Here is a 576,716-nt window from a genome sequence, read left to right on the forward strand (position 1 = left end):
AGACAGCAGGGCTGAGAAGGAGCTGTCTTAAAGATAAACATTCAGAACTAGGAATTTGTTTTCTTCAGATAAGAAGCCTGGATAATTGAGCATGCGTGAAAGCGGATACTTTGACCCTTACCACACCGAAAGTAGGCAGAAGGGATTTGACCACCTATTCTAAGACTCATTATCATATGCCTGCCTTCTATTTAGCATAAGTTTGCTTATGTAGATGATGTAACTATATAAGATGAAAAAGCTATTGTAAGGTTGTCCTGTGGAGGTGGAGTGCTGTCCCCTCTCAGGCCCAGCGCGCTGCTTTGCTTGCTTTTATTGCTTTTATTGCCTTTTATTACCTTTTAGTGCCAATAAAACTGTTACCAAAAACTTTTACCAGGAGTCATCTATAACAATTAGCCTGGAGAAGAGGAGGCTCTGGGGAGACCTTATTGCTCTCTGCAACTACCTGAAGGGGGTTGTAGACAGGCAGAGGTTGGTCTCTTCTCCCAGGCAACCAGTACTAGAACAAGAGGATACAGCCTCAGGCTGCACCCGGGGAGGTTTAGGCTGGAGGTTAGGAGGAAGTTTTACACAGAGAGAGTGATTGTCCGTTGGAATGGGCTGCCCGAGGAGGTGGTGGAGTCACCATCACTGGAGGTGTTCAGGAGGAGACTTGATGGGGTGCTTGGTTGCATGGTTTAGTTGGTTGGGTGGTGTTGGATGATAGGTTGGACGCGATGATCTTGAAGGTGTCTTCCAACCTGGTCTATTCTATTCTATTCTATTCTATTCTATTCTATTCTATTCTATTCTATTCTATTCTATTCTAATATTTGGCATTTGCTAATTCTGAGCTAAGCCAAAAGAAAACCACTTTGTGCCAACCCCCCACTCTCTCCGCCTGCTTCAGGAGAGGAACTGCTCCCCCACAGCATCCTGCAAACTCCTCAGCACCTCCAGCACCAGGGAATCAACCAAGAGCCTGTTCCAGATGAATGAGCTTCCAGCACAATGCTGCAGAGCCCATGACACAACCCCACGGCAGCAGGAGAAAGCTGGCTCCCCCACATCTGGAAGGGATTACCCCCAAAGCCAGCCACAGCAGCGACCAGCATAGTGACCAGCTTAGCAAGTGAAACTGCATCTTTTTCAGTGTTCACATGTTTAAGGCCAGTTTTACTTCTGTTTAAAATCCCCACTATTTAGCCCGCACGGTAGTGTAAGCCTGGTAATTCCCAGAGTCATAATTCGTGAGTAAAAATTTGTTTAAGTCTCTTTGAAAGGTTCCTGTATTTGTATGTGCCCTGACACCTAGCTTCACTGGTGTATTCAGACACCAGGAGTCTTGTCAATTCATTCCTTAGTGGACAAACAGTAGTTCTCTTGATGAATACCTGTTTTGTATTTTTTTAATTTTGTTCAAAATTGTTAAACTGTACCAGTTTATAGAGTTATACTTACAACCATACACTAGAATCTGTCTACATACTGTTAAAAAGTTATTAACATTTTAATATTAATAAATAATAATTAATATTATTATTACTATATCAGAATTTATTGTTAATAACTGACAACAACAAAAACAGTTCTATAATTCTATGATTCTATGATTCTATGTTCATGTACAAATAAATTAGCATTTTTATGGTAAAAAAAATGTCAGTGAATACATATGTCTGAGTATTTAGGATGCCTTTATCAGTTGGAAGTTATTAAACATTTAGAAACCTACATACAATGTTCTGGAAGTGTCATGTCTGCATGTTTCTTCAACATCTTCAGGAACGGTGACTCTACTATCTCCCTGGGAAACCTATTCCAATAACTGATGAATCTTTCCATAAAGGTTTTTTTCTTATTATCTCCTCTTCTGCATACTAAACAATACAAGTTCTCTCAGCTGTTACTCATAAGACTTGTTGTCTAGACAACCAGCTTTGATGCCCTTCTGTGGACATGCTCTAGCAACATTCTTGTAGTGAGGGGCACAAAACCAAACACAGTATTCAAAGTGAGACACCACGAGTGATGAGTACAGGGACATGATCATTTCCCTATTCCTGCTGGTCACACTGTTACTTGTACAGGCCAGGATGCTGCTGGCCATCTTGCCCACCTGAGCACACTGCTGGCTCATGTGCAGATGGTTGTCATCTAGCAGGCCCAGGGCCTTTTCTGCCAGCCACTCTTCCCCAATCCTGTAGTGTTGCGTGTGGTTGGTGTGAACCAGCACTTGGCTTATTACATAAGACTGACTGTAGACCATCAATCCAGACTGTCTGAATCTCATTCAATCCCCTCATACAGATCTTTGCTAAATGTATTAGAAAGAACTGGCCCAAATACCTCAATATCCCCATGTGGTAGTGAGAGAAAGTTCAGTTCTCCCCCCCACAAAGAAACCACGGCTTACTCAGTCGGAGGAGCAAAATGGATATATTTACAAGCAGGATGAGATGCAGTGAATATATACACAATATAAAGTATTCTGGCCAATTCACTGATCAACTAAGACAATTGGATGATAGCATGACACGTGTTTCTTTGGTTTCAGCCATTGAAACTCTGTCTGGAAAAATTGAGAATTGCATGAAAGAGCTGAAAGATTCCATATACCAATTGGCACAAAGAGATAATTCCAATTCTTCCTCCAGGTGGGTGCAGGTTTCAGCTGTGAGGAATAGACGTCCTCCAAGGAGGACATTCCAAAACAGGCCAAACCAAAACAGACCACCAAGGCAATCATGTAGGACCATTTGGATAACTCTACGTGATCAGTTTGGTGAGAATATGAACAGGTGGGATGGTCAACCAACTTCTAATCTTTTCAGGAGACTGAGGGAACTGCAAAGTGGCAGAACTCAGGGTAGCAATACCAGAAGGGTAGCTATTACTTCCACAGTTCCCCAGGACAACTATGACAGCTCCAAGAGTGGCTCCAGTTCTAACACTGCACATTGTGCTCGTTGCTCCTGTGGAAATGTTCCCCATAATTAGGGGTGCCCTAACTCCCGCCAGGGGGAGAGGGATAATGGAGATAACAGAATCTATTGGGATGTGTACATCCAGTGGCCTGGCACTTCACACTTTCAGAAGTACAGGGCCTTGGTTGACACAGGAGCTCAGTGCACCATAATGCCATCAAATTATCAGGGATCAGAGTCTATAACTATTCTGGGAGTCACTGGTGGATCTCAAGAGTTGAGTAAAGTGGAGGTTAATATAAGACTAACTGGTAAGCAGTGGAAGAAGCATACAGTTGTGATCGGACCTGATACACCTTGTATTTTGGGAATTGATTTTCTGAGAGAAGGGCGTTTCAAGGACCCTAAAGGTTACAAATGGGCTTTTGGAGTAGCTTCTGTAGAAGCTGATGGGCAAAATTTGAAGCTGTCTGCTAGACCTGAGAATTCTGATGAATCTGCAGTTGTGGGACAGCACAAGATTCAGGACATTAAATTGCTGGTTGCTTCTCAGACTGTGCATCACAGACAATACAGAACCAACCGTGACTCTTTGTTGCCCATTCAGAATCTGATTCGCCAGTTGGAGAGTCAGAAAGTCATCAGCAAAACTCATTCACCTTTCAACAGTCCAGTGTGGCCTGTGCGAAAGCCGAATGGAGACAGGCGTCTGACAGTGGACTACCGAGCCCTGAATGAAGTAACTCCACCTATGAGTGCAGCAGTACCAGACATGATGGAACTCCAGTATGAGCTGGAATCCAAAGAGGCCAAGTGGTATGCTACCATAGACATTGCTAATGCATTTTTCTCTATTCCCATAGCAGAGGAGTGCAGGCCTCAGTTTGCTTTCACCTGGAGAGGAATCCAGTACACTTTCAACAGACTGCCAATGGGCTGGATCCACAGCTCCAGCATCTGTCATGCAGTAATCCACGATGCTCTGGAGGAAGGTGGTGCTCCAGAACACATCCAGTTCATCAATGATATCATCGTCTGGGGTAAAACTGCTGAGGAACTCTTCGAGAGAGGTAACAAAATCATGGACATTCTTCTGAATGCAGGTTTTGCCATCAAGAGAGACAAGGTGAAAGGTCCTACCACAGAAATCCAGTTTCTGGGAGTGCAGTGGCAGGATGGACGCTGACACATTCCAGTGGATGTGGTAAACAGAGTCTCTACCATGGCAAATCCCACAAACAAGCAAGAAACTCTACATTTCTTGGGAATAGTGGGATTCTGGAGACTACACATTCCTGGATACAGCCAGATTGTGAAACCTCTGTGTGATGTGACTCGAAAGAGGAACAGTTTCCACTGGGGACCTAAACACCAAGCAGCCTTTGACCAGATAAAGCAAGAAGTAGTTCAAGCAGTGGGTCTGGGACCTGTCTGAGATGGTCCAGACATTAAGAACGTTTTGTACACGGCTGCAGGTGACAATGGTCCAACCTGGTGCTTATGGCAAAAAGCTCCAGGTGAGACACATGGACGACCTCTTGGTTTCTGGAGTTGAGGTTACAGAGGTTCAGAGGCTAATTACACTCCAACAGAGAAGGAGATTCTAGCTGCCTATGAAGGAGTAAAAGCAGCTTCTGAAGTGACTGGAACTGAATCACAGCTTCTCTTAGCTCCCAGATTACCAGTTTTGAATTGGATGTTCAAAGGCAAAGGTTCCACACCACATCATACCACAGACTCCACCTGGTCCAAGTGGATGGCTCTGATAACACAGAGAGCTTGAATGGAAAATCTTGAAAGACCTGGCCTGGTGGAGGTGATCTCAAGTAGGCCTGAAGATACCAACTGTACTAAACCGCCAGAGGAGAGAGTAACTCGTGCTGAGGAAGCTCCTCCTTATAATGACCTTTCAGATGATGAGAGGAAGTATGCTTTGTTCACAGACGGTTCCTGTCGTCTCATCGGGAACAAGCGAAGGTGGAAGTCTGCTGTGTGGAGTCCGACATGCCGAGTTGCAGAGGCGAAGGATGGAGGAGGAGAGCCCAGTCAGTTTGCAGAGGTAAAAGCTGTCCAGCTAGCTCTCAATGTAGCTGAACATGAGAGGTGGCCAAAGCTTTATCTCTACACCGACTCACAGATGGTAGCCAATGCTCTGTGGGGTTGGCTAAAGAACTGGAAAAAGAATGGTTGGCAGAGGAAAGGAAAACCTATATGGGCAGCCGACCTGTGGCAAGACATTGCTGATCGAGTTGAGAGAATTCCAGTGAAAGTGAGACACATTGATGCTCACATTCCTAAGAGCAAAGCTACTGAGGAGCAGCAGCACAACCTTCAGGCAGATTTAGCTGCAAGAGTTTCTCAAGTAGACAAGGACTCTGATCTTGATCTCGACTGGAAACACCGAGGCGAAATATTCTTAGCTCGGTGGGCTCACGATTCATCAGGACATCAAGGCAGAGATGCAACATACCAGTGGGCTCATGAGAGATCCATAGACATTTCCATGGATGCTATCACACAAGTCATCCATGACAGTGACATTTGTGCTACTATTAAGCAGGCAAAGCGAATTAAGCCCTTGTGGTATGGTGACAGATGGTCCAAGCACAGATATGGTGAAGCTTGGCAGATTGGCTACATCACTCTACCACGTTCTCATTCTGGTAAGCAATATGTGCTTACTATGGTGGAGGCAAACACTGGATGGCTGGAAACTTATCCAGTTCCACGTGCAACTGCACGCAACACCATTCTCGGTCTGGAGAGACAGATCCTGTGGAGACACGGAACTCCAGAGAGGATTGAGTCAGACAACGGAACTCATTTCAAGAACAACCTTGTAAAGAGCTGGGCAAAAGAGGACGGCATTGAGTGGATTTTCCATATTCCTTACTATGCACCAGCTGCAGGGAAGATTGAACGCTACAACGGTTTGTTGAAGACCACTCTCAAAGCCATGGGAGGTGGATCTTTGAAAAACTGGGAGAAACATTTAGCACAAGCAACCTGGCTGGTGAATAGTAGAGGTTCAGTGAACCGAGCTGGACCAGCACATTCAGATATGCTACGGAGGGTAGAAGGTGATAGAGTTTCTGATGTTAGAGAAAAGAATCTGTTGGGTAAAACTGTTTGGGTATTTTCGCCCTCAGGAGAGGCTAGACCTGTCTGAGGGGTGGTTTCAGCAGAAGGTCCGGGTCACACTTACTGGGTAATGCAGGAGAATGGTGAAATTCAGTGTATTCCACAAAGAAATTTAACTTTAGCTGAAAGAGTTTAATTTCAGACTGTTGTACAGCTACAACGCGCCCAAAGGAAGAATCTCTGAGGAATCTACTGTGCACGAATCCTGAGAACCCTGAGAGCCCTGAGTCAACTGAGAGTCCCTGTGTTCCTGTTTCCGTTTTCTTCACTTTGTCTGCAGAGAGACAAGCTGTTTTCCGTTTTCTTATTTCCTGACTTTTTTGGACTTCTGAATCATCTGCATCTGAGTATAGCCAGAACGGACTATGATCTTTACTCACGAACTGTAAATATTGTTTCCGATTGAATGGACAGTACAAACGACCAATGAAATTGTTTAGAAGGGGTGGACTGTGACCGTTTGACGCTGTGCCTTTAAGAAAGGGGCACACTGGCTAAATGTTTGTAAAATATTTTGGTATTCTAAACGAATTTCATTGGTAGAATTGTGGGAGGTGAGATTGTTAGACCCAGGGGAGCTGGGACTTTCTCTCAGTCTTCCTTTCTTCGCTGTCCCTTCCACACTGGACTGCTTCTGGGCTTCTTGCCAAGAGATAAGAACTAACTAACTCTCTGTGCATAGGCCTCTGTCTGCTGTGCTAACCCCTCTTTTTTTCTCTTCTTCTACCTCTTTTGGGGGAGAAGGGAGGTAGGGGGGTGAAGGGGGCACAGGGGGAAGCCCCCTCTGTGGGGGGTCTGGTTTCTGGTTGAGTTTATTTGCTGTATATTTCTGTATATATTGTAAAATACCTGTATTTGTTGTGTTACATATAATCTGTTTCCTTGTAAAATATACTCTCATTTCTCCAACTGAGTTTTAGCCGCAGTTTCTTTCTCAGAGGGGAAGGGAAAGCAGAGCCTTTCCTCTCAACCCACCACAAGTATGTACAGAAATATATAGCAAAGAACGTAACACAGAAAACCTTTCCCTCCTCTAGTGAGGAGGGTCCCCCGAAACTACCCCCTTCTCTCCCTTCCTCCCTTTTTTCCCAAAAAGGGTTAGAGAGAGAAAAGGTAATTATTAAGGAGGAAATTCTGTTAGCACAAATTGCATGCAAGAATTAGTTTCTTACCTGGTTAGTTGAAAGGTCAGCACCTGCCAGCACAGACAGAAGACAGCTTGTGAGAGACTAAACTCCTTGTGTGACTCAACAAATATAAAACCACTTGCTGCTTGCCCAGACAATAGCTAATATGTGTTGGGCAGAGCCACTGGAAGGAAGGTGCAAAGATCATGTAGGAATCCTGTCTACCAATCCTGAATGCAAATCTCTTTGTGATTGCATCATGATAACACTGGACTGCAGCTGGCCTACAGCAATGGCCCAAGGACCCAGTCACCACGCCTTCAGGCCACCCATCAAGTAAAGGGTGAGACCTAAGGATGATTTCCTGGCCCCTGAATTCCTGAGGGACAATGCTTGTACACATACCTAAGGACTAAAAACTGCATAAAAAAAGACTTGAGCCACTACTGGCTTAGAAGAAGAAAAATGCAAGAGAAAAACGGATAAGAAGAAAAACGCAGAAGGACCATGCTGCTGAGAAGGAAGGAAAAGCCCAGGACAATGCTGCTCTGGAGAAAAGAGGCCGTGGAGCCTGGAAGAAGCAGAGTGAACCCTCTCTCCGTGTCCAAAGTCCCGCCTGCTGCAACTCATGGAGCTGAAGAGGCTGCCCAGAGGACCACATCTCTTCTCCAGCCAAAGCCTCAGCACCATTTCTCTACAAACCCAACATCTCCTGGAGCACCTTTCCTCCACAGACTCAAACTGTCTGGTGGGGGGTGGGGGGAGGGGGGAGGGGTGTGGTAATATAATTCCTTTCCTCTTCTCTCTCTCCCTCTCTATTTTCTCCCACTCCCCTTCTTATTTCCACTTTATTTATGTAATAAATAGTCTAACTGTTGATATTTGGGCCTCATTTGTGCCTCTCATTTCACAACACGGAATATTCAAAAGAACTTGAGTCTCTTTCCCTCTCCAGAGCAAGACACAGCTGTTCAGAGACACTGAAACAGACAGACTGAACTGACTGAAATTCAAACTGAACTAAAGCTAAAAATTTAAAGTTGCATTCTAGCAATCTACCAATGAAATTCATTTAGAATATCTTTGTTTTCATTATTACACTAAAACATTCAGCCAGAGTGTTCCAGTAACGGTCCCTTTCTTAAAGGCACAGCCTAAAACAGTCACACCCCAATACCTTGGAAACACTACTTGTCACTGGCTACCAATTGGATTTAACTCCATTCACAACCACTTCAGGTCTGACCACCCAGACAGCTTTTTACCCAGTGAAACATTCAGTCCTTCAAGCCATAAAGCAGACAGTTTCTCCAGGAGTATGCCGTTGGTTACACAATCAAAAGCTTTACCAATATAAAGCCTTTACCTCTACCAAGCAGGTCAACTTGTCATAAAAGAATTTCAGATTTGTCAAGCAGGAACATACACATTGCTGAGTAATTGTGATGAGTTTGTTTGGTTTGGTTTGGTTTTGGTGGTGTTTTCTGGTGGTTCGGGGGTTTGTTTGTTTGTTTTGTTGTTGGTAGTGGGTTTTTTTTATTACAGGAAAAACTTTAGTGGGATTTTTGGTTTGTCTTTGGGGTTTTTTATTCTGCATCCAGGATGACTAGATGGGTAGCCAGCAATAATAACCAACTTTTCACACCTTTAAAATACTAAATATGATGCTGTTTAGATAGGAGAAAGACCATTTATATAAATTGCATTAAAATGCTGCTGTCTGTCCCTTTGCTCAAGTTCTAGCTCCCCTTGTTTTCAGACAGTGAGCTCCAATCTGATATACGTAAAACTGCATTTACCTTTTGACCTTAAAGCATGTCTTGATCCTTGACTGCCCCTTATTGTACACACAACTTTCATGTTCCCTTCACCCCTGAACATTATCATTGTTGTGTTAGTGCTCTTTATCATTTTCATGCATGAGACTTCTCCATCCTCAAAAATTTTCTGACTTTCTTCTGTTACTTATTTGCCTTTGAGTCACTTCTTGATTCACAGCTTTGTGAAGCTTTGATTTGTTTTGTTTTATGCATGTCAGTAGTTTGGTTGCATGATGAAGTTAGCCCTTAATGTTTGATGTCTTAACTCCTTCTGTAAGAAATTATCATTTGAAGCAGCAGAGTGATAAAGAGTTTGACACTTTGCATAAGGTAGAGAGTCACTATGATTGCTTTCCCAAACTACCACTCAAAAACCTTTGATGTAATTGAATGCATATGGAGATAGAAAATTTGTCGTATTTCTTTCTGGATCTTCATAAACTGCCAATAGATTCACAAAGCATATTATTGAGCTTGGGGAAAACAGTATGAAGTTCAATGCTAAAGATGATTTGATCAGACTAATTAGTTTATACTTGTTTAAGTGAAAACTAGATAGGACACATTTCTTGGCTGACATAAGCATGATGCTTTCGTTAGTGGCACACAACATCACAACTTTTAATAAAAATAATACCTTCCTCCAGCAATAAAGGGATCTTCAGACATTGAAGTGATAAATTAGGTCACCAGGGATGACTGTAATTACCTTCTATTTTTGAAGTCTGTTTTTGCACATAATCATTCAAAACCCATTTTTTTTCCTCTCCTGATTCTTTATAATACTGTTCAGCATTTAATCATTTCATAAACAACACAAGAACTTTACTTCAATGTCTAGATTTAAGATGAAAGAGAAAATAAAATATTTGTAGTTGCAGAACCTTACTGTGACCATTTTAGGCTGTGTCTTTAAGAAAGGGACAGTTGCTGGAACACTCCAGCTGAATGTTTTGGTGAAGACAATGAAAACATGATACTCTAAACAAATTTCATTGGTAGATTGGTAGAATGCAACTTTAAGTTTTGGTTCTGTTTGAGTCTCAGTCAGTTCAGTTCTCTCTCTTTTTCTGTCTGTTTCTCTGTCTCTCTCTGAGCAACAGCTGCGGGACAGAGCTGACCTTGAATAACAGCGTGTGCTTTGAGCTAACAGAATTTTCCTCCTTAATAATTACCTTTTCTCTCTCTCTAACCCTTTTTGGGAAAAAAAGGGAGGTAGGGGGAGAGAGAGGGTACGGGGTGGAGGAACCCTCCTCTGGCAGGAGCAGGGAGTTTTGTTCTGTATTACTTTCTTTGTTTTATATTTCTGTATATATTATAAATACTGTATATTGTGTATATATTCACTGATCCTCATCCTGCTTGTAAATTTAGCTTATTTAATCTCTGCTTCTCTGACTGAGTTAGCCGCAGTTTCTTTGTTTGTGTGGGGGGAAGAACTGAACTTTCTCTCACCACCACATAATTTATTTGGTGCCCAATGTGGTATGTGACCATAGAACAAATTATGTGGTGGTGAGAGAAAATTCAGTTCTCCTCCCCCCTCCCCCAACTTCCTTTTGTGTGATGTGTATAAAACTGTATCTATTTGCAGCTGAAAACACTGAAATATTGACACAGTTCATGAAATAGCAATATGGAAAAAAGAAGAGGCGTTGCAGTTGAGTAATTCAGTGGTATAGAAAGTCTCCAGAAAGAATAATGGTCTTCTTGGTCTTAATAAGAAGGGGGAAAAAAGAGTGAGGTTCAAATAAACTGCAGAGCAATGATGTTAGGAGGGAAGGATAAGACTTGGAAAGAAACATTTAAAAATTGCTGAAAAATCTAAGGTAAAAGTCAGACTAAAGACAAAAGTCAGTGCTAGATGGTGGTTTGAACAGAAGATAAAAGTCTTTTCTCTCTTTTGAGTATCCTGTAAAGTCTGGACAGTTAATACTCCTAAACTGAGAGATGAAAGAAAACAAAAAGATGGACTGAGATGAATAAACTGAAGTCTGAAGCAAGGCAACTGCAAGGCCACAAATTTTAGGATGTTAAAACATGCTTTCAGTAGGATTTTGGACATCACTGCTCTTGTATTCTGTGCTCAACAGAGTATATAAGTCCAGGAGAGGATTTGTTGTCATGGTAAGTCAAAATATGGTAGAGCAGAAAATGCAGAGGTGGATGAGGAGCATGGCATTGTCCTCTCTTCTGTGTCTCTCTAATGAAATATTTAGATGACAAGAGGTATAAAACCAGCCTTCAGTGCCACATTGGGAAAACTATGGGTCTTTCTGTCTTCTGTCTTGTGTTATATTCTTCTCTTCAGACCCTTTCACATTCCAATTATGTCTCTAACAGCAAAGTTTGAAATGTCAAAGAACTTTCACATACACACAAAAAAATCCTAGATTTTCAACACATGAAAAATAGAATATTTCCATACCTTAGCCATCTTAAAAAATTTAAATATGTTTATATCTAACTATTTGTGGTGGTTCAGGCTGGGTGCCCCCCTGATGCTGCCACATAAGCCACACCTGCAATGTCCTGAGAGTCCAGCCCAGTGGTTGGACGTTGGAAGCTACATATTTCATCCCATAATGTCCTGCTCCCTTATAAAATCATCAGCGGGGTCCTGCACTTCCTCTTTCTTCCCTCACCACCCCTATGGAGATTGGTTCCTACCTGATAATGGAGAGGGACTCATCTCACGGCCTCCTGGGCCTGGCTAGGCCCAAGGCCAGGGGGAAGGGCAATCTCAGATCTGGCCAGCTGAGATTAGCCTAGCAGTGGAAGAGGAGGGGGAAGAAAGAGCCCTGGGGGGGTTGGGTGTACCTTCAGGTGGGGAGAGGGAAGTGTTGGGATATTTTTTAGGTATGCTTTGGGATCTCTTTTGTCACTGTGCTTGTGGTTCTCTGTAAAACATTCACTGCTTTTCCATTTAAACTTTCCACCACTTTTGCAATCCATTTGTCTGAGTTTTTTTCCTGCCCGTGGTGGGAGGGAATGAAGGATCAGCACTTCAACCCATCACACCATATATTAAATAATTAATAATCATATGTAAGTTTCACTGGCCATATATTTAGACACAAATCAAAAAATTCTTTCTGTAAATTCAATTTACAGATATTTAAATCTTAACTTCAAACTATTTCAGTAAACACATTTCCTTAAATGATTCTAAGATTTAGATCACAGAATCATAGAATCTATAAGGTTGGAAAACACCTCAAGGTCAAGTCCAACCTGTCACCCAAGACCTCATGACCACTAAACCATGGCACCAAGTGCCATGTCCAATCCCCTGTCGAACACCTCTAGGGATGGTGACTTCACCACCTTCCTGGGCAGCACATTCCAACGGCTAACAGTTCTCTCTTTGAAGAACTTTCTCCTCACCTCAAGCCTAAACTTCCCCTGGTGCACATTTGGTATAAAACTGTGGGATCACAGGGGTCAGGCTTTTGTTACTCTCTTCCTCTTCTCCAATAGCTGGCAGCCAAAAAGGACTCTGTTCTGCCTTCAATCTTAATCCATGAGTTCCTGAATCCACTTCCAGAATCCAGCTCTTGAATCCATTCTAGCCTGGGGAAGAGGAGTTGTTTAGTTCTTAATCAATAAAAGATGTAGTTTCAACAAGAAAACAAAAAGCAAACATCCCGCCCCAACCCCCGAACCCCCCTCCCAACAACAACAACAAAAAAAACCCAACAAAAACCCAAACAACAACACAAAAAAATAGAAATGTACATAGTCTCTGACAAAATATCATGTATGAAAAAGTTTATGTGTCATTTAAATTTTCAGTGAACAGAGAAAAGAGTTTGAGTTATCAAAAGCCTTGATTAGGAAATGGTTTAGTAATCTGTATTAAACAGAATTAAAATATTGTGCCCACTTTGAAATTTGATATGTTTTGGTAAGTAGAGGAAGGTGTGAATGAGTGTCAGAATTCAACATCCATTTTCAGAAATGGGAACTTTGGTTTTTAAATTGTGTGTATAACTTGCATTATATGTTTGAAGATATCACACTGGATAAAGGCATGATTGTGCATATTCCTGACAAGACAGGTAGTTTTGCCAAAATAGTATCATAGTATCATAGTATGATAATATACTCAATGGTCAATATACTCAATGATAAAATACTCAAGAATTTTAAAAAAAAGTTGAAAAAATCCTTAATTAAAGAAAACATATTCAGTGCAAAAATAAAGTGACCTTTTCTAAAAGTCAGTGTTACTGTTACTATTGTTCAAATATAGCTACTTTGTTTGGCATATTACTGGAAAAAGTGCTCCTTCAGATCTCAGGTCAATTACTAGAAGAATAGAGGAACTTTCAGATAAAATTAATTGGCAGAATGGGGCTACAGAACATAAAAAATGTAATTGCTTAAAATTCTGCTATTATTCTCAAACTAATATGGTGTGAAGTTAAAATAAATTCTATACTGGCATAAATTAACTTAAATTGACAACAGTTAAAGTAAAACTAGGTGATTAAATGATACACTAGATTGACACTAGATGAAGAAAGCTGGCCTGGCATGAGATTTAACACTTCTAAGTGCTGTATTCTACACACTGGCTGCAACTACCCCATGCAACAATACAGGCAGGGGAGAGAGTGGCTGGAGAGCAGCCAGGCAGAAAGGGACCTCAGGGTAGTGCTTGACAGTAGGCTGAACATGAGCTAGCAGTGTGCCCAGGTGGCCAAGAAGGCCAATGCAATCCTGACCTGTATCAGGAACAGTGTGGCCAGCAGGAGCAGAGAAGTCATTCTGCCCCTCTACTCAGCACTGGTTAGGCCATACCTTGAGTACTGTGTCCAGCTCTGGGCCCCACAATTCAAGATAGATGTTGATTTGCTTGAATGTGTCCAGCGAATGGCAGCAAACCTGGTGAGGGGTCCCAAGCATAAGCCCTTGAGGAGAGCCTGAGGAAGCTGGGTTTGTTTAGCCGGGAAAACAGGCTCAGAGGAGACCTTCTTGCTGTTGACAATTACCTGAAGGGAGGTTATAGCCAGATGGGGGCTGGTCTCTTCTCCCAGGCAATCACTGACAGAATGACAGGACACAGTCTCAAGCTGCACCAGGGGAGGTTTAGTCTGGATATTAGGAAGAAGTTCTTCATAAAAAGAGTGATTGGCCATTGGAATGGTCTGCCCAGGGAGGTGGTAGAGTCACTCTCCCTGGAAGTGTTTAAAATAAGACTGGATGAGGCACTTAGTGTTGTGGTTTAGTTGATTAGATGGTGTTGGGCGGTAGGCTGGACTAGATGATCTCAAAGTTCTTTTCCAACCTGGTTAATCCTGTGATTCCATGATTGCAATAGTGACAAGAGGAGAGTCTGTAGTCATTGTGTGAAGGGGCAGGCTATCACAGCTGCCTTAATTGTCTGAGGTGTTCTAAAAAATAAGGAAAAGAGAAAGGTAGCAAATGCTGTTTCTGCAAACATTAAACTTAGGTTCCCTAACTGAAGAACTACATGCTGTAGAGAATAAAACAAAAACATTACATGTGTACCAAAAGAAAATATTCTGCAGAAGCTGGACCTTTGGAGACACTGGACTTATCTTTTATATTTTTAGTGTTTTATATAGGGAATATTTTTAGCTTGCATACGTGGCTGAATTCTATTGCTTAAGTGTGTTAATGTGCAAGATATAGTGTATATATATAAAATCAGCTACTTTGGCCAGTAGGGTGCTTCTGAAATTCTGGGGATTCTGGCAATGCTGCAATAAAGAACTTCTGAGAGGATGTCTGAGATCCTCTACTCTCTATGCTGCAACTCTATTCTGCTGCAACTCTATTCTGTTATTCTATCTATTCTGTTATTCTGTTCTGCATTTCTGAAATTCTGTTGTGCAGCAGCAACAGGGTTTGTGCCTCCATTCACCACAAATGGCCTCTGAATCAGGGACTGAACAGTAGGCCACTTAGGACTGCAACTTCATCATGAGGCTATGTAGGGAGAAAGTATGAAAGGCCAAACTTCAACCAGAAATCAGATCTCCAGCTTCAGCTCTTAAAGAGAACCGGAAACGTTTCTAGAAATATATTGGCAACACAAGAATGACTAAAGAGATACTTTGTCCTTTATTGTTCTCAGGGAGAACACAGTGGTCAAGGAAGAAAGGACAGCTAGGATGACAGGCATATAAGGAAGCTGTCCAAGCAGAAAGAGATCTGGTTAGAAAAGATAAAACTCAGAATCAAATCTACCCAGGGAGACCAAGGAGTACAGCAAAAATTTCTGCAGGTATATTAATGGTAAAAAGAAGATTAGGGAAGGTGTGGGCCCCCTCAGAAAGGAAATGGGTGAAGTGGTGACAAGTGACATAGAGAAAGCTGAGGTTCTCAATGCCTTCTTTACCTCACTCTTCACTGGCAAGGGCACCAAGCCACACTCTTGGAGTCACAGAAGGTAATGACAGGGGCTAGAAGAAAGAACTGCCCATTGTGAATGAAGATCAGGTTCGTGACCAGCTAATGAACCTGAAATTGTTGAAGTCCATGGGACCCAACAGGATAAATCCATGAGTACTGAGTTAAATGGCAGATGAAGCTGCTAAATGGCTCTCTATTACATTCCAAAAGTCATGGCACTCCAGTGAAGTCCCCACCAACTTGAAAAGGGGAAACATAGGCCCCATTTTCAAAAAGGGAAAGAAGGATGACCCAGGGAACTATAGGCCTGTCAGTCTCACCTCTGTACTCAGTAAGATCTTGGGGCAGATCCTTCTGGAGGCACTGATGAGACAGATGAGTAACAAAGAGGTGATTTGATATAATCAACAAAGCTTCACCAAGGGCAAATACCAACTGATGAAACTAGTGGCCTTCTATGAAAAGGTTGCAATATCATTTACCTGGACCTGAACAAAGCCTTCAACACTGTCCTGCATGACATCCTGATCTCCAAGCTGATGCAGTATGGGTTTGATGGACAGACCATTCAGTGGATAAAGAACCAGCTTGACAACCACACCAAAAGAGTGGCTGTCCATGGGTTCATGTCCAAGTGGAGGCCAGTGACAAGTGGGGTCGCTCAGGGAGCACTACTGGGACCTGTCTTGTTGGTGGGCATCTTTGTTGGTGACATGGACAGTGGCATTGAGTGAGCCCTCAGCAAGTTTGCTGATGACAACAAGCTGTGTAGTGCAGCAGACAGGCTGGAAGGAAGGGATGCCATCCAGAGGGACCTTGACAGGCTGGAGAGGTGGGCCCATGACAGCCTGAAAGATCAACAAGAGCAAGTGCAAGGTACTGCATCTGGGTCAGGGCAATCCCAAGCACTGATACAGGTTGGGCAGCAACTGACTTGAGAGCAGTCCTGAAGAAAAGGACCCAGGTATGCTGGTGGATGAGAAGCTCGACATGAGCCACCAGTGTGCACTTGCAGCGCAGAAAGCCCATCTCATCCTAGCCTGCATCAAGAGAAGTGTAGCCAGCAGGTCGAGAGAAGGGATTCTTCCCCTGTACTCTGTTCTTGTGAGACTCCACCTGGAGTGCTGTGTTCAGTTCTGGAGCCCCTATTACAGGAAAGATATGGACATGCTGGAATGTGTCCAGAGAAGGACCATGAGGATGATTAGAGGGCTGGAACACCTCTCCTATGGAGACAGACTGAGAGAGTTGGAGTTCTTCAGTCTGGAGAAGAGATGGCTCTGAGGAGACCTGATTGGGTCCTTCCTGTATCTTAAGGGACCCTACATGAAAGACAGTGAGGGACTTTATAGGATGTTGGGTAGTGATAGGGCTAGGTGGAATGGAACAAAACTAGAAGTGGGTAGATTCAGATTGGATGTCAGGAAGTTTTTCACCATGAGGGTGGTGGAATGCTGGAACAGGTTGGCCAGGGAGCAGGTGGAATCCCCATCTTGGGAAGTTTTCAAGGCCAGGCTGGATGGGGTCTGAGAAACCCAATATGGTGTGAGGTATCCCTGTCTGTGGCAGGTGAGGTTTGAACTATGTGATCTTTAAGGTCCATTCCACTCCTGACAATTCTGTAATTCTGTGAATATGAAAAGGCTGAAGTACTCATTACCTTCTTTGCCTCAGTCTTTAGTAGAAAGGCCAGTTTCTCACTAGATGCTGTGGTGGGTTAAAGTTTCCCATTCACATTAACTAAGCACGACCAGCTCAGCTGGAAGCAAATGGAAGCTGTATTTACAAAACAAAAACTACACTCTACAATGAAATGCAGCGAATATGTACAAAATATACAGTATTGGCAATATTATACATAGAATACATAGAATGCATAGAATAAACCAGGTAGGAAGAGACCTTCAAGATCATCGCGTCCAACCCATCAACCAATCCAACCTACCTAATCAACTAAACCATGGCACTCAGAAAAAATAACCAATTAAGACAGTGATGGAAAAAGACAAAAACAAATAGAAAACTAATAATATGTAAAGTGGATTTGTTTTTCAGGCTTATGCTGATACATGCTGGATAAAAAAGCATGCTTTATCACATGGAAACCTCTCTTGTGACACATTGAATGAATAAAGAAGTCTGTGATTAGGGTTTTCTTGTTTGGTGTTTGCTTTGTTTTGTTTGTTTTGTTTTGTTTTGTTTTGTTTTGTTTTGTTTTGTTTTGTTTTGTTTTGCTTATCAGAGCTGAGTTATTTCTCTGTCTGGAAAAGCTGGGGTTAGAAATACTTTGATGAACTGTGTCTATGCAGACAGCTCCATCCTGAACTAAAATTGTACCATGAGGTTGCTGTGGTAGTGAGAGAGATGTGACCATAGAAAGCATAGAATCATAGAAACAATAAGGTTGGAAGAGACCTCAAAGATTATCAAGTCCAACCTGTCACCACAAACCTCATGACTACTAAGCCATGGTACCAAGTGCCACATCCAATCCCTTTTTGAACACCTCCAGGGATGGTGACTTCACCACCTCCCTGGGCAACCCATTCCAATGGCTAACAACTCTCTCTGTGAAGAACTTCCTCCTCACCTGAAGCCTAAACTTCTCCTGGTGCAGCTTGAGACTGTGTCCTCTTGTTCTGGTGCTGGTAACCTGGGAGAAGAGACCAACCCCCTCCTGACTACAACCTCCTTTCAGGTACTTGTAGACAGCAATAAGGTCTCCCCTGAGCCTCCTCTCCTCCAGGCTAAATAATCCCAGCTACTCAGCTTCTCCTCATAGGGCTTGTGCTTGAGGCTTCTCCCCTGCCTTGCTGCCTTTCTCTGGACAAATTCAAGAGTCTCAATGTCCTTCTTAAATTGAGAAGCCCGTGGCAAGGATATTCCATACTTGGAGCATTTCTTAATCACTTACTCACCCATCTCTCTTAAGACCTGCATTGTCATTGTAGGGTAGGGGGATAGGGTGGGGGAGAAATAGACAACTTCTTTTTCTGTATGCCCACTGTCATGCTTTATTATGAGAACGTTTTTGGTTTTGTGTTTTTTCAAGGATGACCCAGGCAAAGGCAGAAACACAATGCAGTTTGTTTCTAAGCAAATGCTAATACTGGAGTACTGCATCCAGTTCTGGAGCCCCTATTAAAAGAGGGATATGGACATGCTGGAACATGTCCACAGAAGGGCCATGAGGATGATCAGAGGGCTGTAGCACCTCTCCTAGGAGGACAGACTGAGAGAGTTGGGGCTGTTCAGTCTGGAGAGGAGAAGGGTCCAAGGTTTTCCCTTATCAGATTTGAAGGCCTTTTCTGTTAAAAAGAAACTTGTGTGAGAAAATGTTTTGTGAGAAAATCAATGGCATTCCCTAATGCTTTGACCTAAGTTCTGCATAAAGCGGGACTGTTCTGCATTTCAGTGGGAAGCTCTCTTGGGAACTGCACCAAGACCAGCAGCCTCAGAGGGCACCTCACTACTTTCCTTTTCAGGCTATGGGAGTGGCAGGACCCTGGCAATCCACGGGCACACAGCGAGGATCAGCATAGCCGTCCTCTCATGTGCCTGATGCTTGTGATCGTTACATCACCAGCAGCAAATTTAAAAACCCAGCAGGGGCTTGCAGGGGCTTGCATTTCAGCAGGCAGCTGCTATGCCCTCACTCGTCTGCAGCCAGCCGCACGTGCCGCCGCACTTTTTCTAATTTTTTGTCCAGGAGGTCACGTGGCCAGGCATAGGGATGGCTGCAACTCGCAGCAAAAATTCCTTCAAAAAATCAGTGTCAGACTGGGGTGGAACATAAGCAGGTAGGTGTCCAGGTATCTGGCTGCAGAGAGTGTTGGAGCCTGGCACTTCAGATGCAGGGTAGTGGGGACAACTGAATTAAGGGTGAGCAGATCAACTATCTGCCTAACCTGGTAGCTGAACTGAAGGATGAGGTTGCTAGACTTAGAGCTATAAGGGAATGTAGAAGGGAGATGAACTTGAGTAGCCAGGCTCCCCCAGCAGAGGCTGGTTATACAAAAAGCAGTGGGGAATGGACACAGGTTGCTCTCAAAAGACACGAAGTAAAAACTCCTTGCCTCCTGTGAGAGACTAAAAGCTTGTCTCTCCTGGTGTGACTCAACAAAGATAAAATCACTTGCTGCTTGCCCAGACAATAGCTGATATGTGTTGGGCAGAGCCACTGCAGCGACTCTTGGAAGGTGCAAAGATAACATCACTCACTGGACCACAGCTGGCCTCACAACAATGGACCAAGGCACAAGACACGATAATCTCCACCCATCAAGTACCCTGGAAAGGGAGGATGGTGAAACAATGGATTCACCACCTGTTCCTGATGTGTAATGAATGTGTGGGCAAGTAGATGGAGAAGGAGGAGGTGGAGGCACCCCCCCCCTCCATCCAGACCCCTGCCAAAACACACAGGAATGCACAGAAAGTTTTCCTAAGGGACAGTACTTGGACACATACCTAAGGACTAAAAAACTGTATAAAAGACTTGAGCAACTACTGGCTCAGAAGAAGAAAAATGGAGAACCGAAAACACAGATGAAGGAAAATACAGGACAATGCCACTGAGAACAAAAGCACGAGCATGGAAAAACCTGGGACAATGCTGCTCTGAAGAAAAGAGGCCATGGAGCCTGGAAGAAGCAGATTGAACCTTCTCTCCGTGTCCTAAGATCCGCCTGCTACAACTCATGGAGATGAAGAGGCTGCCCAGAGGACCACATCTCTTCTCCAGCCAAAGCCTCAGCACCCTTTCTCTACAGACCCAACATCTCCTGCAGCACCTTTCCTCCACAGACTCGAACTGTCTTGGGAGGCTGAGGGGTGTGGTAATATAATTCCTCTTCTCTCTCTCTCTCTTCTCTCTCTCTCTCTTCTCTCTCTCTATTCTCCCTCTCTCCCCTTCTGATCCATCCACTTTATTTATGTAATAAATAATCTGGCTGTTGATATTTTGGCCTCATTTGTGCGTCTAATTTCACAACACGGGAACATTCAAAAGAACTTGAGTCTCTTTACCTCTCTGGACCGAGACACCTCCCCCCACCTTCCCCACTGCCCTTGGAAAATAAGTCTGGGGTACTGGAGGTCGAGGGTGAGATAATTCTGATGCCGGAGGACTCACCATCCGGGGTTTTCCCTGAGGATAAACAGCCTAACGCAAAACAGCCTTCTCCTGGCATCAGGACTTGCTCCCTCAAAAAAAGGAGGAGGGTAATTGTTATTGTCGGCCAGACACTACTCACAGAGAAGTCTTTTGCCTCACTAGAGCCCAGATTAGGGATGTTACCAGAAGGCTGCCTAGTCTGGTGCAGCCCTCTGATTACTATCCCTTAATAGTTATGCAGTTAAGGAATGATGATGTTGCAACCAGAACTCCCAGGGCTAACAAAAATGACTTCAGGGCCCTGGGAGATCTGGTTGAGGGGTCAGGTGCGCAAATAATTTTCTCCTCAATACACTTAGTTGCAGGAGGAAATATCAGAAGGAACAAGTTGGCAGCTATAATCAACAAGTGGCTTAAAGGCTGGTGCAATCAAAAGAATTCTGGGGTTTTTGATCTTGGAGAACTTTCTACTGCACCAGGTCAGCTAGGAGTAGATGGAGTGCATCTGTCCCAGAGGAGGGAAAAGATCGTAGTACACAAGAATGGCCTAGCCCTCAAAGGGAAAAAGATTCTAAATTAGAATAGAATAGAATAGAATAGGATAGTATAAACCAGGTTGGAAGAGACCTTCGAGATCATCGTGTCCAATCCATCGCCCAACACCACCTAATCAACTAAACCATACAACCAAGCATCCCGTCAAGCCTCACCCTGAACACCCCCAGTGACGGCGACCCCACCACCTTCTCAGGCAGCCCATTCCAATGGACAATCACTCTCTCTGTGTAAAACTTCCTCCTAACCTCCAGCCTAAACCTCTCCTGGCACAGCCTGAGACTGTGTCCTCTTGTTCTGGTACTGGTTGCCTGGGAGAAGAGACCAACCTCTGCCTGTCTACAACCCCTATTCATGTAGTTATAGACAGCAATAAGGTCACCCCTGAGTCTCCTCTTCTCCAGGCTAAGCAACCCAACTCCCTCAGTCTCTCCTCACAGGGCTTGTGTTCCAAGACTTGACGGGGTACTTGGTGCTGTGGGTTAGTTGCTTGGGCGGAGTTGGATTGGTTGATGGGTTGGACGCGATGATCTTGAAGGTCTCTTCCAACCTGGTTTATTCTATTCTATTCTATTCTATTCTATTCTATTCTATTCTATTCTATTCTATTCTATTCTATTCTATTCTATTCTATTCTATTCTATTCTCATCAACTTTGCTGCCCTTCTCTGGACATGCTCCAGCAAGTCAACATCCTTCCTAAACTGAGGAGCCCAGAACTGGATACAGTACTCGAAGTGTGGCCTAACCAGTGCAGCGTACAGGGTGAGAATGACCTCCTTGCTCCTGCTGGCCACACTGTTCCTGATGCAGGCCAGGATGCCATTGGCCCTGTTGGCTGCCCGGGCACACTGCAGGCTCATGTTCAGCCTACCATTGACCAGCACCCCCAGGTCCCTCTCCACCTGTCTGCTCTCCAGCCACTCTGACCCCAGCCTGTAGCACTGCATGGGGTTGCCGTGGCCAATGTGCAGAACCCGGCACTTGGATGTGTTAAATCTCATGCTGTTGGACTCTGCCCATCTGTCCAGCCTGTTGAGATCCCTCTGCAGAGCCTCTCTACCCTCCAGCAGATCAACTCCTGCCCCCAGCTTGGTGTCGTCAGCAAATTTACTGATGATGGACTCAATCCCCTCATCCAGATCATCAATGAAGATGTTAAAGAGCATGGGGCCCAGCACTGATCCCTGGGGCACACCACTATGGGGGACGGTGTCAATGGCCTGGGAATTGCTCTAACCTGTACCAGCTGACTGTGATTCCTAAGCAGCTACCTGTCATCTGTAAACAGGTGGATCAAAATACATGTTTGTCTTTCCTTTTGATAAACAGGGAATTGCAAGTTGCTGTGAAATATTGTCCAGCTACTTCTGTTTTCTGATGTTTTGGCAGTACAAGTGATGCAAGACTTTTTTCTCTGATTTTTTAAAACATACATGCACATACACACACACACACATACATACATATATTCCATAATTTCACAAAAGAAATGGAACAGTTTAGTAGATTGATGGCACGTATTATTCGTACACTTAATAACACTACCCAATACGAAAACCTGAATCAAATTACAATTTCAAATAGAAGCATATTCCTTTCAGGCATCTGACAGGCTACTCAAGAAAGGTGAACTATGATTGCATGAAGCATTATGTGCAGAACAGCAATTATTAAAATCCCCAGTATTTATACAGTACAACCAGTCAAATAATCTGACACTGAAAAACTTCTGTCATATTCCTTTATGTAAGATCTTCCAGAGCACTGAAATTTATTTCAGAATAACTTGGCAAGTATGAATAATGGATTACAGTGGGCAAAATCTGATTTCCCAAAGCACTATGATAAAGTCAGGCCTTCAGTCACCAGTTATAATAGGGAGATTTCTGTTTCAAAAATTGTTTTCAAAGTAGTAAAGGTTAATGAACTAATAATGAAAATATGTTTTATTTGAAAGCTAGAGCACTCATTTACATATATATTCTATTATAGTTTCAGCACTGTAATTTGTTATAAAAGCATAAAAAATACCAACAGATTGGTCCTCCAAACTCATTACAATAAATGAAAAAGCAGCTAATTTGCCCCAAAATGATGGCTCACAATGATGAGTAATCTCAGCTAAAAGCCCAAATCAGCTACAGCTATTTACAGCTTTTCACATATTTATATCATTTATCTTTTCTAGTGCATTCATTATTTTGGAAATACAAAGCTCTACATAAAAGTAATTTCATACGAAAGCAACAACTCAGAGATTTAGGGGGTGATTAATAATCAGTCAAGTCAACTACTCTCTATCTAATAAGTATTTACATAAATAAGAAAAGGAAGGAATCCTTATTTAAAAAAAAAAATAAATAAAAATTGAACCATGACATTCTTGGAAAGAGGAAGACTAGAACTGCAGCAAAAAAAAGGGGAAGAGTAAGCTGGTCTGGACTCATATGAAGACACATAAGGTCAAATGAGCTCTAGGAAGAAAGTTTCTGCCAGGACAGAGACTGACAGGGTCTTTCACCAGGTGACCAAAGTTGTAACAGAAAATTACCTCATTATCAGGGAAAAAACAGAAACCTCATCAGGAAATTTCTAAATGCAGAGTCTTCAGTAAATGTAACCTTCATTGGTAACCTGACTTTAATATTAAAGTATTATTTTATGCCTATGAAAATATTAGTAAAAACAATAAATTTTAAAAAAATTGGTTTTCATCTAAATTAATTTTAAAATACCTACTCTGGATAACTGCTGCTAATAAGATGATTCTTCTTCTGCTAGCCACAAATTGAGATTTTCAGCCTTTCAATTCATTTATAAGGTCAGGGCTAACGTAAGCTTTCACGTGGATTCTTGGAGTTACAATGAGAACCACTAAATATTGCAACACAAGCAAGCTGTACCTGCTTGAGGATTTGAAAAGCTCCTTCCTGGAAAGAGGGAAAAAAAATATCTAGATGAAACAAATAGTGGCTTGGTTTGTTTAAAGAAAAGAGATTTCTCCTAGGTAGATGGAGATTGTATGGCAACCTTCACACATGAAAATAATTTATATTCTACTTTCTCTAGTAGAAAGTGTATCTTCATTTGTATATCTTAAATCTATAGGGGTCATGAGACCATTCCTTACTTTTTTTGTGACAGGCATTCTGACTCATGCTTTGTGAAAAAAACAAGGGACACCTGGGCAGATGATTGTCACTGATGACAGGGCTATACTGTCTCTGAGAAACTGTATTTATGCATATGATAGAGATGACTGTTTGAAGATGACTAGTACTTTCAAACCTGCCTCTCAAGTGACTCTAACAGCAAACGCAACTCTCACAGATTTTCTAAGTCATTCACTGATGAAGCACTTATATTTCAAACTTGATTTCTAAATCATGGATTACAATGCCCAGTTGCTATTCCAGGACATGATGATTTTATTCATGTGTGTGATGGTTTAACCCATCGGAGGCTGACGGAGCTGGGGTTGATTAGCCTGGAGAAGAGGAGACTCAGGGATGACCTTAGTGCTCTCTACAGCTACCTGAAGGGAGGTTGTAGACAAGCGGAGCCTGGTCTCTTCTCCCAGGCAGCCAGCACCAGAACAAGAGGACACAGTCTCAGGCTGCACCAGGGGAGGTTTAGGTTGGATGTTAGGAAGAAGTTCTATACAGAGAGTGATTGCCCATTGGAATGGGCTGTCTGGGGAGGTGGTGGAGTCACCATCATTGGAGGTGTTCAGCAGGAGACTTGATGGGGTGCTTGGTGCCATGTTTTAGTTGATTAAGTGGGTTAGATTGGTTGATAAGTTGGATGCGATGACCTTGAAGGTCTCTTCCAACCTGGTTTATTCTATTCTATTCTATTCCATCATAAAAATATATGTACATATTTACTACAAATGTTTACTAGGAGCTGGATTTTCTTTCTTTTTTTTTTTTTTTTTAAGTGTGGTTTAAATTATTTTTTCTTCTACAATTGAAGAAGCTCAGTGAGTTGAGATGCAAATATATTCCATCATAGAAAGAAGGTATGATGAAATAATTCAGTAATGAAATAGCACCTGTTAAACTTTATGATAACTTTCTTTCGTAGGACTGAAATAGAAAATGATATGTTAATTTTCTTTCATTATGATCTGTGCAGAAAAGAAAATTTCTTTTTTCAAACCTATAGCGGATCTTGATTTCTGCATTATATTCATTTTCCTTCAGTGGTACAGAATATCTTGATTCCTATATTATAGTCATTTTGCTTCAATGCTGATCTTGATGAAACTTTACAAGAAAATTGAAATTCCAAACATATTCCCTTCCAATCATGCCCACCCATTTGACAGAAATTCTATTTAAAAGTTAAAAGGTTCAGTACCTGACCCAAAGCTTTTTCCTCTGTAAGAAAGACATCCTATTGGAAAACACAGTTATCCTGACTAATTTTCTATGACCTCTTGTGGCAGTTTCAGGCTATGCCTTTAAAAATTAGCTGCATATTTTGGGCAGAGAAAATGGGGAAACGTAAACAATTCACAGTTGGGTGCAAAAAGGAAAACAAAAGATTATTCTAAACGAATTTCACTGGGCAGATGTGTGAGATGTACCACAAGCATCACACATCCCACTTCATTCCTCTCTTTTTTCTCTGGCTGCTGCTTCTGCTGTGCTCGGCTGGGAGAATTTTATCACTACTGACCTTAGATAAGAACACTAATGACTAATGACGCTTTGAGCTAAGCACTCCTAACTTCTTTTCTCTTTTCCTTCTAATTAAACATAGAAAGAGGTAGTGGGGTGGGGGGGAGAAGGTTGGGGAAGAGCAGAGAAGTTCCCCTGCTCCTTTTTGGGGTCCCAGAAAGGGGCTCAGAGGGGTTTCCATGCTGTTTTCTGATTGTAAATATCTGTATAATATTGTAAATACTTTATATTTTTACATATTCATTGCATTCCATTGAAGAGTGTAGTTTTGCTTTGTAAATATAGCTTCCATTTGCTTCCTACTGAGTGAGCCATGCTTCTTGTTAACATAGTGGGAAATTTCTGAACCACTACACTTGTTCCCATATTAACAGCAGAGTATTTCTTATACATAGAATACATAGAATAGAATACATAGAATACATAGAATACATAGAATAAACCAGGTTGGAAGAGACCTTCAAGATCATCGCGTCCAACCCATCAACCAATCCAACTCCGCCCAAGCAACTAACCCACAGCACCAAGTACCCCGTCAAGTCTTCTCCTAAAAACCTCCAGTGATGGTGACTCCACCACCTCCCCAGGCAGCCCATTCCAATGTGCAATCACTCTTTCTGTATAGAACTTTTTTCTAACATCCAGCCTGTATCTCCCCTGGCGCAGCCTGAGACTGTGTCCTCTTGTTCTGGTACTGCTTGCCTGGGAGAAGAGACCAACATCCGTCTGTCTACAACCTCCCTTCAGGTAGTTGTAGAGAGTAATAAGGTCACCCCTCAGTCTCCTCTTCTCCAGGCTAAGCAACCCCAGCTCCCTCAGCCTCTCCTCATAGGGCTTATGTTCCAAACCCCTCACCAACTTTGTTGCTCTTCTCTGGACTCGTTCCAGCAAGTCAACATCCTTCCTAAACTGAGGGGCCCAGAACTGGACACAGTACTCGAGGTGCGGCCTAACCAGTGCAGTGGACAGGGGCAGAATGACCTCCCTGCTCCTGCTGGCCACACTGTTCCTGATGCAGGCCAGGATGCCATTGGCCCTCTTAGCTGCCTGGGCACACTGCAGGCTCATGTTCAGTCTACCGTCGACCAGCACCCCCAGGTCCCTCTCAGCCTGACTGCTCTCCAGCCACACTGACCCCAGCCTGTAGCTCTGCATGGGGTTGCTGTGGCCAATGTGCAGAACCCGGCACTTGGATGTGTTAAATCTCATGCCGTTGGACTCTGCCCATCTGCCCAGCCTGTCGAGGTCCCTCTGCAGAGCCTCTCTACCCTCCAGCAGATCAACTCCTGCGCCCAGCTTGGTGTCGTCAGCAAATTTACTGATGATGGACTCGATGCCCTCGTCCAGATCATCAATAAAGATGTTAAAGAGCAAGGGGCCCAGTACTGATCCCTGGGGCACACCACTGGTGACTGGCTGCCAGCTGGATGTGGCACCATTCACTACCACTCTCTGGGCTCGGCCCTCCAGCCAGTTCCTAACCCATCGCAGTGTGCTCCCATCCAAGCCATGGGCTGACAGCTTGGCCAGGAGTTTGCTATGGGGAACGGTGTCAAAGGCCTTGCTGAGGTCCAGGTAGACTACATCCACAGGCCTCCCCACATCCACCAGGCGGGTCACCTGATCATAGAAGGAGATCAGGTTGGTCAGGCAGGACCTGCCCTTCCTAAACCCATGCTGGCTGGGCCTGATCCCTTGGCCATCCTCTAAGTGTTGCGTGATTGCACTCAGGATGACCTGCTCCATAATCTTTCCTGGCACTGAGGTCAGGCTGACAGGCCTGTAATTCCCTGGCTCATCCAACCGGCCCTTCTTGTGGATGGGTACCACGTTGGCCAGCTTCCAGTCAGCTGGGATCTCTCCAGTGAGCCAGGACTGATGAAAAATAATGGAGAGTGGCTTGGCCAGCTCATCTGCCAGCTCTCTCAGCACCTTAGGATGGATCCCATCTGGTCCCATGGACTTGTGGGGGTCCAAGCTGCTGAGGAGAGCTCCTATCACTTGCTCATGGAACACAGGGAAACCATGCAGCTCCCTGGCTCCCTCTGCCAGTTCTGCAGGCCAGCTGTCTGGTAGACGTTCTTTCCAGCTAGTAAAAACTGAGGTAAAGAAGGTGTTAAGTACCTCTGCCTTTTCCTCATCCTGTGTTACAACATTTCCTTCCATGTCAACCAAGGAGTGGAGGTTGTCCCTGCCCTTCCTCTTGCCATTAATATATTTATAGAAGGACTTTTTGTTGTCCTTCACATCAGAGGCCAGTTTAAGTTCCAAATATGCTTTTGCCTCCCTAATTTTCCTCCTACATGCCCTAGCAACCTCTTTAAACATTCCATGGGTTGCCTCACCTTTCTTCCAAAGATTATACACCCTCTTTTTTTCCCTTAGTTCAATTAAAAGTTCATTACACAGCCAGGCTGGCCGTCTGCCCCGGCGGCTCCTCTTCCGGCACATAGGCACAGCCTGCTCCTGAGCCTTCATCAGCTCTTTCTTGAAGCAGGTCCAGCCCTCCTGGACCCCTTTATTTTTAAGGGCTTTCTCCCAAGGAACCCTCTGAATTATTTCCTTGAGCAACCTGAAGTCCGCCCTCCAGAAGTCCAGAGTGGAGGTCTTCTTGCTGGCCCTTTTAGCTTGACTGAATACTGAAAATTCTATTATTTCATGGTCACTGGCCCCTAAACAGCCTCCGACCACCACATCACCCACCAGCCCTTCCCTGTTGGTGAAGAGGAGGTCAAGCATAGCCTTGCCCCTGGTAGGCTCACGCAGCACCTGGGATAAGAAGCTGTCCTCTATGCAGTCTAAGAACCTCCTAGACTGCCTCCTCTCTGCTGTGTTGAGATCCCAGCAGATGTCAGGCAGGTTGAAGTCGCCCATAAGGACAAGGTCAAGAGATCTTGAGACAGCCTTAAGCTGTCTATAGAATGCTTCGTCGACATCATCCTCCTGGTTGGGTGGTCTATAACAGACTCCAACCAGGATGTCTGCCCTACCGGTCTTCCCTCTAATTCTTGCCCACAAGCATTCAACCTGATTGTCCCTAATCTCTAGCTCAATGGCATCTAGTGCCTCCCTGATGTACATGGCCACCCCTCCACCCCTTCTTCCTTGTCTATCTCTCCTGAAAAGCCTGTAGCCATCAATTGCAGCACTCCAGTCATGTGAGCTATCCCACCACGTCTCCGTGATGGCAACTACGTCATAACTTTCCTGCTGCAACAAGGCTTCCAGCTCCTCTTGTTTGTTTCCCATGCTTCGTGCATTAGTGTACATGCACCTCAGCTGGGCTGCTGGTTTGGCCTCTGACCCTAGCTTACTGCCCCCAGACTCTTGCCTGAGGGGACTAGTTTCAGCCCCTCCCCCCTTCGAAACTAGTTTAAAGCCCTGTCGATGAGAGCTGCCAGTTCCCTCCCCAGAATCTTTGTACCTTTGGTGTAGTGACAACTCAGTACACCAGACAAGCCATTACAGTCCTGAGGACATTTTTTTTTTTTTTGGGCAAGTAAATCTGTGGGCCAGTTGTGTAAAACATGCCAAGTACCTTAAATCTCAAAACTTGCTTAACCCTCTGAAAGAGATTAAATCTTGTGTCTCTTGATGTGAATCCACAAAGATAAAATCACCTTTGCAGCTGCCCAGGGAGGGGATGGTGAAAAGACCCTCTGGCAACAGAAATGTGTGATGGGCAGATGCCACTGGATAACACCTCTCTGGAATGTGCATAGACAAGATCATCTCTACCCATCAGCTACCCTAGAAATGGAGGATGGTGAAAAGGACAATGAGTTCACCATCTGGACACATATCTAAAAAAACCTGTGATTGAAAAACTGTATAAAAGACCTGAGCTATGCCTGTTCAGGAGAAGAAAAACAGAGAAGAATATATTATTGTGGTGGGTTGAAAGGAAAGGCCCAGCTTCCCCTCCCCCACTAAGAAGAAACAGCCACAGCCAAACTCAACCGGTAGAGTGAAAGGGAATCTGCTGTATTTACAAAGCAATGATTACAGGGAATTTATGTACACAAATACCCAGAATTTACAATATATACAGAAATATACAGCAAAGAAACAAAATCAGAAAACAGACCCCCAACAGAGGGGGCTCCCCCTGTCCCCCCCTTCACACCCCTACCTCCCTTCTTCCCCAAAGAGGAGTAGAAAGAGCAAAGGGGTGTTAACAAGAGAGAAGAGGCCTAAGTACAGGAGGGTTAGGCTTATTAATGTTTATCTGTTATTTGGCCAGAAGCCCAGAAGCGGTCAGCTAGAAGTGTGAGCAAAGGAAACGAAACTGAACTAAAGTTCCAGCTGCTCCGGGTCTTAAGATCTTACTCCCACATATTAACCAATGAAATTCGTTTAAAATGCCTATATTTACAAAACTATTCAGCCAGAATGTCCCTTCCTTAAAGGCACAGCCTCAACCGGTCACAACTATGCAGCCTAGAAGCAGCCCAGGAACCCTCTCTTCACCACCACCTGCAAAGCTGTGTCCTAAGTTCTGTCTGCTGTAACTCATGGAGAAGGGAAAAGACAGCTTTACTGAAGAGACCAGACATTGAAAGCTTCTTAGAGAAGGACTTGGACTTAGGGATCTCACCCTCCACTCCTCCAGGGTGGACAGTACAAGTCAACAAGGATGACATCTCCTCCAAGCCAAAACAGCAGCACCCTTCCTCCACAGACTCAAATGATTTTGGGGCTGTGGGGGAGGGTGGTAATATAATTCCTTTCCCTCTCTCTCTCTCTTTTTCCCCCCTCTCTCTCTTCTTCTGTTCCATCCACTTTATTCTGTTAATAAATAGCCTTATTGCTAATATTTTGGCCTCATTTGTGCCTCTAATTTCATAGTATAGGAACGTTCAAAAAGAACTGAGTCTCTTTCCCTCGGTCTTTAACAGGGACTGAGACACCCTGTAAGATCTTCGTGATCCTAAGTTTTAGGTAACAAAATCCTCTAAGTGTTTGAGTACCATCATGCTAATGGGCATGACGAGTAGCTCTCCTGCACTAAGAACACAAACATCTGTACCTTTCTGAGGTGAACAGGCCAGTGGAATTCACTGCCTGCCTTCACATGGGCCTTGAAACCTACCTATTCCCATGTCCAATGAAACAGTAGTCTCAGATGAAATCAAGTTTATGACATGACTGTCAAACAAATATTTAATTACACACTTTTACTCAGCATTATTTTTTTGGCCAGCCCAAAAAATTGTGCAGTGAGCTAGAAGAGGTCCTTCTGGCATGTAAAAGTCCTTCCCAGCTCTGTCAGCCCCTCCAGCAATCCCCTCTCTGTTCACCAGTCACATCAGCTGTGTGACAGGGTTGTCAAAGCACTTACATCACTTTGAACTTAACTTCTTGATAACCTTGGACTTTGTCTTTTTATTGTAGTAAATAAACTCACCTTTGCTTGCCTTGTGTGAAACTGAAAATATGTTTGATGTAAAACAGAAAAGCCCAGGGGGGAGTAGGGACGGCTTCTGGGATATGTACCACCAGCACATGGGACTTACTGCTGTAAGTGCTCACAGGGGTTGTGACTAAAGGCATTGAAAAAAGGGATTTGGCATTCACATAAATCAAGAGAATAAATAAATGCTCTACATACTATAAAAATGTAAATCCTCATACCTCAGAGCATAAGCCAGTCATTACCACTTCTGTCAGAGGAAACTGCCTATGCAGGAAAATCTGCCAATAGCTAGGTCAGCTTCACATTCCTCTGGAGGATCTGTCACTGTTAAGCTCATGCCACTGCGCCAGATGTGGCACTAACCTGATCAATTTCTTCATTTTCATGTTTCTTCTGCTTATACATGATAAGGTCTCTGATCCTGTTTACTTTACCCTCCCTGCAGGGTATTTTCCCCTAGGAAGCTGAGTCTGTTCCACTCCCCTCTCCCTGCCCAGCTAGGGTATAAAAAAAGCAGGACATCATAGCTGTTGGGTATCCTTTTGGCTCCTGCCTCTGCTGGATGAGAGCTGCTGCATCTGCCCTCCTGCTCCTCAGCCACGTGGCCAGACCTGATCCTTCTCCCTGCTGCCTCCACACCTCCTCAGAGAAAAGACTGGTTTTGTATTATTTTTTCTTGTCCCCCTCCCATCCATCCTTGTTCCTTGCCCCTTGTGAACTTTTCCTGTTATTGTTATTTTTATTTATATATATATATATATATATAAAATATATATATATATATATTGTTTAAAGAAAATTCTTCACCTCTCTACTTCCAAGCCGACTGCAGATTATTGTTTAGTGGATTTGCTCCTTACCCTTTTTTTCCCCCCATCTCTGTTTGGGGGGAGGAGGGGAAGTGGGGGACAGATTCTCAACCTTTCCCCTATCTGGGCTGTTAACTCCCAGCTAAGACTCAAACCACTACAACACACATGAACACACACATGCACACATGCACAAAACATGTGAGTACAACTACAGCAAAAATTCTCAGATAATTTACTTCCAAATTGGTACCAAAAGAGACATCTGATAAACTGAATACTCTTTGTGCTATATTTACGAAGAAATTCCTTCAGCCATTTATGGTAAAGGACATCTAAACAACTAGATATACACAACTATGTAATTTCCAAATCTTACACCTCGATGTCTATTATAGAGACCTATTTTCTATTTAGCAAGCAAACACAGACTTTGAAAACTGCTTTATGCAGAATGCCATTGTCAGGACACTATCATAAAAATTTCATTTATTCCTATATTCATTTCTATTTTATGTATCTGTTAATAGACTTAAAGTTTGGTTGTGGTTTTTTGTTTTGGTTTGGTTTTTTGTTTTTTGCTTTTTTTAGTAATAGGTAAAGGTAAAAGTACTCTGCTTTATGACCACATAGGTAAATATTCAAATGTTTACACCCCCAAAAGAGCAACTGAAGAGCATGCTTTTTCAATCAGCTATTTCAATCAACTAGAGAATATGACTAATTTACAAATATCCTTATAAGAGATGACACTGACATTCTCATGTTAGACATTTAGACTAACAAACTGCAAATGAAACTTTTAACAAAGCAGCTTTATTTACCTTAATCAGCAAAGAGTGAAATGGCAATATGAACCTAATTTTATAATAGTGTTAAATAGAAATGGATGAAAGCAAACCTCAAAAGTGTTAAACAGTAGAAATTATCTGAGGAAATAATAAAGTGTTTGTCCCAAATATAATATTGAATAAACTCAGTAAACAACATTAACATTCCATACAACAACGGTGTTCAGGTACTTACAAAGTCAAAATTTTTTTCATGTGAATTGAAAGATGTTGTCTTTAATATTTGACAGACATGTCAGTATGCAAAATAGAGGTGGCATTTAGTTACCTAAATGCTAATGTGTTAAAGTTATCGAGATGCTCATGCGATCGACTTATTCTTTGCATGTGTGACAGTTTTAGGCTGTGCCTTTAAGGAAAAGACAGCTACTGAATTCTCTAGCTGAGTTTTTTCTTGTAAAAAGGAAAACAAAGATAATTCTAAATGAATTTCATTGGTAGATCAGTAGGAATGTAACTTTAAGGATTTTAGTCTGAGTTCAGTCTGTGCAGCTGCCTTCTTTCTGTTCTGTTCTTGGCGGTGCTGACCTTGGACTTCTGAGATACGAAATTAATTTTTTTTCCCTTGAACTAACAAAATTTCCCTTAGTAACCATTTAACCATTTTCTCTCTTTAAGGAAGAGGAAGGGGGAAAAGGGGTTTTGGGGGGAACCCTCCTCTGGAGGGAGTTTCTGTGTTATGTTCTTTCCTGTGTATTTTTTGTATATACTGTAAATACTGTATATTTTGTATTTATTCATTGTGTTTCATTCTGCTTGTGAAATACAGCCTTTTCTATTTGCTTCTCTGACTGAGTTAGCTGTGGTTTGTGTGGTGGAGGATTACTCTTTCTCACTGCCACAACAGGATATTCCAGAAGGGTGAGGGTCTCTTTTAGACTGTCTTTTATTGTACAGCCTCACATGTCGCAGACCTTGCTATGCTGGTACCTGAATTCCACCCACATGTAGGTGTGCATGACAGTTTAGGCTGTGCCTTTAAGCTAGGAGTTACAGTTGGTGTAAAAAGGAAAACAAAAGATTGTTCTAAACAAATTTAATTGGTCAGATGTGAGATGTACTCTAGCAATATCCCACATTCTTGTCTCACTCTATCTCTTTCTCCTGGCAGGCATGCTGCTCCTGGACAGACACTGCTTATCATCTGACAACCTTGAGATAAAAATTACTTGCTTTCTAACGATGCTTTGGAACTGACTCAATTTTTCCCTAACATCTCTTCTTTTCTCATTTCTTCTAATTAACCAGAGGGAAAAGGGCAGGAGAGGGTGCAGGGAGCAGTGGGACAGTGTCCTCATGCCCAAGGAGGATTTCTATGCTGTTTCCTCTTTGTAAATACCTGCATAATATTAAATACTGGACATTTTGGTACATATTCATTGCATTCCAGTATTGCTTGTAAAATACATCTTACCATTTTGCTTCTGAGACTGAGTACAGCTGAGCTTTTGTTTGATGTGGGTAGGTTAAAGCATCACAGTGTGGTATTAACCATTTTAATATATGGGACTTCTTTGTATTTTTTTCACTACTATTTTAATACTATTGAGTATTTCTGTAGTTCCCATGTCATTTAACAATGACTAGTAAATAAATAGAAAGAGTTCACAGTTATACAAATAAATCATGACCATTGTGAGCAATCAAGCTGAACAGGGATGACGTAGCTTCTCTGTATTTTACATCATGGCCAGAGATTCCATATACAAAATGATGTTACATGGTATGAACTACTTTAACATCTCAGGGATTAAGCCCCTTCAGCTGCTCTACCACTGGGCCTCTTCTTTCTTTGAGAATTTCAAAGAAAAGCCTATCATACTTTTAAATCAAAAGCTGCTGAATCTGTTGTTTAGATATATCCAGGGAAGATTTGTGGAGGTAATAAAAATGAAAGAAACTACAATATATGGAAGTTGCTAACAGAATTAACTGTCCAGAGGCCAAAGGAACACATCAACATTGGATATTTAACTACAAGAAAGTTTTTGTAGTTATTAGAATGCTGAGAAATCACCTCCTGAAGCACTGTAAGTTCTCTTTAATCGTCAGAATTTTCTTTGACAATTCTATGAACTGTGAATTAAACACATGCCAGCACTTTTGTTGAGGACACTTTAGTCAATTGCACAACAGTGCTAAATTCTGGTACAGATGCTTTCTAGAACCTAAAAAAATATAAAATTACATTAATCTGTGGAATAAGTTTTCAAATGGCCAAGAAGGGATGCAGGTGTTCCCAGGCCAGCCATTTCTGCTAAGGAACACTATGGTAATTTTAGAGATCTGATGATGTGTATTAACTTCCTATTTATTTCCTATTCTTGTAAAAATGACTACAAAGTACGCTATCTGATTAGTCCCAGGTAATCTGGGTAAGTGGTAGAGAAAGTAAACTTGTCTCCTTAATTTCCACTGCTATGGTCTCAGTTGAATATACTCAAATGTGTAAGGGAATAAATAAATAAATAAATAAATAGTTCAAAATTTCCAAGCCTTTGCTTTTGATAACACTGAAAATAAAGCTGTCAAAAAGATTTGGGTGATTTACGAGAGAAGCAAAATTCTGGGATCAATGTTGGGCTCAATTCTATTCAATGTTTTTATTTATGATCTGGACAAGAGGATTGAGTCCATCATTAGTAAGTTTGCATATGACACCAAGTTGTGAGCAAGTGTTGATCTGTTATCACAGTATCACAGTATCACCAAGGTTGTAATAGACCAACCTGTTAGAGGGTAGGAGGGCTCTTCAGAAGAACCTTGACAAGCTGGACAGATGGGTGGAGTCCACCAGGATGGCATTTAACAAGTCCAAGTGCCAGGTGCTGCACTTTGGCCATAACAACCCCATGCAACAGCACAGGCTGGGGTCGGAGTGGCTGGAGAGCAGCCAGGCACAAAGGGACCTGGGAGTAATGGTTGACAGCTGGCTGAACATGAGCCAGCAGTGCACCCATGTGGCCAAGAAGGCCAATGACATCCTGGCCTGCATCAGGAATAATGTGGCCAGCAGGAGCAGGGAAGTCATTGTGCCCCTGTACTCAGCACTGGTTAGGCCACACCTTGAGTACTGTGTCCAGTTGTGGGCTCCTCAATTTAAGACACTTGAACTTGTCCAGAGAAGGGTAGTAAGATGTCTCGAGCACAAGCCCTATGAGGCTGAGGGAACTGGGGTTGTTTCGACTGCAGAAGAGGAGGTTCAGGGGTGAAGTTACTGCTCTCTACAGCTTCCTGAAGGGAGGTTGTAGCCAGGTGGGGGGGTTGGTCTCTTCCCAGGCAACCAGCAACAGAGTAAAAGGACACAGTCCCAAGCTGCACCGGGGAAGTTTGGGCTTGAGGTGAGGAGGAATGCCATTAGAATTTGATGCCCCTGGAGGTGGTGAAGTTGCTATCCCTGGAGGAGTTCAAAAAAGGATTGGACATGGCACTAGAAGCCATGTTTTAGTTAAGTCATGAGGTGTTAGGTAGAAGGCTGGACTTGATGATCTCTGAGGTCTTTCCCAACCTTATTGATTCTGTGATTCTATAAATGCAATGAATATGTACAAAATATACAGTATTTACAATATTATACAGATATTTGTGATCAGCAAACAACACAAAAATCCACCTGGTCAAAAAGACCAGGGAAGCTGTTTCTATGTCCTCCCCTCCTCCCATACTCCCTGTCCAAAAGGAAGAAAGGATCAGAGTGAAAGCAGTGGTTAGACTTCACCAAAATAATGCCACCAAGGTCAGCCAGAAGCAGGTTAATCTCTCCCAAGTGAAGTAAGCAGAGAAGAGATTAGAAAAGAGAAAGAATTGTTTTGGTACAACAAGTCTTATGTTAGACATTTTCTCCAGTGACATTGTTTAGAATTATCTTTAGTTTTCCTTTTTATGCCCAATAGTGATTTATTTATATTTTTCTACTTTTCTGCTCAAAATCTGTACCAAATGTTAAAGGCATAGCCTAAAACCACCACACAAGTAAATCACAGGATATTTTTTTTTAAGATTGTCATGGATTGAATTGAACTTGCTGCTGTTATTCATAGCATGCTGTTATTCATACTATGACAACTTCAAAAATGAAAGCGCTAACTGTGGCAAAGTATTACAGGTGTTTGTTTTGGTCCAGAGAGGGAAAGAGACTTAGTTCTTTTGAATATTCCTGTGTTATGGAATTAGAGGCACAAACGAGGCCAAAATATCAGCAGCAAGGCTATTTATTAACAGAATAAAGTGGATGGATCAGAAGGAGAGAGAGAGAAAATAGAGAGTGAGAGAGAGCAGGGAGAGATAATAGGAAAGGAATTATATTACCACACACCCCCCAAGACAGTTTGGGTCTGTGGAGGAAGGCTGCTGCATCTTTGTTGTGGAGGAGAGGTCATCCTTGTTGGCTGAGCTGTCCTCCAGCAGAGGAGGGAAGGGAGAGATTCCAAAGTCCAAGTCCAAGCCCTTCTCTAAGCAGTCTCTTCAGCTCCACAAGTTGCAGCAGGCAGAACTTAGGACACAGAGAAAGGGTTCTTCCTGGTCTGTTTCTTTCAGGCTACATGGTGATCTCTGTCATTTTTCTCTCCTGGTATTCTCTCCATTTTTCTTCAGAGCAGCATTGCCCCAGTATTTTCCCTCTCTTGTGTTTTCTTTCTCTCAGGCCAGTAGTTGCTCAGATGTTTTATACAGTTTGTTAGGTATGTATATTCCAAAGAGTATCCACAGCAGTGGCCTCTGCCCATTATTTCCAGGGCATCTGCAGTCTGGTGAGCAGTCTTCATCCTTGCACATTCCAGAGAGTCATTATCCAGTGGCAACTGTCCAGTACACATCAGCTATTGTCTGGACCAGCAGGAAAGGTGACTTTTATCTTTGTTGAGTCACATCACAAGGGACAAGATTTAGTCTCTCATAGGGCTGAAGTTCAGATTGTAGCATGGGGAGGCTTCCTGTTCCGATTGCTGCTTCTGGGTTCTGGCTGCTTGGATCTGGTGGGGTTGGTGGTTTGTTGTTGGTTTTTTTTGTGTGTGTGGGTTTTGTTTTTTTGTTTTTGTTTTTTTTTTCAGGGATGGCGACAAGGCATGTGGAGGTCAGGTAGCTGCTGGCTTTGGTTTTTCACTCTGCTTCTGCAAATAGGCTAAGTTAAGGTAATTGGGTATTGTAGTAGCATATTATTAGTCATGCATTGTGTTATAGATTATTAGATTAACCATGTTATTGGCTAAGGTAATTAGGCATTGTGCTCATGACACCTCATGTTGTATTAAATTCTTATCTCTTCATCTCAACCCTGAGTTTTGTGTGTTACTCTTCCCTTTCATTTTTGTGTTGGGGGAGCAGGCAGGTTAGCTCTTGCACTAAACCACTACAAAGATTCAAGTACAGATGTGATATTTTAGTCAGTGAAATACTTTTGTATTGTTGAATTTGAAGCTCCTAGCAAGAAACAGCTCAGAATTTGAATATTCTGTACTGTACTAGGTTACTCAAAATACTTGTTTAAGGAGCTGACAGTGTTATGTATATGGGTGTGGATTGCTAGAACTATATGTTACAGGTTAAAAGCAGGAGAAAACTGATAATCAGTCAGTCTGTAGGAATGATGAAATATGGAATTAACCTAGCAGAAAAATGGATTAGAAGAAACTGTATAACCTTGTCAAGTGTTCTGTTTTTTACTTTGTTTTATTGCTGTTGGGGTTTTTTATATATATGTTTATAGGGACAAAGTATTGCATTATAAATTCAAAGCACCTTTATACTTCGCATTTAATTTTCAACTTATTGAGAAATTTGAATCTAGACAGAAATGAACAGTGAATTTTTTTCAAAATTGATTAAATTAACTTGAAACATAACCTCTTTTTTAGTAAGATCTCTTATTTGAGTGTAGTAATTTTTCATCTATTATGAAGGTGATGAAAGGTTTATCAATTATTTGACTAATATGTTGTTTTAAACAACTTTAGTATTTTTTAAAACATGCAAGAACTGTCTATATTTTTCAAGACAAATAATACTTCAGCTTTTTTCACAAAGGATATTAAAAGGATTTAAATACAGTTGCCTTTTTTTTTCCCAACATTTTTGTACCAGATACTGTATAGTATGTCTACAGTTTAAGTAAATTGTCTAGTCAATCTCAGGAGACAGGGATTATTTGAAGTTGACAATAGAAATAATTTTCGATGCTTTAACTGAAATTAACTAGCTACTTCAATACCATAATATATTACTGTTACAGTTTGGGCTGGGTGCCCTCTGCTACGTGAGGTGCTTCCTGTGTCCAGAGGTCCAGACCAGTGGGCGGACACAGGAAACTAGGTATTTCCTACCATAATTCTTTGCACCACTATAAAATCCAGTGTGGGGTCTAGCACTTCCACTTTCTTCCTCCTCTGTCACCCAGTAACTGGGGAAGATATCTCCCAGCCTTGGGCCTGGCTAGGCCCAAGGCCAAGCGGGGGATAGGCAGTTTCAGATCTGGCCAGCTGTGACTAGCCTAGCAGTGGGGTGGGGGGGAAGAAGGAGCCCTGGGGGTCTTGTGTGTACCCTCAGGTGGGGATGGGATGTTTCTGGGTCTACTTTGGGATTTCTTTTGTCACTGTGCTTCTGGCTTTTCTGGCTCTCTGTAAACATTCACTGCTTTCCATTTAAACTTTCCATCACTTTTGCAATCCGTTTGTCTGAGTTGTTATTTTTGGCCCGTGGTGGGGAGGGGGTCTGCCTCCAACCCATTGCATTCTTGGTGAAGCCAGCCAGGAGTAGGGGTTAGTTATTGTGGTCACACTGCAGATCAGATTGCAAAAGATAAGAGAGTTTGAATTTAGTTCTGGGCGCTGTTTTTGGTTTTGGCAGTTGGGGTTCAAGTTTTGTTGTTGGGGTGATTATGGGAGTTCTTGTGGATTGCAGAGGGACACCTGGTGCATGGGTGGTGGCACGGAGCCCCTCCTGCTGTTTCAAACAGGGGTGGTTCTTAACCATCGGAATTGGGGCACCGTTTGAGAATGCAGAACCTGCCTTTCCTCCACCTTTATTCTCTGCAGAGTGGCAGGAGCGGTGGGGGGTGAAGTGGGGGAAGGGCAGTGGCGAGCATATCAGAGTCAGGTCCATTCTCACTGCAGGGATAGGGCCAGCCACGGCAAGCAGGCGAGCCTGACTCCTGACACCCAAGAAGGGGGAATGGGGACTCCAGCTGGAAAGCTGTTCTCAAGGGCCCTGAGGACATGTTTATGGCTTTCGCTGGTGGAGCCGTTTGAATGCTCAAGGGGTGGAGGCAATTTTGATTCTGTACCACAGCAGTAGAGGTGGCCGGAGCCCTGCAGTATACTGAGGCGGCAGCAGCAGGCCCAGCCATGTGCTCGGAGCAGCGATGGCAGCCCCCGGCCGTCCACGCGGGCTGCAGTGGCAGAGGCCCTGGATGTGTGCTCAGAGCAGCAACTGCGGCCCCTGGCTGTGCACTTGGGCTGCAGTGGCGGTGGGCCCGGCTGTGCGCTTGGAGTGGCGACAGGGGCTCCCGGCCGTCCACTTGGCCTGCGGCAGCAGTGGGCCTGGCTGTACACTCGGAGTGGCAACGGTGGCCCCCGACCACCCACTCAGGCTGTGGTGGGGCTGGCCCTAGTCTCTTCCCTGATTTTTTCAGATGAGTTCTGAAAATGGCGCCCAGCACCTGGGACCCCATCCTTCTTTTCAGTAGGTTAACATTCACTGCTTTCCATTTAAACTTTCCATCACTTTTGCAATCCGCTTGTCTGAGTTGTTAGTTTTGCCCGTGGTGGGGAGGGGGTCTGCCACAACCCATCACATTCTTGATAGCAGAGGATGGTTTTGGTGGGGAGGGGGTCTGCCTCCAACACACTACAATTACACTGTAATATATTTACAATATACTGTATAGAATTGAAACATCATACTATCTACTGTATTATTGTCAGGGGTTCAGCCTGTTGAACCAGCTAATGAGTATTCAAAGCCATGCTGACATAATAGCAGCTTTATAACAAAACTACCAGCTGGAGGAAGGGACAATGGGTGGGGCTTAGATTTCAGGCTATAACTTGTGAGGCTTCCTGTTCCAGGTTTTTGCCAGCATTTCCTCCACTTCCAGGCTTAGAGTGTGGTCTCTTACACTTTGCTGGCTGCAGGTTTCAGGGTTGTGAGGGGATCATTCTATGGCTGGCTTGTTACATAAGGTAATTGTACATTGTATTATCCCATTAAGTTCTCATTGTCTTAACCCACCAGGGCTTTGTGTGCTACTTTCACACCCAGTCTGTGGGGGTGTGGGGATTTCTTGCTAGACCAGGCTGTCTTAAACCAGAAAAATTATGTATAGTAATACAATATTTTATTATAAATATATAATATTTTGTTTCCTACTGAAAATCACGATCAAGTATCTGAGGAAGATTGGGGAACTTATAATGACAAGCTCCAGTTATGCTGATTCTTACTTGTATTAAGTTTTATTCATCCCCTTAGACTCATGTTTTCTTCTTTCTATCTCTTTCCTTCCTGGATGTACCTAGAGATGGTTTTGTAATAGGGCAGAAAATAAGAAATCATAATATACCTTTTACAGTTCATATATAAGTCACTAAATCATCACTGACAAAAAGAAATATTGATTAACCTTTGGCTACTAGTTCTCAGTATTTCCCAGCATCTCCTCTTCCATGTTAGGACAAAGTAACAAAATGTGGTTTGTGTATTTTGACTCTGGACAAATGGAATGTGTGTATTTTCAAAATCTTAGCTGCAAAATAAATAGAAGTACTTTTAAGTGCATTTGCTAGAGTGAGTCTGAGTCCTTGTTTAAAATGAATTTTGGATTTCTTTCTTTTCCCCCCTTTTTTTTTTTTCCACCAAAGATTGACATAAACCTGGTAATATTTCTGAAGTATAGAGCCAAGGGATAGGGATATTGCTGCTGGCATATGCCATTTTTTTACTCTTAAGGTTAGGTGAAAAAGAGATTTTCAGTATCTGTATCTTTCCTTAAAGTACAAAGTATCATAATACAGTTTTTCTTCTGACCCATGACAGCACAACAGATATTCTTAATTTGTCCAAACACATCTTCTCAGGTGCTTGCAATCTCTACCTGTACTGTGTCACAGATTTTATTCTGAAGCCCAGTAACATTATACTGCTTGTAGAATTGTTTGTTTGTAGCATCACATGACAAATCCATTCTCACCTGTCTAGACTAAAATCTCAACTGTGAAGTTTGCAAGTCCTGCTTTGTTTTATAAACATTCTCTTTAAACATAATGAAGGATCTGTTTTAAAATTCTTACAGTTTTTGCAAGAAGAACAAGAGAGAATTAGCAGAAGACAAAATTTTTAAAGATAGCTATGCTTGTGTAAGATTAAAGGACAAACCCCTGGCAGGAAGCAGCTATGTTCCAAGGGTTACTTTTATTTTCAGATTATTTTTTTCCTCCCTGCAGGCAGCCCTGTGACCTCTGTTCTTACTTCCAAGGTCTGCTCTGGGGTAGTGAACAACATTTCTGATAACAGCAAAAAGATCCTGACTGCTGGCAAGTGAAGCAAGCAGCTGAACTACTACCTTGATCATCTCCCTCTTGCCTTGTACCATGACATGCTACTTTGGCTTTTCCTCTTGTAGATTTGAAAACTGGGAAATGGAACTAAGAAAAACACAGTTTTGGCTTGAGAATACTAGCAGCACACACTGCTTTTGCTAACAACATAATTTCTATGAGCTATGCCGCCATAGTTTTTACCATCTGTGTTTTCTAGCTCGGACTACAATATGACAACATTGAATAAAAATACTAATATTGTAATCATGTCACAAGAATGTTCCTGTTGATATGATTCTATGTTTATGCTCTGCAATACACTTGTTGGTACTACTTAATGAAACGACCACATTGTGCTTTACATATGGGCTTTTTCTAACCTAACCTCACAAGATGTTTTTCAGATTTTCATTCTGCTTAAAAAATAATTAATCCTAATAGTATTAAGAAATTTAAAATGTCATTTAAAATTCCACACACTAAGCACTGCAGGAATATAATGCATTTTTCAAAATGAAGCTCCTTTTTTTTGGGGGGGGAGGCGGGGATGGGAGTGAGGCAAAGATGGATGGACGGATTTATTAGTTTATTTAGTGATTAAAAAAAGGTTACAAAATCATAATTACTGCTCTATCCACTAAATATTTTTAGTAGGGAAACCAAAATACTTTGCCTTTGATGTAATCAATAAGACACAGAAGAAAAGCACAGCAGGAGCAAAAAAGTTAAGACACAACAGGACTTTGTTTTGCATAATATATATTTATACTATGTGTAAAATTTATGTGACTGCGTATTACTGAGATCTTGAATAAACTTTGAGAACCAAATCCTAAAGAGAGACAGTTTTGTGGTTTATGTCATTTGCAAGTTCTTCTTAAAGTTATGAACTTGTAACCTTCTTTAGACCTAGGAGGCTGTTAATTTTTTTTCCACTGTCTCTGATAATGCTTCTGGGCTTGGTGAAGAATGGAAGCAGTCACCTGATCATGTCTTTCTCTTTCCTACCCATCACAACAGGACTCCATTTTCTTCAGCTGAGTGTAGGCAATGAGTAAGGCCTCTGACCCTGGAAAAGAGGTTCTTACAGACCTCAAGCTCCTATTCACTTCTATAGTTGTGGTGTCATAAAAACTGATTAAGTAATTTGATTCCAATAATTCTTTCTAGTTGGTGTATACATAAACTCTTGACAACATTATTTTAATGGATTAAGAAAATTCTCATGTTACAAAAATCACTGTGTAAAACCCTTTTTATATGTCCTTCTTCAAGCTTGATAGATCATCTCTAATTTTTAATCAAACCAATAGTGTGACTTTTCTGTAAAATAAAAAAATATAGAAATTTTTTGTGCTCATATGCTGAAGACTTCTTTACGACTGCGGTTTCGTCTCCATTTATATACACATGCACAAAACTGAACCGAAAGAAATTCTGTCTCAGTCCAGAGAGGAAAAGAGATTTCTTTTGAATATTTCTGTGTCATGAAATTAGAGGCACAAACAAGGCCAAAATATTGACGAGGTCATAAAGTGGATGGATCAGAAGGAGAGAGAGAGAAAATAGAGAGAGAGAGAACAGGGAGAGAGAAGAGGAAAGGAATTATAGTACCACACTCCTCACCCCCCAAGACAGTTTGGGTCTGTGGAGGAAGTCTGCTGCAGCTTTGGAGTGGAGGAGATGTTGTCCTTGTTGGCTCTGTTGTCCTCTGAGCAGCCTCTTCAGCTCCATGAGTTGCAGCAGGCAGAACTTAGGACATGGAGAGAGGGTTCCTCTTGGTCTGCTTCTTCCAGGCTACATAGTGATGTCTCTGTCATTTTTCTCTCCTGCTATTATCTCTGTTTTTCTTCAGAGCAGCATTGTCCCGGTCTTTTCCTTCTCTCATGTTTTCCTTCCCAGTGGCATTGTCCTGGTCTTTTCCTTCTCCCAAGCCAGTAGTTGCTAAGATATTTTGTACAGTTTTTAGGTATGAGTCCAGGTGGTGAATATGCATATTCCAGAGAGTATCGATAGCAGTGGCCTCTGATTACTATTTCCAAGGCAGCTGCAATCTGGTGAGCAATCTTTATCTAGGCACATTCCAGAGAGTTGCTATCCAGTGGCATCTGCCCAATACCCATCAGCTATTGTCTGATGTCATGGTTTAGGCTGGCTGCTGGCCCGGATGCCACTGCACAGACCACATCTGGGAGGTCCCAAAGGGGTCCATCCCACTGGGTGGTCACAGCAAACCAGGTATTTCACCCCTAATTCTCTGCTGCTCTATAAAAAATCCATGTGGGGTCCTTACTTCCTCTTTTGTCCCCCCACCGCTGCCTAGGTAAAATGGCATGAGTTGCCTCCCTTGGGCCTGCCCAGGCCCAAGGCTGGGTTGGGTGGGGGGAGAAAGAGCCCGGGGGGGGGTGGGGGGGGGGCGGTTGGGTGTACCCCCAGGTGGGGATTGGACATTCTTGGGTATGTTCTGGGATCGCTCTCTTTTGTCAGGGTGCTTGTGGTTCTCTGTAAAACTTTCATTGTTTTTTTTTTGTTTTTCCATTTAAACTTTCCACCAGTTTTTCAATCCATTTGTCTCAGTCGTTATTTTTGCGCATGGTGGGAGAATTGGTCTTCCAAACCACGACATCAGCAAAGGTGATTTTATATTTGTTGAGTCACATCAAGAGAGACAAGATTTAGTCTCTCACAAATGCTTAACCTTAACACAAGCAGGAAGGAATCTTCTTGCTAATTGGCCAGACCATAACAAACATTTTATTCTTTTGATGCATTTCCTTTTCTGTGTGTCATAGTTTCTTAAGTGGTTTATACAGTAAAGAACACCGCTTTTAAAACTATTGGTATCTCTTTTATGGCTTTATGGTAGTTTTAGGCTATGCCTTTAAAATTTTGCCACAGATTTTGAGCAGTAAAGTAGAAAAAATGTAAATAAAGCACTATTGGGTGTGAGAAGGAAAATAGAGATAATTCTAAACAATATCATTAGAGAGATATCTACCATAAGACTGGTTGTACCAAAACAATTTGGGGGCTTCTCATAACTTCTCTCTTCATTGCTCTGGAGAGAATACTAACCTGCTTCTGCTTGACCTTGGGTGCATTGTTTTGGTTAATTCTACAGTAACTTTTCTCTTCTCCTTTCTCCCTTTTGGACAGGGCAGGGCAGAGACTAGGGAGTTCTTGAATAACGTGTTGATTGTAAATATCTGTAAAATACTGTAAATACTGTATATTTTGTACATATTCATCACATGCCATTGTAGATTGTAGTTTTGCCTGTAAATAGAGTTTTCATTTGCTTCCAACTGAGCTGGTCTGGCAAAGTTAATGGGGGGGAGGGGGAGCGGAATCTCAATCCACTGCAGGGATTTACTAGTTTAATGAAGAAGTGATTGGTGGCAACCAAAATGGATTCACCAAGGACAAATCTTGACTGATGAACTTGGTGGCTTTCTATGACAGAGATACAGCATCAGTGGACAAGGGGAAAACAACTCATGTCATCTACCTGGACTTGTGTAAAGCGTTTGACACTGTTCCACACGACATCCTGGTCACCAAAGTGGAAGAATCTGGATTTGAGGGGTGGGCCACCTTATGGGTAAGGAATTGGCTGCTTGATTACTCAGAGTGTTGTGGTCAGTGGCTCAGTGTCCAAATGGAGACCAGTGACAAGGGTTCAGTACTGGGACCAGTGCTGCTTAACATCTTTGCAAGTGATATGGACAGTGAAATTAAGTGCATCCTCAGGAAGTCTGTGGATGATACCAAGCTGTATGGTCTGGTTCACACAATGGAGGGAAGGGATGCCATCCAGAAGGATTTGGACAGGTTTGAGAGGTGGGCCCAAGCCAAATTCATGAGTTCAACAAGGCTAAATACAAGGTCCTATGCCTGGCTTGGGGCAATCCCAAGCACAAATATAGGCTGAGTAAGGACTGGATCAAGAGCAGTCTCAAGGAGAAGGACTTGGGGGTGTTAGTTTATGAAGAACTTAACATAAGTCAATGTGCACTTGTAGCTGTGGTGAGTTGGAAGGCAGATCCTCCCTTGCCTCCCACCAGGGCAAAAAAAATGAGACTCATACAAACGGATTGCAGAAGTGATGGTAAGTTTAAATGGAAAAGCAATGAATGCTTTACAGAAAACCACAAGCGCAGTGACAAAAGAAGATCCCAAAGCATACCCAGAAGCATCCCCGCACCCCCCTCTCCCCACCTGAGGGTACAACCTAACCCCCCAGGGCTCTTTCTTCCCCTCCTCCACTGTTAGGCTAATCTCAGCTGGCCAGATCTGAGATTAGCTCTTCTCCCTTCTGCTCCCAGCATTAGGCCTCGCCAGACCCAAGAGGCCATGAGATAACTCCCCCTCCACTACCACATGGGGAGCATCTCCCACGGGGCAGCGAGGGAAGAGGAAGTGTGAGACCTTGCTGGTGGTTTTTATAGGGAGCAGGACATTATGGGAATGAAATATGTATCTTCCTGTGTCCATCCACTGGGCTGGGCCCTCGGGACACCAGAGGTGTATCTTATGTGGCCGCAGTAGGGGGCACCCAGCCCAAACTGCCACAGTAGCCCAGAGGGCCAAACGTATCCTAGCATGCATCACTAGAAGTGTGACCAACAATACAAAAGAGGTGACTTTCTCCCCTTACTCTGCTCTCATGAGATCCAAACTGAAACAATGACATATTAAAACAATACCATAAAATATCATACATGCAATACATTCACAAAGTCAATCAAGAGTTTACAGCAAGTTGACCATTTTTACAAATTATACTGCAAAAAGCAACACTATTTAATAACTACTGGTGAGGAAGAACATGACATCTAGAAAATATGCAAAGAGAAAAACGTAGCAGCCATTTGACCAACATTGTTTTTTACACGTTTCACATTTGATCAGAGTCAAAATAAAAAAGGGAATATTACTCTTCACTCTACTATTTAGTCTTGCACAGACATATGGCAAAACTAGTAAGAAAATGGTGGCAAAAATACCTCTGAAAGCTGATTGTTATTGACATTCTTTTGATTGCTTTTGATTAAATATTACCTAAGTAGCCTAGTTATATATTAATACAGACCCTGATTACTCTGCAATAAATAAATATTTTTCATTTTTTTGAGTAGTAATAGATAAATCAGTACTAGATATTTCTCTGATCCGACTAAGAACTACCAGCAGGTATATATTGAGCCTTCACAGAATCACTGACAGGTTTGCATAGAAATGGTACCTTAAAGATTATCTAGTTTCAACCTCACTGCCATGGGCAGGGGCATCTCCTATTAAAATACATTGCTAAAGGCCCCACACAACATGACTTTGACCCCCTCCAGGACTGGAGCCTCCACAACTTCTCTGGGTAACTTGTTCTAGTGCCATTCCACCCTCACAGGAAAAGAATGCTTCCTAATGTCTAATTTAAATAAAACTGATTCCAGTTTGAAGACACTACTCCTCCTCCTATCACTATATGCCTTTGTAAAAAGTCCCTCTCCAGTTATTGTGCAGACCTCCTTCAAATACAAAGGATTCAATAAGATCTCACAGGATCGTAGTCTTCCCTGGGTTGAAGAACCCCAACTCTCTTAGCCTGAGGAGAGCATTCTGAAGATGTTTTGATGATTAATTATGTTTATAATGTTAATGGTGTGATTTTCAAAATATCTAATTAATTTACATGATCATTTTATGGATTCAAACTCTGTTCATGGGGAGGAGTAATACCTTGCATCCAAATTGCTGAGGCTTGTTTATCTGGAATTTAGTTTTGCAGAAAACTACCTGGATGTCTTTGTAGACAAGTTGAACATGAGCCAACAAGTGCTTCAGGAAAGGTCAGCAGTATCCTGGTTGCATTAAGTAAAGCAATGTCAGTAGGTTGAGGGAGGTGATGCTTACTCTCTCCTCAGCATGAAAGTGTCTGTGAGAGGACTAAAGAGATTATTATAGGATGGAATATTTTTCCCATGAGGAAAGACTGAAAGAGCTGGGACTGTTACAGGCAGTGGGCACAAAATGATACATGAGGTGTTCTTCCTGATCATCAGGAAACATGTTTTTACTGTGCGCATGCCTGAGCACTGACAGGTTAACCAGAGAGGTTGTGGATTCTCCAGCCTTGGAAACATTCAAAAGCCATCTGGACACAGTCCTAGGCAACCAGCTTTAGAGGGTCCTGCTTGAACAGTAATTTTGGACCAGATGACCTCTAGAGGTCTATTCCAATTTCAGCAATTCTATGATTCTGTGAACTGAATATTTACAATTTTTTTTTTCAGAAAGCCAAACAGGTACCTGCTTCCTGAATCAACTAAGTGAGGAAAGCCTTGTTTGTTCTGTGTAAAAAGAATGACTCTGGGAGCACGTTTTTAAGATATTATGAGGTATTATTTTCTTGTGTCATATTGCTGTCTCTAGAGACACAGCAGAGTAGAGCCAGGTATTTTCTGACATTTGTCTCCTGGAGCAAGAGCAAACAGTTTTTAGGGTGATGTCTCAGTTTTGTCAAGAAGTAAGTATCCACCATGCTGTAAGGCTGTTGGCCTAACCCAATTTCTTAACACTATCTGTGGTGGGCTATGCCCGTCCTGAAAACAGGGAAGGAGGGCTTGTGAGAGTTTTTGCCCTGGAGGGTGTTTTCCCCCCTGGGAAACTGACTTGGTCTGTTCCACTCCCCGCCAGTTTGTCCAGCAGGGGTATAAAAGGAAGGACATTGCAGCCATTGCTCTCTCTCTTCCTTCTGCTTCATGGGGATGAAAGAGAATTGCTGCTGGCTTGCTGCTCCCCTGCCATGTGGTCCTCCCTGCTGCTTCCACACTTTGCAAAGGACTGGTTCTATATCTCACATTTTTATTTTCCTTTCCCCATCCATCCTTGTTCCTTACCCTTGTGAACCCTACCTGTCATTGTTATATAAATAAATTAATTAATTTTTAAAAAATAGATATATATATACTGTTTAAAGAAAAATTCTTTGGCTCTCTACTTCCAAGCCAAACCCAAATTATTTCTTGGTGGATTTGCTCCCCTCCCTTTTTTTTTTTTTTCTCTCTCTATTGGGGAAGAGGAGGGGGGAGGAAACAGGGGAGGGATTCTCAGCCTTGCCACCATCTGAACTTTTATGGCCCAGTTAAGGCTCAAACCACCACACTACCCTAGGTTTGAAATTTAAAGATGACAAGGCAACTGTAATTACCCACTAATTGTACTGTACTTACTGTGTCACACAAGCAGAAGCTGTATCATTACCCTGCCTCTGCTGGTAATCAACTACAATGACAGAACTGTGCCCAACTGAGGTATTTAGTTCCTCCTTTATTTTGGTTTTTGTTTTCTCTAGAAAGGGCTTCATACAGAACAACAAAGGTCACAAAGGGTTTTCTTCAACTAACAGGAGAAGAAACCATCAGCTCCTGCACCTCCTCTTCACATTTCTCTTTGTGCACCCATGGGCATACCAGGGCAATGTCAACCACAGCCTCCACTGCATCCTCCCTGCTAATGGTGGGTCAGGTCTTGTGCTACGTTTCTGGGATCTGAGCAGAAGTTATTAGCCTTGACTCTCTTATTCTTTTCACTGAGCATAAAATAGCAAAAAGTCTCAAGGTTAGCTGTATACATATGCAACTTCTGTAGGTGGCCCTGCAGCATTAAGTTCTGTAGGAATAGCAATATTGATGAATCCTCCCAGCTTCCCACTAGGTTTAGAACTGGAGAGAAAAAGCTCTACATGACCAGTGATACTTGATCAGCTAGAATGGATCATTCTGGGCTTGGGAGACTTGTGTACCAAAGATACATGATAGGATTTTTTTCCCCAGAAATTCTTCCCAGAGGCACTGAAAAGCACACTATTTGGAGGGGGACAGTTCAGCAAGATGAAAATATGACAGCCATTCTAGATGACAGTAAAGGATAATACTCACAGACCTTGACAATTGTGAGCTGATGGTCGATCAGACATATAATGAAAAAAAACAATCTCTATCTCAGCAATCTTATATGTAATTACAGTTATAATTCTCCTCTAGTTACATGGCTATGAGTATAACACTAGTGTGAAAATAAGCAGATTCTGAGATCATATTAAAAAGTGTGTGAAGAAATAAGGCATATTTACTGCAAACATACTTATTTTTAAGGATATTGCAGTATACTACAGGTGAATACGGTAATGGAGAAATTACTATTAATCACCAGTATGTGCCACAGTGGTCAAGCGAGTACTGCACAACAGCAGTATCACTAATGCAGTATTCATTATTTGAATCATTTAAAACATATTTCAGTTATCAAATGCAGTATACTTAACCATTTTAGAGTATTGAGTAGCAAACATTTACTGAAACTTTCCCTATTGGATTCCAACAAAATATGCTTACTTATAATCATAAAATAAGACTGTCAAGGCAATTGCGACACTCAAACATCTTAATCCTGCAGGGGACTGTTAACCACTGATACTATTTTGCAGAGAAAAAGTACATATTAAGTATTTCATGCTATGCTTAAATTACATTTAAATACTTAATTGAGGCAAACAGACAGCTAGTTATCAGCTTGAATCTAAAATTGCTGTTAGTTGTTTGTGTTTTTTTAAAAAAGATTTGTGATAACATGATCTCAAGCACTTAATATGAATTGAAAATAGCTGTACATGAGCATTATAAAGCAAATTTTCAGGATTTTTATACAAAGATTTATCAAGAATGAAAATTCCTATTTTTATCTTCTTCTTTTCTGTGAATTTTATCCTTTTATTCTCATTATGTTTTCAGGGAATGAATCACAAACCTGTACATTCTATAAAAATAATTTTATCAGTGTACAATGCAAAGGAATATATGACACATTTAAAACATCCTATTATATACTTAACTGTTAGCTTCTAGTAGGATTTATCTGTAAGGGAACTGAAATATATCAATTTTATGCTTATGACATGAATTAAGAAAGAATTACTTTGAATCAGACATTCACATAATATGAACATGAACATCAAAGGGATAAAATTAGAATAACACAACATCAGTAATTCATATATGACACTAAACAATCAAATATTAATTTAATAGGGAAAATTAGCAGTATATGAATAAAACTTTGTGCATTTTTCAGTAAAAACACAGGGTTACTTTTCAGAATTTAGGAGAAACCACAGACAGAATAGCTAAACCATAGCCAAATCATGATCGGTGTGTAAGGGAGGAGCTGGCTAGGCAAGGCACACACAATTTAGCCAGAAGTCATATTGGATGGTGGAAATTTCTGGGTGGTAAGCAGCTGTGTTGTATACGACTTGTTTCATGTATAAAAATGTATATGTGTATGTTATGTCTATGTATAATAATAGTCTTATTGCTACTATTATTTTCTTCTCTCCTTTTGGTGTTGTGTTGAACTGTCCTTACTTCATCCAACAACATTTTACTTTTTCTCCCCATGCCACTGAGAGGGCATGAGTTAGTGGTCATGTGTTTAGTTCCTAGATGTGCCCAAACCAGAAAACAAAGTAACTGCTAACAGATGTGTTCATCCTATATCTTAATATTAAATTATTTTGTAGGTAAAAGTTTTGAATTTCCAGTGTCAGGGGACCATGACTGAGTGGTAAAATGCTGTTTCTACTTTCACTAAATATAGTGGGAATTAACAGTAACACCATATAAGAATTGTTTACAAATATTTTGACATATTTTCTTGCTAAAAGGGTCTATAGGTTTATAAATGAAAAAGAAACAATTTGTTTACAAATAACTTTTTACAATTTATTTTTCTGTGCATACATATATAGAATACATAGATAAACCAGGTTGGAAGAGACCTTCAAGATCATCGCGTCCAACCCATCAACCAATCCAACACTGCCCAAGCAACTAACCCACGGCACCAAGCACCCCGTCAAGTCTTCTCCTAAAAACCTCCAGTGATGGCGACTCCACCACCTCCCCAGGCAGCACATTCCAATGGGCAATCACTCTTTCTGTATAGAACTTTTTTCTAACATCCAGCCTGAACCTCCCCTGGCGCAGCCTGAGACTGTGTCCTCTTGTTCTGGTACTGCTTGCCTGGGAGAAGAGACCAACATCCGTCTGTCTACAAACTCCCTTCAGGTAGTTGTAGAGAGTAATAAGGTCACCCCTGAGTCCCCTCTTCTCCAGGCTAAGCAACCCCAGCTCCCTCAGCCTCTCCTCGTAGGGCTTATGTTCCAAAGCCCTCACCAACTTTGTTGCTCTTCTCTGGACTCGTTCCAGCAAGTCAACATCCTTCCTAAACTGAGGGGCCCAGAACTGGACACAGTACTCGAGGTGCGGCCTAACCAGTGCAGTGGACAGGGGCAGAATGACCTCCCTGCTCCTGCTGGCCACACTGTTCCTGATGCAGGCCAGGATGCCATTGGCCCTCTTAGCTGCCTGGGCACACTGCAGGCTCATGTTCAGTCTACCGTCGACTAGCACCCCCAGGTCCCTCTCAGCCTGTCTGCTCTCCAGCCACTCTGACCCCAGCCTGTAGCTCTGCATGGGGTTGCTGTGGCCATTGTGCAGAACCCGGCACTTGGATGTGTTAAATCTCATGCCGTTGGACTCTGCCCATCTGCCCAGCCTGTCGAGGTCCCTCTGCAGAGCCTCTCTACCCTCCAGCAGATCAACTCCTGCCCCCAGCTTGGTGTCGTCAGCAAATTTACTGATGATGGACTCGATGCCCTCGTCCAGATCATCAATAAAGATGTTGAAGAGCATGGGGCCCAGTACTGATCCCTGGGGCACACCACTAGTGACTGGCTGCCAGCTGGATGTGGCACCATTCACCACCACTCTCTGGGCTCGGCCCTCCAGCCAGTTCCTAACCCATCGCAGTGTGCTCCCATCCAAGCCATGGGCTGACAGCTTGGCCAGGAGTTTGCTATGGGGAACGGTGTCAAAGGCCTTGCTGAGGTCCAGGTAGACTACATCCACAGGCCTCCCCACATCCACCAGGCGGGTCACCTGATCATATAAGCAGATCTGATTGGTCAGGCAGGACCTGCCCTTCCTAAACCCATGCTGGCTGGGCCTGATCCCTTGGCCATCCTCTAAGTGTTGTGTGATTGCACTCAGGATGACCTGCTCCATAATCTTTCCTGGCACTGAGGTCAGGCTGACAGGCCTGTAATTCCCTGGCTCATCCAACCGGCCCTTCTTGTGGATGGGTACCACGTTGGCCAGCTTCCAGTCATCTGGGATCTCTCCAGTGAGCCAGGACTGATGAAAAATGAAGGAGAGTGGCTTGGCCAGCTCATCTGCCAGCTCTCTCAGCACCCTAGGATGGATCCCATCTGGTCCCATGGACTTGTGGGGGTCTAAGCTGCTGAGGAGAGCTCCTATCACTTGCTCATGGAACACAGGGAAACCATGCAGCTCCCTGGCTCCCTCTGCCAGCTCTGCAGGCCAGCTGTCTGGTAGACGTTCTTTCCAGCTAGTAAAAACTGAGGTAAAGAAGGTGTTAAGTACCTCTGCCTTTTCCTCATCCTGTGTTACAACATTTCCTTCCATGTCAACCAAGGAGTGGAAGTTGTCCCTGCCCTTCCTCTTGCTATTAATATATTTATAGAAGGACTTTTTGTTGTCCTTCACATCAGAGGCCAGTTTAAGTTGCAAATGTGCTTTTGCCTCCCTAATTTTCCTCCTACATGCCCTAGCAACCTCTTTAAACATTCCATGGGTTGCCTCACCTTTCTTCCAAGGATTATACACCCTCTTTTTTTCCCTTAGTTCTATTAAAAGTTCATTACACAGCCAGGCTGGCCTTCTGCCCCGGCGGCTCCTCTTCCGGCACAGTGGCACGTCCTGCTCCTGAGCCTTCATCAGCTCTTTCTTGAAGCAGGTCCAGCCCTCCTGGACCCCTTTATTTTTAAGGGCTTTATCCCAAGGAACCCTCTGAATTAGTTCCTTGAGCAACCTGAAGTCCGCCCTCCGGAAGTCCAGAGTGGAGGTCTTCTTGCTGCCCCTCTTAGTTTGACCAAATACTGAAAATTCAATTATCTCATGGTCACTGGCCCCTAAACAGCCTCTGACCACCACATCACCCACCAGCCCTTCCCTGTTGGTGAAGAGGAGGTCAAGCAAAGCCTTGCCCCTGGTAGGCTCACGCAGCACCTGGGATAAGAAGCTGTCCTCCATGCAGTCTAAGAACCTCCTAGACTGCCTCCTCTCTGCTGTGTTGAGATCCCAGCAGATGTCAGGCAGGTTGAAATCGCCCATAAGGACAAGGTCAGGAGATCTTGAGACAGCCTTAAGCTGTCTATAGAATGCTTCGTCGACATCATCCCCCTGGTTGGGTGGTCTATAACAGACTCCAACCAGGATGTCTGCCCTACCGGTCTTCCCTCTAATTCTTGCCCACAAGCATTCAACCTGATTGTCCCTAATTTCTAGCTCAATGGCATCTAGTGCCTCCCTGATGTACATGGCCACCCCTCCACCCCTTCTTCCTTGTCTATCTCTCCTGAAAAGCCTGTAGCCATCAATTGCAGCACTCCAGTCATGTGAGCTATCCCACCATGTCTCTGTGATGGCAACTACGTCATAACTTTCCTGCTGCAACAAGGCTTCCAGCTCCTCTTGTTTGTTTCCCATGCTTCGTGCATTAGTGTACATGCACCTCAGCTGGGCTGCTGGTTTGGCCTCTGACCCTAGCTTACTGCCCCCAGACTCTTGCCTGAGGGGACTAGTTTCAGCCCCTCCCCCTTTCGAAACTAGTTTAAAGCCCTGTCGATGAGAGCTGCCAGTTCCCTCCCCAGAATCTTTTTACCTTTGGGGGACAGGCCATTCTCATATACTGTGACCTTTCCCCTTCTTTGGGACAGATGTCCTCCATCTGTTGCCAGGTGGCCTGGTGCAGTAGAAATTTTACCAAGATCAAAAAACCCAAAATTCTTTTGTCTGCACCAGCCTCTAAGCCACTTGTTGATTATGGCTGCTGTCCTGTTCCTTGTGGTATTCCCTCCTGCAACTAAGGGTATTGAGGACATACAGAACATGCATGTAAACATGAAGGAAAAGTTTTTCACTGTGAGAGTGACAGAACACTGGAACAGGCTGCCTGGACGTTGTAGAGTATCCGTCTCTGGACCTGCCTGGATACGCTCCTGTATGCTCAGGCAGGAGGGCTGGACTAGATCTTTCAAGAGCTTAAGGTTAAACAGCCTAAGGTTAAACAGCCTAAGGCAAAGCAGCCTAAGGTTAAACAGCCTTTCCCTGGCATCAGGACCTGCTCCCTCAAAAAAAAGAGGAGGGTAATTGCTATTGGTGATTCCCTTCTGAGGGGAACGGAGGGCCCCATATGTCGGCCAGACCCATCTCATAGGGAACTCTGTTGTCTCCCAGGAGCACAAGTTAATGATGTTACCAGAAGGCTACCTAGACTGGTGCAGCCCTCTGACTACTATCCCTTACTAGTTATGCAGTTAGGGAATGATGATGTTGCAACCAGAACTCCCAGGGCTATCAAAAATGACTTCAGGGCCCTGGGAGATCTGGTTGAGGGGTCAGGTGCTCAAATAATTTTTTCATCAATACCCTTAGTTGCAGGAGGCAATACCATAAGGAACAGGTCAGCAGCTATAGTCAACAAGTGGCTTAGAGGCTGGTGCAGTCAAAAGAAATTTGTTTTTTTTTTATCTTGGAGAACTTTCTACTGCAGCAGGCCACCTGGCAACAGATGGAGTACATCTGTCGCAGAGGAGGGGAAAGGTCACAGTATATGAGAATGTCCTGTCCCCCAGAGGTAAAAAGATTCTGGGAAGGGAAATGGCAGGTCTCATTGACAGGGCTTTAAACTAGTTTTGAAGGGGGAAGGGGCTGAAACTAGTCCCCTCAGGCAAGAGTCTGGGGGCGATAAGTTAGAGTCAGAGGTGAAACCAGCAGCCCAGCTGAGGTGCATGTACACTAATGCACGAAGCATGGGTAACAAACAAGAGGAGCTGGAAGCCTTGTTGCAGCAGGAAAGTTATGATGTAGTTGCCATCACAGAGACATGGTGGGACGACTCACATGACTGGAGCGCTGCAACTGATGGCTACAGGCTTTTCAGGAGAGACAGGCAAGGAAGAAGGGGTGGAGGGGTGGCCCTGTACATCAGGGAGACACTAGATGCCATTGAGATGGAGATTAGGGGCGATCAGGTTGAGTGCTTGTAGGTAAGAATTAGAGGGATGACCAGCAGGACACACATCCTGGTTGGAGTCCTTTATAGACCACCCAAACAGGAAGAAGAAGTTGATGAAGCATTCTATAGGCAGCTTAAGGCTGTCTCAAGATCTCCGGACCTTGTTCTCATGGGTGACTTCAACCTGCCTGATATCTGCTGGGATCTCAACACAGCAGAGAGGAGACAGTCTAGGAGGTTCTTAGAGTGCATGGAGGACAGCTTCTTATCCCAGCTACTCCGAGAGCCTACCAGGGTTAAGGCTATGCGTGACCTCCTCTTCACCAATAGGGAAGGGCTGGTGGGTGATGTGGTGGTCGGAGGATGTTTAGGGGCCAACGACCATGAGATAATTGAATTTTCAGTATTTGGTCAAACTAAGAGGGGCAGCAAGAAGACCTCCACTCTGAACATCCAGAGGGCAGACTTCAGGTTTCTCAAGGAACTAATTCAGAAGGTTCCTTGGGATAAAGCCCTTAAAAATAAAGGGGTCCAGGAGTGCTGGACCTGCTTCAAGGAAGAACTGGTGAAGGTGCAGGAACAGGCTGTGCCAATGTGCTGGAAGATGAGCTGCTGAGGCAGATGGCCAGCCTGGATGGGCAATGAACTTCTAAAAGAACTAAGGGAAAAAAAGACGGTGTATCATCTTTAGAAGAAAGGTGAGGCAACCCACAGTATGTTTAAGGATGTTGCCAAATCATGCAGGGAGAAAATTAGGGAGGCAAAAGCATATTTGGAGCTTAGACTGCCCTCTGCTGTGAAGGACAACAAAAAGTCCTTCTAAAAATATATTAATAGCAAGAGAAAGGGCAAGAACAACACCCACTCCTTGGTTGATATGGAGGCAAATGTTGTATCAAAGGATGAGGAAAAGGCAGAGGAACTTAACACCTTCTTTGCCTCAATTTTCACTAGCAGGACAGAATGTCTTCCAGATGGCTGGCCTGAAGAGCTGGCAGAAGGAGCCAGGGAGCTGCACAGTTTCCCTGTGTTCCTGGAGCAGGAGACTGGAGCTCTCCTCAGACACTTGGATCCCCACAAGTCCATGGGACCAGATGGGATCCATCCTAGGGTGCTGAGGGAGCTGGCAGATGAGCTGGCCAAGCCACTCTCCATTATTTTTCATCAGTCCTGGCTCACTGGAGAGATCCCAGATGACTGGAAACTGGCCAACGTGGTGCCCATCCACAAGAAGGGCCGGTTGGATGAGCCAGGGAATTACAGGCCTGTCAGCCTGACCTCAGTGCCAGGCAAGATTATGGAGCAGGTCATCTTGAGGGCAGTCACACAGCACTTACAGGATGGCCAAGGGATTAGGCCCAGCCAGTATGGATTTAGGAAGGGCAGGTCCTGCCTGACCAACCTGATCTCCCTCTATGATCTGGTGACCCGCCTGGTGGACGTGGGGAGGCCTGTGGATGTAGTCTACCTGGACCTCAGCAAGGCCTTTGACACCATCCCCCATAGCAAACTCCTGGCCAAGCTGTCAGCCCATGGCTTGGATGGGAGCACACTGCATTGGGTTAGGAACTGGCTGGAGGGCCGAGGCCAGAGAGTGGTGGTGAATGGTGCCACATCCAGCTGGCAGCCAGTCACTAGTGGCATGCCCCAGGGATCAGTACTGGGCCCCATGCTCTTTAACATCTTTATTGATGATCTGGACGAGGACATTGAGTCTACCATCAGTAAATTTGCTGACGACACCAAGCTGGGAGCCGGACTTGATATGTTAGAGGGTAGAGAGGCTCTGCAGAGGGACCTCGACAGGCTGGACAGATGGGCAGAGTCCAATGGCATGAGATTTAACACATCCAAGTGCAGGGTTCTGCATATTGGCCACAGCAAGTCCATGCAGTGCTACAGGCTGGGGTCAGAGTGGCTGGAGAGCAGACAGGTGGAGAGGGACATGGGGGTGCTGGTCAATGGTAGGCTGAACATGAGCCTGCAGTGTGCCCAGGCAGCCAAGAGGGCCAATGGCATCCTGGCCTGCATCAGGAACAGTGTGGCCAGCAGGAGCAGGGAGGTCATTCTGCCCCTGTACACTGCACTGGTTAGGCCACACTTCGAGTACTGTGTCCAGTTCTGGGCTCCTCAGTTTAGGAAAGATGTTGACTTGCTGTAACGAGTCCAGAGAAGGGCAATGAAGTTGGTGAGGAGTTTGGAACACAAACCCTCTGAGGAGAGACTGAGGGAGCTGGGGTTGCTTAGCCTGGAGAAGAGGAGACTCAGGGGTGACCTTATTACTCTTTACAACTACCTGAAGGCAGGTTGTAGACAGGCAGCCAGTACAATTGCAAGAGGACACAGTCTCAGGCTGCACCAGGGGAGGTTTAGGTTGGATGTTAGGAAGAAGTTCTAAAAAGTGAGTGATTGCCCATTGGAATGGGCTGCCTGGGGAGGTGGTGGAGTCGCCATCACTGGAGGTTTTTAGGAGAAGACTTGACGGGGTGCTTGGTGCCGTGGGTTAGTTGCTTGGGCGGTGTTGGATTGGTTGATGGGTTGGACGCGATTATCTTGAAGGTCTCTTCCAACCTGGTTTATTCTATGTATGTATTCTATGTATTCTAAGGTCCCCTGTGACGTCTGGCGTTCTGTGATTCTGTAATTTAATAAATACACAATATTTCATTTAAATTAGGAATGTTTTTTAAGTGTAATAGATTTAAAGATATTAGAACAGAACTCCTGCCTGACAAACCTGGTGGCCTTCTATGACCAGTTGGCAACATTTATAGATGAGGGCAAGCAACTGATGTCATTTACCTGGACCTGAGCAAAGCCTTCGACACTGTCCCACACCAATTCCTGGTCTCCAAACTGGTGAAACATGGGTTTGATGGGTTGAACACTGGATGGATAAAGAACTGGCTTGATGGCCACACTCAAAGAGTGGCTGTCAATGGGTTCATGTCCCAGTGGAGGCCAGTGACAAGCAGAGTCCCTCAGGGATCAGTCCTGGGACCAGTCTTGTTCAACCTCTTTGTGGGTGACATGGACAGTGGCATTGAGTGCACCCTCAGCAAGCTTGCTGATGACACCAAGCTGTGTGGTGCAGCAGACACGCTGGAGGGAAGGGATGCCATCCAGAGGGACCTTGACAGGCTGGAGAGGTGGGCACAAACCAACCTCAGGAGGTTCAACAAGGCCAAGTGCAGGGTCCTGCATCTGGGTCAAGGCAATCCCAGGCACAAATCCAGGCTGGGTAGTGACTGGCTGGAAAGCAGCCCTGAGGAGAGAGACTTGGGGGTGCTGGTGGACAAGAAGCTCAACATGAGCTCTCAATGTGCACTTGCAGCCCGGAAAGCCAATCAGATCTTGGGCTGCATCAAGAGAAGTGTGGCCAGCAGGTCAAGGGAGGTGATTCTCCCCCTCTACTCAGCTCTGGTGAGACCCCACCTGGAGTACTGTGTCCAGTTCTGGAGTCCCTATTACAAGAGGGATAAGGAGGTGCTGGAACATGTCCAGAGAAGGGCCACCAGGATGATCAGGGGGCTGGAGCACCTCTCCTATGAGGACAAACTGAAAGAGTTGGGGCTGTTCAGTCTGGAGAAGAGAAGGCTCTGAGGTGACCTAATTGTGGCCTTCCAGTATCTGAAGGGGGCCTCCAAGAAGGCTGGGGAGGGACTTCTCAGGATACCAGGTAGTGATAGGACTGGGGGGAATGGAATGAAGCTGGAGGTGGGGAGATTCAGGCTGGACGTGAGGAGGCAATTCTTTACCATGAGAGTGGTGAAGCCCTGGAATGGGTTGTCCAGGGAGGTGGTTGAGGCCCCATCCTTGGAGGTGTTTAAGACCAGGCTGGATGAGGCTCTGGCCAGCCTGATCTAGTGTGGGGTGTCTCTGCCCGTGGCAGGGGGGTTGGAACTAGATGATCCTTGTGGTCCCTTCCAACCCTGACTGATACTATGATACTACTATGATACTATGAAAATACATTTTTTATCTTGTCATCTAAGAAACAAAATATGGTCATCCTAGCAGTTGCTGCTGATCAGAAGAGTAACTGGTAACTAAAACTAGCAGAAAGTCAGTGTAATGAAGCAACTGAGGCTTCTGAGAAAGAATAAATAATTACACTTAAAATGTGGAATTATAAACCATAAAGCTTGGAAAAGTCCTCTAAGATCATCAAGACCTAATACTACTAAGTGTGGGAACCCAAGGGAGTAGCTAACGGGATGTTTAGTTGGCCTTCACATCTATGTAGGAGCGCCAGAGGTTGATAAGTGCTGAGACGTTTTGTTGTACCTTAAGTTGTGTGAGAAAGGACAGGAGTAAAGCTAATGAAATACTGTATCTTTGAAGTGAATGGGAAAGACAATCAAGGGAAAAGACACCTGCTAAAATAAGATAAAACGGTGGGCTTAACCATGGCTGGCTGTGGGAAAGTGAATTGTATCATGCATGAACTCCTCAATAAATAGGCACTGGCTCAGCAGATCGGGGTGGCCATGGTCACCTCCTCTCAGACTGGTCTATCAGTTTGCTCACAGTGGTGGGATGAGCTGGATCGGACCTACTATGTTTTTCTCAATTCTCATGAACAACTCCACAGCCAAGTGCACTAATAAACCATATACCATTGCAACACCTCTCTCTCCTACCATACTGTTCAAATGCTTAATCACTCTTACCGTGAAGCTTTTCCTAACATCCAAATTAAATCTCCCCTGGAGAAACTGTTTTGATTGTGATTAAATTAATAAGATATAAATTATAAAAATATAGTTATCTCTATTTTTCCCCAAAATCCCACCCCAAAATTATGTACAAAACTTACTAGATTATTTATAGGTTCTATTAGGTTGTGAATTCTACCAGGATGCATATGGGCAACTTTAGGACAATTCAGAGAATTCAGAAAATGGAAAAGGCTAAGCCACAAAATAACTTCACCCCACTGACAAAATCAGAGGCAAGCCAGAGGAGACCTTATTGCCATCTACAGCTACCTGAAGGGATTTTGCAGCCAGGTGGGGGATGGTCTCTTGTCCCAGGCAACCAGCACCAGAACAAGAGGACAAAGTCTCAAGCTGTGCCCGGGGAGGTTTAGACTGGATGGTAGGAAGAAGTTCTTCACAGAAAGAGTGATTGGCCATTGGAATGTGCTGCCCTTGGAAGTGGTGGAGTCACCATCATTGGATGTGTTTAGGAAGAGACTGAATGGGGTGCTTGGTGCCATGGTTTAGTTGATTAGATAGTGTTGGATGATGGGTTGGACTCAATGATCTCAAAGGTCTCTTTCAACATGGTTAATTCTCCTCTCCTCTCCCCTCCTCTCCCCTCCCCTCCCCTCCTCTCCCCTCCCCTCCCCTCCCCTCCCCTCCTCTCCCCTCCCCTCCCCTCCTCTCCTCTCCTCTCCTCTCCTCTCCTCTCCTCTCCTCTCCTCTCCTCTCCTCTCCTCTCCTCTCCTCTCCTCTCCTCTCCTCTCCTCTCCTCTCCTCTCCTCTCCTCTCCTCTCCTCTCCTCTCCTCTCCTCTCCTCTCCTCTCCTCTCCTCTCCTCTCCTCTCCTCTCCTCTCCTCTCCTCTCCTCTCCTCTCCTCTCCTCTCCTCTCCTCTCCTCCCCTCCCCTCCCCTCCCCTCCCCTCCCCTCCCCTCCCCTCCCCTCCCCTCCCCTCCCCTCTCCTCTCCTCTCCTCTCCTCTCCTCTCCTCTCCTCTCCTCTCCTCTCCTCTCCTCTCCTCTCCTCTCCTCTCCTCTCCTCTCCTCTCCTCTCCTCTCCTCTCCTCTCCTCTCCTCTCCTCTCCTCTCCTCTCCTCTCCTCTCCTCTCCTCTCCTCTCCTCTCCTCTCCTCTCCTCTCCTCTCCTCCTGAGGGATCTCTGCCTCAGCAGGAAGAATGGATGCCTTTTACCTGTCCCCAGGGGAAGGGGAAGGCAATTTCATACCTTTGTCTTTCCCCATTCAAACCTGTGCTGATGGATGTGGGGGAAAGGGGGTTTGGGAGCACCCTGTAACAGCAATTCAGACCATTTCCTTTCATCCTATCGCTTGGGGAAACAGAGCAATACACACCTCAATACAACATTATTTCAAGTAATTGTAGAGAGCAAGGTGTCCCCTTAGCCTCTGTTTCTCCAGAATGAACAGCTCCAGTTCCTTTAGGCACCTCTCATAAGACTTGTCCTCCAGATCTTTCTCCAGCCTTACCACCCTTCTCTGGACAAGTTACAGCAGCTCAGTGACCTTGCAGTGAGGGCCAAAACTGAGCACGGTGTTCAAGGTGCAGCTTCACAAGTGTGGGGTACCCAATGACTTCCCTAGTCATGCTGGCCACGCTGTTTCACATATAGGCCAAGATGATGTTGTCCTTCTTGGCCACCTGAACACATTGTTGCTTCATGTTCAATCAGCTGTCAATCAACACCACCAGGTCCTTTTCTGACAGGCACTTTTCCAGCTTTTTCTCCTGAAGCCTGTAGTGTTGTATGAGCATGTTGTGACCAAAGTGCAGGACACAACACTTGGCTTTGTTGAACCTCATACAATTGTCCTATGTCTGTCAAACTGGCCTGTCCAGATCCCTCTCCTTATGTAGATCAACACTCCAACTCAACTTGGTGTTGACTATAAATTTACAGACGGTGCACTCATTTTTTCCATCCAGATTATCACTAAAGATATTAAAGAGAACTGGCCCCAATACTGGGCCTTGAAGAAAGCCACTCATGAACAGTTGCCAGTTTGATTTAACCACCACTCTTTGGGCCTGGTCACCCAGTCATTTTTTTACCCAGTAAAGAGTATGCATGTCCACAACTTAAGGAGCCAGTTTCTCCATGAGAATGCTGTTATAAACAGTGTTGAATGTTTACCAAAGCACAGAGAAACATAAACCACAGCCTGTTACTCATCCACTAAGTGGGTCAACTTGTCATAGAAAGAGATGAGGTTCATCAAGTAGAACCTGCCTTTCATGAATCCCTGCTGTCCGGGCCTGATCCCATGGATGCCCTGCACATTCTGTGTGACTTAGCTCAATGTAATCTACCCAATAACCTTCTCTGAACCAAGGATAAGGCTGACAGGCCTGTAGTTTCTTGAATCTCCTTTTTTTTTTTTATGGCTGGATGTCACATTTACTAACTTCTGTTCAACTGGAGTCTCCTTGATTACCCAGGGCTGCTGATAAATGAGAGTGTGTGTCTTGGAAAGCCTTTTTGACAGTTCACTCAGTAACCTTGGGTTGCACATGTGACAGCCTTCTCCTGTACCTTTAAGAGTTCCCTCTTGAATAATATCCAGCCCTCTTGGAGTCCTTTCTCCTTTATAACTGCCTCCCAAGAAAATCTCTCAACCAGCCTCTGACCCAAGCTAAAGTCTGCCCTCTGGGAGTCCAAGGTAAGGGCTATGCTGACTCCCCTCTTTTCTTCTCCAAGAATAAAAAATTCTGTCATTTCATGGTTATTGTTCCCAAAACAACCTCCCAGTACTGCATCACTCATCAGTTCTTCTGTGTTTGTAAAGAGCAGGTCCAGCAGGACATATTTCCTGGTAGGCTCACTTACCAACTGTGTTAGGAATTTATTTTCCACACACTCCAGCTACTTTCTAGACTGTTTCCTCTATTATGTGTCATATTTCCAGCAGATATCTGATGAGTTGAGGACCCCAGAAGAAAAAAGACTAGCCATCACGAGACTTTCACCAACTGGTGCCTCTTTATTCTGGTTAGGTAGTCTATAACAGACTCCCACTAGGATATCTGCCTTTTTGAGCCTTTCGCTTGATCTTTACTCATCTTCATCATTACCAATATTGGAAAAATATTTTAACTTATATATGTGGTGGCATTTTACTGGTTAAGTGATTGACAAAAAAGAGTATATAAACAGCCAGTCTGGGCTGCTAGGGACTTCTGCTTCTGTTTGTTTGCTACTTCTTCTGGCAAGGGCTTTCATGTAGGGATGCATTGAGAGATGAGGTCTGTGGTGACAGGTTGGACTCGATGATCTTTGAGCTCTCTTCCAACCTTAGTGATACCGTGATACTGTGATATGCTTGGGACTTCTGCTAGCTGTTTCATCTGTTAAGGGCTTCCAGGATTTCTGCTGTTAAGGACACTCTGAGACTCTGTAATGCTGGGGAATCTACAACATGGCAATCAAGGACTTCTGGGAGGACTTCTGACGTCCTCTGCTCTCTGCATTTCTGGAATCTCATTGCTATACAGCAATGGGGTTTGTACCTTCATTTTTCACCCAATGGCCCCTAAATTGGGGAGACAACAACAAGGTGTGTCTTCCTGTTCCTTTCCATGTCCTTATTACTGAAGGGATTGAGGAAAACACTACCTGTGCTCCTGATCCTTCAATCAATAATCCCAGTGCTCTAAAATCCTTTTTGATCACCTTTGGACTTCTTTTAGCTACCTCATTGCTGCTATCCTGAGCAACCAATAGTGAATATATAATCAGAGGGTTGTAGTAGCCCAGAGAGCTTTCTAGTAATCACTTTGCCCTGGTCCTCTGGGGGGAAGCAGTCTTCCCTATGGGATGGGTCATGTTGGTATATCAGGCCCTCTGTTCTGCTCAGAAGGGAGTAGCCTATGATAATTATCTTACTTTGTTTCTTAGCAGAGGCAGTCGTAATGAATTGGTTTGACTGATTCCTTTCAGGCAGTCCTCTGGATGGACCTTCAGACTCATGCCTGTTGTGTTGGACTTGGTGATGCTGAGGGTCTTTTTCAACCTGAAAATTTCTGTGATACTGTGTAAAGGAACCTAAATAGACAAGGTAGGCTGTGAAAGGATTTGTCTGTTACCTTAAGCAGGGACCTCTTTCCATCTCCTCTCTTCCTTCAGCCTGGTGGTGAGAGAATCACAGGAACATGGAATCATTAGATCACAGAATCATAGAACAATCTTGTCTGGCAAATACCTTTAAGATTATTGAATACAATCCTTAACTAACCAAGTCCTGTGCTAAATCATGCTCCTCAGGACCACATCTATTCATCTTTTAAACACCTCTGGAGATAGTGATTCAAGCACCTCCCTTTGGAACCTGTTCTTGTGTTTAATAACCCTTTCATTGAAGAAGTTCCTCTCAGCCATTTCCTCTCATCCTCTCATGTTTGTTGTATTTGTCTCAGGGATAGTGGAGAGTGGTTCCACCTGTCTATCTCCCTCTCACAGTCTCTGATAATCCTCAGCATACTTATTCCTTCAGCTCTGCCACCAGGCCGAGCAGATCCTGTACCTGGTCATAACTCACATGTGTTATTTCTGCTGCCCAGTGACAGGCTCTGGTACTTTCTGTAGGTGGAGATCTGGATGCCTGTGTGTTTATGAGATTTCAGCCTGGGTTACCACATCTCATTTGGATACCATTCAGCCAAGAGGAACCCAGAGTTAGATCACTTCTTGGAGAGTGATATCTGCTAAGCTGAACGTTACCCTTAAATTTGCCAGGAGACTAAGCCTTTCCTACATGCTCTGATGTGCCACACCTTGTTTGCCCCCTCTGTTCATGAACTCCTTGTGTGGTTCCCTTCTCTCGCAGCCCTCCTCTCTGAGTCAGAGGTTCTTCTCATGAAGGGATCAACAAATCCTGCTCTAGAAGAGGTCTGGGACACCTTATTTTGCCTGCTCTTTTGCCTTTGATTTTGCTACTTTCAGAAAGACCCCCACATAATCTTCTGATCCAGAACATGCCTGGCAGAGCCATTTGCCTTGTGAACTTTCACTTAAAATTACATTTAAAATATACAAATGTGATGTTCCCATTGAGGTAATCAAATAGTAGGAGGCATTTTGTAAGACTACAGATTTGTTCATAGAATCAGTGTTTTGTATTGAAATTCCTTTTATTTACGACTGAAAGAAAGACCATCTCCAGAAACAAGTGTATTAAACAATTTGTTCCTAAATAAAAGATAAATCTAATTTCTGTGATGATGCTGTCCACTTACATAATGGCTTCCACCTCCAAAGCAAGTTATCAAAATGTCAATATTTTATTCCTGTTGTACAAATAGGGTATAAAGGTTAATGGCTTTTTTTTTAAGGCCATATATTTAGGGATGAGATAGATATTCTTCAGCTCTTCAAAACTTAATCCACATACTTCAATTAGTGGAAAGTGTGCTGAAACTCTGTTAATTACTGAAATAATTTCTACACAGATATCTATCAGTCAGTTTATATCATGAAATCACAGATGTTTTTACAAACTTTACTTTTTTAATTCAGGAGATTTTATGATGGCTGCTTTCAGTTATGATAACTTTGGCCTTATAAATTGTTTGCAATGCACTTCAGCTTTTCAAAACAACAAAGAAAGATCATCAGTTCATAGACCACAGAAAAATTGCGCTGGATTTGACTATATTGTTTTTTAAAAGCTATAATATACAAAGGTAACCAAGTCCTTTTTGGTATCTGTTTCCTAAATATTATATGAATTATTTTATTTATTCTTTATATGCTGTTACCACTAGAATCTTGATTCAAATTCATACTTGTGAAATATGATGTAACCTGTTGAAAATTCCTTTTCCATGTTACTGGATTTCAGAAGGATTTTGAGTAGCTTTTCCTTTTCTGCAGATTTATGAGTATTTCGCTGTTGGCCACTGCTTCATGTAATCTCAAGGAATAACCCCTGATTCTTCCTAAAAGATAATTAAATGTCTGGGAAAAGTACACCTCAGGTGAATCAACAAAAGATATTAGCTCATTAAAATATTATTAATTGATCAGTATTTTTCCAAGACAGACAATAGCTGACATATGCTGTTCATTGCAATAATTTTGTGTGTGTGTGAGAAATAGCACCTTATTTTCACAGAATCACAAAATGTTTAGATTTTAAAGGGACCTCTGGGGATTATGTAGTCCAATCTTCCAATTAAAGAAGGCGTTCCTAGGTCAGACTGCAAAGGCATGCACCTAGGAAAGTCTTCAGAGAAGGAGACTTCACAACTTCTCTCAGAAGTCCGGCTTCCATCACTATCAAAATAAAGAAGTCGTTCCTTATGTTTTGGTGGAGCTTTCTGTGTTCTAGTTTGTCCCCATTGTCCTTTGTCTTACCACTGGACAGTACTAAAAAACATCTGGCCATATCTTCTTTACCCCTGTCCTTTACATATTTATAATCATTGAGAGGATCCCCTCTCAATCTTCTCTTCTGCAGGCTAAACAGCCCTACTTCTCTACCTTTCCTCATGAAAAAGATGCTCCAGTCCAGGACAGGACACAATACTCTCTAGGGCAGAGTAGAGGCACAGGAGAACCCCTCTTGAACCCCTCTGCTGCTCACACTTTCAATACATTCTGGGATACAACTGACCTTGGACATAAGAGCATACTTCTCTTTCATGGTTAACTTACTGTCAGCTGGGACTTCCAGGTCCTTCTCCATGGAGCTGGTCAATGCCTAACCTTTACTGGCACAATTACGCTGTACTGTGAAGTCAGTCAAATGACTTCTCAAGCCCTGGATTTAACCACAGGGGAAGAAAAAAAAAAATAAAGGAACATACTACAGTGCTGCCTGTATTAGAGATGTTTAAATCTTTTCTCTTACCACCAGCAATCTGATTGTGTAAGTCTTACTGTTCTGCAACATACTGCAAGTTCTAATCCTTTTATTTCCTTGGAAACACCCTGTGAAATATTAACTATTTTGTGACATGGGCTAGATATTTTCCCAGCATTAGGGAGGATGATATTTCTGAATCCCAGATTGTTTTTCTGTGTTTGGCATAGTTCAAAGAAAATGGTAAAATCTAAAGAATCTAAAGAATCTTAGCTCTGATTACGAAGCTCATTTATGTATACCTCTGTTTATATGTCTCTGAGTGTGTGTATGAGCACATTTGCACACACGCTTGTGGACATTTTTACTGTGGATTGACCATGCTCTTTAACAAGGAATTTAGGTACTATTTATTCAGTGTTATTTGTATAAAATGTTAGCAACATCAGAATTGCATCACAGATGAAAGTTAGAAACTCACATTAAACAATATTTTACATCAGTGTTTGAAGAAAAAAAACACCTCTGTCCCTTCAACCTAGTTGTGGTATTTGATTCCTTTCTGAAAAGGTTTGGAAAACTCACAAAGGACAGTGCCAGTTTTTTTCAAAATTTTCATGAATGAGGATGAACCTGACTTCTTAGCAATGCATAGTCTATAAGCACCTGTGTTTTTTTGTTTCTCTCATATTAACAGCTTTAGCACTTTGCATACACAAACTCATTAAACTGTTCTTTCCCATACCCACCAAAAATACCCAAGTGAAGCTTCTGAAACGAATAAATTTAAAGGGAATTTCATGATTTTTCCTTACACTTCTAAGCATGATCTCATGTGTACTTAAGGAAACAAACAAAACAAAACCAAAATTAAACAATCAAAAAATCCACTAAAGTTACTTCAGTATCTTCATACCTGTAATTTTTATTCAGTTCAGTAGGGTTTTTAATTTGTATTCCTTCTTGCTAATGCACAATCTCATTAAATGATCAGAAATTCTATATATTCTTTATACTTTTGTCTGCATAATTAGGAGCTCACTTAATCAAATTATGAAGCACTTCTGCATGCACTCACTCTAGAGAACATGCATTGTACCCCAGAGAACAAGGCAAGTGTTTTTCAGCATTATCAGACTAGCTACTATTTTTCTGTTACAGAGAACAATTTTTTGCCCTGTGACATCAACAGGTATAACTCTACCTTGAATGTGAATTGTTACTGTTCTCAAGGTAATTAATTTTATTTCAAAATAATATTTTTTATCAGTCCTCTACTGGATGGTAACAGTTGCATCTTCTGATTTTAACTCATACTAGTGTTGCAGGCTTCCTGGCATCTAAATCTAAATCTGCGGGTGCTAATCTATGCAGCTGATTCTTCCTGTGAATCCCATCACTTACATCTCTGATTTTTGTATGTCAATCCCAAGAGTAATGGTGCTGTAAATTCATTTTGACTGTTAGTATGTTTCATGTTATGGCTCACACACAGCTTCTTAAATATTCATCACCTATGCAACTGTGGATGTACTGGAAAATGTTTTCCCAAAACCTAAATAAATCATATTTATGTTCTAAATGTTGAGTACATAAATAATTCTTTTGTAGCTAGTGGCCACTAAGACTTTTAAAAAATGTTCCAGTGGACATGGTACTATTTATATCTAATGTACTTAAAAGTACATATTTGATATGCAAAATGGTCAGTAGGTAGTTGTTGTTTCTGTTTCTGAGTGTTGATAAATACATTAGCCTCCATCCTGTCTGTCCTAGCATGACAAGCTGATAGACCAGTTTGTGTAGAGGTAACCTCTGCCACAGGTGGGCAAATGGCCCTGAGCTGTGGAACAGGCATGTATTTATTGAGAGATTCATACATGCTTTATTTCCCTTTGCTACAGCCTACCAATCCTCATATCCACAGTTTACACACTCATTCTAACAAGTAGGTTTCACTACATGCTTTCCCGTCCACTCCAGTGATACAGCATGGCTTTTCTAGGGGCAAATCCTACCTGACTAACCTAGTGGCTTTCTGCTAGGTCAGTGGATAATTGACAGCCTATAGACATGATCTATCTGGACTCCTGCAAGGTCTTTGACATGGTCATAACTCATCAACATCCTACTTGCCAAATTGGAGAGATACGGACTTGCTGAGTGGACTGTTCAGTGGATAAGGAACTGGCGAGATAGTTGCATCCAAAGGGTGCTGCTCAATGTCCTCAAGTCCAGATAGAGAGTGGTGTCCCTCGGTGGTCTGTACTGGAACCTCTGTTGTTTAATATTTTTATCACTGATATAGACAGTGGGATTGAGGGCACCGTCAGCAAGTTTGCAGATGTGTCGTAGTTTGGGCTGGGTGCCCTCTGCTACAGGGGTGTTTCCTGTGTCCAGAAGTCCAGCCCAGTGGGTGGACACAGGAAATTATGTATTTCTACCATAATCCCTTGCACCATTATAAATTTTGTGGCGGGGTCTGGCACTTCCTCTTTCCTTCCCTCTCTGAGACTTGGTAACTGGGGGAGAGATCTCCCGGCCATGGACCTGATTTTGGCCCAAGGCCATGGGGGGATGGGCAGTCTCAGATCTGGCCAGCTGAGACCAGCCTAGCAGTAGTGGGGGGAAGGAGGAGCCCTGGGGGTTTTGGGTGCACCCTCAGGTGGGGTTGGGGTCTTTCTGGGTTTATTTTGGTTTGTTTCTTGTCACTATGTTTTCTTTTTTTTTTTGTACACACTCACTGCTCTCTATTTAAACTCTCCATTACTTTTGCAATCTGTTTGTCTGAGTCGTTATTTCTGCACGTGGTGAGGAGGGGGTCTGCCCCAACCCGTTACAAGATGACACCAAGCTGTGTGGTGTTGTCAATACATCAGAGGGACAGGATGTAATTTGCAGGGACCTGGACAAGCTGGAGAGATGGGCCCAGGTGAACTTCATGAGGTTCAACAAGAACAAGTGGAGGACTCTGCACCTGGGCTGAAACAATCCTCACTATCAATACAGACTCAGGGATGAGGTGATAGAAAGCAGCCCTGAAGAAAAGGACTTGGGGGTGCTAATGGATGAGAAGCTGGACATGAGCAGGCAGTGTGTGCTTCCAGCTCAGAAGGCCAAACACATCCTGGGCTGCATCAACACACACATTGCCAGCAGATCCAGAGAGGTGATTCTATCACTTTACTCTTTTCTGGTGAGTCTTCACCTGGAGTACTGCATCCAGATCTGGAGCCCTCAATATAGGAAGGATATGGACCTCATGGAGCCCTCCAGAGGAGGGTCATAGAAATGATCAGGGTATTGGAGCACCTCTGTTATGAGGACAGGGTGAGGAAGCTGGGGTTGCTCAGCCTGGAGAAGAGGAAGTTCCTGGGAGACCTCATAGCAGCCTTCCATGACCTGAAGTGGGCCTACAAGAAGGATGGAGAGAGATTGTTTACAAATGTCTGTAGTGAAAGGATGTGGGGCAATGGCTTCAAACTAGAAAAGAGCAGATTTAGATTGGATGTTAGGAACTGATTCTTTATTATGAGGGTGGTGGAACACTGAAACCAGCTGCTCCGGGAGGTGGTTTGGGCCCTGTGCCTGGAGATATTCAAAGTAAGGCTCAACAGGGCTCTGGGCACCCTGGCCTAGTTGAGGATGCCCCTGTTTACTGAAGGGAGGTTGCACTAGATGACCTTTGGAGGTGCCTTCCAGCCCAGAACAGTCTATGATTCTATGATTCTATGAAAACATCTTGTTATTTACCACCCCTGGGTTCCCACAGGTAGTAAATTAGTTACGTCAGCACTCAATATAGCCATAAAAAAACACACTTACCAATAGGTCATGTGGACTTCTACATATTTTTACTGTTATGAAAAAAAATAAATCAGTATATTGTTGTAAGTTTTAGCATTTTTAAGTACCTTTTTTTTTAAAAAAAATCCTCACTTCATTTTAAAAAGTGTTTATTAACAGATAGGTGAAATAGAAAATAAAACAGATAGGTGGAATAGAAAATAAAAAAATGGATTGCACAATGTTGTATGATGTCTCAGCACACTTTGGTGCTAACATAGATATGCAGTAAGTAATGGAAAATGCTGCTTCATTGACTATAAACTCATATATTTTTGATTCAGGTGATATCATTACTTTTCCTATGGATGAAAATGAACATTTGCTTTGGAAGGGTGGATCGTTGGATGCTACAAATCTGCAGATAGGTATGCCTTCAACAAACCCAATTTCTGTTTTTCCCCTTAGAATCCTTAACATAATAAATAGCCTTTAAAAGGTCTTGAATATAATAATGTGTTATTCACTCAGGCATTTATGCTCTCCCCACCCCCCAGTCACTTTTAAATTAATCTATGAAATTGGATGTTTGCTCAGCTTTCCGCTTTCTGATGCTTTAAAGGTTTGAAGGAACAAGGAAATAAAATAATTATTTGTTTGGAAGAAAACAAAGTAAGGGAAGAGACTTTTATCTCCATCAAGACACAATAAAAATTAGCAAGGAAAGAGAACAAAAAGCAAGTGATTGCAAAGCTAGGTTTACATGCTTCTAATTTTCCCTGGTGTGGGTACCCTTTCAGACACTATATGGGTAACTCTCATATGAAATAGTCTGTCCTTTATCTTTCAAAGTGTCCATTTTGGTAATCTAATGTATTATAATCATCATACATGTTCTGTCCCATGTGGTTAGTAAATCTCATATTGTTAAAAATTATCTTGGATTGGGACTTGTCAGTGATAACAGATTTGTAACTATATGTGATACAAAAAGGTGAATGTAGACATTTCTGTCATGGGAAGGGAAAGCTTCTTGAGACACATAAGTAAGTTACAGGAAGTTTGTAGAAGGAGTCCTGTTCAATTCATTGTAATTTAGGTGAGATTCTTGAAAAGAAGGAGCTATAATTCTCACCCCAATGTAACTATCTATACTGAGAGGATACAAGGTAGCAAATATAATAATTCAAGGTCTTCTCATGACCCATGTGAGGTCTTCATCTCCTGCACTCTCCATCCACAAAGCAGGACATTCTTATCCCTACCACTTATCAGCAACATTCCAGTATTATTCCTTGACCATGTTCTGTCATTTTTAAAGGTGACTTATTGTCATGGACCAAAATATATTATCAAATACACCTACATATACACAACATGGATACTCAATTCTTGGTTCTGGGTCCTCAGCCTGATTAATCTACCATAGATGCAAGCAGAATTGGAAAAATGAGTGGAACAAGGATGAACTGTATCTTAATCTAACCAATTTCTGATTGAAGAGCCTCAAGGTAGCACTAAAGGAAATAGATTTTTCTTAAAAAAAATAGAAAATAGTTTTTTCCTCCTACAAGAGGAAGCAGAAAAGAAACGATAGAATGCTGAAAATAGAAAGTGAAGATTGGTGGAAAAAAATAGCTGTTATAAAAAAAAAAAAAAAAAAGGCAGTTTCTGCTGGACATTCATATTTACAACTACCACTAATGTAAATAACTCTACCTATTAGAAATTCTGGCACATCATGTCAGGTTTCTGTGGCTTTATGATGTTCTTGGGTGTCTATGATAAACATTTCCTAAACTTCATAGTCTAGAGTCTAGCTTTGATTCTTTTCACTGAAAGAGGAGAAGAGCAATGACTGTTATCAGTGATTTCAATGGGAGCAGATATAAATAAATTCCAAAAGCTGTTTAAACTTCAAACTCAAACTTACAATGGCACAGAATGCTTAATTATTTTCTCAGATCCACGCTCTGGGCACATAGTCTCCCATATAGGAAAAAACCCACACAAAACAAACAAACAAGCAAATCTCTTGCATGGGGCTTAGTTACCTAAATATTTGTATCCGGTGCTGTTTTGAAATCCCAGGGTATTCTAACTGATTCCCAGATGTCTCTTTCAAAAGACATATACATTCGACAAAAGTTGTGACATTAATGCCAAGCCATGTGGATATTTCAGATACTCTATGGTGTCTAAAACAACCTTACAATCTCTTTAGACAACTTGAACCTACCTTTCATACATCATAATTTGTTTATACTAAACATCATAGACAGCTCTCATTTAATGTGTCAGGTTATTAAGGACTTGTTTAATTTTATACAATCAGACCTTAACTTGCAGAGATAAAATAGATACTACTAAGGGTGAAGAACACAAGTGTAGCAGCCATTGCACTAGACTCAATGCCCTACTTCTATTGTCGTAATAATCATAACTAATTTCTGTGATTTAGAGTAACTTAATCTTGAGGTCTGGAGCAGATCATAGATACAATGTTTTCAGAGAATATTTCCCAAGTAGCTTACAGAACATTACTTCTAGACAGAAGAAGTATTACTATTTTCCAGGCACAATAAAATTGATCATCTTTTGGTGGTTTTAATCGCAATAATTTAACTATTGTAGATATATTATTTGACCTGTCCAAGCAAATACCTTGTGATCCTAATTTTATTTAACATACCCAAAATATGCATGAGTTTTTTGGTGCCATCACTTGATCATAAGCAAAAACTTATTGCAAAAGAGATTTTACAGAGTTTCAATACACACTTGAGTTTTGTGCCCTGCTAGGCTTCCCCAAAAAGAAGGGCTAGCAATGACGTTCACTGAATCCTACAGGCAAGATCTAAGCTTATTTTGGACAGCAATCTCCATGGTTCAAACCCAGATGCTGACACCAGCCAATGGTATTTTAAAAGGCATTTTCGGTTTGAGGAAGTAAAAGGGATCACTACAACATAACACAGCAGAATTCTTTTAGTAATAAACTATTATAATTCACCTTTCACCTTGAACAAAATTTTAAGGAAAAGGATAGGAGCGATAACAGTTTCCCCATTCAAAAATCATATTCAATATGTATGTTAAGCTTCAGTTGTAGAAGATCACATCAGAACAGTTGGAAACTACTAACAATGAAATTGGTTGCAATATCTAGTTCACTGTTACATAAAATGTATTTACGATATAGCTAAGGAATGCATGTAATTTAAAGAGGCCCCCTGTAGCAATAACTGAGACTGAACATATGCAACATAATAAGTCTCAAATCCACTGCATTTTCTATAGAGTGCAAGAGCTTTTTTAAGTCCACTGAGAGCCCCTGGCTTAGCAAGTAATCCAGACTGCCACATTAATATATTAAATTAAATTGTGGTTGCTGGTCAGAAGAAGTATTCTTTTTGATTTTCATTGGCTGTGTTTTGCATGCTGAGCTCACTTTTCAGTGCAGATTCACCACTGTCTTCATTTTCAGGTCCTTTTGCCTCATTTTTTGAGTATGTGACTCTTTTTATATAAATCCGTATGGCTATGGCAGTGATGCAAAGTATGATGAATATCACGACTGCTATCATGCCTAGAGTAAAAGAGAAAAAAAGTTAAGAGAAAGAATGGACAAATAATAATTTTGGGCCATAGAACAGAACAAAGAAGGAATTACTCCATCATGTAATGGGGGAGATTGGTAACTGCTTTCAAACCAGGATCAGCACTGTAGTATAAGCTAGTACCAAAACAAACCCGCAAAACAAACGAACAAAACCCAAACAACAAAACAAACAAATTAAAAAAAAAAAAACACAAAAAAACACCCAAACCAAAACTCTACAGAATATTTAAAATTTTTGAATGGAAACCCAGTAGAGGCATTTAGGGTATTTTAGATTAGAGGGTGGTTTTTCCTACTTCACCACTAGCCCCTAGCTCTCTCTCAGGCTCAGAACTGAAGCCACAGCAGATTTGTGTAGCTATTCTTCAGAAACTTTCCTGCCAGATAATGGGATGACACAAAGGGCACTACTATGACCTTTGCCTTTTCCTCAACTCTCCTTTTGTTCAGTCATTCTTGTCACTCAGGACTGTTTCTCATGCCATATGTCATCAGGAAGGAAGGGGACACCTGTCCCATCATCAGCTTTCATCTGCCAATCAGCTCTCCTATCATTGTTCCAGTTGTGGGGAAGGAATCTGGATAGCAGAGACAGAGCAAAATAGGGTGAGAACAAAGCTACCAGTCTGGAATTCTGAGCCAGGTCCTTTGTTAAGTCTGCCTGCATAAACCTCAAAGTTCAAGCTTCAGACTCTTTGCAGTTAAAATGGCTTTACAGAATTAGTCCCATTCATACTCAGTAACACATGCAAATTAGCTCAGACCATAGATACATGGTTCTGACAAAAGAATGCAGTTAATGAGGAGCATTTATAAAATAAATTGGCCAGTGTTTATAGCCATTTATCGTCAGGTCAAATGGACAGAAATTCTGGTGTTTATTTTGCCTCATGCAAGAAAATCCTAACTCTATTGACTGATAATGAGATAAAGAGGTTTTCATGATCTGCATTAGCCAGGGATCACATTTCTGTAGCTGCATCACTGTAATGAATAGACACTGGTTATAACAATATAATACTAAAATCCAAGGTTCCCTGTCTTACATGTGAAATAACACAGATTTTACTTCTTCCTTTCAGGTTTGTGGCACTTGTTTTAACATTCTATGCATATTTTTGCTTGTCATGGCTACATGACCTTGGGTCCATGAATAAACAAGGTCTTTGCTTATATAGATGGTAATGAGCAAAATTCCTTTCTCACAGCTTCAGCAGCCCCATCTGATAGGGTAAAATTTTCATCAGCACATCCACCTGCATTAGGGTGCTCTAGCTGGTCAGTTAGAAAGCAAAGGGGCAGGACAATAACCTTAATGTAGTGGACTTGCAAGATCCTGTATGTGTTACTAGACTAAATAGAGTGGATACTTAGTTCTAGAGATGATTACTCAAGATTATTGAAACCAGGGCATGCTGCTTCTAGCACAGCAGATTATGAATAGCAAAGAAAGAGACTGTTCCCACATAAGTAATTACAACCTTACAGATTTTCAGCAAATCTCCTCTCTTCCTCATTCATCCTGTCATGATGATCTCAAACCCTTAAGTTCATGAAACACAGGTTGGACAGGAGAGGAATTGAGGAGAAATGAAACAGAAGGGAAGCAGAAAGTGCTCGTCAAAGGAGCAGAACATGACTAGGCTGCAGGAAGAAGAAAAGCACTATAGACAGCCTGGGAAATGTTTGCAATGTAGTGGCAGCTGCACTAGATGGAGGAACTATCTGATGGATGGCTTGGCCACAATAGCAAGAAAAATAAAGATACACACTCCTTTAAATATGTAAATAAAGGCAGATGATCCATAATCCAGCACTTGTCATCCTTTTTCTTTCTCTAATATGAGCAGCCCTGCTTAATGGTAGAAATACAATCTTTTTTTCTGATGTATCTTGTTTGTTTGCTTGTTTCTGTTTGGTTTGATATATATATATATATATACACACACACACACATATATATATATGGACTATACCCTATAATCCAAGTAAATCTTATTCTTACTTATTCCTCTTTTTCACAGTCACAGTACACGATCTCTGTAAGGGATTGTCTATAGTCTTGCTTTGTCTGAGGTAGCTGAATTGGTGCAATTCTCAGTAATACTCACTGAAGGGTACTTTAATTTTTTACTGAGTGCCTGTTTTCTGTTGATCTTTCAAACAATCATAGTTAAGACAGAAAAAAAATATGAGTGTATATTCCCAAATGTGTTCAATAAAATAGTGAGCCTATTTTCTTAAAAGACTGAAAATACTTTAGCTTAAATGTCAAAAATTATTTTGTTGAAAGTGCACTTGAAAACCCCTATTGACACTAAATTACCTAGTACATAAAGTGATCTTTATGTACAGATACTTATGTAAGATAATACTAATCTTTTCAAACAGTAATTTTTTACTAAGTTAGAAATGTCGAACTCAGAAAACATTTTAAAATTCTGAGTTCACTGAATTCAATTATACAATTTTCAAAGTTTGTGCATATAAAACTATACAAACAAAAGTAGACTTTACAAGCAAAGGAGCTTCGATGTTTAGTTACCCCTTATTTCAGTACCTTTAGCACTATTGTGTTACATGTCACTATGTAGTGTGCTGTTGGAAGGCACTGACTGTAGCAGCACCATTATTTAAATGGCAGACACACAGATGACTGTAGGTTCTTAATTCAACTTTCCATAGACCTAAATGGTTTGAAAATTGGTGAGGAACCACAGCAGGTTTATTCTCCCAATTCCCACAATGCAAACTATCTGCTGAGACTTTGAAAACCCTTATAAAGGAAAATAACTTGTAATTTCAACGATGGAGGGGGTGACCTTTCCTTCCCTCTGCCTTCTTTCTCTTGAAGTAACAAATGGTAATTAAGACAGTGAATTATACCGCAAAAATATAATCTTCATAAACGAAAAGAAGTTTCTTTTTCTCACCTTATCCTAAGAGTAAATACCAGAAGAAAGTCTCACAGAAAATATTTTCATAAGACAATTTATTATTCTTTAAAGAGAAGGAAAAAAAAAGAAAGAAAAAAATTTAAAAAGCTGAACTAAAATAACCATTGACTTGCTCCGATATTGGTGACAGGAACTGAAATTCTCCTGAGGCTCTCTCAGCCCCATGCTCTTCCTGTTAAATCCCCGATAGTGGCTTCCCCACAAGAACAGATATGGTTCTTGGCTTAAGGAGAGTCAGACATAGAGACATAGGAATGAAATCTCCATATCCTGATTATCAGCCCTGTATTGTAAGCAGAAAACATCTATCCTTAGCTTTATACCATATTTGTTGTGATAAAAATATAAAGATGAATATGTCAACATGTTCACTTTAGGAACAATTTAATTGTACATGCTTTTTAATATATCCCTTTGTTAAAAATAAGTGTTCTGAAAAATGTTCATAATGATAATTTGTAGTTGTATTTGAGCCTACAAATATGGCCAAAAGAAATAATAAGAAAATGGAGAAGTGGCATTTCAAACCAACACTAATTATATGTTAATTATTTTTATTTTAACATGCATTTTATTTTTAAGCTGTTATTCAACTCAAGTGATAGTTCATTCAAGAGTATATTGCTTTCCATTGCAGAATAAAATTAAAACTTGTCTCAGTCTGTCAAAGGACTGATTCAAGATGCCATTTTCTCAAGAAAAATCTCTGTTATTCAGATCTATTAAAGAAGATTTTGAACCTGATTGTGTAACAAATTGCATTTTTTAGTGTAGTTGAGAAGTAAATATTATTTTTTCTTAAACATTAAACACTCACTAACATTAGGCAGGTTTACAAAATTGGCTTTAGCATCTTGTGTTTTCGCAGAATGTTCCAATGAATAGAAACACTGATGGCATAAATTTATGTAATAAGAAATTATAAGAGCTATTGATTGCATTTTAAAACAGTGCTTGATTTTTGGCTACCATTTGTAATAAATATAATCATTTTGCTAGTTTCATTATGCACATGAAACTAAACTGACTTCACCTCAGCATAGAAAAATTCAGTTATTAGAAAAAAGATTCCTGTGAAGTTGTTATAGTCCCTATTACCTCCAATAACTGCGGAGTCACTTCTGATTGTATTAGCTAATGGCTCTCCTTCATCTATTGGTCCAGAATGATCTGCAGCAGAAAAAAATGGAGAATGACAGACAAATAGAAGAAGGATTTTCAAGAAATTCTCACATATTTACAGATCATGTGCAGTCTGGAACAGTGGCAGTAGTGTGGGTCCATAAGCATGTCAAGAAGAAGACTGATGTAGAAGACTTTGCAGAGATAAAGAAAACAACATTCAGAGAAAAAGAGAGGCTAGATGAAAGAACGTAAGTATATATGAAAGAGAGTTATATTTCTAACTATTCCTGAGATGTTAACCTATATGAAAGGGGGAAAAAAATTAAAAAAAAAAAAAAAAAAGAAAAAAAAAAGAGAAGGAGTTGTGATACAGGTTGAGTACTCTATTTAGATTTTGGTTCAGGAATCAGAACAATGATAGCCATATGCTACCTGCAAATGAATGGGTTGTTTCGCTTGATGTTGAGTCATCTCCGCTTAAACTACCACAGTTGGATTCAGTGAAGCGTCCCTTTACAATAACAGGGGATGAGCTTCTGTGATGCAGTGCGGCCTTCAACGGAGCAATGTGGTTGAACTGCACTGAAGAGAGGCATCCAATAAACCCCTGAGAGTTTGCCTTCACAGTCTCCTCATCTACATCACTGTTTTCTGTTAATAAAAAGAAACAGAGAACAATTAGTCATAGCGCCAATGTACAAAATAAAATGACACAAGAAGAAATTAATCATTAACCTGTGCTCCTCTGTGAATATCTGAATTACAGAAACATATGTAGATTTGTACAATCTCTTTCCTTTCTATCTTAATGAAAAGACAGACAGATACTTTTTTTTTAATAACAGATGAGAGTTGTTAGTCTGCAGAGGCAATAGCTTTTAACTTATTATAGCAAGTTCCAAAGCTAAAAAAGTCAAAAGTAATTGAAGCATTTAAATTAGGATGCAACAATTTTTTCATCCTGCAAAAAGATATGGATGATGCACACTTCATGGGGCTGAAGTACCTCCCCTACAGTGACAGGCTGAGAGAGCTGCGGTTGTTCAGCCTGAAAAAGAGAAGGCTCTTGGGAGAATCTGTAGTGGCCTTCCAGTACCTGAAGGGGGCCTACAGAAATCTGGGGAGGGACTGTTTACAAGGACAGTGAGAGAAGGGTAGACTTAGACTGGACTTTCGGAAGAAGTTCTTTACTCTGAGGGTTTTGAAACACTGGAACTGGTCAGAATTGATGGGGCTCTGAGCAACCTGATCAAGTTGGGGGTATCCCTGCTTACTGCAGAACAGTTTGACTAGATGACTTTTAAAGGTCCTTTCCAACACAATGCACTCTATGTTTCATGAAAAATACATATTTATTAGAGTTCTTCTCACAAATATGTACGTTATTGGATTAAATTATTTTCACAGATATATATGTCTGCTTCATCTCATCACTATCATGTCTGTCAATACAAAACCTCTCTGAAGAACTCAGATTCTGGAAATCTATCAAGGTATTTTATGTGAAGTTTTAGATAATGAATATTGCTCCAATTTACTACATATTTTAAACATGATTTTTTTTTTCACTAAGTGGAAAAAAAAGAAAAAGGGAAAAAACCCACCACCAGCAGCAAAAAAACCCTCCCAAATGAAAACTCCCACAACCCCAATACAAAAGCTAAATAAAAAACAACCAAAACCAAAACCAGCAACACCAAAAACCCAACAAACTAAAAACAGTGAAAAACGAACAAACAAAAAACCACCAAAACCCTCCACCCTAAAAAAACCCATACTGAACCCCCAAAAATCATCAGACCAAACCAAATCCCACCTTTTATTCTCTTGATCTGCCTCTCTGAATATGTACATCCCATCAGAGCTCTTTAATCACTAGCTAATGCCTACTAATGCACTAATTTGGAAATGGAAAACATTTTATTTACTCTAACAGTTCAACTTAAGCAAAATCTCTGAAAGTACTAATTTTTTCGAAGAGGCTTCTTCAGGGAAATAATTTTTTCAAGTTTTTACAGACAAAATGGGATTTTCTTCTTATTCATTTCCACCTTCAGCTTACCCCAGAACCCAGGAATGAACTTGTGATCCTTACATTGTCTACCATAATAATTTTAAATACCAATGTACAATCCATTCCTCAGTACAATTAGGTGAAAATTAGGTTAACAGTGAAAAAAGTATTTTGGCAGAATGTTGCAAAACACAATAGCAGCATTATCCCCTCATTGCTTATTCATGAAGGGCCAGTTGGAAGAGACAGGGAATTCTAGACCTGTCAGCCTGACCTCAGTGCCGGGCAAGATTATGGAACAGGTCATCTTGAGTGCAGTCACACAGCACTTACAGGATGGCCAAGGGATCACGCCCAGCCAGTATGGATTTAGGAAGGGCAGGTTGTGCCTGACCAATGTGGTATCTTTCTATGATCAGGTGACCCTGCCTGGTGGATGTGGGGAAGTAGTGTGGATGTAGTCTGTCTGGACTTCCGCAAGGCCTTTGATACTGTCCCCCACAGCAAACTCCTGGCCAAGCTGTCAGCCTGTGGCTTCAACAGCAGCACTCTGTGCTGGGTTAGGAACTGGCTGGAGGGCCAATCCCAGAGAGTGGTGGTGAATGGTGCCACACCCAGCTGGCAGCCAGTCACTAGTGGTGTGCCCCAGGGATCAGTGCTGGGCCCCATCCTGTTCAATATCTTTATTGATGATCCAGACAAGGGGATTGAGTCCATCATCAGTAAGTTTGCAGATGACACCAAGCTGGGGGCCGGTGTTATCTGTTAGAGGGTAGGAGAGCTCTGCAGAGTGACCTTGACAGGCTGGACAGATGGGCAGAGGCAACAGCATGAGATTTAATACATCTAAGTGCTGGGTCCTACATGTTGGTCACACCAACCCCATGCCATTCTACAGGCTGGGGTCAGAGTGGCTGGAGAGCAGCCAGGCAGAGAGGGACCTGGGGGTACTGGTTGATAGTAGGCTGAACATGAGCCAGCAGTGTGCCCAGGTGGCCAAGAGGGCCAATGGCATCCTGGCCCGTATCAGGAACAGTGTGGCCAGCAAGAGCAGGGAGGTCATTCTGCCCCTGTACTCACCACTGGTTAGGCCACACGAGTACTGTGTCCCGTTCTGGACCCCTCAGTTTAAGAAAGATGTTGACTTGCTGGAACGTGTCCAGAGAAGGGCAACAAAGCTGGTGAGAGTTTTGGAGCACAAACCCTATGAGGAGAAGCTGAGGGAGCTGGGGTTGCTTAGCCTGGAGAAGAGGATGCTCAGACCGTATTGCCATCTACAATTACCTGAAGGGAGGTTGTAACCAGGTGGGGGTTGGTCTCTTTTCCTAGGCGACCAGCACCAGAATGAGAGGACACAGTCTCAAGCTGCACCAGGGGACATTTAGGTTGAATATTAGGAAGTTCTTCACAGAGAGAGTGATTAGCCATTAGAATGGGCTTCCCATGGAGGTTGTGGAGTCACCATCACTGGAGGTGTTTAAGCGGAGACTGGATGGGGGGCTTGGTGCCATTGTTTAGTGTTGTATGAGGGATATAATAGTGATTTGTGTTAAAAGCATAAACTCAGGGTGCACCAAGATTAAGTTTCAAGAGAGCTTGTTTTGAGGATAAGTGGAAAACTGCATATTTGATAAATTCTAACAAAGGGCACTCTCTGGCTGTCTGGTAGTTAACTAGACACATCACGACTAAGAAGGAGCTGTACTAAGATAAGGTCCAGAAATGTGGAATGTGTTTTCTTCAGATAAGAAACCTGAACGACAACGCATGCATAAGAGTGGGGTTAATCAGCGGACACTTTGAGGAAGAATACTTACTTCATCTGTCAACCCCCAGGGGAAGACCCCCACCATGCAGAGTGCACATAAGCAAGGAAGTCCCACCCATTCCAACAATTCGACCACCTATTCTGAGAACTCATTGTCATATTCCTGCCTTCTATCTAGCATAAGCCTGTCTATGTAAATGATGGAGCTATATAAGGCAAATGAAGTAATTGTAATGCTGCTGTAAGGTGAAGAGTTTGTTCCCTCACACGCCCAGCACACTGTTTGCTTGCTTTTGTTGCTAATAAAACTGCTAAAAGAAACTGTCCTGGGGAGCCATGTATAACATGTTGGCTGATAGGTTGGACTGATGATCTCAAAGGTCGTTTCCAACCTGGTTAATTCTATTCCATTCCATTCCATTCCATTCCATTCCATTCCATTCCATTCCATTCCATTCTATTCTATTGTATTGTATTCTATTCTATTCTATTCCATTCCATTCCATTCCATTCCATTCCATTCCATTCCATTCCATTCCATTCTATTCTATGCCATTCTATGCCATTCTATTCTATTCTATTCTATTCTATTCTATTCTATTCTATTCTATTCTATTCTATTCTATTCTATTCTATTCTATTCTATTCTCAAAATGCAAATTTGTGTCTGCAGGAATTCCCCATGCAGTACAGGAATAGAATAGAATAGAATAGAATAGAATAGAATAGAATAGAATAGAATAGAATAGAATAGAATAGACCAGGTTGGAAGAGACCTTCAAGACCATCACGTCCAACCCATCAACCAATCCAACCCACCTAAACAACTAACCCATGGCACCAAGCACCCTATCAAGTCTCCTCCTGAAAACCACCAATGACAGCTACTCCAACACCTCCACAGGCAGCCCATTCCAATGGGCAATCACTCTCTGTATAGAACTTCTTCCTAACATCCAACCTAAACCTCCTCTGGTGCAGCCTGAGACTGTGTCCTCTTGTTCTAGTACTGGCTGCCTGGGAGAAGAGACCATCATCCGTCTGTCTACAACCTCCCTTCAGGTAGTTGTAGAGAGTGATAAGGTCACCCCTGAGTCTCCTCTCCAGGCTAAGCAACCACAGCTTTCTTAGTCTTTCCTCATAGGGAATGTGTTCCAAACCCCTCACCAACTTCGTTGCCCTTCTCTGGACTTGTTCCAGCAAGTCAACATCCTTCCTAAACTGAGGGGCCCAGAACTCAACACAGTACTCAATGTGTGGCCTAACCAGTGCAGTGCACAGGGACAGAATGGCCTCCCTGCTCCTGCTGGCCACACTGTTCTTGATGCAGGCCAGGATGCCATTGGCCCTGTTGGCTGCCTGGGCACACTGCTAGCTCATGTTCAGCCTACCATTGACCAGTACCCCCATGTCCCTCTCCACCTGGCTGCTCTCCAGCCACTCTGACCCCAGCCTGTAGCACTGCATGGGGCTGCTGTGGCCAATGTGCAGAACCTGGCATTTGGATGTGTTAAATCTCATGCCGTTGGATTCTGCCCATCTGTCCAGCCTGTCGAGGTCCCTCTGCAGAGCCTCTCTACCCTCCAGCAGATCAACTCCTGCCCCCAGCTTGGTGTCATCAGCAAATTTACTGATGATGAACACAATGCCCTCATCCAGATCATCAATAAAGATGTTAAAGAGCATGGGGCCCAGCACTGATCCTTGGGGCACACCACTAGTGACTGGCCGTCAGCTGGATGTGGCACCATTCACCACCACTCTCTGGGCTTGGCTCTCCAGCCAGTTCCTAACCCAGTGCAGTGTGCTCCCATCCAAGCCATGGGCTGACAGCTTGGCCAGGAATTTACTGTGGGGGACGGTGTCAAAGGCCTTGCTGAGGTCCAGGTAGACCACATCCACAGGCCTCCCCACATCCACCAGGCGGATCACCTGATCATTGAAGGAAATCAGGTTGGTCAGGCAGGACCTGCCCTTCCTAAACCCATGCTGGCTGGGCCTGATCCCTTGGCCATCCTGTAAGTGCTATGTGATTGCACTCAAGATGACCTGTTCCATAATCTTGCCTGGCACTGAGGTTAGGCTGACAGGCCTGTAATTCCCTGGCTCATCCAACTGACCCTTCTTGTGGATGGGCACAACGTTGGCCAGCTTCCAGTCCTCTGGGATCTCTCCAGTGAGCCAGGACTGCTGGAAAATGATGGAGAGTGGCTTGGCCAGCTCATCTGCCAGCTCTCTCAGCACCCTAGGATGGATCCCATCTGGTCCCATGGACTTGTGGGGATCCAAGCTGCTGAGGAGAGGTCCAATCACTTGCTCATGGAACACAGGAAAACTGTGCAGCTCCCTGGCTCCTTCTGCCAGCTCTGCAGGCCAGCCATCTGGAAGACGTTCTGTCCTTCTAGTAAAAATTGAGGCAAAGAAGGTGTTAAGTACCTCTGCCTTTTCCTCATCCCTTGATACAACACTTCCCTCCATGTCAACCAAGGAGTGGAGGTTGTCCCTACCCTTCCTCTTGCTATTAATATATTTATAGAAGGACTTTGTGTTGTCCTTCACAGCAGAGGCCAGTTTAAGCTCCAATTGTGCTTTTGCCTCCCTAATTTTCTCCCTGCATGATTTGGCAACATCCTTAAACATTCTGTGGATTGCCTCACCTTTCTTCCAAAGGTGATACACCCTCTTTTTTTCCCTTAGTTCTATTAGAATTTCATTACCCATTCAGGCTAGCCATCTGCCCCGGCAGCTCATCTTCCAGCACATTGGCACAGCCTGTTCCTGCGCCTTCAAGAGTTTTTCCTTGATGCAAGTCCAGCCCTGCTGGACCCCTTTATTTTTAAGTGCTTTATCCCAAGGAACCCTCTGAATTAGTTCCTTGAGTAACCTGAAGTCCGCTCTCCTGAAGTCCGGATTCTATTCTATTCTATTCTATTCTATTCTATTCTATTCTATTCTATTCTATTCTATTCTATTCTAATTGCAATAATGATATATTATTGATAGTTGGATATTAGCCAAACTCTGTTCACCTACACTTTTAGATTACATAAAAAGTTGAATGTTCAATTGCCTCTGTTCTTTCTGTAACATACTTTGATTCTGATGATACAAATAAATTCTTTACCATCAGTGTGGTGGAATGCTGGAATAGGTTGCCCAGGGAGGTAATTGAGGCTCCATCCCTGAGGATATTCAAGGTCAGGCTCAACAAGGCACTGACACCTGATCTAGTGGAGGAAGATGCTGTCAGCTGCAGGGGCTTGGACTAGATTGCCTCTGGAGGTCCCTTCCAATTCAAACCATTTCATGATTCAATGAATTCTTAACCCCACTGAAGTATCTAATAGACTTAGATATCTTAGGAAAAAAAAGCCTAACACAAGAAGGTAATAAAAAATATTCTAAACCCCTTGTGGTAAAAATACATCACTGTAACTGTAACTATGATTCAAAACAAGAAAAGTGGACCATTTACCATTATTTTCTAATTTCTTAAACAAACCACTTTGTAAATAATGTATGTGTGTATATATGTGTGTGTGTATATGTTGTTAGGAAAGCAAAAGTGTAGATACAATTAAACTTGGCTGGGGACATAAGGGTGAACAAGAAGAAATTCTTCAGGCACATCAGTGACAAAAATGAATCTAGGGAAGATTTGGGGCCTCTCCAAAAGGACAACGGGGACCTGGGCATGATGGGCATGGAGAAGTCTGAAATGGTCAATGACTACCTGGCTTCAGTGTTCAGTGGCAAAAGCTCTAGCTCAAGCTCCAGAAAACAAAGCTGGTAAGTGGGAAAAGGAAAATGAATGGGAAAAGCTTTGAGACCATTTAAAGAACCTGAAGGTGCAGAAGCCATGGGGCCCAATAAGATCCACCCACAGGTCCTGAGGGAACTGGCAGATGACATTGCCAAATGACTGTCCATCACATTTGAAAATTCATGGCATTCTGGTGAAGTGTCTGATGACTGGAAGAGGGGAAGTATAACCCCCATCTTCAAAAAGGAAAAAATAAAAGAACACAGGAGCAATAGACCAGTGAGGCTCCCTTCTGTGCCTGTCAAGATAATGGAGCAGGTTCTCTTGAAGTCTTTATTGAGGCAAATGGAAAATGAAGAAGTGATTGACGGTAATCAAAATGGATTCACCAAGGGAAAATCATGCCTGATGAACTTGGTGGCTTTCTGTGATGGAATTACAACATCAGTGGACAAGGGAAGAGCAACTCATCTCATCTACCTGGACTTGTGTAAAGCATTTGATACTGTCCTGCATGGCATCCTGGTCACTGAAGTGAAACAGTATGAACATGAGGGCTGGACCACTCATTGAATAAGGAATTGGCTGGATGGTCACACTCAGAGAGTTGCAATCGATGTCTTAATATCCAAATGGAGACCAGTGTCAAGTAGCACACCATCAAGTGTCTGTACTGGGACCAGAGCTGCTCAAAATCTTTGTCAGCAATATGGACAGTGAAACTGAGTGCATCCTGTGGTGGTTTTAGGCTACTTTTGAGCAGAAAAGTAGAAAAATGTAAATAAACCACTATTGGGTGTAAAAAGGAAAACAAAAGATTATTCTAAACAAATTCATTGGACAAATATCTAGAATAAGCTGGGCTGTACCATAACAATTCTCTCACTTCTGATCTCTGGCTATTTTGCTTCACGCAGGAGGGATAACATGCTTGTTAGCCATCTTTGGCTAAGTCAAACCCACTGCTTTTCTCTTTCCTATTTTGGGACAGGAAGGTGGGGGCAGGGGGTTGTGCAGTGGAACGACCTCCCTGGTCTCTGACCAGGGGGGTTTTCATGTTGTTTGCTAATTGTAAATATCTGTATAATATTGTAAATACTGTATAATTTGTATATATTCATTGCATTACATTGTAGCGTGTAGACTTTTCTTGTAAACACAACTTCATTTGCTTCTAACTGAGTTGGTCTGGCAAAGTTAATGCAGTGGGGAGTCTTCAACCCACCACACGTCCTGGGCAAGACTGTAAATGACACCAAGCTGTATGGCCCAGTTGACAAGCTGGAGGTAAGGGATGCCATCCAGAGGGAACTGGACAGGCTTGAGAGGTGGGTCCATGCCAATGTTATGAAATTCACTAAGGCTAATTTCAAAGTCCTTATTTAGGTCAGGGCAATCCCAAGCACAAATATAGGCTCGATAGCAAGTGGCTCAAGAACAGTTTTGAGGAAGACTTGGGATTATCACCTGATGAAAAATTCAGCATGAGCTGACAATAGATTCTTGTAGCCCAGAAGGCCAACTGTGTCTTGGGCTGCATCAAAAGAAGTATGACTAACAGGAAAGGAGATTCTCCCCCTCTACTCTGCACTCATGAGACATCACCTGGAGTACTACATCCTTTTTTGCTGCTCCCAGCATAAGTGGGATATCAACCTGCTGGAGTGGGTCTGGAGGAGGGCCATGTAGCTCCCCTGCGAGGACAGGCTGCAAGAGTTAGGGCTGTGCAGCCTGAAGAAAAGAAAGCTCTGGAAAGACCTTGTAACAGAATTCCAGTACCTGAAAGGGGCCGACAAGGAAGCCAGGAAGGGATTTCTTACAAGGGCTTGTAGTGATAGGACAAGAAGGGATGGATTGAAGATTAAGGAGGGTAGATTTAGACTAGGTATTAGGAATAAATTCTTCAATAGTAAGGGGAGTGAGACATTGGACCAGATTGCCCATGGGGGTTGTGGATGTTCCCTCCTTGGAGGTGTTCAGGGCTAGGTTAGATGAGGCCTTGAGCAACCTGGTCTATTGAAAGGTGTTCATGCCTTCCAATCCAAACCATTCACATGAATGTACTGGAGATAAAGTAGATATTTAAAGTCCTCTGATTTTACTTGCCTTGTTAATAAGAAAATACTGCTGTGATAATTATTTTTTATTTGATCAAACAATCTTGCTGTCACAAAATATAAGATTTAGGGAAGAAAAACTTTTCTCCACTTTAGATAAGTTAAATCTAACTGTCTGAAATGACAAAACCTCAAGTTGTCTATCAGAGACTGTATTTTATAGTAAATGACAGGTCAGTCTGAAAGAATAATAGGAAATGAGTTTACATATGATGCTTACTTGTCTCCAGAAGGGTTCCCTGGGGCTTAATTTTAGGGCTAGTGCTATTAATTTTAGGGCTAGTGCTGTTTAATGTTTTTATAAATTATATCAAATGAGGATGTAAAAAATACATGATGTACTTTTGCTGATGAAACTAAATTAGAAGGATCCACGACTCCCTCGTGGATAGTGAGACAATACAGAGAGATCTGGGTAGAGAAGAGAGCCATGCAATCACCAACAGTATGATATTTAACAAGAGCAAATGTCTGATTCCCCACCTGGGATGAAGTAATCCTGCTTATGCATAAAAATTGGCAGAGGCTAGAGTGCAGCCCCATGGAAAGAGATCTGGGAGTCTGTTGATGGCAAGTTGGATATAACTGTGTCTTAACAGTCAAAAAGGCCACTGTTTCCTGGGATGCATCATAGCATATCATCAAGCACAGCATATGTTGTCAGCTGAGGAAAGTGACAGTCCCAGTCTACACCATGGTGGGGCAGCTCTGCTTTAAGTACTGTGTGCAGTTTTGGACAACGCAATATGAGAAGGACATCAAAATATTAGAGTGTGTCCAGAGCAAAGCAATCAAGATAGTGAAAGGTCTCAAGTGCATGACTTATGATGAGAGGCTGAGGTTATTTGCTTTGTTCAGCATGGAGACGAAAAAGCTACAAGGTGACCTCATTGTGGTCTACCTCTGATGAGTAGGAACAGGACCTAAGAAAATGGAATAATTGCATCAGAGGAAGCTCGTTCACCTTAGGAAAAGATTCTCTGCTGATAGGGTAGTTGGTCACTCAAACATGCTCCCCAATAAAGTAGTCACAGCACCATGCCTGTGAGAGCCAGAAGTATCTGGAAAATGCTCTTACTCATATGATTTAGTGTTGGGTAGTCCTATGAAGAGCAGAGAGTTGGGCTCAATAATCCAAATCAGTTCCTTCCAACTCAAGATACTACATGACTATGATTCTATGAATCTGCTTAGAAAAAAATAATGTACATTTGACTTTAACAGGTAAAGAATCATCTGGAGGTACTAATGAGGTACTGTGAATGGATGACTACAAAATCTCTCATTGGAATCATGGACTTAAATAATATCTTTGATTGAGAAGATATCTTTAATATTACCAATCATGACCTAATTCTACCACATCTAGTGCTAAACCATGTCCCTTAGAAACAAATCTGTGCCAACCACCTCCCTGGAGAGTCTATTCCAGTGCTTAATAACCCTTTCAGTAAAGAAGGTTCTTCCAATGTCTAATCTAAACTTCCCTTGGTACAATTTGAGGTCATTTCCTCTGATTCTATCACCTAACAGTAGAAAGAAGAGACTGATCCCTAGCCACAACTTCCTTTCAGGTAGCTGTAGAGAGCAGTGAAGTCTCACCTCAGCCTCCTCTTCTCCAGACTAAACAACCCTAGTTCCTTAAGCTGTTCCACTCCAGACACTACAGCAGCTTTGTTGTCCTTCTCTAGACACGCTCTAGCAACTCTAAGTCTTTGTTCTAATTAAAGCCCTAAAACCGAACACAGTATTCAAGGTGTGGCATCATCAGTGCTGAGTACAGGGGAAAAATCACTTCCTTAATCCTGCTTGTCACACTATTCCTGATAAAGGCCAGGAAGCTGTTGGCCTTCTTGGCCAGCTGAGCCCACTATTGGTTCATGTTCAGCCTGCTGCCAGTCAACAGCCCCAGGTCCTTCTCCACTGGGCGGCTTTCCAGCCACTCTCTCCCAAGCCTGTAGTGGTGTATGGAGATGCTGTGACTAGAGTGCAGAACTTGGCACTTGGCCTTGTTGAATCCTACACAATTGCCCTTGGCTCACCAATCCAACCCATCCAGGTCCCTATATAGACCCTTTCTATGTTCAAGCAGATCAATACTCCCTTTCAACTTAGACTGTGTTCACATGAAAATTTAATTATGCTCAGGCATTTTACACTAAAAGTGCTTATTATATTTAAAACTAAATTCATGCATATACCCATTGATTTCATTCAAATCATATGTGATTGATTGGGTTTTTTTCCTTGTCATTAATATGTGACCCCATAAATGCCACTATGCTGATATACTTTTAATAGCTTTAAACGAGAGTCGGAGCAGGAAAGGCACAAAACTAAGCTCACTAGAAATAAGCCCAAAGACATCACAGGAGCACCTGAGAACAGCCAGACAGGACTTGGGACTTCTCACTACAAAAACGTGGCAAGACCTTTAGACCAACTGAAGTACATCTACACTAATGAATGCATTATGGGAAACAAACATGAGGATCTGGGACTTGTTGTTTATCACAAAAATTCTGATATATTAGCCATCACAGAAATGTGGTGAGATGCTTCACAACACTGGAGTAACATGGTTGATGGCTATAAACTCTTCAGAAGGGAAAGGCAAGTGCGGGGATTGAAGAAAAAGTGTTATCAGTTTTAAGCCTGAAACACAATGTTCTGATAAAGAAACAGATACCCTCACTAAGACGAGGCTTTGGGAAGTGCTATTATAGAGAGCAGACAGATAATGGACAATTGGTGTTTACTTCAGTGGTGCAAGAAGTTTGGAAATGCTCAGCCAATGACTTTTTACATAAGTTCTGTTTTGCTAGAATGGAAAAGTACTGCTAGAATCATGCTTGCTTTGTGCTGTTGTAGAAAGAGTATATAAGCCTTGTATTCTCACAATAAAGTAGATCCTGCCCTTTTGTCTGAGCTACCTACAGTGTCTAGTCTCTCCTTCATAGGTGCCACAAGGGCCTGTGCCTTAATATGACGCAGGCAAGGAAGAAGAGTTCATGGCATATGCCAGGGAGTCTTTTCCTTATATTGAGATTGATGATCGTGATGACAGAGTTGAGTGTTTATGGGATAGAATAAGGGGGAAGGACAACAAAGCATATAAAGAATCAAAGAATCATAGAATTGTTAGGACTGGGAGGGACCTCAAAGATCATCTAGCTCCAGCCACCCTGACATGGCCAGGGACTCTCCACACTAGATCAGGTTGCCCAGAGCCACATCCAGCCTGGCCTTAAGAACTTCCAGGGATGGGGCTTCCATCACCTCCCTGGGCAACCTGTTCCAGTGTCTCACCACCTCCATGGTGAAGACCTTCTCCCTAATATCCAATCTGAATCTACCCATTTGTTTTTGTTTTTTTTTTTTTTCCATTCCCCCTAGTTCTTTCACTACTTGACACCCTAAAAAGTCCCTCACCAGCTTTCTTGTAGGCCCCCTTTAGATACTGGAAGGCCACAAGAACATCTTTTTGGAGACTTCTCTGTACTGAATTGCCCCAGCTCCCTCAGTCTGTCCTCATAGGAGAGATGCTCCAGCCCTCTAAGCATCTTTGTGGCCCTTCTGTGGACACATTCCAGCACCTCCAGATCCTTCCTGTAATAGGGGCCCCAGAACTGGACACAGTACTCCAGGTGGGGTCTCACCAGAGCAGAGTGAGGGGAAGAATCACCTTCCTCTACCTGCTGGCTATGCTTCTCTTGATGCAGCCCAGGACGTGATTGGCTTTCTGAGCTGCACATGTGCAGTGGTGGCTCATGTTGAGCTTCTCATCCACCAGCACCTCCAGGTCCTTTTCTTCAGGTCTGCTCTCAAGCCAGTTGCTGCCCAGCCTATATCGGTGCTTGGGATTGCCCTGACCTAGATGCAGGACCTTGCACTTGGTCTTGTTGAACCTCATGAGGCTGTCATGGTCCATCTGGATGGCATCCCTTCCCTCCAGCATATCTGCTGCACCACACAGCTTGGTGTCGTCAGCTAAGGGTGCACTCAATGCCATTGTCCATGTCACCAACAAAGATGCTAAATAAGACAGATCCCAGTACTGATTCCTAAGGAACTCCACTTGTCCCTGGCCTCCACTTGGACATGGGCCCATTGACAGTCACGCTTTGGGTGTGGCCATCAAGCCAGTTCTTTTTCCACTGAATAGTCCATGCATCAAACCCATTCTGCACCAGAGTGGAGACCAGGATGTGGTGTGGGACAGTGTTGAAGGCTTTGCTTAGGTCCAGGTAAATGACATCAATTGCTTGGTCTTCATCTAGTAATGTTGTGACCTTTTCATAGAAGGCCACCAGGTTTGTGAGGCAGGATTTGCCCTTAGCGAAGCTGTGCTGATTGTGCCAAATTGCCCCTTCATTATTCTTTTGCCTCAGCAGTGCCTTGCGGAGGATCTGCTCCATGATCTTACCAGGCACAGAGGTAAGGCTGACTGGCCTGTAGTTCCCTAGTTTCTCCTTCTTTCCCTTCTTGAAAATGGGAGTTATGTTTCCCCTTTTCCAGTCAGTGGAGACCTCTCCGGACTGCCATGACTTTTGGAATATGATGGAAAGCGGCCTAGTAACCTCATCTGCCAGTTCCCTCAGCACTTGTGGGTATCTCCCATCGGGTCCTATGGGCTTGAAACCTTCCAGGTTCTTCAGATGGTCATAAACCTGATCTTCACTCACCATGGGCAGCTCCTTTTTCCAGTACCTCCCATTATTTTCCATAATTATGGGAGTGTGGCTGGAGCCCTTGCCAGTGAAGACTGAGGTAAAGAATTCATTGAGAACCTTGGACTTCTGTCATGCAGATTTCAGCCTGTTTCAGAGAGTGGTGGACAGAATCCCTTAGGAAACAGTTCTGAAGTGCCAGGGAGTCCAAAAAGGCTGGGCAAGGACATCTTAAAGACACAGGAAAAGGTTATCCATCTGTGCTGAGGATGAACAGGCAGGGAAGAATGTTGCCCTGTCTGGAGAGTTTTTCTTGCTCCTCAGGACAAAAGAAGGGTCTATAGTCCTTGGAAGAAAGGACAGAAAACCAGGAAGGACTACAAAATTTATGTGAAGCTGTGAAGAAAGAAATTTAAAAGAGGCAAACTCCAACTGGAAATTAATTTAGATTCAGCTGTTAAAGACAAGAGGAGATTCTGATGGAAGTATATTAGCAACAAAAGGAGGGCTAAGGAGAATCTGTCCATTGTTGAATTCAGACATTGTTAGATTCAAGAGGGAGCACAGTGGTCAAGAAAGTGGAAAAGGCTGAAGTACTTTGCATCTTCTATGCCTCAGTCTTTAGTAGTAAGGCCAGTTGTTCACTCGATAGAATAGAATAGAATAGAATAGAATAGAATAGAATAGAATAGAATAGAATAGAATAGACCAGGTTGGAAGAGAACTTCAAGATCATCGTGTCCAACCTATCATCCAACACCACCCAACCAACTAAACCATGCAACCAAGCACCCTATCAAGTCTCCTCCTGAACACCTCCAGTGATGGTGACTCCAACACCTCCTCGGGCAGCCCATTCCAATGGGCAGTCACTCTCTCTGTGTAAAACTTCCTCCTAACCTCCAGCCTAAACCTCCCCGGGTGCAGCCTGAGACTGTGTCCTCTTGCTCTGGTGCTGGTTGCCTGGGAGAAGAGACCAACCTCCGCCTGTCTACAGCCCCCCTTCAGGTAGTTGTAGAGAGCAATAAGGTCACCCCTGAGTCTCCTCTTCTCCAGGCTAAGCAACCCCAGCTCCCTCAGTCTCTCCTCATAGGGAATGTGTTCCAAGCCCCTCACCAACTTTGTTGCCCTTCTCTGGACATGCTCCAGCAAGTCAACATCCTTCCTAAACTGAGGAGCCCAGAACTGGACACAGTACTCAGGGTGTGGTTTAACCAGTACAGTGTACAGAGGCAGAATGACCTCCCTGCTCCTGCTGGCCACACTGTTCTTGATGCAGGCCAGGATGCCACTGGCCCTCTTGGCTGCCTGGGCACACTGCAGGCTCATGTTCAGCCTGCCATCAACCAGCACCCCCAGGTCCCTCTCTACCTGGCCGCTCTCCAGCCACTCTGACCCCAACCTGTAGCACTGCATGGGGTTGTTGTGGCCAATGTGCAGAACCTGGCACTTGGATGTGTACCGTTGGACTCTGCCCATCTGCCCAGCCTGTCGAGGTCCCCAGCCCCGGGGAGCAGAACAAAACACCCATAGTCCAAAAGTGGCCTACTGCACCACTTGTGTATGTGCAAGTCTATGCATTCAAATGGCATACACTCAAGGGTACCAAGATAGCAGTGGAAGTGCATACCAAAACTCTTTCAATCATTTACCAGCAGCCCTGGCTAAACAGGGAGATCCCAACTGACTGGAAATTGGCAGACATGACTCCCATCTGCAGAAAGGGCTCAGTGCTGGTGAAGGTCATGGAGAAGATCACCTTGAGTGCCATGATTCAGTGTGTGCAGGGCAACCAGATAATCAAGCTCAGTCAACATGGGTTCATGAAGGGCAGGTCCTGCTTGATACACATGATCTCATTCAATGATATGGAAGCCCACTTATTAGATGAGGGAAAAACTGTGGAAGTTTGGTACCTGGACCATAGTAAATAATTGAATACTCTCTCCCACAGCATCCTCATGAAGAAATTGTCTGCTTATGGCTTGGATGAGTGGACAATTTGCTCAGTTAAGAACTGACTGAATGGCTGGGTACAAAGCGTGGTGGTGAAAGGATTTAAATCCAGAGGGTGGCTAGTCAATAGCGGTATTCACCAAGGCTCATTATTGGGGCAGGTCTCCTCAGTATCTTTATCAATGATCTGAATGAGGGAATTGAGTACACCCTCAGTAAGTTTGCAGATGACACTAAGTTAGATGGGAGTGTGTAAGAGACTAAATGCTCTCCCACTTCTCCCTCTCCTTCGCTATTTTTTCCCTCTCTCTCTCTCCCTTCTTCTGTTCTGTCCACTTTATTCTGTTAATAAATAGCCTCACTGTTGATATTTTGGCCTAATTTGTGCCTCTAATTTCATAACCCGGGAATACTCAAAAGAACTGTCTCTTTCCCTCTTCAGACTGAGATATTAATATTGGCATAGTTGGCAGGATTTCCATGTAGTGAAAGTATCACGACAAGACTATTGCATTTCTGAGAACTCCAAAATGTGTGTGTCTGAGATGCACTCTAAGTTCAAAGTGAGTGAGGAGTCCAGATTCATGTTTCCACTCTCCCAAGAGGAAAGTCGCCAGAGAAGGACAAAAGCAAAAGTTTGTAGAGAGACTATGTGGAAGTTCTCAAAAGCTTTTAATGTGTGTGCTTTCTCGGGGAAGATTAACTGGGGTACAAATGTTGATTTTATAGTGTGACCTCCCCATGAATTCTCAGTGCCCTGTTTTGAGAAATATTTTGTAAAGTGCGTCCTCGCAGGGAAGTAGTATGGCCTCCTTGAGAAGCCTAGTATTGAAACAAAAGTTGAGAAGCTTTTGTGTGTGTTTTCTCAGGGAAGCAAAATGACTCTCCCCTGAGAAATCAGATGTTTTGGTGAGTATTTTGTAAAGTATGTCTTCCCAGGGAAGTAATATGACCTTCTGTGATGGGTTACTCCTAAAAGGGGAGGGAGTTTAGGGGGAGAGGTTGTGAGAGCCTTGCTCCCCATGGAGGGGGGGTTTCCCCCTGGGAAACTGAGTCAGCCTGTTCCACTCCCCCTCCCTGTCCAGCAAGCCTAGAAAAAGGAAGACACTGCAGCCATTTGCTCTCTTTTGCTTCTGTCTTGCTGGGATGAAAGGCCTAAGAGAGTTGCTGCTGGCTTCCTGGTTCTCTGCCTCATGGTCAGGCCTGCTGTTTCCCCCTGCTGCATCTTCAAAGGACTGTTGGTTTTGTATATTCTCCCTATCCATCCTTGTTCCTTGCCCTTGTGAACTCTTCCTGGTATTGTTTTTTATGCTGTTTAAAGAAAAGTTTACCTCTCTACTTCCAAACCAACTCCAAATTATTTTTCAGTAGATTTACCTCCTCTTTTGTTCCTTATCCCCCTTTCTTTCCTTTTTTCCTTCCCTTATCTCTCCCTGTTCTTTCTCCCTTCCCTTTTTCTCTTGAAAACAGGAGTAGGGGGGAGCAGGGGAGGGATTCTCAGTCTTGCCCTGCCCCTATCTGAGCTCTTAAATCCCAGTTAAGGTTCAAACCATGACAACATCCCGAGAATCCCAGCTTTTACAAGTATGGGTTCTCTCAGGAAAATAGTGTGACTCTCCTTTGAGAAACCCAGGTTGGTGGTTTTTTTGGTGACCTCTTCTGAGAAATCTATTGTGTAGTTTCCTGGAGAAGAGTATTTTGGATTTTTTTCCAGGGAAGATTTTTTGGGTCAAACAGGATTTTTTATTTGAATTCCTAGTGAAAATTAGTGCCCTATTGAAAAATACTTTTTGAAACAAAGGAAATGGCCCCAAATGGAAGGCTTTTTTCCCTTTTAGAAGCTCATGGTGCCCACCTGTCTGTACAGGTACTTGACTGGGCCCATGAAAACTGGAGTAATTTCCAGAGTGTGGCTGATTGAGTTTTAGCCCTACAGAAATCCAGTAAAGGCAAAGGTTTTATCTGTAAGGTTGTAGGTGCCTGTTTGGCAGTTTCAGTGGAATAGAAACAGAAATGGCATGAATGAGAGAATAAAATTTTCTCCTCTTTGCAGAACAATGTGACAACATTAATAGATGAGGGGCAAGCAACTGATGTCATTTACCTGGACCTGAGCAAAGCCTTTGACACTGTCCCGCACCAATTCCTGGTCTCCAAACTGGTGAAATATGGGTTTGATAGGTGGACCACTAGGTGGATAAAGAACTGGCTTGATGGCCACACCCAAAGCTTGACTGTCAATGGGTCCATGTCCCAGTGGAGGCCAGTGACAAGCAGAGTCCCTCAGGGATCAGTCCTGGGACCAGTCTTGTTCAACCTCTTTGTGGGTGACATGGACAGTGGCATTGAGTGCACCCTCAGCAAGCTTGCTGATGACACCAAGCTGTGTGGTGCAGCAGACACGCTGGAGGGAAGGGATGCCATCCAGAGGGACCTTGACAGGCTGGAGAGGTGGGCACAAACCAACCTCAGGAGGTTCAACAAGACCAAGTGCAGGGTCCTGCATCTGGGTCAAGGCAATCCCAAGCACAAATCCAGGCTGGCCACTGACTATCTGGAAAGCAGCCCTGAGGAGAGGGACCTGGGGGTGCTGGTGGACGAGAAGCTCAACATGAGCTCTCAATGTGCACTTGCAGCCCGGAAAGCGAATCAGATCCTGGGCTGCATCAAGAGAAGTGTGGCCAGCAGGTCAAGGGAGGTGATTCTCCCCCTCTACTCAGCTCTGGTGAGACCCCACCTGGAGTACTGTGTCCAGTTCTGGAGCCCCTATCACAAGAGGGATAAGGAGGTGCTGGAACATGTCCAGAGAAGGGCCACCAGGATGATCAGGGGGCTGGAGCACCTCTCCTATGAAGACAAACTGAAAGAGTTGGGGCTGTTCAGTCTGGAGAAGAGAAGGCTCTGAGGTGACCTAATTGTGGCCTTCCAGTATCTGAAAGGGGCCTCCAAGAAGGCTGGGGAGGGACTTCTCAGGATACCAGGTAGTGATAGGACTGGGGGGAATAGAATGAAGCTGGAGGTGGGGAGATTCAGGCTGGACGTGAGGAGGCAATTCTTTACCATGAGAGTGGTGAAGCCCTGGAATGGGTTGTCCAGGGAGGTGGTTGAGGCCCCATCCTTGGAGGTGTTTAAGACCAGGCTGGATGAGGCTCTGGCCAGCCTGATCTAGTGTGGGGTGTCCCTGCCCATGGCGGGGGGGTTGGAACTAGATGATCCTTGTGGTCCCTTCCAACCCTGACTCATACTATGATACTTAGAGGAGTCACTGCAAGGGTATGTTGCCACTTCGAAAGATGTAGTGGCAGATCTTAAAATTCAATTAGAAGAAGAAAGGAGGCAAAAATTATGAGTCAAACCAGAATGTGAATTACCGAGATTCTGCCTCCATATACCCTTGGGCAGAATCAGCAGCAGCTAAGGAAGCTGCCATTCTCATTAATCTGAAATTTTATATGTGGATGGGGAAAATGTCTCCACCTTTATGACTAAAGAGATACCTTTCTCTTCCACTGAGCCAGTCAAAATCTGCAAAGAATTTGCAGGCTCTCCCCAGGAATATGGGGAAACCATGGAAATTCAAAAGCCTGAAACTAGAGACTTGAGGAATGTGAAAATGATTCATTCACCAAGCCCCAAGGGCCAGCTGCCCCTGACTAGGGGCAGGGAACACTTGAATATCTGTCAATATTGGTGGGGAGTGGCTCAAAACAAAGGTATCCCAAAAGAAGTGATAGATGGGGTAGCCATGAGACAAATAGTAATGATTGTGAAATGCTGGTCTGAGCCTTAAGAGACGGCTGAGCCCACTGTTCCCCTCTTAGTGGAACCACTTGCAGAAATGAGAGGTGTGCCTCCCAGGGGAACTAAGGGCATTACTCCTCAGTGTTGAGCCAGGGGTGAAGCATGATCCAGCAGCTCATCAAAAATTTGTAACCCCCAGGTGGAATCATCTGTTACTCTGGGAGACTTAAGAACTCAAAAAAATTGTACATGGTTTGGGAAAAAGGGTTTGTTTGTGTTTAGCTTGGCTTTAAGAGAAGCTGAAACAATCAAGGGTACTTACAGTCCCACTCAAAGTAATTAAGCCAACTCCTTCAGGGACATCACCTGAGAGGGTGGCTCAGAGAACCTCTCTGTGTGTGTGGTAATGTAATTCCTTTCCTCTTCTCTCTCCCTCTTCTCCCACTCTTTCTCTATATTTTTCCCTCTCTCTGTCCTATCTTCTGTTCCATCCACTTTATTCTGTTAATAAATAACCTCACTGTTGATACTTTGGCCTCATTTGTGCCTTTAATTTTGTAACATGGGAATATTCAAAAGAACTGAATCTCTTTCCCTCTATGGACCTAGACAGAGTGTCGATATTCTTGAGGCTAGGAAGGCTCTGCAAAGAGATCTGGAAAGTCTGGATTGATAGTCTGAGGTCAATTCTATGAGGTTTAATAAAGCCAATTGATGGGTACTGCACTTGTCTCATACCAACCCCAAGCAACATTACAGGCTTGGGGAAGAGTGGCTGGAAAGTTGCCTGGTGGAAAAGGACCTGGGGGTTTAGGTTGCCAGCTGACTGAACATGAGCCAATAGTGGGCCCAAGTGGCAAAAAGGTCCACAGCATCCTGTACTGTATCAGGAATATCTTGACCAGCAGGAGTTGAAACTGATCATGCCCTGTATTCATTGCTGGTGAGGTCCCACCTTGAATACGGTGTTCAGTTTCCTGACCCTAACTGAGATTTGAGTTGCTGGAGAATACCCAGAGAAGGGCAACGAAGCTGGTGAAGGGTCTGGAGACAAGGTTTTATGAGGAATGGCTGAGGGAACTGTGATTGTTTAGTCTCGAGTAAAGAGACCCCATTGTTCTATTTGACTACATAATAGGAGGTTGTAGTGAGGTGGGGGTGTCTCAGTCCGGAGAGGGAAAGAGACTTGCTTCTTTTGAATATTCTTGTGTTATGAAATTAGAGGCAAAAATGGGGCCAAAATATGAACATCTAGACTATTTATTACACAAATAAAGTGGATGGATCAGAAGGGGAAAGAGAGAAAATAGAAAGGGAGAGAGAGACGAGGGAGAGAGAAGAGGAAAGGAATTATATTACCACACCCCTCAACCCCCAAGACGCTTTGAGTCTGTGGAGGAAAGGTGCTGCAGCTTTGAATATAGAGGAGATTTGTCCTTGTTGGCTGTGTTGTCCTCTGAGCAGCCTCTTCAGCTCCATGAGTTGCAGCAGGCGGAACTTAGGACATGGAGAGACGGTTCTTCTAGGCTATATGGTGATGTCTCTGTCCTGGTATTCTCTCCATTCTTCTTCAGAGCAGCATTGCCCCAGTCTTTTCCTTCTCTCATTTTCCTTCTCAGTGGCATTGTCCAGGTCTTTCTCTTCCATGTTTTCCTTCTCCTGTGTTTTCCTTCTTCTGAGCCAGTAGTTGCTCAGATCTTTTATGCAGTTTTTAGGTATGTATATTCCAGAGCGTTTTGATAGCAGTGGTCTCTGCCCATTTCCAGGACAGCTGCTGTCTGGTGAGAAATTGTTTTCTATGCACCTTCCTGAGAGTCATTCCAGTGGCAACTGCCCAATGCACATCAGCTATTGTCTGGGCAAGCAACAAAGGTGATTTTATCTTTGTTGAGTCACATCAAGATAGACAGGATTTAGTCTCTCACAGGGGATTAGTCTCTTCTCTCTATTTTCTGTATTATAGGCCAACAGAATGACAAGAGATGGCCTCAAATTGTACCAAGGGAGGTTTAGATTCCATATTAGGAAAAATTTGTTTACAGAAAGAGTGGCCAGGAATTGGAATATACTAACCAAAGAGGTGGTGGAAACGCTGTGCCTCCAGGTGTTCATTAAATGTGTGGGTAATGGCATGCTGTTTAAAAACCATGGAGCTGTTAGGTCAGTGGTTGTACTTGACGATCCTAGAGGCCTTTTCCAAACAAAACAAATCTATGATTCTATGATTCTAAAAATATTATTTTACTGAAATTTACTTATGAGTGAGATTGAAATGTCCAGGAGGAGATAAATAACTAAACGATTATTTTCTTCACTTTTGTTCAGAAAAGAATACACTTTAAAAATACTCCATTTCTCTTGGCTTCTTTTCCTTAGTATTTTTTAACTGTTTCATCAATTTACTTTTGAGAAAATTGCCAATAAGGAAGGAAAATTTGTTAGAAGGAAGCAATAGCTAATTCCATCATTGAGACTTTTTGCTGCTTTTTAGCAATACAAAGACAGCAATCAGGAGTCACAAGTGGGTGTTATTTGTGGAACTGTCATTTGTTATCTTGCTGAGACTGAGTTGAAAGAAACAAAAGTTTATAACAATGTATTAGAAGGCAAAAATTTTGCAAAGATAATTTTATCAAGCTGAGGAATCTCCATTAAATCTCTGAATACTGATTTCTTTTAATACTAAAATTTTGTCCAAGATTTTAACACTGTAGAAGCTTTCCTTTTTGAAAATATTTATCCTGAAAAGCTTTCATACTAGAAGCCCTGACTTAATTAAATTTTCAATTAGAATAATGAATATTTCATATACAATTTTTGCAGTACTATGGTATGTACTTTACATTGTAGGAGCTGCACAAAAATGCATCTTGTACACTAACAGACATATTAAAGGCTTTTCTAAACCAAGTTTAAAATACTGCATTTTACTATTTTATTACAATACAAACTCCTAAATTCTTAACACAGAAAAAGCTGTATAAAGAGAAATGGACATTTTTAAAGTGACTGATATTAAGCATGTAGTTCACTGCAGCATACTTTTTGGATTACCCAGACATTATTGTCTAAAAAGTCTGACTGAAAAATCAAATTATCACTTTATTTTAAGCTATCAGTGGAATATAGTGAAAGTTTTGAAATTATAACATTATTTTATTAATAAAGATACAATAATTGCAGCGGAAGTAATCTGCAAAAGTAATAATAGCCTTCAAATATATTCCCATAAAGATGGACCTAAATCATACAATTATAAATTCAGAGACAAATAAACCAATATAAGAAAGGAAACTTTCTCTACAAAAAGAATGGAAATACTTGAATACACAAAATGCCATTTAAAATGTGGCTTAATTTAGGCCTTCTTATTAAGAATCTAGTGAAAATTTGTTTTGAATTATTACTGAAATGAGACATATTGAAGGTGGTAAAAATTTGAATATAGATCAGACCTGAGCATATCTTGCTGATAGTCTTGTCTTTATCACAGGATACAAAGGTCAGCTACTCTTACCGAAGAAAAAAGTTGCCCACAGCACCCCACCCTCACCCTGGGAAAGGATAGGAGTCTTTGTCCTGGACACATGTAGCTTTACTCAATGGAAGTATATTAATTCCTCAGAGGGCTGCTGCATATGAGAGGTTTCTACAGGTTTCCTACTGTGTCAGATGCTTAGAGAGAAGGTATGTTCTTCAAAGGAAAATAAAAACATAAGGAGTCCATTAGCTTGCATTCTGTGAACTCTGTGGCTGAGTGTGCTGCTGTTTTTTGTTGGTTTCTTTTTCCCCTCACAACTAAACCTTCACATATTTTGCTGAGGCCCCAAGTAACCTAGCTCCCCAGAAATTCCATCACAATGTTGAATAACACAAATTCAGAAGTCTGTGGTTCTCAAAAGTAAGGAGCTAACTCAGATTTGCTTTCAATAAAACCCTTCTCCAGATGAAGTTAATTCTTAGAAAATCTATAGTTTTCTTTAAAGTTGTGGGGTGTTCCCAACATTTCAAAGTATAATACAAAATACGATTTCATATTCTATAACAACTTCTGATTAGATCTCTTTACTGAACGACACATCCATTACTTTTTTCAACTACCTTCATAAAGTCTCTTTGTATCTTTAGACATGCATGACTTCACAGGAATTGCAACCCAAGGCAGATTTTTATTTTTTTTCCAATAATTATTATCTGAGTGTAGCTGATTCTTTGGAAAAGCGTAGCAGTGTTTTCCATTGTCATAGTCAGGACAGTATTTCAGGGTCTGTTACACTGGCAGAAACACTTGCTTACCAAAGCTGTTATACTATTTCCAAAGTTACTATACAAAAAGTCCTAAATATATGAATTCTGGAGGAGCATTTAGAGGTGTAAAATTACAATAAATTCAATCACATATGGCTTTAAATTAGTTTTGAAGGGGGAAGGGGCTGAAACTAGTCCCCTCAGGCAAGAGTCTGGGGGCGATAAGCTAGTGTCAGAGGTGAAACCAGCAGCCCAGCTGAGGTGCATGTACACTAATGCACGAAGCATGGGTAACAAACAAGAGGAGATGGAAGCCTTGCTGCAGCAGGAAAGTTATGATGTAATTGCCATCACAGAGACGTGGTGGGATGACTCACATGACTGGAGCGCTGCAATTGATGGCTACAGGCTTTTCAGGAGAGACAGGCAAGGAAGAAGGGGTGGAGGGGTGGCCCTGTACGTCAGGGAGACACTAGATGCCATTGAGATGGAGATTAAGGACGATCAGGTTGAGTGCTTGTGGGTAAGAATTAGAGGGATGACCAGCAGGACACACATCCTGGTTGGAGTCTGTTATAGACCACCCAACCAGGAGGAAGATGTTGATGAAGCATTCTATAGGCAGCTTAAGGCTGTCTCAAGATCTCCGGACCTTGTTCTCATGGGTGACTTCAACCTGCCTAATATCTGCTGGGATCTCAACACAGCAGAGAGGAGACAGTCTAGGAGGTTCTTAGAGTGCATGGAGGACAGCTTCTTATCCCAGGTGCTGCGAGAGCCTACTAGGGGCAAGGCTATGCTTGACCTCCTCTTCACCAATAGGGAAGGGCTGGTGGGTGATGTGGTGGTTGGAGGATGTTTAGGGGCCAGTGACCACGAGATAATTGAATTTTTGGTATTCGGTCAAACTAAGAGGGGCAGCAAGAAGACCTCCACTCTGGACACCCAGAGGGCAGACTTCAGGTTTCTCAAGAAACTAATTCAGAGGGGTCCTTGGGATAAAGCCCTTAAAAATAAAGGGGTCCAGCAGGGCTGGACCTGCTTCAAGGAAGAACTCTTGAAGGCGCAGGGACAGGCTGTGCCAATGTGCTGGAAGATGAGCCACCGGGGCAGACGGCCAGCCGGGATGGGTAATGAACTTCTAATAGAACTAAGGGAAAAAAAGAGGGTGTATCACCTTTGGAAGAAAGGTGAGGCAATCCACAGAATGTTTAAGGATGTTGCCAAATCATGCAGGGAGAAAATTAGGGAGGCAAAAGCACAATTGGAGCTTAAACTGGCCTCTGCTGTGAAGGACAACACAAAGTCCTTCTATAAATATATTAATAGCAAGAGGAAGGGTAGGGACAACCTCCACTCCTTGGTTGACATGGAGGGAAGTGTTGTATCAAGGGATGAGGAAAAGGCAGAGGAACTTAACACCTTCTTTGCCTCAATTTTCACTAGCAGGACAGAATGTCTTCCAGATGGCTGGCCTGCAGAGCTGGCAGAAGGAGCCAGGGAGCTGCACAGTTTTCCTGTGTTCCATGAGCAAGTGATTGGACCTCTCCTCAGCAGCTTGGATCCCCACAAGTCCATGGGACCAGATGGGATCCATCCTAGGGTGCTGAGGGAGCTGGCAGATGAGCTGGCCAAGCCACTTTCCATCATTTTCCAGCAGTCCTGGCTCACTGGAGAGATCCCAGAGGACTGGAAGCTGGCCAACGTTGTGCCCATCCACAAGAAGGGTCAGTTGGATGAGCCAGGGAATTACAGGCCTGTCAGCCTAACCTCAGTGCCAGGCAAGATTATGGAACAGGTCATCTTGAGTGCAATCACACAGCACTTACAGGATGGCCAAGGGATCAGGCCCAGCCAGCATGGGTTTAGGAAGGGCAGGTCCTGCCTGACCAACCTGATCTCCTTCAATGATCAGGTGATCCGCCTGGTGGATGTGGGGAGGCCTGTGGATGTGGTCTACCTGGACCTCAGCAAGGCCTTTGACACCGTCCCCCACAGTAAATTCCTGGCCAAGCTGTCAGCCCATGGCTTGGATGGGAGCACACTGCACTGGGTTAGGAACTGGCTGGAGAGCCAAGCCCAGAGAGTGGTGGTGAATGGTGCCACATCCAGCTGACGGCCAGTCACTAGTGGTGTGCCCCAAGGATCAGTGCTGGGCCCCATGCTCTTTAATATCTTTATTGATGATCTAGATGAGGGCATTGAGTTCACCATCAGTAAATTTGCTGATGACACCAAGCTGGGGGCAGGAGTTGATCTGCTGGAGGGTAGAGAGGCTCTGCAGAGGGACCTCGACAGGCTGGACAGATGGGTAGAATCCAACGGCATGAGATTTAACACATCCAAGTGCCGGGTTCTGCACATAGGCCACAGCAGCCCCATGCAGTGCTACAGGCTGGGGTCAGAGTGGCTGGAGAGCAGCCAGGTGGAGAGGGACCTGGTGGTACTGGTCAATGATAGGCTGAACATGAGCCTGCAATGTGCCCAGGCAGCCAACAGGGCCAATGGCATCCTGTCCTGCATCAAGAACAGTGTGGCCAGCAGGAGCAGGGCGGTCATTCTGCCTCTGTACACTGCACTGGTGAGGCCAGATGTTGAGTCCTGTGTCCAGTTCTGGGCCCCTTCGTTTAGGAAGGATGTTGACTTGCTGGAACGAGTCCAGAGAAGGGCAACAAAGTTGGTGAGGGGTTTGGAACACATTCCCTATGAGGAGAGACTGAGGGAGCCAGGGTTGCTTAGCCTGGAGAGAAGGAGACTCAGGGGTGACCTTATCACTCTCTACAACTACCTGAAGGGCGGTTGTAGACAGACAGATGATGGTCTCTTCTTCCAAGCAGCCAGTACCAGAACAAGAGGACACAGTCTCAGGCTGCACCAGAGGAGGTTTAGGTTGGATGTGAGGAAGAAGTTCTATGCAGAGACAGTGATTGCCCATTGGAATGGGCTGCCTGTGGAGGTGGTGGAGTCGCCGTCATTGGTGGTTTTCAGCAAGAGACTTGATGGGGTGCTTGGTGCCATGGGTTAGTTGTTTAGGTGGGTTGGATTGGTTGATGGGTTGGACGTGATGATCTTGAAGGTCTCTTCCAACCCGGTTTATTCTATATTCTATATTCTGATGGACACCACCAGAGCTGCCTGACCATGAGAGGAGAATGTGTAGAAAACCCTTCTTTGATAATCTGGTTTAGGATAGAGATTTTATAAAATGTGTAAATATAAGCTTAGGACAGCAAGATAAAGTAATATATTGTCTACACTAAGCTGAGATGAAAATCCAATTTCTTTTATTTCACATATCACAGCTTTCTGAATTTATTTTTACAAAAAGCTTTTGTTAGCATTGTAGATTACTTTCAACAATATTTAAAGACTGGGAAACCTTCACTTTTTTTGTGGATAATTTACTGGGTAAACTTTCAACCACTACAGTTAGAGAAGGAGGTAGTTCATTGCCTGGATCTTCTTTTGGAACATGGTTCATAATTACTCTTAAAATTTGTTTTATTAAATAATGGTTGTAACCTGCATGCCATGACATCATAAACATTTAATATCCATAAAATTTGGCAAAATCTTTTCAATAATCAATATTTTAGTAAACATACTTATTCTACACTTGGCCATAAAACATTTGTAGAACAGTGAAAATAGTAAGCTTAACTACAAGATGCTGAAAAGACTATATCACGAACTATATTATCTCTGTGTTCATACTGTTGTGACAAATAATGCTATTAGAGGAAAAATGCACAAATTTCTTCAAATTACTTCAGAGGAAAGAGAAATGTTCTTTAACTTTCCGCCAGCACTATACCTTCCTCTATCATTAAGTATTTCATAGGTGATGAATATGAAAATAGTAATGATATATTTAGAATTTTAATTCAGGTATTTAAGAAAATCAACAAAAAGATAATTACAGATAAGTAAATTCCATTTTGAGCATTATTACAAAGGGAGAGACAACTTCTGCAAATCAAGTATTTTGTCATAACCTAATTTGTTTTTAAAAAAGTAACTCAAAGGTTTAGCATACATTACCTTATCCCTAACTGTATAAAAATCCAAACACAGAAAGGTTTTTCTAGTTATGGTACACAATTTATAGTATTCCTTGTTTATGATTTCACAGTGATTTCTTTTCTTTGTGACAGTAAAAAAAAATAATGTGGTGTTTCATAATGATCTATTGCAAATTAAGAGAAAAAAGTCTAAAATTGTTTTTTTTTCAAGAATTACTTAAGATTATATTTGTATTTCAACAGGACAGAAGTTTGTACCTTGATTATGACTCAGTGTCTAATTAAAAACAACAAATGTCTTTCAATGAGATTAGGGCTAATTTTTATGTGCTTTATTGACATTTTGATCTAGAAAATTTTAATTTAGAAATTTTTATTTAGAAAACCTATGATATACTTTCACTTACCTAAAATCTTACCAAGTGTGAGAGCCTTGATTGCATTGAATTCTGTACCTGAAGACAGAGTGAACTTCATTTTTTCATTCTGATTAACCTGCAGAATGGTTTGATGAAAACCAGAGTATAATAATAGGTGAAATATTAGTCAAATCTTGCAAAAACACAGATAAAATCAAGGTTAAAAAGAAAAGGAAAAGAGAAGATAATTTGATATTTATTTCATAAAAGCTAATCTGAATTTAGAAAATCAGCCTTCTCAGATCACTGACTATAGCTGTGATACTTCTCAAGTGTACCACATAAGCTTTTATTTATCTAATTGATTTGGCTGATTCCTTCTTTCTCATCTATATGATGAATAGATATGGTAAACATTGAAAAGTCCTTCTTTATTAAAACATTTAGTTCTTTGAGATCAAATATTACACTGCAAGTGCTCTGATACCCAGGATTCCTCTAGAACTACTTGCCTTCAAGCATTCTACCAATAATCAAGCAAATTCTAGTATCAAAATATTAACTTTTAACATCCCTTTAAAAAAAAAATACTATACACTGTTAGGAAATAGAAATTCTTAAATTTCAAATTTCCACAGAAAAGAAATCTCTTTTAAACAGTCACATTCCTTGATGTAGAGGGGACCAATAACAAATTAGAAAATTTTTCTTACATTATCTAGATGGTAATATATTTTTATTGTAGTTCAATAGAGAATTTGAAACAAAACCAATATTTAAAATATGCAAGGCTGAAAAAAACTGGTAGCAATAATAAACATTTCACCAACTGTGAAAATGGAATTATCATAAAATTAATTTTATTTTGACATAAAGTGATGAGGAATTATTGACTTTTTGAAATAAACAAGATAGTCTATTGTAGACTTCTACTGTGCTTCAAGAGTCTGCCTACCTTTCCTTTATTTATTTGAAATATTAAATCATATTTCATTTGGTGGCAATTGTTGTAACTATTTACTTAATTTTATTTTGGATGCATTTTTGCAGGTTTTTTTGCCCAACTAAATTACCTCCACAAAGAGTGTTTCCTCCTCTCTGTTAATCTTCACCTGTTGCAGATGTCCATCAGCCATGCTTTTGATATTGATATTGAAGACATCAGGATCTTGATGGCTATCTAGCTTATATCTGATCTGTAAACTTCCTGCAGAGATAAATAGAGCAAAAGTTCTAGTACCCTATATACACAGCAGGCATTGTAGATCATATACAACACTTCTTGTTTCACAGGAATTTGAAGATCATTATTGAGCTAAACAAATGTTTTATTTATTTAAGGGATTAACTACCAGAAATTGACATAAATGAGAAATGAAAGGAGGAAAAAGGAAAAGTAATATCAATGCCGGATTGATGTCTATGAGGTAGTGGCAAAGATAACCATAAACTGTTAAAAATCTGTATGCTGACTCAAAATTTGTTCAGAAACTGTACTAAGTACTGTTATAATTCGTCTAAGAAAAAATCAGTCTAGTAGCTCATTATCAGTGTGACTTACTATGTAAAAGTCATATGATGGAAAGGGCGGGGGTGCACACTACAGTTATACCACATTCAAATCTGTAGTCAGGCAACCACAGGACCATATTTGAACACAGAATCACTGTATTTGTCTTTGATAAGCCCAAAGATTCAAGTCAGTCTGTGTCATTTTTTTTTTAATTGAAAAAAAAAAATTATCAAGACACTGAAGAAATAATGAAAAATAAAGATGGAAATATCAGTTATGTGTATATTCAAGAGATATACATGTGTATTTGGGTGGATAGATATTTGATTTGTGAAATTAGTTGAATGAAATGACCTGTGACTTATTTGGAAAATGCCAAATGCACTTTCAAAAGGTAGTTTATTTCATAATTTATCATGACAATTAATAAGCTATATGAATAGCAGACAAATCAGATAAATTTTGAGTTTAATTTTAAAACATTAAAAATAAAAAAAAAATTGCATTATTTTACTACATTTCCCAAGGATTTCCAGGAATAAGTATTTTTGCCAATATGACAGGAGAAAAGGAGTAAAAGTTAGAATAACAATAGCAGAAATGTTTTTTGTGTGGAAAACATTGGTTGATGCAGCTGAAATAAATAAATATACCTTTAAAGAAACAACAGTATAATACCCAGTTTGTGATTCATGTCTGGAAATCAGAGTGAAACTGAGATGGCATCTGTGATGGTCATTAGTGTTTCCAGGTGGCCTATCTGAACACTCACCATTTCTAGTGAGAATGACTGACAGGTATTCCTTGTAGAAGGAGCTGATGTAAAGCAGTAAGCTTGGTGTCCGTATTGTTCGGAACCCAAATGTAATTGACTCTCTGTTTAGTGTCATGTCAGCATAGAAAGATGAAGCATGAGAACTAGAATTTTTAGGTAAGGTGTAGTATTCTTGAAAATTGTATGTCACAGAAGTACCAGTCACAAAATAGGCAGAGATCTCTGAAAGACAAAATAATTCAATTTTAAAATATAAAGCAAAAAGACTAAAACCATTTCTTGTTTCTCTTTTTTCTTTTTTTTCTTTATGCCAAAGAAAAACAAAATAAAATGTATTTTTAAGTATTGTGATTAAGTAGAAAAAGAAATGTGAGAGAAAATAAAGGGAAAATTACATAAATCTTTTGCAAGAATTCAAATAGATCTTTAAAGGGCTGTAAAAATTATTTTCTGGACTGTATAGTTCTGTTTTCAATAACTGATAAAGCTGAAAGACATTCTTGCCTTTTTTACAGAATGGCCCAGCATAAGCAGAGGAAGTGCAGTCACAGGAGAACCCACTGTATTTCTCTCTACATTTTCCACCATTGTGACACAAGTTACCATAGCTGCTACAATGTCCAGGACAGCCTGGTCCAACTCCTGGCGTTATCTTTGCTCTCTCTTCTAGATCAAGAGCTATTCCATTCAACTGCAATGAACGAATGCATCCCAAAAATCCTTTTTGTCTGGATGCTGTCCCACCTAAAATAAATTTGTATGAGTTATAAAATTAAAAGAAAGAAAAAAAGTGTAAACATTTATTTATGTTTTATTTCCCCTGAGCCCTCTGTTATGAATTTGAAGCCCCTGCATGTGAAAATTTATATAAATAGCTGCAAAAGCATAATTAATTCCTTTTTTGTCAAGCACTTACAGTAAAGCCTTGAAGATTTTAATGGCAAACAAAAATTTTGCACAGCAAGATACCAAGCAATGATGCGTATTTCCATTATTTCATCAAGGAGCAACAATAGGAAATCGGGTGTTTTTCTTTTACCAGGGAGAGAATAGGAGCTGTCTTTTGTTGCACAGCTTACTCTAGTATTTTCTGTCATTTATTCTTATTTAAAATGTATAAGCATCTATAATTATAATGCATCTCCAATTTACTTTCAGTTAAATGACTTCTTCTGATCATCCATTTTCATTCTTGTCTCTTTCAAAATTTGCAAAATTCTTGGTATTACATTAAAAAACTTTATATAAATGTTAATATTTACAGATTTGATGGCATAAAACCACCTAATAATATGAATGTTTTTTGTTATCTCTGCGAAAATAAACATTTTGAAGGCAGGTTTAATTTTTTCTTGGTTGGGTTTTTTGTTTGGGTTTGGGGTTCTTTTTTTGCCTTTTGCCTCTTGCTTTCATTGGAAAACTCAAATATATGCATCTGGGAAGTAAAGAAAGAGTGTTTTAGCCTGAAGATGTCACAATCCTGATATGTTAGTAACTGACTAATTGGTGACTATGGCAGGTGCTATTTATATGAGATAACACTTAACTAAAAAGTGCCTCTGGTAATATTTTTAGGGCTGTTTATATTTAATTTTTCTCTACATCTTTTCACTGGTTTGAACAGGGAAGATTGACTCTGTGTCAGCAGACTGGCAGCAGAAGTAGTCAAAGAATAAGTCTCATTACTCCTTCCACTAAGAAAAAAATACATTAAATTGAATAGATTAAAACATCTTACAGATAGTTGGGAGTTAGTTGCATTATCCAAAGGAGAGGTTTAACTAAAAAAGGAAATAAACCAGATACAAGGTTTACCCACATGACAATATTGCAGTTGCAGAGACACATTACACAAAATAACCTTGCTGCAGTTGTACCTAACCTTCACAAATTATATTCAGGAAATGCATGAAACAAATTATTCAAAAGAATCACTATAATTTGTCATTTCACACTTCAAAAAACACTGGTTTGTCTAAATAAAATTAAACAAATACTATTTTTATCAATTCTGCTCCCTCTCCATTTATTTTTTTCAATAAGGATTAAGTTTCTATAGCTATAGTATCAAAATACTTTTCTTCTTAACTCCTACTCAACAGAGCAAATCTAACACACATTCATTTTCTACTATGTGACTCCTCTATCATTAGATCAGGTTTCTGAAATTGCCATCCTCACCAATCTGATCTCCTTCTATGATCAGGTGACCCGCCTGGTGGATATGGGGAGGCCTGTGGATGTAGTCTACCTGGACCTCAGCAAGGCCTTTGACACCGTTCCCCATAGCAAACTCCTGGCCAAGATGTCAGCCCATGGCTTGGATGGGAGCACTCCTTGCTGGGTTAGGAAGTGGCTGGAGGGCCAAGCACAGAGAGTGGTGGTGAATGGTGCCACATTGTGACTGTTTGAGGCTGTGCCTTTAAGAAAAGGGACAGTACTGGGACACTGGCTGAATGGTTTTTGTATCAAAATGAAAACATGATATTCTAAACGAATTTCATTGGTGGATGGGCAAAATGCAACTTTAAATTGTAGGGCAATTGGAATTTTTTCTCAGTTTGGGTTTCAGCCTGTCCTCTGTGCCAGCCTGAACGACTTCTCTCCCTGCCTGCTTCTCAGCAAACTAAGCGGAGCTGACCTTGAGATAAGCAAACTAGTTCTGCATGTGCTTTCGAAGCTTAATAACATCTCCTTTCCTTACTAACTGCCTTTCTTTCTCTCTCCAACCCCTTTTTGGGAAAAAAGGGAGGGAGGGGGAGAGAGGGGGGTACAGGGAAGGGGGAACCCTCCTCTCGAGGAGGAGGGATTTTTGTTGTGTTATTTTCCTTTGCTGTATTTCTGTATATATATTGCGTTATATATAGCTTGCTTTCTATATATGCTTGTAAATATAGTCTGCTTCTCTGAGTTTAGCTGTGGTTTCTTACTCTGTGGGGGAGGGAGAGCTAGGCCCTCTCCCATCCTACCACACACATCCAGCTGGAGGCCAGTCACTAGTGGTGTCCCCCAGGGATCAGTACTGGGCCCAATCCTATGCAATAACTTTATTGATGATCTAGATGAGGAGATTGAGTCAACCATTAGCAAGTTTCCAGATGACATTGAGTTGGGAGCAGGTATTGATCTGTTAGAGGGTAGGAGGATTCTGCAGAGGGACCTTGACAGGCTGGACAGATGGGCAGAGTCCAACATGATGCATTTAAAAAGTCTAAGTACCGGGTGCCGCACTTTGGCCACAACAACCCCATGCAGTGCTACAGGCTGGGGTCAGAGTGGCTGGAGAGCGGCCAGGCAGAAAGTGACCTGGGGGTACTGGTTGACAGCTGCCTGAACATGAGCCAACAGTGTGCCCAGGTGGCCAAGAAGGCCAATGGCATCCTGGCCTGAATCAGGAATAGTGTGGCCAGCAGGAGCAGGGAAGTCATTATGCCCCTGTACTCAGCACTGGTTAGGCCACACCTTGAGTACTCTGTCCAGTTTTGGGACCCTCAATTTAAGAAAGATATCAAGACGCTAGAACGTACCCAGATAAGGGCAACAAAGTTGGTGAGGGGTTTGGAGCACAAGCCCTATGAAGCTGAGGGAGATGGAATTGTTTAGCCTGGAGAAGAGGATGCTCACGGGAGACATTGTTCTCTACAGCTACCTGAAAGGAGGTTGTAGTCTCTTCTCCCAGGCACCTAGCACCAGAACAAGAGGATACAGTCTCAAGCTGCACGAGGGGAAGTTTAGGCTCAAGGTGAGGAGAAATTTCTTCACAGAAAGAGTGATTGGCCACTGGAATGGGCTGCCCAGGGAGATGGTAGAGTCACCGTCCCTGGAGGTGTTCAAAAGAAGGATTGGACATGGCACTTGAATGCATAGTGTAGTTAGTCATGAGTTGTTGGGTGATAGGTTGGACCTTTTCCAACCTTGCTGATTCTGTGATTCTGTGATCCAATATGGCCTTAATGGCTTCATGTAATGAGACATTCACAGCTTTTCTGGACAAACTGAGGACCTTTGGATGAAGAAAACCCTCAAAATATCCTTAAATGTACAGATTTAGTAACTTCTCTTCCCGTTAAAAAAAAATGGTGCAAATTGAGATCTTTTAGTTGTTCTTTGAACAAACATCAAAAGAAGAAAACTTTTGTTGAAATCCTGCTCAGCAGTGAGTATAGGCCAAGGCATAAAATCTGTAATCCACTGAGCTACATCTCAGTGGATTTTTCACAAAGGATCACATATCTTCAGACAAACAGTTTTCAGAAGACCCTGTTGCTTTCTTTCACTTCCTTTTATTTTATTCTCCTTTTCATCTTTTCATGAAGATAGCTATGAAAGATTCTATTAAATCAATGCCTACCTACAAAAAGTTGACTATTGAGCTGCAAGCGTGTGTGGCCTTCAAGTGGAGCACCATGAGACCTTTGAGGAAGCTGATCTACTTGCAAGGATGCCGCTTTGATATTTCGTTCAGCCTTCACAAAATGCCACTGGTCATCATTTAAAGAACCGGGTGATTGAACTCTAACTTCACTAGGTCCATTTCCAACATCAAATGAAAAAATCACTTCAGATGGAGCTAGACAGAAGACAGAAATACAGGACACTTAAATTATAGGTCATAAAATCCTTAAGTGGCCAAACAAATTACTTTAAGGTTTAATCTACTATTTCATGGGATAAGACTGATTGTTCTAGGGGAAAAATTTACTTTAGAAGGCCTATCCCCAAAATTTGTTCTTCACAGTGAAAACAATGATTTGTCAACAACATGGAAATCAAACATTTTGTAGACACATAGAAAGTATAGTAATTCCACAGAATTTCTACCAATTTTGATGCAGTTTATAAGACTATGTATACAGTTAATTAAATTGAGACATTTACTAAGCAACTTTATTACATGGGTTTATAGTTCACACCGAAAATCATAACTCAGTCTTTTCAGACCATGAATATGCCAGAAACTGAAGATCTGCACATTACAAATATTCTGTGATTGAAGGACTAGATGTTTGAGAAGATTTCATGAAGCCAAGGAAAACGTTTCCATTTATGTCACTGGACTCTGAAGCAAAAGCACAACAATTAGGCACAGAAAAGGGAAATAAATATGTTTCAAATACATTTTCAAAGATTAATTTACTGAATTCATAAAACCAATTTCAATTTGTTATTTTTATTTTATTTTCAATTTTAAATATATATATATATTAGACATTTAATAACATATAGATTCGCTTTGGCCACCCTTTAGGTTGAGTAATGCCACATGCTTGAAATCATTAAAACCTTGAACCTGATTTTTATAACAAGAACACAAAAAAATATTCTGAACCAGAGAGAGAAAAGTAAAATGACAAATATAAAGATTTAATTTTCCAGATAAAATAAAGGCATAATGTGCAGCCAATTTTTAAAAGGATGGACTTTTGCAATAAATTATCTCTTCTGCTTAAATATCAACAGTGTTTTATACAATAACAAGAAATCACTGATGCCTAAATCCAGTTCCTCAGTAAAATTAATTTTAGAATAAATTTGTTTCACTTGTTAAGACCTCAGCCACACCATAGGAGAACAAATGCAACAGAAACTTCATGTTGTTGGATAAAGAATATGTGCTGATTATCTTCTATAGGGAGACCTTTTAATCCTTCAGATCCTGTCCATGCAGTGGTTGAAAACACAAATTCTGCATTGCCTGCTAGACAGTGTAACACAATCATGCAATCTAAATAATGATCTGAAAATAATGTCATTGTTTAGATCTTAAAGGCAAGAATAAAATAGTAAAGTTTTGGAAACAACCACTGAAATAATGAATTAAAATACCACCCCTAAAAAAGTAATGTTATCTTTAAAAAATTGAAACAGTCCCAGAAGTTCCAAAGATGAAGACCTAGATAGCAAGGGTGATCATACAGAAATTTGTTAAGGTGCCTAACTAAAGTGAAAACTATAGTCAGTTAATATTTTGTAGTATTTTAAATCATTCTCCTAAAACCAACTGCATTGCAAATTTGAAAGGTATTTGGCATTTATAAGCACAGTGGTCAAACAATCTGTGGCAGATATGCCACAGGACATAGAGAGATGCTGACTTAGTTCTAAAATGTTTACCTTTGCTAGAAAAGACTGAAGCAAAAAGCACTTCTGTCATTTTCTGGGAAGCAGAGAAGGGAACATCCAAGAGTTTTCTTGTGGTACAAAAATGTTTTGTAGGCCCTACCTACCTTGGGGTGACTCAAAAATTTTCAAACATTGTGGGGGCTCTTCTGGCCCTAATACATTCAAACATAGACAGTGCACAGCTATAGGCTGACAGAGACGTGCAGTGGCTAACTGTGGCTAACATACAGAAACACAGCACAGAATGCAGGGTCATTGAGGACCATTCAGACTATTGAGATTATCACATGCAGAAGCAGGAAGTGATTATCAGGTATCGCTATACCTGAATGCAATACCTGAGCACATTCCTTGAAGGAAACAACTGAATTCCACCCATCAGGGTCAAGTTACGTATACATTAAGAAGAAAGCCAAAAACAGCTGTGTATCGGGCTCTCAGAGCAATTTCCAAAGCAACTGCATATGACTCTCCAAATTAATACACCACAGTGTTCCAAATCTGCTTTAAATTTCTGATTAACTCATTGCTTTTAAATAGGAAATAATCCTTGAGTGAGATTCAATAAAAAATAGTTGCTAAGACTTTCAGTTAGAAGACAGAACTTGTGGTCATGTAAGTATTTAACAGACTGTGCTATTCAGACCTGTTTCAGCCTTGTTGCTTTTAAGAGTACAGGAACTCAGAAAGAAATGTGAAGACTATGTGTTTGTTTGTTTGCATTTAAATATATATATTTCTGCAAAGAAATCCAGAGAGATCAAGTATCTTTTTTAAAGACAATTCACTTCCTCTGTTTTTTAAAACACAACTAGGATATACGCTTACATTTTTGCAATATCCTTCTAGAACGTTATACACTGGTGTTCCACAGTGTTTATGACTTCATAAAATTAAATAAACTGGACTAAATTTCACATGTCTTATAATGATTCTTGATGTGAAAATTTTGCTTTGTCAGTGCTGAATCTGAAAGTCTAAAGATCATTATGTACTAAATAAAAGAATTAGATATCAATAAAATGTTAAGAAAAATCATTGTGTTTGCAAATATGGAATGGCAAATGTTAATATTGAGTTTTATATCATTTATAACATAGCTTCATCTTAAAAACTTACATCTGGCAATTTGATTATTATTTACTATTACACAGATCGAAGAGTAATATGTGGAAAAATTAATTGAACATCAAATGTGCATTGGTGATTTACATTCACACCTATTATAACAGAGTATATGTTAAGAAAATCTGGATGATCCAAATATACACATTGTACAAGCCTTTCACTTTCTTTCTACTTCAGTTGTCATAAGTCATATAAAAAACCCATAAGTATGCAGTATTTTAGATGTTTATGAATGAATGGGACAAGTGATGTGAGTTTATCTGCATAGTATTATTCCAAAAAAGCAGATAAAGTCTTCTGCCAGCCATCTGAATAAATTTGGTTCTCAGAGGCATTCCTTTAATGTTTTCATTATTTATCTATTTTGAATATAGCAAATCATTTATCACACAATAATATCAGAGATTCTCTACTAAAGTTCTGACAGAATACATTTTCTGAATTGTATGACACTATGACAATGAGGTTATAACAGTATAGTATGTATACTTTAACAGAACTTTAACAGAAGATGGTTCATATTCTTGATAAACATGACAAACACACTGTCACAATAGACTGCACTACATTTTGAGAGAATAAACCAAATTTATTAAACATTACAAAGTATTCTATAATTAAAATGATTAGATAACAACACAGGAAGTAGTTTCCTATTTATCTCAGTAGCCTCAGATAACAATATTGACAAAAAAAAGAAGAAGAATATTTTACTTATTAATAGAAATTCATATACTTTTCAATGGTAATATTTTACATTATGTGAAATATATTTTTGTATGTGCTTTTATTTGTACTCTTCATTGGAAAATATGTGAATGCAATATCACAGTGGTTTTTTGGGAAGGAAAAAAATAAAATGAAACAAAAACCTAATAAGAAAAAACAAACCAAAACAAATAAACAAACACACACAAAAAATAAACCTAAACCAACCAACCAAACCCACAAAGCCAGGGGAAAAAAAATCAACTTCATAATACCAAGGTAAAAATCATAGAATTATAGAATAGTTTGGATTGGAAGGGACTTTAAAAATTATCTAGTTCTAACATTCTCGCCATGGGTAGGGACACCCTCCACTAGACCAGGCTGCTCAAAGCCTCATCCAACCTGGCCTTGAACACCTCCAGGGAGAAGGCACCTATTATCTCCCTGGGTATTCTGTTCCAGTGTCTCACCACTGTTACTGTAGAGAATTTCTTAGTAATATCTACTCTAAATCTATTCTTCTCGCATTTAAATCCATTCCCACATGTAATGCCTTGCCTAAAAATTTGGACAGAGAATTTGATGGCAGGGGTGAAGCAAGCAAGAAAAGGAGAAGCAGTTTGAGCAGACAGGGGCTGAATACTGCACTCGTAGATTAAGAATTCTCTGGAGCAGAAATTAGCTTTTAATGTATATTTTTACAGTCTTAGTGCCGAGATTTAGGTGGGAATAATAAAGGTAACAATAACAACATTAATAATAATAAAGCTAAAGGACATTTCAAAAATATTCTCCTTTAAATTAACTCTCATTTAGTCAATCTGAAAGTTGTAAAAATAAAAACAACAACAACAAAAATAGTTGCAACAACAATTAGTTACTTACAGTATAACTCTATCCTTATAAAGTCTTGAATTCCCAGGTTTTCTAAAAACACTCCTGAAGAAGCAGTAGTTTTAAAGAAAAATGAGATATCAGCACTTAGTTCTCCATGGAAGGTAGGGAAATGAAGGTAGGATGTCTCTGTGTTGAAGGATGCTGAATTCCAAAATGTTCCTGGTCATCAAAATGAAAGATTAAAATATACATAAAGTGTTAACTAGTACTACCAGTATAAGTTTTGCAACCAGTTAAACAAAGGGCCCAGGTCTAGTATAGATTCGGTAAGTTCAGAGTCTTGTGCAAAAACTTGTGCAAACCCTTCCTGTTTAGTCTATAAAATAAAAAGTGGGGGTTCATGGAGAGACAAAACAATGATTCTACAAAAGCAATTAATGTGCTCCATTCAGACAACCAAAAAGCAATTAATAGGAAATAAAATGCCTGGTATCAAAATTAGACAGTCTAATGAAGGCCCGAGGTATCTTTTTATGAAGTTAACAACATATCAGTTTTGTGTAAAGTACTACACCTATATTAGCTAGTATAAACTATGACTCTGACAGTTGTTATGCATGTTTCTCACAAAGCAAAGAAAACAGCCTTGTTTTTTACTGTATTCCACTGAAGTTTTACCAGATATTACAAAAGAGATATGTTCTTAGTAATTACTGTGAAAGAAATTAAAACCTGAAAGTTAAAATAAAAAAGAAGTTATCTCGGTTTAGGAATTCACATACATTCTTAGTTACATGATAAATCCAACATTGATCCAGTTTTAATATAACAATTAAAAAAAAAGTTAAAATATTGAACATGGATAGTTTGTTGATTTAATTTTTCTTTAAGCTGGCATTTAGTCATAATTTCTTAAATTCTGTTCCTGATTATTAAAAAGCTTATGTAAAATCTCTAATAATAACCTCTTCTAATAAGAATATAATCTGCATTTATGGTGTTCTAGTAGAAGTACCTTGTTATTACTGCTGAATTCTTACAGATGTATTTGTTATATGTACATGTTAGATGCATTAAGTTACATTATTTTCCAAATCAAATGAGGCATTCAATACCCTCCTAGCTAACCAAACAAAGACATTTCATGTCTTCTTGATAGTGATGTGATCAGGACCTAAATGCTATACAAAACTATGATTTTTGGTCCAGGCACTCTCTGTTTTGATTTATTGAGTTTTCTGGAGATGAGGGAAGATTTTAAAATTTCTTTTCTGGAAAATCCAACTTGAGGATACAGTGTATACAGAGGCCTTGTTCACAAACCAGTGAAGTAAAATAATTCACCACTCCTTTTGACTGTTTAGCAGGGTTTTAATCAGGATTCAAAACTTGCACCTAGAAAAACAGCATGGAAGAACATTCATATAGATAGAATACATAGAATAAACCAGGTTGGAAGAGACCTTCAAGATCATCGCGTCCAACCCATCAACCAATCCAACACTGCCCAAACAACTAACCCACGGCACCAAGCACCCCATCAAGTCTTCTCCTGAAAACCTCCAGTGATGGTGACTCCACCACCTCCCCAGGCAGCCCGTTTCAATGGGCAATCACTCTTTCTGTATAGAACTTTTTTCTAACATCCAGCCTGAACCTCCCCTGGCGCAGCCTGAGACTGTGTCCTCTTGTTCTGGTACTGGCTGCCTGGGAGAAGAGACCAACATCCATCTGTCCACAACCTCCCTTCAGGTAGTTGTAGAGAGTAATAAGGTCACCCCTGAGTCTCCTCTTCTCCAGGCTAAGCAACCCCAGCTCCCTCAGCCTCTCCTCATAGGGCTTATGTTCCAAACCCCTCACCAACTTTGTTGCTCTTCTCTGGACTCGTTCCAGCAAGTCAACATCCTTCCTAAACTGAGGAGCCCATATATATTCTGGCAATTGCTTTCTGCAACACTCCCCACTTGGGAATACTGTCAACCATCTCAACATTTGAGCAGCCATCAGGATAACATTCACATGGTAGGGCAGAACCGTGAACAGATGGCTGAGGCTGGGAGAAAAAATCTGCCTGACGGACTCCTCAAAGTTACATCATGTGCAAAATGCTATCTGCAGAAGACAGCAGCCTTGTATATTGTGATAATTTTAAGTCTGTATTTCTCAAATGTTTCTGTTCACAGGTCCCACAGAGCAAACTTCACCACAGTTGTAACTCAGGTATACTGCTATTTAAAAAAACAATGGCCTGGCTGTTATAAGTAATTGAAACAAAATAGGAAATTTAATACTAGTTATTTATACAAAACTGGTAAAACATTGCCAGCAACTTGAAGAGTGACAATAATTGCTGTATAGTTCAGTAGCATAATGAAGCATTTTGATGTTATTTGTAAATCAGGATGGAGTCCTAAGGGGAGACCAGGGATAGGATGTTATTCTTCCTCTCTTAATTTCTTGCCCTCTCTTATCTAGTTGTACTTTTTCTTTGCTGTGAAATTGTATGATTTATGAATGTTAAGCTTAAGCTAGTTAAATACAGATAACCAAAAATATATTGCAAAGTGTCTTACGAGGTGGGAAAACAATTTCTTCCTTTACAGTGTCTGGCTCAAGTCTCACATTTACTTTTCTGGAACTGCTAAACACCATGTATTTAGAAAATCAATATTATTTAGCACTTTAGCTGAGTAGTAAAACTGCAGTCCTCTTACGAGTATTAAAAAAAATAAAAGAATCTGTTTTAAATAAAAGAGATGCAGATTCATGTTGCAAAAACTAGTTTAGTGTTTGGCACACATCAACTATTCTTACCAAATTGAAACAGCAAAGTGAAAAAGACAGATAAATAAGCCATTTTTTGATGTTACAAAGACAATAAAAGTGAATATCAAAACGATTGTGTAACTGCAAATTACAGCACTCTTCAAGTTTTTAATCAAAACTGGAACTTGTCTGTTATTCATATGAATTCTGGATATCTCTTAAGTGTTGCATCATTCATTCTTTCAGTGTGAAACTCCAGGAGGCATACTGAGCTGTCAGACAGAGAAAATAAAGATCTTATGAGGCTAAACAGTATTTATGTTGCTAAACATATTTTTTTTATTATCCTTCCCTCTGTAATCTGTAATCAACATGATATGTAAAATGCTACCTGTTACAGATTGACAATGTTAAGACACATTACTGTTATTGTGGAGGTGCTGGATGTGTTCTCAGAGAAACAGTAGTCTTTGTGAAGATAATGTTTAATGTGTCTTGCATCTTTACTATATGTAAGTAAGCAACTAGAATGCATTAAGCTTAATCCAGGGCAAGATGATAAGTGTTGAAAGCTTATGGGTAGGAGTCAAGGGCCATGCAAACACAAATGATATGGTTAATTTATGACTTTTTGTTTATTTGGTTGTATTTTTGGGGGTTTGGTATTTGTTCTGTTTTGTTTTGTTCTGTTCTGTGTGTGTGGAGGGAGTTGTTTCACTTTATTCCTATACAAAACCAAGCAGGCAAATAACCACTACCTATTATATGTTTTACTGCATTTAATTCTTTCCATATTTGCTTGGCATTTCTGTCCATTCTGCTACATGCAAAAATCTCTCTTCATCCAGAACAATGGAGAGGAAACCAAAATGATTGAAAAGTGTGCAAATTGCTTCTTCTGAAGCTGTCCTCCCAATGTTACAAAGTCTAGCCATCTGGCAACTGTTTGCCACTGCAAATTTGCAGGGTTTAACTGCCACATCTGTATCACTACATCAACTTGCACTACATGGCAACTTCTTATATGATTCATAGATTAAAAGACCAGAAGGGGGAAACAATAATTATCTAGTTTGACCTCTGTATGCCAGTGTCGTAGTTTGGGCTGGGTGCCCTCTGCTACAGGGGTGTTTCCTGTGTCCAGAAGTCCATCCCAGTGGGTGGACTCAGGAAATTAGGTATTTCTACCATAATCCCTTGCACCACTATAAATTTTGCAGTGGGGTCTGGCACTTCCTCTTTTCTTCCCTCTCCGAGACTTGGTAACTGGGGGAGAGATCTCCCAGCCATGGGCCTGATTGGGCCCAAGGCCACAGGGGGATGGGCAGTCTCAGGCCTGGCCAGCTGAGACTAGCCCAGCAGAGGGAGGGGGAAGAAGGAGCCCTGGGGGTTTTGGATGCACCCTCAGGTGGGGATGGGATCTCTCTTTGTCACTGCGCTTTGGGTTTTCTGTAACATTCACTGCTTTCTATTTAAACTTTCATCACTTTTGCAATCCGTTTGTCTGAGTCGTTATTTCTGCCTGTGGTGGGGAGGGGATCTGCCCTAACCCATTACAGCCAGGGATTATATAAATTCCCTGAAACAATTCTTGTTTGAAAAAGAGCATTTATTCTAGGAAAAATATTCAAGCAATTAAATTAAAAATTGGCTACTTATAGGAAATTCAAAATTGCTCCTACTACTAACTTATATACAAGTTTATTTATACATAAGCACAAACCTTACTGGCCTAGCTTCAAATCCTGATCACCGGTTCTTTTTTTTTTCTGATTTTCTCTCACTCTTTGAAGAATAAAATTTGAAAGTTCATACTCTATGCAACTCCATTTGGGTGAAATACATAACCTCAAATTTCACCTAAGTTAGGCAAAAAGATTGTGGTTAAGAGTCTTTCACTAAAAAATATATCACTCAACAATTTTGATTAAATCCTTTACTGTTACACCCTTTCCTATAGTGTAACATTTCAGCCACAGACATGTACTGAAATTCTTGATTATGCAGAAAACGTTGTAATGGTTTAAAGCAAACTAAAATGGGTCAGACCAAACCAGTGGCTTAACCTGTCTATTTTCCCAACACAGAAGTGAGAGAAAAGTAACTCACCAAAACTTGGGATTGGGGTGGGGGGAAGTGTGATAAGAACAGAGTTTACTGAGCAAAATCATATAAACATAATACAAAATGCATGATTAACCTTAGCCTATTAGCAGAAAAAGCATGGTGCAAAGTAGAACCAAGCAGAAGAAAGCAAGCTGAAGGACCAAGCCAGAGAACTACTCCCTCTCCTACCTTGTCCCATTGCCATCCCAATGGAAGACAAATACTCAAGGAACCCAGCACCCAGAAACAGCAACCACAACATGAAGCCTCCCATATTGCAATCTGAGCTTCAAGACCCATAATACTTTTCTCTAGACAGTACTTTCATTTTTTGAAGCTGGCGTGACTGCAGCATGTTATGAATATCAGCAACAGGTTCAACTCAAACCATGACATTCTTCATCCCTTATTCTATACCATCTGAATCATGCGTAGCAGCAATCTCCATTAAACAATGTGCATCATACAGCAGTTACTGTCCATTCTTGCTCATCGCTCAAAATGAGATTGCTTTGCAGCACCACAGAGGACTGCTCACTGCAGATGCAAAGGAGCTCCACATTGTTCCAGTACATTCTGCATCAGTCCATGACCAGTCCAAATCATGTGTCTGTATTTCCACCGTTGGGGCAATCATTGAGTCCAGTGATGTATTCCACCTCTCCAAGCGTAAGCAAACTGTGGCTTGCATTCCAGTGCCTAGCCCACCACATGCAGGAGTAGAGATCTCTCTGTCACACCAGAAATACAAATGGGTTCCACCCCTTCAACCTGCCAAACCGTCAGTTCCACATAGTCCAATAAAACCAGCTGTTCCTCTCCTCACTCTGGTTGGAAACAGGATCCCTTTAATTCTGACTAGAATCACGTGCATCTTGTGAAGATGCTTTGGGAGTCATTTCAGAAGAATCAGAAGCAGTATCAGCTTGTCTGCTCTTCTTCAGTGATTTTCCACTGGAAACAAGGGAAGCATTTTTTTGGGGAAGAATTCCCCTGTAATTCATGTGCTCATGCAGCCAGGATGGAAGTAGGTTTTCCATTGCACTTCTTCATGTCCTCCCCATAGTCATGCAAAAAAACGCACAGGTTATGCCATGGTGTGTACCTCCCAGATTTTCTCCTTTGGACAGGGGAACAACTGCTCCTCAAGGCTGAAACACAGGCCCATACAGGTGGGGAGTTGAACATGTTCTTGCATTGACAGACATGCCAGAACAGTTCCTTCACAGCTGAAACACAGTCCTGGAAAAAGGAGGAAAGATTTTTCTCCCTTGCATGGCTGAGGCCTTCTGTTTGCTTTGTTCACTCTTCATCCTTGTCCACCTTCCAAACCCAGATGTAAGAGGTGGGCAACCAGCCCTGGCTCTGTCTCTTTTTGTCTCCCTTTTCATTATCTCAATCCCTTTGTCTCTTGCCAAGAATCTGACAGTCTTAATTAAGACAGCAACCTTTTGTGCCCCACGTTTGGCACCAAAAGAATGTAATGGTTTGAATCAGAACAAAATGGGTCATACCAAATGAGCATGTTAACCTGTCTATTTTCCCAACACAGAAGTGAGGGAAAAGTAACACACAAATCCTTGGGAGTGAGAGCAAAAAAAAAAAAAACACTTAAGAAGTGAATAGAGTTTACTGTGCAAAATCTGATAAACATAATACAAAATAGTATCATAGTATCAGACAGGTTGGAAGGGACCACAAGGATCATTTAGTTCCAACCCCCCTGCCACGGGCAGAGACACCCCACACTAGATCAGGCTGACCAGAGCCTTGACCAGCCTGGTCTTAAACACCTCCAGGGATGGCACCCCAACCACCTCCCTGGACAACCCATTCCAGGGCTTCACCACTCTCATGGTGAAGAGCTTCCTCCTCACGTCCAGCGTGAATCTCCCCACCTCCAGCTTCATTCCATTCCTCCTAGTCCTATCACTACCTGATATCCTGAGAAGTCCCTCCCCAGCCTTCTTGGAGGCCCCCTTCAGATACTGGAAGGCCACCATTAGGTCACCTCAGAGCCTTCTCTTCTCCAGACTGATTGGGTTTCTGGGCTGCAAGTGCACACTGAGGTCTCATGTTGAGTTTCTCATCCACCAGCACCCCCAAGTCCCTCTCCTCAGGGCTGCTTTCCAGACAGTCACTGGCCAGCCTGTTTTTGTGCCTGGGATTGCCTCGACCCAGATGCAGGACCCTGCACTTGGTCTTGTTGAACCTCCTGAGGTTGGCTTGTGCCCACCTCTCCAGCCTGTCAAGGCCCCTCTGGATGGCATCCCTTCCCTCCAGTGTGTCTGCTGCACCACACAGCTTGGTGTCATCAGCAAATTTGCTGAAGTGCACTCAATGCCACTGTCCATGTCACCCACAAAGAGGTTGAACAGGACTGGTCCCAGGACTGATCCCTGAGGAACTCCGCTTGTCCCTGGCCTCCACTGGGACATGGACCCATTGACAGCCACTCTTTGAGTGTGGCCATCAAGCCAGTTCTTTATCCATCTAGTGGTCCACCCATCAAACCCATGTTTCACCAGTTTGGAGACCAGGAATTGGTTCAGGACAGTGTCGAAGGCTTTGCTCAGGTCCAGATAAATGACATCAGTTGCTCGCCCCTCATCTATTAACATTGTCAGCTGTTCATAGAAGGCAACCAGGTTTGTCAAGCAGGATTTGCCCTTGGTGAAGCCATGCTGACTGTTCCAAATCACCTCTTCACTATTCTTCTAAGTCAGTAGTGCCTCCAGGAGGATCTGCTCCATGATCTTTCTGGGCACAGAGTTGAGACTGACTGGCCTGTAGTTCCCTGGTTCCTCCTTCTTACCCTTTCTGAAAATGGGAGTAATGTTTCCCCTTTTCCAGTCTGTGGGGACTTCCCCAGACTGCCATGACTTTTGGAATATAATAGAGAGGGGTTTAGCAACCTCATCTGCCAGTTCTCTCAGTACCCGTGGCTGTATCCCATCGGGTCCCACGGACTTGAACACTTTCAGGTTCTTCAGGTGATCACGAACCTGATCTTCACTTACGATGGGCAGTTCTTCCTCCCTGTTCCTGGAATTATCTTCCATGACATCAGGAGTGTGGCTAGAGGCCCTTGCAGTGAAGACTGAGGTAAAGAAGTTGTTGAGCACCTCACCCTTTTCCTCATCACTTGTGACCATTTCACCAGCTTCCTTTCTGAGGGGGCCCACACCTTCCCTAGTCGTCTTCTTCCCATTAATATACCTGTAGAAGTTCTTAGTGTTCCCTTTAACCTCCCTGGCTAGATTAATTTCAAACTCTGCTTTGGCTTTCCTAACCAGGTATACACCCTGTTCTACCTGTTCTTCCCTCCACTTCCTGTAGAGTTTCTTTTTAAGTAATAGTGTGTCCAGCAGCTCCTTGCTCATCCAGGCAGGCCCCCTAGGATTCTTTCCTGCTTTTCTCTTTGTTGGTATACATAGCTCCTGGACACAGAGGAGGTGGTCCTTGAATACTGACCAGCTGTCCTGGGTCCCTCTTCCCTCCAGGGCTTTGTCCCATGACACTTTGGCTAGCAGATCCTTGAAGCGATCAAAGTCTGCATGCCTAAAGTCTAGGGTCATAAGCTTAGAACACTTCCTCCTGATTGCCCTGAGGAGATTAAATACAACTGCTTCATGGTCAGTGCAGCCAAGGCTGTCTCTGAGGCTCACATTGGTTACCAGCCCTTCCCTGTTGGAGAGAACAAGGTCCAACATAGCATCTTTTCTTGTTGGTTCCTCTACCATTAGGAGGAGGAAGTTGTCTTCTATGCAGCCCAGGAACATCCTGGATTGCTGGTGCCTTGCTGTGTTGTCCCTCCAGCAGATGTCAGGGTGGTTGAAATCACCCATGAGGACCAGGGCTTGGGACATGGAAGCTACTTCTATTTGCCTGTGGCGGGCTTCATCTGCTTGGTTCTTCTGGTCAGGTGGCCTGTCGGAGACCCTCACAGTAATATCTCCTTCCCCTGTCTTGCCTTTAATTTGAACACATACACTCTCAACCAGCTCGTCATCCCTCCCCAGGTGGAGCTGCACTGATTCCAGCTGGTTATTGACACAGAGGGCCACATCACCTCCTCTACTTCCCTGCCTATCCTTCCTAAAGAGCTTATACCCATCTATCCCTACATTCCAGTCATGGGAATCATCCCACCAAGTTTCAGTAATAGCCACTATGTCATGGCATCCCAGCAGCACAGTGGCCCTTAATTCATCCTGTTTCTTGCCCAAGCTGTGCGCATTTGCATAGAAGCACTTCAGCTGGGCTGGCCCTGTCATCCTCTTGTGCCAATTCCCCTTGGTTTCCATAGAATGTCCTGGTACATCATTCTTGGCTTGCCTCAAGGCAGCAAATTGAGGGCCCTTACTAGCTCTCCATCCCTCTGCCTCTGGTGAGCTGCCCCTCTGTTTGTCACAGGCCAGCAGGAGACCATTAACCCCTTCCCCCATCAAATCTAGTTTTAAACTCTGTCAATGAGTCCTGCCAATTCCTGCCCCAGGATCCTTTTCCCCCTCTGGGACAAGTGTGTCCCATAAGTTGTTTTCAGCTCTGATGCCTTGTAAACCAAGCCATGATTGTAGAACCCAAAACCCTGTCGAATAACTCAAAGCCCTGTCGAATGCATAATTAACCTTAGCCAATTTGCGGAAAAAACATGGTGCAAAGCAGTAGCAAGCAGAAGCAATAGAGTCAAAAAAAAAAAAAAAAAAAAAAGCCAGGAAACTACTCCCCTATCCCTCCTTGTCCTGCCTCCATCCCAGCAGAAAGACAACACCCAAAAAACCTAAAACCCAGAAGCAGCAAGTGAAACATGAAGTCTTCAGTATTACAATCTGAACTTCAAGCCCAACAATATCTTGCTGCAGCCAATACTTCATTTTTGAAGCTGGCATGAATGCAGTATGGTATGAATACCAGCAACAGGTTCAACTCAATACATGACATTCTCTACTCCTTATTCTATACTATCTGCACCATGCCTAGCAGCAATCTACATTGAACAATGTGCATCATACAGCAGTTACTGTCCATTCTCACTCAAAGTGAGATCACTTTTCAGTACTCAGAGCAATGTTCACTGCAGATGCAAAGGAGTTCCGCTTTGTTCCAGTACGTTTCGGATCAGTCCATGGCCAGTCCAAACCATGGTTTTGTGTTTCCACCCCTGGGGCAGTTAACTTCAGTGATTCCTTCCATCCTCACCAAGTGAAACCATAATGTGGTGTGAATTCCAATGCGCAGCTTCCAGCATATGCAGGAGTGGAGATCTCTGTCACACCAGAAATACGGATGGGTTCCACCCCTTCAGCTTGCTAAACTATCAAGTCCGTACAGTCCAATAAACCCAGCTGTCCCTCTCCTTTACCTGGTTGGAGTCAAGGCTCCCTCTAATTCTGACTGGAATCACCTTCATCTCGTGAAGATGTCCTAGAAATCCCTTCAGGAGGATTAGAAGCAGTTTCATCTTGTCTGGTTTCTTTGGGTGATTTTCCACTGGAAATTGAGGTATCCTTCTTCAGGGGAAAATTCCCCTGTAATTCATCTGCTCATGCAGCCAGGACTAAAGCAGGTTTTCCATCCCACTCTTCATATGTCATCCCCATGGTCATGCAAGCAAACCCACAGAGTGTGCCAGGGTGTGTACCTTTCAGATTCTCTCCCTTGGACAGGGGAGCATCTGCACCTCATGGTTGATACACAGGACTGTATAAGTAGGGAATAAAATGTATCCTTGCCAAGTTGATGGATGTCCAAGGACAGTTCCTTCACAGTTGGAACACAGGCCTAAACAGAAAAAGGGAGATTTTTTTCATCTTGCTAAGGCCTTCTTTTTGTTTCATGAACTGTTTGTCCTTGACCATCTTCCAAACCCTGAAATAAGAAACGAGCAAGCAGCCCTGACTAATTCTCTTGTTCCTGTAATTGCCCTGTTTCATCCTTATCTTTTGCAGGACAAGCTGCTTTCCCTCTAGGATTCTTTTTTCCATACAGGTGGAGCTGGTACTGGTACAGACTGATTCTCTGCTGCAGCTGTGTCTGCTGGCCCAGAGACTTCCTCTTGCTCCTGATCACTCCGAACATTGATAAGAAGGGTTCCATATGCATGTGCTAGTCCTTGATTAATCTAATAATCCCTAACTAATTAATCTAATTATACAATGATTACCTTATCTTAGCCTGTTTGCAGAAGAAATGCACTGAAATACACAGGAAAGAAGCAAACAGAATAAAACAGAAAACCAAAACAAGAAGCTACCTGACTCCCACTTGTTCTGCCACCATGCCTGCAAAGAAAAGCCAATGCCCAAGAAACCAGAAGAGGAAGCCTCTTATATTGCAATCTGAACATCAAGCTCCACAAAACTTTTCTCCAGTTAGTACTTTTGGTTTTGAAGCTGGAATGACTGGCCCATGGTATGAATAACAGCAGCAAGTTCAACTCAATTCATGACACTACAAAACCCCTTGCCAGCACACTGGAACTAGATGCCAACAGAAAACAAATACCCTAACACAACAAACACAGCACAGAAAAAAGACAACTGAACAACAACAAAAACCAAACAGACAAACCTGTATAAAACTCTCTTAACTGCTTCAAGCCTTAATTAAATCCTCTTGTTATCTCCTTTTTTGGTTATTCCAATCCCTTTGTCTCTTCCCAAAAATATGCTGTCTTAATTAAGACAGCTGCTTTTTTTGCCCCACACTGGGGGCCAAAAACTATGTAATGATTTAAATCAGAACAAAATGGGCCAAACCAATACAGCACGTAAGTGAGGGGGAAACTAGAGCACAAAAACTCAGAACTGAGACAAAGAAAAGTTAAATAGGAATAGAGTTTACTGAGCCAAATCAGATAAACTAAATACAAAATGCATAATTACCTTAGCCTATTTGCAGAAAAAAACACAGTGTAAAGCAGCAGCAAGCAGAAGCAAGGGAGCCAAAAGACCAATGCAAGAAACTACTCCCCCATCCTTCCTTGTCCTGCTGCCATCTGAGTGGAAAGGACAAGAGGGAAAAAAGCTGGAATCCAGAAGCAGAAAGTGGAACATGAAACCACCCATGTTGGAATATGAAATTCAAGCTCCACAATACTTTGCTCCAACCAATACTTCCATTTTTGAAGCTGGCATTACTGCAGCAGGGTATAAATTGCAGTAGCAGATCAACTCAGTCAGTGATAGCAGTGAAAAGGACTAAAATAAAGGTTGTTTACACTGAGATTAGGACAAAAATAAATTAATATGATAAACCTAAATAAGAAAAAGAAGTCAGCACTCAGTATATAGATACTTCTGCTATTAACAGTCAGATACACCCTGCAGAAACAGTTTGGTTTCTTAGAACTTGGAAATGTACTGTGTTACTTTAATGAAGGCATAGCTTATCATCAGTTGCTGCATTTTTTTTCCTCTAAAATTGTTATGTAACAAGCTCACATTACATTTGTGGATTTCCTTATATGTGAAACTGGGAGCTTACATTGAAAAATTATCTGCTCTCATTGCCTGCTTGTGTTGTCATTTTGCAGCTGAATTGGTACATTTCCTTCTACTTTTATTATTCAATCAAGTGTGTGACACCCTGTCAAGTCTCTTTCTAGACTTCAAGTATCTCACCTAATCAGTATGGCTTTTACTAGCGAAGTCCTTCAATAATATAGCCAAATTTATTTAATGCAAACTATCATTAAATGATATATTTACATTGCACTATCCGTACATCACATTTTAGTCAATTAAGATCTATATAATCAACTTTATTTTGGGGCTAAAAATCAGTGTGAATCTGACAGGTTATAATTCCTAATTTATTACACATAATTTTGAGACATTATCTTTTTTTCAGTGCTCTGAATGCATTTACATGTTCAAATAAAGATTGAAAGTTCATAGTAATCAACTGGAGTCAGTTCTTGCAAGGAAAATGAAAAAAAAACTAAAACATCAATGATTTTTTTTTTAAAGGTTTGCTCCTACTAATTGACTCTATTAGGATTTAGTCAACTTTTACTTGACTTTGTATTGAATAATGATAAAATCAGTGGAGAGTCCATTAATCATTTTTCTTTTATAAAAAAGATATTTCTACACATTAACAGATGAAAGGTTTCTTTTGTCCTCATATGCTTCAGAATCCTTCCTGCTACCCTGATCAAATGATATATATTAATTTGAATCTTAACTTTGATTATATTTATATATATTTTTCAATCTAATACCAGCAGTGCTGGCACAAAATTTATTTGACATATTGTAGAATAGGAAGGGTAATATATGTCAAAGGTGACAGAAGTCATAGAATTGTAGAATCATAGAATGATTTAGACTGGAAAGAACCTTAAAGACATCTAGTTCAAATCACCCTGTTATGGGAAGGGACACCTCCTGTTAGACTACATTGCTCAAGGCCCCATTCGATCCTTTTTTCGAACAATTTTAGGGCAACCTGTTCCAGTGCCTCACTATACTTGTGAAAAATATCTTCCTAATGTTTGATGTAAATCTAACTTCAGTCTGGAGTCATTACCTCTTATTCTATCACCACATGCCTTTGTAAAAAGACACTTTCCAGCTATCTCGTACATTGTCTATGAATATTGGAAGACTGCAAGCAAGTCTCTGCAGAGCTTTGCCTTCTCCAGGCTGAACAACACTAAGTCTCAGTCTGTCTTCACAGCAGAGGTGCTCCAGCCCTCTGATCATCTACAACCTTTCTCTGGAACGATTCTACCAGTTCGTTATCCTTCTTGTGTTGGGAACTCCAGAGCTGGACATAGTACTCTAGATGGCATCTCACAAGAGTAGAACAGATGAGGAGGATCACCTTCTTTGACCTCTTGGCTATGCTTCTTTTGATGCAACCCAGAATAGAGCTGACTTTCTGGGCTGCAAGCACACATTGTCAGCTCATGCTGAGCTCCTCATCAACCAGCATTCCCATGTTCTGCTCCTCTGACTACTCTCTATCCATTCTCTGCCCTGACAGTGTTTGTGCTTGTGATCACACCAACCCAGGTGCAACACGTTACACTTCATTTCATTTAACTTCATGTGGTTAGCATTGGTCCATCTCTCAGTCCTTTCAAGATCCCTCCACATGGCATCCCTTACCTCCAGCATGTCAATCACACCACACAGTTTGGTGTCATCAGCAAATTTGCTGAGGGTGTGCTCAATCTCATTGTCTATGCTGCTGACAAAGATGTCATAAAGCACCAGTCCTGTTACTGACCACTGAGGACCACCACTGTCACTAGTGTGTACTTAGATATCAAGCCATTCATCATTAGGCCTTGAGTGGGATCACCAAGCCACTGAATGATCCGCCTATAAAATACACTTCTGTGACCATTTGAGGCTGTGCCTTTAAGAAGGGGACAGTTGCTAGGACACTCTGGCTGAATATTTTTGTAAATATTGATACTCGAAACGAATTTAATTGGTAGATTGGTGGGAGTGCAGTTTTAAGTTTAGTGCAGCTGGAATTTTCCCTCAGTTCCAGTTCCTGTTCGGCTCCTCTTCGCTCTCCCCTTCTAGCCTATTCTGCTTCTGGGCATCTGGCCATAAGTGCCACAGATAACAGATAAGCATTAATCCAGCACTAATATTCCTTGCTACTAAAATTCTTCTTTTCTTATAACTGCCCCTTCTCTCTCTCTAACCCTCTTTGAGAAAAAAGGGAGGTAGGGGTTTTGTTCCTGTATCTCCCTTTGCTGTATTATTTCTGTATATATTGTAAATCTGTATATTTGGGTACATAAATTCGCTGCATCCCACATTGCTTGGTAAATACAGCATTGCCTTTTGCTTCACTGGCTGAGTTAGCTGTGGATTTTCCATTCTTCTTCTTAGTTGCGGGGGGAAAGCAGGGCCTTCTCTCTCAACCCACCACAACTTCTTTCCTATTTAGAGACCAGGGTGTCACAGAGGACAGAGTCAAATGCTTTGCACACATCCAAGTAGACAACACCAATTGCTTTTCCCTTGGCCTTTGATACTGTTACCCCTTCATAAAAAGCTAAAGCTAAATTACCTAGGTACAGTTGGCCCTTGATGAAGCCATGCTCGGTTCCAGCAATCACAGAGGTGACACTGCATGGCCTGAGTCATAAAATGAGTGAATGTTACTCTTTTCAAATCCTATGGACTAATTTCTGTAAGTGGCCATATTACTTTAGAATATTATTACTGCTGTCATTGCACTTCAGTGTATTAGACATATAGATAACTAAATCTATCACGAATGCTGAGAAAAAAGAACACAAACAATAAAACATGAAAGAAGGGGAGAAAGGAAAGCAGGGAGGGGAGAAAGAAAGGGGGGAGGGAAGAAAGGACGCTTAATAAAAATATATTCCCTAAGAAGTAGAATTGTATCATTTAGCTTTAGAGAGTAAAAAAAGCAGAAACAAGCAATACCTTTCTGGAGAGTACTCAAATCACACTTGTGAATGTAAGAATACCTATCTTTTCTTGTTTGACAGCACTCCTCAGAAACAGATATTTGCTACAAGGTTGTTTTTTTTGTTTTTTTTTTTTAAGTTCTCCGCCTCCAAAGGTGCAGAAGAAAAGAAATTTAATTAAAAAATAATTCAATCAAACCCACATGAGTGTCTGCAACATCAGGTTAAAAAACATTTTAATACAAGTCTACTTCTTTCCTGCAGCTTCAAAGTGTTACTACTATGTTACTGCTTATCTTAGAAGAGTACTTAGAATTGCTCCATCAGTTTTGTCTAGGGCAAAATGTATAAAATAATACTGTATTGTAATGGTGTAGATAATATATTATCCTGTTAATTTAGAGGTTTCTTGTCTAGAAGTACTGTGAACCATTAACATCATTGTGAAATTTTGCAGAAATTAAATTGCTTAGATTTTGTAAACATCAAAAAAAGCAGGAAGGTCAATTGGTGTCAGAATTTTCTGTATGTTTTAATGACTCACCCAGGAATGCTATTTGGCTTCCACGTGTTAACAGTTGTGATAATTGAGGTCAGGTTATGTAACAAATAGTAGCTGGGAACTTGGCAAGTAGTGAAACTGAAATTCTCTCTGCTTTTTAATTACTACACAAGTTGTAAATCCTTCTGTTTCATTGTTGTAATTGGCCCTGGTTTCATTGTCCCTGGCCACAAGGGAGGCCTCCTGCATCATAGACTGTATGAGCATGGTCATTCAGCTGAGGAAAGTGGTTACCCCTGGACTCAGCATTTGCATGACAACATGTACACATTACCTCCAGTTTTAGACCCGCCACTACACAGAAAACATTGATAAATGTGAGTACATGGGAGACCACAAGGCTGTTTAGATATGGAGCATGTCTCTTGCCCTTCAGGCTGAGGGATTACAGGTAATTTAGAGTGGGTCATTGTGGCAGCACACCCAAAAACTGCTCATGCACCCTGCAAAGATGGGATGGGGGAAAAGGAGAGGCTAGGATGAAGGGAGCCAGAGGAGACATCTCCCCAACCTGGGCCTGTGGATCAGTGGATTTCACATGGGCCCTTCCCCGAGCCACATGTCCTGCCAGGCACACACCCCATGCAGGGCAAGTCCGGGAATATTTTGGGTATGTTTAAGCAGAGAAATTTGTCTGGTAGTGTGCAATAAAAAATAGCTGTCTGGATTAAAACGCATGAGTGGCAGAGAGCACAATGCTCTTGTCTCTTGGGATTTTGCTCTACACACACATGGATTATAAGCAGCAGGTCAGAAGAATTTTTTGATAAAAAGAGACAAAAAAGAAATTTCCATAATCAACAAACAGCATTGTGAGTAATTGATATATTCCTAAGATCTCTGGGAACTACCTACCTTTTGTTAGTAGGGGTAGCATACTGCTTTTCGATTTATCTTTTTCCAAATACCGTTCTCAAAAAATTTGCAACCATTCATATTGTCAAGATAATCTCTCAACCAAATACTGAACATGTTATAATCCTTATAACTTTCATGAATAATTATGATCTGCTGGAGAGTAGAGAGGCTCTGCAGAGGGACCTCGACAGGCTGGACAGATGGGCAGAGTCCAACGGCATGAGATTTAACACATCCAAGTGCCGGGTTCTGCACATTGGCCACAACAACCCCATGCAGTGCTACAGCCTGGGGTCAGAGTGGCTGGAGAGCAGTCAGGTGGAAAGGGACCTGGGGGTGCTGGTGGATGGTAGGCTGAACATGAGCCTGCAGTGTGCCCAGGCAACCAGGAGGGCCAATGGCATCCTGGCCTGCATCAGGAAGTGTGGCCAGCAGGAGCAGGGAGGTCATTCTGCCCCTGTACACTGCACTGGTTAGGCCGCACCTTGAATACTGTGTCCAGTTCTGGGCCCCTCAGTTTAGGAAGGATGTTGACTTGCTGGAGCATGTCCAGAAAAGGGCAACAAGGTTGGTGAGGGGCTTGGAGCACAAGCCCTGTGAGGAGAGATTGAGGGAGCTGGGGTTGCTTAGTCTGGAGAGGAGGAGACTCAGGGGTGACCTTATTGCTCTCTACAACTACCTGAAGGGGGGTTGTAGTGAGGCAGAGGTTGGTCTCTTCTCCCAGGCAACCAGTACCAGAACAAGAGGGCACAGTCTCAGGCTGCGTCAGGGGAGGTTTAGGCTGGAGGTTAGGAGGAAGTTTTACACAAAGAGAGTGATTGCCCACTGGAATGGGCTACCTGAGGAGGTGGTGGGGTCGCCATCGCTGGGGGTGTTCAGGGCGAGGCTTGACAGGATGCTTGGTTGCATGGTTTAGTTGATTGGGTAGTGTTGGATGATAGGTTGGACACGATAATCTCGAAGGTCTCCTCCAACCTGGTTTATTCTATTCTATTCTATTCTATTCTATTCTATTCTATTCTATTCTATTCTATTCTATTCTATTCTATTCTATTCTATTCTATCCAAATATTCATAACAGGCACCCAATAGCAGCCCCTGATTCCGCTATAAGCAAGAGATCAGACATCTCCCTAGGTCATTTCCACTCTGAATTACACTGTTATCCTATGTCATAACACGATGATTTAAATGTTCTTTAATAGGTAGGAAAAATAATCATCTCACAATCAGATGTCAGACAAATAAAAAGGAAGTACCTAACATATTTTTCCCCATGTCTTATAAATTTTCATAAGAAACTTAGAATGAACTGCTGCAACATGCATTTGTTAACAGGTCTCCCAGGCATATCCTGAAAAGTCACAGGAATGCAATCAGAGATGACAAAAAAATAAATAGATGCTAATTTATATTTATTTTTCTCTGCAGTCTCCTGTGTAAGCCTAGAAGTACAGGCTGATACTTCTTTACTGGTATTTGTCTCCTCTTAGGCTGAAGAAAGTTGAACAAACACATCATATAATGAATGAGAAAAAATACATAACAAATCAAAATATCAATTTGTAATTATTGGAAACAACAGAGAAGTTTATGAAAACTCATATGGTAGCATTTGGTGTAAAGACATTAAACATTAAGTATTTTAACACCTTATTCAACTGTAAACTAACTCCTGCCTATTCAACTCTTCAGTTAAGATATATATGATGATCTCTAAACATTGTTTCTCATGAGTCTTGATTATAAAAAGCATCAGCTACAGAATTTTGTGCATAGTTTGCTACTGAACATAAAGCAAATGTGTTTTCTTTGCCAGTGAAGACAGACATTAAGGAAATAAGAAATGTCATCACAGATCTTCAATTAGATGCCAGTTTTACTCCAACTGTTGCATTCCTTTAAAGGATTTCTCCCCACATTGTCTTTTTCTGGTTACTACTTAAAAATTCAGCATATACAAGCTTTCTATTTCAAATCACTATATAACTTTCTAAATTTTAAAATCTTTTTTTGAATTGAAATTTTACTTAGAGATATTACATATACTGGCTGAATCTCCTGTGGTATGGTTTGACTAGTTACACAGATCCTCAGAGGAATTAATATGCATAAAGTTTGGTGATGTAGGCATGCATATCTAGTGAAGGGTATGTTTCTACTAAGATGTAGTAACAGGTTATGAATTGCACATCAGATAGTGCTTTATTCATAACAATTCAAATTGCATAAACCTACTATATTTTTACTCAAAAGATCTGTTTGAAAACTATACTATTTCTGTCTTCACTGTTGATGTGTGTAATCAAAAGTATATCTTTACAGCTCAATCCTGGTTTTAAACGGCCAATGGTATTTTCTCTTTTTCCTTTCTAATTACTATAAAGTGTATTATTGGCTGCATAGCAAAAAGTATTTTATTCTCTTTTTTTTCAGTCAAAATCACATTTTGATTAACAAAAATCTGCAGTTGTTACTTACTGTCACCACGGCAAAGCAAAGGCCCCAGTTTATAAGCTGCTTCAGAATTTGGTCTGTCAGTATCTGTGATCACAAGTTCAGTCACTGGCAGATGCTCCTTGTAGGAAAGGAAGCCAATATCACTGGTCCTGAAAATAAAAAAATGAAAATCACAGTTCACCTAAATAGTTTTGATAAATATTTCATGATGATTGATACGTTGCTGTGGAAAGGAAATGATTAAATTCTGAAAAAAAAGTTCTGCAGAACTTTATGGGTAATTAAAAGAATAGTAAATACAAACAAATACTTTAGTATTGATACAGTGAATTTTTGACAAAACAAATATTTTCATGGGAAGTGGGCACTTCTATCTGCTTGTCTGCATAAGCATAAGAAAGCACTTTTTCACATAACTGAGTACTGGCTGCCTAAACTAGTGCACTTGCCCACAGAAGTAAACTTACGTTGCTGAGGATATATTGTATCTATAGTGACCTTTCTCATCATTCTGGAATATTAAATGGCTTAGTACAGCTTTCACCTTCAAGAAACTTATAATAAAATAGGAAAGCACCACATCCAGCCGGTGGCCAGTCACCAGTGGCGTCCCCCAGGGATCAGTGCTGGGCCCCATCCTCTTTAATATCTTCATTGATGATATGGATGAGGGGACTGAGACAGTCATCAGCAAATTTGCAGATGACAGCAAGCTGGGAGCAGATGTTGGTCGGTTAGAGGGTCAAAGGGCTCTGCAAAGGGACCTCGGCTGACTGGACAGATGGGCGGAGTCCAATGAGATGACATTTACCAAGTCCAAGTGTTGGGTGCTGCACTTTGGCTACGGCAACCCCATGCAGAGCTACAGGCTGGGGTTGGAGTGGCTGGAGAGCTCCCAAACAAAGAGGGACCTGGGGGTGCTGATTGACAGCCGCCTAAACATGAGCCAGCAGTGTGCCCAGGTGGCCAAGAAGGCCAACAGCCTCCTAGCCTGCATTAGGAATAGTGTGGCCAGCAGGAGCAGGGAGGTCATTGTGCCCCTGTACTTTGCATTGGTTAGGCCGCACCTTGAGTACAGTTCTGGGCCCCTCAGTTTAAGAAGGACATCGAGACACTTGAACATGTCCAGAGAAGGGCAACAAGGCTGGTGAGAGGCCTTGAGCACAAGCCCTATGAGAAGAGGCTGAGGAAGCTGGAATTGGTTAGCCTGGAGAAGAGGAGGCTCAGGGGAGACCTCATTGCTCTGTACAACTACCTGAAAGGTGGTTGTAGCCAGGAAGGGGTTGGTCTTTTCTCCCAGGCAACCAGCTCCAGAACAAGGGGACACAGTCTCAAGCTGTGCCAGGGGAGGTTTAGGCTTGAGGTGAGGAGAAAGTTATTCACTGAGAGAGTAATTTGTCACTGGAATGTGCTGCCCAGGGAGGTGGTGGAGTTGCCATCCCTGGAGGTGTTCAAGAGGGGATTGGACGTGGCACTTAGTGCCATGGTCTAGTCATGAGGTCTGTGGTGACAGGTTGGACTCGATGATCTTTAAGGTCTCTTCCAACCTTAGTGATACTGTGATATAGGAAAAGCGGCACACACTACAAATATGTAACTCATTAAAAGAGAAATATGCAACTTATAGAAAAAGAAATACATAATCTAGAACTCAGAGCAAACCCAGTAGTTGTAATCTTAGATCTAAATCTATACAGAAGCACATTTTTTTCTGCCCTATGGACAGAACTGATTCACCTGACTCAAACAAATTCTTTCCAGGGAATCAAATTTAAGATTGAACACAACTATCAATGTAAGTGCAAACATAGCCTCTATAATAATGGAGTTACTGGGATAAGTTTCCACTTAAAATGTCAAAAGAGGATAAATGCAAAAATATAAACAAGTCATACCTTGATGTAATATACTCATCAATATATGCAATTTACTGAAAGTGAGGATAGTGAAGACATGCATGTGAACCTATGCCTACTTTATTTACATTACCAATTTAAGTTAACTTGTGTGTGTGAGCATACATTGAACAAATGACAAAACTGAGCAAGAATATATTACAGATACCTGAAACTACTCAAAATTCTGTCTTAAATGTGTTCATCTTCTAACACTTACTTTACTGTTGAGACTCAAAAATTCTTTGTATTTTTGCACAGCACAATAATATGGACATTTCTAGTGTTCATGTATTTATTTAATGTCTTTGTTAGAATGAGCACAGAAACTACAACTCTGTGAGGTTTTTGGCAGATGAAAATTATTTCCCAGCAGAAATTTTTGCAGTCTGTGAATTAGTCTTCATCTTTATTTTTTCTTCATTTCTGTATCAGCTGTGTTCCCTGCTCATTATGAGAGAATAAGCATTTTCCAACCAGTAGGAAGGCTGGAGCCTTTGATACAGTACCCTACAACATCTCAGTTGGAGTGATATGGAACTGGATGGATGTTCACATCCAGAGGGTAGTGGACAATGGCTTGATGTCCAGATAGAGATGGGTGACAAGAGATGTCCCTCAGGGGTCTGTAGTGGGAGGCTGACAGAGTACATCTTTCAGAGAAGGGGAAGAACATCTTTGGACTCAAGTTTTCCAATCTAGTGAGGAGGGTATTATGCTAGAGTTGCTGGGAGCAGGGGATGAATGATCCATCTCACATCAAAGCCAACAACACCAATAAGCACCCTGGCCTGAAGCTTGACAGGATGTGAAGAGAGTACCTGAAGAGCAGGTTAAGGGAACCTTGTTCAGTAAATCAGTTTCAATGGAGCTCCAATATAAATGCCTCTACACTAATGCATTGAGCATAGGGAACAAGAAAGAAAAGTTACAGACATGCATGTGCCTGCATGGCTGTGGTGCCATTGGCATTACTGAGACATGGTGGGATAGCTCCCATGACTGGAGTGTGGGACAGAATGGATGAGGTCATCTAAAAGCTGATAAGAACAGCACTGCATTTGCAAACCTTGGTCCTCATGAGAGATTTGAGCCACCCAGATACCCATTGCAGAGACAGCTCAGCAGGGCACCAGAAACCTAAGATGTTCTTGGAATACTCTTATGACAATTTCCTCCTCCAGGCAATAAAAACACCTGCAAGAAAAAGTCTTATGCTGGACCTTGTCCTCACCAGCAAGGAAGGGTTGGTGAGTCATGTGAAACTCAAGAGTTTTAGATTCTCAGTGTGTCAAAGAGGGTGCAAAGCAAGCTCACTACTTGAGAGAGCAGACTTCATCCACTTCAGGGATGTTCCTGGCAGACTGTAATGGCATAAATTCCTGGAGGGAAGAGGGGCCCAAGAAAGATGGTCAGTACATTAAGGACCACCTAGTGCAAGCTCAGGAGTAGTGCAATCCAAGAAGGAAGAATTTAGGTAAGATTGTGAGGAGGCAGGCATGGATGGACAAGGTGCTCCTGGACTTACTTGGGCAAAAAAAAAGAGAAGTCTATAAGCAATAGAATTGAGAACAGGCTACAGAAGGACTACAAAGAAATTATCCAAACAGTCATGAATCAAGTTAGGAAAGCACTTGGCTAGGGAAATAAAGGTGAATTAGAAGAACATCTTCAGGTACAGCAGAGAAAAAAGAAGGCTAGGCAAGATGTGGGGTCTCTCCAAAAAGACAATGGAGACATGGGCATGATGGCCATAGGCTGAGGTGCTCAATGACTACTTTGCCTCAGTGTTCACTGGCAAGGACTCTAGCTGAATTGCCTAGTCCAGAAAGCAAAGGTGAGAACTGGGAAAAAGAAGATCTGCCCACTGTAAACAAAGGTCGGGTTCAAGACAACTGAAGGACCTGAAGGTGCACAAGTCCCTGGGGCCCAAAGAGATCCACCCACAGGTCCTGAGGGAACTAGCAGATAAAGTTGCCAAATCACTCTCCACTACATTTGAAAAGTCACATCATTCTGGAAAAGTCACTGATGACTGGAAAAGGAGAAACATAACCTCTATTTTCAAAAAGGGAAAAAAGGAAGACCTCAAAAACTACAGGCCAGTCAGTCTCACTTCTGTGTCTGGCAAGATAATGCAGCAGATCCTCCTGAAGTTCTTGCTGAGGTATATGGAAATTAAAGAAGAGGTGATTGGTGATAACCAATATGGCTTGACCAAAGGAAAATCAGGCTTGATGAACTTGATGGCTTTTTATGACAGACTTACAACATCAGGGGACAAAGGAGGGGCAACTGATGTCATCTACCTGGACTTCTTTAAAGTGCTTGGCACTGTTCAAACTAATTTTTTTCTGTAGTTCATTTGAATAGAATTGCAAGTAACATCAGACAATTTCAGGTATAAGTAGAATGTCTACATTCTAGAAATCCTTTAATCCCTTTAGAATAGGATTTCATGTGAATGCTTCTCCTTACTTATAGCAAAGTCATTACATTTTAAGATTATAAATTGTAGATGACAAAAAGGGAGGTAGGAATTCTGAAATTCAAAAAGTAGCTTAAAATTATGTTAAAAATCAACTGACCTTTTAGCAGAACCATTTATTCTAGCATTAATTATTTTTAGTATTGTAAAACTAATAACTGAAGTTGTATTAAAGAGCTGATATCTTAATATATAATATGCAATATGCTACAAAAGTAAAAAATACCTGTATAAAATTAAATCCTCCCCAGAATTCACACTGAAAGAATTAGCAATAATATATAATTTATATAGTTGCAATTTGTGAGCAAATGTATTCTACATCAAGGAAGCAGGAGGCATTATGATAATTTAAATTTAGAGCAGCCTTGCTGTTGTAAATGTGCTAAGGCCTGTATATTTTCTTTATTTACTTTCTAGGAAAATGTATTGTGAATAAACAATGGTAAAAAATTCACCATTCATCTCTGTCTGCATCACAGTTGCAGTAATGCTGTGTATCAATGCAGCTTCCCTCTAATCCACAGGCACATTTTTGTATAGCAGGCAAGGAACCTCCCCAGTAAGTCTGTGTTTCATTGGTTCTTCCAATCCACCAGGTCAGTGGCAACCCATCTAAAAGGTAAGTTAGAGAAAAATCAGTGCCCAGTCTTTTCTCCTATTTATCCCAGGTTTTTGTCATCTCAGCAAGTCTCCATAAGTTTAAGCAGAGAATACACTACCCTTCAAATCTAAAACTGTTCAACAACAATTGACAAAAAGAATAATGCTGCTTTACTTGATAAATAGTTATTCATTTAAATACTTCATTATCAGGTATTAAATGATTGTCATAATTTTTTACTTGCATTAGTGGAAAAGGGAACTCAAAGTCCCCAGCTCAACCAGCCATGATACAAATATTTATCTTAAGCATTCTGTTTATACACTTCTTTTTAAAACAGTTCATGAGAAAGGAGATACCATCAACACCAAAATCAGAGTAGTTTATATTCACAAGCAAAAATTAATTTCAGATCATGAAACTACCAGCAACACAATGAGAAAAGTTACAAAAAAAGCTATGCAGAAACAATCTCATCCCCCTAGCAAGAGTACTCCAAGGATGACACAGAAGACTGTTATCCATATCTGTGGTGAACATTAAACAGCTAAATAGTGGCATGATGGCTTCTTAGGTAACAAACAACAGATTCAGTGACAGAAGAAATTGTATTAATGACTCTCCCATAAGCAAGATGATCTATCTGGTGAGTAGAAATGAGGTTTCACAGCACTTCTGCATCTCTGTGCGGTATATCTGGTCAGCATTGTTTGTAGCAAAATGGTAAAACTGGATGTTTCCTTACTGTTACAGTACTGCAGATTAAGTTTAAAGGTGATATCAACCAAGTACAGTGACAGAAAATATATACAGAATAGATAATAGCTAAAAGACACAAAGCATAAAAATATACTATATTAAATGGTGGAGAAAGAAGGGTAACAGATATAATGCATGAAAGTAAAGGCATGAGAAGAAATCAAGTATTGTTAAATCATAATTTCTTAGACATTCATTTTTTCTTGCTGTTGTCAGAGCTCAAAATTTTCAGCTCAGTCCTTCATGAAGAAGTTAGAATTTATTGTAGTCTCAACATCTCGTACAACTGTCGCTGCTTATTAAATCTCACTGTTATATAAGACCTTTGTTATGCTGACAGTCTCTCAGATCATAAACACATTGACTGCATTCATTACCACACAACTGTTGGCCCAGCAGGCCAAAAAACAGTGTGATATGTGATCTGTTTCTGGAAAAGTCAAACTTGCATAATGACATCAATGTCCAAAGTCAGTGTTCGTGTTTGCAAGCCATCACAGGAGGAAGAAAACTGAGAGACTATTTATAAATAATTTATCAGACAATACTGTAAAAAGTGGAACATTCCTACTGTTTCAACAGCATGTCTTAGCTTTGTATTTTCAGACATGAATTAATAGTCTCAGTCTTCCACTCAGGACATTGGAGCATGCTTAAAAGCTGGTTTCAGTTATTTGTTCATGCAGCAGAATCTGGAGAGAATATTATGGACGTGCTTCAAGTTCATACAGATTAGACTAGATCATTATCCCTTTTTTGGTAGAAAATATTGTTTAAGCAAAATAACACTATTAATCAAAATGGCTAGAGGTTTCTTCCTAATGGTCACATAAATGTATTAAAAAGTGACTTCTTTAATGATATCATTGCAAATGCTGTCCCAACTGATTGAACATAATATATTCTTAAAATACAGTCAGTTAAGAATTACTACATGGACTGCATATTACAAAAAATGGTTCATGTGACTGTCATCAAATTTTGTACTTGTCAGACATAACTAGTGAAGGTAATAGCAGAAGTGGTAGGGATTAACTTTCCCATCCAATTTGATAATTGGCATTTCAAATTCACATATTTAATTGTGCTTGTAACAAATTAAACAGAACACATTTATTTGAGTTAAAATTTATTTTATTTTTTTCAGTATTAAGTATGCTTATTATTATTTTTGAAATAGCAATGTTATTATCTATGCATGATTAATTTCTTTCTGTATGTAATGCTGCCTATAAAATAATTCAAAGAAATATGCATAAAAATCAGTAAATATATAAAGCTGAACTTAAACAGGAAAAACTTGCTAAAGGCTAAGTGAAGATGCCGAACAGAATAAATACAAAATTAGCAAATTCAAAATTTCAAATTAGATCACTTTACCTTCTTAAGCATCTGTCAAAATTTCTAAGCATTTGTATCCCAAACAGATTTTTTATTTTATTGTATTTTATCTTTTTAACTTTTCTGAGATCTCTTAATCAGGCTGAACATCCTATAAAATGTAAGTATAATTCACACTTGGATTTGATATGTCCTTACAAAAATTTGTAAAAGAAACTTCTAAGGTTTCTGGTACTATATCACACTGAGACACTAAAAGTTAGACTGCATACATGCTGGAGCAGGCTGGAAATTATACATTTCGCATAAAAATTGGTGATAAATACATTTCCAAATCTCTCAAAAGCATTTAACTAGATTTTTTGGTAACAGGTTTAGATCTTCAGAGAGAATAAATAGTATCTTCCATATTCTCCCTATACTTTTCAAAGAAAATATATATCTTGAAGAAAGACATGAAAACAAGAAAGGATCCCAAGTTCCTGCCCTGCCTTACCCTGACAGCCCCTCCTCACCAACTAGGCCACCAGTGACCCCCCACTCCCCTTTTTTTTTTTTCCCCACAGCCCTCTAATAACCAGGAGATAAAAGAAATAAATATTTCATGGGGTGGCATAATCCTATGGCAGAATTTTTTCAAAAGATACTAGAATTCTCTTTTTCCATGATATCAGCAAGTTATAAATTTTTATCTATAGATTAAAACAAAAACAAAAAAAAAAGGATAAACCAAGGAATATTTGAATAACTGTTCTCATAAGGGTAAAAACAGGGTTCTACCATTTGTTTTACAAGACTAAAAATATTTTAGCTTATGTTTGCTATATACTGACTGAATATATATGCCCATGCTGAAAACAGGGGGTTGAGGGCTTGTGAGTGCTTTGCCTTCTCTGCAGGGCATTTTCCCCCGGGAAACTGAGTCTGTTCCACTCCCCACTCTCTGCCCAGCTCGGGTATAAAAGGGAGGACATTGCAGCCATTAGCTCTCCTTTTTGGCTCTTGCCTCTCCTGGACAAGAGCTACTGCAGCTGCCTTCCTGTTCCTCTGCCATGTGGTCAGGCCTGATCCTTCTCCCTGCTGCCTCCACGCCTCTTCACAGAGAGACTGGTTCTGCATTCGGTTTTTTTTTCCCCTTCCCATCCATCCTGGTTCCTTGCCCTTGTGAACCTTACCTGGTTTATATATATATATATATATATTGTTTAAAGAAAACTCTTTACCTCTCTACTTCCAAGCTGACTCCAAATTATTTTTTGGTGGATTTGCTCCTTCCTTTTTTTTTTCCCTCTCTGTTGGGAGAGAGAAGGGGGAAGCAGGGGAGGGATTCTCAGTTAAGCCTCAAACTACTACACTGACTGTTGCCAGTTTAGATGTATCCCAGGTTTAACTAGGCCTTATCTAGGCACTGGTGGTTTTGCTTGACAGTTGATGGCTTGACTGCTTTGAAGACTGTACAGTTGTCTTTCAGAATGCCATACTGATATGGCTGGCTAATGCTGTAAACAGTTCTGCATTACTTCACTGTGCTGACCTAGACAACTGGTTACCAGAATTTAAGTAACTGTCAGGTCCTCTTTAATTACAGCCACTACAGGGGTCGTTATGTAAATATAAACTTTCATCATTTATCTAATATGTTGGATGTCTATAGGCACCAAGACTTTGGAAAGAGTAGATGATAATCTAGAATGTCATGCTGCCATCCTGAGGGACTTTGACAGGATGAAGATAATGAGCTGACAGGAACCTCATGATATTCATCAAAGGGAATTTCAAAGGCCTGAATCTGGGGAGGAACAGCCACAGGCAGCAATATATCCTGGGCCGTAAGAAGCTGGAAAGAATTTTGTAGAAGTGGTAGAAGGTACCTCCTTTCTGGTAGAAGACAACAGGGGATCCAAGCAGATGAAGGGTTGAACATGAGCCATTAATGTGGTCTTGTTGCAAAGAACACTACTGTTATCTTGAACCGCAGTAGGAGATTGAGATGTTACCAGCAGCTTGAGGGAAGTTGTTTTTTCCCTCTATTCAGCAGAGGTGAGGCCACATCCGGAGAATTTTGTCCAGTTCTGGGTTCCATGTTACAAAGGAAAGGCTGAGAGAAAAGAAAATCTATAGCCTGGTGTAAGGAGTGGTATGAAGAGGACTGTCTCATCCTTGTCATTAGAAACTGGGACTTCCTTACCCAAAGGAGAAGGAGTGAAATTCAGGCCAAAACCTTAGCATGATTTTTTGCAGCTGCCTACTCCATAGTAAGTTACTGATTAAGTGACTGAGCCTGTGCATTAGAATGCAGTCTCCATGGCTTTCCAGGTGCAGGTTCCATGGAAGAGACCTAGATGGTACCAGTGGTCCATACCCGCCAAGTATGATGGACAACCCTGCTGTGTGCAGTTATCAATTTGGAATGAAGAAACAGAACTGAAGTCAAGACTGATGTCCTGGCATTGCCAAGAGAATCATGAACTTTAGTGAACTCTGCTCATTATAATGTCATTATAAGATGAAAACACACCTCCTAGCCTGAGGCTACCTGCTTCCAAGGCACTTGACTCCTTGGGCATGCCTCCTTGGGCCCAGACCACACCTTGGTCACTCCTCTTTGGGCATGCCAGGCAGTCTTACTCGTGGGGAGGCACAAGGGGCAGAGAGAGGCAGAGTTCAGATATCAACAGGTGTGAAGTTAATTATAAAAGATGTCTCCCTAATGACTGGTGTTCTGAAGAGTCCTGAAGACGTTCTGAGGAGTTCTGAAGAAATAACAGGTTTACAACAAGAAGAGGAAGAAGCAATAAGAATAATTCCAAAGAAAGCTTTCCCCACTAAAATCAAGAAGGACTAGCAGGACTGGACCCAGGACCAGATAGACATCTTTGGACCCTTACATTATTGGTAGCTATAGACCTTTTTCCCTTTCCCCTCTTCACTTTACCCTACTTTTCCCCTTTCTTCTCTCACTTTTCTCTACCTGCTATGGGTAAACAATGAAATTTTACTGTTGATTGAAGGGAACCCCTTGGCATGAGTCACCTGAGTTTTTTGCACTTTGAGATCACAGTAATGAACCATCACGAGCCCACTGTTCAGACTGTGATGCCTGGAAAGCAGAAGATTCAAAGGGATTTTATCAATGTATATAAATAATTGACGGCACATAGTAAAGACAACTGAGACAGGCTTTTTCTAGTGGTACTCAATAACAGGACAAGACACAGTCAGCACAAATTAATGTATGTAACGTTCTTCCTGAACTACATGAAACACCTTAATTGTAACCTTCAGTGTGACCAAGCTCTGGAACAGATTGCCCAGAAGTTGTGGAGAGATTCAAAAGCCATCTGGACATGATCCTAGGTAATCAGCTTTAGGTGGCCTTGCTTAGGATGGGACATTGCTTAAGCTGTCCTCTAGGCATCTCTTCAACCTTGGCCACTCAGTGATTTGTGATTCTGTGATTTCTAAGACTGTGCAAACTCATCCCTTCAGCTGCTGATGTGGTTCAGATACTGAAACCAACATCTGTTTCAGTGGTTGCCTAGAAAAAAATACCAGCACAGATATTCTCAAAACAATTTTTTTTTTTTTTTCCTCTCCTTGTAGGTTAGACTTCAAAACAACAGAACAGTCTGCATTTACAAAGCAGCATCTACCTCTTCTCCCAGGAGCTTCATCTGACTGTTAGGGGCAGGAAAGGACCTCGAGCCATCATCTAGTCCAACCCCCCTGCCAAAGCAGGATCACCTATACCAGGCCAAACAGGAACTCATCCAGGTGGGTCTTGAATATCTCCAGAGAGCGAGACTCTGTCCTTATTAAGTCATCTACCATGATCTCTACCCTTAAACTAAAAACCCATGAATGTAAATCCTGCAGTCTGAAAATCTGCATTTTATTTTAAGGAAATTATTTAATGAAGAATGCTACAAAAGGTAAGGCAAAGTTAATACATCCTGTAAATGATTAAAAAGGTATGACTCCATCCTTTCAAATAGAAGGGGAAAAATAAACCCTAGCTCTCTATGTTAAGTTATTTCATCCCTGTATTGCAAAACAATATTTTTAAGTGGTCACACTGCTGAAGCCAAGGCTGACCATAATTAGATCCTAGTGTTCTTTTACCTTGGAGCTCTATATTTCAGAACAGACTAAACTCCACTATTCAGAGGACAAATCAGCTGTGATTGGTACAGTCTGTGGCAGAATTTAACCAAAGAACAATTTAGAAAAATCTGTAGAATTCACAAATAAATTTTTCATGCATCTTAGTAGCTAAAATTTGAAATTATGGAGGTCTTAGTGCAATTGACTGATTGCACTCTTAGCTTTCTAGAAAAACCTGCATTTCTGTGCAATCTCATTTAATGCAAAATATTTTAAAAAGGGAAAAAAAACCCAAACACATAAAACAAAACACAAAACCAAACAAAGAAACAAATGCAGAAGGTCCTTCTTGCCTGTGTCTTTCCCTCTTTTCTTCTGTGACATCATTTTTTTTTTCATTCTCCAGCTTGATCACTGCCGAAACTAGTGAGTTGACAAGGTGGATTTTTTTGGTGTTGTTTTTTTTTTTTTTTTTCACCAAGTCTATGTGACCTTTTATAGCCAAAAGACACAAAAATCCTAGACAGTACAATCTCAAAGCTCTATTCTTGGTGTAAACCAGGGTTTTGAACATCTAATCATAATTTTGAGTAGAAAGGAGAATAGTGGGACTTTTTAAGCAGTAGGTTCTTCTCTTATGCTGTGCAGATGTTTTCAAGCAAATATTATGCCGACTGAATTCTAGTATAAGAATCTGCTGATGTTGATGACATAATTTAGGAAAAAACAAAGAGTATATGAGCAAAGAGCTTAGAAAAAGAACTAGAAACTTGTACTCAGAGGCTTGTTCTCTGATTTGTGGGAAAGAATATTAAGAATTGAGGAGTTTCTGGTGGACAAGTGAAAAAAAAAAGCACTTAGTATTTCAAATGACAGTAAATTATAATTTTTCTTCCACATTATATGGAGCACTTAAAACAGACTTTCACAGTAAAGTTATTAACAGCTCTCTGCCAGTGAGAGTCAAGATTTAAGTAAATTACATAACTCTATTTTTCTTTAATTACAATAGAGGATATCACTTATATTAAAACAGTTCTGCTTCTGTCAGTAATCCTCATTAAATACAGATTTTCTTTTTTAAATGACAGTGGATATCTAATGTTATTGATTTTTTTTTTCAAGCCCTCACAATACATGAATGAAGTACTCAAAAGCATTCAATGATAAACTGCTGGTATCTCTGCACTAATTTGAGTTCTATTAAGGATATATCTCCTCAGCAATGCCTCATTTAAAACTTAAATGCCCCTGGAATACAGACCAACTGAAGCTGTGTTAATAATAATCTTAATTAATTATGAATGCAAACAGCTTTCAGAGCACCTAATTCTAAGAAGAACGATCATTATAAACTGATATTTGTGTTTTACTGATATCTATTCAGATATCTTCTGGACACTTATAAAATCCATGTAATAAATATTTGAAGTAGTTCAAGCTCTGTAGTAGAACAATGCTATTAACTTGATAAATATGTCTAGTAGCCAGTAAGGTCAAATACACTATACAACATAGTGAGATTTTTCTGTTTACTTACCTGGCTTATCTAAAAGCCTTGACTTCTTGCAGTGGTAAGCAAGCTCCTGTTCGCAGTGCTCTGCATGGTTAATTGTAGCCTGAAGCTGGTCTAAGCTGGCAGAATACTTGAAAAACACAGCGTGGGGTTTCTCTCGTTTAGCATTTTTGACTCTGGTTAGGTTGGTGTTGTTATGCTGTATAATAGTCCATGTTGTATCTTTCAAAACACATGTGAAACACAATACAGAATGAGAAGTAGTTGTGTAAATTGTTAATGGAAAAAAAATCATGATGAAACGGACCAAAATTTAAGATTACTTTGATCACAAAAAACAGTTTTAGGCATATGAAACAGAGACATAAATCACTGAGCAAAAATGAAAGCAATTACTCAGTGTTTCTATTTATAAGTATATTATTGTATTGTGACTATAATAAGTATTGAGTTTGTTATGATTATGGAATAAAGAAATGGTAAATGATAACATCCAAATAACTTTCTGCGAAATAAGATACAGTTTACTTGGTACATTGCAATTGAATGATAAAAATAAATAATACTTACTATTATTACTTTTCCAAGGCTTAAATTGTTTATGAAATAGCACTAAATTCTAGCCTTGATTCTAGCTACCTTGCATGTACCACTATAATTTGAATTAATGTATTGTGTGAGAAAATGACCTACAGCCTTTTTCTATTATATAAAGAACCAACAGTAGATTGCAAATACTGCATTTACTATAAACTTCAGCCTATATGAAGGTGAGCTATTCTAGACACTTAAAATCAAATACTAGTCATTACTTGAAGAACTATTCAAAATCTATACTTAATCAACGACTAAGTCAGAGCTTTCAAAGTTCAATAGAAAGTTGCTTCCAGACACCTAACACATTCTGCTCTTAAGCTCACTGGTCAGTAAGACATTTACATACTTCATTTCATTGTGTAGACAGACCATGCAAACTGGGAGCATGTAAAATATTCCTAAAATATTTATTCCACAAGCAGTTCAACCAAATCTACAAGACAATTTTTCCCATGGATTACCAGTAAATATTCAGTACTTCAAATATTATTTCCAGAAAAATAGTTGCAAATAAATATAATTTAAATAGTTGAATAATAAAAAATATATTGAACATTCATAAAAGGTATGTGCTAAAGCATTCAGCCTGCTGTGAAAAGTCTACAACTTGAAGTATGCTGCTTACAATATGTGACAAAGCAGTGCAATAGCTTTTCAGAAATATTCAGCATGGATTTGCCAAAAACTCATGTGTGACTGATCTGATAGCCTTCTGCCAAGGGCATGACTGGATGGATAGATGAGGGCAGGGCAGTGGATGTTGTCTACCTTGACTTCACTGTCTTTTGTGAAATTCAGCAAGAGCATTTGTAAAGTACTGTACCTAGGCAGGGTATGCATCAGTACAGGTTGGGGACTGGCCTGCTGGACAGCAGCTCTGTGGAAAAAGTTCTGGGAGGGATGGCGAACAACAGAATGATCGCAAGCCAGCAATGTGCTCTTGTGGGCAAGAAGGCAAACAGAATCCTAGAAGAAGAAGTTGGTAAGTGGGTCAAGGGAAGTTACCCTCCCCTTCTACTGTGCCCTGACAAGGCCTCATCTGGATTAATGTGTCCAGTTCTTGAACAGGTAATTGCTTGAGATAGTACAGCAAAGGGCTATAAAGATGATTAAGGGACTTTACAGAGAAAGGATGGGGGATTTGGAGATCTTTAGCATAGAGAAGAGATGACTGAGGAGGAATCTTATCAATGCTTATTATAAATACGGAAAAGTGAGTGTCAGGAGGATAGGGCCAGCCTTTTTCTAAATGGTGCCCAATGAGAGGACAAGAGGTAATGGACACAAAGTAGAACATAAGAACTTCCATCTAAACTTGAGGAGGAACTTCATTGTTTTGAGGGTGGTAGAGCACCAGAACAGGATGCCTGGAGAGGTGGTGGAGTCCTCATCTCTGGAGATATTCAAAACCTGCCTGGATACCATCCTGTGAATCCTGCTCTATGTGAACCTGCTCTGGTGGGCAGGTTGGACTAGACAAACTCCAGAGGTGCATTCCAACCCCTGTCGTTCTATAATTCAGTAATATGTTACTTCACTAAGTACTGTGTCTTTACTTTGAGATCAGAAAAGTAATTTGTCTATACACTGAGATACAGGAAAGATGAAACTGGCTAATACCATGACACAGGAATGTATTTCTCATTCTGTCCTATAGTTTGCATTCAAGGAAATGTAACACCAGACACTCTGCTCATATTATTTTGCCTTTTTCTACTTTTGTCAAGCCCCCTCACCTATGAACAGACAAGAAATGGTATTTTTCTGTTTTGTCTTCCACTTGCAAAGCCTATAATTGTCTGAACCCCATGACTAAAATACACTTTAAGGTAGGGGCAGAGCAGGCTTTCTTCCAGTTAAAGCTGGTGTGCATCTGTCAAGGTTAGATTAATTTCCACTACATTCTTGTATCTTAATGACCAAAGTAGTTTGAAGACATACAAGAAACAAGTACTGATGATAATATTTCTATTACTTCAAACTATTTAACAGTTATGTATTTAATTTTGTTATCTTCCTACAGGCCACATGTGGCTGACATTGTACAATCTTTGTCACTTAAAGGACAAATATGCATTAGAAAACCTAATGAAAATATCAAGGTGAGACACCTATTCAAAATGTATTCTATTAAAAGGAATCTATTTATGCAACTTTTTAATCATTGTTTAACAGCCTTTGGTGAAATTATATCATTTTATAAAGATGTGCTCATGGTGCCAAAAAACAGATGGCTGGAAATATAGCAGATAGATTCCTTTTTGTACATGCACATAAACACAGATTCAAATCTACCTAAAGGCTACACTGAACATAAAAATTAAAACAATCAGGTTAACCGTCAGACTTATTATCACATGTCCAAATTTACAAAGAAAATGAAAAGCAGGTCTCTGCATGTTTGTTCATCATAACTGTCAGCGTGGAATATAAGCTTTTCATTTTGAAACTGACCTCCAAGAATATAAATTGTAAAAGGTGCCTCATTCACAGATGCTGAAAATTGAGTCCCATGAATGTGAAAGACAAGGCAGTGCTCTAAGAAATGAAGGCATCTGCCTTCCCTGCCTCCAGTGGGAAAAGGGAATACCAGTCATGAGGAAACTGGGAATAAAACAAAAATATAGAAGACTCATCCTGTCAGGCTGAGTCTCAAGATGAAGAACTGATCAACGAGATTTCATTAATGTGGTGAATAAGGAGTGACTGAAGGAAAACAGTGACAGCTGTTCATGGACACACAAGCATAAATCAGATCCTATACTGTACCTTGGAGGGATATGCCCAATTAAAATACCCACTTAAAAAAATAAAAACATCTGCATTATTCTTTGTCTGGTTTAGTCTCATATGACACTAGTATATTTCTTTTTAATGGCCTGTGCCAATTTGAATTTTGCCCACCATGAGCTAGCACAGTTCATCATTGAAGTCAAAGTCAGAAGCAGATATAATGAAACAAATTGCACAGACTGACTGAAATGGTAAGCATTCCATTAATTCTCATTGATTATTAATATAATCAGTGTTCTTCAAAATTGCTGTGAAAAATCAACAATGCCTGTTACAAGTAGAGTACTATCAGTTTCTCAGTAGAGATATGTCACCACACATTGTTTACAAATCAGTATCAAAAGCTTATGGTAAGGTTTCTAAGTTTTTAACACACTGGACATAATTAAAGTAAACTCAATTCTAGCATATTCATGTAGATTTTTAACATACTTATAACTATGTTAAAAAAAAGAGTTTTCATTGTTTTGGCTGAAAAACAAGTAAATAGAGGTTAAGTAAAATGAAAAGGAAAGAGACACAAATAAAACAAAAAACAAGTAAATAAATATTTACATATAAGATTCATTTAAAGGACGTATACTAATAGGTAAATATAGAAAATATCAACTGATATTTTGGAAATCAGACTGATGACAAACTCTGATATCTAAAATTTCTAGTAATATAGATGGTTGAATTCAAAGAACTAAGTGCAGAATAGTAGACAGGGGGCCTGAAACTGAGTCTGCAAGAGTCCCACTGGGTATATTTGCTTTTTTCAGAAGATCTACTTGCAGTTTGAAAAGTTAAGTACATCTGTATTCCTTATAACAAATGCCAGTTCTGAATTACAATTTTTCAGAAGGGTATCAGGAAAAAAACAGTTATTTATTCACAAAATATAACTTCAATTTCATATGCCCTCAAGAGTCTCTAACTTCAATAAAACAAAGCTGCACCCAAAAATTATTTAATTTATCAGTCTCCATATAGAACATGTCCCATTTTTGCAGCACAACAGAAACTTTGTTTTAGCTTCACATCCTGACTCCCATTACTATTCTAATTTCTCTGCTGAATTCTTTACCCAGTATTATGAGCTAAGGAGTCACCTTCATTTTGCTGTGTGTGTATGCATTAAACTTACAAGCTACAGAGGCTTCTTACTCAGTAACTCATGTTTCAATATAATCAGCAAGCACACAGACCTAGCTGACAGTTAAGGAAGTTTATCATCTCACCTGTCATATTACAGTAAACAAGAAACGGTCCCAAGGGGCCACTTCCATCTGAATCAATATTATAAAAGCCTGAGGTGTTCCCTTTGTGCTTGTAGGCTTCACATGATTGCTCATAGATGGCTGTAAAAGAACACATTCCATCAGAAAAATAATGGTATGATTTTACATTTTATCCAAGGAAGTTCTTAAGAATACCATGGATCCTGTCAGTGTGAAAAAAGTTGTGTGTGTATTTACTGATAAAGAATACAGGAAAAAAAAAATCACATAATTAAAATAATACTTTTATTTGGATTTGTAAAGCGTGTTTGGTTTTATTTATAGGGGAGATCACAAAGGGCATTTTCAAGCATTTCCATATTTCAGACTTGGAACTTCAGGAAGAAAACTGAAATGTGGGTGAGTAAATGGTTATAAAAACCACTAAATAATAGGATGTCAAGGGTAGTACTTAGACAAGTAATCAGATTTTGATACTCCCTACCTCAACCAAACCAAGATTATAGTTGTTAAATAAGAAAAGAAAAAAATTACATCTGTTTGATCCCATGTCATGTACTCTTTAATTCAGTCAAGACCTCAAGAAAAGTCTGTAATGACTTCATTATGATCAAAAATATGAGAAAAAGGATTTTTGAGTATGCCTCTGTAATTAAACAGGAATCACTGAGGATAATGCCATAGCTGGGTCACATTAACCTAATTTGGCAGTTTCTGGCTATGCCTTTAAAAGTTAGCTGCAGATTTTTGAGCAGAAGAGTGAAGAATTATAAACAATTCACAATTGGGTGTAAAAAAGAAAACAAAAGTTTATTGTAAATTAATTTCATTAGCCATATGTGAGATGTACCCCTAGCAATATCTCACATCCCATTTCATTCCTTTCTTCATTTTCTGGCTGTTGCTTTCTGCTCTGCTCGGCTGGGAAGATCTTATTGTTACTAGCTGACCTTGCAGATAAGACTAACAGTACTCTCATAACTTTTCTTTCTCTTTTCTTCTAATTAAACAGCGGAAAGGCAGGGGTGAGTTCATGGGAGAAGCAGAGCAGTTACCCCCACTTCTTTTGGGGTCCCAGAAGTTTCAGGGGGGTTTCTGTGATGTTTTCCACCTGTAAATACCTGTATACTATTGTAAATACTTGTATATTTGTACATATTCATTGCATTCCATTGTAGAGTGTAGTTATTGCTTGTAAATATAGATTTCCTGACTGAGTGAGCCAAGTCTTTTGTTAATGTGGTGGTAAAATTCCAAAGCCATTATGCCTAATGACTCCTTTAACTATTACATTGCTATGGAGTAGTCATACTGCTCTGGCCTTTCTTTTAAAAATTAGGCTATGTGCTCTGTCACTTATTATAAAAAATTGAAAACACTCTGCCAAAAAGAAAGAGCTTTTACATTCAGAAGAAAATAACAATCAAAAAATCCCCAAATGTAACTCCACAATCATTATTAACATTCTACAAGATTTTGATCTGCATCAATTTTATTCAGTTATATTCTACTAAAAAAATCTATAGAGCACTAGCCAAATAATACCAAAAAAAGTACTGTTTTTTAAAAAGAAAGCATTTTTCAGAAGTGTGATCTCTGTATGATTTGCCTGATGTTTACTACCATTATATGGAAACCTATCAAAAAGACAAAATTCATTCAGAGTGCTAACCTGCAAAATAAACAGAAAGCACAATTAATGTAATTTTCTGATTAAATTTTATGTTTATTTACCGTATAAAAGTCTTAGTTAAATTTAAATGTGACAGAAGAGATTCAATTATTCATTAATTGTTTTATGAACATGTTAGGCTGCATACTAATATTTCATGGTCATTAACATTTCCATTCTTTATAACAAAAAGATTGTTTTTCTGAAAATTCAAGGGGCATCTTTTTCTTTAGAAATTACAGAGTAGTGTGATAACGTGGATAAAAATTATCCTAGATCCTTGGAATAGTTATAAAAATAACTAAAATCAACTAATAAAGAAAAACAAGTCTTTCTTTTTTATATCCATAGACACATTTTATTAGTCATAAACAGACATATTCCACCAAAGGCACTTTGGAAAATGAATAGTAGTTCAGTAAGTCTCATCATATTATTGCATTTCTTATGGACTCTTAATCACTAGGAAATTATGGCTTCCACATCTGCCCTCATAAAAATCATCAGTTCATTCACCATTTGGTTTTCCAAGTTATAACAAACCAAATTTCTTTAAACTTCATATTGGATAAATGACAGTTTTATGTCATACACTGTGATATTTAAAATCAACTGTGCTCTTGATATCCTTTCACAGAATCATAGAATCAATAAGATTGGAAAAGACCTCAGAGATCATCAAGTCCAACCTATTACCCATGACTAATTAAACCATGGCTTCAAGTGCCACATCCAATCCTTTTTTAAAAACCTCCAGGTATGGTGACTCCACCACCTCTCTGGGCAGCACATTCCAACAGCAAATCACTCTTCCTCTGAAGAAGTTCCTCCTCACCTCAAGCCTAAACTAACCCTGGCATAGCTTGAGACTATGTCCTCTTATTCTGTTGCTGGTTGCCTGGGAGGAGAGACCAACCCCGTCTTGGCTACAACCTCCTTTCAGGTAATTGTAGAGAGCACTAAGGTCTCCCCTGAGCCTCCTCTTCTCCAGGTGAAACAATACCAGCTCCCTCAGCCTCTCCTCATAGGCCTTGTGCTCAAGGCCTCTCACCAGCCTTGTTGCCCTTCTCTGGAAATGTTCAAGTATCTCAATGTGCTTCTTAAATTGAGGAGCCCAGAACTGGACACAGTACTCAAGGTGTGAACTAATCAGTGCTGAATACAGGGCCAGAAGGACTTCCCTGCTCCTGCTGCCCACATTATTTCTATGCAGGCCAGGATGCCATTTGTCTTCTTGGCTACTTGGGCACACTGCTGGCTCATGTTCAGACAGCTGTCAACCAGTACCCCCAGGTCCCTTTCTGCCTGGTTGTTCTCCAGCTATTCTATTGTTTTTTTGTGGCCAAAGTGCATCACCTAGCACTTGGACTTGTTAAATGCCATCCTGTTGGACTCTGCCCATCTGTCCAGCCTGTCAAGGTCCCTCTGCAGAGCTCTCCTACCCTCTAATAGACCAACACCTGCTCCCAACTTGATGTCATCTGGAAACATACTAATGATGAACTCAATCCCCTCGTTCAGCTCATCAATAAAGATTTTGAATAGAATTGGGGCCCAACACTGATCCCTGGGGGACATCACTAGTGACTGGCCGCCTGCTGGATGTGGCACTATTCACCACCACTCTCTGGGCCTGGCCTTCCAGCCAGTACCTAACCCAGTGCAGAGTGCTGCTGTCCAAGCCATGGGCTGACAGTTTGGCCTGGAATTTGCTGTGGGGGATGGTGTAAAAGGCCTAGGTGAAGTCTAGATAGACTACATCCACAGCCTTCCTCACATGCACCAGGAGGGTCACCTGATCACAGAAGGAGATCAGGTTGGTCAGGCAGGACCTGCCACTCCTAAACCTATGCTGGCTGGGCCTGAACCATTCGTCATCCTATAAGTGCTGTGTGATTGCACTCAAGATGGCCTGTTCCATGATCTTGCCTGGCACTGAGGTCAGGCTGACAGGCCTATAGTTTCCAGGTTCCTTGTTCCAGCCCTTCTTGTGGATGGGCCTCACATTGACCAGTTTCCAGTCATCTGGGACCTCTCTGGTGAGCCAAGACTGGTGTTAAATGATGGAAATCAGCTTGACGAGATCATCTGCCAGCTCTCTCAGTACCCTAGAATGGATCCCATCCAGTCCTATGGACTTGTGAAGATCCAAGTGGCTCAGCAAGTCCCTAGTTAATTCCTCATGGATTTCACGGGGATTATACTACTCCTTCACCCCATCTACTGGTTCAGGAGGCGAGTTATCCTGAGGCTCTCCTGCCTTACTGTTGAAAATGGGGGCAAAGAAGTTATTTAGTACCTCAGCCTTTTCCTCATCTTTAGTTACAATATTCCCCTTCCAGTCCAATGAAGAGTGGAGGTTCTTCTTGCCCACCTTTGTAATATTAATATATTTATAAAAATGCTTTTTATTTTCTTTCACAGAAGTGGCCAGTTTAAGTTCTAACTCCACTTTTGCCTCTAATTTTTCTCCTACATGACTTAGTGACATCCTTAAACGTATCATGAGTTGCCCCCTCCCCCCTTTCCAAAGGTGATACATCCTCTTTTTTTCCCCTTAATTCCTTCAAGAGCTGCTTGCCCATCCACACTGGTCGCCTTCCCTGCCGGCTCATCTTTTGGCACATGGACACAGCCTGTTCCTGTGTCTTCAAGAGCTCCTGTTTGAAGTAGGACCAACCATCCTGGACCCCTTTGTTCTTAAGGGCTGATGCTTAAATAGGCTGAAGTATCACAGTATCACAGTATAACTAAGGTTGGAAGAGACCCCAAGGATCATCGAGTCCAACCTGTCTCTACAGACCTCATGACTAGACCATGGCACCAAGTGCCACGTCCAATCTCCTCTTGAACACCTCCAGGGATGGTGACTGTACCACCTCCCTGGGCAGCCCATTCCAATGACGAACGACTCTCTCAGTGAAGAACTTTCTCCTCACTTCAAGTCTAAACCTCCCCTGGCGCAGCTTGAGATTGTGTCCTCTTGTTCTGGTGCTGGTTGCCTGGGAGAAGAGACCAACCCCTTCCTGGCTGTGGTGGTTTGAAAGGAAAGGCTCTGCTTTCCCTCCCCCACTGAGAAAGAGACCACGGCTAAACTCAGTTGGAGAAATGAGTATATTTTACAAGGGAACAGATTATAGGTAACACAACAAATACGGGTATTTTACAATATATACAGGAATATACAGCAAATGAACTCAACCAGAAACCAGACCCTCACCAGAGGGGGCTTCCCCCTGTGCCCCCTTCACCCCCCTACCTCCCTTCTCCCCCAAAGAGGTAGAAGAAGAGAAACAAGGGGTTAGCACAGCAGACAGAGGCCTATGCACAGGGAGTTAGTATCTTATTTTTGGCAAGAAGCCCAGAAGCAGATCCAGCCGAGAGGAACAGTGAAGAAAGGAAGACTGAGAGAAAGTTCCAGCTGCGCTGGGACTAACCTCAACTCCCACAATTCTACCAATGAAATTCGTTTAGAATACCAAAATATTTTATAAACATTTACCCAGTGTGCCCCTTTCTTAAAGGCACAGCCTCAAACGGTCACACTGGCTACAACCACTTTTCAGGTAGTTGTAGAGAGCAATGAGGTCACCCCTGATCCTTCTCTTCAGGCTAAACAATCCCAGCTCCCTCAGCCTCTCCTCATAGGGCTTGTGCTCAAGGCCTCTCACCAGCCTCGTTGCACTTCTCTGGACTCGTTCAAAGTGTCTCGATGTCCTTCTTAAACTGAGGGGCCCAGAACTGGACACAATACTCAAGGTGCAGCCTAACCAATGCAGAGTACAGGGGCACAATGACCTCCCTGCTCCTACTGGCCACACTATTCCTAATACAGGCCAGGATGCCATTGGCCCTCTTGGCCACCTGGGCACACTGCTGGCTCATGTTTAGGCAGCTGTCAATCAGCACCCCCAGGTCCTTCTCTGTTTGGGAGCTCTCCAGCCACTCTGACCCCAGCCTGTAGCTCTGCATGGGGTTGCCGTAGCCAAAGTGCAGCACCCGGCACTTGGACTTGTTAAATGCCATCCCATTAGACTCTGCCCATCTGTTCAGTCAGTCAAGGTCCCTCTGCAGAGCCTTTCTAACCTTCTAACTGACCAACATCTGTTCCCAACTTGGTGTCATCTGCAAACTTGCTGATGACTGACTCAATCCCCTCATCCAAATCATCAATAAAGATGTTAAAGAGGATGGGTTCCCAGAACTGATCCTTGGGGGGATGCCACTGGTGACTGGCCGCCAGTTGGATGTGGCACCATTCACCACCACTCTCTGAGCTCGGCCCTCCAGCCAGTTCCTAACCCAGCACAGAGTGTTGCGGTCCAAGCCACGAGATGACAGCTTAGACAGCAGTTTACTGTGGGGGACGGTGCCAAAGGCCTTGCTGAAGTCCAGGTAGACCACATCCACAGGCCTCCCAACACCCACCAGACGGGTCACCTGATCATAGAAGGAGATCAGGTTGGAGAGGCAGGACCTGCCCTTCCTAAATCCATGTTGGCTGGACCTGAGCCCTTGGCCATCCTTCAGGTGCGCAGTTATTGCCACCAGGATAATCTGCTCCATCACTTTCCCTGGCACTGAGGTCAGGCTGACTGGCCTGGAGTTTCCAGGTTCCTCCATCCAACCCTTCTGGTGGATGGGGACCACATTAGCGAGTTTCCAGTCATCTGGGACCTCTCCAGTGAGCCAGGACTGGAGGAAAATGATGGAGAGTGGCTTGGCCAGCTCATCTGCCAGCTCTCTCAGCACCCTAGGATGGATCCCATCCGGTCCCATGGACTTGTGAGTGTCCAAGTGGTTCAGCAGGTCCCAAACTAATTCATCATGGATTTCTGGGGCATTACACTGCTCCCCGACCCTGTTGCCCAGCTCAGGAGGCCACTCGTCCTGAACTCCTGCCTTGCTGTTAAACATTGAGGCAAAGAAGGTGTTCAGGACCTCAGCCTTTTCCTCGCCTTCAATCACCATGCTCCCCTCCAGGTCCAGTAAGGAGTGGCGGTTCCTCTTGCCTTTCTTTTTGGTGTTGATATATTTGTAAAAATGCTTTTTATTGTCTTTCACAGAGGTAGCCAGCTTCAGTTCCAACTGGGCCTTTGCCTCTCTAATTCTATTCCTACATAATCTAACCACTTCCTTGAACATACCTTGAGAAGCCTTCCCCTCCTTCCAAAGGTGATACAGCCTCTTTTTTTCTCTTAAATCTTCCAGGAGCTGCTTGCTCCAGAAGTCCAAAGTTAGGGTTCTGTTATTGCTCCTCCTTGTTTCCCTGCATATTGAAACTTCACTATCACATGGTCACTACACCCTAGAAAGCCTCCTACCATCATATCTCCCACCAGCCCTTCTCTATTTGAAAATAGCAGGTCAAGCAGAGCCTGACCCCTGGTAGGCTCACTTAACAGCTGCATCAAGAAGCTGTCCTCCATACACTCTAAGAACCTTCTGGACTGCCTCTTCTCTGCTGAGTTAAGATCCCAGCAGATGTCTGGTAGGTTAAAGTCACCCACAAGGACAAGGTCTGATGATCTTTAGACAGACTTCAGCTGCTCATAGAATAATTCATCAACCTCTTCATCTTGGTTGGGTGGTCTGTAACAGACTCCAACCAGGATGTCCGTTATGTTAGCCCTCCCTCTGATTTTAACCCACAGGCACTCAATCCTTGAATCCTGAACTTCAGGTTCTGTGACATCAAGTGATTCCCTAACATAGAGGGCTATCCCTCCTCCTCTTCTCCTTCACCTGTCTCACCTAAACAACTTTTAACCATCCAGTGCAGTACTCCAATTATGTGAATCGTTCCACCATGTTTCTGTAATGGAAACTACATCAGTTTTCCTGGTGAACCAAGACTTCCAGTTCCTCTTGTTTGTTACCCATACTGTGTACATTGGCGTACATGCACATCAGCTGGGCTACTGATTTCTCCACTAATTCTAGTTTATGTCCCTCTTTCTCCTCTCCAGAGAGACTGGTTTCATCACCCACACTCTTCAAACATAGTTCAAAGCCCTCTCAATGGGCCCTGCCAGCTCTTGTGCTAGAGCCGTCTTGCCCTTTCTAGATAGATTTATCCCATCTAGGTCCATTAGGTCAGGTGCGGTAAAAATTGCCCCTCAAAGAACCCAAAATTCTGCTGCCAGCACCATCCCTTGAGCCAATGGCATCCTGGCCCACATCAAGAACAGTGTGGCCAGCAGGAGCAGGGAGGTCATTGTGCCCCTGTACACTGCACTGGTTAGGCCGCAACTAGAGTACTGTGTCCAGTTCTGGGCCCCTCAGTTTATGAAGGATGTTGACTTGCTGGAATGAGTCCAGAGAAGGGCAACAAAGTTGGTGAGGGGTTTGGAACACAAGCCCTATGAGGAGAGACTGAAGGAGCTGGGGTTGCTTAGCCTGGAGAGGAGGAGACTCAGAGGGGACCTTATTGCTCTCTACAACTACCTGAAGGGAGGTTGTAGACAGGCAGATGCTGGTCTCTTCTCCCAGGCAACCAGCATCAGAACAAGAGGACACAGTCTCAGGCTGTGCTAGGGGAAGTTTAGGTTGGATGTGAGGAAGAACTATACAGAGAGAGTGATTGCCCATTGGAATAGGCTGCCGGGGGAGATAGTGGAGTCACCATCATTGGAGGTGTTCAGGAGGAGACTTGATAGGGTGCTTGGTGCCATTGTTTTGTTGTTTAGGTGGGTTGGATTGGTTGCTGGGTTGGACGCGATGATCTTGAAGGTCTCTTCCAACCTGGTTTAGTAGTAGTAGTAGTAGTAGTAGTAGTAGTAGTAGTAGTAGTGATAGTAGTTGATTACATGGCTTCTCCTGTTCCTTTCAGTATACACCCCTGCCACTGAGGGAACTAAGCAGAACACCACTTGAGCTCCTGCCCCATCAATACATTGTCCGAGGGCCTTGAATTCCTTTTTGGTTGTCCTGTGCCCTTCTTATCAATCTCACTGCTGCCAGCTTGGATTACCAGCAATTGGTAATAGTCAGAGGGCTGGATTAGCTGGTAATGTCCCTTACCTGGGCCCCAGGTAGGCAGCAGATGTCCCTGTGGGATGGGTCGGGATGACATATGGGACCCTCTGTTCTCCTTAGGAGAGAGTCACCAAAAACAGTTACCGTCCTCTTTTTCTATATGGTACTTGTGACCATTTGAGGCTGTGCCTTTAAGAAAAGGGACAGTACTGGGACACTGGCTAAATGTTTTCGGTACTAGAACAAAAACATTCTGATATTCTAAACGAATTTCATTGGTGGATGGACAAAATGCAACTTTAAATTGTAGAGCTGTTGGAATTTTTTCGGAGTTTGGTTTGGGAGTTTGGGTTTCAGCCTGTTCTCCCTGCCTGCTTCTCTGCGAACTAGCTGGAGTTGGCCTTGAGATAAGCAAAAACTAATCCTGCATGGGCTTTTGAAAGCTTTATAATGATTCTTTTCCTTAATAACTTGCCTTTCGTTCTCTCTAACCCCTTTTTGGGGAAAAAGGGAGGTAGGGGGGGAGAGAGGGGGTTAAAGGGAGGGAATCCCTCCTTGAGGAGGGGTTTTTGTTGTGTTATTTCTCTTTGCTGTATATTTCTGTATATATATTGTAAATACCTGTATATATTGTGTTATATATAACCTGCTTTCCATATATGTTTGTAAATAGAGTCTGCTTTTTTCTCTGACTGAGTTTAGCTGTGGTTTCTCACTCTGTGGGGGAGAGAGAGCTAGGCCCTCTCTCAACCTACCACAGGTACTAGTTCTGATGGTTGGTGGGGACTGGTTTGCTTTAGGCATCCCCTCAGATGGTTCCTCTTCTGTCTCCTCATCCACATTGCCTTCAACCTGCAGGGCCTCCTACTTATTGTGCAAGGGCAACAGGGGAGGTGAAGCAGGCCAGGATGGATTTCCCATGCTTCTCCTAAGAGGGATGTGCACCCATCCCCCCCTGTTTCTGGGGTCACCTCCCTCAACTGGGAGTGTGTGCGTATGTGTGCAAAGCCTGATCCTACATATCTAGCTCCCTTTTGCAATCCCTTATAATCCTGAGTCTTAATATTTTCTTTGCTACACAACATTTCTTAAAATCCTTACTACATGTTCTTTGCAACTAAGACACCACTGTTGCTGACTTTGCACAAGTGAGATTTAACAGGCAGTCTTCTAAATTTAGTAATTTCTCAACAAATTTGTGTAGATACATATTATTTTCTCAGGGTCAAAAATTTTATTACTTTCCTAAGGACAATTGATAATGACAAAATTATTTCTCTTATAACTAGGGAAATATTTAGATTTATTTTTTTAAATTTCTATAAAGTTTCATAAAGATTTTTAGCTATTAGGAACATATAATGAAGGCCAGAGCAATGACTTACTCTGCTTCCCAGAACATGTTTAAAGCAGTGTAAATGTAGAGATTCTCCTGTGAAAACTTAGTAACTTTCATCTTTTTTTTTTTTTCCTCTTTCGTTTTTCTTTCTAATTTCTCCTAAGATACTCTTTCATTCAGCAAGCTGCAGAAATGTGTATAGGACTTAGCACGTGATTACCTTTGTACATAAATGTAATCCCAGAAACATGTCTCAGGAAAAAAAAAAAAGTAATATTAGTCATGATGAATAAAGATTAAGAAAACACATTTCTAAATTATTTAATGATTTAGAAAGTGAAGTTACATGGATGGAAGAGGATATTACTGGGCATCGCATGTAAACTTCAAAAAATGCAAAACAGATAAAGTTAGAACTTCCAATGAGTTTTTACCACTAGATGTTTTGAATTCTTTACTTTACTTTAACCAACTTATGAATATTTACTTGGCTAAAAAACATTTGGAATATGAATAACCAATGCAAACGTAATATTTTTGTGATTAAAAAGTTCAACCAGAATGAAATGCACAGTCAGAAGACCTCATGAACTTACGATAGTGGCAAGTGGCTCCCATGTAACCAGTATTGGTACAGTTGCAATAGAAGCTGTTCCAGGACTGTGAGCACTCACCACCATGTTCACAGTAATTAGGCAAGCACCTAAACCAAAAGCAAATAATGTTTTCACTGTATTTTCCATTAATTTCCATGTCACATGTACTTATCAAGCGTTTACAAATAATGAAAAAATAAATATAGTATCATGAAGGAAGTCTTCAAGCTCAATAGGGAAGATGTTAATTACTAGAAAACTAAGAGAATTTTCCTTCATCTTCCCCCTATTCCTATTGCCTATAATATGGACATTAATTATGCAATAAGCCTGTCAGAACAAAACTAAGTGTAAAATGCATAATTGTTATTTATTACCACACAATTATTGCAAATTCAGTATGGACTGATGAAGCAACGGAATAGTTACATGCTAATAATTCACTGAAAGTTTTGCAGCTGAGAGGATTTCTCCAACAAGGTGTATCATAATGAAGCAACATCACAACAAATTTATTTCTATTCCTCAAACAAACACCCAGGGATTTTTTGTTGTTTAAATCACATAACAAACAAACAAAACCCAACCAAACAAAAATCTCTAACCTTGGTATCTAAGAGCTATTTCTTATTCTAAAATAATTTGCTATTCTAGACAGAGTATTCGCCGTATCAGTTCCATTACCAGAGGTCACTACTAGTAAAGCTAGTTTTCATTTTGGTAATATGAGCAGAAACCTAAAGAATTTTGGTGGTTTTCTTCTAGATTTACAATGGCTGACTGTAAAGGACTATTGCCTATAACTGCTTAGTGCTTGAGACTGCATTTTATACCTAAGTATAAAATGTTACATGAGATAAAATAAGAATTTTAAAAAATTATTCTATACATAACTGAAAATATATTCAACTAGACTGCCACACTAGAATTATTTTATATTTTTTCACCTTAGAAATAATTCTAATTGCGCTATGTATACATGTGTGAATGTGATTCAGCTCTAAAAACGTATTAAAATGATCTTAAGAGAGTATTAAATTAGAATTGTAGAAAGTCCATCAGAGAAAAAGAAAGAAAGGATTAACAAGCAAAGTGTAAGCAAAATAAGGAAAGTGATAGCAAAGTGATACCGGTCACCTAAGAAAGAAGTTATATTTTTCCAGTGAAAGTGCTGGTCTTGTATCTATAATTTCCCCCACAGAATGTATTTCTAAGTCTGTAGATGATATATATCTCACTAAGTTCTAGTTTTGAACATAAAAATGAAATTTAGTCCCTGGTCTTAAAGTTATTCCAATACTAAATAATTTGTTTGAAGGAACCGTATAAATGATGATAGCAACAATCCTTAAGATAAATGCTTAATTTTGCTTTTTTTGAGTATAACTAGGCATAAATAATTATATATATATGCAGAGTCTCTAATATAACTGTCATTCAGGACTTCTAATCCATCCTCTAACAGCTGCTCTATTGTATGTGTTTCAATAATATTTTTTCTTCTCTCACTTCTTTTAGTTAAATATCTAAAAATTGTAAGTAATTTACATGGTCTTCACTTGTATTGACTCCATGCCCACATTAATTAATCTTCCAAATAGTGTTCGCAAGACAAAAAGCTTAGATATAATTGATGATGCTTGAACCAACTTCAAAAGAAGTGAAAGCAATTTAGAGGATAATTCAAATCTTTTAATGTTACACTTTCAATTTTCCCTCTCTTTCAGAGTGTGTAATGGAAAGTAACCACTACCAACATCAAAGTGATGCTATAATTACGTTACATGTTCTGACCCTATGCAAAGTAAGGGTTTATTTTTTTCCTAAGGAAGTGAATCTTCTAACAAAATAATTCTAAAATTAGAAAAAGTATTTCTAATATTTCTCCTGTAGAATGCACTTCACAAATGTACCACTATGCTTAAAACAGAAAAAAGCTCTCTGATTAAGCATTAACCAAATATTTTATATTAAGCTGTTAAGTGCATGACATTTGAAAATAATATATGACTTAAAACCTAGGCAGCAGGCTAATAATAATCACAAGCTAATATGTCACTCATCCAGAAAAGGAATGCACTTTTGATAAAGAAGGAAAACATAAGAACTTCCTACACAAGTTATCTGCTTGTGGAAGTTTAGGCTGGGTGCCTCCAAAAAAGAAGCCACACAGTTGAGACCTCCAGTGTCTAGAGTGTCCAGCGCAGTGGGTGAACAGAGGAAATACTGGTTTTCTACTCATAAATCCTGAACCCTTATAAATCTGGCTACAGAGTTATTCTCTCTCTACTCCCACGGGACAAGGACACTCTTATCTGGTAAAAATGTATACTAATATATACATCCTTATATATTTTACTACTTAATATTTTGAGCAGTGGTAACTTCAGACACTGCCGTTAAGTCAATTACAAAGTATATTTACAGGTTCTGCTATTCAGTTGTGAGCAATACATTCCACATGTGAAGACAGGTAAACAATTCAAGCACGAGTCTAGGGATTTCCAATACAGTAATTTAAATTGGAAATAAAGGCGCTGTGATCTGCAGCTTCCCACAAGGGCGATTCTGTAGCGAATTATCTGGGTACTCGGGGCTTGCTTTCTCTGTAGCTTCCCAGACACTGTAATTATAATTCAAGAGGCTTAGAGCTCAGAGAGGGCTAAGGGGCCTCTCTTTTCTCTTGTCTAGTTCACAGTCTGGAACCACCTTGTCTTGGAAGTGGCTAAGGGGTCTTTCTGTTGTGCTCTGTCACTGGGCTGTAGGAGTGTTGGTTGCCTTGGTCCAGATTCAAGGCCCAAGTGTGGTTTGCCAGTTAGGACAAGCTCTTCAGCTGCAACTCTGGCAGTACTTGGCTCTTGTTGCTTTCTGGGTGAGAACAAGGCAAATTGCCTGCCATTTCAGATGGTTTAAATACTATCTGAAGATAATGAATGCCCTTTGGTAACAGAGAAACCTGACAACTGAACCTATAGGATGGGGCATATCCAAACATAGCCAGGGACAGGCACAGTTCACATGTGTGTTACAAGGTTAATTAAACATGATACATGTTTATCTGAACCATTTGGACCCCAAGAAGTGTCCAGGTTTGCAAATTAACAGGTGCTTAAGTCATTGTCTGGGTTAGGCCATGTTTTGGGGTTTGTCCCTTCAGGACAGAATGGGAGAATATCACAGGCCTTTTTGGCCTGAGTAACTTTTTTCACTGCGCAATCTTGGCTTGTTCAGGCCTAATGTCAGGGTAAAAACTGGGGGCAATTCAGGCCTGGCTAGCCTGAAACCAGACTAGTAATGGGGTGGCAAGTGTGTGTGGGGGGATGGACACAAAGAAAGAGCCCTGGGTGTTTTGTCCTTTAGATCATTCACATAAAATTAGTAGAAGTTGTCAAACAGGCTGAATGAAGGCACTTAAGGCAACCAAAAGCAAGCAGAAATCATTGCAGGAAGAAAGTATTCTCTTTCAAACGTTATGCTGCACAAGTTACCTATTAGATATTGTTTAATAAATGTAAGCAGCTTTAATGTTGGTAAAAATGTATCTCACCAAATGGAATTTATGGCAAGATGTAGAATTAATCTGATAAAAAGAAACATGAGGTTTATTCCTTATGATGAGAAATCAGACAAAACTTAGTATCAGTTACATGGCAAGACAGTCTCGTGTTTTTTTTCCATTCATAATCTTACTTAGATCTCTTTTAATGTGTCTGACTAAAAAATACACATATTTTCACATTTTTTTATGTTTATATGATTCTGTTCCTGTTTCTGTTTCTTTTCTACAAGGAAAGAAGTTCAAGTGGTGTAATAGAAATGGAGTAAGTTCAGTTCCAGAGAACTGAAATAAACAGAAGAGATAAGGGTTTTAGTAGCTAGAAGGAAGTGTCATGAGGTCTATCAGGGATGAGAGGAAGGTGATGTTGAAAGAAGCTTGAAAAGTGAGAAAATTAGTCAAAAGAAGTAGGGTTAAAGAAGAGAAAAAGAAATGTAAATGTATACCATATATATATATATATATATATATATATATACACATATATATATACATATATATATATACGTATATATATATATACCTGAAATACAAATCCTTAGCATATTATATAGTCAGCTATTAACTGAGTTAAAAATCTATTCTGTTGTAGGCCTATCACACTTAGTCCAGCTGCAAAGTCAGGACTGACTCAGTAAGGGATAAATAATACTGTATTTATACAACTGTAGATGTTCTTAAACGTGATAGAAAAATAAATGAGAACATACTAACAGAATGGATCACATGTAGGCAAGTTTTCTAGTCTCTTTACAGAGATTCCTCTGTAAATTGTCCTGAAAAATTAGGTGAAGAACTAGAATTGTTTTTATCTTTGATCCACAAGACATTGTTAGTTGCTTAAAATTATAACCCAGAAAGACGTGCACTGCATTATCTTTATGAATGGAAGGCAGCCACAGACACTGTGTGTCTGAACCTGAAATTTTGATATGTATCCTGGAAAGTCTTCCTCTCTACAGAGGGAGCCACATCATTAATCACTGTTCTATAACAGCATGCTAATAATGTTTATGGCAAGATATGAGATTAGTTCTGACCAGAGCTTAAAACGATTCCTCATTCACTGTGAAGAATACTACCTGCTGTGTTTCTGAATGGGTAGTATATAGAGAGGAGCAATAACTTTTAAAGAACATAGTATTTTCAAGTGAAAATAAATGTAACAGGAGGAGGTTTCTTTACTTGAAAAGAAATGTCTCAGAAATGCAAACTAATTTTAGCTCAGTTATTCTAATTTTATTTGAAGTGCATGGATATCAAATTGTTATACTATTCATTCTAGACTTTGAATTCTTACAAAAGAATCAGCATGCCATTTTTTCGTCACTTTGTTTCTTGTTATCAAGTAAATATTGCAAACAAAACATTAAAATAAATAAATTAATTGCTATTTTTTTCCTCACCTGTCTGTAATGCCACATATATCTATCTGAAGATCACTGAAGTTGCCAAAAATATTTTGCTGAACTGAGATCATATCTACTGCTTTGTTACCAATGGAAATGAGTCGCATGCATCCTTGAAATCCACCAAGTGAAGTATTACATTCAGAAACATTTCCACTGTTAGGGCAGCCTGAAAGAAGCATAGAAACTGGAGCTGAAAAAAAGGTTTTATTGAAAAATTGATATATATGTATATTGAAAGTTGATAATCTTCAATTGTTGCAAACTTCATAGTTTTAAGACTTTAGCCAGATGCTTTTCTTAGTAAGTATGGTAGGTGAAACTCTAAAGAAATATTTCAGTGCAGTTTTACTGCTTTTAAAGCATACACAAAAGCATCACTGAAAATTTGGGTAAATGATAACCCAAGTACCAATCCCAAAGCAATTAATAGAATTAAAATGTGGACAGACTGATTGACCTAAGACAGAAACTGTTAGGTTACAATACAATGTGCACATGATTTTATTTTGCCATATTTTAAGTCACAGATGAAGTAAAATAAGAGAAAAAAACAGTTTCTAAGTACAGTGATTTTAATTTATCAAGCTTCTAGATGATTCTGGCAAGTACTGAAGACAATTTCCCGATGCAGGTCATCAATGACTCAATTAGGAGAGATGGTCTGTTGCACCTGCTACTTTTAGTCAGGGAAGAAGTAGTTAAAACTCTGAAGGCCAAGGACAGTCTTGGTTACATCAAACATGCCACTGTAGAGTTTATGATCCATATAGAAGAGAACAATAAGAAAACCCCAAACAAAACAGAATTACAAGCCTGGACCTCAGAAGAACATATATTGGTTTGTTAACCTGTTTTGAACATGCCATGTAAAATTGACTTGGATAGCAAAAGGGCTGGTTATTTTTCAAGAAAAGCTTCTTTGGAGCATAAGAAAAGTCCCTAAAGATATCAAAATAGTTAAGCAAATGTGGCAGAAGGTCTACAAATATGAATATGGGACCTGTGAATGAGTGCAAAACAAAACATGGAAATAGGGTATGCAGTTTGGAAGGGAATACAAAGACAAGACCTTCATGTCTAGGACATCCAGATCTCAGATGTAATTAAAATAATCAAGAAAAGTGAAATTAAAAAAAAAAAAAAGTTTGTCTATGCACACAACACTATCAAAAGGAAGGTTATAGAGATTATAAGCGCATAGCTCTATGAGACAAGCAACCTAGTGACAGAATCTTGGGAAGAACTGATTTGTGTGAGGTCTTTTTTTTTCACTCTTCACTAGTAATGCTAATTTTTAGGCTTCCTGTGTCCTAGTAGAGTATGAAGAAGGGAAGCAATATCCACATAAAAGGAAGAAAGGAATCAAGGGGCACCTGAGGATGCTGCAGGAGCTGGCCAACGTCCTTGTAGCAACTGTCATTGTGAATCTATTATCATTTCAGTCCTCAAAAAGTCTTGTCAATTTAGTCAAATTCTTGGTGACCAGAAAAGGCAGGTATCATACCCATCTTCAAGAATGACAAGAATGAGAGCACAGGAAAATAGAAGACAGCCTTACTGCAGTCTCTGTCAAGCTCATGGAGAAGATCCTCTCAGAAACTGTTTCTAAATGAATGAAGGACATGAATATAACTGGGTAACTTCAGATTTCAACTTAAACCATGTCTAACAAAGCTATTGGCAATGGGATAGCAGTGAGCATTATACACCTTGACTTTTGCAAAGCCTGTAACATTTTTATATAATTTCCCTATCACCATAGTAATGAGATACACACAGGATGAATAGACAGCGTCTGGCTCATAGACAGTGAATAAAGGGTCATTCACAGATCAGTACTGAGATCTATGCTGTTTAATGCCATTAATGATATGGAAATAGGACAGAATGAACTTTGAGCAAAGTTGTGACTGATTCTGAATTTGGGGCAGGGCTCAAATGCTGGAGGGAAGGGACGTAAATCAGAGGAACCTGGACAGGCTGGAAACATAAGCTGACAGGAATACCATGAAGTTTAGTGAGAACTATTCAAGCTGGAGGATGACTGCTTAGACCCACAGAATATGCCAGCAATGTCTCCTTGCAGCAGAGGTGTCCGATGGCATTCTGGGCTGTGTTATCAAGTGCACAGCCAGCATATGTGGGGAAGTGACCTTTCCTATGTCCACTTGTGAGACCACATCTGGAGCGCTGCAGCTATGAACTTTCAAGTACATGAAAGACATCAACATCCTGGAGGGATGGTCAGGTAGTCAAATAAACAGGGTGTATCAGAAGAAGCTGAGAGAGATGGGCCTGCTCAGTCTTCAAAAGAGAAGATAAAGCTATCTGACAAGAGAAGATGGAATCAGACTTTTTCAAGAAGTGAACAGTGATAGAATAAAGCCAAAAGCCAAAAGTTGAAATGAAAAATTCTGATAAGATGTTATCTGTGAGTTTTTTTACTATGAAGGTGGTCAGTTTGAGAACAGTTTGCCCAAAGAAGTTATGAGATTTTGTCCTTGGAGCTGTCAAAAATTTGTGTGGTCACAGCCCTATACAATATGATCTAATCAGATGTTAGAACAGAGGTATGGGCCAGAAAGTGCCTGGATGTCTTACTCAACCTATGAGCATCATCCTTTAATTATCTAGTATTGTGGTTTGTCTATTATGTACTGATTCTGAAATGCCTTAATCACTGATTGCTAATTAATTAAAAAATGTTAATAAATCAATAAACAACTTTGATGCTAAATTGGTTTAAACCATGTCCACTGAGCAGCTCTTTCCCAGTGGCAGCTGAACACTGCATGAATTAGTACACATAATTTTTATTTTTCTCCTCTGGCTTTGTTCCAGAGGATAATATTACTTCTGGAATGATCTTAGTCAAACAACACTACACTTTGGCTCACAGAATTCAAACACTTTCTTCTTGTTTCATGTTGTATAGAATCAATGACTCAAGAAACTTCTTTATTCTACAGAGCCAATGAATTATTTCTGAAGTCCTGTAAAGACAGTTCAGATGTTTACTGTAATAGAAAGCAAAATTACTGTGGAAACTAGTAAATGTATTCAAATGACTGTACAACAGCATAAATAGCATAGACATGTTTTTAAGAAGTACACAATAGAAATTGAAAATTAAATAAGCCAGTAAATTCTCAGTGTGTTTTACACACTGGTGAAACAAATTGTTCAAAACTCTGCCTTTCTGAAGCAAAATATTTCCTATCTACTTCAAATATTGCTTTAAGAACAGCAAATCCATAGACTTGCAAAAGCACACACACAGACAAACCAAATACAGCTCTAGCCACATACTTTACAGCATTCTACAATAAAATGCAAAAATATACTCTCATTTCTCATGAAAAATCTGATACACATTTTAGAAATGAATACTTCCAAATAAATTCTTACATAACTATAAGGAAAAAAAAAAAAAAAGAAAAAAAAGGCAGAAAACATTTATGTCTTTTGCACTTAACTATTTTACAAAATAGTGTCTCAGATTTTTTTCTTGGTATATGCTTTTTAAAATTTTTGTTCTACTTCTCTTGCATAAAAGACCACAACATAAATATTCATGAAATTTACTTTCCTTATAATTATGGGCCAGATATTAAAGATAAGAAAAAAAATGTTAATAATGAAATATACCTAGTAAGCATTAAATTTTATTTTTTTGTTTAATTCTATTTTTGCCCTTATTGTTGCAATGAGTTATTATACCAGTAACTGAAAGGTAGTATATCCTTGATGATAGCATGACTAGAAATTGTGCTGACATAATGCTAGAGCATTTTCAAGTTTACTACACAGTTTCCTGGCTAAGCATACACATTTCTTACATAGTTTTATTCATTAAAACAGGCATAGTAGCCACCATGTCTCCAGGACACCACTCCTGGAAGCCTGAAGTTCATGTTTTAATAAACAATATATGGGAGCACAGCAAATATCCATATAAACTTATCGAGAAAGTAAAAATGCATTGTGTGCATTTTGACAGTGGTATATGATATAAAAATTTAATGAAAAATTTTCTAAATTTATAAACCCCCTAGTAGTTTTTCCCCAAGTTTTTATGACACACATGACCTGCTGATTTCAGCTATACAGCTTTATGGTGAAATCAGAGAAGATAAGGGATGGATATGCAGTTAGCACTTTCAGTGTGCTTGGAATCAAGAAGATAAATAGAAATGTCCTTGTACACCTTAATTGAATATTCTGCTTTTTTTCAGCTGGTCACATGACTCCTCATGTGTTCACCCATGCCATCTACCTGCAACTGTATAAATCACCTAACCAGCAAAGTGGGAACAGGAATCAACATAGAAGAAAAATAATTAAAAATGTTTATAGAAGACTAGATGACAAATGTGAAAAGTCAGATGGATGTTAATGTGACAGTTTTGATATTTGAAGTCTGCTTGTAAATATGAAATCTATTTACAGGTTATTGCTTCAAGGGAACTGATTTGTGAACAGCCACTTGGTCTATAATCCTTTAGGGTTTTGTATTAATTTTTCAATTTTCTCACAAATCTGAGGATGTCAATAAATAGTCTGGTCATTAATTCCTAAACTGCTAAGAGATGAAGCACTAGTCTAATGCTAAATAATACATTCAGATATGTTTTAACATTGATATTACATAATCCATTCCCAAGTGATTTAGACATCCTATCAGTATCTATTGTTACCTATCAGTAATGATATATGTGTTTGATGACAAAATCTCTTGCTATTATGAAATTATCAATATTCCTAGGGAAATGAATACATTTAAATGTAGTTTTTAGTCACAAGTTATATTCTCCAAAACCAGGAATTTTGTGTAATAAAAAGTGACAGAACTACTAGCTTCTTTCATGTAAAGAGGAAATTTGCACAAGTAAGCAAGGGTTCAATTAAGGTAAGAACTTGATTTCATCCCAGCAGAAGATTCTCACAAAAAGAATTAATTTAGCAACCTAATAAACATTTGAGAGACTTTGTGTGTCTGTCTGTCAGCCAGACTATATTATTTTATCAGACCATGATGCCAGAAAACACTGTTCTAAAAAAGTGACCAAATATTTAGGTTTTATAGAATTCTAAGGAAACACAAATTCAAAAACATGATAGTGGCAACTGAAAACTGTATCCTTTGAGAGATGTCAAAGGTAGCCAAAGGAGTGTTGAGACAAGCCAAATAATTCTCGCCATTTAACTGTGAGTTATTTTGAGGATAAATAAACAATATATTTCACCTCCAAAGTAGAAAGCATCTCCTGAATAAATTTGCAGAGATATGGAGGCATGAGCAGATGAGGTCACATCATTGTCCACTATCACACTGACACGATTCCTTTTGACAGAGAAGGATACAGAATGCCACTGGCCATTATTTAATCCAGCACCTGGGAGGAAAATAAAAAGCAATATGAAGTATAAACACCTGTTATTTGTTATATTATCTGAATGTTACAGACTTGATAGGATGAGAGACAGACAGAGCAATCATAGCCCATACAAAAACTTTGAGTTGTGATGAAAACAAAAAATAATTAGTAAAAACCACATATGTTTTGTGAACACAGAACCTTTGTCCATTCTCTTGATCCACATCTGGTAAAGAAAAAGTACTTCAGTGAATAAGCATTAATGTTGTAATACTCCTAATAAGCAGAAATATATTCGTTTAATACAGTGAATGTGAATCTAAGGAAACTACCATTAAGACATCATTGTGATGGATGATATAGTATTTTACACATAGTTCATGTTTACTACACTATTACAAAGCATTTCTTCACCTTCTAAAATCAAAGATAATCATTATATTGCAACCTACTAAAGTAGCAAAATTCTGTAGATGCTAAAACTTCATCAATTGTCATCTCAGTATCATAACATTATTTTTATTGCCGTTGTCTCTTCTATTGGAAATCTACAGGAAAATTTTCTGAGTCTTTAGTGGCTAGCACCAATTTACATTACCTCTGAATGTGTAGGTGTAAGTTCTCACAAATCAATTAACACTAAAGACCTGATTTTGTGAAGTACTCACATATGTATGCTTAAATAACCTTTTTTATCAGACAAGAGGATGAACATTCTTTTTTTTAAGAACTTTTTTAAGTCAATCATGTTCTTGATTGTTCTTCAGAACAGATACCTCTTTAAGTGCAGAACAAAGAATACAACATTTGAAATTAATTATTTTCTCTAAAATGTGTTGTATATTCTAGAGAAATAATCCAATGATTGACAGATTAGTTAAAATAGAAATAAAAATATAAAAAAAAACCCCAAGGTTTAAAGGCAGTTCAAGGACAACAGACAGGACTCCTTCAAATACATTGCAGGAAAAACTAACACCAGAAGCAATATAGACCCTACTGCATAAGGTGGGTGCCTTGGTGTCAGAGGATACAAAGAAGGTGGAGTTATTAATTGTCATCTTTGTCTCCATCTCTATTGCTGGAGACTGTCCTCAGGAACCCCAGATCCCTGCGGACGCAGATGAAGGCATGACAAAGAATAAATTTTCCTTAGTCGATGAAGACTGACTTGAAGAACAGCTAAGCAATCCAGGCATCCATAAATCCATGGGTCCTGATGGGATGTACTCATGGGTGCTGCGGGAGCTAGCAGAGGTCATTGCCAGACAACTCTCCGCTATGTTTGGTAAGTCGTGAGAGACAGGAGAGATGCCTGACAACTGAAGGAAGGCAAATGATACTCCAATCTTCAAAAAGGGTAAGAAGGAGGACCCAGGTAACTACAGACTGGTCATCCTTACCTCCATCCCTGGAAATGCAATGCAACACCTTATCCTCAATACTCTCCTTAGGCATATCAAGGACAAGAGGGTCATTAGGAGCAGTAAACACAGTTTTACCTATGGGAAGTCATGTTTGACCAACCTGATAGCCTTTTATGAGGACATAACCAGGTGGATAGATGATGGTATAGCAGTGGATGTGGTTTATCATGATTTTAGCAAAGCATTTGATGCTGTCTCCCACAGTATCCTATCCTTGCAGCTAAACTGAGGCAGTGTGGTCTGGAAGATCATGTAGTGAGGTGGATTGTGAACTGGTTGAAGGAAAGAAGTCAGAGAGTTGTGGTCAGTGGGACAGATTCTAGTTGGAGACATGGAGTCCCTCAGCAGTCAATACTGGAACCAGTACTATTCATCAATAACCTGGATGAGGGCACAGAGTGCACTGTCAGCAAATTTGCTGAAGACACAAAACTGGGTGGAGTGGGTGACACATCAGAAGGTTGTGACACCATTCAGCAAGACATAGACAGTGGTGAGTTGGACAGGGAGAAATTTAACGAAATTCAATGAGGGCAAGTGTAGAGCCTTGTAACTGGGAAAGAACAGCCCCATGTATCAGTATAAGTTGGGGGCTGACCTGATGGAGAGCAATGAAGGGGAAAAGGATTTGGTGGTCCTAGTGGATGGGAGGTTGACCATGAGCCAGCAATGTGCTCTTATGGCCAAAAAGGCCAATATCATTCTGGGGTGTATTACAAGGGGTGTGGCTAGTACATTGAGAGAGATTCTCTTGCCCCTCTACTCCGTGCTGGTGAGGCCACTTCTGGAGTATTGTGCCCAGCTCTGGGCCTCTCAGCTCAGGAAGGACAGGGAACTGCTTGAAATAGTCCAGCACAGAGCCACAGTGATTAGAGAAGTGAAACATCACCTTTATGAGAACAGACTAAGGGATCTGTGTCTCTTTAGCTTGAAGAGGAGACTGAGAGGTAACCTCATCAATGTTTATAAATATGTAAAGAGTGAGTGCCAAGAAGATGGAGTCAGGCTCTTCTTGGTGACACCCAATGACAGAACAAGGGGCAGTGGGTGGAAGCTGAGACATAGTAAGTTCCATGAAAACATGAGGAGAATTTTTTTTCACTGTGAGGGTGCCCAGAAGGGTTGTAGAGTCTACCTCCCTAGAGATACTCAAAACCCACCAGGATGCATTCCTGTGTGATCTGGTATAGGTGGTCCTGTGCTGGAAGGGAGTTTGGACTAGATGGTCTCTCAAGGTCCTTTCTGTGATACATTGAGTCCAGCCCGCCTGCAAAGCAGGATCACTTAGGTTAGTCCACAAAGAAATGCATCCAGGCATGTTTTGAAAGTCTTCAGAGAAGGGGGATCTGGGAAGCCTGTTCCTGTGCTCTGTCACCCTCACTGTAAAGAAATTAATCCTCATTTTGAGATGAAGTCTTCTATGTTCAAGCTTGAACCCATTGTTTCTTGTCTTATTAGTGAGCACCACTGAAAAGAGATTGGCCTCATCCACTTGACACCAACCCCTCAGATATTTTTATACATTTTATATTTTTATTGATGAGAGCCCCCCCTTTAGTCTTCTTTTCTCAAGAATAAACAGCCCCAGACATCTTTCACGAGATCAGGCTGCACAAAGCCCTTTTCACCCTCACCTTGAACACTTCCAGGGGTGCAACATCTAAGTATAACCTCTTTCAATTTAAAACTGTTACCTCTTGTCCTGACACATTTTTCATTTAAAAAAAAAAAAAAAAAAAAAGTCTCTTTCCACCCTAATTATAAGCCCGCTTGTAAGTACTGAAAGGTTGGAATTATTGCAACAATGTTTTCCCAGAGCTTTCTCTTCTCTTGGCTGAATAACCTGACTACCTTAGCCTTTCTTTATAAGAGAGATATTCCAACCCTTTCATCATATTCATGGACCTCCACTGGAACCACTCTGACTAGTCCATGTTTTTATTGTGATGGGAAACACAAAGCTGGAAACTGTACTACAGGATGCGTCTCATGAGAGTGGAGTGGAGGGAAGACCTGCTGGCCACACATTTTTATATGGAATAGGACTGAATTGGCTTTCTGAGATGTGAATGAATGTCAGAAGCTCATGCACTGTTCTCATTTACCAATATGCCCAAGTCTTTTTTTCTTCAGGGCTGCTCTCAGTCCATTTAGGCCCCAGTCTGTGCTGGTAATGAATATTACCCTGACCCTGATGCAGATCTTTCACTTGGTGTTTTTGAACTTCATGTCCTTTGCATCAAGGACCCCAGGCATAACTGCTTTTAATTTAGTGTTGAGTCACAAGAAAAATCTGTTTCAAATATTTCAATATTTGACTGTGAAGTAAAGCAGGTTAGAGATTGCCCAAGCATAAGATTGAATGAATGACTGAAGGAGATAATGTATATGGATTATTAGGGGATCAATCAGAAATAATAATAAAAAAACCCCTAGTTTAGAAAAAGTAATATATAGATTAGTCTGAAGTATAACCACCAAATGCAATGATAACATCACTTAATTGAAAACTGTATAGAAATTAAAAGCTGCATAGAAAGACAGGGTTATTTGAATAAAGCTGCTTGAGCAGCTTGCAAAAGAGGCTACAAAGGGATGACATTAAACAACCATTCTGTAAAAGGATATGGCTGATTAAAACATAATCATTCATGAGTTTCCATGTCATTCTCCTTTTTTCTATAGGGTTTAAGAAACGTTTTAAATTACATGAATATAAATTGCAGAACTGTGCATAACAAAATCAAGAACAACTAAACAAAAAATGCTCTGATTTAATTATCAAATACTTTGTGTGTGTGTGTGAAAGCAAGGCCATAAGCCTTTGCCTGTAGGGGAACAAACTTATCCAGCTATCCATGATTTAATTATTCAATCTCCAAATGCATTGCATTGCTTCAGAGTAACAATCAACACTACAAAAACTCCAGGAAAAAAATCCCTATATGGTTTTGTTAGAAAACATATTGGAGTAGAATAAGTTGGTTTTGCAGTAGTTTCTGTCTTGATAAAGTTTATTTTGAGGTGTTTCAAATAATACATTATACAGTGTGTGGCAATCTCAAAAATTGAATAAATTGCTCTGCATATAAGTCTACAGTTGTAAAAATGTGCCACCACCGTCAGGTCATCTGTTAAAATGATGCTACATAAGAATATTTTCTTCAATATACATCATCTAATTGAAATGAAATTGAAATAGCTCCTAAAAATCCAAATTCATCATTGATACCAGTGATATTCCTTACTAAGTATTCAGCATTATCAAATAATGAGCATAGGAAAACCTCTTGTCATTGAAATATTGTTCTTAGGGCACTACAAAAAACACCAGGGCAGATAGGATTATTTACCTTAGAAAGAGGATCAAAGGATTTATTTAAATTTCAACATTATCTATGGTCTTTATTGGCTTACAATCTTTTCCTGAGTTAAAATAAACTGTTTCAAATTTCACTTTTAATCATTGTACATTTCTAGAGACATAATGAGCTTCAGATTATATTTAGATTTTCTTTTTTCTTTTTCCTTTTTTTTTTTTTTCTTTCAAAGGTAGTTTTATTTAATAAGAAGGAATTGTATGAAGAATCAATAACAGAACTACCACTCAGGAGGCCTCGTCTTCAGATCCTGTGGCTGTTTCTTTGCTCTGCTTTGCTCTCTTTGTCTTACATTGCTAAGCACATGAGTTGTAAATATTTTAGGTATGTGCTTCTTATTTTGTGATTTTATGAATTAATTTTTTTTTGTGAAAATTTTCCCAGATTTAGGGGGTATAAACAGATTTAGGGGGCATAATTTTTTTTTATTATTATTATTATTATTATTATTATTATTATTATTATTATTATTATTATTATTATTATTATTATTATTATTATTATTATTATTATTATTATTATTATTATTAATTTCAGTAACTCCTTAGTTTACTTGCTGTACTTGTTATTGCTCAAGCCAAACCAGCATAAACAGTATCATTAAGCTCTCGATATTCTGACTTTGAAAATCCCTTGGAAGATGCTTTAGGCTTGGTTCCTATCACTAAGAAATACACTCTATACAAGATTAAATTATTCATGCATTCAAATCCTTAACTTGTTTTCTAAATACCAATGCAAAACTAAAGTTTTTCTACTTATTATTCACCTATTAATTCAGTTTACATTGCTATAACTAATTTGGCTTCTTTTTCACCGGTAACGTTTGTCTTTATGAATATGAAATATGAAACATTCCATTATGTACCATTCACAATAAATATATAATCAGCTAATGTATTTGATATCATTGTTGTGTTTTCTGCAGACAAACTAACCATAACGTCCATGGCGTATTCCTCCAAATAGTAATTTCTGGTTATCTTTACTTAAGCATACATGAACCATACCAATCCTAATCTCATTTCCTCATCTTCATAAATTCTTTTGAATCCCATTTACCTGCCTAATCTCTTTAATCCTGTTTTCTGTTTCTGAGAATTCATTCTGCAATGGTCATTTTAACCTTCCACTGGAAATAGATAACATTCAATTTGCTTACAGAGAGGATGAGAAACTCTGAGGCTGCTGTGATGTATGGAGTGTCACAGCACATTATACTGCTGATGAAGTGTATTATCACATTGAAGGTATTATCACATTTTTTTAGAATGTTGTGGAAAATGGAGATCTTTTTGCCACTTTCCTGCTCTCATATTTCATGAATTAAGGAAATTCCTCTTTGCTCCTAAAAAGATGAGAGCTGGTTCTCAGAATCCTAGCTGGGTACTGCATTTGTCTCATCCTCTTGTCCTTATGTATTAGAAGAAGACTAGAGGACATACTCTCTGGAAATATTATCTCCACTCTGAGGGCTGCCTAGCAGTGCACACTACCAAAACTATATGACCTAGATTCACTTCAGTGATTAACTACAAAATTGACCTTTTATATCTCAATTATTATGTCTCCTCAAGTTCTTAATTTCTTTTGCCCCAATTTTCTGGAGCATAACCTGGTACTGGACATTCACTGTCCGAATTTAATGAACAGCTCTGTAAATGAGACCTATACAAAATAGCAAACACAATATAATTTTATGGAACAAAATAGTTACTTAATGCCTTGTGAAGGCACTTACAACTGTCGGTTGAAAAACATCTTAATGGATTAGCTAGAATAGGTAGCTAGACTCTTTACATTTCAGAACTGAAAAATTTGCTTAGATACCCTAAATGTCCCAGATTAGACACATAAACTTTACATACAATATGTATGTAAAGCCAAAATTTCAGCTTTACAGACTATATTGCAAGAAATCTCCACATAATTGTGTGGGAAAACACATAAAGATGCATTTGTAAGAAAAGAAAAAAAAAAGTATTTAGAAATGTCTGTGATTAAAATCAGAGAAGGAAAGTGTAGTTACATACAGAGTAGTTGTAAAACTTAGTCAATAGTGTAGGTACTAATTTAAATTACTTTGTATTACTCAACTTTTTATGCATAAGAATCTTGGATATTTTCTTCATTTCTGTTACCTGCAGTGATGTCACTTAGTACTTTTCCTGGCTTGTGAAGACGGAATTTAATTTTCCCATCACTCAGATATAAGAGGAAACCTTCTGAAGCCTGGTGGAGTTTGCTAGATAATAGAAGTCCCTCCTTGTTCCAGGTGCGAAACTCAAAACTCATGAATATTTCATCTTGCCCTGCTGTGCCTGGAAGTGCCAGGTAACTACTGGAGCTCAGAAATGTAACAGGAACCATCTGTGGCTCTAAACATGAGAAGGATGCATTGCCCTAGAAAGAAATGAAACAAATATGGCATTACAAACATTTGGAGGTAAACAGTCATGAGAAATTTTGCAGGGTTTCAAAATATTTTGCATAGAACCTGAGATTTGTAATACTTGCAGGTTAGTCCAAAAATTAAGTGTGGATATGTGCGATCATTAGCTTATTAAATGTTTACCAGGTTGTTTCACCAAACCAGACCTATCTGCCTGATGAAAGAGTTGCAAGGACCTTTGAATGAGTGAGGTAAAATCCTAAATTATGAGTGATTTAATGGTATTTCAGAAGTTAGACAGACATGATTTCTTTCTATTTTGGCTCAGCCTCAGGAAGTATTAGGGACTTGGCAAATTTCTGAATTTCAGGTTAAATGCCACTGAATGCAAATTTTGGTACAAATATTTGCAGAGAAAAATATTGAGTGTGGTTATTGATGCTTAAGGCAGCATTGAAATCAAAAGAAAAACATTTTTGCCAGACCACGGAGCAATCTTTCTGAATCAATGAAACCAGAGATGTGCACTAGCTTAAGTATTTATCAAAGGAAATCCCACACGTAAATGCATAGTACTTACAAATGTAAAACACATACTTCATAAATCAGGAGAAAATATATTTTCAAGCAGGCCCATATGGACCAGACCATAGGTTGTATTTGGATATCTAGTGGGTGTTTTATGCTTGACTGCTTCTGTAATCACTCGTTCTTATTTAGTTATATAAATAAACTTGCAGATCAATCAATTGACAAATTCTCAAACTCTCAATTTAAACTGTATCAGTTGTTGTATTAATATAAATAAGATTGGAATTAGAATAACATATTATTTGCAGCTAGTATCAGAGTTAGTTAATACTTTATTACTCTTAATAATGATACAATATGCACTTTGACATGCTGACACCATTTGAACTTTACACACTCTATGAACTACATGCAGTTTGAACTATAACTGTCTTTAAAATTTAAAGCACATTTAACTTCAGTTCAACATGAAGAGCTTTGTAGCTTTTTAACATACACAGAACTTTGACCTTATTGTAAAAATCTAAAAAACCCATAACTTAAGAATAATACTCACTAGCCCCTGGCATGTCAAGACATGAAAGTGTGTCTGTTTTAATTTTCTTCAAGGAAAATATATAAATAAATAAAAGCTCTGTCTTACGAACTTATCTGCAGAGAAATGAGTAGTCAGCTGAACTGATTTACAGTGAAAAGAGAGTCATCAGATTAATAAACCTTGCAAAAGTCAAATGCTTATCATGTGCTGATTCCCTTTCCATGACATCTGAACATCTACTTAATACTGTATCAGACCAGCAAAGTGGTTATTTAAGATTCCATGGTAACATAAATACTTTCTGGCACATATATATTATTAAATGTTTCCTATATAGACCTGAAAGCAGCACAAACATTTAAATCATTTGAGGTGAAGATGATGACATTTCCTATGACGATAATTTCATGTTTCCCTTTTCACTATAGAAGGTCCTCACAGAACCTTCTATAATTGCCCTCTCCTCAAAATCCATCAGCATCATGGACAGGATATTATACAGAGGCATCAGTCTGGTTAATTTTGGAATGTTTCATATGAGCTTCACATAAGAAAAGATGCTTGTTATACTTTTTTTGGAACAGAGCACCAAATTTGATTGTTCATATTCTGAACTGAAATCCAAATCAAAAGGTTTAGATGAAAGCATTTTATATTTTATTAATTATTTTGAACTGATTGTTTCCATCATATTTCTGCATTTTTTGCTGCTAAATAAACAATTATTGCAAATGTAGATGGCTCTTGCGCTATTGGGAAAAAAAAAGGAATTAGTAAAGTTTTTGACAAATTTCTGTAATACTGAAGAAAGTTCATACATTGCAGGAAACATTTCTGTCAGCAATAGGGTTTTATCTAACACTGCTCTTGGCCATGTTACAATAGCTACATTAAACCCACTAACCTAAGCTACAGCTTTCCAGGACACTATAAATTAACAAACAGAACACATCTACAAAAATTATAACGAAAATAGAGTGAAACAGCACTCTTAATAACAGAAGTCTTTTCAAATGGGCTGCATATATACATTCATAGAAGTCAAAGCCAGAGCTTTGATGACTTCAGCTATATCTTGCATTGCTATTTTTTTCTTTTATGTCCAGAACAATAGATAGCAATGCATCCCACATTGTCTATGGATGAATCTGTATTGCAGCAGACATAAAATAGCGAAATTAGGTGACTTCTCTGTTTACCTTTCATTAAACAGTATAGATTTCAATAGAACTTCACATTAAAATATTGTATATGAAAGTTCTTATGATATTTTTCTTTTATCTATTTCACTTATTTATTCTTTCTTAACTATGAATCTCTTACCACAAAGTAGATCTGGGATTTATGCCTCCTGGCCAGGTCAATAATGTTCACTCCATTATAATAAATATTTTCAAAACACCCATGAAAGTTCCTGTGTGAAACTGCCCCTGATTTTCCAGGCACTGGGATCCCTCCAAAGCTGAGCTTAGAAAGAGAAGAGAAATCAATGATACTATTAAATAATTTTCTAAGGAAAGATATTGCCAATAGAGTAAGAGCAGAAATCAAAGACTGGCCGATAGGGAATCTGCTACTTTTTGGCTATGTCTTTGTATCAATCCTATGTATTAAAAGAACAGGATAACCAAAATAAGGCTACATCAAGTCATATGTGCGCATTAAACTTTTCTGAAATGTTGGCCTTTTGTTTCCTTCTCAGTGTGCTTCTTAACAGTTGCTTATTGATTTTCACTTAGAGCCATGGAACCAAGGAAGACAAGAACCAGCACATTATACTGATCTCTCTGCTGCATGCAAATCATAACTACCATAACAGAGAACAATAGTATATTAAATTGTTCTAGGGTGGATTCAAAACAAATGAAAGTAGACATTTATTCTCACTAAAAATATTTATGCTATGCAGCTCCTTGATGTAATACTGTAGGTTAGCTTGAGTTCAGAAAGGGTTTGGAAGATGTAATAAAAAATAAAAATCCATTGAAAGGTATTAAACAAAACATATCACTCTGTTCTAGTAAGTCCCTAAGGCAGTGACTGTATAAAAGTACTAGTTTATTTTAATAAAGTATTCTCACAGGACTGACCTGGTTTATATTTCCACTTCTGGGCACCATCAGAAGTAGGATGCCAGTTTAAGATATCTTTTGAACTCAACCCTTTCTATGCTATTCTGGTTGATACTGTAGAAACAGCTAGTTTAATCTATTTATCTATTAATTTTGAAATTTCACCTAATATTTAAAATTAATTCCTGAAGAAAAAAGCAGTAAATATATAATGCTTTCTTAAGTTATGAAACTGAGAAATTTTATAGTCAGAAATTAAATTCTAGTAATTCTAAACATAGTGGTTCATACTTTTGAGTAAGTTTTTAGACTTTCACCCACCTTTGCTTTCCTTTGGAGTTTGTATGGGTAATACATATGTCAAATTTCACTATGTTGAAGAATGGAAAAGTTAATTTGCAATGTTAGTTGAATTCGTATAGTAAGTCTATTTGCCAGTTGGTTAAAACTATGATTGGTTTGGTTTTTGGTTTGTGGTTTGTTTTGGTTTGGTTTGGATTTTTTGTGATCCTACACCCTTGGTATTGCGATTTAATATTCAGAAGTGTAAAGTAGAATCATTAATTTAATCTTACAAATGAAATTTTTTAAATGGAATCTTGAAGACATGAAACAGCATGAAACCTTCCTCTAAACTGCTAAAAAACTTTGATAAGTAAAATGAAGTAATTTTGAACTGTGGGTACCAGATATTCTGTTCCACCACTCATTGTCTCAACTAACAAACAGGAGAGGGGCAAACATAAAGCAGCCAGTCATCACATTAAAATTGTGAAACAGTGATATTTTTAACTATACTTCAGAAATTGACACAGCAAACTATATCTACTTTTTTTCATTAATCTAGCATTTGTTATGCAAGATTTTTTTCACCGTACATTTGCTAGATTTAGCAGGAAATTAAAAATGGGTTTATGTTGATTTATTGTAATTTTCATCAAGGCATTAAATAATAACTTTGAGTTGGAGCTCATTTATTTATATAGTTTTTATCACATTCACTGCACTACTAAAACAAAGATACTAAAATAAGGACACTTTTGAAAAATTTACGTTACATGTCAGATGGAGCATTGGTACTTTCATTAATGTGATATTTTTCTTTTTTTCCCCTTCAATTTATTCATTTAGGGACAGAAAAACCCTGAAGTCTTAATCACTACAAACTTCCTCAAATTCTGCCTCCTTTGCTTTCACTGCATTTACATAACAAAGTCAATAAATGTAAAAAAGGAAAGGTAATTTTCACACCTCATAATCAAGATCCAAAGAATTGAACTCTCCTTTTGCGTGAAAATGATGAGTGTGTTTATCCACTGTAAAGTTTACTTGATTGTTAAAGTGCTCAATGAGAACAGAATGCCAGTGCTGATCATCCAAAAGGCTGCCCAGTGTAATATTAATATGGGCATTAGAAGGGTGAGTTTTAGTATCACCTTGAAAGAAGAAATATAAAAACTATTAATTCAATCAAAATATATAGCTATTCAAATACATACTTTTGGTTCATTATACTCTATATATTAAAATCCGCTTAACAAATCAAAAGGAGTTTCAGTCAAACAATACCTAATAACTATATTAGAGTTTATGAGCTGTAGCTGGTTACCTAAATTAATGAGTAAGGACAGCTTCCCTTTAATTAATTCCAGGGTGATATGGTCTCCATTTTGTCCTTCTCTGTGGAGGAGAATTCCATCACTTTGCATTGTCTTAAACTCCAGAGAAATCACATCTTTCAGTTCACTCATGGGTTTTTGATTAAATGTGTAAATTAGACAACTTTTCCCATCAAAGCCAACCACCTCGGACCCTAGAAGCAAGGAAATGAAAGATAATGTATAATGCTATGTCTAAAAGAAACAGTTTTGTATTACTTCAATATGATATGTCTCACCACTAACATCCCTAGATTCACCTGTGCCCAATAAATTGTAGCTTGTTTCTGCTGTTCCTGTCTTTCCCCAAATGTTGACTGTCCTGCTTTAATGATGATGCTTTCACTAAAGTGAGGTGTTCAAAAGAGCTCTGACTTCTGTTTCAATCTAGAACTACAGTCATATGATCATAGAATCATAGACTGGTTTTGGTTGGAAAGGACCTTAAAGATCATCTAGTTCCAGCCCCCCTGCCATGGGCTGGGTCAACATCCTACCAGACCAGGTTGCTCAAGGCGCCATCCAACCTGGTTTTGAACGCTGCCAGAGACTCCACAACTTCTCTGGGCAACCTATGCCAGTGCCTCACCACCTTCATGTCCTATGTTACCCTCATGTCTCATCCAAATCTAGCTTCCTCCAGTCTGAAGCCATTACCCCCCATCCTGTCACTCCATGCTTTTATCGAAAGGCCCTCCCCAGCTCTCCTGTAGCCCCCTTCAAATCCTGGAAGGTCTAAGGTCTCCATGAAGGCTCCTCCTTCTCTAGGCTGAATCCCAGCTCTTAGCTTGCCAGTTATCGCAGCTATTACTGCAGCAATCATGAAAGGTCTTACTTGCCCTGGAACCATGAAGTACTTTGACCATTTCGGTTCTTATTGTATTCTTAGGGTAAAAATCTCTGTTAATTTATCTGCAATTGACTCCAGTTAACAAAATTAAGAACAAAAAAATCACATTCATTACACTAAACTGCTTTTCAGGGCTTTTATGTAGCCTGCAGATTTATGCTACTGTTAAAACCAATCTGGATATCTGTACAGGAATTAAAAATAATATCATGGTATACTATTTTTGAAAAAGAAAAAATAACCAGACAACTTGTCATCTCTAAACATGACCTAGCTCTATCATAAGGTTTTTGTTTGGTTGATTGTATTTTTGGTGGTTGGTTTTGGGTTTTTTTTTGTTTTTCTTTTTTTTTACTTTTGCCATCATTGCAAATGATGACTTTAATTAACCTGAATTGCAGTTTGGGTATTGAAATACAGGACTTTGTATCATCACTTTTTTTAGTATGGGTATCACAGAACCACAGAGTGTTTGAGGTTGCCATGTATCTGAAGATCATCCTGTCCAATTTCCCTACTCAAACTAGGTCAGCTCCAGCAGGATTTTTAGGGCTATGTTTAGTCAAGTTTTGAGTATTTCCAGGGAGAAATGAACCTCTCTGAACCATGTCCAACCATTCTCACAGTATTTCAGTTCATGCCCAGTGCTTCTTCTCCTTTTATTTGACACCACTGAAAACATCCTGGCTCTGTCTCCTTTACATTCTCCAATCAGATATTAATACACCTAGCTAAGCCTCTTGCTGAGCTTTCTGTTTTCTAGACCCAGCTCTCTGAATCTCTGATCATGTGGCAGACACTCCTGTGTTTTAATCATATTTGTGCCCTTTTGTTTAATTTGCTCCTGTATGTCTGTGTCTTTCTTGTAGTAGCTAGACTCAGTAATTTAGACAAGTCACATTAGAATAGAGTGGAAGAATAACTTTCCTTGAGCTGCTGGCAACACTCTTCTTAAAACAGCCCAGGATGCTCTTGGCTTTCTGTGTTACAAGGGCATATTGCCAGCTCACGGGTAAAGGTGTTTATCAGAACCCTCATGTCTCTTTGTTCAAAGCCACAGTCAGCCCCCACAGTGTGTACTGAAAAAATCTTCTAGGGATTATTTTCTCCACAGGTGCAAGTCCTTCCCTTTCTTGAACAGCTTGAAATACCTGTGAGCCTATTTCTCCAGCATGTCTGGATCCATCTGAATGACATAATGCAACTATAGCAGGTCAATTAGTCCCCCATATTTTTATTGGCTTGAAACTTGCTGAATGTACACTCTATCTTATCATCCAGGGCAGTAATAAAGATGTTAAACAGCTTTAAAGAAGTATCAATCCAAGGAATACACCACAAATGAACAGACTTAGATTGACTTGTACCATTGATCACAAATCTTTCAATCAGCAGTTTAACCTTATTGGCTCAGACTTGGGTAGAGGCAGGTCTGACTTGGAGCTGAGAAAGCTTTTCAAAGCTTCTTACAGGAGCCATACCAGTAGCACATGTAATGAATAAGGGTATTAATTAATGAATAATGGAAAAAGTAATTATTATATTTTTATTATTTATTAATACAAATTAATTAATAACCTTTAAACAATATTTAGATTCAGATACTAGTGCACAGTCATGGAATATATCCCATAAACTGGTACATTATAACAATTTTGAGCCAAATTAGAAAAATACAAAAATAGTTATTCAACTATAGAACCACAGGTGCAATTCTGGTGCTTGTCCAACAGATGGTGACTTGACAAGATGCTTGCATCTGCTAAAGAGCTAGAGAGACAATGTATCAGGCACATACAATCAAAGGAAACTTTCAGAGACTTAAATCAATTTATAATCACAAATTATGAATCCAGGCATAAGCAGGGTGCTGCTTATAAACCATAGGTTACAATACCATGCAGACTAAAGCATGAGGATTTTAAACAGAACCTTAACTGGTGTTAAACATGTTGCTATGCAGGTTGCTAAGCTACTTTTACGCTGACTGCCAAGGATAAGGGAGTTGGCAGGGACTCAGCTGGGGCAACTGTGGCAGCTGCTGAGGTTCCAAGGCTCACAGGGATCTGATGGTGCTGTAGCTGGTCACTGCCAAAGCTCAGGGACTTGCAGAGACCCAGTGCTGGCTCTGAGGGACAGTCCCTTCTGGACGTGTGGAGGCAGCTTTCTCCTGTGTCATTGGGGGTGTGGCATAGACTTCTCATGACAGGCAGATTCACCTGGATTGGCTCTCTTGAGTGGCTTCCTTGGCACTGAGGTCCTGTGGAATCAGCAAGGCATTCTGGGCGGCAGTTGCCCTTCTAAGGCTGCTGGAGAAAATAGAGGGGGCAGTGTGGAGTTGCATGACTTTTGCCTGGCTTGGCTCAAAGTGAGCTAGCAGCAGATTCCTTTGGCAACTCCTTTCCTGTTTCTAGGATTATGGGGCAGTCCTTTGTGAAGTTGTATGGGGCACTTTTAGGTTGTCCCAGCAGAGCATGGTGCTCTGAATCACTCTAGGTCAGCTTTGACTTACAGGGCTGTGGAGTGACAGTGGCAGTTCCTTCTTCTGTGACTCAGCAGCTGGCACACATGATACGGCTCAGCATGGTTCTTGCTTTGCAAGCTGGCACACAGAGGCTTTGGCTTGCAAGTCTGACTGTCTGTAGTTGCAGAGCAGCTTGTGAAGTACTCTTTGCAGATTTCTGGGTAAACTGAGGCATGCTGGCACTTCCCAGGTAGCAAGCTTCTCTCCGGATTGCAAACAAAGGCAGAGTATGTAGAAAAGAGCAGCACACATGCATGGAGCAAAACAGTGCAAAAGAGCTTAATAGCAAAGAGCAAAGAGCTTAAGCAAAGAGCAAATTGTTTACAATTTGGGGAATATTTATAATATGCTCAAGGCTTAGATTTAGCCAGTAGTCAACCTTGGTAAGCGCCTTTAGCCAATAACAAAGCATGTGGCTAGAATTATGCCCAAACTTGGAAGAAGCACAAGCATCCCACAAGGTGGGTGCATGATCTTATTTACCCCAAAAAAGGCAGGTTGGGTTGTTTACCCCAGCGTGGTGATGCCTCGCCCTTTGTTTACGCAGCTCTGGGGGCTAACACCCATTCCAGAAGGAGAGGGAAGCAGGGGGGATGTGAGCAAAATATGTTGGGACAAGTTTTTACAATATTTGAGGCATAAGTCAGGGCATAGGCTGCCTTTATGACAATCACTCGCCTCAGCAAAATTACACCAGACACAAGCCCAATATCATCATCCTGTTATTTCCTTGATCACTTGAGTGGGGAAGTCATCATCAAAGAAGTACAAAACGGTCCTAGATTTCTTATGCCCTGATATCCCATCATCAAATATCAGGGTCATTAAAGTCTCCAATAGAGACCAAGGCCTGTGAACCAAAGGCTTCTTCCAGTTGTATGAAAAGGGCTTCATACACTTCTCCCATACCAGGTAGTCTATATCAGGCATTCACCATTGAGTCACTACCTTTGGTCTGTCTGTTAACTAAACTCTAAGATGTCTCATCACCTGTCTCCAGGCAAAGCTACATGAATCCCTGCTGCTTGTTTACATAAATGTTAACTGCCTTTTCACTGTCCTGGATATCTCACCCTGTCACTGGTTGTGAGGAGATGTAGTCTTTTAAATATATGAAGAACTCGATTTCTTCTGTGTGATCCCCATGGTGTGCATAGCACCCAGGCAGTTCAGAAAGGCATCCACTCATACTGATTTCTCAGAAAAGCTATGAAAAATTCCCTCACATTTCCCTTATAGCAACATCTACCTATTTGTGAGTTTTCACTTGAGATAGTTTGATGTTTCCATGGTCTCTCTTATTCACACTGCCCTGTAGACTTTTTGTTGTTGTTGTTTTGCAAACCAATCCTCCACTTCCACACTATTTTGGTCCATCATCTTCCTCACCCATCAGTCCTAGTTTAGCAGTCTCCTCACCAGGTTGCCCAGACTGTTGGAAAAGATACTTTGGCTCTGCATAATAAGATGGATTCTGTCCCATCCTAATACTCCCAATATTCAAAGAATAATTAATTAATTGAATAATTGATGTAAACAATTGCTATTCAACAAGTTTGTAATCCTAAGAATCCATCCAGTCTTTTCAAGCATTCCTCTTCTATTATTAGGAAGAAGGCAAATGCTATGTAAGACTCCACATTTTTGCCCCTCTCCCCTAGAGGACTGTACCCATTTTGATACACATGAGGTTTCCCTTGGCAGTACTGTTGGCTCCCAAATGGAAAAGCAGCAGAGGGAGGTAATCTGAAGACTACACAAGCTTCAAATGTCTCTCTGCAATATCTTGGATACGCATTGCTAGCAAAAAGCAAATCTCTCTAGAAAGGAGGTCAGACAGGCAGAATGGCTTCTAATACATGCAATGGGGTGACCTGGGGAGACACCTAACAAGATATCTTCATAGCACAAAATCATAAAATAGTTTGGATTTGATGGGATTCTTCAAAGCTCATCCAGTTTCAATGGGCAGGGACATTATTTGCTAGATCAGGTTTCTCAAAGCCCCATCTAAGCTGACCTTGAACATTTCCAATGAGGGGACATCTCCAAGTTCTGAGGGGAATTTGTTCCAGTGTCTCATCATCAAAAACAAATGAACAAACAAACAAACACAAAAAAATTCAAACAAACAAACAAAACCTGCAACAACAACAACAACAAAAAAATAATAATAAACACAAAACAAACAAAAAAATACACCACAAAACCTTCAAAAACCCAACAACTCTTCCTTTGGTTTTATCTAAAACTATCCTCTTTTGATCCAAGAGCCCCAGTCAGGCCTGAAATAACCTTCTCTATCTTCCTTATTATCTTCTTTTGAGTATTGAAAGACCACAAGACCTGTCTCGAGATCATCAGATCTTCTCCTTGTGGGTGACTTTAACCTGCCACATGTCTGCTGGGAACTTAAATAATCAGAGATGAGGCAGTCCAGAAGATTCCTGGAGCACATGGAGGACAGCTTCCTGATGCAGCTGTTAAGTGAGCCTACCAGGGGTCTGTTGCAGTTTGAGCTGGGTGCCCCCTGGGGTGTTCACTTCCTGTGTCCAGAAGTCCAGCCCAGAGGGATGGACACAGGAAATTGTGTATTTCCTACCATAATTCTTTGCACCACTATAAGATCCAGTGCGGAGTCTAGCACGCTCTCTTTTCTTCCTCCTCCGCCAGCCGGTAACTGGGGGAGATGTCTCCTGGCTTTGGGCCTGGCTAGGCCCAAGGCCACGGGGGGATGGGCAGTCTCAGGCCTGGCCAGCTGAGACTAGCCCAGCAGAGGGAGGGGGAAGAAGGAGCCCTGAGGGTCTCGGGTGTACCCTCAGGTGGGGATGGGATGCCTCTGGGTCTGCTTTGGGATCTTTCTTTGTCACTGCGCTTTGGGTTCTCTGTAACATTCACTGCTTTCTATTTAAACTTTCATCACTTTTGCAATCCGTTTGTCTGAGTGTTTTATTCCTGCCCGTGGTGGGGAGAGAGGGGGCTGCCTCAACCCAGCACATTCTTGGTAGCAGAGGATGGTTGTTGTGGGGAGGGGGTCTGCCTCTAAACCCACCACATTCTTGGCGAGCCAGCCAGGAGAGGAGTTTATTGTGTGCATTCTGCAGATCGGATTGCAAAAGATAAGAAAGTTTAAATTTAGTTCTGGGCGTCGTTCTGGTTTTCTGGCAGTTGGGGCTCAAAGTGTTGTTGTTGGGGCGATTGTGTGAGTTCTCGTGGATTGCCGGGGGACACTTGGTGCGTAGCCGGTGGCACGGAGCCCCTCCTGCTATTTCAAGCAGGGGTGGCTCTTAACCATCGGAACTGGGGCATCGCTTAAGAATGCGGGACCTGCCCCTCCTCCACCTTTACTCTCTGCGGAGCGGCAGAAGCGGCGGGGGGTGAACTGGCGGAGGGGGCAGCGGCGAGCAGATCAAAGTCAGGTCCGTTCTCGCTGCGGGGTAGGGCCAGCCGCGGCGGAGCGGGCGAGCCCGGCTCCCGATACCCAGGAAGGGCGAACGGGAACTCAGTTCGAAAGCTGTTCTCAAGGGCCCTGGGGACGCGTTTATGGTTTTCGCTGGAGGAGCCGTTTGAATGCCCGAGGGGTGGAGGCGATTTTGATTCTGTACCGCGGCGGTAGAGGTGGCTGGAGCCCTGCTGTATGCTCGGGTTGCGGCGGCTGAGGGCCGAGCCGTGCGCTCGGAGCGGCGGCGGCGGCTCGGGCCGTGCACTCGGAGCGGCGGCGGGGCCAGCCCTGTTCTCTTCCCCGACGTTTTCGGACGAGTTCCGAAAATGGCGCCTAGCACCTGGCTCCACCTCCCTTCTTCTCAGCAGGTTGTGGAGCAGCCCCTCCCCTCCCGGGGTGGGGCTGTGTACTTGGAGCTGCCACATCTGCGGTACGCGAACGCCCAGTGGAGGGGCGGTGTACCTGTGGCATGCGTCTGTGGAGCCTCGGGCCGCGGCTGGAAGCGGTCAGCACTGGGCTTGGATAGGTCCGTGCACTGTTGAGAGAGGCTCAGCGTGCTATTTCCTGGAGGGGTGGAAAAGCAGCAGAGCCTGATTGTTCTGACTGACTTGCCCCAGGGGTGGAAATAATGCCGCTGAGTGGATAGAAATGGGAATGAAGGTTTGGTTGAGAAGTTGTGAGGTTCTTTCCAGGTGACCAGGATGTCCAACGGATCCATGAAGAGCTTGCACCGCAGAAGAGTGAACTCTGCATCGCGGGAGGTTCCGTTAGATGAGAGGAGAAGGACTGGAATGGACTGACACTTGAGCCTGAATGAGAGACTGTTTGAGTGGATGCCCAGATGAAGATGTGGACTTCGCCGGACATGTCATCAGAAGATTTCTGATTTGATGATGTGTTTAGGTGCAGAGATTATGGTATGAAATACAGGGGTGGCAAGGCTCTGGTTGACCTGCTGTTCTCGAATAGAGAAGGGATGGTGGGAGACATGATTGTGGGAGGCTGCCTAGGGTGCAGTGAACAGGAGATAGTGAAGTTTTCAATCTGCAGGGAGATAGGGAGGAGCACCAACAGAACCTTCACCTTGGACTTCCGGAGGGCAAACTTCAGCCTCTTTAAGAAACTTATTTGTAAAGTTCCCTGGGTATCAACCCTCAAGAACTTAGGGGTCCAGGATGGTTGGACCTACTTCAAACAGGAGCTCTTGAAGGCACAGGAACTGGCAGTTCCTACGTGCCAAAAGATGAGCCGGCGGGGAAGGCGACCGGCCTGGATGAGCAAACAGCTCCTGGAGGATTTAAGGGAAAAAAAGAGGCTGTATCACCTTTGGAAGGAAGGGAAGGCTTCTCAAGGTATGTTCAAGGAAGTGGTTAGATTATGTAGGAATAAAATTAGAGAGGCAAAGGCCCAGTTGAAACTGAAGCTGGCTACCTCTGTGAAAGACAATAAAAAGCATTTTTACAAATATATTAATGCTAAAAAGAAGGGCAAGAAGAACCTCCACTCCTTATTGGACCTGGAGGGGAACACTGTGACTGATGACGAGGAAAAGGCTGAGGTCCTGAACACCTTCTATGCCTCAATGAGCCTTCTAGGCCTCGTGAGCTGGGTGATGGGGTCAGGGAGCAGTGTAATGCCCCAGAAATCCATGATTAATGAGTTCGGGACCTCTTGAGTCACTTGGACACTCACAAGTCCATGGGACCATATGGGATCCATCCTAGGGTGCTGAGAGAGCTGGCAGATGAGATGGCCAAGCCGCTCTCCATCATTTTCCTCCAGTCCTGGCTCACTGGAGAGGTCCCAGATGACTAGAAACTGGCCAGTGTGGTCCCCATCCACAAGAAGGGTCAGATGGAGGAATCCGGAAACTCCAGGCCAGTCAGCCTGACCTCAGTGTCAGGGAAAATTATGGAGCAGATTATCCTGGCGGCAATAACTGTGCACCTGAGGGATGGCCAAGGGCTCAGACCCAACCAACATGGATTTAAGAAGGGCAGGTCCTGCCTCTCCAACCTGATCTCCTTCTATGATCAGGTGACCCATCTGGTGGATGTGGGGAGGCCTGTAGATGTAGTCTACCTGGACTTCAGCAAGGCCTTTGATACCATCCCCCACAGCAAACTGCTGGCTAAGCTGTCAGCTCGTGACTTGGACTGCATCACTCTGTGCTGGGTTAGGAACTGGATGGAAGGCTGAGCCCAGAGAGTAGTGGTGAATGGTGCCACATCCAGCTGGCAGCCAGTCACAAGTGGCGTCCCCAGGGATCAGTGCTGGGCCCCATCCTCTTTAGTATCTTCATTGATGATCTGGATGAGGGGATTGAGACAGTCATCAGCAAATTTGCAGATGACACTAAGTTGGGAGCAGATGTTGGTCAGTCAGAGGGTAGAAAGGCTCTGCAGAGGACTGGACAGATGGGCAGAGTCCAAAGGGATGACATTGAACAAGTCCAAGTGCCAGGTGCTGTACTTTGGCCACAACAACCCCATGCAGGGCTACAGGCTGGGGTTGGAGTGGCTGGAGAGGTGCCAAACTGAGAGGGACCTGGGGGTGCTGATTGACAGCCACCTAAACATGAGCCAGAAGTGTGCCCAGGTGGCCAAGAAGGCCAATGGAATCCTGGCCTGCATTAGGAATAGTGTGGCTAGCAGCAGCAGGGAAGTAATTGTGCCCCTGTACTCTGCATTGGTTAGGCCACACCTTGAGTACTGTGTCCAGTTCTGGGCCCCTCAGTTTAGGAAGTACATTGAGGCACTTGAAGGTGCCTAGAGAAGGGCAACAAGGCTGGTGAGAGGCCTTGAGCACAAGGCCTATGAGGAGAGGCTGAGGGAGCTGGGATTGTTTAGCCTGGAGAAGAGGAGGCTCAGGGGTGACCTCATTGCTCCCTACAGCTACCTGAAAGGTGGTTGTAGCCAGGAAGGGCTTGGTCTCTTCTCTCTAGCAACCAGCACCAGAACAAGGGGACACAGTCTCAAGCTGCACCAGGGGAAGTTTAGGCTTGAGGTAAGGAGAAAGTTCTTCACAGAGAGCGTCATTTGTCATTGGAATGTGCTGCCCAGGGAGGTTGTGGAGTCACCATCCCTGGAGGTGTTCAAGAGGGGATTAGATGTGGCACTTAGTGCCATGGTCTAGTCATGAGGTCTGTGGAGACAGGTTGGACTCGATGATCTTTGAGGTCTCTTCCAACCTTAGTGATACTGTCATACTGTGATACAAAGTCTCCCAAGAACCTTCTCCAGGCTAAACAACCTTAACTCTCTCAGCCTTTTTTCCTAGGAGATGTGTTTCAGCCCTCTGGCCATTTCTGTGGGCCTCATCTGGACCTGATGTATCAGGTCCACGTCTGTCTTGTGCTGAGGCTCTCAGAGCCAGATGCAGTACTCTGTTTGAGGCCTCATAAAAGTGAAGTAGAGGAGTATCACTTCCCTTGACCTGCTTGACGGCATATTGTAATAGATGAAATAATAAACACCTGAGTTTTACATATGAAGAAAATAGTTGGACTGATAGATTATCATTATTTCATTATGTATATGTGCTTTCTGACTTACTCATATTCACACTTCTCATGGCAATTCTAAAAGGTACGTATCATGTTACAGCTCCATGGCAGTGTTCCAGAGAAATCTACTTTCTATTTATGACAATATTTTACAAGAAAAGGGATAAGGAGAAGGAGAAGGAAAAGGAGAAGGAAAAGGAAAAGGAGAAGGAAAAGGAAAAAGAAAAGGAAAAGGAAAAGGAAAAGGGAAAAAAAAGGAAAGGGGAAAGGGAAAGGAAAAGGAAAAGGAAAGGGGAAAGGGAAAGGGAAGGGGAATGGGAAAGGGAAGGGGAAAGGGAAAGAAAAGTAAATGCAGTAATGTTAAATTTAAATAATGAACCTAAAGGTTAATAGTTTCAATAAAAATGTCAGATCTTGCAGATTGTTATGTACTTATCATATCAACTGACCAACTATATTCTTAGTAGGTAGCAATAACAGCAGATTTCTTTGATTGGGAACAAACTCTTCTTGTTATTTATCAAGACAATAGCATAAACCAAATTTGTCACTGTTCTCCAAAATCCCTTTCACTGTTCTGCAATACCAGCTGCCAAGAAGCAAAACCTAGTCTCTCCAAATTTTGAAAATAAACATGCATGAATGAAGATTATGAAAGGGTGCAGATGTTAATCAACATTCTTATAACATTTCTCAGATATTTTTGTCTTCACCATCTATGTGTTAACACTGCACAAATTGAAAGTTGTGCAAGATAAAGCTTGGATCTTTTACAAATTAGCAGGATAGAAAGAATGAGATGAAACATCCGGGTTGCTCTAACTTTTGCGTGGTTTTTTGTTTGTTTGTTTTTTTTTTTTTTTAAATATTTACCAGCTACTCTCAAATTCTAATAGTCCTGGACTTGAACAGCCTCAATGGTTATTCTCTTCTCCACTCTTGTACATAAGGAAAACGAAAAAGGCTGATTTTCATTGTGACCACTCATCTTTTATTTTTCACAATGTGCCTTTCACAACTTAAAGTGAGCTAAATCTGCTAGTGTACTGTGAAAATACATTGGAAACTGATGAAATGCCTCTAAGAAAATGGAAGTTCTCATGCATGAGAGGATCAAGAGTCCTTGTGATCTGAGCATGTTTTAGTAACAATGTATTTGGAAAATTGTTTGATTCTTGTTGATATTTAAATTATCAGAGATTAATGAATAGAATACATAGAATACATAGAATAAACCAGGTTGGAAGAGACCTTCAAGATCATCATGTCCAACCCATCAACCAATCCAACCCACCTAAACAACTAAACCATGGCGCCAAGCACCCCATCAAGCCTCCTCCTGAACACCTTCAATGACGGTGACTCCACCACCTCCCCCGGCAGCCCATTCCAATGGGCAATCACTCTCTCTGTATAGAACTTCTTCCTAACATCTAGCCTGAACCTCCCCTGGCACAGCCTGAGACTGTGTCCTCTTGTTCTGGTACTGGCTGCCTGGGGGAAGAGACCAACATCCGCCTGTCTACAACCTCCCTTCAGGTAGTTGTAGAGAGTAATGAGGTCACCCCTGAGTCTCCTTCTCTCCAGGCTAAGCAACCCCAGCTCCCTCAGCCTTTCCTCGTAGGGCTTATGTTCCAAACCCCTCACCAACTTCGTTACTCTTCTCTGGACTCGTTCCAGCAAGTCAACATCTTTCCTAAACTGAGGGGCCCAGAACTGGACACAGTACTTGAGGTGCGGCCTAACCAGTGCAGTTACAGGGGCACAATGACCTCCCTGCTCTATGAGAAAACAAAATTAAAACAAATTATTTGACTTTTTTATTAATTTTAGATATTCTTATTCCTGAACAGTTGTATTAAAAGGATACAAACGTTCTCTGGCCATTTCTAGTTTTCAGGATGCAAACTTTAAAAGATGCACATTGCTTAGAAAAGCTAGCTATGTCATGAATCAGATGTTACTTCAAACAAAACCATTGGGAAAACCAAACCAAAACAAAGCATGTTTTTGTTTATAATCAACCACACTTAAAATAAGGTTTTAACAATCATTCAAATAAAGCCCTCCAAAGTTAATTATCCAAGTCAAGAACTCTGCCATTGATTTTATTCATACTGTTCAGGAATCCTCAACACATTTAACAGTGTTAGAAGATCTGGAAGATCAGTTCAGAAACAGCCAGACAGAATTACTGTAACAATATATCCTATACATGTCTAATAAATGAAGGAAAAGACTGGAGAGTGGACATTAATCATTGAAATTTTAAAGTCTATTTTAGGACTATAAGCATGTGGTTTTATTTCAGCTTCAACCTCTTAATTATACTGCTAGCAACACATAGTAATAGTAGATGTTCAAGATAAATAAAGAGATGATAAACAGTCTGCAATTAATTTGAAATCAAAACACACATATATAGAAAAAAATAAGCATTTCAGAAACTCATATTTCCATTAACACAGGCAAAATCTTCACCAGCTTAAAAAATATTTTTTCTGTTTTTAATAGTATCATGTTCTTCATGTAATACATTACAGTGAAAAATGGATAGAGTAAACATTTCTTTTAAATTTAGCCTAATCTTAGAAGATGGTTACCACTATTTTTATTTTTTTCCCCATAAGTCATCTGTACAATCCTGTACCAAATAAAAAAAAAAAACAGGGAAAAATACATAATCTTCTACGAAAGAAGTTATTGTCCATATACAGAATATTTTTACTGTGTAACTGCTTAATCTATGTGTTTTAGTATTTTTTGTAATATAGGCACTGTCCTCTCTTTGTGCTTTAGATTCATAGATTTTCCATTATCAGTGTAGTAATATGAGTATCATAAAAGAGAGCTATAGGACACCTTACAAGGTGTGAAAGGGAAAATTACAGTAGCAACTATAGATAATCAAAATCTAGATTTTAGGCATGTGCAAAAGAGATCTCTTCAGTTTGGAAATTTTGAGAGCATGACTGTGATTAAGGACTTAAACACTGTCAAATGTATAAGGTAAAGGACTGGAGAGAAGCAAAGCTTTCAAGTGGGATATTCAGATGACCTTTCAGCTGGGAAGAATAAAGTTATCAATTTTAACTTTTAAAAGTCCTGGTATTTGAAACAATAAAGAGTAAGTTGATACTGACTACATTTCCCAGTTACATAAGCGTCATCAGATTGTTCTAGAAATTGTAAGTCATGTTGCAAGGCAGATACCACATAGGAATTCTGTGGTTTTAGCTGCTCACACCCCTCTCCTGGCATTTCTGGAATGAGGAAGTTTGCCTAATTTCTGAGATAACCTAAACTCCTGCAACCAAGATGAAATTGTAAATATTCTTAGTTCATGATCTTTTACTTATTTTACAAAGACAAGTGTAAGACACAAAGTACAGAGATGTAGTTTATTGATGTTCAGTTTAAAAACAGATACTAATGGATGGAAATAGAAGATATATATATATATGGAGACCATTCAGAAGAGATCAGCTGTGCTTAGAATCAGAGAATGATTAAGGTTGGAAAAGACCTCCAAGACTGAATCAAACCACTAACCTAGCACTGCCGAGTCCACCACTGGATCAAGTCTCTAGGTGACTACGCACAGAAGCTGAAAAAATATCCTAAAAAAACACCAACACATGAAAGTACTTAAAATAATCAGTTAAAGAGGTTTCCTAAAATAAATTCTACTGCCTCAAGGAGAAAAGATATGGAGAATAAAAAAGCAGTAAACAACTTGTTAAAATAAATGGTTTTTTTCAAATCCAGGGATGCAGAACTGCAACAAGAAGGAAACAGGAAGGTGACAGGAAGGTTTACATAGTTCAGCAGTCCAATACAAAGATAACACTTATCCATTTGTCTTCCAAATTCTTATATGAGTTATTAATGTTTTATTAATGATACTGCTTTTTAAAACATGTACCCATTATGGTACCCATTGTGGGACATATAAATTGCACTCTTATTGGCTTGAACCATATATATTTAACACTGCAGAAATTTGCCACATTTTCTCTTCAGGTAGAAAGCACATTATGTTAGATGCAGTTCTTAAGATTATCAAAAAATGAATTTCACAATTATTGGATTACATCCACATCATTCACCCCAACATCGAAAGAATTTAAAAATAAGCATTGAATACAGTTAGAAGACACAGAACTAGTCAAGTTTTTGCATAAACTTATTGAATCCATTTTATTCAGGATTAAATTTAACCTTAGAAATGTAATTTGAAGTATAAAATAGGTAGCAAAACCCAATGATGAACAGTCATTTCATTTAGCTGATTTAGAAAAGGACTTACTATATGTGCATCCATACACTTCAATGCGCATTCCAATTCTGCCGTTTGGATTCCAGTCCAAAGGCACAAAACGGAGAAATCTTGCTTTAATGGCGTGCTGAAGCTTATAGTATACGACACTGTCTGCATTTGTGTTTCCAGAAAAGGCCTAGAAGAATATTAAAACAAGATCAGCAACATCCATACTGAATACTGAAGTATATTAAGTATTGCTGATTTTTGCATTTAAAACCTCATCTGGCAAACAGTCAAGCACAGGAATAAAATGTGATTTTCAATGAATTCAATAGGAACAATGACCATGTAAAGCTTGACAATTCTTCTGGGTTAAGTGTTAAATCAACCGTATATGTAGTCCTGACACGACACTCACTGAAAGATCTCACACCTTCAAAAATTTCAGTAAATGAAACATTTCCAAAATAAACATTCCTTTCACAAAATATGTGAGTCTGGCATCTCAGTGTATTGTACCATCTAATTTTTTCTTAAGGCAACAAAGTGAACTCTCTGATTTCCTCTTACCAAAAGGCTTGGTAAGTGTAATAGCAAACCCCGTTTAAATAGGTAGCATGATGAATCCAGGTTCATATACTGACAGATCAAGGTGTTGAAAGACTATGATTTCCAACTAAAGAATTCAGAGCATTAAAAAAATAAATCAGAATTCAATGTTCTTATGAAAAAAACCAAACCAAAACCAACCAAACATAAAAAAACCTTCTAAATTTCCCTACTTTCCCTCTGAAAACAGATTAAAAAAAAAAAAGCTTTGTAATAGAAAGTATTGAACTGAATTGATTGAACCGTATTGAACTGTATTGAATTGACAGTACTGAACTGATAAAATTACTTTTTCTTTTTTGTAACATGAATTAAATATACAGAAACATTAGAAAAATAAAGAAAAATGTTAAAAAATAGAAAGTGAAGAGATGTAATTATGAACTTTAGCATCATTAAGTTGATATTATTTTCTGATCCTGATTTCTGAATTTGATTTTCTGAATTTGATTTTATAGCCATAAGCTAACTATTTAGAAACCAACAGCTTCAGGCATGTGTCTCCTACTTTCATAATTTTTTTGGATCAGACGTGCACTTATTGCACTCAAAGCCGCTCCTACCCTTGCCTCTTGTGGGGAGGCCTGTAGTCTACCTGGACTTCAGCAAGGCCTTTGACACTGTCCCCCACAGCAAACTCCTGGCCAGTCTGTCAGCCCATGGCTTGGATGGGAGCACACTGTGATGGGTTAGGAATTGGCTGAAGGGCCGAGGCCAGAGAGTGGTGGTGAATGGTGCCACATCCAGCTGGCAGCCAGTCACTAGTGGTGTGCCCCAGGGATCAGTGCTGGGCCCCGTGCTCTTTAACATCTTTATTGATGATCTGGATGAGGGCATTGAGTCGATCATCAGTAAATTTGCGGAAGACACCAAGCCGGAGGCAAGAGTTGATCTGCTGGAGGGTAGAGAAGCTTTGCAGAGGGAACTTGACAGGCTGGACAGATGGGCAGAATCCAACAGCATGAGATTGAACACATCCAAGTGCCGGGTTCTGCACATTGACCACAGCAAGCCCATGCAGTGCTACAGGCTGGGGTCGGAGTGGCTGAAGAGCGATCAGGCCGAGAGGGACCTAGGGGTGCTGGTCGATGGTAGGCTGAACATGAGCCTGCAGTGTGCCCAGGCAGCCAAGAGGGCACAAGTATGACCAGCAGGAGCAGGGAAGTCAATCTGCCCCTGTACACTGCACTGGTTAGGCCACACCTCGAGTACTGTGTCCAGTTCTGGACCCCTCAGTTTAGGAAGGATGTTGACTTGCTAGAGTGTGTCCAGGGAAGAGCAACAAAATAATGAGGGGCCTGGAACACAAGCCCTCTGGGGAGAGACTGAGGGAGCTGGGGTTGCTTAGCCTGGAGAAGAGGAGACTCAGGGGTGACCTTATTGCTCTCTACAACTACCTTAAGGGTGGTTGTAGACAGGCGGATGTTGGTCTCTTCTCCCAGGCAACCAGCACCAGAACAAGAGGACACAGTCTCAGGCTGCGCCAGGGGAAGTTTAGGCTGGAGTTTAGGAAGAAGTTCTATACAGAGAGAGTGATTGCCTATTGGAATGGGCTGCCCGGGGAGGTGGTGGAGTCGCCATCACTGGAGGTGTTCAGGAGGAGACTTGATAGGGTGCTTGGTTGCATGGTTTAGTTGATTAGGTGGTGTTGGATAATAGGTTGGACACAATGATCTTGAAGGTCTCTTCCAACCTGGTTTATTCTATTCTATTCTCTTATGTACTAGCAAAATTTTAATAAATTCTGATCTCAGAACACTGAATTGGAAAGAAAAATAAGGGGGGGGAAAAGGGGAGGAAAAGAGAAAGAATATTGAATGTTTTCATTACAGCTAACCTATTAATCTAGAAAACTATGAGGGTTAGTGCCTTGGAACATTCACATCACTTTCAGCTTCATGTTTTATAATGTAACAGTCACAGTGAGTGAAGGTGGAAACATGCTGAAACAAACACTTGAGGAGGACTACTATTTGGAGAATGAGGTCCTTCCAAACCTCCTGTCCCATGAAATCTTTACTTTCTGGTAGAGCTGCCAATGAAAGAAGCAGTTAGTTTATTGACTGAACCAGAAAGAAGGACTCAAAAGTTGAAATATTGTAAGCAAATGAATTATTCATTTAAGGTTGTTTTTTTTTTTCTCCCCAAATACTTTTCAGAGGGCAGCCACATCATGATAATTAGTATAGAATGTACGTTGGGTTTTGGGTTTTGTGGGTTTTGCTGGTTTTTTTTTATTTTTTTACTGCAGGGTGTACTTAGCCATTCATTCTAAATTTGAGGGTTGACGTCACTTAACTTTTTTAAAAGTAACTAAAATTACTCCTTAAATAATTTGGAATGGTCAGTTTTTAAAGGATATTTTAAGCTATCATTCTGCAAAGAATTTATCTAAGATGAATATACTTTAAAGTCTATCAAGAGGAGCATTAAATGGATCTTTATGACTTTATTTCAACACTCAAAGGGTTAAAATACATAGTTTGAGGATTTTTTTAGCTTTAATCTTTTTCACAAGAAGAAGAAGGCAAACAGATAGCTTGTCCTCAAGATTACAAGTGGTTATGGCACACCTAAACCCTGTGATAGTAGCCTGTAGGCTTTAGGTGGAAAAGCATATTCAGCATGACACATACACTCTTTCTGTTACAGTAGAATGCAATTTCTGTTTCCCAGTCAATCCAACAATCATTTAAGCACAGAACAACTATAATCAGATGATAAGCTTCTTTCCTCCCACTCCTGATAAGTTCACTCATGTGCCAAATCACTGTAAGGAAACATGCCATTTTTCTAGATTATACAGTGTCCTCAAAACATACACAGGCATCTGATGATTAAAAAGGACTCAATATAACCCTCAGTTAACATGAGTGTTATGCATAATAAGTATTGTTCCCATAAATATTAATAGGGCTTTAAAGCTATCCATTCGAATATAACTGCCCACTGAATCTAAGTTAATGTTCTTAGGGATGCGTTATACTGTTATACATCTTTGGGATGTGTTATACTGTGTTTTAAATATAACGAAGACATACATTTTCTCAATGAATGATAGCTTTGAACCAGGGAAACATTGCACTGCAGTTTAGCCTTATATAGAAGCAGGAGTGCTGAGCAGCATAGACATCTAAGCAGATAGCTCTTCACAGCCTAGTCTCTATTCTATTCCACAAAAGACCAATACCCTGATCTGAACTGAAGCCTGAAATGAGGGCCTACACTCAAACTTGTTTTAACACTCCAACTTGTTTTAACTCTCCTACTCAGTTTCTAACTGTTGTTTCTTTACCTCAAGTTATTCTAACCCTGTTTGGAAGACAGAATTGCTCAGATCATTATGGCATCAGAAATCTCATATGTACTCTAAACTGCATTTGAGAAAAGGCATCTCCAAGCGCAGAACAATTTTGAAGGTAAGCTTACTTCAAGACAAGGTAAATGAGAAGTTCTTCTTTTTCCTTTCCGTCCTCTATCTAGAAACAAAACATGTCTTTCAGAATAGGGATAAGATTGACATCAGGGCCAAAGCTTTTTCAGTTACTCAAAAACTCTAACACAGGTAAAGCTGTGTATGACCGACGTACTGTGTATACTGAGCTAGAAATTAGATCACCTGCAACAGATTATTTATAAATGAAGCTTTTATTTTATTTTATATATATATATATGTATATATACACACACTGTAAAACATACTATAGGACTAAACAGCATGCACAATGTATTTGCATTTATTGTGTACTTATTGTAATAAATATTATATTTATTTGAAACATTGTTTCATATGAAATGCATATGTTAAATCAGTACAGTCACAAGCAAATTTTAATTCCATTTTAATGTTCTCTTGCATTGAGTTGAACCTGCTGCTGTTATTCATACCATGCTGTAGTCATGGCAGCAGACAAGTATAATGAGGCTTGAAGTAACATGATTGTAACATGGGAGGCTTCTTGTTGCAGTCACTGCTTCTGGTTCTGGGTTCTTCGGTGTTGATTTTTTTTCACTGGGATGGTGGTGGTATAAGCAGGGATGGGAGAATAGCTTCTTGGCTTGATATTTATGGATCTCTTGCTTCTGCTTACTGCTGCTTTGCACCATGCTTTTTCTGCAAATTGGCTAAGGTAATTATGAATTTGTATTATGCTTATCAGATTTTGCTTAGTAAAGTCTATTCTTATCTCACTTTTTTTTTTACTTTTTTTTTTTTTTTTCTTTTCCCCCCAGTCCCAAGTGTTTGTATGTTACTTCTTTTCCCTCACTTCTGTTTTGGGAAAATAGACAGGTTAACCTACTGGTTTAGTTTGACCCATTTTGTTCTGATTCAAAGCATTACATTCTTCTGGCTTCCAACACAGGGCACAAAAAGCTGCTGTCTTAATTAAGACTGTCAGATTCTTGGCAAGAGACAAAGGGATTGAGATAATGAAAAGGGAGATAACAAGAGACAGAGCCAGGGCTGATTGCCCACTTTTTATCTTCGGGTTTGGAGAATGGCCAGGACAAGGAATGAAGCAAACAGAAGGCCTCAGCAATGCAAGTGCGAAAAATCTCTCCTTCTTTTTCCAGGACTGTGTTTCAGCTGTGAAGGAACTGTCCTGAGATGTCCATCAACTCAAGAAGAACGTGTTCTACTCACCACCTGTATGGTCCCATGTTTCAGGCATGAGTACCAGGTGCTCCCCTGTCTGAGGGAGAGAATCTGGGATGTACACACCACAACATAACCTGTGGTTTTACTTGTATGACAATGCGGAGGACTTGAGAAAGCGGGACAGAAAACCCACTTCAGTCCTGGATGCATGAGCATATGAATTACAAGGGAATTCTTCACTGAAGAAGGCTGCCTCAGTTCCCATTGAAAATCACCCAAAGAAACCAGACAAGCCAATACTGCTTCTAATTCTCCTGATGGGATTTGTAAAACATTTTCACAAGATGCAGGTGATTCCAGTCAGAAAGCTCCAACCAGATGGAGGATAGGGACAACTAGTTTTACAGAACTACATGGAACTGACAGCTTGTCTAATTGCAGAGGTGGAACTTCTCTGTATTTCTGGTGTGACAGATGGATTTCCACTCCTGCATGCATTGGAAGCCAAGCACCAGAATGCATGCCACAGTTTGTGTTCACTTGGAGAAATGGAAGGAGTCACTGGACTCAACTGCCCCAGCAGTGGAAACACAGCCCAATGATTTGGAATGGTCATGGACTGATCCAAAACGTACTAGAACAGTGTGGAGCTTCTTTGCATCTTCAGTGAGCAGTCCTCTGTGTACTACAAAGTGATCACATTTTGAGTGAGAATGGACAGTGACTGATGCATGATGCAGAACTGTTCAATGTTGATTGCTACAAGGCATGGTGCAGGTGGTATAGAAAAAGGGGTGGAGAATGTCATGGGTTGAGTTGACCCTGATGCTGTTATTCGTACCATGCTGCAGTCATGACAGCTTTGAATAATGAGATTTTCCTCTGGGATTCTGGTGGGACAAAGAAGAATGTGGGAGTAGCATCCTGGCTTGGTCTTTTGGCTTTCTTTCTTCTGCTTGCTGCTGCTTTATGCCATGTTTTTTCTGCAAACAGGCATAATGATCGTAAAAGCTATTTATATTCAATAGGCAGAATGATTATTAAAAAATATGAATAACTTTATTAACCATAAAAATCCTGTGAAAAATATTAATAAAACCTATTTACTGGTTTGAAGTATTCGGTTGTGGAACAGATATCTCACCAGCAGGAACAAGTAACAATTTAAGCAATATGTACAAAAATCCAGAAACAACAAACAGCACTTTAAACTGTAAAGGAAAAAAAGGGAACATTGGCAATGAAGCCAGAGATTGCCCACAAGGGTCGGGGGACACTCCAGAATTCCCTAGGGCAACAGACCAATAGATGCTTATAAAAATCAGATGTCATAATTACTCACTGATCTTGATATCCTGCAGCACACTTGGGAATTTAAACAAAACCAAAACAGCATTGACCATGTGGAAGTTGCAGGAGCACAGTTTCACTTTCTGTTGGTGTCTGCAGCTGGATTTATTCCCGAAGGCTTTATAGCTGAAAGCTTTGTAGAAAAGAGGTTCTTCTGCTGCAATCCTCCACAGTGGCACTCATTCCTTCTTCCAATAAAATGAAACTGTCCCGGGGACTCAGCTCATCCGGGGGTTCATCTCTTGGCCTGGCAAGAGGCATCTTGTCTGCCCCTGAGCTTTACAACACTATACAGTGAGGGGTCTTTTCAGTCCTGTCTGGGTAAACTGAAACACAACTCGGCTTCCACGTGAGGCTTGTGCTTCCTCCCAGAGCTTGGACAAGGCAAGGCTCTGGTTCTTTGGGCTGGTACTTATAGATTTCCCGAGACAGTAATGGCCAGTGATGACAAAGATTGAGAGATAAAAACCTGACACTGTAACCTATAGAAAGGGTTTTCTCCAAATGTGGCCAAAGGCACACAGACCTGGCCCACTTGGGCTCCAGAACATGTTCAGGCAAGCCTGGGCAATGTGGGCATTTTTCTGAAAAAACAGACCTGCTGGCTCCTGCCCCATTGTCTGGTTCAGAGCATTTTTGTCCCTTCAGGACAATAGGCTAAGGTAAATATGCATTTTGTATTATGTTTATCTGATTTTGTTCAGTAAAGACTATTCTGACCTCACTTTGTGTGTGTGTGTTTATGTGTGTGTGTATGTGTGTGTGAATCAATTTTGTGTTTGTGTGTTATTTTTCCCTGAATTCTGTCTTGGGAAAATAAAGAGGTTAAGCCACTGTCTTCTTTTGACCTGTTTTGTTCTGATTCAAACCATTACAAATGTCTAGAACAGTAATAAGACTTTAACTTGGATAATTTCTTTTCAGAAAAGGAAGCTTAGTATGAAGGCTGTGTTTCATGTGTTTTGTGAGTTGTGCTGCCAGAATCATCAAAAAAGGTTGACAAAATCAGCATGAGGTAGCTGTAGTTTCCATAAAATACTGCCTGCTCTTGTGTGATTGTGGTTATGTGCTGGAAACACTGTCAAGCTAAACTACTTTTACAAGTCTTTCTGCTTATGGCACACACCAAAACTGTAGTTGGTATTAGTGAAAGGGTCATCAGGAAGGGAATGGGAATCCCAGTACTCTACTGGCAATTTACTGTCCTTAGACCATCATTCAAACTACTTTAACAAGGCTTTAGTATTAACCCATATTGAACTCATCCAAGAACTAAGAAAATTCAAAACTAATTGTTTTCACCCATAACTTCTAAGCTGTATTCAGGTTCAGAGAGTAGTTTAACTGTTTACACCTCAGCAAGAAAAGGTGTGTATTCAAGTTAACACAGCACATAGTACAATTAACAGCAATGTCAAGAAAATATTTGATGCATGAGAACCTAGTCATTCAGAGTCCTCCTTATTATTATATTACTACTATGCAAAGTAATTGCTAGGCTTTTGAAGTCAGTTCTGAAATTCAGTAGATATGAACTGTTTGGTTAAAGTGAAAAAATTAGTAGAAAATCTTTCACTTTGACCAAGAAACACTGTACTAAACAACTGACTCCTTTACTTGGTTTCCAGATTGGAGTTATGGCTTGGACAAAATTATTTTTGTAGATAAAATAATCAAAGATTGTTCAGGCTATGTTAGTCATAAGCAATTATGTCTGCAAACACTTTTGGATCTATTTGCTATAAAATATTAGCAGTGGCATCTTGGTGAAGACTCCGTACCATGTTATTTGCTGTATTTTTAATCAGGTCTTCTTTCTGAATTCTTTCAAATATAGTTAAATTAGAGTAATCTTAAATTGACAAAACTACACATCAATTCCATATATGTACAACTCTTACTGACCATAGCATATATTGTAAAGAAGGTGGTGTATATTAATGGCAACATGAATAATACAGACAAGATAGGGAAAAAACTGGCTAGGAAATCATAAAATCTTGTTCAAGTTAATGTCCACTGCCTCTAATAACTTCCATTATTTCCATAGAAACATATTCCACCTGATAAATTTTGATGTGTTTAAATCATCTTCAAGTTGTGCACCTCATCTATATAATGGTATGGTCAAAAGAAAAATATCTGACTAATTACAGTAATAAAATTATTTTCTGGCAAAACAGTAGAGAGATCTTAATATCACTGCCATGCTGCAATCATGACTAATTAGTGTCAGATACACTGATGTCATGTACATAATATTATATTTTTCCATTCATTCAATGGTTTCTTCAAGCTATTATCTTCCTAGTTACTGTCTTATGCTGAGCAGACAGAAGATATTTTACCCCTCCCCAAAGGAGGAAAATAAAGGGCTACAGACACTGAATTGGAAAGTTAAATGGAAATACTATTCACAACCATATACAACAATGCAAAATACACAAATTTCATATTCTGCCTTAGCCCAGCTCTTCATCCTGGGCTTACCAAAACCTCACTAGGCCAGAACCTTCCAAACCTCTCCCCTTCCTGTACCAGGCCAAATATCAAACTGCAATGCCCCCCCCATACTTCCCTAATTCCCCCCGACTAGTCCCAAAATGTAGTAGCTAAAAATTGACTTTGCCAAGGCCATAAAATGCCACAAACCTTCCCCACACTGCAAGAGATAAGGGTCCATGCTGGTAGCAGGGAGAAAGAGAAAAAGGGACAGAACAGACAGAAATGCCCATTTATAAAGGGGTTGCAGGGTTATGGGAATGAATAACAAAGATTATGCTTTCTGGTCCATCTCCTGGATTACCTGGTCCTCTGGAGGACTCTTTTATTTTTTATCCTCTACAGTTCTTAAACCCATAACAGTTACATGGAACTTTGAGACCATATTTATTTTTCATTTGTTACATTTCTATTATTATTTAAGTATTTATAGTACGCTTGCTTAGAAAATTTCAAATGTTTCTAGTATACTAATTTCATCATTTGGTATTACAAATTCCAAGCAATGTGGTTCTCAGTGTACGATTACATTTGAGGACAGTTATTGGAAAATGAAAAACAAACAAAAATAATCTAAAAAATCCTCTGAAAGAAGTGATTTCAAAGAGTACACCTTCTATAACTGTATTTTTTCACATAGTGTTTTCACAGTTCATTCAGAGTTTTTTAAGGAATACTGTTCAGCATTATATTTTAAAGGTCTCTTAATTCCTTGAACTGTAGAATCTGTCATTAATCCACTTTTACATCAAGAATTCAGAATTAGAATCTTACAGCTGTTAGGACTGAAAATACTGCATTTTTCCTTATAGAAAATTATTTCACTTACCAAGAGGACTTAAAATCTCTCATTTAGTTACTACCCATCTCTGAGTGTTACTAAAATCACAGATCGAAAAACCAGAAAAAGGTCTTTCAGAATATTTCAGAACACTATTTACTTTGCAACTGCATTATTAATAGTTTTATACACAATGAACAACAAATGTAAAAAAGGAAATTTTTTAAGATTACATAGCATAGTTCCCTTACATTGCAGAATTCCCTTCTATAGAGATTACTGAACTCTGTCTCTGGTCATTGGAGAACACCCCAAGATGACTTATTCTCTTTTATTACAATAATCCAACCCAAAAAAAGAAGCTGGCCTCCACAAATGAAAGGTCACTGCTTGAAAGCCATTGTTTGAGAGCAGGGGTGGGACAGGGGCGTGAAAAAAGAGTTAGCAAAGGAGACTCAGTGCCTCTGTGGTTCCAAAGAATTCTTTCATGTAAGCAAAACAGTGCAGGAGAACAATGTGGATACTTTCAGTGATTTCAAGGCATTAAATTAATTTGTTTCTTCTTCCTCATAGAAAGCAAATTGGAATGGCTTCCACAAACAATAGGCATTGGCTGCAGAAGAAAGTGTGAACTTTTCAAGAAGGAAGAGAGCAGATATCTTCTGAAAAAAAATAAAACTTGACAGTACATAAAGCTAACTATTGAAAATTATTCAGTATTCAAAACAATTCTCTATATCACTCAACATGACAGTTTTATGCTTTGCCTTTAAGAAAGGGACAGTTACTGGAACACACTGACTGAATCTTTTGGTATTGAAAACAAAGATACTCTAAACGAATTTCACTGGTAGATTGGTAGAATGCAACTTTAAAATTTTAGCTTTAGTTCAGTTTGAATCTCAGTCAGTTCAGTCTGTCTTTTTCGGTCTGTTTCAGTCTCTCTGAGCAACAGCTGTTTTCTGTCTGTGCTGGTGGGTGCTGACCTTCAACTAACAGATAAGAAACTAATTCTTGCATACGCTTTGAGCTAACAGAATTTCCTCCTTAATAATTTCCTCCTTAATAATTACCTTTTCTCTCTCCAACCTCTTTTTGGGAAAAAAAGGGAGGTAGGGAGAGGGGGGGGTACGGTTGGGGGGACCCTCCTGGCTGGAGGAGGGAAAGGGTTTATTTTTCTGTGTTACGTTCTTTGCTGTATATTTCTGTATATATTGTAAAGACTGTATATTGTGTATATAATCATCTGCACTTTATCCTGCTTGTAAATATAGCTTATTCATTTCTGCTCCTCCAACTGAGTCAGCTGTGGTTTCTTCGTGTGAGGGGGAGAACTGAACTTTCTCTCACCACCACATAATTTATTGGTGCCCAATGTGGGGCTTGTGTATAATTGCTGTCCAGAAGCAGGGCAAAATTTGTTTGATTTATTTTCTGTTCAAGTCAGAGTTGCAAACATGAAAGTGATTTGGATTTTTAAACAATTACTCTTTTCAATTTGTAGTGTACTGGTCTATAAGTATTTGCTAGGATTAATTTGTGATCACTTAGGCAGAATCTTAATATATAAATTATATTTATGGTTTAAGTACAAGATTCAGCTTCTCTATGACCAGTGTCTGGGATTCTTTTGGCTTACAAGATACGGAAATGTAACTGCTAGCAATCTTCCCATTGAGATAAGGGAGTTTAAGATTCCAGTAGATGAAAGAATAATTTTAAGTGATGGCTGGGATCCAAAGGTGATTTATTTGATGTGTGTAATCGGGCTGCTGGTGATAGTGATTATGTACTTGTTATATGCACTGTACTGGGAGAAGAAGGTATCTAAGGCTTGTTTTGTTATTAAGCATAGACCAAAGAGAAAGAAGCATAGCTCTAATTCGACCCCAGAGATTTCTAGTGATGAGGAGAATGGAGAATCTGTATCAGTTAAATATAGAGCTAAAAAGGCTATCGGAAAGGCTGCTTTGAATCGTGCTGTTGGTGATTCTGGCAATCAGCCAGCTGCAGCAGCAGTGGCAGTGGCAGCTCCTAACATGGTGGCTCCCATGTCCTCAGCAGCCTTTATAGAGGGAAAGTCATTTCCTTCTTCTTCGGCAGGACCGGAAGTGTTCTCCATGGCAGCTGGTCTGTCTCAAAACCTGTCAGCTTCTGCTAAAGTGGCTGTAAATTCAAACGCAGCTCCAATTAAGCAAGTAGCAGTTTTAGATAAGAGAAGTGGAAAGCACAAAGCTGATCCAGGAACTGGTGGGGGAGAACAGCATGATACTGCTGCTGCTGAGGCAACTTCTGCTAAAAAGGAGCCTGCTGAGGAGGAGGAGAAGGTTTATCTTAAAGATATAGCTGAGTTATTGAGATCATCACTGGATGGAGATGCAGGGCAAATTGTAGGTCCTGGTAGGAATGCAGCTAGTGGTGGTGCTTCTGAGTTTAAAGAGATCCTTAGGAGAGTGTCAGTAGGATTACAGGGACAGCATGTTCAGGAAGATGAGCTAGATGAGGAAGAAGATGATATTCAGGGCACCTCAGCCCCACGTCAAGAGATTAGGCATGTGTGGAAGGATTATATCAGAGCAGAGAATGAGCCAGTTCTAGCCTGGGTTGGTAGATGTTTTGATACAGGTGCTCCAGCTCTAATGGTTGGAGACAAGTTAGCAGCTCAACTAGGAACTCTCTCAAAGGATAATGGAATAGATAGACATCTAGGCAGGACTCTTGGTAAGGTTACTCTGGATACACCTTTTATTGGCATCTCTCATGAGATACCCATCCCGAGATGATCTTCCATGGAATCCTAAACCCTGGACTACCATGGATGAGGGAATTAAGTGTCTGAGAGAATTTGGTGTTAGAGAGGTACTCTATGGTAACCATGAAACTCTGAATCCTGATGAAATTCCTGTAGGAACTGGTCTTGCTAAAAAGCCCATCAAACTTGCTCCTCCTAATTACGCAAATATTCTGGCAAGCAGAATTGTGGCAAGAAATTATGACGGAGCTCCTCCTACGGTTGGCCAATTCACTGATCAAATGAGACAGTTGGAGGATAGCCTGACACGTGTTTCTTTGGTTTCAGCCATTGAAACTCTGTCTGGAAAAAATTGAGAATTGCATGAAAGAACTGAAGGATTCCATATCACAACTGACACAAAGAGATAATTCCAATTCTTCCTCCAGATGGATACAAGTATCATCTGTGAGAAATACATGTCCTTCAAGGAGGTCATTCCAAAACAGACCAAATCAAAACAGACCACCCAGGCAATCATGTGGGAGTATTTAGATAACTCTGTGTGATCAGTTTGGTGAGAACACGAACAGATGGGATGGTCAACCAACTTCTAATCTTTTCAGGAGACTAAGGGAACTGTAAAGTGGCAAAACCCAAGGTAGCAATACCAGAAGGGTAGCTGTTACTTCCACAGTTCCCCAGGACAACTCTAATAGCTCCAACAGTGGCTCCAGTTCTAACACTGGACAGTGTGCTCATTGCACGTGTGGGCATATTCCCCATAATTAGGGGTGCCCTGCCTCCTGCCAGGGGGAGGAGAGGGGTAATAGAGATAACAGAATCTATTGGGATGTGTACATCCAGTGGCCTGGCACTTCACACTTTCAGAAGTACAGGGCCTTGGTTGACACAGGAGCTCAGTGCACAATAGTGCGATTGAATTATCAGGGATCAGAGCCTATAAGTATTCTGGGAGTCACTGGTGGATCTCAAGAGTTAACTCAGGTGGAGGTTGATATAAGTTTAACTGGTAAACAGTGGAAGAAGCATACGGTGGTGACTGGACCTGATGCATCTTGTATTTTGGGAATTGATTTTCTGAGAGAAGGGCGTTTCAAAGACCCTAAAGGTTACAAATGGGCTTTTGGAGTAGCTTCTATAGAAATTGATGGACAAAAACTAAAGCTGTCTGTTAGACCTGAGCTTTCTGATCAATCTGCAGTTGTGGGACAGCACAAGATAGAGGACATTAAATTGCCAGTTGCTTCTCAGACTGTGCATCACAGACAATACAGAACCAACCATGACTCTTTGTTGCCCATTCATAATCTGATTCGTCAGTTGGAGAGTCAGAAAGTCATCAGCAAAACTCATTCACCTTTCAACAGTCCAGTGTGGCCTGTGCGAAAGCCGAATGGAGACTGGCGTCTGACAGTCGACTTCCATGCCCTGAAAGTAACTCCACCTATGAGTGCAGCAGTACCAAACATGATGGAACTCCAGTATGAGCTCTCTCTAACCCTTTTTTGGGAAAAAAGGGAGGTAGGGAGAGAGTGGGGTATGGTTGGTGGGACCCTCCTGGCTGGAGGAGGGAAAGGGTTTTCTTTCTGTGTTACGTTCTTTGCTGTATATTTCTGTATATATTGTAAATACTGTATATTGTGTATATAATCATCTGCACTTTATCCTGCTTGTTAATATAGCTTACTCACTTCTGTTCCTCCAACTGAGTTAGCCATGGTTTCTTTGTGTGAGGGGGAGAGCTGAACTTTCTCTCACCACCACACTCGAGAACAAGGTTACCAGTTTCCACCTGTAGTATCTTTTACTATTTGTGGTAGTACATTAGGGTGAATGCTTTACTTTGTTAAACAGGTTGGTTGACCAGTACATCCATGGCCTATTTCTCTGTGCTGTCAGCTGACATTTCTGCTTGGATTTCACTGCTGTGAAGGACAACAAAACATACTTTTACATATATATTAATGGCAAGAGGAGGGACAAGGACAACCTCCACTCCTTAGTGGACATGGAGGGGAATATCGTAGCTAAAGATGAGGTAAAGGCAGAGGCACCTTCGTTGCCTCAATTTTTAATAGCAGAAAATGTTGTCTTGCAGAAAGCTGGCTTCCTGAGCTGGCAGATGGAGTCAGGGAGCAGTATAGCTCCCCTGCAATCCAGGAGGAAGTGGTTAGAGACCTCCTTAGCTGCATGGACCCCCACAAGTCCATGGGACCATATGGGATCCATCTTAGGGTGCTGAGAGAGCTGGCAGATGAACTGGCCAAGCTGCTCTCCATTATTTTTCAACAGTCCTGGCTCACTGGAGAAGTCCCAGATGACTGGAAACTGGCCAATGTGATGCCCATCCACAAAAAGGGCCAGTTGGATGAGCCAGGGAATTACAGGCCAGTCAGCCTTACCTCAGTGCTAGGCAAGATTATGGAGCAGGTCATCTGCAGTGCAATCACACAGCACTTACAGGATGGCCAAGGGATCAGGCCCAGCCAGCATGGATTTAGGAAGAGCAGGTCCTGCCTGACCAACCTGATCTTGGTGCAGTTTTGCTCCCCTTCTATCATCTTTCACAATTTCCCTTCCTAGGAAATAGTAAGCTAATTATTACAGCTAGTTTAGATATGATACATAGTGGGGTAAAGTCTACCAATATTTGCTCAGTCTAGCTCTTTCTGTTATTTTTTTCTCACTGGGCAAGTGTTTTATTCACCAAGGGAGACTTTTGTTTTTTCATCTTTTTTCCCCTTTCCTTTCACTCTTTGAGTGGAATATTAGCATACTTTTATATAAAAGAATAACTCCAGCAGCAGGAGATGTGGCCGCACTTACCAGGTAATTTATCAAGGGCACCAGCTGAATTTTGTTAATCAGCCAGTACCAGAAGTTTTTTCTGTCTCTGCTGTTTTGTTATTTTGTTTTTTCTTTATTTTTCTTTTTTCTTTTGAGAACTGAAAAAGCTTGCTTTCATATTAATACAGAATAGGAAGAGTTTAACATCTGAAAAAAAAATGAAGCTAACAACAAAAGTTTGTAGGTTTGTTTCTTTCTGCAACGGTACAGCTGGATATGCCATTTATTTAATGGCATTACAGTGGTATGTAAGTTGATTATGGAATAGCTTTTGCTAGGCAGCAGAGGTCTATCACCAATTGCTGCCTTGGAAGTGTGTTTAGTGTAACAAAAGACTTGCGTGTGAGGTTTTTTATTGTTTGGGTTTGGTTTGGTGTTTTTTAATGGTTTTTGTTTGTTGCTTTTTTTTCATGTTCAGCAGATCTGAAATTAAAAAAATACATCGTAGTCTTGATGTCAGGATGTAGGGTGTGATGTAAAATATGACAGGCAACTACTTTTTTGCCGTCTACCTTCCAAATATCTTATTTCCTGTTTAGTTCATCCATATGTAGCAATAAATTGAATGTGAAGTAACTTGTTGCCATTGGAGGGAGCCCTTGCCTTAACACAACTGGGTACAAAACAGATTGGTTAAGCCTCTCTTAAAGAATTATTACTGTAACTCTTTTTATTATTTCCTGGTATGTACATATGAAACTTCTATCCTTTATTTATTAATACCTAAGCACCTGTAACTCATAGACATTCCTCATAATTTAAAAGGTGAATTTATTTCATAGTAGTATTGTTGGAGTTCTAAACAAGTTTATTCTCAGCAATGTTTAAAGATGATATAATTCTTTATCTGAAGTAAATATAGATATACTTTTTAATACATGGAATTGTAGTCCATGCATTTGGATTCTGATACTCTAAAGGCAGTATTCATGATCTCTGAGGGTAACCACTGAGGTAGTTTTTAATGGAAGTGGCATTCGTTTATTACTCTTTTTTTTTTTTTTTTTTTTTTTCATGTCTGTAAAACATGAACACATTTAATCTTGATCTGGGCCTACAGTGTGATTGTCCTTTTTGTTTTCATGTCACTACAAAGTTTAACCACTACTGCGCTGGATAAAGAAATATTTTTATTTAATACTGGTATTTTATACTGTGTCAAATTAAATATGTTTGTAGACTTAGAAATAAGAAGCTCTATATATGTTATGAAATATTTTCAAGAGTAGTAAAGTGTTTAAGATGTTTATTCCACGTATTTTCTAGCCTTCTCTTCTCCAGAATGAACAGCCCCAACTCCTTCAGTCTGTCCTCCTAGGAGAGGTGCTCCAGCCCTCTGATCATCCTCGTGGTCCTTCTCTGGACATGTTCCAGCACCTCCATATCCCTCTTGTAATAGGGGCTCCAGAACTGGACACAGTACTCCAGGCGTGGTCTCACCAGAGCTGAGTAGAGGGGGAGAATCACCTCCCTTTGACCACTGGCCACACTTCTCTTGATGCAGCCCAGGATCTGATTCACTTTCCGGGCTGCAAGTGCACATTGAGAGCTCATGTTGAGCTTCTCGTCCACCAGCACCCCCAAGTCTCTCTCCTCAGGGCTGCTTTCCAGCCAGTCATTGCCCAGCCTGCATTTGTGCCTGGGATTGCCTTGACCCAGATGCAGGACCCTGCACTTGGTCTTCTTGAACCTCCTGAGGTTGGCTTGTGCCCACCTCTCCAGCCTGTCAAGGTCCCTGTGGATGGCATCCCTTCCCTCCAGCGTGTCTGCTGCACCACACAGCTTGGTGTCATCAGCAAACTTGCAGAAGTGCACTGAATGCCACTGTCCATGTCACCCACAAAGAGGTTGAACAGGATTGGTCCCAGGACTGATCCCTGAGGAACTCCGCTTGTCCCTGGCCTCCACTGGGACATGGACCCATTGACAGCCACTCTTTGAGTGTGGCCATCAAGCCAGTTCTTTATCCATCTAGTGGTCCACCCATCAAACCCATGTTTCACCAGTTTGGAGACCAGGATGTGGTGCGGGACAGTGTCGAAGGCTTTGCTCAGGTCCAGATAAATGACATCAGTTGCTCACCCCTCATCTATTGATGTTGTGACCTGTTCATAGAAGGCCACCAGGTTGGTCAGGTAGGATTTGCCCTTGGTGAAGCCATGCTGACTGTTCCAAATCACCTCTTCACTATTCTTCTAAGTCAGTAGTGCCTCCAGGAGGATCTGATCCATAATCTTTCTGGGCACAGAGTTGAGACTGACTGGCCTGTAGTTCCCTGGTTCCTCCTTCTTACCCTTTTTGAAAATGGGAGTAATGTTTCCCCTTTTCCAGTCTGTGGGGACTTCCCCAGACTGCCATGACTTTTGGAATATAATAGAGAGGGGTTTAGCAACCTCATCTGCCAGTTCTCTCAGTACCCATGGCTGTATCCCATCGGGTCCCATGGACTTGAACACTTTCAGGTTCTTCAGGTGATCATGAACCTGATCTTCACTTATGATGGGCAGTTCTTCCTCCCCATCCCTGGCATTGTCCTCCATAACATCAGGAGTGTGGCTAGAGGCCCTTGCAGTGAAGACTGAGGTAAAGAAGTTATTGAGTACCTCAGCCTTTTCCATGTCACTTGTGACCATTTCACCAGCTTCCTTTCTGAGGGGGCCCACACTTTCCTTAGTTTTCTTCTTTCCGTTAATATGCCTGTAGAAGTTCTTAGTGTTCCTTTTAACCTCCCTGGCTAGATTCAGTTCCAACTCTGCTTTGGCTTTCCTAACCAGGTCTCTTGCTGCTCGGGCAGCTTCCTTATATACCCCCTGTTCTAGCTGTCCTTCCCTCCACTTCCTGTAGAGTTTCTTTTTAAGTAATAGTGTGTCCAGTAGCTCCTTGCTCATCCAGGCAGGCCCCCTAGGATTCTTTCCTGCTTTTCTCTTTGTTGGTATACATAGCTCCTGGACACAGAGGAGGTGGTCCTTGAATACTGACCAGCTGTCCTGGGTCCCTCTTCCCTCCAGGGCTTTGTCCCATGACACTTTGGCTAGCAGATCCCTGAACCGATCAAAGTCTGCATGCCTAAAGTCTAGGGTCATAAGCTTAGAACACTTCCTCCTGATTGCCCTGAGGAGATTAAATTCAACTGCTTCATGGTCAGTGCAGCCAAGGCTGTCTCTGAGGCTCACATTGGTTACCAGCCCTTCCCTGTTGGTGAGAACAAGGTCCAGCATAGCACCTTTTCTTGTTGGTTCCTCTACCATTAGGAGGAGGAAGTTGTCTTCTATACAGTCCAGGAACATCCTGGATTGCTGGTGCCTTCCTGTGTTGTCCCTCCAGCAGATGTCAGGGTGGTTGAAATCACCCATGAGGACCAGGGCTTGGGACATGGAAGCTACTTCTATTTGCCTGTGGCGGGCTTCATCTGCTTGGTTCTGCTGGTCACTTGGCCTGTAGGAGACCCTCACAGTAATATCTCCTTCCCCTGTCTTGCCTTTAATTTGAACACATACACTCTCAACCAGCTCGTCATCCCTCCCCAGGTGGAGCTGCACTGATTCCAGCTGGTTATTGACATAGAGGGCAACATCACCTCCTCTCCTTCCCTGCCTATCCTTCCTAAAGAGCTTATACCCATCTATCCCTACATTCCAGTCATAGGAATCATCCCACCAAGTTTCAGTAATAGCCACTATGTCATGGCATCCCAGCAGCACAGTGGCCCTTAATTCATCCTGTTTCTTGCCCAAGCTGTGCGCATTTGCATAGAAGCACTTCAGCTGGGCTGGCCCTGTCATCCTCTTGTGCCAATTCCCCTTGGTTTCCATAGAATGTCCTGGTGCATCATTCTTGGCTTGCCTCAGGGCAGCAAGTTGAGGGCCCTTACTAGCTCTCCATCCCTCTGCCTCTGGTGAGCTGCCCCTCTGTCACAGGCCAGCAGGAGACCATTAACCCCTTCCCCCTTCAAATCTAGTTTTAAACTCTGTCAGTGAGCCCTGCCAATTCCTGCCCCAGGATCCTTTTCCCCCTCTGCGACAAGTGTGTCCCATAAGTTGTTTTCAGCTCTGGTGCCTTGTAAACCAAGCCATGATTGTAGAACCCAAAACCCTGTCAATGGCACCAGCCCCAGAGCCATGAATTGACCTGTTGGCTCTTCCTCAGTGTTCCTTCATCCATTGCTGACGTTAGAGGGATAGCAGAGAACACAACTTGAGCTCCTGATCCCTTTACCAGTTGCCCTAAGGTTCTGAAATCTCTTTTAGTTGATTGCGAGCCTCTCATTGTTGCATCATCACTACCCACCTGAAAGACCAGAAGTGGGTAGTAGTCTGAAGGACTCATGAGTTTGGGGATTTTACCTACTTGGGCACCAGGGAGGCAGCAGACCTCTCTATGAAATGGGTCTGGTCTGCATGTTGGGCCCTCTGCTCCCCTCAGTAGGGAGTCTACTACAACAATGACCCTACGAGGTTTCTTTTCTGGAGGCAACCTGTCATTGGTGCAGCTTCTGACCTTCTTGAGTCCTCAACCTTACCGATGACCTGTTCCTCCTGCAGAGCCTCATACCTATTCTGTAAGTACACTGTAGGCAGCAAGCTGCCCAAAGTAGCAGGCTTTCTCTGTTCACATTTCTTCCATTGGACAGAGACCTGTTCCCATTGGCCCTGCTCATGTGGGTTACTACAGGGAGGTTGAGAGGCTTGCTGATGGGAAGGTATCAAACTCCCTGTTCCACTAAGAGTTACCCCCTGTTCTGGTTTTGTAGAGGTTAGATTATGGATTATGGGAATAGTCAATTTGCCTTTCGCCGTCTCTTATATTTCTTAGCTTTTCCACCTCTTCTTTTAGTTCGGCCACCATGCTCATCAGATCCCTGATCTGCTCACACCTAACACAGGTGCTGTTCCTGCCATCCTCCATATCAAGTGCCAGGTTCTAGCACTCACTGCAGCCACCTACCTGAACATCTGCATGCTTGTGTGTGGTCTCTGTTTGGGTGTCCACAGGTGTCTTCTACTAGCCTTTGCTCTAGTAGTAACCATCTTTCAGTAACCACCCTCTCCCCCCAGCTTTTTTTGCTTTTTTTATTCCCCTGTCAGTGAGCAGAGCTGAGCTCCTTGCTTCTCTTTGGTTGGCATGCGGTTTCCAAGGCAACCCCTCCCCCAGCTACGTCACTGCCCTCAGGCACGCAGGCAACCCCAGACCGCTGCCCCTCCACCCCGCTTCAGGAGGTCCCAAGCCACCAGGCCCTTACTGCCCAAAAAGCAGGGAAAGCAAAGCCAAAAGCAAGCTCCCAGTGCTGAGCTCCTTGCTGCTGCCTCCTCTCTCCTCAGCCACGTGCTGGGTTCCTTATCATAGAATGGCTTGAATTGGAAGGGAACTTAAAGATCACCTGGTTACAAACTCCCTGCCATAGACAGGGACACTTCCACTAGAAGAGGTTGCTCAAACCCTCATCCACTCTGGTCTGAAATAATTCCAGGGACAACATGTCCACTGCTTCTCTGGGCAAGCTGTTCTACTGTCTCACCACCCTCACAGTAAAGAACTTCCACATGGCTAATTTGAATCTACCCTGCTCTAGTTTAAAAACAGTGCCCCTTGTCCTATCACCATATGCCCTTATAAAAAGTTCCTCTCTAGCTTTCCTGTAGCCCCCCTTAGGTGATGGAGGCCACTATAAAGTCTCCCTGGACCTTTCTCTTCTCCAGGCTGAACTGACCAGCTCTCTCAGCCAGTCTTCATGGGAGAGGTGCTCCAGCCTTCTGCTAATCTTTGTGGCCATCATTATATTCTCCCCGACACAACTTAGTTCATTTTTTTTTTTCAACTTATTTTCTGCTTTTGACAGGTATACTATGCAAGGCTTGCATTGGCAATGGCATAGTCATGCAGGATTCCCATGTAGTGAAAGGATCACAGTGAGACTATTGCATTTCGAGAACCTTGAAATATGTGTATGTGTCTGAGATGCACTCTGAGTACGAAGTGAGTGAGGAGTTTGATTCTGCATTTCCACTCTCCCAAGAGGGAAGTGGCCAAAAAAGGACATAACAAAAGTTTGTGGAGAGAGTGTGTAGGATTTCTCAAAACTTTAAATGAGTGTGCTTTCCCTGGGAAGATTAACTGGGGTACAAATGTTAATTTAATAGTGTGACCTCCCCAAGAATTCTCAGTATCCTGTTGTAACAGAAAAATTGAGAATATTTGGTAAACTGTGTCCTCCTGGGGAAGTAAAGTGACCTTACTGAGAAGCCCAGTATTGAAACAAAAATTCAGACGCTTTTGCAAGCCACTCTATTTCCCCCTGAAAAGCCCAGTTTTTTTGTGACCTCCCACAAGCAATCTATTGTGTATTCTACTGGGAAAGAGTATTTTGGTGTAAATCTTTCCAAAGTGTATGTTTCCCTGGGGAAGATTTTTTGGGTACAAATAGTGGTTTTGATTTGACTTCCATGTGAAACTTAGTGCCCCATTGAAACAGAAACAATACCACTGATTAAATGCTTTTGAAACAAAAGAAATGGCCCCAAGTCAGAGGCTTTTTTTTCCTTTATAGAAGTTCATGGTGCCTGCCCATCTGTACAGGTACTTGATTGGGCCCATGAAAACTGGAATAATTTCCAGAGTGTGTCTGATCATATAGTTGCCCTACAGAAAGACGCAAGAGTGAAGACCAATAACGGCAAAGATTTTGTCTGTGCAGTTTTAGGTGCCTGCTTAGCAACTTCTGTGGAAGAGAAAGAGAAATGGCACAAATGAGAGAATAAAACAATCTCATCTCTGCAGAACTTATTGGAATCACTACAAGGACATGTTGCCTCTTTGAAAGATGTAGTGGCAGACATTAAAATTCAATTGGAAGAGGAGAGGAGGTAAAATTTATATTTGGAGTCAAAACAGAATGTGAATTACCCAGATTCTCTCCCCACATACCTTTGGGCAGAATTGGCAGCAGCTAAGGAAGCTGCCATTCATATAAGGCTTCTTGTTAAAACAGAAATTTTATATGAGGATGGGGAAACTATCTCCACCACCAGAACTAAAGAGACACCTTTCACTTTCACTGAGCCACACAAACAATTTGCACACTCTCCCCAGGAATATGGGGAAACCCAGGTGATACCAAAACATGTTGCCCATGGAGATGGTAGAAGTCCCATTGGTGGAGGTTTTTAAGGTGGTTCTGGGCAACCTGATCTAGTAATCTCTTGAACGTGTCCAGAGAAGGGCAACGACGCTGGTGAGAGGCCTCAAGCACAAGTCCTATGAGGAGAGGCTGAAGGAGCTGGCGTTGTTTAGTCTGGAGAAGAGGAGGCCCAGGGGAGACCTTCTTGCTCTCTACAACTACCTGAAGGGTGGTTGTAGCCAGGAAGGGGTTGGTCTCTTCTCCCAGGCAACCAACAATAGAACAAGAGGACACAGTCTCAAGCTGCACCAGGGGAAGTTTAAGCTCAATGTGAGGAGAAAGTTCTTCACAGAGAGAGTTGTTAGCCATTGGAATGGGCTGCCCAGGGTGGTGGTGGAGTCACTGTCCCTGGAGGTGTTCAAGAGGGGATTGGATGTGGCATTTAGTGCCATGGTCTAGTAGTCATAAAATGTTGGGTAACAGGTTGGAATTGATAGTCTTTGAGGTTTCTTCCAACCTTATTGATTCTATGATTCTATAAATCTATAGTGTGAGGGGTCCCTGATGATGGTAGGGAGGTTGGAACTAGATGATACTTGAGGTCCCTTCCGACCCTAACAATTCTATGAGTCTATGTAATTGATTCAATATGTAGTGTCCAATACGCAGTTTGTATCCAATGACAGTTTAAAATAGATTCATGCTACCAGCCAATCAAAACCTGAGTTTACTGAAAAAAATGTTTAAAACTTCTTTCCTTTCTTTTTTCCTTTGATTGGTAGGGTGGTGTAAGAGAATCAATCTTGTCTCTCTAAAATCTTGTCTCTCTAGATGTGAATCAACAAAAATAACATCACTTTTGCTCCTCATCCAGACAGCAGCTGCACAGGGAGGGGACGGTGAAAATACTTTCTGGCTACAGAAATGTGTATTGGGTGGATGCCACTGGTACTGACTCTCCAGAATATGCACAGACAAGATCATCTCTACCCCAGAAAGGGATGACAGTGAAAAGGCTGGACTATACAATGGCTTTACCACCTGGCATGATAAGCCTGATGTGTATTTTGTGTATGGACAGGTAAAAGGTGAAGGAAGAGGAGGAGGCCCCCCTCCACAGGAGCCCCTGTAAACACAGTGGGAATACTGGAAAGATTCCCTGCGGACAATACCTGGACACATACCTAAAAAAAATGTGACAAAAAAAGTGTATGAAAGACCTGAGCGGTGCCTGCTCAGGAGGGGAGAAAAAAGACAAACACAGAAGAAAAAGAAAGCTGAGGGGTGAGGGTGGTAATATAATTCCTCTCTGTCTCTCTTTCCTCTCCCTCTCTCTCTCTTTCTCCCTCTTTCTTCCTCTGTTCTGTCCACTTTATTCTGTTAATAACTAGTCTCACTTTGATATTTGGCATCATTTGTGTCTCTAGTTTCATAACATGGGAATGTTCAAAATGAACCAAGTCTCTCTTCCCCTCTGGACTGAGACGACAGGTCATGTGAGAGTTTCAGCTGCCCACATGTATTCATTAGCCAAATAAAATAGACTTCTAGTTTGTTATACTTTCACCAAAAGAATTAAAATGTGTTTAGACCTGCCTTCATTATCTTCATAGCTTGATTTAGAAGTTGTGAAATTATCACATTGAATTGAAAGCACTGTTATTTCATTCTCAGAGGATTTAAACAAAATAACAATCCAAAACCAGAACAAAAGTTTAATTGAGGTTATGACAACTTCTTTCTGATTATGAATAAAAAAGGATATTGAGTGAAAGAAAACATTTCATATTCAAAATCCATAACCAGATGTCATGGTAGGGCCAAACAGGCCCAGCATAAAACCCAGACAGACTCTAATGTGTCTAGACATGGTCACCCCTCTCCTCCCCTCTTCCTGCAGAAAGCTGGGGTAATGAGGGAAAAGGAACAAAACAGACAGGACCATACATGTTGGGTAAATAGCTCTTCTTCTGGAGTAAGGGCATATATACTGGCCACTGCTCCTGCCTGACCTGGCCTATGTTTCTCCCTTTTATGGCCACTGCCTGGCAGAACCCCTTCTCATTGGTTAACTATGTGCTGGCTTCAGTTACCCTAATGGCCCAATCGCATCTCAGGCAAGATTTATACACAGGATGATTTCTAGTCACCTTGCCTTGCTTAAGCCTTGCCTTTCTTGGACCTGTTTGGCTTGAAGTTGCCTTAAGTTGCATTATTGAGCCAGCAGTGTGCCCAGGTGGCCAAGAGGGTCAATGGCATCCTGGCCTGTATTAGGAATAGTGTGGACAGCAGGAGCAGGGAGGTCATTGTGCCCCTGTACTCTGCATTGGTTAGGCCACACCTTGAGTACTGTGTCCAGTTCTGGGCCCCTCAGTTTAGGAAGGACATCGAGACACTTGAACGTGTCCAGAGAAGGGCAACAAGGCTGGTGAGAGGCCTTGAGTACAAACACTATGAGGAGAGGCTGAGGGAGCTGGGATTGTTTAGCCTGGTGAAGAGAAGGATCAGAGGTGACCTCATTGCCCTCTACAACTACCTGAAAGGTGGTTGTAGACAGGAGGGGGTTGGTCTCTTCTCCCAGGCAACCAGCACCAGAACAAGGGGACACAGTCTCAAGCTGTGCCAGGGGAGTTTTAGACTCGAGGTGAGGAAGAAGTTCTTCACTGAGCGAGTCATTCGTCATTGGAATGTGCTGCCCAGGGAGGTGGTGGAGTCGCCGTCCCTGGAGGTGTTCAAGGGGAGATTGGACGTGGCACTTGGTGCCATGGTCTAGTTGTGAGGTCTGTTGGAACAGGTTGGACTTGATGATCCTTGGGGTCTCTTCCAACCTTAGTTACTGTGATACTGTGATACTGTGATTATCTTGAATACCTGGTCCAGAGCTTGGGATAAAGCCACGAGCCTACACACGGCAAGCTACAAGAGACACCATAAGCTCAGGAGTCAGAGCCAAGACTGCTTCCCCTTGCAACCAGGATTTTTGGTGTGTCTCAATTTCCCCAGGACAAAGCAAGTGCCCATTGTGAGAAGTGTCATAAACAGCCCACTGTCCACTGAAGACAGACCAGCCATCAAAGACTGAGTAGCCTTCTTGCTGGCAACCAGCTGTGCCTGGCACATGAGAGGGCCCTAAAGCCTCAACAGCTAATAGCAGCAGCACTCCCCACTTGGGAGGAACCACCTGTGAGTACTTAATTCATTGCCTCTTTGGCTCAACAGTTCTTGTCAAGTCTCCCTCCATGTGGTCAAGTGCTATTTCACTCCCAGGGATCATCTCTTTCTGATATTCCTACTGGTTTGCATAAAGTTGTTATAATTGTTATAGTTGCCTAAATACTGTACATTCCCATTGGAAATATATATTCTAACCATACATTGAACCTATTTAACACATTTTTGCCAATTTTCCATATTAATAAAAGGTTAATAATATTTTTATTAATATTTACCATATTGTTTATACATTAAAAATATATTCTTAACACTGGATATCTTCAAAACATGCACAGTAAACAGGCTTGATCACTCAGGAATAGCTAGTGGATTAAATAATACCAATTGCCTAGGCATCTGTCAAATGGAAATTTTGTGTCATATGTAGCACCCAGCACAGAAGCAAGAGATTTGGGTACCCTAAGTAGCTCAGGCTTTCTTATACTCCTGTGCATTTAAATACAAACAAATGACTAGCAAGTACAAGTAACTAACAAATATGGAATTTAGTGAAAGCAATCAAAAACATAGTATGGACAGAGAACAGAAAGCACACATATGGAAATCTCATTAAATGTGGAATTTTGTGGAAGAGAAAGGAGAAATGACTGAGAAGTTTGCACCCATCAGCTGTGCAAAGGCTAGGCAGAGAGTGAATTGGCTGCCCATATGTTATGGAAAGAAGATAAAGAGGAAGGTCTCTGTTGAAATGCCATGAAATTAAATCTCCATATAAAGATGGGAGAAGACTATTTTAATCTTTGTGGCTACCTCTCTGAGTTGTCCACTGTGCAGATAGATATATACGGGTCAAACCTGTTGTATTAGGTATGCATTGGTTACTTTTGACTGTGACACCATTTCTTTGCAGATATAAAGTCACATCACTCCATCAACCACAGGGAAAATATGACTTATGATTCATGGTCTGAAGACACATCAGTGATTATCACCATTTTTTTTCATAACAGGCTATCTGGTGGAAAGCAGAAGAAATGTAAGATACGAGTGTGGTATTAACAATAATTTGATACATTAGTTTCTGTAGAAAATCTAAACCAGATCAGCCTCATTGAACACTCCTGCCATCTCGTCTACAGAACATTTTACTTCATCTTCTCTGCAAAGTAAAAAAAAAAAAGAAAGAACAGCCAACAAACAAATTACAGAAGATGATATCTTGACTTCAAATGTTTCAAATGTATCTCAAGTTTAAAAATATAGAATGCAGTCAAGTGAAATGACATACTACTCTAAGTCCATCTTATATTAGCATTGATTTATCTGAAAGGTAGGCACTTAACCATTTGATTTATAGTCCTCAACATTAATGCAAATATTACTCAAATCCATTCTAAAAGTATTATAGTAAAAAAAAAAAAAAAATTGCAAACAAGTTCAGAGTGAATATCTCACAGCTACAAAATAATGGACATAGCACTCATTCTGAGATTTCAGCTGAGCTTTCAACTCTAATAATCAGGAATCAAATATTAGGTAGGGTAAATGGAAATAAAATTCGATTTAAGGTACATGACATGAGCAACCATTACTCTCTTTCTTCAGTGGAGGTGAGTGAATAAATGAGGATAGTGCTGGCACCTGCCATGCTAATCTGTTTAATTTATGTAATTATAATAAGCATTTAATTGCATCTCCATGTGTACATCTGTTAGCCTGGGTTAAAGCTAAAATACAGACCCATGAGAAAAATGTTTGTAAGGGGTGGTGGCTTTTATAGATTACAAAGATCACACTGCAAGACTCCTTGATATTTAATGATTTTTCTTTCAATAATTAACAGTCTACTGGATACAGTGTCACTGAAGATGCATGATCAATTCAAAATACAGTTCTTTTTATTAAAAATTATCCTCTTCAAATGAAAGAACCAACAATTTCTCTTTTCTCTTGCTCAGCATGATGCCCCTAGAGTAAGGCTCTCACAACTGTGAGACAAAATCAAAGCGTCACAGCTCTGCTGAAGTACGAGTGTTGCCAGCTTCTGTTATCATAATTTACAGAATATGTAATAACTTTTATGTCTAACATTTGTGAGAACCTTAAAAGATGAAAGGTTCTGAGAGTTATCTGCGTGTTGCAAAACTGTGATCAAAAGAATACAGGTACAAGGATGAACATCTATATCCATCCAGATATTTATTCACTCAAATGCAGTCTTAATATTTATTTTTGTTTCATTAATTTACATATGTGGGAACACTTTTTCTAAGAGTAACGGTACCATTCCATGGTGCACAGAAACTGCTCCTCAACCCACTATTTAAACCAGAACTGTGGATGAATGACATCTTATGGTCTTCTGTAGGGTAGGAAAAGAAAGCTATATCTAAATATCAAGAAAAAATAGAATTTTACTTTTCTTGTTTATTATAATTATTGTAGCCATTATTTGCACAACTTAGAGCTCTGTGAAACCCAACATGAATTTCATAGATATTAAGAAATTTCTTCATGTAACTTCTAAATGATTTCCCATTTTAATAATATTTTGTTGCTTAAAGATACATATAAAATGTGGCTTTTCTTAGTACATACGTGTATTCTATGTTTCTGTATTTATCCTAAAATATTGTTAAACTCAGAACTGAAAAATGGTACAAAGGAAACTGAATTTTTCAGACTCTGCTTTTAGTACGTACATTCACTTGGGTTTTTTTATTAAATATATGTAAAGTTTTATCAGTCTAATCTGTCATTAGAGCCACATGAAGCCTTATCCTAATGGGAATCTTAGTTCTTCTGATGTCTGTCACAGCTGTAAAGGCTTAGATGATAATGCTGTCTTCCAGTCTGCCTGGGTTTTTTTGTTGGTTGGTTTCATTTGCCTTTTTTTTTCCCCATTAGTTTGTAAAGAACAAGATTCAAATTTTCTTGTGTCATACAAGGAAAGTCATTCTAGAAGCTGGACTAGAATAGAATAGAATAGAATAGAATAGAATAGAATAATAAAATAGGACCAGGTTGGAAAAGACCTTTAACTCGATGATCTTTGAGGTCTCTTCCAACCTTAGTGATACTGAATACTGAATACTAAGTCCAACCCATCACCCAACACCATCTAACCAACTAAACCATGGCAGCAAGTGCCTCATCAAGTCACCTCTTAAACACCTCCAGTGATGGTGACTCCACTACCTCCCTGGGAAGTCCATTCCAATGGCCAATCAATCTTTCTGTGAAGAACTTCCCAACATCCAGCATAAACCTCCCTCAGCACAGCTTGAGACTGTGTCCTCTTGTTCACAATATCACAGTATAACTAAGGTTGGAAGAGACCTCGAAGATCATCGAGTCCAACCTGTCTCCACAGACCTCAAAACTAGACCATGGCACCAAGTGCCACGTCCAATCTCCTCTTGAACACCTCCAGGGACGGTGACTCCACCACCTCCCTGGGCAGCCCATTCCAATGACAAATGACTCTCTCAGTGAAGAACTTTCTCCTCACCTCGAGTCTAAACCTCCCCTGGCACAGCTTGAGACTGTGTCCCCTTGTTCTGGTGCTAGTTGCTAGAGAGAAGAGACCAAGCCCTTCCTGGCTACAAACACCTTTCATGTAGTTGTAGAGGGCAATGAGGTCACCCCTGAGCCTTCTCTTCTCCAGGCTAAACAATCCCAGCTCCCTCAGCCTCTCCTCATAGGCCTTGTGCTCAAGGCCTCTCACCAGCCTTGTTGCCCTTCTCTGGACACATTCAAGTGTCTCGATGTCCTTCTTAAACTGAGAGGCCCAGAACTGGACTCAGTACTCCAGGTGTGGCCTAACCAGTGCTGAATACAGGGGCAGAATGACTGCCCTGCTCCTACTTGCCATACTATACAGGCCAGGATGGCATTGTCCCTCCTGGCCACCTGGCCACACTGCTGGCTCATGTCCAACCTACTATCAACCAGTACCTCCAGGTCCCTTTCTGCCTGGCTGCTCTCCAGCCACTCTGATCCCAGACTGTAGCAATGCATGGGGCTGTTGTGGCCAACGTGTAGAACCCGGCATTTAGATGTGTTAAATCTCATGCCATTAGGCTCTGCCCATCTGTCCAGCCTGTCAAGGTCCCTCGTCTAGTACTGATCCCCTCGTCTAGTACTGATCCCTCATCTAGTAGTGAAGTCTAGTACTGATCAGCTTTCAGAATGTACCTAACTGTAAAACACTTATCTTGCCAAAAATTTATCTTATCAAAAATTTTTATGAAACATAAAGGAAATTATGATTCTACCACAAAACTGAAACCTGGGATGACAAAAGCTGATAAATGAACATGAAGGATAAAAGTACAGAATTCATTATTCTGCAGTTTATTAGTTATTTATTTGGCCTTCCACAGCATTTGTGGCTAGTTCCCTTGCACAACAGGGGAAGCTACAGTTCTACTGTATGTAGGGATATAAAATAAAATAAAGGTTTTATAAAGGTTTATTCTATGGATAAAACATCTATCCTTTAACAACGAGCTACTCCCATTTGAAGCTGCAGCCTCAGAAAGATAGGCTTCTACCTGACTTTTATGACATGCGTGTTTTTTTCCATGCTTTTTTCTCTGATGAGTATAATATCCAGGCAATTTATATTCTTATTAAATTACCATCTAGATTTCACTACATTGAGGATCCTCATTCAGAAATTGCTGCTTTCTTAAAATTCTGTTATTTTTGGGACTATTTTATGTTTTTCCAGAATGGAATTAAAGAATCACAGAATGACAGGAGTTGGAATGGAGCATGATAAAGCAGGTATGCCTAAAGCAGATTGCAAAGGAACATGTCTTGGAAGGTTTCCCCAGAGAAGGAAACTCTACAACATCTTTGTCAGCTCATCATTGTGGAGCAGAGTGGAAGGACCTCCCTCAAACTGCTGGCCACACTTTTCCTTAATGCACCCTAGAACACCACTGGCTTTCTTGGGCATGAGGGCAAGTCACTGCCTCATGGTGAACTTGTTCACCAGCATGTGGGGGTCCTCCTCTGCAGAACTGTTTTACAGCAGCTAATGTGTATTGATGCACAGGGTTATTCCACCCCAGGTGCAGGACTCTATGCTTACCCTTACTGAACTTTGTGTTTGCCCAAATTTTCAGTTTATATGATCTTCACAAAAGAATGAACTATCTTATGCAGCTTGTTCTGAGGTGTCTGACAGAAATTGAGCACAAAGCAAACAGAACCACTGGTTTCCATTTAGTCCCACTCTTAACTTTTCTAACCCCTTAACCAAACGTACAAGAAATATTAGAAATTTAAAGATTAATTTGATTATAGAGGTTTCTGTAGTTTTGATCAACTAGGACCAAACAAAAACTGAAATTCATCTTCAGCAAACATAGATTAGGCTTCTCGAGGTATGTTTAAGGAAGTTGTTAGATTATGTAGGGGAAAAAATTAGAGAGGCAAAGGCCTGGTTAGAACTTAAGCTGGCCTCCTCTGTGAAAGATAATAAAAAGCATTTTTACAAATATATTAACACTAAAAAGAGGGGCAAGAAGAACCTCCACTCCTTATTGGACCAGGAGGGGAACACTATAACTGAAGATGAGGAAAAGGCTGAGGTCCTGAACACATTCTTTGCCTCAATTTTTAACAGCAAGGCAGGAGCAGTAGAGGAAAAATGGCCTCCTGAGCTGGGTGATGGGGTCAGGGAGCAGTGTAATGCCCCAGAAATCCATGATGAATTAGTTTGGGACCTGCTGAGCCACTTGGACACTCACAAGTCCATGGGACCAGATGGGATCCATCCTAGGGTGCTGAGAGAGCTGGCAGATGAGCTGGCCAAGCCGCTCTCCATCATTTTCCTCCAGTCCTGGCTCACTGGAGAGGTCCCAGATGACTGGAAACTGGCCAGTGTGGTCCCCATCCACAAGAAGGGTTGGATGGAGGAACCTGGAAACTCCAGGCCAGTCAGCCTGACCTCAGTGCCAGGGAAAATTATGGAGCAGATTATCTTGGCGGCAATAACTGCGCACCTGAAGGATGGCCAAGGGCTCAGTTCCAGCCAACATGGATTTAGGAAGAGCAGGTCCTGCCTCTCTAACCTGATCTCCTTCTATGGTCAGGTGACCCGCCTGCTGGATGTGGCAGGCCTGTGGATGTAGTCTACCTGGACTTCAGCAAGGCCTTTGACACCGTCCCCCACAGCAAACTGCTATCTAAGCCATCTGCTTGTGGCTTGGACCACAACACTCTGTGTTGGATTAGGAACTGGCTGGAGGGCCGAGCCCAGAGAGTGGTGGTGAATGGTGCCACATCCAGCTGGCGACCAGTCACCAGTGGCATCCCCCAGGGATCAGCTCTGGGCCCCATCCTCTTTAGTATCTTCACTGATGATCTGGATGAGGGGATTGAGACAGTCATCAACAAATTTGCATATGACACCAAGTTGGGAACAGATGTTGATCAGTTAGAAGGTCAAAGGGCTCTGCAGAGGGACCTCAACTGACTGGAAAATTGGGCAGAGTCCAACATGATGGCATTCAACAAGTCCAAGTGTGGGTGCTGCACTTTGGCCACAACAACCCCATGCAGACCTACAGGCTGGGGTCAGAGTGGCTGGGAGCTCCCAAACAGCAAGGGACCTGGGGGTACTGATTGACAGCCACCTAAACATGAGCTAGCAGTGTGCCCAGCTGACCAAGAAGGCCAATGGCATCCTGGCCTGCATTAGGAATAGTGTGGCCAGCAGGAGCAGGGAAATCATTGTGCCCCTGTACTCTGCATTGGTTAGGCCACACCTTGAGTACTGTGTCCAGTTCTGGGCCCCTCAGTTTAGGAAGGACATTGAGACACTTGAACGTGTCCAGACAAGGGCAGAAAGGCTGGTGAGAGGTCTTGAGCACAAGCCCTGTGAGGAGAGGCTGAGGGAGCTGGGATTATTTAGCCTGGAGAAGAGGAGGCTCAGGGGAGACCTCATTGCGCTCTACAACTACCTGAAAGAGGGTTGTAGCCAGGAAGGGGTCGGTCTCTTCTCTTTAGCAACCAGCACCAGAAGAAGAGGACACAGTCTCAAGCTGCACCAGGGGAAGTTTAGGCTCGAGGTGAGGAGAACGGTCTTCACTAAGAGAGTCATTCATCATTGGAATGGGCTGCCCAGGGAGGTTGTGGAGTCACCATCCCTGGAGGTGTTCAAGAGGGGACTGGATGTAGCACTTGATACCATGGTTTAGTCATGAGGTTGATGGTGACAAGTTGGACTCAATGATCTTTGAGGTCTCTTCCAACCTTGGTGATACTGTGATACTGTAAAAGAATCTCATCAGAGATGTGTAAAGAGAAAAAACAAATTGCAAGGCTTTCAGCTGCTTATGGAGGGATCCTTGCTAGTTGCCCCAAGTTATATGAATACATCTTCAGCTTGGATGGTGGCCAGTGTGTCAGAGTGGGAGAGCACTGAATTTCTCATAACCATTTCAGTAAATAATTTCAGAGGGTTTTTCCTCATGAGTGTGTTTGATACACTGGAATGCTGTACAGCCATCCAACAAGATCTGAACATGCTGGAGAGGTTGATGAAGGCAAATGTCATGAAGTTAAAAGGGTACAATCCTCCTTCTGTAGGAATATCATCGGGCATCAGTACAGACTGGGGATGGTCCTGCTGGAAAGCAGCTCCATGGAGGAGGACCTTGGAATCCCACTGAGAAGCAAGCAATCCATGGGATAGCAATAGCCCTTGTGACCAAGAAGGCAAATACTGGGGTAACAAAAAATATGTTCAGCAGGAGGTTCTCATGCCCTTCTGCTCTGCCCTGCTGTGACCACACCTGGGATACTGTGTCCCATTTTGGGGTCCCTAATTCAAGAAAGACAGGCATCCACTGGAGAGACTTAAAGGAGATCTACAAGAATGACTGAGGGACTTGAACATCTCTCCTGTGAAGAAAGACTGAGAGAACTGAGAGGTTTAGACTCGAGGTGAGGAAAAAGTTCTTCACTGAGAGAGTCATTCGTCATTGGAATGGGCTGCCCACGGAGGTGGTGGAGTCACCATCCCTGGAGGTGTTCAAGGGGAGATTGGACATGGCACTTGGTGCCATGGTCTAGTTGTGAGGTCTGTTGGGACAAGTTGGACTTGATGATCCTTGGGGTCTCTTCCAACCTTGGTTATACTGTGATACTGTGATACTGTGAACTGGGGCTGTTTAGTCTTGAGAAGGCCAAGAGGGGGTCTTGTTAATGTCTATAAATGTCTGAGGCATAGGCGCCAAGATGAAGGTGACAGCCTCTTTGTAGTAGTGCCCAGTAATAGGAAAAGGAACAATGGATTTAAGCTGGAACACAAGAAGTTCCATCTCAATACAGGAGAAACATTTTTACAGTGAGGGTGATGCAGCACAGGAGAAGGCTGCCCAGAGAGGGTGCATAGATGTGTTCCTGTGCAGCCTGCCCTAGGTGACCCTGCTTTTGCAGGGGTGTTAGACTAGATGATGTCTGGAGGTCCCTCCCAACCCCTAACATCTGTGATTCTTTGATTCTGTGTGTACCTTACAAAATCAAGTCCAAAAATTAACAATCAGCACTGTCAGGACAAACAGAAGTTTTATTTGAAGCTACATTGCTTCAAAAGTGTCAAAAAAGGGAAACACCAGTAAAATCCTACTTGTTAAATCCAGAATGCTTAAAATTTTAACACATACTAAAGTAATAATTTTTGTTTAGTTGAAAGATCACTTCACAATCTGACTGATTTCGCTTGATTTGACTGCTCTTTAACAAACTGAAAGTCTGAACTCATATGAATAAAGGCTGACACAACATTTTTGAAAAATTCTTTTAAGGAAAGTATTTTCAGTTAAAATTTTGAAATAAAATTTTATTTCATTTTTTATTACAGAAAGAACAAAAAAATGGAAAGGAAAACATGTTAAATAAAAGAACAAAATATATTAAATATGTGCTGTAATAAATAATGTAAGTTTGAATAACTACAGTGTACAGATTAACCAACCATTCAATTCCTCCTTAAACCCCATTTGGGAGTAAATTGACTATGAATACTTAATCCAATTAAGGATATAACTTTTTCTTATTGTTTCATTCCAGCAAACTAAAATTTGGCATTGTTAATTGTTTCCCATCTTCAGATTGCCAGAAAGTTAGCTCATGCTTTTGGAGGTTGAGGTTTTGTTTCCTCATTTTGCTTTTGATCTCTTCTAGACTTTCTTTTACATTTTCCTTTTTATTTTTTTTTAATTAAGTGCAGTTACTTATAGTTTTTGTTTTTAAAGTCTTTCCTAATGGCATACACTTTTGTTATATTTTTAAAAATTATGCACTATTAACAAATTAAAAGTGTTAATACACGATTGTTAAGCAAACACTACACAGCAATTACATTTGTGTTTTGTCTATCAATTTAATTAAAAAATGAATTCTTTCAAATCATCTACCTTTGAGAGCTTTTTGAAAATATGAGTGTGAAAGAATGGAATCTAAGATAAAGTCACCCATGCAAATGCTCATGTTTCATATTTTTCATGGTAATTTTATATGTATTAAAATATATGAGTTAGCTCAATCATAGACAAAAGGTACATGACTATTTTTTCTTTTACAGTGGCCAGATGACAACTATTTCTCTCCATTGAAGGTGCTTGTATATGAACATGAGGTTAACTAACTTGGTTGAGCCATTCTTAACAAAAAACTTAAACACGTGAATAATTCAACTTCTTGTCATTAAAAAACTTACATGTAACCCAATGTACAGCTTCACTGCATTGTTGAGAGTGTCCTACCTTCAACACCATAAAAACAAAAATAGCATTATTGCCTTGTAATTTATTTATACTGTATCTATTACATGCATATATATGATTAAGTTTATATATTTATTTTCATCATTGTGTTATTATTATCAGTCACCTGAGACCAAAGAGATTTTCCAGAAGTTACCATTACAAGCTCCAACTTTTCTTGCTGGTATTCATGAATATCTCATTAAAGCATTCAGCTTCTCCTGTCTACATTACCAAAGGCTACAGTTGTGTTCAAGGCTCACCATCACAAATAGAATTGGAAGGTTCAGTGTTGTTAAAAAAAATCTAGATTCTATACTAAAATAATTCTCACAGTAGATTTTTATTCTTATTTTTAAAAATGTTTTTAAAATCTTATATCTTTTGTTATAGGGAAGATAATAACTGTGCTGCATATAACAAAAAGTACATCTATTCTGTTTTCTCAAGACTATGATCTTCTGCCTTTACTAAACATAATTTGCTCCAGTTACTGTTTGAAAATAATTGTTTTCTGTATTAGATATTTTCTACGCAAGATTTTTGAGCTTCAATATTTGCCTTCTGAATATGACACACTGGAATGCAAACATACTTTCAACTCCACACATTTATTAACCACTCTGTATTGCAGACTCCATATGAATAACTAAATTTGTCTTCAAACAAATTATAATAGCATTATAAGAAGTATTGTCTAAACAGATAAGAGCTACAGAAAATATCACAGTGTGATTATCCATTATTCAAACATCCAGAACTATGTATCAAGAGTAGTTCTACCATAGAATATAAACCCTTCATACAACCAGTTGAAAGTAAGAACAGTCTACATTTTCTGTATTTGGAAATGCTATAAAATACAGAATGTTTATTTTGTTATAGCCTGCATTTCTAATTATTTGAACTATCAAGGTATTTTTTATTCTTTGATGAAACAGGTACATGATCTTTGATATAATTTTTATTCTTTTTTTTTAGTAATGTACTTTATCCACACAAAGATAGTTCTATAACGATCATGTTGAGTTAATTCCTGAATGTATTATATGTAATGAATAATCAGACATGCTACAGTGTAAGATGTATGCCTCATTTAGTATTCAAAGGACAGGTTTAAGCAACCTACTCAGAACAAACATCCCCAAAGGGCTGAGCTTAGTTGAATCATGAGAAGGGTATATGATTCCCATTTTCCTGTACTGCAATGAGACAGAAACCAATTCAGCTTCGTTTCTTTTCACGCTGCCGTACTTCCAGATTTCTGTTGCTTCTATACTCTGTTTCTCTCTGTCAAGCTAAAGAAAGCTAGAATATTCAGCCATTTCTTTCATACGAGATGCTCCCTTTTCAATATCTCAAAATACCATTCTCTGAATCTTTTCCAACTCTTTTATATAACTTATCAAATGGGGGATGAGGTCTGACATGAGGACAGGTGCAAAGCACTTCTTTACACAGTGAGATAATGAGTATTTCTGTCTCATTTTCTAATAATTTCTTAATTGATTAATTCTGACATCCCATTTATTTGTTCCTGAGGACAAACTGCTGTTTACTGGAAGTGCTTTATAACATCACAGAGTCTCAGAATCAAAGAATCACAAAATGGTAGGGGTTGGATGTGACCTCTGGAGGTCATCTATCTAGTCCAATGCCCACGGCTAAGGGAGGTACGTCTAGATCAGGTTGCACAGGAGCACAAACTGATGGGTTTTGAAAATTTCCAGAGAGGGAGACTCCACAACATCTCTGGGCAGCTGTTACAGTGCTCCATCACAGTCAAAGTAAAAGTGAAGTTCACGTGAAACCTGGGTTCCAGTTTGTACCTGTTGCCTTTTGTCTTCTCATATACCACCACTAAGACTTTCATGACCTCCACTCTTTAAGCATTCATATATATTGATAAGATCCCATTTCAGTTTTCACTTTTGCACTTTTTCACTCTCAGCTTCTCCTTGTAAGAGAGATGCTCTAGTCCCCCAATCATCTTTGAAGCCCTCTGTTGGACTCTGCAGTAGTTCCCTCTTTTGAGCTGGGGAGCCCAGAACTAGTCACAATACTGCAGGTGCAGCCTGCAGGGGTGGGGTGAGGGGTGAGGGGAGAAGAACCTTCCCCTGCCAAAGGCCTTGTAGAAGTCCAGATAGATGACATCCATAGATTGTCTCTTGTTCACTGATGTAGTCAGTCCATCATAGAAAGCAGCTAGGTATGTCAGACAGTATTTGCCCTTAACGAAGCCATGTTGGTTGTATTTGGTCACACCCCTGTCTGTGTAATATTTCCCTTCTTCCAGTCAGCAGGGCCTTCAGCTGACTGCCAGGACTTTTCAAATATGGAGAATGGCCTGGTGACTACATCAGGCAAGTCTCTCAGGACTCTGGGATGCATCTCATCAGGTCCCATAGACTTATGTATGTTCCTCTTTTGGTCATGAACTTGATCGTCACACAGAGTGAGGGGGACTTTGCCACCCTTATCCCCACTGTATGGTTTTTAACTAAGGTGTTGGGGAAAAAAGTTGTTAAGAATCTCAATCTTGTCCTCATCTGTTGTTACTAGCTCACCATTCTTGGTCTTCAGGCCGAAATCAGTTTTCTTCCTTTGTTTCATTCATGTATCTGTAGAAGCTCTTCTTGCTATTCTTAGATCCCTTGTGAAGTTCAATTCCAGCTGTCCTCTGCCTTTTCTGACCTCATCCCTACACAATCAAGCAACATCTTTATGCTCTTCCTAGGATACCTGTCTCTGCTTCCACTGTCTGTGGAGCTCCTTCTTGCCTTTTGGCTTGACCAGCGGGGCTCAGCTCAGCCAAGATTTCTTGCATTCAAGATCTCTTGCATTCTATGAAACATGTCCTTTAAAGATCTGCCAGCTCTGTTCTACTCCCTTGTCAATGAGGACTGTTTCCCAGTTGTGTCCTATTGAGTAACTCACTGAAGAGCTGGAATTTTGCTTTTCTGAAATTGAGGGTCCTGATGATTTGTGACCCTTAAGACTGTGACTTCCACGTGTGCATGATAACTGCAGCCCAGTTTGCTTCCAATCTTGAAGTCCCTGGTGAGCTTGCTTCAGTGGTGGCCAGTAGATCCAGTATTGCTTCCTCTTGCGCAGGGGTGTTATTTCTTGTTTCAAGAACTTATTCAAGGCACTTCAGAGGCCTCCGGGATTACCTACAGTTCACTGTATTATCTTTCCAGCAAATGTCCGGGTGGCTGAAATTCCTCATCAGGAGGAGGTCCTGTGATGCCCTCTGTAGCTGGAATAGGAACATTTCATCAATAGTCTCCTTATGAACAGGAGGGCTGTAGTAGACTCATATCAGAAGATTCCCCTTGTTGCCTTGATCTCTAATTCCTGCCCATAAGCTTTTGACTTGCTCCTGGCTATACTTTAAGGACAAGTCTTCATATATCAATCAATTTCTAAATGTAGAAGACAACCCCTTCACCCTTCATTTCCATCCTGTCCTGTTGCAGCCTACGAACAGTCATTTATCATGGAAGGATAGAAGGGTTTTGGGGGGGGGTTGGTTTGAGGGTTTTTTTTGCCATGTAATTTTTCACTGTTTAATTGTTTTCAAATACATGTCTAATCTAAAGAAAAATCTCTATTAATTCGTATGATATTTGAAGATGAATCCATGATGGTTCAGCTTTGGAAATATAGGCAAGGAACAAGAATTTTGTAGGAGCTCAACAGTTTATCCAATACTATTTATCCTGCTTCCACTAAAACAAAATCAAACATTGTTACATTTTTATTTCTTTTCACATCCTATTAATATTTTTCCTTTTCCTTTTCGTAAACTAGTATAAGCATAGAGATATGGAAACTAAAAAGAAGGTGAGTTGGTGAAGTGAACTTCAGGAGTCATTAAAGAGAATACAATCTTGTCAGATTATAAGCAAATATATATTAATTTTTTTTTACTAAGGCTACTGCAGAGATTCAGAATTACTTTTCAAAGATACAACAATCAGAAGTCAGCAGAGTAATTTAACTTCACATTATAGAAAATCCATTTGAAGATAAATAAACCATAGATATTACATGACCTGTATAATCATATGCATGTTTAGGGGTTCTATTTTGAAGAGGTTATCATACTATTTCTCTGTTACAAGCTAAGCAGCTTGGGCATTCTATTCCCATTATATTTGTCAACCTCATAGAATAAAAAATGAGTTATTAATCCATTTTTTTTCAGAAATTATGAACTTCAATTCATACAGGGAATGAAAAAAAAAAGAAAAAGCAAATAAACAAAACAAACCTAACACAACAAAAAAGGCCATTTACGTCTGCTTGATTAATTACATTTAAGTAACATAAAATATTAATAAATTTTATAATTTTTCTAATTTTAATATTTTATAAATATTTATATAATGACAACTAAAATAACCTATAAAATATATCCACTACTCACAATTTTTTTGCCTTATGTTTAGGTTTGTTTTATAACCTGTCACTATATGCCCACAAAATACAGGTAACAGGACAAGCTCATATAATTTACAGCAGAATAAGTATTTCTTAAACCTCTACCAGATTCACTGAACCTGAGGAGTTTTTATGTCTGGGGAATGAAGACATTGACTGGAGACATGGCATTGCATAAGGTATCCACAGAACAGCATGACAGGCTCCAGCAGAAACACAGTTAATGAAATATAAAGGGATTCCCCAAAGTTAATAAATCATATACATAAACATACAGACTTGCAGTCTGCTACTATCTGAAATGCCTAGGACATGGTTAAGCCACAGAAATATGTTGTCATTAATCACATCACAAATCATCACAGTGAAAAGCAATCGACTACATATTTTAACTATATGCTTTTTCTACTGGATTTATCTGATGGGTGAGCTGGTGCACTGCTTAACAACAAATCAAGAAGCAGGAGCTCAGGAAAAAAATATGGCATATCCTTTTCATCAGTACAGAATCAAGTTTTGAATCATCAATGCCAAAACAAGAATCAATAACTTCCACTTACAAACTGCTGAAATTTGTAGTGGCAGAGCACAGAATGCAATATGCAACATCCAGCACTATTATTCAATTTGCTTGATTGTTTTTGTGTACCATTTGGAGGTGAGAGCTCTCTAATCAGTATAATATCACACTAACAATGTCAGGTGAAGTTTTAAAATCATGTAAATGAATTGGGAACTTAATCAAGCTGAAAAAAAAATGGAAATTTGACATGTAGATCCTGATAATGTTTTTCAATATCTTTACAGTTTTTTGTGTTGTTCTTTACAATTGTTTGTAAAGACTAGCATCTTATATAGATAATACAAGATAGATAATATAATCATGGTGTTGTATAAGCTGTCCTCCACGCACTCTAAGAACCTCCTAGACTGCCTCCTCTCTGCTGTGCTGAGATCCCAGCAGATATGAGGCAAGTTGAAACTGCCCATGAGAACAAGGTCAGGTGATCTTGAGACAGCCTGAAGCTGCCTATAGAATGATTCATCAACATCTTCATCCTGGTTGGGTGGTCTATACAGATTCCAACCAGGATGTCTGCCCTGCTGGTCTTCCCTCTAATTTTCACCCACAAGCACTCAACCTGATTGTCCCTGATCTCCAGCTCAACTGCTGTTTAGGAGGAGATTTGATGGAGTGCTTGGTGCCATGGTTTAGTTGATTAGATAGTGTTGGATGATGGGTTGGATATGATGATCTCGAAGGTCTCTTCCAACCTGGTTTATTCTACTCTATTCTATTTACAACTTCTAGTTATTTCAGGGTTTTAAAAGAATGGCTGCTACTGTTCTAGGATATCTCAGGCTTGTTCTAGTGGTCAGGTTGTGGTTCACCATGGAAAGATGACTGAATGACTGAAGATAAAAACACTCTTTCTGAAGAACTGAAATGTATGGGCAGTGTAAATTACTGTAATAAGTGTCAGGAAGAAAGTATTTTCTTATGTAATGAAATTCAAACAGAGGCAGCAGGAAAGGCAAATATAATGAAGAATGTAATTTATTATAAAATAAATCATAATTTATCTTTTAAAAGATAAAAATGTTAGAAACCCAATGGAAGAAAACAGCTCTGTTTTTTATGAGGAAGTAGCTGTTACTTTTTCCAAAATGATCAATGAATCACAACCTACTGTGGCTAAATCTTCTGATAGCTTTGATATCTGAACTACTTTCTAAGAACTCCATTCTGTAAAATGGATTAAAATGTTGTTATTATAAAACTTTGTTGAGCATAATTTTAGGGTTTGGGTAGAAAGAGAGATTCTCAGTATCCCGATCAAAAATGATGGAATACAGATATTTACTTTCTCCTATGAAGAAGAATATCTCTTTCAATAGCAGTGAGTTAAGTAAAGACCTCAGGGCAGACAGAGAAGCAGAGAAACAGGAAGGAAATACTGCATAATGAAGAGTAAATGTAAGATATAGTAGCTCTGTACTTTCAATCATGAGGAAATACTTCTGAATTTTTCAGGCCTCTTATGTGAAGTTTATGTGCAACATTGTTGAATATAATTAAATCCTAAATAAAACACTTGTGTTATTCTATTTCTATTTAATAAATAAATAAATCCATTTTCAATTAAGAAAACTATTCCTCATGATTATTATCCCAGGTGCTGCGTGAGCCTACCAGGGGCAAGGCTATGCTTGACCTCCTCTTCACCAACAGGGAAGGGCTGGTGGGTGATGTGGTGGTCGGAGGCTGTTTAGGGGCCAGTGACCATGAAATAATAGAATTTTCAGTATTCAGTCAAGCTAAGAGGGCCAGCAAGAAGACCTCCACTCTGGACTTCCGGAGGGCGGACTTCAGGTTGCTCAAGGAAATAATTCAGAGGGTTCCTTGGGAGAAAGCCCTTAAAAATAAAGGGGTCCAGGAGGGCTGGACCTGCTTCAAGAAAGAGCTGATGAAGGCTCAGGAGCAGGCTGTGCCAATGTGCCGGAAGAGGAGCCGCCGGGGCAGACGGCCAGCCTGGCTGTGTAATGAACTTTTAATTGAACTAAGGGAAAAAAAGAGGGTGTATAATCTTTGGAAGAAAGGTGAGGCAACCCATGGAATGTTTAAAGAGGTTGCTAGGGCATGTAGGAGGAAAATTAGGGAGGCAAAAGCATATTTGGAACTTAAACTGGCCTCTGATGTGAAGGACAACAAAAAGTCCTTCTATAAATATATTAATAGCAAGAGGAAGGGCAGGGACAACCTCCACTCCTTGGTTGACATGGAAGGAAATGTTGTAACACAGGATGAGGAAAAGGCAGAGGTACTTAACACCTTCTTTACCTCAGTTTTTACTAGCTGGAAAGAACGTCTACCAGACAGCTGGCCTGCAGAACTGGCAGAGGGAGCCAGGGAGCTGCATGGTTTCCCTGTGTTCCATGAGCAAGTGATAGGAGCTCTCCTCAGCAGCTTGGACCCCCACAAGTCCATGGGACCAGATGGGATCCATCCTAAGGTGCTGAGAGAGCTGGCAGATGAGCTGGCCAAGCCACTCTCCATTATTTTTCATCAGTCCTGGCTCACTGGAGAGATCCCAGCTGACTGGAAGCTGGCCAACGTGGTACCCATCCACAAGAAGGGCCGGTTGGATGAGCCAGGGAATTACAGGCCTGTCAGCCTGACCTCAGTGCCAGGAAAGATTATGGAGCAGGTCATCCTGAGTGCAATCACGCAACACTTAGAGGATGGCCAAGGGATCAGGCCCAGCCAGCATGGGTTTAGGAAGGGCAGGTCCTGCCTGACCAACCTGATCTCCTTCTATGATCACGTGACCCGCCTGGTGGATGTGGGGAGGCCTGTGGATGTAGTCTACCTGGACCTCAGCAAGGCCTTTGACACCGTTCCCCATAGCAAACTCCTGGCCAAGCTGTCAGCCCATGGCTTGGATGGGAGCACACTGAGATGGGTTAGGAACTGGCTGGAGGGCCGAGCCCAGAGAGTGGTAGTGAATGGTGCCACATCCAGCTGGCAGCCAGTCACCAGTGGTGTGCCCCAGGGATCAGTACTGGGCCCCTTGCTCTTTAACATCTTTATTGATGATCTGGACGAGGGCATCGAGTCCATCATCAGTAAATTTGCTGACGACACCAAGCTGGGGGCAGGAGTTGATCTGCTGGAGGGTAGAGAGGCTCTGCAGAGGGACCTCGACAGGCTGGGCAGATGGGCAGAGTCCAATGGCATGAGATTTAACACATCCAAGTGCCGGGTTCTGCACATTGGCCACAGCAACCCCATGCAGAGCTACAGGCTGGGGTCAGAGTGGCTGGAAAGCAGTCAGGCTGAGAGGGACCTGGGGGTGCTGGTCGACGGTAGACTGAACATGAGCCTGCAGTGTGCCCAGGCAGCTAAGAGGGCCAATGGCATCCTGGCCTGCATCAGGAACAGTGTGGCCAGCAGGAGCAGGGAGGTCATTCTGCCCCTGTACACTGCACTGGTTAGGCCGCACCTCGAGTACTGTGTCCAGTTCTGGGCCCCTCAGTTTAGGAAGGATGTTGACTTGCTGGAACGAGTCCAGAGAAGAGCAACAAAGTTGGTGAGGGGTTTGGAACATAAGCCCTACGAGGAGAGGCTGAGGGAGCTGGGGTTGCTTAGCCTGGAGAAGAGGAGACTGAGGGGTGACCTTATTACTCTCTACAACTACCTGAAGGGAGGTTGTAGACAGACGGATGTTGGTCTCTTCTCCCAGGCAAGCAGTACCAGAACAAGAGGACACAGTCTCAGGCTGCGCCAGGGGAGATACAGGCTGGATGTTAGAAAAAAGTTCTATACAGAAAGAGTGATTGCACATTGGAATGGGCTGCCTGGGGAGGTGGTGGAGTCACCATCACTGGAGGTTTTTAGGAGAAGACTTGACGGGGTACTTGGTGCTGTGGGTTAGTTGCTTGGGCGGAGTTGGATTGGTTGATGGGTTGGACGCGATGATCTTGAAGGTCTCTTCCAACCTGGTTTATTCTATGTATTCTATGTATTCTATGTATTCTATGTATTCTAATTCTCCATACTTAATCTAAGATATACTTTCAATATTCCAGAAAGGCTTTGTGTCTAGTCACAACTAATATTGGTTCTAAAGTGCTAATTCCTCTCAATAAATCAAAGGAATAATGTTAAAATAAACCCAAGCATGTAGAGACTAACTGTATCTTACTAATTGCTATTCTGTGTTTGCAACCACATGCATTTCATAGACACTTCATAGAATCATACAATCATAGAGTAGAATCAATGAGCTTGGAAAAGACCTCAAAGACCAAGTCCAACCTGTCACCCAACACCTCATGACTACTATAACATGGCACCAAGTGCCACATCCAATCCCCTTTTGAACACCTCCAGGGACAATGACTCCACCACCTCCCTGGGCAGCCCATTCCAATGGCTAACAACTCTCTCTGTGAAGAACTTTCTCCTCACTTTGAATCTAATCTTCCCCTGGCACAGCTTGAAACTGTGTCCTCTTGTTCTGGTGCTGGTTGCCTGGGAGAAGAGACCAGCCCGCTCCTGGCTACAACCACACTTCAGGTAGTTGTAGACAGCAAGAAGGTCTTCCCTGAGCCTCCTCATCTCTAGGCTAAACAATCCCAGCTCCTTCAGCTTCTCCTCACAGGGCTTGTGCTCGAGGCCTCTCACCAGCCTCATTGCCCTTCTCTGGACATGTTCAAGAGTCTCAATGTCCTTCTTAAATGGAGGGGCCCAGAACTGGATACAGGACTCAAGGTGTGGCCTAACCAATGCAGAGTATAGGGGCACAATGACTTCCCTGCTCCTGCTAGCCACACTATTCTTAATGCAGGCCAGGATGCCACTGGCCTTCTGGGCCACCTGGCACACTGCTGGCTCATGTTCAGCCAGCTGTCAATCAGTGCCCTCAGGTCCCTTTCTGTTTGGCAGCTCTCCAGCCACTCCGACCCCAGCCTGTAGCGCTGCATGGGGTTGCTGTGACCAAAGTGCAGTATGCTGCACTTGGATTTGTTAAATGTCATCATGTTGGACTCTGCCCGTCTGTCCAGCCTGTCAAGATCCTTCTGCAGAGCCCTTCTACCCTCTAAGTGATCAGCACCTACTCCCAATTTGGTGTCATCTGCAAATTTTCTTATGACTGACTCAACCCCCTCATCCAGATCATCAATGAAAATACTAAAGAGGATGGGGCCCAGCACTGATCCCTGGGGGATGCCACTGGTGACTGGCCACCATCTGGATGTGGCACCATTCACCACCACTCTCTGGGCTCACCCCTCCAGCCAGTTCCTAATCCAGCGCAGAGTGCTCCTGTCCAAGCCACGGGCTGACAGCTTGGCTAAGAATTTGCTGTGGGGGATGGTATCAAAGGCCTTGCTGAAGTCCAGAGAGACTACATCCACAGCCCCTTCCTAAATCCATGCTGGCTGGACCTGATCCCTTGGCTATCCTTCAGATGCCCAGGATGATCTGCTCCATAATTTCCCCTGGCACTGAGGTCAGGCTGGCCTGTAGTTTCCAGGTTCCTCCATCCGGCCCGTCTTGTGGATGAGGATCACATTGACCAGTTTTCAGTCAGCTGGGACCCCTCCAGTGAGCCAGGACTGGTGGAAAATGATGGAGAGAGGGCTGGTGAGCTCATCTGCCAGCTCTCTCAGCACCCTAGGATGGATCCCCTTGGACCCATGGACTGTGAGTATCCAAGTGGCTTAGCAAGTGCTGAACTAATTCCTTGTGGATTTCAGGGGTACTGCACTGCTTCCTGACCCTATCAACCATTTCTGGAGGCCAGTTATCCTGAAGTCCTCCTGCCTTATTATTGAAAATTGAGGCAAAGAAGGTATGTAGAGCCTCAGCCTTTTCCTCATCTTTAGTTACAATGTTCCCCTCCAGGTCCAATAAGGAGTGGAGGATCTTCTTTCCTCTCTTTTTAGCATTAATGTGTTTATAAAAATGCTTTGTATTATCTTCCACAGAAGTGGCCAGCTTAAGTTGCAACTGGGCTTCTGTCTCTCTATTTTCTCTCCTGCATGTTCTAACAACATCCTTAAACATACCTCGAGTTGCCTCCCCTACTTCCCAAAGGTGACACACCCTCTTTTTTTCCCCTTAATTCCTTCAAGAGCTGCTTACTCATCTAGGCCAGTCGCCTTCCACAGCGGCTCATCTTTTGGCACGTGGGAACTGCCAATTTCTGTGCCTTCAAGAGCTCCTTTTTGAAGTAGGTCCAACCATCCTGGACCCCTTTGTTCTTAAGGGCTGCTGCCCAGGCTACTTTCCAAATAGGCTGCTTGAACAAGCTGAAGTTTGCCTTCTGGAAGTCCAAAGTGAGGGTTCTGTTACTGTTCCTCTCTATCTCCCTGCATAATGAAAATTCCACTATCTCATGATTGCTGCAGCCTAGACAGCCTCCTACCATCACATCTCCCACCAGCCTTTCTCTATTTGAGAACAGCAGGTCAAGCAGGGGTCAGGCTCACTTAACAGCTGTATCAGGAAGCTGTCCTCCATACACTGGGAACCTTCTGGACTGCTTCATCTCTGCTGAATGAAGTTCCCAGCAGATGTCTGGCAGGTTAGTCACCCAGAAGGACAAGATCTGGTGATCCTGAGACAGCCTCCAGTTGCTCATAAAATAGTTCTTCTGTCTCCTCATCCTGGCTGGGTGGTCTATAACAGACTCCAATCAGATCTCCCTCTGATTTTAACCCACAGACACTCAATCCTTTCATCTGCAGCCTCAAGTTCTGCAGCATCTAGTGATTCCCTAATATACAGAGCTACCGCTCCTCCTCTTCTCCCTCACCTGTCTCTCTTAAAGAGCCTGTAACCCCCTAGTGCAGTAATCCCATCATGTGAATCCTCCCACCATGTTTCTGTAATAGCAGCTATATCATAATTTTCCTGGTGGACCAAGACCTTCAGTTCTTTTTTGGTCCCTATGCTGTGTGCATTGGTGTACATGCGCTTCAGCTAGGCTGTTGATTTCTCAATTAACACTAATTTATGCTCCACTCTCTCTGGAGAGACTGGTTTCCTCGCCCACCCCCTTCAGACCTAGTTTAAAGCCCTCCCAATGAGCCCTGCAAACTCCAATGCTAGTACCCTCTTGCCCTTTCTAGATAATTTCACCCCATCAAGGTCCAGCAGGTCAGGTGTAGTAAAAGTTGCCCTTTGATCAAAGAACCCAAAATTCCATTGCTGGCACCATCCCTTGAGCCAATTGTTGATGGCATGGGTTCTCCTGTTCCTCTCAGTGTACACACCTGCCACTGAGGGAATTGAGTAGAACACCACCTGAACTCCTGCCCCATCAACCAATTGTCTGAGGGCCTTGAATTCCTTTTTAATCATCCTGGTGCCCTTATTACCAATTTCATTGCTTCCAGCTTGTATTACCAGCTATGGGTAATAGTCAGTGGGCTGGATTAGATTTGGGAGTCTCCTTGTGATGTCCCTTATACAGGCCCCAGGCAGGCAGCATACTTCCCTATGGGATGGGTTGGGACGACTCTGTTCCCCTCAGGAGAGAGTCTCCAACAACTATAGCCCTTCTCTTTTTCTTTATGGTGCTGGTTCTTACCATTAGTGGGGACTGCTTTGCCATAGGCATCTCCTTAGATGGCTCCTCATCAGCCCTGTCACCCACGTTGCCCTCAGTCTGCAGGGCCTTATACTTATTATGCAAGGGCAAGGGGGTGGGGGGTGGGATGGATTCCCCTTGCTTCCCCTATCAGGGAGCCGGATGCCTCCCTCAACAGGGGAGGTCTGCAAAGCCTTCTCCCATATATCTAGCTCCCGTTCACAGTCCTGTATAGTCCTGAGCCTATGTACCTCATCCATTAGCTCAGCGACTTCATCCTTAAGCTCAGCCACCAGGTTGAGGAGAAAATTCACCTGGTCACACCTGACACAGGTGTTGTCTCCTTCCCCCTCCATTCCAAGTGCCAGGCTCCAGCACTCTCTGCAGCTAGCATCCTGGATGCCTGCATGCTTATGCACCAAATCTGTCTGGGTACCTATCAATTTTGTAATAGTCTTTGGCCGAGTTGTTACCATGGTTCAGGGGGTTTATTGTTAGCTGTTAAAAAAAAAAATATTAAAAAGTTAAAAAAAAAATATGCCACCTAAATACTATAATTTATATTTATTTATTTACTATAACTTATATTTTGCCTAAATTCTGTAATTTTTCTGAGCTACCACAGAGGCTTCTATACTCTGTCAGCTGCCCCAGAACGTGGAGTCAGGCAAGAAGGCTTTCCAGCCAAAATGGCATCGCGTGCTCAGCCCCACCGAGTTTTAAAATTCCCGCAGCTGACATCATGATCCCAAGCAGGCACACGAGAAGTCAGCCCTGCCTGACCTCACCATCTGCCATGGGTCCTTCCAACCTGCAAATCCCCAAAAAGAAACCAAAAGAGAAAGATCTCAGCTCAAGCATGCCAGTGCCAGTGCTGGTCCCAGTCATCTCTCCAGACAAAATGGGAAGGAAAAATCAGGCTAGTGAGGAAATGGTGGGTGACATTTTATATTAAATATATAAGCTTATATATAGACCGCTAATTTTATTTTGCTGCCTGTTGAATTAAGGACAATCCTTTTCCTGTGGAGGAACACTGTCCCTGATAAATCATTTCTGATAGTGTCACTTCAGAAGGAACTTATCTGAAATCCTTTATGTCCTGATTTATAGTTTTGTGGTTTGGATTTCATATGAAAACAAAATTAATTATACACTGATGTTTCAGTTGTTTCCAAGTAGTGTTTATCCTAAGCCAAAAACTTTTTCATGTTCTGTACTCTCTTAGCAAAGAGATGTAAAAGAAGCTGAGAGAAGCACAGACAGGACAGACAACTTGAACTACCCATCAGGACATATAATTTCTCAGCATGTAAACTGGATGGAGTTTTCTGTGAGGGGCTGATCAGTGTGGTGAAACTTGCTGGCCACTGGTAAGGAGAGCATAAGCAATTACATTGCACATTACTTCCTTTTTTTTTTTAAATTTATCTCTGGTTTTGTTATTTCACTTTTTATTACTATAATTAATATTACTACTATTACTATTATTAAATTACATTTTATTCTCATGATTAAACTTTTCTTACCACATGAGGCTTCTTTCTTTTTTTTTTTTCCCCCCTCCAATTTTCCCCATGCCACCAAGGTGAGGGGGAGTCAGTTAACAGCTGAACGGTACTTAGTTACCAGCTGGTCTTAAAGCACAATGCAAACACTTTAACTCTTAACTCTTCATATATGACAACTACTTACTATTTATCAGTAAAAAAGAGTTTCTATTAATGATTATGACTTGAGGCTTTACAAGGTGCAATGTGTTCTGATGCTGAACTCTCTAAATCCTGAAATAGCAATTCAGATCTGGGACTTGTTTTGGCTTGTGAAGTTTTGTGTCCAAGATGAATAATCCCAGTAACACTTCTTAATTCTGGCAACACTTCTTATAAATAATTCTGTGACTACATATAAGTCCCAAATGTTGGAACACTTAACTCAATTTTGGCTACTAGATACAGTATCTTGAATATAGACATAACTATGTATATGTAGAAAACATAAAATCTTTTAGGAGGGATTTCTACTGTCACTGAAAAAATGAGAAGCCTAACTTGCAGTCAGTAATAAAGTATCTCTAGTTAAGTGGGATGATATCTAGCAGACACAGCAGAAAGTCTTATGTGTTTCCAGATTTTATATCCAGATAATGGAGACATAATTTCTTAAAAAAAAAAAAAAAAAAAAAAAGTGAGAAGCAAACACACTTATAGGTAAAAAAGTTGTGGGTTTTTTTTTTTTTGTTTGTTTGTTTTTAATTCAGAAGTTAACAAATTTACTTGAAAGTATTCTTCCATTCCCAGACTCAGAGGGAAACAGTTGTCTGGCACAGAGTAGTGGGTTGAAATTGCCCCCCCAAAATTATTTGCCTGACTAGCTCAGATGGAAGCAAATTAAGCTATATTTACAAGCAAGACTATAATCTAAAATATGAAATGTAATGAATATGTACAAAATATACAATATTTACTTTTATTTACCATTTATAAACAGCACAAGAACTCCTCTGGACAAAACCAGGGCATTACCAACAAATTCTTTTCTCCCCTCTCCCCCTGAACAAGCAACAACAGAAAAAAGGAGGAAAGCAGAGAGTCACTTGTTTGTACTTAGCCACAACAACAAAATGCAGCCAAGGTCACTGACCAGCAGAAGCATTAGCTAGTATCTGCCAGAGCAAAGGAGCACGAAAACAGAGTTAGGTTATACAACTAAATTTATGATAGATATCAGTCCAATGGGATTGTTTAGAACTTATCATTATTTTCCTTTTGCATCCAATGGTAATTTATTTATATTCTACCACTTGATAGTCAAGATCTGTAGAAAATTTCCTAGGCACAGCCTAAAACTGCCATAAACAGAAAATTTTAGACAAGTTACAAAAATTAATAAACACATTTTTTCTAATGGTATTTTATTTACAGTTCACAACACAAGCATGGTCAGTATTTTACAGAAGAAAAAAAATATTAAATGCTTGTAAATACAAAGCATACTGCAGCATATGATCTCAGAAAACAAAGAAGCAGTATCAGAAGTTTCCCAGTAGAATTCTAGAGACAAACTGTTCCTATAATATAAGATGCAAACTAAAGTGCAAAATAATTTCCATCCTAACTGTAGCTGAAGAGTAGCTGATATTTCACAGTATATCACTTTTATTGTAAAATGCTTTCAGCTTCTAGGACATCTTTGAAGAATAACTTCAACAAGTACTCAAGTAAATCCAGAAAAATGAACTGCAACTCTAAAAATATGCCTTTTAGGGATTTACAATTATTTTCATATAATTTAAGTCATTGCCGTCATTGCAATTGTATCTGCCAGGAGTCCAATTAATGCATATATTGAAATCATCAACCTTTGGTACACCTAACCCAGGACAGACACATTAAACCTGTTTATGAATTGAGGTACTCGAGAGAGCAAGGAATGGGAAAATCAGCTTTGCATTTCTAGGTGACATGTTAAAATTAATTGTAACTCAGCAGCAGGCGAATATCACTATCTAAGGACTGCCCAATGACTTATATGAATGTTTTGGGTTACCTTATTCCAGTTCCTTGTGGAAAAGTCTAGCATGCTGTACACCACAAAACAGTTCTGTAATATTTATTGGTGTGGCAGTTTTAGGCTGCAGATCAGCTGCAGATTTTGAGCAGAAAAAGTAGAAAAAAATAAGCAATTCACCCTTGTGTGTAAAAGGGAAAACAAAAGATTATTCTAAACTAATTCATTGGATAAAATGTGTGGGATGGATGCAGAAGTATCCTAACAATCTTTCACATTTCACTTCACTTCCATTCCTTTTCTTCCTTTCTGGTCTTAGCTGTTCTGCTAGGGAGGCAATAATCGCTTCTGGCTGGCCTTGAGAAAAGATAAGAACAACAAACATTGCTTCTTTAAACTAACATTCCTTCTTCTGAACTCCTCTTTCCTTCTGTTACCAGCGGGGGAGGATGCTTTGGGGGGGGGGGGCAGTGGAGAAGCTTCCCTTCTCTCTGGGAAAACCAGAGTGGATACAGGGGGATTTCTGTGTTATTTTCAATTGTAAATATCTGTACAATATTGTAAATACTGTATATTTTGTACATATTCTTTGCATTCCATTGTAGAGTGTAGTTTTTGCTTGTAAATACAGCTTCCATTTGCTTCCAACTGAGTTAGTCTTGCTTAGTTAATGTGAATAGAAAACTTCAACCCACCACATTGGGCTTTAAGTCTCATCAATTTTCATCTCAGACTGGAAATTGGAATAAAATGTCCTTTCAAGGAAGTGACTCTTTTAAATTAAGAATGAGTTCTGGTAGAAGAGAAGCATTTTTTTCTACATAATCTATGCTGTATAGCATCTCAGTCAGCAAAAAATGACTTGTTAATTATATTAATTTTATTTTTTTTTTAACCACTTTAACAGTATACTTTTCCTTTGTTTTTTCTTTCCTCTTAGGTTAGTGAAGTTCAGTTAACTAGAACCTGCAAAATCTACACTAGAACTCACTGTCAGAGGCTGAGGGTAGTATGGCTGGTAAACAAATGAGAGATGTTTTGCATTAATCCCTCTTTCTTCTGAGGAAGGGATAGGGATAAAGGGAGAGACATTTATAGGTTGGGGGGAAAACAAAAACAAAACCAAAAAAGAAGTAACCAAAAAAGAAGTTACATCCTAAAAATAACCTCCATTACAGCTTTGGACCAATTTTTTGCTTAGTTTGGTTTGGAATATTTGTATATTCCATTCCTCATGTCAGTATATATTGGATGCATATTATGAAGCATGCTTCTTAATCGTGGCAGAGAAACATATTTTAATAAAAATCAAGGGAAGGATCTCTTTAGATGTTATCAAGAACATCTTAAATATTATTAGCCTGTGGAAAGGACTTTGGGTGTATCGTGATTAGCTCAAGCTTAATTTAATTTTCCCCCATATCAGAGTTCCTGAACTAAATACTTTTATTATCCCATAGATACTATTTATTTTTTTTTTCAGTCTGCTTTCAATATTTTTTGGTCCTAAGTGAGTTTCAGGATTTGGTAAAATCGATCTTGCTTTGTAACACAGCAGAAGCAGAAAAATATGACACCCCACAGTATCAGTTATTCCAGTGATGTTATAAAAAGTAATAAATACAGCTTAAATGCTAACCCAATCAAAAGAAATTTAAGTGGTTCATAAAACTCTTGAACAGTGGAATGATGTTTATAGCAAAACTTTCCATTTGCCCTTCTTATATATATAATACCTTTTTTGTTCCTTGAACGTCCTTTGAGAATTAAAATGGTTTCACTAAGAAGAGTTTTACTGCAGTTCTTTTATAAATAGTACTTTGGTGGGATGGTGTATTTATGTGGTAATTTGGTAATCTTGATAATTTATTACCAGGAATTAAGTCTAATAATTTATATTACCTTCCAAGAGCATAACAGTAATAGAACAGTAATTTCTTCCCTCCCCCCTCAATTCTGTATTATGAGGCATTAAATCTGCTAAGAAGGCAGTGGACTGATTTGTAGAAAGTCTCAAAAGAGGATTATGTCCTTAAATATGAGAAGGTAACCAGGATAGTCATCTTTTCTAATGTGAGACTTGTATTTTTTTGTTTTTCATTCTTAATTGGATGAGATAAAGACACTTAACTTCACTGTCAAATCTGTAACATTGCTGCATTAAATAGAAGCTTGACTTTGGTGAAAAAACATAACATTATACAAACAATTTATGAATGCACAGTAATTGGATCTGTTTAAAAGAGGTGGGAGAATTCAAAAGTGATCCTAAAAAATGTACACATTCATCACAGAATCAGAGGTCATACTCAGCCTGATCAGGGCTGAACAGAGTTACCTCAGGCATTAATTTGGTTTTTAGTAACTTAATGAAAATACTTCAGATTCAGAAAATGTTTATAACTATATATAACTGCTAATAGGATCATTGCTGATGCTACAATGTATATTCCTTGCAAGAATGCCAGAGGGGGGAAAATGGCATCAATGCCATCAATACCAAATATTTCAGAACAGAAATGCTGAAAATTTTTCCAACCATGAATACTGTTTATTTCAAATAAATTTAACATCTGGAAATGCATTGCATCTGCTTAAGGACAAGAAAATATTCTTTATTATTTATCAGTTACTAAACATCTTTATGGTCAGGCTGAAATGTGTAAATCTCTTTTAATGGAATGTTTCTTTGGAAAAAAAAAAATCCTCTGTTAATTTGACCTTATATCATGTATAAAACTTTAGTATGCTGCATTTTTCCCAACTTTTTCATTTATTCAATTTAATTGAAATTGCACTTTTGTTAAACATTACTGAGCTTGAGTGCATTTGAAATCGATAGAGTCAATATATTTATCTAGTCATAAATGCATTCAAGTATCATCACTCTCATAGAGAAACAGTTTAATACTAAAGAGGGTTTGAACTCTTCACAGAAACTGACCTTTTTTCTTTCTGAGTGATCTGTAGTGTGAGTAAAAGAATACATTAATAATCTAGGAGTAAATAAAATTCCTAGTCTGTCTCAAGCTCACACATACACATATGCTATCTGGATGATGATCAAATTTTAGCCTTTATTTATTGCTTTTCAAAATGTAATTTCTGGAATCATTGGTATCTATTGTGTTATTCCATTGAAGATTTTTTTGGCTAGTAGCCTAAATCTCATGAAGATTTACAAAATGATAGATGAATCCATAGATTTGTATGTAACTTGAGTAGGCATACTTTATTCACAACTCCCAAGAAACATACAAACAGAGATTCCCTACTGAATTTGTCTCTCTTGTCCCTGAAAATCATAGGAAGATCACATATAAATAGGTTAAAACACCTTTTAAGTTTTTATTTTTATTTTCACCACAGATAGATATGGCAGAAGTGGCTCTTCATTTTTTTCCCCTTTCAATACTGGTTTGGACTTCTTTTTTTTCTAGTTTAGAATATCTAGAGCTTAATGGTGGTGACAATAAGGTCAAGTGTTTATGGGTAAGAATAAGCAGGAAGGTTAACAAAGTAGATACCATGACAGGAGTCTGTTACAGACCTTTCAACCAGATTCAAGAGACATTAATTATTCTGTAAACAGCTGGAAGAAGTATACCATAACCACCACTTGTTCTCATGGGAGGACATGAATTTATGAGATATCTGCTGGAAATACAATACAGTAGGGAGGAAACCATCTAGAAGATTCATTGATGACAAATTTTTGACTTAGGTAGTGAAGGATGGACCTATGCTAATGACCAAATTTTATTTGGTTAGAGGAAGCCTAAGTTGCAGTGTACATGAGATGGTGGAGTTCAGAATCATGTGAAGAAGTATCTGTAATGGGTTGGGGCAGACCCCCTCCCCACCACGCGCAGAAATAACGACTCAGACAAACTGATTGCAAAAGTAGTGGAGAGTTTAAATAGAGAACAGTGAGTGTGCACAAAAGGAAACATAGTGACAAGAAAGGAACCAAAGTAAACCCAGAAAGACCCCAAACCCCACCTGAGGGTGCATCCAAAACCCCCAGGGCTCCTTCTTCCCCCTCCCTCTGCTGGGCTAGTCTCAGCTGGCCAGGCCTGAGACTGCCCATCCCCCTGTGGCCTTGGGCCCAATCAGGCCCATGGCCGGGAGATCTCTCCCTCAGTTACCAAGTCTCGGAGAGGGAAGGAAAGAGGAAGTGCCAGACCCCACGGCAAAATTTATAGTGGTGCAAGGGATTATGGTAGAAATACCTACTTTCCTGAGTCCACCCACTGGGATGGACTTCTGGACACAGGAAACACCCCTGTAGCAGAGGGCACCCAGCCCAAACTACGACAGTATCATGGTAATAAGTAGGATCACAACCCTGAACTTCAGAAGCGCTTTCTTCCATAACTTACTTAGAGGAATCCCCTGGGTTAGGGCACTGGAAGGTAGGGGAGTCAAAGAGCTGGTTAATATGCAAGCAACTCCTCTTCCAAGCTCAAGATTGATGCATTCCCATGAGTATAAAACTAAGCAAGGGAGGTAAGTAATATAAATGGATGAGGAAAGACCTTCTGGAAAAACTCATGTTGAAGACTAAATTTCATAGTATGTGGGAAAAAGAGACTTGGCACTTAGGAGGAATATAGGAATGTTACCAGAAAATGAAGGGATGCAACAAGAAAAGACACTCTTGTAGTTAAATCTGCCAAAGGTTGTGGAAAATAGCAGGAAGAGCTTCTTAAAACATATCAATACAAAAAGTAACCCAGAAAAATTTGGCCTGTTGCTGAATGAGGTGGGTGTTCTGATGGTAGAGGATACAGAGAAGGTGGAGTTACTGAATGCCTTACTGAATGCCTTACTGAATGCATTAGTCTTTACCGCTAAAGTCAGCCCGGAGGAATCCCGCACCCTGGAGGTAAGAGAGAAATCCTGGAGGAAGGATGAATCTATACTGCTCAGAGATAATTGGGTTAGAGATTATTTGGGTAAACTGAACACGTACAAATACATGGCTCCTGACAGGATGCACCTGCAAGTGTTGAGAGAGCTGGGAATGATGTTGCTGTGGCACTCTCCATCACATTTCAAAGGTCATGGAGAACAGGGGAGGTGCTTGAGGATTGGAGAATGGCTCACTATGAAACTATCAAATGTAGAATAAAGACTATGGAAGAAGAGTAAGTTTGTAAGTTTGACAACAATTTTTTTTTCCCTATTGAATTGAAGAATCTCCATCCCATATTGGATGTAGTGGGGAACATTGCCATCAAGGATCAAGAGAAGGCTGGGGTGCTTACTGCCTTCTCTGTTTCAATCTTTATTAGTCAGACCAGGGTATTCAGTTCCCTGAGCTGGAAGACAGAAACAAAAAAGCAGAATAAAACTCCCATGATCTAGTAGGAATCAGTTAACAATCTGCTATGCCATGTGGAGACTCACAAGCCTGTGGGCCCAGACGGGATCCACTCAAGAGTACTGAAGGAGCTGTCAGAAATGACCAAGCTGTTTTCCATCATTTATTAGCAGTCCTGGTTAGTAGGGAAAGTACCAGAAGACTGGAGGCTTGCCAAACTTACAGCCATCTACAAGAAGAGCCAGAAAGAAGATCCATAGAACTACAGGCCTGTCAGCCTGACTTGGGTACTTGGAAAAGGTCATGGAGTAGCTCACCTTGAGTAAGCTCACATAGCATGTGTAGGACAAACAGGAGCTTAGACCTTGTAAGCATGTGTGACAGCAGCCTCCTGCTGCTTCTGCCACATAAGATACACCTTCAGTATCCTGGGTATCCAGCCCAGTGAGTGGACACAGGAATCTATGTATTTCATTCCTATAATGTCCTGCTCCCTATAAATCCATCTGCAAAGTCTCACATTTCCTCTTTCTTCCCTTGCTGTTCCCATGGGAGATGTTCCCTATCTGGTAATGGAAGGGGAGTTATCTCAAGGCCTCTTAGGCCTGGTTAGGCCTAATGACAAGAGGAGAAGGGGGAAAGGCAAATTCAGATCTGGCCAGCTGAGATTAGCCTAACAGTGAATGGGGGGAAGAAAGAGCCCTGGGGGTTTTGGGTGTACCCCCAGATAGGGAGAAGGGGAGTGCTGAGAGGTTTCTGGGTATGCTTTGGGATCTTTTTTTGTCACTGCGCATGTGGTTTTCTGTAAAACACTCACTGCTTTTTCCATTTCAACTTTCCATCGCTTCTGCAATCTATTTGTCTGAGTCTCATTTTTTTGTCCTGGTGGGAGGCAAGGGAGGATCTGCCTTCAAACGACAACAGCATGGATTTATGAAAGGCAGATTCTGCTGGACTGATCTGATTCATCTGATCTTCTATGACTAGGTGACCCTATGACTAGGGATAAGCTGTGAATCTTGTCAGCCTGGACTTTAGTAATGCCTTTGACACTGTCTCCCACAGCATTCTCCTAGAAACTGGTGGTTCATGCTTCAGACAGGTGCACTCTTCAGTGGGTAAAAACAGCCATGTCCAGAGTATTGTGGTAAATGAAATGAAATTAATTTGCCAACTGGTCACAAGTGGTGTTCCCCAAGGCTCAGTTCTTTGTTTAATATCTTTATCAATGATCTGGAGGAGGGAATTGCAAGCATACTTAATAAGTTTGTAGATAATATCAAATCAGGCATCAGTGTTGATCTGTTTGATGGTAGGAATGCTCTGCAGAGGAATCTGGACAGACTGGATCAATAGGTCAAGGTCAGTTGCATGAGGTTTAACAAAGCCTAGTGTCATGGCCTGCAAGTGGGTCGCACCAATTTGATGCTACTGTACAGGCTTGGAGAAGATTGGCTGAAAATGTGTGTGGCAGAAAAGAACCTGGGGGTGCTGGTTGACAGCCATCTGAATATGAGCCAGCAGGGTGCTCAGGTGTCCAAGAAGCATGTAATCACAGCAGCAGGGAAGCAACCATACCTGTGTGCTGGTGAGACTGCACCTTGAGTACTTGGTTCAGTTTTGGGCCCCTCACTACACGGAGGACATTGAATTGCTGGAGCATGGGAATGGCAGTGAAGCTGATGAGGGGTCTGGAGAGCAAGTCTTATGAGAAGCAAGAGAGGCAGCTGGGATTGTTTAATCTGGAGAAATGGAGACTTAGAAAAGACCTTCTTCCTCTGTACAACTACCTCAAGGGAGGCTGTAGTGAAAGGGGAGTCAGACTTTTCTCCCAGGTAACTTGTAATAGAATGAGAAGAAATGATGTCATGTTGCACCAAGGGAAGTTTTGATTATTTATTAGGAAAAATTTCTTTACTGAAAGAGGTGCTCAAGCATTGGGACAGGCTGCCTGGAGAGGTGGTGGAATCACCATCCCTAGAGGTGTTAAAAGACCATGTAGACATGGCACATGGGGACATGAGTTAGTGGGCACAGTGATGCCAGGTTGACAAATGAGCTTGATGATTTTAGGTGTTTTTTCCAGCCTTAATGATTGTATGATTCTATAAATTAGTGACTCTTTATGACCCTCCAATTTGCACTCAGAGCCTGGGTACAAGCCTTACAGGTGCCTTAATGACTTGGAGACTCAACAAAAAAGTGAGGGGGTCTTGGTTCCAAGAAGCACATTTGTTCTTTGATATACAGACTGTTAGAGGGATTTGGGATTTGTCAGGAATTATTAATGTGTAAAACAAAACTCAAACAAACAAATGAAAAACAAACAAACAAACAAAAAATCCCAAAGAAATCACTCCATATATTTAACTATCCTTAAAAAATAGTGAAAATATTTCATGTGAAAGCTATGAACCAGAAAATGTATTTTGAGTCATATTCATGAGCTGCTATTGTTCATTTTCATGTTCTGCATTTTTACACAAAATTGAATTAGCTTTATAAATAAAATAAAAATAATTTTAAAAAAGGAAACCACACACAAAAAAAACCAAAACCCAAGCCGTAGTTTGCTTGTGATATCTACTATGGCATTTTACTTGTCAAGAGTAAAAATCATGGTTTAAAGAGTGTAAAAATGGTGGAGTTTTTTTGAGGACTTTTAAAGACAGTCACTGAATACTTAAATGTGCTGATTTATGCAGTATAATCTACTGTATCTGATCAAGGCATAATATATCTTCGCTGTCGTTAAGAGGAAAAGTCTTTCTACATTTTTTTTTCCCTTTTATTAACAGGGCTATAATATTGATATCCATGTTACATTTTTAAATGTAATGAATGCCTATTTTCTCCAGCAATAGTTTTTAGTCTTCAGTAATAGCATTGAGTACGTTGTTTCGTCAGTAACACAACAAAGAACAACCACCAAAATACTTTCAAAACACATTTACATATAGATTAAAAACAATTTAGCTTTTTCAAAATAGGTATGGCATGAATTTATTCACAGCCACTTTCTTTCAGCCATTAGAACATTTAGCAAGACTATAAAATTAAACTGAACAAGAGACCTTTGAGTTGTTACAGGACACTTTCCAAAGAATCACAGACTCAAATACTGCTAGGCTGCAATAAGGATTCGCTGTAGCCTGTTCTTCTCCAGGCTGAACACACTCAACTTTCTCAGCCTGTAATTGCAATGCATGGGCTGCAGCCTACTGATTATCTTTTTTCCCCTCCTCTGTATATTTATCATATACACTTCATTATGAACTGTTTTGAAATTTGTTATGTTCTTGAGCTACCTTTCACTAGCTTTTCAAGCAATTAAATATAGCATATGTTTAATTTTTTTTTTTGGAAAGAGAAAGGCCTTCATCTCCACTTGCATTGATATACAAAGGAAGGAAAATGGCTCTCAGCATAAGCTTCATAGTACATGTAAATTTATCTCAAGAAATTAAATCCAATGCAACAAAGGAATCCATAGGAACATTGTAAAAAGTAAAACTCTTCAAGCACCATTTTATCTTATATAAACGTTCTCTCCTTCTAATTTATACACTTTGACACATGCAGATGGTGAGCAAGAGTTCTCAGCTTTTCTTGTTAAGCTAAACTGTAAGTTCTCCATTTATTTTATGACATTTTTACTCCTATTCTACCCATTCTAGTTTGCACTCTTCTGTAACATAACTAGAATAGAATTAAGTATACCAAATGGAGTTTTACTCATGACTCCTTTCCACACACTTCTCTTTCTATTCAGAAATTTTGCCTCATAGACAGATAAGCTCTAATGTATTTTTCAGAATCATGTTAGTACCTGACAGGCATCTTCCAGTGTAAGCCTTGAGGCTATTCCAAATGATGCACTCTCTGCTGCTATTGATTGGTGCTTCATTCTTACTATTCCAATACTCAAGTTACCCAGTTTTACTTTTTAATTTTTTTTCCTGTGTGGATAACTCAAATTAAATAACATATAATTTAATCAACATACTTCTAGATGTTTTTCCCCAATGTTAATTAAAAACTATTAAGTAAACATTGTATCAAGACCAATCTTCCTTATTTCCTTCTCCTATAAGTAAAAAAAAGAATTTTTTTTTTCTTTAATTAATTTGAATACGTTCAGATCTTGTCCTGCTGACTAAGGAGTTGTGAAAACATAAGAAAGGTAAAAGACAGTAATTTGTTGGGCAGTATAGAAAAGAAATATATATAAACTGAAACAAATATAGTTTGATGATGGAATGAAAAAAAAGAATGCAGTTACCCATATGTAATGAAGAATTTGAAAATGATAATACAGATCTGCAATCCAACTCCTGCTCATTTTATCTGACTATTTGTGGTGGTTTAGGCTGGGTGCTGGCCTGGATGCCACTGCACAGGCCACATCTGGGAGGTCCCAAAAGGATCCAGCCCATTGGGTGGCCACAGGAAACCAGGTATTTCACCCATAATTCCCTGCTCCTCTATAAAACATCCACGTGGGGTCCTTACTTCCTTTTATCATCCCCTGCTGCTGCCTAGGCAAAATGGTGTGAGCCGCCTCCCTTGGGCCTGCCCAGGCCCAAGGCTGGGTTGGCGGCGGGGGAGAAGAAAGAGCCCTGGGCAGGGTGGGGTTGGGTGTACCCCCAGGTGGGGATGGGACATTCTTGAGTATGTTTTGGGATCTCTCTCTCTTTGTCATGGTGCTTGTGGTTTTCTGTAAAACTTTCATTGTTTTTTTTCCGTTTAAACTTTCCACTATTTTTGCAATCCGTTTGTCTGAGTCTTTTCTTTTACCTCTGGTGGGAGAATTGGTCTCCCAAACCACAACACTATTACTTAGAATGGAGGAAAATACCGTACTTTTACTTCTATGAATAAGAAATCTATTAAAAAATAAACTTTTTCTTAGCACATGTTGGAACAAATACATATTAGTCTCAATGTTTTCAAGAAAAAATGTACTCTGTAAAGTACTACCACCACCTACTTTAAAAAGGTATGAGAAATAAATGACCTCCACTGGCTATGGATTTCAAGGAGTTCTTTGAATCCTGAAAACTGACACAATATGGTGATGTCTCAGTTTTCAGTATAAATTAGCAAATCCTCATATAAATGTTATATTTACCAAAGTAAGCTTCATAGACTCCATGACCAGTGTACTAGCTGTCTACACTGTATTGAAGTAATGAGGTCAGGAAAATGGTACATGGTCTGCAGTGCTGAAATTTAAAAAGCAGGGGAGATATATTTACTGAGTATAATGTGACTCAATCCAACAGGATAGGAAGAAATATGGACATGGATAGGAGACAGATTTATTGATGTGTTAATGGATCCAGAGAAAATGAATGGTTAAAAGTAAGGAGATTTTACTATTCTATCAGCAGGGAATCATAAACTGTGAAAATTTTTTACCAGCTTATGTACAGGGCTTAATCCTAGTGCTTTGTCACAGGAATTCAAATCTTAATATTTTGTTGGAACAATCATGTTAGGTCAATGAAACACTAAACATCTCTTGACAAGTGTTTTTCTTTGTGACTATTAAGAATAGCACTGGATTTTGGACAGGAAATTTTAGTAACACAAGAAATGCAACTGGCAACAATGTTTTTCTTGTCACTGAAAGAATTTTTTTAGTTATTCCTTTTTCATTGCCTGACTTTAATTATACCTCTGAACTATTCCTTCCACTATTTTGATGGCATTTTCCATTGAACCACTTGTTCACCACTTGCCATATCTGGGCAATTCTAAAAACCAGGCAGATACCACTAGCAGGTATGCCTGTGTTACTGCATGCTACAATTTGCTGATCAGGAAAGAGAAAGTTTAGACATGCCTATATTGCTTCTTTATGTTCCAGGAGTACAGTGTGCTCTGATGGCTTCAGCTGTCAGATCTACGGATTTGCTTCGTCAATGATTTGCAACAGGGATTTAACTTTCTATAAAGAAAGCTTGCATATATCTATTTGTACACTTGTTAACGTTTTCATGTCATACTAAGTGTTAACTCTAGGTAAAATCTGACAATGCAAGAAATGCAGATTAACATAACTAATGAAGAATTAGTATTCTTTTCAGTCAAAACACATTGAAAAAATAAAAAAGGAAAAATAGAGTCTGTATGACTCTTGTACTATGAAGATTCAAGAACTAAAAGATGTATGAAGAAAAGATGAAAACATTTGCATAGATGGGGAAAAGAAAAGGTTCAGGAAGATGCCAAAAACCTATAGATACACTCAGGAAATCATTCATGGAACTAATGGAAGTTATTCACAATTTTGAAACAAAGAAAATTCTGTTGAAATTATAAGAAAAAAGTTCAAATACGCATATGGAAAATAATTACCAAATTACACATGTAAGCAGAAACTGATGATGGTGAAACTTCCCTCAGAAACAAAATCAAGTGTGTGTTAGCGGCTTCGGCCCACTATGTCTGAAGTACCTGCTGAGTGCAGAAGGTGACTGCACGCATGGCCTCCTACATATTCCCAGTTACCCTTGTACAAGAGGTACAGGCCTTCAGACTACAGAGACAAACAAATGACAGATATGTAAATGCACCCAAGTTGCTACCAAGGGTAAAGCAGTCAGCATCATGTATTAAGACTGCCTCTACCAAGAAAAACAGAAGTTTTTTTTTATTGCTGGTGATTCCTTTCTGAGAGGGATAGAGGGTCCCATTTACTGACCTATTTTGCAGGAAAGTCTGCTGCCTCCCTGGGGCCTGGGTTAGGGACATAAAAAGGGAACTTCCACGTCTGTTAAAACCCTCTGATTAATACCTACTATTGGTCAAGCAGACTAGCAGTGATGACATTGAGGAAGGAAGATATAAGTGATCACAAGGGACTTCAGGGCATTGGGGCAGGTGCTCCAAGGATCGGGTGCACAGGTAATGTTTGCTTCAATCCCTGCAGTAGAAAGGAGAAATATGGAGAGGTTCAGAAAAACACCTCTGATAAATACTTGTCTCAAAGGATGGTGCCAGAGATTTAATTTTGGGTTCTTCAGCCACAGGGATGTCTACACAGAACCTGTCCTGCTGAGGCCAGATGGGGTTCAGATAACTGTGTGGGGGAAGAGGATCCTGGGTCACAAATTGACATTACTCACTTAGAGGGCTTTACACTAGGTGTAAAAAGGTAAGAGGATGAAACCACGCTCACTGAAGAAGACCTCAGTAATGGCATAACAACACAAAGTGAAAAACCATTAACACAGCTAAAGAGTATCTGTATATCATATTCAAGATGTTATGGCAGCTGAAGTTCCCACAGACTGGATATAGGGAAACATATCTCCCATGTGTAAAAAGGGAGCAAAGCCAACTCAGAGAACTACAGACCAGTCACTCTCACCTCTGTGCCAGGTAAGATCATGGAGCATATCCTCCTCATAGCTTTATGTGATGGTTTAACCCACCCACTTTAACAAAAACTAGGCCAAACTCAGTCAGGAAAGCAAATGGAAAAGCTGTATTATACAAGCATTACTACACTCTACAATGGAATGCAATGAATATGTACAAATATATGGTATTTACAATATTATACAGGTATTTACATAAGAGAAAACAGCACAAAAATACTTCTTGTCCCGAAGGACACTGCCTCACTTCCCCCCTAACCTCTCCCTCCCCTTTTCTCTCTAGTTAATTAGAAGAAAAAGAGAAAAAAAAAATGTTAGAGATATTTTCAGTTAGCTCAAAGTGTCGTTAAAAAGTCAGTAATGCTTATCTGCAAAGTTAGCTGTTAAGGGTCCTCCAGCAAAGCAGACATGCATGCCAGCAGAAAGAACGGAAATGAGAAGAAATGCGAGATATTGCTAGGAATACATGCCACACATCTGACCAATTAAATTTGTTTAGAATAATCTCTTGCTTTCCTTTTTACACCCAACTGCAGATTTGTTTGTGCTTCTTCACTCTCCTGCTCAAAAACTGCAGCTATCTTTTTAAAGGCATAGCCTAAAACTGCCACACTATATCAATACACATGGAAAGTTACAAAATGATCGTTGACAGGCAACATGGTTTCACAAAGGGCAAATTGCGCCTGACAAATCTGATGGCCTTCTACAGCAAACTTACAGCTCTGGTAGATATGGGAAGAGCAACTGATGTCATCTACCTGGACTTGCACAAGGCATTTGACACCGTCCTGCACTATGTCCTTGTCTCTAGGATAGAGAGACCAGAACTTGTCAGATGGACCACCCATTAGATAAGGAACTGGCTGGATGCATGAACTCAAAGGGGTGCGATCAATTGCTCAATGTCCCATTGGAGACCAGCGACAAGTGGAGTTCCACAGGTATCTGTACTGCATCTAGTGCTGTTTAACATCTTCATTGGTGACATGGACAGTGATGTTGACTGTGCCTTCAGCGAATTTACTAACAACACCAAGCTGTGTGGTGCAGTGGACTCACTTGAAGGAAAGGATGACATCAAGAAGGATCATGACAGGCTTGAGAATTGGGCCAGTGATAACTGAATGAGATTCAACAATTTGAAGTGCATGGTCGTGCATTTGGGCTAGGCAGTTCAAGGCACAAATATAGGCTGGGTACTGAGTGGGTTGAGAGCAGCTTTGAAAGAAATTATTTGGGCTCCACGTGAGTCAGCAATGTGCTCAGGCAGCCCAGAAGGCAAATTGTAATCTAGGCTGCATCAAGAGGAACATGGCCAGCAAGTCAAGAGTTATGATTATTCTTTACTCTGCTCTTGAAGACCCGAACTCAAATACTGTGTCCACTTCTGGTGTCCCCATCATAAGGACACAAAGCTGTAGAAGCGAGTCCAGAGGAGAGCCACAAAGGTGATCCAAGCACTGGAACACCTCTGCTACTAGGACAGGCTGAGGGAGCTGAAGGTGTCCAGATTAGAGAAAAGAAGACTCCAGGGGGACCTTACAGCTGCCTTCCAGTACCTGAAGAGATCCTACAGGAAGGCTGTAGAAGGACTTTTCATAAGCGTGTCTAGCAATAAGACAAGGGGAAATGATTTTAAACTGAGGGACAGTAGGATTAGACTGGATATTAGGAATAGGTTCTTCAGTATGAGAGTGGTGGGATGCTGGAATGGGCTGCTCAGGAAGATTGTGGATGCCTCCTTCCAAGGGCTGTTCAAGGCTGGGTTGGGTGAGGCCTTGAGCAGCCAAGTCTATTTGATAGGTCTCCCTTTCCATGGCAGGAAGGTTGGAGGATATTTAAGTTGCTTTCCAACCTAAGCCATTCTAAGATTTTTGGAGTTTCAGAATGAGAATTATAGTTGTAATTTATTTCTAGCCTATGGAAATCTTACTTTCTCTGATGGGTTAAAAAAATAAATTGATTTTCATAGAAGCCTAATTCCAACAGATTTCAAGGACTCTTATACTCTATATTACTTAGCTCTTTTTATCAAGCAATTTGTAGCATGATTGTACTGAGATATTTTTATCTTCAAGTCTGAAGAATTATTTTCTTTTTATCTTAACTTTGCAGCTTAAGTTTCTCATTAGAAAATCAACTAAAGTTGTCTATTCCAGTTTAAAAGAAATGGTAGTGTAATATTAATGAATAACAATTTTGTAGAAAGTTTTACAGCTAAATTTTGGGAATCATACAGTATGAAGAACTGTGTTTTCCTACTGGATTTAAAATTTATGCATATTAAAATAGTTAGATATCATAACCTTGGATAAATAAGACAAAATCTTCAGCACAGAGGACAAAACCATAAACTTGTGTCTTTTTCATCTCCTGCTACTTGCAATAATTTACTGTTCTGCCTTTCATAAAGTGTCAATAAATCTGAGTCAAACAGCTTGAATGCAAAACATTTTCAAAACACACACAGGCACACAAATACCAAAATAATTTTGCTTTTATTCTATATATCAGAATTGCACATTACATTTATGTCTGATATTTCTCAAAAAGATGAAAAGTAAAATGTAAATATTTTAAAGCATACATTTATTTACTAGAATTTTTATCCTGCTTCTGCATAAGCAAGTTTATTACTTATCTTGAAGACTGTCTTGAGCAACTTAGTTGTTTAGGTGGGTTGGATTGGTTGATGGGTTGGACGCGATGATCTTGAAGGTCTCTTCCAACCTGGTCTATTCTATTCTATTCTATTCTATTCTATTCTATTCTATTCTATTCTATTCTAACTTTTGAAATTAAACTTTTTTTTTTTTTTTAAATCAAAGAAATATTCCTAGCATTAAGATAGAAAAGTTGTTGCTAACATGATTTAACTGAAAACAAATTGCTGAACAAATTTCAAGCTATGGCAAATACTCTAGCAATTTCCAATATGTCTGTTAAACATCTGTCATACAGTTAACGTGCTTATCTTACAGCTACATAACCTCAGTTTTATGTAATGATCATTGGTTTGGAAAAAAAACAAACACCTGTGTGAACTGTTCACTAATTTCTTCAAATGTGTTTGAGGTTTGGCACATTTTAATCATAATTGAGAAAGAGGACTGACATGTATACAGACCTAAGGAAATAGAGTAAAACCTCTTAAATTTTTACAGACAACTAGAGCCTTTTGGTAACAAAAGATCAATACAGATTCTGTGACTGCACATTTTTCCTACTTAACATAGTATAGTTTACTTATTATTTCTCTTAGATAGCTAAGGATTTCAGATGAATGCAAACCATTAATAAAAGATACTGTTTAATACTCTTGAAGGTATCATGTGAACTCAAACTGAACACTAAATGAATGGCATTTGGCTGAGCACTAGACAAACACAAGATCAGTTCTTCTTCTTCTAAAAATAATCTTCTAACACATATGTCTGTTTATTATTGCTTCCCACCATAGGTATTACAAGAATAGAATAAACCAGGTTGGAAGAGACCTTCAAGATCATCATGTCAAACCTATCATCCAACTCACCTAATCAACTAAACCATGCAACCAAGCACCCTATCAAGTCTCCTCCTGAACAACTCCAATGATGGTGACTCCACCACCTCCCTGGGCAGCACATTCCAATGGGCAGTCACTCTCTCTGTGTAGAACCTCTTCCTAAACTCCAGCCTAAACATCCCCTGGCGCAGCTGGAGACTGTGTCCTCTTCTTCTGGTACTGGTTGCCTGGGAGAAGAGACCAACCTCCGCCTGGCTACAACCTCCCGTAAGGTAGTTGTAGAGAGCAATAAGGTCACCCCTGAGTCTCATCCTCTCCAGGCTAAGCAACCCCAGCTCCCTCAGTCTCTCCTCAGTGAGCTTGTGTTCCAAACCCCTCCCCAACTTTGTTGCCCTTCTCTGGACATGCTCCAGCAAGTCAACATCCTTCCTAAACTGAGGGGCCCAGAACTGGACACAGTGCTCGAGGTGTGGCCTAACCAGTGCAGCGTACAGGGGCAGAATGACCTCCCTGCTCCTGCTGGCCACACTGTTCATGATGCAAGCCAGGATGCCATTGACCCTCTTGGCCTCCTGGGCACACTGCAGGCTCATGTTCAGCCTACCATCAACCAGTACCCCTAGGTCCCTCTCTGCCTGGCTGCTCTCCAGCCACTCTGACCCCAGCCTGTAGCACTGTATGGGGTTGCTGTGGCCATGTGCTGGGTCGAGGCAGCCCCCTCACCCCACCACGGGCAGGAATAAACACTCAAGACAAATGCATTGCAAAAGTGATGAAAGTTTAAATAGAAAGCAGTGAATGTTTACAGAAAAGCAAAAGCACAGTGACAAACAAAGATCCCAAAACAAACCCAAAGACATCCCATTCCCACCTGAGGGTACACCCAAGACTCCCAGGGCTCCTTCTTCCCCCTCCCTCTGCTAGGCAAGTCTCAGCTGCCCAGGCCTGAGACTGCCCATCCCCCTGTGGCCTTGGGCCTAGCAGGCCCAAAGCCAGCAGACATCTCCCCCAGTTACCGGCTGATGGAGGAAGAAGAAAAGAGAAAGTGCTAGACCCCACACTGGATCTTATAGTGGTGCAAAGAATCATGGTAGGATATACACACAATTTCCTGTGTCCACCCCTCTGGGCTGGACTTCTGGACACAGGAAATGAACACACCAGGGGGCACCCAGCTCAAACTGCAACAGGTCAATATGCAAAACCCGGTACTTGGATGTGTTAAATCTCATGCTGTTGGATTCTGCTCATCTGTCCAGCCTGTTGAGGTCCCTCTGCAAAGCCCTTTAATCCTCTAGCAGATCAACACCTGCCCCCAGTTTGGTGTCTTCCAGAAATTTACTGATGATGGACTCAATGCCCTCATACAGATCATCTCTCCATGAGATCCTTCCCAAGATCAAAAAATTGAAGATTTGGATATATTTCCATCTTACTGTCAACATGCCAGAAATTTTTCTCTTCCAGTAATCTGTTTTGAAGAACTGTAGTTCTAGTTACCTGTCGGGAAGAGAAGTCCATCAGCGAGGGGGGTGAGGGAAAGACTCGCAGCAATCAATATGATTGATAAGCAAGCTTCAACTTTATTGTTCAAAAGCACGGCTTATAAAGCATCTCAGCTAAATATGCACAAATGTCATTATTCTATTGGCTATTAGTCCAGGGTTACATTATAATGTTCAACCTCCTTGCGGTTAGGCCTACGTGCAACTTCACAAGTTCTTTCTCAGTAGTCCTTTGTCTAACATATACTTTGTTTCACATACTGTTATCTTGCAAGCAGCTGCAAGCACAGCCACAAGGCTATGGTGGCCTTGCTGCATCAGCACACTAGCTTACTGTGAGCAGTAAACAACAAGATGGAGTCCGGCCTACACTTTTTGTTCAAGCAGCTGTTCCATAGAACCATGTCCCTGCAGTTCAAGCCATTCCTCAACAGTTACCAAATTGGAACATAAAATTGCTTCCACATTAAGAATGTCTGACATCATTACTTTGCTCCTCAGCTCAAGGGAACTACTGGATGGAGACCAAGTGAGGGCCTCAAAACAAATAGAGGGATGGAAAATCTTTCTTACAAGGAGAGGCTGAGAGACGTGAGGCTATTTGGCCTGGAAAAGAGAAGACTGAGAGGGCTCTTATTTATGCATATGAATACCTAAAGAGTGGAAGTTATGAGGGTGGGTTCATTTCAGTGGTGGCTAGTGACAGGACAAAGGACATTAGATACAAACTAGAGCAGAGGAAGTTTCACTTGAACTTAAGGAAAAACACATAGTAGTTTATGGGGCTAGATAAGATTCATGTGAAGTTGCGAAGGGAGTCTACAGAAATGTTCACCAAGCCACATTATTGATCAGGGCTTCTGGCTAACTAGGGACATCCTAGTCAACTGAAGGCTAGCAAATGTGGCACCCATCCACAAAAAAATCTGGGAAAATGGTCAGTGTATTAGTCTGACCTTTGTGTCAGGGAAAGTTATGGAGCAGTGCGGTGGTTTGACCCTCAGTGGGAGTGAAATGCCTACCAAGGCTGCTTTATCACTCCCCTTCACAGATGGACAGGGGGGAAGGGAAAATATAACAAAAGGACAGGAATAAGATAGAAGCAATTTACTAATGCTAAGCACCAAAAGCCTGTGCACAGAAGCAAAAGCAAAGAGATGCTATTCTCTACTTCCCGTCAGCAGAAGATGACTTTCAGTCCCAGGAAGCAGTGCTCTAACATGCATAATGGTTGCTCTGAAGGACAGACACCATAGGTGAGTATCCCCATACTTGATTCTTTCACTTTGTATATATATCTGAGCTGATGTCATGTGGCGTGGAATACCTCTTTGGCCAATTTGAGTCAGTTGGCTTGGATGTATCTCCTTCCAAGATCTTGCCCACCCCTCAGTGTACTCCTGGGGTGGGGATATGTTGGAAAAACACAGCCTGGGGGCTCATTCAGCTGTAGCCAAAACGCTGGTGCTTTATCAACACACAGCTACAGCACTGCAAAACACAACACTAGAAAGATGTTCTAAGGAGAACTAACTCCAGCTTAGCCAAACCAAATACAAGCAGATTATCTTGAATGCTATTTCATGGCATACATAGGAGAAGCAGGAGATCAGTCCCTATCAGGATGAGTTCATGAAAGGCAGGTTTCTGGTGCAGTGGCTTCTCTTGTACATGGCAAACATCAACAGTGACAGGAAAGACATTTGTGTTTTACATCACTCTCCTTATATTTCACTTCATTACTATTATTATTTGTTGTTCTTTCTTCCTTTTTGTTATTCTATTAAACTCTCCTTATCTCAAGAGCAACATGTTAACAACGGTTATTTATACTAAGCATATATAAGAGTATTTCACTAAGAAATCTAATGTAAGGGTCTCGCCACAGGAGAAAAAAAAATAAGAGACACATGGCAAAATGAAGACAATGGTTCAGATCCTCTTACAATTTGATATTTATCTTCTTTTCACTAAGAGAAAATCTAAAGTGATAAAGTTTCTAATTTGGATTAATTACTACCATACTACTGATGTACAAATTAGATCATGCGTAATTTATGACAACCATTTTTTGAGTCTAGTAATCACAAAGACTAAATCTGACATGCTTTCTTTCTACTTTCCATACGCTGTGTCCTAGGACATGATGATAGCCAGAAAGAGAAACCAGAGTGCTTGTAAATCTCAGTGATATAAATATTAAATGGAAAATGTTTTCTGTTGAGATCAGCACAAATCCTTGCTAATTTTCCAGATCACTGAAATAACACCTTTCAACATGAGTGTAAGAAGTGAAGATATCATGACTAATCACAAGCTAATGGGTTAAATCAAGCTACACAGTTTTACAGATTCATTTCAACTTTGATGTTTCTAGATGCTCAGCTTCTGGAATCTAGGATTTACTTCAGTCTGCTTTTACAAAAACCGACAGAGAATTAAGATAGGAAGAAAAGTTCAAAAAGGGAGGAAATTTTCAACTGGCAGATCATGAACACTCTCATAAAAACATTAAGAAAGCAAAACCAAAACAAGTTATATGAGTCGATTGTTAATTAAGTACTCTGTAGTTATAAGCTCTGCAACCTGCCCATAGTTCAGTTTGTCTTTGATAGGTTAAAAAACCAAGAAAAATCCCTCCTTTAAGTATTTTTTTCTTGCCCCCCCCCATTGACTGTGTTTGGATCTCTCTCTAAAACCAACAGATTTGGGACTCTTCTATGGTCATAGCCTTGGGGTAATGGGCAAAACATATTCCTTCATATAATCACCACTTTAATATCCTATACTTTATCAGCCCACAAAATCTTGCCAAAATTTGCACTGGCCAAATTTATTTGAGGTGATAATGGTGTCTGGAGCTTTAACTTTATTATAGAGGGAAGAGAGAAAATGTAACTAAATGGCTTCTGCATGTTTTTAAGGATTCACTTACCTGAGGGGGAAAAACAAACAAACAAACAAACAAACAAGTTGTTTTCCTCATATTTTCTCACTTCTCCCTCCCACTTCAATTGCTGTTGCACAGCGACTTTTTCCAGTTCTTAATTATGTTATCATAGAGCCACTATCACCACCACTGATTGGCTCATCCCCTAATTATGGGCATTACATGCCCAAGCACAGTTGACACAGCACCTAGTGCTAGATTACTTTTGGAGCTATTAGAGTAGTTCTGGGAAACTGAGGAAGTATCAGCTACCCTTCTGTAATGGGTTGGGGCAGGTCCCCTCCCCACCACAGGCAGAAATAACGACTCAGGCAAACGGATTGCAAAAGTGATGGAAAGTTTAAATAGGAAAACAACAATAAACAACAATGAAAGTTTTACAGAGACCCACAAGCACCGTGACAAAGAGAGAGATCCCAGAACATACCCCAGAACATCCCATCCCCACCTGGGGATGCACCCAACCCCCCCCCCAGGGCTCTTCCCCCACCTCTCCCCCCAACCCAGCCTTGGGCCTGGGCAGGCCCAAGGGAGGCAGCTCACGCCATTTTACCTAGGCAGCAGCAGGGGATGAAAGAGGAAGTGAAGACCCCGCATGGACTTTTTATAGGGGAGCAGGGCATTATGGGAATGGAATACCTGGTCCCTGTGACCACCCCCCTGGGCTGGGCCCACCCCTTGGGACCTCCCAGGTGTGGCCTGCGCAGTGGCATCTGGGCCAGCACCCAGCCTAAACCACCACACCTTCTGGTATTTCTACCTTAAGCTCTGCTGCTCTGCAGCTCCCATAATCTCCTGAAAAGAGCAGAAGTTGGTTGACCATCCCACCTATTCATGTTTTCACCAAACTGGTGACATAGGGTTATCCAAAGATGCCCATGTGATTGCCTCTGTTGTCTATGACCTAGTTTGAAAGGGCCTTATAGGATGATGTCTAACAGCTGAAACTTACATGCATTTGGAAGTGGAGGTATTGAGATCATCCCCCTTCACCAATTTGGATATGGAGGTTTTGAATTCCTCCTTCAGCTCATTCACGCAATTGTTTATCTCTTCAGATGTAGTTTCAATGGCTGAGACCAAAGGAACATGAATGAGACTATCTTCCAATTGCCTCATTTGGTCAGTGAAATAGCCAACAGCAGGAGGTGCTCCATCATAATTTCTTGCACAATTCTGCTTGCCAGAATAGCAGCATAATTTGGAAGGCAAGTTTGATGAGCTTTTTGGCAAGAACTGTTCCCATAGGAATTTCATCACAATTCAGGATACCGTGATTTCCATAAATTACTTGTCTCACAGCAAACTCTCTCAAATACTTAATTCCCTCATCTATCATGTTCCATTTCTGTGGTTTCCATGGGAGGTCATCCCTGGAAGGGCATTTCATTAGGACAGCCAGTAGAAGGCATGCCTACAGAGAAATGTTACCAAGACAACTGCCTAAATGTTTGTCAATTTTGCTATCTTTGGCAAGGGTTCATAGCTGAGGCACTGGCTTGTCACCCAATGCTAAATCAGGAGCACCTGTGTCAAAGCATTTTCCTAAGGGGATAATTATTGCCTCAGTGTCATCTCTAATGTAAACTTACATGCCCAGTTTCCTGCCTGGATGTATTAGCTGACTATATGTCATCATCATCTTCATCTTCTTCATCCTGCTGTCCTCTAGGACTCCCTGTAAAAATCTTGTGTATGATCAGAAGCACTACCTTTACTTCCTGATCTACTAGGAGTCATATCACAGAATCACCAGGGTTGGAAGAGACCTCAAAGATCATCAAGTCCAACCTGTCACCACAGACCTCATGACTAAAACACTGCAGAATGACTTCCCTGCTCCTGCTGGCCACACTATTCTTGATGCAGGCCATGCCATTGGCCTTCTTGGCCAGCTGGGCACACTCCTGGCTCATGTTTAGGTGGCTGTCAGTCAGCACCCCCAGGTCCCTTTCTGTTTGACAGCTCTGCAGCCACTCTGACCCCAGCCTGTAGGTCTGCATGGGGTTGCTGTGGCCAATGTGCAGCACCCAGCACTTGGATTTGTATGTCATCTTGTTGGACTCTGCTCATCTGTCCAGTCAGTCGAGGTCCCTCTACAGAGCCCTTCAACCCTCTAACACATCAACATCTTCTCCCAACTTGGTGTCATCTGCAAATTTGCTGATGACTGATTCAATTTCCTCATCCAGATCATCAATGAAGATATTAAAGAGGATGGGGCCCAGCACTGATCCCTGGGGGACTCCACTGGTGGCTGGCCGCCAGCTGGATGTGGCACCATTCACCACCACTCTCTGGGCTTGGCCTTCCAGCCAGTTCCTAACCCAGAACAGAGTGCTGCTGTCCAAGTCACGAGCTGATGGCTTGGCTAGCAGTTTGCTGTGGGGAACAGTATCAAAGGACTTGCTGAAGTCCAGGTAGACTACATCCACAAGCCTCCCTACATCCACCAGGCGGGTCACCTAATCCTAGAAGGAGATCAGGTTAGAGAGGCAGGACCTGCCCTTCCTAAATCCATGTTGGCTGGACCTGAACCTTTGGACATCCTTCAGGTGTGCAGTGGTTGCCCCCAAGATGATCTGTTCCATAATTTTCCCTGGCACTGAGGTCAGGCTGACTGGCCTGTAATTTCCAGGTTCCTCCATCTGACCCTTCTTGTGGATGGGGACCACACTGGCCAGTTTCCAGTCATCTGGGACCTCTCCAGTGAGACAGGACTGGTGGAAAATGATGGAGAGTGGCTTGGCCAGCTCATTTGCCTCTCTCAGCACCCTAGGATGGATCCCATCTGGTCCCATGGACTTGTGAGTATCCAAGTGGCTCAGCAAGTCCCAAACTAATTCCTCGTCGATTTCCGGGGCAGTACACTACTCCCTGACCCCATCACCCAGCTCAGGAGGCCACTTGTCCTGAAATCCTCCTGCATTACTGTTGAAAACTGAGGCAAAGAAGGTATTTTAAACCTCAGCCTCTTCCTCATCTTTAGTTACAATGTTCCCCTCCAGGTCCAATAAGGAGTGGAGGTTCCCCTTGCCCCTCTTTTTAGCATTAATATATTTATAAAAATGCTTTTTATTATCTTTCACAGAGGTGGGCAGCTTAAGTTCTATCTGAGCTTTTGACTCTCTAATTTTTCTCCTGCATTATCTAACAACATCCTTAAATGTATCACAAGAAGCCTTCCCCTCCTTCCAAAGGTAATATACCCTCTTTTTTCCCCTTAATTCCTGCTCCTTGCCCATCCAGGCCTGTCTCCTTCCCTGCCGGCTCATTTTTTGGCACATGGGAACTACCAGTTCCTGTGCTTTCAGGAGCTCCTGTTTGAAGTAGGTCCAACCATCCCAGACACCTTTGTTGTTAAGGGCTGCTACCTAGGGAACTTTCTGAAAAATGTTCTTAAGTTGAAGTTTGTCCTCCGGAAGTCCAAGCTCACTTAACAGTTGCATCCTGTCCTGCATCTCCATCACCCATTTGTGGCTTCCCTAATCTAGCTAGATCTTAAAGACAGACTTTCTCTTCCTCATCTGAAGGATCATTTTTATCAAACTTCTTGTCCAGAGCAGCAACCAATTATACTGGTGCTACTTGGAAATTCCCAGTGGAACCAGAAGAAGCACAGGCGTCTTGCACAGAAACAGCATCATCAGGTGCTCTTTGGGACCCTCCTGCTGCTGCTGGACTCACTTCCATTCCAACTGCAGGGGCTGGAAGTCTAACTGCCTCAAAAATGGCCACCACCTCTGAAGCTGTCGCCGCCACCACTACAGGCACTGGTGCTGGGTCTGCCACCACCAGTACTACTGCTGCCACTTGTTCACGGGCTATGGGCAAAACGGCCAGTGCCACTGCTGTGGTGGGTTGAGAGAGAAGGCCCAGCTTTCCCTCGCTCACTAAGTAGGAATAAGGAGACCATAGCTAACTCAGCCAGTGAAGCAAAAGGGAATGCTGTATTTACAAAGCAATGTGAGATGCAGGGAATTTATGTACACAAATATACAGTATTTACAATATATACAGAAATATACAGCAAAGGAGGATACAGGAACAGGCCGCCCCCCCCACCTCCGGACAGTGGGGGGTTCCCCCTGTATCCCTTTCTCTCCCCCTACCTCTCTTTTTTCCCCAAGAGGGGTTAGAGAGAGAAAAAGGCAGTTATAAGAAAGAAGAATTTTAGTAGCAAGAAATATTAGTTCTGGATTAATGCTTATCTGTTGTCTGGGGCCCTTCTGGCCAGATGCCCAGAAGCAGCAAGCCTGGAAAAGGAGAGCAAAGAGGAACCGAACTGAGGAAAGTTCCAGCTGCACTAAAACTTAAAGCTACATTCTACCAATCTACCAATGAAATTCGTTTAGAGTATTAATATTTACAAAAACATTCAGCCATAGTGTCCCAGTACTGTCCCTTTCTTAAAGGCACAGCCTCAAACGGTCACAACTGCCTTTGCCAGCACACCCAGGATTGCAGTTGCCACCGGCTATATTTTATATATTGGTGAGTCTTCCAGCACGCTTCCACAGTATACATTCTTCAAAACATAATTAATACAGCTCAGTACTTCCACATCATTGTTATGTGAAACTTTACCATATGGGTCATTATCTAGGACAACACTTGCCACTGAACAGGGCTCTTTGCTGCTGCCACATGGACTAACAGCTTGCTCCCATCATTGTTTTTTCTCCAGTGCTGCTATGGTTTGTACCTGCCTGTGTTTTGGGGGATTTATTTTGCTGTGGCAGAGTATGCAGAGGTACCCGTATCCCCCATCCACAAAAAGGGTCGGATGGAGGAACCTGGAAACTACAGGCCTGTCAGCCTGACCTCAGTGCCAGGGAAAATTATGGAACAGATCATCTTGGGGGCAACCACTGCACACCTGAAGTATGTCCAAAGGCTCAGGTCCAGCCAACATGGATCCTGCCTCTCTAACCTGATCTCTTTCTATGATCAGGTGACTCACCTGATGGATGTGGGGAAAGGCTGTTGATGCAGTCTATCTGGACTTCAGCAAGGCCTTTGACACCTTTCCCCACAGGTAACTCCTGGCCAAGCTGTCAGCCCGTGGCTTAGACAGCGGCACTCTGTGCTGGAGGGCCGAGCCCAGAGAGTGGTGGTGAATGGTGCCACATCCAGCTGGCGGCCAGCCACCAGTGGAGTCCCCCAGGGATCAGTGCTGGGCCCCATCCTCTTTAATATCTTCATTGATGATCTGGATGAGGAAATTGAATCAGTCATCAGCAAATTTGCAGATGACACCAAGTTGGGAGAAGATGTTGATGTGTTAGAGGGTTGAAGGGCTCTGTAGAGGGACCTCGACTGACTGGACAGATGAGCAGAGTCCAACAAGATGACATTTAACAAATCCAAGTGCTGGGTGCTGCACATTGGCCACAGCAACCCCATGCAGACCTACAGGCTGGGGTCAGAGTGGCTGGAGAGCTGTCAAACAAAGGGACCTGGGGGTGCTGGCTGACAGCCACCTAAACATGAGCCAGGAGTGTGCCCAGCTGGCCAAGAAGGCCAATGGCATCCTGGCCTGCATCAAGAATAGTGTGGCCAGCAGGAGCAGGGAGGTCATTCTGCCCCTGTACACTGCACTGGTTAGGCTGCACCTTGAGTCCTGTGTCCAGTTCTGGGCCCCTCAGTTTAAGAAGACCATTGAGACACTTGAACGTGTCCAGAGAAGGGTAACAAGGCTGGTGAGAGGCCTCGGGCACAAGCCCTACGAAGAGAGGCTTAGGGAGCTGGGATTGTTTAGCCTGGAGAAGAGGAGGCTCAGGGGAGACCTTATTGCTGTCTACAGCTACCTGAAGGGTGACTGTCACCAGAAGGTAGTTGGTCTCTTCTCTCTAGCCACCAGCACCAGAAGAAGGGAACACAGTCTCAAGCTTCACCAGGGGAAGTTTATGCTCCAGGTGAGGAGAAAGTTCTTCACAGAGAGAGTTGTTAGCCATTGGAATGGGCTGCCCAGTGAGGTGGTGGAGTCATCATCCCTTGAGGTGTTCAAGAGGGGATTGGACGTGGCACTTGGTGCCATGGTTTAGTAGTCATGAGGTCTCTGGTAACAGGTTAGACTTGATGATCTTTGAGGTGTTTTCCAAACTTATTCATTCTATGATTCTATGATTCCTCATTATTGCATATTTCTTTATCAGTGGGCCACATGATGTTTTGCACTTCCCCCACTATGATCTGAATCTATTTCTTTGTTAGGACTTTGCTCCTTAATGCTGCCTGCAGAAAAGTCAAGGACCTGCCTCGTTTTACATCTTTCTCTCCACAACACTATAGCCAGCTCTAATATCACAACTAAAGACAGCAAATTCAAACACAGTAGACAAACCACCATAGGGTTCATATCATTTCAATAACACACAGTTATGAGGATCATAAACTCCAGAAACTCTGGTGGAATATGTACCAAAAAATTACCATATTTCACATGACTTACAAGACCAAGCTAATAATCACCAACACTCCCAAACAGTGCCTTCACAAAGTTCCACAGCTTTATTTTGGCTTCCTTAATCTGAGCAGGAATTAATGAATCAAGCAGTGCCCCATGTTGAATAGGCAACAATTAGTATTGCAGTGTGGTGGGCTGAAATTTCCCCAACATTGTACTTGCCAGATGTGGTGGGTTTTGGCTATGCCTTTAAATTTTTGTTACAAGTTTTGAGCAGAAAAGTAAGAAAGTTTCCCCCATGTCCTCCATGCCTATGCCAGTCATTTCCAAGACAGACCCATTACTGACCAAGGCTAAGACAATCAGTGACATTGGTAGAATCTCTGTGATGAAATGCTTTAAGAAAATGTAAAAAGAGTGAGCAAATGTGAGATTGTGTCCTCCCTGAAGGTGTTCAAGGCCAGGTTGGATGCTGTCTTGAGCAAACTGGTCCAGTGGAAGTTGTCCCTACCCATGGCAGGGGGGTTAGAACTAGATGATCTTCAATGTCCCATCCAACCTAAATCATTCTACAATATATACATCTACATATAGATGCGTATACACACACACACACACATATATATATGGAACTATTTATGTCATATTCAATATGATAAGGGTGAAATGGAAAAAAAATATGCAAATAGGTAAAACTACAAAAGCTTATGGAGTAATACCTTTCTACTTACTCTGTGAAAAGGAGTACATTTGGTATTCAACTAACAACACAAAAAAATTTAAAGGTGATTTGTTTATGTGCTCTTAAACTCTCAAGTACCATCTGTCACTTTCAGATTCTGAGAATCTTCAACGTAATTCAATTACAGCAGAAAATTTAACTGCAGCCTGCATGGATTTTGATAATCATTCTTCTGCATTACTCTCTTCCTGATTCTCATCCTTCTAGTCAGTGGCTCTTATTTTTGTATAATAGATTTTTATAGCTAATGTTTTCAACAACAGTGATGCCATGACTGAACCTATTGTTATTTTAATGAATCTTCCTGAAAACATTTTGGTGACAATGATACATTTTGCAACTTTGGAATACACATACTGTATACTTGTGGTGTTAAGGTTTAGCAGAAATTTCTCATCCTGTAAAATGAATTGCCACAATGGAAAGTTCCAGATTAAGGAAACTAGAAACTAAACTAGTTAAAAGGATTGAGAGGTTCAAATAAGTAAAACAAACTGTCAATTACAGTATGAGATTCTTTTTAGGTAAACTACAGGTGATGACACACAATTTTCTTTTTCACTTAATATATCTTTACCAGACTGGACCAAACTTTAAAAAAAAATGTTAATACTGAACCTAGAAATTGCTTCCTGAAAAATCTTAAGTATCAAGCACAGAAAAGTGATAGTGATAATCCTGCCAGTGAAGAAAGCAACCAAAATGAGTGTGCAAATGGATTTCTTTTGTGAAACTAGGTAAAGAACTACCAAAAAAAATATACTAAACTATATTTAACAATACATACTTACAGTGAGACCACTCCCAGTAACTGTAAAGTACTCAGAGGTATCTTCAGTAATTAAAGTATTTTAACCATAAATAAATAAACTACACATGAAATATAAACTTTTAACCGGTACAAGACAACAAGTAAGGCATATATTTAGGTCATTAGTAAACTGCCAGTGAGAAGACTGAGATCAAGGTATATCACAGGGGTAAAGACTACAGTCACTGTTACTTCTAAATAAATTCCATATTTGCAGAGAAGTAAAAACAAATTACATTTAACAGCCACAACAGATGAGAGGTTCAACTCACCTAGCTGCATAACATCTATGTACAGGAGACAATGGAACATTTTGCAGATGAAGGAGGAGTAAGTTAGTTGCACATCATTCATGTGGTGGTTTAAGGTGCAGGTACCTTTAAGAAGGGCATAAAGACAAAGTCCTCCAAAGAGGCAGAGATTCCTAAGAGATGGACTTGGCTATCTCAGGATATTGTAATGTTGCTATTCTATTCCAATTTCTGGTATCACCCTATTTAAGTCAATGCCTGGCTGATATGTCTCTCTTCTGTCTTCTCAAGAAGAGCTTGTATGCCACTTTATCACATGGTTTGTGGGGGGTGAACAGCTCTGGCTGATAGGGGGAATTTGGAGCTGCATCACAAGGCCTTGTAGGCCTGAGAAGGGGTGAGGGTTCAGTTATGGCCTACTCTTGGGCCTGCTGAGGCTGGTAGGGGTGGAAGATTCTGGAAGATTCTGGTAGACTCAGCCTATTTTGTGAATGCCTTCTGCATGTGTATTTGTAAAGGGAATTTCCAATTAAACTTCCAATCTAGCTGTGCAGCCTTTTTTTGTTTATACTACACAAAAGGAGTAGAGTATCTTTCTGTTCTCTAGTCTAGAGTAGCTCCTGGGTCTAAACCAGGACAAACACCTGTAATGGTTTACCACAAGGGCTAACCAGCCTGTTCCCCCAACACAAAAGTGAGAGAAAGACTAACACGCACAAATCAAGGTTGAGATAGAACAGAACAGAACAGAACAGAATAGAATAGAATAGAATAGAATAGACCAGGTTGGAAGAGACCTTCAAGATCATCGTGTCCAACCTATTATCCAACACCACCTAATCAACTAAACCATGGAACCAAGCATCCTGTCAAACCTTGCCCTGAACACCCCCAGTGACTGCGACACCACCACCTCCTCTGGCAGCCCATTCCAATGGGCACTCACTCTCTCTATGTAAAACTTCCTCCTAACTTTCAGCCTAAACCTTCCCTGGCGCAGCCTGAGACTGTGTCCTCTTCTTCTGGTGCTGGTTGCCTGGGAGAAGAGACCAACCTCTGCCTGACTACGACCCCCCTTCAGGTAGAGATCAATAAGGTCACTCCTGAGTCTCCTCTTCTCCAGGCTAAGCAACCCCAGCTCCCTCAGTCTCTCTTCATAGGGCTTGTGCTCCAAGCCCCTCAGCAACCTTGTTGCCCTTCTCTGGACACGCTCCAGCAAGTCAATATCCTTCCTAAATTGAGGAGCCCAGAACTGGACACAGTGCTCGAGGTGTGGCCTAACCAGTGCAGCGTACAGGGGCAGAATGACCTCCCTGCTCTTCCTGGCCATACTGTTCTTGATGCAGGCCAGGATGCCATTGGCTTTCTTAGCCTCCTGGGCACACTGCAGGCTCATGTTCAGCTTACCATCAAGCAGCGCCCCCAGGTCTCTCTCCACCTGGCTGCTCTCCAGCCACTCTGACCCCAGCCTGTAGCACTGCATGGGGTTGCTGTGGCCAATGTGCAGAACCCCGCACTTGGATGTGTTCAATCTCATGCCGTTGGATTCTGCCCATCTGTCCAGCCTGTCGAGGTCCCTCTGCAGAGCCTCTCTACCCTCCAGCAGATCAACTCCTGCCCCCAGCTTGGTGTCGTCAGCAAATTTACTGATGATGGACTCAATGCCCTCATCCAGATCATCAATAAAGATGTTAAAGAGCATGGGGCCCAGCACTGATCCTTGGGGTACACCACTAGTGACTGGCTGCCAGCTGGATGTGGCACCATTCACCACCACTTTCTGGGCTTGGCCCTCCAGCCAGTTCCTAACCCATCGCAGTGTGCTCCCATCCAAGCCATGGGCTGACAGCTTGGCCAGGAGTCTGCCATGGGGGACAGTGTCAAAGGCCTTGCTGAGGTCCAGGTAGACTACATCCACAGGCCTCCCCACATCCACCAGGCAGGTCACCTGATCATAGAAGGAGATCAGGTTGGTCAGGCATGACCTGCCCTTCCTAAATCCATGCTGGCTGGGCCTGATCCCTTGGCCATCCTGTAAGTGCTGTGTGATTGCACTCAAGATGCCCTTTTCCGTAATCTTGCCTGGCACTGAGGTCAGGCTGACAGGTCTGTAATTCCCTGGCTCATCCAACCGGCCCTTCTTGTGGGTGGGCACCACGTTGGCCAGCTTCCAGTCATCTGGGATGTCTCCAGTGAGCCAGGACTGCTGAAAAATGATGGAGAGCAGCTTGGCCAGCTCATCTGCCAGCTCTCTCAGCACCCTAGGATGGATCCCATCTGGTCCCATGGACTTGTGGGGATCCAACTGGCTAAGCAGATCACCAACTACCCCATTCTGGAAAAGAGAAAAACTATGCTGCTCCCTGACCCCTTCTGCCAGCTTTGCAGGCCAGCTGTCTGGAAGACATTCTGTCCTGCTAGAAAAAATTGAGGCAAAGAAGGTGTTAAGTAACTCTGCCTTCTCCTCATCCTTTGTTACAACGTTCCCCTCCGTGTCCACCAAGGAGTGAAGGCTGACCTTTCCCTTCCTCTTGCTATTCATGTATTTATAGAAGGACTTTTTGTTTTCCTTCACAGCAGAGGCCAGTCTAAGCTCCAAATGTGCTTTTGCCTCCCTAATTTTCTTCCTACAAGACCTAGCAACATCCTTAAACTTTTCATGGGTTGCCTCACCTTTCTTCCAAAGATGATACACCCTCTTTTTTACCCTTAGTTCTTTTAGAAGCTCATTACCCATCCAGGCTGGCCATCTGCCCCGGTGGCTCATCTTCCAGCACATTGGCACAGCCTGTTCCTGCGCCTTCAAGAGTTCCTCCTTGAAGTAGTCCCAGCTGTCCTGGACCCCTTTGTTTCTAAGGACTGTTTCCCAAGGAACCTTCTGAGTTAGTTCCTTGAGTAACCTGAAGTCTGCCCTCCAGAAGTCCAGAGTGGAGGTCTTCTTGCTGCCCCTCTTAGCTTGCCCGAATACTGAAAATTCAATTATCTCGTGGCCACTGGCCCCTAAACAGCCTCTGACCACCACATCACCCACCAGCCCTTCCCTGTTGGTGAAGAGGAGGTCAAGCATAGCCTTACCCCTGGTAGGCTCTCGGAGTGCCTGGGATAAGAAGCTGTCCTCCATGCACTCTAAGAACCTCCTAGACTGTCTCCTCTCTGCTGTGTTGTTGCCTTCCTAGAATCTTTTTCCCTTTGAGGAACAGGCTATTTTCATACACTCTGATCTTTTTCCTCCTCTATTGCCAGCTGACCTGGTGCAGTAGAAAGTTTTTCAAGATCAAAAAACCTGAAATTCTTTTGACTACACCAGCCTCTAAGCCACTTGTTGACTATGGCTGCTGGCCTGTTCCTTATGGTGTTCCCTCTTGTAACTAAGAGTATAGATGAGAAAATTATTTGTGCACCTGACCCCTCAATGAGATCCCCCAGGGCCCTAAAGTCATTCTTGATAGCCCTGGGAGTTCTGGTTGCAACATCATCATTCCCTAACTGCATAACTAGTAAGGTGTAGTAGTCAGAGGGCTGCACCAAACTGGGCATCCTTCTGGTAATATCCTTAACCTTAGCTCCTGGGAGGCAACAAACTTCCCTGTGAGTAGGGTCTGGCTGACATATAGGGCCTTCTGTTCCCCTCAGGAGGGAATCACCAATGACAGTTAGCCTCCTCTTTTTTTTTTTTAAGGGAGCAGGTCCTGATGCCAGGGGAGATAAAGAGGTAGGAGTTTAATATAAAATATCATAAGCAAAATGCATAATTACCTTAGCTAATAATCTAGTTGATCTAATAGTACAGTGCGTGATTACCTTATCTTAGCCTATTTGCAGAAGAGCAGTAAAATATACAGGATAAAAACACAACAGCATAAACCAGAAAACCAAAACCAGTGCTACCTGACTCCCACCTGCTACACCACCATGCTTGTAGAAAACATGCAGCACCCAAGAACTTGGAACACAGAAGCAGCAAGCAGAACAGGAAGCCTCCCATGTTGTGATCTGAAGCCCCATAATACTTTGCTCCAGTTAGCATTTTCATTTTTTGAAGCTGGTATGACTGCATGGTGTGATTAACAGCAGCAGGTTCAACTTAATCCATGTCAACATCTAAGGTCAAAAGAAAATTAGAAAACACTACACTTCCCAGGTTTTTATAAGTAGATCATTTGCAGATATCTAAACATTCCTCTTTGGATCTCAATTATAAAAATGTTACCATCACAGAATCACAGACTCGCAGAACCACAGAATGTTAGGGAGTGGAAAGAATATCCAAAGATCATCCAGTCCAACAGAGCACCCCCCACCCACCCCCAATCTTGATTTCCTTTTATATTGTCTAAAATGTGTCCTGAGGTCCTGCTCAACCTGAATGATTCTGCCTGATTCTGTCCTTTGTGGCCTGGATATACAGATTAATGTACGAACTAATAAAGTGCAGTTAGATGATAAATTTACTTGACTTTTAAAGTGATCAACCAACATTCAGGCAAAGTAATATGATAGTATAAAGCATGCTCATTCAGTTTAAGTGAGGAACTAGACTAGTTCACAAAGACAAAGTTTAATTCAAACCATGTAGCTATACATAAAATGGCTATTTTAGCTAATTAGAAAGACATATTGGCATGAATGAAGGCATCTCATCAATTCAGTTTTCCCTTGTCTTCCTTCAGAACTTTGAGTTAAGATAAACCATAAGGTGACCATTCAAAACCAACCTCTGAAATTGAAAATAAAATGTAGACAGCTATGAAATTGGACAGAAGATAAATATTTTTTTCTGCTTCAGTTTAGAAAAAGTGACAACAAAATGAAAATTCTTTCATAGACTGAAGAATTATGAAGTATTTACAGCAACACAGAACCGTCAAAACTGAGCATATTGCATCATTTTAATGCCCAGTAGTAGTTAAAAAAAGGAAAAGTTACCTCTGATAAACAATCTTGTGATAGGGTAATGACTGATTTAAAAAGAGGGTACAATTATCACAGCAGGTGAGAAGGTCTTGCCTGAAATATCTTGAGCACTTTATTTTAAAAGAATTAAACAGATAACAGTCAGAGAAATCAATAAAATGAACAGAGATTTGGAAATTTCACTCCAGCGTTACATCTAGACATTACTTTAGAAGAGATAACATATATTCCCTAGGAAAAAATCAATATACTATCCCTGAATTTAATGACTTACATCCTTGAATTATGCATCATTCCCTTCAAGTCATATCTCCAAATTGTACTTCAATCATTAAAATATTTATTTATATTTATTTTTTGTTTGAGATAATGGATTTGGAGACTTACATTTCCCTTCTTACAGATGTAACAACTTCCTTACCCCAATGTCTGCATCAATATTTAACAATCTTCTAGAACTTTTTGTTTGTCAAAAAATAGCTACCTACATCATAGTTTGCAACAGAAATACAGAATTTCTACACAGTGTTCACCAAAAACTTCAGGCAGCTCTACATGTTAGATTTGTTTTATCAGTCTTTGTGAAGATGGACAATAACAATATTGTAACAGCTTATGCTCATTTAACATTTGGAAGATTGCTTTCCTTCTCTCACTCCCTACAGCCATGTGGATTAGAAACTCATTTATTTCTCTTTGTTATGAAAACACAATCTGAAGCAGAAGATTGCAGCAAATTCAAAAAGAATAATTATGCAAAAAGTAAGCCTCTTCATAATCTCATTATACTATAGATGGGGTTTGGCAATAAGAGTGACAAGAACATTTTGAATTAAAAGTCAACAAAATTAAAGTGCATAAAATGGAATAAATTTTAACATAATGTTTAACTGTGTCAAGAAACAGCTGAAGCCTAAAACCTAGTAAAATTTTAAAATTAATTACTTCTTCAAATATACTGAAAGATAAAAGTAACTTGACAGGATAAGATTATATGGACCACAAGCACCAATATTCTTTTTGTGCAAGCTACTAATCACTGAAGATCAGGGAAGCATGAAACTCCAGTCTAGACATGTATCATTCAATTTTCCATGTGGATTTTAAACATCATCTCCCTGATATAGCACATAGTTTGCTCCCAATAAAATTCATGCAAATATAAGCATAGCAATGCCTATTAATTCTTGGCTACAAAGCTAACAAAAGATAAATGGATCAAAATATCAGAAATTAATTTTTTAATTAGATGAACAAATATATATTGCTTAGTTTCATTTATTTTAAATTAAATTATGATTTTAATTTTCTTGTGTTCCTTCAAATATTTTTGCAATCATATTAAATCTTCCAGAAAACAAAAGAAAACAAACCAAAACATTTACTTCCCTCCCCCCCCCCCCCCCCCCTTAATTAAAAAGTCAAGTGTAACACAACAGAATCAATACTTTGGGGAATCTACTATAGATTGTAAGAAAAAAGAGATGTTGCAGAATGTTTTTACCCTTCAGAACACCTCCTTGATACTTTATGGAGCAATAGCTTGGGTATTGATGTTTCTTTTTTTCATTTCTACAAACCTTTATTTTGCCAAAATCTAAATTAGCTTATTTCCTTTCTATAACCTTTTGTTTTGTCAAAATCTACTTTGTCAAAATCTAAATTACTTTGTGGTTCTTTACATTTCACTGTTTTGCTTATATTTGCATTATGTATAGCACAAGCATAGAAGTCTTCTGCAGAAACTTAATTCTTATTATTGAAACAACATACCCAAATGTTTTCTTCTTGACGATACTGCTTCCAGTTTTGGCCACTATCACTAAACATCAGAAGGTAGCTTGTTACCCAGTCGGAGCTCCCGTAACCACCTTGAGTAGCTATAGCAGTAATCTCAGTTCTTTCACCAAGATCAATCTGAAGCCATTGATATTTGTTGGACACAAGTGGAGACCAGCCACCAGCACCTTAAAAAGAATGAAAAAGTTCAAAATCTACTCCCAAAAGAAGCAAGTTAACACAAAACTTTTCTATCTAAAAATGAACTGATTCATTTGAGGAACCTGATCTAGTGCAAAATGTCCTTGTCTAAGGCAGGGGTCTGAAACTAGCTGATATTTAAAGGCACATTTTAATCCAAACTATTCTATGGTACTAATTTACATATAGTCACAACAAAACTTTTTGGATATAATTTAGAAATTATTAGAAAAAATTATACAGGTTGCTTGATATATGTAACCAATTCTAACTATTAAAAGTTGTCATGAATTTATTCACTCCCTTTTCCCTCTCTCAAACTTTTATAATAAAATGTAAAGAATAGACGAGTACTTCAAAACCAATTAGACTCTTCAAGTCAGAAATTCAGATTTTAATTTTTTTTTTAAAGATGCATCTTGATTTCCTTTTATATTGTCTAGAATGTGTCCTGAAGTCCTGCTCAACCTGAAAGATTCTGCCTGATTCTGTCCTTTGTGGCCTGGATATACAGATTCATGTATGAACTAATAAAGTGCAGTTAGATGATAAATTTACTTGACTCTTAAAGTGATCAACCAACATTCAGGCAAAGTAATATGATAGTATAAAGCATGCTCATTCAGTTTAAGTGAGGAACTAGACTAGTTCACAAAGACAAAGTTAAATTCAAACCATGTAACTATACATAAAACGGTTATTTTAGCTGATTAGAAAGACATGTTGATGTGAAGAAAGACATCTCATTAATTCGGTTTTCCCTTGTCTTCATTTGTTTGCCTTTAATTACTCTGATGAAATTACTACCTTGTCTGTAAAGCTGGATGGAAAAGCCCAAGAGTAGGCTACAAAATCTCTTAATATGGAAAATTGTTGGTTTATTAAAATAATTCACAGAAATTGCAATTATTCAGATATGGCTAGCATCTCTTTCATCAGAGAAGGGAGTGACAAAAAGATGATAAATGATCCAATTTACAAGCAAAGATTTAGATCCAATTCAGACAACATAAGAAGCTTGTTGAAAATCTCTTAAAACATACAGTCATGGAACCATAACTGGTATACCGAGTTCTCACAACTATCAATAAACACCATATTATGTGGAAACAGGCAATGTCAATCCAATCTTGTATAAGCTTCAAGACTCATACCATTTCATAAATAAAACATCACATATGACTTAATTCTGTTCAGGATTATAAGCCAGGTTCTTAACATTGTCTCCCTTAAAAAAACAAAGAAAATTAAAAAAAAAGAATTGTTGCTCAGGGGTTTTAAACTGTTATTTTAAAATAAAATGTTTGGAAATCATAGAACTGTTCATAAGCCACAAAAATTGACTTAAGTGAAAAAAGATGAGAGAAATACATAAAGCTCTGTGTATGAATCAGTTTCTTTATCCACATATGATGGAGTCCAACAGAGAGCTATAAGGATGGGACTTGAAAATGTCTCCTATGAAGAAAGACTGAGAGAACTAGGCCTGTTTGGACTTCAGAAGAGAAGGCTGAGATGGTATCCTATCAACACCTATAAATATCTGAGAGGTGGGTGTCAAAATGAAGGTGATAGTCTCTTTTTGGTCATGCCCAGTGCTAAGACAAGGAAAACCGGGTATAAGCTAGAACACAAATGATTTCACTTCATTACAAGGAGACACTTCTTTATGGTGATGGAGCACTGGAACAGGCTGCCCAGAGAGGTAGAATCTCCTTCTCTGGAGACTTTCCAAACCTACTTGGATGTGTTGCTCTGTGGCTTGCCCTAGGTGATCCTGCTTTGGTGAGAGGTTGGTCTCCATGATTTCTGGAGGTCCCTCCCAACCCCTAACATTCTGTGATTTTGTAATATTTATGAACTAATTAAAATACATCAGATTTAAATCTATGACTGCAATTAAAGACTACAGAACTATTTTTAAACATTTTTTTAATGTCTTAATCTAAATCAAGATTTAGAACACCATGTAAATTTGTTATTTTGTTTTATCTCCTTTTTATTAATTTCTTCATAAGTGGAGACAGGATGTATCTGTAGAATTTTTTATATATCAATTTTCTGTGGTTTCTTTATGAACCTCTTTGTCATGGGAAATGTAATTGAACAGGGCTTGAATTTTTGCTTGATCAGAATTAGTTATTTAAAAATTAACTATTTAACAGTATAATTTAAAACCAATTACAGATAGTCTCAGCAGTGATTTATAGGGAAGCATTACATTCCACTTGTGTGCTTTTCCAATAATTTAGACTGCTTTAAAAAAAAAATTCTGAAGGAATTCACATCCTGTAACTCAAAAAAATTCCAGTTTGCACATCAGTTTGAGAAAATGGGACAGAATTACTAGTTTCTCAAGGCATGAGTTCTCATACACTATATGCTCTTCCTTTGAATAAGTTAGTTGTTTAGTGAAAACAAGTATAATTTAGAAGTTGTAGTCTGAACTTGAAAGAGTCAAATGTAACTGCACAGACTGTCACATCAGTCTGTTTCCATTGAGAAACTCTGCGTAGAGGGGGTGGTTAGTAATTTAAATTGAATTTACCACTTGCCGTATTTTAGTTCCCAAATTCACAGGTGCATAAGATCAACAAAGGATTTGGCCTGTTGCAACTAATGAAGTAGATGAATCCTGTTGCTGCTACACAACAGAATCACATTATTGCCTGAAATAGCCAAACTATATAGTATTTATTGTCTTGCACATTAACCCATTTAATCAATGGAATCCAGCCTCATACATAAGCTAAACACAGACATTTATAAAAGCACTAAAAATAGTTCCATATAAAAGTACTAATAAGAGTTTCCTACAAAATCAACTCCAACCATGTCAGTAGGTCTGGCTTTTGCAGAATATCTCTTTTGGCCTCATGCAATGTTTTTCACAGTATCACAGTATAACTAAGCTTGGAAGAGACCCCAAGGATCATCAAGTCCAACCTGTCTCCACAGACCTCACGACTAGACCATGGCACCAAGTGCCACGTCCAATCTCCTGTTGAACACCTCCAGGGACAGTGACTCCACCACCTCCCTGGGCAGCCCATTCCAATGACGAATGACTCGCTCAGTGAAGAACTTTCTCCTCACCTCGAGTCTAAACCTCCCCTGGCACAGCTTGAGACTGTGTCCCCTTGTTCTGGTGCTGGTTGCCTGGGAGAAGAGACCAAGTTTCCAGCCATCCAGTGTTTGCCTCTACCATAGTAAGCACGTATTGCTTACCAGAATGAGAACGTGGTAGAGTGATGTAGTCAATCAACCATACTTGTACTTGGAACATCTGTCACCATACCACAAGGGCTTAATTGACATTGCCTGCTTAATAGCAGCCCAAAAGTCACAATCATGGATGACTTTTGTGATAGCATCCATGGAAATGTCTATGGATCTGTCACAAGCCCACTGATAGGTTGCATCTCTGCCTTGATGTCCTGATGAATTGTGAGCCCTCCAAGCTAAGAATATCTCACTTCGGTCCTGCCAGTCGAGATCAAAATCAGAGTCAGTGTCTACTTGAGAAACTCTTGCAGCTAGATCTGCCTGATGGTTGTGTTTCTGTTCCTCAGGAGCTCTGTTCTTTGGAATATGAGCATCAATGTGTGTCACCTTCACTGGAATTCTCTTGATTCGATCAGAAATGTCCTGCCACAGATCAGCTGCCCAAATAGGCTTTTAATTCAGCAAATTGACTGGATTCTCCTTCTCCATCTTTTGCCTCTGCAACTCAGCATGCTGGACTCCACACTGCAGACTTGCGCCTTCACTTATTTCCAACAAGACGACAGGAATCATCTGTGAACAAAGCATGTTTCTTTTCATCATCAGAAAGGTCATTGTAAGGAGGAGCCTCCTCAGCACAAGTTACTTTCTCCTCTGAAGGTTTACTACAGCTAATGCCTTCTGGCCAGTTTGTGATCATCTCTGCCAGACCAGGTCTTTCAAGATTTCCCATTCGAGCTCTCTGTGTTATCAGAGCCATCCACTTGGATCATGTGGCATCTGTGTTGTAGAACCTTTACCTCTGAGCATCTAATTCAAAACTGCTAATCTAGAAGCTAAGAGAAGTTATGACTCAGTTCCAATTACTTCAGAAGTGGCATTTAATCCTTCACAGGCATCTAGAATCTCTGTTCTGAAGTATAATTTGCCTCTGAACCTCTGTAACCTCAACTACAGAAACCAAGAGGTCGTCCTCATGTCTCACCTGGAGCTCTTTGTCACAAGCACCAGGTTGGACCATTGTCACTTGCAGCTGTGTACAGAATGTTCTTAATGTCTGGATCATCTTGGACAGGTCCCAGACCCATCGCTTGAACTACTTCTTGCTTTATCTGGTCAAAGGTTGCTTGTTGTTCAAGTCCCCACTGGAAACTGTTTCTCTTTTGAGTCACATCGTACAGAGGTTTCACAATCTGACTGTATCCAGGAATGTGCAGTCTCCAAAATCCCACTGTATCCAAGAAACTTGTGTATGGGATTCGCCATGGTAGAGACTCTGTTTACCACATCCACTGGAATGTGTCAACATCCATCCTGCCACCACACTCCCAGAAACTGCATCTCTCTGGCAGGTCCTTTCACCTTGTCTCACTTAATGGTGAAATCAGCTTTCAGGAGAATGTCAATAATTTTGGTACCTTTCTCAAAAACATCTTCAGCACTTTTACCCACGATGATGATATCGTCGATGAACTCTATGTGCTCTAGAGCACCTCCTTTCTCCAGAGCATCACGGATCACTGCATGACAGATGCTTGAGCTGTGGATGCAGCCCACTGGCAGTCTGTTGAAAGTGTACTGGATTCCTCTCCAGGTGAAAGCAAACTGAGGCCTGCATTCCTCTGCTATGAGAATAGAGAAGAAAGCATTAGCAATGTCTACGGTAGCATACCATTTGGCCTCTTTGGATTCCAGCTCATACTGGAGTTCCATCATGTCTGGTACTGCTGCACTCATAGGTGGAGTTACTTCCATCAGAGCACAGAAGTCAAGTGTCAGAGGCCAGTTTCCACTCTGCTTTCACACGAGCCAGACTGGACTGCTGAAAGGTGAATGAGTTTTGCTCAAGACATCCTGACTTTCCAGCTGACAAATCAGATTCTGAATGGGCAAAAAACAGTCATGGTTGGTTCTGTATTGTCTGTGATGTGCAGTCTGAGAAGCAACTGTCAACTTTATGTCCTCTATCTCATGTTGTCCCACAACTGCAGATTATCTGAAAGCTCAGGTCTGATAGCTTCAAATTTTGTCCATCAGCTTCTACAGAAGCTACTCCAAAAGCCCAGTTGTAACCCTTAGGGTCTTTGAAACGCCCTTCTCTCAGTGTTGTGAATATGCCCTCAGAAAATGAGCGGCAGATACACCAATGAAAATCTATGTTAAATTTATTTATAAACTCTGTAACGGGGTATTTACAGTCACCCTTCACAGGTATCAATATCCAGTTAGTGAAACAATATTTACAGAATGTTTAAATGTGGGCAATTGAATCAAACAATTCACAGAACCTAAAATCGAAACTAATTCAGAAAGCGGCGGGGGAGGGGGGTTGGTCGGTGACCGGCAACCCTCCACTCAGAGAAAATCCAAACGCTACCTCAACTGGAAACTATAAAGAAAGGCTTGACTTACAAGCTGAGGACTTCGTGAGATCTCTCCTTAATAATATTTATAGTCCAGAAACGTGGCACGGATGTGCCGTAAGACGGAGACAGGAAATGGCGCTGGCCGCGTGGCTGCACCGCGTGGCTGCTGCTTCTCCCAGGACACAAAGGTCTCCCGCTCGAGGGGGGGCTGTGGCAGGTCAGCGACACTGGCTCACACGGGCTACTGGCGCTCCTCCTCCAGCAATGGATCGTGTCGTGTTTGATCCCACAGGATACTGTCCACGGCACCGCACGCAGCTGGGTGATGGTGGCAAAGGAGCATGAGGTGTCTTGGGGCACTGGCTTGAGTCTCGGGCAAGGTGGACTACGGCAGCACTGGCACACACACACTCACAGGCTCCAACGCGATGTGGGGGGCTCATCAACCAAACGACCCCTATTTACCATTTGCCCCAGTGAATACTGGCCCAATGAGCATTCTGTTGCTAACGCAAGGTTAACCAATGGAGTAACACCTACCAAATATGGTGTAAGTATATGCTATGCCCAGGCTGTTTACCTGGACTCAGTGGCGCCAGGATCCCCCCTGTTGCCCCCAGAAAGAAGCAGGAAACAAAAAGGTTTAACACTCAGAAGAGTATGTTCCAGAAATGTTTGGGGCACAATCCTGACCATAAGCATCCTTCACTACACTCAGACAATGCATTCCCAAAATACCAGGTGCGTCAGGTCCTGTCACAACAGTATGCTACTTCCACTCTTTACCATTAACTTATATCAACTTCTATCTTAGTTAACTCTTGAGATACACCAGTGAATCCTAGAAGAGTTACAGGCTCTGATCCCTGATAATTTACGGTATTATGGTGCACTGAGCTGCTGTGTCAACCAAGGCCCCATACTTCTGAAATTTTGAAGTGCCAGGCCACTGAATGTACACATCCCAATAGATTCTGTTATCTCTATTATCCCTCTATTTCTCCCTGGCAGGAGGCAGGGCACCCCTAATTATGGAGCATACATCCATATGTGCAGTTGGCACAGCACCTAGTGTCAGAGGTGGAATCACTGTTGGAGCTATTAGAGTTTTTTTGGGAAACTGAGGAAGTAATAGCTACCATTCTGGTATTGCTACCTCGGGTTCTGCCACTCTGCAGTTCCCTTAGTCTCTTGAAAAGATCAGAGCAGAAGTTGGTTGACCATCCCATCTGTTCATGCTCTCACCAAACTGGTCACACAGTGTTATTCAAATACTCCCACGTGACTGCCTTGGTGGTCTGTTTTGGTTTGATCTGTTTTGGTATGACCTCCTTGGAGGATATCTGTTTCTAGCAGCTGAAACTTCTATCCATCTGGAAGAAGAAGAAATGGAATTATCTCCCTGTGCCAATTTGGTATGGAATTTATAAATTCCTCCTTCAGCTCTTTCATGCAATTCTCAATTTTTCCACACAGAGTTTCAATGTCTGAGCCTAAAGAATCATGTGTGAGACCATCCTCCAGTTGTCTCATTTTGTCAGTGAAATGGCCAGTGCCATAGGAGGCACTCCACCATAATGTCTTGCCACAATTCTGCTTGCAAAATAGTAGCATAATTAGGAGGAGCAAGTTTGATGAGCTTTTTAGCAAGATCTGTACCCACAGGAATTTCATAGGGATTCAGAGTACCCTGATTGCTATACATCTCTTCTCTCACAGCAAATTCTCTCAAATGTTTAATTCCCTCGTCCATGGTGTTCCAGGATTTAGCATTCAATGGAAGGTCATCTCTGTATGGGTATCTCATAAAAGTTGTCAGTAGAAGGTGTGTCAACAGAGAAACCTCACCAAGACACCTGTCTAGATGCCTATCTCTTCCACTACCTTTTACTGATCACATTAAAAAAAAAAAAAATAAAACAAATGTTGAACCATGGTTGTCACTCGGATGAAGGCTAGAAAAACAGCATCTACCCAGAGAGAGTTGTTGCATCAGCATGCTGGAGTTCAGGTTGCTGGCTGCAGAGAGTGCTTCAGCCTGGCGCTTGGAATGGAGGGGGAAGGAGAGAACACCTGTTGTAAGGTGTGACCAAGTGAACTTTATCCTCAGTCTGGTGGCGGAGCTGAAGGACAAAGTGGCTGAGATGAAGGAGGAGGTATCTAGGCTCAGGTCAATAAGGGAAAGTGAAAGGGAGTTAGATATGTGGGAGCAGGCTCTGCAGGCTCTGTTGAGGGAAGGGTCCCTGGAAACAGGGAGTCATAGATACAGGTCCCTGTCAGGGGTAGCAGGGGAGATCGATCCCGGCTCTCTCCTTCTCTTCCATTGCCCTTCCATAATAAGTATGAGGCCCTGCAGGCGAAGGGGGTGGGTATGAGAGAGCTGAGGAGCAGCCATCTAGAGCGGAGCCTAAGGCCAAGCAGTCCCCACCAACTGTAATGACCAGCTCCACAAAGAAAAAGAAAAGGGTTATAGTTGTTGGGGACTCTCTCCTGAGGGGGACTGAGGGTCCCAACCCATCCCACAGGGAGGTCTGGTCCCTATCTGGAGCATCTGTTAAGTGAGCCTACCAGGGGTCAGGCTCTGCTTGACCTGCTGTTCTCCAATAGAGAAGGGCTGGTGGGAAACTGCCTAGGGTGCAGTGATCATGAAATAGTGAAGTCTTCAATATTCAGGGAGATAGGGAGGAGCAATAAAAGAATCTTCACCTTGGAATTCCAGAGGGCAAACTTCAGCTTGTTTAAGAAACTTATTTGCCCCTCTTGGCTACCTGGGCACACTACAGGCTCATGTTCTGCCTACCACCAACCAGCACCCCCAGGTCCCTCTCCACCTGGCTGTTCTCCAGCCACTCTGACCCCAGCCTGTAGCTCTGCATGGGGTTGTCGTGGCCAATGTGCAGAACCCGGCACTTGGATGTGTTAAAACTCATGCCATTGGACTCTGCCCTTCTGTCCAGCCTGTCGAGGTCCCTCTGCAGTGCCTCTTTACCATCCAGCAGATCAACTCCTGCCCCCAGCTTGGTGTCATCTGCAAATTTACTGATGATGGACTCAATGCCCTCATCCAGATCATCAATAAAGATGTTAAAGAGTGTAGAGCCCAGCACTGATCCTTGGGGTACACCACTAGTGACTGGCTGCCAGCTGGATGTGGCACCATTCACCACCACTCTCTGGCCTCGGCCCTCCAGCCAGTTCCTAACCCATCACATTGTGCTCCCATCCAAGCCATGGGCTGACAGCTTGGCCAGGAGTCTGCTGTGGGGGACAGTATCAAAGGCCTTGCTGAGGTCCAGGTAGACTACACCCACAGCCTGCCCCACATCCACCAGGTGGGTCACCTGATCATAGAAGGAGATCAGGTTGGTCAGGCAGGACCTGCCCTTCCTAAATCCATGCTGGCTGGGCCTAATCCCTTGGCCATCCTGTAAGTGCTGTGTGATTGCACTCAAGATGACCTGTTTGTAAGAGTCTACTCCTGGTGTGACTCAACAAAGATAAAATCACTTGCTGCTTGCCCAGACAGTACCAATCCTGGATGCAAATCACCTTGCAATTGCATCGTGATAACACTGGACTGCAGCTGGCCTATAACAATGACCCAAGGACCCAGCCATCACGCCTTCAAGACAGCTATCAGATACCCCCAGGAAGGGGGGGTGATGAGTCAATGGACTCTCCACCTGTCTCCTGATGTGTGATAAGTGGGTAGGCAGGGAGATGGAGAGGAAGGAGGCGGAGCCCCCCCCCCCCCACCCCTTCCATCCAGACCACTGTCCAAACTCACATGAATACACAAAAAGACTTCCTGGGGAACGATATCTGGATACTTATGATTTCCTGGCTCCTGAATTCCTGAGGGACAATGCTCGGACACATACCTAAGGACTAAAAACTGTATAAAAGACTTGACCACTACTGGCTCAGAAGGAAAGAAAACCGCAGGGGAAGAAAACCGCAATGGAGGGAAGAAAAACGCAGAGAGAAAAACGCTGAAGGAGTAAACAGACTGAACCCTCTCTCTGTGTCCTAAGTCCTGCTTGCTGCCACTCATGGAGCTGACCCACACTGCCCAGAGGGACCTCATCTATTCTCCAGCCAAAGCCTCAGCACCCTTTCTCTACAGACCCAGGCTACCCAGAGAGATCACATCGCACCTCCAGCCAAAGCCTCAGCACAAACCCAGCACCTCATGCAGCACCTTGCCTCCACAGACTCAAACTGTCTTGGGGTGGGTGAGGGGTGTGGTAATATAACTCCTTTCCTCTTCTCTCCCTTCTCTCTCTCCCTCTCTATCTTCTCCCTCTCCCCTTCTTATTCCTCTTCTCTCCCTTCTCTCTCTCCCTCTCTATCTTCTCCCTCTCCCCTTCTTATTTCCATTTTATTTATGTAATAAATAGTCTAGCTGTTGATATTTTGGCCTCGTTTGTGCCGATTAATTTCACAACATGGGAATATTCAAAAGAACTAGTCTCTTTCCCTCTCCGGACCGAGACACCTGTTCCATAATCTTGCCTGGCACTGAGGTCAGGCTGACAGGCCTAGAATTCCCTGGCTCATCCAACCGGCCCTTCTTGTGGATGGGCACCATGCTGGCCAGCTTCCAGTTCTCTGGGGTGTCTCCAGTGAGCCTGGACTGCTGAAAAATGATGGAGAGCAGCTTGGCCAGCTCATCTGCCAGCTCTCTCAGCACCCTAGGATGGATCCCCTCTAGTCCCATGGACTTTTGGGGATCCAACTGGCTAAGCAGATCACCAACTACCCCGTTCTGGAAAAGAGAAAAACTATGCTGCTCCCTGACTCCTTCTGCCAGCTCTGCAGGCCAGCTGTCTGGAAGACATTCTGTCCTGCTAGAAAAAATTGAGGCAAAGAAGGTGTTAAGTAACTCTGCCTTCTCCTCATCCTTTGTTACAACGTTCCCCTCCGTGTCCACCAAGGAGTGGAGGTTGTCCTTGCCCTTCCTCTTGTTATTCATGTATTTATAGAAGGACTTTTTGTTTTCCTTCACAGCAGAGGCCAGTCTAAGCTCCAAATGTGCTTTTACCACCCTAATTTTCTTCCTACAAGACCTAGCAACACCCTTAAACTTTTCATGGGTTGCCTCACCTTTCTTCCAAAGATGACACACCCTCTTTTTTCCCCTTAGTTCTTTTAGAAGTTCATTACCCATCCAGGCTGGCCATCTGCCCCAGTTGCTCATCTTCCAGCACATTGGCACAGCCTGTTCCTGTGCCTTCAAGGGCTCTTCCTTGAAGTGGGCCAAGTTCTCCTGTTTAAGGGTGGTGGTGAATGGATTTAAATTCAGTTTGAAGGCAGTCACAAGTACCATTCCTTAGAGCTCCATATTGAGGTCAGTTCTCTTTAATATCTTTATCAATTATCCATTTAAAGGAATTGAGTGCCCTAGCAGTAAGTTCGCAGATGACACTACATTGGGTGGGAGTGTTGATCTGTTTGAGTGTAGGAAGGCCTTGCAAAAGGATCTGGACTGGTTGATCAATGGGGTATGGTCAGTTGTATGAGGTTTAAAAAGTCAGGTGCTGAGTCCTGCATTAATGCTTCCAGGCACAGTGTCTTCCTATAGTGCTGTAGTATCCAAAGCCTTCTCAGATTTTTATTTTTTTAAAGTTTGGTGACAAATTTAAAATTTTTACTTGAAATGTTTATTTGTGTTTTAGCCAACAGGAGTAGCAGTCAGGCAGACTGTGTTGAGAAAAATTTTTAAAGCCCATTGGAAAAAACCCAAACATTTTCACTTCATGACTGTAGTGTTACGTTCAGAATTAAGTGACAGGTCAATCTGGAAAGATGTGCAAGGTCTGAAAAACTAAGTCTCAATTATAATGGCTCTACTTACTGCAAGCTGAGGGAGTTACTTCTGCATTTAGTACCACATTTTCCAGAACAGGTAGATAGACACAGGTAGATAGACAACTAATTCCAGGGATGGCTGATTTTGAAAATTTAGCGAATTACAATAAAGATACCATCCTAGAATCCCTCTGCTGACCAGTGCCACATAAGACCCATAAAGATTAGCTATGAAGCAGAAATAGAAAGATGTTTACAGCAGCCCGTACAAAGCCACAGCCTGGCCTGAATCTCTGTTCAGTAGCTGTAATGTATTTCCTACAGCACTTCACTACTCTGATTCACACAATGCATTCTTTGGTCAAAGACTTTTCAGTTCTCCTGCCTGACTGTCCAAGAGCCAGCTGTCCTCCCAGCTTCTGACTGCTACCTGAAGCATCAGGGACATGAAACATTTGCCCAATCTTCAGAAAACATTACTAGAGCAAGTTAGCTCCTCACCCAACACTCTGTAGTTTTGGTTTCACACCCTCCACCCTCCCACCCCTCCCCCTGCCCTGTTTATTTTGTGTTTTGGTTTGGGGTTTGGTTGTTGTTTTTTTTTTTTAGGTTATTTGTTTGGTTGGGGGTTTTGTTTGTTTGTTTTGTTGGTTTTTTTTACAGTGAATCCTACCCTTGCAGAAGGATCAATGTGTGTATCAAATTGCAGTGGCTTTCATAATCTTTTTTGTTGTATATGTCTGCATAAAACTTAGGGTGTCATAGTTTGTGGTTTAGTTTGCTGCTACTCATCCCATCCTGGTTCATGTCATCTTCAAAATGAAAGTGATGGCTGGAGAAAAGTATTATGGGGCTTTATGTTCAGATTGTAGCTTGGGATGCTTCCTGTTCTGAGTTCCTGTTCTGGCTTTCTGGTTTTGGGTTCTGGGTTTTGGATGTTGTCTCTCTTCTGCTGAGAAGTCAGCAGGACAGAAAGGTATGGGGGAGTAGCTCCCTGGCTTGGACTATTAGCCCTTTTACTTCTGCTTGCTGCTGCTTACCATCATGTTTTTTTCTGCAAATAGGCTAATATAATTGTGCATTTTATCTTCATATATTCAGCGAACTCTTATCTCACTCTCTTTGTCTCAACGTGGAGTATGTTGTTTTGCTCTCACTTCTGTGTTGAGGGAGCAGATAGGTTAACTCATTGTTTCAATCCAGCCCATTCCACAGGGACATAATTAATATGAAAGGGATCTTGCAGAAAGCCAGAAAGACTTGTCAGATACTTCTGCTGTGTGAGGTGGCTGTTTCTGAGGAGATCTGGGGAGGTCCTCAAGAGTCCTCATGGGGTTGCAGATACATTAATCAAAACTGTGCCAAAATGTGTTGATACACAGGGCTAAGCTAAGACTTAAAGGAAGAATACATCTTTGTCTTGCATAAACTTTCTCAATTATTTACTTTATAGTCATCAACTTAATTATTTCTTTCTTTTTGCCAGTGTCATTTATGGAAAGCATACATGTTCTTCACTTACCTCTCAGTGTATTTTCTAATAGCCACTTGTAGTGGTTTGAGCCACATCATCTATATTACTACACTATTCTGAGTGATGCTGGCTAAATCTGCAATACTCACAAGACGTTGTTGTACTCAGGAATGGGAGGGAGCTAGGCTCTCTCTTCTCTTGTGGTTTCATTTAGAATGGCTGCATTTGTTCTGCATGGACTCCAGTCAGATTTTTTGTTTGGTTTTGTTCCTTATTTTTTCCTTTTTCCCTGTCTCTTTTGTTGTAATACGATATTTCTGAAGTAAAGTAGTATATCATTTTGTGTAATTCAACTAAAAATTCTACAGTTTTCAGGGGGGTATGTATTTTGGGACTCAGTAGAGGGACATGCTGTACACTTTGCTTATTTGAGTGTGTGTGTGAGTACCTTTGTTCGGAATCTAACTAGAACACCTGCGTAGCCTAGTGTTTCAGTTATTAGAAGCAGGCATCTCCCTGTCCAAGAAAGGGAATCTGGGAAGCAGACACCATGAAACCTCCTCTGGTTTTACTTACATGACTGGGTGGGAGGCATGAAAAATGGAAAGTCCACTTCAGCCCTAGCTGTGGAAGTCTGTGACTTACAAGGAAACCTTCCTCAGAAGAATGTTGCCTCAGTTTCCAGTGATACATCTTCAAAAAAAGTTCAAATTAATTGGTACTGCCTCTGATCTTCTAGAAGGGACTTCTAAGGCATTCTTAGAATATGTGATTCTGATTGATTAGAGGGGCCCTGCCTACAACCAGGTGGAGGAGAGAGACAAATGAGTCTATTGGACTGTGTAGATGAGATGGCCTGGTAGATCAAAACCACAAAAGTATAAAGCTTTAGTACACAATGTACACTGATATCATCAAACTATGAGGGGGCAGAACCTTTCTGGTCTGACAGGAGGGACCCCAACAGTGTTAGAAGCTGAGGTTAGTGTAACTGGGAATGAATGCCACAAAACCACATTGTCACTGGCACAGAGGTCCCATACATCCTTAGTATAGACTATCATAGGAGAGCGTACTTCAAGGATCCAAAATAATACATGTGGGCATTTGGTATGGCTGCCTTAGAAATAGAAGAAAATAAATTATTAACTGCCTTGTTTGGTCTTTCAAAGGATCCCTTCATGGTGAGGCTGTTAGATGTTAAAGACCAGCAAATACCAATTGCCACTGAAATGGTGCAGCAGCAGCAATGTTGCACCAACCGGGACTCTGTGACACCCATCTATAAACTAATCTGATAACTGGAGTGACAAAAGTTGATCACTAAAACTCATTCAACCTTCAACATCCTCAGATGTCCAGTGGGGAATGGAGACTGACTGTGAACTACTGTGCTCTGAATGAGGTCATACCAACAATGAGTGCTGCTGTGCCAGAGGTGCTGTAGCTCCAGTACCAGCTGGAGTCTAAGGAAGCCAAATATTATGCCACAACTGACATTGCTAACGTGTTCTTCTCCATTTCCCATAGCACCAGAATGCAGGGCACAGTTTGCCTTCACCTGGAGAGGTGTCCAAGGTACCTGGAACTGACTGTCCCAGGGGTGGAAAGAGTCACATCATTTGTCATGGACTGATCCAGATTTTAGATCAATTCTGGGTGGAGCTCCAGAACCCTTACAATACATTGATGACATCATTGTGTGGGGTGACACAGCAGAGGAAGTTTATGAGAAAAATAAGAAAATAATCCAGATTCTTCTGAAGGGTGGGTTCTCTATAAAGTGAAGTAAAGTTAAAGGATATGCAAGAGAGATCCAGTTCTTGGGGATAAAATAGCAGGATGGGTGGTACCAGATCCCAAAGGATGTCATCAGCAAAACTGCAGCTATATTTCCATCTACCTATAGGAAGGAAACCCAGGCTTTCTTGAGCGTTGTGGGTTTCTGGAGGACGCATATCCCAAACTACAGTTTGTTTGTGAGCCCTCTCTACCAAGTGACTCAGAAGAACAAAGTCCAATGTATCCCTGAGTAACACCAGGCCTTTGAACAAATCAAACATGAGATTGTGCAATAGCCCTTGGGTCAGTTTGGACAGGACAAGATATTACAAATGTCCTCTACATTGCACCTGGGAAGAACGGTCCCACATAGAATCATTGGCAGAAAACATCAGGAGCAACACAAGGTTGACCTCTAAACTTTTGGAGTTTAAGCTACAAAGAAGCTGGGGCCAACCACACTCCAAACAAAAGACATGCTGGCAGCATATGAAGGAGTCTGAGCTGCCTAAGAGGTAATAAGTACTGAAACACAACTCCTTCTGATACCCTGACTGCAGCATTGTGGGAAATCACCTGTGATGGTTTAGGCTGGGTGCTGGCCTGGATGCCACTGCACAGACCACACCTGGGAGGTCCAAAGGGGTGGGCCCAGCCCAGGGGGTGGTCACAGGAAACCAGGTATTCCATTTCCCATATTGCCCTGCTCCCCGATAGTAGATGAGCGCAGGGTCTTCACTTCCTCTTTCGTCCCCTGCTGCTGCTTAGGTAAAATGGCATGAGCTGCCTCCCTTGGGCCTGCCCAGGCCCAAGGCTGGGTTTGGGGGGGAGGAAAGAAGCCCTGGGGGGCATTGGGTGTATCCCCAGGTGGGGATGGGACATTCTCAGGTATGTTCTGGGATCTCTCTCTTTTGTCACGGTGCTTGTGGATCTCTCTAAAACTTTTGTTGTTGTTTTATGTTGTTTCTCTATTTAAACTTTCCATCACTTTTGCAATCCATTTGTCTGGGTCTTTATTTCTGCCCGTGGTGGGGAGGGGTTTGCCCCAACCCATTACATCACCAAAGGTGGAAGACTGCATTATGGTGTCCCACCTGGCGGGTTGCAGAAAGTTCCTGAGGGGGAAGGTGAGTTGAGACAATTTGCAGAGCTGAAAGTCATGCACCTTGGCTTTAGATATTGCTAAGCAAGAAAAATGTCCAATGTTTTATTTCTATACAGACTCCTGGATGGTGACAAATGTTTTGTGGGGGTGGCTGCGACAGTGGAAGTGAAACAACTGGCAGTGCAGAGGCAAACCCATCCAGGCAGCAGAACTGTGGCAAGATATTGCCCCTTAGGCATAAAACTTGGTAGTCAAAGTACATCATGTAGATACCTGTATACCCAGGCATCCAGCCATAAAGAACATTGCAACAAATGGGAGGGTGGATCAAGCTGCTATGAATCTGGACTGGCAACATAAGAGTGAATTATTTCTAGCTTGGTGGGCTCACAATACCTCAGGTGATCAAGGGTGGGATTCAATATAGAGATGGGCTCAGGATCAAGGGATGGACTCAACTATAGATGTTACTGCACAGGTTATCCATGAATGTGAAACATATGCTGCAATCACACAGTATCACAGTATCACAGTAACTAAGGTTGGAAGAGACCCCAAGGATCATCAAGTCCAACCTGTTCCAACAGACCTCACAACTAGATCATAGCACCAAGCGCCACGTCCAATCTCCCCTTGAACACCTCCAGGGACGGCGACTCCACCACCTCCCTGGGCAGCCCATTCCAATGACGAATGACTCGCTCAGTGAAGAACTTTTTCCTCACCTCGAGTCTAAACCTCCCCTGACACAACTTGAGACTGTGTCCCCTTGTTCTGGTGCTGGTTGCCTGGGAGAAGAGACCAACCCCCACCTGGCTACAACCACCCTTCAGGTAGTTGTAGAGGGCAATGAGGTCGCCTCTGATCCTTCTCTTCACCAGGCTAAACAATCCCAGCTCCCTCAGCCTCTCCTCATAGGGCTTGTGCTCAAGGCCTCTCACCAGCCTTGTTGCCCTTCTCTGGACACGTTCAAGTGTCTCGATGTCCTTCCTAAACTGAGGGGCCCAGAACTGGACACAGTACTCAAGGTGTGGCCTAACCAATGCAGAGTACAGGGGCACAATGACCTCCCTGCTCCTGCTGGCCACACTATTCCTAATACAGGCCAGGATGCCATTGGCCTTCTTGGCCACCTGGGCACACTGCTGGCTCATGTTTAGGCGGGTGTCAATCAGCACCTCCAGGTCCCTCTCCGTTTGGCAGCTCTCCAGCCACTCTGACCCCAGCCTGTAGCTCTGCATGGGGTTGCCGTGGCCAAAGTGCAGCACCTGGCACTTAGACTTATTAAATGCCATCCCATTGGACTCTGCCCATCTGTCCAGTCGGTCAAGGTCCCTTGCAGAGCCTTTCTACCCTCTAACTGACTAACATCTGTTCCCAACTTGGTGTCATCTGCAAACTTGCTGATGACTGACTCAACCCCCTCATCCAGATCATCCATGAAGAATCAACCAGGCCAAACAGGTAAAGCCTCTGCAGTATGGGGGGCAATGACTGAAATATAAATACAGGAAAGCCTGCCAAATTGACTACATCACACTGCTACAAACTCTCCAAGGGAAAGGCTATGCGCTTACAATGGTAGAAGCAACCACATGATAGCTGGAAACATATTCAGTGCCCCATGCCACCACTTGGAATGCCATCCCAGGCCTTGAAAAACAAGTTGTGTGGAGACACGGCACCCCAGAGTAAATTGAATCAGATAAGAGGAATAATTTCTGGAAACAGCCCCGTCGACACTGGGGCCAAGGAGCATGGCATTGAGTAGGCGTATCACGTCCCCTATCACACATCAGCTACTGGGAAGGTCGAACATTACAATAGCCTTCTAAAAGCCATTCTGAAAGCAATGGGAAGAGGGACCTTCAACAATTGGGATGTACATTTAGCACAAGCCACTTGGTTGTTCGGCACCAGAGGATCTACTATCAGGCCTGCCCTGCCCAATCTGAACTTCCATGTTCTGTAAAGGTGATAAAGTTCCCATGGTAGACATGAAGACTATCCTAGGGAAAAAGGTCTAGGTTAGACCTGCTCCAGGTAAAGGCAAATCCACCCCGGGGATTACTTTTGCCCAAGGACCAGGATGTACCTGTTGGGTAGTGCAGGAAAATGAAGAAGTTTATTGTGTGCCACAAAACAGTCTCAATTTTGGTGAGAATATTATGATGCATATTATGATGTTAATTGCTGTTAAGTATGATACAGAAGAATGTGAGATGAGGGCTGGAGAAGGTAGTGGCTTGAGCTGCACCGTATATATCTCTACACTATTCTGAGCAGTGTTGGCTAAATTTGTAATACTTGCAAGATGATGTAGTCAGAGGGTGCATGGGGACTGGGGGCTTGGATGTCTCTCCTCTTGTAGTTTCCTTTTGAGCAGTTGCACTGCACCAAAAACTACACTCAGTCAAAAATCAAATTGTCTGTTAAAATAAGCATTGCACAGTACCTTTTTATGATGAACATGCTGATTTTAAGTTGTACATATAGATAATAAATAATTTTTTAAAAATATTATATTTAAAATTAGTTACTCCCATTTTATTTTTTTATAATATAAACATTGGAAACCAATGTTTGTACATATATTATACAATTCTCTTTAAAGTACATTAATTTAATGAACATATTTGAAAGCACATACTTTTTCTGAAGTACTAACTCTTTTTCTTAATTTTCAAGCTCATTTTGCTAGAAACCTTGATGTCTGTTAAGTTAATAGAGTGTTTCTGGTTATGGGAAGACTATTTTCATCCATACTTGCAGTGATGAAATAAAAGTTTAAAGTTTCAATTAGTCCTCCATTTTTATGTAATATTTATAATTAAACTGAAAATTAAATGATGGGGGGAACTCCTTAGCTCTTGATAGTTTTAACATATTAAAATATATTGATTTGTGCTAGATTTAAAATCTAAGATATCATGCATCATTCATATATTATTGAACAAATTTTGGCTTCTGAACATTCAGCATTCTTGATTTCTATTTCTACAATGTTATAACATTGATTTTCAAGTCAGTTAAATGACAATATATTGGACTTTCCATGCACCTGTCCTGCACAATGCCTTTCTGAGGAAAGTTGTGGAAGGATTTGTTATTCATTAAAGCAATTAATCAGCCTAGGATTTCATAGTCACTTCAGTTGTTGAACTATAAGCAAGATTATGGTGCTGTAATCTGTCCTGATTCCTGTATGCTAGAATATGTGTTTTAAGGGTAGAGATTTTCACATTTGCTTAGCTTCACAAGAATGACAACACAGTTGTCACAAAGACATTAAAAATAGATAAATTAGCAAATGTAACAAATAACCACAAAAGAATAAAACTAGAAATGTCTCAGGAAAAGGTCCAATCCCTCAAATCTGTGACAGAAAACACCTGGAAAATCATTCAGTGGATTTGGAGGGGTTTATCAGGTTTAACTTTTAACCTTTCTAGCAGATAATTTATTAGATGACATTTGAGCCTTCCAAACTTTCTTATTCCCCTGTGGCTACCAGACTGTTGGGCTCTTTTTGCTTAATTTTAAAAACTACAGAGAACAGAAACTGCTATAAAGATTCCCCCTTTGTATGAACAGCATCCCTCTGCATGTTTATCCTGCTCCTTGACTACCATTGCCTACATTATTATGTAAATCACAACAAAATTCACATTCAGGCACATTCACGCAAGCTTTTTCACATGCATATCATTGTAAAGGATTCTTTCTGTTGATTAACCAAGCTGTGTGTTTCCCATATGGATCATTTAACAGAAGCAGATTTTAATTTGTAGTCATTACATTTGCATTAGAGTTAGATTTGGCAACACATATTATGAAGTAGATTTCCTGCATGAAAGTAATTGGGGACTTAGACTTAGAAATGTCAAATAAAGTGGTTTAAAGCATTAAAAAAAACCCAAAACAGTCAACAAAAAACACCAATCCCCCCACCCCAAATTATTTCCATTCTTCAAGCTGTAAAATAAGACATTATCTTTCACACATGGAGAATTACAAAATTATAGATCATTACACTTAAGTAAACAATGTCAAGGTATTATTATCTAAAAGATTTATTGACTGATGACAGGAATGAGAAGTAATGGGAAATACCTGACAAGCAGACAAGAATCTTTTTGGGCCTTTAGAAATGTGTTGTGAAGGGGAGCCCATGTCCAGAATCATGCCCCAAATATTGCCAAAACTTGTCCCAACATGTTTTGCTCACATCCCTCCTTCCCCCTCTTTTCCAGAGTGGGTACTCAGCCCAGAGCTGAGTAAACAAAAGGCAATGTGTCAGCCATCTGGGGTAAACAACCCAACCTGCCTTCTTTGGGGTAAACAACATCATGCACCCACCTTACGGGATGCTTGTGAGACGCATGTGCTTTTTCCAAGTTTGGGCATAATTCTAGCCACACACCTGGCCATAAGCTAAAGCTATTACCAAGATTGACCACTGGCCCAATTCAAGGCTTGAGTATGTTATTCTTTAAATTGTAAGCAAGTCATTCTTTGCTCTTTGCCTTTGCTCTTGCTTCTGCTATTAATCTCTGTCCATGTGCATGCATACTGCCAGCCTCTGCAGTCTGGAGAGAATCCAGCAACCTGGGAAGAGCCACTGTGTCTGAGTTTACCTGGAAGCCCTCAAAGAGTCCTTTGCTTTGCTACAGCTGCAGCTTACCTCCATATTCTCAGTCCCACTGGTAGGAAAAGCATCCACTGAGTCTTAAATGGACTGAACCCTGATGGTAAGCCTTATTCATTTGTGGGAAGGACTAGCCTGAGCCCTAAATTAGCTAGTCCTAATGGAGCGTGCTACAGCCATGATCCACAGACCCGTGAGCCAAAGTCCTTTGTGTGCCTGCTTGCAGTGAAGGACCCCATAGTCACAGGAGGGGAGCCACCAAACTTCCACAGCCCTCTAAGTCAAAAGCTAACCCAGGGCAATTCAGAGCCAGGACCACCTCTTAGCTTCACAAAGGACTGTGCTGTCATCCTAGCTGCCGAGAGGAACTTGGCAGTGATTGCACAGCCCAGAGCAAGCCAACAAGCCACGAGCCTCCCCATTTTCTAGCAGCTCCAGGATGGGACTGCAGCCCCAAGGGAGCTGCCTGAACCCATCCAGGGAACCTGCCTGTTGGCAGAAGTCTTCACCTCACCCCACTCCCTGCCGCTGTGGGAGGACAAAGATGCTTCTACCACCACACCCAGAGGGACCGCCCCATGAGACAGTTTTGGCAGGCAGCCAGAGTAGCAGTAGCTTAGCAACCAGCTTCGCTACAAGAGAAATTGTATGTCTTTTCAGTGTTCATGTATGTAGCACCAGGTATGGTTCTGTTTAAAATACCCACCCCTTAGGTTATGTGTTATTGGAACTTATGCAGCTTCCCCACCAACACCTAGAGCTGAAATTCGTAATCAAAATTGATATAAGTATCTGAAAGGTTCCTTACGTGCCCGATATCCAGCTGTACAAGCAGCCATCAAGCGTCTTGTCGAGTGGCCATCTGGTGGGCAAGAGGACGAATTGCAACCTCAGTTCATAGTTGAGTAAGTATTTTTCTAGTGTTTTTCAAATTGGGTTCAAATCATTATATTGTACCAGTTTGTGGAATATATTCATGACTGTACACTAGGATCTGCATATTAATATTGGTAAATGGTTATTAGTATTTTTAATATTAATAAAATATTTTAATTGTTTAATATTTTCATAATTCATAATTTAATAATATTTTTTCATCACAAAATGTCTCTTGAGTAGCAGAATTTGGGAAAAAGATGAATGCTGGGCTGTGTATAGAATGGATACAGTATCACAGTATCACAGTAGCAGTAAGGTTGGAAGAGACCTCGAGGATCATCGAGTCCAACCTGTCACCACAGACCTCATGACTAGACCATGGCACCAAGTGCCACATCCAATCCCCTCTTGAACACCTCCAGGAATGGTGACTCCACCACCTCCCTGGGCAGCCCATTCCAATGACAAATGACTCTCTCAGTGAAGAACTTTCTCCTCACCTCGAGTCTAAACCTCCCCTGGTGCAGCTTGAGACTGTGTCCCCTTGTTCTGGTGCTCGTTGCTAGAGAGAAGAGACCAACCCCTTCCTGGCTACAACCACTTTTCAGGTAGTTGTAGAGAGCAATGAGGTCTCCCCTTAACCTTCCTTCACTCCAGGCTATACAATCCCAGCTCCCTCAGTCTCTCCTCATAGGCCTTGTGCTCAAGGCCTCTCACCAGCCTTGTTGCCCTTCTCTAGACACATTGAAGTGTCTCAATGTCCTTCTTAAACTGAGGGGCCTAGAACTGGACACAGGACTCAAGGTGTGGCCTAGCCAATGCAGAATACAGGGGGGCAATGACTTGCCTGCTCCTGCTGGCCACACTATTCCTAATGCAGGCCAGGATGCCATTGGCCCTCTTGGCCACCTGGGCACACGGATGGCTCATGTTTAGGTGGCTATCAATCAGTACCCCCAGGTCCCTTTATGCCTGGCTGCTCTCCAGCCACTCTGACCCCAGCCTGTAGCTCTGCATGGAGTTGTTGTGGCCAAAGTGCAGCACCCGGCACTTGGACTTGTTAAATGCCATGCCACTGGACTCCGCCCATCTGTCCAGTCAGTCGAGGTCCCTCTGCAGAGCCTTTCTAACCTTCTAACTGACCAACATCTGCTCCTAACTTGGTGTCATCTGCAAACTTGCTGATGACTGACTCAATCCCCTCATCCAGATCATCAATGAAGATGTTAAAGAGGATGGGGCCCAGAGCTGATCCCTGGGGGATGCCACTGGTGACTGGCTGCCAGCTGGATGTGGCACCATTCACCATCACTCTCTGGGATCGGCCCTCCAGCCAGTTCCTAACCCAGCACAGAGTGTTGCAGTCCAAGTCACGAGCTGACAGCTTAGACAGCAGTTTGCTGTGGGGGACGGTGTCAAAGGCCTTGCTGAAGTCCAGGTAGACCACATCCACAGGCCTCCCCACATCCACCAGAAGGGTCACCTGATCATAGAAGGAGATCAGGTTGGAGAGGCAGGACCTGCCCTTCCTAAATCCATGTTGGCTGGAACTGAGCCCTTGGCCGTCCTTCAGGTGCGCAGTTATTGCCACCAGGATAATCTGCTCCATCTCTTTCCCTGGCACTGAGGTCAGGCTGACTGCCCTGGAGTTTCCTGGTTCCTCCATCCAACCCTTCTTGTGGATGGGGACCACACTGGCCAGTTTCCAGTCATCTGGGACCTCTCCAGTGAGCCAGGACTGGAGGAAAATGATGGAGAGCGGCTTGGCCAGCTCATCTGCCAGCTCTCTCAGCACCCTAGGATGGATCCCATTTGATCCCATGGACTTGTAAGTGTCCAAGTGGCTCAGCAGGTCCCAAACTAATTCCTTATGGATTTCCAGGGCATCACACTGCTCCCTGACCCTATTGCCCAGCTCAGGAGGTCACTCGTCCTGAACTCCTGCCTTGCTGTTAAAAATTGAGGCAAAGAAGGTGTTCAGGACCTCAGCCTTTTCCTCGTCTTCAGTCACAGTGTTCCCCTCCAGGTTCAATAAGGAGTGGAGGTTCTTCTTGCCCTTCTTTTTAGTGTTAATGTATTTGTAAAAATGCTTTTTATTGTCTTTCACAGAGGTGTTCAGCTTCAGTTCCAACTGGACCTTTGGCTCTCTAATTTTATTCCTACATAATCTAACCACTTCCTTGAACATACCTCGAGAAGCCTTCCCCTCCTTCCAAAGGTGATACAGCCTCTTTTTTTCCCTTAATTCCTCCAGGAGCTGCTTGCCCATCCAGGCTGGTCTCCTTCCCCGCCGGCTCATCTTTCAGCACATGGGAACCGCCAGTTCCTGTGCCTTCAAGAGCTCCTGTTTGAAGTAGGTCCAACCTTCTGGACCCCTCGGTTCATGAGGGTTGGTACCCAGGGAACCTTACAAATAAGTTTCTTAAACAGGCTGAAGTTTGCCCTCTGGAAATCCAAGGTGAAGGTTCTGTTGGTGGTCCTCCCTATCTCCCTGTATATTGAAAACTTCACTATCTCATGGTCACTGCACCATAGGCAGCCTCCCACGATCACATCTCCCACCAGCCCTTCCCTTTTGGAGAACAGCAGGTCAAGCAGAGCCTGTCCCCTGGTAGGCTCACTTAACAGCTGCATCAGGAAGCTGTCCTCCATTTACTCCAGGAATTTTCTCCTCCTGGCATTAGGCTTAAACAGGCCTTGAGAGGCTTTGAGATAACTCCCCCAATGTTACCAGATAGAGAGCATCTCTCATGGGAGCAGGGAGGGAAGAAAGAGGAAATGAGAGACTTTGCAGATGAATTTGTAGGGCGCAGGATTTTATGAGTATGAAATACAGTATTTCCTGTGTCCACCCACTGGGCTGGACACAGCTGGTATAGCCATGTGGCAGCAATGGGAGGCACCCAGCCTGAACTGCTGCAAACCACACAGATCTGGTGCTTGGGCACATAATGCAGTGACAGACTTGGTGGAGTTCGTGAAATGGCTGGACTTGGTGATCCTGGAGATCCTTTCTTATAGATAAGTAGGTGGCTGTGGATGGCTTTAACCTTGAACAAAGTGGAGCTCTGCCTTTAATCAAGAATTTAAACAACTGCTAAGAAGATCTGTGAATAACAAGGGAAGAAACAAGAGAACTCTGAAGGAAAAGGGCTGTTTTGGGATAGCTTTGGAAGGCTATGTTGGAAGTCTTTGAATCGGAAAAGAATGTAAACACCTTGTGACTGAGGAGACAAATTGGGCAGAATTTGTTTGTGTGTGTGTCCTGAATGGACAAAAAAGCCTCAAGATGGCTCTGAGTCAGACAATGAGCCAGGTGAGTGTGCCTTTGGCCACGTTTGAAAAGGTAGTTTTCTATAGTTTGCAATACCAGGGTTTTACCCCTAGATTTGTGTTGGTACTGGCCATTATTGCCTCGGGAAATCTATAACTATCAGCCCAAAGGGCCAGAGGGTTGTCTTGCAGTTGTCCACCCTCTGGAAGGAAGAACAACCTTCACTTGGAAGCTGAACTGTGTTTCAGTTTACCCAGACAGGACAAAAAAGACCCCTCACTGCTTCAGTGTTGTAAAGCCCAGAGGACAAACACGCGTCTTGCCGGGCCGAGAGGCAAAACCCCAGTGGAGCTGAGTCTCCGGGACAGTTTCGTTTGACTGGATGTCGTAGTTTGGGCTGGGTGCCCTCTGCTACAGGGGTGTTTCCTGTGTCCAGAAGTCCATCCCAGTGGGTGGACTCAGGAAAGTAGGTATTTCTACCATAATCCCTTGCACCACTATAAATTTTGCCGTGGGGTCTGGCACTTCCTCTTTCCTTCCCTCTCCGAGACTTGGTAACTGAGGGAGAGATCTCCCGGCCATGGGCCTGATTGGGCCCAAGGCCACAGGGGGATGGGCAGTCTCAGGCCTGGCCAGCTGAGACTAGCCCAGCAGAGGGAGGGGGAAGAAGGAGCCCTGGGGGTTTTGGATGCACCCTCAGGTGGGGATGGGATCTTTCTTTGTCACTGCGCTTTGGGTTTTCTGTAACATTCACTGCTTTCTATTTAAACTTTCATCACTTTTGCAATCCGTTTGCCTGAGTCGTTATTTCTGCCTGTGGTGGGGAGGGGATCTGCCCCAACCCATTACACTGGAGCAAGGAGCGAACGCTGCTACAAAAGGACTACAACCAAGAAACCTCCTCTCTACAAATCTTTCAGCTACAAATCTTTGGGGCATAAAGCCTGCCTCAGCAATAAGCTGCAGACACCAACAGAAAGTGAAACGGTGCTCCTGTAGCTTCCACATGGTCGACGCCATTTTGGTTTGTCTAGATCTTAACGTGCGCCACGAGGTATCAGAATCAGTGAGTAATTACAATATCTGATTTTTATAAGCATCTATTGAAGGTCTGTTGCCTTAGGGAATTCTGGAGTTCCCCTCCCACCCCCACCGTTGTGGGCAATTGCCGGCTTCATTGCTGAGGTTCCTTTTCTTTACAGTTTAAAGTGCTGTTTGTTGTTTCTGGATTTTTGTACATATTGTTCAAACTGTTACTTGTTCCTGCTGGTGAGGTATCTGTTCCACAACCGAACACCTCAAACCTGTAAATAGGTTTTAATTAGTTGTTTCTTTTTTGGGGGGGGGAATTTTATGATTAATAAAATTATTAATATTTTAATTAATCACCCCGCTTATTGAACTATGAAATATCCTTTTATAGACCCCTTTACAACAGTGTGTTAAAATATTGGTTTGTTATTTTAGCCTATTGTACACCTTAATTACACGCATGCCAGTAGAAAATAACCAATTAAGATGTGACACATGTGCCTTCTGATAGACTACATAACTTTGATATATAATGTAATAAACATCTTTGCCTGCCTATATCTTGTCCTTGAAGCTGTGCTCAGGGTGATTGAACACCTGTACAACAACACTATATTATAACAAATGCTGACCCCAACAACAACACTATATTACAACAGAACTCCCCAGGCTACCAAAAGGGGGAGAGGTGTGTGGACAGCAAGCCTAATCCAATCACTTAGGTGCAAAGGGCATGTGAACGCAGAAAGAATAATATATAAGCCATGATGTGCCTTAATAAAGTGGCTGCTGATATGGCTGGTGCTGGAGCACATCCTGGTGTCAGTCCTTTTTCTCTGATGTCAAGAATTGGTGACCCCAATGTGATCAAGGAAAGAGACCTGTGAACCAGAGAGTGGCTGACAGTAGAGCCTGGACTGGAGGAACAGGCTTGGTGACCTAAAGAGCCGAGTCATTTTTCCCCATTGTGAAGTAGTAACCCCTATGAGGTAAGACAACAGTGGACCAGAAAGCAGCCTGTGGCTGGGGGAAAAAGTGTTATTTTGGTGGACCCCAGGGCCGAAGAAGAGGTAGTGTTCAGCAGACCTTAGAGCTGAAGAAGTCCAGATTCAAAGGACCTGAGACACTGAGAAGGTGATCTATTGTGAATGGGAAAAATGAGGGCACAGATTTCAGCTGAGAAGTTAATTCTAACTATGTTCATGTGCATCTTAGAAAAGCACAGAATTATATTTGAGGAGCAAGAAAAATGGGATAAAAGATAATGCCCAAGCTGCCTTTTATGTGGAGATTTGGGAGGAAGCGGAGAAGGCAGTAGATACCTGGCATGAAAAGTGGAGATGGCATGAGCTTGTAGCTTATCAGGATGACTCACCTCAGCTCCTGGAATTAAAAGCTGTGGTAATGGTCTTTAATAAGGGGCCTAATCAACCCATACATGTTGTCACTGATTCACAGAATACAGAAGTTCTATAGCATATACAGAATTAACCAGGTTGGAAAAGACCTTTGAGATCATCAAGTCCAACCTATCACTATCTAACCAACTAAACCATGGCACTGAGTGCCTCATCCAGCCTCTTTCGTAAACATTTCCAGTGATGGTGACTCCACCACCTCCCTGGGCAGCACATTCCAATGGCCAGTATAGAGAATGCTTATTTACAGAGGTTTATCTGCATATCTATAGATGTCTTATCTTGGGACACATGACAAAGAAGTGAACAAGAAAGAGTTGTTTTCATGGGATCATACCAGCTAACGTAACAGTAGCTATCCAGGGTGACAAAGCCCAGCCCAGGAAAGAGAGGGTTGGCTGAACCTCAACATGCCAAAGGTTAAATTAGCAATAAAGAAGAAGAAAGAACAGGAATTAGCAGGTGCCATTGAATAGAATCGAATAAACCAGGTTGGAAGAGACCTTCAAGATCATCGTGTCCAACCCATCAACCAATCCAACCCACCTAAACAACTAACCCATGGCACCAAGCACCCCATCAAGTCTCCTCCTGAAAACCTCCAGTGATGGTGACTCCACCACCTCCCCAGGCAGCCCATTCCAATGGGCAATCACTCTCTCTGTATAGAACTTCTTCCAACCCAAACCTCCCCTGGTGCAGCCTGAGACTGTGTCCTCTTGTTCTGGTACTGGCTGCCTGGGAGAAGAGACCAACATCCGTCTACAACCTTCCTTCAGGTAGTTGTAGAGAGTGATAAGGTCACCCCTGAGTCTCCTTTTCTCCAGGCTAAGCAATCTCAGCTCCTTCAGTCTTTCCTCATAGGGTTTGTGTTCCAAACCCATCACCAACTTTGTTGCCCTTCTCTGGACTCGTTCCAGCAAGTCAATATCCTTTCTAAACTGAGGGGCCCAGAACTGGACACAGTACTCGAGGTGCAGCCTAACCAGTGCAGAATGACCTCCCTGCCCCTGCTGGCCACACTGTTCCTGATGCAGGCCAGGATGCCATTGGCCCTCTTGGCTGCCTGGGCACACTGCAAGCTCATGTTCAGCCTACCATCGACCAGTACCCCCAGGTCCCTCTCCACCTGGCTGCTCTCCAGCCACTCTGACCCCAGCCTATAGCACTGCATGGGGTTGTTGTGGCCAATGTGCAGAACCCGTCACTTGGATGTGTTCAATCTCATGCCGTTGGACTCTGCCCATCTGTCCAGCCTGTTGAGGTCCCTCTGCAGAGCCTCTCTACCCTCCAGCAGATCAACTCCTGCCCCCAGCCACTGCTGTGAATAGTGTAAGACACTCCAGTCTACAAAATTATGCTCCTGTTGATTTTTTCTTGCTAGCTCATGGTCATGGCTGTATAGAATTTGATGGTATGTGTTGTGCAGACTTAAGTGATCATTGCATGGTTTAGTTGATTAGGTGGTGTTGGATGATGGGTTGGATGTGATGATCTTGAAGGTCTCTTCCAACCTGGTTTATTCTAGTCTAGTGTAGTCTAGTCTAAATTTATAAGTAAGTATATTACAAACTGAGTTGTTAATATTGCTTATTGTATTAATCCTGATATTTGTGCTTTTTCTCTGAAGCTGACACTTTCTGGCCTGAACATTTCTACGATTCTGTGATTCTATGCCTGCTAGATCAGAAGCTAGCTCTGTAGCAATGTCTCCATATAGAAACCTCTTACATAGCATTTTTCAGTCACATTTTTAATAGCTGCATCATCTTTAACCTCTGGTCTAATCAAAATTCTATTGCTTCCCAAGATATTCTTTTGAGGACTCAAAAAGTCTTTTCCATATTTTTGTGTTACCTGTATTTAAAACTGCCATACAAATCAGCTAATCCTATCATCTAAGCAGGTGAATGGGCAATTCAACTGAGTAAAGCTCATCTCTTAAAAAATGGTCATTATTGCCTGAAGAAAGGCTGATGTCTAAATGGTTTCACACAGAAAGCCCTTAACATTTTCAACTCCGTAGACTCTTCTTTGTATTTTAAACTGGAAAGATTAGCATATTGTCATGGATTGAGTTGAATCTGCTGCCGTTATTCACACCATGCTTCAGTCATGCCAGCTTCAAAAAATAAACGTGCTAACTGAAGCAAAATTTTATTGGGCTTGAAGTACAGATTGCAACATGGGAGACTTCCTGTTCTGATTGCTCCTTCTGCGTTCTGAGCTCTTGGGTGTTTGCTCTTTTCTGCAAGCATGGTGGTGGAACATGTGGGAGTTGGGTAGCATTTGTTTTGGGTTTCTGTTTGATGCCTTTTTTTAATTTTCTCCCCCCCCGTATTTCACTGTGCTGCTTCTGCAAATAGGCTGAAACAAGGTAATCATGCATTGTATGTTACTTTTCCTCTCACTTTTGTGATGGGGCAGCAGGTAGTTTAGCTCTTGTGCTAACCTGTTCCACATATATATGTGTTCAGCTAATTTGTAAGAACAAAGAAATACCTCTTTAGAAATTACTATAACAATAGGCTCTAAATAGTTTGTGAAGCTAAGAACTCCAGAAGACAATTGCTTTCTGCCTGAATGAGATATGTTACACATTTGGGGGAGATTAAAAGAATTTATGACCTACCAATTTAACAATGTATAAAAAGACTGCAGGCCTGTCCTTAAGGATCATATCATAACTGGAATCTATAGGAAGAGCCATTCATTGTCTTCATCACTTCCCACAGATTTTAGTAGAGTTTGAGTAGTGTAAGCTGAATCTATGAAACCAAGTACTAACTGAAGCTGCCCTAACTACTAAGAAGAACTGGTAAAACAAATACTTCCAACTTTATTCATGGCTCATTAGTTGTCTTTATGGTTCATGTTGTCATACATTGCAAACTGACAGAAACAGGCTAAGCTCAATATAAGTACTATGATCTCAATAACACAGACATAGAAAGAAATCTCAAAAAGGTGTCAAGAAATCAACACAAAATTTTCCCTTCAAAGAAATCTTCTGGATGATATCCTCTTTTAGGGAAAAAAAAAAAGTCTTCCTATAGTACAACAAAATTTTAAAACTTTTTTGGCTGTATAAACTCTGTAGGTATTGAGTACTATTCATTCTTTCTGAACAAGTAAGACAGCATTTTCTGGATTGCTAGAGGAGCTCTTGACCAGATTTCAGGAAATATTGTGAGAGAACTAACCAAAGCATTTCTAAAGGCGTGGTATTTGGGAAAACTCTAGACACTAAAACAAAAAGCAATCAACAACAAAAAAATCAGAACTTCTCACAAGAAGTTTTCATGAGATGAACTGTATGAATAAAGATTAATAAATCACACTTGGATGGCATCTGATTATGGAATCTATAATAAGTTTTCCTCGCAATCAAGGAATGTCCAAAGAAGTCTTGATTCTATAAAGTGGAAGAATAAAAAGAATTTAAGTCCAATTATAAGTATGGAAATAACAGCCATTTGTCAGCTTATTCATGTAAAGAACTGTATTTTTCCAGTAACACTTCATAGGATGTATGCAGAATTTTCTCAGTGTAAATCAGAACTACTAAAAGGTTTCAGGGATGTTTCAGGTAAGTAGAGAAATTAAAAGAGTTATATGACTGCTTCAGTCAGCAAGACTCTGAGGGAGGTGAGTGAAGCAGATACTTTAGCGGATTCAAAGGTAGAACAAGCTTAATTTTGTAGGAAGGTCTACCTTTTTAAAAGATACCCTGAATGTGAGTATCAATGAAAAAAACAAGTATGATCTTAGAAGAGAAAGAGCAATTGTATTTAAATTTTCAGCTATCAGAATATTTAATATGCAAGGATCTTAAATTTTAAAACATAAACATAATGGTAGGTATTATAAAATTGATGTTAGGTTTTAATAACAATTTGTAACAAGTAGCAGTTACTATGTCAAAAGAAGTTCCAGAGGTGTTTTTAATCTGATTTAGCACAGTAAAAAGGTGCTGGGAAATTGTATTAATAATGGCAAAATTCCCTCTAGTTTCATAGAGCCAGTTAGAAGAATGTAGCAAACTATTTCGCCTACTCCTTTTGTGTTAACAGTAACTTAGGTAGGCGGGTTAGCAGGTGAGTGAGTGAATTGCACTTTGAACTCCATCTTCAGATGACTTTGAAGACATTTCTCCTCAATAAATCACTATGAATATATATCCAGGGAGATATTTTATACAACATGCAGCATGCTCTTTCTGTAAGATTAAGGGCCCTTGGATGCAACAACATGAAAAGCATCACAGAATGGCTGCTGTTCACTTGAAGCTAATGTACCATCCCAAATTTCAACAACTGCAGTCACCTAATTAAAAAAACAACAACAAACAAACAAACCCTAAAAATACATTCTGTATTAAGCTTTCAGCCTTGCTATACACAACACAATCATTGTGACAGTGTTTTGATTTTACCCAGAATAATTCATTTCTTAACTTAAGGTACATTCACATAATCATAGGGGTTGGAAGACCCCTCTGAAAATCAGCTAGTCCATCCTCCCTGGTAATGTAGGTAAACACAGACCGGTTTCACAGGAACGCATCCTGGTGGGGTTTGAAGTCTCCAGTAAAGGAGACTCCACAATATCTCTGGCCATCCTGATCCAGTGCTCTGGCACCCTCAAAGTAAAGAATTTGGGGTTTAAGTTCAAGAGAAACATCATGTGTTCTAATTTGTACCTGTTGCCCCTTGTCTTATCAGTGTCCACCACTGGGAAGAGCCCAGCACCACCCTCAAGACCTTCACCCTTTAGGAATTTATATGCATTGATAAGAACTGCTCTCAGTTTTTCTTTTCCAGGGCAAACAACCCCAGGTCTCTCACCCTCTGCTTGTAAGAGAAATGCTCCAATCCCCTAACCATCTTCAAGGTCCTCCACTGGACTCTCTCCACTAGTTACCTTTCCTTCTTGATCTGGGGAACCCAGAACTGGTCACAATAGTGCAGGTGTGGTCTCCCCAAGGTGGAGTACAGAGGAAACAGAGTCTCCATGGACCTGCTGGCCACACTCCTAATGTACCCCAGAGTACCATTGGCTTTCCTGGCCACATTGCATTTCCATTTTCTGTGACTTTTTAAAGATAATGGAGAGTAGCTTACCAATAACTTCTGCTAGCTCCCTCAACACACATGAGAGCATGTCATCCAGGCCCATGGATTTCTGGGTGTCCACTTTGCCTCAATGATCTCTAAACCAAACCTTCTTGTACAAGGTAAAGGTTTCTTTTCTCCAGACTTCCTCTCTTACCTCCAGAGGCTGGGATTTCTTAGGTCTGGTCTTAGCAGTTGTGGGAATGCCAGCAACGAGCGGTGTGAGCAATCTGGCAATGCAGGCCTAAGAGCCTGACATGGTGGTAGGCCATGCTCAGCAGAAGTGCAGAGCCAGCTACCAGTATGCCAAAACAGTGCTGTGCTTGCAGCACTGTAACTAAAACAAGACACTGGTAGCTAGAAACATAGTGAGTTATCTCAGGACAAGAGGACATGCACCTGCATCAACAAACCTCGTGTGTCATCCATAGTTGGACCAATAATCTACAATTGCGTGATGTGTGGTCACTCATAGGGGACCAATGAGTCTATGCCAACAAGGCATACCAAGGTTATATAAATTGTAGCAGTTTCCTTGCTACACACTTCTTCTTTTCCTGCCTGTCCTGTCTCCTCTCCTTCCATGCTTTACTGCACCATGCTTTCACCATAGGCCTGAGCCATAGGCCTGCAATACTGGAACAATAAAGGATCAATACCCGATCATATTGGTCAGCCGTATTGATTCCAAGAACCTCCGTCGTTGCCATATCTGGCTAAAAGCAGTAAAGACTGAAGCAAAGAAGGCATTCAGTATCTCCACCTCTGTATGCTCCGTTAGCCACTCTGTTCAGCATCTGGCCCACATCTTCCCTAGGTTTCCTTTTGCTACTGATATTCTTCAAGAAGCCCTCATTTATGTCTTCCACATCTTTTGTCATATTTAATTTCAAGAGAGCCTAAGCCTTTGCCATTGCATTCCTGCGTTTTCTGACAAGGTTCCTATATTCCTCCCAAGGGACTCTCCTCTTTTTCCACATTGTGTAAGCTTCCGTATCCCATTAAAGTTTTTCCAAAATCTCCTTGCTCATCCATGTAGGTCTCCTCTGTCATCTTTTCTTAATTTACATATAGAGATGTGTTGAAGGGGGTATGATATTTCCTTTATTTATAAACAATATGGCACTATTAATAAAAATATTAATAAACTTTTATTAATATGAACATTGCCAAATTTTCTAGTGTAAACCTAGATAGATGATCTCCAGTTGTATTTAGCAGTAGTGACATGTTTGTATACTCTTCTAGCAAAGGAACAAGGCAATATCTCTGAGCAGATAAACATTTTTGTTATCTGACAGTTTTATCACTACTTTAATATGACTCACTTTCTGATGATGGTACTTTATGAAATTCTATTTCAACCGTGGGAATGCTGATTCATTGACCTTGAACATGCTTTAGCACATGCAACATGGTACTTTTCGTACAGCACAGAAAACAGATAAAATTGCCACCTGTAGTTTCTAGGCAAAAATACTCTGTGTGTGTGTGTGTGTGTGTATATATATATATATATATATACATATACATACATAACAAACAAAAGCCCCTGCTTTTTATTTCCATTACTCTAGGGACAAATTGATAGAGTTACTGGCAAGTGAACATCTGTCTAATGGCCTGCATGGAGATCTGACAAAGAACAAGGAGAATATTATTTGTAAGTGAAAGAACGAGTGCAGAGCCATCCTCCTGATGCTAAAAGTCTATTTGTTCTTATGTGACCAAGAATATCAGGGTTACACGATAGGTTGAGAAATGTCTTGTTTGGTTTCTTTTGACTCTCTGCAGTATACTCTAAGTATTGCTATATGTGTGCACATGTACAGTCCCATTTGTGTACATGTATACTTGTGAGATGCTTGACCTAATAAACACATAAAAGTATGAGGTCAAGCCATTAAGTACAATGACTCCTATATCAATATTATTTCCATTCTGGTTATGACTCACAGCTTTCTTTTCACTTATGCACTTACTTAGAAAGTGCACACATCAATAATTAAATATTTATCAGTCAACTGATATATTTTTCAGTTAATTACATGTTTAAATACCAATTAATTCATTTGTATCTATAGACACTCTGTGTCAGATCCTCAGCTGAAAAGTTAGTATAACTCTCCTAAGTCATTCTATTTAGTTTTCAATTATCTTTTCTATATTGTCCTGAATGTTAAAATGTTGATATATCAATTTTCTATGCAGCTTTCAGAAATCTACAATTTAAGCAATCTAGTCTCTCATTTGTCATCCATATCTTAATATTCATATTCATATTCACATTCTTATAAGAAGAATTCAAAATAAGCTACACTCTTTTTCTTCTAATCCATTTTTGTGCAATATCTGTATATTTTCAGAATTTATAGATTCTGATGTTGGTACTTCACCACAAAATTTGGAAATAAGTCCTTATGAGTAAGAAGAGATTTGAAAACTTTAGATTAGTCAAGGACAAAAAAAAATTAATTCTTGACTCAGTTTTGTTGGCATAAATACTGAGACACTGACAACTAGAAATATATCATAAGCAAAACACCATTGAACTAGACAAACGGAATTTCACAGTCAGCAAATATAATCACATCTGACTTCACCTTCAGAAGAAAAAGAAAACATCCATGTTGGTTAAATGCTTTAATTATAGGTAGTACAGCTATAAATACTCCCAGGTGTAGTGGGTTAACACATCCTGCTTCCCCCAAATACAGAAGTGAGGGAAAGTAATACATAAAAATCTGTAGAGAGCTGTACTGAGAAAAAATAGATAACGCAATACACAATTATGTTATTTGTAGAAAAGCGCAGCAAAATGCAGAAGCAGCAGCAGCCAATCCACATCAGAAAAACAAAATAAAATGAAAGAAACAAAAACCCCAAACCAAACAAATAAAAAAAAAAACCCAAAAAACAACAGAACAACACTTCAAGTTCAGAAAATTGAAAGCAGCAAATGGAACAATCTCTCGTGTTATAATGTGAACTTCAAGCCCCATAATACTTTGCTCCAGCAAGCACTTTCATTTCAAAGCTGGTATGACACATCATAGTATGAATACCAGCAGCAGATTCAACTTGACCCCTGACGCCAGGGGAATAGTTTAGCATTATTTAGGCAAATTTGCAGGAATTATTTGTTTCACCAATCATTTTCATGTGCTCAGTGACTTTTTGATGGAGCACAGTGAGCGGCCTCTGACCACGAGGATGTTTAATGTAAACACGCTTTGTAAACACCCAAGTGTATTACTTTCAGGACTCTCCACTCCCTGGAAACCTTAGAGAAACCCTTGAAAACAGGCAGTTTCTTCCAGAACCTTCTTGTTCCCCATTTCCCAACTAAAGCTTTCTGATAGTCCCCTTTACCCTCTTTTATTTTATGGTGGCTTTCACATTGTCTCAGTCCAGAGAGGGAAAGAGACTCAGTTCTTCTGTATATTCCCGTGTTATGAAATTAGAGCCACAAATGAGGCCAAAATATCAACAGTGAGGCTATTTATTAAGAGAATAAAGTGGACAGAACAGAAGAAGGGAGAGAGAGAGAGAGAGGAAAAAAAGAGAGAGAGGGAGAAGAGGGAGAGCAAATAGGAAAGGAATTATATATGTTACCACATTTCTCACCCCCCAAGACAGGTTTGGGTCTGTGGAGGAAAGATGTTGCTAGTTTGGCTTGGAGGAGATGTCATCCTTGTTGGTTGTGCTGTCCTCCACTGGAGGAGGAGAGAAATCCCAATGTCCAAGTCCAAGTCCAAATCCTTCTCTGAGCAGCCTCTTCAGCTCCATGAGTTGCAGCAGGCAGAACTTAGGACACGAGGATTCCTCCTGGTCTGCTGCTTCCAGGCTACATGGTGATGTCTCTTCTCCTGTGTCTGTCCTTTCCTCTCCTTGTATTTTCTTCTCCATTTTTCTTCTCCTGAGCAGGCATTGCTCAGGTCTTTTTATACAGTTTTTCAGTCACAGGTTTTTTTTTAGGTACGTGTCCAGGTGGTGAATCCATTGTCCTTTCACTATCAGTGTGATGGTTTAACCCACCCACATCAACAAAAACTTGGCTAAACTCAGTTGGGGAAGCAAATGAAAAGCTGTATTATACAAGCAATATTACACTCTACAATGAAATGTGATGAATATGTACAAATATACAGTATTAACAATATTATACAGGTATTCACAAAGAGAAAAACAGCACAGAAATCCTCCTTGTCCAGGAGGACACTGCCTCACTCCTCCCTAACTTCTCCCTCCACATTTTCCTTTAGTTAATTAGAAGAAAAGAGAGAAGGAGAAATGTTAGAGGGATTTTTTTTTTTGTTAGTTCAAAGTGTTAAGAAGCCAGCATTTCTTATCTCAAAGTTAGCTGATAAAGGGTATTCCAGCAAAGCAGCCAGCATGCCAGACAGCCAGAAGAAAAAGATGGAATGAGAAAGGAATGTAAGGTCATTGAAATTGTATCCCACACATCTAACCAATTATATTTGTTTAGAATAATCTCTTGTTTTCCTTTTTACACCCAACTGTGGATTTTGTTTCTGCTTCTCCAGTCTCCTGCTCAAAAATTTGCAGCTAGCTTTAAAGGCACAGCCTAAAACTGTCACATGGGATAGCTGATGGGTAGAGATGATCTTGTCTATGCAACATTCCAGAGAGTTGTTATCCAGTAACACCTGCTCACATGCCCTCCCTTGGCAGCTATTGTCTGGGCAAGGAGCAAAGGTGATTTTATCTTTGTTGATTCACATCAAGAGAGACAAGATTTAGCCTCTTATATCCATGGACCATCAGTGACCAGTAATTGCTTTGTTTGCTCACAGCAGTCCTTGTTTTACCTAATTAGGAGTAGCTTTCACAATACAAACATCTGCTTCAGTGCCTTCTGCTGTTACCCAGACTCCTTTGAGACAGCTTTGATGCTCCCAGAATTTACTGATTGGGAAGCCAGTAAGTCCTCCTCATTGCATCATTATTGATGTGCAAGTGATGTAGATCATTTCCCAGGGTTACAGAGGTGGGCTACAGTCACAGAATATGGAATAATTTCTGTTGGAAAAGGCCTTTAAGATCAAGTCCAAATAGCCATCTAACACTACCATGACCATTAAACCACATCAGTAAGTGCCATATCTACATGTTTTTTGAACACTTCTGAGGATGACTTCACTGCCTCCCTGGGCAGCATGTTCCTGTGTCTGACCACTCTTTAAGTAAAGACCTTTTTTCCTAATATTCACTCTATACCCCAACACCCACCTGGCTCCAACATCCCTTCAGGTAGTTGTAGGGATCAACTGGCTCATTTTCTCCAGGCTGAACAGCTTGGGTCCCATCAGTTGCTCCTCATGGAATTTGTGCTCTAGGCCCTTACACAGCTACACCAGCCTTCTATAGACACACCCCAGCACTTCAGCATCTTTTTTGTAGTGATGGGTCTAAGACTGAATACAGTATTTGAGGTGTGGGTAGGTATTCTGTTTCTGTGCCTCCTGCAAGCAGGGATATCTTCTAAAGAATGATGGGTTAACTGAAGTGACAGGGTCTTGGGTATTACACTATTAAAAGTGTAATGGACCTGATTTTGCTCTCCATTACACTCATGCTGTCCCAGTGACTTGTGGTGGTCTGTTTTATGGTTTCCTAAAAAGATCTCAGCTTATTGTCCAGATGACATGTCAGATCTGGTAGACACCCCATTGGTGACTTCCTGGATAGCAGCTCCATGGAGAAGGACCTTAGAGTCCTGGTGGACAATAAGTTTTTCATGTGCTGCACAATAATGTGCTGCCTCTACTCTGCCCTGATGAGACCACATCTGGAGTATTGCATTCAGTTCTGGGATTCCCAGTTCAGGAGGGACAGGAATATACTAGAAAGTGGCCAGTGAGGGCTATGAGAATGACTTAGTGACTGGAACATATCTCGTGAGGAATGGCTGGTTGCATTCCTGGGTGACTGGCCATAGGTGATCCTGCTTTGGCAAGAGTTAGACTTGATGATCTTCAGGGGTCCCTTTCAACCCTTACCATTCTATGATTTTATGAAAACATTGCAGGTCAGTTTGGATGGGGCTCTAAGCAACTTGTTCTAGTTGAAAACGTCCCTGTTCACTGTGCGAGATTTTCGCTAGATGACCTTGAAAGATACCTTCCAACCCAAACCACTCTATTTTTCTCTGAATTATTGTATTAATTTTAGTACTTGATAATGAATTAAAAATGCAGTTCAATTCACTTAAATTTTGCCTTTGGAACAAAGATCCGTTCTTCAGTAAACTGGATTTTTTTTTAATTATTTATTTTTCAGAGTATTATAATAACATTAGTCCTCATTTGTGATTTAAAAAAATATCATTATAATGTTTATGAAACTAAGTCAGTCAACCTTTACAGCCAAATGATAAATTCAGGGATTTAGTATTTGCATCAGTTTTACAACAACTGATGCATAACAAATACACAGCTAAACTGTATTATTTATAAATCTATGTTTAACCTAAAAGCTTTTCTCACACTGAAAATTATGCATTTATGCATATTCATATCTCATCTTTTTGGAGCATCACAGCTTCTTTTAATGACAGCCATTACAAAGAGTAGAACCATTGGATCAGGCTATACAATGCAATAATAAATTGTAGTAGTTGTTGTGTAGAAAAGCTTCCATAGATTTCAGAACAATAATATCCTTGTTAAAAGTTTTGAACTGAGCAGTGCAACTGAACTGAGAGTTGCTATGACTCCAATTTTATTTTGTCTTCATGAATGTTGTATTGAAATACTGAAGAGCATTTTTAAAGGAAACAGTCTAAATGGCACCCGTTCCAGTACAACTTCATAATACTTATAAAGTCTCATCTTGCTTTTAAGAATTAATTTTGTAAAATGCCATTGTTTGAGAATGAATCTGGCAAACTAGGAGCTAATCTAATATATGCAATTATCCATTAAATTATTTTCTTTACAGGAAGAAACTCACTTGATTTGTAAATTATTTTCAATCTCTCATAACACACGGGTGAAAAGAAAACAACACCAAAAATCCAAATTATTAACATAAAATATCTTTGTATGACAAAGTAAAATAACAGATTTAATCAGAAATGCAATATGACCAGACAATATTTGTTCTTGATTTACCTCTATATTTATGTAATTAAAAATTTACAATGACAAATTAATATCTGACTATAGTGTTGGTTCTACTCTGTGTATGCAAATATTTACATGATAGCTTAACTAATCTCATATCCTGAAATATTATCAGAGACGATAGCATATCCTGATTTTGCTAGATGGATATTGAATGTGAAATAGGACTGCTTTCTCTGTTCTTTTCTTGTTATCACATACAGAACTCTATGCCTTTATTAATTAAAAATATAGCTCTTTATATCTTAAATCTTTCTGAAGTAAATGTATTACTATTTATTTATTACTATTATTACAGTCTTATATATTTGCATATTAAAAAAGAGACTCTGATAGTACCCATTAGAAAATCATACATACATACAAAAAACCTTCAAAATGCTTTATATTTAAACAGCATATTACTTATTTGATGGTTAATAAATATGTATGGATAACTGAATTGTAAGTGGATTTGAGAACTCGAGAACTCATTTCTACTTATTTTAAGGTAGTCTGAATAGCTGTACACAAGTTTGAGGCCAAACTGTCTAAAAACTGTCCAGCAAATAGGAACTCAATCTCTGCCTCTAAGAGAGGTGGATTTAGAGCTTGAAACTTCTGAAATGTGTAAATAACATATTTGCTCACATGCTTTAGTGATTAGTTGTTTAGTTTTATTTTTATTATTCATTAATATTACCCATGTTTTAAAAATTTACAGATTGTAAAAATAAACGTCCTTTATTCTGTTACTAGTCTTCTAGCAGGAGATAACAAAGTCACAAGGGAAACAAGAAGACCTTTTCCCATTGCTGTGTTAGTTTTATAGCTGCAGTAATAATGATGTTTGCCTGAGAGTGGAAGCTGTCAAACAATGGAGTTTATTTGAGAGGTTATATTGTGTCTGTGAAGGCTAACCCATAGTTTCATATCCTAAGAAAAGAGCAAAACAGAAGCTGAAGCTTCAACAAAACAGGCAATAGACTTCGATGGTTATGCCAACAAGTGAAAAGGAAAGCAAATACATAACATAAAATTTAGACAGGGAAGTCAACATGTTCTGAACTGCTGATAATCAAATTTAACTGGAGTTATCAGCAAAGCGATCATCTTCAGTAGAAATAAAAATGTTCTGCTAGTCAGACCAGAACATTATAGCAATGCAGCAGATGTTACATTTAAAAGGGTGTTAAAACCCTTGATTTTTCCACGAAGAAAATAACTGGAAAGCAATGTAATAAGCTCTTAGAGTTTCTTCATCAGAGACATTCTGTCTGATGAGAGCATCTCTCACTTAATGTAGACTGTCACAAAATAACACAAAACACCAGGTTACCCCAGTTCTTACAGCTGTAAAACTTTTATGGCCCTTGCATATTTAAGTATATTTAGAGGACTTTCTTTCTGGAGGGTAATTAAGCTTTTTTGAGAGCTATTAAAAAGTAACTACCTCACAAATGAAATAACTGGGAGCGTTTAATTCTCCAACACTAATACAAAAAACGTTCATGATTCCATAGCCTTAGCAGGGAATGTAGGACAAGAAGTTAAACTAGATGCTTTTTGTAAAACACACTGATCTACAATGACTGATAATTTTAAAATGGATCAACTGATGATTCTGTTCCAAAAAAAAATATAGTATCTTCACCTAGGCTGTACAGTATTAATATTTTCAGACCTCTAGTATTTATATAAAACACAAGTATTGTTAGTTATGTTTTGTTTTGTTTTGTTTGTTTGTTTGTTTGTTTGTTCATAGCCAGTATCTGTCCTGGTTGGACATGACTAGGCCCAAAACAGGTTTCAGTAAGATCCTTAAGAAGCTGGGGGAGATAGACAAAAGGAAACATGTACCAGTAAAAAGCCAGCCAAACTTGTTTGGCAGGTATCCTGACCACTCACCGCTGTGCTGATGCCCAGAAGGTGATTGGCTAAGTTTCAAATTACTTTTCTGCCAGTGGTCAGTTTTGTTTCAAAAAAGCAGTTAAATAGAGGGGTTCTTCAGTAACCCGGCCTTTTTTAACTTTTTCTTTTGGTTCTGGCTCATTTTCAGCCAGCGAGGTGTGTGCTACTCTCCCATCCCCCTCCACCAGCATCCACCACGTGTACTCCAGTTTCACTTTCAGAGTCAGGCAACGTGCTTGGATCCTATTTTTTCCTTTTCCTTGGCTTTACAACATTATACCGAGACCAGAATTCTAGATTATAAATTTTCCTGCCCGCTGCTCTCAACACCAGGTTTTGCACTGATTCAGAATCTCCGGACTGAATATTGCTTTGTAAGTGATTCTGATTATTGACTTCATAAAGCATATTGGACATTAATTTCCTTCTCACCCTCTGCCTTTGCTCCACCAAGGAGCAAAGGAGGCCCACCTTGTTATTGAATCAGGAATTGCGGCTCCTCCCTCTCCCTTCAACTTAGAGTTTGATATCAGGAGTGTAGTTACTATAGATTGAATCCTTCCTCTATCTAAAGTGTTCACGTCATTAGTATTACCAACGTTTTGTGTAAGTGATTCCCCACCGGATACCCGAACCTAAACAAATTGTAAATAAGTTTATTAACATTTGGCGTGGAAAAATTATTATTAATAAAATAAATTCATTCCTTTTATTAATTGATCATCCCGCTTATCAAGCGTTAGTAGCCTTATTTTCTGAATTAATTCAATTCAGTAGCTAACAGTGTACTTTTATGTATGTCCTGGAGGGACAAAGTCTCAGATATGCCCTGAACCAGACAATGGAGCAGGAGCCAGGAGGTCTCGTTTTCCAGGATATTGCCCGCATTGCCCAGACTTGTCTGAACATGCCCTGGGTTCCAAGTGGGTGATGTGTGTGTGCCTTTGGCCACGTTTGGAGAAAACTTAATTGTTCAGGTTAAAGTATCAGGTTTCTATCTTTTAAGCTTTGTTGCCATGGGAAATCTATAACTACTAGCTCAAAGAGTGAGCCTCTTTCCTTGCCTAAGATCTGGGAGAGAAGCCATGAGTCTTACTTTGTAATCCTGAGAAGCCAAGGCCTGCTTTACCTTGCAACTCAGAATCCATGCTGTGCCTCAGTTTACTCAAAAAGATTCAAGAGCCCCACGCAGTAACACATTATAAAAGCCCAGAAGCAGACATATGTGTCTTGCCAAGCCAAGGGACATACCCTGGGTGGGCCAAGACACCGGGAACCATCTCCTTTGCAGTAATCAGTTGCTTTCAGCATAAACACCAGCTTTGCAAAACCCAGACCTCATTCTGAACTCATGAAGAGTGACAGGCTATTTGTTTGAGAGCCTACCACTGCAGAACATTCTTGTTTTACTGAAAGAAACAACAGGAGCCACTGCAGAGGTTGCAGCTGAAGAACCTCTCCATAGCAGGCAAAGCTGCAAAAGCTGCCAAGTCCTGAGCTGCAGGGATGAGAGCTGCTCAAAGCCTGAGAACCGAAGATACCCCAAATCACAGACCATCCCGACAGCCACACCATGCCTACACCATGCCAGAGATGCATCATTCACAGAGAAGCCTCCTCCCAGCACAGTAGTGTCCATATACAGATGCCACTGCTGGTCAGCATGAATTCAACATGCCCCATATTCTTGGGATTATAAATGCAGGAACTGAATATACTGGACTAAAGCAATTTGCAGGGAGTAACTCAGCAAATATGACGTTTCTAGGCATTTGTTAAAAGGTTCTGTTGCCCTATCTGCTCTATTAGGGGAGTTCTAGAGTTCCCCTTTGTGGGCAGAGCTGGCATGTTGCCAAAGTTATTTTTCTTTACAGTTTAAGTTACTCTTTGTTGTTTCTGGGTTTCCCTAATATTGTTTTAATTGTTGCATGTTGCTGCTTGTGAGATACCTTTCAACAACTGAATATTTTAAATCAGTAAATAGGTTTAATTAATTTTTTCTGTGGGATTTTTGATTAATAATTTGATTTATGTTTTTATTAACCATTCTACCAATTACTAAATGTTAATAACCATAACAATGAACAACCACAGATGTTAGAGTTTTGGTAGCTAAAATTCCATTTTCAACTTCCACTCCTTTAGTACTAATAAGTACATTTTGTCTTACTAAATAGGATGATTTAAAAATAGGCTTGGAGTGGGACACCAATCAGTCACAAACCTACTGTCAATTATCACAAATATGCATAAGCTTTGAATGTTGATTGCCCAACCATAGCCTACCAGGAGATGACAGGTTCTTCCTACCTTATTAAGATACATGAAATGGAAAAGATATAGATATGGATTACAAACCCACTGCTCTCTAAAAATTGAAGGAAGAATTACTTTATGGGAAATCTTGGTACTGTGACTTATTATTGAGGTTATCCATTACATCTGATTAAAATTCTCTTTTTTGAAGTATTTCAAACCCTGTCAGACTTATAACTAGACAAAAATCTGTAGTTGGTTCATGTTGGGGTTTTTTTGTTTGGTTGGTTTTGTTTTTACTCTTTATTTTTTATCTGATAAATATTCTTAGCCATTCTAGGCTTTAAATTGGGATTTTGCTAATTAATAGATAATGGATATATGTCAAGGGCATGTTTTATTTTTTTCTTTTTATTTCCTTCTCAAACACCACTTTGACTGATGTATAAACCTTTGCAAATAAATGATCAAGACTTACTATGAGCCAATTCTGAAAGGTCTGTCTGCGCTGCTTTTCTGAAGCACTGGTGCTGCTGAGATTTATGGGTGTGGCAGTTTAGGGTGGGTACCTCCTGCTGCTGCCACACAAGATACACTTTCAGTGTCCCAAGTGTCCAGCCCAGTGGGTGGACGCAGGAAATAGCATATTTCATACACATAATGTCCTGTGCCCTATAAATCTATCAGCAAAGCCATTCACTTCCTCTTTCTTCCCTCCCTGCTCCCATGAGAGATGCTTCCTATCCGGTAACAGAGAATATCTCAAGGTCTCTTAGGCCTGGCAAAGGCCTAATGCCAGGAGGAGAAGGGGGAGACGCAGTCTCAGACCCAGCCAGTCTTGAGACCATCCTAGCAGTGGGGCGGAAGAAAGATCCCAGGGGGTTTTGGGTATACCCTCAGGTGGGGAAAGGGGAAGTGTTGGGAGGCTTTTGGGTATCCTGTAAGGGGCCTCTGTATGCTCTGGGTTTCATTTGTCACTATGCTTGTAGCTTTCTGTAAAACACTAACTGCTTTTCCGTTTAAACATTCCATCACTTCTGCAATCCATTTGTGTGAGTGTCATTCTTTTGCCCCTCTCAGGGGCAAGAGAGAATCTGCCTGGCCGCAAACTGGGACAGTGGGTTAACATCAAATACCAGAGCTGAAATGAGGAAATTTGTTTTGCACCTCATTTCCGTCTGCTTTAGAGGATGGGAAAAAGGCGGAAAGACACAAATTTGATAAAAAATAAGAAATATAAGACTCAGACAAGAAACTCTACTGTGACTTGATCTCAGATTCAGTTAAAGTGGTTGAACAGAGCTGCATCGGATTAATTATAAATATTACATAAATACCTAATGTGTGAAGAGTATATGATGAAAAATCTTTAAGTGGGCAAAAAAAGGGGGATGGTAATAAATGTCTCCCAGAGAGCATAAATCATGATCTTACAAAAAGCATGTTCTCTGATTGTTCAGTCTTTTTTTTTTTTTTTCATAAATAGTGATATTGTGAGGCAAAATAGATTAAGCATGTTGCACAAATGGAAGACAGTTATTGTCAGTAGGAGTGTTTTGTGACATTGATGGAGATACTAAGATACTGTCTGCTTCTGATTCAGTGAAAAGTCAAAAGCTCCTCTGTACCAAAACCTGAATCAGTTGCAGGTAACATTCAATTTATTTAGGGATTTGAGGTTGAGGACTTTTTTTCTGGACTCTTTTCTCATAATAATAATCTGTACCTGTATGGTCAGTTCTTGTATGTGACAAACAGCCAGGTACAATGACTTGAGGTTCAGTTTGAATTTCTAGTCATGCAACTGTCAGTTAAGTCCAGGCAGTCTGGAACCTCAATTAAAGGCCAGAGAGACATTGTAACTATGTAAACCAAAACTCTCAGCAAGCAGGAAGCTACAAAAATAATTGCACCTTTGTCTCCTCTGCTCTTAGAATTTGTATAAAATTATAAATGTGAGAGGAAAGGCAAATGAAAGGACCTGAGAGCAATTACAAATGGATTGTAGTCAGAAACTGCTCTGGGAATCTTGTCTTCTGGAAAGCAAAAATTTGACATAAGGAAAAATCATATCTGCCACAGAAGGAAGCTCCAGCTGCTTCAGATCCTGGCATGACATCAAACAGTCCAGCAGTATTGATACTGACATTCCTGCTGTTACAATTCTACATGCCAAAAAGTCCCATTTCAGTCCTAACTTTGCCAAATTCTTCCTGATTTATTTTCAATTTGCCGTTCCAGAAAATTACCAGTACATAAATGCTTAACAGTAGCTCATAAACATACTCTAGCTGAAAATACTGTGGTTGAGAATGAGACACAGATTGGTCAAGTAGATGAAACTGAAAATAAGATTCTAGGAGTCATGGGAAAGAGGCACACAGACAACTTTTTTAGATTTGTGAGAAGGAAAGTATGTGACATGCTCTGAAGAAATGGAGAGAGCCATGGTGGGTTTTGTGCTCTTATTTAGCATGAAGAATCTTCTGCATGTGTATGCACCATTAAAAGTCTCTACGGTCTGATTACTCTGTTCCCCTGTACAGATATGAGAATAGTTAAAGACACCAATTACAAACACATAATTAATTCTATGCGACAAATACTCAGATAGCAGCAAAATAAGAGATTCTTTGTTGCACTTCCAAATAAAAGGTGAGGCAAAGTTTTTTGTTTGTTTTGCCTTTTTAATAATCTGAAATTCTTGGGTTTTTATTTATAACTCTAGCACTTCCATCTTAAAAAACAAACAAACAACTAAAAATTTATGAAAGCTTCTCTATATTTCTACAGGCTAGAAAAAACAATCAAGACTTCTTTTTTCTCCAGAAGGAAAAATAGACCCTCGAGGCAACACAGTCAAAAATACAAGTTTCAAAATCCATGGTTTTAATGCATCATTTCACTTTTGCCTGAGCTTCTCTTTCATGACTACTCTTTTAAGCTTATTAGGTTCAAGGTTGACTTTCTACTAAATGTTGACAGCTCATTTTCTGCAGAGAATTAATAGTCCTGTGACTATATACAGAAAATACTTATTAGAGATTATGGTTTCCTTACAAAATGTATATTAATATTATTATTGCTGTGGCTATTGGAAAGGTAAGAAATGTAACTTAGAAAAGTATCACAGTATCACAAAGGTTGGAAGAGACCTCAAAGATCATCGAGTCCAACCTGTCACCACAGACCTCATGACTAGACCATGGGACCAAGTGCCACGTCCAGTCCCCTCTTGAACACCTCCAGGGACGGTGACTCCACAACCTACCTGGGCAGCCCATTCCAATGACGAACAACTCTCTCGGTGAAGAACTTTCTCCTCACCCTGAGCCTAAACCTCCCCTGGTGAAGCTTGAGACTGTGTCCCCTTGTTCTGGTGCTGGTTGCCTGGGAGAAGAGACCAACCCCTTCGTGGCTACAACCACCTTTCAGGTAGTTGTAGAGAGCAATGAGGTCGCCCCTGAGCCTCCTCTTCTCCAGGCTAAACAATCCTAGCTCCCTCAGCCTCTCCTCATAGGGCTTATGCTCAAGGCCTCTCACCAGCCTTGTTGCCCTTCTCTGGACACATTCAAGTGTCTCGATATCCTTCTTAAACTGAGGGGCCCAGAACTGGACAGAGGACTCAAGGTGTGACCTAACCAATGCAGAGTACAGGGGCACGATGACTTTTCTGCTCCTACTGGCCACACTATTCCTGATGCAGACCAGGATGCCATTGGCCTTCTTGGCCACCTGGGCACACTGCTGGCTCATGTTTAGGCGGCTGTCAATCAGCACTCCCAGGTCCTTCTGTGTAGCAAAGCAGTCTTGGCTAGTCAAACAAGTAATTTTAGGTTTATGAAAAAGACCCTATACCTAAATATGGCTACAGTTCTAGAAGGTAAGTGAGGAAAGCATAATAACGTGAAAAACAAATCCATTGAATTACTACTTTAAAATAAGAGAATCTTGATCCATCATTAAAAATCAAAAGCTAAAGCAGAATCTGGTTTGGTTTAATGTATTTTAGATTATGTATGTAGCACACACAGTTAATGCTCAAAGTACTTTTACTCATCATTCTACTGAATATTTGCATTTTATCAAAATAGAAATGCGTATGGGTATGGTCATGTTAAACTTTGTAACCCTATGTCAGAATGCTTACATTTTAGTAATTCAAAATAGCTATAACAGTTGTACTTTGAAAACCTGCAAAGCCATTAATATTTAAGGAAATCAAAGATTATTTCAGGTATCAGTTTCATTCAGGACCAGTTAGTTTCTGAAAATAGGGAAGTATCTCTGTTGCTGATTGATGGTCACTTCAGAATGCACTCTTTGGCAATATAATGTCTTTCATTTATTGGCCAAAAAATAAGGAAACTGTGGTCTGCAGTTACAAAGGTACTTATTTATGAGAAGACAGTGAAGATCTAAAGATATAAAACAATATTTTGCAAAGCAGTAAATAAAACAACACTGCATGCATTGCCCAGAATTTTTATGATTAATGAAGATAAAATGTTAACTTTAACTGTTACAGTTGATTAATAAAATTTGTTAATAAGACATCTTTAAGTTTTGGGGTATAAAAAGTTGTAAAGATAATTAAAAGATATGCAAGAGGTCCACTAAGTATCTTATGACCAATATGTGGAAAGTGTGTTGAAACAAAATAAATAATAATATATTTTCTGGTTCTTTCTCATTCTTAATCGGTCTTACTTTTGGTTTGATTTAAAATACTTTCCCAGTTTTTAAGCATCTGAATTTAGGAGGAACCCATGCTTCTCTACAGTTGACTTTTTTCCCTTTTTTTTTCATACTTAGCTGAAACCTCCATAATTTCATAAACTCTCTTAAACTACAAGCATCCTATTTCAGAAGTACAAACATAAAATAACCTCAAAGCAAGCAATGTGCTTGCCAGATGTAAATTGATTTATCCCTCTCAATAACAGCAAAAGTAGAGATTCCACTTCATCCCTTCATTCTATGTTTAGAAATCAGGTACACTTTGACATGAGGCAGCTTAATCCTATTTAAAATGTTAGAAGTTGAAATATCAAGAGCTGTCTGAAATCTGACTTATCAGTGTGCTCCTGCCAATCTTTTTTTTTGACAATTTACACTTTAGAATCAATAGTTCTCTTTGATTTCCCAGCAGAAAGACATCCATCTTTCTATAGCTCAAGGATTTAATATCAAAGGCAGACTTTGGTTGCTTTATTTCTAAAAAATATGAGCAGAACTTTTAGCCATTGCTCACAAAATAAAATTAATTAGAACAGTGAAATCATTTGAATAAAGTCTATTTTATGCAATTGTTCATATTGATTTATTATTTGTTGCAGTGATTCTTTAATTCCCCATTTACACATACAGATTTTACATGGAAATTCACAGTATTACTGCAATTAAGTAGTTATCATCAGAAATTGCATTTAAAAATCTAATCATATTAAAATATTCTGGATTATATACCTGTGCTAAAATGCTTACCCTTTGCCTGTGTTACAAGTTCTCACCCTTGTGGCATTAATTATTTAAAATTCCACCTGTATTTCAAAACTGCAGTTTCTACACTTCCTCTGTTTTGTTAAACTTGAGAAGTTCTAAAACAAGAACATTTTGTCAACAGATATAACTGTTGATAAAGTGATTAAAGATACTTCTTTGATTACACTACCTAGTGGTGTTGTTCACTATTGAGTAAAATACATAGTCTTCAGAGTTCTTTTGCAATGATTAAACCTTGCAGTAGAAGAACTTGTCTGTGAAGGATGCAAATGGTCTTGTCTAAGACGTTCCCATTTTTCCTGGAGATTTAGTTAGAACTTTTTTTTTTTTTTTAAATTGTTCAATAAATTATTTGGATAATAGATTCAAAGTTCTGGTTTGGATTTCAAACCTTAAAAAAATATTTTTTTTTTTTTTTAATGTTCATTAAGATAGTCTGAGATTTAATAGATAGGTTTGAATATAATGGGTAACCTTTCCTGATACGGATTTGTTAATGTAGGTAACCATTTTAGGTATTCCATAATTTGGATTTGAATTTTGGAATTGGATTTTATATTTCCAGTTACTACTTTGTCAAAGAGGTTTATATGGGTTTACAGTTCTCTGTACTAATCTTCTCTCATAAACCAGTTTCTTGCAAATTATCCTTTTTTGGCAATGTGAAATTTGTTCATAACAAGGTAAAATTGCTATGAACCCCTGAATGTTTTTTGAGTTGTTTGGGTTTTTTTTCTCCCCTCCTTTTCTTTTTTTTTCCATTCCTTCTTTGTAGATCAGACATTTAGCAATAGCTCTATGTTGTTATGAATATGGTAGAAGGGATATTCTATGAATGAGATGTCATGCAATCCTCTCATGCTTCAGACAGACAGCAAACTTTGTATGTAGGGATGCACAAGTACCTCTTGTATCAGCATCACTTCCATTCAAATTAACACTGCTGAAAAATTGATTACTACATCAGCCTAAAAGCATGATAGATTTACTCTGAACACTCAGTTTCAGACCTTGCAGTGACTATCACTCCATTCATAAAATGGAGTTCGACACTAACAAACCCCCAACCCATCCCTTACAAAACAGCCTGAACTGAGAGTTATGAATAAGGGTAAAGTGTGCACCCTTTATTGGCTTTCCAGACACAGCCATGATGACTTTAATGCACAACTGTATTTCATTGTCAAAAGTGATATGAAAAACTGGTTAATATGGAGAATAAATGACTGTATGAAGTGAGAGATTTTATTTATTGAAAGTAAGGCCTTTCTACAAAAAAAACCAACAAAACCAAAATGCAACAAAACAAAACCCCCAAACAAAACAAATTATATAGCCTCAACTCTCAAGACTCAAACACAAAACAACAGAAAACTATACTCTGAATTATTCTTAAGAGGAACCAAAAAGCACTAATGCTGGTAGCCTAGATAAATTCACATACTATATAAAGGAAGACTTTGTCAACTCTCAACTGCTGAACACTGAGAAGCTTAATTTACTGTTGACCTTTTACTTTCATGTGGTTCATGAACTGTAATTTGCTAAACAGGAAGTGCAGGTCAAGTTTGTATTTGGTATTAACTGTGCTAATGTGACACAAGAAGAGACCACAACAGAAAGCATGTTAAATAAATTATTCAAATTCTAGAATCTTCATGACACTGCAGTTTAAGTCTTTAATATTTACAGCTGAAGGAGGACTGTCAAAATTAAAACCATATAAAGCAGGTGACATCCACAATATTTAAGGAAATCTTAGATTATTTTAACCTTTTGTTTAAAAAGTGAGAAAATATAAAAAGAATACGCAGGTGAAGACTTAGTGAACTATATAATATAAATACTAGAAGTATCTTTAATCCTGCAAATTGCATTAATATTAATTTTATAATGTATTAAAATACATTGATTCATAAATATTAATCATATATAAAAATTTATAAAATGTAATCTTGTATTACTAAACTTGCAACAGAATTCTTCTTTTTCTTAAATAATGAGAGAGAAAAATGAAGCACCAGACAACAAATCTCAAGAATTGGTATTTCTACAAAGGGTTTCCAAAAAATATTTATAAAATTTCTACTGATTGTATCAAAATCAATTCTACTTAGCTATCTACCATCATACCAATTTAACTGGTTTAATAAATAAACACTTACATTAAATTATCATTGATGTTAGAATACATTATCACTTCTGTTTGTACATCAATAATTTTGCTGATAGAGCTGCTTGACCTTTTTCTTCTTATTTCAGTCACTTGGATGAATTTTGTAAACAACTACTGCAACTGGAGAAAATTAAGAAGTCAAGGCCACAGAATCACCTTGTAAAGTTCTCTGGTCACAAAGCTAGACCACAGTAGTTTTGTGTGATATTTATACCAGGAGCAATAAGTGGAATTAGCTCAAACATGGACATTAATGTGCTCTTATACTCTGTATATGTATATGCTCTATAAAAATGAAATCTTTGTTATAACTTCTTTTATTCGCTATTTTCAAATAAATTATCATAGCTTGTCTGGCTATCAGTCACACTCTCAGATAACAAAAAATATAATGTAATGGTTTTATTTTACATATGTAATTTTTCTTCCTAGCTCTTTATATACAACAGCTTGTAATTGAAAATTATCTAGAATATATGTTATTTCTAGTCTGGAAAAAATAGCATATGAGTTAGAGACTGATGTTATTCTGCTTTCTTGGAAACCAATGAGAATTTTTTTTAAACTGCTAAGTAATAAGATTTCACTGTCAATCTCACGAAAAGAACTTTCTTCAGCTATTTGTCTCCTGAGTAGGACCAAATTATGCCAGCGTCTTCAGCTTAAGGAGTGAGACAGATGCTCTTCACCCTTTCCCAAAGGAGTAAAGAAAATGCTCCACACCAGATTGGAATGAATTAGAAGTTTAAATGGAAGTACTATTCATAACTATATACAACAGTATGAAAGTGTACAAAATACACAATGCTTCATAATCCACCTGGGCCACAGTTCTCCAAAAAGTCCCTTAGGCCAAAGCTTCATATTCCATCTCAACCACGGTTCTCAAAAAAAACTTCCTTAGGCCACATTAACACTTAAGATATATTTCTCCGCCACTTGAACTATTAAAAGAAAGATGAAGAGCTGACTGAAGATTGTGGAATTACAGACATTCAGTCTGACCTTCGTGCCACAGAAGGTCATGGAGCAGGTCATCTTGAGTTCAGTTATGCAGCATGTGCAGGGTATCCAGATGATCAAACCAAGTCTGCATAGGTTAATGAAGGGCAGGTCCTACCTGAAAAACTTCAATGCCTTCTACAACAAGATGATCCACTTAGTGGGTAAGGGAAAGGCTGTGAATGTTGTTTGTACATACTTTAATAAAGCCTTTGACAGCTTTTCCCAAAGCATCTTCCTAGAGAAACTGGCTGAACATGGCTTGGATGGGTAGAAGCTTTGATGGATTAAGAACTGTATGGATGGATGAGCCCAAAGAATGGTGGTGAATGGAGTAAAATCCAGCTGAAGGCCAGTCGTGAGTGAGGTGGGGCCAGTTCTTTTTAATATCTTTATCAATGATCTAGACTAGGAAATTGAGGGCACCCTCAGTAAGATTGTAGAAAACACTGAAGTGGGTGGGACTGATGGTATGCCTGAGGGAAGAAAGGTGCTCCTCAAAGAGATCTGGACAGGCTGGATCACTGGGGCAAGGTCAACTGTATGAGATTTAACAAGACCAAGTGGCGGGTTCTGCACTTGGGTCAAACCAACCCCATGCAATGCTACAGGTTTGGGGTAAAGTGACTGGAAACCTACATGGCAGAAAAGAACCTGGGGACACTGGCTGGCAGCCTTCTAAACATGAACCGACAGTGTACTCAGGTGTCCAAGAAAGGTAACACTATCCTGGACTGTATTAGGAAGAATGTGACCAAAGAAATATGAAAGTGATTATACCAGCGTACTTACATTGCTGAAGGCTGCACCTTGAATACTGTGATCAGTTTTGGGCCCCTCACTACAAGAAAGACATTGAGATGCTGGTTTGTGTCCAGAAAAGGGCAACAAAGCTGGTGAATAGTCTAGAGAAGAAGTGTAATGGTTTAAATCAGAACAAAATTGGTCAAACTGAACCAGTGGGTTAACCTATTTCTATTTTCCCAACACAGAAGTAAGGGAAAAGCAACACACAAAAATTCAGGATTGAGGCACAAAAAAGTGAACTAAGAATAGAGTTTACTGATCAAGATCAGAAAACATGATACAAAATCCATAATTACCATAGCCTATTTGCAGAAAATGCAGTGTAAAGCAGCAGCAAGCAGAAGCAAATAAGCCAAAGACTATGCTCAGAAAACTACCCCATTTCTCCTTGTGTCTTCACCATCCCACTTGAAAAGACCAACACCCCAGAACCTGGAACCCAGAAGCAGCAACCAGAACAGGAAACCTGTGGCAATGGTAGCAATAAGCAGTGTGACCAATCTGACAGTATAAGCTTAGAGCTTGACATGGTGGTAGGCCATGCTTAGCATAAGTGTAGAAGTAGCTAGCAGTTTAGCAAAACAGTGCTGTGCCTGCAGCACTGTAACTAAAGCAAGGTACTGGTAGCTATAAACACAGAGAGTTATCTTGGAACAACAGGACACATCAATCAACAACCTCACGTGATATCAGTAGTTTAACCAATAATCTATGATAGTATGATGTGGGGCAGTTGTGGGGAACCAATGAAGCTACGCCAGCAATGCTCTGTGAGTCTACATAAGCTGTAGAGGTTCCTTAATAAACAAACAATACTAGATCATACTGGTTGTCTGTATTGATTCCATACTCTGTCATCAACAGAACCTCCCATGTTACAATCAGAACCTCAAGGCCTATAGTACATTGTTCCAGACAGTACTTTCATTTTTGAAGCTGGCATGACTGCAGCATGCTATGAACAACAGTAGGAAATTCAAGTAACCCATGGCATTCTCCACCCCTTATTCTATACCATCTGCATCATGCCTAGCAGCAATCAACATCGAACAATAGACATCCTAGATCAGTCACTGTCCATTCTCACTCAAAATGAGATTGCTTAGCAGTACACAGAAGATTGCTTGCTACAGCTGCTCTAGAGATCCACTCTGTTCCAGTACATTCTCTATCATCCCAAAACCTGTCTAAATGGTGGGGCTATATTTCCACCCCAGGGATAGTCAAGTTCAGTGACTGCTTCTACTGCAGTGAAAGAAAAATATAGCTTTCATTCCAGTGCTCAGCTTCCAACACGTGCAGGAGTGGACATCTCTCTGTCACACCAGGAATACAGATGGGTTCCACCCCTTCTACCTGTCAAGCCAACCATCCTGTATAGTCCAATAAAACTAGCTGTCCCCCTCCTCCATCTGTTTGGAGGTAGGGCATGTCTAATTCTGACTGGAATCACTTGCATCTTGTGAAGATGCTTTGGGACTCCATTCAGGAGGACCAGAAGCAGTATCAGTTTGTCTTCTCCTCTTCAGTGATCTTCCACTAGAAGCTGAGACAACATTCTTTAGGGGAGAATTCCCCTGTAATTTACATACTTGTGCAGCCACTAATGAAGTGGGGTTTCCTTCCCACTCTCCCATGTCCTCCCTATGGTCAAACAAGTAAAACCACAGGGTACAGTGTGGTGTGTACTTCCCAGATTCTCTCTCCCACACATGGAAATGACTGCTTCTTATGTCTGAAACATGAAACAATACAGGTGGGGAGTCCTTCTTGAGTTGATGGATCTCCCAGGACAGTTTCTTCACAGATAAAGTATGGGTCTTCTGTTGTTTCATCCACTGTTTGTCCTTGGCCATCTTCCAAAACTAGGATAAGAGCCAAACAAACATTCCTGACTCCTTCTCTTGTTCCCACAACAGCCCTTATTTGTCCTTATCTTTTTCAGGACAAGCTACTTTCCCTCTAGGCTTCTTTTTCCGTATATGTGGAACTGATACTGGTACAAGCTGGTTCTCTGTTGCAGTTGTGTCTGCTGGCCCAGTGACCATCTCTTGCTCCTGAGCACACTGAACACTGGTGAGAAGGGTTTGATACACATGTGCTAACCTCCAACACACTGCCACAATTTCTTTCTCTCAGGAACTCCCAAGCTGACAGCAGACTTTTACCAAACATTTCACCAGATTGTCTTGCTTGGGGGTGAATTTCTGAACCACTGGAGGACTCCACTGCCCTAAGAATTTACTCATACATTCCTGTTGACCCTGCCATTCATCAATATTCAGCATTGGACCAGATTTCTCAGTGATATTCTTGAGAAAGTCCTATATTATTCTGAATAAAATCTGTCCTGCCAGCTTCCAACACAGGAGCATCAGAGCTGCAAGCCATTCCCTTGAGATAAAGCTCATCACCAGAAGAAATATATTAAGAATGACAGTGCACCAACACCAACCAGCAGCAGAAAGCAAATACTCCAACATAGTGAATGCAGCACAGGAGAAAAAAAAAGCAAGACAAGCAAACAAGCAAAACCAACCGCAAAACCAACCAAACAACAAAAACCACAACAAAGCAAAACACTACATAAAACACTCATAACAAGCTTCAAGCCTGTTACGGTGTGCTCCAAACTCCCCTTTCCCCTGCCTCCACCAGTGGAGGTTTGAATGGGGAAAGACAAAAGCAGCAAATTGCCTTCCAAGGTGTGAAATTTCCTTCCCCTTCACCTGGGGACAGGTAATTAGTGCCCATTCTTCCCACTAGGGTGGAGGTTCCTTCCAGGACCTCAACCGACTGGACAACATGATGGCATTCAACAAATCCAAGTTCCAGTTGCTGCACTTTGGCCACAATAACTCCATGCAGAGCTACAGGCTGGGGTCAGAGTGGCCGGAGAGCTGTCAAACAGAAAGGGACCTGGGGGTTCTGATTAACAGCCACCTTAACATGAGCCAGCAGTGTGCCCAGGTGGCCAAGAAGGCCAATGGCATCCTGGCCTGCATCAAGAATAGTGTGGCCAGTAGGAGCAGAAAAGTCATTGTGCCCCTGTACTCTGCATTGGTTAGGCCACACCTTGAGTCCTGTGCCCAGTTCTGGGCCCCTCAGTTTAGGACGGCCATTGAGACACTTGAACATGTCCAGAGAAGGGCAACGAGGCTGGTGAGAGGCCTCGAGCACAAGCACTATGAGGAGAGGCTGAGGGAGCTGGGATTGTTTAGCCTGGAGAAGAGGAGGCTCAGGGGAGACCTTCTTGCTGTCTGCAACTACCTGAAGGGTGGTTGGTCTCTTCTCCCAGGCATCCAGCACCAGAAGAAGAGGACACAGTCTCAAGCTGCACCAGGGGAAGTTTAGGCTTGAGGTGAGGAGAAAGTTCCTCACCAAGAGAGTCATTCGTCATTGGAATGGGCTGCCCGGGGAGGTGGTGGAGTCACCATCCCTGGAGGTGTTCAAGAGGGGATTGGATGTGACGCTTGGTGCCATGTTTTAGTCATGAGGTCTGTGGTGACAGGTTGTACTTAATGATCTTTGAGGTCTTTTCCAACCTTGGTGATTCTGTGATTCTGTGATTGTGTGATTCTGCTTGGGACCTATGATTAAGTAGGGTGCTTTGCACCCATTATACACTGGCCTTGGACACATTGTCTAAAAACACCTTAAATAGAGTGGCCAAAAAATGATGGGGGCTTTCACCATCATCTTGCTCCTGCCCTCAGTCTCGCTCTCCTGCTCTCACTCCTACCTTCATCTTGCTCACTCCACTTGGACCTGGCTCCTCCCCAGACCCTGCCTGCTTGAGCTCCTGCTCCTTGCCTGCCATGGAGCAACCCTGCCTGCCATGGAGCAACTCTGCCTGCCATGAAATCTGTGGCTTTCTCGTAGTGCTGTTGCTCACGAGTTCTGCCTTGTAGCAGCTATGTCTATGGACACTGATTCTGGTGGGTCCTTGTCATTTGGATCATGCTGCATTATCCACAAAGTGGATTATAAAACCTGCAGTTTCTGGAGCCTGCTGCTGACAAGAGATCTAGGGACTGATGCCAAATTTCTTCTCCATCCTCATGAGTACTAGTGTTCTCATCGGCTTTCCCAAGGTTCCTGGATTGCCTCTGATTATAAATGGAGTAAAGCTATTTTGTGACTCAGCCTTTTCAATTTTCTGAATTCTCTAAATTGTACTAAAGTTGCCCATAAGCATTCTGGTAGAAATTGCAACCAAATAGAACCTGTACATAATTTAATAAGATTTTATACCTAATGTAGGGGTCGGGGTTTCGGAAAAAATAAACTGTATTTTTGTAATTGCTGCTGCATTAATTCACCCCCTATCAAATCAAAGCCTTAAATGAATGTTCTTCTTATCTCTCTTTTGTTATCCAAATCCTTTCGCCTCTTGTCAAAAAAATTTAACTACCCTAATTAAGACAGCTGCTTTCTATACCTCATGCTAGATGCCAGAAAACACGTAATGGTTTAAAACAGAACAAAATGGGTCCAACTGAACCAGTGGGTTATCCTGTCTATTTCTATTTTCCCAACACAGAAGTGAGGGGAAAGTAACACACAAAAGCTCAGGATTGAGGCACAAAAAAGTGAGCTAAGAATAGAGTTTACTGATCAAGATCAGAAAACATGGTAAAAAATGCATAATTACCGTAGATTATTTGCAAAAAAAACCAAAACAAAACAACCAAAACCCACCAAAAATCAAAGCAACACAGTGCAAAGCAGCAGCAAGCAGAGGCAAGCAAGCCAAAAGGCCAAGCCAGAAAACTACTCCCTCATCCCTCCTTGTCCCTCCACCATCCCAATGGAAAATACCAGTACCCTAGAACCCAGAAGCAGCAAGCAGAGCTCCCTCCCATGTTACAATCTGAACCTCAAGATCACATGATTCTATTTTCTTAAATTATTTATTACAACAAAGAAAGCTTGGAGGTAGAAATCTATTATGATTATCTGAAAGACAATATATTAAATCAAATTTTGGACAAAATACACTTTTTACCTAAAATTTAAAAAATACACTTATATAATGTGATCAGAAACTATCATTTCAGTATGGGTATTTGAATATTGCAGTTCCACACAGCTTCTTGCAAAAACTTCTTCCCAATATTTTTTTCCTACAGTGAAGTATGAAGATTTACTAATTGTTTTTCTTACAGTTAGTAACATTCTCACTAGTTAAAAGAAATTAGCCTCTAGACATTAATAGTGGTGAGGCCTTGAACATGCTAAAGAGGAGAGGATAAGACACAGCTGCAGAATAATGGCTAAAGCTTCGGGGGGATGGAGGGGGAAAGAGCAATAAAAATTCACACACTAAGAAGTTGACCAGAACATTGACAAGAGACTGTAATATTGTTGGTAGGTCAGAAAGTGACAGCAGATGCCAAGAGGTAAAAGGACTTTCACTATTGAAGTAATTCCATGCATATGTAAACATAATCCCAGAAATTTAATGAATATGAATTATTGTAAGTGTATATAAAACACATAGAGACCATCTTTGGTTATCTGAACTGGGAGGACTACCTGTTCACACCCAACACCATTAAATAAAGGCAATGCTTGGCTTAATAACCATCAGCTATTAGGTTTCGATTGATGTCCCTGTTTCAATTGCTATAGCTGTATTTCAGGTAGAGAAGCAGTCCCATTTAATTTCATCAATTGAACACCCTCATTAATAATTTGTTACTACTTCTGAGCATGTCACCATAACTTGAATTTTCTGTTCCACAGGTGTTCTTACACATGACACAACTGTGACAAAATCTTTTGTTATAATTTGTTATGTTTAAATAAATTCTGATGACAAAGCTGGAATTCAGTTTCTGGAAATAACTGTGTGAATATTCTTAAATCTTCATAAATGCTTATGGAAGTACAATGCTCTGTAAATATTTAAAGCAATTGTAAATATTATATTCCATATAATTGCTGTACTTAAAAGTAATTTACTCCTTTCTTTCTCTCTTTGTGTCTCCCTTCCTTCCTTCCTTCCATTCCAATTGTTAGCATTAATATGCAGGTTAAACTTCTTCTTAAAATAAAAATATTGCTGAAAATAGACTTTTGTACTAAAAAAAGTACAATCAGGTGCACTTGATATTCAGTGAAATGTTAAAGATTAGTGAAAAAAGAAAAGAAGCTCCACATACACACCATTGAAAAAAAGATCTGGTAGCTGTTAATACACTGAACTTTCCAGGCCACTTCTGAAAATCTCTCAATGTATTCCAACAGTATAATTAAATACATATGTTTCTTTCTACTTCGGGGAAAGAGAATGCTGTAAGCCCCATGTTTTTGGCTACTTAACGACTTCTATATTAAATGTTCTTTTGGTGTGTCCTACTCCAGTAATTGCATGAGAATATGGAGCAGTGCAACCACAGTCAAATCCCTGTTCAGGTCAAATATCAAGGCTCTTCATGTGCATTCTAGTATTCTGAATTTTTTTACCTGATAAATTTCAAAATTTAATTAATTCAAAAGAAGGTCTACATGTGTAATGGTTCACAGTCTGGTGACTAAGTCACAGTGGGATGCCAACAGTAAACGAAAAGACATTGTGTATGAACAATCAGTGTGAAATATTGGTTCAACTACAGACAAATCCAAAAGACTATGACCTCAACAATCACAGTATCACAGTATAACTAAGGTTGGAAGAGACCCCAAGGATCATCGAGTCCAACCTGTCTCGGTAGACCTCATGACTAGACCATGGCACCAAGTGCCATGTCCAATCTCCACTTGAACACCTCCAGGGACAGTGACTCCACCACCTCCCTGGGCAGCCTATTCCAATGACAAACGACTCGCTTGGTGAAGAACTTTCTCCTCACCTCGAGTCTAAACCTCCCTTGGCACAGCTTGAGACTGTGTCCCCTTGTTCTGGTGCTGGTTGCCTGGGAGAAGAGACCAACCCCTTCCTGGCTACAACCACCTTTCAGGTAGTTGTAGAGGGCAATGAGGTCACCCCTGAGCCTTCTCTTCTCCAGGCTAAACAATCCCAGCTCCCTCAGCCTCTCCTCATAGGGCTTGTGCTCAAGGCCTCTCACCAGCCTTGTTGCCCTTCTCTGGACATGTTCAAGTGTCTCGATGTCCTTCTTAAACTGAGGGGCCCAGAGCTGGACACAGGACTCAAGGTGCGGCCTAACCAATGCAGAGTACAGGGACACAATGACCTCCCTGCTCCTGCTAGCCACACTATTCCTAATGCAGGCCAGGATGCCATTGGCCACCTGGGCACACTGCTGGCTCATGTTTAGGTGGCTGTCAATCAGCACTCCCAGGTCCCTCTCTGTTTGGAAGCTCTCCAGCCACTCTGACCCCATCCTGTAGCTCTGCATGGGGTTGTTGTGGCCAAATTGCAGCACATGAAGTGCAATGGCATGACTTTCTCCCTGTCTGGCAGGATTTTCCACAGGCCATAGCTGGAAGATTATATGTCAAGAAACCTTCTAAATTTGCAGATGGAGTGAACCATCTGTAGTGCCAAGCTTCATCTGATGACTCATCTTGAAAATTATTAGAAAACAGTAACAGAGAGATGTCCATGAAGGTCCAGATTAAATATTTTCACTTGAGACATTCCTATCACTGGTCCTATTAGGTATGTTTTGCATGCTAGCCTCTTTTTCCCTTCTTTTGGGATGTCTCATTTCTTCATATAAAGAAGTGGGTGTTTGTTCCAGGGATACCAGCCACTGTGAGCTCATGCTGTCATACAGCTTACCAGTGTGTGGGAAGTTGAGCTTCACAATTTCCATGAATTTAGCCTAAAATGTGGATCTTGATTGTGGATCTTGGTTTAAAAATGCTTAACAAAGTTGATTTTAATAATTATCACATACTCTTGCATATTTAAACTGATTTGTTTTCAACCCAGACTTGACCTATTTTTGAATTCACTATTTTAAAATAGTATTATTTTTAGGTATGTTAACAAGAAGGATTTTGTTTACCAATAAACCAATATTGACACATTTTAATAAAATTCTTCCTAAAGATTCCTCTTTAGCATCAACACTGGAATGTTAAGATCAAAAACTTTGCTGATATGATGGCGAGAAAAGAACAATCCCCTTTAGAGGAATGTGCACCTTCATACTTGCTTAATGAGAATGATGATCATGATTTCTCCATATTCCTAACTTAATTTTTATCATTTTAAGGTTCAACGTACTTACATGTATTTTTAAACATGACTTTTGAAAAGAATTATGTGTTACAAATAGGTCACAAAACCAGCACAGTCTAATGTGTTAAGTCTTGACAGTGTTAACTTTGGAGGTTTTTTGACAGATTTTACAGATATTGACAAAATGATTCAGAATAGATGTCCCTCATGTAGGAAATAGGGCTCATTCCCACAGTATCCCTGATTTTGTGTTACCAATTGTAGTAGTTTGGGCTGGGTGCCCTCTGCTGCGGGGGTTGCTTCCTGTGTCCAGAAGTCCAGCCCAGAGGGGTGGACACAGGAAACTAGGTATTTCATACCATAATTCTCTGCCCCACTATAAGATCCAGTGCGGGGTCTGGCACTTCCTCTTTCTTTCCTTGCTGTCACCCATTGACTGGGGGAGATGGCAGTCTCAGAGCAGGTCTGTTCTTGCTGCGGGCATAGAGCCAGCTGCAGTGAACGGGTGAGCCCAGCTCCCAAAACCCAAGAGGGCGAATGGGGACTCCAGCTGGAAAGCCATTTTCAAGGGCTCTGAGAATGCATTTATGGCTTTTGCTGGAGAATCTGTTTGAATGCCCGAGGGGTGGAGGTGATTTTGATTCTGTACCGTGGTGGTAGAGGTGGGTGGGCCCCTGCTGTGTGCCGAGCGGTGGTGGTGGCTCCCAGCCATGCACTTGGGCTGCGGTGGGGCCGGCTCCAGTCTCTTTCCCCGATTTTCGGACGAGCTCCAAAAATGGCACCTAGCACCTGGCACCTTCTCCCTTCTCAGCAGGTTGTGGTGCAGCCCCTCCCTCTTCTGGGGGAGGGTTGTGTAGCTGGATGCTGTCATGCCTCAGTATGCAGACACCCAGTGTGTGTGTGGGGGGGGGTGTGCGGTGTACCTATGACATGCATCTGTGTAACCTCAGACCGTGGTTGGAAGCGGTCAGTTGCAGCACCCTGGATGGATGGAAAAAAACAGTTGTGGAGCCTGATTGTTCTGACTGACTTGCCCCAGGGGTGGAGAATATGCCACTGAGTAAATATAGATGAAAATAAAGGTTTAGTTGAGATGTTGTGAGTCTTTTTCCAGGTGACCAGGATATCCAACGAATCCATGAGGAACTTGCACTGCAGAAGAATGAATTCTGCATTGCTGGAAGGTTCCATCAGATGAAAGAAGAAGAACTGGAATGGACTGACACTTGAGCCTGAATGAGAGACTGTTTAGGTGGACAGCCAGCTGAAGATATGGACTTTGCTGGACATGTCATCAGAAGATTTCTAATTTGATGATATGTTTGGGTGCAGAGATTAGGATATTAAATAAGGGGTGGCATGTAGTAGTTTGGGCTGGGTGCCCTCTGCTACAGGGGGTGCTTCCTGTATCCAGAAGTCCAACCCAGAGGGGGTGGGCACAGAAAACTAGGTATTTCATGCCATAATTATCTGCGCCACTATAAGATCCAGCTCGGGGTGTGGCACTTCCTCTTTCTTTCCTTGCCGTCACCCGGTAACTGGGGGAGATGAGCAGTCTCAGATCTGGCCAGCTGAGACTAGCTTAGCATTGGGGGGGGGGGGGGGGGGGGGAAGAAGGAGCCCTGGGGTTCTTGGGTGTACCCTCAGGTGGGGATGGGATGTTTTCTGGGTCTGCTTTGGGATCTCTTTTGTCACTGCACTTCTGGCTCTCTGTAAACATTCACCGCTTCCATTTAAATTACCCATCACTTTTGCAATCTGTTTGTCTGAGTCGTTATTTCTACCCATGGTGGGGAGGGGGTCTGCCTCAACCCTTCACACCAATAAACCACAGCTAAAATGGGAAATCTCCATATCTTCCTGCATATACACATTGTTTTAAACTTTCAGTTACATATTGGCAAATATAAAAATAACAATGCTCACCATGTTTAATTCCTTTTAACAAAAGAAAGTGTCCTGTAATTGACCAGAAATACTAAAAATGTACATGGCAGACTTTTTGATGAGATTTTTGTAGAGGTATAACACTAACAAGAAAGTTAGCTTCCCTTCAATAAAAAAAAATTAACCATATGCCAGTTCTGTAGTTTGCCACAGTGTCAGTGAATAAGCGTAATAAAACTCTAGGCTTAGTGAATAAATACAATTGCAATGATCAAGATTTTAAATTTCCAAGAAAAAGGGAAAACGCTTTTTCAAAAATGCTTCCTGGATATCTGATCATGCCTTTTAAAATGGAATCTATGTTTACCCTTATTTCCTTAGAGAATGGTGTAAAATAACATTCATATATTCGTACTTCTTCTATTTGTCCTCTAAAAGAAAAGAGACTATTTATAATTTTGTCTTGTTAGGAAACATATTAAATTTAGATACTGTTTTGAGAGTAGGCACAAATATATATCCAAAATATTTTATGCTGGAAAATCACATGAAGATTTTGAGTTCAGTCAGGATAAACTGCTCCTAGTAAAATGTTCACAAGTGTCTGAATATAATTTTTTTTCCAATAAGAACTTAGTGTACATGGCAAAGTATATTGCTTAAGACTGTTTTACTTTCTCTCTTTAGGACAATAAATACAACTCTTTCCAGCCTAAACAATATAGGCTTATTATATATTGTTTTAACATTGTGCACTGTACAAAACTGTTTAAACATTATAAAAATACCCATCAATCAAACAACAAAATACACTCACCCTCTCTTCGATTAAGCCTTGCAAATCTAGGGCTGTGGCTGCTAGACAGCTCTGATGAACTGCTGAATGATGACTGAGGCAAATCCAACACCAACTGATCATCACAGTTATCTGCCAGTGAAGAACAACATGTTCAGGTTAATAAAATGAACACCACTTGCTGAAAATGTAACCAAAGAGAATAATATTAATATCTGAATCAACCTTGCATCTGAGAGCTGGACATCTTTATGTCTTTCCTCCTTTTGTATTATAGATAAAATTATCAATATTGAGGCAGCACTTTTTTTTTCTCACCCAATATTTAGTGAAACAGGCTATAGTTTATTATGTTCTTCAGTCAGCCATACTTGCCCACTTCTAACTAATGAGATCATACTAATGAATTGTTTGCAGTTTGCTCATTGTCATTTACATGGATAGCAACTGAAACCTTCTAGTTCTGATTATGGCACAAAGTTACAACATCAGTACATGCTCTTTATTTCCTTTAGATCTGATGTCCGCACAGGTCTATGCAGTCACATTTAATGTGTGCTAAATACAGCTATTTCTTAAACAAACAAACAAAAAATCCATAATGCCCAGAAAATAAAAATTAAAAACAAAACAAAACAAAACAACCCCCCCAACCCCAACAGAAAAAGCCACAAAGCAAATAAAAACAACCAGAACCAAATTAAATAAAAAAAATAATAAAACTCCTGTTAAATACGATAGGATTAACAAAACTGACAATTTTTTTTTGCTTTGCCAATGGTCTGCATATTTGGTAAAGACAGCACAAAATCACTGTTGCACAGTTATTAGTATGCAAGCCCTAACATCATACAGAATGAAACCTGAGTGTTTTAGAAAAGGAAGACTTAACTGCTGTTCACAATCAGTGGTGCATAAGCAAGAAAATGCTAATCAATACTTTGTATGTTAAATGTCTCTCCAGTTCAATTACTATACCAGGCATGTGTTCATTCTCCATTTAAATTTGAATAATATAAACTGAGAATCAATATCTGTTCCAGTTTTCTTTAAAAGGAGACTAAGACATTAGAAGATGTGTAAGTAAGGCTTAGCTATACTGTGCTGGCAGATATTCTCTAGAAAATGAGAAGAAATTATGTAAACTATTAGTCTTTATTAAATAGTTCTATTTTTTTTAAGAAATACACTCTCTGGATGCAACTGATAAGTGATGAGTCACAGGTGAGTCCTTCTTCTAACCTTTCTGTTTGTCTTCCAGATTTGCACTATCTAAATAATGAATATTAATTAATATAAAATCTTCTCCCAATGCAGTTCTAACTAGGAGTTTCTGCTGAATAATTATGGATATTTCTAATTAACAGCAAGACTTTCATATGAATATCTCAAGGGAAGTTTCTGATCACCTTTAATTTTTCTTACTTTTTTAAAAAAGTTGTTTCATTAGGTTCTTTAAACAAAAATTTTTGTAAAGAGAATGCCTGACCATGACTACTGCAGTTAGAAGCTGTCTCAAATACCATAAATAATGCCCAAACACTATGAAGAAGAGGATGTATTTATTGCTTTTGATTACTTGGCATATATCATAGTGGGGGGGGTTGGACTAGATGATTTTTAGAACCCAACCCAAACCATTCTGTGATTCTGTGACACCAAATTCAGAGCACTTCAGACAGGGGTAAGGAATAAGATTTTTATTTACTTTTGTAAGATTATTTCCTGCCCTAGTATTTTATAGCATAAAAAAAAAAAAAATTATAGCTACTCTTTATTGCCTACCACAAACTCATTTTTCACCTCGTTAGTCACAAATCGGATATATAATGGTGAAAAAGGATATGAGCTTTGTGATAAATTGACCAGCTTGTAAGGACAGAAGGTAACACATGAAGTTTCATCTTATAAGCAGATGCCTTTCATGAGTGTCTTAGAAAAAGGAAGTAATTAGGGTTCTCCTTAGAGCATGGAAAATAAAAATGAGATATTAGTAATAAACTATGTTGGAAAGACTATGATGTTTCTGTTTCACAGAGCAAGCTACTTAGACAGCTGAAACAGCGGAGCATTTCAAGTGGCACCAATCCCTTTTCTACTGAAAGCCTACATCGTAAGCCTGGTTTCCAAGATGAAAACTGAGAGGAGAGAACAGAGAGATATTTTCCCTCAAATATGTGTGCATTATCTGGAACCACAGAATCACAGAATGATTTGGGTTGGAAGGGACATTTAAAGGTCATCTAATTGAACAACACCTGAAGTAAAAAGGGATGGTTTCAACTAGATTAAGTTACTCAGATCCATGTCCTCCTTGGCCTTGAATATTTCCAGGAATGGGGCATCTACTACCCTTCTGAGTAATGTATTCCAGTGCTTCAGAACCCTTATTGTAAAAAGAAACAATCCTTATTATCTATCTACTCTAATTTGAAATTAACGGCCCTTGTCTTGTCATAACAGGCCCTAATAAAAGGTCTGCCCCCATCTTTGTTAAGGACTTGCTTTACGTGCGGAAAGGACACAATAATGTCTGCATGGAGCCTTCTCCAGGTTGAACAACCCCTTCCTTCTCAGCCTTTTTTCTTAGGACAGTTGTCCCATACTCCTGATCATCTTTCTAGCCTTCCTCTGGACCTGCTCCAGCAGATCTGTGTCTTTCCTGTGCTGACAACTCCAGAGTTGGATACATTTGAAAGAGATCATTACTTTCATGTATCTTGTATTTTCAACTTTGTTCTTCTGGTGAAGGGTGGCATATGTTATGATATGAAGCAAAAGGGTTAAATTGATTAATATTTACAAGCACTGGCAGATAAACAACAGCAGATGTACTATTTTTGTTTATAACACCCATACATCTGACTAAGTCTTCACAACTTTACAATTCAAAATGGAAAAAAAAAAGACAACATTTCTACTAAATGGTTGAGACAGTTGCTTTTCTAGTATTTCCTTCTGCTGAATACACTTGTCACCTCTTTTCCTCCTAATGAGCACATTAGAAAGGAATCCATGGTAGTGCATTACTCTGCCTACATGGTCTAATACATATGTATATGTGAAATTCATATATTGCTTTGAGATATTCCCAGAACTCACTGGGCACTATTTATCCTACAATGATTTATGTCAATTTATAATAGAAAGGTACATAAAAAGTTGAATATACATGAAATGTTACACAAAGTTGAACAGTGTGAGATACTTTTGTTTTATGCAATAATTATTAAAGAGAAATAATTGATGTTCCAGAAATAAATATGCTCTCAATAATCACACATGAAAACAACTTCATATGAACTTCTTTTCTTTATTATTGCTTTGCTGTATTTACTTTTCAGCTTACAGTGTGAAATGCAACTCAAAATTTAACAAGAATTCCAGAATGAAATCAAAAATATTTTGTAGAAATTGTCAGGAAACAGATAGTCATTATTGACTAATTTCTCAAATTTAGTAAGACCAAATGAAAAGATAACTTGTACAGCATGACAATTCTAAATGTTTTCACCTATCATGGAAGACCTACAACACAAAGAGTGTGAATCCAGTGTTTTCATCTCTCTGAATCTCTTGTACATTCTTCCTCCCCACAACTGCCCTGCTGTTTTAAGACAGCCCTGCTCTCACAAGCAAGTCCCCACACACAGATGGGAGGGAAAGTAACACCAAAAAAATTGGGTTGAGATAAGGAGGGTTTAATGAAAATAATACAGTGCACGGTTACATTAACTTATTTCACAGAAAAATAAGAACAGAAGCACCAGCAGAAGCCAGAGATAAAATAATCCCAATCCCAATCTTGAAGCCAGTCCAGTGGAAAAAGCCAACACTCCAAAAACTGTAAAACAGAAACAACCAGAAACAGAAACTTTGCTCTGGCCAGCACTCCCATTGTAAAGCTGGCATGATGTTAGCATAGTATCAAATAGTATCAGCAAGATTTGAGTTGGCTAAACCCACCCCTTATTCTATACCATCTACATTATGCCCAGGAGCAATTAATACCATACAATATACATCACTCACTGTCCTTTCTTACTCAAAATGAGATCACCTTGAGGTACAAAAGAGACTTCTTACTGCAGATGCTCTGGAGCTCCACCTGTCCCACTATAGTTAGAATCAGACCCCAGTACAATCAGGATCAATCCAAACAGCAAGGCTGTGTTTCCAGCCCTGGAGCAGTCTATTCCAAGGACACTCTCCACCCCTCCAAAGGTGTCAAGCTGCACCAGGGGATTTTTAGGCTCGAGGTGAGGAGAAAATTCTTCACTGAGAGAGTCATTCGTCATTGGAATGGGCTGCCCAGGGAGGTGGTGGAGTCACCATCCCTGGAGGTGTTCAAGAGGGGATTGGATGTGGCACTTGGTGCCATGGTCTAGTCATGAGGTCTGTGGTGACAGGTTGGACTCGATGATCTTTGAGGTCTCTTCCAACCTTGGTGATACTGTGAAAACAAATTGGGGGCTGTATTTCAGTGCTCAGCTTCTAACACATCCAGAGGTTGGGATCCCCCTGTCACACCAGAAATACAGATGAGTTCCACCCCTTGTAGTTTGATGGCATCAGAGTACACTGTGCATCTGTATCTACTTTATACTCTTGTGGATTCAACTTGCCAAGCCATCAGACTCATACAGTCCAATAAACTCAGTTGTCCCTCTCCTCCACCTGGTTGGAGACAGGACCCCTGCAATTATGACTAGAATTACTTTCATCCTTTGAAGATGCTTTGAAAGTCCCTTCAGGAAGGTCAGAAACATCAGTTCATCTGCCTTTTTTGAGGTGATTTTCCACCGTAAAGTGAGGCAGCGTTCTTCTAGCTAGAATTTACTTGTCGTTCACCGACTCATGCAACTAGGAATGAGGTGGCTTTTCCATCCCAATTTCACACACCCTCTCCATGGTCATGAAAGTAAAACCACAGTGTATGCCATGGTGTGAACCTCTGACGTTCTCTTCCTTGGACACGGAAGCACCTCCTTATGGTAGCTGAAACAGGGGACCATACAGGTGGGGAACAGGGCATGTTATTTTGATCTGATGGGCATCCTGGAACAGATCCTTCACAGCCGAAACACAGTCCTGTACATAGGAAAAGATGTCTTCCTTATATTGCCAGAGACTGCTAGTCATTTTAGAATAGAATAGAATAGAATAGAATAGAATAGAATAGAATAGAATAGAATAGAATAGAATTACCGAGGTTGGAAGAGACCTATCATCCAACACTTCCTAACATCTTCATCTTACATTCCAACTTCTTCCTAAACATCCAGCCAAAGCCTCCCCTGGAGCAGCTTAAGACTGTGTCCTCTTGCTCTGGTACTGGTTGCCTGGGAGAAGAGACCAAGCCCACCTGTCTACAACCTGCCTTCAGGTACTTGTAGACAGCAATAAGGTCTCCCCTGAGACTCCTCTTCTCCAGGCTAAGCAACCCCAGCTCCCTCAGCCTCTCCTCATAGGGAGTATGCTCCAAACCCCTCACCAGAGCTCTGGACACGTTATAGCAAGTCAACATCTTTCCTAAAATGAGGGGCCCAGAACTGGACACAGTACTCAAGGTGTGGCCTAACCAGTGCAGTGGACAGGGGCAGAATGACCTCCCTGCCCCTGCTGGCCACACTGTTCCTGATACAGACCAGGATGCCACTGGCCTTCTTGGCCACCTGGGCACACTGCTGGCTCATGTTCAGCCTACTATCAACCAGTACCCCCTGGTCCCTTTCTGCCTGGCTGCTCTCCAGCCACTCTGACCCCAGTTTGTATCTCTGCATGTGGTTGCTGAGGCCAATGTGCAGAACCCGGCACTTGGATGTGCTAAATCTCATGCTGTTGGATTCTGCCCATCTGTCCAGCCTGTCCAGGTCCCTCTGCAGAGCCTCTCTACCCTCCAGCAGATCAACTCCTGCCCCCAGCTTGGTGTCGTCAGCAAATTTACTGATGATGGACTCAACCCCATCATCCAGATCATCAATAAAGATGTTAAAGAGCATGGGGCCCATCACTGATCCCTGGGACACACCACTACTGACTGGCTGCCAGCTGGATGTGGCACCATTCACCACCACTCTCTGGCCTCGGCCCTCCAGCCAGTTCCTAACCCATGGCAGTGTGCTCCCATCCAAGCCATGGGCTGACAGCTTGGCCAGGAGTTTGCTGTGGGGGACGGTGTCAAAGGCCTTGCTGTGGTCCAGGCAGACTACCTCCACAGCCTTCCCCACATCCACCAGTCGGGTCACCTGATCATAGAAGGAGATCAGGTTGGTCAGGCAGGACCTGCTCTTCCTAAATCCATGCTGGCTGGGCCTGATCCCTTGGCCATCCTGTAAGTGCTGTGTCATTGCACTCAGGATGACCTGTTCCATAATCTTGCCTGGCACTGAGGTCAGGCTGACAGGCCTGTAATTCCCTGGCTCATCCAACTGGCCCTCAAAGGTAAACATAAAAATACAAGATCATATCTAAATTAACATACTAAAAAATGCTGTTTCTTTAACTTCTTAATGAAATTAAATCCAGCTATTATATTATTGGATATAATTTTCCCTTACAATTTAGTTTGCTTAAAGTTTCCTCAATAAACAAGAACTACTAATTGTTTTTGAACAGTATTGAATCACAGAATCAAAGAATGCCAGTTTGGAAGGGACTCCAAAGATCATCTGGTCCAACCTTTCTAGTGTAGCTTAAATGATATGGCCAGCACTCTGTGAGAAAAAACTTAGTGAAAATTATTAAGACATTTAAAAATAAGGGGCATATTATATTATATTATATCAAGAGTGTTTGTACTTACTCAAGCCAAAAAAAAAAAAAATCCACAATAACCACCCACCAATAAATATTTATTAAATCTGTAATTCACTCTTGTGTACTTCAAAGATTTTCCTATTACTGTGAAGACCAAATATCCTCAAGCCCACCTACTGCTTTTAAAACAAGAGATTTTTTTTCCCTACGAGTATGAATGTGTCTCACTTTACTTAACAGAACCTTTAAATATGTCAGTCATCAAAATTTAGTCTTCAGTCCATGTGTTGGCTTGCAATTAACTTCAAAATATTCACTGTATTTAATGAGATTCATGTAACATAGATGAAAAGACATTCACTCCTCTGCTTTTGCTGAGAGGTGTTGAACATTATGCTGATCCCAATTATGTCAAACTCTTCATCAATAAGGATACAAATAATGAGATGTCAGGTTCATACATATGCAGAAAATTAGATCAGGATAGTTTCAGGCCTTCTGGCTACACAATATGCAATATAACTTAATACAGAGCTGGTCAGTGGCTTCTGTTGCTGCTATATGTGTCCCTTTCATTTATTTCCTGACCAGAGTCTGAGCACTTCATCTTGAGTCTGCTGCAACCCCCTTGAACCTAAGAGTTTTGCAACAACTAACTAGAAAAATTGTACTATTCCCTGCATGCCAATATGAGGTCTCTGACATAGTTCTTAGACGTGGTTCCATTTTCCACTCTTCTGTACATTTTGTGGAATATTTTTAAACATTTCCAAATACTGCATTTGAACTGCATATAGGATCCATAGAACCTCACAGTGCTTTGCTTTGCTGACATTTTCAGCTGCTTACTACTTTGAAAAATGTTAACCCTTGAAGTTGAAATTTTATTGGTGATTGGCCCAGGCTGACTTTTTGTTTACTTATTTTGCTTAGACATGAATTTTCATCAATAAATGCCAGCTCTTTATAGAGGGAGGTGGAAGCAGAATTGGCTGTCTAAGATTAAAAATTCTTTACAATTTTGTGAGAGTTTCACTGCAGACATAAAGAATAATTCATCAAGGAAAGAACTTACATGACAGAGATGATTCTTTCCTTTACTTTGAAATAAAATCTTCCAGTTTTCTGATAAAATTGTTATTTTGCAGACTATGCTTCAAACAGATTCAGGACAGAATTCTAGCACTTTACGGTCAGTTATTCCTAATATGCTATTCACATCAGACATGCAATGCTTAACATGACAAAAAACATCCAATGATATATTTCCTTCCTTTAAAAGAGCTGTCCTCATTTCACGATTGTGTCTATTTCACAACAAGGAGAGATCAAGAATAAAAATCCCAATTTCCTCTGTGCTCACCAACTGAACACTTTGTTTACAAGGGGCATGAAAGTCTTTTGTGACTGAACATAAAGGACTTACAAGCCACACCAAGAGAAAGAACATGAAGAGTGCAGTTAAATATATTGGAATGCAGTGGTGAAGGACTGGAAGAGATACACAATTCTTTTTCTAAACACAAACATTTACAAAATTCAACTTCACTATAGAATGTCAAGAGCTTGTATGGTTCTCATAGCTGGGAATTATACTTTCCTTCTTTATGTATGTATCCATTTATTTAGTTACTTATTTATCCTTTTAATTTTTATCTGAATTAATTAATCACTTTTATTTCATACTAATGAAAAAGGAGCATTTTAGTGCTCAGAAACCAGCTCTAAGTCAACACTTGTCTTAACTGACATTAAAGATACATTTATAATAAGTTATCTTGCACCTGATTTTCTTTGTCTTCTCTAGAAACCTGCAGTCTATGATCCAATGAAAGTGAAGTTCTGTAACTAAATCTTAACTCCTAATTCCTAACACTCTTTGAAATTAAAGAAGTCCTTGTAGTGTTGGAATTCTGGAATGGAAGGATGCCAGCTCTTCAGGAAGGACAGGCAGGGAAGATGTGGAGGAGTGTCATCCATTATGTCAAGGACCAGCTGGCACGAATGGAACTTTGTCTGGAGATAACTGAGAAGCCAACCAAAAGCTTATGGACTGGGATTAAAGGGATAGCAAGGACAAGTGAGGGTCTGCTGCAGGACACCCAACCAGAAGGGCTGAGTGGAACAGACTGTCAATAGACAGATACAAACAGCCTCACATTCACAAGCTTAGTTATCATGGGGGACTTTATCCACTCTGACACCTGTTGGAAGGTGTAGCAGTTTGGGCTGAGTGCCCTCTGCTGTGTTTACTTCCTGTGTCCAGAAGTCCAGCCCAGAGGGGTGGACACAGGAAATTAGGTATTTCCTACCATAATTCTCTGCACCACTATAAGATCCAGTGCAAGGTCTTGCACTTCCTCTTTCTTCCTCCTCCGTCACCCGGTAACTGCGGGAGATGTCTCCCAGCCATGGGCCTGGCTAGGCTCAAGGCTGGTGGGGATGGGCAGTCTCAGATCTGGCCAGCTGAGACTAGTCTAGCAGCAAGGGGGGGAAGAAGGAGCCTTGGGCATCTTCAGGTGGGGATGGGATGTTTCTGGGTCTGTTTTGGGATTTGTCACTGCGCTTCTGGCTCTCTGTAAACATTCACTCTTTTTCATTTAAACTTTCCATCACTTTTGCAATCCATTTGTCTGAGTCGTTATTTCTGCCCGTGGTGGGGAGGGGGTCTGCCTCAAACCCATTGCAGAAGGACAACACAGCAGGACATAAGCAATCCAGGAGGTTCCTGGAATGCATTTATGGTAAATTACTTGTCCAAGTGACAGAGGAGCCAATGAGGAAAGATGGTATGTAGGACCTTGATCTCACCAACAAGGAGGGGCTGGTGATAGAATGAAGAGTGAATGATTTAAACTGAAAGAGGGTAGATTTAAGACTAGGAAGAAATTATTTCCTGTGGGGGTAATCAAACAGTAGAACAGGTTGCCCAGAGAAGCTGTGGATGTTTTCTACCTGGAAATATCCAGAGCCAGGTTAGATGGGGCTTGGAGCAGCTTGATCAAGAGGAAGGTGAGGGAGGCTGGAGCAAGATGATCTTTAATGTTCATTCCAAACCAAACCATTCTATGATCCTATGATTTTATGATTCTGTGATTAAGTTCCATGATTATTGGATCAAATTGATATTTTTTAGTAGATTTCAATTTCATCTTATGTGTGTGAATTCAGTGATGAAAGATTGTATGATTCGATATAACATCCATGCAGATAAACTAGAACTGAGGGGTGATGGAAGAAACAGGCTCTTAGTACTAAAGATTGTGGTGGGTTAACGCCCATTCTGAAAACAAAACCAAAACAGGGTGGAGGGCTTATGGGTGCTTTGCCCTCCCTGCAGGGTGTTTTCCCCCTGGGAAACTGAGTCTGTTCCACTCCCCCCTCCCTGCCCAGCTAGGGTATAAAAGGCAGGACATTGCAGCCATTAGGTCTCCTTTTGGCTCCTGACTTTCCTGGATGAGAGCTACAGCAGCTCTTTCCTTCTCCTCTGCCACATGGTCGGGCCTGATCCTTCTCCCTGCTGCCTCTGCACCTCTTCAGAGAGAGACGGGTTTTGTATTCTTTCTTCTTTGTCCCCCTCCCATCCATCCTTGTTTCTTACCCTTGTGAACCTTACCTGTTGTTGTTATATATATATTGTTTCAAGAAAATTCTTTACCTCTCTACTTCCAGGCTGACTCCAAATTATTGCTTGGTGGATTTGCTCCTTCCATTTCCTTTTTTTTCCTTCCCTCTGTTGGGAGGTAGAAGAGGGGGAACAGGGGAGAGATTCTCAGCCTTGTCCCCATCTGAGATCTTAACTCCCAGTTAAGGCTAAAACCACCACAAAGGTATACAGAAAAATTTATAAGTTAACAAAATAAATAGTTGTAACAATTTAGATCATATATATTACTGTGGCAGTTTAGGCTTGGTGCCTCCTAAACTGAGTTACACCTCCAGTTTCCAGAGTGTAGAGCCTAATGGGTAGACACAGGAAACAGCTTATTTCTACCCATAAATCTTGCACCTTCACAAATCTAGTTGCAAAGTAATTTTCCTTTTCTTTCTTCTCTGCTCTCATGGGAGATGCTTTCTTATTTGGTAGTGGTGGGGGATTTTCTCAGGCCTCTTTGGCCTGTTTAAGCCTAATGCCAGGATAAGAAGGTGGTGTCAATTTTAGGCCTGGCCAGCCTGAGACCAGCCTAGCAATAGGGGGGAAGAAAGTGTCCTGTGAGTTTTGAGTGCACCCCAAGTGGGGAGAAGGAAAGCACTGGGTTTTTGGTGTGATGTAAAGGAACTCTGTATACTTTAGATACACTTACCACAAATGCTTTGTAGTTTTTGTAGTATGTTAATTGCTTTTCCATTTAAACTTTTCATAACTATCCAATCCCTTTGTGTGTGTCATTCCGTTGCCTGTTTGGGGGCAATAGAGCATCTGTCCCACTCTAAACTAGGACAAATAATGAATCAAGAAAGTAGAAGAGCATGCCTCCTAATAGACAGGAAAATAAAGGCATATTTCTTTACCAAAAAAAAGAGAGTCAAAACTGGTAAGATTGACTAGAATAGATTCTAAATATTCTAAAACATCCAAATCTGAAATGTGTAGAGTCTTATGCTTAGTTGAATAAACAAACTAATGTTATTTTATCTAATATTTCTACTATTATAAGACCTTTCATTGATTTTTTAATGTTATTGAGCTTTGGTGGGGATTTCAACAAGACAAAATACAGGGTCAAAAAACAACTAGTAGTAATAGGTTAAGTGTTAATAAGAATGATCTAAAGATTAAACAATTTTTAAAACTAAGCATAATGAGTTCATTCTCTGAAAGGCAGTAAAAACTAATGTAATTTGTAAATTAAGTTGTAGGAATCTTAAGCATATGAGTAGTAAAACATCAAGAATTTTACCCAGAACCAAAAAAAATTTCTATATAATAGGAATTAAAAAGAAGTTCCTTAAATATAAAATTAATATATCTCATACTAAGAAGAAGAGATAATTTTTATTATCTTTAATCATTTTGTCCCAAGTAGATGAAAAAGAATTTTGCAACAGCATGAAATGTGCTTTCATATTAAATGTCTTACCTTTTTTTCATTAATTACAATTTTGTTATGATTGTGCTATCTCTATTTTTTCTTTCTTTTTTTAAAAATCTTGAATATTTCATGGTAAATTAATTCTTTCTCTCTTTTCCCCCCCTTTTTTTGGTGAGATCAATAAAAGCATCTTTACTAAAGGAGCATTTCAAATTCCTTAATACTGAAAGAATGTTGAAATGTTTTTTTCTTTTGCTTGAACCAGCAGAAGCAGGGAGAAGGGGAAGGGATTGCTAGTTCATTCCACTTACAACTTTAATTTTGATTTTATTAACTGAAACAACTGTGTGATTGTGTGAAAACTTTTTTCAAGGTAGGCATTTTTCACTGGATTACATTTCATCCAAGTGTTGTGGGTTGAAACATTCCCCCCAACATTGACTTTGCCAGACCAACCCAGTTGGAAACAAATGAAAGCTGTATTTACAAGCCAAAACTACAATCTATAATGGAATGCAATGAATATGTACAAATATACAATGTTTACAGTACTTATATTTACAGTTAATAAACAACATGAGAACCTCCCTGGTTGGAAGCTACTAACTTCGCCTTCCCTGCCTCCCCAGACTCCCCCTGTACAAAAAAAGGGAATAAGGAGCAGAGAAATGTTAATACCAAAACAATGTAGCCAAGGTGAAGCAGAAATAATTTAGTATCCGTCCAGAATGAAGAGGTGAGAAGAGAAGGATTGTTTTGGTAAAAACAGTTTAAGTTCCTTATGTCTCCAATGAGATTATTTAGAATTATCTTTATTTTCCATTTTTTATATCCAATAGTGATTTATTTACATGTTACTACTTTCTGTTCAAGATCAGTGAAAAAAATTTGAAGGCATAGCCTGAAACAACCACACCAAGAAAGAGATTTCCCATACTTAAAGTTAGAAAAAAACACACTTCCTTTTCAATCAGAACAAAACGTATACCAAAATGTTTTGGAGGCATAAACAAAACAAGTTTAAAAAAAAACAAACAACCAAAACCAAAAACAGACCCTTGTCAACTAAATTGACAAAAATAAATTATTATTCAAGCATAACCCACTGAGGCAACCATCTTTATAAACATGTGTTATGATGCATCAGGAACAGTGTGGCCAGCAGGAGGAGGGAGGTGATTCTCCCCCTGTACGCTGCACTGGTTATGCCACACCTTGAGTACTGTGTCCAGGTCTGGGCCCCTCAGTTTAGGAAGGATGTTGACTTGCTGGAATGTGTCTAGAGAAGGGCCACAAAGTTGGTGAGGGGTTTGGAACACAAGCCCTATGAGGAGAGACTGAGGGGGCTGGGGTTGCTTAGCCTGGAGAAGAGGAGACTCAGGGGTGACCTTATTGCTCTCTACAACTACCTGAAGAGAGGTTGTAGGCAGGTGGGGGTTGGTCTCTTCTCCCAGGCAGCCAGCACCAGAAGAAGAGGACATAGTCTCAAGCTGCACCAGGGGAAGTTTAGGCTGGAGGTTAGGAAGAAGTTCTACACAAAAAGAGTGATTGCCCATTGGAACCGGCTGCCCAGGGAGGTGGTGGAGTTGCCCTCATTGGAGGTGTTCAGGAGGAGGCTTGATAGCGTGTTTGGTTGCATGGTTTAGTTGATTAGGTGGTGTTGGATGATAGGTTGTACACGATGGTCTTGAAGGTCTCTTCCTACCTGGTTCTATTCTTAATAATTCTATTCTTAATAATATTTTGTAGGCAGAGATATCAATTAAAAGTATTATTTATTAATACAAACATCTCATGGAAAACTTATTTGCAATATATTTACAGTTTCAAGTATTTGATTGGGAAATTTATAAACAGCAATTAGTTTTGGGAAGAGAGAATTGGTACATGGCCATCTGGTCTGCAAAGTGGGAACCAGATGTTGGCAAAATTAAAGCAGCTGGCACAAACTTTTACAGAAACTGTTATAGAAAAATATTCAGTTTACTCAAAAACTTAGAGTCCAGAATCCTTCTAGAGTTTTCTGGGCTTACATATTACAAAATACAGTGTGGATGCACAAATAAACAAAGCAGATGATATGGTGTGTACCATGTGGTTGCTTGCTTTATTGGATTAAAAGTTCCTGGTGCCTTGCTGGAAGAAACTTTCCAGAGGCTTTCGCAGCTTGGCTCTTTGAGCACATTGCTGGAGAGAGAGTTTTCCGCTCTGGAGAAAGTTCTGCCACCAAGGGTTTGCAGAGCATGGTTCAGCTTGCTTGTAGCTGCAGTTTGCATGGCACTGCACTCAGGCAAGCAGCTGCTTCTAGAGTCACGGTCCAGAGTGAACAGTTCTCCATGCACCAGGGCTTGGTTCTCAAGACAAATGATTAGTGTTTTGTGGGCAAAAGATGGTGTGGAGTAAACAAAGACATTAGCACACTTGTTTACCAGAACAACACAAATTTAACATTTGCTGAAGGATGTCTGCCAAGTGCAAAAGAAATTTAAAAGCTATTATGGTAGTTTTAGACTATGCCTTTGAAATTTTGTTACAGATTTTGAACAGAAAAGAAAAATATAAATAAATCACTAATGGATGTAAAGTGAAAAACTAGAGATAATTCTAAACAAATTCATTGGAGAAATATCTGCTATAAGATTTGCTGTACCAAAACAATTCTTTCTTTTTTTCTGATGTCTTCTCTTTTTGCTTCACTTGGGAGAGATTAACCTGCTTTTGCCTGACCATGGCTGCATTATTTTGGTTAAGTCTGACCATTGTTTTCTCTCTCTCTCCTTTCTCCCATTTGGACCTGGGCGGGGGAGGAACAGCTTCCTTGGTCCTTTTGACCAGGGGGGTTTTCATGTTGTTTGCTAATTGTAAACATCTGTATAATATTGTAAGTACTGTATATCTTGTACATATTCATTGCATTCCATTCTAGAGTGTAGTTTTGCTTGTAAATACATCATCCATTTACTTCCAACTGAGCTTGTCTAGCAAAGTTAATGTTGGGGGGATATTTCCACCCACCACATTACCAAAAAAAAAATAAAAAATGGCACCTGTCCAAAGTAGGGCAATTGCTTGATTGATTAAAGAAGCAAAATGAAACTGTTTGGTGTTTTGTGGCATTTGGTGTAATCTGCTCTGGCTGTTATGCTGTACAAATGGTGTGTGTTGGCGATGATTGATAAAATAGGCAAATATTTGGCATATAAGATGTTTCTTTGGTTTAAATACAAGCTGAAGATGCTATATGATTATTCTCTAAGATTTATTTGGTTAAGAAAATATAATAATGTGACTATAACTCTTCCTGCAGAGATATGTGAATTCAATGTTCCTGTTACAGAGAGTTATGTAAGCATATGGGACCCCAAAATTATTCACTATGCATGAATCTGCTATTTGTGATAGTAGTTGTATGCCTGTTGATAGCACTGTACCGAGAGAGTCGTGCAGCTAGTAACTGGTCTACTTTTAGGCACAGAAGGAGATCTGTCTCTAATGCAGAAATTTCTAGTGATGAGGAAGATACAGAGACAGGACAAACAGGCAGAAGCAGGCAGGCAGGAGTCAATGGGAAAGCTGCTCTGAGTAGGAGTGGAAGCTCTGGCATTCAGTCAGCAGCAGGGCAGATGCATCCCATAGCGGCACTGCCAGAACCTAAGACATAGGCCATGGCTTCAAAGGCAGCAGCCATTAGCCAGGCAAAGTCTCTTTCACCTGCAGTGGCTGGAGCAGAAGTGAGTCCCGCAGAAGCCACAGGGTCCCAAAGACCAACCAGTGACACCAGTTTTGCACAAACCCCTTGTACTTCTTCCAATCCTGCTGTAAATTTAAAAGCAGCTCCAGTTAAACAGATCACAGTTTTGGACAAAAGCAGCAGGCACAAGGCAGATGCCGAGGAAGAACAAGATTCTTCTGCTGATTAGGGACCTTCTGTTAAAAAGGATGCTTCTGATGATGGAGAGAAAGTCTGCCTTAGAGATTCAGCTGAATTACTGAGGTCATCAATGGATAGTGGAGATGCAGGACAGCATATGGGTCCTGATAGGTTAGGAGATAATGGAGGTGCTTCTAAACTTAAAGAGGTCCTACGGAGGGTATCAGCAGGATCGATCGTAGGGACGGCCAATTCAAGAAGAGGAGGATGATGAGGATGATGAGGATGAGTATGAGGGTGGCATACAGTCAGGTAATGCACCCAGGCAGGAAATTAGGCATGTAAGAAAAGATTACAATGAGGAGAGATTGAGCCAATTCTGACCTGGTGAGGAAGGTGTTATGATATAGGTGCCCCTGTTTTAGTGGTGGGGGGCAAGTCTGCATCCCAGCTTGGAACTCTCTTGAAAGATACAGGAATTGATAGGCATCTAGGCAGATGTCTTGGTAAGGTTTGTCTGTGGACACACCTTCTATTGGCAGCTCTTATGAGGTACCCATCCAGAGATGACCTTCCATGGAACACTAAGTCTTAGAACACTATGAATCAAGGAATTAAGCATTTCAGAAAGTTTGCTGTTAGAGAAGTGATGTATGGTGATCATGATACTCTCAATCCTGATGAAATTCCCATGGGAACAGGCCTCTGCCAAAAAGCAGAATTGTAGCAAGAAATTATGGTGGAGCACCTCCTACTGTTAGTCATTTCACTGACCAAATGAGGAAATTAGAGGATAGTCTCACACATGTTTCTTTAGGCTCAGACACTGAAACTCTGTCTTGAAAGACTGAGAATTGTATGAAAGAACTGAAGGAGGAATATAAAAACTCAATATCCAAATTCAATTCTGTATCCATCTTCTTCCAGATGGATACAAGTTTAAGCTGTCAGAAACAGACATCCTCCAAGGAGACCATTCCAAAATAGGTCAAGCCAGAACACACAAGAAAGGCAACCATGTGGGAGTATTTGGATAACCCTGCATGATCAGTTTTGTGAGAATATGAATAGATGGGATGGTCAACCAACTTCTGATATTTTCAGGACATTCAGGAGTACAGTATCACAGTATCACAGTATCACCAAGGCTGGAAGAGATCGCAAAGATCATCGAGCCCAACCTGTCACCACAGACCTCATGACTAGACCATGGCACCAAGTGCCACGTCCAATCTCCTCTTGAACACCTCCAGGGACAGTGACTCCACCACCTCCCTGGGCAGCCCATTCCAATGACAAATGACTCTCTCAGTGAAGAAGTTTCTCCTCACCTCAAGCCTAAACTTCCCCTGGTGCAGCTTGAGACTGTGTCCTCTTCTGGTGCTGGTTGCTAGAGAGAAGAGACCGAGCCCTTCCTGGCTACAACCACCTTTCAGGTAGTTGTAGAGGGCAATGAGGTCATCCCTGAACCTCCTCTTCTCCAGGCTAAACAATCCCAGCTCCCTCAGCCGCTCCTCATAGGGCTTGTGTTCAAGGCCTCTCCCCAGCCTCATTGCCCTTCTCTGGACACATTCAAGTGTCTCGATGTCCTTCTTAAACTGAGGGGCCCAGAACTGGACACAGTACTCAAGGTGCGGCCTAACCAATGCAGAATACAGGGGCGCAATGACTTGCCTGCTCCTGCTGGCCACACTATTCCTAATACAGGCCAGGATGCCATTGGCCCTCTTGGCCACCTGGGCACACTGCTGGCTCATGTTTAGGCAGCTGTCAATCATCACCCCCAGGTCTCTCTCTGTTTGGCAGCTCTCCAGCCACTCTGACCACAGCCTGCAGCCGTGCATGGGGTTGCTGTGGCCGAAGTGCAACACCCGGCACTTGGATTTGTTGAATGCCATCATATTGGACTCTGCCCATATCTCCAGTCAGTTGAGGTCCCTCTGCAAAGCCCTTTGACCCTCTAACTGACCAACATCTGCTCCCAGATCAAAGGCCTTGCAGAAGTCCAGGCACACTACATCCACAGCCTTCCCTACATCCAGCAGGTGGGTCACCTGATCACAGAAGGAGATCAGTTTGGAGAAGCAGGACCTGCTCTTCCTAAATCCATGTTGGCTGGACCTAAGCCCTTGGCCCTCATTCAGGTACGCAGTTATTGCCACCAAGATAATCTCTTCCATAATTTTCTCTGGCACTAAGGTCAGGCTGACCTGCCTGTAGTTTCCAGGTTCCTCCATCTGACCCTTCTTGTGGATGGGCACCACACTGGCCAGTTTCCAGTCATCTGGGACCTCACTGGAGAGCCAGGACTGGAGGAAAATGATGGAGAGTGGCTTGGCCAGCTCATCTGCCAGGTCTCAGCACCATAGGATGGATCCCATCTGGTCCCATGGACTTGTAAGTGTCTGAGTGGCTCAGCAGGTCCCAAACTAATTCCTCATGGATTTCCGGGGCATTACACTGCTCCCTGATCCCATCACCCAGCTCAGGAGGACACTCTTCCTGAACTCCTCCTGCCTTGCTGTTAAAAATTGAGGGAAAGGTGTTCAGAACCTCAGCCTTTTCCTCATCTTCAGTTACAGTGTTCCCCTCCAGGTCCAATAAGGAGTGGAGGTTCTTCTTGCCCCTCTTTTTACTGTTAATATATGTGTAAAAATGTTTTTTATTATCTTTCACAGAGGTGGCCAGCTTAAGTTCTAACTGGGACTTTGCCTTTTTAATTTTTTTCTACATAACCTAACAACTTCCTTAAACATACCTCGAGAAGCTTTCCCCTCCTTCCCCTTCCCTTAATTCCTCCAGGAGCTGCTTTCTCATCCATGTTGGTCTCGTCTTTCGGCATATGGGAACTGCCAGTTCCTGTGCCTTCAAGAGCTCCTGTTTGAAGTAGGTCCAACCCCCCTGGACCTCTTGGTTCTTGAGGGCTGATACCCAGGGAACTTTGTGAATAAGTTTCTTAAACAGGCTGAAGTTTGCCCTCCGGAAGTCCAAGGTGAGGGTTCTCCTCCCTATCTCCCTGCATATTGAAAACTTCACTATCTCACTATTACGGGAGCTGCAGAGTGGCAGAGCCCAAGGTAACAATACCAGAAGGGTAGCTGTTATTTCCTCAGTTTCCTGAAAAATCTCTAATAGCTCCAACAGTGATTCCAACTCTGACACTAGATGCTGTGCTGACTGCATATGTGGATGTATTCCTCATAATTAGGATGCCCTGCCTTCTGCCAGGGGGAGGAAAGGGATAATAGAGATAACAGGATGCATTGGGATGTGTACATTCAGTGGTCTGGCACTTCAAAATTCCAGAAGTACAGGGCCTTGGTTGACACAGGAGCTCAGTGCATGATAATACCATCAAATTATCAAGGGTCAGAGCCTATAACTATTCTGGGAGTCACTGGTGGATTTCAAGAGTTGACTAAGTTGCAGGTTGACATAAATTTAACTGGGAAAGTGTGGAAGAAACATGCAATTGTAACAGGACCTGAAGCACCTTGTATTTTGGGAATTGATTTTCTGAGAGAAGGTTATTTCAAAGACCCTGGCACCATCCCCTGAGCCAATTGTTGATGGTGTGGGTTCTCCCGTTCCTCTCTGTGTACTCCCCTGCCACTGAGGGAACTGAGCAGAACCTCACTTGAGCTCCTGCCCCATCAATCAATTGTCCAAGGGCCCTGAACTCCTTCTTAATTGCCCTGGTGCCCTTCTTGTCAATTACATCACTCCCAGTCTGTATTACCAGTAGAGGGTAGTAGTCAGAGGGATGGATCAGCTTTGGGATTCTCCTTGCAATGTCCCTTACACGCACCCCAGGTAGGGAGCAGACATCCCTGTGGGATGGGTTGGGACAACATATGGGTCCCTCAGTACCCCCCAGGAGAGTCCCCAACAACTATAATCCTTCTCCTTTTCTTTGTGGAGCTGGTCATTATAGCTTGTGGGGACTGCTTGGCCGTAGGCTCCCTTCTGGATGGCTGCTCCTCAGCCCTCTCATCCCCACTGCCCTTGGCCTGCAGGGCCTCATACTTATTATGCAACGGCAGTGGAGGAGGAGGAGAGGGCTGGGGTGGATTTCTCTTGCCACCCCTGGCAGGTACTTGTATCCATCCCTCTCCATTTCCAGGGACCCTTCCCTCAGCAGGGGAGATCTACAGAGCCTTCTCCCACAAATCTAACTCCCTTTCACTTTCCTTTATTGTCCTTACCTCCTCCTTCAGCTCGGCCACTTCATCCTTCAGCTCTGCCACCAGGCTGAGGAGAAAGTTCACCTGGTCACACCTGACACAGGTGTCCTCTCCCTCCCCCTCTATTCCAAGTGCCAGGCTTAAGCACTCTCTGCAGCTGGCAGCCCGGACTCCAGCATGCTGGTGAAGCAACTCTGTCTGGGTAGATGCTTTTTTTCTACCCTTTGTCCGAGTGACAACCATGGTTCAATGTTTGAGTGAAAACAAAACTAAAAAAAAAAAAAAAATTTCTTTGTTTTTGTAAGCAGCCGATAGGCTGTCGAACCAAAATCTCGCCGCACGCACTGCCCAGGCAGGATTTAAACCTCCCGTGGCTGACGTCAGGCTCCCGTTCCCGCACACACTCATGAGAGCACAATGCTGCCAGAACCCCTGCCCACCAGGACTCCTCCTGACCCACAAAACCCCGAAAGTAAGGCAAAAAGCCGAGCAGAAAGCTCACAATCTAAGCAGAGTGGTCCTGAAGCAGCGGTCCCGACTGGCTATCAAGACTCCTAGGCCAGGAGGATTCCACCTCACCTCCCCCCAGCCTTTCCTGTTCCTTTTTCCTCTGTTAATTAGAAGAAAACACAAAAGGAGAAAATGTTAGAGGGATATTTAGTTAGCTCAAAAACATCATTAGTAAGTCAGTACTGCTTATCTCAAGTTTTGCTGATAAGTGGTCTCTCTCTGTCCAGGACAGCATGCATGCCAGCAGAAAGAGACAGAGTGAGACTGAGAGAAAAGAATGTGAAAGATATTCCTATGGTACATCTCACATCTGACCAATGAAATTGTTTTAGAATAGAACAGAATAGGATAGAATAGGATAGAATAGAATAGAATAGACCAGATTGGAAGAGACCTTCAAGATCATCATGTCCAACCCACCATCCAACACCACCTAATCAACTAAACCATGGCACCATGGCACCAAGCACCCTTTCAAGTCTCCTAAACAACTCCAATGATGGTGAATCCACCACCTCCCTGGGCAGCACATTCCAATGGGCAATCACTCTCTCTGTGTAGAACTTCTTCCTAATATCCAACCTAAACCTCCCCTGGCGCAGCTTGAGACTGTGTCTTCTTCTTCTGGTTCTGGTTGCCTGGGAGAAGAGACCAACATCTGCCTGTCTACAACCTCCCTTCAGGTAGTTGTAGAGAGCAATAAGGTCACCCCTGAATCTCCTCTTCTCCAGGCTAAGCAACCCCAGCTCTCTTAGTCTCTCTTCATAGGGTTTGTGTTCCAAACCCCTCACCAACTTTGTTGCCCTTCTCTGGACACATTCCAGCAAGTCAACATCTTTCCTAAAATGAGGGGCCCAGAACTGGACACACTACTCGAGGTGTGGCCTAACCAGTGCAGTGGACAGGGGCAGAATGACCTCCCTGCTCCTGCTGGCCACACTGTTCCTGATACAGGCCAGGATGCCATTGGCCTTCTTGGCTGCCAGGACACACTGCAAGCTCATGTTCAGCCTACCATTGGCCAGTACCCCCAGGTCCCTCTCTGCCTGGCTGCTCTCCAGCCACTCTGACCCCAGCCTGTAGCACTGCATGAGATTGCTGTGGCAAATGTGCAGAACCCAGCACTTGGACATATTAAATCTCATACCTTTGGATTCTGCCCATCTGTCCAGCCTATCGAGGTCCCTCTGCAGATCTCTGCTACCCTGTGACAGATCAACTCCTGCCCTCAGCTTGGTGTCATCTGCAAATTTACTGATGATGGACTCAATGGACTCATCCAGATCATCAGTAAAGATATTAAATAATCTTTGTTTTCCTTTTTACACCCAAGTATAGATTTGCTCAGAATTTTTTTTAAAGGCACAGCTTAAACTGGCACAATCCACCCCTTCTAAACAATTTCATCAGCTGTTAGTACTGTCCATCTAATCTAAAACAACGTCTACAATTTGTAAATAAAGTTCACAGTCCATTCTGGCTGTCCTCAGATGTAGATGATTCAGAAGTCCAAGAAAAAGCAGGAAACAAGAAAAAAGAAAACAGTTTGCCTTCTTTGCAGATGAAGTGAAGTAAAAGGAACAGGGACTCTTAGTTGACTCAGGGCTCTCAGTGTTCATGCACTGTACATTTCCTCATGGATTCTTCTTTTGGGCGTGATGTTCTACAACACTCCGAAGTTAAACTCTCTCAGCTAAAGTTAGATTTCTTTGTGGAATACACTGAATTTCACCATTACTTAATAAATGTGACCAGGACCTTCAGCTGAAACCACCCCTCCATCTTGCCACTGTACTCCCAGAAATTGGATATCTCTGGCAGATCCTTTCACCTTGTCTTACTTAACGGCAAAACCTGCTTTCAGGAGAATGTTGATGATTTTCTTACCTTTCTCAAAGACTTCTTCAGCAGTTTTACCCCAGAAAATGATATTGTCAGTGAACTGGATGTGTTCTGGAGCATCACCTTTCTCCAGAGCATCACGGATCACTGCATGACAGATGTTTGAGCTGTGGATCCAGCCCATTGGCAATCTGTTAAACAGAGTCCCCTCTAGGTAAAGGCAAACTGAGATTTGCATTCCTGTGCTATGGGAGTAGAGAAGAAAGCATTAGCAATGTCTATGGTAGCATACCATACGACCTCTTTGGATTCCAGCTCAGAATGAAGTTCCATCGTGTCTGGTACTGCTGCACTCATAAGTGGAGTTACTTCCTTCAGAGCATGCAAGTCAACTGTCAGATGCCAGTCTCCATTCTGCTTTCACACAGGCCACAGTGGACTGTTGAAAGGTGAATGAGTTTTGCTGATGACTCTCAGACTTTCCAACTGAAAAATCAGATTCTCAATGGCAACAAAGAGTCACATTTTGTTCTGTATTGTCTGTGATGCAGTCTGAGAAGCAGCCAGCAACTTTATGTCCTTTATCTCATGTAGTCCCACAACTGCAGATTCATCAGAAAGCTTAGGTCTAATAGACAGATTCAATTTTTGTCCATCAATTTCTATAGATGCTGCTCCAAAAGCCCATTTGTAACCCTTAGGGTCTTTGAAATGCCCTTCTCTCAGAAAATCAATTTCCTAAATACAAGGTGCATCAGGTCCTGTCACAACAGTATGCTTCTTCCATTGTTTACCAGTTAAACTTATATCAACTCATACTGTACATTACAGGCAATGCAGAACTAACTGTGACTCTTTAGTGCCCACATGAGCGAGGATGTCAAGAGGTTACCAGAAAGTCTCATTTACCTTTCAACAGTCTGATATGGCCTGTGCAAAAGTCAAATGGCTAATGGCCTCTGACAGTCAACTTTCATAGCCTAAAGGAAGTTGACTCCACCCATGAGTGCTTCTGTACCAGACATGTTTGAACTCCAGTATGAGCTGAAATGCAAAGAATCCAAATGGTACACTACCACAGACATTTCTAATGTTTTTTTCTCTATTCCCATAGAAGATGAATGCAAACCTCAATTTACTTTCACCTGGTGGGTCGTCCAGTATACATTTAATCATTTACCCTAGGTAGGGAAACACAGTTCAACAATTTGTCATGCAATGATCTGTGATGCACTGTAGAAGGGTGGAGCTTCAAAACTTGTGCAGTTTATTGATGATATCATTATGTGGGCTAACACTGGTGAAGAAGTCTTCAAGAAAGGTAACAAAATCATTGACATTCTCCTGAAGGCCAGTTTTTCTACAAAGTGACACAACATAAAATGGCTTGCCAGAGATATCTAGTTTCTGGGAGTTAGATGGCAGGATGGTCTCCATCACATTCCACTGCATGTGATAAATAAGGTCTCTACCACGGCAAATCCCATGAATAAGAAGGACACACTGTCCTTAGGAGCAGTTGGATTTTGGAGGCTGCACATCCCAGAATACAGTCAGATTATAAAGCCTTTTTATGATGTGACTTGAAAGAAAAACAATTTTGAGTGGGGTCCTGATCAACAAGCAGCCTTTGACTAGACAAAGTGAGAAGTAGTCCATGACATGAGTTTGGGACCTGTTCAAACTGGTCCAGACATTAAAAACATACTGTATATGGCTGCAAGTGAGAATGGTCCAACTTGGAACCTATGGCAGAGAGCTTCTGGAAAGACTCAAGAGTGTCCACTTGGTTTCTGAAGTCAAGGATAGAGACTGTCAGAAGCAAATTATATTCCAACAGAGAACGGAGTATTAGCTACTTATGAAGAAGTAAAAGTTGCCTCTGAAATAACTGGAACTGAATCACAACTTCTAATTCGTAGATTACCAATTCTGACTTGCATGTTTGAAGGCAAAGATTCACTCCACATCATGCAACAGTTGTTACCTTGTCTAAGTGGATGTCTCTAATAACACAAGAACCTCATACAGGAAGTCTTGAATGACCTGATGTGATGGTGAAAGAAAGTTCAGTTCTCCCCCCTACACAAAGAAACCATGGCTAACTCAGTCGGAGAAGCAAAGATATGAATAAGCTATATTTACAAGCAGGATGAAATGCAGATGATTATATACACAATATACAGTATTTACAATATATACAGAAATACACAGCAAAGAACATAACACAGAAAAAAAACTTTCCCTCCTCCAGCCAGGAGGGTCCCCCCAACCATACCCCCTCTCTCCCTACCTCCCTTTTTTCCCAAAAAGGGGTTAGAGAGAGAAAAGGTAATTATTAAGGAGGAAATTCTGTTAGCTCAAAGCATCTGCAAGAATTAGTTTCTTATCTGTTAGTTGAAGGTCAGCACCCACCAGCACAGACAGAAAACAGCTGTTGCTCAGAGAGAGAGAAACAGACAGACTGAAACAGACAGACTGAACTGACTGAGATTCAAACCGAACTAAAGCTAAAATTTTGAAGTTGCATTCTACCAATCTACCAATGGCATTAGTTTAGGCTTAGCTTTGTTTTCATTCTCATACCAAAACGTTCAGCCAGAGTGTTCCAGTAACTGTCCCTTTCTTAAAGCCACAGCCTAAAACTGTCACACCTGGGAGAGTAGAAGTGGTTATGAATTGGCAGAAGGCATAGACCATACAAAGACTCTAGAGGAGAGAGTAACTTGCACTGAGGAAGCTCCTCCATACAATACTCTCTCTGATGATGAAAAGAATTATGCTTTCTTCACAGATAGATCCTGTTGTCCAGTATATAATATGCAGGGATGGAAAGCTGCAGTTTGGAGTCCTGTATGAAGATTTGCAGAAGCAAAAGATGGAGGAGTGAATCCAGCCAATTTGCAGAGGTAGAATTTATACAACTTGCTCCTGATGTAGCTGAATGAGGAAATTTGCCTGTATTTTACCTCTACACTGATTCATGTAGCCAATGTTTTGTGGGGCTGGCTAGAGGACTGGAAAAAGAATGGTTGGCAGAGAAAAAGAAAGTCTATTTAGGATGCTGATCTGTGGCAAAATATTCCTGGTCTTTTGGAGAAAATTCTAGTGAAAGTGTGATACATAGTTGCACACATGCCTAAGAGTAAAGCTCCCGAGCAACAGCAACACAACATCAGGCAGATTTAGCTGGCAGTGTTTCTCAAGTAGATGAAACTGTGATCTTGACTTAAAACTCGAAACACTGAGGTGAACTGTTTCTAGCTCAGTGGGTGCATGAGTCATTGGGACATCAAGGTAGATATGCAGCCTACCAATGGGCACATGACAGATCAATTGATACATCCATGGACGCTCTCACAGAAGTAATACATGACTGTGACATTTGTGCTACTTTTAAGCAGGATAAGTGAATCAAACTTTTGTGGTATGGTGAGCAATGGTCAAAATACAAGTATAGTGAAGTGTGGCAGTTTGATTACATCAGTCTACTTTGTTCTCAGTCTGGTAAACAATAGGTGCTGACTACGGTAGAGGTGAGCACTGGATGATTGGAAACCTATCCAGTTCCTCATGCGACTGAAAATAACACCATTCTGGGTCTGGAAAGGCAAACCATGGGGAGGCACAGTACTCCAGAAAGAATTGAATCAAATAATGTAAGTAATTTTAAGAAGATCACATGAAAGAATAGGCCAAAGAGCATGGCATTGAATGGAAATATCATATTTCCTATTATGCACCAGCTTCAGGAAAGATTGAGCATTGCAATGGTTTGCTGAAAACCACCCTGAAAGCAAGTTGGGGAGGAATTTTAAAAAACTGGAACAAACATCTAGCACAAGCAATTTGGTTGGTAAATAGTAGAGGTCCTGTCAATCAAGCTGGACTGACTCAATCAGATCTGTTACAAACTGTAGAAGTTGTTCATGAAAAAAATCTGTTAGGAAAACCTGTTTGGGTATTTTCTTATTCAGATGAGGGTAAACCTGTCCAAGTGGTGGTATCTGCGAATAGTCCTGGTCATACATATTGGGTAATGCAAGAGAATGGTAAAGTTCAGTGTGTTCCACAAAGAAATGTAACTCTAGCTGAGACAGTTTAAGTTCAGAATATGTAATATAAGCTGCTAGGAATTTCTTGTTTTCTTTTCAGGTACAATGTGGTGTCCAAAGAAGAACCCAAGAGCAACCTACAGTACACAATCACAAACCCTGTGTTGTCTGGGAGATCCTGTTTCATCTCATCTGCTGAGACACAGGCTATTTCCTGATTCCTCAAATTTGGATTGATCTACAGCTGAGATAGCTGGAATAGAGAAGGAACTGAAACCAGATAATTTTTTTTTCTACTCATCATATTGTTATTAATTTTTAGTTAGATGAATAGCTTGATGCAGACAATGGAATGAGATACAAGGGGTGGAATATTACAGTTTTAAGACTGACATCTTAATTGTAAATAAAATTTTCCAGAGGATTTGAGGATGGACAGTTTTAGGGGGCTTGACACAGAATAATACTGGATTAATTTATGTTATCCCATTGGACTGCTGAATATCTTATATTTTGCAGCACAAGATTGTTTCTCTCTGTGACTGCTGCTGCTTGGCTTCTTGCTTCACTCTTCTGCCTGTGATCTGGCATACTGCTGGCTGATTTTCATGTTTGGGCAAGGTAGAGATGGCTGTCTGGCTAAACACAGCCCTCTGGACCCTTTGTGTCCAGAGGTAAATGAGAAAGATTATTTAGTGCACAAGGAAGTATTGCGTTGTTGTTGAACTGTAAATTTATGTGAATATATTTTGAATATGTTTTTCATCTTTCATACATTTATATTTAGTCCACTTTTGTAAATATAATTTCATTTTACCTCCAAAATTCTGAGTGTGGCAAATTTGCTTCTTGGGGTAAATTTCCAAATTGTTGCGTGGTGTAAATCCAACCCAAAACACACAGGCATCATTCTGAAGAAGTTTTTTGTATGGCTTATAAGCATTTCTAAAGTCAGTATTTTTTTGGATAGTTTCACACTATCCAGACCTGTCAGCCGGGCCTCAGTGCCAGGGAAGATTATGGAACAGGTCATCTTGAGTGCAATCAGACACCACTTACAGGATGGCCAAGGGATCAGGCCCAGCCAGCATGGTCTAGGAAGGGCAGGTCCTTCCTCACCAACCTCTTGATGGGCCCCATCCTCTTTTCTGGGCCCCATCCTCTTTAACATCTTCATTGATGATATGGATGAGGGGATTGAGTCAGTCATCAGCAAGTTTGCAGATGACAACAAGTTAGGAACAGATGTTGGTCAGTTAGAGGGTAGAAAGGCTCTGCAGAGGGACCTCGACCGACTGGACAGATGGGCAGAGTCTAATGGCATGGCATTTAACAAGTCCAAGTGCCGGGTGCTGCACTTTGGCCACGGCAACCCCATGCAGAGCTACAGGATGGGGTCAGAGCGGCTGCAGAGCTGCCAGAGAGGGACCTGGGGGTGATGACTGACAGCCGCCTAAACATGAGCCAGCAGTGTGCCCAGGTGGCCAAGAGGGCCAATGGCATCCTGGCCTGTGTTAGGAATAGTGTGGCCAGCAGGAGCAGGGAGGTCATTGTGCCCCTGTACACTGCACTGGTTAGGCCACACCTTGAGTAGTGTCCAGGTCTGGGCCCCTCAGTTTAAGAAGGACATTGAGACACTTGAGCATGTCCAGAGAAGGGCAACAAGGCTGGTGAGAGGCCTTGAGCATAAGTCCTATGAGGAGAGGCTGAGGGAGCTGGGATTGTTTAGCCTGGAGAAGAGAAGGATCGGGGTGACCTCATTGCCCTCTACAACTACCTGAAAGGCAGTTGTAGACGGTAGGGGTTGGTCTCTTCTCCCAGGCAACCAGCACCAGAACAAGGGGACGTAGTCTCAAGCTGCACCAGGGGAGGTTTAGACTCGAGGTGAGGAGAAAGTTCGTCACTGAGCGAGTTGTTTGTCATTGGAATGGGCTGCCCAGGGAGGTGGTGGAGTCACTGTCCCTGGAGGTGTTCAAGAGGAGACTGGACGTGGCACTTGGTGCCATGGTCTAGTCGTGAGGTCTGTTGAGAGAGGTTGGACTTGATGATCCTTGGGGTCTCTTCCAACCTTAGTTATACTGTGATACTGTGATACTGTGAACTTGATCTCCTTCTATGATCAGATGACCAGCCTGCTGGATGTGGGGAAGGCTGTGGGTTTAGTCTACCTGGAATTCAGCAAGGCTTTTGACACTGTCCCCCACAGCAAACTCCTGGCCAAGCTGTCAGCCCATGCCTTGGATGTGAGCACACTGTGTTGGGTTAGGAACTGGCTGGAGGGCTGATCCCAGAGAGTGGTGGTGAATGATGCCACATCCAGCTGGCAGCCAGTCAGTAGTGGTGTGCCCCAGGGATCAGTGTTGGGTCTCATGATCTTTAATATCTTTATTGATGATATGGATGAGGGCGTTGAGTCCATCATCAGTAAATTTGCTGACGACACCAAGCTGGGAGCAGGTGTTGATCTGCTGGAGGGTAGAGGAGCTTTGTAGAGGGACCTCGATAGGCTGGACAGATGGGCAGAATCCAATGGCATGAGATTGAACACATTCAAGTGCCGGGTTCTGCGCATTGGCCACAACAACCCCATGCAGAGCTACAGGCTGGGGTCAGAGTGGCTGGAGAGCAGTCAGGCTGAGAGGGACCTGGGGGTGCTGGTTGACGGTAGACTGAACATGAGCCTGCAGTGTGCCCAGGCAGCTAAGAGGGCCAATGGCATCCTGGCCTGCATCAGGAACAGTGTGGCCAGCAGGAGCAGGGAGGTCATTCTGCCCCTGTCCACTGCACTGGTTAGGCCACACCTTGAGTACTGTGTCCAGTTCTGGGCCCCTCAGTTTAGGAAGGATGTTGACTTGCTGGAATGTGTCCAGAGAAGGGCAACAAAGTTGGTGAGGGGTTTGGACCACAAGCCCTATGAAGAGAGGCTGAGGGAGCTGAGGGTGCTTAGCCTGGAGAAGAGGAGACTCAGGGGTGACCTTATTGCTCTCTACAACTACCTGAAGGGAGGTTGTAGACAAGCAGAGGTTGGTCTCTTCTCCCAGGCAACCAGCACCAGAAGAAGAGAACACAGTCTTAAACTGCGCCAGGGGAAGTTTAGGCTGGAAGTTAGGAGGAAATTCTACACAAAGAGAGTGATTGCCCATTGGAATGTGCTGCCCAGGGAGGTGGTGGATTCACCATCATTGGAGGTGTTTCAGAGGAGACTTGATAGGGTGCTCAGTTGCATGGTTTAGTTGGTTAAGTGGTGTTGGATGATAGGTTGGATGCAATGATCTCAAAGGTCTCTTTCAACCTGGTCTATTCTATTCTATTCTATTCTAATCAACGAGTTCTGAAGAAGGAAAAAGACAACTTCACAGGAAACTACCTGAAGGGAGGTTGTAGACAGGTGGGGGTTGGTGTCCTCTCCCAGGCAACCAGCACCAGAAGAAGAGGATACAGTCTCAAGCTGCACCAGGGGTGGTTTAGGCTGGAGGTTAGGAAGAAATTCTACACGGAGAGAGTGATTGCACATTGGAATGGTCTGCCCGCGGAGGTAGTGGAGTCACCATCATTGGAGGTGTTTCATATGAGACTTGATAGGGTGCTCAGTTGCATGGTTTAGTTGATTAAGTGGTGTTGGATGATAGGTTGGACACGATGATCTCAAAGGTCTCTTCCAACCTGGTCTGGTGTATTGTATTGTATTGTATTGTATTGTATTGTATTGTATTGTATTGTATTGTATTGTATTCTATTCTATTCTATTCTATTCTATTCTATTCTATTCTATTCTATTCTATTCTATTCTATTCTATTCTATTCTATTCTATTCCAATCAATGAGTTCTGAAGAAGGAAAAAGAAGACAACTTCAAAGGAAGCTACCTGAAGGGAGCTTGTAGACAGGTGGGGGTGGTCTCTTCTCCCAGGCAACTAGTGACAGAATAAGAGGACACAGTCTCAAGCTGCACCAGGGGAAGTTTAGGCTTGAGGTGAGGAGAAAGTTCTTCACAGAAAGAGTTGCTGGCCTTTGGAATGTCCTGCCCAGGGAGGTGGTGGAGTCACTTTCCCTGGATGTGTTCAAGAGGGGATTAGATGTTGCACTTGAAGACATGGCTCAGTTAGTCATGATGTGTTGGGTGACAGGTTGGACTTGATGATGTCTGAGGTCTTTTCCAACATTATTGATTTTATGATTCTATGAAAGCTTTTCTTGCTAAAATCAAGAAGGACCAGCAGACCTGGACCCGGAGCCAGAGAGGTGTCTTTGGACCCTTTCATTGTAGATAGTTATAGACCTTTTTTCCTTTTTCCTCTTCACTTTACTCTACTTTTTCCCTTTCTCCCCTCACTTTTCTCTACCTTCTATGGGTAAACAATAAGGTTTTGCTGCTGATTGAAGTGAATCCGTTGGTGTGAGTCACCTGAGTTTTTTGCACTTTGAGATCACAGTAATGAACCATCATGAGTCCGTTGTTTGAACCGTGACAATTGCTGTGCATGGATTCACAAACAGTGATACTTTTTTTTTTTCAATAATCAATATCTACAGATACCATCATGCATAGAATAGAATGAAATAGACTAGCATAGACTAGCATAGGAAAAAGTTCTATACAGAGAGAGTGATTGCCCATTGGAATGGGCTGCCTGGGGAGGTGGTGGAGTCGCCGTCATTGGAGGTTTTCAGGAGAAGACTTGATGGGGTGCTTGGTGCCAGGGGTTAGTTGTTTAGGTGGTGTTGGATAGGTTGATGGGTTGGACGCGATGATCTTGAAGGTCTCTTCCAACCTGGTTTATTCTATGTATTCTATGTATGCTATGTATGTATGTATTCTATGTAGCATATTTGACCTCATTGCATTGATGCAATGAAAACCTCAAATAAAATATTTAGGAAGCTCAACTAGAAAAGCCAGCTACATTCAATCACCAATCTGGATGAGGGAATGGAGTGCAGTGCCAGCAATTTTGTTATGAATAAAAAATGGGAGGGGTGGCTGACATGCCTGGAGGCTGAGCTGCCATTCAGCAAAACCTGGACAGGCTGGAGAGTTGTCGGGGTAGAAATTTAATGAAATACAGTAAGTACAAGTATATAGTCTTGGATTTGGAAAAGAACAACCTCATGTACAAGTATGGGTTAGGGGCTGATATGTTGGAGAGCAGCTCTGCAAAAAAGGGCATGTGAGTCCTAGTAGAAAACAGGGTATCCATGAGCCCGCAATGGGGCCAACAGTATTAAAAAGGGTGTGGTTACTAGGTCATGATAGGCTCTCTTCCCCCTCTATTCTGCCCTGGTGAGGTCTCCTGTAGAATATTGTGTCCGGTTCAGACCCCTCAGTTCAAGAAGGCCAGGGAAATGCTTGAAAAATTCCAGTGCAGAACCACAAAGGTGGTTAAGGGAGTGGAACATCTGCCTGGTGAGGAAAGGCTGAGGGAGCTGGGTATCTTTTGCTTGGAGGAGAGGAGTCTGAGGGGTGACCTCATTAATATTTATAAATATATGAAGGGCAAGTGTCAGAAGAATGGAGCCAGGCTCTTCTCAGTGATGCCCAATGATAGGATAACAGGGTAAAGGGTGCAAGATAGAGCATGTAATTTTAGGCCTTGTCTTTTTTGGACTGTTTGTCACAGAAAACACCAGATGGAGTGAGATTCTCTGCCAGTGATCAGGCTGTAGTGTCACTCTCTGAGTGCTTCATTATCTCTCTCACAATCAAACTCATCTTCAGGCTATCCTAGGGGTGGTCACATTGCCATCTATTTCCTTCTTGAGATGACTACCTGTTCCTTACCTGGAGTACTGCATCCAGTTCTGGAGCCCCTATTACAGGAAGGATATGGATGTGCAGGAGCATGTCCAGAAAAGGGCCATAAGGATGATCAGAGGGCTGGAGCACCTGTCCTATGAGGACAGACTGAGGGAGTTGGGGCTATTCAGTCTGGAGAAGAGAAGGCTTCTAGGAGACCTTACTGTGGCATTCCAGTATCTTAAAGGGGCCTACAAGAAAGCTGGTGAGGGACTTTTTAGGGTGTCAGGTAATGATAGGACTGGGGGGAATGGAAAAAAATAGAAATGGGTCAATTCAAATTGGATGTTAGGGAGTTTTTCACCTTGAGAGTGGTGGGACACTGGAACAGGTTGCCCAGGGTGGTGGTAGAAGTCCCATCCCTGGATGTTTTTAAGGCCAGGATGGACGTGGCTCTGTGCAACCTGATCTAGCATGAGGGTTCCATGCCCATGGCAGGGGGGGTTGGATCTAGATGATCCTCAAGGTCCTTTCCAACCCTAACAATTCTATGATTCTGTATCTTTTTGCTAGGCTGGCTACCATCTCTGCTTTATTAGAGAGTAAACAACTCTCTACTCCAAAGAGGTAAAACTCCCTATAACCTCTTACACTGGAGTATGCTGCCACAAATGTCTTTTCCAATGGATGAGTTATTTAGTGTTTATCAATTCACTAGGGAACATAAAAGTAACTGCCTAACTGTGATTACACACTTAATTTGGTTAGCATGTGAGTGAAATTGAGATGACCTATACTATGCTACATCCTAAGCACACTGCAAAATATTCTGCAAGTTTAGGCTATCCAGTAAGTCCACATGATTTTATATTCTCTAGTGAGTTTATATATGCATCTTACAATGTCCCTTCAGAGGGAATAAACCTAGCAACTTCAGCTGTTCATAGAGATCCAGCATGCATAACTGTGCTTTTATCCATGAGTATATCCCTGTATCAGAACTTAAGTGCTGTATAGCACTCTACACAGAAAATAATTTCAGAGGTTTCTCTTAAATCAAAATACATTTTTCACATATACCTCAACAATTAGTTACTCCTTAAAAGAAAACTAACCCATATTTGGTGTGAAGCCAAATTGATGAAATCCAAGAACTGTAGAGTAGAAGTCATAGGAAAATGACCAGCTTGCAAATTCCCACCCTTAGTTCCAAACACAACAGTGTATCAGGAAGAAGGTCAAAGTTCCTTTCCATAACTCACTAGGTGTATGAATTAATTCAAACCAGCTCAGTGGCTGTGTGTCTGGCACTATATTCTAACTGTAGGCTGAGAAGAAGAGTTCCACCATGCTTTGCTGAGTCAGTATAGGGAAGAAAAAAGGACACTAGACTCTGTTTTATGTTAGGTATTCCTTTCTGTTGCTCAAATGCAGTAGGAGCAATTCAATAAGAAAGCTGACTAATATGTGCCAAAACCACTCAATCATTTCTTGCACCAGTGAAAGATTTAAATAGTAAAGCTTCTCAAAATAATTTTCTACAACTTTTTTCCATGTTGTGTAGGTAAAGTGAGATCAGTGTTATACATTTCTAATTTTCTAGTTTTACATTTTTCTAGGAAGTTACTTCTTGCAGAATGTAAGGAAATAGATTTCTCTAGCCTTCTAGCCTTCCCCCCCCCCCCCCCCCCCGCACCTAACTGACTCTTTTAACATTAAAATATAAGGCAGAACTTCCAGAAATTTTCAAAGCTTGTTTCCAGCCAACTTTATTTAAGCAAAATAAAGCATTTCAAGTGGTAGAATATTTTCTTTAATGTTATATTTGAAAGAACAAATCTAGAACATGGGGATTTTGTTTTGTTTTGTTTTGGATTTCTTTTAACACAACTTGAAGAAGACTTCAATAAGATACCAAAATGCCTCATGTCTCAGTCCAGAGAGGGAGAGAGACTCAGTTCTTTTGAATATTCCTGTGCTATGAAATTAGACACACAAACAAAGCCAAAATATCAACAGCTAGGCTATTTATTAACAGAATAAAGTGGACAGAACAGAAAGAGAAGGAGAGGAGAGGGAGAGAAGAGGGAGAGAAGAGGGAAAGAGAAGAGGAGAGGAATTATATTGCCACACTCCACACCCCTCAAGATGGTTGTGGTATGTGGAGGAAGGGTGATGCCACTTCCAGTAGGTCTGCTCACCATCCACTCCCTTGGCAGCTATTGTCTGGGTGAGGAGCAAAGGTGATTTTATCTTTGTTGATTCACATCAAGAGAGGCAAGACCTAGTCTCTTACACCACCCCTTCAGTCAAATACAAAAACAAGAAATAAAGAAAGGAAAGAAAAGAAGTTTGAAGCAATTTTCACAGTTGACGTAAGTTTTGATTGGCTAATGGCACAGATCTGTTTTACACTGTCATTGGACACAAATCGAATATTGGATGCTACATGTTGAATCAATTGTATAAAGCAGGGAATTATACAAGGTGAAAAAGCAACAATGCTAAACCACATAACAAATAGAACAACATTCATTCCATCCCTGTTCCTCCTGGAAGCCAGGAGAACAAATCTATAACCCCAACCCCACCTAGTCAGTCCTTCAGTTGGAACTGAAATAAGAGCTTCCTTCCAGATCTGAATGGATCTATGGGGATACGAAGAAGGTACAGTCCTTGAAAAGATGTCTTCTGCAATGATGCCGTAAAGAAACTTTTTTTCCAAGGATTGCAGCCTGCAAAACTTGATAGGTCTTTTATATTGTAACAAGACAAGTCCTTCTGACAATACATCGAGTAATCTTCAGCATTAGAGTTTAAATAAGAAACACAACCTCAAAACATACAAACCTGGTATTTCCAGATTTCACACACAGATGTTCTCTGAGCCACCCTCTCAGGTGATGTCCCTGAAAGAGTTGGCTTAGTTACTTTGAATGGGCCTGTAAATACCCTAGATTGTATCAACTTCTCTCAAAGCCAAGCTAAACACAAACCCTGTTTCCCAAACCATGTACAATTTTTTTGAGTCCTTATGGCTCCAGGAGTAACAAATGATTACACCTGGGTCTTTTTATAATTTTTTTTGTGAGCTACTGGATCATGCTTCACACCACCACCACCCACAACCCCTTCTTTGGGGGAGCAAAGCCCTTAGTTCCCCTGGGAGGCACACCCCTCCCCTCTCCAAATGGTCCCACCAAGAGGGCAGCAGTGGGCTGAGCCCTCTCTTTAGACCCAGGCCAACATTTCACAATCCTTTCTAATTGCGTAGTGGATATCCCATCAATCACCTCTTTTGGAATGCCTTTCTTCTGACCTACCCCCCGGCAATATTGCTGGGTATTCAAGTGTTCCTTGCCCCTAGCCAAGTAGCTATTAGGAATACTGCACAGCTGCCCCTGAGGGCTTCATGGGTGAACCCTTTCACCAGCCTCAAGCCTCTTTCAGTTTCAGGCTTTTGAGTTTCCTTAGTTTTACTATACTGCCTGGCATAGTCTAATAACTCCCTTCCCACTTCTTCCCATGTCCATTGCTTCAAGTCAGGTTGGCTCCCTCTGGATATTAAATTTTCCTTCAGTGGAGTGTCAGCTATTTCTTTTTGAAGCTGGATGCCTCTGTTTGAATCCACTAGGAGAGAAAGGGAGGATTCAAAATGATGGTTTAGTTCTCTTTCGTATATCATTTGCAGGCATGCAACTTTTTGTACATTATCCATTACCTGATTCATCTTTCCCTGCAGGACTAAGGGTTCTCCTCTCTCCTTTGGGTCAAAACCTCCTGCCCAATAAGCAGCTCACTGAGTAAGGCTCCAGAATCCACTTATGTTTTTCGTAGTTAGAAAAACATTATTACCCCAATAGCCCATGGCTTCAGATTCTGTTAACATAATCTGATCACCTCCAGTTTTTGAAATCCGTCATATATATTCCACCTCAGATTCCCTATAGAGCATGCAAATTCTGCAGATTTTGGCTAGCTCAGTGTAGGAGAAAGGTGTCTCTTTAATTGTGATGGGGGTGGTATTTTCCCTATCCTCATATAAAATTTCAGTTTTAATGAGAGGACTTACATGAAGAGAAGCTTCCTTAGCTACTGCCAATTTTACCTGAGGGTATATGGGGGCAAAATCTGGGTAATTCACATTCTGTTTTGACTCCAAATATAAATTTTACCCCCTCTCCTTACCTAATTGAATTTTAAGATCTGCCACTACATCATTCAAAATGGCAACATGTCTTTGTAGTGACTCCACAAAGCCCTGCAAAGAGAAGATTATTTGATTCCCTTTTTGGCCATTTCTGTTTCTCTTCCACTGAAGCTGCTAAACAGGCACCTAAAATCTTACAGATAAAAACTTTGCCTTTACCTGATTTCACTTTTGCATCTTTCTGTAGGGCCAAAATTTGATCAGGCACACTCTGGAAATTACTCCAGTTTTCATGGGCCCTGTCAAGTACCTGTATAGATGGGCGGGCACCATGAGTTTCTAAATGGGAAAACAGCCTCTCAGATGAAGCCATTTCCTTTGTTTCAAAGAACATTTTTCAGTCTCCCTGGGAAGTCAAATAAAACCCAATATTGGTACCCTGGAAAACACACACACAAAAAAACACTTACTCCAAAATACTCTTTCCCAGGAAAATACACAATAGATTTCTCAGCAGAGGTCACACAACAACAACAAAAAAAACCCCCACAACCTGGGCTTCTTAAGGGGGAATCACACTATTTCCCCTACAGAAGACACACTTGCAAATTTTAATTCAATACTGGGCTTCTCAGGGAGTTCAAATTACTTCCCTGGGAGGATACACTTTACAAAGCATTTCTCAAAACAAGGTATTGAGAATTCTCAGGGCAGATCACACTATAAAACCAACATTTGTACCCCAGTTAATCTTCCCTGGAAAGCACACACATTTAAAGTTTTTGAGAACTCCCACATAGTCTCGCTACAAACTTTTGCTTTGTTCTTCTCTGGCCACTTCCCTTGGGAGACAGGAAACATAAATCTGGACGCCACACTTGCTTCATACTCAGAGTACATCTCAGACAGACACAAATTTCAGGGGTCTCAGAAATGCAATAGTCTTGCCATGATACTGTCACTACACAGGAACCCTGCTGACTATGCCAATATTAATGTCTTGGTGTGGGGAGAGAAAGAGACTCAGTTCTTGGCTATTGTCTGGGTGAGGAGCAAAGATGATTTTATCTTGATTCACATGAAGAGAGACAAGTTTTAGTCTCTTACAGCTCAGGAGGAGATGAGCTCAGAATTTTGGCTACAATAGAGTTTTAATGTTGAAATTGAAACAGAAGCTACACAATGCCACGCAATTTCTGTGTGTTATTTACTCCTTTTTCTTTGTAACAATATGACACTGGCAGATATGTATTCCCTGAGATGTAATACTTTCAAGTAATTTAATTCTCACCCAATCTCATTATAAAAATGAAAAAACTAGAAACAGCTGCCTTCAGCAGTAAATTTACATAGGTGTTGATTAAAGAAAGATAAATAATGCAATAGCATTACTAAATATTTTTATTTTACTGTATCTGCAAAGACTTCTGCTGCCAAAATCATTTAATTAAAAGTGGGTAATGCCAAGATAAAAAGAAAACCTCAAGGTAAAACTTAACTTGTAGGTGGTGGAGAAATGCTAGAAGAGTAGGTGCTTGTCAAATAAAGTAGCATCTGTCATCAATCTGGTGTGTTCACAAAATGCAGAGTGCAGTTAACTGACACTGAAAAATCTGTTCACTGGATTACCTCCTTCTCAGTCCCTCCCCAGAACCCAGACCTTTGCTGATTGCTGATACATTCTTTTTTTTGGTTTGTTTTTTTTTTAGAACACGCAAGTTAACATGTCACTTTTAAATGTTTTTGTTGTTTGGTTGTGTTGGATTTTTTGGTTTTTTTTCTCAGTTACAGAATCATAGAATCATATAGTTGTTTCAGTATTTTTTTCTTCTTTAATTTGTGGTAAATGTTGGTTAGTTTTAATCTGTGTTCTACTTTTGAATAATGACTGTCTTCAAAGACACAGAGTTAATTTTTATTCTTTGTAATTACTGCTATTCTACAATATATCAAAGATGTAGGACATTTTTATATGTGTTCAACATGGGAATCATATTTATGCTTGTTTCAGATGAGTGTGATCACCCATAGGTTCTATTTAATTGTAGAAAAATTGTGTCTAGCTCAGAATACCTGAAAGCAATTTCATTTGTATTTCAAACTGAGACAAGGCAAAAAAGAAGTCAGGCTATACTGACATTGGACAAAGGTTACAAAGAAAGTTTCCCTTCTTCCCCCTTTATTTCAGAGTAGGGGTGAGCAAAGAGACTCTTGAATGTGCCCAGAGAAGAGCAACATGGCTGGTGAGAGGCCTCGAGCACAAGCCCTATGAGGGGAGGTTGAGGGAGCTGGGGCTGTTTAGCCTGGAGAAGAGGAGGCTCAGGGGAGACCTTCTTGCTGTCTACAACTACCTGAAGGGAGGTTGTAGTCAGGAGTGGGTTGGTACCAGAACAAGAGGACACAGTCTCAAGCTGTACCAGGGGAAGTTTAGGCTTGAGGTGAGGAGAAAGTTCTTCACAGAGAGAGTTGTTTGCCATTGGAATGTCCTGCCCAGGGAGGTGGTGGGGTCACCGTCCCTGGAGGTGTTCAAGAGGGGATTGGGTGTGGCACTTGGTGCCATAGTTTAGCTGTCATGGGGTCTGTGGTGACAGGTTGGACTTAATGATCTTTGAGGTCTTTTCAGCCTTATTGATTCTATGATTCTATGAAAAGAGAATATGCAAGTTTCTGACTCTCACAAATGGATGGTCATACAAATCTCTTCACGTAAACAAATGCACTAAGAGTTGTTTTCAGGGTAACATGGAATTTGGTAGGCTACCATATCAAAATGACAAAAATTTAACAAAAGAAGCATGCACAGAAGAGAATATTCCAAGCTGTCATCCAGCACTGAAAAGAAGGAAAATACCTCTGATACTGTGATACTGTGATACTGTGATACCTCTGATTGTTTAAGCCATATTTTCCAATAATGCATTAGTATTGTCACAGACATTGATCCAAAAGCACCAGAAAGGTTTAATTAACCTGTACAGAGGTTAAATCTACCTTTGATTCTATGGATTATAAATTTCAATGTATTAAATCAATAGAATATTAACACCCAAATACTGAAGTTGCTTTTAGAAGCAACTTGTGTTTGATTTCTGTTGTGGATGTAATTGCTCTATTATGAAATCCTGTTGGTTTTGTTTTACTTTTATAGAAAACAATTCTAATATTTGAACAGTAATGAAATAGGATTTTTAAACATCATAAATGGATGGCAATTAATTGTTAAAAAAGTTTCTGAGAGATTACTTTATTCTACCATATACAATTTGATGGAATCAGTTATTCACTGGATATTTGTTTTAACTGATGTTGTGATATACTTTTCAAATGGCAAATTCCGAGAAATACTACTTGAAGTTCTATTTTGAAATGAAAGCTGCTATACACATACTTTGCAAAGGATTTTTTAGCTAGTATTCTCAAAGGCAATAATACTGTTAAATACTCTTTGTTTTGTAAAGACCAGAAAAACCCAAGATAGTGTCATGGGCCAAATGGGCCCCAGCACAAACCCAGTCAGACACTAAGCTGTCTAGACATGGTCTTCCTCTCTCCCATCGTTCCTGTAGAAAGCCATGGTAATGCGGGAAAAGGAACAAAGGGGACAGGACAATGCATGTCTGTTAAACAACCCTGTATCTATGGTAAGGGCATGTGTTCTGGCCACAGACTGGCAGAACCCCTTCTCATTGAGTAGCTATGTGTTGGTTTCAGTGCCCTATTGGCCCAATCAGTCTCGGGCAAGATTTATATACCGGCTGATTTCTAGTCACCTGTGCCTTGCTTTTGCCTTGCTCAAGCCTTGATTAGCCTTACTCTTGCCTTTCTCAAGACTTGTATGCTTGAACCTGCTTGGACCTTGTCTGGCTTGAAGTTGCCTCGAGTTGCATAGCCTCAAGTTGCCCAGTCCAGCGCCTGGGATAAAGCCATGAGCATACACACCACAATCCATGAGAGAAGCCACGAGCTTAGGAGTTGAAGCCAAGCCAGCTTCCCCTTGCAACCAGGATTTCACCATGCTTCACCCGTTGAGATAGTGTTGTTAACAGTCCACCATCCACTGAAGCCAGACCAGCCATCAAGACCATGTGGCCTTCCTGTTGGCACCAGCCATGCCTGGCACATGAGCACCCCAAAGCCTCTAATACACAGCAGCAGCACTCCCCTACCCCCCAGCCCCGGGGTGGAATTATGTGTGAGTAATTAATTCACTGCCTCTTTGGCATACCTGTTGTTGTCGAATCACTGTGGTCAAGCGCCATTTCACTCCTGGGGTATTCTCTTTCTGTTATAATCCTCCCAGTTTGCATAAAATAGTTAATTTTTTATAGTTGCCCAAATACTGTACTTTCCCATTGTAAACATATTGTAACCTTTTATTATGTTCAGCGATTTTCATATTAATAAAAGGTTGATAATATTTTGATTAATATTGCCATACTGTTTATAAATAAAGGAAATATTATATTCTTCAACAGATAGTTTATCATTCATCTATCATATCTATTGTTTCCTTGTAAATATTTTTGTCTTTATAAGGCATGACTTCTTCACATTTAAGAAGCAGATGGAGCGTAGGGCTATTCCATTAGTTAAGAACTCAGAGAAAAAGACTTTCAGAATTTTTCAGTTGTATTTTTTAACTTGAAATTTTGCATTGAGGTCAAATCATGTCAACTGCCACTCCTAAAATTCATGACATTCTTGCATGTTCTCTTTTTCAGGCACAGTTTGACTTCAGAGAAATGATATTCCAAAAGTCCAGATGACCACCTTATGAAGGAATGACTTAAGATATAAAATGGAAGATAGAATGGTTTATATAATAAACAACATGTTCTGATGATATGCTCAATGAGAAGGCTGTTCAGCAACACTATTCACGCTGTTAAACTCTCCCAGTAACGCAAACAGTGTGGCTATAGCCAAGCTTCTGGCATATATTAATGGAGTTTAGCTGGGAATGAGAGGTGAAGTGAAATCACAAACTTGCCTATGACCTTCTTGACAATTTCTGACAAAGCAGATAACGAAGTACCACTGCTGAAACACTCCCCAGATGACAAATAAGTATAGCCATAGCATGTAATTTTTAGTTCTAGTACATGGACTTCCCTATTACAGAGATGTACAACGGGGATCAAGTAATAAGAACTCAGCACACGCAGAGCTCACTGCTAGGTTGGTGGCCATGGAATTGGCTGGGAATGGTCAGACTTCAACAGTGAAAGCCAATAGATTAATTCCCTCCCTGAAATGCTTATATACCAATGAATGGAGCATGGGGAATAAGCAGGAGCTGGAGATCTGCATTAGGCTGAAAGACTATGATATAATTGCCATCACTGAAACATAGTGGGTCTCCTCCCATGACTGGAGTGTTGTCATGGATGGACAACCAAATGAAGAGGAAGATGTTGATGAGGCCTTGTGACCGTTTGAAGCTGTGCCTTTAAGGAAGGGGCACACTGGCTAAATGTTTATAAAATATTTTGTATTCTAAACAAATTTCATTGGCTAATTAAGGGGGGGAGGTGAGATTGGACTCAGCGCGGCTGGGACTTTCAGTTTCTCTTCTTTTGCTGTTCCTTTCAGCTGGACTGCTTCTGGGCTTCTGGCCAAGAGATAAGAACTAACTCTCCTGTACCAGGCCTTCTTTTTTTTTCCTCCCCGGCTAACCGCCTTTGTCTCTTTTTCTACCTCTTTGAGGGGAGAAGGGAGGTAGGGGGGTGAGGGGGGCACAGCGGGGAAGCCCCCTGTTGGGGGTCTGGTTTCTGGTTGAGTTCATTTGCTGTATATTCCTGTATATATTGTAAAATACCTGTACTTGTGGTGTTACATATAATCTGCTTCCTATACATGCTTGTAAATATAGAGTCTGTTTTTTTCTCTGACTGAGTTTTAGCCGCGGTTTCTTTCCCAGTGGGGGAGGGAAAGTGGAGCCTTTCCTTTCAACCCACCACATTCCTTTTTGGCGCCTAACATGGGGTCTGGTAATTAAGTTGATTTATTGCTTGTCTCAGCCGGAGAAATGAAATGAAGGTGCTGTGGCTTTTTAAGCAATTGCTCTTTTCTGTGTGTTCTATATTGATCTACAGGTACTGTGTTGGATTGATGTTAGACCAAATAGGTAGATATTTAATGCGTAAAATCTATTTGTGGTTTATGCATAGGATCCAGCTGTTATATGAACGCTGTTTGGGTTTTTTCGGCTCAGTAATTACAGCAATGTAATGTCTTCCACTTTGCCGATTGAGATAAGGGAGTTTAAGGTTCCAGGAGGTCAAAGAGTAACTTTAAGTGCTGGCTGGGATCCTAAGGCGAGCTCAGGGAGGACGGAAACCTCCCGTGGAGCAGAAGGGCAAAAGCTCACTTGATCTTTATTTTCAGTATGAATACAGACCTTGAAAGCGGGGCCTCACGATCCTTCTGGCTTTTTGGGTTTTAAGCAGGCGTGATCTACAGTGAACTGGAGATAGCTTCTAGAGCAAACTCCTTGGTACTCATGAGTAGCCTCAGTCACCGTCATATTTGCTGGGAACCTCACATAGCCAAGCACAATCAGTCCAAAAGGCTCTTGCAGTGTATCAATTATAACTTTTTGATGCAGATAGTGGAGGAACCAACAAGGAGAGGTGCACTGGTGCACAGAAGGACTGGTTGAGGACATTAAGGTCAGGAACAGCTTTGGTGACAGTGATCATGACATAGTGGAGTTTAGTATTATACAGGGTAGGAGCAGAACAAGAAGTAGAATTACACCCATGGACTTCTGCAGAGCTAACTTTGTACTCTTCAGAGACATACTTGCAGAAATCCCATGAGCTAAGACCCCGGAGGGTAAAGGAGCCCAAGAAAGTTGTTTAATTTTTAAAGATCACTTCCTCCAAGCCCAAACTTGGTGTGTTCCCTTGAGTAGAAAATCAGGTAGACATGCTAGGAGACCTGCATGGCTGAGCAAGGAGTTCCTGAAGGAAATCTCAGGGAAGAAAGAAACTTGCAATTCATGGAAGTAGGGATTTGTCACTTTGGAGAACTATAGAGAAGTTGTCAGGGCATGTAGGAAGGCAACAAGGAAGGCCAAAGTCCTCTTGGAATAGAAACTGGCAAAGGAAGTAAAAGAGAACAAGAGCTTCTTCAAATATATCACTAGGAAAAGGAAGAATAGGGAAGGTGTGGTGCCACTGCTGAATGAGGAAGCAGCCCTGATACCTGAGGATGCAAAGAAGGCAGAGTTGCTGAATGCCTCTTTGCTTTAGTCTTTACACCTAAGACTAAACTCCCCTATGTACTCCAGGCCACAGATGAAGGAGAGAAAGCCTGGAGAAGGGAATGCTCCTCACTGGTCAGTGAAGACTGGGTAAAGGATCGGTTACACAAAGCGAATATTCACAGGTCCATGGGCCCTGATGAGATGCATCCAAGGGTGCTGAGAGAACTGGCTGATGTTATCACTCTGACATTGTCCATCATTTTTTGCCAAATCAAGGCAGACAGGAGAGGTGCCTGAGGACTGGAGGAGAGCCGATATCACTCCAGGGCAAGAGGTTCCAGGGAACTATTAGCCATCCAGCCTCACCTCTATCCCTGGAAAAATGATGGAGTGGATCCTTCTGGTGGGCATCTCAAGGCTCTTGGAAGAGAAGGTGGTGATCAGGAGTAGTCACCATGGATTTCACCAAGGGGAAATCATGCTTGACTAATCTGATAGCATTCTGAAAGTATTTTCACATCTGTCCTACTTAGTTTGTAATATCCTTTATTATGCCATCTGGCTGTGTGATATCTTAAAGATATTTACCTTCCGAAAAATTCTGAAACATATCAGATGATGTAAAAGAAGGAAAGAAAACCTTTACTCTTTAGGCTTGTTCCCATCTGTTATGCAACCAGACACTTTTTTTCTCCCAGTTCATCCATGATGTACAAGAAAATATCAAGTTTAACCAAGTTTGATTTGTTTCTCTAGAGAAATAAATCATAACAATTATGGAACTATATATATATGGGAGATGTTTTAAAGACAATATAGTTCTTAGAAACATTGTGGTCATAAGAGAAAGGGATTTTACTAATGTTCAGAAATCAGGCAAGGCTGTCAGCAGAACTTTCATCTTACAAGACATCAGGGAATCCACAAAATCAAATGCAAATAGCCACAAACACTGGTAGCTCAAAATGTCTCATATCAGTCTACACATTCAATTTTACACTCTAAGCTTTAAATACATAAAAAGATGGATTCTTTAGAATTGGCATGTTCTACTTCCCTTTCCTCCATAGATGGAGACAAAATTAATTCATTCACACAGCGTATTTTGCATATAGTGAACTGGAAGTTCATTTCCACCAATTGTTTCTTATTCCAGTTCCACTCATTAGTCTCAAACATATACATTTAGCTACAGGCTGGACCAGACCCCAGTATGACTTACTGTCATGCTCATATTCCGTCCTTGAAGTGTTAAAGAGGTCAGTCAGCTACATCCAAGCTCTTTCCCTTACGGAAAAACTTATTCATAGGAGTGTAACAATTTTATTATGATCACGTCACACCTTATTATCAGATTTTATTATTTATTCTCCTCCTCAGCCTTAGTCTTTAATATGAGAGAGAAAAAACAATAGTAGGAAAAATAGATTTTTTTTCTCTGGAATAGTAGAGAACAGCATATGCACATGCACATGTGTGCACACACATATAAAATCATTGTGTATTGTGCCTGAAGAAATGTAGTGATGATATCTTAGACAGTAGTATGAAAAAAACAAGGTAAGAAAACTTTATCAAGATTGAGAGCTTTAAAAAAAAGCTCATGTATGGACAGCTTATAAATAAGTTTTATACTCTTCATTTCACAGAGCCATAAAAACCTTTATCTTTATCAAGAGAGTTCACGGTGAATCTGCTAGGAAATAAATAAACCAAAAAGCAATCAAAAAAACCCTCAAAACCCCAAAATGCAAGAACTCCCCCACAAAAAAAAAAAAAAAAAAAAAAAAAAAAAAAGAACCCCCATACAATCAACCAACAAGAAAACAATATACAAAAACCAGAGGTATAGATGGGACGTGGATAAATCATCCTCTATTTCCCAATATTTTTATGCAATAGTCAACACTAAGTTTACTCTGCTGAAACTCAATCTGCAGCAGGCTAAACTTATTTTAATAACTTTACCACTTTAAAGTAGAAGTAAAAATTCTGTTTTCGCCTCACAAAAGTCTCAAAAATTTACAATGTGAAGGAAAGCAAAGCCCCAAGTCAACTACACAGTATGATTCATTTTACTTTCCTTTATCCTTTTTATCATTTCAGGGCTGGAAAGACTGGGGTCCTATGGAACAGTAATCTTTTCCTATATGCAAATGAACAACCAAGCAATTGCAACTCTATGTCAAATAGAGAAAAAGCCAACCTGTTTACATTATCAAAGGAGTTGTGGTGGGTTGAAATTACCCCCCAAAAAATTGGAGATTTACCCCCCTAGAAAAATCACCAGACTAGCTCAGAAGATTCAGAAGCAGAATGAAGCTGTATTTACAAAGCAAGCTAAAATATATAAATATAAAATGCTATTAATATGTACAAAATATATATAAATTCTCAATTTAGAAACAATACAAGGACTGCCTCAAATTGTAGAGTGATGTAATCAGCCTGCCTTGCTTCACCATACTTGTACTTTGACCATCACTCACCATACCCCAAGGGCTTGATTTGCTTAGCCTGCTTAATAGTAGTAAAAATGTCACAGTCAGGTATGACTTGTGTGCTAGCATCCATAGATGTATCAATTGATCCGTCACTTGCCCACTGGTAGGTTGCATCTCTTCCTTGATGTCCTGATGAATTGTGAGCCCACAAGCTAGGAGTAGTCCACCTCAATGTTTCCAATCTAATTCAAGATTAGAGTTCATATCTACTTGAGAAACTTCCGCAGCTAAATCTGCCTGATGGTTGTTTTGGTGTTCCTCACTAGCTTTGCTCTTAGGCATATGAGCATATGAGTCTGTGTCACATTTTCACTGGAATTTCCTCAATGAGTAGCAATGTCTTCCCACAGATCAGCAGCCCAAATAGCCTTCCCCTTTCTCTGCTATCCATTCTTCTTCCAATCCTTTAGCCAACCCCATAGAGTGTTGACTACCATCCATGATTCCATGTAGAGATAAGGGATTTGCCATCTCTTTTGTTCAGCTACATCAAGAGCAAGCTGGATAGCTTTTTACCTCTGCAAATTGATTGGATTCACCTTCTCCATCTTTTGCCTCTGTACTCTTCATGTAGGACTCCAACCTGCAGAATTCCACCTTCACTTCTTTCCAACAAGATGACAGGAGCTGTCTGCGAACAAAGCATATTTCTTTTCATCATTACAAAGATCACTGTAAGCAGGAGCTTCCTCAGCATGCGTTACTGTCTCCTCTGGAGGTTTTGTACCTTCAGCACTTTATGACCAGTTTGTGATCACTTCTACAAGACCATGTGTTTCAAGAATTTCCTTTGGAGCTCTCTGTGTTATCAGAGCCATCCACTTAGACCATGTGGCATCTGTTGCATGATATGGAGATGAACCTTTGCCTTTTGAACATCCGATTCAAAACTGGCAATCTAGGAGCCAGTTCCAATTACTTCAGAAGCAGCTTTTACTCCTTCATAGGCAGCTAGTCTCTCTTTCTCTGTTGCAGTTTAATTTGCCTCTGAGCCTTTATAGGCATAACTCCAGAAACCAAGTGGTTGACTGTGTGTCTTGCCTAGAGCTCTCTGCCATAAGCTCCAAATTGGACCATTCTCATTTGCAGCCATACACAGAAGGCCTTTAATGTCTGGACCAGTTCGAACAGACCCCAAACCCATGGTATGGACTGTTTCTCACTTTATCTGGTCAAAGGTTGCTTGTTGTCAGGACCCCACCCAAAATTGTTTTTCTTTTGAGTCACATCACAAAGAGGCTTAACAATCTGACTGTATCCAAGAATGTGCAGTCTCCAAAATCCAAAAGTGTCCTTCTTATTCATGGGATATGCCAAGGTGGAGACATTCCAGTGGAATGTGATGGTGACCATCTTTCCACTGCACTCCCAGAAACTGGATTTCTTTGGCAGGTCCTTTTGCCTTGTCTCTCTTTATGGCAAAACCAGTTTTCAACAGAATGTCAATTATTTTGTTACTTTTCTCAAATTCTTCCTCAGCAGCTTTACGCCACATGATGCAGCCATCAGTGAACTAAATGTGTTCAGGAGCTCCACCTTTCTCCTAGGTGCAGCATGCATCACTGCATGGCAAACTGTTGAACTTCATGAGGTTAACATGGGCCCACCTCTTCAGCTTGTCAAGGTCGCTCTGGATGGCATTCCTTCCCTCCAGTGTGTGATGCACCACACAGCTTGGTGTCATCAGCCAACTTCCTGAGGGTGCACTCAATGCCGCTGTCCATGTCACCAACAAAGATGTGAAACAAGACTGGTCCCAGTTCTGATCCCTGAGGGACTCCACTTGTCACTGGCCTCCACGTGGACATGGACCCATTGACAGCCACTCTTTGGGTGTGGCTATCAAGCCAGTTCTTTATCCACTGAATGGTCCATCTATCAAACCCATACTTTACCAGTTTGGAGACCAGCATGTCATGCACAAGTGTCAAAGGCTTTGCTCAGGTCCAGGTAAATTATGTCAGTTGCTCAGTTAATGTTGTGACCTTGTCATTGTTTTGATTTGGTTTAAATTAATGACACAGGAATTACAAAAAGATAGTTATCTTTATTTTTCCCAAAAACCCTGCCCCAAAATTATATATAAAACTTCTTAGATTATTTATGGGTTCTATTTGGGAAAAGTTCTACCAGGATGAACAAAAATAACTTCACCCCACTTATAAAATCAGAGGCAAGCCAGGACCTTAGGGGAAGTACGAGAACTCCAGTTGTACCACGAGGTCAGAATAGGCGTTTGGTGATGGACCCTACGTCTTTCTTTGGTGGCAGGCTCCAGAACTGCAGGTTTTATAATCCAATTTGAGGATAATGTGGCATAGATCCAAAGGAAAAGGGACTCTCCAAAATCAAAGTGTTCATAGACACAGCTGCCACGAGGCGAAACTTGTGCAGTAGCACTGTATGAACAGTGCAAGAAAAGCTGCAGTTTCATGGCAGGCGGGGTCACTGCAGTGGCAGGGAGGTCCAGGGAGAAGCCATGTCTGAGTGCTGGTTTCTCCAATTTTGTCACAAATGCAGAGCAAGTCCAAGATGAGAGGGGAAAATGGGAGTGAGCGGAAAATGAGAGTGAGAGCCCCCACTGGTTTCTGGTCACTCTATTTAAGGCTTTCCTAGACAATGTGTCCAGGGCAAATGTACACTGGGCATGAAGCACAGCGCTAATCATAATTCCCAAACCCGGTGGACTTCCCCTGTGGGTAAATGCTGTGAAGGAACTCCATCCTGGTGGGAAGAATGGGTGCTGTTTACCTGTCCCCAGAGGAAGCGAAGGCAATTCCGCACCTTGGAAGGTAATTTAGTGCCGTTGTCTTTCCCCATTTAAACCTCTGCTGATGGAGGTGGGGGAAGGGGGGTTTGGAGCACCTCATAACTGTGATAAAAGGCCACCAGGTTTGTCAGGAATAATCTGCCCTTGGTGAAGCCTTGTTGAGTATACCAAATCACCTCTTTGTTTCTCTTCTGTCTCAGCAGTGCCTCCAGGAGGATCTACTCCATGATCTTACTGGGCACAGACATGAGACTGACTGGCCTGTAGATCCCTGGGTCATCCTTCTTTCTCTTTTTGAAAATGGGGGGTATGTTTTCCCTTCTCCAGTAAGTGGGGACTTCCCTAGACTGCCACGACTTTTGGGATATAATAGAGTGGTTTAGCATCCACCAGTTCCTCAGTACCCGTGCATGTATCCCATCAGGTCCCATGGACTTGAACATGTTCAGGTTCTTCAGATGGTCATGAACCTGATTTCTTTTTGTTTAATTCAATAAAATGCTATTGTGTACTCATATTATTGTTTAATATAATAGTTAGCCAAAAGTTATTGAAATTAACATAAGGAAAGTATCCTGGAATTGGGAATGAGCCAAAGTAATTTCCATTACAAAATTGTTACTTTTAACTGCTTGTACTTGTTAAAAATGATAGATCATTACTGCTATAATGCAGCACAATTTAATCATTTTCTTTCAAGTTTATAGTTATCAAAATAATTTCAAAACTGGATCACTCCAGACAAACACAGCATTTCCTTGTTTCATGTAGTATCTGCATACTACTATTGTAATGGTATAAGGTGAAACACAGGAAGTTCCATCTCAACATGAGAAATTTCTTTACTGTGAGGTTGATGGAGTACTGGAACAGGATGCACAGAAAGGTTGTGGAGTCGCCTTCTCTGAATACTTTCAAAACCCACCTGAATAAGATCCTGTGTGTCCTGCCACAATTCTGCATTGCCAGGGAGGTTGGACTAGATGGCCATTCTAACCCCTAACATGGGGTCTATGATTTAGAGTTATTAATTGTTATGAATAATGTTTTATTAATAAGGCAAATATATTATTAATAGACTATTAATTATTCTTTATTAATATGAAATTTTTTTTTAAAAGCACTAATAGTTTTGGTTTATGGCTGTAGTATATTTACAATCGATATTTAAAGTATATAGGCAATACTAGCAATTTAAGCTGTATTAAGCAAACCAGGGAAATAACACTGGGAAAGACAATCTGTGGCTTGTTATGCCATCCACTGAATATCCACTAGAGAGGATATTCAGCATGAACCTTGCCAAACAAGAGCCTGCAGTGTGCCCAGGCAGCCAGGAGGGCCAATGGCATCCTGGCCTGCATCAGGAACAGTGTGGCCAGCAGGAGCAGGGAGGTCATTCTGCCCCTGTACACTGCACTGGTTAGGCCGCACCTCGAGCACTCTGTCCAGTTCTGGGCCCCTCAGTTTAGGAAGGATGCTGACCTGCTGGAACAAGTCCAGAGAAGAGCAACGAAGTTGGTGAGGGGTTTAGAACACAAGCCCTATGAGGAGAGCCTGAGGGAGCTGGGGTTGCTTAGCCTGGAGAAGAGGAGATTCAGGGGTGACCTTATTACCCTCTACAACTACCTGAAGGGAGGTTGTAGACAGACGGATGTTGGTCTCTTCTACCAGGCAGCCAGTACCAGGACAAGAGGACACAGTCTCAAGCTGCACCAGGGGAGTTTCAGGCTGGATGTTAGGAAAAAGTTCTATACAGAGAGAGTGATTGCCCATTGGATTGAGCTGCCGGGGGAGGTGGTGGAGTCGCCGTCATTGGAGGTTTTCAGGAGAAGACTTGATGGGGTGCTTGGTGCCATGGGTTAGTTATTTAGGTGGTGTTGGATAGGTTGATGGTTGGACGTGTTGATCTTGAAGGTCTCTTGCAACCTGGTTTATTCTATGTATTCTATGTATTCTATGAAATGGCAACAACTGAAGACAGATAGAACCTTTTACAGAGGCTTTATAGAAACAATTTCTCACAATATTATTTCTCTGGAATTCTCTCCAGGGCTGCAATATAGTCCCAGTTACACAGAGCAATGGGAGTTCCACCCATTTGAAGGGGTACTGTTACTGTACATTTGCCAGTAGCAGTTTTTGGGGCGCTTTTCAGAGCTGATTGCCGGCAGGGCTGTCTCACTGTCCCAATGGCCAGGCTGGCTATGGCACAACAGCAGGCAGTTCTCAAAGCTTCCCAGGGTTCACAGGCTGTCTCAGGGTTTCAGGCTCTTGGACAATAGCCTGTTTCTTTCCATGCTTTGCTGCAAGGTTTGAGCTTGAGAAGCAGGTGCTTAAGCTGGAAGTGACTTGTCACTGAACGGGGATGGCTCCCAGGTTCTTAGCTCACCCAAGATTTGTTTCTTCTGCCCGGCAAGACATATCTGTCTGCTCCTGGACTTTTATGAAGCAAAGAGGCTGACTATGGTTTCAATGCAGCTTACGTTAAGGGGCTTATGTCTTTTTGGGTAAACTGAGACATAGCAAAAATTCTGAGTTGCAAGGCTTGTCGTTTCTTTTCCCAGATCTTAGGCAAGGCAAGGCACAGCACCCCGTTTACAGTTTGGGTTTGCTTTTATCATTTGCCTGAGGAGCAGTTTTGCCAATTAGCAACAAATTGGGATTTTGCCATGCCATGACCATAGAAGGTAAAGACATAAGCCTAGTGTAGGTGAAACATGGGCAGTGCATGCACCTGTTTACCACAAAGGGAGGACACATCCCTTGTTTACCAGACTTTCTAAGGCCTGGGCTTTTCACCTTCTACCTGTGCTCATCAGACCCCTGCAGGAGGGATGGTGAGAAAGGGTTTACACCTGGACAAGCCAGAACTTGTTCTGTGTTTGTGTTAGGCCTATTTGGCCCTACCACTGCACTAGTGTATGTGTTATATCCAGATACAGAAACGTAGATACTTCCAGACAATCATATTTTATACTTGGAGCGATCCCATGTCAACATTTTAAAAAACTTATTTGACTGAGTGGCATAGATCAATAACTTTTACAAAAAAACCCAAGAATATAAAAAAAAAAAACCAAACTACATGAAAGGAAGAGAGACCTTTCTGTTTGTTTGTTTTAATGGTGATTAAACAATATACTCTGCAATAAAATATTTCTATTTGCCAAAACAGATGTAGAAGGTTAGACAGAACCCACAGCTGAATGTTACTTTTGTTTTCTCATGATAAGGGTCTTAATTTTTGCTAGGTATTCTTATTAAATTTAAAACATTACTTGATTTAAGTAGCTTGAGAAAACAAGTAAAAGAAAAAACAATAGTACAAAATTAAAACATTCCTTTATAGTATGATAAAAAGCAAATACAAAATTTAAGTATGTCAAGTATTTTCAGAAGCAATAATTCCAGAAATGTTTCCAAAGTTCATATTGCTTAAATATTTATCTGCCATTTTGACTCATATTTTATGATGTAATTTAAGAATCAATTTTAAGTACATGCTTATCTTTGTAATATCCATCATAATGCAAATCAGTATGTTCAGGAAGAACAGTGTGTCTCTATGATGAGATATTTAGGATTTCTGTAACATAAATCTCATTTCTTCTTGAAATATGAGCACTTCTGCTATTAAATGTGAAAATTCTGTGCTTCTCATCAAGTATAGTATTAGCTAATAAATCATATAAAAATATCAATATATTTGAGAAGTATGAGTATATACCAAAGGGTCAGAGGTAGAATGGATAATGTGAACAAATGCAAGAAAAAAAAAATAGTAGCACTGGATTATAACTTCTCTGTTCTATCCTGAATAAAGTTTATATTCACTGAATTCTGAAAACATGTAACAAGACAACACAGAAACAAGAATTGTAAATTGATCTATAACAGAGAACTAGTGATAAATATCTGGGCAACACCCTGTGAAGTATAAATACAGAATAGAATAGAATAGAATAGAATAGAATAGAATAGAATAGAATAGAATAGAATAGAATAGAATAGACCAGGTTGGAAGAGACCTTCAAGATCATCACATCCAACCTATCATCCAACACCACTTAATCAACTAAACCATGCAACCAAGCACCCTATCAAGTCACCTAAACCCTATCAAGTCACATAAACACCTCCAATGATGGTGACTCCACCACCTTCATGGGCAGCACGTTCCAATGGCAGTCACTCCCTCTGTGTAGATTTTCTTCCTAACATCCAGTCTGAACCTCCCCTGGCACAACTTGAGACTGTGTCCTCTTCTTCTAGTGCTGGTTGGCTGGGAGAAGAGACCAGCCCCTGTCTGTCTACAACCTCCCTTCAGGTAGTTGTAGAGAGCAATAAGGTCTCCCCTGAGCCTCCTCTTCTCCAGGCTAAGCATCTCCAGCTCCCTCAGCCTCTCCTCATAGGGCTTGTGTTCCAAACCGTTAGAAGAGGTGGAAAGCATGTAGCAGAAATCTGTAAATACAGCTTCAATATTGTGTGCAACTTTAGAACAATTTTGAAAGAAAGTGTTTTTTAAAGAAATGGAGATTAATGGAAAGCTAGATCAAACAGAACAAAGTTTATCTAATGTAGATCATGTTTATGTGATCTATGTTTTCTACAACAGGCAATTTTTAGATTGAAAAGCAGTAGCTGATTTTATCTGCTGTTGTATAGAAAATGTCTAATCATTTATGAGTAGAAGAGAAAGGAAGCTACATAATACATAGGGACAGGAACGTGGTAGTGGGAGATAATGAGAAGTGGAGAATCAAACCATATGAGAATTAACAATCTGGGAATCTAGATATTCATTAATTTAATTGAGATCAAAACAAAAAGTAGAGTTGTGCTTATGAATTAATTTTCCTGCAAAATTAAGTGTCATCAATACAGACCAGGGTCATGGTATCAGAAAAACTAAATGATGACAGAGTAACAGCAATAAAATGAAGTCCAGCAGTAGAATGTACAAGGTCATGTACTTCACATGAAATTACGAGAATTTCAGCTCAAGTCAGATGTTAGATAGACATGACTGAAGTGGATTAATCATTCACAAGATGACATAAAATTACCTACTGGTACAAATAACTGTGAAAAAGCAAGTGTGTGCTTAAAATTTATCACTTGCAATTGTAGTCTCAACATAAAGTATTAGAAATCCACAGCACACCCTCAAAGATATGGATATAAACAATTTACTGTAGGTCTGTGGTGGTGAGTAGCACGTCACATCCCTCAATCATTGAGACAGACAAGAAAGAAAGACCAGAAAATGAATTATGATTTTATACATTCTGGATTATAAAACTTTTAGAAAGGAAAAACTTCCATTTTCATGTTTTAGATTACACATTCACAAGGAAGAGAAAAGCAGTAGGATAGAAAATTTGGAATTATTGTCTCTTCTAAGATGAAAAATAGAATTACATTGAACTAGTAAAACACTACAAAGCAATAAAATATACTAATAAAGTCTCATAATATAAACCAGAAAATCTAGATTTAAAAAAATACATAATGAAAATGAACAATTTACACTTAATGATTATTTAAATTTTGCAAGTGCATTGTAAATGTGCCTCACCAAGGAAGTTTTATAGATGTATGGATAATCAGCTGGAAGAGGTCCTGCTTTACAGAATCACAGAATCACCAAGGTTGGAAGAGACCTCAAAGATCACCTGTCACCACAGACCTTATGACTAAACCATGGCACCAAGTGCCACGTCCAATCCTCTCTTGAACTCCTTCAGTAACGGTGACTCCACCACCTCCTCGGGCAGCCCATTCCACCGGCCAGTCACTCCTCCTCTGAAGAACTTCTTCCTAACATCCAGCCTAAACCTCCCCTGGAGCAGCTTGAGACTGTGTCCTCTTGTTCTGGTGCTGGTTGCCTGGGAGAAGAGACCAATCCCCACCTGGCTACTACCCCCCCTTCAGGTAGTTGTAGACAGCAATAAGGTCTGCTCTGAGCCTCCTCTTCTCCAGGCTAAACAATCCCAGCTCCCTCAGCGTCTCTTCATAGGGCTTGTGCTGAGGCCTCTCACCAGCTTCATTGCCCTTCTCTAGACACGTTCAAGAGTCTCAGTGCCCAGAACTGGACACAGTAATCAAGGTGTGGCTTAACCAGTGCAGCATACAGGGGCACAATGACTTCCCTGCTCCTGCTGGCCATGCTGTTCTTGATGCAGGCCAGGATGCCATTGGCCCTCTTGGCCACCTGGGCACGCTGCTGACTCATGTTTAGGTGGCTGTCAATCAGTACCCCCAGGTCCCTTTCTGTTTGGCAGCTCTCCAGCCACTCTGACCCCAGCCTGTAGCTCTTCATGGGGTTGTTGTGGTCAAAATTCAGCACCTGGCACTTGGATTTGTTGAATGCCATTACAATGGACTCTGTCCAGTCGGTCGAGGTCCATCTGCAGAGCTCTTCTGCCCACTAACAGATGAACATCTGCTCCCAAGTTGGTGTCATCTGCAAATTTGCTGATGACTGATTCAATCCCCTCATCCAGATCCTCAATCAAGATACTAAACAGGACGGGGCCTAGCACTGATCCCTGGGGGACACCACTGGTGACTGGCTGCCAGCTGGATGTGGCACCATTCACCACCACTCTCTGGGCTCGGCCCTCCAGCCAGTTCCTAAGGCAGCACAGAGTGTTGCTGTCCAAGCCATGAGCTGACAGCTTAGCCAGCAGTTTGCTGTGGGGGACGGTGTCAAAGGCCTTGCTGAAGTTCAGGCACACTACATCCACAGCCTTCCCCACATCCAGCAGGTGGGTCACCTGATCACAGAAGGAGATCAGGTTGGAGAAGCAGGACCTGCTTTTCCTAAATCCATGTTGGCTGGACCTGAGCCCTTGGCCCTCCTTCAGGTGTGCAGTTATTGCCACCAAGATAATCTGCTCCATAATATTCCCTGGCACTGAGGTCAGGCTGACTGGCCTGGAGTTTCCAGGTTCCTCCATCCGACCCTTCTTGTGGATGGGGACCACATTGACCAGTTTCCAGTCATCTGGGACCTCACTAGAGAGCCAGGACTGGAGGAAAATGATGGAGAGTGGCTTGGCCAGCTCATCTGCCAGCTCTCTCAGCACCCTAGGATGGATCCCCTTTGGTCCTATGGACTTGTGAGTATCCAAGTGGCTCAGCAGGTCCCGAACTAATTCTTCGTGGATTTCTGGGGCAATACACTGCTCCCTGACCCCATCACCCAGCTTGGGAGGCCACTTGTCCTGAACTCCTCCTGCCATACTGATGAAAATTGAGGCAAAGAAGGTGTTCAGGACCTCAGCCTTTTCCTCATCTTCAGTCACAGTGTTCCCTCCAGGTCCAATAAGGAGCGGAGGTTCTTCTTGCCCCTCTTCTTAGCATTAATATCTTTATAAAAATGCTTTTTACTATCTTTCACAGAGGAGGCCAGCTTAAGTTCTAACTGCGCCTTTGCCTCTCTAACTTTTCTCCTACATAATCTAACAACATCCTTAAACATATCAGGAGAAGCCTTCCCCTCCTTCCAAAGGTAATACACCTCTTTTTTAACCCTTAATTTCTTCAGGAGCTCCTTGGTCATCCAGGCTGTTCGCCTTCCCCACTAACTCATCTTTCAGCACATGGGAACTTCAGTTCCTGTGCCTTCAAGAGTTGCTGTTTGAAGTAGGTCCTACCATCCTGGACCCCTTGGTTCTTAAGGGCTGCTACCCAGGGAACTTTGCAAAGAAGTTTCTTAAACAAGCTGAAGTTTGCCCCCCGGAAGTCCAAAGTGAGGGTTCTGTTAGTGCTCCTCCCCATCTCCCTGCAAATTGAAAACTTCACAATCTCATGATCACTGCACCCTAGACAGCCTCCCACAGTCACATCTCCCACCAGCCCTTCTCTATTTGAGAACAGGTTGTTCATAAATATGACAGTTGTTGCCACTGTCATATTTATGTGAGTAGAACACAAATAAAGCACATCAGGTTACCTATCTGAAACAATGAAAAACACAGGAAATACACAAGAATTCTTCCTTTCTACTTATTTTCATGGTATATAATTGCAAAATCATGATGAGATCTATCACAGACAGAAAAATAAGAAATGAAAAATGGCTTTAGTATATTCCCTGAATATTGTAATACAGATGAAATACTGTACAAAAGCAACCCAAAAGAATCTTTAGAAATAACATATCTTAAAGTTAAAAAAATAATGCCATGCCTTTTGAGGCATAATTAAATTTTTAATTTGAGTGCAGGATAAACCTTACAGTCCAGTAACTCCAATTTTAAATAAATAAATAAATAAACAGGTTTAAGAGAAATTTGCCTTCTCGGTTCTGAGACTAGACTACAAAGCTCTGACTTTATTAGCTGAATTATAATACCTTATCAGTATGTCAATTTTTCACTATCGTGATAATTTTGTATAAGTTTCTATTGCTTTGTTTAGGGTGCAGATGGTAAAATCTTGATCTGTTTGTAAACCTCAATGTACAGTAGATAGCACAATTGTGGATGCCTTCTGAAAAGTATGCATTTTCAAACAGAATTAATCCATTTTCTCTTGGCCTTAGTATGTCAAGCCTTCAGTCAACCTGCTCAGTGAAAGCAGTTCTTGCATGCTGCTGAAGAGAAAATCCTTTGCGAAGATTTTTATTTAGCACAGCCTCCTCACATTTCCATATGTAGTTGCATTTATCACTGTATCACTGCACAAGCAAAATGTTTGTTCTTTGTATACTTTTGTTGGCTGGCTTAAAGTAACTGGATTCACCTTAAAAAAAAAACAAAACAAATCGAATGATCTCATAATATAACATGATGCCTAGAAAAACACTGTATTTTATTCTTTCTTAATGAATTTACTTGATATATAAACAAGGCCTATCTTGTTATTCCAATGAATGCTGCTATCCTAATTAGTAATACATTAGCCACCCATTTTCTCTTCAAGGCATTGCCTAATTTTGATATCAAACCATGTATTCCCTATCAGACAATTGATATGAGGCCACTTCAATATCAGACCTTGCTATTAGACCAATAACTTAAACAGATGTCAGAGGAGAGGTAGGGTGATATGGAAAGCAGCTGTGTAGAACATAGCTTTTTGTGTGTGATTTTGTCGGATTTTTTGTGTGATTGTAGTACTAACAAAGGTATAAATATCAAGATGATGTTTTGAAGTCAAAGAGCTCTTGAAGTTATGCAACATGATAAAAAAAAAAAGCAATCTTAGAATTACACTCACTGTTATGGTTCATATAGCAAAACTGTAATATACATAGCCCAACTTCATAAAAAACTCTCTGATGAGGCAAAGATGTTGCAAATGGATAGGGTAAGGGAACCAGTTATGCTTCATTTACCACATATACTTTCATAATCAGAAGTGTCCAATAAGTTCCTCTAAATCATAAAGGCTAACTCCTAGTAAATGCGAAAAACAAAACACAGTTCAAAGTTCCTAACTCCATGGCAAAGTTCCTAACTCCTGGCAAGATTATGGAGCAGGTCATCTTGAGTGCAATCACACAGCACTTACAGGATGGCCAGGGGATGAGGCCCAGCCAGCATGGATTTAGGAAGGGCAGGTCCTGTCTGTTCAGCCTGATCTTCTCCTATGATCAGGTGACCCACCTGGTGGATGTGGAGAAGGCTGTGGAAGTAGTCTACCTGGACCTCAGCAAGGCCTTTGACATCATCCCCCATAGCAAACTGCTAGCCAAGCTGTCAGCTCGTGGCTTGGACAGCAGCACTCTTCGCTGGGTTAGGAACTGGCTGGAGGGCCGAGCCCAGAGCGTGATGGTGAATGGTGCCACATACAGCTGGCAGCCAGTCACTGGCTGGGTCCCATCCTGTTTAATATCTTTATTGATGATCTGGAAGAGGGGATTTAGTCCATCATTAGTAAATTTGCAGATGACACCAAGTTAGGGGTGAGTGTTGATCTGCTAGAGGGTGGAAGAGCTCTGAATAGTTGCCCAGAGTCTAATGGCATGAAATTTAATACATTGAAGCACTGGGTTCTACACATTAGCCATAACAACTCCATGCAGTGCTACAGGCTGGGGTCAGAGTGGCTGGAGAGCAGCCAGACAGAAACAGACTTGTGGGTACTTCTTGACAGCCAGCTGAACATGAGCCAGCAGTGTGCCCAGGTGGCCATGAAGGCCAATGGCATCCTGGCATGTATCAGGAGTACTGTGGCCAGCAGGGGCAGGAAGGTCACTCTGCCCCTGTACTCAGCACTGGTTAAGCCACACCTTAATTACTGTGTCAAGTTCTGGGCCTCTCAGTTTAGGAAAGATATTGACTTGATGGAACATGTCCAGAGAAGGGCAACAACACTGGTGAGGGATCTTCAGCACAAGCCCTATGAGGAGAGGCTGAGGGAGCTGGGATTGTTTAGCCTGGAGAAGAGGAGGCTCAGAGCAGACCTTATTGCTGTCTACAACTACCTGAAGGGGGGGTAGTAGCCAGGTGGGGATTGGTCTCTTCTCCCAGGCAACCAGCACCAGAACAAGAGGACACAGTCTCAAGCTGCTCCAGGGGAGGTTTAGGCTGGATGTTAGGAAGAAGTTCTTCAGAGGAGGAGTGACTGGCCGGTGGAATGGGCTGTCCAGGGAGGTGGTGGAGTCACTATCACTGGAGGTGTTTAAAAGGAGACTTGATAAGGGTCTTAGTGCCATGGTTTAGTTGATTAGATTATGTTGAGTGATAGGCTGGACTAGATAATCTCAAAGGTCTTTTCCAACCCGGTTAATCCTGTATTCTGTTTTAAAAAACAAACAAACAAACCCCAAACCCCACCAGAAAAACCAAACAAAAAACCCCAAGAATAACAACAACAACAAAACCAACACTATCAAAACCAGACCAGAGCAGAACAAATTCAAACCATACTGAAACCAAACTAACTAACCAAACAAACCCACAAAAATATTTGTGCAGGATGTTCTGCATTTGTGTTTTTCCTCTGAATGTGCATAAAAACACTGAAACAATCAAAAGAACAACTACAGATATTTTATTATTATCCCTAGATGAGTTGTGCATTGATATCTGCAGTTAAACTATTTGTGTCCTGTACTAAACTCACATCAGAAATTCACATATCAGTAGGAAAACCATGTAAAAATTGAGTGCAAAATAAAGGTAAAAGAGAACTGTTGTGTGAAGGACATTAAAATAAATTTTAAAATAGTGATCTATCACTAAAAAACTACAACACAGCAACTGTGGACTGTTGTTGTGGGGTTCAGCGCAGCACCCACAGTGACGGCGGTGGAATTCAAGCAGGGGGGGTAGGGAGCACCCAGGTCAAGAGCTCCTGCCTGTGGCAGCAAGCCCAAAAGAATCACGACTGCCTTCATGCAGCTTGCATTTGTAGCTCTCCTCTTGGTGTGGCTCCAGGGGATTGGTTAACCCCTTCTTATTATTATTGGCTAGCAATACTTATTAAGGTAGCACAGGTGACTCTTATCTCATCTACAGGAGTTGCTTATTAAGCCACTGCTTATTAAACCACTGAAATGGTTCCCATTTCAACTCTCCTTGCAGTTTCTCATCTTTTATCATCCAGTCTGGGGGACAGAGTCCCCCACAATTCACCCTTTTTGTTTTTCTTACTTTAATATTTGTCAGCTCCTGCTGAAGCTTATCAATGACATCACTCAACTGCTCTAGGTGTTCATTTATTTTTTTCTTCTCTCTTCACACATTCTTGATCACTTTTCAGACATATTCTTTATCTTTTTTCTCTCTTCACATCCCTGATCACTTTTCAAATATTCCACCTGGGCTTCAAGCTCCCTTATCTTCATTAACTTCATTATCAGTTGTCCCTTCCAGAGGCAATTCTTCCTTTACTATGATAATGCCAAACTGTTTTCTTTTTCTCCACCTTTTGCAAGTTGTCTGCACTGATGATTAAGGCTTGTTCCAGCTCTTTTACCCTGCACTCTAGTTTCTTAATTTCTTCATTTCACCCTTGTGTATCTCTCTTAAGTTGCTCTTTGGGGGACAAAAGCTCACTGCTTTCATCTGTTCTTTCTTTTAGGTGATTTGTTAACTGCTTAACCTCTCTGTTCTGATACTTGATGACGGGCTAAGTCTTTGTCCTTTATTAATTCTTGGACCATCATATTCCCAGTGACTCACTTGCCTCACCTGGACAGATAAAGCTCCGGTTCTGGACCGAAATGCAGTATCCGGACAGGTGTCAAATAGTTTCACTGGGCTGTTAACATCTCCTGGTCCTTTTCTTGAGCAGCCTGTGCCTTCCCCCTCTCCTAAATCAATATCTACTTTGTGTTATAATGCCTTTTTCTCAGCTTCATGCTTTCCTTTTTTTTTTTTCTCTTTTCCCTCTTTTTTATTTTCCTTCCTTTTTTTTTTTCTCCCAGTTTTCCTGTGCTTTTTAGTTTCCCTGCTTCTTCTTCCAGCAACTTTGTTTGATTTTGAAGAGCTGTGTTTAAACCATCCTCATGAGCTTCCTCTGTTTCAACAAACAAGACTTTAAGCTTTCACATAGGAACAGCAGCTATCTCAATCTTCAACTTACATTGGAAAACCATTCAATAAGTGTTTAGTCTCCAGCTCATCAATTTGTGCTTGATGCCAGTTCACAGAGCCCCACACCATTTCAATTCAGTTCATCATTTCATTTCCTTTCAGTTCACAGAGCCCCACACCATTTAAGTTTTTGTCTGTAGTTCAGCAACATGAGCTTCAAGACGAATCTGCTGTTTACTTTCTAGTGTAGATTTAAGTTTCTCACCTTTCAGTGTGATGCTTTGTCTGAAGCTCAGCTGTAAGAGACAAAACTTGCTGCTTATGCCTCTCCTGTAGCTACTGACTTTGGAGTCCCAGCTCATCAACATGTTTCTTTTTCTAGCTTTCAATGCACATGGTACCCATCCACAAGAAGGGCCGGTTGGATGAGCCAGGGAATTACAGGCCTGTCAGCCTGACCTCAGTGCCAGGCAAGATTATGGAACAGGTCATCCTGAGTGCAATCACACAGCACATAGAGGATGGCCAAGGGATCAGGCCCAGCCAGCATGGGTTTAGGAAGGGCAGGTCCTGCCTGACCAACCTGATCTCCTTCTATGATCAGGTGACCCACCTGGTGGATGTGGGGAGGCCTGTGGATGTAGTCTACCTGAATCTCAGCAAGGCTTTTGACACCATTCCCCATAGCAAACTCCTGGCCAAGCTGTCAGCCCATGGCTTGGATGGGAGCACACTGTGTTGGGTTAGGAACTGGCTGGAGGGCTGAGCCCAGAGAGTGGTGGTGAATGGTGCCACATCCAGCTGGCAGCCAGTCACTAGTGGTGTGCCCCAAGGATCAGTGCTGGGCCCCATGCTCTTTAACATCTTTATTGATGATCTGGAAGAGGACATTGAGTCCATCATCAGTAAACTTGCTGACGCCACCAAGCTGGGGGCAGGATTTGATCTGCTGGAGGGTAGAGAGGCTCTGCAGAGGGACCTCGACAGGCTGGACAGATGGGCAGAGTCCAACGGTATGAGATTGAACACATCCAAGTGCCGGGTTCTGCACATTGGCCACAACAACCCCATGCAGAGCTACAAGCTGGGGTCAGAGTGGTTGGAGAGCAGTCAGGCTGAGAGGGACCTAGGGGTGCTGGTTGATGGTAGACTGAACATGAGCCTGCAGTGTGCCCAGGCAGCCAAGAGGGCCAATGGCATCCTGGCCTGCATCAGGAACAGTGTGGCCAGCAGGAGCAGGGAGGTCATTCTGCCCCTGTCCACTGCACTGGTTAGGCCGCACCTTGAGTACTGTGTCCAGTTCTGGGCCCCTCAGTTTAGGAAGGATGTTGACTTGCTGGAATGAGTCCAGAGAAGAGCAACAAAGTTGGTGAGGGGTTTGGAACACAAGCCCTACGAGGAGAGGCTGAGGGAGCTGGGGTTGCTTAGCCTGGAAAAGAGGAGACTCAGGGGTGACCTTATTACTCTCTACAACTACCTGAAGGGAGGTTGTAGACAGACGGATGTTGGTCTCTTCTCCCAGGCAGCCAGTACCAGAACAAGAGGACACAGTCTCAGGCTGCGCCAGGGGAGGTTCAGGCTAGATGTTAGGAAAAAGTTCTATACAGAAAGAGTGATTGCACATTGGAATGGGCTGCCCCGGGGAGGTGGTGGAGTCGCCATCACTGGAGGTTTTCAGGAGGAGACTTGATGGGGTGCTTGGTGCCGTGGGTTAGTTGTTTGGGTGGTGTTTGATTGGTTGATGGGTTGGACGCGGTGATTTGAAGGTCTCTTCCAACCTGGTTTATTCTATGTATTCTATGTATTCTATGTATTCTTCTTGCAGACCAAGGGTGGTTTTTCCATTTCTTTTGCCATAAGCACTTTCGTTGCCTTTAAGTCGGCATCAAGTTGCCTCATTTTAGCTTCTTGAAGTTCAGACTCCTTTTGTAAATTCTGCTTCCTTTCCCCCCCACCTCATTTTTTCTTTCAATTTCCTTTTTTTCTTCCATTTAACTTCTATCTTTTTTTTTTCTTTTCTCTTCATGTTCTGCTCTGATTTGCTTGAATTCTCTGGTCCTCACATCACGTCGGGATCCCCATTTGTTGCTGTGGGGTTCAGCACAGCACCCACAGTGACGGCGGTGGAATTCAAACAGGGGGGGTAGGGAGCACCCAGGTCAAGAGCTCCTGCCTGTGGCAGCAAGCCCACAAGAATCACGACTGCCTTCATGCAGCTTGCATTTGTAGCTCTCCTCTTGGTGTGGCTCCAGGGGATTGGTTAACCCCTTCTTATTATTATTGGCTGGCAATACTTATTAAGGTAGCACAGGTGACTCTTATCTCATCTACAGGAGTTGCTTATTAAGACACTGCAGGTGGTTCCCATTTCAGCCAACATGGATTTAGGAAAGGCAGGTCCTGCCTCTCCAACCTGATCTCCTTCTATGATCAGTTGACCTGTCTGGTAGATGTGGGGAGGTCTGTGGATGTAGTCTACCTGGACTTCAGCAAGGCCTTTGACACCATCCCCCACAGTAAACTGCTGGCTAAGCTGTCAGCTCGTGGTTTGGACCGCAACACTCTGTGCTGGGTTAGGAACTGGCTGGAGGGCTGAGCCCAGAGAGTGGTGGTGAATGGTGCCACATCCAGCTGGCAGCCAGTCACCAGCGGCGTCCCCCAGGGATCAGTGCTGGGCCCCATCCTCTTTAACATCTTCATTGATGATCTGGATGAGGGGGTTGAGTCAGTCATCAGCAAGTTTGCAGATGACAAGAAGTTGGGAACAGATGTTAGTCAGTTAGAGGGTAGAAAGGCTCTGCAGAGGGACCTTGACCGACTGGACAGATGGGCAGAGTCTAATGGCATGGCATTTAACAAGTCCAAGTGCCAGGTGCTGCACTTTGGCCATGCCAACCCCATGCAGAGCTACAGGTTGGGGTGAGAGTGGCTGCAGAGCTGCCAAACAGAGAGGGACCTGGGAGTGCTGATTGACAGCCGCCTAAACATGAGCCAGCAGTGTGCCCAGGTGGCCAAGAGGGCCAATGGCATCCTGGCCTGTATTAGGAATAGTGTGGCCAGCAGGAGCAGGGAGGTCATTGTGTCCTTGTACTCTGCATTGGTTAGGCCACACCTTGAGTACTGTGTCCAGTTCTGGGCCCCTCAGTTTAAGAAGGACATTGAAACAATTGAACGTGTCCAGAGAAGGGCAACAAGGCTGGTGAGAGGCCTTGAACACAAGCCCTATGAGGAGAGGCTGAGGGAGCTGGGATTGTTTAGCCTGGAGAAGAGAAGGATCGGGGTGACCTCATTGCCCTCTACAACTACCTGAAAGGTGGTTGTAACCAGGAAGGGGTTGGTCTCTTCTCCCAGACAACCAGCACCAGAACAAGGGGACGTAGTCTCAAGCTGTGCCAGGGGAGGTTTGGACTTGAGGTGAGGAAAAAGTTCTTCACTGAGAGAGTCATTCGTCATTGGAATGGGCTGCCTAGGGAGGTGGTAGAGTTGCCGTCCCTGAGGTGTTCAAGGGGAGATTGGATGTGGCACTTGGTGCCATGGTCTAGTCGTGAGGTCTGTTGAGACAGGTTGGACTTGATGATCCTTGGGGTCTCTTCCAACCTTAGTTATACTGTGATACTGTGATACTGTGATACTGTCAACTCTCCTTGCAGTTTCTCATCTTTCATCATCCAGTCTGGGGGACAGAGTCCCCCACAGCAGACCATAATTGTTTACAGTTAAAAGTGCAATCTTGTGAGCCTGTAGAATTCATTGATATAATGCAAAAGAAAGTTTAGCTCATGAGAATTAAATCATACTGAGCTCTTTCTTATTTTTTTTTCTGCCTTTTCCCCCTCCCCCCTGATGTTCAGTAAGGTCAGAAAGTTTCTAACATTCAATCAACTCTTAAATATAAAAATAAAAAAAAATTCAAAAGATGCACATGCACTCTGAGACTCAGAGCAAAGAAAAAAGCAGGCTATATATTTAAAAGATCCTGCTGTTTTACAGGTACTGTAAAAGTACATTCAACAGCCAGGATTGGAAGCCCAGGACATGACTCATACTTAAAGTCCTTGAGTACTTGTATATTTTTCACGCCTTCACTAAGATAACTCATTAAATGTTTCTATTCTCTCCTCCACCATTACAAAGATTAGATCATTAAAAAAATCTCTGCAAAGATTTAATTTTATGTAATAATTTGAATACTGGACTTTCATGAAAGGTTTATGATACTAAAAGACAATGAAAACTACATAAGTTAGCAACACTGTACAGAGAGAGTGTTGACATGTGCAAACAACCTGTGCAAGAAAACCCATTTGCTAGCACAGGAGATTATGTGTTACAGATGTGTTATCTGCAGTGCACATTTTAAGTGACTATTAAGTTTCCTTTTTTTTATTTGCCTTAACTATTCCAGTACATGCAAGACTTTCAAGGTGGAAGGATCTATCTCTGTCTATTCCCACCACTATGAAAAATCCATGTATTTCAGCAACTGTACCACAAGGTAAAGAGCAACATAACCAAAGCCAGTCTTAGCAGCCAAATCATGTGTCACAAATAGAGATAATTCCAACTCTTGCGGAACTTGCCAGGAAAAAAAAATAATGAGACCACAGTAAAAAGAAACAATCTGGCATCTGAATTTCTTGCAAATTGCTTGCAAAAGGGAATGGAAAGGCTTTACAAAATAGTATCTCATCAACAGAACACCGGATCTGTAAACCCTTGTTTTGATCAATCACGTAACATTATTTCATTCTGAAGAAAATTTTGACTTTCAACAAACCCCTAAAACTGAGTCAATTAAAAACAAATGAAACCAAAGAAAACCTCCAGTGCTGAAAATATTTGGTTTATGGACATTTTCTGCACATTATGAGAGCGTAAATATTTCCAAGTAAATGAATGAAAAATTTGGGCCAGGAATCATTCTTTACTTAATGCTTTGTTTATTTGTTTGCTTCAGAAAACATTGTAGACATCTGTGTTTTTCCCATGATCAAAAAGCAGTATTATATGACAGTCTGTTAGAAATAATATTTTAACATATAACTGACAATATCAGAGTTTTTAAGTGTAATTGGAAATTAAAAACCAAACAAACAACAAAAAGCTACACCAGTGTAAAAGGAATAAAAAGGAAATTCAAATCATAACTGCTCAGCCATGGTAAATTTGTGACTGAGAAGTGATCTGTCATGGAGGTCAAAAAGCAGCAACTGTAGAAGGGGTTAAACAGATTGGAAGAAAGAATGAGAGAATAGAATGATTCCTTGTTGTCTTGCAGCCATTCTGGAATACCAGCAGACCCTCTGGGGCCACCTTTAGGCAGTGGGAACTGACCCAAAGGGAGGCTATGCGAACCTATGCAGCTATTCACAAGACTGATAGCGTATATGAGGTATCTGTTCTTGAGGCATCTTTGCAGACTGCTTTCAGAACCAGCTATTGCCATAGCATTCTGATTGATGCTCTGTTCATTAACTATTCTTCTTTAATATTTAAGCACAAATGTCTTGAGTTCAGTTTAAGAGGTATGATAACAATTTCCTAACAGTAGTTTAACTAGTAGAAGAATATTTGCTATTTTTAAAAATGTTCAATTTTCTTTACAGTCTTGCTTTTAACATTTGAAAATAAAATCTCTGCTCAGTCTGAAGGAATAGCACAATCTCCTTCTTCACGAGTCCACTAACTAATCCAGACAGTACTCTATGATTTGGCATATGATTTCTCAATGATGACTGTGGGAGACTAAAGCTTGTCTCTCCTTGTGTGACTCAGCAAAGATAAAATCACTTGCTGCTTGCCCAGACAATAGCTGATATGTGTTGGGCAGAGCCACTGGAAGGACTCTTGGAAGGTGCAAAGATAACATCAATCACTGGACCACAGCTGGCCTCACAACAATGGACCTAGGCCACCTTCGGGAATATGCATAAGACAAGATAATCCCCACCCATCAAGTATCCTGGAAAGGTGAGACAATGGATTAACCATCTGTTTCCTGATGTGTAATGAGTGTGGGGGCATGTAGATGGGGAAGGAGGAGGCGGGAGGCCTCCCCCCCTCCATCTAGACCCCTGCCCAAACACACAGGAGCGATACCTGGATTTCCTGCCCCCTGAATTCCTGAGGGACAATGCTTGGACACATACCTAAGGACTAAAAACTGTATAAAAAACTTGAGCCATTACTGGCTTGGAAGAAGAAAAACACAGAAGAAGGACCATGCCGCTGAGAAGGAAGGAAAAGCCCGGGACAATGCTGCTCCGGAGAAAAGAGGCCATGGAGCCTGGAAGAAGCAGACTGAACCCTCTCTCCGTGTCCTAAGTCCCACCTGCTGCAACTCATGGAGCTGAAGAGGCTGCCCAGAGGACCACATCTCTTCTCCAGCCAAAGCCTCAGCACCATTTCTCTACAAACTCAGCATCTCCTGCAGCACCTTTCCTCCACAGACTCAAACTGTCTTGGTGGGGGGTGAGGGGTGTGGTAATATAATTCCTTTCCTCTTCTCTCTCTCTTCTCTCCCTTTCTATTTTCTCCCTCTCCCCTCCTTATTTCCACTTTATTTATGTAATAAATAGTCTAGCTGTTGATACTTTGGCCTCGTTTGTGCCTCTAATTTCACAACATGGGAATATTCAAAAGAACTGAGTCTCCTTCCCTCTCCGGACCGAGACAATGACAAAGATTCACTAGAAGAAAAATTGCAATTATTTTTTTTAAACTAGAAAAAAATTAAGTTGGTAATGATATTGATTGTCAAATACTTTTAGACAGGTATTAAAGAATACCATGAAACCAACCACTGTTTATGTTCCAAGGGGGTAACACACTGAATGGCTACCACCCACTACCATTTAACTGGTCATAGAATCAGACAAACATGTAACAATTTCTGTTGGAAAAGACCTTCAAGATCACTGAGTCCAACTATTATCTAATTCTACCAGGTCTGGCACTAAAAGGTGTTTCAATGAAAGATTACATTTTAAGAAATATTCAGTGTTTTACAGTATTGCATTTTGGAAAAAAAAAATCAAACTTGTTTCACTAAATAGTACCTGACAATTACTGAAAAAGTGGGTTTAGCATGGTTTAAGTTGTGAGGTTCCAAAGTCAGAAGAAATCCTTCTTCACAACTGCTTTCGTCTTCCTTTTTCTCTCTACTAAAAGTGGCAGGGTAGGATCATTTCATAAATCATAATGACCCTGGGTCTTTCAAGTTGAAGAATATTTTATGTTACATCTATCTAACTTAAATGACTGAGGAAAAAAAAGACACATCCAACTTGAGATGTTGTTTTCCAAATACACTTCTACATTAATTAAAGCTACAAAAAATTGTATAAAAAATTAAATGTATATGAAATTGTAGATAAGCAGGGGGCTGCAGACAGCTTTAACCTTGACAAAGTGGAGCTCTGCCCTTGAATCAGAAATATAAACAACTCCAGGGAAGAAGATCAGTGAAAAACAAAGGAAGAAACAAGAGAACTCCCCAGCTTACCAAAAGGAGGAGAGAAGCATATGGACATCAAGCCTAAAACAATCAGTGCAAAGGGCACATGGATAGAGAAAGAAGAATATATAAAACATGATGTGTGTTAATAAAGGGGCTGATGCTTAAGCATGTCTTAGTGTCAGCCATTTTTCTCCACCACCAACATGAAAACAGTAAATTGTAACACCTCTGCTACTAACAAAAACCAATACAAGTATGAAGGATGAATCTCTCATGACAATGAATGGTTAAAGCATTCAACATTGTATGGAATGTACCTGGCTTCTCCCTGGACCTGCCTACCCTGGGGTCCTTCTCTCTGCCTGCTGCTGGAGTGACCCTGCTTGCCATAAAACTGCAGCTGTTCACTGGAACAGGCCAGCAGTGCAGCTTCTCTTGCATTGCTCAGATGGTGCTGCTACAGTAGTTTTGCCTCGTGGCAGCTTTGTCTAAGGACACTTTGATTTTGGTGGGTCCCTTTTCCTTTGGATTTGTGCCATGTTATCCACAAACTGGATTATAAACTTGCAGTTGTGGAGCCTGCCACCCAAGAGAGACCTGGGGACTATCTCCAAATTCCTGCTCCGTCATTATGAGTGAAACTAGCTTTTCATTGTCTTTCCTTAAGGTCCTGTCTTGCCTCTGTTTTGTAAGTGGGGTAAAGCTGTTTTGTAGCTTAGCCTTTTTCATTTTCTGAATTCACTAAATTGTACTAAAGTTGCTCATAAGCGTCTTTGTAGGACTTGTGACCAAATAGAACCTGTAAATAAAATCTAAGTAGTTTGTACATAATTTTGGGGTGGGTTTTTTTGAAAAATAAAGATAACCATATTTTTATAATTCCCACCTCATTAATTTAATCCCAATCAAAACAATGCTTTTGCAGAGGTGAGAGTTAGATCATAAAATTCTCAGTCAGAATTTCTCAATCTGTCCTTACATAGTCACTGAAGTGATAGAAGGAAAACAATCTTTAATATGGCAGATTCTGCACAGACCCCTTCCCTCAGAGAACATGACACAAGATGGTGAAAAAAGCGTACTTTCTATTGCAGTATACTATGGATAACAGGCATGAAGTTCGCCATAACTGAGTCTGTCCCTTACTCACTGCTTAAAATTTGGGACAACCTGACCAGATATTAATCACAGTGAGCTACAGCAAGCTAGCAAATAGATGCAGACAATTTGCAAAGGGTTCAAAAATAAAAAGCATTCATTGGAGACAGCACAGAAATGTGCATATTCCTATTTACACATCAATCATCCTTTTCCTCAGTTACTGTTTCTTAAATTCTGTTTTCTTGTCCAAGGTGATGACTCAGGACACAGTAAGCATAGCTATGTAGGATAGGACTTATCTATTAAATAATCACAGTTCACAAAAGTCAAAACAAGTTTACAGCTGAGTACAGATAAAAGTTTTTGAGTCCTCAGGGATGAAAGAGAAAAAAGATAGAAGTCATCATACCCAAAAGTGTATTCACAATAGATGAAGAGTAGTATTTGAAGAGGGCCGACAGGACAGCTGGGGAGGAACACTTTACAAAGACATAGCAGGACAAGGGATAATGGTTTCAGACTGGAAGAAGCTAGATTTAGATTAGACATTTGGAAAAAAAAATCATCACCATAAGACTGATGAGGCACTGGAACAGGTTGCCTAGAGAAGCTGCGGGTTTTCCAACCCTGGAAATGTTCCAAGCCATGTTGGATGGGTTCTTCAGCAACTTGGTCTAGTAGGATGTGTTCCTGCCCCTGGTAGGCAAATTTCAATTAGATGATCTTTAAGGTCCCCTTGTCATAAAGGGATCATATACCCAGAATTATGCCCCAAATATTGCCAAAACTTGTCCCAACATGTTTTGCTCACACCCTACTCTCCCTTCCCCCTCCTTTCTGGAGAGGGTGCTCAGCCCAGAGCCAATGAAACAAAGGGCCAGGCATCACCAAGCCAGGGTAAGCAACACAACCTGCCTTCTTTGGGACAAGCAAGATCATGCACCCACCTTGTAGGATGTTTGTGCTTCTTCCAACTTTGGGCATAATTCTAGCCACTTACTTTGCCATTGGTTCAAAGTATCACCAAGGCTGACTAGTGGCCAAATCCAAGCCTTGAGCATTTTATAAATATTACCCCAAATCGTAAGGAAGTTACCCTTTGCTCTTTGCTTAAGCTCCTTGCTATCAAGCTCTTCTACGCTGTCCTGCTCTGTGCATGTGCTCTGCCCTCGTGAATGTTCTGCCATCTACAATCCAGAGTGAAGTCAGCAACCTGGGAAGTTCCATCATGCCTCAGTTTGTCTGGAAGCCTGCAACTATAGCCAACTCTGTCATATCCCAGTCCTGCTGGTAGGAAGAAGCTGCCACATCTTAAAGGGACTGAACACTGCTGATAAGTTTACCCAGTCAGAAGTAAGACAAGCCTGAACCCTTGTGGCAGTTCTACTAGTCTGCTACAGCCATAAAGCTGCAGACATGTGAGCCAAAACCTTTGTGTGCCAGCTGGCAAAGTAGGGCCACGCCTGGCTGTGGAAGAGAGAAGCTGCCATCACCTGCTGCTCCACAGCCTTGTAAGTCAAAGCTGACCTAGGGTGATTCAGAGCATTGTCTCTGCCGGGAGCACCTGTGGGTGCCCCATACAGCTTCACAAAGAACTGCCTTGTAACCCCAGAAACAGGAAAGCAGTTGCCACCAAGAGGAATTCATCAGCGCTCACTCATTTTTGAGCAGAGCCAGGGAAAAGTCACACTGATCTGCATCAACTTCCCCATGCTCTACAGCCACCCCAGAAGAACTGCTCCCCCACAGTGCCTTGACACATATGGAAGGGACAGCAGTGCCAAGGGAGCTGCTCAGACTTGTTCAGGGAATCTGCCCATCGGCAGAAGTCTGCACCGCACCCCTGCAGCCTCAGAAGAAGGCTTGCCTGCACTGGAAGAGACTGGGAGCCAGCCATAGCAGCCACAGCCCTGGAGGGGCCCAACAAGTCCATTAGATTCAGCAGCCAGCCAGTGTAGCAGTAACCTGCTTGTCAAGTAAAACTCTATCTTTTCAGCAGACATGTGTTTAACACCATATTTGGTCCTGTTTAAAATCCCCACACTTTAGCTTGTGTGGTATTAGAATAGCATAGCATAGCATAGCATAGCGTAGCATGGCATGGCATGGCATGGCATGGCATGGCATGGCATGGCATGGCATGGCATAGAATAGAATAGAATAGAATAGAATAGAATAGAATAGAATAGAATAGAATAGAATAGAATAGAATAGCATAGACCAGGTTGGAAGAGACCTTCAAGACCATTGCGTCCAACCTATCATCCAACACCACCTAATCAAGTAAACCATGCAACCAAGCACCCTGTCAAGTCTCCTGCTGAACACCTCCAGTGATGGTGACTCCACCACCTCCTTGGGCAGCCCATTTGTGGTGGTTTGAAAGGAAAGGCTCTGCTTTCCCTCCCCCACTGAGAAAGAGACCACGGCTAAACCCAGCCGGAGAAATGAGAGTATATTTTACAAGGAAACAGATTAGATGTAACACAACAAATACAGGTATTTTACAATATATACAGGAATATACAGCAAATAAACTCAACCAGAAACCAGACCCCCCACAGAGGGGGCTTCCCCCTGTGCCCTCTTCACCCCCTACCTCCCTTCTCCCCCAAAGAGGTAGAAGAAGAGACGAGGATGGTTAGCAGGACCAGGGGGAAGAAGCGGACAGGCCTGTTATAGGGAGGGAGTTAGTTCTTATCTCTTGGCAAGAAGCCCAGAAGCAGATCCAGCCGAAAGGGACAGCGAAGGAAGGAAGACTGAGAGAAAGTTCCCAACTCCCCTGGGTCCAATCTCTCCTCCCACAATCCTACCAATGAAATTCGTTTAGAATACCAAAATATTTTACAAACATTTAGCCAGTGTGCCCCTTTCTTAAAGGCACAGCGTCAAACAGCCACAGTCCACCCCTTCTAAACAATTTCATTGGTCGTTCGCACTGTCCATCCAATCGGAAACAATATTTACAGTTCGTGAGTAAAGTTCATAGTCCGTTCCGGCTATACTCAGATGCAGATGATTCAGAAGTCCAAAAAAGTCAGGAAATAAGAAAATGGAAACCAGCTTGTCTCTCTGCAGATGAAGTGAAGAAAAGGTAAACAGGAACACAAGGACTCTCAGTTGACTCAGGGCTCTCAGGGTTCTCAGGGTTCGTGCACTGTAGATTCCTCAGGGATTCTTCCTTTGGGCGCGTTGTAACTGTACAACAGTCTGAAATTAAACTCTTTCAGCTAAAGTTAAATTTCTTTGTGGAATACACTGAATTTGACCATTCTCCTGCATTACCCAATAAGTGTGACCCGGACCTTCTGCTGAAACCACCCCTCGGACAGGTTTAGCCTCTCCTGAGGGCGAAAATACCCAAACAGTTTTACCTAACAGATTCTTTTCTCTAATAACAGGAACTCTATCACCTTCTACTCTCCGTAGCAGATCTGAATGTGCTGGTCCAGCTCGGTTCACTGAACCTCTACTATTCACCAGCCAGGTTGCTTGTGCTAAATGCTTTTCCCAGTTTTTCAAAGATCCACCTCCCATGGCTTTGAGAGTGGTCTTCAACAAACCGTTGTAGCGTTCAATCTTCCCTGCAGCTGGTGCATAGTAAGGAATATGGAAAATCCACTCAATGCCGTGCTCTTTTGCCCAGCTCTTTACAAGGTTGTTCTTGAAATGAGTTCCGTTGTCTGACTCAATCCTCTCTGGAGTTCCGTGTCTCCACAGGATCTGTCTCTCCAGACCAAGAATGGTGTTGCGTGCAGTAGCATGTGGAACTGCATAAGTTTCCAGCCATCCGGTGTTTGCCTCTACCATAGTAAGCACATATTGCTTACCAGAACGAGAACGTGGTAGAGTGATGTAGTCAATCTGCCAAGCTTCACCATACCTGTACTTGGACCATCTGTCACCATACCACAAGGGCTTAATTCGCTTTGCCTGCTTAATAGCAGCACAAATGTCACAGTCATGGATGACTTGTGTGATAGCACCCATGGAAATGTCTATGGATCTGTCACGAGCCCACTGGTATGTTGCATCTCTGCCTTGATGTCCTGATGAATCATGAGCCCACCGAGCTAAGAATATCTCCCCTCGGTGTTTCCAGTCGAGATCAAGTTCAGAGTCCTTGTCTACTTGGGAAACTCTTGCAGCTAAATCTGCCTGATGGTTGTGCTGCTGTTCCTCAGTAGCTTTGCTCTTAGGAATGTGAGCATCAATGTGTCTCACTTTCACTGGAATTCTCTCAATTCGATCAGCAATGTCTTGCCACAGTTCGGCTGCCCAGATGGATTTTCCTTTCCTCTGCCAACCATTCTTCTTCCAGTTCTTTAGCCAACCCTATAGAGCATTGGCTACCATCCATGAGTCGGTGTAGGGATAAAGCTTTGGCCATCTCTCACGTTCAGCTACGTCGAGAGCTAGCTGGACAGCTTTTACCTCTGCAAACTGACTGGATTCTCCTTCTCCACCCTTTGTCTCTGCAACTCGGCGTGTTGGACTCCACACTGCAGACTTCCACCTTCGCTTGTTCCCAACGAGACAACAGGAACCGTCTGTGAACAAAGCATATTTCTTTTCATCATCAGAAAGGTCATTGTAAGGAGGAGCTTCCTCAGCACGAGTTACTCTCTCCTCTGGAGGTTTAGTACAGTTGGCATCTTCAGGCCAACTTGAGATCACCTCCACCAGACCAGGTCTTTCAAGATTTCCCATTCAAGCTTTCTGTGTTATCAGAGTCATCCACTTAGACCAGGTGGAATCTGTAGCATGATGTGGTGTGGAACCCTTGCCTTTGAACATCCAATTCAAAACTGGCAATCTGGGAGCTAAGAGAAGTTGTGATTCAGTTCCAATCACTTCAGAAGCTGCTTTCACTCCTTCATAGGCAGCTAGAATTTCTTTTTCTGTTGGAGTGTAATTAGCCTCTGAACCTCTGTAACCTCGACTCCGGAAACCAAGAGGTCGTCCACGTGTCTCACCTGGAGCTTTTTGCCACAAGCACCAGGTTGGACCATTGTCACCTGCAGCCGTGTACAAAATGTTATTAATGTCTGGACCATCTCGCACAGGTCCCAGACCTACTGCTTGAACTACTTCTTGCTTTATCTGGTCAAAGGCTGCTTGTTGTTCAGGTCCCCAGTGGAAACTGTTCCTCTTTCGAGTCACATCATACAGAGGTTTCACAATCTGACTGTATCCAGGAATGTGTAGTCTCCAAAATCCCACTATCCCCAAGAAACGTAGAGTTTCTTGCTTGTTCGTGGGATTTGCCATGGTAGAGACTCTATTTACCACATCCACTGGAATGTGACGGCGTCCATCCTGCCACTGCACTCCCAGAAACTGGATCTCTGTGGTAGGACCTTTCACCCTGTCTCTCTTGATGGCAAAACCTGCATTCAGAAGAATGTCCGTGATTTTGTTACCTTTCTCAAAGACTTCCTCAGCAGTTTTACCCCAGACGATGATATCATCGATGAACTGGATGTGTTCTGGAGCACCACCTTCCTCCAGAGCATCATGGATTACTGCATGACAGATGCTGGAGCTGTGGATCCAGCCCATTGGCAGTCTGTTGAAAGTGTACTGGATTCCTCTCCAGGTGAAAGCAAACTGAGGCCTGCATTCCTCTGCTATGGGAATAGAGAAGAAGGCATTAGCAATGTCTATGGTAGCATACCATTTGGCCTCTTTGGATTCCAGCTCATACTGGAGTTCCATCATGTCTGATACTGCTGCACTCATAGGCGGATTTACTTCATTCAGGGCTCGGTAGTCCACTGTCAGACGCCAGTCTCCATTCGGCTTTCGCACAGGCCACACTGGACTGTTGAAAGGTGAATGAGTTTTGCTGATGACTTTCTGACTCTCCAACTGACGAATCAGATTCTGAATGGGCAACGAAGAGTCACGGTTGGTTCTGTATTGTCTGTGATGCACAGTCTGAGAAGCAACCGGCAACTTAATGTCCTGAATCTTGTGTTGTCCCACAACTGCAGATTCATCAGAGAGTTCAGGTCTAGCAGACAGCTTCAGCTTTTGTCCATCAATTTCTACAGAAGCTACTCCAAAAGCCCATTTGTAATCTTTAGGGTCCTTGAAACGCCCTTCTCTCAGAAAATCAATTCCCAAAATACAAGGTGCATCAGGTCCGGTCACAACTGTATGCTTCTTCCACTGTTTACCAGTTAGACTTATGTTAACCTCTACCTTACTTAACTCTTGAGATCCACCAGTGACTCCCAGAATAGTTATAGACTCTGATCCCTGATAATTTGATGGCAATATGGTGCACTGAGCTCCTGTGTCAACCAAGGCCCTGTACTTCCGAAATTGTGAAGTGCCAGGCCACTGGATGTACACATCCCGATAGATTCTGTTATCTCCATTATCCCTCTCCTCCCCCTGGCGGGAGGCAGGACACCCCTAATTATGAGGAACATTTCCACAGGTGCAACGAGCACACTGCGCAGTGTTAGAACTGGAGTCACTGTTGGAGCTGTCATTGTTGTCCTGGGGAACTGTGGAAGTAACAGCTACCCTTCTGGTATTGCTACCCTGGGTTCTGCCACTTTGCAATTCCCTCAGTCTCCTGAAAAGATTAGAAGTTGGTTGACCATCCCACCTGTTCATGTTCTCACCAAACTGATCACGCAGAGTTATCCAAATGGTCCTACGTGATTGCCTTGGTGGTCTGTTTTGGTTTGGCCTGTTTTGGAATGACCTCCTTGGAGGATGTCTATTCCCCACAGCTGAAACCTGCACCCACCTGGAGGAAGAATTGGAATCATCTCTTTGTGCCAATTGGCATATGGAATCCTTGAGCTCTTTCATGCAATTCTCAATTTTTCCAGACAGCGTTTCAATGGCTGAAACCAAAGAAACACGTGTCATGCTATCATGCAATTGTCTTAGTTGATCAGTGAATTGGCCAACCGTAGGAGGATCTCCACCATAATTTCTTGCCACAATTCTACTTGCCAAAATGTTTGCATAATTGGAAGGAGCAAGTTTGATGAGCTTTTTAGCAAGACCAGCTGCCACAGGAATGTCGTCAGGATTCAGAGTATCATGGTCACCATAGAGTATCTCTCTAAAGGTAAACTCCCTCAGACGCTTAATTCCCTCATCTATGGTAGTCCAGGGCTTAGGATTCCATGGAAGGTCATCTCGGGAAGGGTATCTCAGGGAAACTGCCATTAAAACGCGTATCCACAGATTAACCTTACCGAGAATCCTGGCTAGATGTCTATCTATTCCATTATCCTTTGAGAGAGTTCCTAGCTGGGCTGCTGACTTGTCTCCAACTATTAGAGCTGGAGCACCTGTATCATAACACCTAGCAAGCCAAGATAGGATGGGTTCCTTATCTGCTCTGAGGTAATCTTTGCGGACATTGCGAATCTCCTCCCTCGGTGACGAGCATTCGGTGATGTCATCTTGCTCTCCATCTATCACATCTTCCTGAACCTTTAGTCCCCAAAATCCTGCTGTCACTCTCCTAAGGACCTCTTTAAGCTGAAAAGCGCCACTGCCAGCTGCTGTCTTAGCTGCATCTCCATCCTGTGATGATCTCAATAACTCAGCTATATCTCTAAGACAAATCTTCTCCTCATCTTCAGCAGGCACTTTCCTAGCAGAGGTTCCCTCACCAGGATCAGTCTGTCTAGCAGAGGTTCCCTCACCGGGATCGGTCTCCTGCTCTTCTCCTCCATTATCTCCACTAGCTCCTGGATCAGTTTTGGCCTTTCCACCTCTGGTCTTTAAGACTGCTACTTGTTTAACTGGAGCTGTGTTTGAATTTACAGCCATCCTGATAGAAGCTGACAGGTCCTGATCTAAATCAGCTGCCGTGGGGGCCCCTTCCGGTCCTGTCATGGCGGACGGAAATGACCTTCCCTCACTACTGGTCGCCATCTTGGGAATGGGAGCCGCCCCTGGCTGCTTGCCAAAGTCATAGAGTGGAGCATTTAACGCAGCTTTTCCAATAGGTTTTGCTATTTTTCTAACTGACGCAGCCCCTTCCTCGTCACTCGAGGACTCTGGGGCAGATTTAGAGGAACGCCTACGCTTTCTAGATTTTTGTTTAATCACAAAACATGGTTGAGAAACCTTTTTCTCTATATATAGAGCCCACAGCAGATAGACATTAATTATCAGCAACAGCAGGATTACACCCATCAAATAAATCACCTTAAGATCCCAGCCAGCACTTAAAGTTACTCTTTGACCTCCTGAAGTGTTAAACACCCTTATCTCGATTAGCAAAGTGGAAGACATTCTATTGCCGTAATTAGTGAGCCGAAAAAAACCCAAACAGTGTTTATACAACAGCTGGATCCTATGCATAAACCACAAATAGATTTTACGCATTAAATATTTACCTATCTGGTCTAACATCAATCCGATGCAGTACCGGTAGACCAACATGCCACAGACCGAGAAGAATAAACGTTCTAAAACCCAGAGCACCTTCATTTTGTTTCTCCGGCTGAGACAAGCAATAAATCAACTTAATTACTTAATTACCCGGCCCCACGTTGGTAAGCCAATAAAAAGTGTGTGTGGTGGTTTGAAAGGAAAGGCTCTGCTTTCCCTCCCCCACTGAGAAAGAGACCACGGCTAAACCCAGTCGGAGAAATGAGAGTATATTTTACAAGGAAACAGATTAGATGTAACACAACAAATACAGGTATTTTACAATATATACAGGAATATACAGCAAATAAACTCAACCAGAAACCAGACCCCCCACAGAGGGGGCTTCCCCCTGTGCCCTCTTCACCCCCTACCTCCCTTCTCCCCCAAAGAGGTAGAAGAAGAGACGAGGATGGTTAGCAGGACAGGGGAAGAAGCGGACAGGCCTGTTACAGGGAGGGAGTTAGTTCTTATCTCTTGGCAAGAAGCCCAGAAGCAGATCCAGCCGAAAGGGACAGCAAAGGAAGGAAGACTGAGAGAAAGTTCCCAACTCCCCTGGGTCCAATCTCTCCTCCCACAATCCTACCAATGAAATTCGTTTAGAATACCAAAATATTTTACAAACATTTAGCCAGTGTGCCCCTTTCTTAAAGGCACAGTGTCAAACGGCCACACCATTCCAATGGGCAATCACTCTCTCTGAGTAGAACTTCTTCCTAACATCCAGCATAAACCTCCCCTGGAGCAGCTTGAGACCATGTCCTCTTGTTCTGGTGCTGGTTGCCTGTGAGAAGAGACCAATCTCTGCCTGTCTACAACCTCCCTTAAGGTAGTTGTAGAGAGCAACAAGGTCACCCCTGAGTCTCCTGCTCTCCAGGCTAAGCAACCCCAGCTCCCTCAGTCTCTCCTCAGAGGGTTTATGTTCCACACCCCTCACCAACTTTGTTACTCTTCTCTGGACACGTTCCATCAAGTCAACATCCTTCCTAAACTGAGGGGCCCAGACTGGGACACAGGACTCAAGGTGTGGCCTAACCAGTGCAGTGGACAGGGGCGGAATGACCTCCCTGCTCCTGCTGGCCACACTGTTCCTGATACAGGCCAGGATGCCATGGGCCCTCCTGGCCTCCTGGGCACACTACAGGCTCATGTTCTGCCTACCGTTGACCGGAACCCCCAGGTCCTGCTCTGCCTGGCCGCTCTCCAGCCACTCTGACCCCAGCCTGTAGCTCTGCATGGGGTTGTTGTGGCCAATGTGCAGAACCTGGCACTTGGATGTGTTCAATCTCATGCCGTTGGACTCTGCTCATCTGTCCAGCCTGTTGAGGTCCCTCTGCAAAGCCCCTGTACCCTCCAGCAGATCAACACCTGCCCCCACATCGGTGTCATCCACAAATTTACTGATGATTGATTCAATGCCCTCATCCAGATCATCAATAAAGATATTAAAGATCATGGGGCCCAGCACTGATCCCTGGGGCACACCACTAGTTACTGGCTGCCAGCTGGATGTGGCACCATTCCCCACCAGTCTCTGGGCTTGTCGCTCCAGTCATTTCCTAACCCAACACAGTGTGCTCCCATCGAAGACATGGGCTGATAGCTTGGCCAGGATTTTGCTGTGGGGGACAGTATTGAAGGCCTTCCTGAAGCCCAGGTGGACTACATCCACAGCCTTCCCCATATCCACCAGGCAGGGTCACCTGAACACATAAGGAGATCACCTTGGTGAGGCAGGACCCGCCCTTCCTAAATCCATGCTGGCAGGGCCTGATCTCTTGGCCATCCTGGAAGTGCTGTGTGATTGCACTCAGGATGACCTGTTCCATAATCTTCCCTGGCACTGAGGTCAGGCTGACAGGTCTGGAATTCCCTGGTTCCTGCTTCTGGCCCTTCTTGTGGATGGGCATCACATTGACCAGCTCCAGTCACCTGGGACCTCTCCAGTGAGCCAGGACTGTTGAAAAATGATGGAGAGCGGCTTGGTCAGCTCATCTGCCAGCTCTCTCCGTACCCTAGGATGGATCCCATCTGGTCCCATGGACTTGTGGGAATCCAAGCAACCTATTGCAACCTGTGGTTTATAAGCAGACACCCTGGCTATGTCCAGAGGCATAATTCATAATCAAAAAAGTCTCTGAAAGGTTCCTTTGTATTGGGCTGATACACTGGCTATCTACCTAGCAGCCGCACACACCTTGTCAAGTTGCCATCTGGTGGACAAGCGATGGAATTGCAACTTCCATTCTTAATTGAGTAACTGTTTTGTGTTTTTCTAGTTGGGTTCAAAATTGTTAAACTGTACCAATTTATGGGGTATAGCCCACGACTGTGCAGTAGGATCTGCATATAAATAGTGTTTTAAAGTGATTAATAATACTAATTATTTACTAAAAGTATTTTCCATAATTCATATTTTCATAATTCATAAATTAATAACCTTATTCATTACACCCTTCCAACCCAAACCATTCCATCATTCTATTGTAAAAAGCGATCTTCTGTCAAGTAAACATACATTTCCTAATATATGTTAAAGACTTCTTTGGGGATGTGATATAGTTACCCTCAACCTGTCACCTCTGCCTAGGACATCTATAAATTTTACAATTATTTTTTACTATATGTGCTGTAAATTTGACCCAGCTGAAAAAAAAAAAAAGTGCATTGATAGTCTCTTACAGTAGCAATGAGGCTACCAAATCCAAACAAAGCTTTGGTAGCAAATTGAATTCCTTATGTATTTCATCTTACTGAATTACTTCCTTTTTTAACCAGCATGCCATGTGCAAAACCCTGTCATAGAACTCTTCTTGTGCCAAGGTCATCATTGCCATCCAGATGTTTCAAAAATGCTTTAGGAAATGAGACCATGGCTCTGTTTCTTCTGATATACAGAGAAACAAACAAACAAAAAAACATGCTAAACCCAAGCGTAGTATTCACAAATGAGTTTCCCCAAGAGATTTATTCTCAGCCTTAATTACTGGAGGAGGTGTCTACTCTGTGAAAAAAATCACAGTCTGAGATATGCTTTGCTTGAGGACAGACATATACTCACTGCAGGGTACAGTGGAGCTCTTGAGTATACTGCTGTGGTGAAACTGAATAACAGCCCTACTAATTCCACATTCAGATTGATAAAACTAAGACTTAGTGCAACAATCCTCGTCAACTGGAGGACAGAGGGACAGAGCTCAACAACCTCCAGCATGCTTCGCTACCATTGGATACTCCTGAAAGCATTTTGTTTTGAAGTGCATTTCACCCATGAAAATTGAAATAATCATCTTGGTGTTGCTTGTTTAAATATTACTATTGTCTCAGAAAAACAGAACAGTAGTTTTTAACTGCAGGCATATAAATTCCCTAACCACAGAAAACAGCTATAATTTTAAATGTCTTTTTTTCCCTCATATTCATTTCTCATTAATTGGGACAAATGAGTAATTCTTGTTTGTCACGCAGCTGTGTATCTCAGTCCTCATTACAAGACAAAATGAAAAGACTAGAACATAGAAAGGAAACAAAGAGACCAGTTATAGTCAAACTATTCAGCATATTACTTGAATGTTCACTCATTATTTCTAAAGCTTTTATTCAATATTTATTTAGACAAAGCTCCCATTGAGATACAATGTCATTTTTCATTGATTTGAAAAAAAGAACACTCCACAAACACAAAAAAAAAACCAAACAAAAAAACCCAACCCATGAAAAAAAAAAAATTAACTAATGATTTCTCTTTTTTTCCCTAAGAAAACCCAAAAACTGAAGTCTTGCTGTGATTACAAAACTGTTACAAAATAGACTGCTGCATCCTGTCATGGAGGAAAAGAAGCTAGAGAGAGGGCCACGGTTTGCTGGCTCAAAGTATAAAAGAGCTTCCTAGTCTGTACAGCAGTCTCCAACTATTATTAGATTCTCAATGCTAGAAAGGCTTTAAAATAACCATAAAAGTACCAAGATAATTTCATCTGATTTATTACTGTTCTATGAAAAGAAATGCTGTAGTATTATGCTGATTTTGTTCATAATACATTCTCTTTGTCGTTTTGTCCCTTCTTTGTAAGAAAAAAGAAAAAGGCTTGTTTTGACAAGGTTTGGGTTAAAATTGAGCTTTAATCATGTTTTTTTTTCAAAGCGGTGTAAAGATTAGACTTTTAGGTAGGTAAAATGGGTAATTCTAGCTTATCTAATCAGGTTTTCACTTTAACAGAATATTGCATATGGTCAGATTTTATGGTACATTTCATCCTATCAGAAGTGAAATGCACTCTCACTGGTAAGACATTTCCAATTTCTCACTTCTTGATATTTTGCTTAGGACTATCAATAGCAATAGCCTTAATGCTTGGACAATTACGGAGAACCCACTTACCCAAACACAGAGAAGGAGGTCTCTGGGAGCTTCAACACCAAATATGAATGCATAGGGTATCATCAGTGATTCCTGTATAAGGCAGTCAGTATGTCTTACTGTATTTCTAACATTCGTTTAGAGTAGGCTATTTTGATGGAATTGGAAACTACCTCATGTAAGTTTTTATTTCTGCAAAGCTTACAGATGACCTACTTATCTAGACACAGTGATAATTAGCAATGAGACAAATGATACTTCTACATTGCAAATCACCTTATACTTGGCCTACAATTTTTCCTTCCATCTTCTGTGTGGTAGTTTGAAGTTTCCCCCCAACATTAACTTTGCCAGACCAACCTAGTTAGAAGCAAATGGAGCTGTATTTACAAGCAAAATCTACACTCTACAAAGGAATGCAATGAATGTGTACAAAATACACAGTATTTACAATATTATACAGATATTTACAATTAATAAACAGCAAAAGGATCCCCCTGGCCAAGGACCAGGGGAAGCTATTAGCTTCTCTGTCCCTGCCTTCCCCCCTTCCACCTGTACAAAAGGGACAAAAGAAAGGAGCAGAGATGTTAGATGTAGCCAAGGTCAGCCAGAGCACGAAGACTATCTCTCCCAAGCAAAGCAAAAACAGCAGACATGAGAAGAGAAGAGAAAAGGGAAGAATTGTTATGGTACAGCTCCTCTTATTCCAGATATTTACCCAATGAATTTGTTTAGAATAATATTTCATTTTCCTTTTCACTCCCAAAAATGATTTTAAAATTTTTTACTTTTCTGATTGAAATCTGTAACTAAATTTTAAAGGCACAGCCTAAAACCACCATATTCTGCATGATTTCTTCCTATAAGAACTTTTTTTATTATTCTTTCAGGTCACTGAAGAGTGCCTTTTCTACGTCAGAACTAAGTATCACAGTCTAAGATTTTTGATTTTGGACAGATAAATCTGAATTTTCCTTTCTTAGCTAAGCTATCAGAGTTCATCATAAAAGGCCATCAGCTGCTTGAAAAAAAAAAATTGTTTTGTTTTGTTTTCACTCAAACGTTGAACTATGGTCATTACTCGGACAAAGGGTAGAAAAACAGCATCTACCCAGACAGAGCTGCTTCACCAGCATGCTGGAGTCCGGGCTTCCAGCTGCAGAGAGTGCTTAAGCCTGGCACTTGGAATAGAGGGGGAGGGAAAGGACACCTGTGTCAGGTGTGACCAGGTGAACTTTCTCCTCAGCCTCGTGGTGGAGCTGAAGGATGAAGTGGCCGAGCTGAAGGAGGAGGTATCTAGGCTAAGGACAATAAGGGAAAGTGAAAGGGAGTTAGATTTGTGGGAGAAGGCTCTGCAGATCTCCCCTGGTGAGGGAAGGGTCCCTGGAAACAGAGAGGGATGGCTACAGGTCTCTGCCAGGGGTGGCAAGAGAAATCCACCCCAGCCCTCTCCTCCTCCTCCGCTGCCCTTGCATAATAAGTATGAGGCCCTGCAGGTCGAGGGCAGTGGGGATGAGAGAGCTGAGGAACAGCCATCCAGAAGGGAGCCTAAGGCCAACCGGTCCCCACCAGCTATAACGACTGATTCCACAAAGAAGAGAAGGGTTATAGTTGTTGGGGACTCTCTTCTGTGGGGTACTGAGGGACCCATATGTCATCCCAACCCATCCCACACAGAGGTCTAATCCCTATCCGGGGCATGGGTAAGGGACATCACAAGCAGACTACCAAAACTAATCCAGCCCTCTGACTATTACCCTCTGCTGGTAATACAGGCTGGGAGTGACAAAATTGACAAGAAGGGCACCAGGGTGATTAAGAAGGAGTTCAGGGCCCTTGGACAATTGATCGATGGGGCAGGAGCTCAAGTGGGGTTCTGCTCAGTTCCCTCAGTGGCAGGGGTGTACACTGAGAGGAATGGGAGAACCTATACCATCAACAATTGGCTCAGGGGATGGTTCCAGCAGTGGAACTTTGATTTCTTTGATCATGGGACAAGTTTTATTGCACCCAACCCTCCGGGTCCTGATGGGGTGCATTTACCTAGAAGGGGTAAGAGAGTCCTAGCACTAGAGTTGGCAGAGCTCATTAGGAGGGCTTTAAACTAGGTCTGAAGGGGGTGGGTGAGGATATTGGTCCCTCTGCAGAGGAAAGAGTAGGGCACAAGGTAGGATCAATTGAGAAGTCATGAGCCCAGCTGCAGTGCATGTACACCAATGCACGCAGCCTGGGCAATAAGCAGGAGGAGCTGGAGGTCCTGGTCTACCAGGGCGACTATGATATAGTCACCATCTCAGAAATTTGGTGGGACAACACACACAATTGGAGTGCTACACTGGGGGGTTACAGGCTCTTTAGGAGTGACAGGTGAGGGAGAAGAGGAGGAGGGGTGGCTCTGTATATTAGGGAGTCACTTTCTGCCACAGAACTTGAGGTGGAAGATGAGGGAATTGAGAGACTGTGGGTTAAAATCAGAGGGCAGCCCAACAAATCTGACATCCTGGTGGGAGTCTGTTATAGACCACCCAACCAGGATGAGGAGGCTGATGAATTATTCTACAAACAACTGGAGGCTGTCTCAAGATCATCAGATCTTGTCCTTGTCGGTAACTTCAACCTGCCAGATATCTGCTGGGAACTTAATTCAGCAGAGAAGAGGCAGTCCAGAAAATTCTTGGAGCGAATGGAGGACTGCTTCCCGACGCAGCTGTTCCCATGTGCTGAAAGACGAGCCAGCAAGGAAGGTGACTGGCCTGGATGAGCAAGCAGCTCCTGGAGGATTTAAGGGGAAAAAAGACGCTGTATCACCTTTGGAAGGAAGGGAAGGCTTCTCGAGGTATGTTTAAGGAAGTGGTTAGATTATGTAGGAATGAAATTAGAGAGGCAAAGGCCCAGTTGGAACTGAAGTTGGCTACCTCTGTCAAAGACAATAAAAAACATTTTTACAAATATATTAACGCTAAAAAGAAGGGCATGAAGAACCTCCTTACTGGACCTGGAGGGGAAAACGGTGACCGAAGATGAGGAAAAGTTTGAGGTCCTGAACACCTTCTTTGCCTCAATGTTTAACAGCAAGGCAGAAGTTCAGGACGAGTGGCCTCCCAAGCTGGGTGATGGGGTCAGGGAGCAGTGTATTGCCCCAGAAATCCATGAGGAATTAGTTCGGGACCTGCTGAGCCACTTGGATACTCACAAGTCCATAGGACCAAAGGGGATCCATCCTAGGGTGCTGAGAGAGCTGGCAGATGAGCTGGCCAAGCCGCTTTCCATCATTTTACTCCACTCCTGGCTTACTGGAGAGGTCCCAGATGACTGGAAACTGGCCAGTGTGGTGCCCATCCACAAGAAGGGTCAGATGGAGGAACCTGAAAACTCCAGGCCAGTCAGCCTGACCTCAGCGCCAGGGAAAGTGATGGAGCAGATTATCCTGGCGGCAATAACTGCACACCTGAAGGAGGGCCAAGGGCTCAGGTCCAGCCAACATGGATTTAGGAAGGTCCTGCCTTTCCAACCTGATCTCCTTCTATGATCAGGTGACCTGCCTGGTGGACGTGGGGAGGTCTGTGGATGTGGTCTACCTGGACTTCAGCAAGGCCTTTGACACCGTCCCCCACAGCAAACTGCTGGCTAAGCTGTCAGCTTGTGGCTTGGACTGCAACACTCTGTGCTGGGTTAGGAACTGGCTGGAGGGCCGATCCCAGAGAGTGGTGGTGAATGGTGCCACATCCAGCTGGCGGCCAGTCACCAGCGGCGCCCCCCAGGGATCAGTGCTGGGCCCCGTCCTCTTTAACATCTTCATTGATGATCTGGATGAGGGGGTTGAGTCAGTCATCAGCAAGTTTGCAGATGACACCAAGTTAGGAGCAGATGTTGGTCAGTTAGAGGGTAGAAAGGTTTTGCAGAAGGACCTCGACTGACTGGACAGATGGGTGGAGTCTAATGGCATGGCATTTAACAAGCCCAAGTGCCGGGTGCTGCACTTTGGCCACAGCAACCCCATGCAGAGCTACAGGCTGGGGTCAGAGTGGCTGGAGAGCTCCCAAACAGAGAAGGACCTGGGGGTGCTTATTGACAGCCGCCTAAACATGAGCCATCAGTGTACCCAGGTGGCCAAGAGGGCCAATGACATCCTGGCCTGTGTTAGGAATAGTGTGGCCAGCAGGAGCAGGGAGGTCATTGTGCCCCTGTACTCTGCATTGGTTAGGCTGGACCTTGAGTCCTGTGTCCAGTTCTGGGCCCCTCAGTTTAAAAAGGACATTGAGACACTTGAATGTGTCTAGAGAAGGGCAACAAGGCTGGTGAGAGGCCTTGAGCACAAGCCCTATGAGGAGAGGCTGAGGGAGCTGGGATTGTTTAGCCTGGAGAAGAGGAGGCTCAGGGGTGACCTCATTGCCCTCTACAACTACCTGAAAGGTGGTTGTAGCCAGGAAGGGGTTGGTCTCTTCTCCCAGGCAACCAGCACTAGAACAAGAGGACACAGTCTCAAGCTGCGCCAGGGGAGGTTTAGACTCGAAGTGAGGAGAAAGTTCTTCACTGAGTGAGTCATTCGTCACTGGAATGGGCTGCCCAGGGAGGTGGTGGAGTCACTGTCTCTGGAGGTGTTCAAGAGGAGATTGGACATGGCACTTGGTGCCATGCTCTAGTCATGAGGTCTGTGGTGACAGGTTGGACTCGATGATCTTTGAGGTCTCTTCCAACCTTAGTTATACTGTGATACTGTGATGCCGTGAAGGCATATTTGTTAATAACTGAAGCAACAAAATTTTCAGAAAAAAATCTCCCTCCTACAATTCCTATATAATTATTGTAATTCATAGAATACATAGAATAAACCAGGTTGGAAGAGACCTTCAAGATCATCGCGTCCAACCCATCAACCAATCCAACACCGCCCAAACAACTAACCCACGGCACCAAGCACCCCATCAAGTCTTCTCCTGAAAACCTCCAGTGATGGCGACTCCAGCACCTCCCCAGGCAGCCCGTTCCAATGGGCAATCACTCTTTCTGTATAGAACTTTTTTCTAACATCCAGCCTGAACCTCCCCTGGTGCAGCCTGAGACTGTGTCCTCTTGTTCTGGTACTGCTTGCCTGGGAGAAGAGACCAACATCCATCTGTCCACAACCTCCCTTCAGGTAGTTGTAGAGGGTAATAAGGTCACCCCTGAGTCTCCTCTTCTCCAGGCTAAATTCAAAATTACTTGAAGCTTCTCAATAGTATTTTCTAATTAATACTGCACAGCAATAAACATCCTATAATCTCTACCAAGATACAGAATCCCAGAGAAGAAGATATTGCCCTCTCCTCAAAACTCTCATATAATTACAGAATTTCTGTTTCCCATATCCAGTCTAATGAAATGGATGCTCCAGGTAAAATAAACAGTAATGCAGGCTCCCCATGTGCAGCTCAACCTATCTACGGCAACATTTGTGCATATTATCCTCTGAAGGTCTTTGTCTGTCTTGTTCAAAATCTCTGCTCTAGACCTTCTGAAGCAGTAACTTACTCTGTTCATTCTCCTAGTGAGGTTACTAGCTTACAATGTTACATAACCTGTTTAACTACATATTTTAGGAGACTTGATTTCTTTTGCTATTTAGAATTTTCACAGTGACTCTGAAGTGGTCAGTCGGATGCAGCTATGAATTATTGATTGCAAAATTAAAATATAATCAGGAAAACTCTTTATAAAATATTTCTGGGAACAATTTAGATTTTAAGAAACACTTTAGATTTAGCTTTAAAAGTAGACTCATAAGTGCCTGAAAAAGGTGTCTGTCACCTATCAGATGAATAAACAACTATATTATGTAATAAGAATAAATTAAAATATTCCAACATGCACTTTCCAATCTATTTTTCCCTCAAGACCACATATATAAATACATTATTTGCTAAAAACATATCATAGAACCAAACAAGAACTCAGACAAGCAAGTAACAGGAAATAGCTTATTCTTTTACACAACAAAATAATGAAATCCATTGGTTTAAAAAAGTAATGAGACTCATTAACCAGATGAATAGGTTTCCTAACCATTTTTTTCCCTCTATCTTTAGAGATTTAAAATCCTAGAAATAGTTTTCTTCACCACTGCATTAAGAGAGTATAGTATTTAAATAGTAATTCTGTAGTTACTAATTTTAATCTACTTAAAATCTCAGAAGTTTCCAGGATTTCAATCATTTCTCAAATTATTGAACTGAAAATGCACATTAAGTAGAATATCTATCATTTTTACCTCCCAGTCCACACTATATTTTGCTTACCAAAATCTAGCACAGCAATTTGTAGTAAACACTGAAAAATGTCTTCCAGAAGTGAAATAATTGGACACCAACCCTTCTCTGCATTTTACAGATTCAATTCAAAGTTATTGTCATGGGCTTCAACTGATGGAAGGAGACATTTATATAATTCAGTAGTTTGTTGTGCTATACTTGCACATATATAAGACACACACACATATTAGTAAACATGATTTAAATATGTAAGAGCAATGCTCTGCAGTTAAAATTTCAGTTAACTGAAATTAGTCAAGCACTAGTGTTAGAGCTGCATCATTTTTTTTCAAACAAATAAAGCAAAACTATATTCATAATGACAACATACCATATTGTATATATATTCTGTGTTATTTTCAAGTTTAGAGAGACTGCTTATGTTATAATTGCATTTATATAATATATGCTACTATACTGAGACACACAAATCTCTTATTCAGTTTTAAGCTAGAAGTCATGCCCAGTCTCTGGCTGCTGAAGTCACAAGCTGAAAATTATAAAAGGTATTTAATATTCAGGGACTACCAACACGTTTAACCTTACTTGTTTTTAAGGGTGAAATAACCCAAGTGATTAAACAGCACTTGTAAAATCAATACTACCACTGAATACTGAGAGGTATGTGCAAATTTTAACTTTTCATTTCAGAAACATCTTAAATAAAGTTGATCTGGGTTTCCAGAGTCACCAAGATACATGACTAATTTTAGTATTTGGTATTTCTTTTTCTTTCCTGGTGTGTTTTCAGAAAATGAACACTTTGAATTGGTGATGAATCTCATTACTCTCACTGCCCCCATCTCTATTATCACTTTGTTAGTTGAGAACATCAACAAGGAATATAAAAGCACTGAGAAGCATTTATAACTTCCCCAGTATAAAAGCTGTAATTCTGTCCAAAACTGTACAGTAAACACTCAAACTTGCAGTAACACCAAAGCAGAGAGTCAATTTAGGGGAAAAGAAAATAAAAATTTGAAAGTTGTAATGCTTCTTGAGGAATTAAGTGTTCTTTTACTGCTTTGTTTAGAGTGGGGAGGCAGAAGAGGTGAGAAGGAATTTAATCTTTTTTTTTTTTTTTCCCAGCTAAACTTCTAAGAAGCTATAAAACTGTAGGCAGAATTCTGTCAAATATATGAGATATATTAATCTATGACAAATTGTTTGTGGTTTTCTCCTGCAGCACACAAGTGGTCACAAAAAAAACACTAATCCTGAGCACAGTATGTCATGAACAATGACAGAAGTGTAGATAATTTTGTGAGACATAGTTAACTGGATATAAAATGTTAGTTAAATATTGTTTTTCATTTGGATGGACACAGATGCACAGTTATCTCTACTTATTATGTAAGGAAAACAAACAAACAAAAAAACAATAAAAAATCCCAAACTGAACAAAAATACTACCAACAAAGCCCGCAAACCAAACCAAAGCAACAAAGAAATAAACAGCAACAACAACAAAAATCACTTACACACAACCACCACCCCCCAAATCCCCTGAAATCCCCCCAAAACCCAGAATAGCTATGACTGCAGAATTATTGAGATGTGAAGAAGTTAGTGAATACTTTGGTCTCCTGGCTGGTGCATAACCAAACTGGAGTAGACTCTTAACACATAATGTACACATTTTAGGTGATGTCATGTTGTTAGGTCATAGGCTGAACTTCATGATCTCAGAGGTCTTTTCCAGCCTCAATAATTCCATGATTCTGTGTAGATACTATCAGTAGCACTGATGACATAATGTGCATATTCTACTGAATTTTCTTTTTATGGTTGATTCTATCTGACTTTGAGAATGTCATTACTTGTCTGTGGCTATCCACCAGTCATGACCAAATATGCTCCATCCATCCTGCTGACTGACCCCAGGGACAAATATGTTCATGGGAATTTTAAAGCCTAGAACAATGTAATGTAAATTGTTGATTATACTCAGTGTAATCAGCCCGAGGTCTTTGCATGAATTCTCAACCTTGAAAGTATGAAAAAAAAAAATAATAAATAGACATTCCTATTGATACTGGTTTAGATTTGATGTTGATACAAGCTTTTAATGCTACAGTACTAGAAACATGCATATTACCCTAATGATGTTTGTAATGTTTTATTCATGTAAATAATTGCCCAGAGATGGGTTGATCTCTGATGTGTCCTCTACTGCTCTCTCAGAGCAGAGACAGATAATAATAAACAGAAATAAATGTTTTTTGAGTTTAAACGAAAATTGAGGAAGTTTCCAATTTCTCCTCCACTATGGTTCATATCACCCTCAAATTAAAAGAATTACATTTTAATTTAAATTGTTTGTCATGAACAATATTTTAGCATATTTTTAAGGTGATTTCATCAAATTGTTGAAGAGTCTACTGAACTGTTTGGTAACAATGATTAGCATCAGAATAAAACTATTTTCTGAATGAATATACAGTATTTTCCTTGTAGCAAACATTCTCTTCCCTGGGTATATTACTTGTACAATGATTTGTATCTGATAATACAGTCCTCTATTTGAAATTTTCAGCATCAGTAACAGATGTTCTCTGTGAGCTCTAGAGTATGTTTTCTACTGTAACATCAGTGAGAAACATCTGATATTTAACAACAGAAATAATAATTTTTAAAAAATCTAAATTTAAAGAAATTACTATCATTGCAGAAGGAATATTGATAAACACTTCTGTAAAACTGAAGAGTTCTAACAAAAATAAGTATGTTTCTATGTATGATTCTATGATTCTATGTTTAAAGAGGTGAGAATTTGTATGAAAAGTTCCTAATTTGTTCTCTTTACTGTCAAAATTAACCTGAAAAAGTTTTAGTCACAGTTGAGTTGATCTCTGTAGAGATTTTGATTATGTTTTGTTCAGCACTTCTGTTTTAGAGTGTTGTTTTCAGGCTATTGTTGTTATTATTGTTTTCTATTTGCTTTGTTTTGTTGTGTGCATGTGTGTTTTGTTCTCTTTTGTTGGTGTTTTTGTGGTTTTTTTCAGTTTTATTTTTGTTGTTGTTGTTGGGGTTTTTTTTTACTTTTTAAAAATGTACTGCTGCTATCAGAATACCAAATTTTGGCAAGTTCTCAAGGCCTGATTTAGCACCTTGCTGAAATACAGCTGTACAGACATTTCCCAGTAAAAATAAAATGTTTCCTAGATCAGTGGAAAATAAATTACAGGAGTACTTGCTGTAATCCTTTACTCACACTTGACCTTATGCAATTACTTACTCAGGCCTGTGCATTTCAAACTTCTTTCAGTTGCTTTGGAACCACAATTCTTTTGGAGAAATAAGCATAAAGTAGCACTACTAGCAAACTTTCAGAAAGAGTAGATTTTTCAGCAATAATTATTAGCTCGCTCTGTTGAAAGTGTCATCATTATTTCTCCAGGGGGAAAAAAAAAATAAACAAACAAACAAAAAACAACAAAACAAAACTCACAACCAAACAAATGAAATTACAATGATAATACAGGAATCAACTTTCATACTCTAGATGATAAGGTCTATTATCTTCCAATAACTTAAAAATTTAACAATAATTTTATTCAGGAGAGGAATACTGTGATTCCTTTAGGGCAGAAATAATTCTGAACACATCAATATCTGATCCAAGAAATTTTCTTTATACAACTGACTTAGTAGCATTAGCATTGATACTTCAAGGTGACATTTAAAGGTCTTTAATTGGTCTTTATTTAATAGCAGCTGCTCTGAAAAAGGAAAAAGTAAAACTTAAGTATTCATGACCTGATATTAAAGAACTCTAAAATTAAAAAGCAATAAAAATTTAGAGGAACAATTAAAAAGACATCCTATTTGCTTTGATTATTGGCAGCCTACTGGAAAATCTATTCATCAAATTTTTTTGAGAAAACTGTACATTTTCTGATTTTATAAACAAATTTGAATACATCAATGTCACTACTAAAACCACCTACTGGAAAGAATTTCAATTTATAGTCAACTCTCAAGAAGAATGAAGTAAGCTTAAGTGAGTAGAAATAGTTTCTGTTTGTATCTAGTGCAATCAGTAATTACAAAGAACTTTTTATCCTGTAGTAATTTCATGAAACCTAACATTCCAACAGAATTCATACCTTGATACTTGTGAAAGATACTGTGGTGGATTGAAATTAAAACCCACCCTAGAACTACCAGAAATACTTTTAAAATAAATGATCCCATATAAATTTTTACTTCCAAAATAAAATACATATAAAAGGATATTTTTTCCCAGATTAGAAATTGAAAAGCAATAATATGTGTTAGATTGGCCAAGTTGTCTTCACATGTTAACATTCACTAATTCTTAATTTGATAATTTTATTTATTCTTCCTACAATCATTTTCCTTGCCAGTAACATGGGAAGAATTCTTACTTGTTCAGTTCTGAACAGTATTTTGACATAGGACCTTGGACTTAAGTAAAAAAATTACTCAACAAATATGAGCATATATGTGAAGCATCTGTTATTCAAGTCATTCATTTGATACTGTAACTGAATTTGGCTTGGTTTTGAGAAGTATTTGAGAAAACCAGTAGTAAATATGTTTCATACTTGATTTGGTTTATTCTTCATCTCTGCTTGTAAGAAGCCTGAGCCTTTTCCTCTAACCCTGCTTCCTAAATAGTAAGAGTGACCTCTAGTGCTTTACTACTATGTTGTGTGATGATGCAAGTCTCTTTTACAATGCTTTTAATACGCCTCCCTGTAAGCAGCTGATTTAGTTTTGTGCACAGTGCCAAATGCTATTAATGTGCAATTCAATTATCATGGTCTTGTGAAAATGGATGTATTCATAAACTGTACAATGCAGAATGATGAAGAGAATTAAAGCTGTAGCTGAATTGCAGCAGGGCATTTAACAAGAGGAACTTAGTATTCATGTTTAGGTCTACACTATTCACTTGAGTATCAAATGAGATATCATTACTGAATGACAGCACAAGATCATTTTGATGCTACACTGTGAATGTCTGGCTTATGGAAGCATGTCTAGTTTACAAAACATCCATATGCAAAACCCTGGGCTATAAACCCATAGAGCGCTTCAAACTTCCCTGCCATTGCTCAAATGTTTCCTGGGAGCTAGAAGGTTTTTCTTGAATGTTCCTCCTTGCTTTGGCATCCACTTTCTTCCCATATATGCATTGCTCCTACCCTACCTATTCCTGTGCTGCAAAACCAGTGCCTTAAAAGGAAGGGGAGAAAATATTCTCAGTTCACGTTATATCTGGCATGTATGCAAAATGAAATCGTTCAGCTTGCTGAAGATGAATCAAATAGAACAAGAATATCTTGGAACTATTGCTGAAAGATGAAATCTCTGAAAATTTGTTTCTGGATAAGTTTTATTATTTCTTTTTAATTTAAAAATAATTAGTCTAATTCAATACTGAAAACAGAGATTTTCAGGTATATAGCAGATTTGCCTTCTATAGACCATATTGTCTTTAAAACTCTAATCACTGTGTTTATTTTTCAATACTACTCCACTGGCTAAAAAGAATTTTTCCATAAAAAAAAAAAAAAAAAGGCAAACAAACCCCCCACCCTCCAAAAAACACCAACAAACAACCAAAACACCCCCACAATAACAAAAAACCACAACCCAATGACAGCAACAAAAAACTTTCTGCATGAATAATAATCTCTATGCAATGAATGCAGAGACCATAAAGTCTTGCTGTCCAAATTTTTCCATTATATATGTGTGGTTCCTGAAGGCACAGTAATGTCCATTAGAACTGAGGGCCAGCTTAAGTCAAAATGTGCGTGTCTGTTTTCAAAATTATAAATTGCTAAAACCCATGCTGAAACACTACACAACAGATATCTGCCAGTAATTTCCATGTAAGAGACCATTCCTTGGAAATTGCTGCACTTACAAGCAGAAAACAAAAATTAAAATGAGGCTGAGCATGCATCCCTTAGTAAATTGCTTCTTTCAGATACTCTTAGACTGCAAGGCTACAGTATTCTGTATGCAGACTCATGACAAACATCTGTAGAAGGATTTTAGAATGTTTTCACCTAGCACCTTGGTGTCATGATCTCAAATCAACAAACATTTGTCTCAAAAAACCCAGTATCTATTCTAAATGCAAATAAAATATTCCAGAAGTTTTCAAAACAATCTGGATTGAATTTTAAATCATGTGCAATACTTACATTTATTGCCTTTCACTGCTGTGTGCCAGTTACAGAGAGACAGGAGAAAGATCAGCTTCACGAAGATTTCAGTGACAGAATCCATGTTCACATCCACTGAGGCACCCAAAAGAACCTGAGTATTAGGAAACAGCTGTACTTCAGCGCTGCTTCTGTCTCTGAGTCTCTCTGCCTCTCCCTGCAGTGTTTCCAAGGGACCAGACACCTCAGTCAAAGCACTGTGCCTCTCCTCACACATGCACACACATCTACAAATCTGCTTTTCCCTCTAACAAAAGCAGTCTCTGAGGAGCTGCAGCAAGAATCTCTCCTTCAATTTCACAGCATCGCTCAGGGCTGAAGTGCCGGTTACCGCGGCGCCGCTCGGCGACTGAAGCCTCTGCTCGCTGCGCGTCCTCCGCGAACACCCCTTGTGGCGGCAGGTAGGAAATGTGGAGCTTTGACGAGAACCAGACAATAGGACAGAGCAGCCAGCACATGAGCACTGAGACACCGCCGCTTGCTCAGTGCTAGCCCTAGCCAGTTCTTTGTCATCACGTTTTTTGTTTGATTTTCGGTTCTGGCTTTTTGTTTGTTTGTGGGGTTGGGTGGGTTGGTTGGTTTGTTTTTTGTGGTTTGGGGTTTTTTTGGGGGGGGAGGGAGGGGACGGGTTTTTTGTTATTTGTTTTTGTGAGTGTGTGTTTTTCTGGTTTTTTGTGGGTGGTTTTCTTTTGGGGGGGGCGGGGGGCAGGTGGTGGGGAGGGAAAGGGATAACATTTGCTGTGCATGCTGCCATTCCTCACCATTTTTCAGCATGGCAATTTTTTACACTTTCATCTATGAAAACCTGACAAGTTCTGCATGTTTGTAGTAGGGAACATAAGCTCACAAAGTGGGAAGAGTGGTCTGCATATTTTTGTGTAGGACCAAATGATCAGCTGCTCCTCAGAAATATGTGCCATGAGTGTCCCTAGTGAGTTTATTGCAATTAATACTGACAACGAATAAATACATCTTCAATTCCTAAGAGTAAACACTTATATTATAAACATATGAATGTGCTGAGTCTTCCCAAAAGCTTTAGCCTCCTGAACACCCACATATTGCACGGTTTTATTTCTATATTTTGCTAAGAGGAAGATGTTGTTAAACTGCATTCATGCTTAGAGTTATGGTACATTGAGAAACAGCTTCATTTGGTAAAGACCTTCACAGGAATTTTAGGTCATTACACCTAAGCTATATCCTAAAAGTGCTTTTGTAATACAGGTCCAAGCTGCTGTGTACTCTAACTATAGAAAAGTTGCTGTTCTCAAGCATAAGGAATAACCTGCTCATTAGCAAACTCCTGGCATTAATGAGTGCAAAGGCTGTGTTAAAGGACCTCATCAATGGTTTCATCACTGCTGCTTCTGGAGGGTTTCCACTATACAGATTGTCTTTGTATTTTGGCAGAAATTGTCAAGACAGTGAATTACTAAAGGGCATTCACTGTCAACTGTGAGCAGTATGAACAGCAGACTTAGCAATTACAAATTCAGCCCAACGGCCTAAACTTGGTCTTCCTAATTAATGTGATTGTTTAGAACCTCAGATTACAAGTTTCTTCATCCAAAAGGATTCTGGGTCAGACACTATATAGAATACTGCTGATTTTTCTTCTTGGAAGACACAGAAATTGTGGAATTTATTGTGAATCTGTAGAACTGATCAGTGTCATGAAGAACTGTTGGGCAGAAATTAAAGCTTCTGAACTTTGGCTGCTATTTAATCCACTTCTTCAGCCTTTGAAGGATGCTGTGATTCACAGTAAACTGTGTTTTGGTTTCCTGCTATCTCACCCAGACTAATTTAGATTCTACAAAAATATGTTCAAGACTTAGCCAAAACTTCAAGCTGCTTAAGACACCTTTCAGTTACATTCTTTTGAAAACAGAGAATCAGCATAATTAACATTTAATAGGCCTATTTCTAAATGACCATACTGGGGAAAAAATGTTCAAGGAAAGTTAAAATCACATACTGTGCATCCTGTCTTCTTCTCCTCCATATCCACTCCTGTTTCTCTGAAAAAGGCAAGAAGAATACATTATTAAAGATTATGTAGATCATAACCTGACTTTTGGCTTTTCTAAATTCTCCCTGTAAGTCTAAACACTATTTTCACAGTTTAGTACAAGTAAGAGTAAGTTGTCCATAAACTGAATTTGAGTGAATATTGACCTTCCAACTAAATTAACATGTGCATATAAAAATGTTCCTTGTACCACATCTCATCTCTAAAGAATATCCCATGAGATGATCCTGGAGTCTGCAGCTAGATAAAATTTCATGTGTAAAAATAGGGCAAATGTCAAATAAAATTTTGGCAAGGACTTTACATGGAGTGATGTTCTTTAGGATTAGCTCTAAAGAACCCCAGGGATATGAATTAGGAAAAAATATTCTGTTAATGTAATGCAAATTCAAAAAAAAAAAGGCCAGCACTGTTGTGGGTAAACATTTGTCCTATGAAATAGCTTACAGTCACCAAGAAAGAACATCTGATAGAGAAAGGTCATAAGACTTCCTGCCCACAAACCCCCTTTCCCCTCCCTCTCCCCCCCCCCCCCCCCCCCCCCCGGCAAATAAATACACAGATAGCTATAAGGTACTTTTGCAATTGTGGAAAAAACATATTCTTATAAGAAATTAATAGCATGAAAAGGGTAGATATGTTTCTGAGTGGACAGACAGAATTACAGATGTCTGTACAATAGTAAATACATGGAATGTCAAGATAATAACATTTTTTATCCAGAGATGAATTTATGGCAGCTGAAAAGTGTGTAACATGGCATAGGTTGACTCATCCAAAATATTACAGCCTGTTCTCTGCTTTTGCATTGTATCTTCCTCCTGCATCCATGAAATATTTCTGTTCACATAATTCTATCTGCCTATTTCAGCATCTCATTTCCCATTTCCCTTCCCTATGATGTCCAGGTTTGTCATTAACTTCTGAACTCCTCTTTGTGAAACCAGGATGAAACTTTCTTATTCTCACTTGGTTGGTTGTACATCTTTTTGACAAGCGTCTTTCCTGATGTCTTTTTTTTTTTTTTTTTTAATATATATTTCCTTCACATTTTCAGTGCTTGGTGTTGTTGTATCTGATATTTTAAAATTTCGCTTCCATACTAAATACATCATTATGCCCCTTTGATCTGACAGTGGATCATTTCCAGTGGATCGGCATGCATGTATTATTTTGAAAGACTGCAAGTTCTCCAGAACAACAACTATGTCTTGTTATTGATTTGTCCTCACTGTTGAAATATCTGCAAAATTTGGTTGTACTTGGATTGGGTATTACCAGCCTTCATTTACAAATGAAGGAATTTATACTGAAGGGGGGTTTTTTTGTGTGTTTTTTGTTTGGTTGGTTGTCTTTTTTCTTAAGCAAGCTCAAAGTACTAAAAAGAAAATTCTCACAAAAATTATTTTCACTGTGGCTTTCTATAAAGAGGAAGTGAGTTTACATTTATTCTAGCTGTACTCATACTACTGCCATCTGCCTATGAATTGCGAAACAATGTATAAAGATGATAAAGACATAAGGCAGTTAGAAGATATAGAACAGGTAATGCACTTTTCTCTACCTCTAACAGAAATTCAACTTTACAGGAGTTTTGAGGTTTTGTTTGGTAGGGTTGGGTGGGGTAATTTATTTTTGTTTGGGGTTTCTGTTTGTTTGTTTGTTTGTTTGTTTGTTTTGGGGATGAGGGGGGTTGGGGGTGCACCTTTTTTTCCCCTACTTTATTGTAGTTGTTCACTACATATTATTTAATGACAACAAATGCAATAAATGAATATTTGCTTGTGAAGCACAAGATCAGAAGTAAGTGAAGTTATCCACATCCATACTAGCTGGCTGAAAATGTCTGCTTTACTCATTCCTAGTAAATTCCTTGTTCACCATGAAGTTCTCAGAAACTGCATCTCACCTTTTGCTAATCAAACTCCATGTAGCCCACATTTTCTTCATCCAACCACCTGTGTTACTTATCCTTATTTCAACAAACTAAAAAGAAGAAGATACAAAAGGTAAACGTCTCTGTTCTTTTGATCTTACTGTTTCTGTTTTCTTGATTCCCCGCTCCCCCCTTTCCCTCCCTCTCCCTTCTTCACCCTGCGTCATGGCCCTGGTTAACCCTCCTTCTAGTGCCACCTGCTGCATTCTTGTTGGTATTACAAAAAAGTTTCTCTAGAGCATCTAGGCATATAATGCTGCTGGAGAGTGTATTATTTTAATGAAATGGAGCTCTTTCAAGATCATGCAAAATCTGATTGCAAGCACTATCAACAACAGTGCTGTAACTGCAGAATCTACACAGAGCAGAAATACACAAAACCAAATATAAACAAAGAATAAATGAACAGTCATATTATACGCTAGCCACAATAATGATATTTAGAACATTTATTTTCATCCATTCATAAGACGAGATAAAATTCATACCCATCTAATACTACTTAATATAATATTTTCACTCATAGGTCACTATAACAGGGAGGGCGTACAGTAAAAATATCTAGTAAGAAATAAAGGCACTATAACTACTAATTCCCTTTGGTTTTGGTTAGTTACAGTTGGTTTGGTTTTGGCTTTTGTAGATTTTTGGTTGGTTGGGTTGGGTTGGGTTTTTGCATTTTGTTTGGGGGTTTTCTGGCTTTTTGTTTATTGGTTGGTTTGGTTTTTGGTGTTTTTATTCAGTAGGGGCAAAAAAAGTGGCTTCATTTTCTGGTTGCCAAGATAGAAGTTTCCATTCAGGCTGTATTCATTAAAAAGAAAAAAAAAAATAAAAAAAAAAAAAAAAAAAGAAACAAACAAACAAACCAAAAAACCCTCCACCAAATCCCTCCTCAAACCCAACCCAGAACCCAGAATAGAACAGACATGGTTCCATACACATGCAGAATAATTCAGTCACTTAGCATTTGAAGAGAAAAAAAAATGTGTGGTTGCACAGACAGTTTATCTTCTACTGCTGTCTGATCATTCAGATTTCTCACCTGAAAAGATACAGTGAAAATCCTGGAGGTATCTTTTTGATGTTTTGTGAAAATACTTCCTTTCAGCCTTTGTGAATCTTTTAATTTCACAGTCAAGAGTTTTATTTCATCCAGTGTAAATGCTGTGTATCATGGCTTCTAGCACAGGAAGTCAGTTTCAATACAGGACACAGGAGAATTAATTTATATATCTTTTAATAAATATTTTTTGCAAGTCTCACATGTGAAGGGGGTAATTTGCAAAAGGATAACAGAAAAAGTAATTTGTAGAAATAAAATAAATGGGAAGATAATAAAACAAGAAAACAGTCTTGCAGGACGTGATAGTTACCTGTTTTGGTAGCTTTGCTCCTAAATGCAGGATGTCTGGAGGGACAGAATAATTAAAGACATGCAGACTGAAAAGAAGCAGTGAAGTCATGAAACATAACATGGATTTACCAAAGGTATATCATAGAACACTGAGCTAATAGCTCTCTTTGATATTTCAATACTTCCTAAAGGAAAGTGTGGTGGCTTGAGCCTTAAGTGGGATTTAAGAGCTCAGATGGGGGGCAAGACTGAGAATCCCTCCTTCTTTCACCCCTCCTCTTTCCCAATCAAAAGAAAAGGGAAGGGGAAAGAATAGGGAGAGATAAGGGAAGGGAAAAAAAAAAAAAAAAGAAAGGGCGATAGGGAAAAAGGGGAGGAGGAAAAAGGGGAGGAGGTAAATCTACAGAGAAATAATTTGGAGTTAGTTTGAAAGTAGAGAGGATAGGGAGATATACAAAACCAACAGTTCTTTGGAGAAACATGGATGCAGCAGGGAGAAAGACCAGGCCCAACCACATGGCAGACAACCAAGAAGCCAGCAGCAACTCTCTTAGTCCTTTCATCCCGTGAGGCAGAAGCAAAAAAGCAAAATGGTTGCCTTACCCTTCCCTTTATAGCTTTGCTGGACAGGGAGGGGAGTAGAACAGACTAATTTTGTTTTCTGGGGGGAAAACCCCACCTTGGGGAGAGCAGGATTCTCACAACCCTCCCCCCCCAACACCTCTCAGGATGGGTGTAACCCATCACAGTCCACCCCTCTGTTCCACTTCCACTCTCCTGTCATAGCCCCTTCATCCAATCATGACATGTAGTATTAGAATCCTCAATGTAAGTCCCTCTTTATCCCACCTGTCTCTCTCTCAGGTCAGTCTCTCCCTCTCCGGGGTTGGTCTGTGTAGGTGGTGCTTGAGCTGGGCACAGATGTGGAGAAGAATCAGGAACCAGGAAACTGTCTTTGAAAGGGAAACAAAAATCAGGAACAGTCCATTGCTGTAGGGAAACAGGAACAGCCTTTTGCTGTGGGGTGTCAGGAACAGGTGCAAGTAAGATGATGCAGGAGCGCTCTGGATTGGTGCTTGTGTGCAGTGCATTCATGCTGAGTCCTGGATGCTAGGCTGGTATTAAACTAGGAGAGAAAAACTTAGAACAACTTATAACTATTAAACAGTGTGTCATGGTTTGGGAGGCCAATTCCCCCACCACAGGCAAAAATAACGACTGAGACAAACGGATTGCAAAAAATGGTGGAAAATTAAAATGGGAAAACAAAAAAACAATAACAAGGAAAGTTTTACAGAGAACCACAAGAATCATGACAAAAGAGAGAGATCCCAGAACATACCCTAGAACGTCCAATCCCCACCTGGGGGTACACCCAACCCCCTCCCCCAGGGCTCTTTCTCCTCCCCCCACCCCCAGCCTTGGTCCTGGAGAGGCCCAAGGGAGGCAGCTCACGCCATTTTACCTAGGCAGCAGAAGGGGACAAAGGAGGAAGTAGGGACCCCGTGTGGATGTTTTATAGAGGAGCAGAGGATCATGGGTGAAATACCTGGTTGGCTGTGACCACCCAGTGGGCTGGACCCTTTTGGGACCTCCCAGGTGTGGTCTGTGCAGTGGCATCTGGGCCAGCACCCAGCCTAAACCACCACACAGTGACTATATTACATTGATCTGCATTGCCCCCTCTGAGTTTATCCCCTCTCAGCCACAATCACGTTCCGCTGTGGGATACACTGAATGTCCCAGGTTTCTAACATGACCCAATACATGTGGCTAGGACCCTCAGCAGAGACCACCACTTGGGTTGGTTTGCCCCCACCAGCAGCAGGGAAAACCCACACCAACTTCCCCAGCAGGTTTTTCTCAGAAATTACAGGAACTCCATCCACTGTTCGCAGCAGCTCAGACTGGGCAGGACCAGCTCAGTTCACAGATCCTCTGCTGTTCACTAACCAAGTGGCTTGAGCTAGGTGTCTTTCCCAGTTCTTAAAGGCTCCACCCTCCATGGCTTTTAGGGTAGTCTTTAACAAGCCATTGTAGTGCTCAACCTTTCCCACAGCTAGTGCAGGGTATGGGATGTGGCAAATCCACTCCTTTGCCCAGTCCCTTATGAGGTGTTTCTTGAAATGGGTTCCATTGTCCGATTCGATCCTCCTGGGGGCGCCATGTCTCCACGGGATATGTCTCTCTAGGCCCAGAATGGTGTTGCGAGCAGTGGCATGAGGTACTGGCTAGGTTTCCAGCCACCCTGTACATGCCTCCACCATGGTCAGTACGTACTGCTTGCCGATGTGAAACCAAGGAAGGGTAATGTAGTCAATTTGACAGGCCTCTCTGTACTTATATTTCAACCATCTCTCCCCATACCACAGAGGCCTCATGTGCTTGGCCTGCTTGATGGAAGCACAGATGTCACACTCATGGATAACCTGTGAGATGGCCTCCATAGAGATGTCCACTGATCTGTCCCAAGCCCACCAGTATGTGGCATCTCTCCTTTGGTGGCCAGAAGTGTCATGGGCCCAGCGAGCTAAGAACAGCTTGCCCTTTGTAAGAGTCTAAACTCCTGGTGTGACTTAACAAAGATAAAATCACTTGCTGCTTGCCCAGACAGTACCAGTCATGGATGCAAATCACCTTGCGATTACATCACGATAACACTGGACTGCAGCTGGCTTACAACAATGACCCAAGGACCCAGCCATCAGGCCTATCATTTCCTAGCTATCAGATACCTCCCAGGAAGGGAGGGTGATGAGTCAATGGACTCTCCACCTGTCTCCTGATGTGTGATAAGTGGGTAGGCAGGGAGAAGGAGAGGAAGGAGGCGGAGGCCCCCCCCCACCTCCATCCAGACCACTGTCCAAACTCACATGAATACACAAAAACACTTCCTGGGGAACGATATCTGGATACTTATGATTTCCTGGCTCCTGAATTCCTGGAGGACAATGCTTGGACACATACCTAAGGACTAAAAACTGTATAAAAGACTTGACCACTACCGGCTCAGGAGGAAGAAAACCGCAATGGAGGGAAGAAAAATGCAGAGAGACAAACGCTGAAGGAGGACCATGCCACTGAGAAGGAAAGAAGCAGACTGAACCCTCTCTCCGTGTCCTAAGTCCCGCTTGCTGCCACTCATGGAGCTGACCCATGCTGCCCAGAGGGACCTCATCTATTCTCCAGCCAAAGCCTCAGCACCCTTTCTCTACAAACCCAGCATCTCCTGCAGCACCTTTCCTCCACAGACTCAAACTGCCTTGGGGAGGGTGAGGGGTGTGGTAATATAACTCCTTTCCTCTTCTCTCTCTCTCTCTCTCTATCTTCTCCCTCTCCCCTTCTTATTTCCATTTTGTTTATGTAATAAATAGTCTAGCTGTTGATATTTTGGCCTCATTTTGTGCCTTTAATTTCACAGCACGGGAATATTCAAAAGAACTGTGTCTCCTTCCCTCTCCGGACCGAGACACCCTTGAGTTCCCAGTCCAAGTCTATTTGGGAGTTTTTAGCAGCCAGATCTGCTTGGTGGTTGTGCTTGTGCTCCTCTGTGGCTCTGCTCTTGGGGATGTCTTCATCAATGTGCCGTACCTTTATTGGCAGCCTGTCCACGTGGGCAGCAATGCCTTGCCACAAGTCAGTGGCCCAAACAGGCTTCCTTTTTCTCTGCCACCCATTCCTCCTCCATTCCTTCAGCCACCCACACAAGGCATTGGCTACCATCCAGGAGTCAATATGGAGGTACAGCACTGGCCAGTTCTCTCATTCTGCTATATCCAGGGCCAGCTGGACAGCTTTTACCTCTACGTACTGACTGGACTTGCCTTCTCCATCCCTTGCTTCCACCACTTGCCTTCTTGGGCTCCAGACAACTGCTGTCCATCTCTGCTTGCTTCCTACAAGCTGGCAGGAACCATCTGTAAATAGAGCATAGCCCTTCTCATTGGCAGGGAGATCGTTATATGGGGGAGCTTCCTCAGCACGGGTCACTGTCTGCTCTGGTGGAATTCCCAAGTCAGCACCTCTGGCCAGTTGGTGATCACTTCCACTATGCCAGGGCGTTCGAAGCTCCCCATCCGAGCTCGCTGACTTACTCCAGGTAGCATCTGTGACATGGTGTGGGGTTGAGCCTCTTCCTTTGAACATCCAGGTCAGGACTGGAAGCCTTGGAGCTAGAAATAGAGGCGACTCAGTCCCAATTACCTCAGAGGCAGCCCAGACACCCTCATAGGCAGCTAGGATTTCCTTCTCTGTCGCGGTGTAGTTGGCCTCAGAGCCTTTGTACCCCTTACTCCAGAAACCTAGGGGGCTGCCCCTGGCTTCACCAGGGGCCTTCTGCCACAAGCTCCACGTAGGACCATTCTCACCAGCCGCAGTGTACAGCACGTTCTTGATCTCTGGCCCAGTTTGAACAGGTCCCAGAGCCATAGCATGGACCACTTCTCGTTTGATCTGGTCAAATGCCACCTGCTGCTCAGGTCCCCACACAAAATCATTTCTCTTCCTTGTTACATGGAAGAGAGGCTTCACAATTTGGCTGTACCCGGGAATGTGCATTTTCCAGAAGCCCACAAGCCCCAAAAAGGACTGTGTCTCCTTTTTGTTTGTGGGTTGCACCATAGTGGCTACCCTGTTCACCACCTCCTGAGGGATGTGGCGATGGCCATCCTGCCATTGAACACCCAGGAACTGGATCTCCCTTGCAGGCCCTTTTACCTTACTTCTCCTGATGGCAAAGCCAGCCTCCAGCAGGATATTGATTATACTTTTACCCTTCTGGTAGACTTCCTCTGCTGTCTCACCCCATACAATGATGTCATCGATGAACTGCAGGTGCTCAGGGGCTCCACCTTTCTCTAAGGCTGTCTGGATCACCTCATGGCAGACGGTTGAGCTATGGACCCAGCCCTGAGGCAACCGATTCCATTGATACTGTACCCCCCTCCAGGTGAAAGCAAACTGTGGCCTGCACTCTTCTGCAATGGGAATGGAGAAAAAGGCATTAGCAATGTCAGTTGTGGCATACCACTTGGCTGCCTTCGATTCCAGCTCATACTGCAGCTCCAGCATGTCCGGCATGGCAGCGCTGATCGGAGGAGTCACTTCATTCAGGCCATGGTAGTCCACGGTCAGTCTCCATTCCCCATTTGCCTTCCGCACTGGCCATATCGGGCTGTTGAAGGGGGAGTGAGCCTTGCTGATCACCTCCTGGCTCTCCAGTCATCGAATCAATTGGTGTATGGGGTGCAGAGAGTCTCTGTTTGTCCTGTATTGCCTGCAATGTACTATGCGAGAGGCAAGAGGTAACTTCAAATCCTGTACCTTATGGCTACCCACTACGGAGGGGTCATCCGACAGCTCGGGCATGGTGGACAGCTGTTCTTTGCCTGCAGTCTCCACAGCTGCCACCCCAAACGCCCACTTGTGCCCCCTAGGGTCCTTGAAGCATCCCTCCCGCAGAAAGTCAATGCCAAGAATGCAAGGTGCATCTGGACTAGTCACTATGTCATGCTTTCCCCATTCATTCCCGGTCAGGCCTATCTCAGCTTGCAGTATAGTCAGGTCTTGTGAGCCCCCTGTGACTCCCTGAATGCTTACGGGCTCAGCTCCTTTGTACCTCGATGGTATCAGGGTACATTGGGCCCCTGTGTCCACCAGAGCTCGGTACTTCAGGGCTTCTGAAGTGCCAGGCCATTTCACATACACATCCCTGTATACTCTGTTGTCCCTGGCCTCCACCTGGCTGGAGGTAGGGCACCTCTAATGCTGGCAGCGATGTCCACACTTGTCACAGCGTCCTGTGTTGCTAGGGGAAGAGTCTCTTGAGTGAGAGGGACCACTCTGGGAAACTGGGGCAGCCCTTCTCTTGGATGAGTTATCCCCATGATGCCCACCTTGCAGTTCCCGCACTCTGTTCCAGAGGGCAGAGGTGGGTTGGCCATGCCAGGTGTCCATGTCCTCTCCATGGTCACAGAGGAACCTCCACAGAGACACCCTTGACATCCCCCGACTGGCTTGGGGTGATCTCCTAGGGGAAAGTCGCCTGTTCCTGATTGCCGAAACCTGGACCCATTCTGGAGGAGAAGGGGAAAAGGAGGCATTGCTCCCCTTCTTCAGTTCAGACATGGAGGTCTTGATCTCTTTGACAATGTCTTTAGCCATAGTTTCTATGGCTGAGATGAGGGGTTTCTGATTTACGCTGTCCTCATATACCCTTAAATCATTGGCAAACTCACAGACAGTTTTAGGACTTCCATCCTGTCCAGTCAGGAGTATCCCTCCTAATGTCTGAGCATATTTCTGAGGAGCACCCTGGGTGAGTTTCTTTACGAAGGGCCATCTCATGGGCACCTCATCTGGGTCTGAAGGGAGCTGGCCATCCCCATAAATTATTTCCATCACAGCCATCTGCCTCAGATACCGAATGCCCTGTTCCATAGTTGTCCATCTAAGTGGGGCCCAGGGCAGGCTGTCTCCTGAGCGGTACCTGCTCTTGATGGCATTAAGTATCTGGGCCCAGAGAGTGTGTATTCCATCAAGTTTGGCTAACTCTTTGTCCAGACCAGCATCACGAGTCAGGGAGCCTAAAAGCTTTGCCTCCCTCTTATCCAGGTCCACTGTGTCCACCCCCTCGTCCCAGCATCTCAGGGCACAGCTTAGTATTGGCTCACCCTCTCTCCTTGCGTAGTCCAGACGAGTTTGCCTTAGTTCCTTTCTGGGTAGCGATGTAACAGTTATTTCCTGGTCTTACTCATCTTCATTCACCACTGGGTTCTGTGAGGTGCTGGGGCCTGCTGAGGTTCCTTCCTCACCATCTGTGCTTGGCGATGATTTTTGACTTCTTTTCCTGTGTGTGGTGACTGGTGCTAGAGAAACCTCATTGTCGGGAGCATCAGGGGTTAAGTGTGGGGCTGCTGGTGGTGGGGCAAACCCTTGTGCCTGGGGCTCAGGCTGAGATCTGGCACACTCATTACAACCTGACCCCTCCCTCTTTCTGTTTACAGAGTGCTTACAATGCCCACAGCAGACACGCCCCCAGTCGTTAAAGAGTGCAAAGGAGTGTATTATCACCCTCCAAACAGCTCTTAATGGGTTAGCTTGTCCCCCACCCAACACGGTCACATCAAATGCCCCTATAAGGATTACATTTAAGCATATGGAGTATATTGCAATGTAAAGCAATTTTCCATCACAGGCACTTTTATCTACACCATTGGCTTCATAGCCTGCTTCAGGATAATTTCCTATGTTAGAAAAGTTACCACTGACAGTGAAATTCAATTAATTCAAGAGGTGCATGCCCAGCTTCATTGGTAAAGTTTTTACCCAGTTGAGCAGCATCTCTATCATTAACCACACCACATGGTAAGTTATTAATTTGTAGATGTGGGTCCAAAAGATCCAGCCAAACACCCATGCAAAGGCTTGGACTATCAGGTTCTTTAAAATTGCCATCTCTACTTCCAGTCCCTTTTTGCAGACAAAGTATTGCTCTCCCAATGCAAGATTAATTTCCAAGCCCCACGTTGGGTGCCAAAAAATTGTAGTGGTTTGAGCCTTAGCTGTGAGTTAAAAGCCCAGATAGGGGAAAGGCTGAGAATCTCTCCCCCACTTCCCCTCCTCCCCCCAAAACAGAGAGGGGGGAGGGAAAAAAAAGGTAAGGAGCAAATCCACTAAACAATAATCTGGAGTCAGCTTGGAAGTAGAGAGGTGAAGAATTTTCTTTTAACAATATATATATTATATATATATATATATATATATAATTTATATATATATAATATATATTTTTTTATTTATATATATATTATTTATATATATATATATATTATATATATATATATGTAACAATAACAGGAAAGGTTCACAAGGGGCAAGGAACAAGGATGGATGGGAAGGGGTCAAGAAAGAATAATACAAAACCAGTCTTTCTCTGAGGAGGTGTGGAGGCAGCATGGAGAAGGATCAGGTCCGGCCACATGGCTGAGGAGCGGGAGGGCAAATGCAGCAGCTCTCATCCAGCAGAGGCAGGAGCCAAAAGAAGCCCCAACAGCTATGACGTCCTGCTTTTTATACCCTAGTTGGGCAGGGAGGGGGGAGTGGAACAGACTCAGCTTCCTAGGGGAAAACGCCCTGCAGGGGAGGGTAAAGTACCCACAAGCCCTCCACCCTAGCTTTGTTTTCAGAAAGGGGCGTTAACCCACCACAAAAGGGAATGGAGAAAATGGCATTAGCAATGTCAATGGTGGCATACCACTTGGCCACCTTTGCTTCAAGCTCATACTGGAGCTCCAACATGTCTGGCATGACATCGCTGATCGTAGGAGTCAGGTCATTCAGGCCACAGTAGTCCACAGTCAATCTCCGTTCCCCATTTGCCTTCCACACTGGCCATATCAGGCTGTTGAAGGGTGAGTGAGCCTTGCTGATTACCTACTGGCTGTCCAGTCATCGAATCAGTCAGTGTATGGGGTGCAGAGAGTCTCTCTTGGTCGTGTATTTCCTGCGATGTACTATGCAAGAGGCAATAGGTAACTTCAAATCCTGCATCTTATGGCTGCCCACTCCGGAGGGGTCACCCAACAGCTCAGGTGTGGTAGACTGCTGTTCTTTGCCTGCAGTGTCTATAGCTGCTACTCCAAATGCCCACTTGTGCCCTCTAGGTTCCTTGAAGCATCCCTCCCACAGAAATTCAATACCAAGAATGCGAGATTCATCTGAACCAGTCACTATGTTGTGCTTTCCCAATTCATTCCCAGTCAGGCTTATCTCAGCCTGCAGTACAGTCAAATATTGTGAGCCCACTCTGAATGCTTATGGGCTCAGCTCCTTTGTACCTTGATGGTATCAGTGTGCGTTGGACCCCTGTGTCCACCAGAGCTCAGTACTTCAGGGCTTCTGAAGTGCCAGGCCATTTCACATAGATGTCCTTGTACACTCTGTTGTCCCTGGCCTCCACCTGGCTGGAGGTAGGGCACCTCTAATGCTGGCAGTGATGCCCACACTTGTCACAGGGTCCTGTGTTACTAGGAGAAGGGTCTCTTGAGAGAGAGGGACCACTCCAGGAAACTGGGGCAGCCCTTCTTCTGGACAAATTATCTCCATTGTGGCCACCTTGTAGTTCCTGCATTCTGTACCAGAAGGCAAAGGTGGGTTGGCCATGCCAGGTGTCCGTGTTGTCTCCATGGTCACAGAGGATACTCCACAGAGACTCCCTTGACATCCCCTGATTGGCTTGGGGTGATCTCCTAGGGGAAGGTCACCTGTTCCTGATTGCTGAAACATGGACTCATTCTGAAGGACAAGAGGAAGGGGAAACAGAGGTATCATTTCCTTTTTTCAGATCACACAGGGAGGCCTTAAGATCTTTAGTCATACTTTACATGACTGAGATTAGGGGTTTCTGATTTACACTGTCCTCATATTCCCTTAAATCATTAGCAAACTCAGACAGTTTTAGGACTTCCATCCTGTCTGGTCAGGAGTATCCCTCCTAATATGTGTGCATGTTTTTGAAGGGCACCCTGGGTGAATTTCTTTATGAAGGACTATCTCATAGGCACCTCATCTTGGTCTGAGGGGAGCTAGACATCTCCATAAATTGTTTCCAGCACAGCCATCTGTCTCAGATACTGAATGCCCTGTTCCATAGCTGTCCATCTAATTGGAGCCCAGGGCAGGTCATCTTTTGAGCAGTACTGGCTCTTTATGGCATTGAGGATCCAGGCCCAGAGTGTGTGTGGATCATGAGTCAGGGAGCCTAAAAGATTTGCCTCCCTCTTATCCGGGTCCACCGTGTCCACCCCCTCATCCCAACATCTCAGGGTCCAGCTTAGTATTGGCTCACACTCTTTCCATGCATAATCCAGATGAGTTTGCCTTAATTCCTTTCTGGGTAGAGATGTAACAGTTATTATTTCCTCATCTGAGTCGTCCTCATCCACCAGTGGATTCTGCAATGTGCTAGGTCCTGCCCACATGCCTTCCTCACCATACATGTTTGGAGATGATTTTTGCATCCTTTTCCTAGGTGCTGGAGAAACTGCATGGGCAGGAGCACCAGGGGTTGGGTGTGGAACTGCTGGTGGTGGGGCAAAGCCTTGTGCCTGGGGCTCAGGCTGAGATCAGGTGGCACTTTTGACTGGGTAGCACTCACTACAATCCCATTGCTCCCTCTTTGTGTTTATACAGTGCTTGCCCTCCAGCCAGTTCCTAATCCAGCACAGAGTGTTGCTGTTCAAGCCACGAGCTGACAGCTTAGACAGCAGTTTGCTGTGGGGGACAGTGTCAAAGACCTTGCTGAAGTCCAGGTAGATCACATCCACAGACCTCCCCACATCCACCAGTTGGGTCACCTGATCATAGAAGGAGATCGATTGTGCTCCTCCATATCTCCCTGCATATAGAAAACTTCACTATCTCATGATCACAGCACCCTAGACATCCTCCCACCATCACATCTCCCACCAGCCCTTCTCTATTGGAGAGCAGCAGATCAAGCTGAGCCTGACCCCTGGTAGGCTCACTTAACCACTGCATTAGGAAGTTGACCTCCATGCACTCCAGGAATCTTCTGGACTGCCTCCTCTCTGCTGAATTAAGTTCCCAGCAGATATCTGGCAGGTTGAAGTCACCAACAAGGACAAGATCTGATGATCTTGAGACAGCCTCCTGTTGCTTATAGAATATTTCTTCTGCCTCCTCGTCCTGGTTGGGTGGTTGTTGCAGTTTGAGCTGGGTGCCCCCTGATGTGTTTACTTCCTGTGTCCAGAAGTCCAGCCCAGAGGGGTGGACACAGGAAATTTTGCGTATTTCCTACCATGATTCTTTGCACCACTATAAGATCCAGTGCGGGGTCTAGCACTTTCTCTTTCTTCCTCCTCCGTCAGCTGGTAACTGGGGGACATGTCTGCTGGCTTAGGGCCTGCTTAGGCCCAACGCCACGGGGGGATGGGCAGTCTCAGGCCTGGCCAGCTGAGACTTGCCTAGCAGAGGGGAGGGGGAAGAAGGAGCCCTGAGGGTCTTGGGTGTACCCTCAGGTGGGAATGGGATGCCTCTGGGTTTGCTTTGGGATCTTTCTTTGTCACTGCACTTTTGCTTGTCTGTAAACATTCACTGCTTTCTATTTAAACTTTCATGACTTTTGCAATCCATTTGTCTTGAGTGTTTATTCCTGCCCGTGGTGGGGGGAGGGGGCTGCCTCAACCCAACACAGTGGTCTATAACAGACTCCAACCAGGATGTCAGATTTGTAAGGCTGCCCTCTGATTTTAACCCACAGGCTCTCAATCCCTTCATCCTCCACCTCAAGCTCTGTGGTAAAGAGTGACTCCCTAATACACAGAGCCACCCCTCCTCCTCTTCTCCCTCATCTGTCCCTCCTAAAGAGCCTGTAACCCCACAATTGTGCATGTTATCCCACCAGGTTTCTGAGATGGTGACTATATCATAGTCACCCTGGTGGACCAGGACTTCCAGCTCCTCTTGCTTATTGCCCATGCTGTGTGCATTGGTGTACATGCACTTCAGCTGGGCTCTTGATTTCTCAATTAACCCTAATTTGTACCCCATTCTTTCCTCTTCAGAGAGCCTGATTTCCTCACCCACCCCCTTCAGACCTAGTTTAAAGCCCTCCTAATGAGCTCTGCCAACACTAGTGCTAGGACTCTCTTACCCTTTCTAGATAATTGCACCCCATCAGGACCCAGCAGGTTGGGTGCAGTAAAAGTTGTGCCATTATCAAAGAACCCAAAATTCTGCTGCTGGCACCATCCCCTGAACCAATTGTTGATGGTGTGGGTTCTCCCATTCCTCTCAGTGTACTCCCGGCCACTGTGGGAATTGAGCAGAACCCCACTTGCGCTCCTGTCCCATCAATCAATTTTCAGAGGGTCTTGAATTCCTTTTTAATTGCCCTGGTGCCCTTCTTGTCAATTTCATCACTTCCAGCTTGTATTACCAGCAATGGGTAATAGTCAGAGGGCTGGAGTTTTGGTGTTTCTTTGGTAATGCCGAAAGGATTGAATAGAGCGATAAGAGTACGTGCAATGAATTAAAGGTGAAGGTTTTAATGAATAGGAAGTATTCAATTATTGTTACATCATAAGACTTGTTTAATATATGATAAAATTATAAAATAATATAATGAATACATTGCAAATAGAAGGAATAGACTTGTGGGGCTAGTAGTTTTGGAGGTGTCAATTAAAATACAGTCACTGCAGGAAAGGTCTACAGTACCATAAACAAGAAGAATGGCCTTCCTGAAAATAAAAGTTCAAAAATGTGCAATGTAAAGTATGCAGAAGGTACATCCTGATAAGGATGACATCAGCTTGAAGCTAGTTCTGTAGTTAGAAGCATATGACAATAGAGAGATCCTAGCTTAGTCAGCTACCTATGAGCTAAAAATATAACCTACCAGTGTGATTAAACCTCAAAAAAATAGGCCTATTGTAACAGGCATTAGGGAGGTATTTGCAGAATTAAATGTAGTAATACATTGTAACAGGAAGGAAGATTTCTGAGCTGGAAATTGAGTGAGACAAAGAATATATAAGAAAAAAATAATGAAAAAAGGATCCAAAGAATCACGCTCCTTGTTCTTGTACTGTTGTGCTAGGGTTTGGAAACATGGATTTAAAAGTCTTCAGGGGTACTAAAGAGCCAAGAACCCAAGACCTCTTTCTTGGGTTTAACCTCCAAACACCAGACAATCTGGAAAACTTCCCAAATAGTAGAGTAAGTCCTGTTTTGTTTGCCAAAGGGGATAATTAAATCTTGGAGAAGGCTCTGGGCTGTGACACCAAATTAATTTAAGTATAGACATCTGGCCCAGAATCAGTCTGTGAAGATTTTAACAGGAATAACTGTATTGAGATTGTTTCCTTATTTTAGTTCTCTATGAAAACTAACTTGTTTAGGTTATAGGTCATTGGCCACTAAGTGTTTGGGTTGGCACAATTTTCATTCACTACTAGTCTTTTCAGGCCAGCTGGTTGAAATGTGGAGATTTCAAAGACCTAGAAAGCAGATGTGGAGTTGCTTGCTCTCATCATGGCCAAGGATATGGCTACACAGACTTATGCAAATAAGACTATAAAGCATCCAGCCTGGAGCTGTACTGTGTCTGTCTACACGTTGTATGAGAGATGTAGCTCAGATCTATCTTTCCATGTTTAAGAAAATATTGGTGGTATTCCTTGTATCTTGAGCCTAGGCTTCATTGCCAATAAAGCAGAGTCACAGAATCATAACTCCAAAATGAACATAGGTTTTATTCTTCTATGTAAGACAACCCTTTTTAAAGTAGAAAAATGAAGAAAATAAATTGATTTTTCTATGTAAAAAAAATATAGATCACATAAAAAAAATCAAAACCCACAACTGTAGCTCTATTATTCTTTAGATATAATGTAATATTTTCATGTTCAAAATCTGCCAATTCAGTGAAGAGCTGCCATAAATCTTTCCTCTGTGATTTGGGTGGGGGGAAAAGCTATGTAATATGGCTCATTTGCCAACAGAATTTGTGACTTTATTAGGACACAAATCTAGTGCTTTGTTGAAGCAATATGTAACAAAGACATAATATGAAAGAAAATATACATCAAACATATTTGTACAAATTAAACAAGGTCAAAAATATGGGACAGCTTTTTTAGAAGTGCAAATATTTGTAAACTGAGTGGGCAGGTCTCACCTGCATTGTTAGCACTTAGACTAAGCTGCAAACAACCAATGTTCCATTGATCTGGTCTATGTTTTACAGACCAGGGTCAGACTTTACATACTGCAGGTTAACTCATGCTGATGTTGTTCAATGCATTAAGACATACACACAATTCTCTGAAGAGAAATCCTTTTGGATTTTGCTTGGTTGATTGGTTTGTTTCCTTTATGTACTATTTTTCAGACATCAGAAAATAGAAAATCACTTAAGTCTTTTAGTTCTGTCATTTGTAATATATATCTCTATTTGTGTTATATGCAAAGTATTCATCTGGAATGTATAGATGTTTTATATATGATTTAATAATATTAACATCATGTGATACTTTGAGCAACAATTTGTATACCAGTGTCTGGCCAGTAAATGTGATCATGATCTCTTCAAGGAGTAGAAATTCTTTTTACATGTGCTGCAGGTTGGTAGCCTGCCTTTATTTCATTGAGAAACAAAGACACTGATAAGAAGAGACATATGGGATACAAGTAATGACAGAAAGATTAGCAACCACATTCATATTTTTCCCTATCCATAACAAGAAATGGTCAAGCTCTGGCAAAGGCCATTTCATTCTGAATGTAAAATGAGCAATTTTTTGAATTATTCTCTTTTATATAAACACAAAAAATTATATTCTTCCTGTGCATTTTATTATTACAGACATGACTGAACAAATTCACCCAGTTATTTAGGCTGCCATTTTTGCTGAATACTGTATCAATAATGAGATTCACCATCTCAAAGTCCAGGGATGACAAACAAGATGCTAATGAGTCAGAGGTTCCTAACAGCTTTTCCCAGCTATTATTCTTTTTCTACATCCTGCCAGCCAGACTTTTCCTACAGGATTAACAAAACAACAAAAAATCAGTAACCACTTGATTTAATAGACAGTGCCACATAGCGTTGCCTTTTTTGCTCTAGTGCTCAATAGTTAGCCTCTGCACACTCATCTTTTTCTTCATTCTCAAGGAAATGTTTGTCTTTATATACAAATATCCCATGCTATGCCTCCACTGCAGTTTGCTTAAAGCAGCTCTTTGAAGCAAGAACTAATTCACAACCAGGGCAACAGCAGCAGAGCATTCATTAAGCCTTCCACACTGTTAAGGGGAGGGATGTCTTCAAAGAGTACTGCAGAGGCGAGGCATCTGTATCTTTGCACTAGGAATCAAGATTCTCTTCAGATCCTCACACTTGATGCAATTATAGGGAAGATTATATTCTTTAGGTCTTCCATTCTGTCATTTTTCCCTCCTGAAAGAGTAGATAGTTCCCTATTTTTTCCACAAAACAAGTTTTAATAATGATCCTTCTCAGTACTTTTCACATGGAAAAGAATTACTTGTTTGTAATATAACCTTGATTGAGTGGTACATGCCCCTGCTGATATCAGCAATATTGCTAGCACAGTTACAAACTAAGTGGGGTTAGGAGGTATGAAGATTTTATAGAGATGTGGAAGAAAACTTTTCAGACAGACTGAAAAGTGTGGGCATGACAGAATCACAGAATCAGTCAGGTTGGAAGAGACCCCCAAGATCATCAAATCCAGCTGATCACCAAACCCTATCCAACAAGACCATGGCACTAAGTGCTTCATCCAGGCTTTTCTTAAACACCTCCAGGGACATTGACCCCACCACCTCCCTGGGCAGCCCATTCCAATGGGCAATCTCTCTTTCTGGGAAGAACTTATTTCTCAGATCAAGTCTAAGCTTCCCCCTACATTCTCATCTGTCTGCATCCATCTGCATGGACTTGCTGTCAGCATAGAAAGGACTGAATTTGGTTCTCTCCCACTCATTGCTTCTTTCTCCTGACACTCACACAAACACAAACATGAGGTGTGCAGACTCCCATCACCATCTACAGGAGCCCAGCTGGCACCCAAATGTCATAAGATTGGATTTGATTTGATTTTTGCATATGGCAAATTGTCCTTTTAAAGGGAAGAAGCAACTGACAACCAGCCTATATCCTCTCTCTTGATGAAGATTTACCCTGATAGCTAAATTAGATGACCCCTTCCATCTCTAATTTATGTTCTGTGATGCAGGCAAAACAAATTGAAAGCCTGACACTGGTGAACTCTTCACTGCAGGCAGCACACTCCAGAAGGAATCAACAAAAGAGAAGTGTGAACTCAGCAGACAATCTTTGCCAGCCCCATCTGCACTGAAGGTTCACTCTGTGAACTCACAGACTGCATTGAAATGAGTAGAGGGAAGAGAGGTCCTGAATTTAACCATGTGCAAACAGCAGATTGCAGATGCAGGCTGTGGCCTGAAACCAACAACACAGTTATTTTTACAGCCCTTGCAGCCCCTGAGTGCTTGGAAGAGTTCTGGCTGGTGTGAGTTTCTCCTGGTGCACCAGGAAAAGGCAAGCTGAAGCAGTGTTCTCACACTACCTTCAAAGAGAGCTCCCCCAGTCCTCCTGACACTGGTGTTGAAATGCCTGTGACTGATGTCCCTTGGAAGACCCCAGGTGTTCTAGGTGCCTGATGCTTCTGACTGTGGACAGCTGCTTTGAGGAACACAACTGGGACTGAAAAAGTCTTGTATCCTCTTCCTTTCTCTCAGTAGTGGAAAAAGAACCTTCAGCAGTGTTTGAGAAACTACTTTTGCACTCATAAGCTGTGGTGGGGCATAGATTGATACATGAAGTGGATGCAGGTTCCCTGGGGAGCTTGTGGATGATCCCTCCCTGGAGGTATTCGAGACCAGGATGGATGAAGCCTTGAGCAACCTGGCATGGTGGGAGGTGTCCCTGCCCATGGCAGGGGGTTTGGAACTGGATAGCTTTTGAGGTCCCTTCCAACCCAAACCATTCTATGATTCTGCAGATTTATGCCTGTGGATACCTGTAATGGATGCTTTCATTGCTAAAAGTTTTCTGCAATGCTTACACAAACATTACTCCACACTGGTGGGGATACCTCTGCTTCTAAGGGCTTGTCTACAGGGGAAGACCAGCATGTGTTAACACAGAGTAGAAACTGACAGTGCTCTTGGGCTGTCCTCTCCTGGGGGTATGGTGAAGGCACATTATGCCCAGATATTGAATCTTATCCCAGCATGTGGACAAGTTCCCCTCCTTCATGAGAGAGACAAAAGCCAAGGCATTAGCCAGGCCGGCACAGACCCCTGCACGAACCCGTCACCTGGGATGCTCCTGCAATTACCAAGTATGGGCATAATTCTAACTTCACATTTATAGGCTGAAGACAGTTGTTTATAAGAGTACCCACTGGTCAAACCCAGCCTCGAGGAAGTATTACCCCAGTTGGTAAACAAGTTGCCCCCTCTTTCACTTTGTCTCTTTCTTTGCTCAAGAGGACAGCACTTTAGCCATAGCCTCTGCCATTGAGCTCATTGCTATTAAATCTTCTCTCTCATACATGCAAGCATACTAGAAACCTCTGCATGACAAGAAGAAGCCCGTATACAGGCAGGCCCATTGAGCCATAGCCCTGAGAATACCTTCTGAGAGGAGGGACCTTCACTGAGCTTGAGGAGCTCCAGCATCATTACAACCAGTCACACTGACCAGGAGAGCCCACCATGTCTCCAGAGGACTGGGCCCCCGAGGGTAAGATCTGCCCAACTTTTGAGGAAAGGGACTACTGAGTCTGGTCATCCACGCATCTACATAACCCTGCTATCGCAGAAGAGGAGTCACTACTGTTGTCACTCTGAGCCCTGTAAACCTCAGGGAAGACCTAGAGCACCCCCTTCCAAATCTGGGACAACTCTGAGGGTCCCACTGCTCCTTCAAGCCAAGTAAAAGGGAAGATGCCGCTTCACACAGCCGTACTTCTTCCCCGAGGCCATTCACATTAACCCCGAGACCCATCGCAGCCAGACCAAACCCCCAGGCTGGGTCCGCCCCCATCTGCTGCCGTGCCAGACCTTCGAGCCTGCCTATTGGGAACCATCACCCCGCGCTGGCATGCAAGCCAACTCTGAGGGCCGACCCCATCCCGGAGCCAGCCCTACCAGCCCTGCCAGCCCTGGCAGGCCGACCCCCTACCAGGACTGCTTCCTATCGTCTGGAGGGAATCTGCCGAATCCTGCAAGGGAACCTGCTTACTAGCTAAGCCAAGGTTCCATTTCCTCCACTGCCGTGGAGAGAGGACAGCCAAACAGTAACACCGTCCAGACCAGCCTAGGAACCAGTCCAGCAACAGTAGTCATCTGGAACCCAACTTTGCTACAAACAACAGCTACAAAGTATCTTCCACATGCTTTCCATCCACTAACGCTCAGTTCAAAGCATCCGCATCTAGCAGAGCAATCTCTGACGCATAGAAATAGCTCTGTATATAGTTAAGTAGCCGCCATCTAGTGGCCAAGTGGCAGAACTGCACCCATCGTTATATAAATATAGACATTATTCCGTAAATATTTCCAATTGAGTTCTAATTATAATACTAAGCCACTTGTGGAATGTATTTCTCAATTGTGCAGTAGAAGATGTATATAAACTAGTGATTCATCGGTTATTAATAATGTTGATAAATCATAAAATAGTATTTTAATAATTCTTATTTAATATTCACAAATTAATAACCTTTTCATCACAGGGCGGGATAAAACAAGAAGAAATGGGAATTAATTAAAAAAAAAAAAGCTGGACATCAAGGAAAAAAACTTCACTGAACGGGTTGTGGGGACTGGAACAGGCTGACCAGGGAGGTAGTGGAACCACCACCCCTGGAGGTGTTCAAAAGCTGTGTAGATGTGGTGTTTGTAGATGTGGCTTAGTGTTGGACTTGGTAGGGCAAGTGGTTGGGCATGATGGTCACAAAATCACAGAACCACAGAATCAATCAGGTTGGAAGGGCTCTTCAAGATCAAGTCCATCCATATCTATTCAACTAAACTATGGAATTAAGTGTTTCATCCAGTCATTTTTCAACACCTCCAGGGAAACTGACCCCAGCACCCCCCTGGACAGCGCATTCTTCTCTTTCTGTGAAGAATCTTGTTCTAAGATCAAGCCTTATCTTCCACTTACACATCTTGAGACTGTGTCCTCTTGTTCTGTTGCTGGCTGACTGGGAGAACAGACCAACCCCCACCTGGCTACAACCTCCCTTCAGGTAGTTGTAGACAGCAATAAAGTCTGCCCTGAGCCTCCTCTTCTCCAGGCTAAACAACCCCAGCTCTCCTCATAGTGTTTGTGCTCCAAACCCCTCACCAGCTTTTTTGCCCTTCTGTGGACACGTTCCAGCAACTCAACATCTTTCCTAAACTGAGGGGCCCAGAACTGGACACAGTAGACAAGGTGGGGCTTAACCAGTGCAGTGTACAGGGTCAGAATGACTTCTCTGCTCCTGCTAGCCACACTATTCTTGATCCAGGCCAGGATGCCATTGGCATTCTTGGCCACCTGGGCACACTGCAGGCTGAAGTTCAGCCTACTATCAACCAGTACCCCCAGGTCCCTCTCTGCCTGGCCACTCTTCAGCCACCCTGACTCCAGCCTGTTGCAATGCATGGGGTTGTTGTGGCCAATGTGTAGAACCTGGCACTTACATACATAGAATAAACCAGGTTGGAAGAGACCTTCAAGATCATCGCGTCCAACCCATCAACCAATCCAACACTGCCCAAACAACTAACCCACGGCACCAAGCACCCCAGCAAGTCTCCTCCTGAAAACCTCCAGTGATGGCGACTCCACCACCTCCCCAGGCAGCCCATTTCAATGGGCAATCACTCTTTCTGTATAGAACTTAGATGTATTAAATCTCATGCCATTGGACTCTGCCCATCTGTCCAGACTGTCAAGGTCCCTCTGCAGAGCTCTCCTACTCACTAACAGATCAACACCTGCCCCCACCATGGTGTCATCTGCAAACTTACTGAGGATGGACTCAATACCCTCATCCAGATCATTAATAAAGAGAGTAAAGAGCGTGAGGCCCAGCATTGATCCCTAGGGAACACCACTATTGACTGGCTGTCAGCTGGAAGTGGTACCATTCACAACCACTCTCTGGGCCCAGCCATCTGCGAGATCTTAACCTAATTCAGAGTGCACCTATCCAAGCCATGGGCTAATATCTTTGCCAGGACTTTGCTATGGGGGACAGTGTCAAAGGCCTTGCTGAAGTCCAGGTAGCCCTCCCCACATCCACCAGCAGGTCCCAAACTAATTCCTCATGGATTTCCGGGGCATTACACTGCTCCCTGACCCCATCACCCAGCTCAAGAGGCCACTCGTCCTGAACTCCTGCCTTGCTGCTAAACATTGAGGCAAAGAAGGTGTTCAGAACCTCAGCCTTTTCCTCATCTTCAGTCACCGTGTTCCCCTCCAGGTCCAAAAAGGAGTGCAGATTCTTCTTGCCCTTCTTTTTAGTATTAATATATTTGTAAAAATGATTTTTATTACCTTTCACAGAGGTGGCCAGCTTCAGTTCCAACTGGACCTTTGGCTCTCTAATTTTATTCCCACATAATCTACCCACTTCCTTGAACATACCTCGAGAAGCCTTTCCCTCCTTCCAAAGGTGATACAACCTCTTTTTTTCCCTTAAATCCTCCAGGAGCTGCTTGTTCATCCAGGCTGGTCGCCTTCCCCGCCGGCTCATCTTTCGGCACATGGGAACCGCCAGCTCCTGTGCCTTCAAGAGCTCCTGTTTGATATAGGTCCAACCCTCCTGGACCCCTCGGTTCATGAGGGTTGGTACCCAGGGAACTTTACAAATAAGTTTCTTAAAGAGGCTGAAGTTTGCCCTCCGGAAGTCCAAGGTGAAGGTTCTGTTGGTGCTCCTCCCTATCTCCCTGCATATTAAAAACTTCACTATCTTGTGGTCACTGCACCCTAGGCAGCCTCCCACGGTCACATCTCCCACCAGCCCTTCTCTATTGGAGAACAGCAGGTCAAGCAGAGCCTGACCCCTGGTAGGCTCACTTAACAGCTACATTAGTAAGCTGTTCTCCCTGCGCTCCAGGAATCTTCTGGACTGCCTCTTCTCTGCTGAATTAAGTTCCCAGCAGATATCTAGCAGGTTGAAGTCACCAACAAGGACAAGATCTGATGATCTTGAGACAGCCTCCAGTTGCTTATAGAATATTTCGTCTGCCTCCTCATCCTGGTTGGGTGGTCTATAACAGACTCCAACCAGGATGTCAGATTTCTAAGGCTGCCCTCTGATTTTAACCCACAGGCTCTCAATCCCTTCATCCACCACCTCAAGCTCTGTGGCAGAGAGCAACTCCCTAATATACAGAGCCACCCCTCCTCCTTTTCTCCCTCACCTGTCTCTCCTAAAGAGCCTGTAACCCCCAGTGTAGCACTCCAGTTGTGTGTGTTATCCCACCAAATTTCTGAGATGGTGACTATATCATAGTCACCCTGGTGGACTAGGACTTCCAGCTCCTCTTGCTTATTGCCCATGCTGTGTGCATTGGTGTACATGCACTGCAGCTGGGCTCCAAACTTCTCAGTTGACCCTAATTTGTGCCCTATTCTTTCCTCTGCAGATGGACCGATATCCTCACCCACCCCCTTCAGACCTAGTTGAATGCCCTCCTAATGAGCTCTGCCAACTCTAGTGCTAGGACTCTCTTACCCCTTCTAGATAAATTCACCCCATCAGGACCCAGCAGGTCAGGTGCAGTAAAAGTTGCCCCATGATCGAAGAACTCCAAATTCTGTGGCTGGCAACATCCCCTGAGCCAATTGTTGATGGTATGGGTTCTCCCATTCCTCTCAGTGTACTCCCCTGCCACTGAGGGAACTGAGCAGAACCCCACTTGAGCTCCTGCCCCATCAATCAACTGTCCAAGGTCATTGAACTCCTTTTTAATCACCCTGGTGCCCTTCTTAGAATAGAATAGAATAGAATAAACCAGGTTGGAAGAGACCTTCAAGATCATCGTGTCCAACCCATCAACCACTCCAACCCACCTAAACAACTAACCCAAGTCTTCTCCTGAAAACCTCCAATGATGGCGACTCCACCACCTCCCCAGGCAGCCCATTCCAATGGGCAATCACTCTCTCTGTATAGAACTTTTTCCTAACATCCAACCTAAACCTCCCCTGGTGCAGCCTGAGACTGTGTCCTCTTGTTCTGGTACTGGCTGCCTGGCAGAAGAGACCAACATCCGTCTGTCTACAACCTCCCTTCAGGTAGTTGTAGAGAGTAATAAGGTCACCCCTGAGTTTCCTCTTCTCTGGGCTAAGCAACCCCAGCTCCCTCAGCCTCTCCTTGTAGGGCTTGTGTTCCAAATACACAATTGTCAATTTTGTCACTCCCAGCCTGTATTACCAGCAGAGGGTAATAGTCAGAGGGCTGGATTAACTTTGGGAGTCTCCTTGCGATGTCCCTAACACGCACTGCGGGCAGGGAGTAGACCTCCCTGTGGGATGGGTCCAGACGACATAAGGGTCCTTCAGTACCCCCCAGGAGAGAGTCCCAAACAACTATAACCCTTCTCCTATTCTTTGTGGAGCTGGTCTTTATAGCTGGTGGGGACCGCTTGGCCTTAGGCTCCTCTCCGGATGGCTGCTCCTCGGCCCTCTCATCCCCACCGCCCTAGGGCTGCAGGGCCTCATACTTATTATACAAGGGCAGTGGAAGAGGAGGAGAGGGCTGGGATGGATTTCTCTTGCTACCCCTGGCAGGGACCTGTATCCATCCCTCCTTCATTTCCAGGGACCCTTCCCTCAGCGGGGGAGATCTGCAGAGCCTTCGCCCACATATCTAACTCCCTTTTGCTTTCCCTTATTGACCTCAACCTAGATACCTCCTCCTTCAGCTTGGCCACTTCATCCTTCAGCTACGCCAGAAGACTGAGGAGAAAGTCCACCTGGTCACATCTGACACAGATGTTCTCTCCTTCCCCCTCTATTCCAAGTGCCAGGCTGAAGCACTCTCTGCAGTTGGCAGCCTGGACTCCAGCATGCTGATGGAGCAGCTCTGTCCGGGTAGATGTTGTCTTTCTACCCTTCATCCGAGTGACAACCATATTCAACATATGATTGCAAGCAGCCGAAAAGCTCTCAAACCAAAATGGTGTCACGTGCACAGCCCGGGAGGGATTTAAACCTCCCGCGGCTGACATCACGCTCCCGATCCTGAGCAGGCTCATGAGAGCATGATCCTGCCAGACACCCCTGCAAAACTCCAAAAGGAAAGTGAAAAGCCAAACAGAAAGCTTACAATGCAAGTGGAGCGGTCCCAAAGTGCCGGTCCCAATCAGCTCTCAAACCAAAATGGTCAATGTAGGTGCTGTGTGATTGCACTCAGGTTGACCTGTTCCATAATCTTGCCTGGCATGGAGGTCAGGCTGACAACCCTGTAATTCCCTGGCTCCTCCTACTGGCCCTTATTGTTGATGGGTATCATGCTGGCCAGCTTCCAGTCATCTGGGACCTCTCCAGTGAGCCAGGACTGTTGAAAAATGATGAAAAGTGGTGTGGCCAGCTCATCTGCTAGCTCTCTCAGCACCCTAGCATAGATTCTATCTCATCCCATAGACTTGTGGGGATCGAAGTGGTTCAGCTGATCTCTAACTTCTTCCTCATGGATCACAGGGGAACTATACTGCTCCCTGTCTCCATCTGCCAGCTCAGGAGGCCACTTGTCTACAAGACAACCTATCCTACTATTGAAAATTGAGGCAAATAATGTGTTAAGGACCTTTTCTTTTCTTCATCTCTTGATATTATATTCTCCTCCATGTCCACTAAAGAGTGGAGGTTGTCCTTGCCCCTCCTCTTGACATTAATATATTTATAAAAACATGTTTTTGCTGTCCTTCACAGAAGTGGCCAGTCCAAGTTTTAGAGGGGTTTTGCATCTCAGATTTTTTTCCTACATAACCTAGCAACATCTTTAAACATTTCTTGGGTTACTTTTCCTTCTTTCAAAGATGACACACTCTCTTTTTTCCCCCTTTAATTTATTCAGAAGCTCACTGCCCATCCAGGCTGGCCTTCTACCCTAGTGGCTCACCTTCCAGCACATGGGCACAGCCTGTTCCTGTGCCTTCAAGAGTTCTTTCTTGAAGTAGGTCCATCTCTCTTGGATCCCTTTGTTTTTAAGAGCTGTTTCCCAAGGTACCTTCTGATTTAGTTCCTTGAGTAACCTGAAGTCTACCCTCCACTTCAGCAGGAAGCTCTCTCGGGACCACGCTGAGACCAGCAGCCTCGGAAGGCATCCACTGCTCTCCTTTTCAGGCGATGGGAACCGCCAGGACCACGGCGATCCCTAGGTACACTACGAGGATTAGAAGAGCTGTCTTTTCATGTGCCTGCTGCTCGTGATCCCTACGTCACTAGCGGCAGATTTAAAAAGGCAACCGTGGTTCGCGGGGCTTCCATTTCATCGGGAAGCCCGTATTCTCTCATGCTCTCACTTGCCGGCAGTCAGCAACACGTGCCGCCGCACATTTTCTAATTTTTTTGTCCAGTATTTACTGTGGTCAGGGATAAGGATGGCTGTGAATCGCAGCAAAAACTCCTTCAAAAAATCAGTGTCAACCCAGACTAAGGTGGAACACAAGCAGGTAGCTGTCCAGGTATCTGGCTGCAGAGTGCTGGAGCCTGGCTTTTGAGATGCAGGGTAATGAGGACAATTCCTGCATTAAGTGTGAGCAGATTGACTATCTGCTTAACCTGGTGGCCAGACTGAAGGATGAGATTGCTAGACTTACAGTTGTGAGGAAATGTAGAAAAGAGATGAACCAGAGTAGGAAAGAGATGAACCAGAGTAACCAGCTCTGCAGGCTCCCCAAGCTGAGGCTGGCTATCCAAAAAGCAGAGGGGAATGAATGCTGATTCCTCTCAAAAGACACAAAGTAAAACCTCCTTGCCTCCCCTCACCTTCCCCGCTGCCCTTGGAAAACAAGGATGGGGCACTGGAGGTCGAGGGTGAGGTGATTCTGATACCGGAGGACACACCATCTGGGGTTTTCTCTGAGACTAAACAGCCTAAGTTTAAACAGCCTAAGGTTAAACAGCCTTCCCCCAGCATCAGGATTTGCTCCCTCAAAAAAAAGAGGAGGGTAATTGTTACTGGTGATTTCCTCCTGAGGGGAACAGAGGGCCCCATATGTTGGCCAGACCCTTCTCACAGGGAAGTTTGTTGCCTCCCAAGAGTTCAAGTTAGAGATGTTACCAGGAGGCTGCCTAGTCTGGTGCAGCCCTCTGACTACTATCCCTTAATAGTTATGCAGTTAGGGAATGATGATGTTGCAACCAGAACTCCCAGGGCTATCAAAAATGACTTCAAGGCCCATCATTGGAGGTGTTTAGGAGACTTGGTAGGGTGTTTGGTTGCATGGTTTAGTTGATTAGGTGTGTTGGATTTGTTGATAGGTTGGACTTGATGATCTTGAAGGTCTCTTCCAACCTGGTCTATTCTATTCTATTCTATTCTATTCTATTCTATTCTATTCTATTCTATTCTATTCTATTCTATTCTATTCTATTCTATTCTATTCCATTCTATGGAAGTCCAGAGTGGAGATTTTATTGCTGCCCCTCTTAGCTTGGCTGCATATTGATAACTCAATTATCTCATGGTCACTGGACCCAGGCAGCTTCTGACCACAATGTCTCCCACTAGCCTTTCTCTATTTGCAAAGAGTAGGTCAAGCAAAGCATTACCCCTCATAGGCTCACAGAGCAGCTAGGATAAGAAGCTATCCTACATACACACTAAAAACCCTCTAGACTGCCTCCTCTCTGCTGTGTTGAGTTCCCAGTAGATATCAGGCAGGTTAAAGTCACCCATAAGAACAAGGTCTGGCAATCTTGAGACAGCCGCTAGCTACCTATAGAATAATTCTTCAACCTCTTCATCCTGGTTGGGCGGTTTATAAAAGACTCAAACCAGGATATCAGCCTTGTTGGCCTTCCCTGTAATTCTCACCACAGGCACTCAACTTAATCATGCTTGATCTCTAGTTTCATCATGTCTAGAGACTCCCTGATATACCGGGCCACCCCTCTAACCCTTGTCCCTCGCCTGTCTCTCCTGAAGAGCCTGTAGCCATCAATTACAGTGCTCTAGTCATGTGAGTCATCCCACCATGTTTCTGTGGTGGCAACTACATCATAGCTTTCCTGCTGTAACAAGGTTTCCAGCTCTTCTTGTTTGTTACCCATACATTAGTGCACATGCACTTCAGCTGGGGTGATGGTTTCACTCCTGACTCCAGCTTACCACCCTCAGACTCATGTCTGGAGATACTGGTTTCAACCACTTCCCCCTCTGAATCTAGTTTAAAGCCCTGTCAATGAGTCCTGCTAACTCCCTTCCTAAAATCCTTTTCCTTCTGTGGGACAGGCTATTCTCATGTGCCAGGATCTTTCTCCCCCTCTGAGGTAGATGTAATCCATCTGTTGCTAGTGGACCTTATGCCATAGAAAGTTCCCCAAGATCAAAAACCCCAAAATTCTGTTGGTGGCACCAGCCTCTGAGCCACTTGTTAATCATAACCCTTTTCCGGTTCCTTTCAGTATTCCTTCCTACAACTAAGGGTATATGAATAAAATTACCTGTGCCCCTGATACATCAACCAGTTTTCCCAGTGCCTTGATGTCCTTATTAATTGCTTTTGGACTTCTGGTTCTGACCTCATCTCTTCCCACCTGCATAACTATCAAGGGATAGTAGTCAGAGAACTGTACCAGATTAGGCAGCCTTCCGGTATCATTGCTGACTCAGGCCCCAGGGAGGCATCAGACTTCCCTGTGGGAAGGATCTGGCCAATATATGAGGCCCTCTGTTCCCCTCAGGAGGAAATCACCAATAACAATTACCCTTCTCTTTTTTTTTTTTAAGGGAACAAGTCCTGATGCAAGGGGGGGAGCTTTTTAGCTTTAGGTAACCCCTCAGATGGTGTCTCTTTTGCCTTCTTATTTAACACACCCTCCACTTCCAGTGCCCCATACTTGTTTTGCAAGGGAAGCTGGAAAGGTTAGTGGAGCCATTAGGGGTTTCTCTTGCCTCTCCTAAGAGGGACCTGTATCCATTCCCCCTGCTTCTTGAGTCTCCTCCCTCTGCTAGAGGAGTCTGCAGAGACTGGTACCTCAAATCCAACTTCTTTTCATGTTACCTTGCAGTCTGTAGTCTTGCCATTTCCTCTTTCAGTTCAGCCACCAGGTTAAGCAGGCAATTAACCTGTTCACACCAAAGACAGGTGTAGTCTCCACCACCCTCCATTATAAATGCCAGCCTCCAGCACTTTCTGCAGCCAGTTGCCTGGACACTTGTGTGTTTATGTTTGACTTCAGTCTGGGTTGACACTGATCTATTGCAAACAGCTTTATACTGAGTTGCAACCATCCCTATTCATGCCTGTGTGACCTAACTGGAGAAGACTTCTGCAACAAACCCACGTGACTCAGCACTTCCCTGTGGTGAAAACACCTGCCACTGCAGCAGCCTCCACTCACACCGTGCCTGCCTCTCATGAGAGAGAAGGTGGCTCACAGGGAGGGGGGAGACATGCCACTCCACATGGTGTGTGGTCCTGGTCCTGCCTCAGTGTGCTGCAGTTTCAGCTTTTGTGATGCTGGAAAGGACAGTAAGGGAATACTGAGATCAGCCATAACACTTAGGAAAAGCTTTGGTTTTATTTATCACTTCAGAAGCGCACAATGGAGAAGACTACATAAATTCCTGATATTACAAACAAAAAATTCCCCGAACAAAACAACAACAAAACAAACAAAAACCCCCAAAACAAACAAAACACCAAGTTTTACAGAAAAAGGGGTGTAATATTAGGTTTACTAGAGAGGTCCTACAGAGTGTCTCTGTTGGTGCCTTTTGCAGAAAATCTCCAACTTTAATTGAACTGAAAGAGGTCCTAAACTCTCTTTAATCCTCAGTATTTGTTTTGCTGTGAAAACCCACACACAGATGGCAACATAGAAAAAGTCATCCACACTGGTGATTATCACTTTCTTTACCTGGCAAATGCTCTCTTCCTGTAACCCTTTCACAAATTTTAGACACAGTCATTGTAATACAAGTCACTAGTTGTCCAGTACCTTCTAAACAGGTATTTTTAAAAAAGGATGCTTAATTTTATTATTTTATAAAGTTCTTAAAGAACACTGAATAAAACATATCCAATGTCACATAGTGATGAATGTGCTTGTTACTTTTACATTGTACATGATCAGACATTAATGTCATGTATGTCATATTCAGTATGATGTATAGTTGTTGTTTTCTTCTGTTTTTTCATGCTTTAATAGTTGTTAAGAAACAAATTAAACAATCTTTTGGCTTTGCTCTGTTTTGAAATGCAGTTTCATCAAGCACTTTGCAAATGAAAATGACAATTTCTTATATAAACCATAAGGGACACAGGAATATCTAAACCATTTACTGGGACAGAATAATAAACCCTTGCTGATTTGTAACTTCTTATGAACAATGCTTACACTTTTTTTTTTTTTTTTTTAAATATGTACAGTGAGACGAACTAGTTGACAACTAATGAAAAATCTATATAGATTTGTTTTCAAAATTCCCCATTAAGTGATATTTCAATAATGTATTGATTTTTACTTCATATTATTTAATTGGTAGAACTTCATAATATTTGCACACAAGAAAACAAAAAATAAATGTTATCTCTTGTATCTGTGAACAGGGCTATGCTTCCAATGTTCCAAACACAAGTCACACAGCTATTAATAAGACTTCTATTGAGCTAGAAAACTGAGCTTTTCAAAAAGTACTACTACAAAACACAAATTTTAAAATCTAGAATAACCTCTTCTTAACAGGTGGCTATGTTTACATTTCTGTTATTGCATAGGGCATTCGAACAATTAATGATCTTGGATATCTAGGAATTACAGATTGTTGGCATTCTGATGAACTAAAAGTAACTGTCTTCACTTGTATATTGGCTTTAAGAGTGGAAGCATAAGCCAATCACTTTAGCACTACTCTAATACAGGCTACTCTAATGGTGGCACAGCATTCTTGAGTAGTTCTAAGACATTTAGGGCAAGATAATAGAAAACTATTGAAGACTTATGAGTTATATGTGGTGGCCCAGATTGCAAAGCTACAAAATTCAGCCCCCCACTAGTACTGAGATCACCTTCACTCTCAAAAACTGTCTCTGTTTTCCAGCCCTGAGCAGCAAAGTGGCATTCCCATAATTGGCAGAGCTCCAGAATCAAAGTGTTTCCCCAGCTGCATCATTCCCATACCAGTCATAAGAACTGTTTAATGCATATGTAAAAGGTTTAATTATCTGCTAAATATTGTAGAGGAATAAAAGTGTTTTGCAGAATGCAAATGCATTGTACAATTTCTTTTTTACAGTAGCGTGAAGGTTGAAGGACTTGCTAGGGGAAAATAACAGCCTCAACAGAAACTGAAATTAGAATAGAATAGAATAGAATAGAATAGAATAGAATAGAATAGAATAGAATAGAGCAGGGCAGAGCAGGTTGGAAGAGATCTTCAGGATCATCACGTCAAACCCATCATCCAACACACCTAATCAACTAAACCATGGCACCAAGCACCCTATCAAGTCTCCTAAACACCTCCAATGATGGTGACTCCACCACCTCCCCGGGGCAGCCCATTCCAATGGGCAATCACTCTCTCTGTGTAGAATTTCTTCCTAATATCCAGCCTAAACTTCCCCTGGTGCAGCCTGAGACTGTGTCCTCTTCTTCTGGTGCTGGTTGCCTGGGAGAAGAGACCTGTCTACAACCTCTCTTCAGGTAGTTGTAGAGAGCAATAAGGTCACACCTGAGTCTCCTCTTCTCCAGGCTAAGCAACCCCAGCTCCCTCAGTCTCTCCTCATAGGACTTGTGTTCCAAACCTCTCACCAACTTTGTTGCCCTTCTCTGGACTCATTCCAGCAAGTCAACATCCTTCCTAAACTGAGGGGCCCAGACCTGGACCCAGTACTCGAGGTGTGGCCTAACCAGTGTAGTATTCAGGGGCAGAATGACCTCCCTGCTCATGCTGGCCATACTGTTCCTGATGCAGGCCAGGATACCATGGGCTTTCTTGGCCACCTGGGTGCACTGCAGGCTCATGTTCAGCCTACCATCAACCAGTACCCCCCGGTCCCTCTCTGCCTGGCCACTCTCCAGCCACTCTGACCCCAGACAGTAGCACTGCATGGGGTTGTTGTGGCCAATGTGCAGAACCCAGCACTTGGGTGTGTTAAATCTCATACCGTTGGATTCTGCCCATTTGTCTAGCCTGTTGAGGTCCCTCTGCAAAGCCTCTCTACCCTCCAGCAGATCAACTCCTGCCCCCAGCTTGGTGTCGTCAGCAAATTTACTGATGATGGACTCAATGTCCTCATCCAGATCATCAATAAAGATGTTAAAGAGCATGGGGTCCAGCACTGATCCTTGGGGCACATCACTAGTGACTGGCCGACAGCTGGATGTGGCACCATTCACCACCACTCTCTGGCCTCAGTCCTCCAGCCAGTTGCTAACCCATCGCAGTGTGCTCCCATCCAAGCCATGGGCTGACAGCTTGGCCAGGAGTTTGCTGTGGGGGATAGTGTCAAAGGCCTTGCTGAGGTCCAGGTAGACTACATCCACAGGCCTCCCCACATCCACCAGGCAGGTCACCTGATCATAGAAGGAGATCAGGTTGGTCAGGCAGGACCTGCCCTTCCTAAACCCATGCTGGTTGGGCCTGATCCCTTGGCCATCCTGTAAGTGCTGTGTAATTGCACTCAGGATGACCTGTTCCATAATCTTTCCTGGCACTGAGGTCAGGCTGACAGGTCTGAAATTCTGTGGCTCATCCAACTGGCCCTTCTTGCCGACGGGCATCACGTTGGGCAGCTTCCACTCATCTGGGACCCATCCAGTGAGCCAGGACTGGTGGAAAATGATAGAGAGAGGCTTTGCCAGCTCATCTATCGCAATGGAGACTGGAGTCAATACAGATGACCAATATGATCAAGTATTATTCCTTTATTGTTCCAGTATTGTGGGACTATAGAGCGCGAGCATAGAGAGTATAGCATAGTAAAGTGAAGCAAAGGAGAAGAAAGGATGTAAAGTGCGTATCAGGGCAACTTCTACAACTTATATAAACCCAGAGAGCCTTGTTGGCATAGCTTCATTGGTTCCCACGAGTGATCACACATTGCACTATTATAGATTATTGGTCCAACTACTAATGACACGTGAGGTTGTTGATGCAGGTGCATGTCCTGTTATTCCAAGTTAACTTTCTGTGTTTATAGCTACCAATTTCCTGCTTTAGTTACATGCTGCAGGCACAGCACTGTTTCGCTATGCTGCTAGCCACTTCTGCACTTATGCTGAACATGGCCTACCACCATGACAGGCTCTTGGCCTACACTGCCAGATTTCTCACACTACTTTTCGCTGGCATTGCCACACTCATCTGCCAGCTCTCTCGCCACCCTGGGATGGATCCCATCCAGTCCCATGGACTTGTGGGTATCCAAGCAACCTATTGCAACCTATGGTTTATAAGCAGACACCCTGGCTATGTCCAGAGGTATAATTCATAATCAAAATTGATTTAAGTAAATCAAGGCTAAGGACGTCCCTAACTACTTCCTCCAGGATCACAGGGGAACTATACTGCTCCCTGACTCTATCTGCCAGCTCAGGAGGCCAGTTGTCTGGAATACAACCTATCCTGCTATTAAAATTTGAGGCAAAGGAGGTGTTAAGTAGCTCTCCCTTTTCCTCATCTTTTGTTACCATGTTTCCCTCTGTGTCCACTAAGCAGTGGAGGTTGTCCTTGCCCCTCCTCTTGCTATTAATATATTTCTAGAAGAATTTTTTGTTGTCCTTCACAGCAGAGGCCAGTCTAAGCTCCAAATATTCTTTTGCCTCCCTGATTTTCTTCCTACATAATCTAGCAACATCCTTAAACTTTCCATGAGTTACCTTACCTTTCTTCCAAAGATGATACACCCTCTTTTATTTCCCTTAATTTGCCCAGAAGCTCATTACCCATCCAGACTGGCCTTCTACCCTAGTGGCTCATCTTCCAGCACATGAGCACAGCCTGTTCCTGTGCCTTCAAGAGTTCTTTCTTGAAGTAGGTCCAGCTCTCCTGGCCCCCTTTGTTTTTAAGAGCTGTTTCCCAAGGTACCTTCTGATTTAGTTCCTTGAGTAACCTGAAGTCTGCCCTCCGGAAGTCCAGAGTGTTGCTGCCCCTCTTAGCTTGACTGGATATTGAAAATTCAATTATTTCATGATCACTGGACCCCAGACAGCCTCCAACCACTACATCTCCCAACATCCCTTCTCTGTTTGTAAAAGGAAGGTCAAGGAAACCCTTACCCCTGGAAGGCTCAAGCAGCAACTCTAATTGTGTTAATTGCGAAGTGAATGGACAATGCAATAATGAAAGCATTTAAACACTAAAAATAAATAAATGTAGTTTTTAGTCAAAACACTTTTCATATTCTGTAACAAAATTAATATGGTTTATGTTAAATTTTAAGCACCATTATATGACAAAAACTTTGAGAAGTTGTTAATCAGGTTGACTAATAAGGGATACATATAGATAAGAAGTTGACTCATATTTATGGGATATTTTATCTGTAATAAATTCATCTCTTCTGAAGCCACTTCTTTGAAGGCTTACACTTTTAAATTCCCCAAGCTGTATTTTGTTTCCTTAAACTCTTCTTTCCTTCATTTACACAATCTTTGTGTTGGTTTCTCACAATAACAAATAAGAGAAGTTGATACTTATTGTTTATTACTTTCATAGTTTTCTTCTGTGTGCCAGTTTCATCTTCAAGGAAGTTAAGCACAGGGTATACTGTAGTAATATATACAACTGAACTATCATGGGGAAAAGCAATACAAGAAGCAGAAAATCCACAACAAGTCTCTGCAAATGAGATTCTAGGTATGTCTGTAAAACATATTTTTCTCATTTATTAAAAAAAATACTACATTTCCTATATAAATGGTCAAATTCTGTTTTCCTAATACAGCTTTTCTGGCTCAATTAATAATAAAAGTAGCAGTTTTGAGGACACTATAGAAAATCATTCCTGTTTTCACATGTGTGTAACCACACAATAAATATGATTCAGAAGCAATCCTAGTCCAGATTTTAAATAGTTTCTGATTATGATTTAAATGTCATTGTAGAATATTTTCAACTAATTTAAACACAAGAGCTTTGAATCACCTAGTGCAGATGAACCTAGTGTAGATGAATCACCTAGTTCAGATGCACAGGTGCTTCCCATTCTTTGAATAACAGCTGGCTGACAACACACATAAAACATAATTTTAAAATGTCACTTTTACATTCTACTGTAGAAATAGAGTACAGGCTGATGAGTAAATGAAACTGAAAAACAGTCTTCATAGAATATAGCCGAATTACAGAATCATAGTATACCTGGTTGGAAATGACCTCAAAACTCATCTGGTTTAATCTTTCTTGGCACAGTTTAGATGAAAGGGCCCAGCACTCTATTAACTGCATCTAAAGTGTCCAGTGTTGGGGAATCCATCACCTCCCTGAGGAAGTGCTTCCAAAGGGTGATTGTTCTTATTGTAAAATTTTTATCCCTTGTGTCCAGTCAGAGTAACTTACACCTATTACTCCTCATCTTTTCTGGGTGACTCTTTGTAGAAAGGGAATTGCCATCTTCTTTGTAGGTACCCTTTAAACACTGGAACATGGTAATTACGTATCTCCTAAGCTTTCTTAGGGTTGAACAAGACCTCTTTTCTCAACCTTTCCTTATATGGTAATTCTAGGTTATGCCTTTAAATTTTTTTCACAAATCTTGTACAGAAAGTGGTAAAATGTAAATCAATCACTATTGGGTGTAGAAAGGAAAATAATGGTATTTCTAAACAATCCTATTAGAAAGATAAAGGACTTAAGCTAGTAATGTAAACCATTTGTCTTCTTGCTTCCTCATGGTCTGGCAAATTTAATGTTGGGGGGAATTTTCAACCCACCACACCTTATATTGTGGGCAGTCCTTTGATCAGCTTAGTGGCCTCTCTCTGGACCCTGCCCCCAGCCTGTCCACATCTTTTTTTTTTTTTTTTTTTGTATAATAAGAACCAGAACCAGAACTGAATATAGTACTCCAGGTGAGGCCTGAGAAGCACTGAGTAGAGTGGGATAATACCTTTTTTGAATCTTCTGGTGATGGCCTTGTTGATGCAAACCAGCATCCTGTTGTCATTCTTTGCTTCAGCAGCATGGTGTTTACTCTTATTGATCCTGTTGTCTGCCAGGACTCCAGGTCCCTTTCACAGAGCGGCTCCCTATCCAGGTAGATATCAATCTGTGCTGCACAAGGATTATGCTTTCTCAAGTTCAAGACCTTACACTTGTCCCTGCTGAACTTCATAAGATTATTCTTAGCTTATAATTCCAACCTAAGCAAGCTCTCCCTTCCAAAGTGTTTACTTCCATACTCAGTTTGGCATTATCATCTCCATCTCCCACTCTCTTTAAGTGGGACAAGATGACAATTTGGAAACCCACATTTTGTATTACCCATTTTGAAAGATAATTCCTTTCTACTTCAGTTTCTACTATCTGCAGACAATCATGGCCAAAGGTGCTTTATTTTTTTTTAGGTGACCCTCTAGAGCCCGCAAGAGAGCTGATCTATGAGATTTGTCATTGCAGTGTCAACAAGTGTTACAAAATGCTCAAAGAGATAGCAAGGACTGACATGAATAGAAGCAAAGCCTGTTCCTCAGCAGAGTATGGACATAATGAGAAGTGACAAGAGGAAAGGAGACTATGATTAATTGCAGCATGTTAAAGACCAAAATACAAAGAGATATAGGGGAAACAGATCTGGAACAAGTAGACGCTGAAGTGGATTGTGTTGAAGGTGTACAAAGGAAATTTAAAAACATTGTATCCAGTAAGAAATTCCTAAGCTTGGAAATAAATTTCCCATGTTCTAGTGCTTCTCTCTGAGAAGTCTGTGAAGTTCATAGCCAAAATTTTCTTTGTTTCAGCAGTGCTCTACACTGAAGAGATCAACCTACTAGCGCCAATAGATATTGCAATCATTTGACCAATATTCTGTTCTGGATGTAAAGACAGCCCCAGCTCCAAGACTTTTGCATTACATTCATTGATTATATTCCAGTATAATGATGTAATCCAAACAGCCATTACTAAGATGCCTGGGTGAATAATTGTGTGAATATGTGACACTGTCCAAATTAAACAAATAAGCATTTCATTAAAAAATAATAATAAAAAATAATTTCTGATTCTGGAGCAATTATTCTGCTATTCAAGTAAAAACCTATTTACAAGATCAGCACAATGCATGAAGTACAATTACTCCTTCCACAGAAGAGTGATATTATTGTACCATATTGTACCAGAAATCTTTAAATGACAAAATATGCATTTTTCCTAGTTTATAACTAAATTTACTAAGTTTCATTTAAATTAAACAAATTAACAGCTTCACTAAAGCCCTTTCTCTATAATTCCTTATTCTTAAAAATATATTTGTTTTCCTAATAACATGTTTCCTTTATGATATTGCAGTCACTGTCCTGCTAGACACATGCAGAGTGTATGGGTGGGATTGCAAAATACTTTCTAACTGACCAGTTGCACACTGCAAAGAGCAAAACAATAATATTTCATGTGTGCCAGGAACAACATCCTCACATGTTGACACCTTTGCTGCAGAAGACACCTTCTTGATGTGCCAGCACCTCTTATTGGGAAAAGATTTTAACTTACATATATGGTTGGGTTTCATTGGTCAAGTGATTGATAACAAAGAGTATAAAAAACAGCCACTCTAAGCTATAAGGCAGCTTGGAGGGGTTAGGGCTGCTAGGAACTTCTGCTTCTGTTAGTTAGCTACTTCTTCTGGTCAGGGCTTCAGTGTAGGAATGCTTCTAGGGATATACTTAGGACTTCTAACTGTTAGCTGCTTTGTCTATTAAGGACTTCCAGGACTTCTACTGTTGAGGACATTCTGAGACTTTGTAATGCTAGGGATTATACAATGCTATAATAAAGGTTTTCTGAGAAGACTTCTGGGAATCACAGAATGATCCTGGCCAGAAGGGATCTCCAAAGGTCATCTAGTCCAACCTCTCTACAGTCAGCAAGGACATCCTCAACTAGATCAGGTTGCCCAGGGCCTCATCAAGCCTTATCTTGAATATCTCCAGGGAAGGGGCCTCAACCACCTCCCTGGGCAACCTGTTCCAGTTTGAAGCCATTGCCCCTTGTCCTGTCACTACAGGCCTTTGTAAACAGTCTCTTCCCATCCTTACTGTCAGCCCTCTTTGGGCACAGGAAGACTACTATTAGGTCTCCCTGGAGCCTCCTCTGCTCCAGGCTGAACAACGCCAGCTCCCTCAGCCTATCCTCATTGCAGAGGTACTCCAATCCCCTGATTTCTCCATGGCTGTCCTCTAGATCCACTTCAGGAGATCCATGTCCTTCCTACATTGAGGGCTCCAGACCCACACATAGTACACCAAGTGAGGTCTTGTGAGAGACTACAGTCTTGTTTCTTCTGATGTGACCCAACAAAGATAAAATCACCTTTGCTGCTTGCCCAGACAATAGCTGACGTGTATTGGGCAGAGGCACTGGAATCACTCTCTGGAAGGTATAAGGAACAAGATTGCTTGCTGAACTACAGCTGGCCTGACAACAATGGACTGAGGCCACTGTTATTGATACCTTCAGGAATATGCATAAGACAAGATCATCTCTACCCATCAGGTAACCCAGAAAGGGAGGATGGTGAGACAATGGATTCACCACCTGGCCCCTGATGTGTATTGGGTGTGTGGGTAGGTAAATGAAGAAGATGGAGGCGGTGGCCTCCCCCACACCCCCTTCCTCCAGACCCCTGTCCAAACACAAAGGAATACACAGGAAGATTTCCTGGGGAACAATACCTGGACACTTACTGTGGTGGGTTAATGCCCATTCTGTAAACAAAACCAAAACAGGGTGGAGGGCTTGCAGGTACTTTGCCCTCCCTGCAGGGCATTTTCCCTCGGGAAAACTGAGTCTGTTCCACTTCGACCTCCCTGCCCAGCTAGGTTATAAATAACAAGTACAAGGGTTTGCCCCACCACCAGCAGTTCCACACTTAACCCCTGATGCTCCTGCCAATGAGGTTTCTCTAGCACCAGTCACCACACACAGGAAAAGAAGTCAAAAATCATCGCCAAGCACAGATGTTGAGGAACGCACCTCAGTGAGGCCCAGCACCTCACAGAGCCCAGCGGTGTATGAAGATGAATCAGATCAGGAAATAACTGTAACATCTCTACCCAGAAAGGAACTAAGGCAAACTCGTCTGGATTATGCAAGGAAAGAGGGTGAGCCAATACTAAGCTGGACCCTGAGATGCTGGGATGAGGGGGTGGACACAGTGGACCTGGATAAGAGAGAGGAAAAGCTCTTAGGCTCCCTGACTCGTGATGCTGGTCTGGAAACAGAGTTAGCCAAACTCAACGGAACACACACGCTCTGGGACCGGATCCTCAATGCCATAAAGAACCGGTACCACTCAAGAGACAGCTTGCCCTGGGCCCCAGTTAGATGGACAAATATGGAACAGGGCATTCACTATCTGAGACAGATGGCTATGCTGGAAATAATTTATGGGGATAGACAGCTCCCTTCAGACCCAGATGAGGTGCCCATGAGATGGCCCTTTGTAAAGAAACTCATCCAGGGTGCTGCTCAGAAATATGCTCACACATTAGGAGGGATACTCCTGACTGGACAGGATGCAAGTCCTTAAACTGTCTGTGAGTTTACCAATGATTTAAGGGTATATGAGGACAGCGTAAATGAGAAACCCCTGATCTCAGCCAAAGAAACTATGGCTAAAGACTTTAGATTGTTGGTATAAAGAAGCTAAAGATCAGACAAGTTCTGGGTGGCTTTTTGGGAGGCAAGTGCTCAAAATTAAACAAAATGCCACTATTTTGTTTAAACTTACATCACTAATTGACTTAATTTCTGACACTTCTGAAAACAGTATCATAGAATCTTAGACTTGTAGAATCATGTAGATTGGAAAGGACTTCTAAGATCATTGTGTCTAATCATTACTTTAGAACAGTGAAGTCTGACACTAAACCATGTGCTTAAATATGATGTGTATGGATCTTTTAAATACCTGCAGGGATGATGACTTAAGCAATTCTATGAGCAGCTTGTTCCAATGCTTAACAGCCCCTTAGGTGAAGATCTCTTTTCCCCTATATCCAATCTAAACCTCCCTTGGTACAACTTGTGACCATTTACCTCTTTTCCTACTGTTTTTCACTTGGGAGAAGGAATTGTCACCCACCTCACTGAAGTCTCCATTCAGGTAGTTTTAAAGAGTGGTAAGGTCTCCCTTCATCCTTCTTTTCCCCAGGGTAAGCAATACCACTTCCCTCAGCTGCTCTTAATAATATTTGTGAAACTTGTCTTTGTAATTGGAATGTTCAGAAAAAAAACCTCAGCACTAACTTGATGTCATTCTGTTTACCAGATAAAGTTCTGATTACATATTATCAGATATTAAATTCCACTATAAAGCATGATTCCAGACAAAGAAATGACTTCTAGCTAGGCTTATAATATTTTCTGCATTTCTTGTACCAGGGACACTGGGGCCGATATACACATATTTAATCATGATGAAAGTGACTCCATGCCATTTGACATAAAAATTCAGATTATGGAAATTACACTTTCTCTACCAGTTTTTGTAGTTGTTGAAAGAGGTTTCACTGCAGCATGGGTGCCTATTGATCACAGTTTCATAGATACAGGTAATATCCCTGAAATCTCCATGTTTCCCACATAATAGAAGTAATAAAGTGGCACTGCTTAGAGCCACTTACCTTGTATTCTCAATTTTACAGATTTGCAGTCAAAACTGACACTTGGTTTCTCTACAGGAAGTGTTCTTTTGATAAAATGGCCCTTAGTGATATCAGGAAGAAGAATGGAAGAGGAGGGAGGATAAAATATGTCAGCTAGGCATTTTTACTGATGTTCTAAAGGAATCAAAACCTTTGGGGTTCTGATCACCTTTTTGTTGTTATTTCTGGGTTTTGGTTTTCTTTTTTTACCAAAGTTTAGGAGTCTATTATAGACTAATATCCTGTGGCTCTGAGTTTGGCATTCAGAAGTTCAGCAGCAGCATGGACAAGGAGGGAAAAAATGAAAAACTAACAAAAACCTAAACCCACAAAAAGTCAAGCAAACAAAATAACTCCTCAGAAACAAAACAACAACAAACAAATGAAACAACAACACGTTAGGCAACAATGTTAGACTTGCTCTCATGACAAACAAAATTACGTATTAGGACATTGGTCAAAAAGTAGTGTGGTGGGTTGAAATTACACCCCCTCAAAATAAAATTACCAGACCAGCTCAGTTGGAAAAGCAAATGAAGCTGTATTTACAAGCAAAACTAGAATCTAAATATGAAATACAATGAATATGGACAAAATTATATATATAAAATTTATATATATATACTTTATATAAATTATTATATCATTATCAATTATTATTATAAATAACAAATATATATATATATATTTACAATTTATAAACAGCCCCCTGGAAAAAACAAGGGGCTACCAAGAATTTCCCCACTCCCTACACCCTTCCCTTCCATCTGTACATGGGACAAGAGAAAGAGCAGGAAGCTGCTGTTTGTTAATACTCAGGCACAACAAGAGTGCCTAAACAGCCAACAACATGAAACTAATGAAAGCCCTTTAAAGGATATCTACAGCTCCTTTTGAATACTTAATGCCCTGTTAATCTGAGATGCATTTAAAGGCCTTAATGGAACCATAACAAGACAAAATACATGGATGGGGGGGGGGGGGGGGGGGGGGGAGAAAAAGAAAAAGAGAGTTAAAAGACCACACCATAACATTAAACTCAGAATTTAATAACACATTGCATTTCACACTAAGTATCAAAATTATTTAGAGTTTAAGTTTATTCACAAAGTTTGGCCACAAAGAAAATACCACCTAGACTGACTACCCCAAAGGTATGTTCTGTGGAACTAAGATGTAAGATCAGGTCCTGTGCATTTTTGGTTTAGAAAATGTCCTTCATAGTTTTATCATTATTTTGTCCTACTGTGTATGGCTAAGAGAGGCCCCAGAGTGCTAGAGCTTTTCAGTTCCTCTGCTCAAAATAGATGGACTAATCAAGTAAGCATAGCTTTCCTTTGCAAATTATACAAGAAAAGGATCTTATTATGTCTGTTCATGTACCACCTGTACTCCTGTCATAGTCAATCTAATACTCTAAAATGTTAGGGCTGAGCTGGCCACTAAATGATTGTCTATTAACCCCTCTCACTTCCCAAAGAGAAGTGCTTAAGGGAGAAAGATACTTATGGATTGTAAAAGAAAACTTAAACTACTTTAAAGAAAAGAATAACATGAAATATACAAATATATACAAACCCAGTATCAAACTTGACCCACTTGACAGCAATTATATCTCTGTCACAACTGATGCTGTGCGCAGCCACTGGGAGGTACCAGATTGGACTCAGCAGCAGACAAGAACTGGATTTGGGAGATGGATTCTGGAAATGGTTTCAGGAATTCATAGATCAGGATGGAAGGCAGAATGGATGGTTTTCCTCAGACATCAGCCATTGAAGAAGAGAGCTTGACCCTTGTGATCCTTCAGCTTTTTACTAAATACAACATTTATTAAATGGAATCTCTTACTGCTTAGTTTGGGGCCACCTGTCCTGTTTGCTCCTGTACTATGACCTTTAACTTTTTGCACCTCTGATGCAGTACACATGACTTAGCAGTGAGCTTGGTGTGAATACCAGTCCTTAGTAATCTCTAGAAACATTGTGTTATCAGTAAGTCAAATCAGACACTGTCTCTGAAAACATGCTGTTAATTTCAGAAAGTGCACTTACTTAGGAGAGACATAGCTGAAAAGTAAAATCACTGAATGAAATTATTTGTCTTCTATCTCAAACCAGAACTAAAAGCTATGCTCAGGTATAATCACTTGGAATCTGTGATGTAAGATATTATCTTTTTAGTATCTATTAACCAATTTGCTTTTGTGCTAAAAAAAAAACCCAACCAACCAAAAAACTCCAAAACCCATACCAAACAAACAAAACCAAAAAATAACACTCCCACAAGTCCCGAATACCACCCAAAAACCCCAAGACAACAACAAGCCCACAAACTAAAACAAAACCAACCAACTAACTGAAAGGGGGAAAAAAAATCCAAACAAAAAAAAAAAAGGAGAAATATATGTGTTGCATGTTTTAATTTCACAGTTTAGTTCCATACTTCTCATAACTACACAAATTCTTCATTCAGTAGAATTTCAGCTTCGTACAGTGAAAAGATAACTTTAGCTGGATAACTCTGATTCTGATCAAATGGTGTTCTCTTTATTCATATTTATGAATTTAGGACATTCTACTGAAAGACTACTGTTTCATGAAGCTATACTGTCTCAAAATAGTAATAATTTGGTTTTGATGACTGGTGCTAGAGTGTTCATATATATGAATAGCCTATAGTCGTACACTTTGGTGTTCGATATGCAAGTATCCACAAGACCCTAACTTTTGTCTTGATTTGGTTTTCAGCAATTACTTCTAGCATGAATGTAACAGACAGAAACTGGTCAAGCTAAGTAGCTTGTCAAAAGTATAATTTTAAAATACATAGTTCCTATTTTACTATTTTAAAAAGTCATATATTGTTCTATTCTTTCTCATCAGAATGTTCTAAAACCTAAATCTTAAACCATAATAACTTAATATTTTGTTTTACCAATTTTTGAAGGCAGTTGGATTTCCACTCTGTTTCATTCCTAATGCTCATTTTATGGAGAAAGACACATAACATTACAAAAATAAAAGTAACATGGCAGAACTTGTTTTTCAGACTTGTTTTAATAGCTGAATATACAGATAATAGGTGTATGGACAGAGATTTAGACTTAAGCCAAAAGGATTTAATAAAGTATGCAACTAAGTGATTCAATAAAGTCAACTAAAGATTTTCTCCATTCGGTGCTGACTACATGTACACTGAGAACGATATCTAAGACAGATTTCCTTAGGTATAAAAGTTTCTTTAAACTGTCCCCACAATGGAGATAGGGCTTCTCAAAGTATCATTATAAAGACTAAAGCAGAAATAACCCCTGGAATGTACAGAGACCTCTCCAACCTTGGTTCCATTAGTAGTTTAGAGAATCACAGGCTATGCACAGCACACTTGTGCCCAGAAGCCTCGATGCAGTACAGCCTCACAAGAACAGAAGTATGAAGATGTCATTATATTCCTCTCTCCTCATCTATGGCTAAAGATTTCTGTCACTGGGTGTGACAGTTTTAGGCTATGCCTTTAAGAAAGGGACAGTTACTGGAACACTCTGGCTGAATGTTTTGGTATAAAAATTGAAAACCAACATAAGTCTAAACAAATGTCATTGGTAGATTGGTAGAGTGCAACTTTAAATTTTAGCTTTAGTTCAGTTTGAATCTCAGTCAGTTCAGTCTGTCTGTTTCAGTCTCTCTAAGCAACAGCTCTGATCTGTCTGTTGGGTGCTGAGCTTCAATTAACCAGATAAGAAACTAATTCTTGTATACGCTTTGAGCAAACAGAATTTCCTCCTTAATAATTACCTTTTCTCTCTCTAACCCTTTTTTGGGAATAAAGGGAGGTAGGGGAAGAGGGGGGTTTGGCTAAGGGGACCCTCCTGGCTGGAGGAGGGAAAGATCTGCTGTGTTACATTCTTTGGTGTATATTTCTGTATATATTGTAAATACTGTATATTGCACTTCATCTTCTTGTAAATATAGTTTATTCATTTCTGCTTCTCTGACTGAGTTAGCTGTGGCTTCTTTCGGGGGGGGGGGGGGGGGGGGGGAAGGTGGGGGAGAGGAGAACTGGACTTTATCTCACCACCACACTGGGATCAGTATATACCAGATCCATCCTAAAAATGAAGCATGAAACAATTCAAAACCACCAACTGCTGGATTTGTTTTGAAGATATATATGCTCAAAAAGTGCTTCAGTCACACACATAAATCAGTACCTGAGAGAATCACAGCATTTCTGGAAGGTGTACAGGAATACAAGCAAAAATATCTCCTGGTAAGAGTAAGTGGTTCATAAATAAGAATATAGAAACTGCTCATACATGTACAATGAAAGTTACAGCAAAGTATGACATGAACAGCAGCATAGACAGTTGATTTGCTTTAGTCACTGTTTAAAAGCACTCAGAAGAAAAGAAACTAACTTAACCAAATAAAAAGCCAGTAACAAATGAATAATCTTTAAAACATTTATGTATGTTAGGAGGATTTTAGGTACAGCTGTGATTATTTTCACTAGATCTGGTTTCCAGATCTGATCTTGACTGTTAAATCAGTATTCAACATGAGTTTTTACTCTGCAGATTTCCTGTTGAGGTGGAGATAGTTGATGTGTATTTCACCACAATATATCAATTTTTGTTGGTCCTTTCTGGCCTGAAGATGAACCAGGAGAGGTTTAGGCTGGACATTAGGAAAAAAATTAAAATCACTGAAAGGGCTGTCAAGCCTTGGAGCAGGATGCCTCTGGAGATAGTTGAGTCATCATCCCTGGATGTGTTTAAAAGCCATGCAGATGTTTTGCTTGGGGATATGGCTTGATGGTGAACTTGGTAAAGCAGGGTTAATGGTTCAACACAATGATCTTAAATGCCTTTTCCAATGTGAATGATTCTATGACTGTAAAGGAATCTTAAATTTTTTACAGGTATTTGTGATTACAATATGAATTAGCATTACAGAAACAAACAAAGAAAACCCAAGCCAAAACCCAAACTAAAGAAACCCTCTATGTAGAAAAATAAGACCAATTCTTTAAAAGTTCTTCATTAAGTCTTCTAGTTATATGTAGTCTATAGAAATAAGACCATGTTAATTTCCTGTAAAGATTAAAAACTTTCTTAAAAAAATTAGTTTTCAAGCTACAGTGTGTTTTACATCACATTAAATTTCAGTTTATCTGTATTACAATGACTTAAACCACAAAATTTAATTTAGGAAGTAGCTAAAAAAACCAAAACCACAAGGCATGTACTCAAGATCCTAAGAATAGATGTTTATAAGGAAAGCCACACAAATATTTGAATATTGCATTACAACATGGAGATTTTAAAAGCAAAAGTAGTTCTCAAGTACAAAAATTCAACATGAGTATTTACTCTTCTAACTTCCTGCCAAGGTGAAGATAATTGATGTGTATTTCACTTTTAATGAGTCTGTAGCTCCTACACACAAATCCTAACAGATTTGTTAAGAAGAACAATGCTCCAGAGTTAGTCCATGAATTTTCCTAGTCATCTGAGGTAAAATTAGGAAAAAAAATAATATATATACTTACCTTTCTAAGAGAAAAACTAAATAATGCTAGATGCCACAAGAAAACAGCAAAAGTGTAATCCTTTCATTCTGTTCCATTTTACCAGACCATACTTTAATTTAAAATCAGTTCACAGTCTGCTGAAACAAGCAGTGCTAATTTAAATGAGAACAATTAGACAAATGGAGCTTCAAGATAGAGTTATGCTAAACTATCCACTGGTAATTTCATCTAAAGATGCATCAGGATGGAACAGAGGTTTCTGCATGTCATTCACCAAGTTAGTTAAAATTTGTTCACGGATGATCATAGCAAGGTAAATTGCTAGAACTGTGCAAAACAACTCACATTTTTCATACTAGATCTGTAAATGCAAATTCCTACTTTTGTTATTTCAGAAAATGGAAATGTTTCCTCTATCATATTCATGCTTCTTTCAGGTCTCTCTCCCTTGTCTGCAATTATGAAATTCCTAGGCAAAGGGATATAAAATATGAAAACATAAAGATATTTACAGCCCTATCTTTGCCAACTTTGAGCTTAAACTGTGAAAATAAAAATTAATTATTATTTTTGAAAGTATCTTATACCTTTTATCTTTTTTTTTTTTTTTTCCCATTGTGAAAGTATCAGAAGAGGTTTGAAATGTGGCAGTTTACCTATCCCCAGGAATCCAGCATGTATTGCAAGTTGCTTGGCATGGAGTTTTCAGATTGGCTATGGTTACTCTGAGTATGCTCCCTAGCATGCAGCACTGGCCATATTTTCTATATCTCTCATCCTTAAAGCTGATCTATGAACTGTGACTGTGTCATAATTCAACTGCCTATCTTGACAGCACACCTTAGACTGGCTTTGCATTTGAATCTTGCAAGCTAGTTTAGTGAAAATTTTCCATACATCTGACCTCTGTGATTCCCCAGAACATACAAATGCTGTAGCAACTCTACACATCTCTTTCTTTTAACCTAGTAAGATTGTACCTCTGTTTGTAAGTTTAGGCATTCTCAGACCTTTAAAGCCTAGGACAAACCATGCCATATTTAATTGTTTTTACATCAATGCTCAGCACACCTATGAATCTCAAGTGAATGGATGAGTGGATGATTGTAATGCAGATGTATCTTAACCCATAACTCAAACATTAAATGCAAGCATTAAATTCTGAAATTTATTATAAATTATAATTTCACAGTGATGCACATGGTTAATGTAGTTGCACAAGGTAAAAATTGTGCTTACTATTGTTGTCAACTCTTGCTAACATCTGTATACAATATTGAACACAAATCTTTCTCTAGGTCCTCACCCCTCTGTGGTCTAATGCCTTTCTACTGAAGATACCACATAAAAAACATCTCCTCTTATCTGTCTGCATAAATAAAAATGTTGTGCATATTAATTTCTCACAGCTGAACTTCTGAGACATGTTTTCACTGGCCCTGGTAAATGTGCCTTGTCATTTCACCCAAAGCTCATCATGAAGGTAGTTTTCTAGCCCTGATCATTTAATCACACCTCCCTCTTCATGGAGCTGTCCCTTCTCACTCTAATACTTGTTGTCACGTTCCTGCATTGAAAAGGTAATGCAGTTCCCATTTCTATTAAACACTGATTTCTTTGATAAAAGCAGTAATAGAGTAAAATGTATTTATTGGAAAAATAAGAAGTGTCTGAACACATACCACTTCAAACCACACAGATGAATTCAATAACTCAATTCATAAAGACTAAGAACAACTGGATTTTTAGAAAATGTTGGTATTATTTATTCCACTACCCCGCAGTTAAAAAAATTCTGAAATTTATTTACAGACTGCTGATTACTGAGGCAACCAGAAGAGAGTATTTTTAGTGCTTTAAAGAATATTAATTGATTTCTAACAACTTTATTGAGGTTTATTCTTGAATAGATAGGAAAAATGGTATTAATTACTAAAAATTCTAAACATATAATATCAATCATTATCTGCTTGTGTGTTATTTACATTATGTATTTCTTTTTACTTTATAAATATGGAATAAATTATAGTACATTGCATATATCTTTCCTGTACAAACAACATTTGCAGCACAAACTCACTGAATGTGAAAAAACAAATTATGTAGCTTTGACATACAAGCACACTGGATGACAAGTTCATGAAGAGTATGCTGTTTGGAAGTCTGTGAGATGTAAGACATAGGTCCTTTTAACTCTTCCACAATACTCAGGAAAACACATATGTTTTTAAATGAGTAATGGGTGATTGGTTTTGATGTTGATTGGTCTTTACAAATAGCATCATGCAAAGAGTTAATTTAGAAGTGGTATAACTTTATCTTACCTACTGTTGCTGAGCTCTAAATTCTCTTATACAGCCAGGTCCCAACGTACAATGTCTTAAATTCCCCTTGAAAATTCAGATGCATGGGATGTATCTTGAAATACATGGATTCATTTGACAGCTGGCAGTCCCTGTGAAAGCTAAGACAGCTTCGCAGCTTCAGAAATAGTTTCAAAGTTTAGGTGGGTACCTCATTTTGTTTTCTGGCAAATTGCACAAAACCTTGTTACAGTTAATTGTGTATCTGAACTGTCCATAGACAAGGAACAAAACCTGACCTTTTCCTTTCTTACACATTTGACTGCTTATTAGGCAACACTTCAAATAAAAATGTTTCACTTTTTCTTTTTTCTCTATATACTCTCACTCTCTTTTCTAGCTGTAGTCTGGATTTCTGTAGTTATCAGCTGTGTAGGTGATATGTATGAAACATGTGAGTGCACAGTGGGTTATGTGCACAGTGGGTTATGTACACAGTCTCACACTGAGAAAGAATGAGATTCCTTTAACACATTTAATACACTTCCAATGGATTTTTCCCCCAGCTTTTAAAGGTATATGTCTCCAATTATATTTAAAAAAATGCTTGTTTTAGCTTTCCATAAAATTAATTATAAAATTACATTTTTGGTTTTTTACAAGAGCAGTATAAGAATTGTCACAGCTCTTCAACATTTATATTTCTTTTATTAAAAAATATACCTCAAACTTTACAACTAAGAAAGTCTCTTAAACTATAATTAACTCAAACCAAGCCTTTATTTCACTGAAGTTACAGCATTTTAGAGGAGCATTGTTTTGGAATTAATAAGGGGTGGGGCTTATAAAAATAATTAAAACTTCACCAATTCTTTAATAAGCTGATTTGTTTTCACTACAAGTCTCCTGATTAATTTGCATTCTCCTCACAGTCTACTAGAATAAGTAGCATTCAATTAAAAAGGAACAATTAGACAAGTGGTATTCTAAAGAAGTGCAAAACTACCAGATGATAAAATGAGCACTTTTCTCTGAATGTGGAAGTGCATGTAATATCACCTACAAGATAATTTTACTTTCAGGTAAACTCTGTGTACAGAAGTTGGCCATTTACCATTATGTCAAAATGTGTTGCACATTGTCTGGAGGTAAAAGTCCTTTTCCACATTGAAACAGTAGATTTTGCCATATCTAAAATACTAAACTGATACTTAACTGGGAATGATGTTGTATAAAGGTCAAATATTCATCCAAAGTGTATACAGCCTTTAACTGGACCCCAATATTCAGCTTTAAATCACAGAACATTTAAATATATTTTTTTTTCTGCTAAATGCCTGTATTTTACATGTTTTTTGCATAGATTTTATATTATAGATAGCGGGGGGAGAGGATAGGGTGAAGTGGTGAGGTATCCAAGGTTATTTGGAATAAAATTACATCAACAATTTACTAATTTCCTTTGTGGGGAAATCAGATTACGGAATGCTCTTCCTCAGCCATAAACGTAACACAGCCTAGCTCATTCTAAATGCCTGAGGAAAACTGCTGTTGATTTCAGACATCTATGAAAAAGCAAAGGTGAGATTTATTCAAACAGCAACAACTCTTAAAAGTTTTTTCACATTTTAAAGCAATAGCTAAACTTTGTCTTAAAAGGAGGTTACAGGACTATCAGGTGCATCTGCTACAAGCAATGTTACACTGTAATTTTGCCTCAGGAGGGCAAGCTAAATTGGAGCTGCTTTAGTCAATCTATCACCATACTTCAGTGGCTGAGCAACAAGGGGCAAAGGTGGCAGCCACTCATTTCTTTCACGTGCTTTCTAACAGCAGTAGCACAGTGTTCAATAAACTGCAATTTGAAGTGTTTATTTAGACTCTGATTTTCCTGCCATAAAAACCTTTAGTCACTGAATCCAATACCCCTTATGACCTTTGTGATAACATTTGTTCCTGATCTAAGCCTCACAAGAATCCAATAGTCAAAATTGTCAGTTTAAATTAAACTACATTACTTACTCACTATCAGAGACACAGAGGTGAAGTACCTGCAAAAAATAACTATGTAAGAAATTATGGATTTATTTTCAAAGGTAAAAATCACAAACTCCAGTTGGTTTTTAAAAGTGTCAGCTAACATTCTCCATTATTACTATCCAGACTTATTCAGCCCCTGTCAGAAATAGATACAGGTCATAACAAAGGTTTAAGAAAAAGGGAAAGGCAAAGCTGATCTACAGCATAAATCCACTAGGTAGATAGTAATGAATCAAAAAGCCACATGTCTCTTTTGGTCAGTATTGCCAGCCAAAGAGTAGAAAGCAAAGGGGATTTTACACAAATCATACAACTCACATCATCTGGTCTTTCATCAGAAAGCTGAGATAATCCAAAGTGAATAAGGGTGTTTTCCTTACAAGTCTGCCTATATGGCAGAATTTTTGTTATTAGAGAAGTAACAATGAGCCTATAGTGAAGAACAAGCCAGTACAGAGCATTGAGCAGTTATTCAGCTGTGCTATTTAACTATGTTCTAGAAGAACCTAATAATTCAGTGCCGATATACAATTAATCACTTCAATTCATAAATGGTCTCCTAAAAATTTATTTAATTTAAATAATTATTTTTCTTATCTGGGAAAATACAATTTCAGTTGTTCCTGAACCACATATGAATTTTTATCTGCAGTGTCTGTTAACAGATTAACAAAATTTTAGTGCATGGTCTGTTTTATGGGAAAAAAAAAAAAAAATTCTCCAATACACAAATGACGCATTTCTTTTCCCTCACATGGTTTTTGTTTTTCTCTTTTTCTCTTGCCAAAAGACCACTGCAGCTTTCAGGCTACTCAGTATTTACAGGTAAATTTTACTCAATTGTTCTTGTAAATAAAAGTAATGTGAACTACTTAAAATAATAAATCCAGAGAATTATGGTAGTTTCTCTGCCTGATAAGAGGAGTATCATGTAAGGGATTACCATTATTTACTGTGATCATAATTTTTAATTTGACAGCTGCCTTGAAAAATCTGTTATTCACCTAGACCTATTTTTAAACTACATGCCTAACAGACACAACTGACTTTTAAAAGGTGAAACACAAACTATTCAGTTTGTCATCCCATGCTGCTATTGTTCCTTCTCTACTAATTTTTATGATGTCCTTTCCTATGTGTAAAAGATTGAAAGGCTCTCTGGAAATGCAAAAATCTTTACATATGTTTATGGATCCTAAGTTGCAATCATTAGTAGATCTTATGCTGAAATATCAAACCAGGGTACAGAACACTGAGAATATCCAAGTTCTACTACCTTAATTTAAAAAAAAAAAATCAGTATTATTGGTGTTCCATAATAAATGATATTTCTGACAAATCAGAATACCAAGTCAAGAAATTAATCAAGTTGTAATGAGGCTTGGAAATTGTAAAACTATTATTTCCTATTCAAAATACAATTTTAGTGCTTAGGACTCCATTAACTAGAATATGGTTTTCTACAGCAGATCCCTGAACATAAACAATTTTCTGATCCAACATGTAATTCTCATAATTCTCACAATAGCAAGAAATGCAGACAAACAAGTAAAAGGAGACTTTGAAACTGAGGCATGGCTTATAGTTGTAAAACTTCCTAGTACAGATTTATGTTTCAAAACCCACAATCTCATAGATTGTCCTGAAAGGACAAAAGTCTCAAAAATACTCTGAACTAGACAATGGGGCAGGAGCCAGGAGGTCCGGTTTTTCAGGAAATTGCTCACATTGTCCAAGCTTGGCTGAACATGCCCTGTGGTCCAAATGGGCCAGGGTGTGTGCCTTTGACCACATTTGGAGAAAACTGATTCTATAGGTTAAAATATCAGGTTTCTATCTCTTAATCTTTGTTGTGACTGGCCATCATTGTCTTGGGAAATCTATAAATACTAGCCCAAAGAGTGAGTGCCTTGTTTGGCCTTGTCCAAAATCTGGGAGAAGCTACAAGCCTTAACCCTGCAAACCTGAGAAGCCAAGTCTTGCTGTGACATTTTAGGCTGTGCCTTTAAGAAAAAAGGTAATTGCAAAATTCTCTAGCTGAACAGTCAAGTGTGAAAAGGAAAACAAAGATTAATTGTAAACAAATTTCATTGGTAGATGAGTGGGATGTATTTTTACCATCTTATATTCTGTTCTCACTCTCTGTCTCTTTCTGCTGGAATGCATGCATGCTGCCCTTGGACAGAGAGAGGCCTCTTATCTCGTGAACCTTCAGATAACCATTGCCAGCATTCTCTAATGAAGCTTTTGAGCTAACTGAAATTCCCCTAACATTTTCTCCTTCTCTCTCTTCTTCTAATTAACTAGAGGGAAAAGGGAGGGAGAGAGGTGGGAAGAGGTGAGGTGGAATCCTCCTTCCAAGGAGGAATTTTTTGTTGCTTCCTTTTTGTAAATTCTTGTATAATATTGTAAATACTGCATACTTTGTATATATTCATTGCATTCCATTATTGCTTGTAAAATACAGCTTCATTCGTTTCTCCAACTGGGCTCAGCTGAACTTTTTGTTGATGTGAGTGGGCTAAACCATCACACTACAATGGTTGCTTGCCTTGCAATTTGGAATCCAAGCTGTGCTTCAATTTACCCAGAAAGACTACAAGGCCACTCGCTGTAAAGTGTTATAAAGCCCAGAAGCAGACAGTCATGTCTTGCCAGGCCGAGAGATGAACCCTGGAGGAGCCAAGACCCCAGGACAGTTTCATTATTGGAACAAGCAGAAAGAACCACTGTGAAGATTGCAGTTGAAGAATCTCTCCAAAACAGGCAAAGCTACAAAGCCAACAAGCCCTGCAAGTGTCAGCACTAAACTCTTTTCTACAAAGCTTTCAGCCATAGAACCTTTGGAGATAAACCCTATACATGCTACAGCAACAAGCTGCAGAAGCCAACAGAAAGTGAAAATTTGCTGCAGCTTCCACATGTTCCATTGTTGGGGATTGGTTTGAGCAAGAGGGGACATGGGTCCCAGGAACACCTGTGCACATTAGGCCTTGAAGGATTTTCTGTTATTAATATAGCAATGGAGTAGGAGTTGTGGAAAAGTTTTGATTTCTTGGTATGCTGAAGTCAAGCTGCCCCTGAGAAGGGAGGCAAACGAGGTAAGGAGCTGGGAAAAAGAGCAATTTGACTGAGTAGAAAAATTCCACAGAGTAGTTAAAACAATGATGTAACCTTTTACAGAGAAACCAATAGTATGTGTTAAATTAGAATAGAATTAACTATGTATAAGATAAGACTATAAATAATGAAGCGTGGAACAATAAAGTTGGATGCTTTCTATCACTCATATTGAGTGCTGTCGTCCCCGTCTCCGTTCTCATCATTCCATGACCTTTAGGTTTTGTTTAATTCCCCATGCATGATGTGGGGTACCATGATCTGTGGATTATCAATGTTGCAACTGAATGTACTGGACTAAAGTGATTTGCAGTGAGTAATTTACAAAACTTAATTTTAATAAGCATCTGTTAATAGGTCTGTTGCCCTAGAGAATTTTAGAGTCTCCCACCTCTTTTGGGCAAAGCGGGCATGTTGCCGATGTTCTTGTCTTTTTCTATATAGTTTTAGTTCCTGTTTGTTGTTTCTGGTGTTTTGCTAATATTGTTAAATTGTTACATGTTCCTGCTGGTGAGGTATCTGTTCCACAACTGAATATTTCAAACCAGTAAATTGGTTTATTAATATTTTCTCTGTGCTTTTTTCATTAATAAAGTTATTACTATTTTTATTAACAGTTCCATCTATACAATATTGATAATAACCACACACTCATAACATAGATTCAAAATGAGCTAGTTCAAGCAATTTGACATGTAAGTATTTCTTCAGTTGCAAGATTAGCTCATAGCAGAAATGGAATATCAGTATCATTATTTTGTAAAGAACAGATGGTAAAGAAATCTTCTCCCTTTTTGATTAATTAACAGATATTTTCAATCCTGACTTTAAACTTCAAAAAATTTTCCTGATTATATTGAACACGCTTGATCGATGCCTTTTTCCTTCATCATTCTTGTCTTTATTCTATCAACACAGGATCACATGATCACAGGATGTCAGGGATTGGAAGGGACCAAAACAGACCACTGAGTTCAACCATTCTGTCAGAACAGGACCATACAGTCTAACTCAGGTCACAGAGAAACGTATCCAGACATACCTTGAAAGTCTCCAGAGAAGTAGACTCCACAACCTCTCTGTGGAGACTGTTCCAGTGGTCTGTGACCATTACAGCAAAGAAGTTCCCCTTGGTGTTGAGGTGGAACCTCATGTGCTGCAGCTTACATCCATTGCTCAATGTCCTATGACAGGGAGCAAGTGAGAAGAGCCTGTCCCCTCCCTCAGATATTTATAAACATTTATTAAATACCCTCTCTGTCTTCTCTTCTCTCCCTGATCCCTTAGCATCTCCTCACAAGGCATGTGCTCCAGTCCCCAGTCATCCTCATAGCTCTTCACTGGATCCACTCCAGCAGACCCCTGTCCCTCTTGAACTAGGGAGCCCAAAACTGAATGCAGTATTCTGGATGAGGTTTCAGCAAGGCAGAGCAGAGGGGGAGAAGAACCTCCCTCAATCTGTTGGACACACTCTCCTTAATATACCCCAGGATCCCATTGGCTTTCGTGGCCACCAGGGCACATTGTTATCCTATGGATAACTTGCTATCCACCAGGGCTCCCAGGTCCCTCTCCACAGGGCTGCTCTCCAGCAGATCACCTTCCAGCCTGTACTGGTGCAGTTTATTATTCCTCAGCAGAAACTGGGCTCCGCACTTGTCCTTGTTGAACCTCATATGGCTCCTCTGTGCCCAGCTCTTCAGACTGTCCAAGTCTCGCTGGATGGCCGCACAGCCTTCAGGTGTATCAGCCAAGCCTCCCAGTTTGGTGTCATCAGCAAACTTGATGGGCATACACTCTGTTCCCTCATCAATGTCATTGATGAAGATGCTGAACAGCACTCCTAAATTTAGAATCATGAATTTGTACCTGTCATGGGGTCAGCTAAATCTCCTGATGACTATCAAACAGACTTAGTACTAGCTTTATAATGAGAGTACTGGTCAAAGCAAAGTATCACAAGGCTTTTAGTTCTGGTTGTTACATGAGATGATTCCTGTTTCCCAGGAATCTTCTAGTGTCTGGGCTGGGAGGCTGGCCTTTTTGGCTGGGCTGGCTGTGTGCATGGGAGGTGGGAGCTTATTTTATGTCTGGCTTCTACTGCTGCTTCTGTTTTTGCTGTGCTTTTCTGTGAAATATTTACGGTAGTTTTACATTGTATTATTTCCATTAAACACTCAAGCTTGGACATAGAAGATTTCACATTAGCATGAGGAGAAACTTCTTTACAGTGGGGGTGATGGAGCACTGGGAACAGGCTGCCCAGAGAGGTTGTGGAGTCTCCTCTCGGGGACTTTCAAAACCCACCTGGATGCATTATTGTGTGAACTACCCTAAATTACCAACCCCAGAGGGATTGGACTTGATGATTTCTTGAGGTCACTTCCAACCTCTAATATACTGTGATATTAATCACAGAGCTTTATGGGGAGAGGATGGGGGGGGAGTGTGGCAGGCCTCGCTTGGGAGTGAGTTGTGTTGAACCAGGGCAGTACCATTAGCAAATTTGTAATTTTAATAGAGCATGAGTGTTAGATGAATAGTTAGTTTAGAATATTCATCATAATGCTAAAAATTATAATAAAAATAATACTTTGCTATCACAACTATAGACTTAAAGACTTTCCATTTTTTAACATGCTTTAATGGTAGGCACTGAGAAAACTAAAATGACTGCATAAGGTTTACTTACAATCCCATATAGGGGTGCTGTTGGGTTTTTTTGTTTATATATATCTATATATTTATAGATATGCATACATATAACATTTTCAGGTTTATTTATTTGTTTCTATGTATATATACATATGCATAACATTTTCAAGTTTATTTAAAAATACAACCTAAATATTCAACAAAAAATGTTCACATTTTTTTCTCAGATCACATTTCTAGTCATATAGTTCACTGAAAGAAGAGATCACATTTCTTCAAGGCTATGTTTAAACTAGCTACAATTTAAAATTTGTGGGAAGGCATATGTGAAGTTTCTGCCTCATCTTCAGATGCTTGGAAGAAATGGTGATCAACCTATAACTTTATAATAAAATGGGTTCTTTTAGTATATTTTACTATTTAATATCTTGGGCAGTGGTTGTCCTGGACAAGGCATTAGCAAGACAGCTAAATCTGTTTTGAGCCACTGCCCCTCTTTCCTCCCTCTGTGTTACAGGGTCCAATAGGCAGGTGCCATTAAGGCTGCCTGGAGGGGAGTGGAAGCCAAACCTGATCCCTGAGCATTACGTTTCATGGAGGTGACTACATATGCCAGATGCCATGAGAGAAGGCGTGTGTACTTTACTCGCCACATGAACATTTTGAATTGATTGGTGGGACTTCACAGTATCACAGTATCATGGTATCGCCAAGGTTGGAAGAGACCTCAAGGATCATCGAGTCCAATCTCATGACCTCATGACTAGACCCTGGCACCAAGTGCCACATCCAATCCCCTCTTAAACACCTCCAGGGATGGTGACTCCACCACCTCCCCGGGAAGCCCATTCCAATGACCAATGACTCTCTCGGTGAAGAACCTTCTCCTCACCTCGAGCCTAAACTTCCCCTGGCACAGCTTGAGACTGTGTCCCCTTGTTCTGGTGCTGGTTGCCTGGGAGAAGAGACCAACTCCTTCCTGGCTACAACCACTGTTGGAGAATGGCTCAGAGAGAGAGGTCGTGGGCCCCTAAAAAGTGCTGCACAACCCAGGCTTTGATGCTGATTAGGCTATAAGCATAAGAATTGGCCGAGCTGCAGGTCGATCAGCAGGCTCTCAGGGACAGCCTGCCCTTGAGAACTTGGTAAACAACGTGGGTGGAGTTGAGAGCCAGGTAGAAGAGGAGAAACTACAAGTAGGAGGGTATGTGAGCATGACCTTTTGGGTTAGAGCCAATAGGACAATGACAAGTAGGCATACATTATCGTACAGTTATGAAAGTCTGATGCAAACCCAATAAAGCTGAATTTGCTTTATCACTCATATTAAGTTGGCCACTTGCTCTGCTGTGGGAAAACTCCTCTGCAAGTGGTGACTGAAACAGGGACCAAGGTACGCAAAAATCGGAGCAGGACATGGCTTGGATGCAGTGCCGGTAGCAGCGACCGGCGGGCATCTAGAAAAGAGGACTGCCTAGACCAATCGGTACGAGGTCTGCACTGTCTGAGGAGGGCTACCATCATGGAAGGACACAGGATTGGAGATCAACATGGAGCTGCATAGTAACGAACGTGGTGGGACGCAGAAAATACGCGGAAGGACGCAGAACATGGTAAGACGCAGAAAAGACACAGAAGGACATGGAACAAATGCAGAAGGACACAGAACGAATGCAGGAAGATGAGGAACACAGAAGGACGCAGAGTGTGGAATAGCACACAATGGATAAAGAGGGAGCTCTCACCCTATTACAATGCCTTTTAGAAAAGCAGCAACCAGGGTTCCCGTTGAAGCTCTTACTGGGACTGTTAGCATTTGGAGCAGTCAAGGGCTGTTTTGCCACCCCTGAGTCTTATTTTCAAGAGAAGGAGTGGGCAAAGTATGGAGAAATACTTTGAGACTTAGTCATAGTTGAGGATAAGAATGCCCAGAAACCCATGAAGCCATGGCGAGAGACAATTAACTGTATAAGGGAATTTAAAATGGAAAATGAACTAATTGCCATGGTGATGCAACCGCTCGACCCCCCCCTCTCAAAGAGATGAGAGAGGGACTGTTTGGTCTTGGGAGAGATTATATGGCTAAGCCACCGACAGGCTGTTCCATACTGGTTGTCCTGCCTAACAGACAATCTTCTCCAGCAAGCCCACTTTCACCACCCTCATGTCCGGCACCACAAACACTTTCTTCTCGAGAAGAAAAACTTTGACTGTCACCAACAGCGCCACCACCACCACTTAATGTCGAGATCGGTATTCAAGTATAGCAGGGCGATAAGAGTGATAATAATGATAGTGATAGTGATAAGGAGCTGTCAGGTAGAATCAACAAATTGATACTAGTGGTAAAGAAAAGGGGAGGGGTCCAACAACGGGCCCAGAAACCAGTAGAGGAGCCTCTACTGGTTAGGAGAACACCACCCATTAGATTGGAAAATATTGTCACAACTAAGGGCAACAGTAAATGAGAGTGGCTTGCATGGTGAACCCGCATAGCAGATGCTGAATTTTATTTGGTCAACTGGCATTCTTTGCCCTGAGGATATTAAGACCGTAATGCAGCTGATATTGTCTCAATCACAGGTACTATTGTGGCAAGCTCATGGCAAAGACAATGTGAAATTAGTGAAGCCACGCCTCGTGAAATCAATGATCACCTACATGGGGTGACAGTGGCTCAACTAATGGGAATGGGGCATTTTGCCACCACAGATATACAGGTCTGCCTAGGGCCAGAAGTGAATATAGAGAGCATGCAGATGGCAAGGCAAGCCTTACGGCTAATAAAAACTGCTCCATTAGTGCCGTCATATATGTCAATCAAGCAAGGTTCGGAGGAGGCGTTTGCTGATTTTGTGGATAAAATTTGTAATGCCATTAATAGGTCTGATGTCCCAGATCACATGAAAGAGGCCCTGCTTAAGCAGTGTATACTTGAGAATTGTAATGCAAAAACCAGAAATATATTAATCACATTACTGAGTACAGCGACAGTTGAGGAAATGCTGGAAAGAATGTCCCAGGTTCCAGTTGGAGCCCAGGTGTTTGTCTTAGAGACCATTCAGCAGCTTGGGAGAGAAATAGCCAGTGCACAAATGCAGGCACTTGCCACGCTAGCTCCGCTCAATCCACCTAGATGGAAGGAGGGAAGAGATTCTAGTGGCCCAACAGGAACCCCTTACTAGCAGCAGGTACAATTTCTCTCATGTTGTATGAAGAGGTGCAGACCTGTAATTGTGCCCGAGAAAATACAGAGAGAATCTCCATGGAAGTATTTGGGCTGGCAAATTACTCAAAGTCAGATACTCTGCACATGAACATTGCTATGTTACTGTACTCCAAGGACAAAAATAGCTCCTAGGTGCATTGACACAATGCAAAAAGGAAAAGGGGGAGAGTACGGTATTGGAGTGGTTTTTTTACCTCATTGCAGCCAAAAAACAACTATCCAGAAAAAAAATAATCACAGAAAACTTGTTTGAGTTAATGAAGAAAGGGCGAACTCTCCTGCCATGCAGCTCAGCCTGCTATCATCTCTGAGCCCACTGGATGTACAATGGCCCAACATTGTGCCATCAAAGAAGAATAACAAGCCACTAGCAAACGCAGTCACAGTTTTCATGGATGCTAGATGGAAGTCACGACGCGCAGCAGCAACCTGGCAGGAAAACGGACAATGGAAACACAAACTCTTGGAATCAGAAAAAGAGGACTCCTTACAGACTCTTGAATTTGCTGCCATTGTTTGGGCCTTTTCAAAGTGGTTACAAAGCCCTTTGAATGTGGTCACGGACTCTCTTTATGAGGGTGGACAGTTGTGTCCCCACAAGGAAGGATGATAACCCGTTTGTCGTTTGATTGAAGTCTGTATTTGATAATCTTTCTCCTTGGTTAATGGGATTGCTTAAGGAGGGGTTGTGCTAGTTAGGAATAATTCTGTTGATGTTAATTGTATTGAGACCTGTTTATGGTTGCATTATACGTTGTAGTGTAGATAAGGTAACCGCCAAGGCCTTGGTTGTGCAAAAAGAAAAAGGGGGAATTGTTGGAGAACAGCTCAGAGAAAGAGGTTGTGGGCCCCTAAAAAGTGCTGAACAACCCAGGCTTTGATGCTGATTAGGCTATTAGCATAAGAATTGGCCGAGCTGCAGGTCGATCAGCAGGCTCTCAGGGACAGCCTGCCCTTGAGAACTTGGTAAACAACGTGGGTGGAGTTGAGAGCCAGGTAGAAGAGGAGAAACTACAAGTAGGAGGGTATGTGAGCATGACCTTTTGGGTTAGAGCCAATAGGACAATGACGAGTAGGCATACATTATCGTACAGTTATAAAAGTCTGATGCGAACCCAATAAAGTTGAACTTGCTTTATCACTCATATTGAGTCGGCTTCTTGTTCCACTGCGGGAAAACCCCTCCGCAAGCGCTTTGTCACTCATATTGAGCCGATCGTTTGCTGCGCCGCAGGAAAACTCCTCCACAAACCACCTTTAAGGTAGTAGTAGAGGGCAATGAGGTCACCCCTGAGCCTTCTCTTTTCCAGGCTAAACAATCCCAGCTCCCTCAGCCTCTCCTCACAGGGCTTGTGCTCAAGGCCTCTCACCAGCCTTGTTGCCCTTCTCTGGACAAGTGTCTCGATGTCCTTCTTAAACTGAGGGGCCCAGAACTGGACACAGGACTCAAGGTGTGGCCTAACCAATTCAGAGTACAGGGGCACAATAACCTCCCTGCTCCTGCTGGCCACACTATTCCTAATGTAGGCCAGGATGTCATTGGCCTTCTTGGCCAACTGGGCACACTGCTGGCTCGTGTTTAGGCGGCTGTTGATCAGCACCCCCAGGTCCTTCTCTGTTTGGGAGCTCTCCAGCCACTCCGACCCCAGCCTGTAGCTCTGCATGGGGTTGGCATGGCCAAAGTGCAGCACCCGGCACTTGGACTTGCTAAATGCCATGCCATTGGACTCTGCCCTTTTGTCCAATTGGTTGACGTCCCTCTGCAGAGCCTTTCTACCTTCTAACTGACTAACATCTGCTCCTAACTTGGTGTCATCTGCAAATTTGCTGATGACTGACTCAATCCCCTCATCCAGATTATCAATGAAGATGTTAAAGAGGGTGGGGCCCAGCCCTGATCCCTCGGGGACCCCACTGGTGACTGGCTGCCAACTGGATGTGGCACCATTCACCACCACTCTCTGGGCTCGGCCCTCCAGCCAGTTCCTAACTCAGCACAGAGTGTTGCGTCCAAGCCACAAGCTGACAGCTTAGCCAGCAGTTTACTGTGGGCGACGGTGTCAAAGGCCTTGCTGAAGTCCAGGTAGACCATATCCACAGGACTCCCCACGTCCACCAGATGGGTCACCTGATCATGGAAAGAGATCAGGTTGGAGAGGCAGGACCTGCCCTTCCTAAATCCATGTTGGGTGGACCCGAGTCCTTGGCCATCCTTCAGGTGCACAGTTATTGCCACCAGCGTAACCTGCTCCATCACTTTCCCTGGCACTGAGGGTGACTGGCCTGTATCAGAGTATCACAGTATAACTAAGATTGGCAGAGACCCCAAGGATCATCAAGTCCAACCTGTCTCCACAGACCTCACGACTACACCATGGCACCAAGTGCCACATCCAATCTCCCCTTGAACACCTGTAGTTTCCAGTTTCCTCCATCCAACCCTTCTTGTGAATGGGGACCACATTGGACAGTTTCCAGTCATCTGGGACCTCACCGGTGAGCCAGGACTGGCGGAAAATGATGGAGAGTGGCTTGGCCAGCTCATCTGCCAGCTCTTTCAGCACCCTAGGATGGATCCCATCCGGTCCCATGGACTTAGAGCTGCCAAACAGAGAAGGACCTGGGGGTGCTGATGGACACCTGCCTAAACATGAGTCAGCAGTGTGCCCAGGTGGCCAAGAGGGCCAATGGCATCCTGGCCTGTATTAGGAATAGTGTGGCCAGCAGGAGCAAGGAGGTCATTGTGCCCCTGTACTAAGCATTGGTTAGGCCACACCTTGAGTCCTGTGTCCAGTTCTGGGCCCCTCAGTTTAAGAAGGACATCGAGACACTTGAAAGTGTCCAGAGAAGGGCAACAAGGCTGGTAAGAGGCCTTGAGCACAAGGCCTATGAGGAGAGGCTGAGGGAGCTGGGATTGTTTAGCTTGGAGAAGAGAAGGCTCAGGGGTGACCTCATTGCCCTCTACAACTACCTGAAAGGTGGTTGTAGACAGGAAGGGGTTGGTCTCTTCTCCCAGGCAACCAGCACCAGAACAAGGGGACACAGTCTCAAGCTGTGCCAGGGGAGGTTTAGACTTGAGGTGAGGAAAAAGTTCTTCACTGAGTGAGTCATTAGTCATTGGAATGGGCTGCCCAGGGAGGTGGTGGAGTCACCGTCCCTGGAGGTGTTCAAGGGGAGATTGGACGTGGCACTTGGTTACATGGTCTAGTTGTGAGGTCTGTTGGGACAGGTTGGACTTGATGATCCTTGGGGTCTCTTCCAACCTTAGTTATACTGTGATACTGTGATACTGTGACTTGTGAGTGTCCAAGTGGCTAATTCCTCATGTATTTCCAGGGCATCACACTGCTCCCCAACCCCATCACCCGGCTCAGGAGGCCACTCATCCTGAACTCCTGCCTTGCTGTTAAACATTGAGGCAAATAAGGTGTTTTGGACCTCAGCCTTTTCCTCGTCTTCAGTCACAGTGTTCCCCTCCAGGTCCAGTAAGGAGTGGAGGTTCTTCTTGCCCTCCTTTTTAGTGTTAATATACTTGTAAAAATGCTTTTTATTGTCTTTGACAGAGGTGGCCTGCTTCAGTTCCAACTGGGCCTTTGCCCCTCTAATCATTTTTGAATGGCTAATGTGCCACTGGGCCATTCAGTTTTCAAAAAGGGAATGTATAGGGGAAGACCTCTTGTTGCTCATTGCACTCATAGCTTGCACACTCGTCATTCTCTTATGTCTCTACCCCATTCGTTAATGGGATTCAAGGCAGCAAAAGCACCCTACTTGCTCCTATCTTCAGCGCAATTAGCTTCTTTTGTTTTAGCATCGTAGTGTTCGAGCTGGGCCACCACTACAGCAGCCTACCCTCTCATTTCCTCTGAATTTGTGGATACTGCCCTTTGGGCTATAACTACAAACTCAAATACCTCTTTGTTCAGCAAAGGTCTTGGTAGTTAAGAACTCGGTGGTTCGTGAATAAAATACACTATTTTACCTGGTTATTTCTGAGGTTTATAGCTTGTTACCTCTTAGATAGCTCCGTTGTGAACTCGAAGGTGGTTTGTCTATGCCACCTGAGGCAGCAGTGCTGTTTAGTTTCAAATGCACAGGGAGACTTCAGTTTGTTCCTCTGTATTCCAAGTTCTGATTATTCTAGACTGTTATTCTAGTGTTTATTAGCCTTCTACCCTGTGTAAGCAACCTGTCATTGACTAGGCAAGCAAACCTGAATAAAACTGACTCAGGAAAGCAATTTTTTATATTTAATAAATAATGTTCATATTTTATCATATTTCTGGCCAATAAATTTATATAACTACAACAGTGGTATCTTCAGACACCCCAGTAACTTATTCACAATGCATATTTACAGGTTCTTTTATTCGGTTGTGACTGATACATTTCACATATGAAAACAGCAAAGAGATTAAAGCACAGATCTTAGAATTTCCCATACAGTGATACAAATTAAAACTAAAGGTTCTCTGATCTGCAGTTTCCCAAAAATGTGATTCTGTGGCAGATTAGCCGGGGACTCACGACTTGCTCCTTTGTCCGGTATCTTCCCACATGCTGTGACTACTATTCAATTTGCCCTTGGCTGGGAGAGGGCTGTGGGTCCTCTCTCCTCTTGAGGCCAGTTCATGTTTGAAACTCACTCTTGGCTCAGAGCCTCTCTTACTTGTGTGCTCCTTCACCAGGCTGTAGTCTTTCTGTGGCTCTTCTGGGATTCAGTTGTCGTGGAACTTTCTGCTTTCTGCCATGGTCCAGATGAAAGGCCTGGGTGTAGTTATTGCCTGTTAGGACAAGTTCTTGAGCTGCTATTCTAGCAGCATCCAAGTCTTGTCCGCTTTTGTGGTAAAAACAAGACCCAGGTGTAGTTGGTCTGTTACGGCAAGCCTTTCAACTGCTACTTCATCAGGAGTTGGCTGGGTGAGAAAAAGGCAAGTTGCCTAACTTCTCAGCTGGATTAAATACTGTCCCAAGACAATTAATGTACTTTGGTAGCAGAAAAACCTGATAACCTATAGGATGGGGTATATCCAAACATGGCCAGGGGCACACACAGTTCACAGCTGTGTCACAAAGTTAATTACACATGCTACATGTTTATCTGGACCACCTGGATCCCAGGAATTTTTCAGGTTATCATATTTGCAGGTGTTGTGCAGGCTAGGACCTGTTTTGGGGTTTGACCCTTCAGGACAAACCTGTACCAAAACCCACCCTAGCAAGAGAGACTCAGTATATCTCCTTCTTTCACAGATTCTTCTGTCCTGAAGAGTAGCGAGCTGAATTATATAAATTAATAAATAGTTTCTAAATTATCTCAGCACTGTATTCATTAGTTACACCACAATGAGTCATAGATAATGCATATAAAAATTTGTTCTATGTGATTCGAGTGTCTCAGAAACTTTCTTGTACAAAGAGCTTAGGCACTGATACAAATACCTTTTATTACTTATTGTTGCTAACAGTTATCTCCAGTTGAGAAAAAAGAAGGTAAAGGAAAATCTAAACCGCCAAACTTACTCAACCACAAAATGCATGCCTTCACCAAATTTAAATTCGAGAGTTTTCAACGCCAAGAGTAGCAGGAATGTTCATGCATGAAATATGTTTACTCAATCAACTATTATTGTGAAATATAATCTCTTATAAGCATTACATTTTTTGGTCACTGCTATGAAATTGTCTATCAGAGTATCATTCAGAGGTTTGGGGTATTTTGTTTGGATTTTATTGTAGCCATTTCTTTCCATGTTTTTAAGTAGGGGAGGTTATAAAACTACAAGAAAGTAAACAGATATAAAAGAATATGAAGGGATTTTTAATGCTGATGTGTTGTGAATACACAAAAGTCTATCTCAAGTTCCATGGATTCAGGGAAATATTGCAGTTCTTGAAAACAAGTAATATTCACTTTGGAATGCCTTTCTGTGGTATGCTGGCTTATCCAGAGACACTTAAAGAGCCTATGAATTTGGAGCAGTCTATAAGTATTGCTGATCCAGGACAAATAAATCAAGAATTTAACACTAAGTTAAAAGACTCAGATGCTAGACCGGCTTATAAATATCAGAACACCCCCACACTTGTTTGCTCACTAATGGCCACATAGACCATGCAGGCTTTGTACTTGAACTTTTTCCAGACCAGCTGGGTGATTCCCTGAGAAACTTGGTGTGAGATCAGTCTTAATCCTTCTGTGAGCAGGAAGTTGTACCACAGATTTCCTGAGTCCTTCTCAGCCTCAATTTCCTTAAAATTACATTCTCACAGCAGAAACAAGGGGGGTTGGGGCGGTGGGGGTGTGTGTGTTGTCTCGGTCCGGAGAAGGAAGGAGACTAGTTCTTTTGAATATTCCCGTGTTGTGAAATTAATAGGCACAAGTGAGGCCAAAATATCAACAGCTAGACTATTTATTACATAGAGAAAATGGAAATAAGAAGGGGAGAGGGAGAAGATAGAGAGGGAGAGAGAGAAGAGAGAGAAGAGAGAGAGGAGTTAGGAGAGGGTGAAGAAAAGAGAGAGAGAGAGAGAGAGAGAGAGAGAGAGAGAGAGAGAAGAGGAAAGGAGTTAGGAAAGGGATTATATTACCAACAGTCAGAGGGAGAGGGGAGGTGTTCAGAGTCCGAGATCCGTTGTGTTGCCCCGTGATGTTTCCAGCATGTGGTGCCGTCTTCTTTCTTCTAACTTGACAGTGTTGCTTAGGTCTTTTTATACAGTTTTTTAGCCCTTAGGCAAGTGTCCAGGTGTTGGTCCCCAGGACATTGTTCTGGGAAATCATCCTTAGGTAAGCATCCAGGTATTGTCCCCCATCAAATCTTTCCAGGAGATCATAAGTATCCAGGTATCGTTCCCCAGGAAGTCTTTTTGTGTATTCATGTGAGTTTGGACAGTGATCTGGATGGAGGGGGGGGGGAGGCCTCCGCCTCCTTCCTCTCCATCTCCCTGTTTACCCACTTCTCACACACCAGGAGACAGGTGATGAGTCCATTGACTCATCACCCTCCCTTCCTGGGGGTATCTGATAGCTAGGAATGATCTTGTCTTGAATGTGTGATGGCGGGGTCTTTGGGCTATTGTGGTAGTCCAGCTGCAGTCCGGTTATCCTTTGTTGGGGCACCTCTTGATCCATGATGTAATCACAAGGTGATTTGCATCCAGGATTGGTAGAAAGGATTCCTACAGTGTAATATAAACAACAGTATTTTTTTTTTCTAAAATCTTGAAGAACAGGTCCAAATTTCAATATCACAGTATCACAGTATCGCCAAGGTTGGAAGAGACCTCGAGGATCATTGAGTCCAACCCGACACCACAAACCCCATGACAAGACCATGGCACCAAGTGTCACGTCCAATCTCCTCCTGAAGACCTTGAGGGATGGTGACTCCAGCACCTTCCCAGGCAGCCCATTCCAATGACTAATGACTCTCTCGGTGAAGAACTTTCTCCTCAGCTCAAGCCTAAACTTCCCCTGGCACAGCTTGAGACTGTATCCCCTTGTTCTGGTGCTGGTTGCCTGGGAGAAGAGGCCAACCCCTTCCTGGCTACAACCACCTTTCAGGTAGTTGTAGAGGGCAATGAGGTCACCCCTGAGCCTTCTCTTCTCCAGGCTAAACAGTCCCAGCTCCCTCAGCCTCTCCTTATAGGGCTTGTGCTCAAGACCTCTTACCAGCCTTGTTGCCCTTCTCTGGACACGTTCAAGTGTCTCAATGTCCTTCTTAAACTGAGGAGCCCAGAACTGGACACAGTATTCAAGGTGTGGCCTGACCAGTGCATAGTACAGGGGCACAATAACCTGCCTGCTTCTGCTGGCCACACTATTCCCAATGCAGGCCAGGATGCCATTGGCCTTCTTGGCCACCTGGGCACACTGCTGGCTCATGTTTAGGTGGCTGTCAATCAGCACCCCCAGGTCCCTCTCCGTTTGGCAGCTCTCCAGCCACTCTGACCCCAGCCTGTAGCTCTGCATGGGGTTACCATGGCCAAGGTGCAGCACCCGGCACTTGGACTTGTTGAATGCCATGCCATTGGACTCCACCCATTTGTCCAGTCGGTCAAGGTCCCTCTGCGGAGCCCTTCCTCCCTCTGACTAACATCTGCTCCTAACTTGGTGTCATCTGCAAATTTGCTGATGACTGACTCGAAATCCCCTCATCCAGATCATCAATGAAGATGTTAAAGAGGGTGGGGTCTCCAGCCAGTTCCTAACCCAGCACAGAGTGTTGCAGTCCAAGCCATGAGCTGACAGCTTAGACAGCAGTCCGCTGTGGGGGACGGTATCAAAGGCCCTGCTGAAGTCCAAGTAGATCACATCCACAGGCCAGTATCTGCAGAGAGCACATCCATTGTTTAGTGGACAGGGTGTCCAAATGGGGTTTGACATTTTCCTGTTTGTTCTTGTAAATCTACTTCAGTACATCTAGTTGTATTTATTTATAACTGTCTATCCACCTCTTATATACGCGTGTCTTATTAATTTCTTAATACCACTAACCCACCAAAAAAAGAGAAAAATTAATTTCCTCTTCATATGATCCTTTTGAAAATGGCTAGAATCATTGAATGGCTCTTAATATTTGTTAGCATTTATCTACTATATTATTCTGCTGCACTGAAAAGAATCACCAAAGGCACTACAAACACTGTCTTAAGTCATGCTACCCCAAATTCTTGCTTAGAACTTCCAACCTATCTTTGGAAACTGCCTAAAATACAGAAATACAAACCAAGACTGAAATAAACTATTTAAGTGCAGGCTTCATTCTTGAAGATTTAACTAATGACTGAATATGGTGATTTAAATCCCTATATTTAAATAAGCTCATGTGGGCTACAAGACATAGAACAGCAATAATATCATTAGTTACATGTTCAACTGAAATATGAAAATATGGGTACATTCTCTGATTACAGAGTAAGATAGGACAGCAAGGTTAACTGGGTTAATTGCAACATTCAGTTTGATGACCAAAACTGTAACATTTTGCAGAAAAATTAGCATTACTCTTAAGTAAATTCATATCTCACCAGGCCTTTAATAACAATAACCAAACTTTAGTACATTTAATGTCACGATCATGTTATTACATTTTCTTTCCTTCTGTAAAACTGTATTTTAGACATTTAGGGAAAGAATAATAAGATACTTCTAAAAAATATTAAAGTATATTCTTTACATAAAAATCCACAGGAAAATAATTTTATTGAAACGAGATAGATTTTATCAAGACAGATACTATCAACAATTATTCAAACCAAGCCTAAAGTAGAGTAACACAATAATGCCTTAGACAACTGCAAAACACATTAATTTTTCTAAGTATAAATCAAATTTCATACAATTTATTTCTTTCAGTTGCCAAATATGACAGCTGATACCTATCTTGTCTCAGCTTTCCTGGTTAGTACTGGTTACTAAATTACATTTCTTCTTTACAGGCCATAGCACTTACCAGCTGTCCAGCTAATCCATCAAGTTAAGTGGGTAGAGGGTTTACTGTGCTGTGCTTGTGGTGTGAAATTGTAATGGAGGTAGAACAACTCTTGTTACATGTATCCCCATGCTACATTTCTGAGGATTGGCATTTGAAAGAAACATCTGAAATAAACCAGTTCCCTGAAAACTCTTCTACCACAGAACAGTTTAAAAGTTGAGAAAATAAATATAAACAAAAGACAAAATATTCTCATAGATGACATTAAACATTATGCATTGTCACAAAAAAAAAGAAATAAAAATAAAAATAATAGTTCTACTTCATTTCCTACCATCTTTCTTAATAGCACAAAAAATAATTAAGCTTGATGTTGTGGAAGTAATTTGGATTCTATTCCCCCTTTCCCATCCCTGCACCACCCTCAACCCTCCCATCCAAACATTCTATGTTCCTTAACCCAAAACTAGACCTTCCTTTTGCCAAGTCTGCACTTAGCACCTAAGTCTGAAGGACTTAAAGACACAGAAAAAAACAAATAGTTATCACATTCTTCATGCAAAAGTAGGGTAGCAGTCATCCATTACAGTTTATATCTGAGTTAATTTTCTAAACATCTTCTGTGGCAAAAAAAGGGAAAGAGCTGCTGAAAAGCTGCAATTCATTTCATCCTAAACCAGACATCTAAAATAGACTACATGAATCACTCTGCAGATCCACTTATTTTTCAATAGTAGCTATAAAGAGAACTCAGATTAGCATCTTAGATGTGTATGCTATATTTTAGACATCTAAAGGGAGATGAGAAATTTCCATATCTGCTTAACTAAAACCATTACATCTCTCTAAAGTGTACATAATGTTTCTTGCCGTAGACTAAATATTTAGGCACTCACCCAAATCTCATCTTGTGTATAAATACGCAACTTGCTGCTTGCAGAATCATATGATTAATATTTATTCTTACATCTTATAACTGGAGTGACTTTGGGATATCACATTGAATTTTCCATTAAACTCAATAGTATAAGAGAAATTGTGATGAAAATTGAACATGTCTAGGGAAGAGCAACAAGGCTGGTGAGAGCCCTTGAGCACAAGCCCTGTGAGGAGAGGCTGAGGGAGCTTGAATTGTTTAGCCTGGTGGAGGCTCAGGGGAGACCTTATTGCTCTCTACAACTACCTGAAAGAAGGTTGTAGACAGATGGGGGCTGGTCTCTTCTCCCAGGCGACCAGGAACAGAACAAGAGGACACAGTCTCAAGCTGCACCAGGGGAAGTTTAGGGTTGAGGTGAGGGGAAGGTTCTTCACAGAGAGTGACTGGCCATTGGAATGGGCTGCCCAGGGAGGTGGTAGAGTCACCATCCCTGGAGGTGTTCAAAAAAGGAATGGACATGGCACTTGAAGCCATGCTTTAGTTGTCATGGGTGTTAGGCATTAGGTAATAGGTTGGACTTGATGATCTCCAATGTTTTTTCCAACCTGGTTGATTCTGTGAAAACAAAAACAGGGTCAGAATGATTCCATAAACAGTATGCATACAGAAAAGGGTCCTGAAGGCATAAGAAACTAGAGCAAACCACAGGAACAGCATGAATTATCAGTGTTTTCCTGATAAAAGTAACAAGTGGACAAGGCACTACAAACACAGAGATAGATTAAAAAATACATGTGTATAAACTTCACGCAGCATCTTCTTGGGAGATGCAGTGAAATTTTAACTGTTTCTACTGCAAACAGATATATAACTGGAATCACCAGAGAAGAACACAAAATCCAGCAAATTGTCAGGAAAGAGTGAAGAAATTAGGGGTATTAAGTAAAAAAACCACCCAATTTTATTTATGATCTAGTCTCTTATGAAGAAGGAGGCAATTTCATCCTGGGAGTTATTTGAAATGACTGGCTTAAACTGTAACAGATGAAATTCAGGTTTGATATTAGGGAACTTTTCTAATGTTTATAAGAGTTAAGAACTGCAAACATGTCGCATTGTTAAACTGCAGTTGATTAACAGAGATACAACAGTTCTGTCAGATACCCTAGTAGGTGTCAGTGCAAAAACACATGATCACTGAAACAATAAATGGGATGTAATAACATGAACTTCATACTACTGCACATTTTTCCTAATACAATATATAGATTTTGTTGTTGTTGTTGTTTTATCCACCTGTCTGATATAGAACAATTCCAATAGTTCATTGTTGAAAAACAGTTTCAGTCTTGAAAATTAAATTATACTGATTTAAATACAGAGGGCTGAACACTCTGCTATGATCATAATTGATACCTAAGTCAGGAGTATTTTCAGCAATGCTGCCAATTATATACCCAATCTATAATTTAGAGGGGCTGAGCTGTTTAAAATACAGTGTTTTGCAGGGACTTTATTTCTGTGTTGTAAATTAAGTTATTAGTAAACTATATTAGTGGATGTGATATAGAGTAGAAAGAGCTTTCTTCAGTTTTAGTGGAATCAATATGTTAATTGAATATTTTAACTGTTATAAACAAGGTGCATATGTGCATGGACAGTCAACTAGGCTTGGATTTGGGCAAGAAAACTCTCAAACTGAATGCATGTCTTAAAGAATAAATAGAACTAATAGAAGAGTAAGTACAGACTACTGGATGATTGCTGTTTCTTGTAATTTCATTAAATCTAGTCAAGGAAGCAGTGAATGTTTTAACTTCAAAGACTAAAGAGCTGCGTGATGGAATAAATTCTTGGATTCATTCCCAATGACCTTTAAAGCTTTAATGAGACCTTTTCTTGAAAAAATAGCTGTACTCAAGATAACAAATACATAAAATATCAGAGCCTAATTATTTAGGGATAGTGCTGTATTTCCATTGTATACCATAACACTCAATGCATGAAACCATTACTTGGTACAGTGATTTTCTTTCCAAGTCCCTTGACTTCTGCTGCACAGATCTGAGAACCATTTGTCCCATTTTACAAAATTCTCATCTTTGTAGAGAAATTTGCTCCTCATTGTCTTTTCAATCTCAGATTTTGCTGTGCAAGAAATTCAGAAATGTCTGTGGACTAAGATGTGGAGCAGCTTGTTTGAACTTGAAAAATGGTATTACTATTCTTGAGCACAATGTGTGGTACGCTGATTCTGGAGCTCACCACTCTCAATGCAGAGAGCCAAAATACAAACTGATAGACCAGTTGTGGAGAGGTGACTGTGGCTGAAGGTGAGCTAGAATGGCCCCGATCTGCTGTACCAGTGGCTATTTATTGAGTGTTCTGTACAACGTTTACTTTACCTTCCCACAGCCTACTAACCCTTGAGCCTACTGTTTTGTCTTATTCTAATGCATATCTTTTTCTGCAACTGCTTTTCCCATCTGTTTCAAAGATACAGCATTTATTTATCTCCACTACACATCCTTTCTCACACAGTTCTGAGGTACAACAACACTTATCATGTCTGGGCTGCCACGTAGATGTGAAGGCCTGCTAAACATTCCGTTAGATACTCCCTTGGGTTCCAACTGAATGGTAATATTTTACCTCCACCATCACTGAAGCAGGATGGTTTATTTTGAATATGAGACCTTCTAGGAAATAACATTGCTGTATCTTGGTTTTTATATTATTATTGTTTGTTTGTTTCTAAACTAATGTAACTTCTAAATTTTTCTCAAATCAAATATTTCTCAAATGAAACTATCAAATTCTCAATTCCACACCCTGTGACATTATTATGGTTTAAAGCTTTTCCTGGAGTCCAAAAGCCTAAAAGGAACAGATTTAGATTTCCTCCCCCTCTCCCTTTTTCCCGGTAGGTTAAAAGCAAATTAAGCAGGAGAAAGCAGAGTTAAAATCACAAAAGAAATGGTTTGGAGTCAGTATGGAAGTAAAAAGGTGATTTTTACAAAATATATAGCATTTGTGTAATAGGTAAGATTACAAAGGTGTAAGGAAAAGGGTAAACAGAAAAAATAAACCCATGCCCAGCTGGCATTGGATTCCCTTGATGCAAATGGATTCTGTTTGGATGTAGTCCTTAGAATTCTCAAAGCAACATGGAAGCAGACCACATGGTAACTCAGGAAGCAGGAGCATCAGGGACCCTTCTATTCAGCAGGCAAGGCAGGGGAAAGAGAGTGAACTAAAAAAAGGGCCCCCTTTAAATAGGTTTGCTAGACAGGAAAGATGAGTGGAATAAACCTTTGATACAGGGGACTCCTCCCCCTGGGAGAGGGAAACCCAAATCTCTCTCTCTACCCACCTGGATCAAGTTTCTTTTGTCTATCTGCAGGCTGGGTTCTTTTCAGCCCCCTCCAAGGATGGGTCTAACCTGACACATATTTTTATTGAACTTAGTCTAACTATCTCCTTGGTATATAATGAGTTGGATCCTTATACACTCTAATTTACAGTTCATAGAATTTTAAAGTTATTATTAACACTTTTACTAATTTTTCCAAAGTATAGGCCACTATTTAAAATAGAATTAAGCAAATTTTCCTAATTAGAGATTTAGGTTAAGTAGCTTATGTACTGTTCATCATATTTTGCAAGGGTTATGAAAACGGCAGGTTATGTGATGACTCCCTGTAATATTAAATTACTCCATTGTCTAAAAGTTCAAATATTCTTTCTTTTCTGTCTACCAAACATGTATGCTAAACTACCTGTCATTTGTTCCAACAATTCAGAACTGTTCTTCCTTCAGAACAGGGATAAAAAGTACAGATATTAGTCAGGCACTTTGGTCCTTTAGAAATAGGATAAGAAAAACATCTGTTATTTTCTAGGCTTTGTTCTGTGATACAGTCCACAATTTACAGCAACAATGCATACCTATTACAAAATCTGTACACTGTGGCACATTAGAAATTTATTCTTCATAATACAATGGTAAGTTTCCATGCTGTATTATGTATTCTATGAATCAGTCTCATTCAAGAACCATTTTAACCAAATTTTAGATTTCTATATTTTATCACTTTCTTATATCAAATTGGTATGACAGAACAGACAGCTAGAATTCATTACCTGTGGTACAAAGAATGAAATCACTTTGAAGTTAAATACATCTTCTATTAGTGGTTTTGATATTTTTACTGAGAACAGCAGAAAATCTGGGAGGGAAAGATTATTTCCACATTAATTTCTTCATGATTCTCTAGAGTCTGTCATAGGACCTTTTAAAAATAATAATAAAAATATCAATTAAATTATTCATGGCTGCTATACCCATTTGTTATTGTTCCAGAACTGACCATAATCTCAAAGATATTTTTTTCCCATTACTGCTGTCTGCACCCCAATATATTTGTAGTTAACAGTCTCCTCCATACATGATGTTTGTTTCTTTAGGAGGTGCTAAACTTAGTCTAAACACTGGAAATAGTTTAACTGAATGAAGCCGAAATAAAAAAACTGTCTCATTTTCTATTAGACTGAGAGAATTCCTATTAATGGGGAAAAAAAACAGCCACCAAAACAAAACAAAAAAATGCCACCCTCATCATGAATAATTTCTCTGATATCAAGATTATCGGTTTCAGTTAATTTGTTTGCCAGATTCAGTTTAGGCAGTTAGATGAGTCAATGATGGCAGTAGTTCTTAAAGGGCAGTCTGGTAGCCATACTTTCCTACTGGTAATTCCCTGGAAATTTATTTCAGGAGCAGCACTAATGTGCTATTTTGTTAAATGGCATTTAAGAAGCAGACAGCTTCCCTTCTGTCTCCTAAATTAAAAGCTTAACTGTTCTTAATGTATGGAAAATTATCTTGGACAGACATCACAGAGTTACAGGTAACTATAACCAAAAGAAAATACTAAACATTCGTTATGAGCGAATGCAAAATTAACAACAAAGAGGCATTTGAGTTATTAAAACTCTTAGTTTCAAACAAAAGAACCTCAAATCCCCAAAAAGAAACCAAACAAAACTTAACAAACAAACAAACAAACAAAACCTCTTTTCAAGAGAGCTCTATAGTTCTATCTTGACCTTTATCTCCAGGTTTCAGGAGCTGCTTCCTGAAAATATTCTATATCTGTAATGGGTTGGGGCAGATCCCCTCCCCACCACAGGCAGAAATAACGACTCAGACAAACGGATTGCAAAAGTGATGAAAGTTTAAATAGAAAGCAGTGAATGTTACAGAAAACCCAAAGCGCAGTGACAAAGAAAGATCCCATCCCCACCTGAGGGTGCATCCAAAACCCCCAGGGCTCCTTCTTCCCCCTCCCTCTGCTGGGCTAGTCTCAGCTGGCCAGGCCTGAGACTGCCCATCCCCCTGTGGCCTTGGGCCCAATCAGGCCCATGGCCAGGAGATCTCTCCCCCAGTTACCAAGTCTCAGAGAGGGAAGGAAAGAGGAAGTGCCAGACCCCACGGCAAAATTTATAGTGGTGCAAGGGATTATGGTAGAAATACCTAACTTCCTGAGTCCACCCACTGGGATGGACTTCTGGACACAGGAAACACACCTGTAGCAGAGGGCACCCAGCCCAAACTACGACAATATCTCTATATCTATATACATTTGGTAGTTAGGCAAATGGAAAGAGAACAATCTTGATTGGTTTCTTCAAGTTTTGTGGGAAAAAATAATCTGTAATCCATCATGTCATATAAGCCATTCTGATTCATAGGAAATACTCACTGCACTGGATTAGAGGTTGCAGTCATCTCTGTGCAACACTGAAACTTTAGTTTGACTTCCTGATTACATGGGTAGTCAGAGTATTTACATTTCTGTTTTTCTGGTTTTCATTTTATGTTCATACAAACTGTGTATTTTATGCCCATGTTTGAAAGAGTTGGAATTTCTCTTACACATTTCATTTTCCTTCTGTGTTACTGATTTCAGTACTGGATACCTGCTTATTCAACTTATCTCACATCCAAATCTTTCCTATCTTTCCTCCAAAGACAAGGCAATTTCCAGTTTATTAACTCTCAGCAGCATTTTAGCATCTGTTTTGCACCATGATGTTCTGGTTTGTTTTGATCCCACTAAGAACGGGATTAACACTCTGAAAATTATCTGTTCAAATGGTATTGATTAAAGATAGTAATCCATAGAAAGAAAGACTAGTATAGCTAATCTTACATCTCTGAGTTGTTGAGACTCTTGAACTGTGCAATATCATGTGTCTCTGACCAGGACACAGCACACAGTACATCTCCTGTCTGTGGTGAAGTACCCATTTTGATCATTCACTGAAACAAAAAATAAAAATCTTTATTAATCAACTCCACTACCAAACACTAAAGATTTTCAGACAAAACTTCCTACTGGAGTTTTAGAGACAAATCTGCACAGGTGGAATAATTGCTGGTAGCATGTGAGAGCTGCCTTCAGGCTCAGCTGTTACTATCAGCTGGCTGAGCTTTCATTGCAGCCACAAGACACATGCAGTGTAGTGTATCCTGAAAGCCACATTGGACATGATGGGCAGCGCAGCAGTGACTTATGGTTGTGAAGATTATTTGTTGTGTTGGTCACTAAATCCTCTGTAGTCTTCTGCTGAGGTTCTCTGTGGTATTTTGCCTCTTTGTCAGCCAGTTGTAATCTCTTATCTCATTAAAAAAAAATTTAAAAAAGAAAAAATATAAAAGAAAAGAAAAAAAGAGAAGGCTCAGTTTGGTCACTAAGAATTAAATATGGATTTTTTTTTCTTAGAAAATTTAAATTAACTGAAAATAGAAGTTCTCATGGAGTTTTTTGCTCCAGGATAAAATTAAGTATTGAAATAGCAGTGGAAACAGAGACCTTATTCATACTAAAAGAAATGGATGACTCTAAATCAGGTGGGAAGAGTTAAAATTTGAGAAAAAACATTCTAGATTGTTAAAAGTATTTTCTTTTCAGCCTTTGTGACCAGATGTATTTTCTACATTCACAGTGGTAACTGGTGCATAATATATCCCCCCAAAAAAGGCTTAACATATATTAAATTTTGGTATATTTGCTGGTTTGGGCTAAAATTACAGATGCAAAGAGACAATTGTGATTAAGAGGTTATGAATGTATTAATATGAAATAATAATAATAACAACAACAACTAGTAGTAGTAGCAGTAGAAGTAGTAGTAGCATTGTTGTTGTTGTGGTTGTTGTCGACTAGTTTTTTGTATCAGAGGATTGGACTGGAAAGATTATGCTGGTAGAAGTGGATGCTGTGAACTGAATGTTATTGGGTGGAAAGCATGTGGGAGATACACTGTGTCCGTTGTTTGTAGCAAGATTAGGTTCCTATGGATTACTGTTACCGGGCTGATTCCTAGGCTGATCTGGTCTGTGATGGTGGAGGGCAATCCTCTCTCTACGGCAGTGGAGAGGAGACGGAACCTTAGGTTAGCTGGTAGGCAGGCTCCCTTAGCAGGACTCAGGCAGTTCCCTCCAGACAATAGGGAGCAGTCCAGTGAGGTGAGCCCAGCAGGGCCAGTAGGGCTGGTCCCAAGGCAGGGTTGGCCCTCACAGAGTCTGCCCGCCCAGCAGGGTGGGGTGCTGGTTCCTGATAGGCGGGCTCAGAGGTTTCCAATCTGGCAGGGTAGCAGGCGGGGCTGGACCAAGCAGGGTTGGCCCTGTGGCAATGGGCTTCGGGGCTGGCGTGGGTGGCCCTGGGGAAGAAGTGCGGCTATGCGGAGTGGCGGCTTCCCCTTTTCTTGGCTCGAAGGAGCAGTGGGACCCTCCTGGCTTTGGAGCACAGGCATGGACAGTGCTCTAGGTTTTCCCTGAGGTTTACAGGGCACGGAGCGCCAGAAGTGATGACTCCTCTCCTGCAATAGTGGGGTTATGCAGGCATGCGATCCTGCTTTCTGATCTGACACACAGGGTTGTGTCCGCTCGTCGGTCTGCTGCTTAAGGCTAAGGCAGACATTTGGACTGCTGGGCTTGGCTAAGTCTCTTTCCCTGGCAACTGGGTAGATCTTACCCTTGGGAGTCCAGTCCTCTTGAGACACGGAGGGCTCTTCCAGTTGGTGAGACGGACAGTATGACGCTGGAGCTTCTCGGGCTCAGCGAAGGTCCCTCCTCTGGAGATACTCTCAGGGTTAAGGATTAATGGGCCTGCCTGGATGCAGGCTTCTCCTCATCGTGCAGAGGCTGCTAGTTTGCTTGCATATATGAGAGAGAGGACTTAATAGCAATGAGCTCAATGGCAGAGGCTAATGCACAAGCTTTGTCCTCTCAAGCAAGGAGAGAGAGCAAAGTGAAAGAGGGGGCAGCATGTTTACCAACTGGAGTAATACCTATAGGTTTCTCAAGGCTGAATTTGGCCAATAGGCACTCTTGTAAACAACTGGCTTCAGCCTACAGTAAGCATGAAGCTGGAATTATGCCCATTCTTGGTATCAGGACGAGCATCCCATATGATGGGTGGGTGTAGTGGTCCATGCTGGCCTGGATAATGCCTTGTCCTTTGTTTCCCTCATGAAAGAAGGGGAACTTGTCCACATGCTGGGACAAGATTCAATATCTGGGGATAATGTGCCTTCACCACAAGAGTAAAAACTAAGATATTTTCAGATTTTGTCATATTTCTGTTTTCATAATGAAGTCCATAGTCAAACTTTGAGTAAAATCTTGGTTTAATTTTCTATTTTCTAAGTAAACTGATGAAACTGTGTTCCATACTAGTTTTGCTATATCACACATGTCTAATTGATGCATTGCTAAATATCATCAAGAGTAAGGGAAGGAATTTTTTTCCTAAGTTACCAACTGAAGCAAATGAATCAAATAAGACAACAAATTCTCCAGAATTAGGTGATATCAAACATAATTACTTTATTTTCACTTCTCTCTCCATTTGACAATTCTAATTTACAGTGCAAAGACTGTGATGCCATCTCTTCAAACAGAGATATAGTATGCAATTTGTAGTTTAATGTTCTAACTACCAAAAGAAGAGATAGAATACTACTATCAGAAGAAAAAAAAAATCTGTAAGTTATTGATGATTTTCTCTTCTTAAGAAGGCACCAAACGGCAACTTTTTATAATGAACACATGAAAATAAGGAAACACTGTAGCTTAACAGTAATTGTGTGAAATAGAATAGAGCAGTCCTTTGAGATCATCAAGTTCAGCCTATCACCCAACACTATCTAGTCAATTAATCATGGTACCAAGTGCCCCATCCAGTCTCTTCTTAAACACTTCCAGTGATAGTGATTCCAACATCACCCTGGGCAGCCCATTTGAATGGGCAATCACTCTTTCTGTGAAGAACTTCTTCCTAACATCCAGCCTAAACCTCCCCTGGTGCAGCTCAAGACTGTGTCCTCTTATTCTGGTGCTGGTTGCCTGGGAGAAGAGACCAGCCCCCACCTGGCTACAATCTCCTTTCAGGTAGAGAGCAATAAGGTCTCCTCTGAGCCTCCTCTTCTCCAGGCTAAGCAACCCCAGCTCTCTCAGCCTCTCCTCATAGGGCTTGTGCTCCAAATCCCTCACCAACTTTTTTGCCCTTCTGTGGACACGTTCCAGCAACTCAACATCTTTCCTAAACTGAGGGGCCCAGAACTGGACACAATACTCAAGGTGTGGCCTAACCAGTGCTGAGTACAGGGCAGAATGACTTCCCTGCTCCTCCTGGCTACACTATTCTTGATACAGGCCAGGATGCCATTGGCCTTCTTGGCTACCTGGGGACACTGCTGGCTCATGTTCAGCTTCCTATCAACCAGCACTCCCCCGTCCTTTTCTGCCTTGCTGCTCTCCAGCCACTCTGGCCCCAGCCTGTAGCACTGCATGAGGTTGCTGGGGCCAGCGTGTAGAACCCGGCACTTAGATGTGTTAAATCACATGCTGTTAGATTCTGCTCGTCTGTCCAGCCTGTCAAGGTCCCTCTGCAGAGCTCTTTCCACCCTCTAACAGATCTCTACCCTCCAGCAGATCAACACCTGCCCCCAGTTTGGTGTCATCTGCAAATCTACTGATGATGGACTCAATGCCCTCATCCAGATCATCAATAAAGATATTGAACAGGATGGGGCTCAACACTGATCCCTGGGGGACACCACTAGTGACTGGGTGCCAGCTGGATGTGGCACCATTCACCACCACTCTCAGGGCTCAGCCCTCCAGCCAGTTCTAATCCAATGCAGAGTGTTACTGTCCAAGCCACGAGCTGACAGCTTGGTCAGCAGCTTGCTGTGGGGGACAGTATCAAAGGCCCTGCTGAAGTCGAGGCAGATTCCATCCACAGGCTTCCCCACATCTACCAGGCAGGTCACCTGATCATAGAAGGAGTTCAGGTTGGTCAGGCAGGACCTGTCCTTCCTAAATGCATGCTGGCTGGGCTTGATCCCTTGGCCAGCCTGGAAGTGCTGTGTGATTGCACTCAAGGTGACCTGTTCCATACTGACAAGCCTGTAATTCCCTGGCTCATCCACCTGGCCCTTCCTGTGGATGGGAATCACGTTGGGCAGCTTCCAGTCCTCTGGAACCTCTCCAGTGAGCCAGGACTGCTGAGAAATGAGTGGCTTGGCCAGCTCATTGGCCAGCTCATCTGTCAGCCCTCTCAGTACCCTCAGTACCCTTGCCATTAATATATTTTTAGAAGGATTCTTTGTTGTCAAGAGCAGTGGCCAGTCTAATCTCTAAATGGGTTTTTGCTGCTCTAATTATTTTCCTACATGATCTAGCAACATTCTTAAAAATTCATTGGGTAACCTCTCCTTCCTTCCAAAGGTGATGCACCCTTTTTATCCCCCTTAATTTGCCCATCCAGGCTGGCCTTCTACCCCAGCAGCTCATTTTCTGGCACATTGGCACCGCCTGTTCCTGAGCCATCAAGATTTCTTTCTTGAAGTAAGTCCAGCCATCCTGGACCCCTTTGTTTTTAAGGGCTGTTTCTGAAGGTCTATAAAAGGATATATTAATGTTCAATAAGCAGAGCAATTAATTAAAATATCAATAATTATATTAATCACAAAAATGCTGCAGAAAACACTAATTAAAACCTATTTACAGATTCAAGGTGTTCGGTTGTGGAACAGATACCTCACCAGCAGGAACAAGTAACAGTTTGAACAATATGTACAAAAATCCAGAAACAACAAACAGCACTTTAAACTGTAAAGAAAAGGAACCTCAGCAATGAAGCCGGCAACTGCCCACACCGGGGCAGGAGGGAACTCCAGAATTCCCTAAGGCAACAGACCTTCAATAGATGTTTATAAAAATCAGATATTGTAATTACTCACTGATTCTGATACCTCGTGGCACATGTTAAGATCTAGACAAACCAAAATGGCGTCTAGCACGTGGAAGCTGCAGGAACACTGTTTCACTTTCTGTTAGTGTCAGCAACTTATTACTGTGGCAGGATTTATTCCCAAAAGATTTGTAGCTGAAAGCTTTGTAGAAAGGAGGTTTCTCAGCTGTAATTCTTTTGTAACAGCGCTCGCTCCTTTCTCCAGTCAAACGAAACTGTCCCGGGGACTCAGCTCCTCTGGGGTTGCCTCTCAGCCTGGCAAGATGTGTGTTTGTCCTCTGGGCTTTACAACGCTGAAAGAGTGAGGGGTCTTTGTTGTCTTGTCTGGGTAAACTGAAATACTGTTCAGCTTCCAAGCGAAGCTTGTGGTTCCTTCCAGAGTATGGACAATTGCAAGACCACCTTCTGGCTCTTTGGGCTGATACTTATAGATTTCTTGAGGCAATAATGGCCAGTAGCAACACAGATCTAGGGGTAAAACCCTGGTATTGCAACCTATAGAAAGCCTTCTTTCCAAACATGGCCAAAAGCACACCCGCCTGGCTCATTCTGGCTCTGAAACATGTTCAGGCAAGCCTAAAGAACCAGATCTACTAATTTCTGCCTCATTGTCTGATTCAGGACAATTGTGAGGTTTTTTTGTCCATTCAGGACAGGTACCTTCTGAGTTAGTTCCTTGAGTAACCTGAAGTCCATGCTCTGGAATTCCAGAGTAGAGGTTTTGTTGTTGCACCTCTTAGCTTGGCAGCATATTGAAAACTCAATTATTTCATGGTCACTGGACCCCAGACAGCCTCCAACCACAACATCTCCAACCAGCTTTTCTCTGTTTGTAAACAGAATTTCAGGCAAAGCCTTACCCCTGGTAATCTCACACAGCAGCTGGGATAAGAAGCTATGCTCCATGCACTCTAAGAACCTTCTAGACTGCCTCCTCTCTGCTGTGTTGAGTAGATATCAGGCAGGTTAAAGGCACCCATAAGAACAAGGTCTGACAATCTTGAGACAGCCTTTAGCTGCCTATAGAATAATTCTTCAACCTCTTCATCCTGGCTGGGTGGTCTGTAACAGATGCCAAGCAGGATGTCAGCCTTGTTGGCCTTCCCTGTAATTCTCATCCACAGGCACTCAACCTGATCATCCTTCATCTCTAGTTCCATGGCATCTAGAGCCTCCCTGATTTAGTGACGACGGAGGTGATTGGAATCAATACGGCTGACCAATATGATTGGGTACTGACCCTTTATTGTTCCAGTATTGCAGGCCTATGGTGCAGGCCTAAGGTGACAGTAAAGTAAAGCATGGAAGGAGAAGAGATAGGACAGGCTGAAGAAGAAGAAGTGCGTAGCAAGGAAACTGCTACAACTTATATAAACTCGGTGTGCCTTGTTGGCATGGACTCATTGGTTCCCTATGAGTGACCACACATCACACCATTATAGATTATTAGTCCAACTACTGATGACACGTGAGGTTTGTTGATGCAGGTGAATGTCCTGTTGTCCCAAGATAACTTGCTATGTTTATAGCTACCAGTGCATTGCTTTAGTTACAGTGCTGCAAGACAGCACTGTTTTGGTACACTTATAGCTGGCTCTGCACTTATGCTGAGCATGGCCTACCACCATGTCAGGCTGTAGGCCTGCACTGCCAGATTGCTCACGCTGCTCTTCGCTGGCATTCCCACACCCTGATGTACAGGGCCACCCCTCCACCCCTTGTCCCTCACCTGTTTCTCCTGAAGAGCCTGTAGCCATTGACTACAGCGCTCCAGTTGTGTGTAAGTCACCCCACCATGTTTCTGTGATGACAACTACATCATGATGTTCCTGCTGCAGCAAGACTTCCAGCTCCTCTTCTTTGTTACTCACACTGCGTGTATTAGTGTATATGCACTTCAGCTGGGCTGCTGGTTTCTCCCCTGACTCTAGCTTACCATCCTCAGACTCCTGTCTGGGCGACTGGTTTCATCCCCTTCCCCCTTCAAATCTAGTTTAAATCCCTGTCAATGAGTCCTGCCAGCTCCCTTCCTAGAACCCTTTTCCCTCTGTGGGACAGGCCATTCTCATGTACTAGGATCTTTCTCCCACTCTGGGACGGATGTACTCCATCTGTTGCTGGCAGACCTGGTGCCATAGAAAGTTCCCCAAGATCAAAAAACCCAAAATTCTGTTGGTGGCACCAACCTCTGAGCCACTTGTTAATTACACCTGCCTACAAAAGACCCTACAAAACGTTATCTTTCATGTTACTGAATAGAAATACTAGAGATAGAAGTTAACATGAGACTCTAACTATTTTTCCTGCACAGAGGCAGGATTGTTAGAAACATAAACACTGAATTAAAAAAAAAGAAAAAAAAAAAGAGATATGCTAACCTGTGCAGATGTTTAGAGTACTAACTGCCTCTTTACACGCTAGATAATCTCATATACAGCAAGAGAAAGACTTTTTATTCATTTTCTTCTGGAGGCCACTCATTTTGCCTTGCAATTATAGAAATACAACAAGACTGCTAGATATTTGAAAGAAAAAAAAATTGCCATGGAATAACATGGTAGAAGAGTTTTCTTATGAAGAATTAATGAATCTCAGAAGATATTATCAATTTAAAACAAAACAAAACAAAACAAAAAACAGAGGGAAGAATTAATCGATTTATGAGATGAGTTCATCTCCATTCTGACTGATGAACTATTAGAGAGTGACTGTTTTATACTAAGATGATTCATGACTCCTTTTATCACTTGCATAGAAAAAAATGGTGATTAGGATCTTTTTAGGAAATTAACAGCTTTGCCAATTGTTATGAATTTCTTAGTTTTCTATAAGCACTTTCATGAGACAGCAACAGATTACTTTCAAAAGAATACTCTTTACAAATGATATGTCGGTCTGGAGGTATTGGTAACGTCTCCTTCTATTTAGTGGCATATCAATGTTTTCAGCTTAAAGGCTTATATTGTAGTAGTCAAGGTAAAATCATATTATTTAGCTAGTGAGGAAATTTTCTTGCATGTTATCCTGTTAAAGTCACCCTCTAAATTTTCCCTTATGATCAATATGTGTAAAGAAATAGTTCAATTCCATGTCCACACATAGTATCCTCTATTGAAAGATAACTAGCTAAGTTATGTATAGTGACCAAAACAAAGTGAATGATCTAGTAAATGAAGGCTACTAAATAAAGATATGAGTTCTGCTGACTTCCTCACCAAAACTGTCTGAAACAAACCCAAACAACACCCATCAAATATCAGTTGAATTCAATGCACAGAATTATTAGCAACAGAAGGCTCTATTGCCTCCTTCTGACAGACTTTATCACACTCAGTTTGGGAAATATTTGAGGCATTAAATATAAAAACAAAATTTAAAAAGAGTCAAAGAACCTTGCCTGCTCATTAAAGAATATGAGAAGCATATATCAATCTGCTCTTGTGGCCAAGAAGGGCAATGCCATTCTAGAGTTTACTAGAAGAGGTGCGGCTAGTAGGTCGAGAGGGGTTCTCCCCCGCTTCTACTCTGTTCTGGTGAGGCTGCATCTCAAATGTTGTGTCCAGTTCTGGGTGACTCAGTTCAAGAAGAACTGGGAACTGCTTAAAAGAGTCTAGCGCAGAGCCATGAAAATGACAAAGGGAGTGGAACGTCTCCCTTACAAGGAGAGACTGAGGGAGCTGAGTCTGTTTAGCTTGGAGAAGAGGAGACTAAGGAGTGACCTCATTCATGTTTATAAATATGCAAAGGGTGAGTGCCAAGAGGATGGAGTCAGGCTCTTCTCAGTGATGCCCAATGACAGGACAAGGGGCAATGGGTGGAAGTTAAGGCATAGAAAGTTCCATGGAAACAAGAGGAAAAAGAAATTCACTGTGATTGTGACAGACTACTGGAACAGACTGCCCAGGGAGATTGTGAAGTCTGCTTCTCTGGAGATACTCATAACCTGCTTGTATGCATTCCTGTGTGATCTGGTACAGGTGATCCTGCTGTGGCATGGGGGTTGGACTAGATCATCTTTCAAAGTACCTTCTAACACCTAACAATCTGTGATTCTTGATATCATACAAGACAATAGAATACAATAGATAATTGTATCAATCCTGAAATGACCAAGCTTTATGCAAGGTATCACTAAACAAATACTTGTAGTAGATTGATCTGAGATGCTTGCTGAATTGCTGTACAACTGATTTAGTGCTTCCCTTCCTCAACAGGACAGGAAAAATAAGATACAAAAACTCATGGGTCAGAATGAATACAGAGATATCACCTGTTACTGACACAGGCAAAACAGACTTGACTTTGGTAAAAACTAATTTAATTTATTGCCAATTTACAGAAATAGTTAGATAGTAGGAAAAACAAACAAACAAACAAACAAAACCTGATAACTGCTTTTTCATGGGACCTTTTCACAACTGCAGTCCTTCAGGAGGAGACTCCTCTGGGATGGGTCCACCACAGTTTCTGTCACAAAACCTGCTTCTACAAGCCACAGATCTGGCCAAAAGCCTGTGAGGGCTTTCCACGGACTGCAGCTTTCCTCAGAGCATGTCCACCTGCTGCACTATGTGGTCCTGTATGGGCTGAACTGTTTATATCTGCTCCGGCATGGTACTTTTAATAGGCTGTAGATGTTAACTCATTTGCTGATATCCTCTCAATGGGCTTCAGAGAGACATCTGCTTCACACTGGTCTTCTCCATGAACTGCAGGGAAATCTCTTGTTTTGGTGCATGAAGCAACTCCCACCCCTGATTCTCTAATGTTGATGTCTGCTGTGCTCTATATTTCACCCTTTTCCCCAGTCCTTTGTATCATAGCTCCTTTGTACTCTATTTTATGTTTTCTTAAATATGCTTTCCCAAAAGCAGCTGGGCTCAACTGTGTCTTGTAGGGAAGCCTCTCCTAAGCCATCTGGAAGTGGCGCTGTCAAGCATAAGATAAGCCCTTTTCTCTTCTGACAGAGGCTACCCACGTGCTGTCTCTACCCTGCTGCAACAAAACATTGCCCTGTAAATACAATAGTTTTATTAATAGAAACCAAGAAACCAAACCAAAACACACTCATATTTTTTAATTAAGACTACTTGCTTTAAACTTACTAAAATGGCCTGTGAGCTAAATCTCAGATTCATCAGCATTAGCAGCAAATCCTTATTAATTTTCTTTTCAGTCGTGAAAGTCATAGAACCATAGAATCATAGAATTCATTGGGTTGTAAGGGACCTCTAGATGTAATCTGGTCCAGTCTTCCTGAAGTCAGCGGATAACAGCCCCACTAGATTAGGTTGCTCAGAGTCCCATAAAGCCTAACCACCAGAATAGAATAGAATAGAATAGAATTAATGAGGTAGGAAAAAACCTTTGAGATCATCAAGTCCAACCTATCACCCAACACCGTCTAATCAACTAAGGTTGTACTAAGGCTTCTGAGCCACTTGTTAATTACACCTGCTTTCCTGTTCCTTTCAGTATTCCTTCCTGCAACTAAGGGTATTGATGATAATATTACCTGTGACCGTGACCCCCTCAACCAGTTTTCACAGACCCTTGAAGTTCTTTTAGATTGCCTTTGGATCTCTGGTTTCAACCTCATCGCTTCCCATATGCATAACTATCAAGGTTTAGTAATCAGACTAGGATGCTTTCTGGTAACATCTCTGACCCAGGGCCCAGGGAGGCAGCAGACTTCCCTGTGGGAAGGATCCAACTGACATATGGGGGCTTCTGTTCCCTTCAGGAGGGAATCACTAATAACAATTACCCTTCTCATTTTTTTTAAGGGAACAAATTCTGATGCAGGGGGTGGGCTGTTTTGCTTTAGGCAACACCTCAGACGGTGTGTCTTGTGTGTTCTCAATCACCTCACCCTCAACTTCTAGTATCCCATAGTTGTCTTGCAAGGGCATTGGGGAAGGTGAGGGGAGCCGTGAGGGTTTTATTTAGCCTTTTCTATCAGGGACCTGTATCCATTTCCTGTTGCATTTTGGGTCACCTCCCTCTGCTAGAGGAATCTGCAGTGCCTGGTTCCTTAAATCCAACTCACTTTCACATTCCCTTACAGTCCTAAATCTAGCAACTTCTTCCTTCAGTTCAGCCACTAGATTAAGCAGTTAATTGAGCTAACACCTAATGCAGGTGTTATCTTCATTGCCCTCCATTTCAGGTGCCAGGCGCCTGCACTCTCTTCAGCCAGTTGCCTGGACACCTGCCTGCTTAAGTTTGACTTCAGTCTGGGTCAACACAGATCTTTTGAAAATACTTTTTGGCAAGTTATAAGCATCCCTATTCCTGGCCAGGTGACCTATCTGGAGAACAATTCAGGAACGAGCCTATGTGACTCAGCACCTCCCTCTCTCTGGTGAAAGCACCCACTGCTACAGCAAGTTTCCACCCATGCAGCACCAGCCTCTGAGGAGAGCAAAGCTTGCTTCGGGGGTTGGAGGGGACATGACATTCCACAGATTCCGGTGCCTGGGGTCCTGCCTTGGTGTTCTGTAGTTGCAGTGGCCTCCACTACCTCCCTGTTCTTGTGTTCTGCCACTCTCATAGTAAAGAACTTCTTCCTAATGTCCAGTCTAAATTTACCCTTTTCTGATTTAAAATCCTTGCCCCTTGTCCTAGTACTACATGCCTTTGTAAACTGTCCCTTAGCAGCTTTCTTGTAGGCCCCGTTAGGTACTGAAATGCAGCTATAAAGTCTTATTGGAGCCTTCTATTCTCCAGGCTAAACAACCACATCTCTTTCAACCAATCCCCCTGGAAGAGGTGCTCCAGCCTTCTTATAATTTTTATGGCCCTAGTCTGGACTCTCTTCATAAGGGTCTTTTTGTGTTGAGGACCTCGCAGCTGGTCTCATGAGAACAGACTAGAGTGGTAGAACCACCTCTCCTGATCTGCTGATCACTCTTCTTAATGGTGCAGCCCAGGATGTGGTTTGCTCTCCTGGCTGCAAATTACACACGAACCCAGCAGGTGGCTGTGGAAAGAGGAGGCAGTGGTGACCAGCTCAGCACTGGAGCTGGAGTTTTTGGCTTTGCTTTCCTTTCTTTTCAGGCGATAAGTTATTGGTGGCTCGAGACCTCCTGAAGAGGGGAAGAGGCTTAGTAGGCTCGGGTTGCCTATGTGTCTGAGCACACTGAAGAAGCAGGGGGAGGGTTTGCCATGAAAACCACATGACAACCAAACAGAACCCAGCATGTGGCTGCAGAGAGAGGAGGCAGCGATGTCCAGCTCAGCTAGGCCTACTCACTGATGGTACAAAAAAAAAAAAAAAAAAAAGGCAAGAAACAAAAAAGGCAGTGTGGAGAGGGTGGTTACTGAAAAATGGTTACTACTTGAACAAAGGCTAGTAGAAAAACATTGGGCACCCAAACAGAGACCACACACAAGCATGCAGATGTTCAGCTAGGTGGCTGCAGTGAGTGCTGGAGCCTGACACTTGATATGGAGGACGGCAGGAACAACACCTGTGTTAGGTGTGAGCAGATCAGGGATCTGATGAACATGGTGGCCAAACTAAAAGAAGAGGTGGAAAGGCTAAGAACTATAAGAGACAGTGAAAGGAAAATTGACTATTTCCATAATCTAACCTCTACAAAAGCAGAACAGGGGATAACTCTTAGTGGAACAGGGAGTTTGATACCCTCTCATCAGCAAGCCTCTCAGCCTCCCTGTAGTAACCCACATGAGCAGGGCCAATGGCAACAGGTCCCTGCCTGACAGAAGAAATGCAAATGGAGCAGGTGTGCTACTTTGAACAGCACACTGCCTACAGTGCACTTACAGAATAGGTATGAGGCCCTGCAGGAGGAACAGGTCATCGGCAAGGATGAGGACTCAAGGTCAGAAGCTGCACCAGTGACAGGTTGCCTCAGGCCAGCCATCAAAACTAATCCAGATAAGAAACCTCATAGGGTCATTGTTATAGGAAACTCCCTACTGAAGGGAGCAGAGGGCCCAATATGCAGACCAAACCCATTTCATAGAGAGGTCTGCTGCCTCCCTGGTGCCCAAGTAAAGGACATTGTAGGCAAAATTCCCAACCTTGTGCGTCCTTCAGACTACTACCCACTTCTGGTCTTTCAGGTGGGTAGTGATGATGCAACAATGAGAGGCTCACAATCAATTGAAAGAGACTTCAGAACCTTAGCGCAACTGCTAAAGGCATCAGGAGATCATGTTGTGTTCTCCGCTATCCCTCTAACATCAGCGATGGACGAGGGAACATTGAGGAAGAGCCAACAGGTCAATTCATGGCTCCAGGGCTGGTGTCATCAACAGGGCTTTGGGTTCTACAGTCATGGCTTGGTTTACAAGGGACCAGAGCTACAAACAACTTATGGGATGCACTTGTCCAGAAGGGGGAAAAGGATCCTGGGGCAGGAATTGGCAGGGCTCATTGATAGGGCTTTAAACTAGATTTGAAGGGGGAAGGAATTAATAGTCTCCTGCTGGCCAGTGACAGAGCAGCAGCTCACCAGGGGCAGAGGGATGGAGAGCTAGTAGAAGCTCTCACCTTGCTGCCCAGAGGCAAGCCATGAATGATGCAGCAGGACACTCTGTGGAAACCAAGGGGAATTGGCACAAGAGGACAACAGGGCCAGCCCAGCTGAAGTGCCTCTATGCAAATGCACACAGCTTGGGCAACAAACAGGATGAATTAAGGGCCACTGTGCTGCTGGGATGCCATGACATAATGGCTATTACTGAAACTTGGTGGGATGATTCCCATGACTGGGAGAGATGGGTAAAAGCTCTTTAGGAAGCATGGGCAGAGAAGGAGAGGAGGAGGTATTGCCCTCTATGTCAGCTACCAGCTGCAATCAGTGAATACAATAGAATAGAATAAACCAGGTTGGAAGAGACCTTCAAGATCATCACGTCCAACCTATCAACTAATCCAACCCACCTAATCAACTAAACCATGGCACCAAGCACCCTATCAAGTCTCCTCCTGAACACCTCCAATGATGGCGACTCCACCACCTTCCTGGGCAGCCCATTCCAATGGGCAATCACTCTCTCTGTGTAGAACTTCCTCCTAACCACCAGTCTAAACCTCCCCTGGTGCAGTCTGAGACTGTGTCCTCTTGTTCTGGTACTGGCTGCCTGGGAGAAGAGACCAACCCCCACCTGGCTACAACCTCCCTTCAGGTAGTTGTAGAGGGCAATAAGATCTCCCCTGAGTCTCCTCTTCTCCAGGCTAAGCAACCCCAGCTCTTTCAGCCTCTCCTCATAGGGCTTGTGTTCCAAACCCCTCACCAACTTTGTTGACCTTCTCTGGACATGCTCCAGCAAGTCAACATCATTCCTGAACTGAGGGACACAGTACTTGAGGTACGGCCTAACTAGTGCAGTGGACAGGGGCAGAATGACCTCCCTGCTCCTGCTGGCCACACTGTTCCTCATGCAGGCCAGGATGCCATTGGCCCTCTTGGCTGCCTGGGCACATTGCAGGTTCATGTTCAGCCTACCATCGACCAGTACCCCCAGATCCCTCTCTGCCCGGCTGCTCTCCAGCCACTCTGACTCCAGCCTGTAGCTCTGCATGGGGCTGTTGTGGCCAATGTGCAGAACCCGGCACTTGGATGTGTTCAGTCTCATGCTGTTGGACTCTGCCCATCCGTCCAGCCTGTCGAGGTTATAGTATCATAGTATCATAGTATCAGTCAGGGTTGGAAGGGACCACAAGGATCATCTAGTTCCAACCCCTCTGCCATGGGCAGGGACACCCCACACTAGATTAGGCTAGCCACAGCCTCAGACAGCCTGGTCTTAAACACCTCCAGGAACGGTGCCCCAACCACCTCCCTGGACAACCCATTCCAGGCCTTCACCACTCTCATGGGGAAGAACTTTCTCCACGTCCAATCTGAATCTCCCACCTCCAGCTTCATTCCATTCCCCCTAGTCCTATCACTACCTGATTTCCTGAGAAGTCCCTCCCCACCCTTCATGTAGGCCCCCTTCAGATACTGGAAGGCCACAATTAGGTCACCTCGCAGCCGTCTTTTCTGCAGACTGAGCAGCCCCAACTCCTTCAGTCTGTCCTCACAGAAGAGGTGCTCCAACCCTCTGATCATCCTCACAGCCCTTCTCTGGACATGCTCCAGCATGTCCATATCCTTCTTGTAATAGGGGCTCCAGAACTGGACACAGTACTCCAGGTGGGGTCTCACCAGAGCTGAGTAGAGGGGGAGAATCACCTCCCTTGACCTGCTGGCCACACTTCTCTTGATGCAGCCCAGGATCTGATTGGCTTTCTGGGCTACAAGTGCACACTGAGAGCTCATGTTGAGCCTGTCATCCACCAGCATCCCCAAGTCTCTCTCCTCAGGGCTGCTTTCCAGCCAGTCACTGCCCAGCCTGGATTTGTGCCTGGGATTGCCTTGACCCAGATGCAGGACCCTGCACTTGGTCTTGTTGAACCTCATGAGGTTGGCTTGTGCCCACCTCTCCAGCCTGTCAAAGTCCCTCTGGATGGCATCCCTTCCCTCCAATGTGTCTGCTGCACCAGACAGCTTGGTGTCATCAGCAAACTTGCTGAGGGTGCACTCAATGCCACTGTCCATGTCACCCACAAAGAGGTTGAACAAGACAGGTCCCAGGACTGATCCCTGAGGGACTCCGCTTGTCACTGGCCTCCACTGGGACATAGACCCATTGACAGCCACTCTTTGAGTGTGGCCATCAAGCCAGTTCTTTATCCATCTAGTGGTCCACCTATCAAACCCATGTTTCACCAGTTTGGAGACCAGGATGTGGTGCAGGACAGTGTCGAAGGCTTTGCTCAGGTCCAGATAAATGACATCAGTTGCTCGCCCCTCATCTATTGATGTTGTGACCTGTTCATAGAAGGCCACCAGGTTTGTCAGGCAGGATTTGCCCTTGGTGAAGCCATGCTGACTGTTCCCAGTCACCTCTTCACTATTTCTTCTGAGTCAGTAGTGCCTCCAGGAGGATCTGCTCCATGATCTTTCTGGGCACAGAGGTGAGACTGACTGGCCTGTAGTTCCCTGGTTCCTGCTTCTTACCCTTTTTGAAAATGGGAGTAATGTTTCCCCTTTTCCAGTCCATGGGGACTTCCTCAGACTGACATGGCTTTTAGAATATAATAGAGGGGGATTTAGCAACCTCATCTGCCAGTCCTCAGCTTGGACTTCCAGAGGGCAAACTTCAGCCTGTTTAAGAAACTTATTTGCAAAGTTCCCTCGGTATCAACCCTCAAGAACCGAGGGTCCAGGATGGTTGGACCTACTTCAAACAGGAGCTTTGAAGGCACAGAAATGGGCAGTTCCCATGTGCCAAAAGATGAGCCACTGAGGAAGGCAACCAGCCTGGATGGGCAAGCATCCCTTGAAGGAATTAAGGAAAAACAAGAGGGTGTATTGCCTTTGGGAAGGGGGGGGAAGGAGACTTGAGATATGTTTAAGGATGTTGGTAGAACATGTAGGAGAAAAATTAGAGGCAAAAGCCCAGTTGGAACTTAAGCTGGCCATTTCTGTGAAACATAAAAAAAACAATTTTTATAAATATAATAATGCTAAAAAGAGGGGTAAGAAGAACCTCCACTCTTTATTAGACCTTTAGGGTAAGATTGTAAGTAAAGACAAGGAAAAGGCTGAGGTTCTAAATACATTCTTTGCCTCAATTTTCAACAATAAGGCAGGAGGACTCCAGGATAACTGGCCTCCTGAGCTGGGTGATGGGGTCAGGGATAGTGTAATACCCTTGAAATCCACAAGGAATAAGTTTGGGACTCCATGAGCCATTTGGACACCCACACGTCCATGGGACCAGATAGCATCCATCCTAGGGTGCTGAGGGAGCTGGCAGACGAGCTGGCCAAGCAGCTCTCCATCATTTTCCACCAGTCCTGGCTCACCGGAGGGGTCTCAAATGACTGGAAACTGGCCAATGTGATCCCCACCCACAAGAAGGGTCAGATTGAGGAACCTGGAAACACCAGGCCAGTCAGCCTGACCTCAGTGCCAGGGAAAGTGATGGAGCAGATTATCCTGGCGACAATCACTGTGCACCTGAAGGATTGCCAAGGGATCAGTCCCAGCCAACATGGATATAGGAGGGGCAGATCCTGCCTCTCCAACCTGATCTCCTTCTGTGATCAGGTGACCCCTCTGGTGCATGTGGGGAAGGCTGTGGATGTAGTCTACCTGACTTCAGCAAGGCCTTTGACACCATCCCCCACAGCAAACTCCTGGCCAAGCTGTCAGCCTGTGGGTTGGACAGCAGCACTCTGCACTGGGTTAGAAACTGGCTGGAGGGCTGAGCCCAGAGAGAGGTGGTGAATGGTGCCACATCCACCTGGAGGCCAGTCACTAATGGTGTCCCCCAGGGATCCATGCTGGGCCACATCCTGCTTAGTATCTTCACCAATGATCTGGATGAGAGGATTGAGTCAGTCATCAGCAAATTTGCAGATGACTCCAAATTGGGAGCAGTCATTGATCTGTTAGAGGGTTGAAGGGCTCTCCAGAGGGACCTTGACCGGCTGGAGCAACGGGCAGAGTCTAACATGATGGAATTCAAGAAGTCCAAGTGCCGAGTGCTGCACTTTGGTAGCAACAACCCCATGCAGCGCTACAGGCTGGGGACAGAGTGGCTGGAGAGCTGCCAAACAGAAAGGGACCTGGGGGTACTGATTGAGAGCTGGCCGAACATGAGCCAAGAGTGTGCCCAGGTGGCCAAGAATGCCAATGGCATCCTGGCCTGCATTAGGAATATTGTGGCCAGCAGGAGCAGGGAAGTCATTGTGCCCCTGTATTGAGCACTGGCTAGGCTACACACTGTGTCCAGTTCTGGGCCCCTCAATTTAAGCAGGACATTTAAGAAGGAAGGGCACCAGGGCAATTAAGAAGGAGTTCAGGGCCCTTGGGCAACTGATTGATGGGGCAGGAGCTCAAGTGGTGCTCTGCTCAGTTCCCTCAGTGGCAGGGGAGTACACTGAGAGGAAGGGGAGAACCCACACCATCAACAAGTGGCTCAGGGAATGGTGCCAGCAGAGGAACTTTGGTTTCTTTGATCATGGGGCAACTTTTACAGCACCCGACCTGCTGCGTCCTGATGGGGTGCATTTGTCTAGAAGGGGCAAGAGAGTCCTAGCACTAGAATTGTCAGGGCTCATTAGGAGGGCTTTAAACTAGGTCTGAAGGGGGTGGGTGAAGACATCGGTCCCTCTGCAGAGGTAAGAGTAGGGCACAAGGTAGGGTTAATTGAGAGGTCGGGAGCCCAGCTGCAGTGCATGTACACCAATGCACGCAGCCTGGGCAATAAGCAAGAGGAGCTGGAGGTCTTAATCCACCAGGGCAACTAAGATATAGTTGCCATCTCAGAAACATGGTGGGACAACAGGCACGATTGGAGTGCTACACTGGGGGGCTACAGGCTCTTTAGGAGGGATAGGTGAGAGAGAAGAGGTGGAGGGGTGGCTTTGTATATTAGGGAGACACTTTCTGCCTCAGAACTTGAGGTGGAAGATGAGGGAATTGAGAGCCTGTGGGTTAAAATCAGAGGGCAGCCCAACAAATCTGACATCCTGGTTGGAGTCTGTTATAGACCACCCAACCAGGATGAGGAAGTTGATGAATTATTCTACAAACAACTGGAGGCTGTCTCAAGATCATCAGATCTTGTCCTTGTGGGGGACTTCAACCTGCCAGATATCTGCTGGGAACTTAATTCAGCAGAAAGGAGGCAGTCCAGAAGATTCCTGGAGCGAATAGAGGACTGCTTCCTGATGCAGCTGTTAAGCGAGCCTACCAGGGGACAGGTTCTGCTTGACCTGCTGCTCTCCAATAGGGAAGGGCTGGTGGGGGATGTGACCGTGGGAGACTCCCTAGGGTGCAGTGACCACAGGATAGTGAAGTTTTCAATCTGCAGGGAGATAGGGAGAAGTACCAACAGAACCTTCGCCTTGGACTTCCAGAGGGCAAACTCCAGCCTCTTTAAGAAACTTATTTGTAAAGTTCCCTGGGTACCAACCCTCATGAACTGAGGGGTCCAGGAGGGTTGGACCTACATCAAAAAGGAGCTCTTGAAGGTACAGGAACTGGTGGTTCCCATGTGCCGAAAGATGAGCCGGCAGGGAAGGTGACCGGCCTGGATGAGCAAGCAGCTCCTGGAGGATTTAAGGGAAAAAAAGAGGCTGTATCACCTTTGGAAGGAGGGGAAGGCTTCTCGAGGTATGTTCAAGGAAGTGGTTAGATTATGTAGGAATAAAATTAGAGAGGCAAAGGCCCAGTTGGAACTGAAACTGGCCACCTCTGTGAAAGAAAATAAAAAGCAATTTTACAAATATATCAACGCTAAAAAGAAGGTCAAGAAGAACCTCCACTCCTTACTGGACCTGGAGGGGAACACGGTGACCGAAGATGAGGGAAAGGCTGAGGTCCTGAACACCTTCTTTGCCTCGATGTTTAACTGCAAGGTAGGAGTCCAGGATGAGTGGCCTCCTGAGCTGGGTAATAGGGTCGGGGAGCAGTGTAATGCCCCAGAAATCCATGAGGAATTATTTTGGGACCTGCTGAGCCACTTGGACACCCACAAGTCCATGGGACCAGATGGAATCCATCCTCGGGTGCTGAGAGAGCTGGCAGATGAGCTGGCCAAGCCGCTCTTCATCATTTTCCTCCAGTCCTGGCTCACTGGAGAGGTCCCAGATCACTGGAAACTGGCCAATGTGGTGCCCATCCACAAGAAGGGACGGATGGAGGAACCCGGAAACTACAGGCCAGTCAGCCTGACCTCAGTGCCAGTGAAAGTGATGGAACAGATTATCCTGGCGGCAATAACTGCGCACCTGAAGGATGGCCAAGGGCTCAGGTCCAGCCAACATGGATTTAGGAAGGGCATGTCCTGCCTCTCCAACCTGATCTCCTTCTATGATCAGGTAACCCGTCTGGTGGACGTGGGGAGGCCTGTGGATGTAGTCTACCTGGACTTCAGCAAGGCCTTTGACACCGTCCCCCACAGTAAACTGCTGGCTAAGCTGTCAGCTCGTGGTTTCGACCGCAACACTCTGTGCTGGGTTAGGAACTGGCTGGAGGGTCGAGACCAGAGTGTGGTGGTGAATGGTGCCACATCCAAGTGGCGGCCAGTCACCAGTGGCGTCCCCCAGGGATCAGTGCTGGGCCCCATCCTCTTCAACATCTTCATTGATGATCTGGATGAGGGGGTTGAGTCAGTCATCAGCAAGTTTGCAGATGACACCAAGTTGGGAACAGATGTTAGTCAGTTAGAAGGTAGAAAGGCTCTGCAGAGGGACCTCGACTGACTGGACAGATGGGCAGAGTCTAATGGCATGGCATTTAACAAGTCCAAGTGCCAGGTGCTGCACTTTGGCCACGGCAACCCCATGCAGAGCTACAGGCTGGTGTCAGATTGGCTGGGGAGCTGCCTGTGCAGGGTTGAGGCAGCCCCCTCTCTCCCCACCACCGGCAGGAATAAGACACTCAGACAAACGGATTGCAAAAGTGATGAAAGTTTAAATAGAAAGCAGTGAATGTTACAGAAAACCCAAAGCGCAGTGACAAAGAAAGATCCCAAAGCAAACCCAGAGGTATCCCATTCCCACCTGAGGGTACACCCGAGACCCTCAGGGCTCCTTCTTCCCCCTCCCTCTGCTGGGGTAGTCTCAGCTGGCCAGGCCTGAGACTGCCCATCCCCCCGTGGCCTTGGGCCTAGCCAGGCCCAAAGCCAGCAGACATCTCCCCCAGTTACCGGCTGGCGGAGGAGGAAGAAAAGAGAACGTGCTAGACTCCGCACTGGATCTTATAGTGGTGCAAAGAATTATGGTAGGAAATACACAATTTCCTGTGTCCATCCCTCTGGGCTGGACTTCTGGACACAGGAAGTGAACACACCAGGGGGGCACCCAGCTCAAACTGCAACATGCCACCCCTGTATTTCATACCATAATCTCTGCACCTAAACACATCATCAAATCAGAAATCTTCTGATGACATGTCCGGCAAAGTCCACATCTTCATCTGGGCGTCCACTCAACCAGTCTCTCATTTAGGCTCAAGTGTCAGTCCATTCCAGTCCTTCTCCTCTCATTTAATGGAGCCTCTCGCGATGCAGAGTTCACTCTTCTGCGGTGCAAGCTCTTCATGGATCCGTTGGACATCCTGGTCACCTGGAAAGAACCTCACAACTTCGCAACCAAACCATCATTCCCATTTCTATCCACACAGTGGCATATTTCCACCCCTGGGGCAAGTCAGCCAGAACAATCAGGCTCTGCTGCTTTTCCACCCCTCCAGGAAATAGCACGCTGAGCCTCTCTCAACAGTGCACGGACCTATCCAAGCCCAGTGCTGACCGCTTTCAGCCGCGGCCCGAGGCTCCACAGACGCATGCCACAGGTACACCGCCCCTCCACTGGGCGTTCGCGTACCGCAGATGTGGCAGCTCCAAGTACACAGACCCACCCCGGGAGAGAGATAGGCTGCTCCACAATCTGCTGAGAAGGGAGGTGGAGCCAGGTGCTAGGCGCCATTTTCGGAACTCGTCCGAAAAAATCAGGGAAGAGAGCAGGGCCGGCCCCACCGCAGTCCGAGTGCTCGGCCCCAGTGGCCGTTCGCTGCTCCGAGCGCACGGCTCGGCCCCGCCACCGCCACAGCCCAGGCAAGACGGCCCGAGCCGCCATCGCCGCTCGGAGCACACACCCGGGCCCGCCGCCACCGCCACCTGAGCATACAGCAGGGCTCCAGCCACCTCTACCGCCGCGGTACAGAATCAAAATCGCCTCCACCCCTCGGGCATTCAAACGGCTCCTCCAGCGAAAACCATAAACGCGTCCCCAGGGCCCTTGAGAACAGCTTTCGAACTGAGTTCCCATTCGCCCTTCCTGGGTATCGGGAGCCGGGCTCGCCCGCTCCGCCGCGGCTGGCCCTACCGGCTGGCCCTACCCAGCAGCGAGAACGGACCTGACTTTGATCTGCTCGCCGCTGCCCCTTCCCCCACTTCATCCCCCGCTGCTTCTGCCGCTCCGCAGAGAGTAAAGGTGGAGGAGGGGCAGGTCCCGCATTCTCAAGCGATGCCCCAGTTCCGATGGTTAAGAGCCACCCCTGCTTGAAATAGCAGGAGGGGCTCCGTGCCACCGGCCACGCACCAAGTGTCCCCCGGCAATCCACGAGAACTCACACAATCGCCCCAACAACAACAAGACTTTGAGCCCCAACTGTCAGAAAACCAGAACGACGCCCGGAACTAAATTTAAACTCTCTTATCTTTTGCAATCCGATCTGCAGAATGCACACAATAACAAACTCCTCTCCTGCCTGGCTCGCCAAGAATGTGGTGGGTTTGGAGGGAGACCCCCTCCCCACAACAACCATCCTCTGCTACCAAGAATGTGCTGGGTTGAGGCAGCCCCCTCTCTCCCCACCACGGGCAGGAATAAGACACTCAGACAAACGGATTGCAAAAGTGATGAAAGTTTAAATAGAAAGCAGTGAAATGTTACAGAAAACCCAAAGCGCAGTGACAAAGGAAGATCCCAAAGCAAACCCAGAGGCATCCCATTCCCACCTGAGGGTACACCCGAGACCCTCAGGGCTCCTTCTTCCCCCTCCCTCTGCTGGGGTAGTCTCAGCTGGCCAGGCCTGAGACTGCCCATCCCCCCGTGGCCTTGGGCCTAGCCAGGCCCAAAGCCAGCAGACATCTCCCCCAGTTACCGGCTGGCGGAGGAGGAAGAAAAGAGAACGTGCTAGACTCCGCACTGGATCTTATAGTGGTGCAAAGAATTATGGTAGGAAATACACAATTTCCTGTGTCCATCCCTCTGGGCTGGACTTCTGGACACAGGAAGTGAACACACCAGGGGGGCACCCAGCTCAAACTGCAACATTGCCAAACGGAGAGGGACCTGGGGGTGATGATTGACACCCACCTAAACATGAGCCAGCAGTGTGCCCAGGTGGCCAAGAGGGCCAATGGCATCCTGGCCTGTATTAAGAATAGTGTGGCCAGCAGGAGCAGGGAGGTCATTGTGCCCCTGTACTCTGCATTGGTTAGGCCACACCTTGAGTCCTGTGTCCAGTTCTGGGCCCCTCAGTTTAAGAAGGACATCGAGACACTTGAAAGTGTCCAGAGAAGGGCAACAAGGCTGGTAAGAGGCCTTGAGCACAAGGCCTATGAGGAGAGGCTGAGGGAGCTGGGATTGTTTAGCCTGGAGAAGAGAAGGCTCAGGGGTGACCTCATTGCCCTCTACAACTACCTGAAAGGTGGTTGTAGCCAGGAAGGGGTTGGTCTCTTCTCCCAGGCAACCAGCACCAGAACAAGGGGACACAGTCTCAAGCTGTGCCAGGGGAGGTTGAGACTCGAGGTGAGGAAAAAGTTCTTCACCGAGTGAGTCATTCATCATTGGAATGGGCTCCCAGGGAGGTGGTGGAGTCACCGTCCCTGGAGGTGTTCAAGGGGAGATTGGACGTGGCACTTGGTTACATGGTCTAGTTGTGGGGTCTGTTGAGACAGGTTGGACTTGATGATCCTTGGTGTCTCTTCCAACCTTTGTTATACTGTCATACTGTGACTCTTGAATGTGTCCAGAGAAGGGCAACGAGGCTCGGGAGAGGTCTTGAGCACAAGCCCTATGAGGAGAGGCTGAGGCAGCTGGGGCTGTTTAGCTTGGAGAAGAGGAGGCTTGGGGGAGACTTTATTGCTGTCTACAATTACCTGAAGGGTGGTTTTGGCCAGGAGGGGTTTGGTATCTTCTCCCAGGCAACCAGCAGCAGAACGAGAGGACACAGTCTCAATGCTGCACCAGGGGTGGTTTAGGCTTGAGGTGAGGAGGAAGTGCTTCACTGAGAGTTGTTAGCCATTGGAAAGGGCTGCCCAGAGAGGTGGTAGAGTCACGATCCCTGGAGGTGTTCAAGAGGGGATTGGACATGGCATTTGGTGTCATGGTCTAGTAGTTATGAGGTCTTGGGTGACAGGTTGGTCATGATGATCTTTGAGGTCTTTTCCAATCTTGTTGATTCTATGATTCTATGATTCTATATTAAATGGCTCTAGTTCCAGTGTAGATGCCCAAGGGACACTTGTCCACCCATCTCCAACTGGACATTGAGCCATTCATCAACACTCTCTGGATGTGATCATCCAGCCAATTCCTTATACACCAAACAGTCCACCTATCAAATCCATCTCTCCCAATATAGAGAAAGGGATGCTGGGGGCGGGGGGGCTGTGTTAAAGGCCTTGCAGAAATCTAAGAAGATTATATCCATTGCCCTTCCCTTGTGCACTGATGTATTTGCTCCATTGTAGAAAGCCTCTACGTTACTCAGACAGGATTTGCCCTTAACAGAGCCATGCTGTCTGTCTTGAAATATGAAATACTTCATTAGTTTTCAGACGTTACTTTTAGAATGGTATTTCCCATCACATTTTTTATTAAATACTAGGGTAAGTTTCATTCTACATCTTTTAACATGGCACAGCATTATGTCAAACACTCAAAAGGGGGAAACCACATAGAATCTGACTGGTAGTTAAAACCTAAATTATCTCACATTTTGTATATCATCACTATTTGTAAGATATTTCAATGAGAACCTTTTATGAATGTATGGTTATTATTAATATTTAATAGGTGGAATTATTAATAAAAATATACATAACTTTATTAATAAAAAATTACATAGAAAATGATAATAAAACCTATTTACTGGTTCATAATACTTAGTTGTGGAACAGATACCTCACCAGCAGGAATATGCAACAATTTAAACAATATTAGCAAAAAAACAGAAACAACAAACAATAATTTAAACTGTAAAGAAAAAAGAACAGCAACATGCTGGCTTTGCTCACAAGGTGAGAGCTCTAGAGCTCTTTAGGGTAACAGACATTGTAACAGATGCTTATAAAAATCAAATTTCATAGATTATTCACTGCAAATCACTTTAGTCCAGTACATTCAGTCACAATATTTATAATCTGCAGATCATGGTACCACATGGGACATGCAGGGATTTCAACAAAACCAAAATACCATCAACCAGGTGAAAACTAAAGGAATACAGTTTCACTTTATGTTGGCTTCTGCAGCTTGTTGCTGAGGCACATACAGGGTTTATCTCTGAAGGCTTTATAGCTGGAAGCTTTGTAGAAAAGTAGTGGATGACAAAGCTTGTCAGCTTTGTAGCTTTGCCTGTTTTGGAGAGGTTCTTCCGGCTGCAATCTTCACAGTGGTTCTTATTGCTTCTTCCAACAAAACAAGGGTCTTGGCTCCCCCAGGATTTGTCTCTCAGCCCAGTGAGACATGTCTGTCTGCTCCTGAGCTTTACAATGCATTAATGTGAGGGGCACTTGCAGTCTTTCTGGGTAAACTGAAGGATTCCAAATTGCAAGGCAAGGCAGGCTTGGCTTCTCAGGTTTGCAGGGTTAAGGCTTGTGGCTTCTCCCAGATCTTCAACAAGGCAAGGCAAGTTACTCACTCTTTGGGGAAGCATTTATAGATTTCCCGAGACAACGATGGCCAGTGACAACAAAGATTAAGAGACAGAAACCTGATACTTTAACCTATAGAATCAGTTTTCTTCAAATGTGGCCAAAGGCACACACACTTGGTCCACTTGGACCTTAGGGCAACATGGTCAATTCCCTGAAAAAACAGACCTTCTGGCTTCTGTTCCATTATCTGGTTCAGAGCATTTTTGAGGCTTTTGTTCCTTCAGGACAGAACCCAAACATTTTTTGCACTACTGATTTTCTTACTGGCATACAATCATAAGCAAAAACAAGTAAACAGGGTCAGAAGATATGTGTAATTCAAACAGAACCAATCACAGATATCCTTCCATAGCAACAGACCAAAAACTTCTTTTAAAGGCAAAATCATAAAATGACTGTGTTTAGAAGGGATCTTTGGAAGTTTTTTGGTCCAATGACCAGGCTTACCTAAAGCCCAGAACATGCCCATGTCCATGTGGGTTTTGCAGATCTCCAAGGACAGAGACTCCATGGCTTCTCTGGACAACTTGTTCAGTAATTCTTACAGTAAATAAGTATTTACTGATACTCAAGAAGATTGTCCCATGTTTAATCTGTGCAAACTGGCACAGGTTCTGACACTGGGAACCACTGAAAACAGCCTGGCTCTTCAAAGCTTCCCTTCAGACATTTGCACATATGGATGACATCTTCCCTCAAATTTCTTCTCCAGGTTCTCCTCCTTTCCGGATCTTTTAGCCTCTTTTTGCCTGGGAGATGTATGAGTCCCTTAAAAATCTTGGCCCTTCACTGATGTCATTTTAGTAGCTCCTTCTCTCTTTTTTACTGGGGACCCATAACTGAGCACAATACTTGAGGGATCTATTCCTTTACCACATGGCAGAATGCCTCCTAATGCAGCCCAGGATGTTGTTAACATTTTTAGCCACAAGGCACATCAAGTTGGCCAACTTGAGATCTACCATAGCCTCCAGCTAATTTTCTTCAAAGCTGTTTTCCAGACAGGCAGGCCCCATGTATACTTTTGAAAAGGGTATTCTTCTTCAGGTGAAAGATTTTGCACTTCCCTATGGTGATGTCCATGAGGTTCCCATCCCTTAATTTTTCTGACTTCTTGAGGTCCCTCTGGATGGTAGCACAATCCTATGATGGATCAGCCACTTCTTCTGATTTAGTATCGTCTGAAAACTAGCTGGAGGTAAGATCTGCCCTGCCATACAGATCATTAATGAAGATGTTGAACAGAATTTGAACGTGTGTTGATCCCTGGGGTACATTACTGGTTACCAGCCTCTAACTAGACTTAGAATCATAGAATCATAGAATCAGTCAGGATTGGAAGGGATCACAAGGATCATCTAGTTCCAACCCCCCTGCCATAGGCAGGGACACCTCACACTAGATCAGGCTGGCCAGAGCCTCAGACAGCCTGTTCTTAAACACCTCCAGGGATGGGGCCTGGCTTCACCACTCTCATGGTAAAGAACTTCTTCCTCATGTCCAGTCTGAATGTCACTTCATGTCACTTCATGTCATTTACCACCACCTTTCGGGCTTAGTCATTCAACCAGTCTTCAGTTCACCTCATAGTCTGCTTATTGAGTCCACACTTTAACAAGTTCTCTTTGCAGACCAGAAGTGGAAGTGTTAGATTCAAAATAAGGCTGCCATGCTGTTGTGGCTTTAGCCCATCATTGCCTTGGAAAATTAAGAAAGATAGAGACAGTTAACTGTTACTGACTTGGCCCTGTGGTCTTGTTAATGAACTGTATGTTATGTATAGCATCTCCTATACAGTTTGCATTTTCTGTAATGATATTTGTATTGGTTTTGACTGCTATAACACATCACATAATTCTAAGCTAGAAAGTGTACAGTGAAGCCAACTGTGAGTAACCTATTGCTATATATGCTTTTCAATAAACCAAATGTGTTTGTTTACACTCTTAACTTCTAGAAGCAAAATCAGGCACTACAATGAGCATTACTAGTGTTAAAAAAAAAAAAAAAAAAAAGAGAGAGGCAAGAAAATAATTCAGTACTGTTCATTCAATTTTTACAATAAATTGAAAGAATAAATCCTGGTATTAGTTCTGTTACTGAATGAAATCCTCAAATGAAGTTCTAATGCTTCACTGAAGAACAATATCAGAAAGAAAAGAAAAAGTTCTTGCTTTACTCTTCTTGCTTTGTTGCCCGACTGTGGTGATGGCACATTATGCCCAAATATTGAACCCTGTCCCAGCACATGGACAAGTTTCCCTTCCTTCAGGCGGGAGACAAAAGCCAAGGCATTAGCCTGGCCAGCACAGACCCCTGCATGCACCCATCGCCTGAGATGCTCGTGCTAATGCCAAGTATAGGCATAATTCTAGCTTTACACTTTCTATAGGCTGAAGCCAGTTGTTTACAAGAGTGCCCATTGGTGAAACGCAGCCTCAAGGAACCTATAAGTATTACCCCAGTTGGTAAACAAGTTGCTCCTTCCTTCACTTTGTCTCTCTCCTTGCTCGAGAGGACAACGCTCGTGCCATAGCCTCTGCTGTTGAGCCTCAGCCCTGAGAATTATCTCCAGAGGGAGGACCTTCACTGAGCCCGAGAAGCCCAGCGTTGTTACAGCCAGTCACACTGACCAGGAGAGCCCACTGTGCCTTCCGAGGACTGAAACCCCCGGGGTAAGATCTGCACATACACATAACCCTGCAATCACGGGAAAGGAGCAGCCACCTTTGCCAGTCCGAAGCCCTGTAAACCTCAGGGAAGATCCAGAGCACCATTTGTGCCTATACTCCTCCAAACCCGGGATGGCCTTGAGAGTCCCACTGTTCCTTTAAGCTAAGTAAATGGGAAGCCGCTACTTACACAGCTGCACTTCTTCCCTGAGGCTTTTCACATCAGCCCCGAGTCCACCACAGCAAGGCCGACCCCCGCTGGGTCCGCTCCACCTGCTGTCGTGCCCAATCGGAAACCTCCGACCCTGCAGCCCCGCCTGCTGCCATGCTGTGCCGTGCCTCTGAGCCCACCTATTGGGAACCGTCTCCCCACCCTGCCATGCGAGCCGACTCCGGGGGCTGGCCTTGCGGGCCGACCCCACCAGGACCGCTCCCTATCATCTGGAGGGAGCTGGCCAAGTCCTGAAGGGAACCTGCTTGATAGCTAAACTCAAGTTCCATTTTCTCTCTGGTGCCAGGAGACAGGACAGCCATTCAGCCCCACTGTCCAGACCTGCCTAGGAACCGGTCCAGTGACAGTAGTCTGCCAGAACCCAACCTCACTACAAACAACAGCTACAAAGTATCTTTCATGTGCTTTCCATCCACTAACTGTCAATTCAAAGTATCCGAGTCTAGCAGAGTAATCTCTGGCGCATTGTAATAGCGCTGTATATAGTTAAGAAGTCGCCCACGCTCCATCGAGTTGCCATCTAGTGGCCAAGGGGTGGAAATGTACCCTTCGTTACATAAATAGAGAAATAATTCTGTAAATATTTCCAACTGAGTTCTAATTATAATATTAAGCCACTTATGGAATGTATTCCACAAATGTGCCCTAGAACATGTATATAAATTAGTGATTCATTGGTTACTAATATTTTTTATAATGAAAATAATATTTTCATTATTCATATTTCATATTTATAAATTTAATAACCTCTTCATCACACCTACCTTTCCCCTTTAAAAGTGAATCGCTTTCCTAATGAGCTAAAATCATTCAATAACCTCACTTCTTCCTTCACCAAAAGTGATTTTCTTGGATCTATAAACAGATTTTGAAAAATATACGAATTATCTCCGCTCCTCTCAACACCTCAGGGACTGAATTTACTGTCCTGCATGTAATGAAAGAGGAAAGAACTGCTGTCATGAGAGACATACACTCAAGCGCAGACCTGCATCTCCCTTTTCTATAGGTTAGAAGACGCTACTGTCTCTGCAAGTGACAATTGACATGTTCAATTGCAGAAAGTAAATTTCATAGCACTTGAAATAAATAAATTAAAACCCACAAAACAAAACCAAAACCAAACAATAAAACAACCTGGAGAAAAATATCCAATTACCCTTTAAGGCAAAAAGGGATAAGAATTAAAGGAGGAAGCCATAAGCAAGAATACACAGAGACACAGACTTGACCAACAAATGATAAGAGAGGTAGTAATGAACCTGCTCTGTTGCACTTCTTGATAAGGGTACTGGGACATGGGAATATTAATTTTAGGAGGATTACCTGATCAAGGGCCTCATCATATTGATGACAGGAGAAGTGAGAAGCCATGAACAATATGCACAGATACACAAAGCTGACAGGAAAACATAATGGAGATGAAAATAGGAAACTAACCTAACAGGTCACCAAGGAACTAGAGGCAAAGGGGGAAACTGCAGATGACAGAGATGGAAACCTGAGGAACCAGCATGTTGATGAGCCAGCAAAACTATGGAAAGTGATGAAGATTCTGAAGGAGAAGCGGTTTGGAAAGAAACAAAGGGCAAGTAGTAAAAAATGAGTATAAAGAGTGTTGATTGAATGTAAAATAAGTCAGATGATATGCTTTTATGACTGAGACTTGTACATGATTGCTGCAGTCTATTCCATCTTAAATCCTTTTTCAACTATGTGTCTGCATAATTTCACTTTGTCCTATGTCTATGAGTGTGGCAAGGACTAAGCAACAGCTTCTTGTGAGATGGAAGTGAGTGAGGAAATCAGCACCAGCAGTTGGAGAAGGACCATGGGTCACAGTCTGTGTGCTTGGTGCCAGGTGCTAGAAGGGGCTGACTCCCTGTATTGTCTCCAAGCCTAGTGTGGAGGAATTGTCAGTGTGTGTTATTTGCTTAAAAAACATAAGATGAACAGGTCTTAGCACTATGTCTGTTGTTAAATACTCTATTAGTTCTCTCCCACAAGGCCAGAACCTCAGTATTTTGTCATTGTTGGGATTGTTCATACTAACAATATCTTCTTCCAAATAAAAATGCATTACTGAGTGTTCCGTTGCTTGGGATCAGAATTCTCTGAGCATGCCTGAATTTTCTATCATACTTGTGGTGAGGGACATTACTTTACAAATTTACTTTCCTGATATTTGAATATAAAATGGCAAGAAATGTCAGGTGGATTGAGTGAAGACAGATATCACCTGTTTTATTATGTATCACTTTTATGAACTAGAAGTCTAGACAAATATAATTATCAGCACAGATGACCATTGTGAATGTTATTTGTATTAGAGTCATGTATTACATGCTGGTGTCAAAACAAACTATCTGTTTGCAACTGTGGTTCACACTTAACCTCTTTGTTTCTGGTAACTATACAAATAGCTGAATTTTTGGTTTGTAAAGAATTTAGAGCCTCTGCCTGACTCCAGAAGATATGGTTATTAAAAAAAAAAAAAAAAAAGTCATTCCATATGTAATTATTATGGGAAGAGTATCATTAATATGACAGGTACAGCTGAGGACCAAACTTTAAATATGAATAATTAGACTGCAATACAGTAAACTTCTCCATTTTTTATTCTAACTAGCTGCTGTACTCCAAAACTCACATAATCATAATGTCTAAGAGCAGGTATTTATCTGAGACATAGTTTGATAGATTCAGACTAGTGTCTTTAGCTTTGACATTAATACAGTTGATTTTCAGTATGAGGATTTGCTGTTTAGTATTGAAAATAGTTACCTATGAGGACTACAATTTTACTGTTATGGTAGGTTTTATAGAAGCAAATTTATTCAGCAATTGATCTGGGTTATGAAGCCAGTCCATTTTGATTGTGTCCAATTAGACTGTTCATATATACATATGTACCACTTTATACAGATGTAAAAATGTATGCGTTTAAAATGAGAAATGTCTTCTATGTATATGATAGAAGTTTATGAGATTATTCCTGGGTTAGAAATACCGATAAAAATGCCTCACTAACTTTCAAGGTAAACTTATTATTTATTCAGTAAAAAATTTAAGACACTCTGAGAGAACTTTTTCTATTTCATGTGGTTGTCAAAACTGCTTGTAAACAGGAAGTAATGATATTCAAGATTTGTTTTCTGTGCAACTGACAGTAATACAACACATACATGCTTGCTTACACAAATAAACATTCCGTATCAGAATACAGAACTCACATAAATACTTAGAATAGAATAGAATAGAATAGAATAGAATAGAATAGAATAGAATAGAATAGAATAGAATAGAATAGAATAGAATAGAATAAACCAGGTTGGAAGAGACCTTCAAGATCATCATGTCCAACCTATCATCCAACACCACTTATCCAACACCATCTAATCAACTAAACTATGGAACCAAGCATCCTGTCAAGGCTCACCCTGAACACCCCCAGTGACGGCGACCCCACCACCACCCCAGGCAGCCCATTCCAGTGGGCAAACACTCTCTCTGTGTAAAGAGAGAAAAACCCACAATATTTAGTATTATTGAATGTTTTCTAAGAGCTTGCTTAGAAGTGGATCTATTTTCCTGCTCCTTCAGATTGTTAGACAGTATATACATTGACCAGAATTAGAATACAAATTATTTATTTGTCCTTTTATGTATCAGCCTTTTTTAATAGTGAGTTTTGCATTTTATAACCCCTTAAGTTTGCAGGTATATGCTGAGTCATGGAGTGACTGTTGTTATTTATGTTCTTCTGCAGATTAAATTTCCAGTTTATAATGATTAAAGAGTAAACTCCTAAAAAGCATTAGAAATCTGTCAGTTCCAGCTGTTATTCCTTACTATCTTCCTGATATTTGCTTAACAGAATATGTTCATTTCTAGCCAAGTCTGAACATAGATTACAAAAATAATTATTGGATTTTAAATTAAATCCTTCTTTGTAAATTTATACACTTCTTACAGAACATGTAAAAGTATGCATCATCTCAAAATGCAATGCAACACCAAAGCATGTTTCATTCCTACCTTACCTGACATTTATATGGCTAAAAAAAATAGGGTTACTGTAATTAGTAAAAATAATGTATAGTGGCTGAATATAATTTAACTAAACCACCAGAACTAATTCAGTGAATTTCAGTGTAAAAAAACATTTGTTTTTTATTGCTATAGTATCCTTGCTTCCACATTTTACAATACTGTTAAGAGGAAGGAAATAAATGCTACTTTCAGGTTTGAAGATGTCCTGACACAAAACTAATATTCTGCTTGGACATACAATGCCTAATATTTTGTAGTGATATTTAAAAAAAAAGAATGAAAAATATATTAAAAAATTAAATATGTACTTAGTCAAAATCCAGTAAAATCTTTGAAAAATGAAATTGTGTTTCTAGACAGCATCTAACAAAATTCCTGTGTAAGAGAATAGAATAGAATAAGTCAGATTGGAAGAGACCTTCGAGATCATCGTGTCCAACCTATCATCCAACACGACCTAATCAACTAAACCAGACAACCAAGCATCCTGTCAAGGCTCACCCTGAACACCCCCAGTGACGGCGACCCCACCACCACCCCAGGCAGCCCATTCCAGTGGGCAAACACTCTCTCTGTGTAAAACTTCCTCCTAACCTCCAGCCTAAACCTCCCCTGACGCAGCCTGAGACTGTGTCCTCTTGTTCTGGTACTGGCTGCCTAGGAGAAGAGACCAACCTCCGCCTCACTACAACCCCCCTTCAGGTAGTTGCAGAGAGCAATAAGGTCACACCTGAGTCTCCTCCTCTCCAGACTAAGCAACCCCAGCTCCCTCAATCTTTCCTCATAGGGCTTGTGCTCCAAGCCCCTCACCAACCTTGTTGCCCTTTTCTGGACACGCTCCAGCAAGTCAACATCCTTCCTAAACTGAGAGGCCCAGAACTGGACACAGTACTCAAGGTGTGGCCTAACCAGTGCAGTGGACAGGGGCAGAATGACCTCCCTGCTCCTGCTGGCCACACTGCTCCTGATGCAGGCCAGGATGCCATTGGCTCTCCTGGCTGCCTGGGCACACGGCAGGCTCATGTTCAGTCTACCATCAACCAGCACCCCCAGGTCCCTTTCCACCTGGCTGCTCTCCAGCCACTCTGACACCAGCCTGTAGCTCTGCATGGGGTTGTTGTGGCCAATGTGCAGAACCCGGCACTTGGATGTGTTAAATCTCATGCCTTTGGACTCTGCCCATCTGTCCAGCCTGTCGAGGTCCCTCTGCAGAGCCTCTCTACCCTCCAGCAGATCAGCTCCTGCCCCCAGCTTGGTGTCGTCAGCAAATTTACTGATGATGGACTCGATGCCCTCATCCAGATCATCAATAAAGATGTTAAAGAGCATGGGGCCCAGCACTGATCCTTGGGGCACTCCACTAGTGACTGGCTGCCAGCTGGATGTGGCACCATTCACCACCACTCTCTGGGCTCGGCCCTCCAGCCAGTTCCCAACCCATCGCAGTGTGCTCCCATCCAAGCCATGGACTAACAGCTTGGCCAGGAGTTTGCCGTGGGGGACGGTGTCAAAGGCCTTGCTGAGGTCCAGGTAGACTACATCCACAGCCTGTCCTGCATCCACCAGGCGGGTCACCTGATCATAGAAGGAGATCAGGTTGGTCAGGCAGGACCTGCCCTTCCTAAACCCATGCTGGCTGGACCTGATCCCTTGGCCATCCTGTAAGTGCTGTGTGACTGCACTCAAGATGCCCTTTTCCATAATCTTGCCTAGCACTGAGGTCACGCTGACAGGCCTGTAATTCCCTGGCTCATCCCACCGGTCCTTCTTGTGGATGGGCACCACGTTGGCCAGCTTCCAGTCATCTGGGATGTCTCCAGTGAGCCAGGACTGCTGAAAAATGATGGAGAGCGGCTTGGCCAGCACATCTGCCAGCTCTCTCAGCACCCTAGGATGGATCCCATCTGGTCCCATGGACTTGTGGGGATCCAAGTGGCTAAGCAGATCACCAACTACCCCATTCTGGAACAGAAGAGGCAGATAAAAGAATACAGATTTCAACTCAAAATTATACCTTCCCTAAATACTTTTATCTTGAGCCTACTTCTGTGTCAGATATTTGAGAGGAACTTTACCTATATCTACACTGCTGTGAGACATGGAACATCAGGTTTTAGCCTTCTGAACCAGCCCTGCCACTACTAACCACTGAGGGAGGAAGTCAGGTGCTTTTCCTTTGTTGCTGAATGCCCCAGAGTGCCAGTGCCCAAGCCAGATAATTCTAACCCACCCTAGGTGCATCCCATATGAGCTGCTGTCACACCTTTCAACTGCAGTATAAAACTTACCTTCGTCTGTTGGTGTTCCAGTTACATACACAACAATATAGCATGGTAAAGAGCAACTAACTACAACATAATCTTTTGCCGCAAAGCAAAATATATCACTTATTGGTGGAGGAATCATTAAGTTTTACAAATATCAGACTTAGTTTTCAATTGGAAGCATGTGAAATCAAGGAACACAGCCAAGCTGACATCCAAAATCTGCTAAAAAAAAAAAAAAAAAGGAGGTAATGTTTGAGTTAATAGTGAAATCTAGCAATACTAAGTAAGAAAATCATTAGGTCACAGCTATAGAAGCATAGAACCCTTTTAGTACGAAAAGATGTTCATGTCAATGAGTCACAGTATCACAGTATAACTGAGGCTGGAAGAGACCCCAAGGATAATCAAGTCAAACCTGTCCCAACAGACCTCACAACTAGACCATGGCACCAAGTGCCACGTCCAATCTCCTCTTGAACACCTCCAGGGACGGCGACTCCACCACCTCCCTGGGCAGCCCATTCCAATGACGAATGACTCGCTCAGTGAAGAACTTTTTCCTCACCTCGAGTCTAAACCTCCCCTGACACAACTTGAGACTGTGTCCCCTTGTTCTGGTGCTGGTTGCCTGGGAGAAGAGACCAACCCCCACCTGGCTACAACCACCCTTCAGGTAGTTGTAGAGGGCAATAAGGTCAGCCCTGAGCCTCCTCTTCTCCAAGCTAAGCAATCCCAGCTCCCTCAGCCTCTCCTCATAGGGCTTGTGCTCAAGGCCTCTCATCAGCCTTGTTGCCCTTCTGTGGACACGCACAAGTGTCTCGATGTCCTTCTTAAACTGAGGGGCCCAGAACTGGACACAGGACTCAAGGTGCAGCCTAACCAATGCAGAGTACAGGGGCACAATGACCTCCCTGCTCCTGCTGGCCACACTATTCCTAATACAGGCCAGGATTCCATTGGCCTTCTTGGCCACCTAGGCACACTGCTGGCTCATTTTTAGGCGGGTGTCAATCAGCACCCCCAGGTCCCTCTCTGTTTGGGAGCTCTCCAGCCACTCTGACCCCATTCTGTAGCTCTGCATGGGGTTGCCGTGGCCAAAGTGCAGCACCCGGCACTTGGACTTGTTAAATGCCATCCCATTAGACTCTGCCCATCTGTCCAGTCAGTCGAGGTCCCTCTGCAGAGCCTTTCTACCCTCTAACTGACTAACATCTGTTCCCAACTTGGTGTCATCTGCAAACTTGCTGATGACTGACTCAACCCCCTCATCCAGATCATCAATGAAGATGTTGAAGAGGATGGGGCCCAGCACTGATCCCTGGGGGATGCCACTGGTGACTGGCCGCCACTTGGATGTGGCACCATTCACCACCACACTCTGGTCTCGACCCTCCAGCCAGTTCCTAACCCAGCACAGAGTGTTGCGGTCGAAACCACGAGCTGACAGCTTAGCCAGCAGTTTACTGTGGGGGACGGTGTCAAAGGCCTTGCTGAAGTCCAGGTAGACTACATCCACAGGCCTCCCCACGTCCACCAGATGGGTCACCTGATCATAGAAGGAGATCAGGTTGGAGAGGCAGGACATGCCCTTCCTAAATCAATGTTGGCTGGACCTGAGCCCTTGGCCATCCTTCAGGTGCGCAGTTATTGCCGCCAGGATAATCTGTTCCATCACTTTCACTGGCACTGAGGTCAGGCTGACTGGCCTGTAGTTTCTGGGTTCCTCCATCCGTCCCTTCTTGTGGATGGGCACCACATTGGCCAGTTTCCAGTCATCTGGGACCTCTCCATTGAGCCAGGACTGGAGGGAAATGATGGAGAACGGCTTGGCCAGCTCATCTGCCAGCTCTCTCAGCACTCGAGGATGGATTCCATCTGGTCCCATGGACTTGTGGGTGTCCAAGTGGCTCAGCAAGTCCCAAACTAATTCCTCATGGATTTCTGGGGCATTACACTGCTCCCCGACCCTATTACCCAGCTCAGGAGGCCACTCATCCTGGACTCCTACCTTGCAGTTAAACATCGAGGCAAAGAAAGCGTTCAGGACCTCAGCCTTTTCCTCATCTTCGGTCACCGTGTTCCCCTCCAGGTCCAGTAAGGAGTGGAGGTTCTTCTTGCCCTTCTTTTTAGCGTTGATATATTTGTAAAATTGCTTTTTATTTTCTTTCACAGAGGTGGCCAGCTTCAGTTCCAACTGGGCCTTTGCCTCTCTAATGTTATTCCTACATAATGTAACCACTTCCTTGAACATACCTCGAGAAGCCTTCCCCTCCTTCCAAAGGTGATACAGCCTCTTTTTTTCCCTTAAATCCTCCAGGAGCTGCTTGCTCATCCAGGGCAGTCGCCTTCCCTGCCGGCTCATCTTTCGGCACATGGGAACCACCAGTTCCTGTGCCTTCAAGAGCTCCTTTTTGAAGTAGGTCCAACCCTCCTGGACCCCTCGGTTCATGAGGGTTGGTACCCAGGGAACTTTACAAATAAGTTTCTTAAAGAGGCTGGAGTTTGCCCTCCGGAAGTCCAAGGTGAAGGTTCTGTTGGTGCTCCTCCCTATCTCCCTGTATATTGAAAACTTCACTATCTCGTGGTCACTGCACCCTAGGCAGCCTCCCATGATCACATCTCCCACCAGCCCTTCTCTATTGGAGAGCAGCAGGTCAAGCAGAACCTGTCCCCTGGTAGGCTCACTTAACAGCTGCATCAGGAAGCAGTCCTCTATTCGCTCCAGGAATCTTCTGGACTGCCTTCTCTCTGCTGAATTAAGTTCCCAGCAGATATCTGGCAGGTTGAAGTCACCCACTAGGACAAGATCTGATGATCTTGAAACAGCCTCCAGTTGTTTGTAGAATAATTCATCAACTTCCTCATCCTGGTTGAGTGATCTATAACAGTCCAACCAGGATGTCAGATTTGTTGGGCTGCCCTCTGATTTTAACCCACAGGCTCTCAATTCCCTTATCTTCCACCTCAAGTTCTGAGGCAGAAAGTGTCTCCCTAATATACAAAGCCACCCCTCCTCCTCAGAAAGCCACCCCTCCTCCATTATCTAACTCTACCATATCTGCTCTTAAACTGTGTCCTTTTACACCATATCTATTCATCTTTTAAACATCTCCAGGGATGGTAATAAAGCCACCTCCATGGAGAGCCTGTTTCAATGTTTGATAATCCTTTTGAGAAGAAATTTCTTCTAATATTGAATCTGGACCTTCCCTGGTGCAACTTGAAGCCATTTCATCTCATTCTATTGATTGTTAGTTGTGAAAAGACCAAAAACCACAACTCACCACAACCTTCTTTCAGGTAGTCATAGAGAGCAATAAGGTCTCCCCCAAATCTCAATCTCTCCAAACTGGAAAATCCCAGTTGCTTCAGTTCCTCCTTGTAAGAACTGGTCTCCAGACCATCTTCTTTGCCCTTTGTTCCAGTGAGTGCCCTTTGATGAGGAATTACTTAATTACACTTACCACAGGTACTGATAGGTACTCTTTATTTATTATAAAAGTGGACAAGGCTGAGCCGTAGCTTTAGAAGGCATGAAACCTGAAAGCAAGGCACAACCCTGTAAGTTACCCAGTAAACCCAAAAGTAGAGCCCGACCCGAATTAAAGCACAGATAACTTACCCTAAATGCCCTATAAGAAACACAGCTGTATTGAAGATTGTGAAATGATGGAGCTGAATGTCTCCCATCCAGGCATGCATCCCTGAGAGACCAAATCTTGTCTTGTTGGATTGGAGAGAATGGCAGCGGCACCCATTAACAATCTTTAGGTTTTTTAAGGGTCCCATATTCCCTGACACTGGGCCAGGACATCACCAGGTCTTGGAACAAAACACAATCGTGTTAAGTAACTTCTCACCCTACTGCTCATGCATACAGCCCGCTCAGGGAGTTGTATGCCCCCAGCCCACCAATACCTTCCTCATGTTCATCACCTTCAGGTCTATTATTGGTCAAGCAAGAGTTTGAAGGTCTTTTGTGGTCAGCTTAGGATGTCAACACATTGAATACACTCCTACCCCCACTCATAAATGAAGTTTCATAAGCAAAGGGGCCTACAGATACATGTTATCCATTACCCTTATCATGCACCTGGGAGCTTCTGGTCAAACACTAAGCATTCCCAGACACCCCCTGGCAGCTTGGTGCAAATACCAATTATTCCCAGGCAGCTCTCAGCAGCTGGGTACTCCAATTAACTGTCCCCTGCTACACCCTTCTTTGGACATTCTCCAGCAAGTCAATGTCCTTCATTTAGTGAGGAGACCAAAACTGATCACAGTACTCAAGGTGTGGCCTCCTGAGTGATGAGTACAGAGGCATGATCACTTTACTACTCCTGCTGGCCACACTGTTACTGATACAGGCCATCTGGGTCACACTGCTTGCTTGTATTCTGTTGATTGTCAACCAGAAATAATCCAGGTCTTTCTCTACTGGGCATCTTTCCAGACACTCCTTCCCAAGCCTGCAGCATTTCATGGAGTTGTGACCCAGTTTCAGGACCTGGCATGTGGCCTTGTTGAATCTCATGTAACTTGCCTTGGCCCATTGATCTAGCCTCCCCAAATCACTATGTAGAGATTTGCTACCTTTGAGAAGATCAACACTCCCTCCCGATTTAGTGTCATCTGCAAACTTACTGAGGGTACACTCAAGCCCCTCATCCAGATCATTGATAAAGATATTACAGAGAACTTGGGAACCCCACTTGTGACTAGCTACCACCTGACCTTAACTCCATTCACTATCACTCTTTGAGGATTGCCATCCAGCTATATTTTCACCCAGAGCAGCCAATTTCCTCAGGAGGATAAACTCTGTGAGACAGCATCAAAAGCTGTAATAAAGTCCTCCCAAATGGCCCGACCTTTCTTCCAAAGACCATAAACTACTTTTTTACTGAGCTGCAACTAAATCTCTCCATCAGTCTTCTCTGCTGACTCATCTTTTGGCATATGGGGATGGCCTGTTTATTTGTATTTAAAATTTCTTTCTTGAGGAATGTCCAAGCTTCCTGTTCTCCTTAGCTTTTCAGGACTACCTATCAAAGGTCTTTGTCAACCAGTCTACAAAACAGGCAAAAGTCTGTCTACCAGAAATCCTAGGTTTCAGTTGTGAACATTATCATTTCATGATTCCAGTGCTCTGACTCTCACATCACCCACAAGTGTTTCTATTTGCAAACAGTGAGTCTCACAGACAGCCTTCCCTGTAAAGTTGCCCCTGCTAAGGAGGTGACACAATAAAGTAGTACTAACAAGAAATTGGAAAAAAAAAAAAAAAAAGAATTTCTGAAAATTGTCTGAATGCTTCTACAATTTAGTGCTTATGGAAATACTAACATGGGTTAATACTTGCACTGTGTGGCTTATTGTGGGATATGAGTTCATTAACAGAGATCATATGAGGAGCTATGCAGAACACAGAAGGGGAAAACAAAATCCCAACATCGAGAGGAGAGCTAACAGAGAAGAAATAAAGTTGTATCAGAAAATTACAAAGTTGGAATTTTTATAACAGATTTAGTACAGATATGTCACAAATTCAGAAGAGTTTGGTAAAGGTAATTTTTTTGTTATGCATTTTTCTCATTTCACCTTTAAATAGTAAGTTTGGTTTGTTGTTTTTTTTTTACCTAATAAAATATTTTAACATGTTATGGTTTTAATTTTAATTTAAAAGTATTAAAAGCAAATACTTCCATGTGATCAGTAGGTGAAAATATCCAGTGTTTTTTGCAGAGGGACCTCGACAGAATCCAATGGCATGGCATTTAACAAGTCCAAGTGCCGGGTGCTACACTTTGGCCATGGCAACCCCATGCAGAGCTACAGGATGGGGTCAGAGTGGCTGGGGAGCTCCCAAACAGAGAGGGACCTGGGGGTACTGATTGTCAGCCACCTAAACATGACCCAACAGTGTGCCCAGGTGGCCAAGAAGGCCAGTGGCATCCTGGCCTGCATTAGGAATAGTGTGGCCAGCAGGAGCAGGGAAGTCATCATGCCCCTGTACTCTGCATTGGTTAGGCTGCACCTTGAGTCCTGTGTCCAGTTCTGGGCCCCTCAGTTTAAGAAGGACATCGAGACACTTGAACGTGTCCAGAGAAGGGCAACAAGGCTGGTGAGAGGCCTTGAGCACAAGCCCTATGAGGAGAGGCTGAGGGAGCTGAGATTGTTTAGCCTGGAGAAGAGGAGGCTCAGGGGTGACCTCATTGCCCTCTACAACTACCTGAAAGGTGGTTGTAGCCAGGAAGGGGTTGGTCTCTTCTCCCAGGCAACCAGCACCAGAACAAGGGGACACAGTCTCAAGCTACGCCAGGGGAGGTTTAGACTCGAAGTGAGGAGAAAGTTCTTCACTGAGCGAGTCGTTTGTCATTGGAACGAGCTGCCCAGGGAGGTGGTGGAGTCACTGTCCCTGGAGGTGTTCAAGAGGAGATTGGACGTGGCACTTGGTGCCATGGTCTAGTCATGAGGTCTGTGGAGACAGGTTGGACTCAATGATCCTCGAGGTCTCTTCCAACCTTATCTATATTCTGATACTGTGATACTGTTTTGTTATTGAGGAAGAAATAGACCCCCAAATAGAAGACTAAACTGTAAGACTGCTAATGTTGGAGAAAAGACTGTTAGAATGAAAGTGAGATACAATCTCCAGTAATTACCTAAATACCAACTACAGAGGGTAAAGGACAGAAGTCAGATAGTTGTGGTCAATTGGAAAGAAAGAGTGTAGGTGGAAGTCTGCACCTAGTGGGGTCCTGCAGGGGTCAGTACTGGGACCAGTACTGTTCAACAAAGACCTGGATGAGAGAACAGAGTACACTGTCAGCAAGTTTGCTGACAACAAAAAATGGGAGGAGTGCCTGACATACCTGAAGGCTGTGCTCCCATTCAGTGGGACCTTGACAGGCTGGAGAGTTGGGAAGGGAGAAGTTTAAGGAAATATAACAAGGGCAAGTGTAGAGTCTTGCATCTGGGAAAGAACAGCCCTATGTCTGAGTATAGGTTGGTGATTGATCTGTTGGAGAGCAGAGTAAAGGAGAGGGAACTGGTCCTAGTGAATAGAAGGATGAGCATGAGACAGCTATGTACCCTTGTGGTCAAGAAAGCCAGTGGCCTTCTGGGGTGCATTAGAAGGTGTGTGGTTAGTACTTTGAGAGAGGTTCTCCTCCCCCTCTACCCTGTCCTGGTGAGGCTGCCTCTGGAGTATTGTGTCCAATTCTGGGTCACTCAGTTCATGAAGGACAGGGAACTGCTTGAAAGAGTCCATCACAGAGTCACAAAGATGGGAGTGGAACATTTCCCTTACGAGTAAAAGCTGATAGAGATGGGTCTCTACTGGAGAAGAGGAGATTGAAATGTGACCTCATTAAAGTTTACAAATATGTGAAGGATGTGTCAGGAAGATAGAGCCAGACTTTTCTCAGTGATGTCAATGATGTGATGTGATAGTTTCAGGCTGTACATTTAAGAAAGATAGTTGTAAATTCTGTAGCTGAATAGTTGGGTGTAAAAAGAAAAGCAAGAAACATAATTCTAAATGAGTTTCATTGGTCAGATGAGTGAGATGTAGTTTTACGATCTTACATTCTTCTCTCACTCCGTCTCTTTCTGCTGGCATGTCTGCTTCACAAAGGAGTTATCTATGACCTTGAGATATGCAATACTAACTTCTTAACAATGCTTTGAGCTAACTAAAAATCCCTTTAACATTTTCTTTGTTTCTCTTTTCTTCTAATTAACTAGAGGGAAAAGGGAGAGAGAGGTTGGGGGGAAGACAAGGTAGAATCGTCCTGCCCAAGGAGGATTTTTTTTTTTGTAAATACTTGTATAATATTGCAAATACTGTATATTTGTGTACATATTCATTGCATTCCATTATTGCTTGTAAAATACAGCGTCATTTGCTTCTCCGACTGAATTCATCTCAGTTTTTGTTTGATGTGGGTGGGTTAAACTATCACATGTGGTAAGGAGCAGTGGGTACAAGCTGGACCAGAGGAGAGTCCAGGTAAATATAAGAGAAAATTTTTTCAGTGTGAGGGTGACAAAACACTTGAATGGGCTGCTCAGAGATGTTGTAGAGTCTCCTTCTCTGAAGACATTCAAAACCCACCTGGACACATTCTTGTGTGACCTGAGCTCCTAGCTGATCTTGCTCTGGCAGTGGGACTGGACTAGTTGATCTTTTGAGGTCCCTTCCAGCCCGTAGTGTTCTGTGATTATGTGAAACTGAATTTTCTCACAAAGAGGAGAAAGTGTTAGCATAAAGATTCTGGAAGTCTAGTGAAAGCAGAGAATAGAAAATCAAGTATCATGCTGTATACGAAATAGGCTCATGAGAACAGGAAAAGTATATTGCCACTCACAAAATCAAGGTGAGACATATTTTATTTAATTTTAATGATGTCATAAAACTTTGCAAATGCATTGTAATCACAAATTCAGTTCCTTTGTATGCAAGAGACTCAAGAAGCAACACAAGCGTTGTGGATTACCATTCCCAGTTGTATGATAATAATTGCCATTCTTTTAGCAATAATTGTGCAGATAATATCTATATCATGACAGCAATTTCTAAGCTATGCTTTATATGAACTGATCTAAATATATGAACTGATCTAAATATATATGGTCATTTTTCAGCAATAATTCACAAGTACAGTTGACTCTGTAATAACACTGTCCTACAAATAAACTTCCAATCTGGAGGCATTTTGTTGTTTTTTTTAACAGAACTATTAATACTTTTTGTTGTAATTTCAAAGGTCAATCCAAAAGAAAATTTAGCTTTACTTATACATAAATACTAATACATCTAGATGAATCAAAGAACTATTGTCCTAGGATTGCTTAGATCTCAATAAAACATATTTCAAAACACCAGGATTTATTCAATAATGAATAAAATACTTTACAAATGAAAAGTTGAAAATAACATCCAAGATAAGCTTGGAATTTTATGATGACTAATTTGAAAATTTCTTTGAGAAAGGACAAAAAAGTGCATTTCACCCTGTAATTGGGACATGTGGTTTAGGCACCTAATCCCTTCCTTGCCTCAAGAAAGGTTTATTGTAAGGTACTTTTGCAATTTTTCTCTTACTAGGAAAAATAAATGTTTTAGGAAAACTAATGTATGCCACAGCACCACAAAAGTATTCTCTTTCAACTTCAGTCAGTAATCATCAAGCTGATTGACAATCACAGCTCCCAGGTGTTTGCAGGCTTGACTGAAGGTATTACAGATAATCAAATACAAAAAAGGTATATCTATGTGCACCATTAATTGCAAGTAATTACAAATGTCATGAATGCCATCTTGTTTGTTAAGGTGTGCTTGCTCCAAAACTCCTTCCCCCATCTCCATGAGCAGAAGTTTGAATGGGGAAAGACAAAGGCACAAAATTGCCTTCCAAGGTGTGAAATTGTCTAGGGACAGGTAATTAGTGCCCATTCTTCATGACAGAGGGGAGGTTCCTTCCCTATAGGGGAAGTCATCTGGGAACTATGAATATGTGGGCTGCTTTGTGCTCATTGTACATTAGCCTTGGACATACTGTCTAGAAACACCTTAAATAGAGTGGCCAGAAAGTGATTTGGGCTCTCTCCATCATCTTGATCCTGCACTGGCTCTTGCCTTCATCTTGCTCCTGCTTTCACTCCTGCTCCTGCTCTGGCTCCCATCTTCATCTTGCTCACTCCACTTGGACCTGACTTCTCCCTGGACCCTACCTGCCTGAGGTCTTGCTCCCTGCCTGGATGGAGTGACTCTGCCTTGCATGAGACCTGCAGCTTTCTTGCAGTGCTGCTGCTCATGAGTTTTGCCTTGTAGAAGCTATATCTACGGACACTTTGATTCTGGCAGGACCTTCTCCATTGGGTCCTTTGGGGTGGAGGGGTGGCCCTGTACATCAGGGAGGCACTAGATGCCATTGAGATGGAGATTAGGGATCATCAGGTTGAGTGCCTACGGGTGAGAATTAGAGGGAAGGCTAATAGGGTTGACATCCTGGTTGGAGTCTGTTATAGACCACCCAACCAGGAAGAAAAAGTTGATGAAGCATTTTTTAGGCAACTTAAGGCTGTCTCAAGATCGCCTGACCTTGTTCTCATGGGCGACTTCAACCTGCCTGACATCTGCTGGGAACTCAACACAGCAGAGAGGAGACAGTCCAGGAGGTTCTTGCAATGCATGGAGGACAGCTTCTTATCCCAGGTGCTGAGTGAGCCTACCAGGGGTAAGGCTATGCTAGACCTCCTCTTCACCAGCAGGGAAGGGCTGGTGGGTGATGTGGTGGTCGGAGGCTGTTTAGGGGCCAGCGACCACGAGATAATTGAATTTTCAGTATTTGGTCAAGTTAAGAGGGGCAGCAAGAAGACCTCCACTCTGGACTTCCAGAGGGCGGACTTCAGGTTGCTCAAGGAACTAACTCAGAAGGTTCCTTGGGAGACAGCCCTTAGAAACAAAGGGGTCCAGGAGAGCTGGGACTACTTCAAGGAGGAACTCTTGAAGGCACAGGATCAGGCTGTGCCAATGCGCGGGAAGAGGAACCGCCGGGGCAGATGGCCAGCCTGGATGGGTGATGAGCTTCTAAAAGAACTAAGGGAAAAAAAGAGGGTGTATCATCTTTGGAAGAAAGGTGAGGCAACCCATGAAAAGTTTAAGGATGTTGCTAGGTCTTGTAGGAAGAAAATTAGGGAGGCAAAAGCACATTTGGAGCTTAGACTGGCCTCTGCTGTGAAGGACAACAAAAAGTCCTTCTATAAATACATTAATAGCAAGAAGAAGGGCAGGGACAACCTCCACTCCTTGGTGGACACGGAGGGGAATGTTGTAACAAAGGATGAGGAGAAGGCAGAGTTACTTAACACCTTCTTTGCCTCAATTTTTTCTAGCAGGACAGAATGTTTTCCAGACAGCTGGCCTGCAGAGCTGGCAGAAGGAGTTAGGGAGCAGCATAGTCTTCCTCTGTTCCAAAATGGGGTAGTTGGTGACCTGCTTAGCCACTTGGATCCCCACAAGTCCATGGGACCAGATGGGATCCATCCCAGGGTGCTGAGAGAGCTGGCAGATGTGCTGGCCAAGCCGCTCTCCATCATTTTTCAGCAGTCCTGGCTCACTGGAGACATCCCAGATGACTGGAAGCTGGCCAACGTGGTGCCCATCCACAAGAAGGGCCGGTTGGATGAGCCAGGGAATTATAGACCTGTCAGCCTGACCTCAGTGCCAGGAAAGATTATGGAAAAGGGCATCTTGAGTGCAGTCGCACAGAACTTGGAGGATGGCCAAGGGATCAGGTTCAGCCAGCATGGGTTTAGGAAGGGCAGGTCCTGCCTGACCAACCTGATCTCCTTCTATGATCAGGTGACCCGCCTGGTGGATGCAGGACAGGCTGTGGATGTAGTCTACCTGGACCTCAGCAAGGCCTTTGACACCGTCCTCCACAGCAAACTCCTGGCCAAACTGTCAGCCCATGGCTTGGATGGGAGCACACTGCGATGGGTTGGGAACTGGCTGGAGGGCCGAGCCCAGAGAGTGGTGGTGAATGGTGCCACATCCAGCTGGCAGCCAGTCACCAGTGGTGTGCCCCAAGGATCAGTGCTGGGCCCCATGCTCTTTAACATCTTTATTGATGATCTGGATGAGGGCATCGAGTCCATCATCAGTAAATTTGCTGATGATACCAAGCTGGGGGCAGGAGTTGATCTGCTGGAGGGTAGAGAGGCTCTGCAGAGGGACCTCGACAGGCTGGGCAGATGGGCAGAGTCCAAAGGCATGAGATTTAACACATCCAAGTGCCGGGTTCTGCACAGTGGCCACAGCAACCCCATGCAGTGCTACAGGCTGGAGTCAGAGTGGCTGGAGAGCAGTCAGGCTGAGAGAGACCTGGGGGTGCTGCTTGACGGTAGACTGAACATGAGCCTGCAGTGTGCCCAGGCAGCCAGGAGGGCCAATGGCATCCTGGCCTGCATCAGGAACAGTGTGGCCAGCAGGAGCAGGGAGGTCATTCTGCCCCTGTCCACTGCACTGGTTAGGCCACACCTTGAGTACTGTGTCCAGTTCTGGACCCCTCAGTTTAGGAAGGATGTTGACTTGCTGGAGCGTGTCTAGAAAAGGGCAACAAGGTTGGTGAGGGGCTTGGAGCACAAGCCCTATGAGGAGAGATTGAGGGAGCTGGGGTTGCTTAGTCTGGAGAAGAGGAGACTCAGGGGTGACCTTATTGCTCTCTACAACTACCTGAAGGGGGGTTGTAGTGAGGCGGAGGTTGGTCTCTTCTCCCAGGCAACCAGTACCAGAACAAGAGGACACAGTCTCAGGCTGCATCAGGGGAGGTTTAGGCTGGAGGTTAGGAGGAAGTTTTACACAGAGAGAGTGATTGCCCACTGGAATGGGCTGCCTGAGGAGGTGGTGGGGTCGCCGTCGCTGGGGGTGTTCAGGGCGAGGCTTGACAGGATGCTTGGTTGTTTGGTTTAGTTGATTAGGTGGTGTCGGATGATAGGTTGGACATGATGATCTCGAAGGTCTCTTCCAACCTGGTTAATTCTATTCTATTCTATTCTATTCTATTCTATTCTATTCTATTCTATTCTATTCTATTCTATTCTATTCTATGCTGCATTATCCACAAATTAGATTATAAACCTGCAGTTCCTGGAACCTGCCACCAACAAGAGACCTAGGGACCAACACCAAATTCCTGCTCCATCCTCATGAGTACTGGCATTCTCATCGGCTTTCCCAAGGTTCCTGGCTTGCCTCTGATGATAAGTGGGGTGAAACTATTTTATGTCTTAGCCTTTTCCATTTTCTGAATTCTCTAAATTGTGCTAAAGTTGCCCATAAACATCCTGGTAGAATTTGTAACTGAATAGAACCTGTAAATAATTTGGTAAGTTTTTATACCTAATTTTGGGGTGGGGGTTTGGTGAAAAATAAAGAGAACTATATTTTTATAATTCCCACCTTGTTAATTCATCCCCTAGCAAATAATTTGTATAGATCAGATTTTGATCTACATTTAGGACAAAGGCAGTTTAGAATGTCTTGAAAACTCAATATAGGCTTCATAAAGGGAAACTTAGGATATTATACTGAAGTTTAAGAAAGATGATCTTTTCATCTATCTAGTTACTGTCTTTTCAAGTCCCTCAGCTTTAAGGCAACTTTCACCATCTCAGCTGTGTAGTGAACCCTTTGCTGAAGCATGGT

General features: G+C 41.9%; 1 protein-coding gene across 1 annotated transcript; it reads right to left on the minus strand.

The window, feature by feature from the left end:
* Positions 1-74,474: 74,474 nt before the first annotated feature.
* CNTNAP4 (contactin associated protein family member 4) lies at positions 74,475-354,513 on the minus strand (the record flags this gene model as incomplete). Its single annotated transcript, XM_054177755.1, has 23 exons — positions 74,475-75,399; positions 79,488-79,559; positions 79,947-80,165; positions 108,221-108,308; positions 109,246-109,379; positions 110,458-110,682; positions 110,965-111,204; positions 114,812-115,030; positions 119,308-119,478; positions 138,444-138,571; positions 143,264-143,420; positions 151,154-151,351; positions 155,743-155,862; positions 166,328-166,434; positions 171,290-171,461; positions 176,542-176,691; positions 183,622-183,883; positions 186,265-186,408; positions 188,265-188,449; positions 188,623-188,826; positions 203,302-203,449; positions 290,412-290,605; positions 354,390-354,513. Coding segments are annotated over 23 exons (3,855 nt in total), but the record flags the coding sequence as incomplete, so codon positions are not given.
* Between the last annotated feature and the right edge of the window lie 222,203 nt (positions 354,514-576,716).

The sequence above is a fragment of the Dryobates pubescens genome, chromosome Z (assembly GCF_014839835.1).
Source record: "Dryobates pubescens isolate bDryPub1 chromosome Z, bDryPub1.pri, whole genome shotgun sequence".
Lineage (NCBI taxonomy): Eukaryota > Metazoa > Chordata > Aves > Piciformes > Picidae > Dryobates > Dryobates pubescens.